The sequence below is a fragment of the Canis lupus genome, chromosome X (genome assembly GCF_011100685.1).
Source record: "Canis lupus familiaris isolate Mischka breed German Shepherd chromosome X, alternate assembly UU_Cfam_GSD_1.0, whole genome shotgun sequence".
Classification (NCBI taxonomy): domain Eukaryota; kingdom Metazoa; phylum Chordata; class Mammalia; order Carnivora; family Canidae; genus Canis; species Canis lupus.
The window spans coordinates 15,989,112-16,565,827 of record NC_049260.1 but is presented as its reverse complement, the minus strand read 5'-3'; the positions used below and the strand labels follow the sequence as shown (position 1 = coordinate 16,565,827).

Genomic DNA, 576,716 nt, shown 5'->3' with positions numbered 1-576,716 from the left:
TGGTACGAGCATTAAAATAATACTGGATCCAGAGGTAATACTCAGAATATTTAGAATGCTAATTCTCAGAAGGCTAATAAAATATTACCAATTGATCTATATAGAATAAGTAAATAAAAATACCTAAAATTCCATTGGAAGACCCAATATTTCTGAAGCATTTTTTAAAATCAGTCTACTCGAGTCATGGCTTAAATCTATCAGAGCATAAAAAGATATATTTCTATCATTGTCTTTCTCCATGATTAAAACACCCAAATGGAACTTCTGCAATAAAAAAAAAAAGATTCCTGGGGCAGCCCAGGTGGCTCAGCAGTTTAGCGCCTGCCTTCGGTCCAGGGTGTGATCCTGGAGACCCGGGATTGAGTCCCACATCAGGCTCCCTGCATGGAGCCTGATTCTCTCTCTGCCTGTGTCTCTGCCTGTGTCTCTGTCTCTTTCTGTCTCTGTGTCTCTCATGGATAAATAAATAAAATCTTAAAAAAAAAGATTCCTATCTCAAAATTCTCTTTTTTCACATTTTAATGTAATAACTAGCATATTTTTATGGGAATGAGGAAATTATTTACTTCACTTTTTGGAACCTTATTTTTTCCTTGCCCCAATTCACTGATTTTATCCAATTATGAATATAGTCTACTTCAAATCTTTTTCTGGAATGAAATAGGATGTAAATGTACACATTCTTTCCTAGTATTCTTCAGGTAAGAGAAAGCATATGCTATAACAGGGCCTGAGGCAACTTAACTGAGACTAATGCAGTCTTATGTAAGCAATTTCTGTAAGGTTTCATTTTTGTAAATGCATTTCTAGTGAAAAATTTAAGAATCATTTTCAGGTTTTTACTTTGGCACATAGAAAACAAGAAGCTACTGTCTAGCCTGGGCTTAATAAATAAGCACACACACATACACACACACACACACACACACACACAGAGTGCAAAAACAAATCAAAGACCAGAGAAATAAACTCCACTGCTCAAATCTAGTATTTGTCCAAAAGTTTAATGATTGCATCAGGAGTCTTGCAAAATCAAATGACTGCCAGTTAATAAGAACCACCACTAGTAGAAAAATACCCCCAAAGAAAAGAGACTAGAAAATGCATTTTCTCTTCAGAGTAAAATGAAAAAGGATTATAAGTGGGAATGGAAAAGATGCAAGCGAATTCAATCACTCATTTAACAGGGATGATGGAGTAACATAATGTGTCAGTTTCTGTTCAAGGTGCTGGAAACACAATTGAACACATTAGTCCAAGTCTTTGTCGTCATAAAATCTATATGCTGATGAATGAGACACTAATAGACAGCTAAAAATAAATAAATAAATGAGATATAGAGTTGGGTGTGTCTGTAAAGAAAATAACGGAGGGTAAGGAGATGGAGTCCTTGAGGAGAGGGTACTATCTCTGACAGAGTGGTCAGGGAAAGCTCTAACAGAAAGGAACCTTTGAGCAGAGACTTGAATGAAATGATGGAGTAAGGTATGGAAGGATCTGAAGGAAAAGCATTCAAGGCAGAGAAAACTAAGAGCAAGGGCTCTAAGGCATAAGAAAGTTCGGAGTATTCCAGTGTGACTCAGAGTGAATGAGGAGAGAGAAGCTGGAAATGAGAAATATCATAGGAGCTAGGCTCTGCAGGGATATGGCAATTTTTTTAATAGCCACAAATTCTTTGACACTCCTCTCATTAAGAAGTAGGCTCTAGGTTCCCTCCTCTTGGCTCTGGTGGGCTTTGGACTGTTTCAACCAATAGAATACTGTGGAAGTGACACTAGACACCTTCCAAGGCAGTATCTTAAAATGACCATGAAGCTTTCACTTGGTTTCTTGGTTATGTGCTTCAACTATCCTAAGTCTGTCATGCTGGAGAGACCACATGCAGAAACCTAGCAAGAGAAGAGGAGGGCTTAAACTAGGGAGATCACATCAGAGGAGTGAGGGGTGATTGGATTAGATTATGTTTGAAAAGTGGAGCCCACAGAGTTTGCTGATGGTTTATATGTTTGATGTGAGAGAAAGAGGAAAGTAAGGATTGCATCTTAATTTTTGGCCTAGGTCACTGGGGGAATGATGGTAGTCTTTCTATAATAAGAAAGAATAGTAGAGAGGCATATTTGGGCCCAGAATAGGGTCATAAGTTAATTTTTGGACATGTTAACAAGATTTTTAAAATTGAAATATACTTGTTGACATATGAGTCTAGACTTGTAAGGGATAATACATGTAACAATTTAGATGTACAAATCTGGAGTCCAAGAGAAGAGATCTAGGCTGGGGGTATAATCCAGGAAATATCAGTATATAGATGCTTTTAAAGCCATAAGAGTGAATGAGATCACCAAGGGAGGTCATCTAGATATCAAGGATATAGAGGAGCAGGGATCAAAGAATATGCTGAAGCATGCTGTAATATTTAAAAAATCAAAAAGGTGCTAGTAAAACTGGATATCTACATGTAAAAGAATGAAGTTGAATAATTACCTTATACCATATACAGAAATTAACTCAAAATAGATCAAAGACCTAAACTTAAGAGATATAACAATAAAACACTTAGAATAAAACATAGGGGAAATCTTTATGGCATTGAATCTGACAATGATTTCTTGGATAGGATACCAATAGCACAAGCAATGAAAGAAAAAATTGGACTTAATCAAATTAAAATTTTTTATGCATTGAAGGACACTATAAAGAGAGTGAAAAGACAACCCACAGAATGAAAAAAATATTTGTAAATCATATATCTGACAGGAGATTAATATCCAGGGGAGAAAAAGAACTCCTACAACTCAATAACCAAAAAACAAACAACACAATTTTCAAAAATGGGCAAAAGGCTTGAATAGACATTTCTCCGAGGAAAATGTAAAAATAACAAATAAGTACATGAAAAATGCTCAACACCATTATTCATTAGAGATATACAAATCAAAACTACAATGAGACACCTCTTTACACCTATTAGGATGGCTATATTTTTAAAAATGGGAAATAATAAGTGTTGGCAAGGATGTAGAAAAATTGAAACCCTCATACATCACTAGTGGGCATGAAATGTAAAATGATACAGCCACTGTGGAAAACCACTGAGCAATTCCTCAAAAAGTTACCCAGAATGTTACTATATGATCCAAGAATTCCACTCCTAGGTATATACCCAAACAAACCGAAAGCAGAAATTCAAACAGATATTTATACACCAATATTCATATCACTGTTATTAAAATAGTCCAAAGGTGGTAACAACTCAAATGCAAATGTCCATCAGCAGATGAATGAATAAACAAAATATATAGTGGTGAAAACTATTTGACCATAAAAAGGAATGAAATTCTGAAATGTGTTATAACATGAATGAAGCTTGAAGACATTATGCTTAAGCATTTCACTTAAGTGAAAGAAGCCAGACACAAAAGAACAAATACTATATGATTCCACCCATATGAGGTCCCTAGAATAGACAAATTTATAGAGACAGAGAGTAGAATAGAGGGGACTGGGGGCCAGGGGGAGGTGGGAATGAGGAGTTAGTACTTAATGAGTACAAAATTTCCGTTTGGGATGATAAAAAAAACGTTCTAGAAATGGATAGTGGTGATGGTTGCACAACACTGTGAATGTATTTAATGTCACTGAATTGTACACTTTAAAATAGTTACAATGGTAAATTTCATGTTGTATATACCTTGCCATGATTTTTTTAAAGTCAGGAAGTAGAGGAGAACAACAAATGAAATTAAGAGAGATTAGCAAGGAGGGTAGGACAAAATCTAGAAAAATGTGTGGCACCTTTGAAGCAATTAAGAGAATGACCATAGTTTTCAATGCCACTGAAACAGTGGGTAGCATGAGGGGGAAGAGGGCTGAGAATTGACCACTGGGTTCAGCAGTGTGGAGGTGATGGGGTCCTTGATAAAAACAGTTTCAGTAGTATGATAAGGATTAAAGATTTAACTCAGACTTAAATGGGTTAAAGAAAACATATGAGCTGAAAAAGTAGAGACAAAGAGTAGAAACTGACTTTTTGGGAAGTTTTGCTCTGAAGAGTAATAGTGAAGTGGGATAAAAGAGGGACAGTAAGTCTAGGGAGGCCTTTTTGGTAATGAGACTCTTTCTTTGCTCCTAGGAAGTAAATGTCAGTTGGACCCCTTGTGGATTTTATGTCATATAAAGACCTAATTTCCATGACAAACAAAAAGCTGAGCACTGCACATTAGAAAGCAAGCAAAATACTTAAATTATAACTAGTAAGAAATGTGAACCAATCCTTCCAATTAATCACAAGATTCGACCTCTTCCCAAAAGTTGGGGTCCATATCCACACTCCCTAGCTAAAAAAGCACATGGAAAATTTGTAAATGACCCAGGGAAAATCACAAATATGAGAAGTTTTGGTAAACAAGAAATAAAGAAGTAAAAGGAAAAAGAAAGAAGAGAAAAAAATGAAGAAATATTTAATAATTCTTTTCATGTGACTGTAGGGCTTTTACACAGAAAATTTGTGAATATTTTTCTTCATATACTCAGAGGAGCAATAAAATAAAGCAAAATGACATAAACAACAGGATTGGCCTTGGGAAAAGCAAAATAGCGTATTACCTATTACATACATATTACATATTACAGCATAAAATTTGAAACATTGGAATGAGTTTCTGGTTACAAAACCTGTTTCCTATTGCTTATGAAACCAGATAAGTCCTATCTAATATTATTCCAGAATTTCTGACCAATACTATAAGACATTAAACCAAAAATGAGGTACAAGTATTGACAGGCAGAAGAAAGAATTTTTATTATTTTCAGACATTAAGATTGTACACCTAGTTAAGGCAAGAGAATCAATAGGAAAACCATTAGAATTAATAAGCACATTTTAAGAAGTGGCTGGATACAGGGTAATTATCTAGAAATCAATAGTTTAGGTAATAAGCAGCAAGAAATATAAAGAAAGCACAACACAATCTTTAAAAATACCCTAGAAATAACTTATAATAAGTGTTTAGATCCTATATATATATAAAAGCTTCTTTTATTAAGAGAAATCAAAGAAGATTTGAATATCATGATCCTGGTTGGGCCGACTTAATCTTGTAAAGATGACTATTCTTCCTAAATGAAAGGTAATGCAGTTCTGATGATAATCTCATGAGGATTGATTTTAATTTGACAATATATTTCTAACATTCATCTGGAATTATAAATAGGCAAAAAATAACCAAGAAGAATTTTGAAGAGAAATTATAGTAAGCTTATTCTTCTAGATATTAAAGCTATCTATAAATCTCAAATAATTGAAATAATGAGACCAGTAAAAGATTTATAGAGGGAGCAATAGAACAGAAGAAATAATACAAGAACAAAACTCTGGAATGCATAAATATTTACTATACGATCGAGCAGGTATTACAAATCAGTTGGGAAAGGATAGATTTTTCCATAAGAAGTATAGAATGACAGCTATATAAGAAAATCATAGTAAACTATTACCATATCATGGACCAAAATAAACTTTATTAGATTAAAAAGTTAAACATAAATCATCAAAGCACATAAAAGCTAGAAGAATAGGCATTTGATTTTTGAGTAAAGAAAGGTTTCCTAAGTTTAAACATAATTTTTAAAATGACAAAGAAAAAGATACACAGCATGAAAAGTAAAATGACAAATTGAGAAAATATTTACAACAAATATGATAGAATAAAATTAATATCCATAAGATATAAATTCTTAAAATTGGTAAGATAACTCTAAGACATGATATAAAAATGTCCAAAGGACAATCTAAAAAAGAAAAAATGCAAATGGCTAGAAAAATAACCTCATTAAAAATAAAAAATAATCAAATTGAACAACAAATATGATAGGAATAATAATGGCCCCCAATCAATCATACCCTCTGGGTCCATGCCCCTTTGCAACCTGACTTTGATACTCTTTTCATGAAGAAATGAAATCTATCTCCTTATCCCTTGAAGCAGGGATGGCCTTGTGATTTGCTTAGACCAAAAGAATCTGATAGAAATTACTTTGTGCTAGTTCTGGAGCTTAGGCCTTAGGAGGCCTTGTTTCTCTATCTTGCCATTGATTTGGAGCCCTGAGATGGTGAAGAATCTCAGTCTAACATGTATTTCAGAATTAGAAATCATGATGGGGAAGAAAAAAGGTGATTCAGCCAACAGCTAGAAATAACTTCCAGACATTTAAGTTGAAGCCATCTTAGCCTCTTCAGCCCCCATTCAGCTGTCACAGAACTAGAGATGCATAATTGATCTGAGACCCGGAGAAGAACCATATAGCCCCAGATGGCCAGCCCATAGAATCATAAGATATAATAAATCATTTTTTAACTTACTATGCTTTGGAGTGGTTTACTGATACAACAAATTTCCATTTTTATCTACCAAATTAGCAAAGAATTAAAAGAAAAAAAGACACTAATCACTAATGAAGAAACAGCAAAATTTAATGTTAGGAGCGTAATTGGAATATAATCCATTGGGGTTGGCGTGTCTTAATGACCCTGTGGTAGCCTTGGTCCACAATTTCCTTTTTATTGCCTATTCCTATGCTAGAGTTTCCCTCTGGATGAAGAGAATGTTTTCTCTTAAATATCTTCATCCACCAACCAGAGCTCAACCTCGATTTTAAATGGGCCAATCCAACTGCAGTATTAAAGAGGTTCTAGGGGGTCCCTAGGTGGCTCAGCAGTTGAGCATCTGCCTTGGGCTCAGGTTGTGATCCTGGAGTCCTGGGATCGAGTCCCACATCAGGCTCCCTGCATGGAGCCTGCTTCTCCCTCTGCCTGTGTCTCTGGCACTCTCTCTCTCTCTCTCTCTCTCTCTCTCAAATAAATAAATAAATAAATAAATAAATAAATAAATAAATAAAATATTTTTTAAAAAATAAAATAAAGAGGTTCTAGATGTATGGATTATTTAAAGGCTAGGAATTGAAAGAGGATCCCATACTTTCTAACATTATGACTCAGTCTCTTCACCAGACAAAAAGGATTCTAGATTATACAGATGAGGAACAACTTTAAGTGAACCGTCATTTATTTCAGTCTCAGAGACACTGTAATCAATTAGCCTCCACCAAAGATCTCTGTGGGTTAAGTTATTCTGACAAGCATTGGGTTTATTGCCTATTATGATAACCACACCCAGTGGCATCTAGCGATCAAGTGCTCTTATCATTCATTACTCTGCCTCAACCACTCCATTTCAGTGATTGTATTTTCTGTCTTTATCCCCTGTCTATAGAGAACCACCAATACAGCAATACAGCTTTTTCCAAGGATGCTGTTTTCACCTTCACCAATTTATTTTTTATTGCCATAAGGAAGGGAATATTTTTGAGGCCTCCTCAGGGGACATAGTTGTGAGCTGGGTAAGCCAGTCACACATGATAAATCCACTCCAACATTCTCATTTCTCTAAGAATTTTAATTCCTTATTTCACATCATGCCAAGGTATTGCTGGCATCCCAACTTCAGTTCATACAGGCCACCACTAAGTACAAATTTTAGTCAAACAATGAAGCAAACAGAACAAGCTGCTTGAATCCAGAATATATGGCAAGGGCATTCTTGTTCATTAATTCAGCTCAATCTAAAATTACTTTGATCACTGTTTTGTTGTTGCACTTAGTTATTGTTGTTATCCCTATTCCCCTCAAAATCAGATCACACTCAAGATTTTGTGACTTCAATCACTATTAAAGACTTCAGGAATTACAAGAGGGATCTCAGGGCTGTTACACAATCTTCCACTATTCTCTTGCCCTCCCCTTTCTACTCCAGATATTTTTCAGACGCCCATGTTCCCAATAAATTAGACAAATGAAATAGACAAAGTCCTATAAAGACTCCTAGAAAAATGACTCAAAAGGAAAGAAAATCTGAACAGATGTATAACAAGGAAAGAAATTGAATTAGTAATAAAAATACTACATACATTCCACACAAGAACCGATACAAAAATTTTCATAGCAGCATTATTCATAATAGCCAAAAGTACAAACAATACAAATGTCCATGAATTGGTGAATGGAAAAATAAAATGTAGTATATCTATTCAATGTAATATTATTTAGCAATAATAATATTAATATAACAATGTATAAAATGAATAACAAGATTCAGTAATAAAAGGGACCGTAGCATTGATACATCCTACTACATGGATGAACCTTGAAAACATTATGCTAAATGAAAGAAGCCACAGGACTACATATTGTATGGTTTATATAATATTTACATAATATTTCCAGAATAGGCAAATAGAGTGTTTGCATAGAGGTAGAAGAATTGGGGGAAATGGAGGTTGACTGCTAAGAATATGGGGTTTTTATTTAAAGTGATTAAAATGTTCTAAAATTGATTATGGTGATGGTTTCACAATTCTCTGGCTATATTAAGACATCTTGAATATTTCTTTGCTTTAAATGGGTTAATTACATGGTATGTGAATTACATCTCAATAAAGTTATTACAAAAAAAGAACTGTTCCCACAGATGACTTTTTCTGCTTCAGTTAACCTTTGAAGAAGTATAACTCTGGCCTCTGTTCTCACTGCTCCTTTTGCTCCTTCCAATATTATTAAAATGTCAAATGTCAGAGAGATAAATATATTGGTCATAAGAATGAGATAGAGGCAAAACTGACAGCCAGAGGAAATACTAACTCTATATGAAATACAAGACTTTCTTGACACAATATTTATGCTGTCTGCAAGAGACTCATTTTAGACCCAAAGACACCTCCAGATTTAAAGTGAGGTGGTAGAAAACCATTTATCATGCAAATGGACATCAAAAGAAAGCTGAAGAGCAATTCTTATATAGGAAAAATTAGATTTTAAACCAAAGACTATTATAAGAGATGAGGAAGGACACTACATCATAATTAAAGGGTCTATCCAACAACATCTAATATAAATATTTACACTCCTAACATGGGAGCAGCCAATTATATAAGCTGATTAATAAAAAATTAGACACATCAGTAATAATACAATAATAATAAGGGACTTTAACACCTCACTCACTGCAATGGACAGATCATCTAAACAGAATATCAACAAGGACTTTGAATGACATACCGCAACAGATGGACTTCACAGATATATTGAGAACATTCCATCCTAAAGCAACAAAATACACATTCTTCTTGACTGCACATGGAACATTTTCCAAATGGATCACATACTAGGTCACAAATCAGGTCTCAAGTGGTACAAAACGACTGGGATCATCCCTTGCATATTTTTGGACCACAATGCTTTCAAACTGGAACTCAATAACAGGAGGAAATTTGGAAAGAACTCAAATACATGGAGGCTGAAGAGCATCCTACTAAAGAATAAATGGGTCAACCAGGAAATTAAAGAATTTATTAAAAATTCATGGAAACAAAAAAAATGAAAACACAATTGTTCAAAACCTTTGGGATACAGCAAAGGCAGTCTCAAGAGGGAAGTATATAGCAATACAAGCCTTTCTCAAGAAATAAGAAAGGTCTCAAATATACAACCTAACCTCATACCCAAAGGAGCTGTAGAAAGAACAGCAAATAAAGCCTAAACCAAGCAAGAGAAGATAAATAATAAAGAGTAGAGCAGAAATCAATGAAATAGAAGCCAAAGGAGCAGTAGAAGAGATCAAGGAAACTAAGAGCTGGTTCTCTGAAAGAATTAGTAAGATTGATAAACCCTTGGCCAGACTTATCAAAAAGAAATGAGAAAGAACCCAAATAAATAAAATGATGAATTAAAGAGGGGAGATCACAACTAACATTGAAGAAATACAATTATAAGAACATATTATGAGCAAATATATGCCAACAAATTAGGCAATCTGGAAGAAATGAATGCACTCCTAGAGATGTATGAACTACCAAAACTGAAACAAAAGAAATAGAAAACCTGAACAGAGTCATAACCAGCAAGGAAATTAAAGCAGCAATCAAAAATCTCCCAACAAAGAAGAGTCCAGGGCTGGGTGGCTTCCCAGGGGAATTCTACCAAACATTTAAAGAATTAATACCTATTCTGAAGCTGTTTCAAAAATAGAAATGGAAGGAAAACTTCCACTTTCTGAGACCAGCATTACCTTGATCCCAAAACCAGACAAAGACACCACCAAAAAGTAGAATTACAGACCAATATCTTTGATGAACATGGATGTCAAAATTCTCACCAAGATACTAGCCAATAGGATCCGATAGTAATTACAAGGATTATTCACCACAACCAAGTGGGATTTATTCCTGGGCTGCAAGGGAGGTTCAACATCCACAAATCCATCAATGTGATACACTACATTAATAAAAGAAAGTACAAGAACTATATGATCCTCTCAATAGATGCAGAAAAAGCATTTGACAAAATACAGCATGCATCCTTTCTTGGTTAAAACTCTCTATAGTGTAGGGATAGAGGGAACATACCTCAAAATCATAAAAGCCATCTATGAAAAGCCCACAGTGAATTTCATTCTCAATGGGGAAAAACTGAGAGCTTTACCTCTAAGGTCAGGAACAAGGCAGGGATGTCTACTATCGCCACTGCTATTCAACATAGTACTAGAAGTCCTAGCCTCGGCAATCAAACAACAAAAAGAAATAAAAGGCATCCAAATTAGCAAAGAAGAAGTCAAGCTCTCACACTTTGCAGATGACATGATACCCTATATGGAAAAACCCAAAAGACTCCACCCCAAGATTGCTAGAACTCATACAGCAATTCAGCAACGTGGCAGGATACAAATTCAATGCATAGAAATCAGTGGCATTTCTATACACTAACAATGAGACTGAAGAAAGAGAAATTAAGGAATCAATCCCATTGACAATTGCACCCAAAACCATAAGATACTGAGGAATAAACCTAACCAAAGAGGCAAAGGTACTCAGAAAACTATAGGACACTCATGAAGAAATTGAGGAAGACACACAAAAAAAATGGAAAAACATTCTATGCTCATGGATTGAAAGAATAAATATTGTTAAAATTTCTATGCTACCTAGAGCAATCTAGACATTCAGTGCAATCCCTATCTAAATACCATCAACTTATTTCACAGAGTTGGAACAAATAATCCTAATATTTGTATGGAACCAGAAAAGACCTCGAATAACCAAAGGAATGTTGAAAAAGAAAATCAAAACTGGCAGCATCATAATTCCATAATTCAAGCTATATTACAAAGCTATAGTCATCAAGACAGTGTGGTACTAGCACAAAAACAAACACACAGATCAATGGAGCAAAATAGAGAACCCAGAAATGGACCCTCAACTCTATAGTCAACTAATCTTTGACAACGCAAGAAAGAATATCCAATGGGGAAAAAAAACAGTCTCTTCAACAAATGCTGTTGGGAAAATTAGACAGCCACATGCAAAAGAGTGAAACTGGACCATTTCCTCACACCATATACAAAAATAGACTCAAAATGGATGGAAGACCTAAACGTGAGACAGGAATCCATCAAAATCCTAGAGAAGAACAAAGGGAGCAACCTCTTTGACCTCAGCTGCAGTAACTTCTTACTAGACACATCTCCAGAGGAAAGGGGGGGGGGGAAAGGTGAATATGAACTATTGAGACTTTATCAAGATAAAAAGCTTTTGCACACACACAAAAAAAGCTTTTGAACAGCAAAGAAAACAGTCAACAAAACCAAAAGACAACTGACAGAATGGGAGAAGATATTTCCAAATGACATATCTTATAAAGGGCTAGTATCAAAAATCTAGAACTCATCAAACTCAACATCCAAAGAACAAATAATCCAGTCAAGAAATGGGCAGAAGACATAAAGAGACATTTCTCCAAAGAAAACGTACAAATGGCCAACAGACACATAAAAAAATGCTCCACAACACTCGACATCAGGGAAATGAAAACCACAATGAGATACCACCTCACACCAATTAGAATGGATAAAATTAACAAGTCAGGAAACAGCAGATGTGGGAGAGGATGTGGAGAAAGGGGAACCCTCTTACACTATTGGTGGGAATGCAAGCTGGTACAGCCACTCTGGAAAACAGTATGGAGGTTCCCCAAAAAAGTTGAAAATAGAGCTACACTATGACCCAGCAATTGCATTACTGGCTAATCATCCCAAACATACAAATGTAGTCATCTGAAGAGGCACCTGCACCCCAATGTTTATGGCAGTAATGCCCACAATAGCCCAACTATGGAAAGTGCCCAGATGTCCATTGACAGATGAATGGATAAAGAAGATTGGTATATATATACAACGGACTCTACTCAGCCATCAAAAAAGAACAAAATCTTGCCATTTGCAATGACATGGATGGAATTAGAGGATATTATGCTAAGCAAAATTAGTCAATCATAGGAAGACAATTATTATATGATCTCACTCATATGTGGAATTTAAGAAACATAACAAAGGATCATAGGGGAAGAGAGGAAAAGATAAAAGAAGACAAAATCACAGAGGAAGACACTCTATAAGAGACTCTTAATCATAGGAAACAAACTGAGGGTTGTTGGAGAGGTTGAGGAGAAGGGATAGGGTAGGTGGGTTTTGGACATTAAGGAGGGCACATCATGTAATGAGAACTGGGTGTTATATAAGACTGATGAATCACTGACCTCTACTTCTGAAACCAATAATACATTTTATGTTAATTAATTGAATTTAAATAAAAAATGTTTAAAAAGAAAAAAACAAAATCAGTTGGACTTGAGAAAACCTCTACTTGGTAAATACCACAAATTTTTCAATATTAGATATATAAGAACTTAGGAATTTAAACATATAACTTAAATTTTAAACTTTAAAAATATTCCTTTATTATTCAAGTTATACAACTTTATTGTAAACTAAATAGGTAATACAGATAAGCAAAAAGAAAACTTTTTAAGGGGCACCTGGGTGCTCAGTCAGTTAAGTGTCTGCCTTCAGCTCAGGTCATGATCTCAGGTCCTGTGATGGAGCCCCACACCTTTCTTCTCAATGGGGAGTCTGCTTCTCCCTCTGCTCCTCCCCCTGCTCCTGTGCTCTCTCACTCTCTCTCTCCCTCTGAAATAAATAAATGAAGTCTTTAAAAAAAAAACTTTTTATAGGGATCCCTGGGTGGCTCAGTGGTTTGGTGCCTGCCTTCGGCCCAGGGTGTGATCCTGGAGTCCCGGGATCGAGTCCCACATCAGGCTTCCTGCATGGAGCCTGCTTCTCCTCTGTCTGTGTCTCTGCCCCCCTCCCCGTGTCTCTCATGAATAAACAAATAAATAAATCTTTTTTTAAAACTTTTTATAAAAATCACACATATTAAAATCAATCAGAATACTGTTATCATTTTATCACTTTTTCTATGTAAGTATACACATGCAAACACATGGGATTGTACTGCAGAGTACTTGGAGATTTGTGAGTTGTATCTTCTACTCACATCATATTAAGAAATCTTTTCATATTAATATACAGTTTTATCATATTCTTAATTGCTGTATAGTATTCATTTTTACAGACACCTTAATTTGTCATCTTTTGTTGCCAGACATTTACGTTATTCCCTGTTTTTCTTTTTCACAAACAGTATAAAAATAACATTCTTGTCTACCCATCTTTATATGCATGTTGAATTATTGCCTTGGGATAGTGATTAGAGGTGAAATTTTTGAGCTAAATAATGTATATGGATATGATATATATTGCCAAATTTCTCAGAAGGATAATTCCATCAGTAACAACCTTTAGTTATGTAAAGGTGCCTGCTTTCCCACATCTCAGCCAAGATCATGTGTCTGCAATCTTTTATCCTTACTATTCTGAGAAAGGATATCCCATTATTATTTTAATTTGCACTTATTTGTTTCACGTGTTTTAATGTTTCACCTGTCTCTTCATTAGTAAGTTTACCATTCACAAGTAAACTTAGTCCATTTTTATTAGTTTTATTTTTCTTATCTACAATAGCTCTTTAAATGCTAAGGATATTAATCTTTTCTCTGTTGTGGCTGTTATAAATATATTTTTCCCATTTTACAGACATTTTTACAGTGCTTTCGCCACAGAGAACTTCTATGGTCAAATTTCTTCAAATTTTTCAGTCTTTCCTTCTGATTTCTCCTCAGGGAATGCTTAGAAAATCCTCCCTAGATTAAGACATATACCTACAGTTTCTCCAACAATATTTTTTACTTCAAATATTCAAATATTTAATCCATCTAGATTTAAATAGAGTTCCAAATGAATTTTTCCACATCATTAACCAAGTGTCTTAGCATCAGTTGTTAATTTCATCTTTCACCACAAATTTGAGATGCTGTTTTTCTCATATATTCCAATTCCTATAAACACAACAGTGTGTTTCTCTACTCTTACTTCTCCCCTGGGCTGTCTGATTCTTTCTGCAACTAGATCCCTGCATTTACTGGGCTATTCCTCCTCCAACACCAGGTCTCCCTCAGCTGAGCAGTCGCAGCATTGGCTACATTCCCCTGACACTTCGAGTCTTCCCTGAGGTGAGGCAAAAAAAAAAAAAAAAAAAAAAAAAGACTAAAAAAAAAGACTTCTCTCCCTATGATTTGTGCTCTGTTACATGGCAGTCACAGATAGGTTACTTGGTTCACAACAAACTGCACAGTTTAATGACTTATTGTTTTTGTTTTGGCCAATAATCACAGTCCTTTGTTCTTTCTAGCATAGACTATTATTCATTCAATAGAAGACCATCAGGGTACTTGGATCAGGATATTGTCAAGTAAGGGCTACCATGCCATCTATACCTAAAATCACTGCTCCTCACCCAAACTTTAGATGTTGTTGAGCCTGGTTTTCCACGTCTCCCATTGTAGAAGGCAATGTTCTTACAATGCCCTAAAAGGCCTAAAAGGCCCTGCATGAGCTGGCCCACCTTTTTCTCTTTAATCTCATTTCCTACAATGTCCTTGACAATTTCCACTTCATTCACACTAACATCCTCACTATCTCTTCAACTCTCCTGTCAGGGCAGGCAGGTCCTATCAGGACGTTTGTACCAGCTGTTCCCTCTTCCTGGAATTGTCTTCCCTCAGATATCCACATGGATCACTTCCTTCATATTTTTGCTGACATGTCACCTTGTAAAAGATGTGTTCTCAAACTACCTGTTATGGACTGAATTATGACCCCCTAACTCATATGTTGAAGCCTTAACCCCTAATGTGACTATATTTGGAGACAGGGTTTATAAGAAAGTAACAAATGTTAAATGAGGTCTTAAGGGTGGGGCTTTAATATGATAGGGCTGCTGTTCCTTATAAGAAGAGGAAGACGGGGCGCCTAGGTGGCTCAGTCGTTGAGGGTCTGCCTTTGGTTCAGGACATGATCCCGGGGTCCTGGGATCGAGTCTCGCATGGGGGCTCCCTGCGGGGAGCCTGCTTCTCCCTCTGCCTGTGTCTCTGCCTCTCTGTGTGTGTGTCTCTCATGAATAAATACATTAAAAAAAAGAAGAAGAGGAAGAGACACCAGAGCTCACTCATGTGCTCTTGTACTCTGTCTCACCACCCATGTGCAAAGAGGAAAGGTCATATGAGGACATAGCAAAAAGATAAGCATTTATGCAACAGGAAAAGAATCCTCACTAGAAACCAAATTTTCCAGCACCTTGATCATTTTTGACTTCCATAACTGTGAGAAAATAAATATCTGTTGTTTAAGCCACCCAGTCTGTGGTAGTTTGTTATGGCAGTCCAAGCAGCCCAAGACAAGACCCCATCCATATGTTAACACCATCACCTTGTGTGCTTGTACTGCTAATCTCCCTTATTTGTTCTACCCTCGCCCTTACTATCTTCTAAAATAATCTAAAATTTACTTTTTATTATTTTAATTGTTTATTGTCTGTCTTCTTCCACTAGAGTATAAACTTATGGGTGCAAAGAGTTCTGTTCCTTTTATTTATTGATGTATCCCCAGCATATAAAACTATAACTGTAACATAGAAGACTCTCAATAAATATCTGTTGAATAAATAAATGAACCACAGCAGACTCCTTCTTCTTTTAAGGTAAATTTTCTCTCAGAAGCCCAATTCCCTATCCCAGTCCATCAGGTGGCATTGTTGTAAGACCATCCTACCTCGAGGACACAATTTGAGTTCTTTGTCCAGATGGGTCCTCAGCTCCCTTGACAACCAGTGTAAGGCAATAAATACTAAACTGTAATTGACAACTGCCAAAGCCCCACTGGAAAACAATGTAGAATGTGCCTTGGAACTATTCCTCCATCAGACAGGAAGCATTTATGGGTCCACTCCTGTAGCTCTTTGTTTCAGAGTAACATCCAGAGGTGTTAACTTCCATGCCCCATTCTATGCCATATGTGCAGACTGAACAAGATGTAACTTGAGATGATCCTTCAGCATGCACAGGAAATGGCCATGACAACTACTGCTGAAATCATAAGAAGGCAGAGGGAATGGAGTTTGGGGGCACAAATCATTAACTACATTTGGTTACCATAAGTTACATTTTAAGAAGAGCTTTAGTATCCCACGGTCAAACTATTTCTATTTCTATATATTCTATTACTAACATTTCATTTTTATTATATAAAATGAACTTTGCTGGAAGGATGTGATCCATAATATGCCACACCAAACCCACACCTGAGAAGAATACAGTTGCTGTGGACAGAAAGTTAGCTTGCGGTTCTCAATCCACCTTTTTTTTTAAGATTTTATTTATTTATTCATGAAACACAGAGAGAGAGAGAGAGAGAGAGAGAGAGAGAGAGAAAGAGAGAGAGAGAGGCAGAGACACAGACAGACGGAGAACCAGGCTCCATGCAGGGAGCCTGACGTGGGGCTCGATCCCGGAACCCCAGGATTACGCCCTGGGCTGAAGGTGGCGCTAAACTGCTGAGCCACCCGGGCTGCCCTCAATCCACATTTTCATCAACAATGTCACTTGTTGAATTGTGAGACTTCTTCCTCATCCACACTGGCTCTTCCTCCTGGTAATCTTCAGTCTATAGGTAAAAGTATTACCCATGATTCCTGCTCCTCAGGGGACAAGGCATGTGTGATATTACACCACGAACTGCCTTAGTATCTCAAGGTCAAACTATATCTACTTCTCAGAAGACTCTTCCTTCTCTTTTATTAATTAAAACTATTGCACCAACTCACTAAAATGGTACAGTATCCACGAACAACTGTTCTTTGCTCAGAGCAAAATATCTCCAAGTGAGGACTTCATCTGAGCACATAGTGTTCATCATTTTTCTAGAAAATTACAACTAAATCAATCCCATATTTGAAGGGTGCAAGAAGCTTAGTAAATGGAAAAAATAAAGTACCTGCAAAATAGGAAGAAAAAAAAGAGGAAGAACTCAAGAATGCACAAAGAAATCTTCAGAAGCTTACTTCTGGACAACATTTATGGTTGGAGGAAGAAGAAGATGCTTAGAAAATATTTGTGTCTATAACCACCTAAAATATCATGTCTGGTATTTTTAGATGCAAGACTAACTCTTGAATAAGGAATGCTCCTGGCTAGGAGGAAATGCCTGGCATGTAGTAGGTATTTAATAGGTGTGTATTTGTTAAAAGCACAATACATCTTTCAATTTAACCCCTGATTCTACACCTGAGAAAACAACAGCTACTTTAGACTTGGTATTCCCCAAGCATTCTTCAGATTTAGGCTCATGCAGAATCGAACACATCATGTTCTAGGCAATGTGCTAGATGCTTCAATATAAGTTTATTTCATTGAGCCTTCACCCAAACCTATTATTTGGTAGATGAGAATATTAGAGGTCAGAGAAGTTTAGTCTTTTGCTCAAGATCACATAGTTAGAAAATGTACAGCCAAGATTCCAACTGCAAGCTCAGGGAGTGGGTGTTTTTGTTTGTTTGTTTGTTTGTTTGTTTGTTTGTTTGTTTAAAGGCCTTAAATTCCTTTACACTCCTTTCATGAAGAGGGAACTGCTCTAAAACTCCTTGCCTTGAATCTAGGCAGGCTTGTAACTGCTTTGACCACAAGAGAAAGATGAAAATGATGCTGTGTGATTATTGCTGAGGCTAGATCATAAATGCACCTTGCCCTGGCTCTCTGGGAGCACTTGCATCATCCAGAAGCTCCCTCTTTGGACTTCCCCTCTCAGGACCCAGCCTCATACTGTGAGAAGCCCAAGCCACATGGAGAGCCATGCCTTGGTCATCTGATCAACAATCCTGCTGAACCTAGCCCAAACCCCAGACATATGAGGGAAGAAGCTTCCAGATGATTCCAGCCCCCAGCCACTCAAGTTACCCCAAACTAACTAAGGACCCACACATCATGGATCAGAGACAAGCCACACCCACTGTGCCTTGTCTGAATCTGTGAACCCCAGAAGCTGTGAGCATAATAAAATAGTGGTTGTTATTTACACCAATAATTTGGGATGGTTAAGGAGCAATACTAACTGTAACAGAAACCTTTCCCAAAACTTTAAATATTCAATGCATTTATAATGACACACAATCCCATAAAGTCTCACAAGATCATAAAAAAGCCATGACTGCCACCCAGATCCCTCTAAGCTAGAGGGGCGTAGAAAGCAAAGTCTGTGGCCCAAACTCTGGTCTGGGTTTTGTTTTTAAAACTCTGGCCTCAGAAATTTCTCACTCCTTATTAGACCTTTCTAGTATCTTTTTCTACCTAGTACTTTGTCTTGGTCCCACAAAGTATCTTTTTCCCTTCTGATCCTTCCTAGCACTAAGACTTCTATGTTCTTTCTTTACAGTTTCCCTTCTGTGTCCCTAAAAGCCGGAGGGAAAAATATAGTTTCTCTTGCTCTCAGTCTCAAGACTGGATCACCAACCCTACTTCAGTTGAAATCACTATTTTCCACACATATCCAAGCCCACTCACCCTTGAGGTCTGCCTCCTGTTCTCTCAACACTAAGCATGAGGCCAGGAAGGCACCCATCCTTCTCTCCTCTAACGTCTTCTCCCCTAGAGAGAGCATAAGTGCCAGATCAAGGGTCTATCCAGAGAGGAAAAGCAGAGCATCCTCAGTAATTATTGACGTTCAGTAAAAATTGGATTTTATTAAGACCTTACATTAAATACATGTTGTCATTTTTTTAATTAAGCATGTACTTGCATTAGAATCTCAATCAGATCAAAACAATTAACTGACCATAGAAAACACAATTCAAGATAACTATTCTAACACTTTCCCAAAATAAAAGCAAGGCTTTGGGAGGATCTTTCTGCTTTAGAGGCTCTGATCACTTCCCAAGCACAGCTGGGGCTGAGCCGGGCGGGGGGGGGGGGGGGGGGGGGCAGGCGGGATTTAAGCTTCACATTGGGAATGTGTGGTCTCTTATCTAAGCGGGCTCCAACTTAAACCCAGACAGAGCAGCCGTGTATTCTACATAATGAGAGCTGAAAGGCAATATAATTTAGCATCCCTGGACATAGAGACTAAGTACACATTAGTTAAGACCTAAAATTCTCCTATCCAAGGTTTATTTCTTTGACTTATGGCTTTGTTCTCTTACTTTAAAATGCAAATATCTTATGAGTTACTTACAACTTAGGGACAGTGGCAGGTCTTGCTAACTGCCTACTTATCTATTTTCCCCTTCTTTTCTGGTTACAGAAGTCCAGGTTGGAGGTTAGGCATAGCAATGTGCCCTGATTCCATTTCATCTAGGGGTGGTCATGTGACCCAGCTCTGGTTTCTGAAATATAAATGGATATATAAGTGGCCACCCAGATAGCTTGTTAAAAAGGGAAGACTTATAAAAACAATAGCTCTTTCCTTTTTCCATTCTTTCTTCCTGAAAGATAAACGCAAGTAGTGGAGGCACAGCAGCCACACTGCAAACCCAAGGATAAATAAGAGCTATAGGTTACAATGGCAGAGTAGGAAGATAGAAGGAACCTAATTTGTTAATGGCATTACAAAACCTCCATACTGGTGCCACAGTCAGCTTATCCTGTCCCAAATGGAGGGTGGGGGGAGAGTTGGCTTTTGAGTCATGGCTCTAGAGAGAAGTTTGTTTCTCTAATGGATGCAATGTTACAAAGGTTTAGGAAATCATACAGGGAGTGAGTTTTGAAACGAGCAAGAAAGCACAGAGAAGTTATGGGCTTTAAGAACTGTATGAATAAAAGGTGTCCCTGAAGGAGAAAACCATGGAAGTGGAATGTATGGGGCCCTGAAGATCAGCTTATCATGAATAACTTAGGTTTTACCCTGCAACAAAGCTAAATGGAGAAATAATTCCATGATCTTCTATTAGTGGGAGAAAAGAAAGTATTTATAGTATATTTATGAAACAATAACCTGAATACTCAACATGCTTATGCTTAAGGAGAAGTTTTCTGGGACAAATCACAATTCTAGTCAAGAGGCTTTCATAAACAACATAGAAGGCCAAAATTTTCTGAATAGTGTCTCCACAGGAACTGGTGTGGAGTATGAATTCACTAATAAAAATGACATTGAATTGCCATTTTTGTTCTCCTGAAATGCAGTTATTATTGGCTGGATATTGGCAGTGCATAAGTTGGTAAAAACATTACCTAGGACCACTTAAATTTTTTGCCAAGAGCTTTGTTATTTAAGAGCTAAGACATCAATCACTCTAAAGAGAAGAATATGATCCAATTTTAATATTTAACCTAAAATATTTATGCCAACTTTGACTTCTTTCATGAGGATTTCATGCATAAAATCAAAGACAAGCCAAGGTTCAAAATGGTGGACAATTACCTTTAGCTTGGAATTATCTGTCCTATTTACTACATCTCTTTTAGGAAAACATTGCTCAAAGTTGTAGGTACCTTTTGTGAAATCCCTCCAGCCAATCATTAAGTGGGAATCGAATAAGTCACAGTGCTTTCAGTTTAACTCCACAAAGAATTTTCCCATTCTGTGGCACTGGAGTTGAGCAGTGCTTCTCCAACTGTAATATGCAATATGACTCATCCAGGGCTCTTGTGAAAATACAGGTTCTGATTCAGTACATCCAGAGTGAGGCCTGAGATTCTGCATTTCTAATAGGCAATGATGATGATGCTGGTCCATGAACCATGAACCACACTTTGAGTATCCAGGAAGTAGAGCATGGGCTAACCTGGCTGCTCCTCAGAATCATTTAGGGATCTTGTTTTAAAAAAAAATAAAATAAAACAAACCCAAAGTCTTGGGCCACATCCGGCTCTACAAATTCAGAATCTCCGGGAAAGAGGTGCAGGAGTTTGTATTATTAACCATCTCCCCAGGTGATTCCTATTCAGCCATAAGCTGCACCTGGTCTGCAATGAGTATAGCAGCATGTCTCAAAGAGGAGCTGTGCACCCCCTAAATCAGAATTGCCTGAGGAGCTTGAGGATTGTGCAGATACCTCTCTGCAAATACCTCCCTTCTGCTGCCTAGGAAGGAGGCAAAGGGTGGAGGGAGTAGAGAAAATAAGGAGATGGTATAAAAAGGGAAATTGACGTCATTTCAACTCCCACCTGGCAGGAGTAGAGAGGGCCAATTCTCCTGGAAGTGACAGCATGGAACGCGCCTCCCGCTGCCTGACCACCTGCACCTCCTTCCTTCTCTTCCTCTCCCTGGCAACTGCCCCAGCCAAAGCTGCCCCTCAGGGGCTGCTGGGAGGCCTAGTTAGAGAGGAAGGAGAGGAATGAAGAGGAAAGAGATAGGGGAGGGGGGCCTTGAAAAATAAAGTGAAAGTAAAGGAATTACAAATAGCCTTCAGCTTCTGTTCATATTGCAATTCAATCCAATGCAAATAAATACCTATTTCAATATCTGTACTTGCTGAAATGATAATAATGTATTATCTGGCCAAAAGAGTGCATTCCAATTACATAAAATTGTGTCTATGTGTAGAAAAAAGGTCTGGAATATTGTGAACTATATTAATCTCCAAGTAGTGGAATTCAAGGTATACTAATCTGTATTGTTTGAATGTTTCACGCTAAGCATGAATTATTTTTATAATGACATGAATAATAAAGCCGTTTTCATTTGGGGGAACAAAAACAAGCTTTCACAGTGCTAACATAGTATAGGAGACAGACCAAGGTGAATACAGGCCCTTCCTTTGGGAAGCTCACAAACTCAGTAGACTGACTCATGAATTCTGAGTTGCAGAAATATACAGCTAGGTGACCCTGCAATAGACATCAGGGCTGGCCTGTCCTGTAAAAGGTGGCATTTCTCCTGAAAGTCCAAGATGGATCCCAAATGTCTGTTATTGAATGCAGATCTGAATAGGAGTTTTAATGCATTAAAGGAGAGAAATGTTTCAAGGTTAATTAGTGTAAGTAAAGTAGCTCTGGGGGGGATATGTATGGGTCAGAGGCATCTATGAAAAGCAACTGTAATGCTACAGAAAGATTGCACTCTTGTGGCTATAACATGGGATGAGCCAAGAGCTCTGCTGGAGATTAAGCAAGTAAACCGGAGACCTTATCAAAGATGGAACCACTCCTGATTGCCCTGGGACTTACTCCTCGTGGTATTGAATTATAATAGAATTGCCACTTGAAAATGAATTAAATAGCAAGTAGACAAGGAACCATGATCTCAAGCAGAAGTTTCATCCATCAGACAAAAGATGAGCTCATGAGAAGAATCGGGGCTATGATGGGTCTGCTCACTTGGGAATTTCTTGGGTACTGCAGCCCTGTGGTATCTCCCACTGGCTTAACTCTGATCATGGAAAATAAAAAATAAAATGTTTGTGGGTCCAGTCTCCTGAGTAAAGCATAAGGAGAAAAAGAAAAATAGAAAGCAGCCTGGAAGGAGAGGAGAACGTAAAGAATTAAATCACCCCTAGGATTTCGAAAGCTGGGTCAGCAAAACCCTGAAACTCCAAGTTTCTGAACTTGCGCTTTGGCCATCCACAACCTAAAGAGATTTTTCTCTTTTAGTTTCCTATACCTATTGCTTTTTATTAGTTCAAACTTCAGCAGGGAGCACTAGTTTGTTAAATGATAAGTATGAACTTAAATATGAGAACAAAAATGTTTACACCATTCCAAGGCACCTTTTTTTAAAAAAGATTTTATTTATTTATTCATGAGAGACAGAGAGAGAGGGGCAGAGACACAGGCAGAAGGAAAAGCAGGCTCCATGCCGGGAGCCTGACGTGGGACTTGATCCCAGGTCTCCAGGATCACGCCCTGGGCTGGAGGCAGTGCTAAACCGCTGAGCCACACGGGGCTGCCCCCAAGGCACGTTCTTAACGGTGGTAGATAATGCAGAAAAAAAGGAGGACATTCCACTCCGGGGCTGCATGACACACTTTCACTTCAGAAAATCCCAGCCACCTTCATCAGTGACTTGGGAGGAAAAGCTATCTGCTAAGGCCCAAGGTAAAAGAGAAATGTTTCTGGGAGATGGGAATGAGATGAGGAAAGTGGAGGAGGAAGATCAATGTGGAGACAACTGATTATAATACAGTGTCGTGACAGATAGGCCCAGTGGCCATCTCTGGGTCATTTACTGCCTTCTCCTGATATTTCCATTGCTTTTTCCTGGATACTCAGGAAGTAGGGAGCTGCAAAGATAGTTATCATGCCTAAGGCTAATTTTCCTGCTAGAAAAAGGTAGGATTTACTAGGTTCTCTGCAGTGACTTTGAAAATATCTGTGATACAGCGTCAACAGCTGAAGTCCAAAAAAGTATCTCTAGGTGGGGGGACATGAGTGATCAAAAATAGGAGATGAGAAATAGTCACTGCTTTGTTTGCCACCAGCATTAATTACACTAGTGCTTTTACAGTTTAAAAGAATGGGGGATCCCTGGGTGGTGCAGTGGTTTAGCACCTGCCTTCGGCCCAAGACCTGATCCTGGAGTCTCAGGATCAAGTCCCACGTTGAGCTCCCTGCAAGGAGCCTACTTCTCCCTCTGCCTCTCTCTCTCTTTCTCTTTCATGAATAAATAAATAAAAATCTTTTTTTAAAAAAAAAAGAAAGAAAGAATGCTGCATTTAGGAAGGTTTGGCTGATATTATTTCCGTATCTCTCAGGGTCTGAGATCTAGAACACCTGAGTGCCTCCCTTGAGAAAGCTGCTAGTTAAGCCCTAACTCCCCAGGCAACATCAACCTAAAATACCTACAGACAAAAAAAAAATGGTTCTGGATCAAGATTGTGATTTTCCTTCCTCATTCTCAGGCCCATCAGGAGAGATCTCTGAGTAGATACGCAAGGAAATTTGCCACTTGACCATTATCTGCTTGCAGATCCAAAGTTCTACAAGACCTCTTCCAAAATGTATGTAGAGTATACATGCTTGTGAGAAATGCTGGGTGTTAAATGCAACCATCATAAGCCGAATTATTGTTCATTCATCATGGTCGTAAAGTCTGACCTCAGGAGATTCATTGATCCTGGCTACTCAAAGTGTGCTTTCTGAACCAGCAGCAGCATCTAGGGGCTTGTTGGAAATGCAGAGTCTCAGGCCCTACCCCAGACCTACAAAATCAGAATCTACATTTTAGCAAACCCCTCAGGTGCTCTGGGTGGATTTCTAAGTGTGAGAAGCACTACTCAAGATTCTGTCTTGAGGAGGTCATTTTCATCAAGTTCTATTCTTAATAGGAAACAGGTAGAGAAGTAAAATGCTCAACAGAGCTATGAATACTAACCAGGAAAATGTGAAGTTTTTAGTGAATATTGAAAGCAAGCCAACAACGACAGTTTTTAAAGGCTAATAGACCCTGCCCTGAGAGGTCAAAAGGCAGATGCTACAAGGAGAGTGGCTCTAATTATGAAGATGGGTCCTTGGACGTGGCCAGTCACTGCACACTACCCCCTTCCTCTCCTGCTTCCAGTCTTTCACTAAAATGCCACATGGTTCTTTTGGCAGAATTAGCTCCCAGATTTGCAGTAGGAATTAGACAAGAACATCGTCTCCCTTCCTTGAAGATGCAGGGATGGGGGCTAGAGCAGGCAACAGGGAGCACTTTGGAGGCCAATAGTCAGCAAAACGGAAACTGGAGAAGGGGTGCCAAGATATTAATGCCAGAGGAAACACAAGGGCGCAAACCTGTGAGAGAGGGAGGTGAGTGATGTATTGCCAGGTATCTGAGACCAGAGGGGCAAGAGCTGCTGGGGACTTGATAAGAAACCAAAGGTGGGAGGACAGAATTGTCTCCAGGTGGGGTGGGGGGCTGCTCTAGATTAAAGCCACTATTTTTGGTTTTATTAGCCAGTGCCTTGTAGATGGGCCCAGCTAAAGAACCAGGGGAACAGCAGATTTAACATGGGAATGAACTGATGAAAACGGTTGAAACAAGCGTAGAGATAAATTCGTCCAACATCTCTGGACAGGCTGATGGATCTATTTGAAAGAATTGAGGGATGTGATCTTGAAAAGCACAAGTGAGGGTGGAATGTTACCCAAAGAACCAGACCTCACCAAAATACTGAAATAGGTATTTTGCTACCAATATCCTCTCTCTGCTCCTGCCTTTCTTCTTCCTATTCCCTCCACCAACCTACATTCAAACCGCTGGTTTAATATCTGTCCTACCAATTCCTTTAAACCCCTACATGTCAAGCAATAGATTTGGTGTCCTCTTTCAAGGAGATTGATTTTGTGCACTTTGAAAGACCAAGCCCCCTTCCAATCCCACAACAGTTATGTCCCCTGAATCCCCTCAAACCACATTAATAGATATCTAGCTGAAGGCCAGGTTTGTGTACATGACATCCTGAGGGAATAAGGAAGAGGACCTCCATAACTAGGTAAAGGGGCTAAAAGAGATGGATGACTTCAAAATTTCGACCCTGAGTTCTTGAGAAATGGACAAAGTGACTAATAGACTGGGGGCAATGGAGATAATGTATTTTTACTAAATATAGTGTTGTTTTATCAAAATTCTTTAACAATATTATAATTTTTTAACAATATTATAATTTATTTTAGATATAATCTAGATTTCTCATTCATACTTTTTAGTCTTTTCTTGTTATGACATTTATAATTTTCCCAGGTAATTATCATACCTCCTTTTGTTCTCCTTGAATTTCATGCCACTCAAATGCCCACCAATTACCCCAGTTGGTTCAAATGCCTGGAATTCCCAGAGAACAGAATTGGCAGGAAACAAATATCCCCAATACTTGAGAGCAGAGAGTGAATGGTGTTTTTTTTTAACAATGGTAATTAGAATTCTGTTCTCCTTGTGGATAGTGTAGTTTAACCAATTATGCTGAACTATTCACTTGATAGGGAGAGGGGGAAGAAATACTACTCTCATTATTTTCTGAAAATCTGTCATCTTCCTAAGGTTTTGTTTGGCACACACAGATGGTCCTGGTGGCAGTGCAAAACTGAACTCTGCAGCAGGGGACATATTGGCCGAATGGTGCAACTCCCATTTCATGTGTGCCCTCTACATTATTTCTCAAATTAAACATGCTAGTAACATCCATAATTACATGTTGCAAGCAACTGAGCTGTAGTTTGAAGTGTACTTAGATGCTAATCAGACTTCAGGGAATCCCTAGGAACAATGTATTCAAGCCTCCTCTAGCCTCTAGCTTAGATGCCAGTCACAGGTTCTTTTATAATGCCAACATTTTACCCATAATTTCTAATTACCCCCGATAATTTAGAATGCTTCTTGAAAGGAAAAATAGCAGAAAGCTAATCCATAGGAGGCTTAGAAAACCATTTTCCAGTATTACCAAGTTTATTTTATGTTACTGGTGTCTTTGCAGGCCACATCAAATATGGCAGGGGGTGCAGTTAGACAAAACTTAAGACCTAAGCTATCCTCAAAGATCCTGTGCCTCAGCTTCCAATGCAGCCATTCTGAGATTCTGTTCCACCCATGCCCCTTCCCAATTTCAACTACTTCCTCTCATGTTGCCATCATGGTCTCCTCTCTTATGCTTTTAACCTATACACATTTATTGAACATCTATTGTATGCCAGGCACTGTATTGCAGAAATAAATGATTCCTATCCTCAAGATGATCACAATAAAATGAAGGATGCTGATACATGAAGAAATGATTCTAAAACTTGGGGTACCAGCAATTTTGGTGATATAGCTGATGTATTATGAAATACTGAGGAGGGGAACCCCAACCAGCATGAGAAGTGTGTGTTGTATGTGTGTGTCCCCTTGTCTATACATGTGTGTTTGGGACTGTGGGGGATATGACAGGCACTGTCAGTGCCCCACTCATATCTCCTGGAACACCTTTGCCATTTTTGTGCATATCAGTTTCAGGCTGCTCTCACTCCCAGCAGCCAGTACTGTGTCTCTTTGTTGAAGAACAGCTCTCAGGCTGCAAGAGCCCATGTTGCCTGTGCACATGCACAGAAAGCTTAAGTATCTGGGAATGTAATTCCCTGGAGGCAGCCCTGTGACTGGTAGGAGTGAGGATACAACTACACCAGCTCCTTTGCCCCTGACCAAGACAACTCTGATGTGTATCCTACCCTGTCTGCAAAAGCCTCCCATGGGATGGAGCCAAATTTCTCTCCATGGTGATTTTGCAGACTTGTTTGTCTTTTTTCCCTTCTCAATCCCCCTTCCCTATTCCTCTATTAGTTTTTCCTGGGAACCTACTAATAAATGCAGATGAAACATCATCTCTGGGCCTGCTTATGGGATATCCAAATTAAGACAGAAAGAGTAGAGAAGTCTTCCTTGAGGGTCCATGTAAGCCAGGTCCTGAAGGAATGGAGAGAATTAGCAAGATGAAGGAGGTAAGAGTTTCATCCCACAAGAGGGTGAAAAAGGAGTGCTATGGAAAGAATTTCGGACAAGATGAATGAAAGCATGCAGGTGGAAAACAGCCTGGAATGCACAGGAAGTGACAACCACAACCTAGAGTATAAAGTTTTAGCAAAGGACTGGTCAGTGATAAGTGGGCAGGCATCACATATTCATCTGAGACACTTGATGTACAAGAACCAACTAGCAGCCATTTCTTAAATATTCAGAAATTTTCTAATCGGGATCTTAAACCCATAGCTTGAAATTGGCCACGATGGGAGTATTTATACTATGGAAATTGAAAACACAAAAAATTAGAGCGTATTTATTTATTTATTTTAGGGGAAGTGGGGAAGGGGAGAGGGAGAGAGAGAGAATTTTAAGCAGGCTCCACACCCAGCACAGAGCCTGACACAGGGCTCTCTCTCACAACCCTGAGAGCATGACCTGAGATCAAATTAAGAGTTAGATGCTTAACCAACTGAGCCACACAGGCACCCCAGGGAGTTTTTTAAAAATATAACTGGTTGGGGATCCCTGGGTGGCGCAGCGGTTTGGCGCCTGCCTTTGGCCCAGGGCGCGATTCTGGAGACTCGGGATCGAATCCCACGTCGGGCTCCCGGTGCATGGAGCCTGCTTCTCCCTCTGCCTGTGTCTCTGCCTCTCTCTCTCTCACTGTGTGCCTATCATAAATAAATAAAATTTTTAAAAAAATATAACTGGTTTACTGGCACATTACTTTGCTATGCAAAGGAGATTGCTTTTTACTCCATAGGCAGCAATGGGAAGTCCACTGACTTTTTAACAGTTGAGTGATATAGTCAGATTTGTACGGCTAAGTGGAGTTTAGAGAAAGAAAAGGGCCTGGCCCAAGGCAGCAGTAGCAGACATGGAGTATGGGGAATGGAAAGATAAGGAGTTTGTCTGATTGGATGTGAAAATTGATAGACAGGTTGACTGGGCAGATGGCTGAGCTAGCCTCCAACAGAGCTGGAGAACACAGAAAGAAAAGTTAATTTGGGCAACAAGTTCATTTCTGGAAACATTGAATTTCAGAATTCTGAGGGATTAGGCAGTCATATATATGGATGTGGAGCATAGGCATGAGGCCCAGACAGATCTGGGAGTCTCCACAGCTTCAGTCACTTAAGTGAGCCCTGTCCAGGCCCTGTTGACCAAACCTATTCTCTCCTCCTAGCTGTGGCAGTCTCTGTTGCTGACCACCTAGTCTGTCAGTTTTTATCTGCATTCCTAATTCTTTATGCCACAAGTAGAAAGACACCTCTTCTGAAGGCAGGGCTGCTCTGGCCAGCTGGCCCTAGGTGATTCCACCTCCTCTGGATTTATAGTTCTCTCTCTGTCAGAAGTTCAAGCCAAGGGTCTTAAGATGTCACCGAAAGTGCTCTTCATGTGGCCCAACTTGTATCCTTAGTTAATGACTCCCCCTTCCCCAAACATGAGCTTGGGTCACAGAGTCATACATTTATTTTTCAACTCTTCTCTCAGGTGAGTTTCCACAACACCTGGCCCCACAGATAGAAGGCAACCTTAGCTTCCCTTCCTTGAGTGAGGGATATGATCATTCCACTGTCTGGAGCCTTAACCTTGTTCTCCCAAGTACCTTGCCTGTTTCCTTTCTGGACCTAAGGAATCTAAGGAAAATGGTATTCTTGGACACTGACCATGACCTTTTAGTTTACTGAGGAAGCTTTGACCTTTACTAAATTCCTTCAGTTCACAACAGATTATTAACCTTTGTTCATAAATGTAGATTTCAGCCAAATTCTATAGGCATTTCGAGTAATTTTTAAATGAAATGGCATAATAATGTGCTTAATTCCTGTCAGGTCTATCACCTCCAGCCCCAACCTCAACAGAATTGGAAATGGTAAACCAAAGACATTTTGAGAATGAATTTTTGAGGCAAACTTTAATGCCTGCTTACTATAAATAAATTCATCAAAGGAATTCTGGAACTTGTCATAAATTGATGCTGTTATACTTAAGTATAAAATAGATCCATTTTCCTAAACTAATAGAGTCCAGGCATATTTTCATTTGTTAGACACAATAAAAAATGTGAGTTTGCAAAAGTATGTAGGTGACCAGATAACTTCAGTAATGACTTCATTATAAAGCTTGAATTTTATCCTTAATGCTCCTTTTCAATGTAGCACTGAAATTTAGTCAACTGAAGAAAAGCATAAAGGAAAAAATACTCTAAGAAATGCTTAGTAATCTAGAGGGCTTTCATTTAAAAATCTAAAATCCCTACACTAAGCATATTTATATAAAGGATTTTCCATTTGAATTTCTACATTGTTTTTAAACATCTAGCGAAAATAATTTTAAAAATTCAGCACCTAGTGAGCTTTCAAATGGTAGACACTATTTACTTTCATCTTCATACTTAGCTCTAAAATAACTGGATTATTTTTTGCCAAAATTTCTCAATATTCTCACATGGGAGCTAAGATAAATCAGGGTAGACTTAATCTCAAAGGGTTCTTTTGGCACTTAGATGTGGCAAGGAGATTTATTTATGAACCATTATCAACATAAGCAGAGATTGCTCTTAGGACATAATCATCTGCTTTATATAAGTAAGATATAGCTACATGGCAATAAAAACAGAGGAGGGATCCCTGGGTGGCGCAGCGGTTTAGCTCCTGCCTTTGGCCCAGGGAGCGATCCTGGAGACCCGGGATCGAATCCCACGTCGGGCTCCCAGTGCATGGAGCCTGCTTCTCCCTCTGCCTGTGTCTTTGCCTCTCTCTCTCTCTCACTGTGTGCCTATCATAAATAAAATAAAATAAAAATTAAAAAAATAAAATAAAATAATAAAAAATAAAAATAAAAAAATAAAAACAGAGGATTCACATAGATAAACATGAAAACTTCAACATATTTAGAGTTTCTCCATTTAAATATACATTATATTAATTTCTACACTTAATACAAGAAGGTAACTTGGATTGGAATGATTCTCAAAAAAATAATAGTTGAATATTTGAACTTGAATTAAAGGAAATTATTGATCAATTACAAACTGGTTTTGGCTTTAGCTTAATAATGTTTATATTAAATAAAGAATAAATTACTATTTCAACATCATATTATATATACCAGCTTAATGAAGACATAAGTTTTCTTTTATTCAAAAATAAAGTGAAAAGTCACAAACCAATCCAATATGTAAGATGAATCATTTCACATTGGGCAAATTACGTCTTATTTTTTCATATGTAGATAATGTTTGAAGAAAAGTGGTAGCTATGGCATACTGAAAAGACCATCAGCTTCAGAGCAAACATAGCTGGACTTGAGAGCTGGAACATTCACTTTTTAAATAAATAGACAAATTAATTTTACATTTAATTTTGAGCAAGCTTCTTTAAATTGTCTTTAAAATGTTTTCTATGTAAAATCCGTGAAGATTAATATTTATGTTAATATATGTAAAGTCTCTGGCATGATGCCTCAAACATAGTAGATGCTCAATAAATAGTAGCTACCCTGCTTGAAAAAAACAATGGCTTCCCATTGCACTCAAATTAATTAACATGGCTCCAAAGGTCTTTCATGATCTGGTACCCCTTATATCTGATGGCTTTATCTTGTAACATGTCCCTCTTACACTCTCTACTGATGGTCTCCAAAGTGAGGTACATGTACACCAGGAGAGGTATAATAGACCATTTTGGGGTCCTACCTATATCCTTCATACCTTACTACTTTAGTGTACACCAGCCAATTCTAAAAGGCAATGTCTTTGGGTACTTTCTCCAAAGTGGCAGAAGGTCAGCCCATTCATGCAAAAAGCTGGAAATGAAAATTTGATGCCTCCTTGGAGCAGTCTTCAACCCATGACTGACGGTTGTCAAATACCCAAGCTTCATCATCCCTTAGGAGTGATAAGTATAAGACATCTATCAAGGACTGTGAAAGGTCTGAGATTTTACCCTGCCTGCAAGCTAGCAGGTTAGCTTGCCACAGTTTCATGGATGCTAACAGAAGACATATGTCTCTTGGGTCAGAGACAAATGACTTTATGACAGCACAGCAGGCAGTATGAGCTTGGTTTCCCTTGGTTTCCCTTGATACCCAAATCCCATGGGAGTGATGTAGAGTGAGTGGTCCAGGTGGATGCTATACACACAACCAGTCTACTTCATAGCTGAAGGACCCCAAGCTTAGAAACCCCCAATCTTGTAAGGGTTTACTAGCAAGACTGCCCAAACTTTGTCCCAGAGAAATACATTCTCTCTGTTATCTAGTCAGGAAACAAATTTGCCCTCATTCCCTGGACTGAGACATTATCTCTGTATTCCAAGGTTGTTTGCAATGCATACATCCATGAAGACATAGAACAGGACAAAAGCTGTCACAAGACGTGTAGAAAATCATGGAGAATTGTCTCCCAACATCATGCCCTATATCATCACACTTCCCCAGCAGGACTGAGCTCCATGATAGAGCTTGATAATGTTCCCTTGATTGGCTTCCTTCCCTCCTCTAATTTCTCCACTCTCTCTAACAGTTGTTTCCTGAGATCGCCTTCCAAATTAATGACTTGCAGATACCTGAAAAAAATTGGAATGCTACTGGAAAGGAAGAAAAGACAAAATGGATGATGGATCAGTCACCAACAAAGTCCACTAAGCCTTACTTAAATTTCTTCTGCAGGAGATAGAAGCATTTACTTTAAGCATTATAGTTGAGCTAATCTAAGAAAGCAAACAGAACTATCCTGCATTAATTCAAAATAGACAGTTTTAATTGAAATGCGTCTTGCAGTGTTGCCTGAGCAACTGATTAAATTACTTCCCTGGCATAAACTGCTGAGAAATTCATTGGTCCCAATCAGATGACCCTGTCAAGGAAGAAAATGGACTTTATGACATATTCTATTATATAGGTTCAGAATAGAATTCAGTGACCCTGCTATCAGTCAAGAGAAAACAAGATTTATTTAGTCATTCCAAACAGTAGGATGTTCCTTATTTTTGAGCCACAATGATAGGATTCACTTTAGTTGCATATATATAAAAACCAGAAACACCATGTTTTTAGGGGATAGCTATAGTTGTGGCCACAAACAAAAATAAAGATGCTTTCAGTTTGTTTCCCCAAATGATATTTAGCTTTCTCAACTTCCAGTTTTCATCCCTTTTACATCCTTCAGGTTTAGTCGAGATGTTCTAAATGGCAAGGTCTGTTCTAGGAAGAGCTTTGTTACCGCATCTATAGACAATGCCCTTCTAGTCCATTCTTTCTCAAAGTGTGGTATCTGGACCAGCAGCGGCGTCACCTGGTGAGATCCTCAGGTCCCACTCCAGACCAACAAATTTTGAAACTCTGGGGGTGATGCTTAGCCTCTCTTTAACAAATCTTCCAGATATTTCTAACACGCAGTCATGTATGAGAACCACTGCTTTAGAGTCTCCCCCAAATCCTAATTCCTGTAATGAATGCTACGTCAAGGAAAACAGGTACCAGCAGCTTGATCATAAAACTCAGGCTTCATTGTGCAGAGGGTGGATTATCTCAGAGATCATATATTAAAGTCTAGGAACTAGAACATGGACATTGAATCATCTGGTTTTTACCTCCTCCCTTTGATGAGGACTTTAAGTTGTTTTGCTTTCAGAGTTAGTGTTTTTGGCCTCTTTTGTGTTCTAGAAAATTGACATTATCCTCATTTCATAAAGTGACATTCACATCTTCAAAAAGGTCTTTCCTGATTAACCCCATCTTCCTTTGATGTGACATTTTACTCTGACTTGATCTCCTTTTAAGATTTGCATATTTGTTTTGCATGGCATTATTCTTCATTCAAGCCACATGCTTTGAAAATACTCTGAGTAGGTTACATCCATCTGTCAGACTATAGCTCATGGGCACAGACCATGATTTTGTCTCATCTCCTTGGAATTTATTTGGTCTCCATGCCTATGTAGGTCAATGCTATGCCAACCAACAGTGATGTGTGTGTGTGTGTGTGTGTTGGCACTACAAGTCTTAAAAAAAGAAAGAAAAAAAAAAGAATGAAGATAAACTATTCAAATTGTCCTTAAGCCATGCATTCAGGATTAAGTTGCTCCAAATTCCCTACCATCTTCACAATGCTCAACCCTCATCATCCACAATGAATGAAATACATTTAAGAAGTCAATGAGGCAATTTTTTTTTCCAACTGACTAGCCAGAAGAAAAAGCCAGCTCCCATGTGATGGCCACATACCACAATCTGGATCACTGCTGCATTGGTGAGACAAGGGTGACTAACCATCCCAATTTGCCCAGCACGAGCACTTTCCTGAGATGTGGGATTTTTTGTGCTAAAACTGGACAGTTCTGGGTAAAGTGGGATAGTTGGTCACCTTCGCTGAGGCATCGAAGTCAGAGAACAATTACAAAGAATTAGTAGGCTCAGCTTTCACATCATGCCCTACCCACTATTCAGGCCAACTATCGAAAAAGACAATACTGTGATGAGACATTCTCAATCCTCTAATGTCAACACCCTCCAGGGTAGCCCTGGAAAAATGTATAATAGTGTATAAAATGTTCAGCTCCCTCACTGTCCCCAGTTTACAGCTTTCTTCACATCCCTGCTCTTCAAGTGGCCTCAACTCTCTGAGCCTCCCACCTCCTGCCTTCTTCCCCCTGCCACCACCAAATCTTGCTCACAAGAGATTTCATCCACATGAAGTTACAAAGACTGATTAACAGGGCAATGGTTCTCAAACCTCACCACACATTAAAAACATTCAGGGTGTTTTTGAAAGCGCAAATGCCTGAACCCTACCAGTTGAAATACAGATTGAATTGATCTTGGGCAGATCCAGGCATTGGTATTTTTTAAAATACCAATCATCCCTTGATGATGTGCTGATCAGCGGCTAGAGTCAAGAACCACTGGTTTAAAGCACATGTTCTCAAATGTGGCTGTACGTTGAAATCACCTGGGAAGCTTTAAAAACCACCTACATCTGGGCCCCACCCCCAGAGTCTCATTTAACTGGTCTTGGGCATATTATGGACTTCTGGATTGGTTAAAAAAAAAAAAAAAGATTCCCCAAGAGATTCTAATGTGCAGCCAAGTTTGAGAACTACTGATCTGGCCTTCCCACTCTAAGTGTGTACTACCCACCTGCAAACCCACCTGGAAGCTAATTAGAATGTACACCCATGATGGGGCTCCTGGGTGGCTCCATCAGTTGAGCACCAGACTCTTGGTTTTGGCTCAGATCATGATCTCAGGGTCGTGGGATCAAGCCCCACATCAGGCTCTGCTCCTTCTCCTGCTTGAGCTCTCTCTCAAAAATAATTTTAAAAATTTTAAAAGAATGTAGTGAAAGGGAATAAAGGGGAAAGGAGAAAAAATGAGTGGGAAATATCAGAAAGGGAGACAGAACATGAGAGACTCCTAGCTCTGGGAAACGAACTAGGGGTGGTGGAAGGGGAGGTGGGCGGGGGGTGGGGGTGACTGGATGACGGGCACTGAGGGGGGCACTTGATGGGATGAGCACTGGGTGTTATTCTATATGTTGGCAAATTGAACACCAATAAAAAATAAATTTATTAAAAAAAAAAAGAATGTAGGCCCATGGGCCCCACCCTAGGCTTCCTGAAACCAAATCTGCAGTTTAACAAGATCCCCCGGGTAATTCATGTGCATGTTAAAGTTTGAGAAGCTCTGGTTTAGAGTGTTACCCCCTCCCAGAGCATTTAATGAGACACTAGAATCTTAACCAAAAAAATTCTCTTGCAAGAATTTTAGGCATCAGACAAAAGGTAGAAAAGCATTTTGGAAAAAAAAAAAAAAAAGGAAAAGCATTTTGGTGAAAGGAGGGTTTCCCCAGTCCTCTGAGTCATGTCCCCAGAAGCAGTCACCTACTCCTCCTACTCATAAGAACATTCTGGTATTATTAAATGTCAGCTGCAGATATACATCTGGCTATGAATCAACCAAGGGGAAAATAGACACTGTGGAGGGTTGTTGCTGGTGTGTGTGCTTCCTGGAAATGGCTGGCAGAGTTCAGGAACTGGAACTGATAACAAAGTTACCCAGGAGCACTTCATTTAAAAAAGATTTGAGGAAAATGGACCCTGTCCCACATGGAAAGCAGAGTATGAGTGTGGGGGATTGTTAGGGGTGCCGCACAAAGGAATAGCATTATAGAGACTGAAATTAACCCAAATTTGAAATTGTATGTATTATCAGTGGGCAAGTTAGCAAATGTTTCTAACACTAAATACTATAAAAGATACTAAAACAAGAGCCAAAGCAGAAAATGGTAATGACCTTTACTCAGTTTAATAATGATTAAACATTATTTAGTTTAGTTCCTTTGTTTCATATTGAGGAGTCAGAGTTGAAGGGTTCCCAAACGTCTGAGCTGCACCTCCATTATAATGCAGTCCCATTCACTCCTTTGGTTAGACTTATTCAGAATTACACCCCATTGCTCATATGGACTGGTGAGGGGTAATAATGAAAAGGACTGCTCTGAATCACCCCCCAGTGGCTTTATTCTAAAAAAAAAAAAACCATAAAGGAGCAAGGGGTAGACAAAGTCCTCTATGGGACCAAACTGGGAAAGCGATGTCTATACAACTGAATACACCACCCAGTTTGGTCTTCAGCAGAGGCCTCCTTCTGGGCCAAGTATATAAATTTTTGTACTCAAGATCCAATCACAGGATAGTTAATTCATTCCAGGTTCTTAAGTATCTCAGTAGTAGCCAAGAAGAAAAGGCTGCCTCTGAGACAATCAGTCAAACAGGAGGCCAGCATACTGAATCCCAGCAGTGTGTGCAATAAATTTCACAAGGAACAAGAGCAAAATCAACTCCGTGTACGCAAGAATCCAAAAAATAATAGACACCACACTAGAGCTACCGCTGATAACCCATCAATTTAAGTTTATCTGAGAAAGCAATACTTCTGACTAGCCCCATCACCTAGGTACTCAGCGATTACTATGAATTCAGACTTTTTATAGCAACACAATAATGCAATCATTTTATATTAGCATGGGCATCTCTAGGGAGCTTGTTAGCAATATACACTGTAGGCCCCACCCCATACCTGCTGAACCAGAATCCGCATTTTACCAAAATCCCCAGGGGATTCATATGCTCATAGATGTTTAAGAAACACAGATCTAGAACAGTGAATATCAATCCTGCCGGTGCCTCTGAATTACCTGGGGAGGTTCTCAACCTTGCAGCTATCCAGACCCCACCCTAAACTAATTAAAGCAATCTTTGGGAGTGGGGCTCCCTCCTCCCGCCCTGTTTTAAAAGCTCCCCACGTGTTTCTGATAGGCAGAAACCTGCTGACAGGATATATTAGATTAAGGAGCAGAGCTGTTTTTCAAGCTATCATTCTCTCTCTTTGCCTTGCTCTTTCTCTTTCTTCCCATGAAATATTGGCCTCATAAGTATGTTAATTAAATTCATAATTAAAAATTAAAGTGCTTTTCCTTAAGCAGCCACATGGGTATGACGAGAACCTGTGTCCCTGAACATTATTTCTTCATGCCTCCTCAACAGATAGAGCCAAAAAACTGTCTTATTGGCTCTACCCAGATATCTCCTGTTCCTTCCCTTCTAGAAACTATATAGTTTATATATATTTATATATAATTTTATATTTTATATATATATAATCTCCACATTGCAATATTACTCATGCATAAAGAAGAAAGAAATATTTCCATTTATGACAACATGGATGGACCCAGAGGGCATTATGCTAGGAGAAATAAGTCAGACAGAGAAAGACAAGTACCATATGATTTTCCTTATCTGTAGAATCTAAAAAACAAAATGAAAGAACAAAGTGAAACTTGTGAATACAGAGAATAGAATGATGGCTGCCAGAGGGGAGCGTTATTGAGAGGTGAGCTAAGTGGGTAAAGGGGTTAAGAGGTGCAAAGCTCCAGTCATAAAATACCTAAGTAATAGGGATACAATGTACAGAAGGGGACTACAGTTAATAATATTGTAGTGCAAATTTAACCTTGCCAAGAGAGGAAATCGTAAAGGATTTCATCACACGAAAAAAATTGTATGGTAAGGGATGGTAATGAGATGTATTGTGGTGATCATTTCACAATATATACATTCGTTGATTACGTTGTAACCTAAAACTAATGATTATGTTGTAACCTGAAACTAATAAAATGTTATATGGCAATTTTTAAAATTTTATTTTATTTAATTTGTTCATCATAATAAGTGCACTTTTTATCCCCATCTTCAGTTTGTTTTCTATATTTAAGAATCTCTTTCTTGTTTTGTCTCTTTTTTTCTGTGTTCATTTGTTTTGTGTCTTAAATTCCACACATGTGAATGAGATCATATGGTATTTGTCTTCCTATGACTGACTTATTTCATGTAGCATTTTACTCTCTACCTCTGTCCATGTTGTTGCGAATGGCAAGATTTCATTCTTTTTATGGCTGAATAGTATTCTAATTGTATATATGCCACTTCTTATTTATCCATTCACCTTGGGCTGCTTCCATAGTTCGGCTATTATAAATAATGCTGCAATAAACATAGGGGTGTGTGTATCCCTTTGAATTAGTGTTTTTGTATTCTTTGGATAAATACCCAGTAGTGAGATTGCTGGATCATGGGGTAGTTTTATTTTTAATTTATTGAGAAACCTCCATACCGTTTTCCACAGTGACTGAACCAGTTTGCATTTGCACCAATAGCACATCTATGTGAGAGATATTGGCGGGCAGTTCTCTTTTTTTGTTGTGTCTTGATCTTGATCTGCTTTTGGTCTCAGTTATACTGGCCTCATAGAATGAATTTAAAAGTTTTCCTTCTATTTTTTTGGAATTCTTTAAGAAGAATAGGTATTAACTCTTCTTCAAATGTCTGATAAAATTCACCTGTGAAGCCATCTAGTCCTGGACTTTCATTTCTTAGGAATTTTTTACTTACTGATTCAATTTCATTGCTGGTGATTGGTCTGTTCAAATTTTCTGTCTCTTCCTGCTTTAATTTTGGTAGGTTATATGTTTCTAGGAATTTATCCATTTCTTCAAGGTTGTCCAGTTTGTTGGCATATAGGTTTTCATAATATTCTGTTACAGTCATTTGTACTTCTGCTGTATTGGTTGTTATTTCACCTCTTTCACTAGTAATTTTGTTTATTTGAGTCCTCTTTCTTTTTTTATGAGTCTTGACAGAAGTTTATCAATTTTGCTGATCTTTTATAAGAACCAGCTCCTGGTTTCATTGATATGTTCTATTGGTTTTCAGTTTCTATACCATTTATTTCTGTTCTAATCTTTATTATTTCATTCCTTTTGCTAGGTTTAGGCTTTGTTCTTCTTTTTTTAGCTCCTTTAAGTGTAAGGTTAGGTTGTTTCTTCGAAATTTTTCTTGCTTTTTGAGGTAGGCATGTGTTGCTCTAAACTTCTGTCTTAGAACTGCATTTGCTTCTTCCCAAAGATTTTGGACAGTTGTGTTTTCATTTCCATTTATTTCCATGTTATTTTTTATTTCTTCTTTAATTTCTTGGTTGACCCATTCATAGTTTAATACCATGTTATTTGGCCTCCATGTATTCGTGCTCTTTCCAAATCTTTTCTTGTAGTTGATTCCTAGTTTCATCGGAATGGTCATAAAAAAAAATGCATGGTATGACTTCGATTTTTTTTTAATTTGTTGAGACTTTTTTTGTGGCCTACCATGTGATCTATTCTGGAAATTGTTCCATGTGCACTTGAAAGGAATGTGTGTTCTGCCGTTTTAGGATGAAAAGTTCTGATTACGTCTGTTAAATCCATCTGTTCCAGTGTGTCATTCAACGCCACTGTTTCCTTGTTGAATTTCTGTTTAGATGATCTGTCAATGTAAGTGGGGTGTTAAAGTCCCCTACTTTTATTGTATTAGTATGGGCTATTTCTTTTATGTTTGTTATTAACTGATTTATGTATTTGGGTGCTCCCATACTGAGTGTATAAGTATTTACAATTGTATCCTCCTGTTGGATTGCCCCCCTTTATTATTATATAGTGTCCTTTTTTCCTCTTGTTACAGTCTTTGTTTTAAAGTGTATTTTGTCCAATAGTATTGCTACCCTGGCTTTCTTTTGATATCCTTTGCACGATAAATATTTCTCCATCCCCTCACTTCAATTTGTAAGTGTTTTTTGGTCTGAAATAAGCCTGTTATAGGCAGAATATAAATAGGTCTTATTTTTGTATCCACTGTCACCTGTGTCTTTTGATTGGAGCAGTTCGTCTATTTACATTCAAAGGAATTATTGATAGGTATGTCTTTATTCCCATTTTGTTACTTGGTTTGTGGCTATTTCTATAGATTGTCTCTGATCCTTTCTTTTTGCTTTTTTATTTTTTACTTTTCACACTCTCTTTTATGGTCTTCCTTTCTACTCAAAGTGTCTTCTTTAAGATTTCTTGTGAGGATGGTTTAATGGTCATGAATTCCTTTATTTTTTGTCTGAGAAATTATTTTTCTTTCCTTCTATTCTGAATGATAGCCTTGCTGGATAGAGTAATTTGGCTGTAGATTTTTCCCTTTCAGCAATTTGAATATGTTATGCCACTCTTGTGGTCTGCAAAGCTTCTTCTGAAAAACCAGCTAATAGCCTTATGGGAGGAAGGGAGGTTCCCCTTGTATGTAATCATCTTCTTTTCTCTTTTGCTTTTAAATTTTTCTTTAATGCTACTTTTTGCCATTTTAATTACTATGTGACTTGGTATGGACATCCTTGGCTTGAATTTTAGGAGGTTTCTCTTTGCCTCCTGGATCTAGGTTTTTTTTCCTTCCCCAGATTAGGGAAATTTTCAGATATTATTTCTTCAAATAAATTTTCTGCCCCTTTATCTCTCTCTTCTTCTTCTGAGATCCCTATAATGTGGATGTTAATACACTTGATGAAGTCAGTAAGTTCCCTAAGACTATTCTAAATTTGCATAATTTTCTTTCCTTGCCTTTGCTCAGCTTGGTTACTTTCCATTACTCTGTCTTCCATTAATTAAATCCTCTGCTTTATCTAGCATGCTATTTATTCCATCAACTGTAATTTTTATTTCATTTATTGTGTTCTTGATCTCTGTTTGGCTCTTTTTTATCTCTGTGTTAAGGTTCTCACTGATGTCCTCAACTCCTTTCTCTAGTCCAGTGAGTATCTTCATGATCATTACTTTAAATTCTCTATCAGGCATATTACTTATATCCGTTTTGCTTTGGTCTCTTCCTGTGATTTGGTCCTATCCTTTCATTTGAGAGACTTTTCTCTGTCTCTTCATTTTGTCTGACTTTCTGCATCTGTCAGCTACTTCTCTTGCTCTTAACAATAATAGCCTTATGAAGAAGGGGTCCTATAGTGTCCTGCAGTGCAGTCTCCCTTATTCCTCCAAGATCTGGTGCTTCAGGGAGGGTCTCCTAGGGAGTGTGGTGCATGTGCTCTGCTTTTGAGTCTTGGCCTTTTTCATTCAGTCTAGTTTTTGCAGAAGCTTTCTTTTCCTATTGTGGGCAGCAAGGTATTGGGTGGTCAGCTTGTGAATCAAGACCTGCCCCCACAGCTTTTGGAATTGAGGTCTCACAAAATGCACAAGTCAGAGATGTGATGCTGGAGGGGTTTGTACCAGTCTTCAGTGGGAGGGGCCCACAGAACTAGGACTCAAGACAGCACAACCAGAAAGGGTAGATTTGTCAAAGCACAGGGGCAGGGCTTGGTATAAGCAAGTTAAGGAAGGAGTGTGGCTGCCCCACTGGTTCCCACAGGTGGCCATTTCTTATCCTAGAGCAGGAAGGGAAATGGTGCCTGCCAGCTCCTTTGTTCCTGGAGGGGTTCTCCCTATGATCCCTGTCTCTCCTGGCCATGTTCTGAGGTGAACAAATCACTCTCTCCTCTCTGTCCCTGGTGTTTTTCAAACTGATAGTTCTACACTGTATCTACATGGGCTGTTTGTCATGCTATCTCTTAAGGGCATGGACTCTGCTTCCTAAGGCTTTCCAGGCTCTCTGAGAGCTGAGCCATTGATTTTTAAAATTCCAGGCTTTAAGTCCTCCTGGTTTTAAGAACTCATGAAATTCAGCCCTCTCACTTTCAAAAGCAAATATTATAGAGACTCATCCTCCTCATTCATGGGCTCCCTGGTGTGAAAGTCTATTTTCACACCATACCACAGGCTCCCTCCCCACCAGGAAAAGCCGTGGTCTGTTTTGCTCCCAGGCCTTATCTTCATCCTTCCTACCTTCTTTGGAGTGGCCTCTTCCCTTCCTTTAGTCGTGGAGTTTGTTCTGCCAGTTTTGGGGCCACTTCCTAGTTTATTTATGCTGATATGGGTGTTATCTAGTTGTATTTGTTGGGTGAGCCGAGCTTAGGGTTGTCCTACTCTACCATCTTCCCTGTTATATGGCAATTATACCTCAAAAAAATTAGACGTATGCTGCCAGAAGCTAAGGAACTACCAGAAGCTAAGAGAGAAACCCTATAACAAATCTTCCCCTCATTCCTTCACAGGGAGTATGGCTTTGCCACCACCTTGATCTTAGACTTCTAGCCTCCAGAACTGTGAGACAATAAATTCCTGTTGTTGAAGCCACCCAGTTTGTGGTACTTTGTTACAGCAGCCCTAGTAAATGAATACATATTTATAATTATTTTCAGCAGTCTCACTCCTGACAACCATGCTGTTAACTTAGTGGTATGACTAAGTAAATGATAAGAATAGAACCATGGGAGGCACCCAAACTGGAAACATTTTGGGTGTTCACATGTCCACACAGGAATTATGGGGTTGTATTTCTGGTAAATCATCACCTTCAAAAAGCTTACACTTACTGTTTTGGTCAGCCTCTACATGCAGTATTGATAACCCTGCAGGTTTTCAATAAATCCTTACTGGCTACCTGCACAGCTATGCCCACAGCAATTGTAAAAATCTGAAGATCAAGCCAGGACAGGAGCCATGTAAGAATGACTCAAGCTACAAGCTGCTGTCAGTTAGAAGTCTGAGCAAATATATAGCAAAATAATGTTCATATGTTCCCCACCTTTTGGTGTTATTACATAATCATAGACTTTTAGACCATACTTCCAAGATATCTTATTACAGTCCTACAAAAACTTCAGATGAACCCAGGCCCAAGAAACTTAACTACAATTATTCTATGGTGAATTAAGTTCCCTGAAGACTTGTTTGTGGCATGTCAAAAGAATATAATTTTATAGCCATTTATGCCTACCTGCTAGAATTCATTCTTTTATGTGATTTAATAATAAATTAAAATTATTTTAAAAGCTATTTAAGCCTCCCATTTTATTTTTTTAAAGATTTTATTTTATTTTATTATTATTTTTTATGATAGTCACAGAGAGAGAGAGAGAGAGAGAGAGAGGCAGAGACATAGGCAGAGGGAGAAGCAGGCTCCATGCACCGGGAGCCTGACGTGGGATTCGATCCCGGGTCTCCAGGATCGCGCCCTGGGCCAAAGGCCGGCGCTAAACCGCTGCGCCACCCAGGGATCCCTAGCCTCCCATTTTAAAATGACATCTAGCTAATAATCCTGTCTAGAAACAGCATTCTCTAGGTTCCCATGAAAATGTCTATGAAGACATAGAGTACACATACACACTCCATCCTTGCTTAGTTAGGTTTTTTTCCCTTTTTCCTAGCCTGCTTCCCTCACTTCCTTTCTAAATAAATTCTGTAAACAATGGTCCCTGTGACAGTTCAATAAATCCTGTGAAGAATAATCTACAATGAGCATATGATATTTTAATAAATCAGAAATGTAAAATATATAGTTGCATTTCATAAGTTAAGGTTTATCTTTTCGGAAGGGATAGAGAGGCAAATATGGAAGGCAAGAGGATAGATAGACACAAAAGTACCCCTGAAATCATAATAGCAAGTACTGGCTAGACCTAAATTGTCCTCTTTGTCTGATTAAAATTCAAATATTCAAAAATATTCAAAGGACTTGTACTAACAACTCATGCTTAAATTTTAATTAAATTAACAGTGAATAACAGTACATTCCTACCACCGCAAATAGTTGTTTTTAAGAAATGTCAATTCATTGATTGTTTTCACAATTATAAAACCTCAAAACAACTTAAAGTTGTTGAAGATAACAGCAGCACTGTAGGGTATACTTGAGAAGCTGCTCCTCAGGTCTGCCCACGTTGCTTTTCTAGCTTGTGCTGAAGTCACTAGGGACATTCTCCTGTCATCTCAGCAGTAGCCAGGGCCTCACAAGACTATAATTTTAAAACACCTGTATGGAAAAAAATAAAATCCAAGTACCTTCATTAGGGTTACCTTTGCAAAATTCCCTTGTTAATTTCCCATTTAAGGACTTTGTGAAAATATTTTTAGTCAGGTACAAAATGAAAAGAACTAGGAGGGTAATTAGCATGAAATTCCAGTTTGTCTCTAGGTTGAATACAAGGTGACTTGTTCTAAAGCAATTCAAAAGAAGGTCATCTAGTGTTATATAGGCTGTCTCTATTGGACATTCTGTCCTATATTTCTGTCATTCTATTTCCAAAAGATGTTTTATAAAATACTCACAAAGGGGTGGTACCTAGGGAGACAATATTGCATCTGTTTAAATATATGAAAATGAGTGAACTCATTTCAATTAGTTTGGAGAACAAATACATTGAAATTATATTCACTTAAGTTTGACTTTAGAATCATATAAATATTCTATAAAACAAAATTAAATGTAAAGCAATTGCTAAAATATTCAAAAATAAAATGACATGAATGAATAACTATGTATCCAGTTGGTATCATAACTGGACAATAAAGAACTATTCTAAAGACTTTAAGACACAATAATCTGACTCTACATCCCTAGCTAGATATAGCCTAATGACCCCCCAAAAAGCCCAGTTAAGTTCAAATTCCAGATAAGCCACGAATCATTTTTTAGTAGAAGTCTGTCCCAAATATTAGATGGCACATACGTACACTAAAGATACTTATAATAATATAAATAATCATTGTTTTTCTGAATCTCCAATGTGACTGGGCATTCTGTTTATTTATCTTGCAACCCTACCTACATTGGGGGAAACTGGGTAAAGGATGTGCAAGATTTCTCTGTACCACTTCTGCAACTCCTATGACTCTATAATAATTTCAATTTTTTTATTTTAGAGAATAGAGTTTGAAAAATAGTTAATTCGTGAAATGGAAATCTAAATCCTCTCAAACTACCTGTAGCTGAAGAAAAAAAATAATGCCTAGAATATGTTTTAAAATAGTAAATGCAGAGGATCCCTGGGTGGCTCAGCAGTTTGGCGCCTGCCTTTGGCCCAGGGCATGGTCCTGGAGTCCTGGTTTCAAGACCCACATCGGGCTCCTTGAGTGGAGCCTGCTTCTCCCTCTGCCTGTCTCTCTCTCTCTCTCTCTCTCTCTCTCTCTCTCTCTCTCTCATAAATAAATAAAATCTTTTTAAAAAATAAAATAGTAAATGCAAAGAGGCAATATTCCCAGGGTAATGCCTGACATTAAATTATTTAATATAAGGCTAAGATAAACTGAGGACTCAAGAAACTGTTCTTTACAGGTGAATGTGACACCGCTAGCTAACTAGAAGATGGGAAGAGACAGAAGTCATTTCTCTGTCCATGGTGCTAAACTGACAATAAAGAAATTTTATTTCAGCCTGATACAAATATATCTTAGTTTAAATCACACCTTAGATCATTGTATAAAGCATGAATTGATCTTTTTTTTCTTCCTGTAGAAAATTCTGCAGACCTAAAATTGCATAAAAGCCAGTAACTGCAGAAAGTGAAAGTTGGGAATATAAAAAATCTCTTCCAGAAAAACAAACATTGTTTCTTATCATTGATACAATTTTTTCTTCAATTGAGGAATTGTTTTTACAGAATATCAAGCTGTTTACTCTGAATCATTTCGACACCAACCTGAAGTGGAGAAGAAAAATAGCAACGCCCTCCTTCCTAATCTCAGTCACATTTTCAATTTGTGAAAAAAAAATTGAAGAATCAACTTTCTTTTTCCAGGGTTTGGGGGAGGGAAATAAGGTATGAAGGAGAGAGTACTATGAGAGTGGACAAAAATATCACAGCACTAGAACACATGGTGAGTGGGTAGAGTGGGAGAACACTACAGAAATGGATATGTATGACCTCACCATGAGCATCCCTAAAATATCATGTAAAGATGGGAGGATTAAGCAGCTTATTCAACACTGTGTGTACAGATGCACAGAGCAGACAAAGAACTCAATAATCATTCCTTGCCTGTCAGATTCTTCATTGAAAACCGGTGCTTAACATTTTAACATAGTTTTGTTCATATAATTAAGTATATGTTTTTAAAGTATATGTTCCATTTAGCAACGTGCCTTAAACAGGTTTCTCCTCGTGAAACTAATGTAGCCTAATCCCCCACCATTATATGGGTACCACTTTGTAGAAAATAACCAGAGAGGGAAAGTGTCAATGGTTTCAATGGTAAACATTGTGCAAAAATAAAAGTTTATCAAGTGCCTGCTCTTTACTTAGCCCTGAGATAGATACTAGAGATTTACAAAGATCAAATAATGCACACTTCACCTACAACAACCTTATATTCAATTTGAAGAGAAGAAAAAAACATACAAGAGTTAAAAACTTCATTTAAGAACTTTAAAGATTTGAAGGTTGACATCTTCATAAACATTTGCTCCACACTTTCAAGTGTACGTAGCACTTCTACACACTCTACCATTTGATCTGCACCATAGCCCTGTGAGGTAAGGGGTTTTTTAACCCCTGAAACCTGTAGGAATTCAGCTCTGGAGAAGAAACCAACATGTTCTTAAACATTTCTTTAAATGGTTTTGATTGATTCGATCTGCTGACTTATAGGGACATGGAAAGTTTTTTACCTCCTTGGGGGCATCATGCACATACCCAAAAATATATTGCCAAATTTGTGGTATATAGTAGATGCTCAATAAATGCCACTGACAATAACTGTATTAATGTACTGATAAATGTTATACTTCAGGTAACTGTGAGCACAGCATGTCCCTTCATGTGATATCTACTGCACTAGCCTAGTGCTTGACACAGTTAGGAGTTCAGTATACAGAATTAAACTAGACTGATAGGAGACTGACCTTATTAGTAGTGTTTACTATATGCCAGATAAAGTTCTAAGCCCTCTGCATTTCTCACCCCATCTAAACCTCATGATAATTTTATGAAGCATGGGGCTGTTGTTGTGCCCTTTTTTCAGGAAAAGTAAAGTGACCTCAGGGAGGCTAAGTAATTTATCCAAAGTAACACAGGCATTAAGAGCTTATGATCTTTTCATTATTCACCCAATAGACCATAAAGTTAATAATCACTTTAGAAATTTGGAAAGAGAGAGATTGACTCAGGCTGAGAGAGTCAGAAAATGTTTCATGCCGAAAAAAAATTGAAAACAGGTCATCAAAGTACCTGTCGAATTTGATAAAGTGAGAACAGGGCACTCCAGGAGAGTGAGGCAGAATGAAAATCACACAATGAATGTGTATTAGAGTCAGTAACATCAGCAACTGTAACAAACAGACCCCAAAATCTTGATGGCTTTGTAAGTTGATTTCTTGCTCATGTGAAGTCCAAAGAGTGTGTTTTTTATGTATGAGATTGCTTTCCACATGGTCTTCAGGTACCCAGATTCCTTTCATCTCGTGGGTATACCAGCACCAAAATCTTGGCATGTACTGTTGGATCCTAGACATCTTTCTGGAAGGCAAGGGAAGAGAGAGCATGGAGAAGCATTCTAGAATTTTATAGAGGTCAAGCATGAAAGTTGCACATTTCATTTCTGTTCTTTTTTTAAATTTCTGTTTGAATTCTAGTTAGTTAACAGACAGTGTTGTATTAGTTTCAGGTGTGCAATTTAGTGATTCGAAACTTCCATACATCGCCCAGTGCTCATCACAGGTGTACTCCTTAATCCACATCACCTATTTAACCCATCCCCCACCCCTCCCCTCTGGTAACCATCAGTTTGTTCTCTAGAGTTAAGAGTCTGTTTCTTGGTTTGTCTCTCTCTGTATTATTCCCCCTTTGATCATTTGCTTTATTTCTTAAATTCCACATATGAGTGAAATTATATAGTATTTGTCTTTCTCTGACTTATTTTGCTTAGGATGATATTCTCTGGTTCCATCCACACAAATGGCAAGATTTCATTCTTTTTTATGGCGAGTAATATTTCCTTATATATATGCCACATCTTCTTCATCTATTCATCACTTCTACTCTTATTCCACTATCCTAAATTCAATGCCATGGCCACATACGACTGCAAGGGAGGCTTGGATATGTAAGGTAGAAGTGTTCCAAGGAAGAAGAGAACACATAGCAATCTCAACTAAATTATGCAAACCAGACCTTCTTCCATGTCCCGTAGAATGCTCTTATTCCTTTCTTATAGACTGGTCTAGTCTTACATATCATTTATCACTGACCATAATAACAAGAGTTGACTGAAAGGAAGCAATTAAACATAATACTCACCCCAGAGTTAGCAACCACCTACAATCTGTTCCATGAATATCTACCTTCTTCCAGCATTGTGTTCTCATTTAGGGAAAATGTGACTTTTTTAGCAATATAATAGACATACAAAAATTACCTAGCCAAAATAACTCTGCACAAAACCCAAGAGAAAAAAAGGCATAAAAAGGAAAGGTAATGGGCACATGGGATCTACCCACGAGAAAGAGCATGTCATTTAGGTTTATGAAAGAAGAGGAAAATGGAAGAACTAAAAGACAATCAAGAGTGTTTGTAATAGGTATAGAGCACATGCCAAATGTGTATAGAGCACATACAGAGTGAATATGCAAAAAATATTTCATTCAAAGGATAAATGGGAAAAGTCAGGAGAGAAGAGAGAGGATTAAAGACAAGATGCACCTGTCACCCTAAAAACAAAGTGAAGAGAACTTCTATTACAAATATATTGGCAAAAACACTTGAATTTGTGTTTTATGACAAATACCGCTCAAATGGGGAATATAAATTCTTCCATTCCTCTCTACCATTGCCCATCCCCCAGGATTGTTCTAAGGCATCCCAACAGACTTCAAAAAGATAATGACACTAAGGCTGGGAAAGCCAAAACTGGTATCTGAATCTGTTTACATCATTTCTTCCCCTCCCATTCACTCTTTTACAAAGGGGCTTCTCTCCTCACCTCATCACTGGAACCACTCCAGTCTAATTCACCAATCAGCTCCATCTTGCCAGATCCAGGGGTCACTTCTCTGTCCTCAAGCTTAATGTCCTCTCAGCTGCACTCAACACAGTTGATCACTCCCTCATTCTTGAATAATTTTTGTTCTTTTGGTGACCTTGCTGGTTCTCCCTTCACCATCTGATTTCTAGATGTTTATAATCCCCCAAATCCTCTTTTCTTACCTCAGTGGGCTCGTGCATTTGTATAGCTTTAAAAACCACTGATATTCTAATACCCCTAAACTGTATCTTCTGCTAACATGACATATCCCCTTAGAAATCAGATAGGCTGCTCTAAAAGGTCCTCTAAATTACTGACTTAGACCAAAAATCCATAATCCTCTCCCTCCACAAAATCCATTTCTCCGTCTTTCCCATTTTGGTAGATGGCACCGTCAGTCCCACCTAGCTGGCAAAGTTAAACCTTACACCTAAGTGTCTTTTCTCTCCTTCAACCCCACCAGCCAATGTGACAGCTACTCCTTCCAACTCTACCTCTAAGCATCCCAAGTCTATCCATCAGTATTGTTCCACTTCACCCATGCCATCATCACCTCTTACCCGTGAACATTTCCTAGAAGATCTCCCTTCTTCCATTCAGATCTTTTGTAAAAACTAAGAAATTAGAGTGATCTTTAAACCATAAATCAATTTATTACTTCCATTAAAAACCCTCTCATGACTTCCCATTGTCCTTAAAATCTAAACTCCTAAGTATCACTGAAAAGTGTCTACCTTCTTCAACTCATTAAATGAAACCGTGCCCCACCTTACCATGTTCCAGCCACACTAGCCTTTTTGTACTCCTCAACCACACCAAGTCCCCACCTCCTTTTTAAAAAAATTTTACTTATTTATCCATGAGAGACACAAAGAGAGGCAGAGACATAGGCAGAGAGAGAAGCAGGCTCTCTGCGGGGAGCCTGATGTGGGACTCGATCCAGGACCCCAGGATCACACCCTGAGCCAAAGGCAGATGCTCAACCACAGAGCCACCCAGGCGTCCCAGTCCCCACCTCTTCTAAACTAGCTCCTATTGCATTCTGCATGGATGCCCTGCTTACTTCATTCTTAGTACTTTTGGCAACCTTAATTATCTCATTTACATATTAGTTTCCTTGTTTATTATTTGTCTCTTTCACTACACCATAAGATTCATGAGGGAAAAAAAAGATTCATGAGGGCAGACGCTATGTCTAAGTTATTCACTGCTATATCTTTAGTGTCTAGCACCAACAGCTTATTGAAATGGCCCTCAGTAAAAAAAATTTTAAATGTTAAATTAATGATTTAAAGGAAGAAATGTGGGATGCCTGGGTGGCTTAGCTGTTGAGTGTCTGCCTTTGGCCCAGGGCGTGATCCTGGGGTCCAGGGATCGAGTCCCGCATCGGGCTCCCTGCATGGAGCCTGCTTCTCCCTCTGCCTCTGTCCACCAGTACCATCTTCTGACCAAGGTCTGAAATCTGCTGAGATTTGTTCAGGGAGAACAACACGATCGAACTCTCCATTGCTGTCAGGCGCGTGTGATGCAAATAAAAGTCTAAATAGAGCTGTTTTGGTGTGGGGAAGGGGCATCGGGGGAAAAGTGGAAGGAAGCAGAAAATTGTTGCTATGCGCCACTGGGGCTCGGGGAAGCCAGAAGGGGGAGGCACAGAAATCACAAAGTAAAAGTTTTAGAACCACCACTCTTGGCTTTCACGTCCCAGCCCACAATAACCACCAAAGTGCAGTCATTCTATTTCCAGGTTTCTATTTCTAAGCTGTAAGAATAGAGCAAATTTTAGAGTATTACAGACTTTCACAGGGGGAAAAAAAAGATTACCTAAAAATATTTTCACCTTTGCCAAGAACTGCTTCCAAACACAAACCTTAGCTTGTCACACCTGCCCCATTTCCCCCTTTTCCCTTCCTTGCTACTACCTAGGCCCTCACCACGCCAGATACATTTGGTGCCATAAGAATTAGCTAACATGTCCCAAGTAATTTGAGCTTTTCAAATGGAAAGCGTTCCAGAAATAAAAATAAGGTGCTAAGTAGTTACAAGTCATTTCTACCAGAATTATTGTTGAAATTTTCTATTTTTCTATTTTTAAGTCTCACCCTTATGTTTTACCAAAGATAATGCCAGAGCATGTGATATTTCACCATATGATTAGTTCTCAAATAAGGGACACAAAGCCAGTATTATCTGGAGCCACATTGCTTATTTTCTCTTGAAAATACGCACCAGCCTAGAAGAATAATAAAAACCTTTTCTCTGTCCACAGAGTCTGACAAGTTGGATCCGAGCTCTCTGCAGTGCACAGCTTTGAGCTATGAGATTTAAGTTTTCTTTTTTCCTTTAATACCAGATTTATCTTTTAGAGAAATTTTAGGTTTACATAGAAATCCAACAGCAAATACAACGGAGTTCCCACGTACCTCTCTCTTCCTGCCCCCACTAGCCCCTCTCCCAGTTTCCCCTATTGTTAATATGTTGCATGAGCAAGGTATACCAGTTAAAATTGGTCAACCCAAGTTGACACACTATTAATTTTCATTCAGCTGATAATTACAAAGTACCTACTGTGTGCCAGGTAGAGTGACAAATGCTTGCACACTTCACCCTATTTGAACTTCATAACCATCCTCCAAGTGAGAGATCGTTATCCCATTTTGGTTTTTGTTTTTAAAGATTTTATTTATTTATTCATGAGAGACACAGAGAAAGAGAGAGGCAGAGACACAGGCAGAGGGAGAAGCAGGCTCCATGCAAGGAGCCTGATGTGGGACTCGATCCCAGGTCTCCAGGATCATGTCCCCGGCTGAAAGTGGCACTAAATCGCTGAGCCACCCAGGCGTCCCTCATTATCCCATTTTGGAGAAAGAAAGTTTGCAAATTAGACTTTAACTTGACCATGTTTGTAAAGGCCATGGCCAATGATAGACAAATAGACAAATAAATAAAAATAAAAACTATAGCAATTGTGTGCTTATAGTATGTGGCAGGCAGACTAATGACCTAACCCTAAAATGTCCACATCTTAATCCCTAGAATGTCTGAATGTGTTGCCTGAATGCTAAAAGAGGCTTTGCATATATGACTAATTAAAGAATGTCCTAGACTGTCCAAGTGAGTCCAGCATAATACCAAGGGTCCTTATATAAGAGGAAGGCAGAGGAGTCCATGGGGGCAAGAGATGTGATGATGGGAGGAGAGATTGCAGTGATACAATTGCCAGAAGGGGGCCACAGCCAAGGAAGGCAGGAAACCTCTAGAAGCTGGAAAAGGCAAGGAAACAGATTCTCCCCCTTGAGCTTCCAGAAGAATACAACGCCTTGATTTTATCCACTGAGACCCATTTTAGACTTCTGACACCCAGAACTGTGTGTGTGAAGCCGCCAAGTTTGTAGTGACTTTTTACAGCCGCAATTAAAAACTGATGCAGTGCACATCCCTTAAACATTCACATGTTTTTATGTTTAAGTGTGGTAGTAGGCTCCACGTGTCATGTTTGCTCCGCATCTTCAGCATCCGTCACAGTGCCTGTTGTTTGTAGTGGTTAGTAATGATAATTTAAATCCCGCAGAAAACATAACGGTAATTCAAACTATATCTGACATCATTCACATTCATGGCAAAAGAAGGAAATGAATTATTATGACTTAAATCAAAAAGTTGTTTTCTTTAATCACCTATGTAAGTATTCCTGCCGCTTTTTCCAAAGCTGGAGATTTGTGACATCTTTAATTTTTCCAAAGTCAGATGATTTAGCTGGGATCAGAAACTGATAGGTGGCAAGAAGTTAGCAGGCTTTTCTCAAAGCTCTTCCGGTTCCATCCTTGGGTTAAGCTAAATCATCAGAAAACCTACGTGCTTAGCCTACTTTCCCCTCACTTGAGAACTGTCTTTACAAAACAGTACTTTAACACTAGACGTTGGCTCTCCCTGAGGGCCAAGGAAGAGAGAAATCCAGAAATCCTAGTATTTTTTTCTGGTAAAGCACTTAAACAAATGTTTCTTATGTTACTAAAAACCTCTTACCACAGAGAACTCAGTGATCAGTTTCTCTGGGGTGTCCTCATAAAGATATTGTTAGTTTCTGTGGAGACACTGAGTTGGTTCTAACTGGAGAAAATCCAAGTTACAAAGTCTACTCAGTTTCTCTCAATCTTCTTTTCCCTCTAGCCACCAGGTAGGTGAAATCTGTGGCTTCTTATAGCGAAGAGCTCTGGCTAGAGTTTTTCTCCTTATGAAAATTATGTTTACTTTCTGGTCATTGTTTTATATTACCTGACCTGCCTCAGAGCAGTTTTGAAAGTTGGAAGAATGTAAATGAATCAATGAATTATACGCTGAACCACATCCTAACTTTAGTATTTGTTACTATCTTGATGAACATCCAAGTTTTTCAGGAGCCATGCTTGTCATATGCCATGCAACAACAAACCAGCAAACCCCTACCCACCTGCAGGCTGGAGGGGTGCAGAGGGGGACACCTTTGTTATTCGATAGATCCTGGGGATAAGCACTGAGAAGAGGACTTTTACACAGTAGGAAAGGCTTTTCCAGCTAACACTCAACCCAGAAGATGTCCATTTTTTGCTGCAAAGGAGGATGGGCTGAAAATTATTTGGGAAGAACCATGGAGAGCTAATAAGAACAAATGGCTTACAACAAAATCAAGGGCTCTGTCCCTTAAAGTTTGGACTTTGAACAATTCGGACAGGAGCTGAGAGATCTCTGGGGCTAACAGCAGGTGAGAAGAAGGCACTGGTCAGTCTGTGATGTCATTACACCATAGACAGTGAGGGATAGTAATTAGCCAGCTGCATGAAAGGAGACAGCCAAACGCACAGAAAGCCTGAGACATTGCAAGTGCTTCTTCCTACATAAGGGCTTCACTGAGACTCCTGAGATGAGACAGACCAGGTAGGAACCTCAGAAGCAAACCAAATTTCCAGTCACACGTGTTCTTGCAGCCCCAGCTCACTTCGGGCCAAGAAATATTTCTCTGATGCCTCTTTGCCACTAAATACTGCAGTAGGCACTTGGAGATAAAAAGATGGACAACACATGGTCTGGACCAAAAGAGGTCTCACATTCTAACAAGGAAGACAGACATATGAACAAATAATTATCAGGTTCCATGAGAGTTACAGCTAGAACAGTATGTATGAAATAAGAGGCCAAATACAGAGTCTGAGGAAAGAGATAAAATAGAACTTGGGTTATGGAAGAAAGAGACTGTTTTTGAGGCAGCAAGAGGACAGAAGAGAACTCCAGACAGAGGACTAAATATAGGAAAACTCATGGAAGCATAGATACTCTGTGTGGTTCAGGAGGGGGGGAAACAAAAATAAAGGTAGGAGAGGATAGAGATTAGGACATCATAAAGGTTTCTGGGGAGAGACATGGTACAATCAGGTTTTGACTATTAAAAGATTCCTCTGGAGCAATAGCTGACTAGGTGGTTTCACACCAACAATCCTGCTGAAAACAATTAGGAAAATGGAGTGGGGGGACTATTCGAAAAACGAACTGACTGACCTAAGCTTGAAGGAATCAAAAGACTACCAAAGCAGTGAGGATTTGCAGAGTCAGGATCCAGAAGGTGGTGGAAGCCAAGAGACTTGAGAAGAGCATTTGGGAAGACTTTTACCACCCAGGCAATGGCCAATTACAAATGTGAAAGCAGCAGTTGAGAGGCTGAAAAGCTAAGCATACTGGAGCAAAGGGGGCACAAAAGTGTGAGTTGAGACTGCCCAGGAAAAGAGGCCCTGGTAAATATCTCAACCATTGGTCAGGACCACAAAGGGCTACGCTGTAGGAGGAAGGAGGAACTGGAAATAAAAGAGCCCTCGAAAGGGTTAAAGCACAGCATTAAGTCATTTCAATTCGTTACTGGAAAAAAGGTGATCATCCTCAAATCTAGTTACCTAGTTACCTAACGAATGCAAAAATAAATCCTCTCTGGAGCAAGTTTGTATGATCATCAAAACATCTAGAATATTTTCAGTGCAGCCATGCGGCTCTCAGTCAGAAATAATCAGACATTTAAGGAGATAAGATATAACTGAGAACCATGATTTTTAACAAAGACAGAAAAAGACCCATAGGAAATCCATAATTATAAGACGCAGGCTTTGAAATGGCCCAGATAATATGTTCAAGAAATTAAATTACGAATGGAAAATTGGGGCAGAAAACTGGAAACTAGAGAAAAGAAACTACACTACACTATACACAAATTAGACTATATTACAATGAAGAACTTGTATATCATTAAAAGAGAGAAAAAAGATCCCACATAACAGGAGAAAAGGTTTTCAACACATATAAATAATGAAGGATTTGTACCCAGAGTATATTTTTAAAAGAAGAAGAAACTCCAAGGAAGGGTGGAGGAGAGGAGAGAAAGAAAGAAAAAGAGAGAAAGATGATCCAATGAAAAATGGGCTCAAAGACTTCAATTAGCATTTCTAAGAAGTAGATATTCAAATAAACAATAAACATAACAATGTACCCAGTTGTACCGGTCACCAGGAAAATACAACCCCAGAGGGATATAACTACATGCTTAATAAAAGGGCTAAAGTTTAAAAGACCAGCAATATCAAGTTTTGGCAAAGATGTGAGTAACTGAAACTCTCATACACTGCTGGTGGGAATATGGATTGGCACAACCACTTTGGGAAACTATTTGGTATCTGCAGTTGCTAAGCATATGTGTTCCTATAACCCAGAACTCTTGCCTTTAGGTACATAACCAATGGAAGTGAGCATATATTTGTACCAAAAGACATCTCAAGAATATTTACAGCAGCGTTCTTTTTAATCACCGAAGACTGGAAATAACCCAAATATTCATCAACATTAGAAGGATAAACTATGCCATGCTCATACAGTGGAATCCTATAGAGTAATAGGAAATCAGTGAACTACATCTACACAAGTGACATAGAGAAATCTCACAAACATAATGTTGAATGAGAGAAACCAGACAGAAAAGAATCTGTATTGTTTGGTCCCATTTATTTAAAGTTTAGAAACAGGCAAAATGAATCCATGGTTTAAAATACTGGCCACCTTGACGAGAGGAATAAGTGACAAGGGGTTCATATGGGCCCTTTTATGGTGTTACTAAAGCCTGTTTCTTGATCTAGAGGGTGATTACACATAGGTCTGTTTGCTCTGAAAATTCATCAAGCTGTTTACTTATGATTTGTGCACTTTTAAGGATGTTATACTTTAAAATTAATTCTAAAAAACTATAAGCACAGTAGCAATAAGATTAAAATAATCAACAAGTTTAGAAAATTCTCAGAATTTAGAAAAGTATAAGATGTGTCAATATTAGCATTTAATGCATAAATAAATCACTGCTTTTATGCATTTTTGCTTTCTTTTCTTTATTGATTTATTAATTTAATTTCACTTCAAGTACTAAAGCAATTTAAAGATAGCTTAGTGTTCTCAAATTTGTACCCAGGATGTTGAGTGTGAGGGCATATTAAAAACCCACAAACAGTAGATCTGTCTAAACTTGTTGGAGTTCTGAGATTAAAGCAATTTTCTCAGAAGCCAAGCTTAAAATATTTAAGATAGCTATTTCAACAACCCTGGGTTTGAAATTTAGATTAGGAGTGGTGAAGCACAAAATTAAAAAGTAAATAATAAATCTTTCAGACTTGTGATTCAAGATAATTGAGTGAACACAGACATTTACCTCTGCTTCTTACAAAAACCATTGAGGAAAAAAGTGTAAAAAATAATCCTTCCACAGTCTGTTGGGAGTCTGTGATCAGTGTCAGCCACAGTCCAGAAAAGAAAGAAATATCTGGTAGCTATTAATGCAATCCGATCAGCCTGACGGTGACACCCAAAAGAGCTGGGAAGTGAAGGAAATCCTAACCTTTAACAACACAAGAAACAGGGACCTTTAGAAGAGACTTTTCCAGGCAAAAGCTCAGCATAACCACAGCATCAGTGAGGCTGAGAGAAGATGGCAGTGGGGCATTCAGCGACGGAGGTTGGTTGGCAGAGGATTGAGTTAATTCTCCTCTTTGTGACATGTGGTCATCGTTGGTCCGGGCAAGGCCCTGCTCTTGCTGTATTTTATTGATTTCTCCTTTCGTTCTCATTCCTCATCCTCATTTACATGTCCACAGTGTTTTTCCTCACTCAGGGCTCTGTTTTTAAGTTATCTGTATGACTGTGGACTAGTCAGATGCCTCTGATGACTGCAAGGATTCCACGAGTTGCACCCTGAAGGTTGCCCCTGACGTTTGATTGATCCTTCTCCAGTGGTGCGCATCTGGATGACGCCCCCTACCCCCCACGACCACGAAGAGCGCTGTGCCCAGCCTGTTTGAAGGCAACCACCCTCCAGACCTCTATGAGGATTCTCCGGGACATAGAAGCAAAGGTTGTAATGTATACAGATTTTTAATTTGGCCGAGAGCTGCCATATTTCTCCCCAGAAGAGCTGCAACAGTCTACGCCCCCCACTCCCTCCAGAGATGGCTAATGGTTCCGATTTTCCCATAGGCTGTGTTATCCACTCTTGTGATGTTTGCCAAACCGATAGGTGCACAGTGATAGTCCTTGTTTTAATTTGCATTTCTCTCATTACTAATTACTAATGGTTGAGAGCATATGTTCATATACCTGATAGAGTCATTTGCTTTCCTCTGTGAATTGCTACTTCTTGTCCCTTTGCTTTTTTTTTTTTTTTTCTACTGGAGTATCATTGTCTTATTTTATTTGCAGGAGTTTCTTGTGGTTTGACACTGCAAATATTTCCTCCCAGTTTGTCATCTGACTGTTTACTTTATCCACATTTTCTTCATTGGGCAGAAATCCTTAATTTTTCTACAATCAAATTTCTCTCTCTCTCTCTCTCTCTCTCTCTCTCTCTCTCTCTCTCCTCCTTCCCTTTTTCTTTTGTTTTTGCTTTGGAGATTTAAGTTCCATTCCCTGTGGACACAAATCTCCAGCTTTATCTTGAGTCGAATTTTATAGCTTTACCTTTCACATGTAGTTATTTTTCGTACCTGAAGTCCTTAGTCCCTTAGTACCATTTGAACATGGCACTAGGCAGGGTCCCAGTTTTCTTTTTCTCCATACAGTGAGCTTGTTTTCCCAGCACCTTCTCTCCTTTTCCCATTGATTTCTGGGGCCACTTTGATCATATATTAAATTCCCATATATACAAGGTCTGTCCCTGAATTCTCTGTTCCATTCCATTGATCTATTTGTTCTTACACCAGTATCACATGTCTTTTTCTTACTATGGCTTTGTAGTCTGACTTAATATTTAAATGTGTAACTCTCCTCTTTGTCCTTCCTTTTCAAAACTTAGATATTTGCAGAAAGTTCTTCCCTACTAATTTTAGAGTAAAGCAATTGAATATCTCAAAAACTCCAGGTTGATTCTGGATTTATGTTACATTTTGTAGTTATTTTAAACAATTATCTCACATCAATTAAATAATTGATTTAAACTAATTTAGAAGCAACATTTTAATAAAATTTAGTCATCTAGCACAGAATGTCTCTCTGTTTATTATGATTTTGTCTGTCCTTTCATAGAGCTTGAAGTGTTTTCCCATACAGATGTTGTATATTTTTGGTTATTTTAATTCCTGGATATATCGGAGTAGGGGTAGGCAAGTGTTTTTGGTAAAGGGCCAGATAGTAAATATTTTAGGCTTTGTGGGCCATATAGTCTTTGTTGAAAACCGCACAACTCTGCCACTGTTGTATGAAAGCAGCCATAGAGAATATCTAATGAGTGTGTCTCTGTTGCAGTAAAATTTTATTTACAAAAACAGGTGGTTGCCTGGATTAACCCATAGGCCATAGTGTGTCAAGCCCAGCTTTAGAGGTATTTTATGGTTTGTTTTGGGGTTGTTGTACATCTTTGGTATTTTGTTTTTATGTTTTGTTTTTGTTTTGCTGTCCTAAGTGGTATTTTTTGACAAAAATTATGTTGAGACAGTTATTACTAGTGCAGAGAAACACTATTGATTTCACAAGTTGATCTTGTGTTTGGCAAGCTTGTTTCTTGATTTTATTGGAATTTCTAGGTGGATGTTTATATAATCTGCAGATACTGATAGCTTTGTTGCTTACCTTCCAATTTTTATAAACTGATTTTGTTTTTCTTTCTTACAACTTTGTTGGTCCCAGTTATGTGTTCAGCGGTAGCTGTGATGGAGGCATCTTGGCATTGTTCCTGATTTTTATTTTATTTTTTTAAGATTTTATTTATTTATTCATGAGAGACACAGAGAGAGAGGCAGAGACACAGGCAGAGGGGGAAGCAGGCTCCATGCAGGGAGCCCGATTTGGGACTCAATCCCAGGACTCCAGGATCACGCCCTGAGCGAAAGGCAAATGCTCAACCGCTGAGCCACCCAGGCATCCCTGTTTCTGATTTTTAAAGTTTCTCCAAGATTTCTCAATTAAATATAATATTTGCTTTAGAGATTTGGAATACCCTTTCCCATGATAAGGAAAATTCTTTTTTATTCCTGGTTTGTGGAGACTTATATCTTAAGAAGATTCTGAATTATCAAATGCATTTTCTGCATCAGTTGAGAGAATAGTATTATTTTCCTCTATTGGGATTTTGGCATCTACATTCATGAGTGAGGTAGACCTGTCTGTAAGCAATTTTTCTTTTCCTGTCTTGCCCATGTCTGATTTTGGAAACCAGGGTTCATTAGCCTCATAATATAAAATGGACATATTTTCTATCTTCCAGAACAACTTACCTGGATAAAAATGAACTATACCTTTAAGATTTTGGTAGAAATTACCCATAAAACATATGATCCTGGAAAGGTAAAGGGACTTTTATTTTGCCATAATTTTTTTAATGCTTCCTGTTCTTTTCCACCGACTTCTTAGGTGAATTTTAGCATTTAAAATTTTTTTTCAGAAAATAATCTAGTCATTTAGGTTTTCAAATTTAATTGCTTAGAGTTATTATTCTCTTTTATTATTTTTAGCCTCTATTTTATCCATAGTTTTAATATTTCTTGACTTAACAGTGTAGCTCATTTCATTTCAACATCTTTTGTTTCTTGATAAATGCATTAAAAGCTATAAATTTCCCTCTAAGTGAGGACATTGCTCTGTGTCCCACAAAATTTGACAAGCAGTGTTTTCATTGTAATTCACTTGAATTTCATTTTAATGCTTTACTTATTAACCAAGAGGGTTTTAGTATGCTATTCCATTTCTAGTCTCACAGGAATTTTAGGTAATTCTTTTATTTTATATTCTCATTTTATTATATTATTGTAGGTGAACATAGGTTTTTAATATTGATACTGTGAAACTTATTGAAGCTTCCTTTGTGGCCTATTACAATGTCGGTTTTTGAAAATGTGCTCAAAAAGAATGTGTTGAGTTGGACTGAATTAATATCTAATGGCTGAAGATTATTAATTTGTATATTTGGACCTCCCATGTCTCAGGTTGTTTTTATTGTTCTATCTATCAATTTTAGAAAGGGATGTATTTAAACATCCTAACAAATTATTGTTGAATAATTTATTTCCCCATAATATTATGAGTAATTTCTCTCTATTTTTGAGGTTATATTCTTAGATACAAGTATATTCACGATTCCTTTTTTCCTTCTGATTCTGTTTTAACTTTTGCATGTATACAAAGACCTTTTAATCCCTTAGAGTTTTTGCTTAATTCTATTTTATCAGATATTGAGACTGCTGCCCCAGATTCTGTTGGCTCATATCTATTTGGTGTATCTTTCCATTTTAAAAGTGTTCAATCTTTTTGTAGTCTTTTGTTTTATTTGTTTTAGGTAGATCATATAATGATTAATCTTATTATAAAATTCAATTTAATGTTCTCTGGGTTTTTTAAATTGAAGTATAGTTGACACACAGTGTTACATTAGTTTCAGGTGTACATAGTGATTCAACAATGCCATACATTAGTCAGCTCACCAAGATAAGTGTAGTCACCACCTGTCAATACAATGTTATTACAACATTATTGACTATACTTTTCATCTCTGTGACTTATTTATTTTGTAACTGGAAGTTTGTACCTCTTAATCCCCTTCATCTATTTTGCCCATCCCCCACTCCTCTCCCCTCTGGCAACCACCTGTTTTCTGTATTCATGAGTCTGTTACTGATTTGTTTTGTTTTTTAGATTCCACATATAAGTGAAATCATATGGAATTTCTCTTTCTCTGTCTAACTTATTTCACTTAGCATAATACCCTCTAGCTCTATCCATGTTTTGCAAATGGCAAGATCTCATTCTTTCTGAAAAAAAAAAAAAGAAAGAAAATGTTGGTTTGAGAAACCAATGTTTTCTGGCTTTTAATGGTGATTTTAGAACATTGACAGTGATTACAGTTACTCTTGCATTTTTACTTCTGTTATCAAATTTAATGTTTTCCCTTTATGATCTTTTTTCTTTGTCCCTATTTTCTCCTTCCCAGTTGTCAATGATAGGTCAAGTTTTCTTCTGGAGAAGGGACACATGTAGCTATTACACATCTTTTAACTAATTATTTAGCCCAAAAGGTCTTTAAGTGGATATAAAAGATAGCTTCAGGGATGCCTGGGTGGCTCTGTGGCTGAGTGTCTGCCTTCGGCTCAGGGTGCGAACCCGGAGTCCCGGACCGAATCTCACATCGGGCTCCTTGCAGGGCGTCTGCTTTTCCCTCTGCCTGTGTCTCTGCCGCTCTCTCTCTCTCGCTCTCGCTCTCTCCCATGAATAAATAAAACCTGTTAAAAATAAAAATAAAAGATAGCTTCAGAGAGGTTTCAATTATTGACAAGGTAGACAACTAACACAGGATGCTGGCTCTGCCCCCCCCCCCCCAGAGTCAACCACAGAGAAACCTCACAGGTGAGATGAAAGAATGGAACTGAGGAATTAACAACCAAAAAAAAAAAAAAAACCCTCTTTGGACTGCTTTGGAAGGCCATAAGCAGTCATGAATCTGTGCTTCTGGGAATAGTGGCAGCCTGGGGCAGAGGACAGCAGGAACTAGATAGATTGAGGGAGAGCCTTTAAGTTCTCCTCATAACCTTTTTCCACATTTTCTCAATATGATCATGTCCCTTCACACAGGAAAGGTGGAAACAGCCTAGAGTGCCAATGTCAATGAGGTTTTCTCAAGGTAGCCCAAAAGCATCTTTGCAGAAAGCAGTTGATAAACAAGTATGGATTGGCCAGGGCCATATGGGTAGTCACTCCCTCCCCTCCTCTTCCCCCTTAAATTCTCAGGCCTGGTAATTAAGGAGACCACCACCTCCCAACGTGGCTTCTTTATGTATTTTTTAAGGATTTAGAAAGATTAGAAGAGTTGCCTTGTGGAGTGGTAGCAAATGGAGATGATCAGCATTAGTTCTGTGGTTTCTGAGGTATTCCAGACTTGGGTTCATCTACTTTTCTCTCTTTATAGTCACCACGAGGGGCATAAACAACTACAGCCTGGGCTTCATCTATTCCTAATATACATTACTAGACAGAGTAGCTAGTACCGAAGGAACATGATCACATTGACCAAAATAATTTTATCTCTGAGTAATACAACATTTACAAAAGAAAGAGCGAATTAAACAATGTATACCACATGAACCAGAGTTACTGGAACAGATGGCATATTAAATATCCTCGAATAGATAAGGAAGGTTATTTGAATTATGAAGCAGTAAAAGGAAGACTTTAAAAAGAACCAAGTGAAAATGTTAAGTGTCAAAAATATAATAATACCAATAAAGATCTTAATAGCAGGGCACTGGGGTGGCTCAGTCAGTTAAGCATCTGCCTTCGGCTCAGGTCATGATCTCAGGGTCCCGGGATCAAGCCCCTGCATCAGGCTCCCTGCTCAGCAGAGAGCCTGCTTCTCCATCAACTCCTTGCTTATGCTCTCTCTCACTATCTCTGTCACTATCACTATCTCTCTCAAATAAATAAAATCTTTTTTAAAAAAGATCTTAATAGCTAGGATATGTAGCAGAATAGACCTAGCCAAAGACCAAATTACTAAGCTAGAAATCAGATTGGAGTACTTTGCTATAAAACAACAGGAAACAACAACAAAAAAAGAAATGTGAAATCGCAAAATAAAAATAAGCCTGATATGCAGGCTTAATGTAACAAAATCCTGATAACAGGAGTCTCAAAATGGAAATAAAAATGTGTGTGGAGGCAGTAAACTACAGCCTGCAGGACAAATCAAGCCTGTTTTTGTAAATAAAGTTTTATTGGCATGCAGTCACACCCATTACATGTCGTCTATGGCTGCTTTCATGCTACAGTGGCAGATTGAGTAGTTGCTACAGAGACTGCATGGTCCACAAAGCTTCAAATATTCACTATCTGACCTTTTACAGAAAAGTTTGCTGATCTTATCAAAGTACCTAGGAGTTAACACCAAAGTGGGTGGAATGAGACAGGATTACTATAATAGACCTTCTCATTCAGAAAGAGGAAGAATGACAAATAAAAGGCATTCATTGGTCCATAGTGATCCTGAAACTCCTAGGACCATGGGGGTCACCTGCTTTGGACATCCTCATGGCAGGGAATGGGTATCAATCTCATCTAAATCTGAAAAGTAGCATGGAAACCCCATCTAACCTGGTAGTTATTTTGGGAAACATTTCTGTGGCATCTGATTTCATAATCAAGGAAACTAGATCACGAAGCTGTCTACATGATTTTGAAGCTGCTCCATGCTCGCATACTCTATTAGGAGAATGTGAGTGAGGTAAGTTTGAGAAGAAACAAGGACTTAAAGAAAAAGAAGAGAGGGGGCTATAGAACAGAGGCATGGCAGGAAACGAAAACAGTGAGAGCATTCAAGGGAACCTGGAGCTGAGTTTCTTCTGACGTCGAGGGGTGGGGAGTTGAAGGCAAACATGCCACCAGTAGACTCTGGACTGTTCCATACAAGCCTCTGTGTAAGGTGTACTAGATATCTTGTTGCTCCCAGTTCCTTACCCTGATAATTTTAGGAACCCTGTGTCCCCACACCCCACCTCAGGTTTTTTACCTACTATGAAACCCACAAAACCAGAAGTTTTGAACATTTGGAATCCTAAACTGTCTAAATTGGTGCATTTGCCAGGTTCTTGCTTTATTTATACCATGCTTTATTTATAAGTATTCAATAATTTCACCAGAACACACAACCACCCCATTCATTAGAAATTGGGACTACAGAGTTGACAGTAGTCTATCTTGAAAGACAGCTTTCAAAAATTTACCCCAAAGATACAAATGCAATGAAACGCCGGGACACCTGCACCCCGATGTTTATAGCAGCAATGGCCACGATAGCCAAACTGTGGAAGGAGCCTCGGTGTCCAACGAAAGATGAATGGATAAAGAAGATGTGGTTTATGTATACAATGGAATATTACTCAGCTATTAGAAATGACAAATACCCACCATTTGCTTCAACGTGGATGGAACTGGAGGGTATTATGCTGAGTGAAGTAAGTCAGTCGGAGAAGGACAAACATTATATGTTCTCATTCACTTGGGGAATATAAATAATAGTGAAAGGGAATATAAGGGAAGGGGGAAGAAATGTGAGGGAAATATCAGAAAGGGAGACAGAACGTAAAGACTGCTAACTCTGGGAAACGAACTAGGGGTGGTAGAAGGGGAGGAGGGCGGGGGGTGGGAGTGAATGGGTGACGGGCACTGGGGGTTATTCTGTATGTTAGTAAATTGAACACCAATAAAAAATAAATTAAAAAAATTATAGCTCCTTAAATATATGGTTGTGACTATCAACAAAATCCAAAGCTATACATTAGGGCACAAGTCTGGTAAGCTTTGGAGGTTTCAGGAAGGAGTCAAGAATCAATTGAAGTCTCTCCTGCTTTACCAAAAATGAACAAATCAAAGTGAGTTTATAAGTGTTTCAAACTCAGCTGCAGTTTCCTTTTTCTGAATGGAGGAACAGTTACCTTCAATCAGTGTTGAGGCCTTGGAGTAAGAACTGTTGAGGTTGAGCCTTCTGGGTATGGAAGAACAGGAAGAAAAGGAGGAGGCAGTGTCAATTAACTGCACACACTTGCTGATAGATTCTAACTACACTTGCAGGGCTCCTCTGCCTTCTCTAATGGCTTCTGGAACTTTCCAGACTCCTAGAAGTTCATTCAAGATTTTAGCACTCTACAAATTTATCCCAGATCCCAGAAAAGGAAATCTAACTTCAAGTGAATTTTTGATGAAACTGATCCTACCCTCAACGGGTATGTGTGTGTGTGTGTGTGTGTGTTTTCAGGAAAGAGACAAAGGATAGTAAACTGTAAGGGAAGCTCCATGTCCCCAAAAGTAATGTCAGTCAAACTAAGAAATCGGTGCAGAATTCCAAAGAATCGCTCAGGACACCATTTTTTTTTCCTTCTGTCACTGCAACAAGCTGAGTACAAAAGCAGGCAGTTAGCTCTTGAGTTTCCAACTGGAGAAATATTATACTAGAGAATCACATTTAGCATCTCAAATTGGAATCAGTTAAAAGAATTACAGATGTCAGAAAAATCTGTGTTTGTCTGCATTTTTTTTTCAGCATAAATATTTAGTAACCTAGGGTCTGGAAAGATTCTTCTACATGTCGTTTTGAAAAGAACCAACCATTTTACTCTCAGAGCAAAATCTGAAGAAAAAAAAAAGGAAATAGCAATCTTTTAAAAATTGCTACCTATAGGTCCCCACAGCTTAACAAGTAAAACTTCATGTGCATTATTTATGGTATAAAATTTTTCCACCGAGGGCTGTTTTTACTTTAAGGGGGAGGATGAGTGCTTGCTCTCAGTTTAATGTAAATTTTCTCTCCAATTATAGCTAACTTGTGGAGACTTTGTCCTATGGCTGAGCTGACATGCTGACTCATTTCACCAACAGTGACTTAATCCCCAAATTAAGCTGCCCCTTCTCTCCCCCCTCCCCAGCCTTGGAGAACCGGAGAGAATTCATCCATGGCACAGCAAGTTAACAAGGTAGTCAACCAAAGTTCAGAGCAAGTTTTCCCACCCTCCAGCTGGCAGTCGGCCACTCCATTCTGCCAGCACTCAAAGTTGGCTTCTCAGAAAATCTATTCCAAAGCTGGCACTTTACCTCAGGAGAATTTAGTCAAAGCATTTGGCACATCAGATTGTCTAAAACACAAGGTTAAGATGAGAGCTCAAAATAGCCACCCTATTCCAGGACTGCCTTAAATTAAGGAATAAAATTAGTAAAAGATTCTGCTACAATTGGACATGAAAACCAGACCCTTCCAAGAGGGAGCCAGGCAAGACTGCTTTTCCTCCTGATAAATGAACAAATATTTAATGAGCATGCGCACCGTTCCTCCACTGCAGGAATACAGAGAAAAACAGGGCACAGTCATCCCCATCAAGGAGCTTAAAATTTAATTAGAGAAAGACATAAGCACATAAAATCAAAACGTTTATGAAAGTGGAATATAAGGCTTAGATTGTGGCAGGGTTAATTACTCCACATGCTCAGAGCCCCATTTGCAGAAGTTACCTATGTTCCTTCTTTATAACATCTGTCGAAGTCTAATATGTATACAGAAAAGTACACAGATCGTTAGGATATTCTTCCAAGAATTTTCATAAACTGAACACACTCAGGGAACCAACACCCAGGTCGAGAACAAGAATATTCCCCCGGCCCCTGGGTGGCTCAACAGTTGAGTATCAGCCTTTGGCTCAGGTCATGATCCCGAGGTCCTGGGATGGAGCCCCACACTGGGCTCCCTGCAAGGAGCCTGCTTTTCCCTCTGTCTCTGTCTCTCTCTCTCTCTCTCTCTCTCTCTCTCTCTCTGTTGCTCTCATGAATTAAAAAAAAATTAAAAAAAGAATATTCCCAGCATCCTGGAAGCCCCTCCTTTTGTTCCCTTTCAGTCACTACTCTCCTCTGAGGGTAACCTTTATCCTGACTCCCACACCGTAGATTCGTTTGCCTGTTTTTATACTTTATCTAAGTGGAATCATACAGGATATATTCTTTTGTGTCTGGCTTCTTTTGCTTAACATAATGTTTGTTACAGAGATTGTCAAGCAGAGCTGTAGTTCATTCTCCTCACTATATGATATTCCATTGTATGAATATTATAAAATGCACTTCTCTACTTCCCAACCCATGGGCACCTGGGGATAGTGAGTGGTATTGTCAGGAACATTGAAGTTCATGACTTTTGGCGAACACGTGTATACATTTCTGTCAGGAGCATACATACGCTCGGGTGGGATTGCAAGCTTACAGGATCAGCGTATGTTCAGCTGTAGCAGAGACTGCCACACAGGTTTACAAAGCCATTGTACCATTTGACCCTTCCACCAGCAGTATACGAGTGTTCCAGCCACCACACACTTTTGCCAGCTTTCAGTATTTTCCATAGGACAACATTTTGACAACACACTGATAAAGGAGAGCATGGCTTGAACAGAGAGAGGCTAACAAGAATTTGAGACATAGCCTTCAGGTGGCTGAGAGACCTCTTCCTTTAAAGAGAGCACCCCAGAACTGTGGGGGCTCACGTCTGACTCCAGAAACACAGTTCCCCTCCTTATCCCCAGTGCCCCATCTTGCATGAAGTTATCAGCCACATGCACATCTGCAATCTTCTCCCCTGCAAAAGAAGTTACTTTAGTCCTCCAAAAGCAAATAAATAAGCCAACAGAGAAACATAGATATCCTTTAACACAGAGACCAGGTAGCAGAAGCACAAATTCCTGAGTAAGGCCCATTGTATCAAGGAAAGACACAGAGTTTATCTCTCAGCATATCTACCTACCTATCTAACACATTGGTTCTTATAATGCACCAGGCCCCGTTCTCAGCCCTTTAAAATTTCAATTCATTCAACTCTTATAACAACATATGAGATGATGATGATGATGATGATGATGATGATGATGATGATGATTTTACAGGTGAGGAAACTGAGGCATGAGGAAGTTGAGTAACATACCCAACCTCATAGAGCTCGTAAATGGTAAAGTGGAGATTCTGATCCAACCAAGCCTGTCCCTACAGTCCATGCTCTTGACCTCACATTATGCTGTCTTTGTTTTTCTGGAATACTCAAGCCTTAAATAACTGTTCATCTCAAATAGTCTCACATATTCCTTTATATCTTCCCCTTAATATACCAAGAACTTTGCTTACTTCATATGCTCAAATGTAAAGCAACTCCTTAGTTTTCCAAAGAGAAAATTCTGCCCCCCACAGATTGGACCTATCTAAATAATAAACTTGTACCACCATAGATTAAGTAATCAGATGTTTGCTTATGATACTGTACTTTTATATTTCACACACACATTTAATAGCATGAATTAAATAAAATAATGTATTGTTAAAATAGTGCTTTTATTCCAAGCTCATGGGTCAGGAAATTATCTATCTTGGACAGGTCATACACCTATACTTCAGTGTCTTCATTGTCACTCTAGTTATTTTATTTTATTTTATTTTATTTAAATTCAATTAATTAACATATAGTGTATTATTAGTTTCAGAGGTAGAGGTCAGTGATTCATCAATCTTAAATAACACCCAGTGCTCATTACATCACATGCCCTCCTTGATGCCCATCACCCAGCTACCCCATCCCTTCCATCCCCCTCCCCTCCAGTGACCTCAGTTTGTTTCCTATGATTAAGAGTCTCTTATGGTTTGTCTCCTTCTCTGATTTCATGTTTTTTTCCCTCCCTTCCCCTATGATCCTGTTTTGTTTATTAAATTCCACATATGAGAGAGATCATATGATAATTGTCTTTCTCTGACTGACTTATTTCGCTTAGCATCATACCCTCCAGTTCCATCCACATCGTTGCAAATGGCAAGGTCTCAGTTTTTTGATGCTGATTAGTAGTCCATTGTATATGTACATATACCACATCTTCTTTATCCATTCATCTGTAAATGGACATCTGAGCTCTTTCCACAGTTCGGCTATTGTGGACTTTGTTGCTATAAACATTGGGGTGCAGGTGCCCCTTCAGATCCCTACATTTGTATGTTTGGGGTGAATACCCAGGAATGCAATTCCTGGGTCATAGGGTAGCTCTATTTTCAACTTTTTGAGGAACCTCCATACTGTTTTCCAGAGTGGCTGTACCAGCTTGCATTCCCACCAACAGTGTAAGAGGGCTCCCCTTTCTCCACATCCTCTCCAACATCTGTCATTTCCTGATTTGTTAATTTTAGCCATTCTGATTGGTGTGAAGTGGTATCCCATTGTGATTTTGATTTGTGTTTTCCCTGATGCTGAGTGTTGTGGAGCATTTTTTCATGTGTCTATTGCCCATTTGTATGTCTTCTTTGGAGAAATGTCTCTTCATATCTTCTGTCCATTGCTGAGTGGATTATTTGTTCTTTAGGTGTTGAGTTTGGTAAGTTCTTCACGGATTTTGGATACTATCCCTTTATCTGATAAGACACTTGCAAATATCTTCTCCCATTCTGATGGTGGTCTTTTGGTTGTGCTATTTCCTTTGCTGTGTAAAATCTTTTTATCTTTATGAAGTCTCAACAGTTCATTTTTACCTTTCTTTCCCTTGCCTTTGGTGACATATCTAGCAAGAGGTTGCTGCACCCGAGGTCAAAGAGTTTGCTGCCTGTGTTCTTTTCCAGGTTTTTGATAGATTCCTGTCTCACATTTAAGTCTTCTATCTATTTTAAATTTATTTTTGTGTATGTTGTGAGGAAATGGTCCAGTCTCATTCCTCTACATGTGGCTATCCAATTTTCCCAACACCAGTTGTTGAAGGGACTGTTTTTTTCCCATTGGATATTCTTCCCTGCTTTGTCGAAGATTAATTGACCGTAGAGTTGAGGGTCTGTTTCTGGGTTCTCTATTCTGTTCTATTGATCAGTGTCTGTTTTTATGTCAGTATCATACTGTCTTGATGACTACAGTTTTGTAATACAGCTTGAAGTCCAAAATTGCGATGCCACCAGCTTTGGTTTTCTTTTTCAACATTCCTTTGGCTATTTAAGGTCTTTTCTGATTCCATACAAATTTTAGGATTATTTGTTCCAACTCTGAAATAACTTGATGGTATTTTGATAGGGATTACCTTGAATGTATAGATTGCTCTAGGTAGCATAGACATTTTAACACTGTAGTTATTTTTGACATCAGCTTTGATTCACTCTGAGCTATTGACATACAGCATCTTTTTTTTTATGATAGTCACAGAGAGAGAGAGAGAGAGAGGCAGAGACACAGGCAGAGGGAGAAGCAGGCTCCATGCAGGGAACCTGACGCGGGACTTGATCCCAGGACTCCAGGATCATGCCCTGGGCTGAAAGCAGGCGCCAAACCATTGAGCAACCCAGGGATCCCCCTTTGTACACTTTAAAAAAATGTTTTTATTTATCCCATGGGCATTATAATCAGTACCTCTTCAATGGAGCATCCTAAAGATGTATTTATTTACTTATTTATTTGAGAGAGACAGAGAGACTGCATGAGTTGGGGAAGAGGCAGAGGAAGAAGGAAAGGGAGAAGGAGAGAAGCAGACTCCCCACTGAGCACAGAGCCCAACTGGGTTGGATCTCATGACCTTGAGATCATGACCTGATCCAAAATCAAGAGTCAGACACTTAACTGATTGAGCCACCCAGGTGCCCCCAACGGAGCATCTTAATATATCTCTCTATAAAGGATTTATTTACTACTATCTCAAATAATAGCAATGGAGTCATAATCCCAGTAATAATTGCTAAATCTGTGTTATATACCTTTTCTTTCACTTTACTCAATCAGTAAAGAGACCTATATAAACTTCTCAAATTAATATTGATTTAGGTTGTTTTAATGTTCCTCCTCAAATAGCACTTTATCATTCAAGATGAGCTAATTCAGACTTAATAAAGACTCAAATGGAGGGTGGCGATTCCTACTTTCCTAAGGAACAGCTTAGGAGGAAGGGAGAGGATTTCACCTCTGAATTGGCTCTCTCTGGCTAAATCCAAATTTGCAATGTTACTGAACCATACTTTTTAAAATTAACCTTTCTCTTAAATTTATCTTCATCCTTCCCCCTCTTCACTTTCCCTAGACCTGACGTCTGGCTACATAGCTTTTTACACAGAGAGAGTTCTCAACCTTAAAGTTATCAGCAGAAACCAAAGAAATAAGAGAGTACTAAAGAGTAATATAAAGCCCACAAGGGCAGCCATTTATTGAGTTCAGACTATGCGTTAGGCACCACGTCGTGTCCTCTCAAACTCACAACAATTATGCACTAGACTATTGTCTCCATTTTACAGATAAAATGACTAAATCTCAGAAAAGTTCAATACTTTGTAAAGGCCATAGTCCTATTAAGTTGTTTGTATTAACCAGACCTGTCTGATTCCAACGCCTCCATTCTAAACTCTATCATTGCCTCCAGTTCCATTTTTATACAGGATCACTCTAATGAGAACATACTAGATTCATTCTATAAACATAAGTGTGTAAAATGTGTCACAGATTCAAATGCAGGTGATGGGGGACAATCTTCCACAATAGAAGTACCCAGTGTCTTATTAATTCTGTACCCATTTAGATCCGGCCAGATTTCTAAAGCCTGGACGCTATGAGCAGACCACCAACTCACAGGTTTCTCCTGAGCAGTGAGCCCCATGCTTCGCTAAGGATAAGCTTGGAAAATTCACAACCAAAGGGCAAGCTATGTTGGCCAAATGGCTAAGTACCATAGAGAACTTCTGGAGGCTTCTGTTCAAAGAGCCAAGGTCCCTACTGAAATAGCATTTGGAGAACTTGCAAATAATATAAAGTAGAAAAATGAGAGCAACGATGACCTTCTAAATCTGTTGGATTGTCGTCATCAAACTCCTAAGATGTAGAAAAGAAAGGGTAAGAGGCATATGGTGTTGTGGTAAAGAGCAAAAGCTTTGGAGTTAGAAACCTGGCTGTGCCACTAGCAGTATGGCCCTGCATGGAACACTTGTTTTCTTCATGTGTGTAAGATGTAAATAATAATAACTGTAATAATATCTAAAAGTTTTGTGAGGAATGAACTGGACCGTACATGTAAAATTTTTAGCACATTCTAGAGTATGGGAAATCACTTAATAAATGATCATCATTAGTATGATTATCATTTCATTCTATTTTGTAAACATCGTCAGCCCAAGATTCAGTGACTCTAATGTCCCTTCTCACTGTATTTAAAGGATCTCCCGGGAAATGGGGGCAAAAGGAAAGGTCTGGGTAAAGGGAAGACAGAGCATCCCCCTCTTTTCCCCATACTCCCTGTTTCTGAGTTTGTTTTGCCATACAGTAACACTGCTCTCAGCCCACTCAATGCCAAAATTCACATCACCATCTGAAGTAACATCTTCAAGATGAAAGGAAAAACAGATAAAAGGATGCCAGTGATGTCTCAATTCAAGCCATGGGAAATGTAGCTAAGTTTGTCATCCTTCCCATCCCATGTAAGGAAAAGTGCCTTTTACCTGCCACAGAGTAGCTCTATAACTAGTACACTGATTGGGAAAATGGTCTAAAGTTAATACTTGAATGATGCTAGACCTATTTTTTTGCCAACTTTTAAAAACTTTTTATTGTGGAAACTTTTATTATGGAAAAAATTTTAAACAAACAGAAGTTAAAAGGTACCCCCCCCCATGTACCCAAAGCCCAGTTTATAAAGTTATCAACTATAAAGGGGAAAGGAGAGAAAATGAGTGGGAAATATCAGTGAGGGTGACAGAATATGAGAGACTCCTAACTCTGGGAAAGGAACAAGGGGTAGTGGAAGGGGAGGTGGACGGGGGGGACCAGGTGACTGGGTGATGAGCAATGAGGGGGGCACTTGGCGGGACGAACACTGGGTGTTATGCTATATGTTGGCAAATTGAACTCCAATAAAAAAAATATACAAAGAAAAAGAGGAAGTAAGTATATTCGCATACCAACTGTGTTGTTCTATGGAGAGAGAATAATAAAGAAGACTTGCAGAGCATTCTGAAACCCATTTGGGATGCATTAATCTGCTCTCCTTGTTAATAAAAAGTTATCAATTCATGTGTTTCTTATATACCCCTCTCCATCTCCTGCCTCCTTTTAGATTGTTTTGAACAAATCCTGGACATCATATCATTTTATCCCTAAGTATTTCAGCAGGTGACTCTAACTAATGATTCTTTTTCTAAAACATAACTATAATGTCATTATTCCCACTACAAAATTAATAATTATTCCTTAATATGATTAAATATCCAATAAGTATTCAAATTCCCCTGATCTCATATTTTTTACAATTTTAGTTAGTATCAAAATAAGGGCCATACTTTGCAATCAGTAGTGTCGAAAGTTCAAAAATAACAAAATTAAAAGCAGTAAATCACTGAAATAGTAATTAGTAAAGATTTATTGTGCACACACCACAAAGACTATCTGTAAACAGGGAGCACTCAAACCAGAACATGGAATGAGGTTCAGGGGTATATTGTTACAAGGCAGCTCAGAAAGTAAGAAAGCAGACTCTTTATTCTTCGCAGTGATTGTTTATGATATTAGAATTTTCTTAAATGATAGGGGAACTGGTCAGGGGTTATCTCATATCAACTTGGGAAGCAGTTCAAGTTTTGCTTATAGTTTCCAGAGGCATAAGCAAGAAATTACCCAGGTCAAGTTCACTTTGCAAAATAAGCTAAATTAAGCTTTGTTTTTATGAATGAACTGGTTTTGTCCGCTCAGGAAATTCTCAAGGCTGGTCTCCATTTCTTTTTTATTTTAACAATAGTTATGTCTTTTGAGACTCAATCTCTAGCTTCTAATTCTGTCTCTCTCTCCCCCCTCCCTCTTTCACACACACACACACACACACACACACACACACCACAGACACACATGTATACACACATTTTTCAATGCTCTTTTGTTGTTGAGAAAGCAAGTTGCTTGTCCTTAAAATTTTGATAGTCTGGATTTTGCTAATTGCATCCCTATGATATCATTTAATGTGTTTCTCTGTCCCCTATAAATTGGTAGTTAAATCTAGAGGCTTGATCAGATTCTGGTTTGATATTTTGACAAGAAAAATGCATAGGTGGTATTTTGTACTTTCATTAGGGGGCATATATCTTCTCCTTTTGCTATGCTATCCATTGATGATCATTGTCCAGGTGCAATTTTTTAAGACAACATTTTACTATGATTTATCCCAATACTTTTTGGAAACTAGATTTGGCTTGATTAGGAGCTAGACATCTAGGGCAGGGATCTGTCCATTTTAGGAAAGAGGCTCTCATTCTTCTTTATGCCCCCGGTACTGAGAGCATGGTGATATGATGGGCACCCTAAAACTGTGGGTCAAATTAAATTGCCAAACCAATATTTCCTCCAGAATGTAATTTATCCACAAAAGTGCCTGCTTTTCTACCCTCGTCATTAGCTCTTAGAAAGTCAAGAACTTCACCACAACCCCAACATCTAAGCTGCCTATTTTTTTTAATTTAGTCAATTAAATTCTCCTCACATTTATAAAAGGAGAAATTACCATTGCCTGCAACTGAGTGGCTGCAAAGGCTAACATAAGTTTCAATTCTTCCATCACATCTACTTAAATTTCCTCATTAAGACTTCAGGTGCAATTTTCCCAGTAGCATTACCTGGGCTGTATATGCAAATGATATCCCTGCTTACACAATTGAGCATTTAGGACATGATTATATTTTCTTCCCCTCTGTGATAAGGGAAAAAGGGAAATGTGGTTCACACAACATAGAAGACACCTTTGGATTCTCTTGTTCTACTGTCTTAAACACCTCATTGTTAACCCTACCTGGCAGGGCTCACGCCCTGGGGGTTCTTGATCCTGTTTTGCCACACTCCAGCTTCTCTCTGGATCTTGGCAAATTTAGACAAAAGGACCAAATCAGCATTTAGCAGAGGTCAACACAGAAGCTGGTTCTACACTAGAAGCGATCCTTATTTGTTTCTAGCTTTAGTTCATCTGTGACCCCTCACTGTCAAACTCTTCCGAGGGGTCGTTCAGTCCACTCTCTCCCCTTCTCCCATCTCATTCCCTCTCTAGCCTCCAGCAATGTGATTTCTACACCGACCTCTACCCAGCAGCTCTTGCTGATAACCAACATGTCGACTCAAGTAGGCTTCCATAGTTGGTTCTCAACTTGCATGATGGTTTTGCAGTTCTCATGCTGTTCAGCAGCTCCCTCCTTTTGAAACACCTCTTCTCTGCATTTGAGTCTACACAATCCCCTTCTCCTCTGACCTTCCATAGTGCTTCTTAGTTCTCATATGAAGCCTTTTAAATATTGGATTTCCCTATTGATTTTACCAAAGACTTCCCCTTTTCTTACTCCCTTTCCCAACAATTGCATTACCAAGTCTGAGGAGAAGACTGCCAAATCTATGTCACTTCTTCTGTCCCTGTTTGGGAGTTCAGATCCACATTTCTGGTTGCACGCTGGGATAGCTGGAAATAAATGGCCAAGTAGCACACACCCAAATAGAATTATTACCTCTTTCACCCCCACTCCTTGCTTCCTCTTTCTGCTCTCTGCGATCTGTGGCCATCTCAAGCCCTCCTGTGGTAACCCTTACCCTCTCTTCCCATTCCCAACATCCAATTGGCCACTGTGTTTTCCCAAGTTGGTACTGCAGACATCTCTCAGAGTCATCTCTTCTGCCCCTACTCTTTGCCTAGTTTATATTCTGAGCTCCTTACACCTAAGCCATCACAGCAGCCTCCTGATCTTGTACCAGGGTCTTCCTCTCTGAAGCTGTCATTCACAATGATGCCACTGTTATTAATATCTTCCTCAGACACACAGTGGATAATGTGACTATCCTCCTGAAGGACTTCCATTGGTTTCAGTTTCTATAAGCTGTGAAGACAATAGCATCCAAAGCCCATCGTGACATGGACCCAATTTCTCTTTCTAGCCCCATAAGTAAAAGTAAAGGGTTTCTGGGGCCTCCAGTAGTAGAAGAAATATGAAGAAAGATAGACTTTCTGCAGGAGGAAAGTAAGCAGAAAGGCATGCTCGAGTAGGAAAGTAATGTGAGCAAAAGCACTCAAGTTGAAAATGCTATTTTATTAAAGGGAAGCCAAAGAAGAGATAAGCAAGGAAGGCTGGAAGTGTCATGTAAGGAGAGATACGGTTCAATCAGTAGGATGGAGAAAAATCATTACTATGAGTCTTAAAACAAAATTAAACATGAATTTAATAACAATGCTATGTGAATTTCCCTGCATAGTACCTATCCCTGCATATAGTTTCTCCAAACCTAATATTCTATAGCAGACCTAACAAAATACTCCCAAGGTGGCTAAGTGTTCTTATTTCTATTTTAAGCTTTCAATCCCAATTGTTAACAACTCCATTAAATATAAGACTTCCTTTCAGAGCCACTTGGAAATGTGTTACGTAAATTCTGCATATTTCCCCTTACTTCTTCCCCAGCATTTCTCCAGCTTCTAAAAATAACACCTCTGATGCTGCTTTGTTCACTGCTCCAGCTCCCACTTGCACACCTATCATGTTCAGAGCCCAACTGGGACATATCACTTTCATTGGTAGTGTGTGTATGTGTGTGTATGTGTGTGTCCATTTCTTCCTGCTCATGTAGCATTTTTTAAAATGAAGCTTAATGCTCCTGAGGAAATTTTCTTCTGCTATGGGAATGAAAAGGCTACAAATCATTTTTCTCCTCTGATTTCTGTAGTAGCCTTAGGAGATGTCTTTGGCAGCCAGTATAAGAGCTCTCTTATATGAGGGAAAATAAGAACAATAATAGTCAGTGGTTGACAAAATTTATTTGAAAGCTAAGACTGTGCCAGCACTGTGCCAGGCACTTCACATGCATACTCAATGTCCATCATCAGATAGCTCCACTAACTAGGTACTCTACACTCCTCATTTTTCAGACAAATCAAAACTTAGAAGGGTTAAAGATCTGGACCCGAGGTGGCAAAGTAAGTGAAAGGACCCACTATCAGACCTAGATCTGCATGGCGCCATAATGCATGTTCTGTATGCAGAAAATCCTATATAAATTTTGAAATAGAAGCCCATACCTGGTATATTAGGTCGGGTTCTCCCAGAAGCAGACCCAGAAACAAGGATTAGAGTGCCAGTGCTTTGTATACAGGGAAGGGAAAGAAGCCAATAAAGGATGTATATCCTCTGAGGAACTCTAGGAGACGCCTAGAGCACGCCTCAGAGTTAATCCAACCAGTAGGCAAGGCAACTGAAACGTTTCTCCACTAACTCCTATGTTAGTTATTGGCTAAGGGCTGCTGTTGGCAGCACTCGCAGCTTGCTCTGAGCACAGACTAAGCATGCTCCCCAGTCAGAAAATGCCTCAGACAGAGTCATGGATGTTCAATAGAAAGCAGCCACAGCGAGTAGAGGTAAGTACTGAGGGATGAGGGCAGGACACTATGACCGTACATTGCATATGGCCCTGGGACCAAAAAAAAAAAAAAAAAAAAAAAAAGGAAAGAGAGAAAATGCCGTTCCCTGGACATACTCATTCAATTATGCTGCTTTACACACCATTCTCTGGACTCAGCTTAACCAACTGGGATTTCTCAGCCCTGGTTTTCACCATTTTTTCAGTAATTCCTTCTTTTCTATATCCAGCTGAGCAATATGAACTCTTATGGAGATACAGGAATGACTATGGGGCCTCTACCTCCAGAAACGATGGGGCCCACCATTGCACACCATTACTTTCTACCTGCTAGCTGTGGAAATCCCTACACTGTGGAAATCTGTACCTTCCCCATGAGAAAAGATTTTTCATACTGTCTCCCTTGGTGGCAAAAACTAGATACTCTAACAGTCCCCAAATTCCAATTTTTTGGAGACCAAGATGAGGTCATTTCCAAAACCAGGATCCTATGTCTGAAAAACCCTCCTTAAACTTCTTCATTCAAGATTTTGCAATCCGAAAGTTCCTAAACTAAAAAACATGAATAAGATTACTAAAAATCATCTAGTTCATTGGGGTTAATTAACCCTCTAAATAATGTTATGGGTTGGACATTTTAGTAGTAATGATAAATATTAGTAATACTCAAGAGTTCCAATATGTTGATGGCTCACTATGTGCCCAGCCATGTGGCTGGCTCATTATTTCTCACTATAACCCTAAGAGAGTCTTGCAGATTAAAAATCAAAAGCCCATGGGTATGTCTTCCAGCACTTCAGAAGCACCCATTCTTATGTGCCCCAAGTTTTATAGCCTTTAGACACCAGTCACACAGATGGAATGGCAAGTGGCTCAGAATTAGAGTGATAATAGCCAGGCCTAGGAAAGAGAGTTCTAGGCTGACTCAGACAGAGAGGGGAGATTAAAATTAGTTCTCTTCTCTTTCCTGCAACTCCCAAGTTATTGTCCCATCAACTTTGATCATTTTCCTCAAACTTGCCTTTCAATATGTTTCCTCCTTCCATCCCTTTGCCCCCCAAAAATAAGAAAAAAAATCAAAAGCCCACATGGTCAGTTATACAACTTGTCCAAGGTCATGTAGCAGATAAAAAGCCAATCCAAGGCCTAAGCCTGAGCCTGGTTGTTTCCTACTATACATTCCCGGGTGCCTTTCTAGCATTCCCTGGAGTAAAATGCCCCAGCGCCCATTGCCATATAAACACTAAAGAAATTATCGGTAAATAATAGGTGACTTTCATAAATGTGAGGTAGAGTACTTTGGAAAGTCTGAAATATGAAAATGCCATGCAAAATGGTTGATTAACAGGTGCTGCTGTGTCCTCCATGTGAAGTCAAACTAATAATGTCATCTGTATTTGTTCTTAGAAGGATAACCTGTTAGAATGGAAGGAATTCTTAGACCATCTAATCACCAGCTTGCAGAACTGAGGCCCAGAGAAGTTAAGTAACTAACTTAAGGACCCTCAGCTCCCCAGGCAGTAGGCAGCTATGACGAGATTCTGGTTTCTCTGACTTTGGATCTGTAGCTTTTTCACTCACCCCCACCAGATTGTGTCTTTTCATTCAAACTGCCCCCCTGGGCAATTGCAGATGGTCACAGTTTTTAGCACCGGTGCAGATTTTGATCAGTTCCACTGCCCCGCATTTCTAACAATTCCCAGAAATGTTTCTTTCACAGGCATTTAGGATAGTGCTATAATAACAGTTTTTTTTTTAATGTCTTTTCTCCGAAAGAAATAACAAGCCAAAGCTCCAAGCTCTGCTTCATCGTTATATAATACTTGTCTGGGATTGCAAATCACTTGCAAAAGGACAAGGCCTGGGGGAGGCGAGGGTGGGTGTGAATCTTTTGTGGTTTCTTGAGTAACACGAGGCGATTTGTCATTTTAGTGAGGCCAGAACCGAAGCTCTCAGATCCATACCCGATCAGGCTCATTTGGATTATCTTCGAAAACTGTTTGTGAGGCTATCCCTGAGTTGGGGTGGAACACAATGGTTGCAGACAGACCTGTTTTTCTCTCTTCCCTTCCACCCAAGTAAGAGAACAGGCTAATAATAAACCAAAGTTCTAGAACTTGAATTTGAACTGAAAAAACCTCCGAATAAAACCTGTTTCTTCGTCCTGCAAGTGGGAGGGGAAGGCCTAAGTCAGAACGGGGAACGGGTGTATTTTCTGTGAAAGTGCGCCCTCTGGTGATGAATTTCGGTAAAGATTGGCTCTCGGGTGGAGTAAACAACATTATCATACCAAAAAGAATTTTTTATTGGAGGGGGAGAAGATCTGTAGATAACTCATGAATGTTCAACTTTATAGTCCTAAGTTAGCGGTTATGGAGGACCCACTGAGAGATGTTAGTTCTTATGGAGATTTGCACAAGAGAAATTCAAAATACTTCTGTTACTTGGGGAGCTCTCCAAATACCTCGTTGCTGGGCATATTTATAGAGAAGCGAAAATAAAGTAACTCCACAGGGCAGCAGGGTAAAGATTTTGGCTATCTATGTTAAACTCTTACCAAAATAGTCAAAAGTCGCGCGAGGACCCTTTAATGTGGCAAAATGGACAAGGAATTCCAGAGCAAATAGAGATACTTTTTAAAAGTGGTTTGACTATGAATGAGGGAAGAAAAAAATATATATTTTTTTAAATACAGTACAATAAGCGATGCCTTCGGTGGCAAATCCTCCATTGAAGAGTCTTGTCTTTCTACCTTTTTGCCTCCTTGTAAAAGCCCTGCAATCCGCTGCATATCTTTCCCTCGGTGTTGAGATTCAAGGGGCAGTGAGAGAAGCCGACTGCTTTATTAGCCATTCCACTCTGCATTAGCCTGTCCCCCGGCTCCTGCTTGCGTTTGATAAGGAACGAATTCCAATGATCTATGGCTAGCTGCGAGTAGCCCGCGAATGTTCCCTCACCATTCCCTTTCTTGCTGCTGCTTTTTCACCCCCCCCCCCACCCACCCACCCACTCCTAATTCGGACCACCTCAACTGCCTCCATTATTCATGCGGCTCCGTCCTCACCACGCTGTGCACAAGCACCCACGTTTATGCCCTTAGCGATGTTCAGTTTGACCCCTCGGGGCGGGAGAACTGGGAAATCGGATCAGCTGCGTGAGTCTGGCGCTCACGGGGCTGCGCCCGGGGGTTGCAGTTCCCACTCTGAGCCAACCCAGCAGGAGCCCAGCGGCAAACAGACCACGTTACATAAGGCAGCGGCGAGGCCAGCGAGGAGACCGCGAGGGAAGATCGCGCCGCCGCGGCTTCGCCCACGTCCGCGGAGACCCCCGCCAGCCCCTGCCGAGAGGCGGGCGCAGCCGTCTGGAGCTGCGCGTACGTTACGGGCCAGGCGGGCAGAACACGGCTGGAGAAAAGAATCTCTCTCTTCCTCCGTGTATTCTGAAATCGAAACACTTCGCAGAATTCATGTGGCCTCAGGGGAATTCAGAAGCACGCTCTCCTCCTTTGAGAATCATTAAACTCTTTTTTTTATTAAGGATAACGGGGGTGGGGGGCTTTAGCTCATCTGTCTCACTCTGGTTAGTGACCCGGGTTTGGTTAGTGACCGGGACGAGCAGAGCAGCTGCGATCACGGGAGGGTAACCCAAATTCCTTCTTTCTGCTCCTTGGCTGAGCTTTCTCGGTTGGCTGCTCTGTGGGAAGAAAAGAGGGCACGGAGAGAAATGGAATTCCTCTGCGATAACCTGAATCACAGCTGCTAAGGCTCTACGCTACGTTTAAGGAAGTCTAAGTGCAGATGGAGATTGGGTTTGAGGAATGAGCAGGCCAGTGAAACCTCTCTGCACTTGGAAAGAGACTGTGATTAAAAAAAAAAAAAGAAGAAAGAAAGAAAGAAAAAAGGAGAGAGAAACACCAGAACCGGTTTTCATCCACGTGATTCCAATCGATCTTACGTGGGTCTTTCTTTGCTCTTTGTCTCGGCTGTGCATTCAGTTGATGCTCATTCGATTAGGGGCACAGATGATAGCAATGATGGAGGGTTGCCTTTCAGTGGAAATAATATTTTCCTACCAAGATATCACACACATTTAGTATGCAACAAAACTCCTTTGTCTCACTTTTGAGATCAAATTTATATTCTAAGGCTGTTCTCTTGTTAGACGTTTAAGAAGTCTTGCATTGTAGGAAAGACATAATTCGAATGTTAAGAGGGAGAGGAAACAGGGAAGAGAGACGATGGGAGATGGGAAGGGGGGGGAAGAGAGGCAAAAAGAAAAGTAGGAAAGTGAGAGAGTCTGGGGATATTGACAAGTCTGAGGGACAGCAAGTCCTTTTCTAAAACCATATCAATTCACTGCTGCTAGTGGGCAGTGAGAGGGGGACTAATTAGAGAAAGCTAAGGGCTCATGGGAACCAACAGAATCTGAGGTTAGGGCTATTCCAACTATGCCCAGCCCCCTCCCCACTGAGAATCTTGGCTGACAGTAATGTAATGACCGTAATGACAGGGATATAACAGGAGGTGTCATTGATGTGAGGATGTCATACATGAGAATCGTGGGGAGAAAGCAAAGGCTGAGGAGCCCTGGAAATGAGCAAAGGAGAAAAAAATGAAATCCCTTCACTGCGGATGAAAGACAGCAGATCGGTATGTGAAGATGAAATCTAGAAACCCTCAAAGAGGAAAGTAAATCCAGTGATTGTCATTCAATACCTGCAATCCCTCCATCCCAAACAAGATAGTAGGACAACAACTCTTTGTTAGTGAACAGAGCTGTGTCATTCACAGGGACGATTGGTGGGTTATGTGGCTGTCACTGGGCACAGAACTGGGAGTCTGCATCTTTCCCATGATGAGCCTTCAGAGGTTCTTATTATGGAAATGTGGCTGGGTGGAAGCTGGCTTTTGGTTCAATGACGGTACCTTCAGCCTTTCTTTGAGTAATAATTTCTAAATTCTGCAGCAAAGGTTTTCCAAGATCTTAATTCTGCACTGAGTTCAATTTACAAAGTTTTGGACCTCTTTATGAGCCACCCTCATTGCAGTTCTTGTTACTGAGGAGGGGGAGGATGTTATTTTGTTATTGGCGACGATGAGATTGTACAAATAAGGAGACAAAAGGGGTAGATCTTTGTACACTGCCGCAGTTTCTGGTTAAGTAATGATTTTATAAAAGGTTTTGCTTCCATCTAGTGGTTATTGTGTACAACTGTCTTTTTCTGACAAGTGAAATTAATTGAACTAGATTTTGAAATGCCCCTCCACTGTGCAGAGAGAGCTAAGGATTAAAATACTAGTGCTGCTGTCTTAAAAAACATTGCTAATAATGATAGGACTCTGCTGATAAGTGCCTAGCAGAGTGGAGGAATTGGCCACTCAAATTGCTGTTAAGAAAACCAGTACCAGGAATAATAATAGTTTAAAATTTTCTAGTTGCTCACTACGTGCCAGATATTGATCTAAGTGCTTTACATATTTTAACTTACCTAATGTTCTCAATAACCCTATGAGGTACTATTTTTAGACTCCTTTTATGGACGGGGGAGCTGAGGCTCAGAGAGGTTATATAAGTCCTGCAGAGTCACACAGAGTAAGTGTGAGAGCCAGGTTCTGAATGAGGCCAACTGGCTGGATGCAGTTCTCTTACCACCATACATTCATATGACAAGTACAATAGGAGAAATGTACAGGAAGTAACTACAGGAATTTGAGCCATGGCACCGAGAATGGGAGTAAGAATTTAGAGCAGGGGAGAAACCGAAAATGTATCTGGAAAATAGAACTAATAGGATGTGGTGGTAGACAATTGGATGCGGAGAAGAGGAGGAAAGAAGATGGTAGGGTTTCTGGCTGGCAAAATGGGAGATACAGATTAATCAAAACTGAATTTTAAAGTAGGCATGAGTGGGAGGAGAAGGGATAGAGCTAAGACTCTCTTATTTAGAGCCTTAGAAGTGATGCAAAGTAAACACATTTCAACAAAAAAATGTGAACATTAGGAAAAGAAGACCTGTGCATGACTGAGAAAACTATTCCTTCATATTGTGAATCACTGACTTGAAGAAAACATACAAGAATACAGTCATCCAATATGACTTTGTAAAACTTTTGACATTTCCGAAATTGAAAATCTATTGTGAGCTATACCTACACATAACTCTTCAAGTGTTTTACTATGGAGTATACAAAAAAATGCTTAATGTGGGGACCCACATGATATGTTTCCACGGAATTTTTCATAGAACATTATTAGAGCTGGACAAACCTTGAAATTCAAGTATTCCAACCTCCTCATATCACAAATAAAGGAAGTTCTGTCAAGGGATATTAATGAAATTAATAAATATCTTCACCATAGTAAGGAACTGAGGTAGTCATTATGTGATATAAAAAGAAGTAGAACACAGAGCTCTTTTTCTTAAGATGTTTACACTTTATTTGGGGAAATAACAATATAGTGTACAAAATAGCTGCACTATTGGTCTGCTCAGGATCCATTCCCCTTCCTTTGGTCACAGCATCCTGAATTTCTTTGGGGGCCATTCCTCCCCCACTCTGTGATTTGTGTGGGGCTGACCCTACCCCTGGTGCCATGTGACACAGTCTAGCCAGTAAGAATAGTAGCCTATTTTGATGGTGATGATAATCGATCCAGGGATGCATAGGCTCATTCCTTAGTCCAGCCAATAAAAGCAAATGAGGATCAGGCCAGTAGTTTTTCTGAAATCCTTTGAAGAAAAAGTACCCTTTTTCCATAGAGGTTGCCAAGCTCGTAGAAGGTCAGTATAGGGCTTCTGGAGGCTACAGTGTGAAGAGTGTCCTGAGAATGATGCTACCAGCGGAAGGTAGACTGAGAGAAGAAAAGACTTTGAAAGAAACCCAGCAATGTGTAATCCGCTAAATCAAACTGCTTTAGAACTTTCCAGATTCAGCATCCTTTTTATTGTGACTTCTCCATTCCTACGCTCTTTATTTTAATCATCCACATGGTTAGCAGAATTTCCTCATTGAGTGGTTCTATTCCTGATTGTCTCAAATCTACCTGTTGCCTATTTAACCAAAGGATCAGTTAGCTAGGTATAATAGACTTGAGTCCCATTTTCTTTCCTGAAGAATTTTGCAGACATTGTTCCATTGCTTTTTGACATTAAACACGGCTTATGACTATCAGATAAAATTCAGGATTCCCAGTTAAATATGAATTTTAGATGAACAATGCATTTTTTTAGAAGTCTGTTCCAAATGTTGCATCTAAATTTTAAAATTTAACTGGACATTCTGTATTTTTATTTACCGCATTGGGCAACCCTAATGAAGCTATAGAAAAAAAGTTGGGGGATCCCTGGGTGGCGCAGCGGTTTAACGCCTGCCTTTGGCCCAGGGCGTGATCCTGGAGTCCTGGGATCGAGTCCCATGTCGGGCTCCTGGCATGGAGCCTGCTTCTCCCTCCTGTGTCTCTGCCTCTCTCTCTCTCTCTCTATGTCTATCATAAATAAATAAATCTTTAAAAAAAAAAAGAAAAAAAGTTGAAGGAAAATCTAATTACTCTCCCCTCTCCTCACCTTGTAGAAGACTTGCTTTTAAAAAAAATTATCTGCATACTTGAAATTTTTTCTTTAAACTTGAAATTTAATATTGGATGTTAGTTCTGTGTCTTTTTTCTCCTTGGTACAAAGGAATCCCTTTTGGGTTTTTTTGTTTTGTTTTGTTTTGTTTTATAATAAATTTATTTTTTATTGGTGTTCAATTTGCCAACATACAGAATAACACCCAGTGCTCATCCCGTCAAGTGCCCCCCTCAGTGCCCGTCACCCATTCACCCCCACCCCCCGCCCTCCTCCCCTTCCACCACCCCTAGTTCGTTTCCCAGAGTTAGGAGTCTTTATGTTCTGTCTCCCTTTCTGATATTTCCTACCCATTTCTTCTCCCTTCCCTTCTATTCCCTTTCACTACTATTTATATTCCCCAAATGAATGAGAACATATAATATTTTTCCTTCTCCGATTGACTCATTTCACTCAGCATAATACCCTCCAGTTCCATCCATGTTGAAGCAAATGGTGGGTATTTGTCATTTCTAATGGCTGAGTAATATTCCATCGTATACATAGACCACATCTTCTTTATCCAAGGAATCCCTTTTGATCTTACCATTTCCTTTTACCTACATTTACCTTCATTTTAAAATATATTTTCCCATTTTCTAACTCTGTCTTTCTACATTTCAGGAACGCAATTCTCTAGTATGTTGAATTACCTTGCCTATCTTCCATATCTATCATCTCCATCTTTTCACCTCTGCGTATTCTGAGACTATCTCAAATATTTTTCCATGCTTATTTTCAGTCCTCAATATTCTTCTCTTTGCTGTCTCAAATTGATTTGTTTAAAGTACAAGGGTAAGCAAATTTCTTAACTTCTATAATCTCCCTTCTCACTCTGTTGTCTTACCATCTTGTGTACAACTTGTTTTGTTGAATTAATATTCTTCAGTCTTTTATAACTTTTAGTACATATAAGAAATATCCTCCTTATTCTTCTGGATTTAGGAGGTCTTCTGCCATTTATTAATTAACTTATTAATTTATTTGTTTCTGTGTTGCTTTGTTTCTAGCTACTTTCCTTCTATTATTTATTTTTTTATCTATCCACTTATTTAGCAATAATATGATTGCATTATTTCCCTGCCATTTAATTTCATCTTGCTAATGCTGAATATGAGCAGCTTTTTGCAAATCTGTCTGCTCAGAAGTTGTATGGGTAAATTTTAATTGATATATTTCCCACTTATCCAGGGTGAATCTGTCTCTCTCCTGGTTGCTAGGTGTTACATTCTTTAGTATAGGTGGAAGGCATGTGAAGAGGGCAATGGAGATAAACCACCTGGAATGGAGTTCATCCTTTGCTAGAGAATCTGAAATCTGCTTTCTCCTCTGAGGTCTTATTAAATTTCCAGTGCTGGGATTCATTTTACCATCATATTTGAAAGGGATTTTAAAGATAACAAAGGCTTCTATACTTTGGGGGATTAATTTAAGGAGATAACATAAAACCTTTTTTTTTAAAGAGAAAAGGTATTAAAAACTGCTTACCACCTTTCTCAGCCTGGCACAACTACAAGTTTCATGGACCTTCTCTTTTCCTTCAGATTTCAACCTAGAAGCTTTTGAGATGCACCTCTGTGTGGAGTGAGGGAAGGCAAGGAGGAAGGTGAGTTCAAGACCCCTCTGTCGTAAGTAGATATGCGCAGTACATGCTCAGTGGAGGGGGGCCAGCCAAGCTGGAGTGTTTCATGTTAAAAAGGACCACAATGTCAGCATATCAGATATTATATGTCTGCTTTAGTCTTTTAAAAAATCAATTTAGGGCAGCCCGGGTGGCTCAGTGGTTTAGCGCCACCTTCGGCCCAGGGTGTGATCCTGGAGACCTGGGATCGAGTCCCATGTCGGGCTCCCTGTATGGAACCTGCTTCTCCCTCTGCCTGTGTCTCTGCCTCTGTGTGTGTGTGTGTGTGTGTGTGTGTCATGAATAAATAAATAAAAGCTTTTTAAAAATTAATTTTATGTCATTACTGGCATATTTTGTATGTGGTTTTAGGCATAGGCCCTAACCTTCCTAGTCAGCCTTTGTGCTCTTTCTACCTCCCTATACAAACTCTCCCTTTCAGCCAAAGTGGCCAACTCACTGTGACCTAAAGAAGTTCTGAATGTACTCTCTGAAATGTGGCTCCCGCCGTGCCACTCCCTGCGAACTCCTGTCATTTGCCTATTCCTATATAGCCTTTGAGACTTGGCTAAAATTCTGCCTCCTTCATGATGCTTCCTCTGATTGTGCCAATCTAAAATGATTCTTCCCACACTCCCAGAATATGTTACATTCTGAGTAAATTCTTCAGCTCTATCTTTCATTTCACTAATTTACTCTTCAGTTCTATCTAATCTGTGATTTAATCTATCCGCTGTGTATTTTAATAACTACGGTCTTCATCCAAAGCAGGTCTTTGGATTTACTTGTAAGCCTTCCTGGTCATTTTGGTGTTATCTTGATATTTTATTTTGTTTTTCTCCTTTTTGAAGGAGGTTTAGTCATCCTTCATAGCACATATTTAATAATCTCATCATTTGGAGGACTGGAGGGTCTAATCAAAGTGTTGGTTGTGTTGGTTGCCAGCGTATCTCAATGCCTTTTTTTTTTTTCCTTTGAGGGTGAGCTCATGTTTAGTGGGGCTTTGTCTTCAGGAGTCCTTTGTGATCTGGGTGGAGGATGTGCCTCTCCAGACATGGTTGGCATTTACTTCTACCAGGGAATGACGGGATGGGCACCACTTTTTCCGTTCATTTTATGGGTTTGAGTTTACTGAACTAAAAGGTAGTATGTATTTGAACCAGAAATTCAACTGAGAGCAAACCTAAGGTCCCACCTTTGAGGGGTGAGGGGACCTGGAGAACGGACGGGGGGGGCTTGTCTTGCTGGCAATGCATAACTTTTGCTCCTGTTCTAGCCTTTCATTGTGGCATAGCCCTTTGAGGGTTGTAGCTTTTGGAGGTCATTCCTTTCTGCTTTGTTCTAGCCTGAAGTGTAGCTGCTTGTTCCCACCAGGTAGTTAAAACCTGATCCCCTTAGTTGCAGAAACCAACAAACCATCCCCCAAACCCTGAGCAGCAGGAGCTTCAAGCCCCCCTACAACTTTCCTTTTTCAATTTTTCTCTTCAGTTTTGGTTCGTGGGGAGAATTCTCTTAGTTTCCTGCTATCTCAGCTAGTATAAAAAAGGATATTTATTATGTTTTACCTATCTTTTCTTGGTGTTTTGTATCATCATGGTAATAACAGAAGAAACAGAAGTTTACAATTCATTCAATAATTAATCATAGAGAGCCTTGCCATAAATCCCCTGTTAGTGTCTTGATCTGGTATTTGATTCTTAAGAAATTTTTTCATACATTTTCTCCTAAAATAAATTATAAAAAAACAAAGCTAGGCATTGTATCTCACAGCCCTTTTTATTTATGGCACTATTTCGCCTAACACGGCTCCAGGTTAATTGATGGAAAGTAAATTGGTTGAAAATGTTTGAACACAGTCAAAGAAAAAAATTGATTAAAAATTAAACTGAATATTCCAAGTTTGTTTTTTAAAATATTGATAATTTGATACACCATTAATAATTACAGAGATACAGCATCGAGATAGGATGTCGAACAAGACAACATGGAGTGGGTTTAGAGCCTTTTAAGTGTTTTTAAATATATTTATCCATTTCCCCTCTAGAAGTTTGAATCTTCATACAGACACTACTCTTTCTTTTTTATTTTTAATTCATTCTCATCCTCTTCTTCCTGCTATGCCAATTTGAAAATACTTTAATAAAGTGTTACGTTTGCCTCTAGCTCTAAATGAATTGTCTAGAAGCAAATTTATGTGAGAGTTAATATTTGCAATATCTAGTTCATGTTTTTATAATTTCTGTGCCACCTTAGGATAATTGCACAAATCTTAAACACAGTGATAAAAGCAATTTTGTCTACCTTCTCCTTTGCCTTTTCGTCCTTTCCATTTTCAACCATCACTATTCACTTAATCTACTTAATATGTTTTTACCATCTTTGCATCAACATTTATTTTTACATTTCAAGCTTTCTTCACTGTATTTGACATTATATGGCCAGCATTTGTACAGTGTTTGCTGTCAGGATGGAAGCTGTAATACAAAGCATGTGCAACCACAATGTGAATACAAGGACAAGCTTAAGGTTGCTTACACTGCTGGCCTGAAGGCAGATTGATCTGACATTTGCCTTACTATTGCACAGAAGACAGAAATCTCTTCCCAGATTTGAAGAAAGACTGGAAAAAAAAAACCTATATCTAAACATTGATCCTCATATAATTTTCATGGGCTTTGGGTCACCAGTAATCAATGTAGCTAGTTGTATTTTGAGTTCAATGAAAAATAAACCTAATTTTCTTTGATGGAAGGCCACTTTTTTAGCTGACAGCTGATACCTGTACACACAGGCCCTCAAATAATTAGAAATTTTTAAAATAAATAGGGTAAAAATCACTCTAATTCTTAAAAATGAACAAAAATGCTTAAAGGCATATAAAAGTTTAAAAAAATCATCCCGCTGTGCTTTAAAATGTTCAATAAGTGAGGGACACCTGGGTGGCTCAGTGGTTGAGCATCTGCCTTTGGCTCAGGGTGTGATCCTGGAGTCCCAGGATCGAGTCCCACATCGGGCTCCCTGCATGGAGCCTGCTTCTCCCTCTGCCTGTGTCTCTGCCTCTCTCTGTGTATGTGCCTCTGATGAATGAATAAAATCTCTTTAAAAATGTTCAGTAAGTGAAAAATCAATCATTGGGAATAATTGTTTCAACAATTTGCATTCTACAAAACAGTCTAGAACTTCCTATTAATAACACCTAGTGTTCATTAGTAACAATATTGCCCATCCCTCATATTCCTTTATGATTTGCCTTTAACACTCCTCTCATTGAGGTGGGGAATCTATGTTCCTTCCCTTGAATCTTGTTTGGCTTGTTACTACAGCAGAAGTAATACTTTGTGACCTCTGAGGCTAGGTCATAAAAGGTGATAGAGCTTCTGTCTCATTCTCTTGAGTTGCTCATGCTGTGAGGAAACATAGACCATTGTACTCAGAGAGACCACGTGGAGAGGCCACGTGGAGATGTTCTAGCCAATAGCCTGGATGTGATCCCACCAACAGCCACCAGAAACCATTGTAATCTCAAAAGACCCTAGCTGTGGAGTCAAGTCCAGCCTTTGAGTATTCCAGCTGAGGCCCCAGACATTGTGGTGCCATCCCTGCTGTGCCCATCTGAATTCCTGACCCACCAAATCCATAAGCATGATAAAATAGTCATATGACACCACTGTTTGGGATAGTTTGTTACACATCAGTAGATAACCAGGACATCGCCTCACTCAAGTATAGCCCAAAAGGATGGCGAAAAAGAGAAATCTTCTCACAATCTAATTTCAAGCAGCATTTGTCTCCTTTGTCTGGAAAGGAAGATGGCCTGAGGTCAGCATCTACCCTCATTCCTTGACAGTGGATAAAGACCTGAGTGGGTAAACATGACCTACAGGGAAAGAAGAAATCAGAAGATTGGTGACAAGGTTTGGGGAATGGATATACGGATGAATTTTTCTGAGAGAGCAAAGAGACTGAGAATATTTCTATCCAGTGTGAATGGTCACTGGAAGCCTCCCCCCCCCCCTCAGCCTTACTCATCTATTGTCCGCTCTACTTCATTTGCAGCCCAGAGCTTGCCAGGAAGGCCCATAATGTCAGGACGGGGACTATGCATGGGGACAAGAACAAGAGTGAGCTCCCTTCAGCAAGGCTAAGTGCCCGTATTTTCCAGAAATATGTTTGTTTTAGAACCCACAGCCTTGCTTCTTTTTAAAGAAATTGATTGTTCTCTGAAGGGAGGAAGAAACCCCCCCCCAATCATATTTAATTTGAATATGAAATTACTATTTTTATAAGTCAAACTGGTTGGATATTTGGCTTAATATTTAGGAAAGAGATTAGTGTTTTGAGGATAGAGGAGTAGAAAACCCAATGAAGAATCGAGGCAAAAAAAAAAAAAAATCAAGGCAATCTATTGATCTTTGTGCATATTGCCCGAGACCAATTCAAGAGCTAACTCAGTGGAGAAGTTAGCTTGTGTCATTATTCCCTGAGATTATCCTAGTTATATAAAACTGCTGACTGTAATGTCAGTCAAACAATGCCTGGTTAAGGGTTGGTAACGTGGGAGGTTTGAGAAAAATGAAGGGAGAAGGAGGATAAAGTGGTAGAATTAAAAGGGAATCAAGTGCCATCATAAAAGACACACCCAACTGCTTTACTAAATTTGAAGACAATGAGGTACAGAAGAAGCACTTACCTGTCTGAGTCATGGGTGAGATGGAAGACAGTAATTGGAAATACTATTTTTTTATTTCCTTCCTGAAACTTGTCTCCGAAGACAATGGCAAGTTTATTAGAAAAAGATAACATTTTATTTCAACTCCTCTGGAAACAAAGGGAAACCTGAAACGTCTCAAGCCCAACATGCTTTGCTGCATCTTGACCAAGAAAAGCCTTTGGAATGTGCCAAGCAATAGCTCACATCCGTATGCCACGCGCTAAGCAAAATGCACTTGGGGAAAAGTGGAGGATGCGCAGTCAGCCACGTTATCTTAATTTCTTCTTCTCACTCGCCCACAACATTCAAATTCAAAATTCAAATAGTATTTGTTGCCAGCTGTTTTAGGCTCTTGGGGAACATCAGTGAACACAGCACACAAAGAGGGAGCTCCTTAAGAACTGGCGTTATGGGATTAGGGGAAAGCTAAATAACAAAATAATGAATACGATACATGAGTAAATTTTTAAAATATGTTAAAAGGTTATAAAATCTATGCAAGAGACAAAACAAAGGACAGAAGAGCAAGATAAAGGTTTTGGGAGTGCAGGACCCAGCATTGGGAACAATAGAGGGTAGGTTGCAATATTAAACCTGGTGTTCAGGGTGAAGCTCACTGAAAAGGTGTGATTGGAGTGAAGATGAGAAGAAAGCGAGAGTCAGACAAGTGGATATCTAGGGCATTCCAGGCAAAAGGAATAGCTAATGCACAGGCCCTAAGGCAAGAGAGCATTTCTGGTGTGTTCTTTGAACAGAAGGGAGGCCAGTAGGGCTGGAGTGGAAAAGCAAGCAGAACAGGAACAGGAGTGGTGAGTAGGTGACAGGAAACCAGGCCCGGGAGAGCCTCACTACTCAGAAAGGGGCCCAAGGACCAGCAGCCTCAGCTTCACTTGCACATCGGGTAGAAATGCAGACTCTCGGTCCCAGTCCCCGACCTGGAGATCTGGATTTGGATCGTGTTCTGCATTTTAACAAGATTCCCCATGTAATTCATATGCACATGAAAGTTTGAAAAATACTGATGGCAGGCTTTAAAGGCCCTTATGAGCCCCTGGATTTTGACTGCGAGGGAGATAGGAGTCATTGCAGGGCTTTGAGCAGAGGAGCCACGTGGTCTACCTTATGTTTAAAAGTATCACTATGGCCTGTGTGTCAGGAAGGGCCTGTAGGATGGAAGCAGAGGGAGCAGTCAGGAGGCGATCGCTGCGATCCGGGGGCAAGCGGATGGGGCTGGGACCAGCCTATGTTAGGTAGAGGCAGTGAGACCCGAGCAAATCACCTGGCCCTGCTACCTTTCCAGCTCCCTCTCTCCCGCTTCTATCAGACACACGGGTCAAGGAGACATCGAAGAGTTAGAAGGTGCTTCAGAAGGAAGCGACCTTTCAAATCAGCTACCTTAAAGACAGCTCCGGTACGGTGGGGCCAACGGAGGGTGGCCTACCACAGTCCCCACTGTGGCCAGATGAGATTTCGAGAGAGAGGAGACGCTTGAACTGAGCTCAGGAGGAGTAGGAATTGCACCAGGAGTGGAAAAAATAAAAGAGGAAAAGGACATTCTGGGAAGAAACAGCAACATATGTGAAGACGCAGATGTGAGGAACCGTATGACACACTTTGCCTGAACAAAGTAGGGGGGCGGGTCACTGGCAGGAAATGAGACCAGAGGACTAACCAGATCCTGAAGTGCCTGGTGCACTGCAGTAAGGAGATCAAAATATCCAGAAAGCTCTGAAGACATCATGTCAGATTTCAAGGTAGGAGTAGAGCATTTACGAAACAATGGGGAGGACAGCTTGGAAGGGGATGAGCCTAGAAACAGGGAGAGCAGTCCCAAACCTGTAAAGGATGAGTAATTCAGCCCAGGACTGGTGGTAAGAAATGCCTGAGCCCAGGTCCACCTGCCACCTACAACCTTTATAATGTAGGCAAGTTCCCCCACTTCTTGAACCTCAATTTTTCCTCCATGGAATTGGGTCTTCCTCATTTTTGTAATGAGATCTCCAACTACTGTTGAGAGATCAAATGAGATGCTCTACAGAAAGCACTTGGCATGCAGTAAATATTCAACAGGATTAATTACATTCTAGCTATTGTTATTAGCTATGCTCTGACTCTCGGACCAGCATTCTCTTCATATCTCTGCCGGGTTGTATAAACCTCTCGTGAATTTTAATCATTGTTTACCTCATCCCTCATGGCTACACTCATGGGAATATATTTTTGATATTGAACTGGAAAAAAATTAAAGAGCTGCCTAGTTCTAATTCTCCCTGCTGGCTGATGATGCCAGGAGTTTTAATCACAGGAACCAAATATAACTGTGTACCAAACATCCGCGCTCACGCATAGGCCCTGGCCAGGTGCTTCTGTGCTGTCACTGGGTTTTTGATGTCACTGTTTCCTGTGTGTAATTAGTAATCGACACCAAAGCTCTGACAAAATGACCATTTTTAGAGCACCATTAGCTGTCTCCCTGGGTTTGGCTGTAAACGTAACATAAGTAGGATCTTTAGTGCATCAGTTTCTTCCTGCAGTCATGTGTATCTTCCTGAAGTCAAGAGCTCTGGGAAGAGCTGAGTGGGTGGGTATTTGGCTTGTTTTTCTGTTAAAGGACGACTTTGATGTTCTTTTACTATTACTTGAAATTTGTGTGCTGTTGCAGAAAGCATCCTTCTCAAGGGAAGAACATGGATGCTGCCAGAAAGCAAGCACCGGTTATGTTATGTGTACGAATGAGACCAGAGGTTTATCAACTTCCTTCTCACAGAAATGTTGCCCTCGCAGTTGGTTTTGCAGGATTTCTGAATATCCTAACCCCTATTTAATCACTATAGGCCATTTTCACTCGTTTCCTGTAGAACACAGAGCTTTCAAATTTGAGCAGTAGGAGAAAAATCTTTCCTCTGTATATATAAAAACTCTAATTGCCACCAGATGCAAGGGAGCTGTATAATTGCCAGGGCCAAAACACCAAGTTTCTGAAGGTGTGTTAATTAGAGTTTGTTTCACATTGTATCTTATCATGAAATTGAAAATGCCAATCTCGAAAACTTGAAAACTCTCCACAGAGTTGCATTTCATTATGCTTTGGTTAGGATTCTCAGAAATCAGAATTAGAGATTCAACAGAATTGTTGATTTGAGAAACGTAAGCTTGTTATTTTGAATGACCATGAAGGAAATTGACTTAATTAAGCAAGGAAAAGATCAGGTAGGGGATCCCTGGGTGGCTCAGTGGTTTAGCGCCTGCTTTCGGCCCGGGGCCTCATCCTGGTAGACCTGGGATCGAGTCCCGCATCGGGCTCCCCGCATGGAGCCTGCTTCTCCCTCTGCCTGTGTCTCTGCCTCTGTGTGTGTGTGTGTGTGTGTCTCTTCATGAATAAATAAATAAAATCTTTAAAGAAAAAAAATCAGAAACATTTCAAAGGCTTGGCTTGCCACATGTTTCTGATTAAGCAAATCCTGAAGTCCGGAGAAAAGCGAGTACAGTTAATTTACCAGGTGAACTTTTTACAAGGTTTGGGGTTGCGAGCTCTACCCATTTCTCTGGATGAGTAAGTTCGTTTCTCCGCCTTCCCCAGGGTGTGGAGTGGGGAGGGGAGGAAAGCAATACAAAACCAGCTCCCCCACTGCTCTCTCATAAAACGAATAGCAAATTTTAGTTTCAACCACTGTGGTCCTCCCAGAAGCTCTAAGAACTTAATGAATGAGCCTTTGGAGAAAATGAGTATGTTGCAACCGATGTCATTCGAAAAGTCATTCTTATTTTAACATCAACAAAGTTATTTCTCTGTGGTCAAATTTCCCACATTCTCAGAAACTGTAAGTCTGATGAAGTGCATTATTAGCTTTAAGTGTTCATTCCTCCCTGTATCATACCTTTTGTCATATGACTTCGGAGTTCCTGCATAAAGGCGGAGTATAGGGGATCCCTGGGTGGCTCCGCGGTTTAGCACCTGCACTTGGCCCGGGGCAGCGATCCTGGGGTCCTGGGATCGAGTCCCACATCGGGCTCCCTGCATGGAGCCTGCTTCTCCCTCTGCCTGGGTCTCTGCCTCTCTCTCTCTCTCTATGTCTATCATGAATAAATAAATGAAATCTTTAAAAAAATAAATAAAATAAAGGCGGAGTATATATATGTTGTGGCCCCTTGTCTTTGAGCTAGGCCGTGGAGGATGTGGGCAGAGGTGTCAGGGTAGCAGTGAAAACTTCAGCCTTAGGAAACTTGCACGTCTCTGCTTGTCCTCTCGCGGGTCGGCCATTCCAGAAGAATGTGCCTGAGGACGAGAGACTTACGGAGCGGAGCCTCCAAGCAGAACCCAGCCCCAATCAGCCAACCCCAGGCAGCTGCAGCCTTGTGAGCAATAATAAGTACTTGTTTCAACCACCAACATTTGGGGTAGCTTGTGAGACAGCAGGAGTTAAGTCACATAATACCATGACAAGTTTTTCTTTTTAAGGATTTTATTTATTTACTCATGAGAGACACAGACAGAGAGAGAGGCAGAGACACAGGCAGAGGGAGAAGCAGGCTCCATGCAGGGAGGCCGATGCGGGACTCGATCCCGGGACTCCAGGATCAGTCCCTGGGCCGAAGGCAGAAGCTCAACCACTGAGCCACCCAGGGATCCCAATACCGTGACAAGTTACTGACTTGAGCTGCTCTAGGCTGTCGTCTGTAAATACACAGAATGTAGAGCTGGTCTAGTTTCCATACCGAGGAAGTTATTATCCAACTATCACCTCAATGATGGATTATTTCTCTATGATATATCAAAAATAATTTGCAAAAAACAATTTAAAAAAAATAATTTGCCAGCTCTCTGTGGTGGGCTCAGTACTCTGCTGAGTGCCGGCACAGAGGAGAGAATACGCAGGCATAGTTTCCTACATCCCTGACATTTGGTGTATGCCTTGTAGCCACCGAAAAACTGGAACCGCGACTCCAAAGGCCATTCAAACTGGAGGCTATAAAACCTTCTCTTTCCAGGGTTCGCCTTCCTCTAGCCAGGTATCCTAACCTCTCAGGCTTTGTTTGAACAGTGAACCCGATGTGGCAAGTGCTCTCTCTTGTCTGATTGACTAGGGGTCCACGAAGTGCCTCTTGTCCTGATTACTATGCAGGTAACCTGTTTAACCCAGATGTGTGACCCCTGGAGGAAATGGGAAATTCTCACAGGCCACAAGCCTCTCAGTATATATAAATGTGAGAGAGAGACTGGCCTCGTGCGTAGTCAGACGGCGGGCTGGGAGTAGAACTTGGAAGCAAGCACTCAGGTAGAATGGACAGAGGTCTAGTCCCAGAGACAGGGCCCCTGGGCAGAATGCGACAAAGAGATGAAGGGGAAAGGAAGATGAAAGGGGGAATGCCAAGCTGGAATCTGAAACAACTGGACTCTTTCTCAGAGGACCTTGATATTTGTTTGTTTGGATGTATTTTAGCTCCCGAGTGGGATACATGATCTTGTAGGGACTTTTAGCTATGGCATCTTGGGTGTTCTTTATTCTGCATTTCCCTTTCTCTGACATCAAGGACCAGAGCCATTTGGGGAGGGAAAAGTGCTATCTTTTTGTGCCCACGAAGCCTTCATGTTTGTCAAAGGACTCATACATCCTCCAGACACATGGAAACCTCCTTCAGAGGACAAATGGAAGTTGAGTTCTCTGAGAACCAGGGATGTTGCTTGCTGGGTCCTTCTCCTGGGTGCCGGGCTACAGATCCTGGCCCCTAGCCGCTGCCTGTCACACCAGAGGAAGCCCTTGGCCTCTCTTCCTCCTCCTTATCAACCCATGCAGGGCGTTCTGGCCCATCCAAATATCAGCAGAGGATGACTCATCAGTGGACTGCCTCTGAATCATGGCTTGGTCGTGATGTGGAAAGGCAGAGTGAATGCAGCACTTGAAAATTAATGTGAACTAGGATTCATTTGGGATTTGTGCTCAAATATTAGTGTAATTTGACTCAATGTTAACCCACCTTTGAGTTCAATGAAATAATGATGGCAGGACATTCAGAGTTGCCCTGATGACTTCATTCCGGATTCAGAATCAGCCTGAATGTCCAGCACTTCTTATATGGGACATTAATTTCAAATTAGCTGATGATCCCAAATAATGACTAACTGAATTGATGGTATTCCATAATTCTTGATGCCAAAATGACTTCAATGTCAGTGCTATTGACCATTTGTTTTTTTGGAGAGAGGAGCAGATCTTCTCATGGGATCAGCCTCTAGAGTTACTGCTGGTTTCGACGTATCGATCGCTCTGATTGATCTCTCTTGCCCTGCTAGTTTGTCAGCTATTTATCTAATCCTCAATTTGTCCCGTAAATTATTTCAGATGACAAAATAATAGTTTTATCTTATGAATGATGAAGTGGCTAGCTCTTTAAAGTAATTCATTTTAGGTCTTTCCTTCCTGGACTGTGTCCCTTCATAAAGATCTAAAGTCACATCATCTAAGTTATTTACTTTATTTAATTCTTGCAACACCCCCCTCTTGCCCTCCCAATTTCTCATATGAGGAATTTAAGTCAGCATTTTGGAGAGATCCAGTAACTCAACAACAGTGATATAAAATCGTGGAGTCAGGGTTTGAGCCCTGGCAGACTGACTCCGAAGTCTGTGCTCTCAGAACCTTTACACTACAGGGGCGCCTGGGTGGCTCACCGATCGAGTGTCTGCCTTTGGTTCGAGCCATTATCCCAGGGTCCTGGGATCGAGTTCCGCATCGAGCTCCCCACAGGGAGCCTGTTTCTCCCTCTGCCTATGTCTCTGCTTCTCTCTCTCTGTCTCTCATAAATAAATAAAATCTTTTTTAAAAAGAACCTTTACACTATTAACTTCAGCAGATGCCTCAATCTAAATTACCCAGCCCCATATCCTAGTGAACATTTGCAAATGATACCTAATAGAGAAATAATATGGAGATAGAGGCTTTCTTTCAGACACATTCTAGAAGGGTATTTTAAAACACCATTGAATCAACTAATTTTCCCCAATATTTATCCTTATTGTCAATATTTACTACAACTTACATTGTAGCTGTAGTTAAGTACAGCTTTTATCCTGGGTGAATTGAGGTTCTTGCGTTAATAGTATATTTATTTTGGAGAATGGAGGTTCCTATATTAACACTACAATTTAAAAGCAGCATTTTACTGTTTTATAAACAAGCTTCAACTTTTCCTCCCTAATCTGTCTGCCTTGTGGTTATAAATAGTAACCATCAATTAACAGTAATGTCAATAAAATAAGCTTAGCAAAGTGAACGTAGGGGAAGCAGAATGAAGACCATTATGCCAGGAAATACTTTAATGTAAGTGGAGTCCTGCCAACTTTTATTATCATAAGAAAACAAAGCAATTTTATTAACCCAACAGACATTATACTTTGGCTTCTATTTTTATTTTGTTTTATTTTTGAGCACACAGTAGCATTCTTTGCACTTGGTTTTCCCTTATTGTTGTGTGCTGCTTGGTTCATACAAAAGGAAGTTTATTTTGGTGGCAAGATATGTATGTCTTTCAATTTGTATTCATTCATTCTTCTCAAATATCTGCAAAATTCTCTTATCTGTGGTGTTTGGGAAGCAGAAAGGCTACTGAAGTAGAACCAATCCAGCACCTTGCTTCCTTTGGGTTAGGGCAAAATCTGTTGCAGAAGAAATTATGTTTGCTTCCTGAGCTACCCCCGGAGCAACTAAATCCCCTAAAAGGATTATAAATAATGACAGTTTTTATACATAAATTTGCTCCATTACTAATATCTATTACCAGAGAAAGTCAGAACAAAACAAAGAGGAAGCTCCAGGCAGTAGCAGATTTTTGTCACTGAGATTGCTGACTGGTGGCTCTGGGTAGCTCACAAGATACAGGCAGCAGGAACTCAGGCCTGCACATGTGGCCCCTTACGGCCCTTCCACACCCCCCCCACCGCCCCCCAGACGGTCCTTCCCTTTGCAGATGCTCACAGGCACGTTGACAGAATGTGGCAACTATCTGAACATCTAAAGAAAAAAAAATTACATCCAATAAATGTATGCGGGCTTTCTCATCAGTACTTCTCTGCAGGAAAAGAATAAAATGTAGAAACATCTTTGTGTTGCCATGCTTTAAACACACCCTTAAAATCCTCATTTGCTGTACATTCCAATTTTGTACACCTGTCTCTCTAATGAAATATCACAAACTAGATGTCATCTAAGAAAAAAATAAGAGAGATTGAGTGCTTTGTTTTAACATTCTATTATAGAAATTTTCACTTGTTCACACAACCAAGAGAATAGTAAAATGAACTCTCATGTACCCATCACCCTTCATTCAACATTTTGGTAACCTTGTTTCACCTACACATCTCCACTTTTTTCTTCCCTCCCTCCCTTCCCACTGACCAGCTTTCTTCTGCAGTATGTTTTAAACAATTCCTGGCGACACCTGAGTGGTTCAATGTTTGAGGATCTGCCTTTGGCTCAGGTCGTGATCCCGGGGTCCTGGGATCAAGTCCCGCATTGGGATCCCTGCAGAGAGCCTGCTTCTCCCTCTGCCTATGTCTCTGCCTCTCTCTGTGTGTCTCTCATGAATAAATAAATAAAATCTTTAATAAATAAAACAATTCCCAGGAATATTTTTCATCAACAAATACTTCAGTATGTATCTCTAAGTAATAAGGGTTGGTTTTTTTTTTTACATAACAACTATGCCATTATCACACCTCACAAAATTAACAATAATTCATTAATAGCTTTTAATGTTTACTAAATATTCAAAATTTCTCCATTATCTCCAAGGATAATTGATTTGGTCCAGCGAGGATCTGTATGAATCCCATCAAGAAACAGCATTCTCAGCGTGCCTCAGTGGCTCAGGTGGTTAAGCGTCTGCCTTCAACTCGAGTCATGATCCTGGGGTCCTGGGATGGAGCCCCACATCGGGTCCAGCAGGGAACCTGCTTCTCGCTCTCCCCCTGCTTGTGCTCACATTCTCATTTTCATTCTCTCTCTCTCTCTCTCTCAAATAAATGATATCTTTTTCTTTTTAAAGATTTGATTTATTTATTCATGAAAGACACAGAGGGAGAGAGAGGCAGAGACACAGGCAGAGGGAGAAGCAGGCTCCATGCAGGGAGCCCGATATGGGATTCGATTCTGGGACTCCAGGATCACGCCCTGGGCCCAAGGCAGGCGCTAAACTCCTGAGCTACCAAGGCGTCCCTAAATAAATAATATCTTTTTAAAAAAAGAAAGAAACAGCACTCTCAGATTAAGATGATTCAGGAGGGTTTATTTACAAAGGCACTGTGGGATATGGAGGGATCACAGTAATCTTTGCAATGGCAAAGCTGTTACCACTGCTGAGTGTGAAGGAGTAAGGTGGACAGGGTCAAGGTTACCAAACCTGGAAGGAAAGAATATATAATATATAGAGAAAGCCTCTTTGAGAGCATTAGTGCGTCCTTTTGTGGAGGGATCCAGCCAGCCCAGGTGACCTCACAGAGAGAAAGCCAGTGGACTACAGCCCCAGACACCCTTTCTTCCCCCACTCTGATCTCCTCCTGGGGCTCTCCACTGGCCAAACCCAACCAGAAACCAGAGCCCAAGGGAGCTTAAAGGCACAATCCACACAGGTCAACGTCTCAGGCCAGAAAGAAGAGTAGAGTAATCTGAAGGAGAAAAGAAAAGATCTCCGGCCTAGGATCCAACAAGGCCTACACACTGGATTTAGTTGTTATGTTTCTTAAGGCTCTTGGATTCTATAATAGTCACCATCATTTTTTTAAGATTTTATTTATTCATGAGAGAGAGAGGGAGAGAAGCACAGACACAGGCAGAGGGAAAAGCAGGCTCCATGCAGGGAGCCCGCTGTGGGACTCGATCCCGGGTCTTGCCAGGATCATGCCCTGGGCCGAAGGCAGACACTCAACCGCTGAGCCACCCAGGCGTCCCAAGTCTCCATCATTTTTATTTGTATGTTTTAACATTACAGTAATGGAGAAACTGAGCTTGGGGTCTCAGAGAATGTCCCACATTTGGGATTTGGTTGATTGCTTTGTTTTGGTGCCATTTGAGTTGTTCCTTTGTCCCTTACATAATTTCTGTATAACTATGATTCACATATCTACAGATGCTTTTAAATGCTACTTGTGATTTCTATCAGACTGCTATTTCTGATAAAATTGAAAGTCTAGCTAGAGACTTGATTAGATTTAGGCTTAATAATTTTCTTCAAGGAGACTTCCTACATGGTGCTGGAAATATCTCAGTGTACTGCTTTGTAAACCATATAACCTAACATAGAACCTACTTACCTAACCTTGGCTACACATTAAAATCACATGTGGATGGGGCACCTGGCCAGCTTGGTCAGTAAAGCGTGTGACTCTTCATCTTGGGGTCATGAGTTTGAGCCCCACATTGGGTGTAGAGATTACTCTAAAAAAAAAAAAAAAAAGAAAGAATCTCCTGTGGAGATTCACAAAATCATGGGGCCACACAGCCACACCCAACACATTTAAATCAGAATCACTGGAATGTGACATGGGCTTTCACAGGTTTTTTAATCTTCTAAGTGATTCCAATAAGCAAAGTTGAGAACCTCAGGCCTAATGATTTCAGCATCCATTGATTGTCATTTTTTTCTAGACTTATTATTTCATTTGCAGTTGAAAATCGGTAATTTTCTAATTCTATTCTTTCTGTGTTTCTCAACTATGAAACAGTGCCAAGCATGAGCTTGCATTCAACGAAGAGGTAGCTGATTTGATTTGGAGTTCATGTTTAATGATTAATTTTCATCAAAAAATTTTATGGAATTTCTCTGTTAAAAAATTAAAGTATTTACAAATGGATTTAAATAGGATTTTATTATTTCTGTTGGGTTGATGTTTATTTTTACAAATGATAGCTCCCTGGATCATGTCTAAAATTAAAATCTCCCTCACAAACATTTTCCCTCTATAATCTCAACTACATGAGTCTGTAATGTATTATTCATAATATGTTAGATGGTTCAGCCACACACACACTAAGGCCATATGATGTAAATATACCATAATGGTTTTTGAAGGAAAATCAGAGGAGTAGAGAGTGCACAGAAATCCCTGAAGCTCTCATTACCCCATAGAGAGATATACACTGGTTGGCCATTGCAGGGTTGGGCAGACAGGATTCAAAAAGGGAGATTCCATCTCCGATTATACCCTATGCATTTGTAAAACATGGGGAGTAGGGAATTCTCAGGAACTATGTAATGACAGAAGGTTGAGTCTGACGAAGTGGCCTGGTTAGAAAGACAGAGCTTCTGGAACTTAGCCACTAACATTTGTTAACTCAGACCTGCTGAGTTAGCCCTCTGCTAGACAACCAAAAGAGTGAAGTGCCTTCCAGATATGTCTCCTTTCAATAGTAAAAATATCTAAGATAAATATCACAACTATATAATTGATATAAATATATAAAATAAACATGATATATATCATAAAGGACCACGGTATATAAATACATAGGATTACACTTATTGAACTCTTACTAGGTGTCGTTCAACTTAATCAATAATGCTATTGTTTTCCCCAGTCAAGCACTTTTGGAAATCCTCAGTGCTTCTTTGATTTTTTTTTTCCTCCAAAACCCACTTTGTAGTTCATCTCTTATAATGCTCATTCATTTGATGTGCATTGATTTATTTGTCTATTACTCCATTTAGTCAATTATTCAGGCACATGTATGTAATAGGCCTTTTTTGAGGGATGATATGGGTTCCAGTGATGACCAAGGCACAGTACAGGAAGCTTATAATCTAAAGGATGGAATAAGACAAACCTAAAACCCAAAATATGAAAAGTCCCTTGTCCATTCCTTCCCTCCATTCTCCCCTGAGTCCAAACTTGATTCTCATTCCTACTTGGCTAGCCTACCTCCCTTTGTTTTCTTTTCCGAACCATGCTGCATGCCTTTTTCAAATTACTTTATCCAAAATACTGCTTTTCACTCTGTTCACAAACTCAAAATGGCTCCCTTTTTTGCACACTAAGTGAAATCCAAGTTTTAAAATTTAGTTTAGTATTCAAATCCCTTCCAGATCTGTTGTTACCAATCTCTCAAGTTTCCCACTTTGAACCCTTCTCCCCAGTGAGTTTTTCTGCCAAATCATCTATACCACAAACCCAAGAACCTATCCCCGCCTTGTCATATCTTCCTCAGAATCACTAAAGTAATTAACTACACCTCTCATCATCATGTCCTATTCCATATTTTTAATAACCTTTTCATACGTTGATACGTCACTTCCCCTACTGAAGTCTAATCTCTTTGAGGTCAAGAATTGTGTCTTATACTTCTTTGTTTTAAATATCAAGCAGAGCTGTTCAGATAGTAGGTGCTCAATGAAAAGGGTGCAGATGAAGATGAGAATATTGGGAAACCCTTGGAATATGATGATGGTTAAAGCATTATCCCAAGAATGATATGGTTTTTCAACCACATTTCAGTTCATTGTTTTTCTCTCATCATCAAACTAGAGTATACCCAAGTTCTCCATCTTAAAGATGGGAGATTAAAGATTTCCTTGTGTGCCTCTAGTTATCTACCCCCGTCTCTTTCTCCCCCACCCCCCTTCACAGACTAAATGAATAGCCTACACTTGCGCCTCTTCTTTTCACCTCCCATTCACTTCCTCAACCCACTGCCATCTGGTTTCTTCCACCACTATACCAAAAATCTCCTGGCAGAGGTCACCTAGCACCTCATAGATGCCAACTCAGATGGACAGTTTCCAGTTCTTTTTACATCTCATCTCCATAGCATTTGATGCTTTCCTCCTACCTCACTTGGGAAACTCTTCTTTACTTTGGGTTTTTAGACCATACTTTCCAAAGTTCTCCAGTGCCTCTCTCAATCTTTGCCTTCTCTAGTCCCGTCATGGGCTTCTCTTCCCCTGATCATCCCTGGTACGATATTGTGGACCAGGTTTCATCCTTGGCTGTCCTGATTTTGGTCCTCCCAGAAGCAGACCCTGAGACAAGGATTTACATGCAAATCATTCATTAGGGAGATGATCCCAGAAGGGGAGTAGGGAGATGAGATGAACGGATAAAGGAAGGCCACCAACAAAGAGTGTCATATCAAACCAGTTACCACAATGGGGAACTAGACCATAATCCCACTGTGGAACACATGCCTCAGAATTACTCTTTGTAAAGTAAGAGCGCTAAAGTTTCATCCACCAATCCTATCAGTTATTGGTTGAGGACTGTGTTAATTCCCTGGCACTGCTTGCCTGCCCACCAGCAGAGTTGCATGTGCCAATAGTCGGAAGTCAAGCTGGTATACGCAGGATGTTAAGAGCTGAGGGGAAAAAAAAAAGCTGAGGGATATGGGCAAGGCTCTGACAGCAGCTGCTGCCTTCTTTCTCGCCTTAACCATTATCTCAGGGTTACTTTCATCAGTGATAATATAATTAACAATGATAATAGCTAACATTTATGTACCAGCTTAGGTGGTGCACCTATATTAGCCCATTTTATCCTTACAACAGCCCCATTGGCTACCATTAGCATCCACATTTCATCAAGGAGAAAATGGAACCAGAGGAGCTAAATTGTTTAAGGTTACACCACTAGTGATTTTACCTAACATGGAAACGCTGATGTCTCTGCACTTATTTACAACCCATATTGCTCCTCCAAGCTCTAACTAGTATTTCTATTTGCCAACTGGCTGTGCTCACCAGGTTTCTACTGGCATTTCACATGCAGCATGTTCAAAATGAACCTGTCAGAAAGTGTGAAAAAACCTTGATACATTATGATTCTTATCTTTTTTTCCTTTTGACAGCTTTTAAAAGCCTCATTGAAAAATACTTTTTAATCTTAAGATATTTTTTCTGATAATAAGAGAAATATATGTGCATTATAAGGACTTGGGGGGAAATGGAGAAGTAAAAAGATTGCAACAAAATACTCCATAATTCTGCTACACAGAGTTCACACAGTGGGCATCTTCTTTTACCCAGTTGTCTATATAACTTTAGGATGTTTGAAAACATACTCCATATATATATATAGTTTGTATGTATATATATATATATACATACAAAATTGCATCTTGCTTTTCTTTTGCATTATAAGCATTGCCCCAAGCCATTAAAAATCTTTATACACATATTTTAAAGGCTATATAATGTTCCTGACATATGGATGTATCAAAATTTGCTTAACTTTTCACTTGCTGTTGAACATTTGTATTGCTTCCTTTCTTGACTCTTACAACAGATGCTGAAATCAACACTTCTGTCCCTAAGTCTGGGGTGCCTGGGTGGGCTTAGTCGGTTAAGCATCTACCTTCAGCTCAGGTCATGGTCCCAGGGTCCTGGGATCGAGCCCCGCGTTGGGCTCCCTGCTCATCGGAGAGCCTGCTTCTCTCTCTCCCTCTGCCTCTCCCTCCTGCTGTGCTCTCTCGCTCACTCACTCTCTTTTTCTCTCTCTCAAATAAATAAATAAATAAATAAATAAATAAATAAAATCTTTTTTAAAATACTTCTCAACATAAGTCTTTATCTGCATTTTGGATTATTTCTAGAAGAGGAATCCATTTTTTAAAGGACAACATGTTTAGGGTTTTAATATCTCTTGCTTCCAGAAAGGCTGTACACACTCATAGCAGGAGAATGCAGGAGTGTCTCCCACTACACCCTTGCTAACAATGAGTATTTTCATCCTTTTAGAAATTTGTTAAATCTCTAGAGAAAATTGCACTTACTGGTTCCACTTTGATTACACTTTCCAGTGAGATTAACTTTATCCTATCTGTCTGCTGACCATTTGCCTTTGACAGTTTTTGTAAACTGTCCACACCATTTACCACTTTTTCTTCTGGTTCTTGTGGTATTTCTTATCACTTTAACAAATTAGTGGTAAGTCTTTTATTATATTTATGGGAAAAATTCTCATCTTGCCACTTGTCCTTTCAATTTTTGACATAAAACAGCTAAATGATGTAGCAGTGCAGCTCCCTTGCTGTGATCTATTGAACGTCAGCCCTCCACACAAGGGTTTTATTTTTTTTCACACAAGGGTTTTAAAGAAGAAAAAAGTTTCCACATTTTCTGAAATCAAATCTAACCTTGCTTTCTTTGAGATTATTCCTGTGACATTTGAGCTTTATATATGTGCTGCCGAAGTGAGCACTGACATTTGAGCTTTGAAAGTCTTTTCCCATCTAGGGGTTATTAGGTAATTCCCCTATCTTAATTTTCTTCTAGTATCTTATGGTTTGTATTTCTGCATTACATTTCTTTTAAATCCAGTAAAATATGATATGAAACTGATGTCCCCACTCCCCTAAATGCAGTCCCTATTAGCCAACATTTGTATTTATTGAGTTCCTGTCCTCATTGTCATATGATGTCTCGTTTGTAATGGATCACAATGTTTTAAGTAATTGAAGCTTTGCAATAGGTTTTAACATCTGTCATGGGAATGCTACTATAATCTTCCCCCCAAATATTTTCTCAGCTCTTCTCGTCATTTATTATTCCATATGAGCTTTAGAATCATTTTATCAGGTTACAAAGAATTCCAATGTGTGTTTATTATGTTTACATCAAATTTAAATATTAATTAGATAAGAAAGGATATATTTAAAATATTGAAAAATAAAATAAAATATTGAGTGTTTCCATCTATTAAGATAATGGTTTCTCAATTCATTAATCTCTTCTTTTTTATCCTACAAAAGCTCCTAAACTTTTCTTCTTAAGTTTATGCTAGTATTTATGTTCTTGTTCCTATTTCAAATGGATTTTTTTGTTCCATAATCTCTTCTGACTGGTTATTTCTGTTAGAGAGTAGATCTATTTATTTTTGTACATTTGTGCTTTATCTAGCCATTATGCTAATTATAGTAATTTTTAGTTGATTCATTTGGATTTCTTCCTTACTTTCATATCGATTTCTACTACCTCTCTTTTATATTTGTTGTTTGGGGTTTTGGTTTTGGTTTTTCCAGATTACTAAAATAATGTTAAATAATAATTATTTTGGTATCACAACTCACTGGATATTTACTACTAATCTGAGAATAATATTGTTGTGAACACTATACAAGTTTTTCTCTCCTTTTTAAAGTTTCTTTAAAAAATCAGACATGGCCATTGAATTACCACTCCTTTTTCAGCACCTATTATAATAATTGTGTGATTTTCTTATTTGTCATTCTGATATGATGCATTATATTAATATATTTGCCAATATTATATTACTCTTATATCCCTGGGATAATGTTACCTGGTGAGTTATTCTTTTAATATGCTATTAAATTTGATTTACTACTTTATTATTTTGTTGCATTATACTCATACTGAGTTGAGACTGTAATTTTTGTTTTTGAGTTTTTGTCAGGTTTTAGTATCAGTTTAATGCTAATTTCCTAAAAATAAATTCGGTAATAATAATAAATGGGAAAGATTTTCTCTTTTTTTTCTATTCCTGGACAATTTATATAGCATGAAAATGATCTGTTTCTTGCTAGATAGAAAGAACTCAACAGTAAAGCCATATGGTAAGGATACATTTCTTTGTTTTTGTTTATTTTTTTAAGTAGGCTCCATGCCCAGCATGGAGCTCAATGCAGGGATTGAACTAACAACCCTAAGATCAAGACCTGAGATGACATCAAGAGCCAGATGCTGGGTCCCTGGGTGGCTCAGTTGGTTAAGCTCATGATCTCAGGGTCCTGGCAACGAACCCTCTGTCAGGCTCCCTGCTCAGTGGGGAGTCTGCTTCTCCCTCTCCCTCTGCCCCTTCCCTCTGCTCATTCTCTCTCCCAAATAAAAAAAAGTCAGATGCTTAGCTGACTTAGCCACCCAGGCACCCTCATATGGAAAGGACACATTTTTGTAATAACTATGAATATAGAGAAAAATGAATTGACAGGCAACTTAGGAATGAATTATTAATGTTAATAATTAAAAGTACAACATTGATGTTGTGCTTTCTTCATTTCTAAAGTTCTTTTTATTGGAGTTCAATTTGCCAGCATATAGCGTAACACCCAGTGCTCATCCCATCAAGTGCCCCCCTCAGTGCCCGTCACCCAGTCACCCCCAACCCCCCGCCCACCTCCCTTTCCACCACCCCTAGTTCGTTTCCCAGAGTTAGGAGTCTCTCATGTTCAGTCTCCCTCTCTGATATTTCCCGCTCATTTTTTCTCTTTTCCCTTTTATTCCCTTTCACTATTTTTTATATTCCCCAAGTGAATGAGACCATATAATGTTTGTCCTTCTCCGATTGACTTATTTCACTCAGCATAATACCCTCCAGTTCCATCCACGTCGAAGCCAATGGTGGGTATTCATCATTTCTAACGGCTGAGGAATATTCCATTGTATACATAAACCACAGCTTCTTTATCCATTCATCTTTCGATGGACACCGAGGCTCCTTCCACAGTTTGGCTATTGTGGACATTGCTGCTAGAAACATCGGGGTGCAGATGTCCCGGCGTTTCACTGCATCTGTATCTTTGGGGTAAATCCCCAGCAGTGCAATTGCTGGGTCGTAGGGCAGATCTATTTTTAACTCTTTGAGGAACCTCCACACAGTTTTTCAGAGTGGCTGCACCAGTTCACATTCCCACCAACAGTGTAAGAGGGTTCCCCTTTCTCCACATCCTCTCCAACATTTGTTGTTTCCTGCCTTGTTAATTTTCCCCATTCTCACTGGTGTGAGGTGGTATCTCATTGTGGTTCTCCTATATGCTACCTCTAGTCATTCATTTACCCATTCAAAAAAAAAACATTTATTGGGGTCCCTGGGTAGCTCAGTTGGTTAAGCATCAGACTCTTGATTTCAGCTCAGGTCATGATTTCAGGATTGTGAGGTTGTTCCCCGTGTCAGGCTCTGTGCACAGAGCCTGCTTAAGATTCTCTTTCTCCCTCTCCCTCCACATACCCCCATGAGCTCTCCTCTCTCTCTCTCTCTCTCTCTCTCTCTCTCAAAAAAAATTATTAAATGCTTTTCATGAGCTAGTTACAATAATTGATGCTGCAAATAAGATGAATTGGATGTGGTCCTTTATTTGGGGAATTCTTTAGCTAATTAATACCAAAATGTCAATAAATCTAATAAAATGCAACGACTATTTTAATGGAGGTATATTCACTCACATTATCCCCAGTCTAGTTATACTTGTGTCATTATTCCATTATACAGGTGAGGTAATGTACCAGGTCATTGAATCCATATTTGAATAGCTCCAGTGACCAATGATTCATTCACTGTGTTGTTTCGGAATTCTATCCAGTACTCTACATGTGCTCTGACAAAAACAAGCTAGAAAAGAAATACCACTTTTTTCATTTGGATATGACATTTATTAATACATTCCTAAATCAGCTTGGTTTCTTTGGTAGTATGACTGTCAACTGACACTGAAGCTGTTATGCACTGAAAACTTCAATTTTTTTTTACACATATGCTACTGAGTCACGTTTCCTTCACTCGGAACTTGGACAGTTGTTTCTTGGTAATCATAACAAATACCTCCCATTTATCCCTGTCAAATTTAATTTTAGTTGTTTAAAAGCATTACTTAATCATCATAAGATTTTTCTGGAGCCTGAATCTGCTATTGATGAGGTAATCCTTCTGGCTTCACAGAAGGTATAAATTTTATAATCTGGGACCTGTAAGTCATGATGAGAATACTGGATACAAGAATACTGAGGATAGAACCCTGTGCCATAGCAGAAACCTCTCAATGCCAATGTGTTGGCATTGATCCATTAATTAGCACTCTCTAAGTATAGGCACTCATAAAGTTACCATATATATATAATATATACATACATATATGTATATATAGAAAATTCGTGTACTTGGCTCACATATCTCTGTCTTGTTCACAGTTGCATATAAGACCTGTTAAAATGTCTTTGGCATTGAGATCATTGCTTACTAAGAGAAATTAAAACATACATCTACGCAAAACTTACACATGAATGTTCTTGGTAGCTTTATTTATAATACCTCAAAATTAAAAACAATCCCAAATGTCCATCCACAGGTGAAGAGATAAACAAAATGTGGTATATCCACATGGTGGACCATGACTTGAAATAAAAGTAACATCCAAAAGCATAGGCAAATTTCAAAAACAATAGGGTGAGTAATAGAAGCCTGACACAAAAATTTATATACCACAGAATTGTTTATACATAATTCTAGAAAAATGAAACCAATCTGGAGTGACAAAAAGCAGATTAATGCGTGCTTGGGACCAAGACTTGGGGGAGGTTTGACTGCAAAGGGGCACAAAGGAACCTTTGGGGAATAGAATGCTCTGTATTTTGACCATGGTCATGGCTACACAGGTGTACACATTTGTCAAAACTCATCAGACTATATACTTTATTATTTTTTATTTTAATATTTTAATTCCAGCTAGTTAATATACAGCATCATATTGGTTTCAGGAATACACCATAGTGATTCCACATGTCCCTGTATCACCTTGTGCTCATCAGGACCAATGTGCTCCTTAATCCCCATCACCTGTTTCACCCCCCCCACCTTGTCTGGCCACCAACAGAGTCTGTTTCTTGATTTCTCTGTCCCTCCTACCCTCCTTTCTTCCCCCTTGCTTGTTTGTCACACACCCTTCTATTTATAGAGGCATTATTTACAATAGCCAAGATATGGAAACGGCCCAAGCGTCCAATTGATGAATGGATAAAGAAGATGTGGTGCACACACACACACTAACACACTGAATATTACTCAGCCATAAAAAAGAATGAAATCTTGCTATTTGCAATGACATGGATGGAGCTACAGAATATAATACTAAGCAAAATAGGTCTGTCAGAGAGAGACAAATACCATATAATTTTACTCACGTGTGGAATTGAACAGGCTATAAACTTTAAAGATTTTTTTAAATGTATTTATTCATGACAGACATAGAGAGAGAGAGAGAGAGAGAGAGAGGAGCAGGCTCCATGCAAGGAGGAACAGGCTGTAAACTTTAAATGGGTGTGGTTTATTTTCTGTAAATTACATCTCCATAGAGATGGGTCTTTAAATATATATAATATACACACATATGTATATATTGCTTACCTCATTCTCTGGCTTCTCATGATGACCTAATGACTTGATTAAAGAAAGATTTAAATTAGTCTCTTTTGACTTCTTCATGAACTCCTGCTGGGTCCTAGAGACTGCTACATCATTCTCTAAGTACATACAAATTATACTTTGGATAATGTGTTCTAGAACGTTTCTGAAAACCAATATCAAGTTCACCCAAGCATACTATGTGAAAGCTATCCTCTTTCATCCTTTGAAAATGGGAATTCTACCTTCCTGTCTCAGTTTTCTGTGACTTTTTATGTTGCCAATTCCCCAAGGAAATAAACAATGATTCCGTCATCTCATTTGCATGCTCTTAGTTCTCTGGAATGTAATTCACCCAAATCAGGAAATTTAAAACTTGTTTGGAAATATTGAGTGCTCTTTCATCTCAGGCTTCCTCTGCAAAGGGGCTTCGGAGTTGGAGATATTGTGGGAGAATTTAGGCTGCAATTTAAGGAGCCATTCACCGCTTATGAGCCATTATGTTAGCCTGTGTCAGGATGTCTGGCTCCAAGTCTGGTGCGGGTGATGTCTGAGGAGCTTTCTGTGTGAGAGCACCACAATTTCCTGCCTAAGAGTTCAGTATTGATCGGTCTCAGACCACTAAAGGATTTTTAGCCTCCTTCACTTCTTTGGTGGCAGGAGACAAGGTTACTTATGCCCTTTATATTGTGCTGATGCCATATACTCACATGCAGAAAAAACACACGTAAGACACGTGGTGCTTGGCGTTCTATGTTAATGTTACTGATGAGAGGTATCCTTTCGGCTTCTGCAAAAACATTTTGACCCTGGAGGAGAAGGGAGAGCAAGGCCACAGTCCGGATCCTGAGCTGACAGCCTCTAGCCTCTATTTCATCCAGTCCTTCCTGGTGTATCATAGATCAAGTTCTAGATCAGGAGGGAATGCCCTACATCTGGGACAGGGAGCCACAAGCCAGGGGGTAATATCTGGGAACACTGGCAGGTAAAGTGCCCCCTACCTTCCCTCTTCAGAGCACAGAGTAGCAGACAGAAATGTGGGCATGGAAAAGTGAGCCGTGGATGGAAAAAAGTCCTTTGTTTCTTGGTATCCACACCTTTGGAACTGTGACTTTGACCTTGATGTCTCCGGATCACATGATAAAGAGGAACACACCAAAAGCTCATCAAAACAGAGTAGCCTTTCTCAAAGGGCTCTGGGCACTTCTGTAAGAGAGCTTATTTGTGCTACTAGAATACAATGACCCTGACAGTAATCCTCTAAAATCCTCAAAGCCTAAAATGTACTACAAACAAAGGAATATCATTTGGCTTCTATCTCAGATTTAGATTGAGAGATGTTTTCTTTCTGAATTTGGAAAGTCAGACTCACCAAGCACTGTGAGTGTTAGAAGCAACTCAGAGCTGGAAGAGATGTTTAGATTAATCTATTCTATCCTCCCACCTAATGCAATATCCCTGACAGATGATCACCATGCCTCTAGATGGATATTTAATACACAGGAACTCAATTCTTATGAGGCTGCTCATTTCCTTGTTGGAACCATTTTTTTCTTACCATTCTGAACTGAATGCCCTCCCTGGGCAACTTGTATTCATTGGTCTTACTTCTGACCTTTGAAGCAATATAGAGGAACATGGTTTCTTTCGAATCTGAGAGCCGTTTAACTATCTCAAGCCGGCGATCACATTTCCCATTAGTTTCTGCTTCCCTAGTTTAAACATCCCTACTTTTTCTGATCATTGCTCCTTGATGCAGTTTTTGGATCCTGCCCTGGATACCTTCAAAATGACCAAGCCAACCCCCTTGAACACAGTGTAATTTATTGGCGTGACAGACACACAGACACGCACTATGATGAGACTTCCATTAGAGCAGCTTACCGGTGTTTAGCTCGTGGCTGACCACAGATAGCAGCTCCGGCATAATCGTTTTTTACTGTGGAGGGATTATGGAGTTCACAGCCCAGAGATGCAATTCTTTAGCCATGGGACACTTTGTCGAGACTATTCAAAACGATAAATCTATTTTAATCATTTAACGATGCTGTCAAAGAATGTTTGTTCCTTAAAACGCATAGCAAGCTCATCTCCTGAACTGTGATATAGAATAAGATCACTTTGGTGGAGGGGCACGTGGGTGGCTCGGTGAGTTAGCATCTGCCTTGGGCTCAGGTCATGATCCCAGGGGCCTGGGGGGGAGCCCTGCTCAGGCTTCTTGCTCTGCGGGGAGCCTGCTTCTCCTTCTGCCTCCGCCCACCCCCCAGCATGCTCTCTCTCTCTCAAATGAATAAATAAAATCTTCTTTTAAAAAAAATTACTGGGGATCCCTGGGTGGCGCAGCGGTTTGGCGCCTGCCTTTGGCCCAGGGCGCGATCCTGGAGACCCAGGATCGAATCCCACATCAGGCTCCCGGTGCATGGAGCCTGCTTCTCCCTCTGCCTGTGTCTCTGCCTCTCTCTCCCTCTGTGACTATCATAAATAAATTTTAAAAATTAAAAAAAATAAAAATAAAAAAGTTTACTTTAGCAGAAATGTCAAGATACATGGAACTTAGAAATAGTCAAATAAAAAAAAGAAAAAATAATAAAGAAATGGTCAAATATCTAACTAAGCAGTCTAAGGAAGATTCCTTGTGTATTTGAGTACAGAATGTGTTTCAGAGGCTCAAAGCCACTGGAGCCGTTGCAAAGCTCACGTCAATTTTTTGGCTTTCCTGGACAGTGTTCTGTCCATCCCACTGTCATTCTCAAAAATTGCAAAGACGCTGCTGAGGATTGTTTGTTCCCTTAATTTGAGCACATTATGTCCTATTTGTTAGACACAGTCTTGTTAGAAACTAAGGTCTCTGTTATTTGCTGGAAAGTTCCAAACTTCACGGTCTCTGAGCCCATTTGGGGGTCAGCCCTTTCATCATCTTCAGGTGAACATTTTCTGCATGGCGTCTGCAAAACATGCAGAGACCGGACTTTGCGGGGCTGATGCTGTTGCTATTTCATCACGTCTCATTACTTAATTGACTTCACACGACATGAGAATGTAAAGTAAAAGGTGAATTGCTTTGCTTTATCTAAATCAGCTCTTGTGTATGAGCTGCTGATAATTTTGCTCTCCGCTTTGAAAGCATGAGTGTGCCTGCTGGGGCCTGGTCTGTGTGCTGGGATTTGTAATGTCGGGGAATGGAGGGAAGGCATTGTGAAAACATGATTTCATTTGATCCTTAAATAGCCCTCTCCTGTAGGCATGAGAAATGCACTCCAGAGAAAACAGAAACAAAATGATCTATTCAAGGTCAAAGTTGATAACAAGGCAAGCTAAGATTCAAATACACGTGTTCGATAGTCTAAAGACTTCGTTCTAGATGCTATGCATTATGCTGCTCTGCATGTTTCCCCAAAGTTGTAGAGCATGAGTCCAAGGTCTCTCTTTTGACCCACCAAATTTGTAGACATGGGACAGATACTGTCTTAACTTTTTTGCCAGATACTGTTGGCTGTCATTCCATTCTCTGTGCTTTTCTACTGATCAGAGCCTGTTACTGTTCAGGGTTATAATGTGTCCCATTAAAAATACCTCCCTAGACTCCTTTACAGCTAGTGTCCATGTGACCCGGTTTTGTCCAGCAAAATGTAAGCAGATGTCAACTGAGTGAGGCTTCTCCAAGAGCTATTGCTCTCCCGACAGAAAGGGGCAAACTCAGTGCCCTTCTCTTCCTCCTTCTCCTTCTTCCTCCCTGGAATGTGGGCATGTGTCTGCAGGTGGAGCAGCCATCCTGCAACCTTCAAGATGACAGCTACAGACCAAGGATGACAGAATGGAAAGATGAAAGAAACCTGTGTCCCTGGTGGCATCTCGCACTGCTACCTCTAGAGTTATTATTTTTATTACATTACACAAAGTCGTTATTATATACAATCCAATGTAGTCCTAACTGATACAACTATTTTCTCCTTATTTCCCTGCGATTTACCTACAAGCTCCAGGCAATGGTTAAGAAAAGTGGATTGAAAGCCTTAATTTGGGAATCCATAGCAGAATTGTTCACAGGATATCATAAATTAAGGTAGTTGCCCTGGGTCTTGTGCTTTCCCTCAACCCCAAATTAAATTGAGCCTCTCACCACCCCAATGCTGTGGGTGACCATGTGCCTGAACTGGGGAAAGACAAACTGGGATGAGTGAAGAGAGAGGGGTGGGTTGCTGTACTTGTGATTATTGAGCAAGGGTGATATTTCCAGAACCTGGAGTGGAATGCCCTGACATCTTCTATTATGTCATCTGTATTGGATTTTGGTAGAAAAGGGTATGTAGTATGATTTGCTTCAAAATCTCATTCTTATGGTGCCATCCCTGGATAGCTTGGTGCATTTTTTTCAGGTGGATCTATTTAAGTCAAATTTATTTTAGTGTCCCTCTATTCTAGGAAGAACAAGCGTATCCTATTTTCAACCACAGGGGAATTGTCACATTAAAATGAATGTAGAATGTGTAGAATAAACCCACAAAAATAGATCAGAATAAAGCTTCTTGGCTGACTCTTATCCAGTGTGACCCTCCTTTAAGAGGGAATATTTATTCAGCATATTTATATACCAAGAAGGGATAGTTCTATGTCTTATAAACAAGAAAATGCTATCAGAGATGAGTAATACTTCAAGTAGCATCTAAAAGTAAAGTTATCCATTATGGTCTTTTAAAATGTTTTCTTGCTTTAGGACTAAAGATGAGCAAGTGGTACACAGAAGCATGTCTTCTTTGAGAATTAAAATCGAAAATGCTGCTGCATTATCTTTGGTTCCTCTTATATCACAATGATAAAGGAAGTTTTTTTTTTGATAAAGGAAGTTAATGAAATATTCTGTGTGAAGATGAAGGAGAGAAGGAAATTACAGAAAGTAGGCCTTTCCTTCTTTCTTTCTTTCTTTCTTTCTTTCTTTCTTTCTTTCTTTCTTTTTTTTTTCTTGAGATCTAGTTTAGAAGATAACTGGGAGTACTGAGCAGCTCAGCGGCCCAAAGTTGGTCTGCCACGCGGCCCCCACTTGGGCTCGATGTGGTTACAGGACCGCACCCACGGGCTGCAACGTGGAGGAAAGGCCTGGAAAGGGAGACGGGGATGCAGCACCCCGGAAGCCCGGTCCCATTCCTGTTTCTGTCCAGTGGGGAGTCCGTTCACAGGGCTCCAACCAGGAAGGCTCTCCTTCCCCAAATGGGAATGAAATAAAATACCCGTATCTTCTCTGCTCCTGCAGCGGAGCATGCGCACAGGGCCGGACGCCCCGGGGCAGAGGGCAACCCCCCCCCCGGGGGACCCCTCTTCTCTCCCCTCTCCTGCCTTCCCGGGAGGAGGCAGTCCCATCCCTGCTACTTGGCCTTCACCCCCGCTGCCCCCCCTTGTCTCTGCCCCTCTCTGGCAATGAACAGTTTTTCGTTTTCTATAAAAGTTAATATAGGAAGACGGAAATCCTGCCATTTATGACAACATGGACCGACCACAAGGGTATTTGTGCTAAGTGAAGTCAGGCAGACAGAGACCAATACTGCACGGCACCATTTATATGCGGAATCTGAAAAGTGTCAAACTCAGGGCACCTGGGTGGCCCAGCAGTTGAGCGGCTGCCTTCGGCCCAGGGTGTGATCCTGGGGTCCCGGGATCCAGACCCACGTCAGACTCCCTGCATGGAGCCTGCTTCTCCCTCTGCCTGTGTCTCTGCCTCTCTCTCTCTCTCTCTCTCTCTCTCTGTGTGTGTGTGTGTGTGTCTCATGAATAGATAAATAAAATATTTTTAAAAATAAAAAGGAAAAATGTCAAACTCATAGGAACAGAATAGGAAAGTAGTTTCCAAGGGCTGAGTGATGAGGAAAATAGGGAGAGGCTGGTCAAAGGTTAGAAACTCCCAGCCTTAAGATAAATAGGCCAGAGGATCTAACGTGAAACGAGGTAACTGTCATTGATAACACTGTATTGTCTAAGGGCAGTTAGCTGCTAGAGAAGAACTTAAATGTCCTTGCCAAGAAAGAAAAAAATAAATATGTGAGGTGATGGTTATGTTACTTAACAAGGTGGAGGGAATCCTTCCACAAGGTCGAGGTGTGTCAAATCACCACGACGTGAAGAAAGAAAAAAAAAAGACTTCTTACAAAATAAATACAATTGTACCATAGTTTTGCAAGATGCACCATTGGGGAAATTAGGGAAAGGACACATAGGAATTCTTAATTTTTTCTTGCAACGCATGTGAATCTGCAATAATCTCAAAATAACAAGTTCCATTTAAAAAAAAAAAACATGCTTAGTGTGAAAAATTTTAAGCACTACCTACTTCTAGACACTACAATCCCACTGTCCATGGTGTGGTTTACCTATATTGAAGAAAAACCCAGAGCTATTTAATTCTTTCCCATGCAGATCATTTTCTTAAGTGTGAAGGAACCTGTTGGGTGGACTTGAGCCAAAGATTGGAAGGAGACGAGGGAAAACCTGTGGCTGGCCTGGGAATAGGGGATCCCGTTGGCAAGGGTATGGGGTAAACTCATTGGCAGCTAATAGAACAGTGACTCAGGGCATCTGGCCTCGGTAAGGGTCTCAAAGAATTCGGCGTCATTTGTTTATGGATTCTCCGTAACGTGTTGAGGGTTGAGCTGGGGAGCACCCAGGCTGGGCTCTCTACGTCTGCCCACGGCCTCTACTAGCACCTGCACCAAAGTCAGGCCCATCCGCAGCACCGCCCAAGATAGAATCTGCCCCCAGTGTGGAAGAGCAGGCTAGGGCTGCCATGGAATCAGGAGTAGAGGGCAGCCCGGGTGGCTCAGCGGGTTAGCGCTGCCTTCGGCCCAGGGCATGATCCTGGAGACCCGGGATCGAATCCCACGTCGGGCTCCCTGCATGGAGCCTGCTTCTCCCTCTGCCTGTGTCTCTGCCCCTCTCTCTCCTTCTCTTTGTGTGTGTGTCTCTCATGAATTTTAAAAAAAAAAGAAGAAAAGGAATCGGGAGTAGAACCTGAATAGCAGCCTGCCTCCACCATCCATTCACCAAGAGATTTGGCCAGATAGGCCTCTCCGAGGCTCCGTTTCCCCACCTATTGAAGAAGCCGAGTATAGTTGTGAGAGGTGAGTGGCAACACCACGATGGGTCAAGGAAGTACTCTCCAGGTGCTTCACACTTCTGCTGCTGTAGTGTGTGCGTTCCGTCTGAGAGACAAAAGCACACGTAGCCCATCTCTGCTTGTTCTTCCCACAAGGAAGTTGTAAAGTTAACATAGCTCCTACCTCTTTAATGCAGGCCCCATAATGAGATCTATATTATTGATTACAAAGAGCTTTCAGTGGCTGTTTTAAACCTCAGTTGAAGAGGATATTACCTTTACAACTTTTTTTTTCTTCTGAAACACCATGCATCATTTTTTTTAAAAGGAAGCAAAAAAACCTGCTTCTCCTTGCCTCAAGACCTTTGACTCTGCAGCAAGAGCTAGCATCACAGGCACCAGCTGGGTTTCTGGGCTCTGTTGGCAGAACTGACAAAATGTCAGTGCCCATCATTTCTTCTGGGAGCTCTTGAGAGCTGACTGAGCAGATAGCTCAGTCTTTTCCAGAAACGGTTCTCCCCTACTGCTTTATTGATCCCTGCCAGGTACCTCATTTTTGATCCTTTAGCTTGATGTGGCCAATTCTCTGCTGAGTTACAGTGAAGAACTGTTGTGTTACATTGTCCAGCTGGAAACACTCCCGGTCCCATTCCCATCGCCTCCCCCAGCTTGCTTTCAGCTGGCTCCGAAACAGGTCTCAAAAAGAAAGAATTGTCTGTGGTGTACAGATAACACTTCTTTAAATCCTGGTGTCTCAAGATTAAATTAGCTATTTTGATGGCCTCGTATTCTGAGAACACTGTGTTTTTGAAAAGTAACCTTTCATCATGCTGGGAACCATTTGAAAGCTTTGAGTGAATCTTTGCCAGACCTAAGTATTGATCTTTGTGGCAAGGGCAGGAGGTGGAGAAAGAAATGTAGCAGACAGGGCAAATGAATGGAAACCAAGAGGTCAGAGAACACCACTGCGTTCAGCTGTGTGGGGAGAGCACTGTTGTGAGGAGCAAAACGGGCGAGGGGAGTGATACAGAAACACTCTGGGCTTCCACGGTCTGCTCAAGACCAGCCTGATGAGTCTGTGACCACCATGGAAGGAGCCTTGGAAACATCAGAAAATAATTTCTCTTTGCTGAGTTCAGTTGACAGTAACACACACTCCGAACTAAGCTTTGTCTTCAAAGGCTGATTTAATTCCGAGTGATCAGCTCAGTTGGTGTTTTGGTCAATGATGTCACATCTACACTATATTACTGGGCTATCTTAATAATAATTCCCTCTGGCATGGTTAACCATCCTATTATCTAGAACAAGGGCCAGAAAACGATGGCCCACCACCCCTTTGCACAGTGCCATTAGCTAAGAATGGTTTTACACTTTCAAACGGTTGGGGGGAAAAACATCAAAGGAAGAATAATATATGTTGTGATGTGTGAAAACTACACGAAATTCAACTTTCAGTGTCCATAAAGTTTTATCAGGACACAGCCATGCTCATTCATTTACATGTTGTCTGTGGCTAATTTCACACTACAAGAGCAGAGCCGAGTAGTTGTATCAGAAATCACATAACCAACAGCATCTAAAATGCTATCTGGCCCTTAACAGAAATGTTTTTCCTATGCTTGCTCCACACCAGTACTACCCAATGGAACTTTCTGCAATGATGAAAGTCTTCCATAATCTGTACTGACCAATCCAGTAGCCACTAGCCACATGTGGCTGTTTAAATTTAAACTAAGTAAAATTAAATAAAATTGAAAATTTATTTCCTCAGTTGCTCCAGCCACATTTCAAGTGCTCAGTGGCCACATGTGGCTAATGGCCACCATATCAGACAGCACAAGTCTAGAATAATACATAATCTCTATCATGGAGCTCCACTGTTTGTTCCATGGAATACATAGACCTCTGTCATTGCTTCTTCCTTCCTTTACCAATTTTTTAGGGGTAATTTCTCTACTTCATTGTATAATTAGGAAAAAATAGATTTCTTAGCTTGGATACTTCTGTAAGCAGACCCTGAGACAAGGATTTGGGTGCGAGTGGTTTCTTTGGAAGGTGATCCGAGGAAGCATCACTGGGAGGATGGAGAAGTGAGAGAAAGAAGGAAAGAAAGCCACTTAATGGTGTGTTAACAAACCGGTTGCTGCCATGGGCACCCGGAGCTCAGTCCTACTGGGAAACTCTAGGAGACCACGTAAAATATGCTTCAGAGTTAGTCCACTGGAGGGTTAAGAAAGCTGGGGTACCTCTCCACCAGTTCCCCAATAGTCGTTGGTTGTGGGCTACGTTGGGGGCATTAACTCTTCAGCACTTCAGACTGAGTTTGCGTCGCAACCATAAAACACGCCTTCGGGCAGAGAGCCACAGGTGTTCCCAGTGCCAAGGAGATAGGGGCACGGCATCAGCAGCAACTGCTACAGTGATGCCAGGAAAGACTTAACATGGGAAACTCAAATTGTAGCTCTGTTCCTCCGTGGTAGCATTGGTAAAGGCTGGTGGAGGGTAATGGATAAAGCTAGTGGCTACAACTGAGACCTGGGCAAATCTGTAAACGACAAGTGTCCTGTCCACTGAAATATGCCTCAGGTCACCCTGCCTGGCCGTGCTCTTTGAACTTACAGTAACCAAAATTGCTGCCACACCATCCTGCTGTGACCACATGGAACTTTCCCTACTGGCCAGTCCAAATTTTGGCTTTGACAACTAATTGAGTATTATTTTAGGATCATGCCAGAGGCCAGGAAAATATTAGATGACTGACCCAAGAGGGTGAGGCAGAAAGTGGGAACTGAGAAATTAAATTTAAAAAGTGGTCCAAAAACCAAGAAAACTGATGAGGGTGTATGATAGATCAATCTCAGTGGCCTGGAGAAGTTCCAAAGGGGCTACAGATGCCTTGGGTGGCTGCAGATGCAGTTCGTATGGGCTGGCTTCCACTTGCTGGCACCCTGAAGCAGGATGGACAAGTGAGTCTGAACTCAACGATTCAAAGCTGCAGAATCCAGCTTGTCACGGATGGCGTGAGATGGAGAAATATACTATATACCCAAAACTCTCTGGGAATTCGATACAGAGCCTCAATGCTAAATATCAGCCTAATTTTGGAGAAGATCAGTCAAGATCATATGTTTCTAATTATGTACCTTTTAAAAGACCTTTTTAAAAATATATGGTTTTCAAACTTTCTAAACATAGGCTGCTTCAATTGAGAACGATCTTTTTAAAAAATTTAAGAGGTTACCGCCCTTTCTTCCCACATCTCTGTAATCAGGAGAAATGAGGTCACCTTTTGTCTTCTTTCTCTCTGGCATGTTTCTGTGCTCAAAGGAACTCTGCTCATTCTTCAGGTGCTTGGGCTCTGGGCCTAGCCTGTGTCTGAAATCCCTTCTTCCTGGAAAGTCATAAGTCTTTAGAACGATGTCATCGCAGTGGAAAACGAGGGGGAAAAAATCTAAACAGGTCTGCAAAGAGACATGAATAATAATTTCAAGAGTCATAAAGGAATGTTTCCTCTTTTTATGTTGAATTCTTCCCTAGTTCAGGTCAAGCTAGTTGTTATAATAGATAAGCCCCATGATCTTGGTGGCTTTAAAAAACAGAAGTTTATTTCTTAATCATAAAAAGTACAATTAATACAGGAAGTCAGGGTGGGGGCTTCTGTTCTCCCAGTCATTCAGGACCTCAGGCAGAAAAGGCTCTAAAAAATCTTCAAAATGTGGCTTCCAAGATTACTCTGAGCACCAATTCCACCAGCAGATGGTGGGGAGGGGTGAGATAGAAGGAGGGGAGAAGAGAGTAACAGAAATTGCTTACACAGGAGGTTTCAAAAAGCCCAGGCCTGGAAGTGGCATATGTGGCTTTTCTACCTACACTGCATTGGCCCGAACCCAGTCACGTGGCATGACCTAAACACGGAGGAGGCTGGGAATTGTAGTCTAGTAAGGGGCCCAGAGAAAAAGAAAAAGGTTGGTTGAACAGCTAGTCATTTTCTGCCACAAATGCCATTTGAGGTCCACCTCTTTTCCTCTTCTCCACTGACCTTTGTCCACCACAACTAAGGTAGGAAGAAGCCCCTGTGACCTGGTCCGGGCAATGTGCCCTTAGAGAATCCCTTTGGACCCAAGTTCTTACCTCTTTGCCTTTTCTTTTGCTTTTTTTTTTAGATTTTATTTATCTATTCATGAGAGACACAGAGACAAAGGCAGAGACACAGACAGAGGGAGAAGCAGGCACCATGCAGGGAACCCAATGTGGGACTCAATCCTGGGACCGAGATCACACCCTGAGCCAAAGGCAGACGCTCAACCACTGAGCCACCCAGGAGTCCCATCTCTTACTTTTTTAATTTCTGCTGATCTCTCTGGTTTCTGGGAGGAGCCTGAGGACAGGCCAATGGTAAAGAGCAGAGAGCAAACACCGTGGATCCTAATCATGGCACTGCTACCAGAGCCATCCCTGGTCCCTGGTGTTGTACCCAATGGCACAGATTCTTGTAGGCCCCAAACCTCAAGCCTGTAACGATGTGTACTTCCTGCTCCCAAAGTCCTTGAAAGGACTGGAGGTTTTGTCTGAAATGACCTGCTCCATTGATAATGTATCTCCTCTTCCAGGGATGGGAAGAAGATTCATTCTTCAGAGGGCACCAACAGCAAATTCTTTTTTCATCTCCTATGATATAGAGTAGGAGTGCTGTAAATGCCAAGCAGTATGGATTTTTAGAATGATGAGTCATTGCTTCTGTTTTTTTTCAAGGCAATTATTCATCCCGTCTGAATTTCTTCAAGATGAGCCAGTAAGTCTGTTCTATAGATGAAGAGAATGGCTGAGATACCCAAAAGCCAGAAGAGTGATTTAGGTCAAATAGTAAAGCTGGGGCAAATGACTTAGAAATAGTGCATCTGTTTTGAGAAAAGCACTGAAATTCAGAACTGATTTTCAAGAGCTGAAACTGCTTACCAGTGTAACCCTTGACTTTGCCGATCCTTTGGCACCAAAGGTCTGGGTTATTTTTGTGGGAGAAGGAGTCTAGCTTATGCTTTACTTTCTTCAGGCAGGCGCGCACTCCTAGAAAATGCCTCTTCAGCTCCAAGCTACCTAGAGAGTTAATTCACAGACAAAAAAAATATCATAAACTTTAAATCTGCACGTTGTCTAAGGATCAGATCCCTTCACCCCCAGTGAAGTCTTGTAAATACCTCCACCTCTTACAATTTCCCCATCTGTTGTCCACCCAACCCCCCATGCCCACCCTGACCCTAGTTTCCCACCTGCAGTGTTCCTCTGCCTTGAACCACCATCTTTTGGCTCCAGACTTCTATGATTTCAAGCTTCAGTGGTTCCCTCGGTTTCTTTAAATGCTCAGAAAATCACTGCTTATTGCCTTTTGTACACTCTTAGTCCTGGTGGGGAAAAAAAATCTCCTGTTACCTATAAACACTCAGATTGCTTCCATTTTTCAACTCTATTTGTCAAAGGTGGGGCGATAAACTGGCTTATCACTGGAAGGAGAGAACAAAACTTTCCCACCCTAATCCCTCTGGAGGCAGGCCTGTTGCCTAGCTTACTTACAGGTCTCTCCATGTCAACCAGCAAAACAGTATCACAGCCTCGCATGGACCTATGAAACCAGGAGCCTGAACTTATTTCACAAGGCATTGCTATCCTTATTTGGGTGTTAGGAAGTCTGGGATACCTTACGTTTTTTTGTGCCTACTACATGCCAGGTGGCACAATCCTAAATTCGAGCCCCTGTGTGTCCATGGGAAACATTATTCTGTTCAGATAGTTTGGATCACTGATGCCTTTATTTCGTAACGATCAAGAAGAAAATGTGTTGCAACTAAAGGATTGGAGAAAATGTCAACTTCAAATCCTCAGCATCATCTTTGAAGAATTCCAAAATATTAAATATTCCATTTTGCAAGGATAAACTAATTTAGAAAATGAGTTTGGGAAAGACAAAACAATTGCACAGATGTTGCAATTCCAGTTACATAGTTAACGCTTTGCCAAGTGGGGCTACCAATTTAAGCTCTAACTCCAAGGGGGTGTTGATATACCCAGGGCATATACCCCTGGGCATGATATACCCAGGTTGGGCATGCATGTGGAGGAAAGGAGGTGGGATCAGGTGACATCCTGATGTCACGTCATCGAGTACTTGCCCACCCTCCAGTTCAGCGGGTCAAGTGTCAGCCCACTGAGCCTGGGTTGTGAGTCCAGGACGCTTGGAATCAATCTCATTCTTCATTCCAACAGTACTTAGCCAGCTGTTACCTGTCAATAAATATCTAGCTCCAGAATTCCACACTGTGAATCAAACTCTTTAAGTCATGGAGCATTTCTCATCCTGCATACTAAACACTGACTACATTCAAAGCTTGGTTAAAAATGACTTCATGGGCTATCTTCTCAGACATTGATTCATGCCACACTTCTCCATGCAGGTTTCACTTCTGGTATACTAAAAATGGGCAGAAGTGCTTCGTTTCTAAAGCATATGGAGTGTCTGTGTTTGGGAGGAACAAAGCATCTTAGAAGGGCTATTTTGTGCCTCCTCTAACACCTAGGGAATGCTTCTTTCCCCTCTAATTTTTCAGCACTTTCTTTTCTGTAGAAGTAAGCAAAAGCATCAAAGTCAAAACATCATTTGCCTTGGATTTCAAAACCATAATTTCTGTTTTGCTTTATTGTGCCTAGCTAAAACCCTGTGGCTTAGCCTTTGTTTTGCTGTTAAAAAAAAAAAAAACACTTTGACAAATGTGATGAGGAGAGAGCACCCAACTGTAAAATCTAATGTTGCATTTGGGTAAGAACTTATTCCTTATTCTGTCCTTCCTCTCCTACTTAAAGCAGCAATCACCTTCATCTGGCTACTTATTGACAGATAATAACTTACTGAGTACTGTTGAAACAAATAATTAGACTGATTCCAAGCCTTCTGGCCCTACGGCATGGGCTTCGTGGGTTGGTACTTCACCCACTAGACTGGAAGGTAGGCAAGTACTTGATGACATGCTTTTGCTGGCTCCTGAGGTGCTCAACACATCTCTCTACTGATTCACAGTTTTGTGGGCTGGGAACCTGAAACAACTGAAGGCACTGAAGACAACTCAAATTATTCACAGTCCCAACGGTCAGAATTTTTGGATGCATCTATGGGAGAATTGTGCAATGAAAGCTCCCATGGATATATTTCAGTGAATGATTATGGGTTTAAGGCAAAGCAAAAAGACGGTTGCAACACTGTGGTGTCGAGTGGCCACCAGTGGGCTTATGTGGACTGCTAATATCTTTGATAGGAAAGCACCACTCCTGGACCCTATCATACAAGATTCTAAATAATTGTTTCCAATCTTTTCCTGCCTCATCCTACATGCCCTGTTACACCCCAGATCTTGTGTTTGTACTTTTGTTTGAATGTCTGCCATTGTCGTTGTTGTATCTGCCCAGGTTCACCCACCACCTAGGAGAACCCACCAGGTTCCCCACAGCAGCTGGAACGATCACTGAAAAATACCCACAGGAAACTGAAGAGGACAGAACACTTCCAAATTTATTTTACCAAGTCAGCAGTACCCTGATACCAAAGTCAGACAAGGCCACTACAAGAAAAGAAAATTACAGGTTGCTATCCCTACTGAACATTGATACAAAAATCCTCAACAAAATATTAGCAAACTGAATGCAGCAAGGCTCATACACCATGATCAAATGAGACTTATTCCTGGGATGCAAGGATGGTTCAACATACATGCCAGTAAATATGATATGCCACGTTAACAAAATGAATGATAAAAATCATATGACTGCCTCAATGGATACAGAAAAAGCATTTGACAAAATTAAACACCCTTTCTTGATTAAAAAAAAAAACCTCTCAACATATTAAGTTTATATGAACGCACCTCAAAATAATTAAAGTTGGACCTGACAAGCCCGCAGCTAACATCACACTCAGTAGTGAAAAGATGAAAGCTTTTCCACCAAGATAAGGAACAAAGCAAGCATGCCCATTCTCATCACTTTTATTCAACATAGTACTGGAAGTCCAAACAATATCAGACAAGAAAAAGCATCCAGGGATCCCTGGTGGCACAGCGGTTTAGCGCCTGCCTTTGGCCCAGGGTGCAATCCTGGAGACCCGGGATCGAATCCCACGTCGGGCTCCCAGTGCATGGAGCCTGCTTCTCCCTCTGCCTATGTCTCTGCCTCTCTCTCTCTCTCTCTCTCTCTCTCTCTCTCTCTCTGTGTGTGTGTGTGTGTGACTATCATAAATAAATAAAAATTAAAAAAAAAAGAAAAAGCTTCCAAATTGGAAAGGAAGAAGTATTGTCTTTGGTTGCAGATGGCACGATCTTATATATAGAAAATCCTTAAAACCCCAAACAAACAAACAAACAAACAAAAATCCTGTTAAAATTAATAAATGAAGGGCAGCCCAGGTAGCTCAGTGGTTTAGCACCACCTGCAGTCCAGGTTGTGACCCCAGGGTCCCAGGATCAAGTCTCACATCAGGCTCCCTGCATGGAGCCTGCTTCTCCCTCTGCCTGTGTCTCTGCCTCTCTCTGTCTCTCATGAATAGGTAAATAAAATCTTTTAAAAAATTAATAAATGAATCTGGTAAAGTTGCAGGATATGAAATCAACATAGAAAAAAGTGTTGCATTCCTATACACTAACAATGAACTGTTGGGAAGAGAAATAAGGAAAACAATCCCATTTACAATAGCATCAAAAAGAATAAAATATTTAGAGATAAATTTAACTGAGATGAAAGAGCTGTATGCTGAAAACTATAAGACACTGATGAAAGAAATTGAAGAGGTAACAAATAAATGAAAGATATTCTATGTTCATGAGTTGGAATAATTAATACTATTTTTTAAATTTATTTTTTATTGGTGTTCAATTTGCCAACATATAGAATAACACCCAGTGCTCATCCCATCAAGTGCCCCCCTCAGCGCCTGTCACCCAGTCACCCCCACCCCCTGCCCACCTCCCCTTCCACCACCCCTAGTTCGTTTCCCAGAGTTAGGAGTCTCTCATGTTCTGTCTCCCTTTCTGATATTTCCCACCCATTTTTTCTCCTTTCCCCTTTATTCCCTTTCACTATTTTTTATATTCCCCAAATGAATGAGACCATATAATGTTTGTCCTTCTCCGATTGACTTATTTCACTCAGCATAATGCCCTCCAGTTCCATCCACATCGAAGCAAATGGTGGGTATTTGTCGTTTCTAATGGCTGAGTAATATTCTGGAATAATTAATACTATTAAATGGGGTCCATACTCTCCAAAGCTATCTATTGATTCGATGCAATCCCTATCAAAATTCCAATGACATTTTTCACAGAAATAGAAAATTTGTACAGATCTGTAAAAGATCACAAGTAACTAATGCAATCTTAGAAGAACAAAGCCAGAGACATCCGTAACACTTCCTGATTTCAAACTATATTACAAAGCTATAAAAATTAAAACAGTAAGGTATTGACATAAAAACAAGCACATAGATCAGTAGAACAGAATTGTGAGCCCAGAAGTATACCCATGCATAAAATCTTTTTTTAAGATTTATGTATTTATTTATTTTAGGGCAGAGGAGCATGCACAGGGGGAGGCGCAGAGGGAGAGGGAGAAGGAGAGAAGCAGACTCCCCACCGAGCAGGGAGCCTGATGCAATGCAGGCCTTGATCCCATAGTCCTGAGATCTGAGATCATGACCTGAGCTGAAATCAAGGGTCAGACACTTAACTGACTGAGCCATATACCCATATGTGGTCAATTAATTTTCAGCCAAAGTGCCAAGAATATACAATATGGAAAGGACAGTGTTTCAGTAAGTGGTACTGGGAACAATGGACCCCTATCTTAAACCATACACAAAAATCAACTCAAAGTTGATTATAGACTTGAACATAAGAACTAAAGTCATAAAACTCCTATAAGAAAACATAGGGGAAAGTCCCTTGACTTTGGTCATGGCAGTGGTTTTTTGGATCTGACATCAAAGGCAGCAAAAGCAAAAAGTAAGTTGGACCACATCAAACTAAAAAGCTTCTGCACAACCAAGGAAACCATCAACAAAATTAAAAAGGCAGCCTATGGGATGGGAGAAAATATTTGCAAAACCACATATCCAATAAATGGTTAATATAAAAAATATGCAAGAAACTCATAATATAACTCAAAAGCAAAACAATAACAACCACAAACAAATACATAACCCAATTTTAAAAAATGGGCAAAGGACCTGAATAGACATTTTTCCAAAGAAGACATACAGATGGCCAACAGGTATATGAAAAGGTATTCAACATCACTAGTAATTAGGGAAATGCAAATCAAAAGCATCATGAGATATCACCTCACACCTGTTAAAATGGCTATTATCAAAATGATAAGAGGTAAGTGTTGGCAAGCTGTGGAGAAAAAGGAATGCTTGTGCACTGTTGGTGGGAATGTAAATTGGTGCAGCTACTGTGGAAAACATTAAGGAGATGCCTTAAGAATTTAAAAATAGAACTACCATGTGATCTAGCAAGCCCACTCTCGGATATAATACTCAAAGAAAACTAAATCATTATCCTGAAGAGATATCTGCACTCCCATGTTCATTGAAGCGTTTTTTTATAATAGCCAAGGTATGGAAAAAGCCTAAGGGTCTGTCAATGGATGAATGGATAAAGAAAATGTGATACATATATTTTGCTATTTGTACCAACACAGGTGAAACTGGAGGGCATTATGCGAAATGAAATAAGCCAGTCAGAGAAAAGACAAACACTGCATAGTATCACTTATATGTGAAATCTAAAAAAAAAAAAAATTTAAATAAATCAAACTCATAGAAACAGAGAGTAGAATGGTGGTTGCCAGAGGCTGGGGGTGGGGGGGGGGGAAGGGAGAATGAAGCAAGGTTGATAAAAGGGTATAAACTTTTGGTTATAAGGGATCCCTGGGTGGCGCAGCGGTTTGGCGCCTGCCTTTGGCCCAGGGCATGATCCTGGAGACCCAGGATCGAATCCCACATCAGGCTCCCGGTGCATGGGGCCTGCTTCTCCCTCTGCCTATGTCTCTGCCTCTCTCTCTCTCTCTGTGACTATCATTAAAAAAAAAAAAAAAAACTTTTGGTTATAAGATGAAAAAGGTCTGAGTGTTTAATGTACACCGTGGTGACTATAGTTGATAATACCATGTTGTATAGTTTTTTATTGAGATGTAATTGACATATAACATTGTGTAAGTTTAAGATGTGCAGTGCGTTGATTTGACACATGTATGTGTTGCAATAAAATTACCACCAAAGCGTTAGCAGACACCTCTATCATGTCACATAATTATCTTTTTCTCTTTTTGTAGAAAGAACATTTAAGATCTAGTCTCTTAGCAATTTTGAAGTATATATTAAAATATGCTGAGAGATATTAAGTGTTCTCACCAAAAAAAAAAAAGCAAATATGTGAGGTGATAGATTGTTAGTTAACTCAATGGTGGGAATTCTTTCACAATGTATACATATATCAAATCACCACATTGTCCACTGGATGTATTATAAGTTTAACTTTCAATTATATCTCAGTAAAACTAAAAAACACCAATAGGACCACAAAAGTCATAGCATCTCCCTACTTAAAACCTTTCAATGACTTCCTACTGATCCCAGAAAAAAGTCCAAACCCTTTTAGCTCATGAGCACAGGGATCAGGCCCTTGCTTATCTCTTTACTACTTTATTTGCATGCTGCACTCACGCCATATCCAATTATGGGCATGTTCTTTTATGATTTGCCCATTGAGAATTTCTCCCTCTGAGATCCTTCCTTGTTCCCTTCCCTGCCTTGCTAATGCCTATATAATCTTTAAGAGGTGGCTCAAGCATCACCTCTTACTGGCCTTCCATGAACCCTCCCATCTCCAGAATGAGAGAAGTACCCACCTCTGTAACATCCGAGAACCCTCTGCTTATGTCACTCACTCTGTGCCAGAGCCACTCCCTCATCAAACCTCAAGATCTTGAGGACAGAGTCTCTTTCTCACCTAATGCTCCCAGTGTCTAGCATCCTTCCCAGATCTGAACAACTAATCAAATTTATTTGGGAAGTAGAGAAAGGGCTATTGAAAATAGAGATTTCATATTACACAGGGTTTTTAAAATACTGATTATAGGATAGTGTAGAGAAAACTACTCAAATAAACCTGAAACTCAAGAAATAGAAAATATCAGCTCCCCAGAATACCCTCAGTGTGTCCCCTTTCAGGCCTTACTGCCCCCAAGATAAGCATTATCCTGACACTATAAATTCATTTTGCCTGTTTTTGAACTTTGAAGGAAAGCAAATCATATATTGTCTTGTGTCTGGATTTTTTCACTGAAAAAATTTCTTTTATGAGCTCCAACTGTGTCATGTGTGACCGTAGTTTGTTCATTCTCGTTTCTGTACAGTATTCCATTGTGTGAATATACCAAAGTATATCCAACCTACTACCGTCATGCAGTATTTGGATAGTTTCTGGTTTGGGGCTTTTACAGAGTGCTGTGATTTGTATTCGTATTTTAAAGTTTTTCTGTTAAGTCGCTTAATTATTTTGTTGGTGGAATCACTTTTCCCAAGGAAGGCCTTCAGCAAAGGCCTTAATGCCAAGCTAATTGCACGCTCTCTTTTTTACTTGTCGAGTTAATCAGAGCTGGATCAGTGAAGTCAAAAATGGCAGATCAATTATCAAAGAGTTGAGGAGTAAAATCAACCATCTAGGACAAACGTAGTTTACAAGTTTAAGCAAACAAGTACAATTTTGGACCACAAACATTCTAACATGCAGTTTCCTGTCATAAACATTCAGTCTCAGAGTTATAAGTCCACAGTCCTTAGAGTTAGTTAAAAAAACTTCATGATAGTACAGAAAGGCTCTCTGCTCTTTCTTAGTAAATAGCCTTAGAAATTCACCTTTATGGGCAGCCCCGGGGGGCTCAGTGGTTTGGCGCCTGCCTTCAGCCCAGGGCGTGATCCTGGAGACCTGGGATCGAGCCCCACGTTGGGCTCCCTGCATGGAGCCTGCTACTCTCTCTGCCTGTGTCTCTACCTCTCTTTCTCTGTGCTTCTCATCAAGAAATAAATAAGATCTTAAAAAAATGAAATTCACCTTTATAATGACAATATAGAGAAATCGAGATTTAGCTCCAAGGTTGGGAAGACTGGTATGTAAATATTTGTTAAATTTCTTCCTTGTCTGTCTAAGCAAAGGGTTATGGTTCATCCAGTGTAACGTATTGTCAAAATGCTTGTGCCAGTGTCAGAAACTTTCTCCCCATGTGTTTTCACACACTGCTATGTGCGACTTGGAACCTCCGGCTTCAGTGTTTATATTAGTTGAGGCTGAATCAAAGATACTGAGGGCTTGTTTTATTGTCCACCATGGTGTCCATATAAATTCATCTGATAATTACTAAAAGTTTCGCTAAACTGAACTGAATGAAATAATGTTTCAGGAAATAATTAAGAAGTAAGACACCACTGGATGTTCTGATGGCTTCATTGTATTCCTTCTTTTACATTTCTGTAATTTGGAGATGTAAACTAGGAAAAGGTGGTATGATTAATAATGATTTGACTGTTAAATTAAGATCCAGTCAAGCATGACCTTGAGATAGCTTGAGCAAGCACCTACTATAAGAGGAGATAGAGGTGAAAAGAACGGGAAATAACAAGTAATGTTTCTTTAACATGTTGAATTAGAGGGACACCTGGGCGATTCAGTGGTTGAGTGTCTGCCTTCGGCTCGGGTCATGATCCCAGGGTCCATGGATCGAGTCCCGCATCGGGCTCCCTGCAAGGAGCCTGCTTCTCCTGCATATGTCTCTGCCTCTCTGTGCCTCTCATGAATAAATAAATAAAATCTTTTTTAAAAATGTTGAATTAGAGAGCATTGGCTAGACAAGCTGCCAGTAATAAGCAAAGTGGGAAAATTAGCAGCATATCTGAGAAACACTGAAAGGATCCCGAGTTAAAATAGGGAAAATGGGAAAGAACTCTATGAATAGGAATGTATTAAAAGCAAATAAGTAAACATTTCTGTAGTGCACGTGTGTGGAGGAGAGACACGAATCTGTGAAAAGATGCCTACTCTCTCTCAAAAAAAAAAAAGGAAAATCAATTTATGACAAATTGGTGGGGAGCTGAGGGCCCAGATGGAGCTTGTGTACATTGGGTTTCCCAGATGTAAACCCTGAGATGAGAATTCACATGAAAGTGGTTTATTAGGAGGAATTCCCAAGTAGGCCGGTGGGAAGGAGGTCTGGGCAGAAGACCAAGCAGGGTCTGGCAGCCGGCAAAGCCCCAGGGAGGGGAGCTTGGCCCTGGTCCTGAGGCTGCTCTGACAACAGGGCAGTTCACACCTCACAGTTGTCCCCATCGGGAGCGCAGGGACTGGACCGTTTGCTACTCCTGGACTGTCGGTCATTGGCCACGGGCTACCCGTGAGGGTCCCTCCAGCCCGCGCTCTGCACAGGCAAAGCGGGTGCCAGCGGGCTGGGCGGTCCCCCCGCAAGGAGCCGAGGTGCGCGGCAATGCTGAGGCGACCCGACCCGACGGGGTAGCAGGCCTCGCCCCCCCCCCCAACCCAGCGTCTGCTACAGAGCCCTGGAGCGTCATTATTAAAACTGGGCCAACATCTCGGCAATCGATGGAGCAAGCAGGATCAGAGAGTGACAAATGACAGGCACTGCAGCTGCGGCCTGGAGCAGAGAGCGAGCAGAGAAACCCTTGGCCCTCTGGACGTGCGGTTGAGACCAGGTAAGCTGAGGCGTCAGAGGCACCACGATGGGCAACATCGAGAGCACGAAGGGGACACCAGATGGGGTGTCAGGCGCACGAGCAAAGTGAGCACTGAGCCTATCCAGTCCCTCATTCTAGCTATCCCTCCGTTTTGCTCTGATTTTTCAATTCCGACGCCGGTTGATTTTCCTTTTGGCTTTAGTCTACAGGCATTTACGGAGCGCCGGCTAGATGTCAAGCCCTGCGCGAGGGCTGAGGCTCTGGAAGTTAATAGAAAGGACAAAGCCCTCTGCCCTTACAGAGCGATCAATCTCGGGGGGGCAGACAGCGAATTAGTTGTCTCCCCCACTAGACTGTAAAGCTCCATTTTTAAAATATATATGTAAAAAGAATGCAGTGTCCATTGGGACAAGGGCTAAGGCGAAAAAAAGCAAAACTGAGAAAGCAGAGTGGAGTGAGGAGGTTATTTGGAATAGGACCGCCAAGGGAGGCCTTTCTGCAGGGGGGCCTTTAAGCAGAGCTCTGAGTGAAGTGAGGGTGTGGGCGAGGCAAGGATCCAGGCAGGAGCTGAATTTCTTCACTCACGTCCAAAAGAGTCTTGAAATCATAACGACTCTTTGGAAAGCATCATGTTCCATGGGCTTGTGTTTGAGCAGACCTACCATGGCCCCCATGGTGAAGGGAGGTCTTCCTCTGTGTCTCGCCTCGCCCAGTAGGCCCTGGTCAAGGGCCCTGGCCTTGTGCGTGGCCTAGACGGTCAGGGCCCAGCGAGCCCAGAGCTGTGGCTCAGCCCACAGGCTGAAGATTTCGGGGGGCCAGAGGATTCTCCCTTGTGGTAATGGGGATGCCAGCCCTGGAGGTTGGCTTTCCTGGTTCGCTCATCAAATGAGGGTTCTTAAGTTTGCTTATGTGCCGTCTTATGTCAGACTTTGTATTCGAGGGGATGTCCTTTGGTTTGGCTTTTGTTTAAGTCAGGTTTAGGGGAGTATCATTTTCATAGAGCCAAATTCACCCTTTCTCCGCGTACAGTTCTCTGCTCTTTGACAAACACACACATTCGCGATACCTCACTGCCATCAGCACCCAGATCACTTCTTTCACCGCAAGGATGTACCTTGAGAACTCTCTATTCTATCCTTTTTTCTCTGCTAACTGATTAGGGATGCTGAGGTACACAAGCATGAGAGTGGTGAGTACTTGAAAACTGAATCTTTGCCTGGGAGTTCAAGCTATAGTAGTTAAACCAACTACTACATAATAATCTTTCCCAGGGATCCCTGGGTGGCGCAGCGGTTTAGCGCCTGCCTTTGGCCCAGGGCGCGATCCTGGAGACCTGGGATCGAGTCCCACGTCGGGCTCCCGGTGCATGGAGCCTGCTTCTCCCTCTGCCTGTGTCTCTGCCTCTCTCTCTCACTGTGTGCCTATCATAAATAAATAAAAAATTTAAAAAAGTTTAAAAAAAAAATAATCTTTCCCAGATACATGTCTCAATGCAACTGTTTCTTTTAGGTACAAAACCTGAAAATGGTTAATATTTGAAAATTGCCCTCTTTGTAAGTTTGAACCATCAGGAATTGACAAATTTTATTACATAATAATGTGAACACACACATTTTAAGAATAACGGAGCTGTTTTTTTCTTGGTGAGCAACCGCTCTTTAGTTAGGGTGGGCTACTCCTTCAGGAATCATCTTTTTTCATTGTGTGTTCAGGATGTTAGCTTTAAGATGAGAAGTGGAAAACCTTGTTCCTTCCATCACTCCCGAAGCCCTCGAACGGCCTCCATCAGTGACCTTCACTAACTCCCCAGGGTTATTTCTTTGCTTCTATTTTCAACATGCCAGGTCTCACCTGTCTGGAAGAAAAATTTATTGAGTCTTTCTCTCTTAAATCCAGCTGGGTTCCCAGTAGCTAACATTGGTTGAGTGCCATCAAATTGATAGTTGTTTTATGATCATTATTGTACTTGATTCTCACAAACCCTAGGATGCTGGTAATATTTTACAGAAAAAAAAATGGCCACATTAATAGTGTTATGTAATCCCAGCACACCGTCCCATGTGTGCTTGGGATTCTCCTTTGCTTGATTCTCCTAGCAAATCCTATGTTATCAACAGGGAAACTGAGGCTTAGAGCATGAGGGTATAAGATATTTCAGGCTCAGGATGCCTGGGTGGCTCAGCGGTTGAGCGTCTGCCTTCCAGCTCAGGGCATGATCCCAGGGTCCTGGGATTGAGTCCCACATCAGGCTCCCCACAGGGAGCCTGCTTCTCCCTCTGCCTCTGTGTGTCTCTTGTGAATAAATAATCTTTGGAGGAAAAAAAGATATTTCAGGCTCTTGGGGCATCTGCCTAATGCTACTCCTGCAGCTTGGTCGCTCTGGACTTTGTCCCCAGCTGTGCAGCGTGGTTACATTTCTCCTTCATTGCCTGTGCCTGAGTCTCGCGGCCTCATTTACTCAAGGGTTTTGGGAGCCACAAATTACAGGAACTCAAACTGGCTAAGATTTAAAAAGGTAAATTATAAAGATAGAGAGTTATCAGAGCACCTGGGTGGCTCAGTCAGTTAAGTGTCCAACTCTTGGTTTTGGCTCAGGTTGTGATCTCAGGGTTGTGAGATAGAGTCGAGTTAGGCTCCACGATCAGTGTGGAGTCTGCTTCACATTTTCTTTCTCTGCCTCTGCCCCTCCCCCTCCTGTGTGTGCACGCTCTCAAGTAAAAAATATTTTTTTTTAAAAAAGAAGATAGTTATTTCACAGAACACATGGTGAAAAATACTGTTAGGCTTCTGATAGACTGGCCCTGGGAATTAGGAAGTAATCAGGAACCAGGGCAGCTTGGCCTGGCCTCTCCTTGAGGTTACATCTTCTCAATTATTTGAATATTTGAATATTTGAATATAAATCCTTTTTACATAGCCTACACCCAGTATCCAGTGTTTCTTAGGACCCTGCCACACATGGTGGCACAGACCTGTTGAGCAGCAGCAGCAGCAGCATCACTCAAGAGCTTATTAGAAATGCAGGGTCTCAGGCAGCACCCCGGCCTACTGCAATATTAACAAGGTCCCCAGGTGATTCACATGCACTTTAAAGTTAGAGAAGCTGCTAGCACTGGCTTAGAGCACAATTAAGGGAAACATGAATCAGCCGCCCCCACTCACCATCAAATGAGGAGATGCAGAAATGCCTTCGTAGTTTTTTGAACCCCTGAATAAGAACATTAGCATTGTTTGGTGCAGTCAGCATGAGGCATTCACTAGATGATCCATTAAAATGTGAGCTCCATTAAAAAAATTTTTTTAATTAAAAAAAAAAAAAAGGAATGTGAGCTCCATGAGGCAATGACATATCCTCTTACACCCATGCTCCTATCAGCTAGAACAAGCCCTGGCACATGGTAGACACTCATTAGATATTTGTTGAAAATTTTTAAAAAGCCTAAGAAAAAGTGCCACAGGACAAATGATTGGAATACAGAGGGTATTCACTGGCTCACCATTCTATGGTGCTTGACCTTGCTTCAGTAGGGGATGCTGTAAAGATGCACTCCATGGGAATTGTACTCATTAGGATGGGCTAGCTGCTGAACCAGATAGACCTGAGACTGTACAGTGGCACTGGATTTCCCTGCTCACCTGACTAGTACTCAGCAAGTTAAAAACTCCAACGGGGGGGGGGGGGGAATCTCCAATGGGGTGTTGTCCTCCATGCAGTCATTCAGGACCCAGGCTGATGGAGGCCTTACTACCTTCAACAAGTGGCCCTGGGTGTCCCTGCATTTCAGTCAGCTGGAAGGGGAAAGAGATTGAAGGGGCACTTGGGAGTCTTTTCTGTAGCAAGCATGAAAGTAGTAGCTATCAGTTTCTGGTAGCCGGCCTTCGAGATAGCCCCGACAAGCCCTGCCTCCTGGTATTTATGATCATGTTTAGCCCCCTCCCACACGGAATGGGGTGACCTCTGTAATAAATAAGATACTGCAGAAATAGCAGTGTGTGACTTCCCAGGCTGAGCCTTACTCTGTTGGCTTGTTCACTCTGAAGGAAGCTAGCTGCCACATTAAGAGGCCATTCATGTATCCCCATGGAGAGGCCCGTAGGCCTCCCACCAACAGCCATGTGAGTGAGCCAGCTTAGAAATGGAAACCAGCCCCGAGCAAGCCTTCAGATGGCTATAGTCCCAGCCCACATCTCCTCTGCAGCCTCACAGGAGAGCCTGAGTCAGACCACTCCTGACTGCCTGCCCCTCAGGAACTAATGAGATAACAAATATCTCTTGTTTAAAACTGCCAACTTTCAGGGTAACTTGTTAAGCAATAACAGATTATGAATACATTTCTACTCATTAGCTAGAAATCGGCCACATGCAAAGGAAGCTGGGAAATGTAATCTAGCCCACTAAGAAGAGGAGAACATGGATTTTGTTAAGCAGTCAGCAGACCATTCCACAGCAATAGACAGAATAATACCCAGAAGAAAATCAAGCAGAAATAGAATTGACAACCCAAGTTCAGAGCATAGAGTCCCTGGACACACTTTGCCCTTCTATCCATCTTTGCAAAGTCCACCCACCCTAACGGGCCATCTCTAGTCCCTGTCTCCTTCATGAAATTGTCTCTGTGCCCCTCAGGCCACATTCCCCTCTCTCTCCCTTCTGAATGCCTGTGCACTTCTTGGCTTGATCTCTTCTGTATGCAGCAGTAAATGTCACTAGTTCAGAGACAGGAGGTATCATCTGATACTGAATCGTGTATTTCCTTTTGATAGCTCTTACATCACTGTCTAGGATGATTATTTAACTTTTCATGTCTGTATATCTTGTCTTCCCAATTATATTTAAGCTCCCGGAGGGCAGAGATCAGCGGAGGTAAATGATCTGTGATTTGTGACCACATTAGCTCAATAATATGTAAAGTGATTTATTAGAACCACCAGATTCATCTTAATGGGAGTTGAATTTTAATAGGAATTCAGTCCTTCCCCTAGATCACTAAAACTGTGATCACAACCACATATTTAAGTTTCTCTTTGTGAAGCATTAGATCATATCTTCAGTGGCACCTGGGACAAGGGTAGTCAATGAATATTATTTGAACATAATTTTAACAGCAACTGCAAAAGAGAAACATGATTATATTTTGTATAAGAGATATATAAAATGTACCAAAAATTCAGCAAAAACAGTATTCTGGATTTCTTTTGACATCACTTGTTCACCTCTGGTTTAGTAGATCCCAATCAACTTCAAATTTTAACCATTTCTTGGTGTGATAAAAGCAGCCATCATCTTGCCAGCAAATGTTTATTTCATTTATTCTCATTAACTGCTCTTCATAATATATATTAGTCACTTAAAATAATTGCAGAGGCTTTATGTTCACCTTCCATTTGAATCTTAGCTTGATGTTGAAAGTAATGGCTCAAGGACTGACAAATAGATATTGCTTATAATAAATTTATGAAGAGTTTATGAAGTGTGTGCACTGTTCTTTGTCAGGCATCTTGTAGCTAAACATAGCAAGCAGCCCATTTAAAGTAACAATGCTCACAGTAGAAGCTTTTAAGAGGGATCACAGAGTGCAGTTCCTCGAAAAGGCCAAGATAAAAAGTCTCCTTGTGATCAATTACTTCTGCTAACAAATACTATGGTGATAACTTTGATATTTTCTGTTCTTAAAAAAAAAAAAAACATGATTTTCCTACCATGTTGAGTCTTTTTCAGACCTCTGAACTATTAGAAATATGCACATTTGAGCTCATGGAATATGTAGTCTAACTGGCTGTGTAAATCCTTGAAATCAATTATTTACACTCTATATAAGGATTGTTCAAGGAAACTCAGGAATTTAGATTTTTAATATGCTGGGCCTTTCATTGTGAGAAGAAAGGAACAGGACTCTGGGCTTTTCCACAAAGATGAATGTTCTAATCTGACTTGAATCCCCACATGTTAAACACACATTTTTTCCTCTTTGCTGAATTAAATTATGGAATTGATTTGTTTTACAAATTCCATAGAAATAGCAATAGCTTTGAGCACCAGGCAAACTTACTAGGAGTACAAATATCATTGGTTAAAAGAAAAGATTCTTTGTGTTGTGCTTCATGCGTTCAGACCCCAGAGTCCCTGAAGCAATATTAGCTAAGTATGCCACACTCTGATCTTGTAAATAAAACATGACAATCTGAAGGTCAGAAACTGTTTTACTAGGGGGCTCTGACTGCTAAAAGTGGGGCCCATGATTGACACACATCTTCTATACAATTGTGTCCTTTATTCTGATGAGTCATCAGAGTTCAGTGTATAATCACATTTCACATGCTCCCTTCTAGAGAATTTTGAAAAATATGCCCATTGACTTTTAGCAGGTAGAGCTGTTTATAAAATATTGCAGGTACCACAGTAGTTGTTAATTTGTTCCTGTCCTATAGATTTACCATGATTGCATCGTTAAATGGTTAGTAGAGACTAGAAAGCTGGTTAGAAAGGATTACTATGAAAACATGCCCTGCAAAATTAAATTATGCTGTTATCACTCATAAGAAACAAAATAAATAGTAGACTACTTTCAGAAATAGTGGACTACTTTCAGAAAAAAATGTCTATTTTGAGATAGTTATTATCACTGATCAAAACTGTGTCAATCGAACATCAAATTTTTTAGCTAGAAAATATATAAATTGAAGGCACTAGTAGGTTTACAAAGGAAGAGGGATCACCCCCCTCAGACCAGAAGGGGACAATTACTGAAAATGAGTGAGAATTTAAGAAGTAGTGGCTATAGCTTCTGGATAATGCCCTGTAATGGGTCCCAGGTCAAGAAATACCCCTACAGGAGCGCCTGGGTGGCTCAGTCCATTAAGCATCCAACTCCTGTTTTTGGCTCAGATCATGTCCTCGGGGTTGTAAGATCAAACCCCACATCAGGCTCTGTGCTCAGTGTGGAGTCTGCTTGAGATTCATTTTCCCTCTCCCCCTCCTGTCTCCCCCTCCACCCCTCCCCTTCTGGAGTACATTATCTCCCTCTCTCAAATAAATAAAATATTTTTTAAATAAAAGAAAAAAAAGAAGAAATACCCCTTCATACAAAGAACCTGACGCTCACTTTCATTAATAATAAATAGGAAGCCAAGAAAACCCCATTCAACCCCTCAGCTAGTTTGGGAGAGACCCCCTCAAGAAGCTGCTAGCTTTATAAAAGAAAGAAAGGCCTTAAAAAGAAGTGGGGTGATGCATCATGTCCCTTAGAAGTGGCCCAGAGGTGGAACTAGCAGTTGACCCATGGCCTTGCTAGGTATCTTCATAATTGGAGGAGAACCACCACAGGGCTTGCTATGACCCAGTGGTCTGCAGGTAAGCCATCTTCCTCTGCCCCAGCCCTGGATTGGCTCTCTCATTGCCAGAAGGCCACAGCGGCCAGGAATTCTAGAATTTTATAGAAACAGAAATGATTGATACTAGGCCCTTCGATGGTACAGACATTTTAGAACAACATCTGAGATTTTTAACATAATTAGGGACCACTTGGCTATGGGTTGAAATAAACATTTAAAATCAAATTCTTTGCTATAATTGAACAGCAACTTCTTTCTTTTAGCATAAAACACTCTAGTTCCATCCACATCATTGCAAATGGCAAGATTTCCTCCTTTTTGACGGCTGAGTAATATTCCATTGTGTATATACACTACATCTTCTTTATCCATTCATCAGTCAGTGGACACTTGGGGCTCTTTCTATGGTATGGCTATTGTTGATAATACTGCTATATAAACATCAGGGTACATTACTCCTTCAAATCTGTATTTTTGTATTCTTTGGTTAAATACCTAATAGTGCAATTGCTGGATCATAGGGTAGTTCTATTTTTAACTTTTCAAGGAATATCCGTACTGTTCTTCAGAGTGGCTACACCAGTTTGCATTCCCAACAACAGTTTAAGAGGGCTCCCCTTTGTCCGCATCCTCGCCAGCACCTGTTGTTTCCAGTATTGTTGATTTTGGCTATTCTGACGTGTGTGAGGTGGTATCTCATCATGGTTTTGATTTCTCTTTCCCTGATCTGCGTGATGTTGAGCATCTTTTCACATGTCTGTTAGGCATCTGGATGTCTTTGGAAAAATGTTTATTCATGTCTTTGGCTGACTTCTTAACTGGATTATTTGATTTTTGGGTGTTGAGTTTGATAAGTTCTTTATAGATTTTGGATATTAGCCCCTTATCAGATATGTATTTTACAAAACTATCTTCTCCCATTCTGTAGGTTGCCTTTTAGTTTTGTTAATTGTTTGCTTTTCTGTGCAGAAGCTTTTTATTTTGATGAAGTCCCAATAGTTTATTTTTGCTTTTGTTTCCTTGCAAGTATTATTATATTTCTTAAATTAAAGCTATCAAGATTATATTTGTTATAATACGCGTAGAACTGTTATTTTTCTTTTCTGAAATACATTGAGCCACCTGTAGAGTACCAATTTACCCATCATATTTGCTTGCAGTGTGCCAGCATTGCTGTACTTCACATTATCACATCTGAAGCTAAATCAATCAACAAAAAGACACAACAAAAGAGTGTCTAACAGCACTCATTTTTCTTTAAAGAATAAAATATGTATAAAAACAAAAGAAAAACCAGAGATAGAAGCAATGTATGTTTATATGGTTTCACATGCACTAGGATACACTTTAATATCCTCTTAATTCATATGTCACCTAGATCATTGCTTGTCATGCTATTATTGTCATAGACCAATACCTTGACCAATACCTACAATGAAAATAAATTATTTGAAAAAATTTAAAATCATTCAACATACAAGCCAAATGATCACACATTTTTTTAAGATTTTTATTTATTTATTCGTGAGTGACACAGAGGCAGAGACATAGGCAGAGGGAGAAGCAGGCTCCCTGCAGGGAGCCCGATGCAGGACTTGATCCCAGGATCATGCCCTGAGCCAAGGGCAGATGCTCAACCATTGAGCCACCCAGATGTCCCTGATCACACAGTGTTAAAATAGTGTCAGATTTTTATAGAAGTTTCTATATGCTTATTCTCAATCCCTGTACTTAACACAGACTGGTATCAGTTTGTGGACTGGGGCTGGTCCACAGACCACACAATGAATAACCTTGGTTGGTATAATCCCATTCACTGCACATGCCGTCGGTAAAAATTATTCTTTATTTAAATTTTGTGTCAAATACTCCTTGAAATAAGAGTCATTGGCAGTGACTTAGAAGTCACCACCCTCTTTCCATTAACCTGTACAGTATCATCTAACGTGTGTTCAAAAGAGGGCAGGTCATTCTGTACTAAATAACTTCTGTGAAGTGAAAGCTGTCTTCTCTCATTTGCCTGGGCATTTTTCTTAAACCATCACCAGCCCTCATCTTGTTGCTTAAAGAATTTAAGAAAGGAAATATTGAATGTGGCATATACCTGTGTGGGTTTTCTTCTGACCTTATTTGCAGACATGCTAATTCTTGGTGCCAGTTCAGTTCTGCAGATGTGTTCAGTTTCACCTCAGTCATGTTCTTAAAGCATAAAACTCTAGATGCCTTCAGGTCAGGGATTGTCAAACACCCAGCCCCAGATACCCGTTACCCAGCTCTCTGCCTTTGGCTTCTTACCCAGAGCAGCCTGCTGTGACGGAAGAGGATAGTACTGGAGACCAGATCCACTTCAGTTAGAATTTTGAATCTGCAGCAGATTCTTAGGATGCTTCCTGTGTGAACTAGACAAGTTGTTTAAGTGCTCTGACACTGATTTTCCTCATCTGTAAAATGTAGATAATACTTAGATGCCAGAATCTTGGGAAGGTTAAACCAGGCAAAGCAAATGCAGTGCCTGGAATATGTGGTTGAGCACACAGTAATGTTACTTCCCCTCCATGTCTACCTTCCCATGCCTCAGTTCCCCTCACCCCACCTCTGCCCTTGCTCTTTGGACCTTTGGCATTTTGCTTTGGTGAGTTTATTGCTTCACTCTGCTGAAGAGAAGGATAAACAAACCACTCAAAAATACATGTTCGCTAAGCATAGAGAAAAGGCTATGCTGATACTTGAGCTTTGCCACCTGAAAAAAAAAAAAAAAGATGACTCAAAGTGGATACTAAGTAAAAAGGAAAGCTCTGAGGGGCAGAGCTGTTTGAAAGCAACTCTCTCAGAATATAAATGCAGCAAAACCAAGCACTGGGTGATTGTCCATCTTTGGGACCACCTTCCCATATTCCCTCCCCATCTCCCTGACAGGCATCATTACCTGAACCACGCGGCACATGCAGGGGACCATTTGATCTCTGTGTTGTTTCTCATTCTTTGGAAAATTATTTGCTTGTCTATGAAATGTGAAGATTTCTGTGATCTTAGGAAATTCTTTTAGCGGAAGTTTATGCTTTCTTGGGTTTTTGTTGCCTGTGAAAACTGATCTGTAAGCTAATAGCTCAGTACTAGAATGATTCCACTCATAATCATCTAATTTAAACGTGCGTTTGAGAGAATACATTGAACAAATCAAGTCCATGTACTCAGAGTGCTTTATTGTCTATTGTAAGGCACAATCTGTGCTTTCTGGTCAATTGCCTAAGCCAACACTGCCATGCCAAACCCAGTGCAATGATTCCATCCCACACTCTGGGTTTGATGGGTTCACAAGTTCATGTACATTTTCAGTCAATTTAATTAAATAGGGCTACCAAGTGTTTAATTAACTTTAGTTATAAAATTAATGTAGATCATTACTATAAGTCTCAAACAATTTAGAAGTGAAATTAAAAATTAAAGTTGTCTACTCCTTGGCATCTACCCAAAATGTTTGAAAACTGAGCTCTAGGGCACCTGGGTGGCTCAGTGGTTGAGTATCTTCCTTGAGCTCAGGTCATGATCCTGGGGTCCTGGGATCTAGTCCCACATCGGGCTCCCCACAGGGAGCCTGCTTCTCCCTCTGCCCCTCTCTCTGTGTCTCTCATGAATAAATAAATAAAATCTTAAAAAAAGAAAACACTCCACAATGAACCTAGCACACATATCTTTATAGTTGTTTTATTTATAATTGCCAGGACTTGGAAGCAACCAACATGTAGGTGAATGGATAAATAAACAGTGGTTCATCTAGACAATGGAATATCATTCAGCACTAAAAGAAAATAAGCTAGCAAGCCATGAAAAGACCTGGAGGAACTTTAAGGGCACACTACTAAGTGAAAGAAGCCAATCTGAAAAGGGTGCACACTTTATGGTTATGACAGTATGGAGAAGGCAAAACTGAAGCCAATAAAAAGGTCAGTGGTTGTCAGGGGCTGCAGCTGGAGTGGGAGGTGTTGGGGAGGAGTGACGAGGCCGAGCACAGAGGATTTTTAAAACAGTGAAAATTCTCTGTATGATACCATAATGATGGATACATGTCTCTGTTTATTTGTCTGAATCCATAGTGTGTACAACACCAAGAGTGAACCCTATTGTCAACTCTCAAGTCTGGATGATCATGTGTCAATATAGGTTCATCAGTTGTGACAGACATACCACGCTGATCGCGGGTGTTGGTAATGGAGGAGGCTGTGCATGTGTGGGGATAGGGTAAATGGGAAATCTCGATACTTGTCCCTCAATTTTGCTATGAACCCAAAACTGCTCTTAATAAATAAAAAATAAGCTGTCTTAATAAAAAAAACTAAAGTTGCCCCTACCCCAAACCACTTGCCCAGTCAACACCCACCAACACAACACTCTCCTGCATTCCCACCATGGTCTTCCCAGTCCTTAAGTTGCTTCCATGTCTTGGCTCTTGTAGATAATGCTGCAGTGAACATGGGGGTGCAATAAGCTTTTCCAATTAGTGTTTTCTCTCTTCAGATACCAAAAAGTGTAATTGCTGGATCATAGGGTGGTTCTATTCTTAATTTTTTAAGAAACTTCCACAGTGGCTGTGCCAATTAACATTCCCACCAGCAGTGTATGATGGTTCCCTTTCCTCCACATCTTCACCAATACTTGTGATTTCTTGCTTTTTGATAATAGCCATTCTAACGAGTATGAGGGGACATAGCATTGTGGTTTTGATTTGCATTTCCCTGATTTGTGATGTTGAGCATCTTGTAATAGACTTGTTGGCCATCTATATGACCTCTGTGGAAAAATGTCTACTCTGATTTACTCATTTTTATTTGATTTTTTTGGCTATTATGAGTTTTTAAATATATTTTGGATATGAACAACTTACCAGATACGTGGTTTACAAGTATTTTCTCCCATTCAGTAAGTTGCATTTTCATTTTGTTCATGGTTTCGTTTGCTGCACAAAAGCCTTTTAGTTTGATATAGTCCCATTTGTGTTTACTTTTGTTGCTTTTGCTTTTGGTGTCCTACCCAAAAAATTACACCAAGACTGATGTCAAGGAGCTCTCTATGATTTCTTTTAGGAGTTTTATGATTTCACGTCTTACATTCAAATCTTTAATCCTTTCTGAGTTAACTTTTGTGTTTGATTAGAGGGTGGTCCATTTTCATTCTTATGCATGTGGCTGTCCAGTTTTCCCAATACCACTTATTAAAGAGACCACCCTTCTCCTACATGGTATATTCATGGCTCCTTTATCATAAATTCATGACCATATATCTGTGGGTTTATTTCTGGGCTCTGTATTCCATTTCATTGGTCTACCTGTTTGTCTTTGTTAATAAAATACTTTTTTGACCACTATAGCTTTGTAATATTGTTTGAAATCAGGGAACATGATACTTCCAACTTTGTTCTTCTTTCTTAAGAATGCTTTAGCTATTCAGTCTTCTGTAGTTCTATACAAATTTTAGGATTGCTTGTTCTGTTTCTGTGAAAATTTTGGAATTTTCCAAAATCTTGGAATTTTGATAGGGATTGTATTGAAACTGCATATTGCTTTGGGTAGTATGGATATTTTATCAGTATCCACTCTCCCAATCTGTGAGCACAGAATATCTTTTCATTCATCTGTGTCCTCTTCAATTTCTTAATGTGTTGAATTCTTTAAAAACGTGTAGAATTGTATCACAAGTGCTTTATATTGTATCCAAGCATGAATACAGCTAAGGGCACAATTTGCCTCTGAAGTGAAGGTAGAATAGAAGTTCCCTTACAAGTTTTCTGCTTAACTGATGAACTGACCTTTGTCATTTCCTCTGTAAAACGAGGTGACCAAAGCTCATGATGCTCGGGATACCCACAGTTACCAGGTTCCCTTCCAGTCCACTCATACAACTCAGCCCCCATCTTTTAAGTTGGATGCTTTAAAAAGATCATTTGGATTTTCTCAAATATGTTTATTCCAGTTGTAATCATAGGCATGTTCGTTAATTTTACACATTATGCAAACTAATGAAACATGATAACTAGGGAGAGAAGGAAGCAGAATTAGGCAGAGGGAGAAGCTGAGTGGTACTGTGATTATCCCAAGGACATTGCTTAATAAATGTCTTGCCCACCAAACTCCATCTCAGGATCTGCTTCCTGGGAATCCCAACCTGCCACAGTGATGCTATGCATTACAGCACTTAGCAGAAGGAAATAGAACTCTTTGCACCCATTTGGCTTAAGTATGATATCATCAGAGGGTGGTCAAACCTCCGGCACAGGGAGATTTAACCCCAAATACCCACTAGCCAAGAAGAGTACAATAGCCTTCATAAACATAACCATCTGTTCTTATGAGATACCCTGGCTAATAACCAGAAAAGATGGCAAAACTGGAAGTCTTTTTTTTTTTTTTTTGGAAGTCTTTTAAAAAAAAAAAAAAAACCTAAAATCCTAACAGTCGAATCTTATAGGAAAGTATGTTCCATGTAGTAAACATATTTAGGTTTAGAAAATCTAGACCTTCCCCTTTAATATTAAGATTTGATGTTCTGCCTAAATTAGAAACTGGGAGACTTCAAAAAGAAGAAAATAAGACACCAGGAATTCATCATTGCAACACAAATCTCTAAATCTTTTTCCAAGATGATAAATTTAGGCAAAGTAAGGATCACTCCTCATTACTGATGAAAAAAGAAATATGCTTGACAATAGCTGTGGGTGGACTTGCGACTTGGTCCTCAAAGCATTCAAGACTGAAAAAGAAAAAATTGTCATTATTTGAAATTTTCCATAGTGGTGACAGCTATCACACCATGCTGTCTTTTGACCTCACAATCCAGTCTAGCTGATCTGCTGCTAGAGGAGTTTTACTGATGACTACAATGTTTATTTAGCTGCTAAAATTATTCAACTCCCTAGATATAATGATAGAGATGTATTTTAACGTGAAGAGTGACATGAAAAGTGCCATCAATGGTTTCATTTGCAAGGAGAGGCGAACAAAGAAATAGAAAGGAAATAAAAACATTGTAATGCATCACATGTCAAGAATTTTTGAGTCCCTTTATTTTTTCTCATTATGTGTAGGGACTTCAGATATATTCGTTTCCCATATTCTATCAAGGTGAAAAATGACATCTCTCCTATCTATAAATAGAAAATTATGGCCTGCTAAAAATTACACTATATATCCAAATTCTACATGAAAGGAATTATAAATAGAAGGAAAGTTATGAATTGAAATGCTGTTGCGCTGAGAAATCTTCCTCACCAAGAATAAAGAGGTTAACTCATTTCCCTTCCATCTCCTCTGTATCATCCACACTTCTTTTATCAGACTTCTCTGACGGTAAGTTCTCATTGCTTTCCTCCTCTAGGCCTAGGACCTAGTACTAGGTTTGATGATTTCTCATCAGAACCACTTACATCGAGCATCCCGAAATCTTTTCTAACGTGTGTTTTTTAACAGATTCTAACGAAAAGGTGGGAAGGCATTGATTCTGAAAAGGAATGCAAATGTCTGATGAGATGGGGCAGTCATGGCATAACCAATAATCTATATGTTCCATATTCCTAGTGCTTCTTGGGGAAAAAAAAAAAAGGATGTACCATTTAATTATGGCTGCAATAATGTCGTGTAACATCCAATCATAAAATCTCAGTAGCAAACAACAGTAAGTATTTATTTAGCCCATGAGCCTATGAGTCAACAAGAGTCCAGCTGATCTTGGCTGGGCTCTGTCTAAGTGGTTCTGCTGAGCTTACTCATGGATCTGTAAGGTTGACTGAAGATCAGTAGATCTAGTCTGGGCTTGGCTTGAGTGACTTGGCTCTGCTCCACATGTTTCTCATCTTCTTTTTGGGACCAGTGAGCTAGCCTGGGCACATGCTTCTCAAGGTGTTGCCAGAGGTAGAAGAGGGCAAGCCCAGTCATGCAAGTGCTTCTACTTTTGGGTCATCTCACATTTTTTAACATTCCACTGGCCAAAGCTCTTTACATAGCCAAATTCAAAGTCAAGCATCAGAGAAATAAGGTCCACCTCTTTAGTGGGAAGAACTGCAAAGTCATATGGCAAAGGGTGTGGCTACAGGAAGAAGGAAAAAACAAAAATAAGAAAAACAAAACCAGGGTCATAAGTTGACTCTACCACAGGGAAGGAGCATATATAGTTGCTCTGATATCAGGACTGCCACATATCAATGCGCAGATGTATCATGCACAATGGTGCCTGGCGAGAGGGTGGGAGGAGCTAGAATCCAGCCCACACCGTACTGCCCAAAGCCATGCACCCTGGTGTGGGGCTGAGGCCTTTTTCTAACAAAGGTGCTTTATGGGTTAGTGGAGCCCTGTTTGCATTTCACCATTAAAGGCTTCAAAAACTGTATCACTGTCCTCCCACTGAATACAATTTTAAACTTTCTCATCAGGTTTTTCAATACCATGCTCTTCTAGTTCAGTTATCCCCTTCTACTCCAAAACCACCTCCAGATATCATTTCAAACACATGCAGTACATATGAATCTCAGTACACAAACCCAAATTGAAAAGCATTTAATGTATTTTCTATAGCTAAACTTAATCTCCTTTTTTAGGCCCTCATTCAGTCAGTGGTAGAAAATTAATCCCTGCCAGTTGAGCGCCGCCCCTTCCCCACAGTTGTGTCAAAAGCATGGGGGACTTAGATATCATCACATGGTCAGTGGGAGATCAGGTGTACAGTCGTCATATAGCCAATGAAATGTGATAATGATATGCACCCATAAAATCCTCCCACATGTGATCCTCCATGCTCCTTCCCCAAGCTGCAGCCTTGACAACCAAGAGTCAAAGATGGCAAGGCGACAAGAGGGTAAGAACCTGGGATCCCTGAATCATCGCCTAGAGTTAGAGCCACCTGCCAATCAGGAATACTTTTTTGGGATTTACATAAGAAGAAAGAAACTGTTAGTGGATCAAGCCACTGATGTTGGGAGTTTATCTTTTCAAGAATTAAAATAACAGAAATGAAGATAGTCGGTTCAGAGAGCAAGTTCACTGGGCCATATGGTGAGATGACCAGGCTGTGTGTAGAACAGACATGACTTTTGCGATCACTCAAAGTGAAGATCACTGGGTATTGATGGGTTTCTTTCTGACCATGTTAAGCTTCTCAGAGCAGATGTGGAATAAACAGAGTCCTGTTTTGAACCCCCAGGACTCAGCCTCAGTGATTTTAATACCCAGGTAACCATCTTCCCCTCAAGTGTTATCCTGTCATAATTCTTGGAAATTTCAGTATCCACATGGGTGATGGTTCCAGGGTGCCAGCTCATTTAGTCAGAAGCGTGGGGCTTAGGTTGGTTTCTCTAGAAACAGAACATGAAATGGAGATTTTTGTACAAGTGACTTATTGAAGGAGGACTCTCATGAGTAAGGAAGAGAGGAAAACAGGAAAGGACAGACAAAGCCAAACGGAGATGTAGTTTCAGCTGAAGTCCAGCCTCTGCCTTTTTTTTTTTTTAAGATTTTATTTAGTTGAGAGAGAATGAGAGCCAGAGAGATCACATAGGGAGAGGGAGAAGCAGACTCGCTGCTGGGCAGAAAGCCCGATGCCGGGCTCGATCCCAGGACCCTGAGATCATGACCTGAGCTGAAGGCAGATGCTTAACGGACTGAGCCACCCAGGAGTCCCTGACCTCTGCTTTAAAATGTCCCCATATAGCTGTCCCCAGGTTGAGGCAAGTGGGGGGATAGGACTTTGTACCCTCCCCCTAAAGCAGGCTCTGTAAGCTCTCAGGGAAAGGGCATAATCTCCCAGGCAGAAAGCAGCTCCAACTGACCAAGGATAATTCTTCAAAGAAGAATACAATTACGGCCAGAAGCAGCCAGTTCTCGCAGCATACTCCCCCGGCCCAGGAAAGAGCATCTGAGTAGAGTACCAACAACCAGTCACAGCGTGCTACCTGGACGACTCCTCCAGTAAGAAAATCTGCTTTTCTGTGCGTGGTCTTCTCCGTCAGAAGGAATCCAACCAGACCACTTTTCTCCAAGACAGTCTGGCCAACTGCCTCGGTGTAGCTACCCATGAAGCCTCACCACCCATCTAAGGTCATTATCACACCGACAGCTGCATCATAGCAAGGCACAGCAGAATGACTGCTAAAAGCTACATCTCCACCTAGAATAGAAAGCAGTAACATGCAGTGTCAGCCTAAAAGGTTACTACTCCCACCTCATTTCAGCTGAAATAATTTGATGTAGCCCTTAGCACTTTTATCTCATTAGGAATTTTGTGAACTTGTTCTGCAAAATAAAAGTAAAGGCAATGTGATTTGCTCTGCTAACCTCACTGGGGTCCATGGTTTTCATGCAATGTTTCCAATGTAGCAAGCTTTTCTGTCACTTGACAGAGTGATTTTGTGTTATGGCAACAGGATTATTTTTGCAATTTGAAAAGCCATTTCATGAAGACATTTTGGCTCAAGGCATGGTCAGAGAGCTCTTAAAATCACACTAACAGTGAATTGGGGCCCTTATCTTTATAAACTGATCAAAGACCTGCTTCCCTTCTATAATAAAATATTCTAAAACTTTTTCCCTTGCTGATGATTATTAGCCCCATTAAAAAAAAAATTCATCCACCCAGTCTATACAACTCCAGGGAAGACCTCTGCTTTCACCAGTAAGGAGTTTCATATATATATGAATATTTATTTTCATAATATATGTAGTTTCATATATATATAGATTACACACATATACATACATACATACATATATACATACAAAAAAACTGAAATGGTGGCCAAGGTTAGCATTATACCTCAGGTATTTTATTCAAAGTGACAAATATTTATTTAGCACAAATGTGCCAGACACTGCTAAATGCTAAGATTGTAAAGGAGAGTGAGACATGTGTCCTGCTCTCAAGTTCCTCACAGCCCATTGGCAGAGAAGGATCTGTATTCAAATAAACTACAATAGAACTGTGGCATGTGGCTAACAGAACAATTTTGCATGGGGTGGTTTAGGATAATGTCATTGAGAAGGTGGCATTTTATCTGGAGTTTAAAGGATGAGTACACATTGTCTAGTAACTGGAGTAGTTAATATCTGCACTTACAGAATCATCAGTGAATCCATCTTTCAAAGTTAAGAGTGGTCACTATTTCCTAAGACACGAGAGTTCTGAAGTTTCGAATATAAAAACCTAGTTAATAAACATTTTTGGTCTCTAAAGCCAATTCTTGCTCAGAAAAAAAAAAGGCTTGATATAGTATAGTGATAAAAGAAGGAAGAAAATTATCATTATATAGACCTTATTGTTGGCCATCAGATTATTTTCTCATTCAATTCAACAAACAGTACCCAACACTTAACATAAACCACACATGGCAATGATATTTAAGATGAAGAATAGTTGTGTGTGCAAAATCTGAATTTTAGGACTTTACAACAAAACTGCTGGCAGTGAAAGCTATTTTTTTAAAATATATCAATAGAATTATTTGATGCATTGCTCATGCTTTCTTTCAACAAAGATTTCTTGCAACAAAAATTAAAATGAAAGAATTCTTGAGGACACACAAACTGTACGCACCCCAAGGATGGCAGGTACATTAGTGAACACAAGGAGTATTCCCACCTCAAGGGAGTCTGCCGCCTGAGTAGCTCCAGACTATGGAAGATGGATTAGGCATTGCTGACAACCATGAAATTGATGTAGCTAGAGAATGATTCAAGCATAAGAGTTGCAGTCATAGTCATGGGATTTAGAGATGGAAGGAAATCCACTCATCAGGAACAGACGGTTGTTTGTCAAACAGTCATCCAATTTAAATAGCTCTTCCTGTATGATACCATAGGTCAGGATTAAAGCATTTGGGAGAAAAATTGGCATGTCGACCCACAAGCACAATGTGGGCAAGAATAGGCTACCCACTTGAGCTAACATGGTTCCAAGGCCCCCAACCATTTACATGCCCAGCATGTGCACTCTCACACTCATACACGCTCACACGTACAATCTTACTCCAAATCTCCAAATCACAGCCTGAAATCTCACACTTAAAGAATTATTACAGTTTAAATGCTGAATTCATTCCTGGACCCAATTTAAGTAAAAATTCCACTAGAAAATGATCTATTTACTGTATGATCCGGCAATGCCATTCCTAGAGAAATGAAAACTTACATTCCCACAAAGACCTATACAGGAATGTTTATAGCAGCTTGATTTATAACTGCCAAGAGCTCAAACCACCCAAATTTCCTCCAACAGGTGAATGGATAAACATGCTGTAGTATATAGTATGTAGAATGTTTACCCCACGGAATACTACCCAGTGAGAAAAAGAAATGATTAACAATACAAACAACAGCATGGATGAATCTCAAAGGCATTATGCTGAGTGAAAGAAGCCGCTCTCAAAGGTCACATTGTGTATAATTCCATTTACAAGACCTTCTGGAAAAGGCGAAAGTGTAGTGATGGATAACAGATCTGTGATTGCCAAGGTTCAGGAGCAAGGGCAGAGTTTTGCAAAGGAGCAGCTCAGAGGTGGTGTTTGCTGTTGTGGTGGGGATTGTTATTAGGGGTTTTTGTTTTTGAAATGACGAGATTGTTCAATATCCTGATTGTGGTGGTGGTGGTTACACAAACCTATATACATGTTAAAACTCAGAGAACTATGCATCAAAAAAAAATGTACAGTTTGATTAAAAGAAAATTGAAGACCATACACCCCAGTCTCAAAATGAAAAACGGAGATGTATATTTAGGGACAATGTGGAAGGGTAATCTGCTTCCCCTCCTCCTCCCAAATCTGATTTATATGGAGTGAGAAAGAAGGATATTAAGAAGGCTTTTGGGACACCAGGGCGTGAATTTGCAGAGGGTGCAACGCGTGGTGAAGGAAAGGCATGGGTGAAGAAGGGAGGGTAAAGGACAAAGTAAATGGAGTCTAGGAAACCAAGGAACGTCTCTAGGACTCAGACCCATAACAGCATCAATTCCACAAAAGTTAGCAGGGGAGGTAACAGCTTTTAAAGCTGATTGCACAGCCCCCAATTTTTGTTCTTCAAGAGATAGCGGCTGGAAAGAAGACAGAGATTAATAAAAAGAGGTGGGGGAGATAAACAAACAGAGAGGAGACTTTGTTCCCCTAAGTACTTCTACCGGGAACTTGGCTTCCTGCCTTGAGTGGAATGGAGGGGAGTTTGCACTCTTTCAAATGGAGTGTCTCAGTCGATCACCTGCCTAACCAGATGATGTCCTGCCCTTGCCGAATGAACGTGAACCGTACGATGTCTTGTCAGTTTTCAACTCTTGAAATGATCCATCTACTTATGCTTTGGCAAGAAGCTGGTTTTGGCAAGGACAAGTAATCATCATCAGTTAAGCCTTCCAAACTTTAAGTCTGTCAGGTGACTCATTGCCTTTGGGAGCACACATTTATTCTAGATCTAATTCTAAATCAGTGGTTCTCAACCAGGGACGGTTATGCCCTCCATGGGACCCTGGAGACAGTTTTGCTTGTCACAGCTCAGGAGAAGATGCTCCTAGCAACCAGGGGGTGGAGACCAGGGCTCCTGCTAAACACCCCGCATCACACAGGACAGCCCCCACAATAAAGAATTACCCGGCCCCAAATGTCAGTAGTGCCAGGATTGAAAAACCCTGTTCTAAACGTTCTAATAATACTTGAAATTTTTCCATTGCCTAATTTACATACCACCTTTTCCTAAAATAACCTACTCATTAGAGGTTTTTTCCCTAACATGTGTGATGTGGCTGGGGTCTGGTGGGGTTTCTTGACTTCACAAATGAAGCTGTCGATCACCACGGGAAGCTGCGAACCAAATACGATTGCTCTGACTTGAAAACCAAGGCGCTGCAAGACTGCATGCTCATCCGCATATGCTAAGTACATTTTCCACATTTGGTACTTTTGATGGGGCAAATAAAACCCACACTGCTTTCTCAAGATCACACAAAGATCAATCAGTGTTCTCTATGGAAACATCGCCCAGCTCGAGGCAAAGCAAAGCAAATGTGCCACCTCTGTGAAGGGACAGTACTTCTTGTTTCAAAGGCTAATGACAGGTTAAGATGAGGAGTATTTTCAGGACTCCTCACTGTTTTAAAAGCATGAATTTTTCTCCTTCTCAAAGTAATAACCGAAAAATCTATTAATTTTCACTTTTTCACTATATAATAAAACTTGAACAGATCCATTTAAATCACCAAGCTCCATCTGTACCCCCTGCCCCCAGCCAGCAAATTCCCTATATACTCCAAGACACAAGGACTAGAAGGCAAGGGAAGCCCAGGTCACATCTCTTCAGTAAAGGTTTAATAGAAATGTTAGGTTGGCATCTCTGCTCAAGTGAATTCTTTCTATGCATGCAGAACCTTCCTTCTTGCATCAGAGACACTTGGATTTTTCAGACTTCTGACTCCTGTCTCTCATCTCCTGCCCCATCCAGGCTCAAAGCATCAGCACAAAGGTATATTATGCTGCTGTCTTGGTTCATTGTTCAGCTTCTTGTGAAGAAAGCAAGCAGTGAACAGTGTCGTGCATGAAAGGAGGCAGGTGTACCGCACCTTGCCTTCCAGCTTGTGTCTGACATTTTCAAACACCTAATAGAAAAATTGTGCACTAGCAGGACCCAATTTGTTTCCATTTCTAAAATGCCTACAGCATTAAATGGATGACTAAGAGCATTCACCCATTTCTCCCATCTATGCATTATTATGAGAGCAATACATTCACTGGGGATGACAAGGACATTTATTCAAAGACCACCTGCCCCAAAGGCCCAATTTTCTGCACAGAGATTCTTTTCTGTTAAAGGAATAATGTTTCAGCCTGCACTTAATAGCCACCTTACTCTGATGAGCTCGGGACACGGTTTGCATTTATGTCCTAGTGAAGTTCCATCAGGAGGCAGTGATTGCTTAAAAAACACAGACCTGGCTGGAAATTTCACTCACTGAGGATTTGGGAATGGAGGGTAGATACACAAAAATATGTGTATTAAATCAGTAAACAGTAAGTCTACTGTTCTAGGTTCCATAGCAGGTCCAAAATGACCTGCCTTCAAGAAGCTTAAGATATAACTGAAAACATAAGACAAATTAAAAAAAAAAACACCAGAACTAAATAATTTCAGAACACTACTGATGTACATATGCCACTTACTGGAAATTCTGTATGATGGTGGTTAACGCTCAAATCATAAAAATCCCAACTTCCTTTTGGACAATTCAAAGAATATGATATCATATGATATCCAGATGACATCAAACACAAATCAAGTGAGGATTTTTCTGAAGACATCAAGGTATGGCAGCCATATGTGGCTGATTTCTAGAGTAGTCCCAATTTCAAATATTTTATCATCTTGCCAGATCCGGTGCTGATTTTTCATTGAGGAAATATGGTCTCAATACGTAGTGAAGTGCTGGATGGAGTCTCATCAGTAGGTTATGTCCAAATCTCACTGCAGGAGCAGTTTCCTAAAGAAAGTCTTAGAGATCAGGAACTCCCTCTTAAGTGAACAATTGTCTCAAGGAAGGAAGGTAGTAAGATAGCACTTGGTCCTTCTACCCTTACATTTTGACAGATGCCTCTCACTTTTGAGCCTTTGGGCCTGTGAAAGTGGACTGCATCACCTGTCATCATGCTAAGGAGCCAGAAAGCATGAGGACAGAGCAAGTTCCTGCCTTTGACAAGCAATGTACTTAATCAAAGAACAACAACCCTGGGACACAATAAAGACGTTGTTAAAAAAAAAAAAAAAAACCAATGAGTATTTTTATCCTTGTCAGGCTCTGACATTTATACCAGGATACATAACATGAATTCTTATTCTCCAATTAGCCACACGGCTCCTGACCCAAGGTTATGCTTATAAAGGAAGCGAAGAGAGTAGAAATGTGCAGAGAGGGATGGATGCCTCAAGCCAGCAAATCCACAAAAAAAATCCCAATGTGAAAGAGCCTTTGTATGGACTCCACGAACAATTTCTTTTTCGCATCTCCCTATTTTCTCTGGCTATGTGGAGGGTTTTCAAAAGAACCATCGGGTCAATAATAAATTGACAAAAAATGCTTCAAGCTACTTGTTCTGTCAGCATGTATAGACTCCTTTAATTCCCAAATGACTGTCTTCAGTAACCTTCCTGTTGTTATGAGTTAGGAGTACTGATGTGTGATGAATAAATTGCACCCACTGGTTATTGTCAGGAGCAGAGTTAAATTACATGTTTAGATTGGCATTCCTTTCTCAAACTTCATTGCCAAATGAAGCATGTGTGATAGGACTATGAAAGTCTTCCCTGACTCATAACAGAATAAAATAAAAAACAATTTCTAGATTATTGACCCCTTATAGGTAGGAAGAAAAATCCTAAGAGCCCAGCAGTATCAAAAGAGCTCCCGGAGATTCTTTCCTCGTAGGGCCATTTCTCTCTGCTTCTCTTCTACCACATGAAAGCTAATATTTCAATGTACTGATGAAATGCTTGAGATCCACTTGAGAGGACGGTTCAGATGAGAATGAACTTATTTCTGAAGTTATAGATGGATAATCAAAGCATATGCAGGCTGGGCATCATTCGCAACACTAATACTTTGACAGGGCAAAGCCTGCCCTAGTCTTTCACAGCATCCCATGATTCCCAGCTCTTTCCCTCCTGCCTTTTAGTGGGAACAGAAAAGAGGAAGAAAAAGAATCCCATTAATGAGAATTCGGTCCAAATTCAGGACTCTCTATAAGGCATCTTCTTACATTCCATCCATGTATTTGAAATGGGAAATAAAAATTTTATGCAAAGAGGCTCATGGATTTCAAGTAGCTACTGATGACTTACCAAATGAACTTGACTTTAAAAAGTCCACTTGAGGCAACCCTGTCGGGACACCCCTCACTTCTGAGAGCTTTCTCTGTATCTTTACTTAATAAACTTCTGTCCCTTTACACACTGCCCTGTGTCCATGAGATTCATTCTTCAACTCCATGAGACAAGAACCAAGCTCTCCTGTATCAGAGGGGAAAAATAACCCTGGTTTGACAATAGTAAGGACTCAAGTATCCTGTGAGTCTTCTTCAACATATGAAAATCCTTTTGGAACATCCCTTCCTTTTACTACCCCCAACCCCAAAGTATATAATCAGTTGCTCCTCACAATTCTGGGGCAACAGCTCTTTCTACGCATGGCTCCTATCCTCCTGCTTTAATAAAACCACCTTTTTGCACCGAAAATGTCTCAAGGATTCTTTCTTGGCTATTGGCTCCATACCGCAACAATGCTACTCCAAAAATATCACTTGGTGTACGCCTGGGTGGCTCAGCAGTTGAGCGCCTGCCTTCAGCCCAGGGCGTATTCCTGGAGTCCTGGGATCGAATCCCACATCGGGCTCCCTGTGTGGAGCCTGCTTCTCTCTCTGCCTATGTCTCTGCCTCTCTCTCTCATGTCTCTCATGAATAAATAAAATCTTTAAAAAAAAAGTTCACTTGATAATTCACCTATGTTCCCCCACATTTTTGTTCTGTTGTATGGAATATTTAGAAATTGAAACTTTTTTATTTAACAAGCTATTCTTTCAAGTATCAGTAACATTTACAGAGTTTTTAATATCTAACCAAGACATGGCTTTTAGTCTTGAGCTCAACCTAAAGGGGAAATTTTATCTAAAGTCATAAAGAAATTTTAAATAATTCAGTAATGTTATATACAATAGAAGTATCCTTATTCACAAACTATTTTTTAATATTGTAAGATAAAACAAGTAATGATAGTAAGCATCATGACTTTGAGAATAGAAGAGAATGATAAAATCAAAGAAATTAAGTAAAAATAGCGATGTTAAAGTTAATTGGCAATGTCAATATGAAGTCATTTGTTAAAAAACATTATGTATATATATAAAATTATTTTTTTCTAGCTCTGATTTAAAATGCCCTAGAAGCAATGTCACTCCAACCATAATACATAACCTTGAGTTTTTTTCCTCTGATAGTTCTCATTCCAAGGAACCTGGGCTCCTTAGAGAAATGGCAGATTCCAGGCCTGGGGCAAAGAAGGTACAATTACAGTCTGAGATACCTTGTGGGCAAGAAAAAAAGGGAGCTTTTCAAGATTAATTGGGTCGTGTCAAAAGGACACAGGAACCAAATTGAAAGTGCCCCTCCTACTGGCCAAAGTTGTGACCAACACACATCAAAAAGAACAATGTAGTTGTTTGAAATGTATTAAATCTATGAAAATCCATAAATAAAAAAAAAGAGAAAGCCAGGAGGAAAACTCACTTGGCACTATTCAGGGCAGCTCTTTTTTAATATTTTATTTATTTATTACACACACAGAGAGGCGGAGACACAGGCAGAGGGAGAAGCAGGCTCCATGCAGGGAGCCCGACGTGGGACTCGATCCCAGGTCTCCAGGATCAGGCCCTGGGCTGAAGGTGGCGCTAAACCGCTGAGCCACCCGGGCTGTATTCAGGGCAACTCTTAAACTGACTCCTTCCTTTACAAATTGGTGATTAAAGGAAAAGACTTCAGCATTTATCCTGGAAAGGTAGCTATATAGCTCTTCATTCCAGGACAATGCCAGTTAATAAATGTAAAATAGTAGAATTATATGACCATCATTTTGCAGCCCCCAGAGAAATTGTTGATTCAAGCCAGGATTATCAATTGGTGTTAGAAAGAAAGACAGACAGACAACTGTTAAAGGAACCGTAAATGGGAAAAGAGGCAGTCATGATGGGTCCAAAGAAAAACCAATCATTTGGGACGCCTGGGTGGCTCAGTGGTTGAACGTCTGCCTTTGGCTCAGGGTGTGATCCCAGGGTCCTGGGATCAAGTCCCCGCATCGGGATCCCAATCCCCACAGGGAGCCTGCTTCTCCCTCTGCCTGTGTGTCTGCCTCTCTGTATCTCTCATGAATAAATAAATAAAATCTAAAAAAAAAAAAAAAAGAAAGAAAGAAAAAAAAAACAATCAGTCTTAGAACTCTGGTCTCAAAGCCTCAAACTCAAGTATATGGCAGAAGAGTCAAGCCGTTATCACCCTAATCCAGGGCTCAATCTTTGTGTCACTAATGGTAGAACAAGCAGATATCACATGTCACCTGTTGTAACGCATTATAATGTACCCAACATCTGTGACCAATTCTAGTGGCAAATACTTAATGAGTACCCATCAAGCTTTTAGAGCCAACTTCCAGTTTACAGGAAATAGAACTAAATATAGCAAAGTGACACCACAAGGAATCAACCACACAAATCTAGAGAGTGAAATCATTTTTTATGGACAATTTGCCCATCAGTAAGTCAGGGTCATGAAAAAGACACTCTTTTGCAATAAAAGAGACTTAAGGGAAATAACCACCTGCAGTGGGTGGTCCTGGAGGACATTATGGTTCATTAAGGGGAATTTTGGAAACAACTGGGGAAATCTGAATATCAACTGGATATTCGATCATATTTGAAATGAGCATAATTGTAACTTCCAGTGTGATAGTGTTATTTCGCCAAAGATATTTTTTAAAGATGCCTATTTAGTAGCTTCCTTAGAGTAGTGTGCAGCACAAGCTACGCCTAGAACCAAGTGTGGTCCGAGGAACAGCAACACTGTCACCATCATCTGGGCATCTGGGAGCGTGTTAGAAATGCAGACTCGGGCATCATTACCCCAGACCTACTGAATCAGAGTGTGTGTGGCCACAAGATCCCCTTGGGATTCCTCTGCACACGGCACACTTCACGAGAAGCATGATTGTAGGGCCAGATCTTGCTACATAAGGAGACACTAAAGAATATTGAAATGAGGCTGTCCATTGCTTCTGCCTCCAGCTCCCTGTGTACCCGAGGATGTGCCTGATTGCACCCCAGAATGGATTGAGGCTTAGCCCCTGAGCCCACGAGATGTAGCCTCTCGTTTATCCATCTGCTATCATCACTCTCCTCTTCTGACTACTCTTGGCAGCCCCCAGTTTTCAACTCCAGAGTTGAGCAGAGGAGTCTGGTCAGAAGAGGTGCTGCTGTACACAGTGGGGTCAAGCAGTCACCCACTAAATATGCACAATTCTCCTGGAGGGGAGGAAGAGAGAAAGTGCCCCCTGTGACTCATCCCAGTTGCATCCCTTCCTGCCCAGACTCTGCTTAGTTCAGAGTTAGCTCTGCAAGCCTGCTCTTAATCTTTTGCAGGACTTTGTACCTGGGTGTTCTGGCATAAGTAGTGTCCCTCCAAAGTTCACGTCCACCCAGAATCTCAAAATCCAACCTAATTAAGAATTAGTGTCTTTGCAGATGCAGTCGGGTTAAGATGAAGTCATGCTGGAATAGGGTGAGCCAAAAACCCATTGTGACTGGTGTCCTTGTAAGACAAGAGAACTGTGGACACAGACGTGCGCACAGGGAGAAGGCCCTGTGAAGATGAAGGCAAAGATTGGAGTGATGCGTCTACAAGCCAAGGAATGTGAAGGACTGCCAGTGACCACCAGAAGCTAGGGAGAGGCACGGAGGGACCCACCCCTAGAGCCTTCAGAGCCTTGCCAACACCTCAGTTTCAGAGTTCCAGCTGCCAGAAACATGCAAGGATAAATTGTTATTGTTTCAACCCACCAAGTTCCTGGAGCTTTGTCGCAACAGCTAGGAAACTACTATGCTGGGCAGCCCTCCCATCCTGAATTCAAAAGGAATAACTTATTAGGATTACTAGTTCACATTGATCCAGTGTTTATTATGTACAAGGCACTGGACTAAGTACCTCACATGCAGCTGCCTCATCCAATCCTACAACAATCCTCTAAATGAGATAACTTCATTCCCCATTCTACAGATCAAAAACTGAAGTTTAGGGAAATCAAGTACCTTGTATACATTTATAAGTGAGTAAGTAGCAGAGCAGGATGGAATGCATCTGTCTGAACCCACAGCCCGTGCACTTCGTCCCCATGCTATGAAGCTCGGGATGAAAGTAGCAGCATGCTTTGACCAGGCTTTTTCGATGGCACGTGTCCCACTGTCACTCCGAATATGGATTTGTATCATTTCCCAGCCAGAAGGCAGCAAAATCCAAGGCCCTGAGAGTCTGGGGACCTAGGGACACTTGGAAAGCTATAGCTCACTCACTGGTATCTCTTCATTGTTTGTGAACACAGCTCACATCCCAAGTGAACCTAAAATAGCATTGGGTCAGCTCTATCCCATTAGATACTCAAAATACTCAGTCTTTTATCCCTATTAGGACAGAGATAAAGCCAAAAAACGTGATCCAAAACATACAGTACTGTTGCGTAGGTGAAACACGCCTGAGTTAAATGGTCATGAGCCACCTGCACTTGCCGCAGGCCAGGAAGCTTGGCTGAAAGTACTCCAGTAGTTTTACTCAATTGTCTCTCTGGATCTCCAGAACCCAGAGGCAAACTCTCATCGTATCATGAGGTCCATCAGGGGAAAGAGTCAACTAAGGAGCAGGTCAAAGTTACCCCTGAGTGATTAACAACTTAGATGTGAATTTAGATGTTTCAGGAGTCTCAGTATCTTAGGAGGATCTGAGGCTTTTAAATTACTGCTCTTTAGGTGTCTAACCAGTTAACATTTTTTGAGATCCTAAAATGACTCAAGTGGTTTCTTTTAGGGAAGGCAGGGTGTTTCTGCTTTCAGTGCTAGGGCCGGATAAGGCAGGGGGATGGGTCAGAACTTGAAGATAGAAATACTTGGGTTTTAGGAACTTTGGCTTTTTTTTTTTAACCATTTTAACAAATATCTTGTTAAAATACCTCAAGTTCCTGCCGCTTTTTCTCTGTTTTGTTTTCGATCCCTGCTCTGTGTCCCAGGTGGCCTGTGAAAGCGGTCCCGGTGAAGGTGGCACGGAGGGTCCTGTGTGATTAGAGAGTCAGTCCTCACCTACACTGCTTTTTCTTCCCACTTACACTGCCCTTTACAGTTTCAGGTCTATTATTGTATTTGATGTGCACCACACTTACAAGAGGTGGGCAGAAAAGGCATTCCTGTGGTGGCCCCTTGTGAAAGAGAGCTGGCTTTGAGGTTCCAGCAAGCGTGTGTCGGGTCTCAGCTACTCTTGACCAAAGAAAAGGAAGACGCCATTCCACCCACAGGCTTTGGGAGGGGCTGGCGTAAGGAGTTGAAAGGGACTCCCACTTAGCCAGTTAGCTCAGTGGAAGCAATCCTGGCAACCAGTTCAGTAACAGATGCTCCGGCCAGATGGCCCTCTCATTCATTTTACACATGAGGAAACTGAGTCCCTTCACTCAAATATTTATTGAACACTGTGCTGGTGCTACAGTAACGAGGGTTGCAATCTAATGAGGGAAGTGGACAATGACCACACAACTGCTCCGAAGAAAAAAAAGCAGGGGAAGGGGATCGGTACCGGGGTGCTGTTTTAGAGACAGCAGTCAAGGAAGACTTCTGGAGGATGCCTTCAGCAGAGCCCGGGGGGCAGGGAGGGAGTTAGCTTATAGGTATGCAAGGTGAGTGTGTTCAAGTTAGAGGCAGCCACAAGTGCAAAGGCTCTGAGGCAGGAGCGCGCTGCACCAGCGGCGGTGGGCAGCAGAGAGGCCGGGTGGCTGAGCAGAGAGGGGGAAGGGAAGAGTGGAAGGAGATGGGTCACATAATGGGGACAGGCTGGGGGCCGGGCAAATCGTGTAGGGCCTCGGAGGCAATGCTGTGAATTCTCCGTCTCGTTCTGAGTGCAGTGGGAAACCATCGTAGGGCTTGGACACAACAGTGACATAATCTGGCATTTTTAAAGGCTCGCTCCACCTGCTATGTTGAGAACAGACTGGAAACAGAAGACTAAAAGCCTGATCCAGGCGAGGGACAGAGGTAGAAACAAGAGCTGACAGTGACTTGGACCAGTGGTGACGATGAGAAGACATCAGAATCTTTCTCTAAGAGAGAGCCACAAGGATGGTGGGGGGTGTGTGTGTGAGTATGACAGAGAGAGAGATGGGGGGCTGAGGGAAGTCAGGGGTGACTCCAGTTTATGGTGTGGACCCTATAATCCTGCTAACCGAGACCAGGGGCCAGCAGCGTCTTATGTAAAGGGCCAAATGATAAATATCTTCAGCTTTACAGGCCAGACAATCTCTTAAGACCACTCAGCTCTGCTGTTGGAAGGTCAAAGCAGCTATTGATAATAAGTACATGAAGGGGGCATGCCAGTGTTCCAGTAGAACTTTATTTGGAAAACTGAATTTGCTCGTGGTCACCCAACTCGCAGGGAGGTGAGATGAGGAATGGGACCTACTGATCCTCGCTCTAGTGTTCTTTGTGCCATTGGGCCACTCCTTTTTTTTTAAGATTTTATTTATTCATGAGAGACACAGAGAGAGAGAGAGAGGCAGAGACACAGGCAGAGGGAGAAGCAGGCTCCATGCAGGGAGCCCGACATGGGACTCGATCCCGGGTCTCCAGGATCACGCCCTGGGCCAAAGGCAGGTGCTAAACCGCTGAGCCACCGGGGTGCCCCCATTGGGCCACTCCTAATAAAACTTCTCCTACCATTGCCAGTATGTGAGGATCACAGCGCGGCGGGCACTAGCTGACGTGCCACCAGGCGCTCGGTGAGTCCCCCGCACAGGGCACCTGCAACACACGTCGCAGACAGAGCGCGGAGGCTCGCAGTACATCCTTGGCCTAAGTGGTATGTTTGTTTGTGCACCTCTGAGAGGTGCTCCGCGTTGTCCTGCTTCCATCAGGCTTCAGTAAGGTCGCTGCGGCGAACTTGGGGCATGTTGCTCTTTGTCAGAGTAAATTTGCAAAACTACTGCCAGTTATGTCTTCCAGAAGCAAGAAAGGAGAAAAATATCCCACTGCATCATCTCAATAGCTCTAACAAGATGAATCTAAAATTGGGTTTTGTTTTCCTCTTTGCCTTGTGCCAAGAGATAAAAAAGGGAGAGAGAGATCCTGGCCGTGTTCCCCGTAATAACCTTTACTCACCGTGTGATGAGCAGCTGCCACCTTTTTGGTTAGCCCGAGTCTTCCTGTTAGTTCTCTATGGCTCATAGGGGTCAGTAGCATCGTAGCTGCAAGAGGAGGTAACCGGTCGTCAATTGTTACTGGCTTTTGTCCTGGTTGGCACCCTCCACGTTTGCATCTGTAGCCTCTTTCCCTGCACCCATCGATAACCAGTCATTCAAAACTCTCCGTGGCTTCCTCATCCTAACCTCAAGGCCCCTGGAGCTCTTCCAGCATATGTCCGGCCACTTCCAAAATGCTCTCAAAGGTATAGGAAAATCTGGTGGTCTTCTACCGCCAGGAGGTGACAGGAGACATGGGAAGTGGTCTACTGCCCTTGCCACCTAGACCCTGCTGGGTGTGCTCCCATTTCCACTCTTGACAACACATGATGAGGAAACCTTTGGCTCTTTCTTCTCTTTTCTGGTTCAAGCCTAGAACTAAAGCACATGACTCTCTGCCCTCAGATCCCCAAACTTGTGTGAAGGATTTCTCATGCTCATATCCTCGTGGCCAGTGTGCTGGAGCCAGCTCATGGGGACTCGCTAGAGCCAGTTGTATATATGTCTTTGCAGCACCACCAGCAGTGATGCTGTGTGTGTTGGTAACTTGAACACGGCCATGTACAGCGGCAGTCTTGACACCACAGAAGGTGGAAGACACCACAAACCAGGGCTTTTTTTTTTCTTGGATAGCCATCTGTTAAACATTTACTGGCACGTCACTGCCCATTACACTTCATGACTCGATGGGGATGGGGGATGTAAGGTACACATGTCACAGAGCCCCTTCTCAAGGACACACCAACGTCTAAGCAACTCCTCTCTGCTTTTCACCTCCCCTCTCACTTGCCAATCTGTGTAAACTCCCAAGTATAATGCACTAGAACTCTCGACAGGAATTCTTCCAAAATCTGCTGTGTAAGGCACTTGGCTCCCACCTCCACACATCCTAATTTCATTGGCATGAGTGTACCCTCAGCCTTGGGGATTTTAAAAGCTCCCTAGATGGGGCACCTGGGTGGCTTAGTGGTTGAGCACCTGCCTTTGGTTCAGGGAGTGATCCCAGGGTCCTGGGATCAAGTCCCACATCAGGCTCCCCGCAGGGAGCCAGCTTCTCCCTCTGCTTGTCTTTCTGCGCCTCTCTCTGTGTCTTTCATGGATAAATAAATAAAATCTTTTTAAAAAAAATAAAGCTCCCTAGGTAATCTTAATATGCAGAAAAGTTTGGGAACAACTATTCTAAGGCTTTGGTTCTCCACCTGGTTGCATGTTAGCATTATTGGAAGTTTGTGTGTAAATATACGTGTATGTGTATGAATATGTGTGTGTATATATGAATGAATACCCACCAAAAATCAACTAAAACTAAGTCTTTACAGGTAAAGTCCAGGCACTGGTAGGTTTTTAAACACCCTAAGGTGATGGTGATACAAGGAGGAGTTTGAGAAGGACTAGTTGGCAGCATGTTTTGGCTCCACTAGTGTTAAAAACTATGCTGGTGAATCTCAAAGCCTTTTCTCCGAATCTGTTTAGAAACTCAAAAGCTGTGAGGTGTCATGCCTTTCTATTTTCCTGCTATAAGCATCCTCCCTTGTGGCAATCTGTATAGAAAGGTTTCACCACTGCCTGAATGATGTGAGACATAGAGAGGGGAACATGCGTTCCTGTGGATGAATAACAGAGGTTACTATCAAAATATGACTCCACTACAAAGGTATAAAATAAAGCCTTAACAACTAGGTTCCTTGGTTTTCTTCAAGAGAAAAGGGAAAATGGGATAATGCCTAGGCGTCTTAGTTCAGGCTTCTAGAACAAAACACCATAGACTGGGGGGCTTATAGACAACAGACTTATTTCTCACAGTTTTGGAGGCTGAGAAGTCCAAGGTCAAGGCACCAGTAGATTCTGTGTCCGGCGAGGGCCCATTTGCGGGGTCATACAGGGGTGTCCTCTTACTGTATCACCACATGGCTGAAAGGGTGAGGGAGCTCTCTGGGTTTCTTTCATAAGGGCATAAATACCATTCATAAGGAGTCCACCATCATGACCCAAGCACTTCCCAAAGGCCTCACCCCCTAATACCATGACGTTAGGCGTTCAGATTCCAATATAGGAATTGGTGGGGGGAGGGACATAAGCATCCAGTCTATAGCACTTGGATTCTGTTGGGGGTGGTGATGGTGGCAATGGTGGCAGTTTGTTTGCTTTTTAGAGTTTAGGTCGTTTTTCTTTTTTTTTTTTTTCCTCTCTTTTTTTTTTTTTTTTTTTAGGTCGTTTTTCATTCTTTCCTCCCTCCCCCCAGAAGCTCAGATCTCTTTAGCAACGGTGTGGCAATGGAAGTTAGTACAGTTACTCTGTAGCCACATCGTTGCACATTCTGGAAGCTCATTCCTCTAGAATGCACAATTAAATCCTGTCTTGTGGTTTTTTTTTTTTTAATTAAAAATCCAGTTAGATAGTTTATAGTTCTCATTATTTTTATAATCTCACGGCCCAGTGAACCCTCAAATTACTTCTCCCTACAAGATATCTCCCCCTTCCATTGAGATTTATTTAAGAGTTCATCCACCAGATCCATACACCCAGTGGTGGCGGTGGTGGGAGTGAGGCCGGTAAAAATACTCAAGTCGTTGCCAGCTCCACTGTGTCAGTGTGATACTGAGATGAATCCCATAAATACATCAACATTCCCACCCGACTAAGTCACTTGGCAGATATAACAAGCTCAAATGCAACATGGAAAGCAGCATTTTGCAGTCAGACGGACATGGATTCGGATCCCACCTCTGCCGCCAAAAAGACACGCGGCTTTGGCAAGTTACTCATGCTCTCAGAGCCGGTTTCCTCATCCCCTAACCAGCGATAATCATACTTTCCTAGAGGGCATTACAAGGATCACAGTTAATGTGTTTAGAGCTAGAAATTTAATACATTAAATGGTTCTTTTATATTGTTATTTTCAGGTCCAGGCTTAGCCACAAGACCACACCACATACTGTAATAAGGGTTTTGTTTTGTTTTTCCCACAAGCAGAGAGAAACAGCGAGCTTTCATTTTCCTTTTGTATTTTAATATGTGAGCAACCACTAACCTGTACGCGGCCTTCAGCATGCTCTGTACGCGTATGATGAAAGGACAGGGAGGCCAGAAGAATGAGTGGGAAGTGTACCGCGCAAATGATCAACTCTCATTTTCAAACCCCCGAAGTCACCAGTAAAGATTGATCTGCAGAGGGGCATGTGTTCTATCAGAAAATGATTCAGGGACGCCTGGGTGGCTCAGTGGTTGAGCATCTGCTTTTGGCTCGGGTCATGATCCCAGGGTCCTGGGATCGGGTCCACATCAGGCTCCCCATGGGGAGCCTGCTTCTCCCTCTGCCTATGTCTCTGCCTCTCTCTGTGTGTCTCTTATGAATAAATAAATAAACTCTTTTAAAAAAAAAAGAAAAGAAAAGGATTCAGATACCGCCCTTGTTCTTATTTCCAGAGCTCACCATTCATTAGTGCTCTTCTAGCTCTGACAACATGAAGAGTGGCTCTTGGGCATGAGAAGTAGCTGCTGCTTCTGTGTTCTTCCAGCTGTATTTGATTTTTACCTCTACAGAACACTTGGCATGTTTTCATCAAAAATTGTCTTTACTTATTTGCCTCTCTCCCCCTTCCCTCGTATTTCTCAGCCTCACGGGCACTTTAGGATCACCGGGTAGGAGGGCCTTTAAAAGATCCTGAAGTCTGGGTTCTACCCCCAAACATTCTAATTTTGCTGAACGTGGTGCAACTTGGGCATTCTTTTTTAAGCTCCTTGGGTGACTATAATCTGCAACCAAGGTTCAGACCCTCTGGCCAGCACCCTCCCTAGAATGTGGACACCGTGAAGGCATGACCGTGTCCTCCTCAGTTTCATGTCCCAGGTGCATAGCATAGTGGCTGGCACAAGAGTTACTCAATAAACATAAATAGGTATTTAAGATCTTGGCATTTCTGATTCCCTCCCAACTATGGAAGGAAGTGATCATCATATCCCTGACGTTCTGATCCTAGAATCTTGGTCCAGTAATCCCAGGGGCTCTTGTAATTAGATTCCCATGATCACCATTTGGGTCAGGCACTGGATAACAGGGACACTGGCGGTGGTCCCCCAAACCCTTCCTTTATGAATTGAATAGATAAAGAATAACTCCATGTCACATGGAAGCCTGGGGGAGAGCTCTCATCAATCCTGTTCACAAAGGAAAAGAATTCCCTCCCAGGAAGTGCTTAATGGAAATGAAAAGAAGACTGCAGCAAGATTTCCTTCTCAGGCCGACTTGACTTGAGGTACGCCAGCATGAGACCTTATTCTGTAAGCCCCACTGCTACTCTGTCTGATCACGTGTTTCACTGGGGACACATTTATCGAATGGATATTTTGTGTAAGTTTCTGAAATAAGTGCTATGAAAAATACTAGGAAGTTTCGGCATAATAATAATACGTCAAAAATGCATAGAACTTTCAAGTTGACGAGGCACATGGTGCGTTCTAAACTTGATATTTCAAAAGAGTCTGTTCAGCCCAATCATACACCAGTGAACTCACAAAGGTATCCAGTCCCCCCTTCACTCCCTTTGCCATGGTTACGGCAAATTCTAACACTTTGGTTTCCACATCTAAAGCCAGCCTCACAGGAAAATAAGTTATTACTTGCCCAGGAATAATTTAAGAAGTTCTAGAAATACCTCACAGCCAAAAGCACCTACCTACCTCCCCCACATCTGAAATCCCAGCATTTGAGATTCTTTCCTTCCTGATATCCTGCTAGGAGGAGCAAGAGAAAGCTCTCACAACTTAATGAATTTATCAGCTGCTTCCTTATCCCAAGAAGCACAGAAGAAGAAGGGGCAGGATGAGTGAAAGTCTGGAGGAGAATAAAGACAAAAGTGCTGGGGAGCCTGGAAAACAAATCTCTCCACCTCCATACTCCACTTACGGTCAGTGGTGAGTACTGCCCCATTTCTGCTATGGGTGAAGTGATCATACACTCAGGATGTCCAAAACCAGACAGCTCCACTCCTTCTGTCTCAATAAGCTTCTTCAGTCTGCTAACTTTCACTTACTTGACATATTTTGTTTGTGTTGTTAAACCTTCTGAATATAAATTGCATATAAACGGCTCCAGATCGCCTGAGGGGGGAAAGAAAAAGTATTTCTCAACAGGGGCCCTTACTGGCATTTTGGATGGGACAGCTCTTCCTCGCGCTAGACATTTTCGCTCTCTCCCCCACTTCAGCAAATGGAAGTAGCACGCCCCCCAGTCATTGTGACAATCAAAAATGCTCCCACACACTTCCAAATGCTCGCTGGAAGCGTGGTACTGGCGTGGGTTCAGAATCGCTCATTTTACACCCTGAGCCAGCAAGACACAAAAGGCTCACAGCCATCTTGTAGAGGCATTTTGCCTACAGAATTTTGAAGATGAGGTTGTCATCTTACCCTACCACCTTCATTAACAAACAAAGCAAAAATTAGAACTTATCCAATCACGTGATGCCCTTCTACCAGAAACAAGAAAGAAAGAAAAACCAAAAAGGGTTTGTCCTCCCCTTTATGAGAGTTTAAACATTGTATATGTTCCTCTCAAGCCTTCTCTGAATTGGGTTGTTCTCAGTAAAACTCCAATATACGTGACATTTATTTTGAAACCTTCAAAGAGGATTATAGAAGTAGTGATCTCTGAGATACTCAACGCAACTTGAACTTGACCCCAGATGGGGAAGTTATGTCCTGTAAGGAGGAACATTTCAGTGTCCCTCAGGGGGCGCCATAACCCCTTCGCAGGCCTCTTCTGTGGCTAGGCTGGTCTGCAACCCAGTTCCATTATCAGAGGATTGGTAGCAAAGAATAACTCTCAAATGTGGTCCTCTGGGGAAACAACCAGGCCAATTCTGGTAGCCCCATGGCCCTTTGTCTGTACCAAGGTCTCATAATCCATCCTGCTTGGATTCCTTCCCCCAACACAGTTTGATTATCTTTAGCCATGGGTGATACCAAGGTGAACCAAACTGTCCTAATTCCAGGCGATGGGTCCCAACTTAATTTCCAAGGTACTAAGCATTCCTGTGCAAGGGATCCTGAACACTTCCATCTGTTCAGACACACAGGACCTTGTATTCTTCTCACCAAGAAAGAATCTGAGTTCTTTTTCTCCAATTCCCTATGGCTAAGCAATCACTTGAAATATTCCAAGTCTAATTGCTGAAATAATGTCATCAGGCAGTAAGTACAAGGCTGTGTCCTCACTTTGCCAAGAACAGATATCAGGGAAACAGTCACTTTCTCTGTACTCTTCTGATTGGCATGTGTATGAGTGTGATATATATATACATTACATATATATATGTAATTTTTTTGGTAAATTTTGAAGGCAGACCCAACAGTGCTACTCTTGAGTATATATGCAAAAGAAAGAAGTGTCCAAATAGCCCTTTTCTGTACGTTGTCCACAAAAACACCTATAGAAGAATGTTTACATCAGCTTTTCTCATAGTACGCAAAAAACTGCAGAACAACTCAGCAACAAGAGATGGGCTAATAACTGTGGTACGGCCATGCAATAGAATACTACCTAGCAGTACAAAGGAATGAAGTGCTGATGTATACTACAACCATCTCGAATGTATCATGCCTAGCAGAAGGAGCCAGAGCAGGAACAGGTGAAACTAATGTGTGGCATTGGAAATCAGAGTAGTGGTTTCCTCTGGGAGAGGGTGTCATTTGTGTGGGAGCATGAGAGGATTTTATAGGGTGGCTGAATTGTTCTCTATCTTTAGATATAGAACAGATACAGATATAAATTCACAAAGTATACAGATAGAATATACAGATAGAAATTCACAAAGGCACCTGGGGTGAGCATCTGATTCTTGGTTTCTGCTCAGGTTGTGATCTCTAGGTCATGGGATCGAGCCCTGTGTCGAGCCCTGCACTCAGTGGGGAGTCTGCTTGAAATTCTCTCTCCCTCGCCCTCTGCCCCTCTCCCCACCCCCCCACCCACCCCCACCCCCGCTCATGCATGCACATACATTCTCTCTCTCTCTCTCTCTCTCTGAAATAAATAAATCTTTTTAAGAACTTTGTCAAATGGGGGCACCTGGGTGGCTCAGTGATTGAGTGTCTGCCTTTGGCTCAGGTTGTGATCCTGGAGTCCCAGGATCGAGTCCCGCATTGGGCTCCCTGCAGGGAGCCTGCTTCTCTCTCTGCCTGTGTCTCTGCCTCTCTCTCCTTGTCTCATCATGAATAAATAAATCAAATCTTAAAAAAAAAAAACTTTGTCAAATGATACACTTAAGATTTGTGTATTTTACCATAGGTAAATTATTCCTCAATACAAAAAATTCTAGGGCAAATGCAAACTGATGTATTTAGAAGTTTCAGCGAAGAATTTCTCTTATATGCAGTAATACATATGATGCCCAATGTTTATACTAATATTTCTCTCACCTATGTCATACTTTGCGAAATCACATTATTATGCTTTCCTCAAAATTATGTAATTCAACACAAGTTGATGGGAACCCTTTCTTCCAGAGGGCTGTTTGAACTGGAGCGGCATCCAAGAGAGTAAGCAAAACCCCTCCGGTGAGTGAGTGGTCTCAGTTTAAAAGCAGATTTGCTAGGAAGGCACTTCATCCTTATCCCCAGAATCTTGCCAGGAATCCTCAAGACAGACCTCCTTTCATGAGGCCTACTGAACTCTCCAATGACTGTCGGAACAATAACTGCCCTATGCCCCAAGTTTCTTCCTTTTCAAATCCAGTCTTTGCCCGTGTGAATAATTTATGACAAGTCTGGTTTAGAAGACAAACACACAGCCTCTACCTGATTGAATGGCCCTTTCAGCTTTTCAAAATGCAATAAAGCAATTCAGTGATCTAAGATTGTTTTCCCAAGCAAGCATTTAATTACTGCACAATTACTGGACCCTGCATCTAAACTGACACTCGCTAACTCCAGAGCAAGAATAATCTGAAAATAAAGAAACTATTTAGAAAATCATATTCCAGTTGTTTACAACAGCACAGTGGGCTTCTTGACTACTTATCACATTGTTTTATCATGGTAAAACAAATTAGAATTTCAAAGGAAGTTGTTGCAGCATTGCTTATAGGGTTTTTGTTTCCCAACACGCTAAGAAGAACTTGATGAAAGCTTGATTTATTATTGCATGTCAGAGTTCAGGGCCACTAGCGGAGCGCAGCAGAAGCAAACCCACCCACAAGCTAGACAGAGTAAAGGACATTCCACTAATGCCGTATATTTTATCCAAATGTGAATGCATTAGGCACCTAAGTTGCAACTATAAAACCTAAAAAACTTTTAATTCACGCCTGCTTACGGGTTATGAGACCATAGCAATGGAAGGATAAAACCGAAAAGCATTGCCTTCTCAAGGAGGAGTTAGAGCCAGAAAATCAAGACCTGCCAGTAGATCCTCAGGACCAGCCTGAGATACCTGCACACTCATTGCCAGCTCCATGACTTTCTTCTCAGGTTTTCTGGAGTACTGTCTCTAACGGCATGCATTAAGAGCAGGCCCTGAGACTCACGCTAATGTACAATGTGATTTATCAAGGAAGAGCTCCCAGGAGAAACCAGTAAGGGTGAGAGGAAAGGGGCAGGAAGCCTAACAAGAGTATGACCTCAGAGATCTGGGGATCTCAGCTCATGTGGACCCCTTGGGGGGCTCTGAAATCTAAATGCCACCTCGAGGCAAAAGAGCACCAGCCAGTCATCGGCTAATGGACCCAGAGTGGCGCTTGGGGGAGATGAACTCCTAATAACGTGGTTCTCCCCTGGTGTCTGAAAGTTGGCTCCAGTAGCACAAAGATAGGCCCCTAAAGAAAGCTGAAGGCAGGTGTGTTCTGGTAAATGTTTAACAACTGGTTGGGGGCTGAGGTGGAGGAGCCTTGATTTGTAGCATTTGCTGATTTCTGCCATGTAAATACTCCCACCGTGGCCAGTGTCTAACTACCAACTTGTCATCACTGACCATGGGGGCTTGGAAAGAGATGCACAGATCCTCCACTGTATCGTAGTTCTATTATACAGCCATAATAATACACGTAAATAACCTCAAGAGCATAGATGAAAGTAATATGTAGTAAAATAATTAGGAAGTAAGGAGTTGTCTTTACTACCTTTTGTGTAATATAATTCGTTTTATTGTAAGCGTATATAGTCAATTCTCGTTATTCACGATAGTTCTGTAAAGTTGCTGCAAATACTCAATTAGCAAATACCGAATTGTCACTTCTAGAAGAACTACAGGGCTAGTTTCCTGCAGACCTTTGGTCAAAATATTTTGCCAACCAATCAATGCATGACTTTGTTTCATGTATGTTTCTGTTTAAAGACAATTTATTTACTATATGTTGCTGCTTCATTAGCATTGAACTCATGACCAATAGCTCTATAACTCATGCCTGAACAAGGCTTATTTAACACATGTATTTTCTCCATAAAGCATATCACAACCTTTTTGTGCTTAGGAACACGAGTCAGCACTTCAGCACTACACTTAGGAGCCATTTTCAACAGTGAAATCATCCACAAAAAGCACAAAAATGTGAAAAACCTGGCACTAAATATACCACAAAAAGGAAACTCATTTACAGTATGTGAGGGCTGGAACAAGAAGGTCTTGTTTGACCTCAGCTAGGAGCGTGCAAATCAGGCAACTTGAATTTTTCCAGCTCTGCACATGCACATGTTTACAAATGACCACAAAGGTGCCCCAACTATTGATTTGGGGCTTACAAATAAATTTTAGCGAGTAAGCGAATTCACAAATATGGAATCCGTGAATAATGGGAGTCAACTATATACATAATTTTTAACAATGACTGTGTTTAACAGCCTACTCAGAGAATTCCTGAAAAGTCAGCAGTCAGCTCTTGTGAGCCTAAATGAGCCAGCTTCAACACAGCCTTGACTGGACTGGACTGGACATTATCTTGACCACCATCTCCACTGGTCTGTAAACCACAATGCAGAACCAGGTCCAGTTTATTTCATTATTCTCGCTCTTAGCTCAATGCCTTGCTCATGGCAGGTAATCAGAAACTGTTAATGGATGGATGAATGCAGTGCCCCTCTTTTTATTATAATGGCAAAATAATAAAACTCACATTGGAAGAACACTTTTATGTTTAAAAAGTGCCTTCCCATCCAAAGGTTGTCTGGTGCTCGCAAAAAATTCTATGGCCAGCATTAACAATTGTACAGATAAGAAAATGAGGCTCTAAGATTTAGGTGACTTCCCAAAGATGCCAATCAATTAGGAAGAAGTCAGGACTCAAATCAAGCCTTCCTACTTCAAATACCATGTGCCTGCATCATACTAGGATTAACTGTGTCCCTCCGATTAATGACTATCAACAGGAAACACACCCGTGCTATGTACGGACAGGGTACCCGCTTTTGCTTCAAAGGTTTCAACTGAACAAGTCACCACACCAGTCTACCCAACAAACCAACAACAACAAAAATGACCTTTGATCATAACTATTCAGTCATTCATGGTACAGAATTTAGTGTTCCAGATTTTGAAGGGCTTCAGGTAACTGAAACACAAATCATCTAAGCACAACTATTTCTCTAGGAACAGTTTTTAATAAAATGTGTCAAACACATATGCTAAGGCAATTTCTAAATTCTCAAACGACCGAAGTGTTTGTATGAGGTCCTGGATATCTCCTAAATCATATTTCCTTTAAGAGTAGTTTATTTCCTGTGCATGTCCACACACAAGTTATCTGCTTTCTCAACTTTGCTAATGTTTTCTCTTTCGCTTACGGCTATGTCTAACAACGCAACATTTTTAACCGCCTGTGTACCTGTTGTAAGAGGAGAACACAAGAACCACACTGAGGTTCAGAGGCTAGTCAGCTAAACTTAGCACTTCAGCAACAAGTTCTGTAACCAAGTCCTCACAAAGCTCACAGTTCAAGTCACGTGTGCACACACACGCACACACACATGAGATATGGAACTGAAAATGGCCTCCCCAACTGTACCGCCATATTCAGAAATTTAACTTATCCTCAGAGATTCCAGGTCATAATAATAAGCAGCAGGACCTTAAACAATACCTTCTTCATAATAGGTACTCAGCAAATGTTATGAGCCAGAGTCTATGTTTTCCACATAAATCTACAGTAAAAAAAAGAGAGAGAGAGAGAAAAAAATATATATAAAGTCATTGAATGAAATGAAAGATCTTTCTCAGCTCTTGTCCTGGCCGGTGAGCCACCTATCAGTTCAGCTACATTAAGGAAAAAGTTTGCTACTTATATGTAAAGTAGCTTGGTACAGATGGGCACCAGTAGCCTTAGAATGTATTAGTGTATAGTTCTCAGCTTTATTTCCTCTCTACAGGGAGCTCGTGTAGTGATGAAAAATGAGACTCAGCTTATCAATGTGGTGAGATGAGTCCCTTCCAAGAGTACAATCTGCAGGAAGACTTGAAAAATCCTTTGACCTGGCAATTCCACATCTGGGAATTTAGCTGTAGGAAATAGCAAAAGATTGATAGGTGAAGAGCTCCCAGAAATATTTAGCAAAAACATACAGAACATACTTTTTTACTTGGCAAATGACTTTAACAGAAGATATTTCAGAGGAAGAAATAAAAAGAACCAATAGTTGTAGGAAAGAAGTGCAATGGTAAGATACCATTTTTTTTCCCAGCCATCAGCCTGGGAGAATGAAAAACATTAGTAACAGCCAGCGTCATCAAGATTGTGGAAAAATATTGGAGGAGTGTGATTTGGTACTCTACATTTTGAGGGTCAGCTATCTATATCTGTTGAACTTGCAAGCACCCATACTCTGGACCCAGGCATCTACCTTATCAAAACACGTACCTATGTTTAAAAAGGTATATATGCAAGAATAGTTATTTCAATTATCATTTATTGTGATTGGAAAACAATTACAAAACACTAAAGGTGCATTACCAGGGGAGTCGTTGTATTAATTATGCCTTGTCAGTCCGATGGACTAATATACAGCAGGCTAAAAGAAAAAAATGGGTCGATATATTAATACGGAACCATCACCATGACATACTGTTAGATGGAAAAAGCAACTTGCAGAATAACACATAGTATTGGATCTCATGTAAGGAAAAAAATGCTATGAGTCTATGTACGCATATGCTTGAAAGTAGATGTATAGATGGGGCTATATAGAGGCACAATGAACTGCACTTGCTACTTGTCCAAAGTTGAGTAGTTGGAGAGTCAAAGTAAGGGGGCATTTTTTGTTTGTTTGTTTGTTTTCCTGTGTGTGCTACAGTATTGGCATAATTTTGCAAGGGAGAATGTAATTATGTACCGCTTCAATGATTTTCATAAAAATACATGACAAAAGATTTTTTTTAAACCCTTCATTTAGAAAGGACTGGGTGCTGGAAGGCAGAAAAGCAAAATGGAAGTTTTGAAAAATAAAAAGACTGAGTGGCTGTGTGTGACGGAAGTGTTCAAAGACCACTTGTGGACTCTCTACCCCAAAGTTACAAATTGGCCAGTGGGAGGAAGAGGCCAGGAATCACAGGGAATTCTGTTGGCTGCTTGGGCTTGACTTAATCTGATCAGAACCTAAATAGAACATGAATTTTAAAAAAAACTGTTCTTTCCACTTCTCTCTCTGTGGTAGATTAAAGATAGCCACAAATTCTTTGCTATTCCTCCCATCAAGAAATGGAGTCTCTTTCCCATCTCAAATCTAGGCATGTCCTGTGACTTGCTTTGGCCAGTAGAACATGGCAGAAATGACGGAGGGCTTGTTCTGGGCCAAGCCTTTGAGAAGCCTGGCAGCTTCCACTACATAGGGGGAAGCCAGCTAGCAGTGAAAAAGTCTCGCAATTCTGAGACTCCTGGGCGAGGGCCTAGCTAGCCATGTGGAGAAGCCACCCAGCAAACAACTGAGGGCCCAGACATATGACCCCAGCTGAGCCATCCCCGCCAATATTCCCAGTCATTTCAAGCCACCCAGCCAAGCATCCAGACACCGTGGAGCAGACAAGCCCTCCCCGCTGTGCCTCTCCAAATGCCTGAATCACAAAATCATAAGTAGAATAGCTACTGCTTCAAACCACTAAGTTCTGGGGGTAGTTCTTACTCAGCAATAGGTAACCAAAAGCCTCTACGCTGTTCTTTTTCTCCCCCTTCCCTGAAAAATAAGAAGACGTTACTGGGATGTGTAGTCTGACGAGTTGGCTTTTATTACAAATCCTGTAGCCGCAGTGCTGACCATGCAAACTAACATTCTGACCCAAAAGATACACTGTGCCAAACACTCAGAAAGCTATCTTCCTAGAAACTTCCAGCTAAGTATTGTCAGGGAGCCAATAGCGCATGGGTGTTTTCGAGCTGGAAATAATCAGGTCATTATTGAATTTGGAAAACCAGATTGCCAGCCCCTGACATCACAAAAGGATTGCTCTTCTCTGGAACCTACTCTGCATGAGTTCATCCAGAGGCTGGACCCTCAAAGGGATACACCCTGGGTCATCCACCTGGTCCTATATGCCCATCTCAGTCCCAACTACCATGACTGGGGAGTGTCTGGGAGTCATCGAGGGGCTGAAAGAGCTGGCCAAGTGAGAGAGGTCACAGGTGTGGGTGGGAGAAAAGCCACAGATGTGGCCTTCAGATCATCTGGGTGGGCCCTTGGGACTCAGCTTCCAACAGGAGTGAGACCCAATGAAATCTGGCTACTTGACTTCTCACAGCAGGAAATGGGCAGTCCCTGTCACCCTTGGCCAGAAGCTTCTCCAAAGGAAGTTTTTCTGGCACACCAAGACAGGAAGTTGCTTGGTTTCCCTAAACCTTCCTAAACAGTTCCTCTGTTCCTCAGAATCATGGCTTCTGACATGCACATCTCCACTAGTCATTACAGCCCAGAAATTGGAAAACACTTTATTCATCCAGATGAATGTGCAGAGATGTTTCTGACTTCACTGTCACGGGTAAAACGTCACTGGATGGCTTTTTCTTGTTTTGGGATACTCTTAGTTTACTGTGACTTTCTTTCTGGTTAATACGGAGTTGAAATTTTGAAACATCCCAAGAATGATCATTTTTCGTCATTCTGGGTAAATAGATGTGGCCATCATATAGCCTAGACCTAGAGCCTGGCTCCCTGTGACCACCAGGCCCTGGGATTTTTTTTAAGATTTTATATATTTATTATTTATTTATTCATGAGAGAGAGAGAGAGAGAGAGAGAGGCAGAGACACAGGCAGAGGGAGAAGCAGGCTCCATGCACGGAGCCCGATGTGGGACTTGATCCCGGGTCTCCAGGATCACACCCTGGGCCAAAGGTGGCGCTAAACCGCTGAGCCACCCAGGGATCCCAGGCCCTGGGATTTTGCTAGAAATGCAGACTCTCAGGCCCCATGCCATACTGCGCCAGCACCTGGTGCTTATTGAGATCCTCAAGGGATCTGTGTGCACAGTAACATTGGAAAAGTGCTGGTGTGGGGGACCACATCCTTATGCAGCTGCTCCAGAAACATCCAGCTCCTCCTCCTCCCCACCCCCCAAAATTTCTTGCAGGCAGAATCATTTTTCAAGAAACATGGAAAGTGGCCCAAGTAGACCAACCCACTGCCTCAAATAGCAAGAACTCAGGTAGTAGTTAGACTTTGCCTAGACAGGGGCTCTTGGCATTGAATTGTGTCCCCCAAAAAGATACGTTGAAGTCCTAACTCCCAGGACCTCAGAATGTGATCGTATGTGGAAATGGGGTCCTGGCAGATGTAATTAGCTAAGATGCGATCCTCCCGGAGCGGGCAGGCCCTTAGTGCAGTGTGATTGGTGTCCCCATCGGAAGAAAAGACACACTCACAGAGCAGATGGCCATGTGACCACAGCGGAAGAGATTGGAGTGAGGCAGGTACAAGCCAAGGAACGCTAAGGACTGCTGACAACCACCAGAAGCTGGAAGAGGTGAGGGAGGAGTCTCCCCTACAGGGGGCAGAGGGAGCATGGCCCTGCCAACACCTTGAGGTAGCCTCCAGAACTGTGGGACAAAAAAGCCACCCAGTCTGTGGCGCCTCCTTACGGCAGCCCTAAGAAACAAATGAGACAGGGAAGGGAGTAGATGGGCCTTGCAAACCGTCAGGGCCCCCCTCCCCCCACACACCTCCTTTCTTAGCCCCAGGTCAGGGCGAGCCTCCTCCTCCTCCTCCTCCTCCTCCTCCTCCTCCTCCTCCTAGGGATTCCCTCCCTGCTGATTCACTTCACAGCTGAAGATTATCTAAGCACTATGGCTATCTTGGGCGATAACATCACAGAAACCACTCTCCTAGCAATAAGGGAACAGAAGTTAAGTATCTTAAAGTGCCTGGTACAGCAAGTCCTGCTCTGTTTTAAACACCTTCAGAACACAGAGGAAGTGAAAGCACAAATGCCCTTCAGAACCTGACTCTTCATCAGAAACAGCCATCCAGCTGGCTGGCTTGTTGAGGAGGACACCACAGAAAATAGCCCTCATCTGGCCTCTTCTTAGCTCTGTTCCTTTCACCGTAGTGAGAACTGTCTGGTTTTGGCTTATCCTGCTTAGTGCCACATGGAACCTTCTGTTGTTCTTCAGCAACTTCACTGCCACCCTGAACCTCAGGCTGAGAGGGGAAATCCTGCCCAGCGCCCTTTCTCAAGATACCGAATGTATGTTATTTATTTTCTCTTATCCCTCCCTGTGGTTTACCAAGCATTTCGAAAGATCTTAGAACCAAAAAGAACCTCAGTAAACATCTGGTCCAACTGTCTTACACATGATGAAATGGAGGTTCAGAAAGGTCAGATGTTGGGCAGCAAAGCCAACATAAAAAAAAAAAAAAAAAAAAAAACAAAGCAAAGCAAAAAAACTCGGGCTGTCCGACTCCCAGGCTCAGCGAGCCTCATGGCCACAGGGAGTACGTTGCCTTTTCACTATTTTTTATCTGAGGCGAGGTTTAGGAGACCAAGCAACAACCAGAGCACAGCCTTTGAAGTCAGACGGAGCTCAGTGCGAGCTCGAAATCCTCCACCTACACGGTGGGTGACCCTGAGTGATTTCACCTCTTGGTTTCCTCATCCCATGTAACGGGGACAACACCACCACCTCACAGATGGCTATGATGATTTCTGTGATAACATATGGGAAGTTCTATGTCAGTTGGGGTGGTTTCAGCTCACAATGTCTTCGGCTCCACTCCCCAACTCCCCACCCACCTCCACCCCTTAGCATTTCTGTTCTTCTCCGTTGGCTTCAGCGTCAAGAAAGCAGCAAGATGGCGGCAGCTGTTCCAGGCCTCTCCCCCAAGCTCAGCACTCCAAGGAAGAAGAGAGATCGTCTCTTTTGGGGGCTCTCTCTTGGGAGTGAGAAAACTTTTCCCAGAAGCCTCCCAGTAGATTGTCCTAGTCTCACTGGCCAGATTAGGTCACATGGCCATGTGAGGAGAATGGGAATAATCTTAAACCAACCAGGCTATCCCTGAAGATGGGATCAGCTTCCTCTAGGACACATGGCTGAAAAAATATAGGATTCTGTTAGAAAAGAAAGTAGACTAGATGCTAGGTACGCGAGAAGCGGTGGCGATTGCCATAGGTGTTTTCCATTAACTTATTTTCTTGTGAGTGGAGAAGACACTTTTCTTTTAAAATTTTTATTTATTTATGATAGTCACACAGAGAGAGAGAGGGGCAGAGACACAGGCAGAGGGAGAAGCAGGCTCCATGCACCGGGAGCCCGACGTGGGATTCGATCCCCGGTCTCCAGGATCGCGCCCTGGGCCAAAGGCAGGCGCCAAACCGCTGCGCCACCCAGGGATCCCTGGAGAAGACACTTCTGAATGTTTTGGATAACCCTTCTGACAAGATTTGAATGGCAAATTCCCTTCCCTCCCTCCATACCGTTTCTTCCAAAGGGAGTTTCCTGACATTCCTGCTACAGCATCCCCCCCACCCCTCTGGGAAGTATGTCAACTCTTAGCTATTCATCCCCAGTGACTCACCAAGTATGTGGACTGCCCCTCACGGTTGTACTGGAATTAATATCTAAGGAGAAAACCATCCATATGAATAGCACTCTCAAGTTTACAAAGCATTTCGATATATATTATCTCACGTAGGTCTCTACATCTGAGAAAAATGAGGAACGGGGCAAGGTACAACAACTTGCCCAAGGTCCTCAGCTGGTAAGTAGCAGTACTATCTAGGATGAGACCACAAATGCAATGTGCTTTCTGCTCTTCTGCTTGGCCACAAGCAATTCTGGCTAGAAATGTGGCCTACATGGCAGGCAGTCATGAGAGGGTATTGGTGCCGATTGAACTGTGGGGTTCTACAGTCTACATCCAGTATACCCATTCTTTCGAGATCCACCCATTTTTGAATCCAAAATCTTCCTAGAAGCACAAATGAAACCTTCTTTAATTCAAAGTAGAGCTTCTCATTTATTTATCAAACACTGCTATAGCACGTGCTGTGTGCCAGGCTTTATGCAACATGCTTTACACATATTAATTCATTTAATCCCACTCAGTTCTGTCTGGCTAGTGAAGTCCAATGTCCTTAGGTCATATGTGTTTCACAAACACCTCGTATAATTTATCCTATTGGAAACCCACTAAAGGATGAGACCCCAAAATGGTCCACAATTCAGGAACAGATGAAACTTCTGAGCAAAAATTTCTCCAAAACTAGCCATCTTTTCTCTTCTTCTTGTGTTAGGAGCAACCTATGCTCAAATTACCCAGTCAGGGCAAATATGTAAACAAATCAGGCTACAGTCTGCAATTGCTTGAGGAAAAATCTGGATTGTCCTAAACTTATTATAGAACATAATCCTTTCATAACCCCTTTTCTATCTTGGCAGATTATAATCTTCCTTAAAAGGCGAGGGAACTTTCTGGTTCAAGTTTAGGGATGCCGAAGGGTATTCGTTGGTGTTACTTTTGTGTCGACACATTCTTAATCTTCCTGTTGGTGTTTTAAAATAACAGATCACCCATGGAAATTATAAACTGTACCTTATAAAAGTCCCTGTGAAGTGTTGCCATTTGCAAGAAGGGCTTTCTGACAGCCCCAGAAGTCACAATATGTCTCCTGCTTTTCATGTGACAGTAATTACTATCTCAGATCTGAAGTGTTTACTCCTGCCGCCGAGAAGACAACATTTATAAGAGGTTCCAGCCGTGAACCATTACTGTTTGCAATATGGGAGGATAAAGCCTTCAAAGTATAAAAAGAGAAAAACCTAAGATATTTTGTCTCCTTTAACAGTTTGGGATAAGCCTTTTGTGGAGGATATGGTCAACAGCCTCATATGCTTGCAAAAAACAAGTCACAGTTGCATAGGTTTGATTAACAAGATACCAGCAGGTGCCAGGGTTTTTTTTTTTTTCCTCTCTCTCTCTCTTACAGTATTTTTCTTTTTTAAATTAAAATTTACCACGGAAAAAGTAAACCAGTAAAAATTACTGCTCCTCACACCTTGGGGGAACTAGAGAAAACTCTGTCAGATTCTAAGAAATACACTTATTTGAAAACATGGTTCACTTTGCTAGAAATAAATTCCCTTTGGTTGAACAGGTTGGATCGGCACTCCTCTGTAAAATGTCAAATGAAGACTACACCAGGGCTTCTTCAACCTTAGCATGTGTAAGAAGACTTTGGCAGCTTGTCAAAATGCAGATTCCTACACACCCCCAGAGCATCTGGCTCAGTAAGTCTGGGGTAGAGACCAAGATGCTTGAACTCAAACAAGCCACCAGTTAGTGCTGATGCAGCTGGTCTGGGAACCACCCTTTGACCAGCACTGGTCTACACCAGTAGTCTCTTCAGTGAAGGCTGGCATCTCACCTTTAGAGATTCCTTTCCTGGGGTAAAGAAATGTGCAAATTAAATATACCAGCCCATGTGACCAACTAAAGAAAACTGTATTCTTATTTTGGGTTTCAGTTCAATTCGCCAAACTTACTCTGCTGTCTTGCACTATGTCCACTGAAGACATCAGATTTATCCTCAAGAAGATTCCTACCTCTACATGTATGTAAATACCAAGGCAAATTATAATGAGACTGTGATATAACAAACACCAAAAATGAAGCCCAAACTCCTAGTGGATGCTAGCATTCAGGGAATGTCAAAGCAAAGATGAACGGGCAGGGAATGGTCAAAGAAAGCTTACAGAGAAGGTTTGCAAGATACTTTATACTTTGCCATAGAGCTCTCATATAATCTCATGTCTTCTATAGAACCGGAACAATCCTGTGAAGTATATATGACTTTCTCCATTTTGTGGATGAAGAAGGCTGATGATGAAAGGCTGAGAGAGCTAATGTAATTTGCCAAAGTTATATTAAAAACAAATGAGTTAGATTTTAAACGGTGGAACTAAGATGAAGAGCATCCCCAGATAGAGAAGCAGCAGGAAAAGAGAAAGGAAATTAGAAGATTCTAATCATCACAGAAATATTAATAGTAAATAGCTGACATTTCTTGACTACTTAATACTGCCAGACACAGTCCCAAGAGCTCAGTATACATTATCTCATGTAATCCTAATGAGCAATCCCATAAAGTAAGTATTATCATTGTCCCCTTTTACAGAGGAGAGAAACTGAGGCACAGAAGGTAAAGTAACATGTCCAAGGTCACATAACTAAAAAGCAGCTCTGTCAGAATTTGAACCTAGGTTTCTTAGAGCTCTAGTAAAGAGCAAGGAATGGGCTATATGACTAGAACTCTGGTGGTAGAGGTGAAGGACAGATGAGGTTAGGAAAAGCTCTTGAATGTCTACCTAAGAATAGTTGGACTTGATGTGGTACCAAAGGGGAATTAATGAAAGTTTTATTTTAAGTATGGGAATGAAAAAAATCAAAGCTCTGTTTTAGAATGATATCTGTAGCAGCAGCATCCAGGATGGTCTGGAAGGAATGGAGAAGAGAGGCAGGTGAATCAGTTACGGCTGTCAGGATTCACCTAAGAGCCAGAGCCAGACAAGTGTGATAAGCCCAGGTAAGTGTTGAATCACAGGAAGGTGAGGAAAGGGTTCCATGACTGGGACTCTGCCCAAGAGGGCCTGCTATGGAGAAGCATCCAGAACAGCCTTATGAGTTGGGGACCTCAAACAGACCTTTGAGAAGCCCAAGATCCTTACATCTGTATGGTACTTTACACTTTGCCAAAGAGTTTTCATGCAATCTCATTTGGTCTTTAGAATAAGTCTGTGTCTCTCATGTTCTGTCTCCCTTTCTGATATTTCCCACTCATTTTTTCTCCTTTCCCCTTTATTTCCTTTCACTATTTTTTATATTCCCAAATGAATGAGACCATGTAATGTTTGTCCTTCTCCGATTGACTTATTTAACACCAATAAAAAATAAATTTATAAAAAAATAAATTCTACTTAGGTAACACACACACACACACACACACACACACACACAAAATAGAGTAAGTCTGTGAAGTAGCTATTGCCCCATTTTGTAGACGAAGAAATGAAGCCTCAGTGGGTGAAAAAGAACTTGCCAAAGTTAGAAAGCGAGGAAAGTTGGAGCCAAGGAATCAAGTTCAGAGCTAACATTATGCTTCCCTGAAAGAAAATTTGGAAAACTTGACTGGACTGGCTCTCATGATGACTTCCCATGGCACCACGGGACTCATAGCTGTTAGTGAAGAGAGGCTCCCAGGATCAGAGAAGATTGGGTTAACCTGGGTTGTCTCCTGCAGAACTTTTCAAAAACGCTAACGTATGTGTGCACTGCAAACCTATCAAACAGTGACTGTATAGCATGGTGGCTACAATTAATGATCCTGTATCATAAACTTGAAAGTTGCTAAGACAGAAAATCTTAAAATTTCTCACCATAAAAAAATGGTAAGCAGTTTGCAATATGCATGTGTACCACATCATTATATTGTATAGATACCTTACACTCATACAATGTTCGGTATCAATTACATCTCAGTAAACTGTAGAAAACAGAACCAATGCAAACGCCAGGAATAAGGAAGCTGTGGTATACATCATTTACCAAAAAGAAAGTATTGACCATGGAAAGTTTGTTTGTTTTTGTAGGATACACATTAACTGTAGAGTAAGTATGTGAAGCTTTCCTAAGGAAATTATTCTCAATAGGGTCCTCATTGGATGCCTTGCTGGATCTAGAAGTGGATCCAATGGATGTCTTTGGCACTTCCATGCTTCTAGGGGTGAGGCTTGATACTGGAACATTTAATAAAGGCTGGTCACTAAAAAAATAATAAGTATCCCCCTCACTATCTGGGCTTGTTATCCAAACTTTCACTATCTGAACTCAGTACCCAAATAGATAATGAGGAAGTAAGGAATACTTATATTTATTTTTTCTCAGATGAGACACATAGGCCCTAACTTCCTTGGGGAAGAAATACAAGATAAACCTTCATGGAAATACCTTATGTTAATAATAACATAACAGGGGTACCTGGGTGGCTCAGTGGTTGGCCGTCTGTCTTTTGGCTCAGGTCATGATCCTGGGGTCTGGGGATCGAGTCCTGTATCAGGCTCCCTGCAGGGAGCCTGCTTCTCCCTCTGCCTCTCTGTGTGTCTCTCATGAATAAATAAATAAAATCTTAAATAATAACATAACAGGCCCCCCAATTGCCCGAGTGTACCATTCCCACCCTTCTTTACCCATCTCTTTGTTGTAGGACTGGATACCTGCAAACAACCTTTCTCAGACTCCCTTGCCTGTTGGCTTCTGGTTGGGTTCTGCCAATGGGAAAGAATGCTAGGAGATCGGAAGGTGGAAGAAAGGGAGAAGACATTTTTCTCCAGCTGCTGGTGGTGTCTGTGGCACAGCAGATGGCCCTCTGCCTTTCCAGCACTTGTGGTGATGGACAGTTGCCATAGCTGCCAGCACGTGAGGGCTACAGGGACAGTAGCAGATCTGACATCAGGTGCGGCTACGGGCTCCGATGGCCTTGGAGGTTTTCAGGAGTGACAGGATTCTCAGAGCATCCGCAGTGTGGGAACACTTTCAGGGAAGAGCAAACTCCTGAGCTGTGGTAACAGCGCCTCTTCCCTTTGGCTCATCCAGTCCTAGCAGTGGTTTCTCCCATCTCTGGGGTAGCTTCCTGCCAGTTACTACTCTTGGAGTCTCCTCCCTTCCCCTCAAGCTCCCTGGGCATGGCCCACACTCTTATAAACCATTTCCTGCATTAAACTCCCTCTGAAAGACCTAGAGTGGCTCTGCCTTCCCGACTGATACACCCACACAACTAGGTTTTCCCACACTCCTGCAGTATTTCTTAAGCCTTCTTACAGAAGCCCTTCTAAAGGTAGAGAAGGATGAATGTGATTTCTTTTCTCTGCGTACCTGACATCTGATGGTTTAGCCCCAGGCAGGAGATATATTTTCAGTATCTTGTTTCGTGTTAAAATTTTTATTTTTATAAAAATCTGCATCGTGAATGACTTGACATTAAAGATGCATCATGCTTATCATGTGGTTCGGCTTACCCTGGCGCATCACCGCATACGCCTTGTGTAAATATCTCAGTTTGAAAAGCAAGAAACCCAGGGGCCATCTGAAACTCTCTTAGCAGTAGGTCACCAAAGCACTAGCGCCTGTCCTTAGAGAGCAAACCTTGGGAGGCAGCTTGGCAAAGTGGAGAACATGGCCTTGGAAGCAGGCAGGCTGGATTCCAGACCTAATGGTCATCTGCTAGCTGTGTGACTTAGAGCCAGTGTCTTAACTTCTCTGAGCCTCTCCCTGTTTATAAATCAAACCTAGGAATCTCTAACATACCAGGTTGTTATGAGGATTTGCTATAATACAGGTTAAGTGCTTGGGGTCACCTAGATGCTTACTAAATACTAAATTTCTGGTGTCATGATCTGCTAATGGGCATTACAGCCTTTCATGGTTGGTTTTCAAGGGCCTCCTCTCTGTAGCTCTTGGGAATGAAGAGAAGTTATTAGCCCACTCCCATATCCATCAGCTAGAAGAAAAACTGAGAGAAATCAATTGTTGCTTCTCATCAGGAAGAGGATAGGACTCCTTGATCCAGTGACTGACTTGTAGTCAGCCTTCACCTCACCCGCCAGGGAACCTGCTTCACAAGAGGGGGTCACCAGTGACACCTCTACCATGCGTGCTGCCTCTCTCATTCTCTTAAATCCCACAGCACTAAATAACGTCTGGAAATCTAGACACAGCTTCTGCCCAGTAACTTATAGTATAAATACATTTTTCTATAATTGTAGGATGTACAAATCCAATGCTGAAATCACCCTGGCTGTGCCACATTTAACTCAAGACAAAAAATTCATAAAATGGGTGGCCTGAGCTTCAGATTTTCAGGAGGGAGGTGTCCTCTGGGGTCACTGATGTTGATTTCCCTCTGTCCCTAAGTGAAACTTCCATGTATTATTAGAAGCTCTAATAGTCGTAATAAGCAGTATCACCGTCAAGAAATGGAGAAGTCTAAAATACTCTATTTAAAGGACATTTGCTGTAGGGTATTTGCATTTGTGAGACAGTGTGGTTCCTAGCTGTTAGCATCGCCTCCTGTCACTCCTTTTCTCCTCTTGCTGTCCCCAGGCTTCTCTCTTCACTGAATGCTAACTGGGCTAGTGTAAACAGACCCTGTTTTAAATTTGAAATGAGTGATAAGAAACCAGAAGGAATTGGATCTTAGATCTTAAAGCTTTATTTTAAAGAATTATGGGGACATCTTGCTGGCTCAGTCAGAGGACCGTGTGACTCTTCATCTCACGGTGGTGAGTTCGAGCCCCAGGTTGGGTGTAGAGATTACTTAAATAATTGTTTTTAAAGAAACAATTATGAAATAGATGGCCAGGTGATCTAAAAAGAGGGCTTGGTACATTTACAAAATAGCAGGTACTTACTTTGCAGAGCGAAAGAGGTTTTTCTAGAGATGAATTCTGCTTACTTAAAATGTCATCAGCATATCTACATCAGCCTGTCAGTAATCCAACACCACCATTAGAGACCACACAGAAGATCTATTTATTCTTTCAGAGCATAAATATTTATTGGGGACCCACTAGAAGTCCGGCATTGCAATAGGCAAAGACTGATACAATTTCTGCCATTGTGAAACTTCGAGTCTAGTGTAGCAGGTAGATCCAGTGGGTTGAATAGAGGTCCCCAAAAGCTATGCCCACCTGAAACTTGTGAATATGACCTTATTTGGAAAAAGTGTCATTGCAGATATAATTAAGGTTCTTGAGATAAGATTGTCCTGGATTAGGGTGGGTCCTAAATCCAATCAGTGTCCTCCTGAGAGACCAGAGGAAGACTCTGAGAGGCAGATGCAGCCACAGGCCAGTGGAGGCGAGGAACCACCAGAAGCTGGAAGAGGCAAGGAAGGGCTCTCCCTTACAGCCTCCTGAGAGAGTGCAGTCCTGCCAACACCTTGCTTTGAGACTTCTGGCCTCCAGAACTGTGAGAGAACACAATTCCGCTGTTTTAAGGGACCAAAATTGTGGTAATTTGTTCAGCAGTCCTAGGAAACTAATACAGCAGACTCTCTAGTCAAGTAACCACAAAATAAATATAAAATTGCAATGGTGCTAAAAGCTCTGATGAAAAATTAAGTGATGTACCAAAAGCACTCACCACAGGGATTTGACCTCCCTGGGGAGGGAATATTCTGAGGGATAAAGAACAGAGGGAACAGCACATGGGAAGTCTCTGGGAGAAAAGGCGGTGCTGGCTGGTACCGGGTCCAGGGAGGGGCAGGGAAGCGACTTTCAAGATGACCTCAAGGGTTCAAGATGAGGTCAGGCCAATTCACCCCATCAGACCTTACTGGCCATTTCAAGGACTTTGGTGTATTATGTAGGATCAACAGAGAAGAATCCACATATATTAAGTTCAAAGTATGGTATGTAATCCATATAGAAAATTAGGCAGTTGGTTGAAAAAAGCTCCAGAAAATGAGAATCACTAAAAATGACACATGGATACCTTTAACATTTTATTTGAAATGTGCCTTCATGCTCCATTCTCTCCGCGCAGATTCAAGACTTTGACTTTAAGTATGGGTTAGATTAGTGTCTTTCTGTGGCCTCTTTCTTATCTTTAAGGTGTTGTCTAGGCTTTCCATTTCAGTTTCTTCTAAGAAAGAACTCAAAGATAATTGCAAAGCATTCTGAGTGTGGAATCCTTCTAGGGCTTTATTTCATGAGGCCTTCTGCAGATTTCTGACGCATAGTTAATTGAACAATACTCTTTATAATGATCTGCCTTTAGTGAGCCTTTCCAAAGCATTCAACCTGGTTTTCAGAGAAAAACATTCTCTGAAATATGACTGTGTTCATGTTTCATCAACTTGCATAATACTTCATTAAATTGGGTAATTATTTCAAAAACTGACAAAAACAGGTTTGAGGCTCTTAGTAAACATACGGCTCAACTGGTAGGAGCAGAAATATGTGAGCATCCTGGAGAGTAGTCTACTAGCAACGAGCAATCAGTGTGCCTTGGTCATGGATTGTGTATTTTTACAGAGAGCATAAATGGGGAGCACTGGTGATTCCAGAAGGTTGATTAAATGGATGTGAGTTACAAGAATAAAATGAATCTGGGGGTGCCTGGATGACTCAGTGGTTGATCTGACCTGACCTTTGGCTCAGGTCATAATCCTGAGGTCCTGGGATTGAGTCCCACATCCGGCTCCCCACAGGGAGCCTGCTTCTCTCTCTGCCTCTCTCTCTGCCTCTCATGAATAAATAAATAAAATCCTTAAAAAAAAAAAGATGAATCTGGATTTTATGAAGAATGGATTTAATGGAGCGAAGAATAGATGATTGTAGGCCAATTAGGCTAGCAATAGTCTATGTGAGGTATTTGTAGCTTCGATTTGTAGTTTGGTTCTCTATAATGGTAATGGAGAGATATGCCCACATTTGAGAGATTTAAATAAAATTGGCAAGATGGTCGGTTGGATATGGTGAGAGATAGCAAAGGGTCAAGGATGACTCCAAGTTTCTGGTTTGCAAAACTGGACAGGTGATGATGCATCCACTGAATTGGGCTGTGCTGGAATCGGACCAAGTTTGAGATGAGTTTGGGATATGTTGAGTTTGAGGTACCTTTAATATCCAAAAGGGGTCTGGATCTGGGAGGAGATATCTGGGCTAAAGTTCAGCATTTAAATATAATCAGTCTCACCAATACGTTACTGTCATGGCAACTTTCAATCAGCAGTAATTGTGCTTTGATTAAAATCTCATTAACTGCAATATTGCCTCAGCACAAAAATTGTCAGGACAATTTTGCATTACATTTGTACATTATAAAGCTATTCATTGCCATTATTTAACAGCCTGGTTGAAAAAAAGAAAAAGAAAACCATACACACCATTCCACAGATGACAAATTTTCAAAAGAAAATCCGACTCATTACTGTTTTTTCTCTATCCCTCATTAATAGTAACATATATTGTGTGCTTTCTGTAGGCATCTTCCTAAGGGTTCACATATAATTTTAATTCATTCAATCTTTGAAAAGATTCTTTAAGGTAGATATTGATATCATCATGTTCATTTTACAGATGAGAAAGGTGAACCACAAACTCTTTTAATATTGCTCACCCCGTAAGTTGGCAGAGCTGTGAGTCACACCCCGGTGGCCTGTCTCCATCCAAAGCCACTGTCTGTAACCCCCGAGCCTCACTACCCCCAGTGAAAGGAGGCATCAACGGCCACAGGACTTCTGGGCACGTGGTGTGCTCCAGAATTCTAATGCCGAGGAGTGAAAACAGTGCAACCATCATAAAGTCCTATTCGACTCGCCTCACTGTCCATAGTCATGCAGCTTCCCAGCCCCCAGGTTCCTGTGTTTTTAGAAAAACACACTCTCTAAAGTAACAACACGAATTGCTGCTTCAAATGTTTTTGAGTCTTTGTGCTGCTGGCTCAGATAGCTTTCTTGCTGGCACAGGAAAGCAATAAAGCCAATAAGGAAACTATGAAGAAGAAAGCTTCTCTAAAGAGATCTGAAATCAGCTTTCAAAGTATGTAGAAGGAGGCTATGTTTGCAAAACAATAAGAACTGTCTCCAAGACTTTCTGATAGCTTCGGCAATACTGGGCACTTGACATCTGCAAAAAAAAACCCTCTTTTATCTCTGAAATAGTAAAGACGTCACAACATCAGCGTATTAATAACAAAGGACTTGTTTTGCTCTGGGGCAGCTAAAACATATTTCTTTCCTAGGAAATATTTTCTAGATCTCATCATGCCTGGTCATAAATTATGGATTTCTAAATTGTTGTTCGCCAGCTAACAGTCAGTTGGACAATCCTTTTTACAGAGGCGTAAGTTGACAGTGATTTAATATTGCAAACTTCATTCTGCCTGCTTTGCTTAAGGTTGTCAATTGAAAATAAAATGGTTTGAGGGAAGTAAATTCATCTTACATACCATGATACAACCATGATAAAATTTCATTGGCTTTCCCACAGCTCCAGGTGAGGCTCAAAACTCACTTTTTTCTTTTATCGTATTGGTCTCCAAAAACGGAAGTTGTTTTAATGGCTATCCCTTCTTTTTTCTTTCCTTTCTTTCTCTTTCTCTTTCTTTTCTGTTGTGTCCTTCCATCGACTTTATCCATCTGTCTCCCATTTCTCCTTCGCACCAGCTCTCCTATTCCCACCAGCCTATGTCTCCCCAGCAACCCCCCCCCCTTCCTTTCTGTTTCATACTCTCTACCTTCTTTATTCCTGTAAGAGTTAAATCGGGTACATGTATCATGTTTTCCACTTTTGCCATTGGCACAAAGCAGGAGTCGGCAACGTCTAACCCTCTGCCTGCTTTTGTAAATAAAGGTCTGTTGGAACACGGCCAAATGTACGTGTTTGCACACTGTCCACGGCTGCCCTCGTGCCACAGTGGCAGAGTTGAGGGGTTGTAGCTGAGACCATGTGGCCCACGAAGGCAAAAATATTTACTAATATTCCCTTTAGAGAACAAGTTTACTGACCGTGAGTATAAAGTATAGGCTCCAGCATTGAGCGGTCCTATATCTCTGGTCTTTGGAGTGGAGTACTTATCTCTCCAGGCCAGGGGAACTGTACTGCAATTTTTTTTTTTGCTACCTTGGGACCCTGGAAAGTCATTTGACATCTCCCTGCCAGTCCTCTCTGCAAAATCAGTCCCACGAAAAGTCCCTCTGCTCCTATTTCAGAAGGCTGCGGTGCTCATCCATGAAATCACGCTGCTGAGATATGCATGGGGAAAGGTAGGGAAGCCCCATAACTTCAGATGCCGGGATGCAGGTTTTCCTGGGGACACCGTGGTCAAGAGCATAAATGACCTGCGTGAGAAATAGCTTCTCTTTTGCAGCTTGAGGTGTCTGAATCGCAGTTTTTAGCTTCAACTGCCCACTCACCTTTGTATCCACTCTCCTGTGAAAGCTCATTTGTGATAAGGAAGCAAAAGGGCAGCTTCAAATACCCACCACAGAGGCAGTTTGGGAGCCGGGTCGTCCTGTGGAGCCACTAACTCAACACCAAGCCGAGATCCCGGGGCAGGCTGCCAAGAGCTGGTATTGGCCTGGCTGCGTGGAGTTCATCCTTTGGCTCCTGTTTTCTCAGGATGTTCCCAGAGTCCCATTTGTTTTGCCTGAGGCGGCCACCCTGTTCGTCATACCTTCGATTTATGAAGCGTGGCCTTGTAATTCAAGCTGTTCAAGGGCAATCTGCTTTCTCCTCAAACCAATTTGGCAAGATGATCTCTCTAGAAAACCGTGGGTATGGAACTGAGGGGCTGTGTAGAGACCGTGTGTGTTGGGGCTTCTTCCTTCCCTGTCAAACAGAAAATTGGAGAATAAATAGTGGTCACCAACTGGCAGTCATCGATAGAGCACCACCTTTGGGTGAATAGGCAGAAAGAAGCATGTGAGCTGGGCCCAGAGGGGCCCCTTCCTGGTTTCCTGTCTGATGCAGAGGAGAGAAAGGAGCTGGCCCCAGGCCAGGACGGCCGAAGGAGGGCGCCACCTGCCCCCGCGAGGGGCGGCACGAGGACCCGCAGACCCCGCGCATAGGGCCCCGGCTTGGGCCGCTCTCCGCGCCTGCACCTGCGCCTGCACCTGCACCTGCACCTGCACCTGACAGGAGGCCACGAGGCCTCCCGGGAGCTGGCTGCTCCAACACCAGCAGCCCAACATCCGCGGGAGCTTGTGAGAGGTGCGGACTCTCAGGCCCTGCCCCGGACCCGCCGCCCTTTAAAGCTCCCCAGGTGGGGCATCTGGGGGGCTCAGCGGTTGAGCGCCGCCTTCGGCCCAGGGCGTGATCCTGGAGTCCTGGGATCAAGTCCCGCATCGGGCTCCCTGCGTGGAGCCTGCTCCTCCCTCTGCCTGTGTCTCTGTCCCCCACCCTCCCCCCATGAATAAATAAAACCTTAAAAAAAAATAAAAATAAAAACCAAAGCTCCCCAGGTGGCTCATGTGCACATTGAAGGTGAGACCGTGGGTCTGGGGACGCCGCCCAGTTCCTCACTTCTCTCGCCCCCCGAGCCCGCCCCTCCGCGCGCAGCTCCGCCAGCCCGGGCCGCGGCGCCACGAACGCCTTTGCGCTTTGCGAGGGTCCGGCCCTTCAGCTGTGCAGGCAGCCCCGCCGCCACGGCCCCTGCGGGGTGTGGGTCGAGCCCCACCAGCCCGTCCTTAGCTCCGAGAGGGCCCCGCCGAGCAGTGCCCCTCCTCTGGCTTGCAGCATATGGGGCCCTCCTCTGGCTGTCCTGTTCCCTTCAGCCTCAGGGGTGGGAGCCGCTTCCTGCAGCTGCTACCCTTGTGACACCTGAGAGCTCCCTTTTCCCCTTTTGGTTACCTAGATTACAACCTTACACCCAGCTAACAGTGTCCTCATAAGAAACCCTCACCGTTCAAGTAACTGGTATGGCTTCTGCCCCCTGGCCAGGCCCTGCCTGATAGCAGAGCCTGAGGTGATGCACAGCGCTGGTCCAAGGACAGGCTGCTCCCATGGGGCAACCGGACAACTTGCTAGTCCACCCTCCTCACCACAAGGACAACCTAAAAAATACCACCAGGCCCCACGGCCCCAAAGGAAAGGCCCTCTCTTCTCCAGAGGATGTGCCAGCTCTGCTTGAATGCCAAAGCTAACACCAAGCAAGCAACCAGGGCAGAGAAGAGGACCAAAGACCGAGGCTTCTGGGTTGTCACCCCACTGGGGCCCAGTGCCCTCAGTTTTCACTGTTGAGCGTCTTCCTCAGCATTTCTGTGCCACCATCAAGTCTCACTCTGAGAAAAGAGGCCTTGCCTTCAGCAAAAAGAAAAGTTCCCTTCTTGGGATGGAGTTGAGGGGCTTCCTGCGACACATGCGCGCACGCACACACACACACACACACACACACACACACACAGGGAGAGGAAGACCTGGGGGTGTCTTCAGCGGTGTGTCACCTCAGCATGAGGCCACAGTTCCTTCCTATGGTAGAGGCACACCTGAAATGATAGATTTGTCTCACTCCCCTCAGTTCTTCAAAAGCAAGACATTGTTGGGAATATTTCATTAAAAGGAGAGCCAAAAAACCAAAACAAAACAAAGCAAAGAAGAACCAGAGTGTTTAAATGGCAAAATCCATTGCAAAAACAGAGTGTACCAACAATAAATAAAAAATAACAATTGACAATAAACACCAAATGGAGGAAGAATCCTACAACTTGCCGTAAACTGGCATAATGAGGAGAAATGGAATAAAACAAAAGAAAATGCACACTTATAAGGGAATCAGAACCAAAGTTTAGAATATTTCCTCGTAAGTTCTGAAACTACTTAAAAGTATTATGAGTATGAATCATCTCGCTGTACATTATTTAAAGGGAAGGAAGAGACCATGTCATATTGTCACACCTCTATTACATGCCAGGAATTGAGTTCAGTGCTTTGTTTGGAGCACGTCAGAGAATTTTCTCTCATCTGTCAAATAAACCTGTAGCTCTGACTGCCCATTTTAGGAGAGAAATGGAGCTCAGGGGTCCCAAATCTTACTGAAATCTGGGTGCTGAGACAAGTGGAATTGGGAAACAGGCTCCATGTTCTATCTTCCCTACCATGGGGGTCCCTCCCAACAATCCACTTGCAGACTATTGAAGTCTCTCCTTGTCTCAGTACATTTGGGCTGCAATAACAAAACACTAGAGACCGGATAGCTTGTAAATGACACAAATTTATTTTCTGCAGTTCCACTGGGAAATCCAAGATCAAGGCACCAGCAGATTTGGTGTCTGGTAAAAACCCGCTTCCTGGTTCATAGATGGCACCTTCGAGCTATAACCTCACTTGGTGTAAAGAGCAAGGGAACTCCCTCAGGCTTGTTCTAGAAGGGCATTAATCCCATTCATGAGAGCTCTGCCTTCATGACCTCATCACCCCCCAAAGGCCCCACCACCTTGGGGGTTATGTTTCAATATATGAATTTGGTGGAGGGGGGCACAAACATTCAGATCATAGCACCCATTTTTTTTATTGCCTGCCTTCATTGCTCCTTGAGTTTTGATGAAAACATTCAACTTTGCTGCATTCAGTTACTTAAGTGGTCTGTTACATATCTCTACTATGGTTCTAGCATTTAGATGTGGAATTTCTAGCCACCGAGAATCTATAGCTCTGTTCTTATCATAGAGGAAACTTCATCCATAATCTCCTTTGCTTTATCTGTACAATGGAGCTTATCACCTGATAAAGTTCTATGTGATCTCAAGATGAAAACAACAAAGTGAACTGTAATTAGTTAGACGGTCCCCACCTCACTTTTAAAAGCCTCCTATGTCATGATTGACCCTCAAGACAAGTTGTTGCTTCTTGTAAGCAAACTAGGTTTTATTAAAGCATCCATATGAATGGCAGGTAACTTGTCCTCCATAGCAGTGGTTCTCATACTGGAACTTGCATCAGAATCCCCTGGAAAGCGTGCTCAAACACATCACCAAGCTCTACTCCCAGAGTTTCTGAGCCAGCGAGTCTGGAGTGGGACCCGAACATTTGCCTTTATAACCAGTTCCCAGGCGTTGCTGATGCTGATGGTCAGGAGGCCAGACTTTGAGACTTCGGCCCTCTGTAGAAAGGCTATAGAAAATGAACTAATCATTCCCCATTTCTTCTTTAGGAATGAAACTGATTTTAATTGCGGAGGCGGGGGGGATGCATGGAGCTGATTGTATTTCTTAGTCTCTCTTGCAACTTGATGTGGCTACATGACCAAGTCTTAGCTGATGAGCTCTAAGAAAAAGTGGAATGTGGGAGCTCCAGGAAGGTAGCCTGAAGGAAGCTGGGTCCCCAGGGAAGAGGCCTGTAGTGGGCAGCTTCTCAGATGGCCCAGCGATGAGCTACCTCCTGGTCTTTAGAGTGTGGGCCGGACTTCTAATGGGAGAAGCCAGCCTCCGAGTCATGAGGCAGCTTGGACGGGGACCTTCCAAACCCTACCAACAACCCCGTGAGTGGGCTCAGAAGGAAGTCCTCCTGAGTTGAGCCTAGAGCCGACTGCCACCCCAGCTGAGGCCTTAGTTGCAGCCTCTGAGCTCCTGAGCCACAACCACACAGCTAAGCTTCTCCCCAGTGTGGCCCACAGAGATTCTGAGATAATAAATGTTTGTTATCTCCAGCTCCCAAGTTTTAGGGCAACTTCTCATGCAGCAATACGGAACTAATACGGAGATAGGGGTATGTGAGCTAGAGCCACAGGAGCCCTCCTGGCCCACGAGCAGAACCTACACGATGAGGATGGCAATGCAAAAAGATAGGCGTCTGCGTCCTAATGATACCAGAAAGCCAACACAGGGCGCATAGTTCCTGACTTCCCTTCTGTGAGAGAGAAATACACTCCTCACTGTTGATGCTTTAAAAATTTATGTATGCCTGGATTTCCTCCTTTCACCAAGCCTATAAAATAACAACGGGATAACTTTTTAACAGACTGTGGCCGTTCCGGTACGCCAGCCGCTGTCTAAATGCTTTACAAATAGGAACCCGTGAAATTGTCCTCACAACCCTCTTGTTATTCCCACTCTGCAGATGAGGAATCTGGCAGGGAGGTTAAGTGACTTGCTGAAGGTCACACAGCTAGGAAGAATTATAAACCCAGGCAGTCTGGGTGCAGAATCTGGGCCTTTAATCCCTGAGCTCTGCTGTGCTAACATTTACTAAGCACTTCCGAGTGCTGGACAGCATGCTGAGTGCTTGACACATTTTACAGAAGAGGAAGCTGAAGCTCAGAGAGGCTTAAGTGACTTCCTGAAAGCCACAAGGCTGGAAGCAGCATGTTGATACTCAAATCGGGGTTTCTTCGCCTCTGGGGCCAGCACTCTCAGCGCCTGTGAAATGACGCTTCTGTTGCGGCCTCGTTTGTCTTCAAGGCTTCCCAGGGGCCGTGGCCGGGAGCCCGACCTTCCCAAACCTGGCTGTGCATACAGATCACCTGAGGGGCTTGGTAAATGCAGATTCTGCCTCTAAAGTTCTGGGCTGGAGCCCAAAAACCTGCATTTATCACACATGCCCAGTTGACATTGATGCTGCCGGTCCAGGGACCACGCTTTAGGCAGCGAGGGTCCAGACAGCAGATGGACGTTCTTCCAAGCAAAGGCTTGACTCTAAATGGCTGTGCAACCTGTTTCCTTTTCGGTAAAGTAAGAGGGAGCTAGAGGAGATGTTCGATGAAGTTCCTTCTAGCTCTAAAAGTTCTTGATTCTGTGCAGAATAGAATATCCTGCCCCTCTCCACACCTTTGCCCTTATCTGACAAAGAAACAAAGCAATCTGAATTACTCTACACCTAATTAAATGTGTCTGATGGAACATCAGAGAGATCAGTTTGTCTAAAGCCCTCGCTTTACAGGTGAGAAAGCAAAGAAATGAAGTGACTTGCCCCAGCCACAGAGCTGGGGGTTGGGGAACTGTGAGCAGAGGCTGGCTCTTCTCCATCTTGCTGCTCAGACTTGGCTCTGCCTCCAGGGGTCTGGTTAAAATGCAGAGTCTGGCTCAGGAGAATCTGCATTTTTAACCACCACTTAGGGAACCAGGGCCCCCAGGTCAGGCTGTTGCCGGGTAGCCCGCAGCTACCATTGGCACTTTGAGGTGCACGGATCCAGATTACTTTGCTCACACCAGCACTCTCCTCTCCAGCCATGCAACTGTGGAATCAAAAATACAGTATGGCCGGGGAGGGAGCCCAACGCCAGGCTTTCGGGCCCCTACAGTCAGAAGAGACAGGAAGACCACAGTGAGACAGGAAGGAATGAGCTGAGTGGCCCGAAGTTAGGAGGATCACTACCACAAGACAGATGAGGTTCATGTATGGCCCAAAGTTCAGGGGAAGTGGTTAGAGTCCTTGCAAGGGTTGAGAACACAAGAGCAAAGAAGTGCGCACACAGGAGCTTTTCTGGCATTTCTCTGACGCAAGAGCCAACCCTCCTGGAGCTGGTCTGGGCCCCATAGTTGGGCACAAACCTAGGCGGTAGCACTTGGGTGGCCCCCAGGGTACAGCCTGACCTGAGGCCCTGGTTCCCATGCATCTAATGAGATTTCTGACCTCAATTAGTCTTTAGTAAATGTCCTCCGTGTGCCTGGCACTGTGCCAGGTGGTCTGGGAGATACAAATGAAGTCTCAAATACCAAGTGTCTACTCTTGAGGGACGTGTCATTTGATTGGGGGAGCCAGTATGAAGCAAGCTGAGAGTTCATGAGAGTTCCAGAGAACACTCAGCTTTGAAATAGGGACTGGATGTGCAGTAGAAAATCTCAGAAGGTATGAGTCTGAAGAAGTCAGAAAAGGATTCATGAAAGAAGTAAAAGCTGACCTGGGGCCCTAGGAAGATGTGGTCTACTACTCAGGTGGCCCCAACTCTTCCCCCTCCTTGTAGCCTCACCCTTTGGCATGTAACTTCGCACCCCCTTTCCCCTCACACCCGCATCCCACCACCCCGCCTGCCCTGGCCATTTTGATTCTGACCTCAGCCATGAGGCTTGCTTTGGACACTGGGATATTAAAAGACTTGACAAAGAAGGGATCTGAAAATGTACCTACATAGTTCCACTTGCCTTTTACTCTTCAGTCAATACCGGGGACCTATGCCCAGGCTGGTCTGCTAGAGATTGAGGGACAAGCAGAGCAAAGCCAGTTTGCCCCAGCTGTCCCAGCCAAGAACCAGCCAGACCCTAGACATCTGAGCCAGGTCAGCCAGGATCACCAGAGCCACCTAGCTAACCACCTCAGATATGCAAGCATGACACGCTTATTACTATATGCCACTGTGGTTTTGTGACTGTTTTTATGCAGCATTATTATGAAAATAGGTAACTGATATAATAGGTAAAGAGGTTGGAAGAATGGAACACTTGAGTATTTCCTGCAGAGACTCGTTTAGAAAACTAGCTTTGTGTGATATTAATAACTACTACTTAAAACAGGACTCCCCTGGTTAAACACATTTGGGAAATGCTAAGTAAATGAAGATAACAGGTTTCTTGATGTAGGGCTTCCCAGGGCCTTGACTGTGAAATTGTACATTGTGAATCTCCAGCAGGGAGTATTCAGAATGCAACATTTCCTGAACATTGTGTGAGGTTTCTCATGGGACAAGGGTGCCCCCGGGCATATCCGAGACAGGCTAATCTCAGCAAATCACACGCCATTCCACCACTGGCAAATCAGTTGCCCCAGGGCAGGGAGATTATCTTTCTTGCTTGGTGCTGTATCTCTGGAGCCTAGGGCAGTGCTTGCCCTGTCATGGGCGCTGGGTAAATATATGTGGAAGGAAGGAGGGAAGGAGGAAAGATGCTTCTTACCCCCTGCCTTCCATTTGTGCACCTGCCCCTGACAACAACAAACACCTTGGCTTTGTCTTCCTGGTGAGCCCTTCAAACTCAGGGTACAAATCACCATTTCCCTGAGTATTTCACTGATTTCCTCAAGCAAAGTTGGGTGATTCATCCACCAGTGGAAATACCTTAAGTGTTGCTGTTTCTGTCCATCTGTCCCACGGCGCTAGGAGCTGCACTGATGATTGCATCTTTCCTACCATGCCGAGCACAGAGTCCATCATACTATAGGGGTACCCTATGAGTATTGTCTGGAAAGATGCAAGGGGGACGGGGCGGGGGGAGGGAGGGAAGAAAGGAAAAAGAGAGGAAAAAGAGAGGAGGGGAGGAAAGGAAAGGAGGTAAAAATTAATATTCAGGGATTGTTTCATAATAGTAAATGATGATGAGATGGGAGAGGTTTCCTGGGGTCAGGTGAGAAAGAGACAGAATATACCAAAATGAGTTCACTCTTTATTCTGTAAGTCATACGGCATCACAGATTAATATTTTAAGCAAGAAGGTAGCATCAGTTAAGCTTTCTCTGGAAACTTTTTTTGCCAACAGCCAAAACACTATTATACTATGTATTACAAGGTGACCTGAATGATTCAAGTCATCTACTTAATAGAGAAAATAGTACGCAGCAAAAGAGAGAGAAAAAATTGCACAAGTCCCTCAATCTTTGTAAACGAATACAAAGACCTCTGTTGAATGAACATGCTGCACTCAAGTGGGGCCTGGTGACCAGAAGTAGTCACCCATGAGACCGAACCATGTGTTTGCACATTAAATATTGAATCAAATCTACCCTGTGTCGATAAAGGGAGACATGAGTCCCAAGAAGCGTAGTCTACAATCAGAATGGAATTAAATGTTTTCTTCTTCTGAAAGCCAATAATAGTACAAATAAGCCTTTAATCAAGATGCGTTTATCATCAACCTTTATATGTGGAGCAAAAAGAGCTTGTTCAATTTATGGGTTCCATTTTCTACCCTTTAAATTTTCAAGCAGATGCTGACAGTTTTACTCATGGCCATCATGCCTGCCATGGTTGAAGGAATGGTTTATATTTTTCTGAAAGCTGCCCAGCATCATAGGTGTTTTAAATGTTTTCTGCTAAGTAAGAAAAAAATCAGAACATAACAAGTGTGCTTGTTGTATACACTTGTAGTCCTACCTTATTTAAAGCTGTCTGGGGGTGTTAAACAAGCTAAATCCTACTTGTACTGACATTTGATAAAAGGCAAAGATTCATTTCTGCCTAAATCTAAACAAGCCAAAAGAGTTACAGAAGTGGGAGAAGCATCCAGAAGGTTCCAGAAATGTAAGAAATTGTGTGTGTGTGTGTGTGTGTGTGTGTGAGAGAGAGAGAGAGAGAGAGAGAGAGCAAATGAGAGAGAGAGAGAGAGAGAGAGAGAGCGAGAGCATGCATGCATCCATGGAGGGATGACATTTAGGTGCATCCAGAAAGGAATGAGGTTAAGTAACAGATATGAGTAGCATTCAACAAAATAACCTATATGTGCCCTGTAAATTTGAGACTGAAATATTTGAGGTCACTCACATCCCATCAAAAAGATTTTGAGAATGGTCTCAAGGAATATAATTGGAATATGACTAGAACTTTAAAAAGCTGATTGGATTAGACTTTTTTTTTAAGATTTTAATGACAGAAGAAGGATCCTCATATTGGAGCTAGACAAAGAAAAATCAGAAAAAAAAGAATCTGTCAGGGTCTCTATGACCATCCAGGGGTGAAGGGACCCCTAATAGCCAAAATGGCCATTCCACCTTACTCATCAGATCTACTCCTGTGGGAGGCTGGAAAATGCCCCCCCCCCCCCCCGAGAGATATCCAAGTCCTAATCCTTGGAAGCTACTAATGTTGCCTTGTATAACAAAAATTGACTTTGTAGATGTGTTTAAATTATGGCTCTTGAAATGGGCAGATTATCTTGGACTATTCAAGTGGGCTGCAAATACCATCGCATGTATCTCGATAAGAAGGAAGCAGAGATTTGAAGAAGGTGGTGTGAAGGTGGAGACAGAGATTAGAGTGATGTGACCACCAGTTGAGGAGTGCTGGAGCCCCTAGAGGCTGGGAAAGGCAAGGAATAGATTCTCCCCTGGAGCCTCCAGAGGGAGTGTGGCCCTGCCAACATCTTGACTTTGGCCCAGTGAAACCGACTTTGGACTACTGCCTTCCAGAACTGTGAGAGAGTTTCTCTTGTTTTAAGCCACCGACTTTGTGGTGATTTGTCACAGTGGCCACAGGGAGCCATACAACCCCCACCTCAGGAGGGATACCTCCCTCAGGCAACCGCAGCTTGGAGACACTTGCTGTTATGCTCCAGCAAAGGACCCTCTCTTCCCTTCCCCCCCTCCACCCCAGGCCTGCCCTGTCTGTAGTCTGGCTCTAATTCCTTGCTCTCCAATTAGCCTTCTGGATAATAATTTGGCTTTCTTTTTATAGATTTGCCAGAAGAGAGAGACCACACCAACCAGAGATAGACTTTTTGGTCTGTGCAGCAGTTAGATTTTCTTTTGTGAATTTACTTTAGATTTTTGCCTTAGTCTCTGTGAGACTAGCTGGTGGAAACCAACTGCCCCAAACTTGGTGAGCCTCCTTCACACTAACAGAATCAATTTTCTAGACCTGCAATGTTGAAGTCTCAATTTGCAAATTTATGATGATGTCATCAGCCTATTGACCCCCCAGCTTGGGCACCTGGCCATCTTTCCCTTCATAACATCTCCATCTCCTCTGTCAAAATATAGCAGTTGTCTGCATCGGTTGAACTCATTCCATGTACCAGTATAGGTTCAGCCTTTTCTCTCAAAGATAGAAGAACATTATGAAAATAGGCCCTTGATGTATTTGTCAAGACTTATTCAGTTGCAAGTGAAATAAACTTTAACTCAAACTGGCTTAGATACACAAATCAAAAAGAAATTTATTTCCTCTCATACCTGGGATGTTCCAAGAGAAGGCTTCAGATTCAGGCATAGCTGGATCCAGGAGTATTATGATACAACCAGGAATCTGTCCCTTTCTATCCATCTCCCAGTTCTGACTTCTTCTTGTTGACTTTTGATGTCTGGTAAGCTTTCTTCTCTGGGTGGAAGATACAGCCGTTAGGAGTTCAAGACTTACTCTTATAACTAGCAGTCACAGCAACAACAACAACAAAGTTGCCTCTTTACTATTTCTCCTAGCAAAAATTCCTGGGAAAGCTCCATTTGGTCCATCTAGGGTTATAGGTCTGTTTTTTAATCAGTCATTGTTGCCAAGAAGTTTTGTGTCAACTGTCTATGTGACAAATTATTTTTCAAATGTTCCAGTATGAACAATATGAAATATGTATAAATCAAGTCTGATCTCTACCTTAGGAGTAGTTAGCATTTGAAATCCTCTAATCAGGAATCAACACTCCAGGAGTAACTAACAAGCATAGAAATACTCTAATCACGAATCAGTGTCTTCTCAAGTTCCCAGCAGGGGAAAGCTCACTCAAATTAGGATAATTCAAGGAGAGTTTAATAAAAGTATGATTTATAGAAGTGTGGATAGGATCTATCCTATCCTATGCAGCAGCTAGTAACAACAGGGCTCTTCCATCCCTAGACCCAAAGGGATACAAGAAAGAATCAGCAGAACCTGAAAGGAAAAAGTCATATAGACTGCTAACCACCAGAGGCTCCCAACATTTCCCAAGTAATCCAATGTTTGCTGAATGGCCAGGTTGGATCACGTGCCCAACTCTATGGCAAGGGGGAAGGGTCATCTAGATCCAGTACATCCAAAGTGGATTTTCTGTAAGCAAAATAAATTCTGCTACAAGAAGAAAGTTGGACAGGGAAGGACAGAATATTAGGTAGACAATAACTATAACTACCCCTTTATTACAGTTTCCATTTGTGGATTTAATACTCATGATTCCAGCTATTCCTGAATCACTCTGAATATCTATGACATTTATAACTTGTAATTTCACCAAGGTACAAAATTGCATCGCCCTTGCTACAAGGCCAGAGAGCAGTGAAAAGGTGCTTAGCTAGTGAATAAGCCTGGCTGACCACCTGTCAACCACATCTCCAGGTGGCTTTGTTCTTCTCTCCTGCATCTATACAGAAAGCCTTAATAAGAGGCAAACTTTGTTCCTCAGTGAAAGCTTCCCTCAGATGACGGCAACTATGGATATTAATGCTCAAGTGAAGAAGTGACAAGATCTTTTATAAATGGATTACAAATACACTAGGTTTGAAAATCATCTTAAGTCTGAAAAGGCTACTCAAATATTTTAGTCTTACCTGACTGCGTATTATGAGTGAGTTTAAATGCCATAATATATTCAAGAAGAACCTAGGGCACACACCTTATGAATGACATGGGCTTACTATATTTTTAAAAATTTGTATAGCATTCATGATCCCTGTCTCAGTTATCTATCCTTACATAACAAACTACCCCAAAGCTTAGTGTCTCAAAGCAACAAATTTTTTCATTACTCACAATTCCACAATTCAAGCTAGACTCAGCTAGGCAATTCTTCTGATGATCTTACCAGCCATCACTCATATGTCTGTATTCAGCAGGCAGGTTGATTGTGGGCTGAGTTTGGCCAGGACACTAGGATGCTTAGATCTCTCTTTCTCTCTCTTTCTCTCCACATAGCCTCTTCACATGCTCTTTCCATTTCAGATAGCCAGATTCTTATATGGTGCCTCAGAACTTCCAAGAACACCAATGCAGAAACTACCAGGTCTTCCTAAGGCTTAGGCACTGGACACACTCAATTAATTAAAGTGAGTCACAAAGCCAGCCCAGATTCAAGGGATGGAAACTACACAAGGGCAGGAGTATAGGGAGACATGGGGCCTATGGTTGTAATGGACAACCACAGCTCCCTATACTATAGTTCTGGGTACTTTAGTATATTCTTTTGCTAAAAAAAATACAGATGCATCCTCATTTTTAGATAATGAAACAGGTTTATAGATATTATGAAACTATTCCAAGAAAAAAAAAACTATTCCAAAGTTACCCAGATAGATTTGAATCCAAAGGCAGTGTTCGATCCACTAACCATACTACCTTTGAAATGCACAGTTACATTCAGTTCCTGGAAACATATTCATTGGGCGGTCTCTGGTAGAGGTGCAAAACAATACATGCTTTCATCGCCCCTTCTCTCCTCTTTAGCCTCTACCCCAATACTATCATCATCTACTCCAGGACTTCCAACAACTCAGATTCCAAAGGTAATTCCCATCTGGTTTTCTCCAGGCACAAAATTAATGATATACTCACTGCTACACCCACAAAAGCACCCATTTAACAGGTAAGGCTGGGCTCAAACACGTCCATACTTGGGCTTACCTTGTCCCTGATTTCCCAACCCACCTTAGCCCAAGGTGAAGGCCGTCCATATTCCTCAAAGGTATACTGCACTGCCATTCCTCACTTTGGGGTATTTGTATCAGCTTTCAGCTCAGGTGGTAGCATCAAGGAGGTCTTGAGGCTGTGGATTCTGAGACACTGAGCTGAAGGTGATAAGCCTGGCAGTCCCAGAAGGAGAGGGAAGGCATGTCAGGGTACCATGAGTAGAAGTCCAAAGAGAGCCATCAGGGAAGCTGTGGGGGTTTTTTATTAGTTGACATCCCCAAAACTTAATCAGAGATTTAAGATACCCACAAGTAACTGTTAAAGCATACTGACATAAAAATTTGACTTCAACAGCTTTTTATAGCAGTCTGATGCCAAACAAGTACACTGAATGTTCAATTTCATTTTGTGTTTTTCCTACACTGGGCGCCAAGATGATTTGGGGAGAGATTGAACAAAGAATGAGAGAGAGAAGCAAGGGCCTACTCGAGTCACTCTTGGGCCCACTATTCCTCACATTTCAAGTTCTCTCTTCTCTTAGTAATCTCCCCTGTACCCCGGGGGTACCTCCCTCTCATGACACCACCACACTCACTGGGTCAGTGCTACAACCCAGGCTGATAGCTGATATAAGGACCCCAAGGTGGGGAGTGGCAGCATAGGAGCCTCTCCCTTGGGGCCCAGAGTGTTGATGAACGAGAGACAATAGAACCCCACGTGTTGATGTGTTTGCACCCAGCTTCAGCTTTACGTGGGTGCCATTTTCTGTGTGTGCATGAGACAATTTAAAAATGAGAGCAAACTGTCAGCCTTAATTCTCCAAGATCTATAATCTGCATCAGAGTAAGAAGAGAAAAGCACAAAAATTAATTCAACTCTGTAAATATAATACTAATTATATCCTTTAAGTGATCTATTTACTATTCAGGCTAAATCACTACTCAGCACACTAGCAATTATGTGCATATCATTAAAATGTGTCCTGTTGATATGGTTTCAAGTTATATTTGATTATGACAGTAATCCATGAGACTTGCTCTGTAAGCAATATATGAAAATCAGTCTTCACACTTTATAATTATATCATGAATTTTCAGTCTTTGTAATTTGCTGCTCATAAAATATGGTCACAGCTTAAACAATTAAAGAGAATGTTAACTATTACTCAAATCATATGTTACTTTTTGTCCACTTAATTTTTTATAAAAACTCTATGGTTTTGCATTTAAATAATTCAATGATCCTTGACCGTGGCACCGTGAAACATTTGTTTTTTTTCTTTCAGACACTTTTAATATGCAGTGTTTCTCTTCAGTTGTGCTTAGTACAGCTAGCATCTTATATTCTCTAGGGCCAGAGCCATGAAAGGAAAATGTAGTAGAAGGTTCTACCTTCGCCTGTCATCTATATGTAATTTTTAAATTTATGTGTGCTTTATTGCTGGACATTGGGGAGACAATATATGGGAACAAGTTATCAAGGTGTTGGAATACCTAGTTCCGTGGAGACAATTTCTACCCAGTTCTTTTGGGCAAGGGCTATATTTACTAGATGCTAAGAGCCAAAGGATGATAGAATCACTGGGTGAGATCTCCTTGACAAGCAGGCAAGTATATTCAGATTGGGACAAAGACTGCCTAGGCAGGTTTACCTTCCCATTTGCTTCCAAAAAATCACCTACCACAAATTAACCTGAGAAGATTGGTGAGTCACAGACTAGGATTTTTCTTTTGGATGGTTAGGAGTGGTCTTCAATAGTTACAAATAAGTGAGGGCAAGAGGTCTCCTCTCCAACAATCTCGCTGTTAGGTAGTGTGTTATAATAAAAGCAAGTGTCAGACCAAATTCTGACACTTATACAAACATTCATAGCAAGAAGACACCCAGATGGCCTACAATCTGTCCTGGAAGTTGAGTGCAATCCCAATTTGGTGACTGCTCCCACTGCCTCTTGCATGAAAGTTTCACATGAGATCCATGCAGCACTGGAGCTGACGAATTTACTAAAACTAGTCAGATTCAGACAACTGAGTCCTCCCCTCCATAAGTGGCTAGAGAAGGGACCAATCTGGAATCCTAAGCCTGAAGTACCATTCTAAAAGGCTCTGGCCTATTGACTTCACCATATTCTTAGACTCCCATCATGCAAGGAACAGGACTTCCTAAACAATATTTCTAGCTAATGCACACTGCTGGAATACCATGCACTTCACCAATGAGAAATCATTTCTTGCATCCATTAGGCTAAAAAATCCTATGATATTGATCTGAGATAAAGATATTTGCAAGCTTATAGTAGTTGCTTTGGGAATGTTGGTGTCTGATTAGAGTCTTTCAAGGGAGAATAATCCCTGGAATGAATATCCTCAATTAGAAAACTTTGAATGTTAACCATTGCCCTAGGGTATAGATTAAAATATGCACAAGTATATATCATACTATCTTTGCTGAAGTATTTTAAAGTAAATTACACCACAGTGACCATATGCTATGAGATACGATGTTGTTATGGAAATGATTGTAATAAAAGATGGATTTCAATATTTTGTTTGTTTTACATGTAAAAGCTTCTGACAAAATGAATGCCTTTGAGCTAGGATTAAAACATGTTTTCCAGACTTGCCATATGATCCAGCAGTTCTCCTTCAGGGTATATACTTGAAAGAATTGAAAGAAAGGTCTCAAAGAGATATTTGCTCATAGCAGTATTATTTACAATGCTAAAACATGGAAGCAACCCAAGTGTCCATAGACAGATGAATGGATTTTAAAATGTGATATATACATACAATGTAATATTATTCAGCCTTAAGGAAAGAAGAAAATTCTGATATGTAACATGGTTGAATCTTGAGGACATTATGCTAAGTTTAATAAGTCAATCACAAAAAGACAAATATTGTATGACTCTACTTATATGAGGTACTTAACAATAGTCAAAATCATAAAGACAGAGTAGAATGGTGGTTGCCAGTGGCTAGGGGATGGGGGAATATGAGGTAGTATTGTTTAATAGCTATGGAGTCTTAGTTTTGCAAGATGAAAACAGTTCTGGAAATGGATGGTGATGATTATACAAGAACATGAATGTATTCAAGGGTACACTTTATTGTAAGTTCTACCTTATGTGTATTTTATCACAATATAATTTTGAAAAATAGGGGCACCTGGGTGGCTCTGTGGTTGAGCGTCTGCCTTTGGCTCAGGTCGTGATCCCGGGGTCCTGGGATCGAGTCCCCACATGCGGCTCCCTGCATGGAGCCTGCTTCTCCCTCTGCCTCTGTCTCTGCCTTTCTCTCTGTGTCTCTCATGAATAAATAACTAAAATTTTTTTTTTAATTTTGAAAAATAATCACATTTTTCTGCCTTTTTGCTGTTTGAGATTCATCATGAGACCAATATCTCCTGGGTTTCTGTCCCTCTATCATTACCTGAGGCCTCAGGAAGAATTCACTGCTCAGACAGGTGTTATGGTAGCCATGGTAAGAATAAGATGAGTTCAAAAAAAAAAAAAAAAGAATAAGATGAGTTGGATGCCTGAGTGGCTCAGTCAGTGAAGCATATGCCTTGGGCTCAGATCATGATCTCAGGGTCTTGGGCCCACTACTCATCGGGGAGTCTACTTCTCCCTCTGCTCTTCCCCCCTGCTTATGATCTCTCACACGCATGCGCGCGCACTCTCTCTCCCTTTCTCTCTATCTGAAATAAACAAGCAAACAAATAGATTTTTTAAGAGAATAAGGTGAGTTCAGGGCACTGCAAGCAGTCCACTTTAGAAATGAGGACTTGAGTGGGGTATGTGATGAAAGATGAGACCAGAGAGCAACAAGGCCTGTGCAAAGGCAGAGCAACAAGGCTGGGGCAAGTGAACCACCAAGGAAGTAAAAATTAAGGTGACATTCCCTCTGAAGTGCCACCCGTGTATTTGCCTAATCCTTGAGAATAAGTGTCTCCTTAAATTTTGCACCCAAGCTGTCTTGCTTGCCTTACCTTACTTCTGGCCCTAGGCAAAGGGCCTTGTTTTCAAAGTATGGAGCTTGGATTACATCTTAATGGCTATGGGGAAGCTTTGAAGGATTCAGGATTTTGAAAGAATTCTTGCCATTGCATAGAGAACTGATCAGAAAGAAGTAAGACTGGAGTCAGGGAAAGGAATCCAGGCAAAAGACAGTGAGGGCTTCATCTAAGGCAGTGGTCCTGGGGCTGGAGAACGACGGATGCTGAGACAGAGGGGAGCGCTCAGAGGGTCAGGAGACAAGTGAGGTTGAAAGGGTCTGGAGAAGGATAAGCTGGGTCTGAGGCATAATGAGCTTCTATAGATCATTGAATAAAAACAAAAAGGGTGGGAACTATATTTCTATCCTTAAAAATGAGCACTTCTGCTATGATTTCTTAGAAAACTCGGGCTGGAAGCTATTGCTGGAAATAAAACATCTGGAGCAGACACTACTAGTTGCCTACCCCAAATTCCTCCCGCTAATGACTGGTTTATATAATGAGGGCACAGGCCTGCTTACCTCCCATCCTCCACCCTCCACCTCACAGTGGTCAGTGCAAAGTTGTTTCAGCGATGGCTTTAGGCTACAGCTGGAGAAACTCAGCAAATCTTCGCCATCCTGTAGAAACAGGAAACCAGGAAGAGAGAGGAGCACCACAGAAACTTACATGGACAATTACATGAAAAAGTCTTGCCAGAACAATGCAGCTGGGCAACATCTTGCCTTTCTTTTTCCTATGGAAACTCTGTTCAGAGAGCGTGCACATGCGCGCATACAAATCACAGACACAAATACAACAAAAATGCACACACACTAAATGGAATTTGCCAGTTCTGCTAGCCAGCGTTAGTTTTGCCATCAGTTCCAAACTCCAGCAGGACAAGCTTCTTTTGTGCCATATTGGGGGACTCAGGGCAACTGAAAACAATTGACCAAAATACTCCTCAGACGGCAAACAACTGTTTGTGTTGCCAAGCCAAGATGAGCCCCCAGGAGTGAGGTTCGAGAGAGGGAAATTTTGGAGTTTCTTCAAGAGCAAAAGACGCAACAGTTTCTCTTATTGTTCAACTGCAAATATTTCTTGAGATCCTCTTTTGTTAATGGTTCTGTGTTCAGTACTAGAAGAGGAATGCTGTGGAGAATAGAAATCCAGTCCTCACCTTCCATGTGAGCAACAGCTCTTCTCTCCTTTCCTCCTGGCCCCTTAAATAGAAAATTCTCCTAATGCTTCTATGTCCTTAGAGAAGTGGTGGACAGAAGCTTTCACCCTTCACTCCTCTCTTTGTGAGACACTTAAAAATAATCCATTAATCTTCTATCAGGTGGTATAAATGTCACTGACCCCAGTGGTCCCTCCTCTTGCATTTGACTTTCTGGAGACAATCCTGCCTATGGGAGGAATCCCTGGGGCTTACATCTCTTCCCCATGATAAGCACCAGGGTGGGGCTTCCTTGCCCTGCAGGAGAGACCTGCAGTTTCCACTTGCTCCTTTGCTTGGGCAATTCAAAGGTAGAAACAGTAAAAGAGTGATATGGGCCTTGGTTCTAAAGGGAGGCCCTCTTTCTTGCTTTCTGTCATTGCCGTGTGAACAACAGGCCATGACTAAGCCAGTAATTCAGGGAGGATGGGAAACATAAGGAACAGACATGAACTCTGCCTATGTTGGAGCTGCCCATCTGAGCCCAGCCAAAAGCAGCAAAGCCATGCCAGCCAACCTGCAGACATATGGAAACAACATGCTTATTATTTTTTGCCACTGAGATTTCGCAGTTGTTTGTAGCAATAGCTAATCGGTACAGAAACTGGTGTTTATAAGTAATTAAAAAACCAGACTCTGGATTCCAATCGCCTGGATTCCATGGCAAACCCTCCAACCCAAAAGCTGATAACCCCAGATGAGTTATTTGCCTGCTTTGTGTCTGCATATCCATGAAATGGGGATAACGCTATTGTACCTCCCTTAGAGAGTTTTTGTGACAATTTGACTTCTTAATACATTCAAAGTATCTGAAACAATACCTGGAACGTGGTAAATATTCAATCAATGTTTTCCAGTATTTTATCTAGCAATAAAAAGCTGATGAAATATTCTGCACATAAATGCAAGTGTTAGAATCAACTTGCAAACTTCCATCAAAAAATCCTGCAGGGATTTTGATTGGGATTGCATCAAATCTATAGATCAAGGCAGAGAGAAAGGGCATCTTGATACTGAGTATTCCATTCCATAAATATGATAGATCTCTCCATTTAGTAGGTCTTATTTCATTTTTTCTCAGCAATGTTTTATAATTTTCAGCTTTAAAATCTTGCACAAAAAAAAATCTTGCACATATTTTGTTAAATTTATATCTAAGTATTTCGCATTTTGTGATACTGTAAATAATATCATTTACTTCAATTTTCAGTCCTGCGTTGCTGGCATGTTGCATTTTTCAAGCATGCAACCTTTCTAAACTCACTTTGTTTTAGTAGCTTTTTGGTAGGTTCTTTGGATTTTCTACGTAGATGAGCATTTCAATCTCATAAAGACAGTTTTGTTTCTTCCTATCCAATCAGTATGCCTTTTATTAATTTTTCTTGCCTTCCTGCTAGAAGCTGGGACCTCCAGTACAATGTTGAATAGAAATAATCAGAGAAAACATACTTGTGCTGTTCTTGGTCTGAGGGGGAAGGCATTCAGTCTTCCGCCATTATGTTTAGCTGTAAAGGAAATTCCCTTCTATTCCTAGTTTTCTGATAGATTTTGTTAAAAACTGGTGTCGAATTTTGTCAAAAAACTGTTTGCAACTATTGAAATGATCTTTTTTTTTTCTTTTTAAATCTGTTAATATGGTAAATTACATGGATTGGTTGTCAAATGTTAAAACAGCCTTGAATAAACCCCACTTCTTCATTGTGTAATGTCATGTTCATATGTTACTGGATTCGATGTGCCACCGTTTGTCAAAGATTTTTGCATCTATGTTAATGAGAGATATTAGTCTATAGTTTTCTTGTTATATCTTTGTGTGGTTTTAGTATCAGGATAATGCTGGCTTCATAAAATGTGTTGAGAAAATTTTGCTCCTCTTTTATTTTAAGGAGTCTGTATAGCAATGGTATTATTGCTTCCTTGAGTGCTTAGTAGAATTTATCTGGAGTTTTTTGGGAGAAAGAAGGTTCACTATGAAAGCAGTGTCCTTCATAGCTATGAAGTTATTTTGACTATCTGTATCTTCTTCAGTGAGCTCTTAGTAATTTGGGTCTTTCAAAATTTTCCTTCCAATTTATCAAACGTATTGGCATAAAGCTGTTCATAATATTCCCTTATTATCTTCTTAATGTCTGTATGATCTTTAATGATGTCTCCTCTTTCATTCTTGGTATTGGTACTTTGCATTTTATCTCTCTTTTCTTATCAGTCTGACTAGAGGTTTATGAATTTTATTGATCGTTTCAAAAAACCAGCTTCTAGTTTGATTTCCTCTAATTTTTTTTTTCCATTTTCTGTTCCATTGATTTCACCTCTTACTTTTATTGTGTCCTTCTTTCCACTTCTTTTATAAAGAATTTATTTATTTATTTGACAGAGAGTGTACAAGCAGGAGGAGTGGCAGGCAGAGGGAGAGGGAGAAGCAAGCTCACCCCCCTTGTATTTCAAATATAAGCCTTTAATGCTATGCATTTTCATCTAGGGGCTGTGTATGTGCATCCCACAATTTTTGATACAATCCGCTCTAAGTATTGTCTCATTTGTTTTGTGGTATCTTCTTTGACTGGTAAGGCTATTCTTTAAATCACTCATGGATCCTGCCTCTATTTCTCAGCTAATTCAGAATGCATATGACAAAGAGGCGTGTATAATTAAGATCCTCCACCCAGGTACAAACCAGGATCAAACTGTGAAGTTAGGCATGATGGAAAACATCTAAGCACTGAAGTCCAGTGGATCCTATATACCTCATGCATCAGAATCACCTAAGTACTTTTTTTAAAATTCAGATCTCTGAGAAAAATAAAATAAAGTAAAATATAGGCCCTTGAATTCTATCCTCAGAGATTCTAATTCAGTATATTTGAAGTGGAGATAAAGGAGTCTACATTTTAGGATCTATATTTAAAAAGTACTCAAGAATAATTCCTTGTGGGGATGCCTCATTGGTGCAGCCTATTAAGCATGGGACCAGCTCAGGTCATAATCTCAGGGTGGTGAGCCCCCCAGCATGGGGCTCCGTGTGCTTAAGCATCTGCTTAAGATTCTCTCTCCCTCTACCTCCCACCTCACCATTCTCTCTCTCTCTCAAATAAATAAATAAATCCTAAAAAAGAGTAATTACCTAGGGCACAATGACATTGAATTAGATTTGAAAGCCCTTGTTAGGGTATAGAGAGAAAGCATTTTCAGCAACTCCTGGACTAGATAGAGTGAGGAGGGAGAAGCACCTACAGTGCAGCATTTAAGGAGCCTCTCACTCCCAGGGTATCGGGCGTACTTGCACACATCTGAGAGTGAACGCCACCTTGAATTCTGTGTCCTTCATAGCTCTCTTGCCTGATCCTAACCCTGGTTTTCAGCACTCAGAAAAAGTGCAAGTGTAGACAGGAGCCCCTGTTCCGCCTGATTCCCCATCCCACCTCACTCACTCCTAGGGTGGCTCTCCAAACCATCCCAATAGAACAGTGGGTTACATGTTTGCCGACCTTGGATGAACTGTTGTTGCTGGCCCTGCATTCCAATCTAATCCCAGCACCCACATTCCTATCTTATGCCTCCTTGGTGACCACATCTCAGCCTTGTATCAACATCTCCTAAAAAGTAAATACCCAACTCTTTGTCCTAACTTGAGAATGGGTTTCTTCCAAGTCTGTTTATAAGTCAGCTATTTGGGATTTGAAGGATTTCAGTTTTAATTCTGAGGATAATGGTAAGCCCGTTGGGAAATCATGGAAGAGTTGTAAGCAGGCGTCTTAAATTCCACACGTTTGTTTAGTTGGTCTTTTGTTTTGAATAGCTTAATCTCACTGTTTTTCTCTTTGCAAGCTTTGTTTGCAATGACTTTATTTTTCTAGAATCTTCAAATGTGAACATTCTTTGAATGCTTTGATTAACGATTTCCGAATGGTTTTGAGAAAACAGTGAAATAAAATTTAGAGGACTCACTCACAAAAATGTTCAATGGCAATGTAAGACCCTTAGACTGATTTACAAAGTAGTTCTTCAAAGGCTCAAACATTTCAAAAATCCGCTTGTTGACCACCAGGAAAAAGAGAAAACACATACTGCCATGTTAAGTATTTTTAATTCAACAGCAGTTTTGTCATAAAAACTTTGTATTTCAGTTACTGTAGCATCATATAAATAGAAACATTTGTAAATTTTGACAACCTCATCTTCTGTTTTCATTGGTAAAAAACTGCAGCTCGCATATACACAATTATTATTTACGCACGCGCCTTGCCTAATTCCAAGTACATTTCAGTTCCATGAACTTCTTAATTTTAGCAAGAAGCATTGTTTTCACCATGATGTTGTGCTGGCCCCAAATTTATATTTTATCCATTACCCTCAAGACAAGTCATTTTATCTGCAGTTGCCGAACTTTTTAAATCAATTTACTATGACTTTACTAACAATAGTGGCAGGTGTCTCACCTTTCACTTTTGAATGAACCTTCAAAAGCTTTATTTCATTCCATGAATTGAATACAAATATCAAACCTTAATTGGAATGAATTAATTTTCTACTTGAGGCAGCCAAAGACACCAATATAAAGCGTACCATTTAACTCTTTGTGAACTTCTTCATGTGCTGGAACCAACACATTGACAAGAACAATGCGTCACTTTTTGTACATGTACAAGAAACCTCGGAATTAAGTTTGGCTGAATTAAGCTCAGCACAAAGAGAGATGTAAACACCCTCAGATGTAGTCAGGAAGGACCCCTGCCCTGGGCTCTGAATCTTAAGGGCCCTGCTTATCACAAACACAAAAAAAGTAAGTCCATTTAAAAGCTCGCGGACAGCTCTCTCACTCAAGATCCAAACCCAGTGCTGGTCGACTGGAGAAGAAAACTCTCCATATCCACACCCAACTAACACCTCTCACAGCTCAGGAATCTCTTCCCCACAACTCCTTCCCAGTGTTCCAGAAACAGAAAGCAACTGCATCCAAATGCTGTTGCTGAAATCAGAGACAGAAGCTGTTACAGAATGCAAGGAGGACCTGAGTGGTAGAGAGACTTACATAAGAGAAAAGACAAATTGATTAACTTGTCAACTATCTCCCTGCAGCTAACAAGAAAGCAGTAGATTGGTGCAGAAGCAAGTATTATTTCCAATTAGTGCTGAGCATCCACTGACTTGCTTTTCTTTTTGTTCTGCTTCTTGCTTTCAAAAGTACTAGTGATTTAGTATGTACCTGTAATATCTTCTAATACTAAACTCATACTAAAATTGGTGTGTGTACATACATATATCCATACATATATGTCTTATAGTTTTCTCTATTTACATGTAAACAAATATAGATCTAGCTAAACCATAAGTGGAGCATGCTGCAGTCTTTAAATTACAACTAGATGGACAATGAACCCTAGAATTGTGAATAGTTCTGTTTTTATAAAACTCCTTAATACAGTTGGATTTCACTTTCAATTTCAGACTTTAGTTGAATGTTGACCTTCATTTAATTTTGATTTAAAAAGTTGATGATATTCATTAATTATAACATATTTTTCCTTTAATTTTAATTGATGGTTTTGACAATTTCGGGAGATAACCATTTTTGAAAACATGAAAAGTAACTTGATTTTTAATTATTTTTACTTTTAAATTTTTTAATTGATTTTTTTAGAGAGCACGTGCATGTTCACTTGTGAGGGATGGGCCAGAGGGAGAGGGAGAGAGAGAATCTTAAGCAAGTTCCACACACAGCACAGAGCCTGATCTTGCGACCCTGACATCATGACCCGAGCCAAAATCAAGAGTCAGACTTAACTGACTGAGCCACCAAGGTGCCCCAATTTTCTATATTTTAAGTTCACTTTTATTTACATATTTAGATAAACATATATTCAATTTTTATACATTTTTAGTATAATTGGATTTCATTTTTTAAATCCTTTAGATCTTTAGAAATAGAAATTGTGGGAAGATCTCAAATAAAAAAAACTGATTTTGCTGAAATGAAGAAAAAAAATTGTGGAATCAATATAGAATAATTCGTGAATTACATAGTACTTTACTTTTACTGTTCATCTAGACTTTGCTAGCCCATCAAGACAACATTCAGACATGCTCAATATTTAAGTTTAGTCATCTTTGAGTTCTTGCCAACTCCATATAAAAACCATAGCTTTACACATTTCTTTGTCATAATGAAGGTATTTTGTCAAGGTAGAAGCATAGAACATATTTTATTTAACACTTTGCTGGCTTGATTTATACCTTGTAAATATTTAAACCTAATGGAATGTGGGCCTTCGCTTGTCCTCTTGCCTGAGGCCCACAAATGTCAGGGGCAGCCAGAGCACACTGTCTGCAGCTGCAGATGGTAAATCACCATCTCCAGGCAGTCTCCTCACAGGGACAATTCCCTTCTGAAGTGGATGATCGTGCTTCTTCAGCAGCTTTGGGTCTCCTGTTTTCCACATGGCCAGCAACACCGCTATGGCCTCCGTGGCAGGTGTTAAAGTGCATAGACACTGCAGATTGTGCACTCAACCTCAGCGTACTGGAGAGATGAAAATTCAGTACTTACTATTTCATTTAGCATTCCCTTAAGCTCACAGATACCGAAAGGGTTTATTGCAACAACACCAAAAAATAAATAAATAAATAAGCATTAGCAAGTAATACAACAAACAAGGGAATAGACATAGGTTCTCACTGTACAATAAGCGACAAAGCCCCTGTAGCAAAAGCACTGAGCCTACTCTCTCTATATGCCACAGCTCAGCCTCCTATTTCCTGTACATATACCACATATACCTAACCTATGCTGTCCCGCATTTCCCACTGACACTGCCAAGAAGTGGCTTCTCAGCATGAGTCACTGCAGCCGCCTGGCACACAAAGAGGTTGGCAAGGACAGGAGCTTCAAATATTCCACCCCCCCCCCCCATACCACCACCACCTGAGACCGGAAGGGCTTGGATCCCCCCAGCTGCTGATGTCTGAACCCACTTGATCTTATCAGGGAGCAGCCTGCATGCTCCCCTTCATTGAAAGACAAGTGTTAGCCAGCTTATATCTAGAAAGGGGTGGGGAAAGAGAGGTCTCACTGGTCTTATTCCAGATGTAACTGCATGATCCAGTGAGACCTCTGTAGGATGCATCTCACTACCAGACAAGACCATGACAGAGCTGGAAGTCCAAGAGGGAGGGAGATCTACTGACTTCACTCAGACTTATTTTCATGCTTTGCAATTTTAATAGTTAATTTAAAAATGAAAAACCTAGGACTAATGCTAACCTGGGCAGAATACCGGGACAACAGGTGTAGATCGAGGCTGTCTCAAGCCAATTGGCACTTAGAGTCATTCTAAATATTCCTCCTCTGATGATTCTCCAGGTTGCAGCCAGAGTGGTCTTCCTAAAACATAACCCTGGTCAGGTCAGACTTCTGTTTATAGCTTTTCCAGTATTCTCCACTACCCTGGGGTTCAAATCTGAACCCCTTGATGCAACAGGCTATCTGGAGTTTGCCCACTTCAACTTTGATCACCTCTGCCTACATCCCTCTACTGGACCTGAATTGAGTCTCACCTGATTTCCCCTCTTCTTAGAGCATCCTTCCCTCCCCCATGATGTTTCTTTGGCTGCCTCACAATTATCCATCTCTCAAGGTGCATTTTTAGCCATCCGCTATTTGGGTAATATTCCCTGACCTCTTCCAGTCAGGCCATCCATCCCCTGTTCCCCCATTATGCACTTTGCACATGAGGTTTACATCACCCCTTGGAAACTTTCTGTTTATCTGTCCCTTCCACCTCATCTGTGAGGACCCTGAAGACAGATACCTTGTCATCTCTACATCTTCAGCACTCATACATTACATTAGTCTAGATGGAGTTGTGTTGGGCTGGACACAATTTGAAAATAAATATTTAGAGCCAAAATATGGAGAAATGTCAATGGCTGGCTGATGGAATTATGTTTTGCTAGATGGCTGATGAAGATAAATGGGGAGATTTTGAGCTGAAGAAGACATATTGATAGTATTATTCAAGGAGAACCAGTCTGGAGGTGTATAGAGGATGAACTGAATTTCCGCTCCTGCTCACATGCTTCCCACCAATAATATGCCCAGTAAACATCCTCGCATTCCCTCTCCGTTCACTCCATCCAAGCCTATCAAAGTAGTGAGCGTATGAGGATATGGAAGGCATTCCTAAGTCAATATTCTTCATTTTAAATAAGTAACTGTTAATATCCTTACTATATAAACAGGGAATTCTTGTAAATAAACATGGAAAATACTATCATCAATTGAAAAAAAAAGGAAAGGACATAAATAAGAATGTCACAAAAGAAGAAACTGGACTAAGTAACCAAAGAGACCACAAATTAAATTAATAAGGAGATGACTATTTTGCCTATCAAGTTGTCAGAAATTATAAAACAAGTAATAGGCAGCATTGGCAAGGCTTTAGGAAAATGGCACTCTTATACATTAGATATAGGAGTGGAAACTATCACAGGGTTTCTGAGAAAAAAATTCAGAGATGAAGTTCAAGATATATTGTACCAGACATTGCGAATAATTTTAATCACTTATAAATTTGGAAAAACTGAATGGCCAACAAAGGAATAATCAAATCATGATATCATTTTGTAGTTAAGTCATTTTATAAAAGTATATTGGAGATGTGGGGCATTTAATATTCCTATTATAATGTTTAGTTTAAAAAATAGGATATGGACACATGGCAAATGGAACAGTCACTCAGAATGCATGTTTTGGCTGAATGTCAAATGGCTGAGTATTAAAACTGATATTTGGCTGAAAATGAATCTCACCATCACAGAATGAACTTCTGAGATACAAGAATAAATCCAAAATTTAATTGCAATTACAATTTTGTTATAAAAATTTTTGTAGTCAGAAATTTTAAGTTGCCATTATGGGATGGCATGGTAATTTGGGGTAATCAATAAATGTTCTCTTTTGGCTGAGGTTGGTGGAAAAATGAGATATTTTCAGGTAACTCATTTTTCTCTAATGCAATCTCCTCTTATTTTCATGCTCTTTATATTCTTCATTATGTAGGGATTAGGATGATATCTCATGAATATTATTGTATGTGATTTGGGAGTTTCTCCTTACATTATTATTTAGATTTTTGTAAACATTTGTTGACTCAGAAAGGATATAATGAGGTCCCTACAGTTACAAAGCTAAGACACTCTTCTAATATTCCTATTAACTGTGCGTTTATTCCTTTTTTAGCTTTCTTAGAGTTCTTAATCATTTACCTAAAACTAACAGATCTTACAGTCTTGTAATAAGAAATAGATTTCTGAACTTCACTGAGTAAAATTTCAATACAAAACACACATAAGATGTTCATTTCAAGTTATATCTAGTATACTTAACTGTATTTGAATGAAAATAATCAAAAAGTAAATATGACTAATATGCCTTCTTCATATTTCTGATATGGCTGGGTCTTGCTTTGTTCTTTTATCTAATCTGATCAATTCTGCCTTTCGATTGGGGTAGTTAGACCATTTGCATTTATTTTTATTTTTTAATTTTTTTTTTTTTTATTTATGATAGAGAGAGAGAGAGAGAGAGAGGCAGAGACACAGGCAGAGGGAGAAGCAGGCTCCATGCAGGGAGCCCGATGTGGGATTCGATCCGGGGCCTCCAGGATCGCGCCCTGGGCCAAAGGCAGGCGCCAAACCTCTGCGCCACCCAGGGATCCCCGACCATTTGCATTTAATCTTATTATTGATATAGTTGTTTTTAAATCTACCATCCTGCTATTCGTTTTCTATCTGTCCCATCTGTTCTTTGTTCCTTTCTTACTCTTTTCTCCCTTCTTTTGGATTGAGTTTTCTTATGATTCCATTCTTTTTTGTTTGCTCATTAGATAAAACTCTTCACTGTGTTATTTCAGTGTTTGCTTTGGGGTTTATAATGCTTATCTTTAACCTATCACAGTCTGCTTTCAAGTAATATGCCACTTCACATATAGCATAAGAACCTTACAAGAATATACTTCCATTCTCCACCCCCACCCCCCCACCATGTGGCCTTTCCAACTCGGAATCTATAAAATGCTGTGTCTGCTTATCTGTTAATTCCTCCTCCATTCTTCACTCAGCTTCACACACTCCAATAATACATCCTTCCTCCTGATATACTCTGACCTTGTGAGATTAAAAAAATCCTCACTGTGTGAGGCTGAATAATGGTCCCTAAAGATATCTCCACCCTAATCCCTGGGACCTATGAATATTACCTTACATGATGAGGGACTTTACAGATGCGATTAAGCTAAGGATTTTGAGATGATGAGATTATCCTGGATGACCTGAGTGGGCCCTAACTATAATTACAGGGTTCCTTGTAAGAGGCAGACAAGAAGGCTAAAGGAGATGACAGAAGCAAGAGGTTAGAGGGATGTGAGGAAGGAGGCCACAGCCAAGAAATGCAGGTGACCTCTAAAAAGTGAGAAAGGCCAGGACAGAGATTCTCTCCTGAAGTCTCTAGAAGGAATGTGATCCTAAACAACACCTTGACTTTAGGTCAATGAAACGGACTATGGACTTCTGACCTCCAGAGCTATAAGAAAATTAATTTGTGTTGCCTTTTGTTACAACAGCAACCCAATATTAATATACTCATTACACTGCAATTTTGAAATATTCCATGAAGCTGCTATGATGTATAAGCACGTTTCTATCAGAAGACCTAAAACCAAATCTTAACTGCAAGGCGATTTGTTCTAATAGACATTGGATGCCGTGAACTGGAAGCCATTCACATTCTCAGGAGTAAGAGAAGTGGTGACTGTAAGGGTACAACAGGCTAGCAGACATTCAAGGAGGAAGTATATACAAGATTGTTAATTCTGTTTTGAACCTACATGACTCAACAATTCTGGTTTAGATATAGTACACCAGTGTCCTCAGGAAAATAAAACTCAAAACTTTAAAAATATTTATTATATGGTATTTCTGTTTTTATGATAAAGTTGCCAGTGGCCTTATTCATTTATCTACCTTGCTTTCTTACAACAACCAAATTTTTCTCATCTATAACACTAGCAATAATACCAACAGGACTTCTTTAGTTTTAATATAGGTAGAGACAAAGGATGGCAGAGGCCTACGTGATTTATTAGATACTGTATACTGCAGTCCTTGGCTTTTCTGAATTTCAATATGGATTGTAAGCCTGTATTGTTATCTGTTTAATTAGCATGTCATGATTTTGATAATAGTTCATTTTCAGCCACCTTCCACGAGTGGACTCTAAAAAACCCCTATTTGGCATCTGTACCTATCAAGTTTTACTTTTCAGTCAGCTTTCATAAAGATAGGTCTTATGTGAGGTAAAGTAAAATGTTCTAAACATGCAATTATTTGTATACGTTATTCCCTTAATCAAACACTGTATCCAAAATTAATATATCCCTAGGCATCAGAAGTTTTTCAAACTTAAAAGTGCTCCATATTCAGGAATGTAACTTTGCTATCAAATTTAGTTTTTTTCAGAATAGATCACACATTTGGATAATGAGCATATTTAAGTGTCATGTGTTCCAGCACCAATAAATGCCCATACATGGGAACGTTCTAATTGTGAGTATTTCTAAACTATCTCTATTTTTCCTCTTTCTTCTCTAAATAAACAGTTCTAAAAATCCACATATATTTAGTGTTTATCTGTAAACAAATCATACATTTTTTTCCACTCAATTGTGAGGCTTTCATTGAAAAGCATGTAGAAGGCAGTGTTCATATCAACCTGATAAGCATTTTACCTGATGGAGCTTCATGAATATAAATGCTTACTAAGTGATTCACAGCTCTGTTGTTTACATCCATCTGTATGTTTATATTATTACATGTCTTATTCAGCCATATGTAAATAAACACACAAAAAGGAATTTCTAAAAGGAAAAAAAAAGGAGGAAGTATAATTTTGTCAGGCCACAAGGAGCCAATGACTGGCATGTCAGTGACGGAGACTAATTCTGGGGCTTCTCATGGGCCTCATAGTTCTCTCAGAATGTCTGATTAATGCTCCAGTTTCTGTCAGCCACCACATTTGAGAGCCAGCTCTACATAACTTTTCAATTCAAGAGCCCACCACAGTCTCCCTCTGGATTGTTCTGTGTCAGTTCTCAAGAGAGATGGTCTGATTACGCCAGCCCAACTTAGGACTCGTTGTCCCTCTGTTCAGTTGTCTGCTCCCAGCCTCGTCAGCTGAGGCCAAAGGTCACACAGTACTAATGTGGCTGTGCTGGCCTTCCCCTTCCATGAGGGCAGTTTCAGAGAAGAGAGAGTTCAGTTGGCGCCCTAAAATGGGCCTGTCACATACCTGTAAATAAATACAGAACGAAAGGCCAAAACTATAAGCCCTATTTTCTTTGGATGACTTTTCAGCAGGTGACTAAGTCCCAGAGACTTGGAAAAAGGAGTAACATTTGTACAGCACCTCTTGGAAGGCAAGGAAATTGGGGCAATAATGAGCAATTCTTAATGTAATGACTCACCTTGGCTGACATGGAAAGCAGCTTGAAGAGAGAGTATTGATGGGGGTGTGTGTGTGGGGGGGTGCAGATAAAAGAGAAAGGGGGATATAAAGGGAGAAGAATAGAAAAGGTAATGGGAAGGAGAAGACTAATTGTTGAATGGCTATTCTGTGCCAGACGGTGTGCTGGGCACTTATCACAAGTTCTCCGGTATTATTGGTTTGACAAGAAGAGGAGAGAAGGAAAAACTGAGAAAAGAATGAGAAAGTTTATATTGATTTTTTTCTCCCCACCAACGGTGAGTGCGGCTGCTTGTTTCCCCACAGCTTGGGATCTTCTTTGAGGACTCAGGATTTTTATATTATCTGTAGAGCAAATCTCAGTTACCAGAAAACCTTAGGTGATGAGCAAGTTCTTCCAGTTTTAAGCACAAACCATTTTTTACATTTTAACCAGTTCACACAGATGCGTCTCAAGCCTCCTGACAAGCAGAAGGAGCCGGACTTGAAGGGCTCGGTGCTGCAGTGACACAGCTGCACACGCTCCTCAGAATTCATAGCACTGCACTCCTGAAAGAGATGCCAACCCCAATGGGAATTCTGCCGAAACTTGTTTCATCACTTGAGCTTAAAATACTTTGAGATCTTACTACCTACTGGCTTGCATTTTCTACCTCTAAACATAAGTCGATCTTTCTTTATTGATTTGGGACTTGGGAAGAATTGTGACTTCTTCCAGTTGTTCTCTTCTTTATAAAATGAATGCCCTCCGAGTCTATTAGCCCAACTCTAAGCGGCCCCTAATTGCTGGGCCCTTTGAGTCCTGTGACTGCTTCATAATTTTCCTCTGTGCTCCCCTTCCTCCGCATTATCAGTGGGGCACACCTTGCCACCCCCACTCCACTCCCACCCCCGGTGAATGAATGTGCTCTTCCCAAAACAACACCTCCAGTGTAGCTACCACCTGTCACCCTACAGTGTGGTTTTCATTGACTATGGGGGGTAGGAGTGAGGGCAGATAATCACACGGACAAGAATTGTGTGTGAAGTCCAAACCAAAAAGCTCCTGACTGAGGAGCTGGGAAGCTCTCCTAGGCTAGAATGCATGAGCTTTTGCGTACCGATTGAGTGATATCTAGTTTAGCCACTCAGAGTCCTGTTGCACCAACTTATTCGTTCTTGACCAAGTTCCTGAAAGGTTGGGTTGCTACATTACTGCATTCATTTGAGGTGAAGTGTTATCATAGTATTTTGTTCATACACATACTAATACATGCATATCACACACAACAAACTACTTAAGCAACGAGGAGAAAGAAAGGAGCGAAAAGCAACATTCCGTTCTAGATAATTCAGAACAGGTACAGCATAGAATACTCCAGAGTTAAATAGCCAAAATGTCCCTAAGGGGAAAAATTATATGTATTTTATACACATATGTGAATTTTTAATATATATATGTATTAAAAATATATATATATGGTTCTCAAGTTAGCTAGAAAGGAATTGGTTCATTGCCCACAGCATAAGGTCACATTTTGAGGCAACCAACTGATAATGCCAGGAAAGCATGTCGAAGAAGCACAAGCCGGCTGTTTTCTATCTCTTTCTCAAACAGAGCATTTGATTAACCTTTTTATCTGAGATAAGAGAATCAATTACATGAATATCCTGCTGCATGTGTACCTACTCACAATATAACCATTTAAAAATCTTTATATAAGAAATAAGATGATTTCTGCACTCATGAGTCTAGACGTAATTTTGTTAATTCATTCTCAGAGGACATAGTAATTAGTGCAATATTTAAAGCGACAGGAAATAGTAATGAAGCTTTGGAGTTCTGGCGTAAAAACAGCATAATGACTAGAATATAAAATTTCAAGTCTTGGCTTCTCTTCCCTGTGCTAAAATCTCCACGATTGAGTTTGTAGATGACTTTCGTTACATTAGACAGACGTCCCCAGTTTGCATCTCTATCCGTTCCATAATTGGTGCTATTTTCAGGAGAACTTTGTAAAAATGAAGACATTCATTTCAGATCTATACTCTTCTAATATTTTTGAGCTTCCGTTTCATGTCAAGTACTGGGCAGGTACTTTAATTCTCAACAAGGATGGGCACTAATACCATCTCCATTTTACAGCTGAACAAACTAAGGCTCAGAGATGTTTCGGTCGATTTCCCAAGAGACAAAGCTAATAAATCAGGAGCCGGCGTGCCACACTAATGTCCTTGAGCTCAGTGACACTACTTTTACTAAATAAAAAGTAGAGGCCCGCATTTCCCTTACATTGTTGTAGCAGAGTCTCTACTAAGGCTTTATCTCTGTATACTTTCAAAATTAATTCCACCTCTTGGGCCTTTATTCATCTGTATTATTATTCTCTCGTCATTTTCTCTGGGCCAACAAAGTATTTTTAGTAAATATGAGCCACAATCTGCTAGATCCAAGAATTTATAATTTTCTCTATGATGTGCCAAGTTCTTCAGAATCTTCCTTTCATTGTGAAAGTGTTGGTTTTACCCTTTCCAAGTATAAAGATGGTCATCCCAAGACCGAACTTTATAACCCACTAAAAGAAAATTGATGGAGTCTTCATTTGCTGAAGTACTAAGCAATCCTGGTCCCCCATCAGTTCACATGGTCATCAAATCTCACCATGAAAGAAGTTGACTGTTTGGACAGTTTCATCTGACTTAAAGAATCAAAGTGATAGGGATCCCTGGGTGGCGCAGCGGTTTGGCGCCTGCCTTTGGCCCAGGGTGCCGATCCTGGAGACCCGGGATCGAATCCCACATCGGGCTTCCGGTGCATGGAGCCTGCTTCTCCCTCTGCCTGTGTCTCTGCCTCTCTCTCTTTCTCTCTCTGTGACTATCATAAATAAATAAACATTAAAAAAAAAGTTATAAAGAATCAAAGTGATAGGAACATCTAGTTCAATCCCTTTGCCTCATCTCTTGTGCTTTTATACAATTTTTATTTAAATTGTTAAAAAAGTGTTTTGAGCACAGTTGACATACAACATCACATTAGTTTCAGGTGTACAACATAGTGTTTTGGCAAATGTCTCTATTTTATGCTGTGCTCACCTCCAGGGTAGCTACCACCTGTCACCCTACAGTGTGGTTTTCATGGACTATATTCCTTCTGTTGGGCCCTTTATCCCCATGACAATTTTTAAAATTTCCTGTCTTCATCATTACCATGCTTCCCTCTCCAAGTGACTCTCCATAGAAACAAAGAGCTCTGAGGAACCTTGACAGAGAAAGAAGCCAAAGCCCCCAGAGCTGTCTTTGGTGTCACAAGTGGATGTGAGAGCCAGTCCTGCAGTTCATGCCAGTCCTCTCTCTTGCTCTGGGCCTCCTTGGCTTTGCCTCATCCCCACCAGTTTGCTCCTGGTATCTGGCTTTGTTTAGTCTCCCTGTCAACGTGCTCGCGTGGAAAGCCGTGTTCGCCATTTCCCTGGCAGAAATGTCCTCCAGAGTTCTCATAGGTACTGATTTGCTTCTCTTCATGATACTAAAGCACCGCCCTACTGGTGTTAACTTTCCAGATCATCAGATAACAAATTGAGTCACCTCTGTGTTCCATGTGGCTGGGACACCCAGTTGCTGACTAATGAGAAATTCAATGAAGGGCAGGGAGGCAATTTCGGAGCAACAAGTCAGAGGATTCTTTGGTACAGTCGTGCTTATACTTATCAGGTCAACACAACCCGCCCAGTTGCAAACACCTTACGAGGAAAGAAGAAACGAGAACTGCGTCTAGCTCTCACCAGTCTTGTTTCGACTTACACATCTTTCCAAAATTATAAACTAAAATGGAAGAAGGAATGAGGGCAAGGAGAGAAGAGTGATTACCTGAGAGTATAAAAGGAAGTTGAAAGCAGAACGTCAAGTCCAGATTTTTGACACTCCCCAGTAAAGAGCTGGCTTTCTTCCTCTACGTAAGCAGGCAGGCTGCTCCGAGCGGTTGGCCACCTGTGAAACATTGCCCCATGCTGGGTTTTCATCAGGAAAAACAAACACAAGCCAAGTTTCCTCATGTGTAAAATGTAAAACACAACCTGTACTTCAGAGTGCCGTGAGCATTGTGTGATATAACAAACACGAACACGACCCAGCACAGGCCTGACACAGAGAAAGTGCTTCTCGAATGTCAGAGCCTGTGGTAGACCTGGAGCCACACTGCCCAGAGGCCCCTCCGGTGAAGAGCTGATGGCCCCCACCTCAGGGAGCACCATTGGCCTCTCCAGGGACCAGGGGGGGCTGCAGACACCCACACCCTGCAAAGCCAGGGGTAGAAAGGCCTGGCCATTTGGGCCCAGCATAGAACAACTTTGATGGGCCATTTAGTCACACAGCTCCCCGTGGGGGCTGCCCTAAGCTGTCACTGGGCCTGCTTCGCAGGCCGACTTCTCCCTCTGTCCACTCCTGCTTCCTTCCTTTCCCTTCCACAGGCGTTGACTCCAAGGACACAGTTAATAAACATCCTGCCCACTAACCGGTCTCAGAGCCTGCTTCCCGGACAATCCAACCTACAATAGGAAAGTATGGGAAAAAATGAATAGTTGCAATTCGGAGTTGAAAATAGTGATTAGCTCTGGCTGGGACTAATACAGCTTGTCCAAATCTATTACTAAAGGATTTCTAGAACACCAGAAAAATACCCCTAAAATGTATGAAGACTTTAAAAAACTAACTCCAGTTAGTATTACTTGGCAAATGGGCCTAGGAAATTAGGAACTGGGAAAATTGACAACTTGGAAAAAAGCATTTCCAGATATAGGCTTCGCTTCCTTTATCTACCAGTTAACTTTCAGATACATTTGACAATTAAATGCGTCTTTTTTAAAATATGGGAAAATAGATGGGTGACTAGCCGGTTTCTGCCTTTTATGAATTTTTTTATCAATTTTCACACGATTTTTAAATTCTAATTTTGTGGGGCACCTGGGTGGCTCAGCGGTTGGGCGGCTGCCTTTGGCTCAGGTCGTGATCCCAGGGTCCTGGGATCAAGTCCCACATCAGGCTCCTGTGGGGAGCCTGCTTCTCCCTCTGCCTGTGTCTCTGCCTCTCTCTGTGTGTCTCTCATGAATAGATAAATAAATCTTCAAAAAAAAATAAAATAATAAAACAAATTTTAATTTTGTATATTTTTAAGAAACTTAAAAGATACAAAAAGACAAAGGGGCACCTGGGTGGCTCAGCAGTTGAGTGCCTGCCTTTGGCTCAAGTCATGATCCCAGGGTCCTCCCCACAGGGAGCCTGCTTCTCCCTCTGCCTGTGTCTCTGCCTTTCTCTCTGTGTCTCTTATGAATAAATAAATAAAATCTTAAAAAAAAGACAAGTAAAACTATAACAAACTTCTATAGCCCCATCACCCAGAAGAACAACTCTTGATATTTTATAATGTTTGCTTCCAGTCACTGGTTGAAAATTCACATGCGTGATGTTTTTATCACTTTGAGTACTTGAATGCAAGTAAGCAGAAAGAGTATATTCTGGTTATTGGGTCATTAAAGCATAGAAGGAACATCTGGAGACTGTCTCATAAGACAGGCAAGAACAGGGTAACCAGACAGTAGAGAACACAGCCTAGTTATGGCACAAGAACAGTCTTATTAAGGCCACTGCTGGCCTTCTACTTCTGTACATCAGGTACCCCCAGCGTTGGACTCCTGAGATGGCAGTTTCAACCCTAAGTAATTATTCAACTCTTCCTCAATCTTGACATCACTCTCTCAAGATTCATAGTCCATTCAAATGGCCTGGGTCACACTCCAGCTGCCAAGATTGAGGAGAGGGTATATCTGACCCCCTTGCAGACGCAAGACCCCGTCATCCAAAAAAAAGACACACAATAAAGGAATGTCAGTTATTAAGCTATTTTGTTCTCAGCTTCAAACCCTGTTTCCTGTACCACTTTATGATGTGGAAGCTGAGACTCTGTAAACCAAGTTTCTCCTTTTGCCAGCTGCTCCCTATATTGGCCCTGCCAGTAGAGGACTCTAGGATAAAACTAGAAGTCTGGGGAAGAAACAAAAGTCACTGCTTCTTCCTATTTACATCCTGTGCCTGTCAGCATTAATCTAGTAATGCTTCTTCACCGCAGCAGTGGTGATTCATGCCAGTAGTAGTAGTGGTGGTGGTGGTGGTAGATTCTAGATTGCAATTTTTCCAACACTCCCAGAACAAGCTTATCAGGTTCCCTTTGAGCTCCAAAACACCAGTATCAGCCTATAATAAGCTCCCACCTCCTCAGAAGTATAAGTCCACACCCCATGGGGTCTCTCCTCCAAGCCATTAAGTTTTAAAAGTTTCAACCTTTTTCCTTTTGTTATTTCATCCTTAGGGGTGGTAGCTCTCAGGGTTTCCTCCTCTGTAAATTAATTAAATCACCATATTTTTTATTCATTACTGTTGCATTATTTGTCTTTTTTCTTATTGACTTATAAGAGCTCTTTGTATATTCTGGATACTAATCTTTGTCAGTTTTGCTTTTTTTTAATTTTAATTCCAGTGTAGTTAATATACAGTGTTACATTAATTTCATGTGTACCATATAGGCATTCAACGATTCCATGTATTACTCAATGCTCATCAAGATAAGGGCACTCTTAATCCTATTTCACCCATTTCCCCACCCACCACCCTTCTGGTAAACATCTGTTTGTTCTCTATAGTTGAGAGTCTTTTATTTTTTACTTATCTCTTTTTTTCCCTTTGTTCTTTTGCTTTGTTTCCTAAATTCCACATATAAGTGAAATCATGTGGTATCTGTCTTTCTCTGACTGGCTCATTCTGCTTAGCATTATACTGTCTAGATCCATCCATGTTGTTGCAAATGGCAACATTTCATTCTTTTTTATGATTAATATTCCATTGTATATGTATGTATGTGTATATCTATCTATCTATCTATCTATCTATCTATCTATCTATCTACACACCACTTTTTTTTTACCCAGTCATCTGTTGATGGACACTTGGGCTGCTCCTATAATTTAGCTATTGCAAATAATGCTGCAATAAACATTGGAGTGTATATATCCCTTTGAATTAGTGTTTTCATATTCTTCGGGTAAATACCCAGTAGTATAATTACTGGATCATAGGGCAGTTCTATTTTTAATTTTCTGTGGAACCTCCATACCGTTTTCCACAGGGGCCGTACCAGTTTGCATTCCCACCAACGGTGCACGAGGGTTCCCTTTTCTCCACATCCTCGTCAACACTTGTCATTTCTTATGTTTTTTTATTTTAGCCATTTTGACAGATATGAGGTGATATCTTAATGTGGTTTTGATTTGCATTTCCCTGATGATGAGTAATGTTGAGCATCTTTTCATGTGTTTGTTGGCCATCTGTATGACTTCTTTGGGGAAATGTCTGTATGACTTCTTCGGGGAAATGTCTTCAGCCCATTTTTTAAATTGAATTAGTTGGGGGTTTGGGGTGTTGAGTTTTATAAGTTCTTTATAAATTTTGGATACTAACCCTTTATCAGATAGGTCATTTACAAATATCTTCTCCCATTCAGTAGGTAGTCTTTTAGTTTTGTTGATTGTTTCCTTTGTTGTGCAGAAGCTTTTTATTTTGATGTGGTCCCAATAGTTTATTTTTGCTTTTGTTTCCCTTGCTTTAGGAGACATATCTAGAAAGTTCTTGCTATGGCTGATGTTAGAAAAATTACTGCTTGTGCTGTCTTCTAAGATCTTTATGGTTTCAGGTCTCTCACTTAGGCCCTTAATCCATTTTGAATTTATTTTTATGTATGATGTAAGAAAGTGGTCCAGTTTCATTCTTTTGCATGTAGCTGTCCATTTTCCCAGCACCATTTGTTGGAGACTATCTTTCCCCCATTGTATATTCCTTCCTGCTTTGTTGAAGATTAATTGACCATATAATCATGGGTTTATTTCTGGGCTTTCTAGTCTGTTTTGAATGCCTACTATTCATCATATGGCTTTTAACATCTTTATGATGTCATGTGCCAAACAGATACTTTACATTTTGAAGATTTTATTTATTTGTTTGTTTTATTTATTTTGAAAGAGAGAGGGGTGGGGGGCAGGGGAGGAAGTCAGAGGGTGAGAGAGAATCTCAAGCAGACTTCGCACTGAGCAAGGAGCCCAACAGGGGCTTGATCCCACCACCCTGAGATCATGACTTGAGCGGAATTAAGAGTTGGATGCTTAACCACATGAGCCATCCAGGCACCCCCAGGTACTTCATTTTGATACACAAATTTATTAATCTCTTACTTTATGATTTGTGCTTTTTATGTCTTGTTTTTTTTTAAGATTTTATTTATTTATTCATGAAAGACACAGAGAGAGAGAGAAGCAGAGACATAGGCAGAGGGAGAAGCAGGTTCCATGCAGGGAACCTAACATGGGCCTTGATCTCAGGACTCTAGGACCATGCCCTGGGCCAAAGGCAGACACTCTAAAGCTGAACCACTCAGGCGTCCCTATGTCTTGTTGAAAGAAAAAAAGAGATAAAGGAAGGGAGGGAAAGTAGAAGGAGAGGGAGGGAGGGAAAGTAGAAGAAGAGAGAGGGAGGGAGGGAGGGAGGGAGGGAGGAAGGAAGGAAGGGAACCTAACCTAAGACCATTCACTCATTGAACAAATGTTTATTGAATGTCTGCTTTGTTCTATTATTACTTATAGTAATGAATTAGACAAGGCTTCTGCTCTTGTTTGTTTTTTTAAAAAATATTTTAATTATTTATTCATGAAAGACACAGAGAGACAGAGAGGCAGAGACAGAAGCAGGTTCCATGCAGGAAGCCCAGTGTGGGACTCGATCCTGGGACTCCAGGATCACGTCCTGAGCCAAAGCAGACACTCAACCGCTGAGCCATCCAGGCGTCCCGGCTTCTGCTCTTGTGGAGCTTACATAAATATGGAATTTACTGTCAGGGAGTGAAGGTGCCATGAAGAAAAGTAAACAATCCTAAGTGGTTGGAGAGGGACAAGGGAGCTACTTTACCTAGGGTGATCAGGGGATGCCACTCTAACCAGAGACCTGGGAGGGTGACGGAATGAGCTTTGCACATATCAGGGGCAAAAGCATTGCAGACCAAGGGAAAAGCCAGAGAAGAGACTCTGGGATGGTAAGGATGTTTGAAGTGTTTGTGGAACAATCAGCAGATCAGTGGGGCCGAAAGTCAGAATTTGGCAGCCTGGGGCAAGATGTAGGAAATGGGGCAAGACATAGGAAACAAAGCGAGAGAGAGGTGAGCAGGGAAGGGGCCACCTGGGGGCCTTTGCAGAGAGGCAGGAGGAACCTGAGCTTAGCTACAATTTAGAAGGGTCACTGTGTTCTGCGGTGCAGAGAACAGGTGGAGGGAGGCCTAAGGGAAACCAGGGAGATAAGTTGGAAGGGACAGCCGCGTCCTGGTAAGAGCTAATAACTGCATGTGCTGAGGTCATTAAGATGCTCTTCTTAAATTTTCTTCTCTTTTAGGGCACATTTGTTTTGTTGTTGGTGGTGTTGTTTTAACTTTTAGGACTTCAATGTAGCAAAGTTTATTTTGGGATATGATGTAGGGATCTAATTTTCCCATTTTCCCATATGGAGAACCAATTGTCCCAACTGTTTATCGAATATGGTTGGTCTTTTCCCAATTCATTTGTGAAGCAAGCCAGTTTATACATCACTGACTCTTTTTAGAGGGGGCGGGGTCTCTCCTCTGTTTCTTATATTAGTTTGTCCCTTCCTGTTTCAAAATACCATTTGTTTCCGATTGTTGGAATTTTGAAATATGCCTTGATTGCTGGTAGAATGGGTCTCTCCCTCCCCCACTGCCATCTTTTGTTCTCTTCAAAATTATTTAAGATTTATGTGTGCTGTCATTGTTTCATATTAATTTAAGAACCAGTTGTTGAGTTCTCAGAATAATCCTGTGGAGATTTTTGTTAATTATACTGAATTTATAACTTACTAAGGGGAAAATTTGCAACTATAGACTACTGAGGCCTCCTAAGTATAAATGTAGCAAACTTTCCATGTATTCAGGTCCTTCAATAAAGTTTAAAACTTTTCTTCATAAAATCCTCCCAGGAGCTTTCGAATTTGTACTGCTGTTATGAACATCTGTTTTCCTTTGGAGTTTTCTATTGGTTCTACTGGTGACAAAAAAACTATTTTTAGCATCAAAAAAAAAAACCTCTTATCAAGCATAAAAAAGGCAAACAAACAAATAGAAAAAAACTGGGCAAAGGACACGAACAATTTTCAAGAGAAACACAAATAACCAATTAGCATATTCAAGTGTTTCAGGCTAAGCAATCAAAGAAATACAAATTCAAACAACCCTAAGATAATCATTTTACACCTACCCAAGCGGAAAAGTTTGTTTTCACATTCTTGTGCTTACTCTATGTTAAAGACAAAACTAACAGCCACTCTCCTGCTCTGCTGGCGAACAGTGTAACTGAGGGAATGGAATGTAGTACAATGTTTAAGAACTTTAAAAAGTCTTCATTCCCAGTCCTTGGGATTCTGACCCTAGAAGGTCAAAGATCAGTAGAAAACAAAAGCTCATCAAAGAGCCATCTCTGATAACAAAAGCTTGAAAGAACCTAAATGTCTGACACCAAGGGGAATAGTTAAAGTACAGTGTGGCCACTGGATGAATTCATGCAGCCATTATCATAACCATGTTTGAAAAAATCTTTAATGGCTGAGAAAAATGCTTATGATGAAATGTTACATGAAAAAGGAAGATGAAAAACTGCCTATCTCCATTTTATATATATATATATAGCAAACTAGACTGGAGAAGAACCATCAGAATAGAACAATATTTTATCTCTGAAGAGTAGATCACCAGTCCTGTGATTTTGTTGCTGTTGTTACACCTCTCTGTATACCTACAATTTCTACAATACACATGTGTTATTTTTTTAGAATTGGGACATGAAACCATTAAATAAATACTAAATGATCAAAACTGCTACAAGAAATGGGAAGTTTCAAAGGGCCTACCTTGAGTTTTCAGTTCACTTTTAAAATGTCTGGTTTGTTATACGAAATGACAGGTGACGGGCACTGGGGGTTATTCTGTATGTTAGTAAATTGAACACCAATAAAAAATAAATTAAAAAAAAAAAAAAACGAAGTGACGGATAGACACTGCCCACGGGCAGACTGTTCTCTGCTTGAAAGCGCACAATGTTGGATCTAACAGTTCAGCTCCTAATGAGAAGGGGTCCACCATCGTAAGCCCCAAATTAAAGCAAATGCAGCGGTGAGGGCCGGGAGCTAAATAGTGTAGGACCCGGGAATTTGTGGCTGTGTCTTAAGATGCATAGGGTGTCTTTAAACGGGGAACTCTTTATAGTTCTTGAGGATATATACTGTTCACTCATCTACTCCATAAATATTTACATGCATATTTGGATCTAGATTTTAACATAATGTTGGCATTTTAAGAGAGACGAATTTGTCGTGATTTTTGCAAAAACAAAGGCGTTATTTCTAATGTTTATGTTGTGATTCGGTCTGGTGTCCAAGCCCAGCATATCCCTGAATATAATCACACCCACAACCTTTCTGGGGAATGTAATCCACTGCTGCTTGCCCTTGCAGCCAGGAAAGATTTCAGAGTATCCTTTTACACTTACGTGGAACTGCCTACCAAGATATTTTTATCGTATCCTCAAAACCACTCATCTCCTTTTCATTTGCCTTTCATACTTATAATAACTTCGACTCTTTCCTCTTTCTGAAAACAAGGAAGTTCCCTTGATATTTGTGTATTTATTTTGCTAGGAAACAAATTGGAATTAAGCCCACATTTCTATTCAGTGTCAATAGAGCTCAGAAAGAGACCAGTCTCCCCCTAGGTTTAGGCCTCTTGGTCAAATTTACTCAGCTTCCCAGTCAGCAATCCATTCCACTCACAAGCCCTGGGCTTCTCCAGAGAATAAATAACCTAGGCCCGGAGCTCTGTGACTAATCATGTTTGCCCAGCCCTCACCATTCCCTCATTAAACAGCTTTTAAAATTCAACTTCCTCTGTCTACCAGTGGACAACTGAAGTACAGAGACTCTCCTCCCAAAGTTCAGTCTAAAATGGCAGCATCCGGGGCACCTGGATGGCTCAGTGGTTGAGCGCCTGCCTTCAGCTCAAGTCGTGATGCTGGGGTCTTGGGATCGAGTTCCGCATCGGGCTCCCTAGAAGGAGCCTGCTTCTCCCTCTGCCTATGTCTCTGCCTCTCTCTCTCTCTCTCTCTGTGTCTCTCATGAATAAATAAATGAAATCTTTAAAAAATAAAATTAAATAAATAAATAAAATGGCAGCTTCCTCCTGTCCCCGCCCCTGGCCATGTGCATGGGCATGCGTGCACATGTCACTGTGCCCTGAGTCCTCACTGAGCATGTGCCTGACTAGAAAGACACCCTCCTGTCTGTCCCAGTCACTAGTAGTATGCAGTAGTGTCTCATTCAAATGAGAGGCCCCAGCAGGCAAGCACCCAGCAAAGAGGGCCACGTAGGACCTTGATGCTCTCAAAAAGAGGCCACTTACATGAAGTACCTGGAGACACAAAGTGCCAGGTGGCCAGCAGGGGCTGGGGGCAGGGGGAATGGGCAGTGAGGGTTTAATGGGGACAGAGTTACAGTTTGGGAAGATTTGAAAAAGTTCTGGAAATGCATGGTGGTCATGGTTACACAGCCATGCGAATGTTCTTAAAAGCACAGAACCGTCTACTTAAAAATGGTTAAAATGGTAGATTGACATTATGTGTATTTTACAATTTCTTTTTAAAACCCAAAATGATAAAAGGTTAAAAAAAAAAAAGAAAGAAAAAAAGAAAAAGCAGCCCTGTTTCTCTCGTGTAATCCAAACCCTCTTATCTAGATGCTGCCTCTTAACATTCCAGATGGGTGAGCTCTTAGATTTTCAGAGTTCCACACCAGGTCATCTGGTGAAAGGAGGCGGTGAAGGAAGGGAGAGAAAGGAGAAAACCCGCAAGGAAACTGCATAAAAAGTACACTCAGGCTCCCAGATTCCTGTTGTCTGGCTTTCCCGCCACTGGCTTCCTAACTCCTTATTAGGTAGATGGCCTGGTTTCTGTACTTCGTCTTGTTTTGGGGCAAGAGCCTCCCTCCCCAGCTCCCGCAGAGTTGATTCTATTCGCCCATCGGCCTCACACACCGTAACCCTGTGGTGGAACAGGAATACCCCACCCCCCAGCCCACACCCCCACACCCCCCCCATGACCCCTGTCAAGCCCCTGGTGATTTCTCCGCGGTGTGCCCTCCCCTAGCCCAAATATCAGGGAGGATGGACAGGACAAGTAAATAGCAGCAAGCATTCCACTCTGCATTCTTCTGAGCCTTCTTCTCAATTCCTAAGTAAAATTCCTAAAGTAAAAATGGAATTTTTGCTGGAAGATTTTTTAAGTCAGGCAAATCTGCCACATTCCTTAAACGACAGCTGCGGTAAGCACAGCTACTGTGTTGTTATGCAACATTCAGCCAATATTGGCACAACCAAGCACATGGATAAAACATGAAATGCTTTCCCTGTTTTCCATGTTTGGCCACAAAATCCTGCTCAAAAATGTCTTTGACTCTTCACTGTCTGTCATTTCTGTGGGCTCATCCGGAAATTGAGAAAGTGCCCTTTCAGTTCAAATTCCTTCCCAGCGTAATAAGAGCTCACTCGCTCGATCGGCTGGATCGCTCTCTCCGCTCTCCCACCTCTTCGCCTTGCTTACCTGTATATACCCAAGTGGCAACAACTACTATTTTTAGTTTGCATCTTCAGAGGATAATAGTGCGTCCTTAGGGCTGAGGATTTTTAAATCCCGATCTTTGAGATAACTGAGATAATACCCACTCATGTATAAAAACCAAATCCTTCCATTCAATTAACATTTTGCAACTTCCCTGCTCTGTGGAAACAGTATTGGTAACACTTCTCTGTATTTGCAATCTGTTTAGGTGTAACATTGGTGGAATTAACAGTAAAGTGTTACTTTAAGTGAACGAAAACAACAAATTTTGAACATGAAATGGTAATTTATGCCATATAGGTCTGATATATCAAAACAGAGAAAACACATAGAAAATTACTTGTCACAAGAGTAGCTTTAATTTAATTAGGCATCCCTCAACCACTGGAGAAACAAAAGTTTGATTTCTAGGAAATCCGTTTTTTGAAAATTCAGAATTCCTCCTTTTTTTTTTCTTGGAGACAATGTTAATTATTATCTTACCTATAGGATTCTAATAAATGAAGGAGAAAACTGGTAAAGAGAGTTAAAAAGATTTTTCAGATTAAAAATAAAATATCTACAATGCCAAGCAAAAATTTTCCAAAGCTAGGTTCTAAGAAGTGAGCTACATCTTTCAAGATCCCCAAGGATCATTTCAGATTGAATTTCATAAAAATAAGTGCCATTTTGACAAAAATGTTTACTCAACAGGGGGACTGCCAAACCCTAACCAATACCCATTCACCGTAACAAAATTTCAGCACAAGAATATTAATGCCCCAATGGTCTTTGTGAATTCCATATACAGTATGTGATAAATATAAAACAACATAGGAGCAGCTTGCTTTATTTAATACACTAGATGTGTTTCTACAAAGATGAAGGTAATTTAAATTTTTGTAGGATTAAATCATATTTTTAAGACTTAGCAACTCTCCATTTAAAGGAGCAGTTGGGTAAACTTATTAAATGAAGCATTTTTAAAAGGAAATCATCACCTCTTAAGTTATGTGCTATTTTTCCAAATATCATTTCATACATAGAGTTTTTGTAAAGGGGAAATCCCTCCATAATACAACCCTCATATTTTTAACATGACCCCTAGAAAAGGAGTGTTGTCCCTCCTGAACACCTGACTACTAAAAATGTAGGACACCCACAATGTAGAGAATCACACTTGTACAGGCAACTTTGTGTGGCTCAGTAGTTTTCAAAATTCAGATGGAAGCCAAAGATTGAAAATAACCTAAATGGCTATGAACAGGGGTGCTGGTTATAAAACCATGGTATGTCCCTACAATGGAATCCTATAAAAACCAAATGAGAATGCTCTCTATGTACATGTATGGGAAGTCTTTCAAAATATAGTGTAAAGGGGAGAGAGGCAAAATACAGAGCACCATATATAGAAATCTATCCTTTGTGGCAAAGGGACAGGAGAAAAAATATAAATCTGTATTTGCTTGTATATGCATTTTAAGTCCCTGAAATAATACTGATTAACTAACCACTGTGGTGACCTGTAAATGGGCAGACAGGGAATGGCTTAAGAGAGAGACTTTTTTTTACCACATACCATTTTATGCCTTTTGATTTTTGAAACATGTAAATGTATTACTGTAAAAAAAAACAATTTTTTTAAACTCAACATCAGACTGTGTGATTATAAGTCATGTATTCTCTACATATTCATTGCCATCATGGGAGCCTTTTCTCAGCTTCCCAACATTAGAGCCATCTGCTTTGCCTAGAAGCAGAGCCTGAGACAGGGATTCAGATGCTTATGGTTGAGTGAAAAACTGCTCTAGGCCTGTTAGGAAGTGGGGGACGCAGAATAGGGCAGGGAAAGGAGAGAAGCAAAGATGGGGCCTCAGGTGAAATTCAGAGCATAAATCACACCACAAATTGTCCCTTCTCAAGACTAAGGGGCCAGCTTTTTGTACCCCAAAATCAGATTCTGGGCTCTGGGGCAAGGGGCAGAGGGTTGTAACCTCTCAGGACAGTGGCTCCCATTCAGCAACAGGTGCATCTGCAGCCAGTATTCCTGGCAGCTGGCAGAGGGGTGCACAGCCTGGGAACGGGGGTATGGGTGGGGCACCGACAGCACCCACATCACCAGGGATTGCCAACCTTCAGTGTACATCAGAATCACATGGGAAGCTTTTTAAAACAGATCTCTGGGCCCCAGCCCTAGAGTTTCTGATTCAGTAAATAGAGAAGGGCTCAATGATTTCTCACAAGGTGCCAGGTGATACTCTGCTGCCAGTCCAGGAAGCCACAGTTGGAGAGCCACGGCCCTCCCTCACCTTTGCCTCCTGCCTCTCCTTTCCCTCTGCAGCGGATCTCCATACCCTCTGCTCTTCTCTGGATCCTCTCCAACGCACTTCCTCTCCATTCCCCTTGCTGACATTCCCATGCAGGTCCTTATTCTATCAAGACCTAGATTAAGGGTAATTGTTACCCCGACGAAAAAGGGCAGGTCATTTTGTGATTTACCTTTATTGGCTGTGTCTACACGGATTAAAACCACACGGTAATTATTCCAGCTCACTTTAATCGCCCACAAGTGTGTTCAAACGGCAAAAGAACTGCTGCAGTTCTTTGCCAACGATCCACACGCTAACCCTGTTCTTTTCTAGAAGGACTTACAGTGTTCATCTAGTTCAGTGGTTTTCATGGGTGGTGGCACTGTGGCGCAGAGGAACATCTTTTCGCACCTGGATGTGGGTGGGTCACTGATCTCCAAAGCCTTTCATTTCGTAGATGAGGAACCCGAGACCCCACTCGCAGGCACACGCCTTAGCTTGCTGCACACCCCCTTGTCCCGGGAATGTCCTGTTCTGGGATCCAGAAGGAGGACTGCAGCCTGGGGCCTTTCACAGCCCAAAAACTTCACCAGCAGCCAGTGCACCAACTCCAGCTCCACCTCCTGCTTTCCAGGCTCCTCATCCCTGAGAAACAACAAAGCTAACCCTTACTGAGCCCCTTGTGTGTTCAAGACAACACCCCCGGGCCTGTTCAGTGTCCTACCCCTTGATCTCCCTTACACATCTCTCCAAGGCCAATGTCAGGACCAGGGTGAAGCAAGAAGAGTACCTCCTTCCAATCAGGATCACCACCTTCAGGGTGGGAGCAAGCACCCTCTGGAGATGGCCCGATCCTGGTGTCCCTGAAGGACTCAAATCATCTCAAGTAACATTGTGCAGGCGATTGCGACGGAAGAGCATACCCTGGGAAGTGACAGTGTCCTGCAATAGTAGTTAAAAATTACCCCATGTTCCAGCAATCACAAACTCCCTTGTGAAAAGCAGAGTGGCAACCACCACCCGGAAAAGCCATCTGTAACCTCATTTTCATCTCCCTGACCCTTTCCTTAAGGTCACTTGGGAGTGGAGGCTTCTTTCTTCCAAAACGAAATGGTGTCTCTTTCCAACAGGAAAATTTCTCGCTCCTTTGAAGAAGTGGCTTCCTCCAGGCAGTCCCTCTGTCTAGAACTGTGCCGTCCAGTATGGTAGCCACTAGCCACGTGGCCTAGTGCCATTTCAGATTAAATTTAAGTCAAACAGTAGGATTTTAAATGCCATTTCTCTACCTCACTAACCTCATTTCAAGTGCTCACTAGCCACTTGTGGCTGTGGCTGCGGTATCGCACAACACAGATGCGAACACTCCCAGCATTGCAGAAAGTTCTATGGGACAGTGATGATCTAGCTTTCCCTATATTTGATTTACTCAAAATCTTATTTCTCAAAGTCACCTAGAAAAGAAAATCATTTCCTTCTTAATCATACAGAATCTGGTTTTGCCTTTTGTACCATCCTTTTGTTCCTTTGTGACTTTTAACTGCCTGAGGTCACTTTAAAAATAAGTCTGTCGGGCACCTGGGTGGCTCAGTGGTTGAGCATCTGCCTTTGGCTCAGGTCGTGATCCTGGGGGCCTGGGATCTAGTCCCGCATCAGGCTCCCTATGGGGAGCCTTCTTCTCCTTCTTTTTTTTTTTTTTTTTTTTTTTTTTTTTTTCCTTCTTTTTTTTCCTTCCTTCTTCTCCTTCTGCCTATGTCTCTGCCTCCCTCTCTGTGTCTCTCATGAATAAATAAATAAAATCTTTAAAATAAAATAAAATAAATAAAAATAAGTTCATCTGCATTAGCCATTCTCACAGTGGAGCCCAGAGATCCCTGAGGGTCCCCAAGACCATTTCAGGGGGCCTGTAAGGCCAAAATTATTTTCACAATAACACTAAGACATTATCTTTTCCCCTTTCATTCCCTCCAAATGTGCAGTGGAGTTTTGCCAGAAGCTACATGATGTATGATATGATATCACAGAAGCAGATATGATAATCCATGCATCTTCTCTTAAGCCAGACATTAAAAAGATTTGCAAAATTGTAAAAACAATGCTACTTTCTCAGGGAATGCTTTTTGTTTTGAGAAAGTAATTTATATTTTTAAAAATGTTATTTATCATAACGTGTAATAGTTTATTAATATTATCTCAGAATGAATTAATTTTAAATATCTGTTTTAATATTTTATATGGTACATACTGATAGTTATAGCTCACATAAACAATAGCTCTTTGGGGTCCTCCATTGTGTGAAGGGGTCCTGAGATGAAAGAGCTGGAGTCCGGCCAAGCCATGTTATTAAGTGTTCATGACAGCGTCGCTCACCTTTGTTTTCATTCTTGTTTTTGACATATACTCATCACTAGATAAGAAAGACTGGTTCCAGCCCAGATTCTCCCATTGTTCCCAGAGTGTCTGCGGCAGCATTAAGGAGACAATCATCTCAAATCCCTCATAGAATGAAACTGGCGTGAACAGGAGAACAAGAGCTCTGTTGTCTCACTGGTAGATTAGCAAAATGAACATCTTTCCAGGAAGCGGAGCAGCAAGCAATGAGAATGAGCCACAGGAATGCCCCTCCCATCCCCATCCCCTTGCCCTTTCCCCCCTCAATCTGCCCCTACCCTCTTGAAGAAGAGTCCAAAGCTGAGACCAAAAAAAAAAAAAAAAAAAAGCCAAACCCAAGGGGTACGACGCCAAGGGAACAGTGACTTGAGCAAGATTTTCATTCAAATCAGTGGCTGCTAATAAGATTGATATTAAACTATTAAGAAATAAATTAAGGAGGGCAAAATACGCACTTGCGTATTTTAAGGGTTGATTTTTTTTAAGTCTAAAGAAGTATCTGTTTCAATGTTGTTTAAGCTTCAGACGATTTTTTTTTCTTTTCTTTCTTTTTTTTCACTAAAGGGTCAAAATTATGTGGGAGGAAGCCATGTGGAAATATGTTTTAGACTGTTGTGTTCTTGTGAGTCTTGGAAGTCAGGAATGGAGGAGAGGTAAAGCCTCCATTAAAAAACAACAACAACAACAATAAGTTGATATCTAAACAGAAAAGAAAACTAAAGACCAGAACAAAGTTGTGAATATTAACGACAAAGAAAAGAGAAACCTAGAGCCGGGGACCCAGGATGGTGATCTGAGAGAAATGATCAAAAGGATGGATAAAGTTATTTTCTGCTTGTTTTTCTCTGTTGAGTGGGAGTGAGAAGAAGAAAAAGGAAGCTGGTAGGTGGGAGGGATCGTCTCCCAGTGAACAAGGTTCTCTGAAATCCTTCACTCTGCCCCTTCTGCCCTCTGCTCCCTCCCTTTACCCCTTCCCACCTCCTAAACACTTCCCATGTAGCAACTCATTTGATCACCACAAGCCTGTGAGGTGGCTACTCTTATTAATCCTCACTGTGTCAGCCAGGCAACTAAAGCACACAAAAGTTAATTGATTGTTCAAAGTCTTTGCGCTGCTGAGCCTAAGGGTTCTAGGGTGGGGGAAAAGCACAGGCTTTGGTGGGGCACATAATGGCTGCAGTTTACTATTAGAAAAATGTGCCATTTGAACCTAAGATTTGTCCCTCTTTGAAGATTACTCTTTAGTGCATATAAAAAAATAATTACTGGAAAATCATTTAATATTTATTTAATGTTTTCATTAAAAAAGGCCTAAACGAAAAGGAAACACCTGAAACTAATACTACATTGTATTACACTAACTGAAATTTAAATAAAAACATTACCAAAAAAAAACTCTTTGAAAAGATAGGCATAAAGGGCATTCAGTGACTCACTTGCAAGATGTGCAGAAAAGTGAAAGATCTATGGAGAATTATCTCCCCAAACACAAAATCCAGAGTCAAGTTTCATTGGCTTGCCTTGAGTCACTTGCTCCTTGCTGAATCAATCACTGTGGTAAGAGGGAAGGATTGCATTGACTGGCCAGGCCTGAGTCATTTCCCAGAACTGAGAGGGGTTGGTCACAATGCAAAAATCATAGAGTAGCGCCACACCTTCCATTTCCAAATATGACAGATGATGGCAACCATCACCCCGTGGCTACAAACCTATGAAAATGCCTCTTGACTGATATTGAAAGAAGCACAGTATTGTAGCACATGACTGATGTATATCCACTCTAACTATGGGCAGTACAGTAGTAGTTCCAGAAGAAAGGAAAGTTCTAACAATATGAGATGACAGCTTAAGGGCAGTATTCAATACTCAAGGATTTCTCAAGGCATTCTTGACTAATGATGTTTGACTGTAAGATAGTCTGATGAAAGTTGTATGGATAAGCTGCTCACTTTATGTTTTAAAGCTCATCAAGTTATTCCTTTGTAACTTAGCAGTTCAGCTGAGTTCTCTCTTTGGAGGCCCCAATGTAATAATGAGTCACTGTGCTCACCTCGGTACCAAGATCTATTCGTTTAATGCTTCATTTGAATTTGCCGAGGTAGCCACCAGACAAAGCATGGATGACCATATATATGACAAGAATGTATGAAGAGGGGGGGCGGTCACCTGGGTGGCTCAATGGTTGAGCGTCTGCCTTTGGCTCAGGTTGTGATCCTGGGGTCCTGGGGTTGAGTCCCACATCGGGCTCCCCACAGGGAGCCTGCTTCTCCCTCTGCCTTTGTCTCTGTCTCTCTCTCTGTGCCTCTCATGAGTAAATAAGTAATAAGTAAAATCTTAAAAAAAATAGAATGTTACGAATGGGGTAGGTGGCTATGATAGATGTGTTTCCCAAACCGTATGGAACTTTTTTTTTTTTTAAATAGAGATAGAGAGAGCAGGAACCAAGGGCAGGGACGGGGAGAGGGTGAGAGAAAGAGAGAATCCCAAGCAGACCATGCTAGGCATGGAACCTGATGCAGGGCTCAATCTTACAACCCTGAGATCATGACCTGAGCTGAAATCCAGTCAGTCACTTAACCAACTGAGCCACCTAAGCATCCCAAACTGTGTGGAACCTTTGATTATCTCATTATGTCAAAATGATTTTGCAAAAAGACAAATTTTATGATCAAATTTAAGAAGCACACTACAAAGTTAAACAGCTTTCTTTACCACAAAACTTATTGGTTCCAGGCAGCCCCGGTGACTCAGCGGTTTAGTGCCGCCTTCAGTCCAGGGTGTGATACTGGAGACCAGGGATCGAGTCCCACGACGGGTTCCCTGCATGGAGCCTGCTTCTCTCTCTGCCTCTCTCTCTCTCTGTCTCTCATGAATAAATAAATAAATAAAATCTTTAAAAAATGAAAAAAAAAACCTTATTGGTCCCTTAAAGTATTAACATGCACTATGAATCCCCCCAAGAGAGACAGAATGTAGAATTGCTCAGACTTCTTTGACCTCACAACCACCCTTTTTTCACAGAAAATCTAATAATAATTCAATGCAACACTGCAAAAGATGAACATGAACAATCCTTACCAAAGCAGAGATTTTAGAATTCTATTACTTCATCCTCCACTGAAGGTCTAAATAGAAATGTGACAGTGATTTTTACATTTTGATATAATTAAGTGACAGTGTGCATAGGACTAAATTTTCCCCGTAGGTTACACAATTCTTCAACAAATTACTGAAATTTCAGTTCAGCTCCAAGTTCTTTTACTGTAACAGAGCATTTAGGGTTTCAAGATGTCTAACTAAACGTGTCAAAATTAAACATGATTATTACAGACCAAGAGAGACAAAATAAAGTCAAAACTATCTGAACACTGGCATTTTCTTCAGGCTAAAATACACTTTTTACAGAGTATGCAGCCATAAAACTAGCATTTATGTCAAGCTAGGATTAGCATTATCATATTGCAGATACACTGAGGTGCTTTTAGCAATTTTGAAAGGCAGTTTCATATTCCCAACTGTAATAGAGTGCCTGGGAAATCACACCCATCTTGCTAAAACCAGTGTAATTATGAGAGTAAAAACAACTAAATATCTTTGACACAGCCCTTTGGCTGTCTCATAATACTGAGACATTAAGTTAATGCAGTCTGCTGCTCTGAAGAAATGTGGATTTTGCCCTTCCATTCCAGTTTGAAACAAAAATTGGTGGCATAAAATTGAGAAGTAAATGAACCAAGAAAGATGTCCATATATTTTGTAATGGCCTTGCCCTGGAGAATAAATCCCCCACTGAAAAAGTAGTTAGCTATAGAACATGAGCAAATCATAGGTCTCAGAGGCAAAAAGGGCCTTAGAGATCATGTGACAGTATGTAGACCAAGCTGTGCCATTTATTTTTTGAAGGAAATAGGTTTGGCTATGGAGAAAAGATGCCTCAAGGTGGATAATGTCTTATTACACTTATTCTTTCACATTACTTGCCCGTCTGAGACTACTTTAACAATTGCATGCGCTCTTCCCAGACTTGCAGTTGAGAGACAGCTAAAACAAAGAAGCAGGGACAGTGGGAATCCATTTTGGTGGTGGTGGCGGCAGCAGCAAGGACAGTGGCAGCTGCAATCCGGGTTCCAGGGCAGAGGAGGCAGTGACCACTGTCTGACAGCCCCAGACGTGGCACCCAGGGTCCACAGAACTAGAGTCCAGCGTCCTGGAGACATATTGTGAGCTGCCCCAGATCTTTTTATTACACCAGTTCCCACTTAAGTCATCCGGAGTTTTTGATTTATTCTTCCAGAGAAAGGCAGTCTGGGAGATGATCCGACAGGTGGTCTCATCAAGGTGTGCTAGCCTGACGCATCCATGGCAGGTGCCCCTTCCTGACACCAGCCTTCTGATCAGATTTCTGCAACACCACTGCCTTTCTTGTTTGCTTTATGAATATCACCAATCCTTAGGAGTGCCATGCTGCACCTTCATATGCTGATCACAGGCGAGAGGGCTAGAATGGTCTGTGACACTGGGCCTGAGAGGACTATGAATGTCAGGAATGGATTTCCAAAGTTTCCAAACAGAGGGGTAGTAGCTGTGCATTTATCAGCTAGTGGGGTGTGGAATTAATTAAGAGGAGAAATCCAAGAAGAACAGTTGAGAGGCCTTACAGCAATACATATAAACATGCTACCTCTGGAACATCTTTCCCACACTCAGCTGAACAACTAGAATTCATCCTCTAAGTCTCAGCTCAGGTGCCAGATCACCCGGGAAGCTGTCTCTGAACACTGCCTGGGTCAGGTGCCTGTTCTCTCTGCCGTCGGACATTCCGGCGCATTCCTCTATGTTAGCTTGTAACACTTATACTGAAAGTATCAATTTATTTGATGGCCCCTTCCATAAACTTTAGTTTCTCTTCACACTCTAAGGGCCTAGAAGTTGACGGCATCATCAAAAAGGACACCTGAATCTTTCCTTCCAAATCTAGTGTAATTCCAAACTTTCTCAAACTTTGCTCTTTTAGCAGAGAGCTCCTGGCTCAAGCTGAAAACCTGAAAGTCATTCATAACTAACACATCTCTCTGCTTACCTCCATCCACTTCCTGTCCTCCTCTCAATTCAGTCCATCACCAAGTCATGACTCGTCTATCTTCATGATGTATCTAGAAAGAATTCACCACTCTCCATTTCCCCTGCCACCATTTTGGCCCACATGACCATCATCTTCCACCTGGATGATTGCAGTGAACTTACAACTTACTTCTGCTTTTACACTCTTGCTGGTTTCCCATCTGTCCTCCGCAGAGCAACCAGAGGAACCTCCTTCACAGCATAACCAGATACAGTCGATTCTTGTACTTCACAGTGGTTATGTTCTTTTTTTTTTTAATCTAGAGACAGAGAGAGCAGAGAGAGAGAGAGAGAATCTTTTTTTAAGAGAGGGAGAGAGGCGAGGGGAAGATGGGGAGAGGCAGAGGGAGAGAGAGAATCTAAGCAGGTTCCATGCCCAGTGCGGAGCCCAACACGGAGCTCAATCGCACGTGCCCTGAGATCATGACCTGAGCTGAAATCAAGAGTCAGGGGCTTAACCAGCTGAACCACCCAGGTGCCCCACACAGTGGTTATGTTCTCAAAGTTACTGTGAACCCTGGGTTGGCAAATACTGAAGCATTGCTCCTAGGGGAAATCCAGACTTAGGTTCCTGTGAGCCCCTGGTCACATTTTCATCAACCAATCAATACATAACCTTGTTTTATGTGTGTTTATGTTGAAAGACATCTTATCTTATTGATATAAGATAATCAATAAGATATCTTATTGATTGTTGATTCATTAACATTAGTCTCACGGCCAATAGCACTATAACTCGTGCCCTGAGTGAAGCTTATCTGGCACACATAGTTTCATCATAAAGCATATCATAGCCTTTTGCACTTAGGGACACTGGACAATACCTCAGCACTGGCTTGGGAGCTATTTTAAACAACAAAATCACCAACCGCCCCCAAATCACAGAAATATTAAAAACACAGCACTAAATATACTGAAAAAAAAAGTCATTGTTTGCAGTATGAGGGCTGGAACAAGAAGGCAGAGTGTTGCCTTATGTGACCTTCACCGGGAACACAGCAGGCAGCTCACACTTTTTGCCACTCTGCGCATATGCACAAAGGACCAATGAAGTGCTGAGAGTATTGATTTGGGGGTTACGAATAAATGTTGGGCCCCATTGGAAGTAGAAAACATGGAACCTATGAATAATGAGGATTGACAGCGTGCCGTTCCCTCAATTAAAACTCTTTCAGTGGTTGCCAATACTGCTTAGGGGAAAAAAGCAAAATTTTTAATACTTTCTGCAAAGCCCTGCATAATTGGCCCATCTTTATCATATTGCCCTCACTCCCCACCACAGCATTCCGTTTGCTTGTGGCAATAATATAATTTGTAATTAATGTGTTATGTATTTAACATTTCTCTCCTTCACTGGCTCTAAGTTTCATGAGAGGTAGGACTACACAGTTTTGTTCTGTATTATGTGTGCAGGGCCTGTTGCAGGGTCTGGTACATAGCAGGCAACAATATGCAAACACCCAGAGGCCAAGAAGAGGTGACTGTGGCAGACACTTTTTGTGCTCTGCTCCATGTCTCCTCAGCCCACCTCTGATGTCCGCTTCAGCTGTGTAGACAGTTACCGTGCATGCTACGAGCATGCCACCTCATGAGCTTCCATGCCCCTCTGCTTTGTTTGTCTTGGGACTTTTCCCGAAGCTTTTTCCAAAACATTTTCCAGGACTCCCAGGGCAGTCCAGAAGCACAACTGAGGTGGGGCGGATGCAGTTACTGTCCTCAAGAAAACCTCTCAGCCAATGGGGAATGAGAGGGGATAAATGTTCCAGCATCCCCCAACACTGGGAAGACATTTCTGAGACAAAAGGGTCCTCAGAGGCATTGGGTCCCAGTTGCCCACAGGGATAATCATGCAACTGGTTCTTCCTGCTTCCTGGGACCATCTCCTAAATAAGCTGCCTGTACCTGATTCCATGTTTCCAGGGTCTGCTTTTTTTTTTTTTTTTTAAGATTTGATTTGCTTATTCGTGAGAGACACAGAGAGAGAGATGCAGAAACACAGGCAGAGGGAGAAGCAGGCTCCTCAAGTGGAGCGCGATGCAGGACTCGATCCAGGACCCCAGGATCACGACTTGAGCCAAAGGCAGACGCTCAACCACTGAGCCACCCAAACTCCATTTCTGCTTTTGCTGCTCCTTCACTTGAAAGAATTTCCTTGTACTGCTGCCACCACTCCTTTTCTGCACTCTCATCTTCAGAGCTTTAAATCCTCCTCACCCTTCCGACAATTTAAATGTACCCCCTTGATAGCCTTCCTGATTGAATATAACTTCCCCTTTTCCTATTTATCCATTATCCTTTAACTACACCTTTCTTGTTATACATATGTTATTTGTGTTTTGTACCTTTTGTTTGTTCATTTAGGCAACATTTATTGAATGTCTCCTATGTGCTAGGTGGCATGTGCCAGGGATGACTATAAATAAAACAACTCTGTAGACCAATGTCCTCAGAAAGCTCTCACTCTGTCAGGAAATATAGACATTAAGGAAAGAATTACGAAAATGATGAATTCTGTAAAAGGGAAAACACAAGACATATAGCTGTGCCTATTATTTTCTGAGACAAGCAGAAGGTATTGGATTTTGCCAAATGAAAATGCAGTAGCTCACGGCAATCGAAAGTTGGAACTCTAGGTATCTATGCTGGGCTTCTAAGTCAGAGCCTCCAAACAGCATGATTTTATTTGGTGAATACTAGCCTTTTCTGTTCTTTAGTACTGCCTATACATCTCCCAGAGCGCAGGGAAGTAAGACTGGGTTGACGTACCCAGATTTCCTAACTCCCTGTCATGCAATTCTAGCTTATTTTAAGCACTATCCTCGTCTAATTTCACAGTTGGGTACCTATAGGAATGCCTGCATTTAGCAAACCCACTTGGCGCCTCTCCTCCCTGTCCGTCCCTAACTACGTGGGAGGGCCCCTCTGGCATCCCTTTATGTCATTAACTTAGGCCTTCCCTCACAAGGCCGGAGAAGTTTCCTTGGAGGTTTCTTTTTCTTCACATTAAAATGTATCCTTACTTCGCTTATCTTAGCCACCCATTCATTATTTGTTTCTGGGGCTTCTCCCTGAAGCGACATCCACTCCTCCAAGGCTATCCTAATGTATTCGGCCAAGAAGCATAATCAATAGTTGAGGAGGAATAATCGCTCTGGATACACTAAGCGTGTTCTGCGCCTTTCCTAGGGCTCTCTCTGGAGGTTGGTGGTGTGGGAGTTCGCAGTTACTAAAGCAAACCCATCAGGCTTTGTCCCTTCCCCTGGCCTCTGCCTCTCTCCCCAGTCTCATCTGCTGCTCCACCTCCCTTTGTTCTCTGTTCTCCAGCTTACTGAAGGCCTTGGGTGTCCTGAATTTGCCATCGCGTGTTTCGGTTCTGTTGCAAACAAGAGAAGCCAATTGTATCATTAGGGCAATGCTGGCTGCTGGAACAGAGAACCTCCAGCCTCTCAGGAGAATAACACAATAGAAACCTATATATCACTCCCGGGAATCCTGAAGTGGGTGCTCTCCAGTGATAGGTGGTCTTCTGAGTGCTTATTCAGGACCCAGGTTCCTTTTCCCTTGGGGTTTTGTGCCACATCATGCTCTGCATCCAGCTGGCAGAGATGAAAAAAGCTGCCGGACCATGCCTGGGAGGTTTTTATGGGTGGGACCTGAAAGTGGTACATCACCTCCACTCGTGTCCATTGCCAGAACTCAGATATATGGCACACCCAACAGCAAAGGAGGCTGGGAAATGTAGTGCCCATTCTGCTGGGAAGAAGGGGTCTGCTGAGGAGCTGGCTTCTGCCCTGGCACTTGAGCTAGTTTAGGCCCATGAACATGTATTATACAGTATTTGGTGGCTCAGAGAACATTGGGAGGATCAGCTTGGAGGCTATATGTCCAGGAACAACACCCAAATCATACTACTGGATTGCTCTGGTAAAGATCTTGCTATATTGCTGCTGCCATCACGGCGGGGTACAGTCATCCGGGGCTCATACCATGGCTATGCTGGATGGGATGCTATGGCCTTCACGGCTCAATGCCTTTCCATCGTCCTCTGCCACCCTCACCTGAACAATAATTTTGTGTAATACCTTTCTCACCCTGCTGTCTCCTGAATCAGAGTCTCATGTGGGTGCATCTGATTGGCAGAGTTTAGGACAAACACCTGTGCCCGAGTGACAAGGGCAGCTGAGAAAGCAATGTGGGGCATGGGAACCTAACGTGAGAATTCCCCAAATACAGGAGACTCGTTTAATAAAAGATGCCCGAAAGAACATATGTCCACCACTGTCTTAGTTTGGGTTCCCTTAAAAGCTCTTAAAGAGAGAGAGAGAGAGAGAGAGAGAGAGAGAGAGAGAGAGAGATTATTTGTAAAACACTAGCTATGTCCTTCCTATTCCAAGAATGGGGGGCTTCCCAGATAGACCCACTTTGATGTTTTTTATCTCACTTGACTCTAATAAAATGGCATTCTTACATTCTCTGTTATCACAGGCAACATCTTCCCTTATTAGCTCATTCATTGGTTTTCTTACCAGTACTCTTGCTCCACATTTGGAAAATTCCAGTGTAGGGGCTAAACCATCCAGTCAAGCCTTTATATTTTTCAAGGCTCTCACAAAATGCCTTCCATTAAACAGTGTTCACCAAAAACTACACCGTTATCAAGATCCCTTGAGGAAAAGGATAATAGATATCCTAAGGGAAATGGCAGCCACTCTCTTACCTCCCTTTGTGACAGTTCACAATGACACCAGGAGCAAGTATACTCAGCAAGAGCCACTGCAAGGATGACCTCAGCAGCCTTGCAGTGCTTCAGGGGAAATTTCGTATCTAGTCGATGCCTTGCGAGAGAAGTGTAATTGGGATGACTGATTTGCAGGATGTAAATGAAAAGTAATAGAGTTTGGATTATACGCACTCCTTTCAGGATACAAGTCCTCATTAAAAAAACCTGAGATCCTCATCTCCCACTTCACCCCAGCACCCTTACTCCAGGAGACTGGGGTCACCTGTCACACAGTGTCGTTCACAGTGGCCTTTGCTGGTCTCAATGGCAGTACCAACACTCTGTTCCTTGCTGCCAGAAGCAAATTCTGTGCCCTCTCTACACACCTCCTACCAGAGCCAGATGTTTATAACTCAGTGTTCAAGCTCGGTTGGTCACCTGACCTTGGCTTTTGCCTTCATGGAAGTCATGTGAAGCCCCTTAGCTGGAGACTAAAAAATTGTTTTAGAATTAAACTTCTTCCCAATTTGTTCCTCACCATCTTGATCCCTTTGACAATTCTATGATGCCACGCAGGTTTCAAAGAGCTTCTTATAAATCATTTCACTTGTTCCTATCATCTGTAAGCAGGTAAGATAGATTTTCCTTGTGAGGAAACTGAGATACTGAAGGGTCCAATAGTATAGCCAGGCACTCACAGATAGAACACCGTAGAGAAGGGAGTCAGGCCCAGAACTCCCATGACCTACCTGACTCAGTGCTCTGACACTTATTCCCCTGCTTCTCAGCCATAATCTTCATAAGGAACCACCCCAGTGCCTCCTCATTGCTGTTTATCTGCACTTTCTAGGGCCTGCTGTCTTTGAGACTGGTGTCTCCTTGGTTCTACCTGTTTCATCTCTGGTCACCATGTACAATTTGACTACCATGTACACTGAGCCCCACAGCAGTATGCTGTTCAATAACATCTCCTCTACAGGCTTCTTTTCCTTCACTGCCCCTCTTAGTACTTCCCTACCAGCGCTTCCTGGGATCACCTCCCACACAAACTAATTGTACTCAAATCCTTGTCTCAAGGTCAGTTTCTGAGGGAATCCAAACTAAGGTAACATGTATGTATTGCCCCTCATACCAACTTGACTTCCACATTGGGACTGCTAGCCTTGGGTATAAAGAAGCAGGCCTATCCAAAACATTCCCTTGGGTGTACCTGGGTGGCACAATTGGTTAAGGGGTTAAGCATCTGACTCTTGGCTTCGGCTCAGGTCGTGATCTCAGGGTCATGAGATGGAGCCCAGCGTCAGGCTCTGTGCTCAGTGGGGTCTGCTTAAGACTCTCTCTGCCCCTCCCCACTGCTCGCTTGCTCTCTCTCTCTCTCTCTCTGTGTCTCAAATAAATAAATCTTTAAAAAAAAAGAAAAGAGAAAAAACATTCCCTAAGCCTCAAACTGCTTCCACCTTGACTACCAAGTTCCTAGTTAACCCTAAGTCCAACCATTTCCATGGCTTTCCCATGTCCGGGATACAGATGTTCTAAACACATCTCCTGTCCCTATAGCCTCAGCCAATTGTGCCTCACACTTCCATCACCAATACCATAGCCCAATAAATTATTTTGAGTTTGACTGATAGATGGACATTGTGGCCTAGGTAGATGAGGGTATATTCTAGACAGAGGGAACATCATAAACAGAAGGCAGAGATGCCCATGTGAAAGCAGGGCTAGCAAGGGGGTCTATATGTTTGGAGGGTTCCCTATGTCTAAGAAGAAGAGAGGGCAGGGGACAACAAAAGGAAGAGCAGAAATTATGTATAGAAGGACTGAGCTTGGGGCGCCTGCATGGCTCGGTCAATTAAGCACTGGACTCTTGATTTTGGCTCAGATCATGATCTCAGAGTCAGAAGACAGAGCTCCTTGGCAGGCTCTGCACTCAGTGGGGGGCCTGCTTGAGCTTCTCTCCCTCTGCTCCTCTTCCCCACTCTCTCTCTCTCTCTCCCCCAAATAAATAAATCTTAAAAAAAAAAAAAAAAAGGACTGAGCCTACCCTGGGAAGAAGTTGAAATTCTATCCGAAGTCAGCCAGCCAGCTCTAAAAGATTTCAAGCAGGAAAATGCCAAGTTTAGGTTCATCTAAGAAAAATTACTCTGAAGGCTCTGTGGAGAGTAGATTGGAGTAAAATCTTAAGTACCGAATGTGAAAGCACAATGTAAACTGCGGAGATGATTAGCAAGTGAAATATTTTTGAGTCCTGAGGTAAATTCCCCTAGAAGTACTCATTTACACAACTGAATGCCCTCCTCTATTCCCTCCTCCAGCCCAGTCTGGAACCCCTGATGGCAGGAGGCAGCACTGGATTTATTCCATGAACATTTATTCAGCACCTGCTGGCTGCATTCCAGGCACAGGGATTGTGTTGGGGATGAAGAATACATGGCCCCTTCCCTAGTAGAACTCACTGTGAAGCTTCCAGAACTTGCGACCCCTTGAACCACCCACATGTCCCATTATAGGCCTAACTGCAGGATTTTGTAGAGGCCATTTCAAGGCTCTGATTACGCACCCACTGATGGAAACTGTTGTGAAACCAAGAGGGTGCAGAAGATGTGGGTAGTGCCAGATGGGGAGAATGTACGGGACTACAGCAAATGAGAAGAGAAACAGGAAGTGGCAATGCTGAATGTAGGCATACTGCGCACCCACAAGCACTCTCCATACCTTATCTCATTTGATTCGCACAACCACCCTGACAATCAGGTACTGTTAGCCCAGGTATGGAGAACACATCTGGAAAGTGGCAGAGCTGGGATTTGAACCCAGAGTAGCTACCATCAAAGCACATGCCTGTAACCACTCTGGCTAATATGGGATTCAAGCAGGCTTCTGCATCTACCTGGGAAAGGACCAGATGGGAGTGTACAAAGAAAGAGGGCTGATTGGAAAAGCTGAGGCAGGAGGGGTCCTGAGGCAGTTAACTGCAAGGAAGAAGCATGGTGTGGGGATTGGGATTGATTGCCATGGACTACCTTGTGCGTAACAACAACATACTCAAGTGTGAATTACCCAATTGTTATCCTGCAAAATATCACACAACACTGGTGCCTATTAGTTCTTACTAAAATCATTATGATTCCTTCAATTTTTCCAGATTATTCTATATTATTAATTCTCTATATCCTAATAAGTTGTTGAAAAACGACATAGACAACTAATTTTTGCATGGTTTTATGTTAACAATACTTGAGAATTTTATCATTTAAGATAAAATGTTTACTGTACTTTTGTGTTTCTTTTTTTCTTCTAAAATAAAAACATAATGCAGCTGAACTTAAATGAGATATATTTAAAAATTCAGTGACAGTTTTACCAACAGCATGAATAATAACTAAATGATGCATTGCCTTGAATGAAACAAGAGCATCTGCTAACTTTAATAATACAAAAAAGTTATTTTTTCCATGGATGATACTAATTCTATAAATATAACACAATGGTTTTGCATTGTAATATTCTGTGTAATAGCTACTTTATAGCTAATATTAATTCTCTAAATATGACTCAACACACAGAAGCTTTGAGTTTCAATATTCTTGGTAATAGTTGGTTTATGTCAGAGAGAATAAAGGTTATTATTTGATATAATCTCTGCATTATCTTTTTACATACTATTTTTGATTAAATGTTCCCTTCCAATATCAGAACTGACCTTTTACAGAAATCTCTACACCAGAGCAGAAATTTGATCTCATAAGGCAAAGGGATATTAAATAACAGAGCTTGTCAGGGATGTACTACTGCATCCAGGTCTAGCATTTTGCTGCTTGTGGATGTTCCTGCCTTCCTAAAGTTATAATTAATGTTCAGATGTGAACTCACTGGGGCCACTGATAGGAAATACAAGTCAGTGAGGTCAATGAAAAGCTAGACATATCCTCTTGGCACACTACACATAGTGTCCAAACATAAAAATAAAATATCAACAAGAGAGAGCTTCAAACCTAATCATTGGCTATACATTCTTAATTCCCCCTCCTATCCTCGCTCTAAAATGGGTTTGCTTTTTTAAAAATCTAGAAATGGAGAATTGACTTACACTGGGTGCTGTCTCTGTGCATTTTTCTCTTCCATCAGTCTCCACAGACCTTCATTTCTGGCATGTTTCCCCAGGCTTTAGAATGTTGACATGGCTCATTTCATTTTTCTTACTCTAAGGGGGGGGGGAGGTAGAGAGGTAGACTGACTAATTTTAGAAGGGATAAAAATGTTGTGCAAAATGTAGAAAATGAGAATATTTATAACTTTTCTAACAGAAAAAAATCTGAAAAACCAAATTTAGATCTTGTGTTGTAAAGATTTTTAGTTAAAAAGCAAGAATATTTTTCATAACCTCCAGAGTGACAAAGAGGGAAGGAAAGTCTTGATAAAAGATTCATTTTTTTAAGATGGAAGATAGTATTGGAAAGAAAAAACTATACATTCTGTAGTAAATATAAACTGAGAAGAGTTGACGACATCATCCTTGTGGGTTTCCCTCACCACTGACTCATCATGTGAATAGTCAATTTCTGCCATGCTTGTCTTTCCATCTTTATCATGAGAATTAAGTCCTGGGTTGGCCATCTATGTAATGGTAACATTTTGATTCTTCAAACGAGCCCAGTCATCTTTGAACCCTCAAATGACTAAAGGCAGAAGGTCAGTTAAATCTTGCTCTGAATTGCAAATAAAGTATTATTTTCCCCTAAATAATCCCCCACAAAAATCCATCTTATATTTTATAGTGCTTTCCATAACCTGGTAACTGATGACTAATGTTCTTAAATTGGAGACATATCCAGATAAATTTACAAGTTACTAAGCATTTTTGAGCTGCTAATAGGCTCAGTGCTCTCAAGAGTGATGTGGAATCTTGCTCCCTGAAGTGGGTCCACTGACTCGAGGTATCAGCATCCACCAGGTGCTTGTTAGGAATGCAGAGTCAGGCCCCTCCCAGACCTACTGAATTGGAACCTGAATTTTAAGATTCCCAGGAATTCCCATGCGCATTAAAGTCTCAGAAGCACTGAGGCCCCTGGGTGGCTCACTGGGTTAAGTGCCTGACTCTTGGTTTTGGCTCAGGTCATGATCTCATGGGTTGTGGGATCAAGCCCCGGGTTGGGCTGCTTACTCAGTGTGGAGTCTGCTTGAAAGACTCTCTCTCTTTCCCTCTCTCCCTTCCCCTCCCCCTGGCTTGTGCATTCTCTCTCTGTCTCTCTCTAAAAAAAAATAAATCTTTAAAAGACATAAAGTCTGAGAAGGACTGATATAAAAGGCTGAAGAAAAATAGTTCCCACCTGGGCACCAGTGATGGGGCCTTTGTGGAGAGAATTCAGTGGGCTCAGAGAAAGACCCCCAAAATACGGCCATTTGCAGGTAGATATCTCAAATATGGGTCATAACATTTCACTGCACAATCAGGGATAAGTTTTAAGAAAAGACAGCTCCTGGGAAAGGGGGGCACTGAACTAAGTTCATACACAAACCTGCCTGATCTGACTCCATACTCAGGTTTTTCCCCCTACCCTCCTACAGGGGAAGAAGCACCCAAGCTGGGCAAATAGGGATGAACTGAAGTGCCTGAGCATTAGGTACCAGGGGTTGGGCCCCAGGTGGCTACATCATGTACCGGCCAACTCACACCCCAATCCCTTTTGAATTACATACCCCAAAGAACAGCGACGTAGCATGGGAAAAGTAAAATACTACTTCCCGGAGCCAGGATTTCTCTGGCGGAATCCTGAATCTGTCTCCTAACCCATACCCTCATCCTCAGCAGGACTGAGCACGCTTGCTGAGAGGACAGGCTCTGGGTTCAAGTGGCAGCTCCATCACTTACTGTGCGGCCTTAGACAAGTGATTTAATTGCTCAAAGCCTCACTTTCCACATCTGTAAGCCCAGGCCTAATAACAGCTCCTATCTCGTGGAGCGATTGTGAGGTTACTAGGTCAATATACGTAAAGCGTTGCCGGCAATGCCCGGCAAATCGGAAGGAGCCAGGAAGTGCCGGACACTCGTGCCAGCCTCATTACTCCAGTCGCTGGTAGTTTTACTGGAGGTCGGCTTTTGAGTTGCCATTAATTAGCGCTGCCCGGGGAGGGCTGTTCGGCCACTTCCACATGCACACCAACCCCAACTGGTTCTCATCCAGTCGGTGATCCCCCATCTCCTCAGGAAATGGGATTTTGGAAAGCCGGTGGCAGCGGGGACCCAAGCCGGGGGCAGAGCCTCGGCGGGAGCTCGGCCCTCCCTGACCCCGCCACGCGGCCCGCTATAGCCACCCCGCCTTCCCCGTCTGAGTACCCAGGAACCACTCCACTTAATAACTCATTCTAGAAGGTTTCAGTGAATTCCATTACCAGTCTGAGGTCAGAGTTTTTGGGAAATTCGGACACTGTCCCCTTTCCGGGCTCTGAGCTCCCCTCTTCCCACAATTCCTCAGAATTACCAGCGATTGCTCAGCGATTCTGTCTGCATTTGTCTAAATCCTCTCAGATCGTCATTTTTCTGTGTCAGAAGACGTCAATCCGTTTATAGCAGCGCGTGGCTCTCTGGTGATCCCCTCACTTATCTTTGCCTTCAATTCCTTTTAACCAAATGTGTTCCGACCTTTCTGCGTCCTCTCGGTGCCCGCCGACGTGACCCCATCCGACCCACGCAGCCAGGCGAAGGCCATTTGCATTCTCTGTGAGCCTCGGATAAACCGGAAGACCAGCCCCCCCCCCCCCCAACAGCTCGCTATTCTTGGCCAAACCTCCATTCATCAGAGGTCAAAACAGTTGTGATACGAATTTTACAGGGTTGTATTTGTTCTTTTACAAGCTAGAGGATTTGGGATGGAACCTCGGGCCTAAGGCTGAGGACACAGAAGTAGCAAGTAGCTCCACATTCTGAAGAGAGCCATGAACTGCTGGGACCGGTCACCTCCACAGCATGGGCCCCACTCCTGTCAATCATCACAGCCCAGGGTGGGAGAGGCACAAGGCCCTCCAGCCTCTATAAGTTGACTCCTGGGAATGAGCCCAGAAGTCATGGGGTAAGCAGCCTGTGTGGGAGCACAGAGTGGTAAGTGGGTCCTCCATCACTTCCACCTGAGCAAGGTGAAGGAGGGCCTGCAGGAAGCCGGGACTGCAAAACCACAGTGAGACACCATGTCACGTTGGGCGGCTCTAATCCAAAAGAAAGGCGATGACAAGTATTGACAAGGAAGTGAAGCGACTAGAACACTCACACACTGCTACTGGGAATGTAAGATGGCACAGCCTCTTTGGAAAACAGTCCAGCAGTCCCTCAAAGGTGAGACCCCGAGTTACCACATGACCCAGCAACTCCACTCCTCGGTGTACACCCAAGAGAAATGAAAACATGGGCTCACACAGAACTTGTACGTGAATGTTCACAGCAGCATTGTTCATAGCAGCCCCAAAGTAGAAACAAACGAAATGCCCATCAGCAGATGAAGGAATAAATAAAACGTGGTACATCCACGCAACAGAATATTGTTCAGCTGTAAGAAGGGATGAAGTACTGAAACTCACTGCAACATGGATACGCCTTGACAATGTGATGTTAAGTGCAAGAAGCCAGACACAAAGGACCACATATTGTGCAATTACAGTTACATGAAATGGCCAGAAAAGGCAACTCCATAAAGATAGAAAACAGATTAGCGGTTGCCAGGGGCTGAGGGGAGGGAATGGTGGGAGGATTGGAGGCATGATGGCTAAGCAGTATAGGGTTTCTTTTTAGGGTGATGAAAATGTTCTAAAATTGAGTGTGGTAATGGTTGCCCAAGTCTGTGAACATATTAAAAGCCACTAAACTGTACACTTTAAATGAGTGAACTGTATGGTATCTCAGCAAAGCTGTTACCAAAAAAAAAAAAAAAAAAAAAAAAAAGATGAAAAGGAGGAGGAGGCACAGATCACTCCCCCCTCCTCCAGCTGGATACTCGCTAAAGGGGAGAATCTGCAAACCCATCCTAGGGCACACATCAGAGCACTGTGAGGGACGGTTGGGACTTTGGAGGCTGGTGTGAGCAGGGAAGCTGGTGCCTGCTTCTAGCCGGGCAGGACAGAAAGGGGTAGGACAAGGTGCATGCCGCCCAGCACACCCAGAATGACAGTGAAGAGGGCTGCAGCGGTCGTGCCTGCACACCACAGTCTGGCAGGTCTGGCAAGGCCAGAATGTGTATTTTTCCTCCAGGCCGAGGAGACATTGAGAAAGAAGGTATCTGGACTTGAGCAACCATGCCAGCATCCGACTCAAGAGGGCTGCTTGCTAGACAAAGGCACCCCCAGCAGCAAGAGGTGTGGGGCATGCACCCAAGTAGCAGGCAAGGGATAGGAAGGGAAAAGAGGCTGAGCCAGACCTCCTCCATCAGGAGCCTATATAGTAGGGAGGCCTCTGGGGTCCTCTGCAACAATACTTCTCAGCCCTCACAGTGCCCCCACGGGTCATTCAAGCATTTTGTTGTATACAGGTCCGGGTTCAGTGAGTCTGGGGTGAGGCTCTGCATTTCTAACAGGATCCCTGGTGATCGGAATATGTTGATTGTGGACCATCTTGGAGTGGCAAAGCTCTAAATCACTATTTCTCAGATTCTTTGGTCTCAGGATCCTTCTGCAACTCTTAAAAACTATTGAGATCCCAAAGAGCTTTTGTTCATGTGAGTTACAGGTATTGAGATTTACTGTACCGGAGTAAATTTGAAACTGAGAATTTTTAATATTTATTTGTGGATTCGTTGCAAAGTAATGTTAAAGCCCATTATATGTTAGCGTAAATAACACATTTTTAATGAAAAATAGCTATCCCTTCCAAAGAAATAGTGGCGTTGTTTTTTGTTTTTGCAAATCTCTGACTTAACAGAAGAGAGCTGGGTCCTCCTATCTGCTCTGCATTCACTTTGTTGCCTCACACAGATATGTAGTTAGAAAGGATGAGTTTTTGTATCCTTTGGATAAATACCTAGTAGTGCAATTGCTGCTATAGGAAACAAACTGAGGGTTGCTGGAGGGGGGGTGGGTAGGGGGATGGGATAACTGAGTGACAGGCGTGATGGAGGGCACATGCTATAATGAGCATGGGGTGTTGTATGCATCTGATGAATCACTAAACTCTACCTCTGAAACTAATAAATCCCTATATGTTAAATAATGGAATTTAATTTAAAAAATGAAAAAAAATGTTTTAAAAGGTTGTGTTTTTCAATGACCTTTTCAGGTAATTATAAATGCTCTTCCGTGGTACTACACTAAAGCTTGATAGGTATTTTCTTAAAGGTTAGTCTCAATATGAAATCTCAAATCATAACAATGAGATTTTCATATTGTTACATTATAATCCATTGGTCCATCTTGCACTTTTAATGGATCCTTTACCCATACATAACATTGTAAAATCATGCATTGACAATTGGAGAGTGTTGGTTCACTGTTATGCGGATGTTTCTAATGTTCACACATTTTGTGATATAATTTCAAAAAGTCACATGTTTAATATCACCACTGATCTCACCAGTCAACTCACCAGAAAAGTTTTCAGAAACTCAGCTTTCATGCTCACAATGGTGAATACAAGTTTACAAAATTTTAATTTTCACGTGCAACCTCAAATTTTCCCATTGACAACAATTTTGTTTTTGAGGTGGTTGTAACATCAGGCTTACTTAAATTATTCACAAGAAAATGGTGCTAAATACACATAGTGTGTCTGTCAGGCATTATTCCAAGTGAAAATGATTTTCCATGAAAATTTTCCACAGCTAGTTCAGCTTGCAACTCATACACATAATTTTTCTCAAAACACCCATCATATTTCAGCATGCCACAGAAGTGCTTTATGCATTCTTACTCTCACACGGAGTATTAAAAAGGCATATAGTCAAAGATCAAGATTTAACATAATTAGTAATTTTTACTGCCCTATCAGGGCCGGTTTTAAATGAGATTGGGTTCTGTTTTGTTTTGTTACCAAAAGTGACAGCAATGAAGAATACCATAGCTATTAGTACGGTTTGGTGCCACTGCATTGATCCATGCTAAGGCACAGACAGTGTCACCCACCATTGCTTTTGCAACATCATTGCAAATGCCAACACAGTGAAAAAGACAGATTACATTTCAGTATTAGTATGAAAACCAGTTTTGATCTTGCAAACCAAAGAAAGGGTCTCTGGGAACCACTGCCCTAAGGAACTCACCATGTGCCCCATAAAATGTCAGCATTTGGAAGGCTGCCACCAGAGGGTACAGAAATCTGGCAGTGTGTACTGAAGGAGTCACAGCAACCAAGGGAGCAACAATAACAGCGCATTTAGTAAAGAGACCCTTGTTCTTTTTCCTCTCCCACCACTGCTCAGCCAACATATTTGGTGAGCTAGGCCTTGGAAAGAGGGGAGGTTATATTTTAGAGCTAGACCAGGCCACTCCAACACAGCTCAACCTGAGGCTTGGGCATGGAGAGGAAATGAGATTGAGATCAAAGTTGAGACTGAAATTTTAAACTGGACTGGACTTCTAATAATCAGAAGTGACCAGAAAGTTATGGAATTTGCCCAAGATGTTATTAAGAAAACAGGAAGGGCAATAAGACAGAGCACAGTTGGAAGCAGAGATTAAAGCTAAATAAAACACTTTCATGTTTTCATCCCCACTGAGTTGAAACTCTTCATTAAACAGTTATGTCTAGTCCCCCTTCCACTTATAATACATACATATTTGAGCTAATTGAAAAGCTCTCTATGTGACATGCCATATTCCTTTACTTCCTTGTCTACATCGTCTCATTCATCTATTCACCAAAATTTGATTGAATGCCTACTGTGCCAGGCACTCTTCAAAGGGCTTGGAAAACACAGATGGATATTGTTGGTGGAACTTACATTTGTAATTGTGACTTTTTAAAGCTTCTTTTCAATTAACCATGCAGGTTCAGCTGCAAAGCATGCTGGGATCTAGGAGCAACATAGCAGGGTTCAGTAGAGCTTGGCTAAATATTCTAAGTGGTCCAATAAGGCTGGTCCCGAGGAACATGGCCAGCTATCTTTATTACAGTGTTCCGAGGCTTGTACAGCTGGCTCCAAAAGTCTAAAAGATTATCTGTTAATCTAGTGGGCAGGGACCCAAGAGCAGAGGTATCTGGGCAAGATAACTAAGAATGGCAGCATCTTGATATCAGTAAGATCTAGGAGGAATCCAATCTCAGCCAAGAGCTGGAGTCACAAGGGACAAAGTCCAACTTCTTCAAGGAAGGGGACATGGTGGGGGCTTGACAGGGGTCAGATCTCAGTCAAATGAACTGGTGTTCACCTGGGAACTTTAGTAGTAGGAACAACTAGCTCATAGACTAGAATGGACACTCTGAATTGGATTCAGAACGAAGGGAAGCAGTTCAGTAAGTATGTGGCTGCTACCTGCAGAGCTCTTTGAGGGGTGCGTTCCAAGTCCAATTTAAGACCATTACAAGCTTTATACTCTGAAAAGTCATGTAATGTAGAATTAAAACAACACTAAAGTGAAAAATACATGTAAGTAAAGTGAAAAATAAGTATTAAGAATGAAGTTCTGCTTTACCCATGATTTCTTCTTCAAAGTTGTCTCAAAGTCCAATTCCTTCAAATGAGTGTGTGTGTGTGTGCACGCGCACGAGTGTGCACGTGTGTCATGATTCATGTTCAGTCTGTCTCAAGGGTCATGTATACTGGCCTATCCTCAGCTCCACAGAGAATATCAAGGACATATGATAGAAACTCCAGAATGAGCCACTGGCATGCATGTGCTTGACCTTGAACTGGCCATCGGTCTCCTCATTACCCCCTCTCATCATGCCCTCAGCCTATTCCTTCATCTCTCTGACTTTATTTTGGTTCCACACATTCAGTTTATGACCCAACAGCTCTGCAGCTCTAGCACTCGCTGATCCTCTTTCATTCCTTGGCTTTTATTTCTCTTTTCGTGGTACTCTCTTAAGACAGATCTTTCAGGAATGGGCCGCTTCAACTCCCCCAAGTCCCCTTCATACCCCCCTGACCTCCAAGAGAGACCTAACTGGGCACCATCTGGCTTCCCACTTCCCGCCCCTGCCTGGACCCTGAATGAAAGAAGTCAAGCAGATAAAACCTCCCTCTTGCTCTTCCTCTCTCTTCCCAAGCAATAGTCATAAGACTTGAGGGCAATGCAAAGTCTTTAGAAAATGGTAGAACAATAAAAAAAAGAATGTAATAACCTTACATTTAATTACCATAAGATTCTCAGAACAGAACTTCTCAAAGTGTTAGATGTGGTACCATGTGCACCAAATCATCCTTGGGTACTTGTTAAAAGTGCAGGTGACTGGGCTCAACTCTAGACCAACTATCTTAGTTTGAGTTCCCCCAGAGGCAGACCCTGAGATGAGGATTCAATTGCAGAAAGTTGATTTGGGAGGTGGTCCCAGGAAACACAAGTAGGAGAGAGTGAGGAAGTGAGACAGGGAAGGGACATAAAAGGTACATTCTCATACCAGTTACCACTGTGAGCAACTCAAACTTAATACCACTTGGGGACTTTGAAAACAGTATAGTACATGCACCTCAGAATTAGGTCACTGAGGAAGAGAGGGAGTTGTGTTTGGACACTACTTCCCCCGGTCATCAATTGAAGCTGCACTTGGGTTGCATTAATTCCTGCAAAATCAGAGCGCTCTGGCAAAAAGATGAAAGTCCCAGGAGTTGAGGGTCAGGTTGGGGTGCACCGAAATGGTAAGGGTTGAAGAAATATGGACAGGAACCCAACATAATCTGTTACACCAACTAAATCAGTATGTCTGTGTGGGGTACTAGAATCTACATTTTAAAAAAAGATCTTCATGCTACATTTGGAGAACATAGAATATTAAGAAAATGTACACATGGGCCTGGATTTCTAATATCTTAATGTCTTCTGTGAGTAAGATATTTCTACCCTAGCATCCCTCCCCCAGCAAAAAAAAAAAAAATCTAATTTTAGTAAGCCTTCCTTTTCTTATGATGAAAGCACAAAACTTGAGTCTACCACTCACCATTATAATCCCTGGGCTGAATTTCCATTTTGTACCAAGGGAGCTATTTTAGTCAAACCCTGTGAACTTAAATAGAGAAAGTGATTCATTGGCATGTAAGGTCCGTTTCATGTTGATGTCAGGATGGAGAAATCAGATGGTGCTAAATGTTCTCTCAGGTCAATACTTGATGACTTCATGGCTTTCACCAGAGTTTTTAATGGTTCAACATTTAGCATTCAAGTCCAGGGGCTTTTTGCCAGCTCTTTGTGAAGGGGGAAGCTGGGGGAGATGCTATTGAAAGGTTTTTTTCAAAAGGTTAGTTAATGCACTAGGGCATGGATTTCATTACATGCTCACATAACACTGAGTAGCAGAACATATAGTGGGCAATCTAAAAATAATTACTGCTCAGATGTCGATTAACCAAGGGTTGGCCATTAGCCGGACTTTGGAAATGTGAAGCCAGGGGACTGAGAGAGCAGGTTCCTGGGACACTGCTCTTTGATCTTCAACAAGGCTGCAGGTTGGGAGGGAAGAAAATCAAATTCCTGCTCCTGAGGTTCTCGCTCACTTTCCCTTTTATCCATGATCACCAAGCTACCCATGTCCACAGAAGTTGCAAAGCACTAACAGAGGGCAGTTGTAGTCCTTCTTCGCTACAGCCAGGAACCATTTTATGCATGATAAACATCAATGTAGATTATCATTAACATTTATCTGTGGTGGCTGCTATGCTCTTTCTGTAATACTCCCCTGCCTTAAAAAGGGTGGCAATTGAGCAGAGACCAAGGGAAGAAAGAAAAACTAGCCCAGAGTGTGGAGCTGACGGTTCTTCTAAGAGAATCAGCCAGAAATGCTCCGGAGAGGCAGAGAAGTGAATACACATAACTGGGGCAAGCATCCTAAGCTTCCACCCTCTGCCAAAGCGTTCGCCACGCTCTTTTCTTGACTGTTTCTCCTTCCTTCTGCCCACCTCCCCACCCCGCCCTTGAGAGTTCCTGGAAGGCAGATCTAAGAACTGCTCATTCTTGAATTCTCTCTGCCTGGTATACAGTAAGCTCACACTGCATTTTGGTTGAGTGAATTAACTGAACAAGAATTATTTTTCAAAAGAGATTAGTAATGCCAGAGAGTAAGGAAGTGCAAAAGCAAAGGAGAGGAGAGGAGGAAGAAAGGAAGAAAGAAAGAGAGAAGGAAAGAGAGAAAGAAAGAGGGGCACTTGGGTGACTCAGTGGTTGAGCATCTGCCTTTTGCTCAGGGCGTGATCCTGGAGTCCCAAGATCGAGTCCCACATCAGGCTCCCTGCGGGGAGCCTGCTTCTCCCTCTGCCGATGTCTCGGCCTCTCTCTGTGTCTCTCATGAATAAATAAATAAAATAAAATAAAATAAAAAGAAAGAAAAGGAAGGAGGAAAGGAGGAACTGAAAGAGCTCCCAGTGGCCAAAGCTGGAACAATGTGAACAACACAATACATAAAATAGCATTGAATTATAGCTCAAAATAGAAAATAAATATCCATGAGTCCATACTGATATAAATGAATGATTGAATAAGTTAATAAACGGGGAGAAGAAAGAAATTTTCCATGCAGAAGAAGTGCAAGTGAATTTTGTAGATACTCCACCCTAAAGGAAGTGGACATAGCTTCCAGTTCTTTAAACGTGGGCTGCTCAGAGTGACTTCCAGGCAAAGAGGACAGTATGGGACAAGGGGAGAGTAACCTTGTAGTGGAGAGACCTGACAAACACTGCTTTCACCAGATGACCAAGATTAACATCAGAAGTCATCAGTCATGTTGACAGCATGTACCCTTTATGTAATGTGATGTGATGAAAAAGGCACTTCACCTCTGTGGCCTTCCTCCCCAAACCCACAACCCCAGTTCAATCATGAGAAAAACACCAGACAAATCCCAACAGTGGGGCCTCCTACTAAACACCTGGCCAGTCCTCCCCAAGCCTCTCGGAGTCATCAAAAAACAAGGAGAATCTGAGAAACCGTCACAACCAAGAGGAGCCTAAGGAGATGCAACAATGAAATGTCATATGGTGTCCTGGATGGGATCCTGGAAAAAGGGACATTCGGGGAAAACTAAGGAAATCTTAAGAAAATATGGACTTTAGTTAATAAAAATGTATCATTTTTGGCTCACGAATCTTAACAAATGTGTCTTGCTAATGTGAGATGTTAATAATAGGGGAAATTGTGCAAGGTAGTGGGGCAGGGGAGGGAGGCGTGTGGGAACTATCTGTATCACTTTTGCTGCAATATAAAGTGTTAGAAAACATAGTCTATTAAAAACAGAGAGAGAACAGGAAAAAAAGGAGGGAGGGAAAGGAAAGAGAAGATACAGGGGTTTAACTCTGTAATGTAAGCCACAGGAAGGCCAGCTTCAGAAAACCTGGAATGAACCATCAGTGAAAAACTCCTAAGCGCAGATGAGAGGCAGTTGCCTCTGTGGTGCTCCAGCAAGAATTTCAGGGGCCAAGCCTAGGCTTCAGACTCCAGCAAAGGGGCTTGCCGAGTACCAGACTCCTGCCTTATATGGTTGTACAAGTTTCTGGATGCTTCCATGGCTGAAGTTTAAATGGCAATGGGTTTACAACTCTGGGCTCCTCTGGCCTAGGGGACATCTCACTGTTTTCAGGCTGCCAGGATTACTCAGAAAAGCAAGACAAGTGACAGGGAGCTGCAACTACCTCCCTGCATTCTTATCTCAGATGTTTCATTTGCACGGCTTGTAGCTGCTTTGGGGGGAAAAAAAAAGTTAAAGCGACCTTGACCTGAGCTCAGGCCGTCAATCTCGCCCATCCCTGCCACCCAGACCAGAATCTGGCCCAGGCCCTCTATAATCATGGGCTAGTTTGGACCTGGGTTGCCTACCCAGTGAATACTACTGTCTTCTGTGCTGAAAATCTGGCCTGCCCAGCGAACTAGTCTATCCAGAACCTTCTGGGTGCTGGCATGTTTACGTGTTATTGCAGTAATACCTCTGTTTGTTTAGTGGGGTTATCTTTCCCACCTGGAGATGAGAATTTTTGAAAGTTCAAGGAGTTGTGATCACACCGTTAAGAGCAGAGTTCATCTTTACACTTCCTAGCCAAGGACACAGCAGAGTAGACAAGCAGCGATCACAAGAGACCTCAAGGCCTTGGTAGTCTCACAAATTCTCCAGGCTACAGTTCTACTCCCTTCTGCCCCACAACCCCGGGAGAAATCCCAGGTCAGTAAAATAGTGGCTAGTAGAACTATGACCAGGAGCCAGAGATTCAGTTTTATTCCAGTTCTGCCACTGACTGGTTAGAACATTCCTCAGGGTTGATACTGACAGACACCCCATGGTGGTAACAGCCCAGAAAACGCTGACAAATTGATCATGTCTCTTTGTTTCCTTTATTTTTTTTTTTTTATTTTTTTTTTTTGTTTTTTTTTTTTTTTTTTTTTTTTTTTTTTTTTTTTTTTTTTGTTTTTTGTTTTTTTTGTTTTTTTTTTGTTTTTTTTTTTTTGTTTCCTTTATTTTGATCATAACTAACATTTTTATGGCAGTGTCCACACAAGCTTTATCTCACTTGGTTTTCAAAAGAATTCTTGGAGATACCAGAAGAGTTGTTATTGTCTCTGTTTCACGGAGGACAGAGCCAAGGTTCAGAGAAATTGAGCACTTGGTTACAAACTGCTGTGGCAAGCGAGGCAGTAAGGGTGAGGAGAGCTTTGCAGATGGCTCCTCTGGACACCTGTAGGAAGCGGCGTGATAGTGTTTCCCAGAGCATCTTCCTGTTCCTCTTAGAAGTTTCATAGATTGGATTTCTTTAAATCTCAAATTAATTCCCATAAGTCTACAAATTGGGGCCATTGTTAAAAATGAAGAAACAGATTCAAAGTTACTTGCCCACTATCATACAGCTAAGAAGATCTTAGCAGATATGGAATGAGGCCTAAGGAGACAACAGAACTCCTGTTCCTCCCTGTCAGTCATGGTCCTTCCCTAAAGTTACATTTTCCCTGGGTGACATCCTTCACACCTCTAACGTGTTCACCATCAAATCCGCCTCCAGCCCAGACTTCTCCTGAGCTTCAGATCCATGTAGACAAGCACCTGTGGCCCATACACACCTTCAGACCAACATATCCTAACCTGATCTCATTATACCTCTCTAAGTCTGCTCCTCCTTCGGGACCTCCAACTGCACGTAGCACCACAGTCCAGTCCTTTGCCCAAATCAGAAACACTGTCCCAGGACAGCCCACCCTCTCTCTCTCAGTTCCACACTCAACTGGTGAACCTTCTCAATCTTTCTCCTAAACATGCCTCCAGTCACTCTGCTGCTTTGTGTCCCTTGCATCTTTCAATCCTTTACCTGCTGCAAGAGAATCCCCCATGACCTTGCCTTGAGTCCCACCCTACCCCTCAAACCCCTCTCTGCCTGGCAAAGTGGCCCCCCGAGATCAAGCTCTGCCTCACCACCACTCCAGCTTCGCTGCCCTCACTTTATCATGGGCACATCATGTTCCAGCAAATTCAAAGTATGTCTAGTCCACAAACAGCCATGCGCTTTCTGCCCGGAAAGCCCCTGTCCCCACCATCAAGACTCAGTTCAACAACTACTAGCACATCTTCTATGAAGCATTCCACTCCCCAGGGAAAGTTGGTTACTCTCTCCTTTGTAACACCCCAGTACCTCCAACTTGCCTCTGCCTGCCGTGGCCCTTCCTACAACTCTTGGCTTATGCACCTTCCTTCCAGCACTCCCACCATGCTGGGAGATCCTTGAGAACAAAGACAAGACCTTATTTATCCTAGCCAATGCCCGACACATAGTAGGCATGCCTTAGATGTGCAGGGAAGTATGTTGGAGTTCCTCATCATGGAACGTCAGACACGTGGAAGGCAACTTAGAGCCACCCAGGTCTACTCCACACCCTCATTTCACATATAATGATATCAAAGCTCAGAGAGGATATGACTTGCTGAGCTACATAACTACTTGGCAGCAACGATAATAAATAGATTCAAATCTCCTGAACAGATTCACTCTTTTATCAGCTCTTTCCATGACTCCTCACTGCCCCTAAGACTCAGAGTAAAAAAGCCATCGTGCCTGTCGGTGTGTCTGTTTCCACTCATTGACAACGGAAATTACTAATGCCTTCCCTTTCTACAGCATAGGGATTTTATTTAACTATGGTTGAATGCTGTCTGTAAGAATGCTTTGCCTTCGGAGGAGAGATACACCACAGGCGAGACTCAGCAGCCCACCACTTAGATTCAACTTCTCAGTTCACTCTTTCACTTCCTCTATTGACTTTTCCTCCGTAGCAGTCTGCAGGCCAGCAGAAGCTGGAGGAGAAAGAGATTTGCCATTTCCTCTTCCACTCCAACTCCACTTAAGTAAGGAGAAAGATATCGTAAATAGAACAAGTCGAAGGTTCCTGTACAGCAGCATGAAAAATATTGCCATTGATTGTAAGTTCAAAATGAGAAGAAGAGGAGGCTCAGGTCTGCGGTCTTGCTGGGAGTGATTCTGGGACTACTCAGAAAGCCCACACCTGGCCATATCCACGCATCTGGAATAGCTGGCCAAACCTAGAAGATGTTTTCAAATTCTGACATTCTTTAAAAAGGGGGAGAAGGGTTAAAAGTGAAAAATAACAATGTCCTAAAAGACAAAGAAAGGCTACTGAAATGGTCCAGATTAAGGAGTCTAGGTGACATGGCAACTAAATGCAGTATCTAACCCTATATTGGATCCTGTAGTGGTGGGAAATGCTGTAAAGGACACTATTGGGTCAATTGACAAAATTGGGATGAGAACAAATTATTGATACAAATGTGTTGTATCAGTATTAAGTTGGCAGAAGCTGGGCAGCCCCAGTGGTTCAGTGGTTTAGCTCCGCCTTCGGCCGGCGGGGGTGGGGGAACGTGATCCTGGAGACCTGGGATGGAGACCCACATCGGGCTCCCTGCATGGAGTCTGCTTCTCCCTCTGCCTGTGTCTCTGCCTCTCTCTCCCTCTGTGCCTCTCATGAATAAATAAATAAAATCTTTAAAAAAAAGTTGGCAGAAGTTGATCACTTTTTTTGTGGTTAGGGTAACAAACTATCTGTATTCTTAGGAAACACACACTGAAGTATTTGAAGGTAAAGGCCCACGGTGTATGTAAGTTACCTTCAAATGGCTCAGAAAACCATAGGGTGTGTGTGCCTCTGTGTATGTGTGTGTGTGTGTGTGTGTGTATAAAGAAAAAAATCATAAAAGGTAGGTAGGTAAATAGAAAAATATAAAGGAAATAAGGTAAAATATTTATAGGAAGGGAACAAGTGAAATTAGGCAAACGCATTTATACATATTATTTATACTATTTTTATTCCTGCAACTTTTCTGTAATTTCACAATTATTTCTAAATAAGTTTCTTTTTAAGATTTTATTTATTCATGAGAGACACACAGAGAGAGAGAGAGGCAGAGACACGGGCAGAGAGAGAAGCAGGCTCCACGGAGGGAACCCGATGTGGGACTCTGATCCTGGGACTCCAGGATGACACCCTGGGCCGAAGGCAGCCCCAAAAATGCTGAGCCACCCGGGCTGCCCAGTTTTTTGGGTTTTTTTAAGATTTTATTTTTAAGTAATCTCTACACCCAATGTGGGGCTGGAACTTACAACCTCGAGATCAAGAGTTGCACGCTCTACTGACTCAGCCAGTGAGGTGTCCCTGAATACGTTTTAAAAAATTATCTGTGAACAAGAGCCACTGGGTGGCTCAGTTAGTTAAGCATCCAACTCTTGATTTTTGTCTCAGGTGGTGATCTCAGGGTCGTGGGATGGAACCCCATGCTAACTGTGGGATTCTCTCTCTCCCTCCCCCCTGTCCCTCCCCTTGCTCTCTCTCTCTCCCCCCCCCACTGTTTCTCTCTCAGAAAAATTATGTATGAACAAGACTTTGCATTTGTGATATTTAATAAATTCAATTTGCAATCTATCTGTCTATCTTTGGTAATCATGTTCCTGGCACTATGTTAATAGTTATGGGGATTAAAAAGAGAAATAGGCATATTTTGTCCCTTAAATGGTTCATTTGTAGTGCAGAAGGGAGGACATAAACATATGAAAAGAAATAATAATAAGCAGCAAATACTGAGAGCCAAGTGAATAGTGGCAAGGGAAGGCAAAATGGGATTTCAGGGCTTTAGAGAGGAGACAAAATATGAGTCCAGCCCATGAGCTGGGGCTGGGGCTGGAAAGAAGGAGAGGAAATGACACTCCAGGTGGAGGGCACAGTGGAGCAAAGGTGTGAAAGCACACCCTGTCACAAGGTATGATTTGAGAGGTCTCATAGGAAGGAGGGCAAAGATCAGGGAAAGAATGGAGGTTAGGGCCACCAGGGACACCTGGAAATGCCAGGTTAATGAGTTTGGAGTTCATCCCAGGGGCCAGAGGCCAACAATCTCTTAGAAGTGGTTGACCCGTCTTTCTCCTGAACAACACGGATAGAGCTAGGAGTGGGCTGTGCCAGTGATTATGCAAAGACCTCAAAAGGGCCCCAATATGTAGGAAAATCACCCTTGCAGACCCTAAGAAACAAGAATCCATTTAAAAACAGAACTATCCTTCGGTAGCTAATTCAATTCTTACTGTTCATCACTGAGTGTACTTTAATCAGATAATTATATGTCTTTTTACAAGATTTTATTTATTTATTTGAGAGAGAGCACAAGTGAGGAGAAATGAGAGAAGCAGGCTCCCTTGGGGCTCGACTGCAGGACTCTGGGATCATGTCCCGAGCCAAAGGCAGACACTCAACCAACTGAGCCACTCGGGTGCCCCAGATAGTCGTATGCCTTGCCTTTAACACATGGCTGTTTTCAGCTATGTTATCAGCCACACTGAGGGAATGGATATTTGTAAAGAAATGTGGAGAGCATATAATGTTTGTCCTTCTCCGACTGACTTACTTCACTCAGCATAATACCCTCCAGTTCCATCCACGTTGAAGCAAATGGTGGGTATTTGTCATTTCTAATAGCTGAGTAATATTCCATTGTATACATAAACCACATCTTCTTTATCCATTCATCTTTCGTTGGACACCGAGGCTCCTTCCACAGTTTGGCTATCGTGGCCATTGCTGCTAGAAACATCGGGGTGCAGGTGTCCCGGCGTTTCATTGCATTTGTATCTTTGGGGTAAATCCCCAACAGTGCAATTGCTGGGTCGTAGGGCAGGTATATTTTTAACTGTTTGAGGAACCTCCACACAGTTTTCCAGAGTGGCTGCACCAGTTCACATTCCCACCAACAGTGTAGGAGGGTTCCCTTTTCTCCGCATCCTCTCCAACATTTGTTGTTTCCTGCCTTGTTAATTTTCCCCATTCTCACTGGTGTGAGGTGGTATCTCATTGTAGTTTCAGCCATTCTGGAGAATTGAGTAAGGCAAGACTGAGAAGGCAGGTATGTGAGTCAGAGTAATTCGTGCTAGCTGCTGTAACAGAAACATCTCAGTGATTTAACATACTGAAGTTCTATTTCTTATTCATTCATGTCCCAGTCTGGCACAAGCGGGACAGCTCTCCTTAGTAGGTTCCCTCCAACTGATGACTCAGGAATCCGGGTCACTTCCGTCTTATGATGCTGCCATCTTAACTGCATGGCCTCTGAAGTTGCCACGGAAGGAAAGATTGAGACGGATTGACCAGGAGCTTTATGCGCAGGCCCCGAGGTGATATATACCACTTCTGTCCATGTGTCAGAGCCTCATCACATGGGCTTAACCAGACAGTGAAGGCCACTGGAATATGCAGATGTTCTGTGTGCCCACGAAGAAGAAAGGAGATGGGTGAGCTTTGGGGTTCCCCAGGAGCTGACTCTGAGACAAGGAAATGGCTACTAATAGTTTAGGTGAAAGGTGATCTTGAAATACCAGTGGAAAAGTAGGGAAGTGAGACAGAAGGAAGGAAGCCAAATGCAGAGTATGTTACTGAGCACGCTCTGGGCACGTCAGACTGAGGACTACTGAGAAGCCATATAAAACAAGCCCCCAGTTGCTCCCCTTGAGAGGCGAGGGAACTGAAATATTTATCAACCAACTTCTTTCCTTCATCAGTTGAGAGGTGCTCCCTGGGAAATGCACTGTTTGGCATTTCTGGCAAGCGGGCAAGCGTGCTCCAGTGGCCAGAGAAAGTCCTCAGGCAGAGAGTCACATATGCTTCTGTGTGACACCGACAGTGTATACTGAGTGGCAAGGCCTACTGCATCAACAGCATGTCCCACAGTGAGCACCTACCCGTGGCTTCTAGCCTCTCTCTGCTACACAGATGACCCTGACAGAAGTGCTCCTGGGAGGCCAGAGGACAGCCAGCGGCAGTGGCTCTTGAGTGAGTCCTAGAAATGCATTTTTCAACCAGCCCCCCACAGGGGTCCGAGGCAGGCCATTTATAGACAGGCCTTTTGGAAACCCTTCCCATTCTGTACACAAACTTCCTTCATCTCACTTCTCTTGCAAACCACTAGTGAAAGCACCCTCCTTGGGGTCATCACTGGCCTCAAATCCCTTTGTCTCCTCAAGTCCTCAACTTACTCAGTCATGACAAATTTTATTTCCTTCCTGAAACGTTCTTCTTCCTTCTGGGCCCCCACCACAGCCACTCCCCTTCTACTTCTCCTGCCTTCTTAGGGGCTCTCTCAGCCCTTAAGCATCAGAGCAGCTTGCTCTTCCTCCAAGGCCCACAATTGTTCCTGGTTACCACACCTAGACTTTGAGAGGAAACTAGGAATGGTAAGTGGATTTATTGGTAATGGCTGCCTGAAGCCATGTGTTAAGAAGAATTCGGGGCCGTATGGTAACTTAGCTCTGTCTGCCATGGGTGTTGGCACAGGGAGTAGCAGACTGGGTTCAGAAATGAGTCAGCTCTGTGCAGATCTTTCTCAGGTTCCCATCTTACATCATCTCCCTTGACAATCTCATCTACTCCCAAAGCATTAACTATCATTTCTGTATAGACACCACCTCGACATAGATTTCTATCAGTGACCTCTCTCAGGAGTTCCAGACCCCTATTTCTAACTCTTTCAAAATTTTCTAATTGCGGGACATCCCGGGTGGCTCAGCGGTTTAGCACTGCCTTCAGCCCAGGGCCTGATCCTGGAGACCCAGGATCAAGTCCCATGTCGGGCTCCCTGCGTGGAGCCTGCTTCTCCCTCTGCCTGTGTCTCTGCCTCTCTCTCTCTCTCTCTCTCTGTCTCTCATGAATAAATAAATAAATAAAATATTTTTAAAAATTTTCTAATTGCAAACTCTTTTATCTCCATTCTGCATGTCACATGATGACTTTACCATCTTTCAGGACCCCTTGGCTTCAAACCTTGGCAGCAGCTTCATTCCCGTGATGTTTCCTCATCACTTTTTCCTGCCACTTACCATGGTGTGCAACAAATTGTATTAGAATGCATTGTTTACTCTCCATCTGACCCAAAACACTGTGGATTCACTGAAGAAAAGCACCAGATATAATTCATCTTGCACCTTCAGCTTCCAGAATTGTATCTGGTACCAAGTAGGCTCTGAGTCAGTGCCTGAGGCCGTCTTATATATTTACATATTTATATAAACAGTGTGTGTGCATGTATATATAAATTTGATGTATAAACTATATATATAAATATTTGTTTTGCTCCTTCTCTTTAACTCTCCCACCCTTCCCGCTCCACATCTCGAAGTGATTGCCAAGGTCTGTCCACTCAGTTGCTCCACAAAGACGTGGACATACGCCAGCTCCATTTCCATCCTCACTGTTTGCCGCAGGTCCTGTCTCCTGGGAAACAGACTCTGAGACTGAGGTAGGAGTAGAGGAAGTTTGGTAGGAACAGCACCTGTGGAGGAGTCAAGGGAGCAGGTCTGGGCAGTGGGAAGAAATGGGTGGCAATACAATCACAATAAAGACCTCAGCTTTTAGGGAGCTCTGGAGCTGGGATGACCCTTCAGAGATTTTTTTCAAATTGAGAAAGGTGTCTGGCCATTTATAACCATCCCCACCCCCAGCATCGACCAATCTTTGCATATAAGCTGCCCTAGAGAAAGAGTGTGATGTTTGGCTAACAAGCTCTCTTCAGTTGAAGGCAAGGCCCAGGAGACTCAGCTGAGGTCCACTGGCCACCAGCATTTCCTCTGGGTGGGGTAATGAGTGGGGATCCTGAAAGCACACCCCAGTCCTGAGGCGAGGATCTTGAAAGCATACCCCAGCATCCATGAGATTGTTGGAGTCCTGAATCTCGCCAGCCGGATGTCTAGCCCCCTCTGTACTGTAGGTATTGACAAGTGGTCTCAGTGCCCCCAGCCTTTTTTCCCATCCATCCTTGCCGTGCCACCCAGAATTTTTTTACAAACCAATCAGATATGTTCAAGAGTCAAGAGTCAAGATGTATGTTCAAGAGACAACATAGCTTACTTTGCAGTATGTTCAAACCCATTTGTGTGAATGGAGAAGCAAAAAAAAAAAGAAAAGAAAAAGAAAAAGAAAGAAAGAAAGATATATTTACACATACACACATAGAAAAATATCTCTAGGAAAATCCGCAGAGACAGAAAGTAGACTAAGTGGTGGCCAGGGGTTGGGGAAAAGGGAAAACAGGGAGAATGGATACGATAAGTTTGGGAGTTTCTTTTTGGGGTGATGAAAATGTTTTGGAATTAGTGGTTATGGTGGCACAACCTTGTGAATATACTAAAACCCACTGAACTACACACTTCAAAATGGTCAATCTTATGGTATGTGAATGATATTTCAAGTTTTTGAAGTCTCTCAGAGCTGCCAAGTGAAAGCGGCAGCAGTGATTATATCAGATTTGTGTCCTTTGTGTTAAACTAGCTTTTCAGATTCTTCTGTAAGTGAATGTATTTTTTAATATTAATTTAGGGAGGATAACAATTCTCCCTTCAACATCACTCTTGATTTAGAACCTTTGAAACTTTATCCCTATGAATGGAGTAAAAGCCCAACTCCTTGCAAAGTAGCCCAGGCCCTCTCTGAGCAGGCCCCAAGCAGCTTTGACAGATGTTCGTCTTTCCCTCCCCCATGCCTCTCCCCTCTGACTGCAGCCACCTCAGGCCTCGCCATTTCCCTGGGCTTCCTGGCTCTGAGTCTTTGTTCCCTGCCACTCATACCCACCCCCTTCTTTGTTTCCTCTCCTACTCAGCCCTACCTGCAGAAATATTTCCCGGGCCAGATCAAATCTCATTTCCCCAAAGCTGCAATTGAAATTCCTCTCTTTCTAGCACTGCTAATACTTTGTTTGGCATCTGTTTTTACAGCATTTTATTATATGCTGCCATTTCATATAATCAGTTATATATTTCTCATTCAGCCAATTCATCTTTGATTCCTCTACTATCTACAGCACGTGGAATAGATATTCAAGAAGACTTGACTTACAATCGGAGGAGGACAAACATTATATGGTCTCATTCTTTTGGGGAATATAAAAAATAGTGAAAGGGAATAAAGGGGAAAGGAGAAAAAATGAGTGGGAAATATCAGAAAGGGAGACAGAACATGAGAGACTCCTAACCCTGGGAAAGGAACTAGGGGTGGGGGAAGGGGAGGTGGGCGTGGGGGGGGCGGGGAGGGGGGGCGTGACTGGGTGACGGGCACTGAGGGGGGCACTTGATGGGATGAGCACTGGGTGTTATGCTATATGTTGGCAAATTGAACTCCAATTTAAAAAATATGTAAAAAATAAAATTTAATTTAATTTAATTTAATTTTAAAAAAGAAGACGTAATTTTTAGTTTAAAGTTGTTTTTTTAAAGGCAAATCCACATTTTATTCACTTGGTCAGTCAAGAAGTACTTCCCGATGGCATCTTGAGTCAGGCAGTAGTGTGCAAATCAAAAAAAAAAATGTCCTTGCTCCCATGGAACCCACTTTTTTATTTTTCATTTTATTCACGTATGACATACATAGAATGTGTACTCATCTTTAAGTACACACCTCACTGACCTTTCACATGTGTACATACCCATATAACTACCACTCACATCAAGATAGAGAATATCTCCAGCACATCAGGCTCCATCCCAGTCAATATCCTCCCACCCAGAGGTATCCACTGTTCCAGCTCCTACCACCACGGATTCGTTAGTTTTGCTTGTTCGTGAATGTCATAGAAATGGAATCATATGATATATTCTCTTTTGTGCCTGGCTTCTTTTGTTCATCGTGATTTCTATGAAATTCATCCTGGGACGCCTGGGTGGCTCAGTGGTTGAGCGTCTGCCTTTGGCTCAGGTCGTGATCCTGGGGTCCTGGGATCGAGTCCCACATCAGGCTCCCCATAGGGAGCTTGCTTCTCCCTCTGCCTATGTCTCTGCCTCTCTCTCTGTGTCTCTCATGAATAAATAAATAAAAATCTTTTTTAAAAAATTCATCCATGTGGTATGTGTAGCAGAAGCTCATTCCTTTTATTGTTGTGTAGTATTCCACTGTAGACCATTCCATGAACTGTTCCACAATTTATTTATCCCTCCTGTTGAGGGACATTTGGTTTGGTTTCAGTTTGGAGCTATTATGAACAAAGCTGTAATAAACGTTTTGGTGGACAGAAGCATTCATTCTCCTGAGATCCATACCTAGGAATGCAATAGGGGGCTTTAGTACACCCTGCTGAATGACCTTCCTGAAACGGTTTTGCCAATTTACACCCTTACCAAAAACATATGAAAACGAACAAATAAGTAAGAAAAATATCTGATAGTAAAAAAAGTGACATTGAGATTTAACACCAGATGAGGAAGCTCCATTAGATCTGCTGGGGGTGACTGGGTGACAGGCACTGAGGGGGGCACTTGATGGGATGAGCACTGGGTGTTATGTTGTATGTTGGCAAATTGAACTCCAATAAAAAAAATAAAAAATAATTTAAAAAAGATCTGCTGCCAGCCCTCAATGAGGTGAGAGTCAGCCTGAGACCTGCAGGACAGGAAGAAATGAGTCGTGCGCATGTCAGGGGAGGAGTAGTTCAGGCAGGAAGAGCTGCAGCTGCCAGGGCTTTGGGGCAGGAAGAGAAGCAGAAGGGAGGCTAGTGGCCTTGGAGTGAGTGGGGAAGCGAGCTGGGGAAGGGATGGGGAAAGGAAAGCAGCACATAGAGCGTGTCGGTAAGCCAACTGCCACGATAGGTGACTGGAGCTGAGTTCTGTGGGCAAATGATGTGAAAAGTGTAAAACACAGGCTTCAAAACTCTCCCACCCACAAGCCGAGAGAGCTGGGGTATCTCCATACCAACTGCCACAGTCATTGGCCACTGACCGCTGCTGACTGACATGGGGGTGGGGAGGCATCGATGATAGTTTCCCAGCACTTCTGGCCTGTAAAGTGACCTTCCACGATTCTGGAAAAAGCCTGTGGATACAGGGGAGCAGATAGACAGTGGCAGCTGAAGACTGTCCCCAACCCGCTAAGCTGGATAGCTCTGGGATGGGGGTGTACTGAAGGCATTGCTATGCTTTCTTATGTTAACTTGACCTATTTGCTATTTAAATAATCTCACATAGACACCTCTACTACAGGTATTTCCTTCCTAACTGACATTCGATACCTTTCTCTTTATCTCAGCTTTTAACTTCATCCTGTTGTCATTGTTTTTCTCTTTGACCCTTGCTCCCACCGCCAGCTCCTTGAATTGGCCCTCCTCTGCCACCCTAAATATCATCAGCCCTTTGACTAACTTCATTCCCACAGCCAGCCTCTCTAGAACATGCTTATCATTTACTTTCACTTCTCTTAGGCTCCCAGTCCCTGGACATTCCACTCAGCATGGGGTCTCACCAATAATAGACTCAGTACGTGTGTGGAATAACCATTTGGGGATCCATAACCTTACTGATTTGGAAAGACTTCAAATTTATGTTAAATCCCAGTTGGATTCTCCGTACCTCCTGGGTGTTTTCCTGACAACTGATGTCTCATTTTCTGTATTAGCTATCAGGTGCCACATAATGCTGGGTAACAAAACACCCCAAGGCTCAATGTCTTTAAACAATAAGCATTTATTTCGTTCATAAACCTGGGGTTGGCAATTTAGACTGGATAGTGCTTCTGATCTCACTTGGACTCACTAACAGGTCTTTCAGGCAGCTGCAGCTCAGCGATCTAAGATAAGGTTGGCAGCAGTGACTGGGGAAACTCAGCTCTGTGCCTCACATCATGTTTTCCAGCAGGATAACCAGGGCATATTCTCATGGCAGACACAGAAGAAGAGCAAGCAAATGAAAACACTCAAGGTTCCTTGAAGCCTAGATTTGGAACTGACCCACCACCACTACCACCACATTCTACTGGCTAAAAGTTACAAGGCTCTTGTACTCAAAGGGAAGGAAAATAAACTCTGGCTCTTTAGTGAAAGAAATCCCAAGGTCACATGGGAAAGGATGTAGCTCTAGGAAGAGGTAAAGAACTGAGGTCATTAATGTAATCCACTACATTTTATTATTTGCCTTTTGACTTAGAAGTAAGAAAAACATCTGATAGTAAAAGAAGTGACATTGAGATTTAACACCAGATGAGGAGGCTCCATTAGATCTGCAGGCCAGGCAAGTCGTCCTCAATAGGTTGAGTGTCTATTTCTTTCCCTTTTCAGCTTAAAGTCTCTGTGTCTTAAGACATCCAAATAAATATAAGCAGTAGTGCTTTTTCGGTTGGAATTATTAGATATTGCTTCAGTTCTCCATTTCTATATATGTAACCATCAGAGAAAGAACTACAGAAAGTGTGATTTTGGTCATAAATATCCTTATAGAGTTGAAAAACAGGATTATCAGTCACCGACTAGAGATCAATCTTGAGCAGAAGTTAGATAAATCACCTATTTTATTTTGTAATGGAGAGGAATGCTCCTCCGATGTCTAATGTCTTCACTAGCAGAGAAGCTGTACAAGAAGGTGCTTAAACTGTGTGTAATTTATGAAAGAGAACAAAGAAGCTGCCACTATTACCACCGTTGCCATGGCCGTATCATATTAAATCAGGAGAGAGGAGGTTACTGAATTGGCTTTTCAAATAGGGTGTCTCCTCATGAGACGTCTCTCCCAGTGACATCAGCAGGAACATGCAGTACAGAGTGTTCACTGGAGAGACATACAAAATATTCAAGACGCCAGTGATCCTGTGAATCAATGGCCCTGCTGTGCCCTGCTTGACACTATTTCTGTCCTGTGTGAGGTGTGTGTTCTGAATTTGATTTACTATCTTTAATGCCATTCACTCACAGTGTAGTGTGTAGATGCCGTGAAGGGCTCCAATTAGAGCCTGAAAATCCAGCACAGTGCAATTGCAGCATAACGATTTGAAACAGATACATAGCTGTGGAGAGGGAAACGATCTGAAGGCGCTGTGTTCCTAACTTGCGACTTAGGGAGAATGGTGGTTAAGAAGCCAGGTTGCTGAGACAGCCTCCGGTTTGAGTCCAGGCTCTGCCATTACTCGCTGTATGACTCGAGGCAGGTCTCTTATCCTCTTTCAGCCTCAGTTTCTTAATCTGCAAAATGGGTCTACTGTTGAAACCACGTTGAAGATTGAAAGGAGGAGAAAATCCATATTGTCAGGCACTTCTCGAGGTGCCTGCCACAAGGTCAGTGCTTCGATGAATGTGGACTCTACATTTTGAAACTGGAATGTACTTAGGAGGTCATTTAATCCAGGCCCCCTTTCAGAAGGTTGAAAAGAGAGCCACAGAGAAGCTGACAGAGCCGCCCCTTGGTTATACAGCTAGTGGCACAGTCAGGGCTGAAACCCCAGGATGTTCTGATGCCCGTGCCTCTGCATGATCCTTTCACTAAGTCACCCTGCTGAGGCCTGCAGCCCTGCCTACCCTCTTCCACAAAGTGGAGCTCTAGCAAATAGCTGGGTGGGGGGGTTCCCCTTTCCCCTGATGAGCCACAGCTCAGGCACAGGAAACTCTGAACGGTATGCAATTTTCTAATGTGGCACTCACCGCCTGCTCACTTTAATCTGCTGCAAGTGTCTCTGGGAAATAAAATATTGGCAGGTTTGTCCAACAGCTGCTCAGCCTAGAGACCACAGCTTATTTTGGTCCATTTATGTTAACTCATCTGTCTTAAGCTCTTTGTTAGTGACTCACCGCATACTGCTACCAAAAATATACGCCAAAATCCAAGAATCATTCATATGAAGGGCAAACCTCTTCCTTAAAATACCACATTTTTGTCATGTTTTTATGAAGTTTTTCCTTCCTCCTGCCTGCACATCACATTTTCTTCTTTCTTGCTTCATCTTTGATCATTTTCAGGGGCATGGTAACTGCATGGTGTGGTCAAGAGAATTCTAGAATGGATATCAGAAAGCCTGGTTTGGGTACTGGTCTGGCATTCTTTAGCTGTGAAAATCTACCAAGTCACAACTGCTGTGTAACTCAGTTTCCTTATCTGTAAGATGGGAGGGTCATATTGGCTCTATGGTTCCCACCAGTGAAACTGCCAAGAACTTCCTTACTTTTCCCTTCAAGGATTCCTCTTCTTCCTTCCTTTACTTTTGACAGAACATCCACAGAACAAAAATTTTCTATCTCTTCTTCATCACAGTTCAAACCCTGAGTCTATAGGGAATAGCCTCCTTGTTCTTCCCTAAGCACAACAAGCCAAGGTACGTACCAGCCTTAGGTCCTGGCAAAAACCACTGCCCTGGGCCCCTTGACCCTGCTTGTACCCTCCCCTAGCCACACCGTCCCCCACAGGGCAGAGTCAGTAAGGTCAGGGCTCTGTGCCCATCCAGAGCCTGTGCCCCATCTAAACCACATTCTGGGTACAGAACCCCAGAATACACTGCCCAAAGGGCCAAGAGCTGGTTTCCAGGGCCAGCATAGGCCCCTTCCCTGGTTCATCTCGCACAAGTGCACACATCTCTCATTCAAAGAGCCATCACAGGGTAGCCTGGGTGACTCAGTGGTTGAGCGTCTGCCTTTGGCTCAGGTCATGATCTCGGGGTCCTGGGATGGAGTCCCACATCAGGGTCTCTCTGGGGAGCCTGCTTCTCCCTCTGCCTATGTCCCTGCCTCTGTGTGTGTGTCTCATGAATAAATAAATAAAATCTTTAAAAAGTAAGAGCCATCAGAGGGTAGCTGTTTGGGGCTGCGTGGACAGAACTTGGACATGCAGTCAGGGGTGGCCACTCGCACTGTGCAAGACCCCTCATGATAGGAGGATCATGGAGTGGGAAGAGAAAGAGGGATTGACCTCTGGCTGGGACCTATTATACCACCAGATTCTACTGCAAAACCCTGAGGAGTCCAAGAGTACTAAATCTAAACCTGACCTGCTAGGCCAGTAGTGAATTATATTACTCAGGTTTGGATAGAAGAATATGTTTTATAACTTTTAACATCTGAACATAAAGTTCATGGGCCCCATCTGTATTTTTGCCCTGAGCTGTACATTTGTGTTAGGGACAGGCCTGCCTTCACGCTTGCTGTTCTTATGCTTAGATGGTCTTTCCCCCAGATATCTGCTTGGCTTCCTCCTTCATGTCTTTCATGTTCCCCCTCCCATCACCCCTCTTCACGTCTCTGACCACCATATTGTGCCTCTATGCCCTTGCTGTAATTTATATCTTACTACAATTTGCTATCTTATTTATTTAAGTGTCTGACTCCTCCATTAGAGTATAAACTCCAAACCATCAAAAATTTTTCTGCCTCCTTCACTACTGTATTCTCAGCCCCTAAAATAGTGCCTGGCGCACAGGAGGGGCTTAGCCAGGTATTTGTTGAATTAACGTGTGAATGAGTTAATAAACAGATTTCAATTCCCATGCATTGTTCTCCATTCTGGGCCTAATGTTTTACAACATGAAAACCAAACCAAAACAAACAAACAAAAAAAACCTTTTTAAATAGGCCAACTCACTTGCATTTCAGATTTTATTTCAGTTTTAATAAACCTGCTGAACACAACCCTCCACTCTTCCAGTTCTCTTGCTCTATTTTTACCATTATGTCTGTTCTTATTACAGAGATCTCAAGCCCCTTCGTATCTCCCACTCTGTCTTCATCTGTCAGCTTTCCCCCGTCTCGGTCTCCTTGCCTCTTCTGTCTAGAATTCATGGCACATCATTTCAACCATTCTTTTGCTGGTACCCTCAAGTACCTTACCCTTTAACCTGGCAAAACCTTAATTCTGGAAATGAAAGGAGGAACTTTTCCATTTCCACACTTTGGCTACATCAAAGGATAATAAATTTACAGAGGTAGCAAAATGATCTAAAAATACAGTCATTTCTTTCCTGGCCAAAACTCTTGCCTACCAACTATTGCACATTCTTTACATGACTAAAATTAAATACGCAAAGTCTTCCATGGCATTTAATTAGCAATCTGGCAGAAAGCAAATGCTGCTCTACTTTCATTCACAAATTTTAGTTTGATTACATTCCATACCCTTTTCCAACCCAAGATGATTGGGTTCAAATCTCTGGTTAAGAAAATCTAAGGTAAATGTTACACCACTTTTAAAAAGCTTGAAACTCACACAATCAACACGTTTCCCCTCTTTTTTTTTTCCCCAGCTAGAATGGCATAGCTTCCTTAGCCCTGTTTCTCGATCTCCTTATAAAATTCCAGATCCCTCTTTAAAAAGGAGTTGACAATAAAAAAGCAGAATACAATATCGTGCATATACATGATTGCTACTATGTTTAAAAATATAAATGCCTATGGGCAAAGAATAGAAGGCAACAAATAAAAATGTACTAGTCCTACTAGGAACTTTGTTTCTTTTCTCTTAATACTCTTAGATTTTTATAATTTTGTTTTTACAGTCAATGTTGAGGACAGGGTGGGAAGAAGGAAAGAAAGCCAATTTAACTGCAGAGAGGATAGAGTATCACTGCAACATTCAAATTTCTCTCAAATTTCAAATCAGCTTTGGTTCCATTGACACCTAGAAGTGGCCATCTGTCTGGCCTTTAATAAATGTTCTAAATAAATCAAAGTGGTCATCGTAGGACAATTATAATCCTGTGATTTTAATGTCACATGCATCCTACTTATCACAAATGTCTTACCAGCCATTTTTGTAATATCAGAATACAGAGAATTTGAGCTATTTTGCATGATCCCAGAACCTGGATCAAGTTACAGGAGAAAATCACTATAAACCCTCATGAAAAGACAACTATATTTTAAAGATTATAAATAATAAATGTATTACTAAAATTACCTCATAATATATACATATTGCTTTTCCAAGGACAAAATGGAAGCACAGGGCCAAGAGACTCGATTGTTGCAGGGAAATAAAATATCTTTAAAACTGGAATAGGTCTCTAAACTTGGAGAAAAATGAGGAAAGGGCCCTACCATTGCCTTCGGGTCCAGAGTCACAAAAAACTCAGTGTTTCAGTAAACAAAGTGAGGTGAGTGATCCATTTATAATAACATAAATTTCATGAGGTTACTTTCTAATCAGAACAAAAGTAAACCCTAGGCATAAACGCATCTTGCTAGTGGCTTCTCCATAAATAACACGGCAATTCAATAATTGTGTTCATTTTGTTAGAAGTACCTTAATTATTATTCTACATTCTTGCAGAGAAATGTGAGTAAAAGCAAACAAAATTAAATAGAGAAAATTCCAGCATCCCAGTAGATTCACTTTGGATATATCTTTCTCAGCAATTCTGCTCCTGTTATTTAAAATCTTTTTCAAACGTACCTGCTTGTTTATCTCAAGGAATCCTACGAGGGGCAAGAAGACTATATTGGTACAGTTTAATAACCCTTGTGCTTTTTAATAAAGAATGATAGTAAACCATAAACATTTTAGTTAGATTATCAATGATAATATGCCTTTACTAGCATTCGGTTTACCCCAAGAGCAAGTTGTTTATTGTTTCATTTATTTATTGTATTCCTTTATTTGCTACCAAAATTTGTTTACAGAAATAATGAAAAAAGATTGAAATAAAAATTAAGTGCATAGATCATGGAGTAATATTTGTAGAAGTAACAGCAACTGAATGTACCACCTCTTTAGCATGATACTATAATCATTTCTTAAGCGGCCTGCTGACACTCTGTGCAAAGCAGCATTATTAAGTAATAAAGCATGAGCAGGATGAAGGATGATAGAATAATTCACATTTACCATTTTGTGTTGTTTGAACTCAAGTCAAGGGACATCACTACTACTAAACGTGTTTTATTAAGCAACAATAAAGAGTCCTGGGAGATTCTCTTGTAATTCTCCTTTTTAAATAAGAACCAAAGAAAAAGAACCATTCCTAACAACAGAGAAACCCACTAGCGCTTTTTAAATATATGTATCTTTTGAATAAAAGGTAAATCACACACGAGGGCAAGAAGCCAGTTCTGGGGGAATCATGGTGATTCCTCCACAATCTATGGTTTGTTCCTAAGGCCCTGAGGTTCAGCATGAGCTGGTGTGTTATTTTGGGGCTTTTGCCACTTTTTAGGTTTCTGTATGTGGAGGGTAATAGAGAGAGAATAAAGTGCTTTTGTCAGAGTTCATCTGAATCATTGAAGATAATATGCAGTACCTCACAGTTAAGTGAGAGGAATTAAAAAGGTTGAGGGCTACTAGTTTAACAGTTGGAACTGCAATATGATTAAGTCTCTTAAATCAGTGTTTCTTAATGAACCAGCAAAGTTACTTTAAAGACAGAGGATATAAACTCTTAAAGTTCCGCTATCATCCCACCTACCCTAGATTATGGAGGCTTGGTTCAGACCAGATGCAGTGGCTTGGCCAAGTTGCCCCCCAAAAGCAGACCTGGAGACTCAGATTTGAGTGGTGTATTTGGGTGGCAATCCCAAGAAGCACCACGGGAGAGTGAGGGAAGTGAGCCAGAAAGGTAAGGAAGTCCAGGGGTGCAGTCAGTGAAGTAACTGACTTTAGCTCAGGTCATGATCTCAGGGTCCTGGGATCGAGCCCCACATCGGCTCCCTGCTCAGTAGAGTCTGCTTGTTTCTCTTCCTCTCATTCTGCCCCTCTCCCAACTTGGGCTCTCGCTCCCTCTCTCAAATAAATATTTTTTTAAAAGATAAGGACATCAATCTGGGGTGCTTCAATGAACAGCTTACCTCTGTGGTCATGGAGCTCAATCTCACTGGGGCTTTTGGGAGACAGTATGACATAGATCAAAGTTTCCTCCCCACTCTTCTACACCACCCAAGGTCAGGGAAGCTGGGGTATTTAAATTCCAGCTTTCATTCATTATTGACTGAGGACAGACTCCTGGATTATTTAGCTGTCTACTACTCAAACCAATAGAAAGCTCAGGCAGAGATACACCAAAAGGCTTGTGCATGAATGATGAGTGTCAAGGGGACATGAGTGTGGGACCGAAACAGTTGACTGAACTCTACAAGCATGGGATTTCTCTCAAGTCTCAGAATTTATCATAGAAAGTCACAAACTTTACATCTAATTCTATTGTAATCTCCACATGAAAGTGATGCTCTAGGAATATGGATTATATTTATCTGGTGGCTCCAAGTACCTGTCCCTGACGTGCCTTTAAGAACCCAGGTTCTCACATTCTCATTTTGAAGGAAATCGGGAGCAATGGGTTCATCCATTGCTCCTCAGGTTCCTTCACAATGCATTCAACCTATTCATGAGAACTCCTAGAACCTCTTAAATTCCTAGTTTGTGTTGTTTATCTGGAATTACAACCGATTTTTACCACCCCTTGTGGATGCTGTACTTTATCTGCTAACCCCAATCCCTCTTTTCCCAACTCCCACTGCCCTGACCCTGGCAGATGGGCCACATCCCAGGCCCTAACCTTTCTCCACCTTTCCCCATACAACCCTGACTAACCATCTATGCCATATTCTATCATAGAACATCTTCCTCTACTCAACATTGATTAATTATCATAGAACATTGGCTTTCTAGTCTTCTAGATATTACTGCCTACTACCAGGGCTTTATATCTCTAAAATAAAGTTATTCATACTTAGATATTAACAAAGTATAAGTTGCTTCCACCTTTCCTCTATTTGATGAACCCTCTTCTTTTTTATTGTTAATATGAGTCATCAAGTAAACCTATACCAATGTTGCTTTAAAATTAAGAGAGTCTGTGGGGTGCCTGGGTCGCTCAGTTGGTTAACTGTCTGCCTTCAGCTCAGGTCATGACCCCAGGGTCGTGGGATGGAGCCCTGCCTTGGGCTCCCTGCTCAGCAAGATCTGCTTCTCCCTCTGCCACTCCCCTTCCTTGTGCTCTCTGTCTCTCAAATAAACAAATAAAAATCTTTTTAAAAATTAAATTAAGAGAGACTCTGGTAGCAAGTACCATCATCAAAAAATCTTTATAGGTTATCAGTGTTTTCATCCTCCAATCATGACAGTGAGAGAGAACCAATTTATAAAAATGCTCCAAGAACATTTGATATATACGAAAATAAGGAAAAAAGAGTCAAACTGCAACTTTCATTGCCACTTTCTTGGCATACCACAGCAATGTGACTATTTTCATATCCATTCATATAATTCAGGGGTAGCCTTGAGATAGGTACTCCCTTTTGCGAAATAGAAAGGAGTACAAGAGGCCAGGATATACCACAGTTCCATCTTTGTATTTTTTCTGTTTCTTTTACATTCTTAAAAGTGTTATTGTAGATTCTTCAGAGGTTTTCAGCTATACTATAATCTACTGAAACCAGATTATCTTCTTTTTACTGTCTCTTCCTAAAGTACTCTATTGTCATTGCCCAATAATAGTGTTCCCTGTGGATATAATGCTTTGAACTTAGTATCCCTTGAACAGGGAGGTTTATTGTCTCTTAGTGGTCTGCTGAATTCTATGGTCAGGTATCCTAAAGGGAAAATTAGAAGTTGCTTGAAATCATCATTTTAATTAAACTCTTGTTCTAAATGCTATGAACTATTTTTCTGACTCAACTTTAAGCTTTTAATCAAGTCATTCTTAAGATTTCTGTTTGAGGGGCATCTGGGTGGCTCAATCAGTGGAACATGCAACTCTTGATCTGGGGGTTGTGAGTTTGAGCACCATGATGGGTGTAGAGATTACTTAAAACTAAAACTTCTTAAAATTTGTTTCTGTTTGAGTGAAATAATAGCATCATACAATGTAGAACTGAATGGAAGCTTAGATCTTTAGTCCTACCCTTTTATGCAGGAAATGAAACAAGCTCAGAGAAGAGAAATGATTTATGTAAAGTGACAGAACTAAGTGGTAGCAGAGATCCAAACCCAGATATCCTAACTCCTGGACAAATGATCTTTGGTCTATGTGTAGAGTACATACATCTGAACATAACCAACTTTAGACAAAATTGTTACATTAGTGAAATTTATTTTCTGACCCTCATCTCCTGTGTCCTGAGATTTTCCTTCCTCCTTGAGAAAACTTAAATTTTTTTCATTCCCTGGTCTTCTTCCCAACTCCCATCAGAGTTTATTTGTTCTGGGTATTAAACTCAGGAGCTTTTCTTCTGTGTTTTGGGTGGCATCTAACTACTTTAATTATGTCACATGATAGCTAGTGTCATATGGCTTCATGCTAAGCTTTTCAAGTATGGGTTTCCATTAGTATAAGGCCAAGTTCATGCAATAATTAAAGCCATGGATTAAATATTGTGATTGATCTTTACCAACCATCAAGTTATCTAAAGAAACTGGTTGTGGAAAAGAGTGATGAAATCTTTGCCCCTTCAGATGCACTGTACCCTCTGTACCCACTTCTGTGCTCCTAGAGGCTGATTTGTTTGGGCTACATCAAGGCTGCCTTGTCTTCTGGCCTCCAGTTGTGTATGAAGAATAAGGAGCATCAAGAGGTCAGAGGGTGGGAAGAGCAGGAGGTTGAGATATTGATTCCTTCAGTCCTGTCTTCACAGGATCTATAGGCTGTCCGTGTCCCTCTGTTGAAGGCCACAGCTACTCTCAGAGACCCCACTCCACACAGCTGGCTAGGTCCCAATAGCCACTCCTTCCCCTTGCTCCTGCAGGCCCAGAGGTGGTAACAGCTTCTCAATATTACTACTTCCAGAGTAAGTACTCTGGAACCCCTTCCTGATTCCCCTAACCACTGCTCGTGCTTTTGTAAGTTGTTCCTCTGTCAAACCCTACTCAGGTAGCTGGATTGAGTGTGCCCTCTGTTTCCAAGAAAGACCCTACCTGATAGTCAAGCAGGATGCTAAATACTTTGATTAAGGTATTTAAATATTTTTGTATTATCACAAGCATGGATATATTAAAGAGAAAAATGCAAAATACAAATTTACTGTTTTCTGCTAACAGGCATCTCCATGGAAAATTTGAGGGCATACTAGCAAATGTAATTCTCTTTCTTTGGGGAAAACTTATGATAACCAGAACTCAATTAAAACTTTTGCATTACCACTTCTTTTCTGGTCTTTGGCTTATAGTGGAAAAGGAAAAGGAAAGAAGAAAAATGAAAAGAATTTCATGGCAAGAATTCACCTTCCAAAAATGTTTTCAAATTATGCCCTGAGCCCAGAGCACTTACTTTACTTTAAAAAAAAAAAATCTGGTATTCACATTCAAAATTTTTTCCTTTATATATTTCTATTCACAAATATAATTTTACAAAAAGGCATAAATGTGATTATATCATACACATTTGGAGTTTTGGTGCAATCTTTTTATTTTTTATTTATATAAAAAAATTTTTTAGGTGAAATCTTTTTAAAATTCTCTTCCTGTTCTTCCCTCCCTCTCTGGCATATATCCCCCTTCCAAATAATCCATGACAGCAATTTCATCTCTATTCATACATATTTTTTGCAAGCTCATATTTTGTACATACATGCACGCACACACACACACACACACACACACACACACACACCTCTGTATATATGCAGTTAAGGGGTTATTTGGGTTATTGTTTTAGAAAAATAAGATTATACTATATGTGCTTTTTTGTACCTTTTTTCAATAAGAAGTATCATTTAGAAATTTCCAAGTAAACTGGTATTCTTCTCCTGACTTTTTTTTTTAGCTAATTGCACAATATCCCATTCAGTGGATATATCATAATTTAATTAACTATTCCCTACTAATGGCATTTACTTTGATAATCTTCTGTCACTACAAGCAGTGTGTGTGTCTGTGTTCATAATTATTTTGAATTTCTAAGACTTGGATATCCTGAAAAGGGATGACTGGGTCAAGTGGCCTGGAGATTTTTAGTTTTAATAGATGCTGCTAGATTGTCTTACAAAAAGCTGTAGCAGGTCAGATATTATCCAGCAACAAATGAGAATACCCTTTGCCCTGTATCCAACTAGCAATAAGTTACAGATCCTTTTACATTTTGTACCTGTTTCTTGGGCAATGTCTTATTGTTACTGTGATTTGCATTTCCCTTTGCTAAGAGCATCTTTTCACGTGTTGTTGACCATCTGGATTTGCATTTTGGCCTGTTTTTTTCTCTTGGCAGAAAAATTATATGTATAAAATAGAAATGTAGGAAGCTTAGGACATAGAACTACAATTTTGGGGGGGGATACTTATCTCCAAATTGCCTATCCTACAGAGAACATTGTTCAAACATATAAAGTGTAAGCTGATCTAGTTTTCTTTTTTTAAAGATTTTATTTATTTATGTATTTTAGAGTGAGAGAGCGTGAGCTAGGGGAGAAGCATGGGGGGGGGAGGGAGAGGGAAACAATCTCAAGCAGACTCCACACTGAGTGCAGAGCCTGAGATCATAACACAAGCGGAAACCAAGAGTCCGACACTTCACCAACTGAGCCACCCAGGGGCCTCCTGATCCAGATTTTTAAACGTTTTTGAATTGTTCGATAAGAATGTGTTCTTCTTCGAGGACTTAGGTTGAAAAATATTTACAAGAGTGAGTTTTGAAATAATTGCCTCTCTAAATCTTCTGCCCATTTTTACCTTGAGTTAAAAAGTTCTCTTTTTTTTAAATTAAATATATAATGTCTCAGACACCTGGGTGGCTTAGCGGTTGAGTGTCTGCCTTTGGCCCAGGGCATGATCCTGGGATCCGGGATGGAGTCCCACATCAGGTTCCTTGCAGGGAACCTGCTTCTCCCTTTGCCTGTGCCTCTGCCTTTCTCTCTCTCTGTGTCTCTCATGAATAAATAAATAAAATCTTTAAAAATAAACAAACAAATAAATAATATCTGCCTGCTGTTGTTAAAGTTTTTCCAAATATATTCTTTGTCTATTAAACTTATGGAGATTTTTATAATTTTATAAAGTCAAATATACCTGGGCCCAGTTTTGGTTACAAAAGTCTAACCTAGGGATGCCTGGTTGCTCAGTGGTTGAGTGTCTGCCTTGGGCTTGGGTCGTGATCCTGGGGTCCTGGGATTGACTCCCACATTGGGCTCCCTGCATAGAGCCTGCTTCTCTCTCTACCTGTGTCTCTGCCTCTCTCTGTGTGTCTCTCATGAATAAATAAATAAAATATATTTTTTAAAAAGTCTAACCTATTACACCTGCCTAATGTAGTTTCCTCGATTTTCTCAAAGGATACTTATTATTTCATTTTTTTTAAACATTTAAGCATTTAATCCATCTAAAATTTATCTGTCTGTATAAGGTCCAGTCTTGTTTTCTTCCAGATGTGCAAGTCAATTATGCCTGCCCTGTGTATTAAGTAGTCCATTTTTATTCCACACTTCTCCCTTCTCTTACAATTCTCCCTTCTTTCCCTCAATTCCTCGTCTCTCCCAAAATTCTTTAGTTGCTATCACAATTCTGTGGTTTTTCCCACAATTCCTCTTCTCCCCCACAGTTCTCTGGTTCTCCCATAACTCCTTATCTCTCCCCTAACTCTTTAATTTCTTCTACAGTTCCTTGCCTCTCCCACAATTTTCATTCTCACCCACAATTCTGTGTCTCTCACACAATTCTCTCTCTCTCTCTCTCTCTCTCTCTTAGAACTTTCCATCTTTGGCATAATTCTCAATTGTCCCCCACACTTTCCTGGTTTCTCTTACAATTCCTTATGTCTCCCACAATTTCCCATTCTACACCATGGTTACCTTTCTCTGACAATTCCTTATGTTTCCCATGGTTCTCTGGTTTCTTTCATAATTCCTTTCTCCTTGTTCCCCCAGTTCTCAGATTTCTCCCACAAATTTCTTGTCTCCCCTACAATTCTCACACACAACTCCTTATATCTCACACAGTTATATCTCTGTCTCTCTTACAACTTTCTGTTACTGCTACAATTTTTAATTGTCTCCCACATTTCTCTGGTTTCTCCTGCAATTTCCTATTCTCTCCTATAATTTCTAATCCCTCCCACAATTCCCTATGTCTCCCACAATCCCATTTTTTCATGATTCTCCCACAATTTCCCATTCTATCCCACAAGTCCATGTCTTTCCCCTAATTCTCCATTCTCCTCCACAGTTCTCTAGTTTGTCCCACAATTCCTTGTCTTTTCCACAATTCCTACTGTTTCCCACAATTCTCATTTTCATTCATGACTTCTTTTCTCACACACAATTCTGTTTCTCTTACAGCTTTCTGTCATTGCCAAAATTCTCAGCTGTCTTCCACACTTCCCTGGCTTTTTCCACAATCCCTTGTCTCTCCCAGAATTCCCCCTCTCTCCCAAATTATCTATTGTCTTTCACAATTCCCCCCATTTTCTCCCACAACTCCTTGTCTTTCCCACAATTCTTTGTCTCTCCAACAAGTCTCTGGTTTCTCCCATAATTCCCTTTCTCTCCCTCAATTCTCCAATTTTTTCCATAATTATTTTTATCTTCTACAATTCACCCATCACATTCACATAGCTCCTTCTCTCTCAGAAAAATTGTCTCTTAAAACTGTTGTTACTATAATTCCCCCTTTTCTTCCACAATTATCTGTGTTTATAATTCCCCATTCTCTTCCACAACTCATTGTCTCTCCACCAATCCTAAATGTCTCGCACTTCTCTGGTTTCTCCCACAATTTCTGTGTCTCCCAAAATTCTTCATTCTCTCACACACACAATTCTCCATTCTCTCCCCCAACTCCCCTTTGCTTCCACAATTTCTTATGATTCTCACATTCTTTAAGTCTCCACAGTTCTCCCATAATTCCTAATGCTTCCATAACTCTGTTTCTCCATAATTTTCTCACAATCTCTTATATTTCCCACAATTCTTTGTTTTGCCCACAGTTCCTCATTCTCTCCCATGTATTTTAATTTTCTCCATGAATTTTTATTTCAACCACAGTTCTTTGCTGGTCTCACAATTGCTTAGGTCTCCCACAATTCTTTGTTTCTCCACAATTCTCCCACAATTACTTATGTATCCCAAAATTCTTTGTCTTTCCTACAGTTCCCCATTCTCTCCAACAATTCCCTGTCTCTCCCACATTTCTCCATTTTCTCCCATGAATCCCTGGTTTCTCCCACAATTCTCTCTCACAAAAGCTTATGTGGCCCACAACTCTTCCCCTCTCCACAATTCTCACACAATTCCTTATTTTTCCCACAATTCCCCATTCTCTCTCACAGTTCTCTGTAGCTCTCACATTTCTCCATTTTCTCCCACAATTCTATCTCTCCTACAATTCTTTCACAGGTCTCTGTTCATTCCCACAATTCCCCATTCTCTCCTTCAATCCTCCATTCATTCCCATAAATCCCTATCTTTCCCACATTTCTCTATTGGCTCCCATGATTCTCTAGTTTTTCCCACAATTTTTTGTCTTTTCCAAAATTCCTTATATCTCTCACAGCTTTTTGTCGCTCTCACAATTTTTTCTTTCTCACGTTACTTTTGTTTCTCTTACAACTCTCAGTTCTCTTACATAATTCTCTCTCTCCCACAATTATTTGTCATTACTAAATTCTTGTATATGTTGAAATCTTTTTCTGGACTCCATGTTTTCCCATTGAACTGTTTATTCTTATATTACCATATTGATCAGGACTTATTATATGTTCTCTCATTTGGAAAATATTGCTCCTGCTATTCTGTTATTTCAAAAGAAAAAATACCTGACTCTTCTCAGATCTTTATTTTTTTTTTCACCTGACAAAAGAAGAATATCTTATTAGGCTTTTTTTAAGATATGAAAATTCCCCTATTGGCACTCTAACTAGAATTAATTGAGTTGATATATTAATTTGGAGAGAATCAATTTTTTAAATATTATCTCCTTCTCCAAGATTTGAAATGTCTTTCTATTTGGTAAGATTTTGTTTTAGAGCCCTCCATTCAAGTTCATAAGCCTTTTCATGGCAGTTCTGAACTTTTCTTATTAGCTTTCTTTTATAAATCTCATGTGGTTTTTTTTTTCAGTATTATGAATGGAATAGATGTTTACAATTTCCTTTTCTAGGCATTTATTGCTAGAAAAGAGAAAAACTATTGTTTTTAAAATATACATCTTCTTATTTCCACATGAATGATTTGAAAGAGTGAATTATGTACAGAGATGTGGAAATAGCATTCCAAATAGGAGCAACAGTAATAACACAAACTCTGAGACCAAGACATGCTTAATGAGTCAATACCTAGTAAAACAATCACTAGAGTTAAAGGCAATGGATAAGAGGAACAGTGGTAGAAGACAGAGTCAGAAAAATAGCCTTGGGCAAGATTACATAGTATCCTATAGGCTTTATCAGTTATCATTGCTTTGTAACAAATGACCTCAAAATTAGCAACTTAAAGCCACAATCAACATTTATTATCTTATAATCTCTGTGAGTCAGGGATTTGTCAATCATTTAGCCAGGAGGTCCTAGCTCCTGGTCTCCCTTGAGGTTGCAGCCAAGCTGTTCATCAGGGATTATAATCATCTGAAGGCTTGACTGGGACTGGAAGATCCACTTCTAAATTGGTTTACTCACAGGAACCCTGCTGCAGACATTTTTTATTTCAATCAATTCAATTCCTACTTAATACCTGAAGTAAAACCCTGAAGTATGTGTATAGTCACTTTTCTCTGATTACATTTCCCTGTCTTATATGCTAATTTTGAAAGATGTGTTTTGAATATGAACCTTTCTAAATGTCAGAGCCTGGCTATAAACGTCACAACCCATGTACATTTCTAAAGCCTATAAGTGTTCTCTTTTGGAAATACAATGGCATTTATGAGATCAAAAGGACATAAGAAAGGAAGCATGAATATTTTAAAGCAGGAAATATGGAGAGCCTCTAGATTTTGACACTCTCTTTGATGAAATATTGTGTGTAGCTCCTACTCTATTACAGACATAATAAAAGGCAATATCTCTCATCATGGAGACTCTATTACATCTACCTATTTATAAAAGGGAAGGCCTCATGTAAATGAAATGGGAGCAGACTTAGCCAGAGAGAATTATTCCACCCTCCAAAAGCTTACTCTCTCCTTTCAGAATTATGTTACAAGTTTATTCTCAGGCTATAACCCTATAATTTGTATAAGTTGTTGTTCCACATTTTTCTTTTAGTTTTATCAAGTTTATTCTCATGATTAAAAGTGGAAAAGCTCTCAGTAGTCAGCTTTCTATAGATCTTCTCCTGGTCAGATCTGCTGGACCTGGCAAAAATAAAGAGCCCCTGGTCCAGGAAGTAGAAGCAAAAGCCAGAAACTACATGAATAGTGAATCAGTCAAAAGTCAGAGAGAAGATAATGTCTTTGATGAAAATTTTAAAAATTCAAGAAGATATCCAGAATCCATCTAGCAGAACAGATGCCAAAAAATAATTGTCAGTGCAATGAGAAGGATATCTATAACTTTCCAATTGACTACAATTCTGTTTTTGAGAAGAGGAGATCATTAGGATCCAACAAAGCCTGAATACTATATCTCTTATCATCTGATTTCTTCTCTCTGCAATTCCATCTTCATCAGCATGACCTTCTGATAAATACGATGGTTTCTAGGTATATCATGAAGGGGGTGCTTTGGAGAAAAGACTCTGTGGTTCAAATCATTAGAAAAGTCTACACCCCTCTGTAAATTAATAAAATTTTCATTCTGGTTCACAAACTGAACTCTTATAAATTTTGTTTTATGGTTTGCTAGGTCCCAATTGCTTCCCAGAGCAGGAGAAAATAAAGTGGCATGCTGTTGTTTCTTTTCTCTCATTTTATATTCAAAAGGAAAATCAATACAATAATGTTGAAAGCACTTAAAACTTTTTTTAAAATCTTGAGAGTATGGATGGAGAAGTCTGAAATGGGGGAAAATATAAATTGTAGGATACTGCTAATGAAGCAAAATTTGTTTAATATATATGTATATATATATACAATAATCTAAACTGCTAACAGACTTTTGTAAATATAAGACATATTGAATTTAATAGATGATTGATGTCTAATTAGCAAAATTCATCTGATCATGAGTATTCATGCTAATACCATGAAGTTCTTAGCCCTTGGCAAATCCCCTAATATTGAAGGGACAGTTTCACTTGCATCTCTGTGCTGTAGGTAGTACTCTCTCTTTTGTGCAAGTGGAAAAATACTCAAACTAAACTTGTTCCAAAAGAAAGAGGAAGTTAGGATAAAGATTTCTCACAGAATCCAAAATCAGAAATATGATTGGCTGAGCCTTCAAAACCACTAGAATAAGAGACACAGTTGATGAACTCTATTATACTTCTCTCTGCTCACTGGCTTTATTCTTCTCCCTTACTGCAAACTGGCTTTCTCCAGGTGATGAAAAACATGATTAACAAATACTTCAGAGATTTAAGTCTCACTTTTTGAAGTATCTGATGACAGAAAGGAGACATCTTTCTCCTTTTTCGTTCTAAAGTCTTGGGCTCAGACTCTGATTGGCTTGACTTGGACCAGGTGATCACCTACTGACCAATGGGATGCAGGCTGGGGTGAGCTCATTTTGCACTGGCATTGGGTCTCCTAGGATAACCAAGTGAATCGAAAAGTGGTTTCCTGAAGAAAGGTGCTAGGGAGATAATCCCAATGAAGCCTGCAACCCTGAGTATAGATATTTGCTTGTGATAAACCCATCAATTCCATCAAATTCTCAAGGGACTGTGACTTCAAAATATTTTTGAACTAACGCCTTAGTGCAACTTCTGTCCTTTAATATTCTCCTCACTAGGGCAGATAAATATATGCTCCCCTCAACGTTTCTGTATTATACTATTACTTAAAATTTTTAAAGGATTGTACAAATACAATTCCCACAAATTTTAAATTATTGGAATCAAAATAACTTTATCATGCCAGAAAGACAGATTCCACAGTCAATCTCTTGGCAATGTTTGGTTGTTTTTCAAGTTGTATGTTATTATTCAGTTTACCAATTATGTCTTCAGTTAGAAAAAAAAACACATCATTTTACATGTGATATTTGACTAATGCCTGGCAATGATAGTTTCAAGGTTAATACTAGAAAAAAAATGGAGAATGAACTATTTAAGACTGAGAACCAGACCTCAGCTAGAGAAGACCCTGCTTCTGTCCTTGATTACTCTTAATATATTTTATAGTTAAGGATTTCTCCCAATACCTAAGCTTCTTTGTAAGGTAATAACTTCTGGAAACCACATTAACTTTCAGGACATTCTTATTCAGCTTTTATTATACAGTCCATAAAAAAATATGTCTTATTGATAAACTTGGCATAAACACTTGGTAAAATAACTAGGTTTTTTTTCTTGTATCAAGCTAAAATTATGTCCAAAGAATATTTAAGTTAAGGTAGATCATGTTGTATATGGTTACACCAATTGTGAACATTATCTTATAATCCAGCTGTATTAGCCTAATTTAGTGTCCTCATAAACAGAGACAAAATTCTGAGATTTTCAAACATATAGCTAAGGGATCAGTAGATGTGGAAGAAATAATACATTTTCCACCAAATATTCAAGTCAATTCCCTGAAAGATTATTTACTTGTGGCTGGTAATACTTACAATCATATAACTAAAGTCAATGGAAAAATAGGAATGAAGTTACGAACTATTTTTGACAGATGTGTTTCATCAATTAGGCAACATGGAGTAGGAAAAAGAGATCTGAAGTGAACTGGAATTTAGACCTGGCTTTATTTCCATTCTACTTTTATGACCTGTACTTTGGTCATGAACTGTCAAATGAGAGTGGTGAGCTCCAACCAAGCCATCTTCCAGCTGTAGAATCCGAAAATCTTATTTCCAACTATCACTTGGATTAGATTTGGTAGCAAATAGCTAAGACCCAAAATAACTGTGTCTTAAATAGGTAAAAATTTATTTCTTTCTCACATAAAAACCTTATGACAGGGAGGGGATACTAAAGAAGTAAGCAACCCAGCAGTGGTATAGCCACCCTCCTTCACAAAGCCCTCAAGAACCCAAGCTCCTTACAACCCTACAGTGTGGCCCTCATCCTTGTGATCTAAAATAGTAGCTAGAGATCCACTTATTATACCTGTGCCTTGGCAGTAAGATGAAGAAAGGGAAAATAAGATTAGAAACAAAGAGCACACACTGGCCATTTTTAAGGAAGATACTTGGAAACTGCAACACATTTCTGCTAACACCCCATTGGCCACACTGAGTTGCAAGGGAAACTGGGAAATGTAGTCTTCATTTTGGGTAGCCATGTTCCCAATGAAAGATGAAGAGAATGGTTACTGGGGAGTACCTTGCAATGTCAGCCAAGGTGACACTAAAAAATCAATATTTCAAATAGAGTACCAGGACATCTCATTCATTATTTAGCAGTAGAGTTATCCATATCCATAAAGAGTTAAGCCCATTTCTATTTCAACTTGCTTCAACAAATCTTTTGTTGTCTTCCTTTGCTAGTCACCGTGCCAACCCCTAGGGACACAAAAATAAATAAGGCAGGCTTAGTCCTTCTCATGGGGCTTATATAAGAATAGGAATGATCAGAACTAAGTAATAATAAGTGTGATAATAAGTGTGATGCTCTTATATTTGTAACAATTTATCCACCAATTCCTCTAGACTCTCTGGACAAGAGAAAAACATGAGATCTATTACCCATATTTGTCACAAAAACCAAAAAGGAGTTTTCTAAGATACCAGTTCCTGTGTTCTTTCCTGCTCTTTCTAGCAATGCTGCTAATTGATCTGAATTCACTAATTTTCCATGGTACTCTGATAACTTGCTGGCCAGTTTTTATCCTGACGGTCCAGAATGTTAAAATCTATGTTCATCTTAACATTTAAGAGTAGAGCAATAATAGTGCCAGAGATATTTAAGAATGAGTTTCCTTGAATTTCCACTTGAAGAAAGGAAGAGGCCTTGGAAAAGATTGAATCAAGAACTTTACAATTGATTGGATATACTTGGGGAAATTATATTGAGAATCCTTCTTTGTTAAATACTATCCAATCAGGACTTGCTATTCCTGTTTTTGCTTTATTTTAATATAATTTTCTTGAAACCTCATCAAATGCATATTTGCCATTAATCATTCACTACAAAGCAAGCTGTCTGCTGGTATTCATATAGTCTCACACATGTGTACATATCTGTACATGAACATTATAGAAAGAGTTGCTCAATACCTATAATGTATTCAGACAATAGAGAAGGAGCCCTTCAAAAATGAAATAGCAGTTTTTACAGAGTTTTATGTACAGGAATGTGTTCAACACTTAGGTATGGGAGTATAATTTTTTAATAATGAGAGAAGTTGATTACCATGTTCATATCACTTTCCTTCAGACAGGCTACTGACTTTCCTTTGGAAAAAAATCTTCATTTCCAATTAAGTTGTCAAGGGTCACAAGGATTTAGAAAGCATTTAACCACTGTCCTGGGTTGAATAGTATCCCTCCAAAATTCACATCCACCCAGACCCTCAGAATGTGACTTTACTTGGAAATAGGGTCTTACCGATGTAATTATTTAAAATGAGATCATACTAGATTAAGAAGGCTTCTAATCCAGTAATTGGTGTCCTTATAAGAAAGCCGTGTGAGGACAGAGACACACGGAGGAGAGCACCATGTTAAGACAGGGACATAGATTGAAGGGAAGCATCAACAAGCCAGGGAATGACAAGGATTGCTGGCAACTAGCAAAAACAAGGAGAGAAGCATGAAACAGATTCTCCCTCGGAAGCTCCAAAAGGAACCAACCCTGCCAACAACTGATTTTGAACTTCTAGCCAACAGAACTATAAGAAACTAAATTCCTGTTGTCTGCATATGACAGCAGGACTGTTGTAAACATCTTGCAGCCGTGATGGGACAAGCCTGAGGACCAAACCAGTCCTCTGAGAATGGCAGAGGAAAAATAGGAAAAGAGCCCGAGCTTTTAATAACATTATCAAGCCTCTGAATTAATTAACCTTGCAATCACTCTATCCTGAGTTTTCTTGTTAAATAAGATAACAATTTCCTTATTCCTTAAGCTCCTTTCAGTGGGGTCTTTAGCCCTTTGCAGTCAAAAACATCCTAACTGATAAGTCATTTCTGGTATAAATACAAAAGAGCAATACTTTAGCTCCATTTTATGTTAAGTAGACTTTTGTGCATTACTCTAGAGCTTAGCTATGAGGATAAAAAGATGAGTAGAATTGAAACGTATGTGAAGGGGAAATCTCTTATACAAAATAACTTGAAGAGAGAAAAGGCTATCTTCAGCTAAATGTTTTTGTGCAGATAACAATGACATCAATGGTCTTGAATTATTTAATACCTTGTTCCACGGTGTCATTTATGAGCAATGTCTTTTGCAGTTCAAGATTAGAAGCATCTTAACTTTGTATTTCATTCACCTTAGTCACATAGTTTTCAATCATCTGTTTTTCTATGTTGGCTATGCTTCAATTTATCTTTTCAATTTATTAAAACTTCTTTTTTGTACCTGAGCAAATACAGCAGAATACATGCAGAATGCAAAAGTAGAGAATATGTAAAAGTAAATAATCACCCCCAAATAAATAATCCATATCTAAAGCATTGGTTTTGCTAATATGAAAGGGTAACAAAGCAAGTAAAAATGAGCTGAAGATGACCAGCAAACTATGACAATAAAACTTGGGAATAGTTCTATGAAATGAAAAAATATATTTAAAAGTATTTCTTTCTGAGGTGAAAGTGATATGGCATTAATGGGCTTGGAGAATGAGTTTAGATGCTGAGTGGGGGCTTGAAATAGTACCAGGGAAAACTATAGTTCAGCAGCAAGGGCTGGAAAACTAGAAAGAATAAGTAAAATGGAGCCAAGGAAGAAGATGAGATCATAAAAAGCAGTCTATTTGAGGTTCAGCTCTAAGATTTGTATAATCAAAGTAAAAATTTTTCCATTTCAGGGACTGAAGTTATGTTGAAATGGATTTTGATAAAACTCATCATTCAAACTTTATGAGTACGACTCCATAATTGCTACCTATCCATTATATAGAATGTACCCACAGACTTCTGTTGGCTGAATTAGTTCTGACTCATTGGTATGTTTTTAGAACATTTAGATATATCGGTGGAATGAACATTTCAGGCAGTGTTGTCCAAATGCACCTCAATCAGAATACTTCAGTAGTTTCTGTCATTTCTAATCAAGCACTAAAACATTACAAACCACTTAAAACATTTCATAAAATAGGCTTTGGTGAATTTTGTTTCTTTAATTTCAAAGGAATTTAGCAACAGCCTAAGATAGTTGTTATTGCTGTTTTTAATGTTAATAATACTCCCCTCAAGAGAAATAAATAGTGACCTGGTTATTTATTCATTCACTCAGCGTTTATCAGCATTGCTCCATGCAAAGCCCTATACCAGGTGGGAAATTTTTTTTAATCTTTTTTTTTTTAGATTTTATTTATTTATTCATGAGAGACACAGAGCGAAAGAGAGAGAGAGGCAGAGACACAGGCAAAGGGAGAAGCAGGTGCCATGCAGGGAGCCTGACAGGGACTCAATCCCGGGTCTCCAGGATCACAACCTGGGCCGAAGGCAGCGCTAAACCACTGAGCCACCCGGGCTGCCCCAGGTGAGGAATATTTAGATGAATCAGACAGGGATTTTGCCCATTCTGATATCACAGTTAATTTGACAACATAAAACACATACACAAACGACTATAACAAGAGATAGGAAGTAGTAAATGTTAAAGGAGATGTGGACATAAAATTCAAGGACAGTGAGAAAATATTGCCATGAGAGAGGTACAGGAAAGGCTTTGTGGAGAAAGTGCATCAATGCTGAATTCATTTCTTCTTTCAAGAAAAATTTACTAGGAAGGTCTCAGCCCTCACGGAAGGTACAATCCAATGGGGGAGACAGCTGACAAAAGATAGAGATTTGAAATTTTTTTTAATTTTTATTTATTTATGATAGTCACAGAGAGAGAGAGAGAGAGGCGCAGAGACACAGGCAGAGGGAGAAGCAGGCTCCATGCACCGGGAACCCGACGTGGGATTCGATCCCGGGTCTCCAGGATCGCGCCCTGGGCCAAAGGCAGGCGCCAAACCGCTGCGCCACCCAGGGATCCCAAAAGATAGAGATTTGAGAGTGGAGCATTCCAGGGAAAGGGAAAGAGTTTAGTGAAATCAAGAAATGGAAATAAGGGAATGCCTGGATGGCTCAGTTGGTTAGGCATCCAACTCTTAATTTCTGCTTAGGTCATAATCTCTGCGTTGAGATCTCAGGGTCATGAGATGAAGACCTGTGTCAGGCTCCATGCTGATCATACAGCCTGCTTAAGGTTCTCTCTCCCTCTGCCCCTCCCTCACCTGCTCGCAGGCACTCTATCTCTCTCTCTCTCTTTTTTGAGAGAGAGAGAGAGAGAAAAGAAATAGGGTCAGTGTGGCCACAGCATAATAAGGGGAGAGTGATAGGAGGTGAAGTCAAAGGGGTAGGTCGGATTCAAATCATGTAAGACCATGTAGGCTATAGGAAGGAGTTTGGGTTTTACTCTAAGTGCTTTAGGAAGTCACTAAAGGGTTGTGCCGGAAGATAACATGATCTGGTTTGCATTTTTAGAAGATCCCTGTGGTTGCAGGATGGAGAAGGGATTGTAAGGAAGTAGTAGGAACAGGAACACCTCTGAGTAAGCAATGAAAAAGTTCAGGTGAGAGATCATGACTGAAATTCCATTGGTAACCAGAGAGAGAAGTGGCTAGATTCAAGGTCTGTTCTGAAGATAGATCCCAAAGACTTCCTGCTGGAGCAGTGTGAAGTATAAAGGAATAGAAGAATAAAAGATGACCCTTAGGATTTGGGCTTATAAATGGTGGTGACATTTACTGAAATTGAGAAGGCCTGCAGTGGGAGTAGGGCAGAGGGAAGAGATAACAAAAATCCTAATTTGACCATGTTACATTTGAGATACATTTTGGACATCCACGTGGAGATAAGTAGACAGTTACATATACAGATCTGGAGATCACTGGAGATAAAAGGGCTGAGAATATAGGTTTGTGAATCATTAGCATATAGATGGTCTTTAAAGCCATGGACCTGGAAAGATCAGTAGGGATAAAGTGTTGATAGAGACCTAGATTGGACAGAGACCTAGGACCAAGCCCTGGGACACTTGAGAGATGAGAAGGTTTTCATAGGCAGAAATCAGAAAGGCATTTAACAGGAGGAAATGAAGTGAACCAAAGCTCAGGGATGGCAAAGCGCTGAGCACGAGTGGGGAAGCATGGATAATCCATTTAGGGAGAGTCAATAATAGATACTAAGTCCTAGATTTGGTCCAGACTTCAATGGAAATCATGGAGGGTTTTAAATCAATGGAGTGATTCTGTCCCTGATCAAGTCAGAGTAACTTCTTTGTGATGCCCTTGTTGAGATACCACTAGAAACCCTCGACAAGATTGGTTTTTAAATCCTACCTGAAGACAACTGGAGAGCAAAGCAAAAGCAGGCAGATACTGCAGGGATCAACACTTGAAGAAAAGCATCAGCTCTTTGTGAATTTCCTGTGTTTATTTTATAGCCTCTTGCCTGAAGGCAAGTCCCACTCTTCACCTGGCAGGGCAGTGAAACTCTGTTTTCCTGGTTTGACAAACCCAAGGACAGAGTTTAGACTGAGGTGGGGGAGGGGATAGAAATCTGAATGGAGAGAGGCAGAAAGGGAGTACTTTTTTAAAAAAAGATTCATTTATGGGGATCCCTGGGTGGCTCAGCGGTTTAGCGCCTGCTTTTGGCCCAGGGCGCGATCCTGGAGTCCCGAGATTGAGCCCCACATCCAGCTCCCGGCATGGAGCCTACTTCTCCCTCCTCCTATGTCTCTGCCTCTCTCTCTCTCTCTATGTCTATCATGAACAAATAAATAAATAAATCTTTTAAAAAAGATTCATTTATTTAAGTAATCTCTACACCTAACATGGGGCTCAAAGTCATGACACCAAGATCAAAAGTTGCACGCTCCTCCAACAGAGCCGGCCAGAAAGGGAATACTTTAAGTCTGTGTTGAAACATTGACTAAATCTCTGGCTGATCCTGGAAGTACACATACAGAGGGCAGACTCCAAGAAGTCCAGGTAAGGTTAAAAAAAAAAAACACTGAGATTTTAGCTGCTGTTCACCATGGGGGAAACCGTTTGGAATTTGAGCTCAGCCAAGTTAACCGCCTGCAAAAACAAACAAAAAGTTCTTTTGGAAGAACAGAACAGAATCCAGAATCTCTAAAAACATGTCATTTACAATATCCAGGACACAGTCCAAAATTATTAGACATGTGAAGAAATAGGAAAGCATGACCCATACTCAAGAGAAAAAACAATCAATGAAGAAAAATCAATGGAGATGACCCAGATGTTGAAATAAGCAGACAAAGAAAATACACTTGTAATGAATAAAGCTGAAGAGTGAACTCATCCCTCTGTATCTTAGAAAAGTTGAACTTAAATCAGTGTATGAGATTAATTTGAGGATGCAGAGGCCAGAGATGGGAGAACAGTAAGGAAGCTTTGATGAGTGAGCAGTTCTATGGTTATAAAGATAAGAAAGATGGCAAAAAATTACTTTGAAAAATATCATCTGACTATGGGAAGAAGTGAGAGGAATCAAAGATGACACTGAGGTTTCAAGTATGGCTGACTAAAAGAATAATAGTACCATGGGCAGAAATAGAAATGTCAATAGAGGATATAAAGCTTGGATATTAGATGACAAATTCAGCTTTCAAAACATTGAGTTTGAAGTGTTAAAAAGATATCAAGATGGAGTATGCAACATAGAGTTCCAAATTCAAGATAAAGCTATGCAAAAGGTCAACATGAAGGCTAGGAAGAGTGATTTGGGGACATTTAAAGAAGTGCCTAAAAAAATGGATTAAATTTTCAAGGAAAATGTCTATAGGTAGAAGATAAATAATATATAGTATTTACATATTGCTGCATAGCAAATCAAAATGCTTAAAACAATGACCATTTATTTAGCTCATAATTCTGTGGGTTAGCAATTTAGGTTGGGTTCAGCTGGACATTTATACTGGTTTCTTACAGGCTTTCTCATGTATCTGCCACCAGCTGCTGGGTCAGCTTTGCTGACAGTTGTTGGAATTAGGTTGAAATAGATATTGATAAAACTCACCATTCAAACTTTATGAGTATGACTCCATAACTGCTACCTATCCATTATATAGAATGTACATCTTTCAGACCTTATCTGAGATGGTTCATCGCTGCTCCATATGTTTTCTCATCATCTTGTAGTTTAACCCGGGCTTGTTGACATGAATTCTAAAAGAACAAGCAAAATATTTTAAGGCTCAGACTCGGAACCAGCAACACATTGCTTCTATCTCATTCTGCTGGCCAAAACTAGTCATCAGGCTGTCCCAGATTCAAGTAGTAGAGAGGTAAACTCCACACTTTGACGGGAGAAACTGCAAAGTCACATCACAAAGGGGCATGGATACAGAGAGGGGAATAATTTACGGCCATTTTTGCAAACTACCAAAAGTAGTCAAAGGACTTTGAATTTGCACACCCATGTTCACAAAAGCATTATTCACAATAGCCAAGAGGTGGAAGCAACCCTAAGTGTCCATTGACAGAAGAATGGATAAACAAATCATGGTATATACATGCAATGGAATGTTATTGGCCTTAAGAAGGAAAGAAATGTGCACATGCTATACATGGATGGACCTTGAGGACATTATGCTAAGTGAAATAGGCCAGTCACCAAAAAGATAGAAACTGTAAGATTCCATTTATATGAGGCATTTAAAATGGTGAAATTCATAGGAACAGAAAGTAGAATGGTGGTGGCCAGAGGTGGGGGGGAAATGGAAGTTGTTTAACAAGTACAGAGTTTCAGTTTTGCAAGATGAAAAAGTTCTGGAGATCAGTTGCACAATAGTGTAAATATACTTAACACTACTGACCTATACCCTTAAGTGGATAAGATGGTAATTTTTACGTGATGTGTTTGTTATCACAATTAAAAATAAAATAGCTGTGAAAAGATAGAATTTTGGATATGACCCATATTTGGGGAAGAAGAGGAAAAAGAGAACCAAAGGAAACAGATTTTGCCCAGTCTGGAACTAGCGGAAACCAATCTAGCGAGTGGGATTTGAAAATGGTTCTCTACTCTTCTGTCTTTAAGGACCACTGTAAGATAAAGGGTTCTGGAATTGAGTCTTTCCTCAGTAAAGGAAAGAGGAGAGCAATCTGCTCATCTGGGTCCCTTTTCTCCAAGATTCTAGAGTTCACATGATTTATCCAATCATCCAGGCTTGTAATAGAGTGGTAGAAATTCCAACCCCAGATCCACTTCCTTTTCTTATCCCTGCCAGCCCCATCTCCTAGTTCTGGACCTCAATTCTGGTCTCTTGGCTTCACATCAAATTGATTATTCCCTGTTAAGGATACAGTCAGCCTCCAGTGCTTCCCAAAACCACAGCCCCATTTTGCTCCCAGAAAACAGACATCCCTCGGAGAGTGATACACACCTTAGAATGGTTCCAAAGTTCTGCTGCACTCAGGGATTTGTTTGTCTGGGCTGTCCTTTTGCTGACACAGAAGGGATAACTTTCCTGCTATCCCAGATGGCCAGATTTGCTTAGTTCTGCCTTGTTCCCTGCTTACTCACTACTACATTCAAGATGTCTTGTGGCCAGAATTGGAGTCCTCTTGTCACTTGAAACTGCTGAAGATGGGAAGTCAGGGAAATGGGCATTCATCTGAACAGCCAAATGGGATACCAAAGTTAAGTAAAAACTTTAAGACCACCAAAATTCTATTCATAATCAAAATGCTATAACTGTCTCAAAAGTTTACGGTTTGTGGGTTTAAACCAAGATCCAAACAAGGTCCACACATTACATCTAGTTGTTTCTTTTAATATAAATCATTACCCCCTACCCTCTTTTTATTCATTTCACTGACTTGTTGCAGAAACCTGACCAACTAAACCTGAAGACTGTATCACACCCTTTATTTTTGCCTATTTCTCTTTTGTTTTGTTAAAATTCATTATTTCAATAGTGATACTTTACTTTTTAATTGAAGTATATAGTTGATACACAATGTTACATTAGTTTCAGGTATACAACGTGATGATTGGACAATTCTATACATTATGCCGCGCTCACCACAAGTGTAGCTACTGTCACCATACATTGTTGTTATACCATTGATTATATTCCCTACGCTGTGCCTTTTATCCCTGTGACTTATTCATTCCATAACTGGAATACTGTGCCTTCCACCCCCCTTTATCTATTTTGCCCATCCCTTTGCCTCCTTCCCCTCTGGCAACCACCAGTCCTCCATATTTATGGGTCTGTTTCTGCTTCTTTGTTTGACTTTGTTTTTTACATTCCACATATAAGTGAAATCATTTGGTATTTGTCTTTATCTATCTCTCTTATTTCACTTAGCATAATATCCTTTAGGTTCATTCATGTTATTTCCAATAGCAAGATCTCATTCTTTATTATGGCTGAGTAATATTCCAATGTACATGTATACCACATCTTCCTTATCCATTCACCTATCGATGGACACTTGGCTTGGTGCCATCCTTGGCTATTGTAAATAATGCTGTAATAAACACAGAAGTGGATATATCTTTTCATTTTTTTAATTTTTAAATTTTTTTATTTATTTATGATAGTCACAGAGAGAGAGAGAGAGAGGCAGAGACATAGGCAGAGGGAGAAGCAGGCTCCATGCACCAGGAGCCCGACGTGGGATTGGATCCCGGGTCTGCAGGATCGCGCCCTGGGCCAAAGGCAGGCGCCAAACCGCTGCGCCACCCAGGGATCCCTATCTTTTCAAATCAGTGCTTTTGTTTTCTTTGGGCAAATATACAGTTGTGGAATTACTGGATCATGAGGTATATCTTTTTTAAATTTTTTTGAGAAATCTCCATAACTGTTTTCCACAATGGTTGCACCAATTTATATTCCCACCAACACTGCATGGGGGATCCCTTTCTTCCACTTCCTCACCAACACTTGTTATTTCTGTGTTTTTGATACTAGCCATTCTGACAAGTGCAAGGTAATATCTCATTTTGATTTGCATTCCCCTGATGATTAGTGATGTTGAGCATCTTTTCATATGTCTGTTGGCCATCTGTAGTTTTCTTTTTTTTTATAAATTTTCTTTTTTTTAATTTTTATTTATTTATGATAGTCACAGAGAGAGAGAGAGAGAGGCAGAGACACAGGCAGAGGGAGAAGCAGGCTCCATGCACCGGGAGCCCGATGTGGGATTCGATCCCGGGTCTCCAGGATCGCGCCCTGGGCCAAAGACAGGCGCCAAACTACTGCACCACCCAGGGATCCCCATCTGTAGTCTTCTTTGGAAAAATGTCTATTCAGGTTCTCTGTCCATTTTTTAATCAGGTTATTTGTGGGGTTTTTTGGTGCTGCGTTATCTAAGTTTGTTATATATTTTGGATATCAATCCCTTAATGGTTATATAATTTGCAATTATCTTCTCCCATTCAAGAATGCCTTTTTGTTTGCTGATGGTTTCTTTCACTCTGCAAAAGCTTTTTAGTTTGGTGCATCCCCAATAGTTTATTTTTGCTTTTGTTTCCCTTGCCTTAGGAGACATATCTAGAAAATTGTTGAAAAGGCCAATGTCAAAGAAGTTACTACCTATGTTTTCTTCTAGGAGTTTTATGGTCTCAGGTCTCACAATTAGTCGCTAATTGAGTCTACGTTTATTTTTCTGTATGATGTAAGAAAGTGGTCCAGTTCCACTTTTTTGCATATGGCTGTCCAGTTTTCCCAGCACTATTTAAGTGACTGCCTCTTCCTCATTGTAAAATCTTGCCTCTTTTATCATATATAAATTGACCGTATGAGTATGGGTTTATTTCTGGCCTCTGTTCTGTTCGATTGATGTATGTGTCTATTTTTGTGGCAGTGTTGTACTGTTTTAATTACTACTGCTTTGTATTATATCTTGAAATTTGGGATTGTGATACCTCCAACTTTGTTCTTCTTTCTCAATACTGCTTTGTATATTTGTCTATTTTCTTGCTCTGGTGTCATTTAATTTCTTTTTCTAGCCCCTTTTTCCCTGAAGACAGAAATTAGCTCTAGAGGGGCACAGTTCAATGGAACTCACTACCAGAGTGGAAATGTCTTATGATGTGCACTGATACCATAGTCACTAGCCAAAGATGAAAATTGACACTTGAAATGTGGTTAGTGGGATTGAGGAGATGCATTTTAAATTCTTATTTTATTTTACTTAAACAGCTATATGTGACAAGTGGCTATCATAATGGACAGCACAGCTCTAGATGCTTAATTGAATTCCACTTCCAAGTTCTTGAAAAGAAGACTTCATAGGTTTTTTTTGTTCTTGAAAAGAAGACTTCATAGGTTTTTTTAGTATATGATTCCCATTGCATGACATAAGAGGCTTAGAGTGTTTGGTTGCCCCACCTTTTCTGGTGCTAAGAGTGAGCAGTGAGTTCAAGTGGTGATAGCCTGATCCTTCCAGTTCAAGTTCCCTGTCCACTTTTCATATAATGGCTTCATTCATTTATAATTTTTGCCTAAATCTGTTCTTTCATTATGGATTTCAAAATGGTGCCTTTCTAAGTCTATCACTCTGCCTACACTTATAAGCCAAAATTCTTCTATAAGGAACTTGCATTTACTAATTTTATATGGTTGGTCCAAAATACAGTTTATACAAGAAAAGACATGATAAATCCTTAATTATTTCTCTTAATTGCCATTAATGGCTGGAGAGAAATGCAGGTGTCTTGCATCTATGCAAAGCTTCTGGGATTTTATCCTGAGCTATGGAAAGCCACTGTGGATTTTAAGCAGGGGAAGAACAAAATGAGATTTTCGTTTTAGGAAGCACCATTTGGCCATAGCGTGGAAAATGAGTTAAAAGGAAAATTCCAGAGGAAGCCGTCATAATACAGGCCAGAGATGGTGAGGACCTGAACTCTAGTGAGGGTGGTGGAGTAGAAGAGTTTGACAGAATCCAGATTGGAAAGCAGAATCAACAAAATCTAGCTGTCAAATCATGTGGTAGATGGGGTAAACAGGGTAGGATGACAGGATGAACTCTAGAGTTGTAATTTGGTGAACTAAGTAGCTGGTCGTGCCATAAACCACCTTGAGAAATATAGGAAGAGAAGTAGAGAGAAGTTACTTTCCAAATGAAAAATGAAATCAGCCCAAACACAGACCTCTTGGACAGAAGGAATGATTTATGAAGCTGCAGCATAATTCTTTTCACTAGAATCTAACAAATAATAGTGAGTACATACTATACTCAGGAAAAATTGCTGATATAGGATCATCTGGATTCCAGAGATCTATAAATAAAAAGCAGGAGTTATTTTATTAGCATTAAGTATTTAACCCAAAGAAATTAAATTCCAGGCTCTATTTCTAATCCATTTTTAAACATGTTCCAAATTCCTATCTATCATTTTTTTCCTATTGCTTACAGAGATGTGCCTACTATTTTAGGAAGTCCTTAATAGTGGATAGAATGTTTTCAGAAGTGAAAAATGCTGTGCAACTGTATAAGCAAAAATCTCAGTGGTTGTATTCGTTTGCTAGGGCTGCCATAATAAAGTACCACAAACCGGGGGGCTTAAGACAATAGAACTTTATTGCCCACAGTTCTAGGGGCTAGAAGTCCAAAATCAAGGTGGCAGCAGGGCCATGCTCCCTCTGAGAGCTGTAGGGGAATCCTTCCTTGCCACTTTCTGGCTTCTTGCCTCTTCCTAGCTTCCAGTGGTTTGCCAGCCATCTTTGGTGTTCCTCGGCTTGTAGATGCATCATTCCAATCCTATGTCTTTACGTGACATTCTCTCTGTGTCTCTGTCTTCATATGGATATCTTCTTATAAAGTCACCAGTCATATTGGATTAGGAGCCCACTGTACTCAAGTGTGACATTATCTTAACTAATTATATCTACAACAACCCTGTTTCCAAATAAGGTCATATTCTGAGGTACAGGATGTTAGGACTCCAATATATCATTGTTGAGGGACACAATTCAACCCAGTAGAGCAGTCTAAAGACCTATACTGAATTATGGAAAGAATAGTTTTCATTTGAAAATTATCTCCTTGGGGCGGCTAGGTGGTTCAGCTGATTAAGCGGCTGCCTTCAGCTCAGGTCATGATCCTGGAGTCCTGGGATGGAGCCCCGAGTTGGGCTCCCTGCTCTGTGGGGCATATACTTCTCCATCTCCCTTTGCCACTCCTTCTGCTTGTGTGCTCTCTCTCTCTCTGTTAAATAAATATAATCTTTTTTTTAAAAAAAAAAAGAAAATTATCTCCTTTAGCATTATTTCAAAAGCATGATATTGATTGCTCTTTGGAGAAACTGAAGCTTAGTTTCATTTTTTTTTAAATGACATTCACAGAACCTTGTTGTCTCTAGCAAGGTGAAAAAAAATAAAGAATAAGAAAGTGATAAGACATGCAAATGTATTTAGTAAAGATTGTTTAAAGTACTTATATAATTGTATTTTATGATACATTTCCCCCAAGCATTTTTCTGAACATTTTCTGAAACTAATATAGTGCAAAACATTCATTCTTTATCTGAATGAAACACTAATTATTGCTGACATTATGTATTAGAACAAAACAAGATAGTGTATGTAAACAATTTAACAGTTTGCAAGTACTCAATAGCTGTTAACTGCTATCAATATAGAGTATTCTTAGAATTGCAATGAATATTAAAGAAGTTAATACCTGTGAAACACTTATAATAGTGCCTGACACATGGTATGTACTCAATATATGTCTAGCTTTACTGTCAACATCACCATCATTATATAGGATGGCAAAGTGTCTAGGCTTTTGGGTGGTCCAGTTGGTTAAGCGACAAACTTTTGATTTTGGCTCAGGTCATGATCTGAGGGTTGTGGGATAGAGCCCCAAGTCCTGAGTCACCAAGTCCAGCTCTGCGCTCAGCAGGGAGTCTGCTGGAGATTTTCTCTCTCCCTCTGCCCCTCCCCACTGCGTGCACATGCTCGTGCGCTCTCTCTCCCTCTCTCTTTCTCTAAAATAAAGAAATCTTTTAAAAAGTATAAGACAGTTGAGTGTCCAAAACTGTGATCAGCACTTGAACTCAACATTTTCATATAGTTTCATTAGGTAGGGTTTCTTTAAATTTCATTTAAACTATAGAATTCATCCCTTATTTAGTGAACAAGTGTAGGTTATTTAAATTTAGTTTTTTTGAAATTGTGCTAATTTCTTTTTTAATAAAGGGATTTTATATGCCCCCAAAGTATACATTTTATTTACTAGTTAACAGGAACATGACTTAAAAATAAGCTACTGAAATCATAATCAGTGTGTTGTGTGATAAAAATATACTTCATCTCCAAGTATGGTAGTATTCATCTACAGTCGATTTTTCCTGCGACAGATTTGATTTGACACTCCTTCATTCATACAATTTTTGTGATTAAACCTGCAGATTTCTCAAGTATATAGATTTTGAGTTCAGTTGGTGGTCGAGGAATAGAGTTCCATTTAATTCCATAGCCTTTCTTCAAGTCACTTCCCCAGTCGAGGTCCTCTTGTGGGGCTGGTCTTACATCCAAGTCATTAAAAATGTCAGGATTTTTCTAAAGTATCTTTTCTAGTTGCAGACTCAAATGTACATTCAAAAAAACAAATACAAGCTTTTTAAAAAAAATGTAACCACAATAACAGCCATGGTCTAAAACAACAGTTCCATTAAGTTTGGGTTTGGTGTTTTTCTTTCTCTTTCTTTCTTTCTTTCTTTCTTTCTTTCTTTCTTTCTTTCTTTCTTTCTTTCTTTCTTTCTTTCTTTCTTTCTTTTTCTTTTTTTTCATAGTGATGAGTACAAACCAGTGGTCCTTAGGTCTTAGCTTTAAAATGGTTTGTGGACTGAAAAAATTTGAGAACCACTGCTCTGACCAACCAAACTAAATTGATAGTTGTAAAACAGGAATGTTTATCCTCTGAAGGAATACTTTATACAGCAATTTTTGGTTAATGTTAAAGCAGCCGTTTTTAATATCAGTTTGAAAATGAAATTTTAATGTATTATCTCCCTCTTATGAATTACTGTTCATAAACAAGAACATTTAGTGGGTCTTTTCTGTTCTAGTAAAATGTAAACTGAAGGAAAACAGTAGCTTATTAAAGCTCCAAGAATGGCTTCTCAGTTCCTTGTCAAGTCTCAAAGTCCCATAATTCTTTCCCTTCAAACAACTCTGAAACAAAATGACACCTCTAAGGAGTAAGCATTTTGGAAACCAATAAAGGAAAACATTAAAGCATGTCTGACACAGACCTCTCCTCCACACTTCCCTGTTCTTCCCATCTTCCCTACATAAGTATGAGTCAGGTAATGTTAACTTTGAATCATACATTCGTTAGTTTCTTTTGAGCATTACATAAACAAAGTTTTGATCATAGCCTATGAGGCAACTGACCTGTAATCATTTGCATTTCAACACATGTGGCTTGAAAACAGAGCAGTAAGTTACCCTACATGCTCTTTTATTTGAATTCCACAGGAAGTTACTCACCAGATCATTTTTTGTGATCCAAGAATGCACTAAAGAAATAGATTATACCATAATAAAATGCTTACACAACAATAACTTTTGAGTGAAGCATTTAAATTACATTATGTATGCAGGAATACTCCCTTTCTGAAGTTGATAACAATACCTCCATTTATTGAGTGGTTCCCTATGGGGCAGGCGCTGTGCTCAATGTGTTACAGATGTTTCCATTCAATCTTTCCATCAATCCTACCATGTATGTATTATTACCTTATTTTCAAATGAGGAAAACAGAGCTTAGTCTGCAAATATTTATTGAGCAACTACTATGTTCCAGACCCTGTTCTAGGCCATCAAGTTGAGGATTAGAGACATAAAGGAACCTGCAGTTGGGCACAGGCCTGTCTCAGCTCTTATCATGATCCCATATTGCCTTACTGAGAAGAATGTTAAAGAAGCAATTCAAGTATTTGTATCATAGAATGTCTTCCTCTTAGTTCTTTATAGATTTTATTACCATCTTTCCTCATAGGCAACTCTATAATCATTGACCTTTATATCTGGAGGGGAACCTAGAGAAAAAGGATCCTTACATTTTCCAACATTTGAATTTTCTCAACTAAAATGTTCAAATAGATGTAGAAATTCCTGTTGTCTCTTGAGATGTGTCTCAATGAAGAAAATATTCTTTTTTAAAAAAGATTTTATTTATTTATTCATGAGAGACACACAGAGAGGCAGAGACATAGGCAGAGAGAGAAGCAGGTTCCATGCAGGGAGCCAGATGTGGGACTCCATCCCAGGACTCCTGGATCACGCCCCGAGCCAAAGGCAGGGGCTCAACCGCTAAACCACCCAGGCATCCCAATGAAGAAAATATTCTTTTTTTTTTAAAGATTATTTATTTATTTATTCATAGACACAGAGAGAGGCAGAGACACAGGCAGAGGGAGAAGCAGGCTCCATGCAGGGAGCCCGACGTGGGACTCGATCCCAGGTCTCCAGGATCACACCCCAGGCTGCAGGCGGCGCCAAACCGCTGCACCACCGGGGCTGCCCTGAAGAAAATATTCTTAATTTTTATTTGGGAACTTTAAAAACCCACAAAATTCATATACATGGAAGATATGTCACCATGTATTTTGTTTGATTACTGTCTTATGTGAGATAAAATTTGAGCCTAAGTTTTATCTTTCTTTCTCTCTGTAAAGACATAGTCTCTAGCAATTACTTTTTACTTTTTTGTGAAAAATAAATATGCTTCAGATAATGTGAAGGGAAAAAAGACTCTTCAGAGAGATGATGATGATTACACTCTATGGGTTTTCTATAGTAGTAACAAAGCTATATGTAATAGAGCAGTGAATTTTGGATATGTGTAAGAAAGAGATTGTGCCACGATCTGTAGTTAGTCATCTTGTAACTTTTCCAGACTGATGGAACTCCATTTTTTGAACAAATGTTATTTTGTTAAGTAAATGCCCATTTAAACTTCTATACAAAGGTTGTAATTATAGCAGGAAGTTGTTGGGGACAGGGGAAGTTAAATTTGGTTGTCTTGTCATACATCAGGAATGATTTCTTGGAAGTCTAGTCCAGATTTTCGACTGAGGTTTGCTGTTTCCCTTTGCTGTAGTTTCAAGTAATAACTTTCCAATATTTTGGTTCTGAGTGGGAGATTTATGCAGGAGGTGGGGCATAGAATCAGACTTTTGTGCTGGTTTTGTACCAAGGAGCTCCAAAAGACAGTGGAATGTGAGGATATCACTTAACATTATATTATGACATAAAAGGCTCAATGTGAAACTTCTAAAGGAGTGCTGTCCTCTAGAACTATAGTGCTTATCTTGACAAGTAAGCCCCATATATAAAATGTATAGTAGCTATATGAAGACATAAAAAGAAACAGGTGAAAAAAAAAAAAAAAGAAACAGGTGAAATTAATTTCAATAAAATATTTTATTTAACTCAATATATTCAAAATACTATTTCAACATGTAGTCAATAGAAAAATTATTACCGAACTACTTTATATTCTTTTTTTTTGTACTGAGTTTGTGAAATCTGGTGTGAACTTTACACTTACAGCACATCTCATTTGTGACCAGCCAATCTTATTTTAATTATTTCAAGAGCCATGTGTGGCTAGTAGCTACCATATTAGCCTGCACAGGGTGATCTCTAGAGGCAGCTTCTTTGAATAACTAAGAGTTTTCCTTTCTTAAACGGGAAAGCAAAAAGTACTCCTGTTCAGGGTAATATCAACTTCTATGTTCAAATAACTCTTTTTACCACCACCTACAAGAAATATCCCCCAGGTTCATTTGATTTTCTCAAATTATCCCACCCAGAGAGAGTGGTTGCACAACTTTTGGATTTTAAAAGAAATAAATGAAAAAAAGGTTGTTAACAACAACAACAACAACAACAACAACAACAACAACAACAAAAATTCACATTTCTCTTTGGACAAAAGGAAAGAGAAGGGTGTTTTTCTAAATCAATTCACAAATACTTATCAAGTTGATCCTATGTGCAAGACGGCTGTGCTAGTGGTAGACAGCACATTATTAACAGTTCATTTCATTCTTAATTCCTGCAATATGAGTACCGGCCACAGTAACTTCGTTTTAGAAGTATTCTTCTAGTTTTCAAGGTAAAAAGAATAAAAGTTGATACCGAAATCAACTTTTCAGTATACAACTTGATTTATTACTGTGGAATAATTCGCACGGGTTAGTGTTAGACACATAATAACTGCCTCCTTAAATACAAGGTATGTTTTTACTCAAGCAAGAATCTCAGTTGTAATAACTGATCAGTTTGGTGGACCAATTTACCTTAAACTAACCAAATTGACCAACTTCTTTTCGCTATAAGGAATGGTAATATGGGTTTGCAATGTAAATGAAAGAAAGAAAAATTAGGCACTTCCTACATAAATATAAAGCAGCGCACAACTCCTTATTCTTAAACTTCTGCGAACTGGTTTTACCTTCCGGAATTACGGAGACTGTGCTGCCAAATTAGCTGAGTCTGGGTCCAGACTGGATTTGCAGCACTAGAATCAAGCATGTTGGGGGAGGTGACACAATCACGAGCTAAGTCCTCCCCACCCCCCGCCGCACAGACCACGCTGAGCCTGCCCAGATGTTGCTCAACCCTGAGCTGTCCCCCTGAGTCCAAGGCTGCGAGAGAGGGCGCACGGCGAGGACTTCCGGCCACCTCCTTGGGCCCCCTAAACAGATGGAGTCGCTTCTGGTGGCCACGAGGCTCCCGGGCCTCGAGCTTGTGCCAGAGGGCGTGCAGGCGAAGGCAGCAGAAAGATCCGAACACCTGCCTTCTTCGGGGCCAGTGAGAAACCTTGCACCGCCCGCGCAGACCTGGCCCGCCAGGAGTGGGGCTCTAATCTCAACCTCACACCTGCCTTAGGGAGGAAGACAAGGGCTCTCCAGGTGTCTGGGTCCCGGGATGATGAAAGCGAGCTGTTAAAAGGCGTGCACCGGAAGCGCAGCGGGGGACGCGAGGTGGCCGCGGGGCGTGGGAGGACCGGGACGCCTGGGCCCAGGCCTGAAGGGATGAAGGCACTGGCCTTCCCGGAGATTTCCCTTTACTTTTTTTCCTTCTCGTAGAGAGGGTTGGCCAGTGGCTGCAGTAGCTTTCCACTCAGCCCAGCGACTTTTACAGAATTTTGCCCAGGCGCACGGAGTCTGCTAGGCACCTGGCGTTGGGAACACGAGGTGGAACCGCACCCCCCACCCCCCCACCCCAGCGACACTCAGTCCCGACGCCCAGGCCTCTTCCCACAAACTCTCAGTCCTTTTGGATTCCGTTGCCGTCTGGGGATTGGTTTTCCTTAACCCAGGGCTTCCCTATCTTGGGCTGGAGGAGTTAGGACCTCCCTCGCTTTCTCTCCTCCACCCTGGGCCAGCCTGATTTTTTAATCTAATCTTTTATTTAGAGTCAACAGTGGAGCAAGAACCCCAGGCTCCTGCCAACAAGATATTTTAAAATAATTCCCCAACCTCTGCTGAGTGGGGCAGCCTCAAGGAACCTCCTTGTTTTTTTTCCTCGTACAGATTTAGGTACCAGGGAGCGGGGACTTTGAGAGTCGAGGTTCATGCCCGAGGGCTCTGCAGACTTTGGGTGGGGGGCGACTCAAGCAAGACAAATGAATTCCAAATATTAAAGATATAACACAACTGCCTCGATTTGGAGAGCCTTGAATCAAATCGAGAGACGAACCTCCAGGGGGCTCCAGGGCACAAAGCTTACGTGTCCCCATCCTGGGGGACGTTACGGAGGAGGGGGCGGCAGGTGAGTGCCCAGCGTGTGAGCCTGGATAGGGCGGATCCTGGCCCATTAAAGGATGTGCCCATAGACACTATGCTCCCCACAAACACCCACTGAGGAGTCAGACCGAAAAGACACCCACTCACTCCCCGGGTCCTTGACACCCGACTGCGCCCACTGTGCCTCGCCCACCTCCCTCCCCAGCTAGGCGGAGACCACTGTTCTCTACATCCTTAAGTAGCCTCCGACCTGCTCGGACCCTTAGCCTAGGGCTCCCAGCCTTTAGCTTTCATTGCCCTTCCCCTTTTCTTTCCCCTGCCGCCCGCCGACGCCCCCAGATCTCTCCGGCTCGCCCTTCCTGAAAGTAGGCGAGGCCCAGAAGCTGAGGTTGGGGCGAGGAAGGAGGGAGGAGCGAAGCGCGGCGGCCGGGGGCGTGTCTTCCCAAGCCCCGCCCCCGGGTGCGCGCGGCGGTGGCGGCGGCGGCCGAGCCTCGCTCTGAGAGACAGGTATCGCTTAGGCGCCATGTTGTGAGCGGAAGTGGGGGAGCGCGCGGCCGCCGCTGTTCTGCTGGGAGCGGGCGCGGGAACCGGCGGGGGGGGCGGAGCTGTAGTCCCGGCGGCGGAAGGAGGAGAGGAAGAAAGGGGCGAGACCCGGTGCCCGGCAGCGGCGCGAGGCTCTCGCTCGGCGCGCGGACATCTCCAGCCAGGCGCGCGGCGTTCGAGGGTCGGTGTCGGCGCCGAGCCCTCTCCCGGGCAGCCGGCGCTGGTGCTGCTGCTGCTGCCGCCGCCGCTGCTGCTGTCGTGGGGCTCGGGCGGCGACAGAGCGGGGCCGGCCGCGGGGCGGGCGGGGAGGGAGGAGGCGGTGAAGGCGGCGGGCCGGGGGGGAAGATGCCGCTGGCGCAGCTGGCGGACCCGTGGCAGAAGATGGCTGTGGAGAGCCCGTCCGACAGCGCTGAGGTGAGTGCCGCCGGGCGGCCGGGGGCTGGCGCGCCCCTCCCCTCGCCCCCGCCGGCCAGCTCCCCTCCCTGGAGCTGGCCACTTGGCCCCTTCCTCTGCTGCTCGCGTCTCCCCTCGGTCTGGGATTCCGGTTTGGGTAGTTGGGGTTGGTCTATTTGCCCTTCTCTTCCACCCGCACCCTCACCTCCCCTCCCTCGCTCGGGGGGCTGTGGTGTGGTGGCGCGTAGGGTTTGGAGTGGGCGCTGGGGCTTTGCAAGAAGCTGATTTTAATCAACTTTGCGTGGGGGGACCGGGAAGCGGAGCGGGGGCCGAAGAGGAGTTGGGAAGTTTGGCCCTGCCTGCTTGGGGGCTTCCCTGGACCCTGGCGACTTTGGAGTGTAAGGGAGGGGTATGGATTGGGTTCGCTGGGAAGCAGGGACTCCCGAGTCCGGCCAGGGGAGGGAGTTGGTGCTGTGAGTCGGGCGCGCAGGGGCCAGAACGGCCCAAGGCAGGACTGGCGACCTGTGGGGGCTTCGGGTAAGGGGTACAGGACAGCCAAGGGTTTTTGCCTTCCCCCCAGTCTGTCTGCCGCAGCGGTTTCTGCTGGTGCAAAGGAGAAAGTGGAAGCCTGAGATCCACCCCCCTCCCCCATTTCTGAGGTCGCTGAGCTCGAGGACCCCAGTCCCTAGGAGCTTTAACTTGAGTTTCCTGTCCATGGAGGTGAGAGGGTGATGTTCAAGGCGATCATTAGCCGCCCTAAAGGGCTTTCAGGTTTTCTTCGCCCGGGATCTATTCGATGACGGTCCCTGAGACACCTAACCGAGTGCCAAAAACCCAAAACAATATACCCAAACACGGCAAAACAATTTCCCCGGACACAGCCTAGCATCGAGCTTTCGCAGCCGTCCCTGTCCCAGAACCAACTCGGGGTCTGCGAAAATAATCCAGACAAGACCCATTCCAGGGCATCAGCGCTCCTCTCCGAAGTGGAAAATCAATTCCTGATGGTGGCACGTCTGTGATTCTCCCTTCTTGACTTTTTGCTATCTTCTATCCCCGCAGCGGACTTTGGGGGATTACAGGATGATAGCCTGCGTGTGTGTAATAGTTAGTGAGTGACCCCATTTCTGGAAAGCATGACTGAAACGCGGGGGTGGAATGGGGCAGGCTCTGATGAGTGGTGTACTTGGCGGCAGCCGCTGCCCTGCCGGCCTCCGCAGTGTGAGAGGTGGATAGGGTTACTGGTTACGTCAGTAAGACCGAGGCTCAGTTTGATCTGAGATGCGGGACACTTGCATTCTCGGGTATAATGGAGGGGGAGGGGAGTCAGTTCAAATTGCTTTTCAATTTTTTCCTAGTCACCTCCACCCACTGCTGTATAAAATGTTTACTTGCTCTCCTTAACGTGAGCAGAGTTGTAATAGTGCTTACGGCTGGTACTTAGTATTTTGTGACTTGGATCATATTTTTAAAATCTAAGCTAAACGCTGCTCTTCAATGGAAAAGATATTGATAGATGTTTTCTAAATATTTTTAAAAAGGAAATCACGTTTTTAAGACTAGCAGGATTACATTTAAATTTTTGTTAGCCTGTTTAATACTATCGATGTATTATAAGGAAATTGAATTTAAAATGTTTTATCATCCTTTGAATGGATAGTATGGAAATTAGTATGCAAACAGACTCTTTTCATTCATTTTTTCCTTCAGATTTATTTGCATTGAGTAATATAGCTAAAAGCTTTATAAAATATGTTCTCAAAGTGCTGACCTTGTGAAAAGAAATTGAATTGCTTTGAGCCTGATTGTTACATGCAAACGGTAACATTTGCAACTCATAATCAGTCCACATTTCTGCTTGGCACGTATCAATGTGTTAAAAAATCATTTAAAATTCCACCTTATCTTTTTTCTACATAGCATACATTTGGATAAGGAAGGCACAAAACTGATATTTATTTAGCACTTACTATATGCCAGATACTGTGGTACATGCTATTTCATTTTATCCTTCCTATGACCCAACAGAGTAGGGTTGTGATCCTCATTATTACAGATTAAGAAACGGAATATCTGAAGTTAAGGGCACAAAGATTATAAATAGTAAACGACAGAGCCATAACTCAAAGCCGAGTGGGTATAATTCATGTGCTTTGCTTTATATTAAGGTAGCTGCTTCAGATCCTTTGTGGAAAAATTCAGGGTATAAATAAATAAGCCAGTAGTTGGAGGTCATGTATTTTTCAGAAACAGTTACGGTATTATAAGCGATCGCACTTGTTAAAGCCTAGTTATTTCAGTTACTGTCATGGTTTCCAGAACCTGGCAGATAGGATTCCACAACTTGCCATTTTCAAAGAATTTTCTTGATATTCTGGCATAAGATATGTCACAGGGAGCTGGAGTTGCCTAGATTAATTTTTTAAAGATTTTTTAATGGCCTTTAGATATTTTGTTGCCTTTGGTGGTTCATCTGTTTCAAGTAAATTACTTCTGATACAATTTTGGAAATTGAAGCCAGCAAGGAAAAGGTTGAGAATTTTCATTCAGAAGTCTAATATTGAACTTAATATTATGTCTGCTATTATGCCATCTCCTCCCCCAGTAAGTTCTTAATAGAAAGTAATTATATTTTACCAGAATAAAGTCATTTTTTGAAAGATATTTACTTGAGTAAATTCATCGAAATTTTTTCTTTCTGGGCTAAAAGGTGTCAGGGTTGGTCTCTATAGAGATTTACATTTGTGGTCTGATTCCTAGTAGATTGTAAAATCTTGAAAGGAGAGCCTTTTTTTCCTTTGTATTCTCAGCACTTAACACAGTGCCTGGCACATGTATATTATGAATCCAATAGACATCCACTGAGTGAATTATGATGGTCAGGAATAGGGTGATTATCAATGTTACTTCTGTTCTAATCATTTTAATCTTACATTGAAATATGAGCAATCTTAAAAACCTGAGTACCTCACCGAAAATACAAGGCAGTTTCTTCATTCCTTTACATAGCCTTCCTGCTTTTAAGACCTCACATGGGTCTCATGGTGCTCAAAACAAAAAAACCCTTGTGGTTAACTCAAACATGGGTCATAACATGATAGGCTAGAACTAGGCCAAATGTTTAAAGAAGCAAATTTAGGATAATAAAGGAAGTACTATGTAAGCAGTCAAGGTTAGTACAAGATTAAAAACAAAATAGTGTCCTAAATAGTCTAGGTGAATTCACAACTCTTTAGTGAGTTATTTAAAGATGCTAGTATGTTTTTGAGTGTCTGACGGTTTAGGAGACAGATATCAAGGAATTGTGACTATTCTGTAAATTCCTTGCCACTGCTGTCAGAGATAACATTTACTAGATCATAAGCCTGACCTAAAGTGACACTTTTTCTAAGTTTTCAATAAAGGATAAATGATAGTAAATGTAAATAAGAACAATTTTAATTAATTTAGCCTTAATATACTTAAGGTTATTTTTGCTTTATAGAAATGTGCTGTATAAAAATAGCCACCTTGAATTGTTTTAAATAGCAAGTACCCATAATGCATTAAAATATTAATTATATAAATATTTTCTTTATAAAAAATGAGACCCTTGTGTTGGAAACCATCTTCAGTGAATGTGCATCCATTTTTATCTTCAAAGATTGTATTGGATTCTGGAGTATTTCTACTATATTGATATTAGGTTTCTTATTTTTATCTGTAGGGAAATACATTCTATTGAAGTATGATCATTGATTTTGAAAAATGTTTTATTAAGTTTCTTTTCCTTTTCCTGTTTCATTTCTATCACCTTTCAGGTTTTTTTCTTTCCCCCAAGTGAAGATCTGAGGAGAGGACAGGTATTGTTACATGTCAACTGTCAATAGTAACTGTGACACATTACTGAGCACTTCATTGTTTTCAGTGATTATGATATTATAAGATGTCAGTTTTTGTTCAACTAAAATTTAGGAAAGTTTGCTTTTTTTGCAGCTCTTCCTATACTAATTGGATTGATCCAAAATGTGAAACTTCTTTGGTACATTTAAATTTTAAGATAAAGAGATAAACCTAAAGAAACAAGTATAGGCAGACTTTGCCTTTTCTTTAGTATGTTTCTGGAAATTAAAATGAGTATATCCTATTTTTATTTAAGGAGACTGGCATAATTGGGATGTGCACTCTTGACCAAGGACATGATAATTGGTAAATTATAGATAAAAAAATATAGTAGATCATTTATCGAAAGTCTGAATTGCAGAATTGTAAAGATTTTTTTAAAAATTTATCACACACTAAAAAATTCATATCATTGTGATCATTGACAAGATTTGCTCTAGAGTTCCATACTCAGGGACATGTGATATAGCAGGCTGTGAATGTTGGGTGATGTCAAGGGCGCCAGTTTCCCAGTGCAGACTGGATGCTTTAGACCCAGTGATCCAGATTACAGTGTACAACAGTGACATTTTGGTGGTCCCTTGGTAATGCATGAGTGTTATAGAGCTCAGTTGTTTATGTGTTTTGATGGATAACAAGTTTTAAAGCATTGGAATGCAATTGTGCAAATCTATATTATACATGCAATTCCCCAATTCACATAATAGAAAATAAAAACAACCAACTGCAGTTTTATATTTGGCATTAAATGTCTTCTTCTACCCCACTTCAGATTTGCTAGTTTCCTGTGTCACTAATCTGGAACAATTAGCAGATCTCACATATTCCAGCTTATCAATTTAATACCAAGTAGCATAAAAACAAAGATAAAACAACTGTAAATGTTAGTTTTCTGAAACAGATTGAGGATAAAATGTATCCATTTAAGACAACTATTATTTTATACATTTGGCCTATTTTAAGCCAACACATTAGTTACTAGCAATTCAATATTTCAGTTTTACTTACCTCCTTAAAATTTAGAAGGTACTTTGTAAGATAATTTGGATGTATGGCAAAGTGTTGGAGCCATAAAGACCTGGGTTTGAGTCCTGGCTCTGCCACTTAATAATTTAGTGATCTTATGCAAATTGGTTAATGTCTCTATGCTTCAACATTCTAATCTGTAAGATAGGGATGAAATAATACCTACCTCATAGGGTTGTGGTGAGAATTAAGTGAAATGATAATATATATAAAGTATGTGGTTCAGTGCATGGTTTAAGTGTCTAATAAATAATATAATGAATCTGTCTAACAGAATTGTGTGAGGAAGTTCTGTGTTTTTCCTCTGGGGTAATTTTTTCTGAATCAAGCAGAACAATTAAAAGTGATTTGTTTGATTGATCTGTTTAAACAGCCATTATTATATCTGAATATAATTATAAGGATAAGGTAAATGCGAATCTCTTGAATCTGTCCCTTTTTATATTGTTCCCCTCTTCAATATCATCTTTAAAGGGGAAAGACAAAGAACGTTTGAAGAATATGTGTGGAAGAAGGAAGAAAGCAAAGTTAATGTTCACATTTCGACATTGGTCAAATTGGAAGGCATCTCACAGTCCATGGCATGCGATTGTTTAATTTGCAGTGTTTCTTTCCCCTTAGGGATATATAATAGTATATTTTACACATGATAGTGTCTTACGATTGGTGAAAGCTGGTGTATCCTAGATGTCAACTTCTTGAAGGAAGTATGTCCTTGAAGACATGGATAAAGTCAATATATAGTGTTAATAAGTAGAATTTTAACTTACTTTCTCTAAAATATACCAAAACAAAATGTGCACACCTTTTTATATTTTAGGATAAGTCCTATTAATTTCACTTTTAGGGACAGAAATTAATATGTCACACCTCCCTCCCCATTACTCTAAATACATTTGTTTTGGTTATTTGAATATGCCACAAGTAACTGGGTTTTCCTGTCTAGAAATAAAATCCTTTGGATTTGGTCTTTTATGTGGTATTTGTACTTAAAGAACTTGAAATATGATATACAGTATTTTTAACTGAGAAGTCTCTGGAAATGTTAAAGATGTATCTATGCCCCAGCAACCATCTCTGTCATGCAAAAACAAAAACGAAACAAAGGAGTGTAACATAATCAAATACATGTGGCAGTTATAGAGGTAAATAGTATTTGGCCAATGTCTTTACCTCATAACTTCTTAGAACTTTTAAGATGATATTTGTACATGCTGAATCTGCAAAAAAGATATAGCCCACATCATTTGAGACTTCATGTCAAAACCCTTTTTTTCAACCATCTATTGAAGTCTCAAAGGACACAAGTGCTTTGCAGAACAGTTTGGACACTGATAACTATAGTAACATGATCCAGTATTGCCTGCAAATGAGCTGTTATGTTTAATTGTATCAAAGCTTTTTTTTATGTCAAGAGTTTTTCATTTTGAATTGAAATCTTTTAAATTGTACAATTCTCCATCTTTTTTTTAAGATTTTATTTATTTATTCATGAGAGACAGAGAGAGAGAGGCAGAGACCCAAGCAGAGGGAAAAGCAGGCTCCATGCAGGGAGCCGGATGTGGGACTTGATCCCGGAACTCCAGGATCATGCCCTGGGCCAAAGGCAGGCACCAAACCGCTGAGCCACCCAGGGATCCCCCAATTCTCCATCTTATAATGGACTAGACATTTAAATATAAAAATTTATTTTTTTAACATTTATTTGAGAGACAGCAGAACAAGAGAGAGCATGAACTGGGGGGAGAGGGAAGGGGCAGAGGATAAGGGAGAAACAGACTCCCCACTGAGCAGGGAGCCCAACAAGAGGGCTGGATCCCAGGACTCTGGGATCATGACTTGAGCTGAAGGCAGACGCTTAACCAACTGAGCCACCCAGGTGCCCCTAAATATGATTTATTTATTTTTTTTAATTTTTATTTATTTATGATAGTCAGAGAGAGAGAGAGAGCGAGAGAGAGAGAGGCAGAGACACAGGCAGAGGGAGAAGCAGGCTCCATGTACTGGGAGCCCGACGTGGGATTCGATCCCGGGTCTCCAGGATCGCGCCCTGGGCCAAAGGCAGGCGCTAATCCGCTGCGCCACCCAGGGATCCCCCTAAATATGATTTAAATGAAAATTTAAAATAACTTAAACTTTTTATCCCATATTCTGAAAATTAATGGTCATATTCTACCTTAATATCAAGCTAATTGCCTCTGTTAAGTGGCCTGTACATTGACTTGCTCTGTAATTTATATCTCAAATTCATTATTTTTAAAAACTCTTTTATCATTTGGAAACTTTATGTTGCCATCAATCTGCCTATCTCTCCCACTCTCCTTTTTAAATTAATCGCTTCTAACTCACAGTTACTAGAAAATATCTAGGATTACTGATATTTTGATAGTCATTTTTAACTTGGGAACCTTGTTACTCCATCTTAAAAAACAGTTTACACTCACAGCTTACCAAATAATGTAAAAGAGCATCCTCACCGTTTTTGTGATCTCTGCTCATTGTATACACATACCTCTGGGGCCAAGGGTGTTTGGACATACTACCTATTAATAACAGTGTTTTATGCTTCAACATAGAGTGACCAAATGGCTCAATTACTGGCATTACCTATTCTGCGTATTTACCTTCCTTTCTGGAAAGTATCAACTAGAAAGGAATGTGAATAAACTAAAGAACAGGCCTACAAAACAGAAAGCTAGCCTACTGCCCCACCTGGAGTCAGGTCTCCACATGGTCTTTGGAGGGTTTTTTTCCCCATGAAATAGTGCTAGTTTCCTGACTGTTAGCTACCCTATATTTGTGTGTAAATCCAAAAGCGCTTTTATACTTCCTATCATTCTTTTCCTTTATTAGTATAAATAGAATTACAGCAGTAGCATAACTTGTCAGGCTTCCCAATATTCACTAATATACCCATGGTATATTACATACCTTAAAAACTAGTTATGTTTAATCCACCATGTAAATTGATTTTTATAATCTTCTGTATAATGATGATCTCATCTTCAAACTTGACCTGGTCATCTAGATTTCTGTGAGCTTGCCTCTAATCCTGTGGTCCACAAAGCTTGTTATAGGAAACTTGGTTCAGTCATTTGATATGTGTTAGAAGCAGATGTTAAATTGATAGCCTGAAGCAAAAGATGATTTTGACATAATAGATTGAAGTGTGTCTCACATATAATGTTTTGGTAGAAAACTCTCCAGAAATCTTGTAGAATCTATACTAAAAACTTCAGATATTCTAATTTTTTACATTTAGGAGCCTGAAAATAAGATAAAATAATAGTAAAGATTAACTTAAAAAAAACCCCATAACTTCTAGATCATCATTGTTCAGTAGCTACTAGCCACACATGGCTATGGAGCACTTGAAACGTGGCTAGTGTGGCTGAGGAACTGAACTTTAAATTTAATTTGAACTATTTTAAATTTAAATAGTCACCTGTGGCTATTGGCTGCCACATTCAACAGCACAGTTCTAGATTATAGGATTAGTACAAATTGAACTTTTTTTCCTATACTGGTGTTTTTCAGCTTTGCTTTGTTATTTGTATTTTGAAATTAATAGGCTAAAGCTTTTTCTTTCTTTCTTTTTTCTTTTTTTTTGTACAATTTTTTTCTCTGAGCTAGGTGTCGTCAGAGTCCACACCACCACCACCATCTTGCCTGTGGTGGTGCGTTAGTTTCCTTTTTTTTTTTTAAGATTTTATTTATTTATTTATTTATTTATTTATTTATTTATTCATGAAAGATACAGAGAGAGAGAGAGAGAGAGAGAGAGAGAGACAGAGACACAGGCAGAGGGAGAAGCAGGCTCCGTGCAGGGAGTCCCACATGGGACTTGATCCCAGGACTCCAGGATCACACCCCGGGCTGCAGGCGGCGCTAAACCGCCGCCGCGCCACCAGGGCTGCCTGCTAAAGCTTTTTCTAAATGAAAGAATATTTACTATGCTTTTTCAAATTATGTTTAACCAGCTTTGTTTTGTTCTTCACCTACCCTGAAGATTTTTATAAACCCTATTACATGGTATGTGCCCCTCAAATCACCATTCTGCACTTTCTACACTTTTGCTAGCTTTCTAGTGACATTTCTCATTCAATGATAACACCAAGGACTGGGGAAATTTAGCTATCAAAAAATGTTGCATTTTGTTAACTATGCTGTGCTAATTAATACTGGAAAAGTGGATTGATACATCTTGTAGATTAGCATTTACTGAATGTCCTCTGTAACTAGACACCGTCTATATCAACTTGAATGAGGTAGACATAATTCTTCTCAACCTACAGATAGGGAAGCTAAAGCCTGGAAAGGTTGAATAAGCTGCTCATGGTTGCACAACTAGTTCGTAGAGGAGGCAGGAATCAAACCCTAGTCTCAGATTGCAAATTTCACTGATCTTCTGCTAAACTGCCATGCTTGAGTTGAGAACAGCATGTAGGTGAGTGACTCATTCTAGATGTAATCTCCTACAGGGGAGAAAGCTTCTCTGTGGTTTGCCTGAGAAGATATTTTTATGGGAATGTATAGGTAGAGTTAGAAAATGAAATCGATTCTACTCTCCAAATACATTGTGGGTTAAATAGGTTTTTGTGACCTGGCCTGAGAAATGGGGTTTGTAACATTGTATGACATAATGTTTTGGGATTTCTAAACAGGTGTCTTACATGTGAACATTTGAAACAAAAACTATAGTATTTGGAAAAGGGGAGGGGACTGTCCAGATACTAGTTAACAGTCTTCATAAAGTAGTCCTCAGGTGTGTGCTTGGGTAACTGTGTTCTGTTTTTGAATTGCTGCTTATTAAATCATTACCTCTTTATATTTGCATCTCTTTAGAAAAATCTATTTGACACTCCCTCAAAGTGTCAGAAAATAGGATCTGAGTCAACCTGAAAAAGTTACGGTTATCTTGCTACAGTATAAAAAAAGGAAACTTAAAGTTTACATGGTCATTGGTGGTTTTTTTTTTCCTGTTTAGGTTAAATAGCCTTAATTAATCATTTTTAAAATTGAGATATGATTTACATACCACAAAATTCACTCTTGTATACAATTCAGTGGGTTTTAGTATATTCACAAGGTTCTGCAACCATCACCACTATCTAATTCCAGAACATTTTCATCAGCCCAAAAATAAATCCCATACTCATTAGCAGTCATCCCTATTCCTTCCTTCCCCCAGCCCCTGGCAACCAGTAATCTACTTTCTCTGTAGATTACTTATTCTGGACATTTCATATTAATGGAATCATATAATATGTGGACTTTGTGTCTGACCTCATTCATTTAACAATGTTTTCAAAGTTCATCCATGTTATATCATGTATCAGTGCTTCATTTTTATGGCTAATATTTTACTGTATAGATACACCACATTTTGTTTATCCATTTATCAGTTCGTGGACATTGGGGTTGTTTCCACTTTTTGGCTATGGTAAATAATACTGCAATGAATATTTTGTATTAAGTTTTTATGTGAACATATGTTTTTTATTCTCTTGGGTATGTACCTATGAGTGGAATTTCTGTGTCATATGGTAAGTCTATGTTTAATATTTTTGAATTACCAACAAATTGTTTTCCAAATTCCTTGAACCATTTTACATTCCCACCAGCAGTGTATGAGGATTCTAGTTTCTCCTTATCCTCATCAACACTTGTTACTGTCTTTTTCATTATAGCCATCATAGTATGTGAGCAGTGGTATCTCATTGTGGTTTTGATTTGCATTTCCCTAATAACCAAGGGTGTTAAGGGTCTTTTCATGTGCCTGTTGTCTATTTGTATACATAATTAATTCTTGTGCTTATTTTTTACTGATTTGGAGACTTAAATGGAGTTTTTGCATTAATGCTGTTAATAGAAGATCCTTGTCTATGTTATATTGTATACAGACCTTCCTGGAGTTAAATAGGATTATGTTCCATCATAAGTTGGAAATGCATTTAATGCACCTAACATACTGAGTGTCACAGCTTAGCCTACCTTACCTTTAACATGCTCAGAGCACTTATATTAGCCTAGAGTTGGGCAAAATCCTCTAACACAAAGCCTATTTTATAACAAAGTGTTGACTAGCTCTTGTAATTTATTTAATACTGTACTGAAAGTGAAAAACAGAATGACTTTAAGTGTATTGGTTGTTTATCCTCATGATCACATGGCTGACTAAGAGTGCTATTCCTTACCACTGCCCAGCATCATGAGAGAGTATCATACCACCTATTGCTAGCCAGGGAAAATATAAAAATTCATTGTGGTTTCTACTAGATGACGTTAAATCACTTTTGCACCATTGTAAAGTCAAAAAATTATAAGTCAAACCATCATAAGTCAGGGACTACATAGTTCTTTAGAAAACTTAGTTTCAATCTGTGTTTTCAAAAGTTTTTTTTTATTTTTATATGTGATAAATTCAAAGTTTTTCCTAGAACTCTGGTTTTCCAACTGGATCAGTAGAGCCCTATGTTCTTTGGAGATATCTTATGTTACCTCATCACCTGGACCATCCCTTTTCCCAGCCAGAGTAGAGTTTCTAGAGGAACACAACAAAGAGTTAATGTTAATTATAGAAAATTATGGCAAGAAAGCAACTATTGAAGCAGTGATATTTTTCATTAGAGTCTTCAGTGTTGTTAAACTATTCTATAGTTTCTTATTTAAAGCAAGAGTACAGGAAATAATTGAAGATCAATTAAAACTGTATGTTTAGACTCTCCAAAGTTAAATATAAGTCAATAGATAAATGATTTTTTTTCCAAGAATCCATTTCTTAGGTTCAGTGAGATGTACAGGTGTTTCATTTAAAGAAGTAGGAAAATACAAAACAAAACCTTCTTGCCTCCTTTCCTTCAAGTTCCTCCTGGTTATTGGTATAATTCAAGAGGAATAACTATTACAATGGATGTTGGTAGCAGTAAGGAAGGTTACTTAAAGAGAAAAATGTCACAGACAAATTAAAAATAAGATTTCCTGGGGTACCTAGCTGGCTGGTGGTGGAACATGTGACTCTTGATCTCAAGGTCATGGGTTCAAGCCCCACATTGGGCATGGAGCCTACTTTAAAAAAAAGGATTTCTTTTGGATTATTAAAAAGAGCTCATAAAGGAGTTTTTTTTTAATTTATTTATTTTTTATTTGAGGGAAAGAGCACGTGAGAGATAGCATGAACAGGGGGTAGGGGCAGAGAGAGAGAGGAAGAAGCAGGCTCCCTGCTCAGCAGGGACTCGCCAGGACTCTGGGATCATGACCTGAGCTGACGGCAGACGCTCAACCAAGCCACCCAGGTGCCCCATAAATGAATTTTAAAGTGAACTTTTCCCCTTGGCTGTTTGAGTGTGTTGAGGATATTACTAGGTAATGATGAATGAAATATGATTATTTCCTTTGGAATATTATAGTTTAAAAGTACTGAGGTGGACAGGCAGTTAAATAACATGAAGCAAGCTAAATTAGCCAGGAATGTTACAAATAGATATAATTGGAACTTCAGAAGAAAATTATGATCTATAATGTTACAGCAGTTTTCCATAGTGCATTTTTAAGCATAATGTGGAAGATTAGAAAGTAAATATTATTACCCCGACACCTAATAAAGTTCCTTTTAAAACACACATACACACACAAAGCAAATAAATGTTATTTTCAACATGAAAATCACTTAGAGGAGATTTCTGGTTCTCCCAAGTTGAAGGAATCCCATTCCTCTTAGGTCCTCTTTTACAACTAAAACCCTTAAACATAACACCTCAAGTACAGGAACACTCTGAAAGGTGGAAACAAGAAGGCAGACTGCCTACAGACTTTGAGACTCAAAGAATGACACAAATAGTGAGTTCCTTGGGTTATTTTTATTGCCTCCCGTATATCTTGGACAGGTCCTGTAAAAGCCTCTGACCTGAATCACCAATAGGCACAGACAAAAGGGGCTCCAAGAAAAGCCTGTTCTCTTTAGCCAAGTGAATCGGGGAAAGGGTAGCCTAACAATAGTAAATCTTTTTGGCAGTCCCCGCCCTACTGCAGCCAAACACCCCCAGAAAAATCCCACCCTACTCCAAAGAAGCAAGTGGCAGTGCTTGAATTCCTCCACTCAGTGATGTTGGCTGGGCAGATCAAGGACCTAAACTCTCATTCCCTGCCTAGCAAAAGCAGACAGCACTTTGATTCCCCCTGCTGGGTGGTTTTGGCAGGTTGGTCAGGAATTTGATTTTCCCTCACTGTCCCCCCTCCATCCCACTACCTGCAGAAGGAAGTGATTCTCTCACTAAGGTACCATCAGTGGGGTCCAGGAGCCAGTTGAGCCTCCACCCCAATCTGGAAGCAATGAGATTTAACAAGGTGGTATTAGGCAGGGGTAGTCCCCACTCCTGCCCTGAGCCTACACCTTCATCTAAAATCAACAAGGTGGTTGGACGTGGACTAGTCAACTCTGCTTCCCTTCTTTCCTGATGTCATTGGGGCCCAGTGGGTAGCTGAGCCCCCTCCTCCATCTGGCATCTACAAGGCAGAACAAAATGGTGGATGGCAGGGCTGGTTGGCACTCTACTTCCCCCTCTTCCCTTCCCTGTTAGCTGGGCCCTTAAGGAAGTTGAACTTTCCATTCTACCTTACAGCAAAAAGCAGTGTGAGTCAGCCTCTGCTTTTTTTCTTTCTTTCTTTTGTTTTTTAAAGATTTTATTTATTTATTCATGAGAGACACGGAGAGAGGCAGAGACATAGGTAGAGAGAGAAGCAGGCTCCCTGTGGGGAGCCTGATACAGAGCTCAATCCCAGGACCCTGGGATCACAACCCAAGCCAAAGGCAGATACAAAACCACTGAGCCACCCAGGTGCCCCTCTGCTGTCTCCCTGTTGTCAGTGTGATCCATCAGGGAACTGAGCTTGTACCCCTACTCAGAGGCAATGCAATGGTGTGGTACCCCACTTTTACTGGTACCAAGAATGGAGCTGAACTTCCATCTCACTCCTGTTCAGAAAAGCAAGAGTCCTTGCTCCACTTTTACCAGGGTGGTGTCAGTGGGACCCAGCAGGAAGCTGAACATACACATTCACCCTGCCCTTATACTACATCTCAACTAGTAGACTGCCTGCTAAAAAATGATTAAATAGGATCAAGAGTTTTATCTCCAAGATGTCCATTATGCAATTAAAGATCACTGTACTAAAAACCAAGAAAATCACAACATGAATGAGAAAAAAGTCAACAGATGCTAACACCAAGATGCTTCAGATGTTGCAGTTATCTGACAAGGTTTTTAAAGCAGCCATCATAAAAATGCTTCCATGAGCAATCACAAACACATTTGAATCAAGTTAAAAAAATTATCTTAGAAAAACAAAAGATATAAAGCAGAATATGGAAACTTTAGAGCTGAAAGATACAGTACCTGAAATAAACAATACATGAGCTTAATAGAAAAGTGAAGATAACAGGAAAACGTAAATTTGAAGATAGAGCAACAGAGATTACCTAATTTGAACAACAGAGAAAAGTGAGCCGATTAAAAAAAAAAAAAAAAAGTCCTAGGAGCCTGGGGAACATTAACAAGAGATTTAACATCCATGTCGTCATAGTCCCAGAAAGTGGAGAAAAAGAGTGGACCTGAAGAAATAATGGCCTATACTTGCCCAATTTGGCAAGAGACAAAATCTACAGATGCAGAAACTGACTGAACCCCAAACAAGATAAACCCAAAGTAATCCATGCCCAGACAAATCAGAATCAGGCCTTTGGAAATGAGAGCGTGTTTAATGGGTATGGAGTTTCAATTTTGCAAGATGAAAATGTTTTGGATATTGGTGGCACAACAGTGTAAATATATTTAACACACTGAACTGTACACTAAAAAGTAAGATGGTAAATTTTATGTTGTATTTTACCACAATTTTTTAAAAAATGCTTAAACTAAAAGTAAAGCAGAGAATCTTGAATACAGCTAAAGAGAAATGAGCTACTACATATAAGGGAACAATGATTCAAATGACAACAGATCCTACATTAGAAACCATGGAAGCCAGGATGAAATGCACCATTTTTCAAGTGCTGAAAGAAAAAGATCAGCCCAGAATTCTATTCCCAGCAAAAACATCATTCAGGAATGAAGGTACATTCAAAACAGTCTCAGATGAAGAAAGGCTAGGAGAATTTGTCTATAGCAGATCCTGAAAGAATGACCACAGGTAGTTCTTCAAGCAGAAAGGAAATTTTAAAAGAAGGATCTGGAATATCAAGAGTAAAGGAACAATATGAATTATACACAGTCTTTTCCAGAAAATAGAAGAGGAAATACTTCATAATTCATTTTATGAGGCCAATATTGTCCTGAAACCAGGACCTAAAGACAGTACAGAAAAGAAAGCTATAGACCAGTATCCCTCAAGAACGTGAACACAGAATCCCCAAAATGCTAGCAAAAGAAATCAAGCAACATATGAAAAGAACTATACACTGTGATGAAATGGATTTTATTCCAAGGATATAAGATTGGTTCAGTATTTAAAAAATCAGTCCGTATAGTCCACCATATTAAAAAGGAAGAAAAATCACATTATATTGATAGTGCAGAAAATGCATTAAACTGAATTAAACATTCATAGTAAAAACTCATCAAACTAAGAATTCTTTATCAGTTTGCTAAAGAATATTTACACACACACACACACACACACACACAAAGAAAAAACCCACATCATACTTAATGGTGAAAGACTGAATGCTTTCCCCTTAATATCAGGAACAAGACAAGAATGTCCATTCTCACTACTGCTATTCAACATAGTCCTGGAAGTTCTGAACAGTGTAATAGGCAAGAAAAGGAAATAATAAAAGACATACAGATTGGAAAGGAAGAAATAAGACTTTTACAAGTGATTTTGTAAATCCCAAGCGATCTACATAAAACTAGAAATGAGTTCAGAAAAGTTATATGATACAAGAACAGAATAAAAGAATAAATTATATTTCTGTATATTGGCAATGAATGTATGAAAACTGAAATGAAAAACATAGTACCATTTGTAATTGCTCAAAAAAAATACTTAGGTGTAAAACTAACAAAACATGTATAGGATGTGTATGCTGAAACTAAAAGTGCCAATAAAAGAAATCAAAGGTCAAAATCTATGGAAAGGGTACTGTGTTCATAGATTGAAGACTCAACATATTAAAGATGTCAGTTCTCCCCAAATTCTTCTAAAGGTTTAACACGAGCTTATTCTGAAAGTTATATGGAAAGATAAAGGAACTAAAATATCTAATATAGAAATAAAGTGGAAGGATCCAATTTTAAGACTTACTATATAGCTTCAGTAATCAAAACTGTAGTATTTTGTGGTATAAACGCAGAGGGGTGCCTGGATGGCTCAGTCATTTTGAGTGTCTGACTCTTGATCTCAGCTCAGGTCTTGATCTCAGGGTTGTGAATTCAATATAGAACACAAATAGACCCATACAAGTACAGCCAGTTGATTTTTATCAAAGATGCAAAAGCAATTCAATGGAAGAAGGATAAATGGGCTTTTCAGCAGTGGTGCTTGGAACAACTACATATCCGTGGGTGAAGCAACACCTCAACCTCACACCTTATACAAAAACTAATTGAAAATGTATCATGGGGGAATTAACAGTATACTTACCTTGATGAGCAACGAGTAACGTGTAGAATTGTTGAATCACTATACTGTATGCCTGAAACTAATATAACACTGTATGTTAACTGTAGTAGATTTAAAATAAAAAATAGGAGAAAACGTCTGCTAAAAAGATGCACACACAAAAAAACTCAAACAGGAAAATATCATGGATTTAAATGTAAAATATAAAACTTTTAGAATTTAAACCTCAAAGAAACTCTTCAGGATATTGGGCTAAATGAAGAATTCTTAGACCAAACACCAAAAACACTATCCATAAAAGAAAAAAATTAGACTTTATCAAAATTCAAAACATTTGCTCTATGAAAACAACCCTGTTAAGGCAATGGAAAGACAAGTAGGTTACAGAATGGGTAAAAATATTTGCAAACCTGTATCTGAGACAGGGCTTGTATTTAGACTATATAAAGAACTCTAAACAGTAACTTAAGGCAAACAATCCATTTAGAAATCTGACAAAAGAGATGAATAGGTATTTCACCAAAGAGGATATATAGATAGCAAATAAGCATATGAAAAGATATCAGCATGGTTAGCTATCAGGGAAATTAAAATCATCATGAGGTATGAGTCCTTGACTTTTGGAAGAGCCAAAATAAAAAATAGTGGGAATACTGAATGTTGGTGAGGATGTGGACATTGTAGATTTCATGCGTTGCTAGTGGGGGTATAAAATGATACAGCCTTTCTGGAAAATAGCTCGGCTCTTTCTTTTAAAACTAAGCATAAACTTACCGTATGACCCAACAGTCATACTCTAAGGCATTGATCCCAGAGAAATGTAAGGCATTGATCCCAGAGAAATGAAAAGTAATGTTCACACTGATGTCTGTACACAAATTTTTATAGCAGCTCTATTTTGTAATGTCCAAAATTTAGAAACCAAATGTCATTCAGTAGGTGAATGGTTAAATAAGTTGTGGTACATCCACACTGGAATGCTACTCAGCAACTTAAAAGGAATGTATTATTGATACATGTAACAATCTGGATGAATCTCAAGAGAATTCATACTCAGTGGGTAAAGTTACATATTGTGTGATTCCATTAACAAAACATTCTTGAAATGACAAAATTATAGAATGGTGACAAGACCAGGGTTAGAAAGAGAGCAGGAGGGAGGTGGGTGTGGTTATAAAGGGGGAGCACATAAGATCCTGGTGGTGATGAACTAAGTGTTTAGTATCTTTATAAGTGGTGTAAACACAGGAATCTATAATGTGATAAATTGGATAGAACACACACATGAGAACCTGTAAAACCATTGAAATCTGAATAAGGTCTGGGCTTTGTACTAGTATAAATTTCCTTGTTTTGACAGGAAGTTATGTAAGATGTGACCACTGGATTAAAGGTATATGGGACCTCTCTTTTACTTTTGCAACCTCCTATGAATCTATAATCATTTTTTACTTAAAAGTTAAAAAAAAGTCCGCACTAGATAAAATTCAATGTCTGTTCTCAATTAAAAACAGTAAAATGGGATTAAAATGGTGTCTTTAATGTGAGACTTTAAAAACAGTCTCAGACCAATAGCCAGTGTCATGCTTGATGGGGACATACTAAGTCAATCTCATTAAAACTGCCTGCTGTTTTCACCTCTATTTTATACTCTAGAAGAGTTTGCTAATACAATTAGTCAAGAAAATCAGAGTATTCAAAAGAATAGTAAAAAATTACTATTCATAGATGTTATAGTCATCTACTTAATCTAAGGAAGTCACTAAAAAGGTTCTTTAAAACTGATAGTCTAATAAGGTGGTATTATGCAAAAATATATTCAGAAATCAATAAATAGCTTTTCTAGGTAGAAATGGTAATGGAAAAAATCTCATTCAAAGTAGTAAATATTAAATTTTTGGAAATTAACGTAATAAGCAAAGGGCAGGAAGTAAATTTAAAAATTAGTTGCATTAAAGAATAATTTGAATAAATTGGAAGAAAAGCTATTGTTCTTTAAATTACTTTAAGAGTTAAGGCTTGTTTTTTTCCTTATTGTTTATTTTTTAAGAATTGAGGATAACATTCTGTCTTGAATGTTCCCAGATGTTTAGTTTTTTAAAAGTTTCTTAGGCTTCTTTTAGTTATTTTATAGTTTATCTGAACAATTAATACTAACAATTTTTAGTAAAATGAACTTATTGATGGTGATAATAGCATAGCATTATCTTAATATACTTAATATATGTGCAGCTAGAATTAATCATGGAGCTATAATTAGAAACTTTGACTGTTTTTTCAGAAGTAAACCCTGATGCCAGGTTGTGTTTATATATACTTATGGTAATTTTTAAATACGCATACACATTTTTAATGAGTAATTTGGATTATTATTTCCTAAGTAAATTCAACTCCAAGCTTGTCTAAAACACTTTGTATTAAGATACAGTTAATAAAACACAAATAGGAATTTTGCTTGGATGTTAAGCTCTAATTTATTGTGTATTTGAGCAAATCCCATTCTGTTTCATTTTACTACGTACAAGTTATTGCGGTCTTCTTTTTGTTCATAAGAATGTTGATAAGACTGTATCTAACTTTAAGTGATTGTTAACCATTACATTATTGGTGACATATATTGGGTTCAGGTCAGCAAACATTCAAGCACCACTTGTTTTTATCAATGAGGAAACAGATTCAGGTCATTTTGCCACAGTCACATAACAAAAACTTGGGCTTTTAAAGCCCTTCATCATGGTTTTTCTGTTTTAGATAGGAGGGCTCCATTAAGCCTCTGGAAACCAGAAGAAATCATTAGACTTATTCCTGAGACTCTTAAATTAGCTAACCCAAGTAATGCATTAAAGAGTTACCTAGTACTAAAATTTTTAGCCTTCAAAATGGAAGTGGTCCCATTAAGATAAGAGACTCCTCAGAATCCCCTCACATATTTGTATTTGTCATTTCCTCTGGCAAGGCGAGCAGGAGGAAAGAGAAGCTAACATTGAACACTCAAAGACACTGGGCTTTACCACAACCTCCAGCATAACTAGTATCCAAATCTTATAGATTAGAAAACTGAGGCTCATGTTAAGTAACTTGCCCAAAATCACACCTATAATAAAGGGCAAAGTCAGGTTTTGAAGCTTAATATGTTGGATTCCAAAGCCGAAGATGTTTTCTCTACATTGTGATTTCCCAGACTTGTCTAATCACAGGAATCATCTAAAGTGCCTGTTTAAAAAATGAAATGAAATGCCATGGGGATCGCTGGGTGGCTCAGCGGTTTGGCGCCTGCCTTCGGCTCAGGGCATGATCCTGGAGTACCGGGATGAAGTCCCACATCGGGCTTCTTGCATGGAGCCTGGTTCTCCCTCTGCCTGTGTCTCTGCCTGTGTCTCTCATGAATAAATAAATAAAATCTTAAAAAAAAAGAGAAAGAAATGCCATGGGGCCATGGGGCTTCTGAATTTCTGATTCAGTTTGGGATAAGACCTGGTAATGTATCATTACCAGGAATCTTAGGTGATTCTGATCATCACACAGGTTTGGAAAATACTACCAACTCCATTAGAGTACTGAGTTGGGACTTGAAGGCATTAGGAAGGCAGGAATAGGTTTGGGAATAGATAGAGGAGCTTAAAAAAACATGTTGACACTTAATGAGTTACCAACACTAGTGAAATAAGAATAGTAAAATTTGGGGCACCTGGCTGGGTCTTGATCTCGGATTTGTAAGTTTGAGCCTCATGTTGGATGTAGAAATTACTTGAAAATAAAATCTTAAAAGAATAGTAAAATTGGATTGTGAAAATTATAAAATTGCTTTAGGTTCCTTACTCTGCACAGAAAAACAATGTCTTTTTTTCTTTTTCTTAGTACTTCTCTTTCAGGTGACAACAGTTACACAATCATTCTTTGACATTATCCTTGTTTATATTTGGGTACAAAGGCACTGCTGAAGGATGGCTAAAAGTGTATTTTGGATGCAGACAGGAAAGAAGGAATTAGACTCAGAAATAACATAAAGGTGCACCTGGGTGGCTCAGTCAGTTAAATGTCGACTCTTGATTTCTACTCAGGTCATGATCTCAGGGTTGTGAGATGGAGCCCCGAATCATTGGGCTCTGCTCTGGGGCGTGGAGCCTGCTTAAGATTCTCTCCCTCTCTGCCCTTCCCCTGCTCACAGGTGCACACATACAAACTCTCCTTTAAAAAAAGGAAAAAAAGAACATAAAAACAGCTTTAAATACAGAATCAATAATTTCCTCAGGTGTGAAAACTCTAGAAAATCTTAAATAACTTTAATCCTTTAAGTTTAAGGCTTAAAGTCACAAGATTATAACATTCTCAAGCTGCAAGAGCTCTTAGATAACCACATATTTTATGCATAAAGAAACCACAACTCAAGAGAGGCTTAAGGACTTGCCCACAGACCTGTGGCAAATTTTCAAATCCATGCTGGCCAAGGTTCCATCTAACTCTTTTGGATTGCAGATAAGTATCAGAAAATAGTGACTTTTCCACAGTCACACTGCTTTTTAGAAATAAGTTTACTGGCAAATCATATTTACCTTATATTCACTACTTTGTTTATCTAATTTTATAGTTTCTTCCTTCTTTACATGCCCTCTTGAGAGCGTGAATATATTCAAAGTGATTGTTTTTTAGGAGATTATGCTATTTGAAGTATCATGTCTGAATAACAATATGTTAGAAAAATGAACCATTACCTTCTTAGAATAGTGTATTTAATAAATGGACACTTTCAGAACATGTTGTGTTATGGAGGAACTCTAGTTTTCTCTACCTTTGATTACAAAATTTTATTTTATAGAGAAAAATGAGCAAAGGTAGATGTCTATACGTGAATTCTAACAGCATTTCTGTTTTAGGAGTATGAGCTTTGGATTCAGACTTGGGTTCAGTTATCTGCAAACCTAAGAGTTCTGTGATCTTGAACAAGTTATTAACAATTTTTTCTTCTCTGCTGTACAAAATAACCCATCTCATGGTTTATTAATGATTAATTGGAATGAATTGAGAGAAAAAAATGTAACAAGGCTAACATCGTATTTTGAACAAAATAAGCATTGCATAAGCGATGGCTGTGGTTATTTCCTTGAGCCAGTAGTTATTTACAAGAATGTTAATTTCTGAATGAGTGCCTTGGGTTTATTTCTTCACTTTCTTTATCATAATCAGAAAATATGATCTGTACAATTCCTACTTTGAAGAATTTTGTATTTACTTTATGGTCTAGACATACTCTTTATAATTTTTCATAGATACTTGAAATGAACCTATATTCTTTTTACATTCTAAAATTCAGTATCTACTCTATCTAATGTAAATTACTTCAAATGCTTTGTCCTTATTTTGTTCATTATGCTAGCTGATACTAGAATGCTAAAGCTTCCCCTCCTGTTTTGTGTTTGTTCATTTAATGTTATAGTCTCCAAAATATCTTTTGTGTTTTGTGGTTTGTCTGTGATTAAATGTTCAATACTATTTTGCATTTATTACTTTTAATGACTTGTTTGAAAAAATAACATGCTAATTATAGATCTGAAAATAGTAAAACATTTTTACTCTAAGAAATATCATTATTGAGTAGGGGTTTTAGATTCAGATTTGGGTTTGAATTTAGGCCCTGCTTATTAGCCTTAGGCTGATGTTAGACTTTTTTTTATTTGAGCACCTACTAAATAATTATTGAGCACCTACTTGTGCCAGGCATTTTGCTAGGGGCTAAGGATATAGTACTTAAAAAGATTGACCTACCCAACGTAGTTTAATTTCCCATTTGTAAATTAGTGATAATGCCTTGAAGAGTTGTTAGAAGCATCAGAGGTGATCCGATAGTACTTATCACTTGCCTGGTGTGTGCTAATTGCTCAGTAAATGATAGCAATTATTATCACTATATGTATTAAGAACTAATTACATTTTTAGTTCAAATCAGATGACCTTTCTAATTGGTTATAGGTTTTTGCCTCACATTTTATTTTTGGCCTCAATATTACAAACTCTTTATGTTCTTCTAGTCTTACTTGTTTTGTTTGTCTCTTTAAAGCAGTAAATAATTGTGTGGGCTTTTTAACCTTTTAAAAAATATAACCAGTGACTCTTAAAATTTTTATTATTAAGTATTTCAAACACACCAGATAAGAGAGAATTGTATAATGAGCCACCATATTCCTTTAACCCCGGAGAGATTGTCAATTTATGGCCAGTCTTGTTTATCTGTACTTTACTCATGCCCACACACACATTCTCTCTTCCCCTCCCTGGCTCCAGTGGATTATTTTGAAGCTAATCCTAGATACATCAATTCAGATGTAAATATTTCATTTATATTTCTTAAAAGGTAAAGACTTTTAAAAACACATAACCATTGTAACATGATCACTCATAAAAATGTCAATAATTCTGTAATAGCATTAAGTTCCAGTAAGATACTTTCTTTTAATTAGATACTTTAAACTTTACATTTCTTACATTATTTCTTTTGAAATGATTTCTGTCATCTTAAGTTTTTTTTCTTGTGGTTCTTTTCCTTCTGACATATGGATTATTTTTGTTTGAGGAGGTTATGAAATATTGAAAAAAGAATTATAGAGTTGGAAAGACTTGGATTTGAGTCTTGCTCTTGCCATTCACTAATTAACTTTGCTGAGCCTTGGTTTCCTCATCTGTAAAATAGGGGTGATTATACCTACCTCATGTTCTTAGGGTTGAATGTGATGCTTTCATAAAGTAGTTATTACAGTCTTTGCCAGTTATTATCTTCTAGTGATTTGGACTGCAATAAATAAATTGTTGGTTATCATATGGTTTCTCAAAACATTCCAAAATTTATATTTATTAGCTAACTACTAAAACTAGTGGTTTTCAGTAATCCTTTTAGGAAAAGAGAGAATTGAGAATCTTTTTCTCCCTTCTTCCACTACCTCTTTTATTTGAATCTACATTAATTTAGCCTGAGATTACAAATCTTACCTTTAACTAAGTTTTATATTGTTTATATACTTATATCAATTATTTACTCTTCCTTATAGACCCTTTCTCCATTAGTGGGGTTATTTTATTCATTTGTTTCTAAATATTAAGTTGGTGTCAGTATACTTCACTAGTTCTTCCCTACCTCAGTAGTCTTAAGTTCCTTTTTTTTTTTTTTTTTTTTTTTTTTTTTTTAGTCTTAAGTTCTTATTTTGATTCTCTTTTAATGGTCTAGGACGTATCTTTGAACAATTTATGAAAAAAGATACTACCAGGATGGTGAAATTTTATAAGACTTTGCTGATCTAAGAATAATTTCCTGTGACCTTTGTACATGAAAAACTAGGACAAGGTATACAATTCTTAGATCATAACTTTTCCCTTTCAACTTTCTGTAAGTCATTACTTCATTGTCTTCTGGCATTTTATTGTTGCAGAGGAAAAATCTGAGGTCATTCTGATTTCAGTTCCTTTGAAAATAACCTATTTTTTTCTGCTTGTATGCTTGTAGGATTATATCTTTATCCTTGAAATTTAAAAACATTTGCCAGGACATGTCTTGGTGTTGATGATCTCTGTTGAACCTTCTCAGTCTCCAGTCTCAGGTATTTTTTTTTTCAGAACTGGAAAGTTTTCTTATACTTTTGATTGATTAAAATGCTCTGTTTTTTTCTTTAGGAACATCTGTTATCCATAGATTATTTCTATGTCTGTCCTCCATAGTTTTTTAATCTTTTCTTTCTTTTTTTTTCATTTATTCAAGTTTGTCCTCTGTGGCATGGATTCTGTTTCCTGCAGTGTCGATTCTAATATTTGCTATTCACAATGCAGATTTAATTTTGCTACTGTGTTTTCATTTCTTTATTCTTACCTCAACATACTCCTGTTTCATAAGCAGAATTCCCCTAAGGGGTACACTCCAAAAAACATAAGGTGGATTCAGGCCTAAAATGGATCTATTTTCTGAGGCCACAAACCACAGGACCAAACTGAAAACAAAAAGCTTCTGAAAGGGTCCTCTAAAACTTAAAAATGTAGATATAACCAGAGGTCATTTCTACCCTAGTCTAGAAAATACAGCAGTCTTGAGTATTAGCAGACCTTTAGTTGCTCAAGGAATAGCAAAGCAACCCATAAGGGCACCTTAACTAGAAATAATGGATTTTTCTGATTATATTAATTGCACTTTTTCTCATTATAAAAATAATAGATAATAAATGCATATAATTTTGAAAATACAGTACAAGAAGAAATTCCTATGACCCAGGTAACTACTGATAACATTTTATGTTTTGCCAGTTACATACACACATGTTGGGGGGGGGGGCATAAAATTGGGGTCATGCTATATAGTTTTGTATCCTTTATGATTTAATATATTACAAGCGTATTTTTGCATCATTAATTTTTTGAGGCCCTTATTTTAACCATTGCATAGTATTCCTACATATGAATAGATGTGTTATGATTTATTTAACCAGTCCCCTGTTGGTCATTTAGATTGTTTTCTATTTTTCAGTATAATGAGTATGATGAATATCACTGTACATAAGTCTTTATGCACATCTCTGATATTTCCTTAGGATAAATGAGGAGCTGATTCTTAATCCTGTCATATTGGTAAGGATTATATACATTCCTTATTAAGAATATAAAATGCTTGTTTCTTATTGTTTCATTGTGATTGCATAGAAGATTCTTTGGATTCTGAACAATTTGATGGTATCTGAACTGAAATTCAAGAGAGGTTTCTCATGCCTCATCCTCAACACCTTCATGGACTCCTATTGTATATGCTTTGGGCAGGAGAACAACTGCGGATGTCAGGGAGTTTGGAAGGCAAATATACTTGTGGGAACTTGAGGGTGGTTAAAAAAATATATACAGTCCTTGCTCATTCCTACAACCCGGTCTTCAAATTAGTACACCAGGGTTCTGGACCCTTTCTTTTCCTCCTCCCTTCCTATTATTTCAGGCTCTTATTCTCTGTGAGGAATTCTTTTCTCCCGATGTTCATATGTATATTTCGTTTCTACATAGGAGGATGTCAGATGATATTTCCTAGTAATCTCAAGGTACCATCGTCAGTCACAGATGATTTTTTTAGTTCTAGTATACTTGTATATGATGATCTCCTGTTGGACTCAAAGCATTTTTTAATGTATTTTATATTTTCTTTAAAGGCATCCAACAGTAACCTGAAACTGTGCATTGTTGTAACATACTATTACAACAAAACAATCTGTTTAATAAAGTTACTTAAAACAAAATTTTTATTTAGTAAAATATTCTTATTTTTAACATTTCAGAATTTTCCTTAAAATACTTGGGAATACTCTAGAAGTCCTGAAACCTTGGTTAAGAATTACTGGTTTGGATTGTTCATCCTTTTTAAACCAGAAAGATGATCTTAAGTGATAATTTCATACCACAACCTTAGAAGTTATTTTGAAAACAATTCTTGCTGAAATGCAAGCTAACAGTCTCCTTTGTCTGATTTGTTCTGATGAGACCCATATTGTATGTTATTTTAATTTTTGACTTTTACACATTTCAGACTAACAGAGTAAAGCATGATTAGCATTTCCTAACCTTTTCCAGTATTTCACATAATATTTGCATATGTACAATCTGCCAAGCTCTGCAGTTTTTTGGCCAGAAGGCATAATGGTGGGATGAGAGAGGATAAATACATTTGCCTCACTTTTAAACTATTCTTTTTTGTCTGTACTCATTCTTTGGCCACATTGTTTAAAAATATACTACACGTATGAATGATCTCTTTCACCCTGCGTGGTGGGAAATTGGCTGTATTAAGTGGTGAAATAAGTATCTCAGCACTCCCCTGTACTACTTCATTGCATTATATCTTTAGAAGTTAACTGTAGAAATGTATATATTACACAATTCAGGCAAAAGAGAGGGGACAGGAAGTAGCATTTACTGAGTATCTACTGTCCCTTGGTGGATCCATTTGAGTACAACATCCCTGTGAGGTAGATATTATGTGCATCTTATAGATGAAGAAACTAAGACTCAAAATGTTGAGCAACTCACCCAAGGTCAGGTAACTATAGCAGTAAGTGACAGAGCTGGGGTTTAAACCTGGTACTAGTGAGATGCAGACGACATTTTTTCTGCTTCTTAAAATTAAATAAGTTTTCTTATTCAATAGGTACTATTCCTTGAACTTTTGGAACTATAGAAATTGTGATATCGAGTCAGACTGATGGCCCATGTATCGTAATTCCTAGTGAAGCCAAGGGTCATTTTTCATAAAGGAAACTTATTAGTTGCATGAATAATTATGCTCATTTCTAATAGATAATACTTGAATCCTTGTTTTTATGAAATGATCAAAAGGTTTGTTGAAGTAAAAATGCTTTTTAAAGTAGATTTTTGTAAAGCTTCAATATGTAGAATAACATTGGCTTTTATATTTTCCTTAAATTGTTCAAAATTTTCAATCTTTGCTAAACTTAGAAAGGAAGTAGATATTTTGGCAAAAAGTAGAGCATAAACTACCTTTAGATCATGTTTCACTTCATTTTTTTTTAGATTGCCTTGTTTGTATATTACTGTTAACTGGCTGGGTGAGGAGTTTAGAAAAATATATTGTAAAATTTATGGATTACATGAAGATGAATATAAGGAAGAGGTTTATTAGCAGATTCAAAATCCATTTTATAGAAGCTGTAGCAATCCTATAGAGGATCAGAACTAGAAAAAGATGAATCAAAAACTTAAAATAAGGCTTTATTCGTGAGACTAAGTATATCAACAGGTATACAGGGCTTAGTTGCACTATAGAGAAGGCAAGTATTTAATCAACAGAAAACTTAGTATGACTCAGCAATGTGTTTTGGGCATTTCAAGAATAATGCATACGTGAACTGTATTAATATACAAGGGAGGTGATAGGCTCTTTACTCTGCATATGTCGTATCAAGGTTGGAATGTTAATTGAAAGCAGTTCTGTATACTACTCTTTAAGATGAATTTGGTGCATGCTTAGAAAAGAAGATGGTCTCATCTATCTGAAAGGAATGTTTGAAGGAACTTGGCTTGTCTAGTAAAGAACAGACTCAGGATGGTTTACGGTCATAAGTGTAGATTTACTTCCTGCGATTTTGCAGAGTACAGGCAAGTTAATCATCATATATTAGCAATTCTATTAAAGGGTATTTGTAGCTGAAGAAAATTACTATATAATGAAGAATTTTATCTAGGTTGCCTGGAGAGATAGTACATTCTTGTCCTGATAGTGTTCAAATCTAGGTGAGAATGGGAAAGAAAGAATTGAAGCATATGATGTTTATTTGGAACAAAAGCCTTTCAAGATCCTTTACTTACTATCTCACTTTTGAGTCTAACACTAACCCTTTGAGTAGACAGGCAAATATCCCCATTTTGAACAAATAAGATAATAGGCTGAGACAGTCTGAATTGCCCAGAATAATAAAGCTCCCAGGACACTATTCCATGTTTAGTGCTATTTCTACTATACCAGTTAGCCTTAAAAGTAAGTTATAAGTAAGGGATTCTTACTTTGTATACACTGAAAATTGCAAGGAGCAGATGGTTCTCAAATTTTATTCCCATGGAAAATGTAATTGTAGCTCAGTCAGATCAAGGGTTCTAAAAGTCAAGTAATGGGGAGCTATTCAGCAGATCTGTGTTATAGAAAGAGAACTCTGCATACAATTAATGAGAAAATCTAGTTTGCACTACTAAATAAACGATGGTACCATTCCCTAAAATAGCAAATGTAGGAGAAGTAGCAAATTGGTGAGCCATAAAGGGGGTGACTGAATTTTGGATATAGTTAAAATGGCTACCATTGAGTGTTTATTAAGTGCCAGGCACTGTGCTTAGAGTTTTATATCATTTATCTTAGTCTTTACAATGACTTTCTGAAGATGAGACATTTTAATCTCTACTTTTCATATGAAGAAACTACAACTTAGTTTAAGTAACTTGTCTAAGGCTTCATAATTAGTGTAAGAGCAGAAATTTGAGTCTAGGTGTCTGGCTCCCAAACCAGTGTTCTTAAGAGCTAGTTTAAGGTTTGTCTGTGATGTTTGGATAAAAATGATCAGTATTCAGTTGAATAAATGATTGTGGCTTTTGGGAGAAAGATGTCTCCTGGAGTTGAGTACTTACCATAGAAGTGGACAATACTATAGCCTCTGAAAGTGTCTTAGGATGATAAAGGTTGTTTATACCGGCCTCCCTTTTTCTACGTTTTAGCACCATTTCTGTGCTTTATAAAATTGTATAGGCATTCCCTAACCTAGGAACATACTCTATGAATGTTTGAAAATGAAGCGTACTCTTTTTATGAGTCAGTAGACCCATGAGATCCTCTAGGATAGATCTCTAGGTTGGGGACCATGTATTATTATCCATTCATCCACAGCTTCACACCTAGAACATAGCATGAATGAAATGAAATGGGAGGATTAATGGATGGATAAATAGGGATTTGGAGGGTAGAGAGCGTTCAAATTCAGAGCATCTGCCTCATGTGGGATGTAGGGTAATGGGTGGGCTGCCTTCTATTTCCCAGTTGATAATGCTCCAAAGATGGCTAGCTTAAATCCTTCTACATTTGTTGAATTGACAAGTGGTCAAGGGCATTTACTCCTTTTTCCATTGAAGTAACTAGAGAAGCCCCTGTGTTCCTGACTTCTGGTTTTGTTTTGTTTTGTTATTAATTACACAAATAATACATATTCATTGTAGACACATTAGAAAATTCAAGTATGCAAAAACAAACATTTTAAATTGTCTAAAATTCTTCCACCCCAAAATAGCCACTGTTAACATTTTGGTGTATATCCTTCCAGAGTTTTTCCCATACAAATATATACATTGAAACATGTATATATTTATTTAAAATGGGATCATTACAATCCATATTTTTTTGTAAACTGCTTTTTCACTTATTACATGTGACTGTCTTTCCATGTCAATAAATTTACATCTTTATTATCATTTTAATGACTGTATAGTATTCCATTATATGGATGTACCATCATATATTTAACTAGTTCTCTATTGTTAAGAATTTAGGTTTCCAATTTGGAGTTCTTTTTGGAAAAAGTTATGGTGAGCATTCTTGTATGTACATCTTTGCACACTTGTTTTAATACAGACTTAGATTACCTTCCTGGAAGGTTGTACTGATTTATACTTTCTCCAGCAATATACTCTAAGTGCTCTTTTCCTCATACTCGTATTAGTGCTGGGTGTTATTTTTTCTGTAAACATTACCAGTTTGAAAGGCAAAGGTATCTTTTGGTTAAATGCGTTTATTTGATTAGTACTAAGGCTGAACTCTTTTTTCCCTTATTGCTCATTTCTGTTGAGGTTCATCATTTTTTCTTACAGGTTTGTAAAACAAAGTTATTTATGTATTCAGGATGCCAACCCTTTGTCATATGTTGCTTTTTTGTAATCAATTTGTCTTTAATCTTTTTTGTGTCTGGCAGATGACATTTTAAACTTTTATCAATTCAAATGTCATTTTTTCCTTTATGATTTCTACCCTCCTTACCCCATAAGTATTATTTACTTGTATTTTCTTCTAATACCTGTATAATTTTATTTTTGACATTTAAATGTTTAATGCATCTGGAATCAATTTTAATATGGAGATCTAGCTTACTTTTCCCCTGAAATAATCAGTTGACCTGATTAATTAATCAATGGAGTTGGAATATAGAATGGTTTTGCCAAAGAAAGTATTGTAAATGATGTTTGGTGAGGTTTAAATGACACCATTTGTAATGCATTTAACTTAAAATAATCTCAAGGGCTCACCTGGAAAGGTAATCATCATTTATTATATTATTTCCATGAAAAATGTTTTTATAGTTAACTTTTAAAGCACAACCTGTTGCATTTTGGCAACTACATACTTATATGGTGATTTGGTACTTCATTAGAACCCTGTAGGGGTGATAATATTCCTATATGATTTTGTTTTGTCTGCCTTCATTTAACTTTAACTGATGTGAGTTCCGTGTTGGTAACTTTCAACTTGTGCTTTTCACAGAATGGACAGCAAATTATGGATGAACCTATGGGAGAGGAGGAGATTAATCCACAAACTGTAAGTAAAATATTATATAATAAGGGATATAGATAAATCAAATGCCATAAAATTGAAGGATTCTTATTTTTAAACTGAGCAAAGTAATGATCTTATAGTATTAGAAACTTGATGATGCTTTCACATTAATTTTACCAAAATACAGTCTTGAATATGCCAGTGCCATTTTTAAAAACTGATTGGTAAGACTGATTTATTTAAGAGAATGACAAAACAAATTGCTTTATATTGTTGGAAGTTTTTCATTAGTACCTTAAAACTTATTTTTTTTAAAAAATCAAACCATAGATTTATTAAAGACAAAAATATAAGGATAATACTTTATAGAAGCATTTAACATAGAAGATGAACATTCACCATTTCCTCATCTTGTTTTTTTATTCACTTCAAGACTCCAGCACCTAGGCCAGTGACTGGCACATAATAGACACTCATTAAGAATGAATTTAAAAATGTTCCTACCTTTAAGATATCCATTGTTTGCAGCACAGTTAGTATCTTCTTTTTATTCCATACACAAGACAGTTATTACTGATATTTATAATATATATATTCTCAAACTTGTTCTTTTCACTTAATAAGTCTTGAACATCTTTATATGACAGTACATGTAGATCTGCTTTTTTAAATTGTTGCATGATATTCTATTTTTTTGAGATTTTATTTATTTAGTCCAGAGAGAGAGAGAGAGAGAGCAGAGGGAGAGGGATAAGCAAACTCTACTCTGAGCACAGAGCCTGACATGGGGCTCAATCTCATGACCCTGAGGTCATGACTTGAGGCGAAACCAAGAATTGGACACTTAACCGACTGAGCCACCCAAGCACCCCTGATGCATGATACTCTATTTTATGCATGTCCTATACTTAATGGAATTTTCCCCTATTTATTTTTGTGAACTTGTGTTTCAGTAGGATATAGTCTTAGAGAAGGATGCTAGAACAAAAGGTATGAATATTTAAATCTCAATAGGCATAGGAGCTCCTGGCTGGTTTAGTCGGAAGGCATACAACTCTTAGTCTTGAGATCATGAGTTCAAGCTCCACACTGGGTGTAGAGATTACTTAAATAAATAAATTTTTTAAAAAATTAAAAAATCTCAATAGACATTGCCAAATTGCTGTCCAAACCAAAAAAGTTACAAAAATATCACTACATGAGAGTACCTGTTCAACCATACCGTATTCAACACTAGATATTATTAGAAATTATTTTTCATTTGAGCTACTCTAAATAAATAATACTTTTTCATTTCAGTTTACGTCTCATTTGATTATTAATAAAGTTGAGTAACCATGTATTACTGGCCTTTGTGTTTTTGGTTGCTTATCTCCTTATGGTCTATGTGATCATATATATTCAGGGTATTAACTCCACATCGCTAATGTATCTTACAAATATATTCTCCTTATTTTTTTAACATTTGTTATGTTGTCTTTCACTGTAGGTATACAGAAGTTTTCATTTTTTTTAAGTTTTCATTTTTAAATGGTCAGATCTGGCTTCTAGGTTTTGTGTTTTGGTTATAAAATATCCTCTTATATTTTCATCAACCACCTCTATAGTTTTGTGATTTACATTTAGGTCTGTGGTCTACTTGGAATTGTAATACCCATTATGACATAGAAATCTGACTTTTCTTTCCAAATAGCCTGTTGTCCTAATCTCTACTAACTGAACAAATAAAACCTATTCAACTTATTTGAAATCTCTTTTATCATATATAGAATTGATATATATATTCCTTCTTTCAGTTTCCTAGGGGGCTGCCCTAACAAAGTACCATAAGCTGGGTGGCTTAAAATAACAGAAATTTATTCTCTCACAGTCAGGAAGACACCAAAATCTATGTGTCAACAGAACCATGCACTTTGAAGACTCTGGGAGATGATCTTTCCTTGCTTCTTCCAGCTTATAGTGGCTGCCAGCAGTCCTTGGTGTTCCTTTACCACGTTATTCCAGTCTTTACCTCCATTGTCAACATGGCATTTTCTCTATATATCTCCATGTCCACAAATTTCCTTCTTCACGTAAGGATACCAGTCATTGGATTAGGGCCCACCTTACTCCAGTATGACCTCATCTTAACATTATTGAATCTACAAAGACCCTGTGTTCAAAAAACACATCCACAGGTACTGGAATTAGAAATTGAACATACCCCTTTGGAAGACACAATTCAATCCAAGCATCCCTGAAAGTCTTCACCTCACATATATTTTCAATTACTATACTTTTATTATATATTTTCTATGTGTGGCAAGGCAAACCCTCCCACCATTTTACTTTTCAAAATTGTGGTCTTACACATTATCCAAATGAACTTTACAATCAACTTATCAAGTACTCCTAAAAAAGTTACAGGATTTTTATAAAAATTCCATTAAATTTGCTAATTAACATGAAGAAAATTATTTTAATAATATTGAGTCTTCACATCTCAAAAATATTTATTCTGATATTCTTTTATATCCTTTATCAAAAGTTTACGGTTTCTTTTTTTTTTAAGATTTTATCTATTTATTCATGAGAGACAGAGCGGGGAGCGGGGGGTTGCAGAGACACAGGCAGAGGGAGAAGCAGGCTCCCTGTGGGGAGCCCGACATGGGACTCGATCCCGGGCCTCCAGGATCACATCCCGGGCTGAAGGCGGCGCTAAACTGCTGAGCCACCCGGGCTGCCCAAGTTTACGGTTTCTTACATATAGTTTTATACATTAATTTATTAAGATAATTCACAGATATTTTATAGTTTTTGTTATATTGCAGTGGGATTTCTTTTCTGCTGTTTTCCATCTGGTTATTGCTAGTATATAAAACGTTAAATGTTGGGGCCCCTGGGTGGCTCAGTCAGTTAAGCCTCTGCTTTCGACTCAGGTCATAATCCCCGGGTCCTTGGATCAAGCCCCACATTGGGCTCCCTGTTCAGCGAGGAGTCTGCTTCTCCCTCTCCCTCTGTCCCTCCCCCTGTTCATGTGCTCTTTCTCTCTCTCTCTCTCAAATAAAATCTTGTTAAAAATGTTAAATGTTTCTATATTCTTTTTAACATCTTGGGAAAGTTTTCGGAAATCAAATTGTCAGGAACATTTTGTCAGTTATGGAAGAGTGAGATCATCATACTCTTCTTAAAATCCTTTAGTAGTTTTGTGCTTCCTTCAAATGAAATCCAAACACTACAATGTGACCTATCAGGCTCTGTATAATAAGATCTTTGTATACTTCTCTGGATCATCCTCAGTCATGCTCCTCTACCCTCTCCTGAAAGTGCAGTCACTCCAGTGTATCAGGCTTTCTTTTGCTCCTGGGCCTTCATAGGTGATAGTTCCTCTCTCAGAATTCTTTTCCCTTAGCACCCCTTCCACTTAACTCCCAATCATCCCTCTGGTCTAAGTTTGATATCACTTCAACTGAGGCATCTTCCTGACACAACTACCAGTTTTATTTCAGCCCTCAATTTTTCCTTTGTGCTGCCATAGCAGCCTCTGAGTACCCTAAATTGGAATATCACATTAGATTCCATTACTTATTTATTCCCGACTAAACTGTGAGCTGCATGAGGCATTGACCATGTAGGACTTATTCGTTGTTTTCTATCAAATACCCAGTACCCAGTAGGTGTTCAATAAGTGCTTGTTAATTAAATGAATGCGTAAATTAACTGTTGGCTAGCACAAGGGCCCACACATGGGACCTGTGCCTGAGGTTACCTTCACATTTAGTGTAGATTTCTGTTCTGCACATCTCAGGCCATTTGAGGCATTCTATTTCATTCATCTAGAGTATGTATTTACTAGCATTTAAGCAAATATGAAAACAAACAGTGAGTGTTAATATTTATTTTTTTTGTCACCAGTTACCTGTTTTTCTTTACATAGCAATTTCTTTGGAAGGAAAACCTTCAAATTTTTTATTCTCTCTGTAGTCCAAAAACATTTTCCATTGTGCCATTATATGGCTCATACTTTCCTTCAGAGTACTCATGGCATTAGTCACATTACATCTGGAAGAAAATTGTATTTTATAACCAGGTTGAAAAGGTGCTAGACTGGGTTGTGATATCGAGCTCCACGCTGGGAGCTCTCCCACTCACTCTCCCCCTTCCCCCCCCACCCCCGTGCTTACTCATGCGCTTGCGTTTACATGCTCTCTCTGGGGGGCGGGTGGAAGAGGTGCAGTGTGAGTGAAGTTGTTGAGCAGATCATTCCAGATTATAAGAATTAGGATTGAGTATAAAATAAAAGCCTAATATTTACTATTTCATTAATGGTATTAAATCGAAGAGATTGTCAAATATATATTAGCCTTATACTTTTAAATTATATTTGCCCTTAATGTATAACAGTTTTCATTTTGTCAATTACTGATAATTTAAATAGCAAAAGTTGAGATTAGTTATTAGTTATTATTTGACGCATAACAAATTACCCCAGACTTGGTAGCTTAAAACAACATGCATTTCTTATCTCACGTTTTCTGTGAGTTATTAATCTGGGCACAGCTTAACTAGGTCCTTTGGTTCAGGGTCTTTCACAGACTGCAGTGAAGGAGTTGGCCAGGGCTAGGTTTTCATCTGAACCTCAACTGAAAAGGTTTCTTCCAAGCTCACAAGTTTGTTAGCCCAGATTCTTGGCCCATAGAAAGTGTGAGATGGTAATTGTATATATGGAGCTTGTCAACTGGTAAGCTTTCTTATAGGTTGATTGGCCCCTTTTTTTAAAAAAAAAAAAAGATTTATTTATTCATGAGAGACCCAGAGAGAGAGAGGCAGAGACATAGGCAGAGGGAGAAGCAGGCTCCATGCAGGGAGCCCGATACGGGACTCAATCCTGGGACTCCAGATCACGCCCTGGGCCAAAGGCAGACACTCAACCGCTGAGCCACCCAGGCATCCCCCTGATTGGCCCCTTTTTAATGGGAGTATGATGAATAGCCAGTTTTGACCACAACAAGATGGTAGGATGGATGGAGAATAACCTGGGTCCATTATTGACCTAATGATCTTGTGATACCTCTTCATCCTAATTTACTCTGTTACCTATGGACTGTTCCATGAGAGGAAAATAGGCACTTATCTTGTTTGAGCCACTGTATTTTAGGGTCTTTTTATTACAGCAGCCAAGTCTGAACTCTGACTATAGCGAAATCATTCATTAACCAAGTACTTCATGAATTTCTATTAGGTGCCAAAAACCCTGCTCTGTTGTTGGAGACACAAAAGCATAGGAGGGAAACTTGCAGTCTTTAAATGGTAAAATAAAGTTGTTTTTGTGTTCTCTTCTGGTAAATAATCACCCGAAACATCAAGGAGAATAAGAAACAGAAATGTGGTCTTTGAAATTAGAAGACTTCTGTAATTTGAACCACAACCATAAATATGAAAAGTAAATAAAATAGTTATAACAAGAGGAAGTTAAAGACCTTTTAGAGGGGTATAGCAGAAGGAAACATGCCTTATTTATTGTCCTCATAGCCCCAGAAGAGCTCAAGAATGAGGTCACCAGGTACCATGGAAAGTGGAGGAATAGCACAGGGCTGAAAACAGATTGGTTGAATGTCAGTATAAACAACTTCCACTCTCTCCTCTGTCCTACACCCGGAAGAGACCGAAAGTATTTTATAGAGAAAAATGAATCAGAATGGCTCCAGACTTGGGAAACCCCAGGTATAGTAGGAAATGGGGTGAAGCACTGGGCTAGAAACAGATCAAGTGAAAGCCTACTACTAAATGTTTTTTTGGTCCCCTTCCCTTACCCATTACACCAACCAGGACCATATCTTTCAGGCAGGAAAGTCAAGCCTTCTTTCCTGAAGAAATTGAATGGTCCCTGAATAAAAGACCTTCAGAACAGAGATTTAGGAGATCTTAAATGTAAAGGCTGGCTATTTGGCCAATTAACCTACAAAAAGGGATAAATTGACAAGCTCCAGAACACCTGGTTCACCTCTTAGTGTCTCACTCTTAAGTATGACTGAAAAGCCAAATGTTGCTGGACATTTTGAGAAAGGCTTCCAAATGAAAGAATAAGCTCAGGCAGCCCGGGTGGCTCAGCGGTTTGGCACCTGCCTTCAGCCCAGGGCGTGATCCTGGGGACCCGGGATCAAATCCCACATTGGGCTCCCTGCATGGAGCCTGCTTCTCCCTCTGCTTGTGTCTCTGCCTCTCTTTCTCTTTATGTCTCTCATGAATAAATAAATAAAATCTTTTTTATTTATTTTTTATTGGTGTTCAATGTGTCAACATACAGAATAACACCCAGTGCTCATCCCGTCAAGTGCCCACCTTAGTGCCCGCCACCCAGTCACCCCCACCCCCCACCCACCTCCCCTTCCACCACCCCTAGTTTGTTGCCCAGAGTTAGGAGTCTTTCATGTTCTGTCTCCCTTTCTGATATTTCCCACACATTTTTTCTCCTTTCCCCTTTATTCCCTTTCACTATTTTTTATATTCCCCAAATGAATGAGACCATAGAATGTTTGTCCTTCTCCGATTGACCTATTTCACTCAGCATAATACCCTCTAGTTCCATCCACCTCGAACCAAATGGTGGGTATTTGTCATTTCTAATGGCTGAGTAATATTCCATTGTATACATAAACCAGGAGCCTCGGTGTCCATAGAAAGATGAATGGATAAAGAAGATGTTGTTTATGTATAAATAAATAAAATCTTAAAAAAAGAATAAGCTCTTGAAGGAACAATGCAGTAAAAAGGAAAACAGAAGTTAAATCTGAGTGTTAAAAGACAAAGTTGATATGCTAAATAAGAGTAGGATGCTATTGTTTCAATTAGAAAAAGAAATTCTTAGAATTAAAAATGGAATAGGAATGTTTTACATTTTAGTAGATTTAGAAACTAATGTTAGGGAATCTCCCAAAAAATAGAGTAATAGAAAGAGATAGAAAATTAGAAAATAGAGAAAAAGAGGAGCATTCTAACATCTACTTAATAGAAATTCCAGAGAAAACAGGGAAATGGAAGAAATTAGGAAAGAAATATCATATTTGAATATCTCATTTAAATATCTGTGAAATTGAAATGTTTGTTAAAGTCAGTGGTGTGACACATTTTAATTGGCAGCATTTTTCTCCTATAATGGTACAGTGATAATTGTGCTCTTAGATAGATGGAGTACTAAATTACCCAACCCCCCACCAAATTTTCCCTAACATGAGGCCTGTGAGTAGCTAGATTAAAATAACCTAATGAAAGCCTGCTAATAAACAAACAGAAAACACCTACTCTCAAGAGGAATCATTATTGTGAATTATCAAACACCAGTGAGAGAAAACCCTAGAAGTGTTATTGGACTGACACCCCACACACACACCAAATTTACATGTTGGAGCCTAATCCCCAATGTAATGGAGTTTGGAGGTGGGGCCTTTGGGGGGTAGTTAGGTCATGAGAGCAGATGCCTCATAAATGGGATTGGTGCCCTTATAAAAGAGACCCCAGAGAGCTCCCTTGCCCCTTCTGCTATGTGAAGACACAGCAAGAAGATGGCTGTCTATAAACCAGGAAACAGATTCTCACCAGACGCTGAATCTGCTGGCAATTTGGATTTGGATGAATTAACTTCTCTTGTTTATCATAAGTGACTTAGTGTATGGTATTCTGTTCTAACAGCCCAAACAGGCTAAGACCAGCTTTTAGAGATTTTTGAAATAAAGGACTGTGTGTAAAAATAATATCAAACATTTCAACATTGAAAGTTAGAAGACAGGGAACAATGCCTTTGAAGTGCTTAGTGAAAATGATTTTCAACCAAGATATTTTCAGACATATACCTATTTTTAGGAAGTTGCTGGAAAGTGGGCTCCACCGACACTAGATGGTTGTTAACTAAGAAAAAGACATGAGATTCAGGCAACAAAGGATCCAACATTTATAAGCACAATGAAGAAAGCTCCTTCCCGTTATGATGAATAAAGGGTGCTTCAGAAGACTAGTTCAATCAGTAGGCTTAGAGAGTACTCAGTCCAGATTGAAGCAGACAGATGATTCCAGGAAGGCTGTCTCCAGGGGAAAAAAAATAGAAGTGATGAATTATCCAATAGGTTTGTGTACTGAAAATTCACTTAAGAGACAGAGTGAGAAGAGTTTGAGATAGGCATAAAGGAAGCAAATTTTAAAACAAACCAAACTTAAGAAGAAAACAGCTGTACACAAGAAATATAACTAGAGTATATTCCTTACCTTGGTAGTGAACAATGTTTGTACAGTCATAATAATTATAAAAACGGATTATTGATTTAACCAAAATTTGTGATATGAGTGTTAAGTCATCTATAATAGGATGTCTGATGATAATATCTGAAATTGATGAGTCAAGAGAAAGTAGTATAAGATTATTCTTGTTCTTTTTTTAAGTTTTTATTTAAATTCCAGTTAGGTAACATGCAGTGTAATATTAGTTTCAAGTATACTATAGCGATTCAGCGCTTCATACATCATCTGGTGCTTATCAAGACAAGTGTGCTCCTTAATTTCCGTCATTCCCCCACCCACCCACCTCCTCTCTGGTAACCATTAGTTCCCTATAATTAAGAACAGTGGTTGGCCTCTCTTTTTCTCCTTTGCTCATTTTTGTTTCTTAAATTCCACATATGAGTGAAATCATATGGTATTTGTCTTTCTCTGATTTATTTCACTTAGTATAATACTTTCTAGCTCCATCCATGTCGTTGCAAATGGCAAGACTTCATTCTTTTTGATGGCTGAGTAATATTCCATTGTATATATGTACCACTTCTTTATCCATTTGTCAGTTGATGGACACTTGGGCTATTTCCATAATTTGGCTGTTGTAGATAATGCCACTATAAACAGCAGGGTGCACGAATCCCTTTGAATTAGTGTTTTTTTATTCTTTGGTTAAATACCTAGTATGCGATTGCTGGATTGCAGGGTAGTTCTATTTTTTAACCTTTTGAGGAACCTCCATACTGTTTTCCAGAGTGGCTGCACCAGTTTGCATTCCCACCAAGAGTGCAAGAGAGTTCTTGTTTCTGCACATTCTCGCCAACACCTATTGTTTCTTGTGTTGTTGATTAGAGATAAATATCAGAGAGAGCAATGAAAAGAGCTGAAAGGGTACCAGGAGCTCTAGGTACTGCTGCTTTTTGGTCATACAAGCCTTGCAGCACTATTTGTACATTTAACCATTGATAAAAATTTAAGGTAACTAGAATTTAAAATAAAACTAGTTATAGCTGGTATAATCAGGTAAAAATTCACAGAAGACATAAAGTTTTGGTATAGGTTTTTAAAAGTGAATGTCAGTATTTCGGTGAAGGCATTCTCATGGGCAAGTGATGTAAAAAAAAGCCAAAGGGGGAAAAATGTGAGAGGTACCTAAATTAGTTTGACTAAAATGATAATCATAAAGGAAAACCAAATTTCTTTTAAACATAAGATATCTACACTCAGCTCTTGAGTTATGGAGCTGCCCCTGTGTTGTCTCTTGAACATGTACTCTGGTTTCTGTTTGTGAAGAACCATTTCATTCTGGCTGGATTGTTTCCCTCCTTCACACCGCATCTTTTCTCTCTTCCCTTTGTTCTTTGCCCTACAATCTGCCTTCTTATATCCTAGATCCACTTCTCTTCCATCTTCTGCGATTTTATTTTATTTTATTTATTTATTTATTTTTTAGATATTCAGTCATTTTTTTAAATTTTTTTTTAATTTTTATTTATTTATGATAGTTACAGAGAGAGAGAGAGGCAGAGACACAGGCAGAGGGAGAAGCAGGCCCCATGCACCGGGAGCCCGATGTGGGACTCGATCCCGGGTCTCCAGGACCAAAGGCAGGCGCCAAACCGCTGCGCCACCCAGGGATCCCCTTCTGCAATTTTAATACTCTTTTCCTTCATTTGGCTTTTTAAAGGTTCAATACTTTCTTGTCTTTACTCACCTGAAGTAAAAACCTTTATTTTCTCCATGTATCTCATAAAATATAAGGACATTTATCCAATTAAGTTGATTCATACCGGAATATAACAGATACTTATCACCTTCCTCAGTCTTCTTCCCTCAGGGATGTTTGCATATTAATCAATATTTTTTATAATTTATTGAATTTCTCACCAATTAGTTTGTTCTAGCTGGTGTCATTTGTTCTCTCTCTCCTGATGAAGAGACTTGATTATTTTTTGTCTTTATTCTGGTAGAGTTAGGGAGAGACTACCTTCATAGCAGAAAATAAAGTGCCATATAGCACTTCAAGCCAAGATATCTTTCTGGACTCCAGAATTTCCCATCTTTTCTCGGCTGACTAGAGGACTGGCTAGCATAATCCATGCTGAAGAAATAGGGAGTCTTGACTGTTTAGGTCTCTGTAGTCATCCAAGAGCCATCATTAAAGCAATTTCTTGCTTAGTTGGGAAATAATTCTCTTAGTGGTTCTTGGAGTACTGGGCAAAGGTTCTTCTGAGGCTTCCAAATTAAAGGAGATAAATAAGTTCCTAGCACAAAGTAAGAACCCAATAAGTATTCATTTTCCTGGCTTCTTCCTTCTAGAGTCTTTTTTTTTAGATTTTATTTATTTATCCATGAGAGACACTGAAACTAAGGCAGAGACATAAGCAGAGGGAGAAACAGGCTCCCCACATGGGGAGCCCGATGTGGGACTCAATCCTAGGACCCTGGGATCATAACCTGAACCAAAGACAGATGTTCAACCACTGAGCCACCCATGTGCCCCTTCCTTCCAGAGTCTGATCCTGCTCTTTCAGACTACTCACCAGGGATAAAGTATGCCTCCTAGGAACTATGGTGGTATCCAGTAATTTTGTGGCTGACAATAGATGTGGCCTTAGACAAAATTGTGAAATGAGCTAATCTTCTCTTAATTTGGTCTTTGACCCTTCTATTTCTCTTATTATTTACTTCTGGTGACCATGCATACATCAATTACTTATGACATCAACTTTATAAATATTATATGACTACAGTCCTAAACACTGTATTTATCAACTCAGTCTTTGTAGCTCTTGTGTCATAGTCACATGCATGATTAGCAAGAATGAGAGAAAGCTTGTTAAAAGTAATAGTGATAAAAATGGCTTAAAAAGATAAAGTGAAGATAATTCATGCCAGGTTAAGGAACAGCACCTCTATGCAGGACACAGGCAGTAGTACACTGGCAGTGCCCCCCTTCTTTACAAATCCCTTGAAGTCATGATAGGCCTTTTAGGAGTAATTTCTTCAAATTTGCACACATCCCGTTACTCTAGCAATTGTTCATATAAGTAACCCTAAGGCCGCAGTAATGTGTATGATGGCCTTCACAGTATCCGGGGAATTTCACCAGTTCCTAGTTGTCTGCTGATTTCCTCCACTTCCTTGAAGGTTCCCTCAGCCTGCCTTAAACCTTCCATTTGAACATCCAAAGTGATACTCATAGCCATGAGTCCAGCACATTCTTGCACACCTCTTGCAGTCATCGTGGGCCAAACACAAAATAAACTATAGAAAGAGAAGCCCTAGCTTAGACAATAGACAGTGAAGAACCCACTCAACACAGGAAAGTACAATAGAGTGCTCATTGGCAGGGAACATTTGTAGAGTGGTACATTGACAACACTTACTGACTAATTGTGTAGAGTATTGTCTGTTCTAACTCTCATGGGCTGAGAGTATATTTTAGCACTCAGAGCATGGGAAAAATATACTCTAGTACATATAAGTATATACCACTTAGGAAAATATTTCTTAGATAAATAGCATTATAATTGGCACTGCATGGTGGCATTAAATGGAGTATGTGTATAATTGGCAAATTTTCCAAGCATGTAAAGTTTCCCTTTGCTACATTTTTGGCTCTCTTTCAGCGCTATTTTTTCACTTCCTAGTGTCCCTTTTGTCCACCCCTAAAGAGCTTTTAAACAAATACAACCTTCCCCCTTTTTTTCATGGCTTGCCTACCTCATATGTTGCCTCTGATCCAAAATTGCTTCTCCTCTCCTGCAGTCTACACATTTGAGTGATTTAATCATAATTGGAAAGAAAGCAAACTGATTCGATTCAGTTCTGTTCAAGTATGAGTGGTTTGAGTCTATCTAAACTACTGTCATGATTTTGAAAGTTTATTAATAAATGAGAATTCAAATAAAGGAACTAAGGATTTGGTGAAAGAAGCTAGAAAAAGAATTACAAAGTAAACTTCTAGGGAGCCAGAAGAAGGAATTAAATACAAATTCCAAAATAAGTGAATGACAAAATAGGAGGTGTGTGTGTGGGGGGGAAGCAAATACACAACATTCAGAAAGCAAAACATGCTATGATCACAGATAGGAAAAAGTTTAAAACATCTTGACAACAGAAATATTTATAGATGAAATGATACAATGTCTGGGATTTATTTCAACATAATTATGGGGGGAAATGAGTGTATGAAGCAAGATTGGCTGTGAGTTGGTAATTGTTAAAGGTAAGTACTAGGTACATGAGGATTTGTTATAGGAGTCTACTTGAGATATGCTTGACATGTTCCTTAAGTTTAATTTTAAAAACAAAGAATACTAAATGTAACTGTATACTAATATAAAAGTCTTGCTGAGGGATGCCTGGGTGGCTCAGTAGTTGAGCATCTGCCTTCAGCTCAGGATGTGATCCCAGGGTGCTGGGAATGAGGCCCGCATCAGGCTCCTCACAGCAAGCCTGCTTCTCCCTCTTCCTACATCTCTGCCTCTCTTTCGGTGTCTCTCATGAAAAAAATAAATAAAATCTTCAAAAAAAGTCTTGCTGAAATGTGGTTTTCTAGAAAAATCTAAATGTTATCATTTAGAAAGGGATAGAAAAACAGAATATGTCAATAGCAGGAGAGAAATTTAAAATGCTAAACTCTCCACCTCCCAATTATGGTGCCAGGCCCCTATGATTTCATGGAGAAATCTTTGAAACTTTCAAGAAATAGATCATTCCTGTAGTCTTTAAATTGTCCTAAAGCATAGGAAAAAATTTACATTGCCTTCTAGTTTGTTTTATAAAGCTAGCAAAGCCCTGAAAATGAAAGCTAACATACAGAATGAAACTCTGCCAATTTGGCTTATGAATATAGATGTAAAACTCCTTTTAAAAATTTACAAATCGGGCAGCCCGGGTGGCTCAGCAGTTTGGCGCCGCCTTCAGCCCAGGCCCTGATTCTTGGGACCCGGGATCGAGTCCCATATCAGGCTCCCTGTGTGGAGCCTGCTTCTCCCTCTGCCTGTGTCTCTGCCTCTCTCTCACTCTGTGTCTCTCATGAATAAATAAATAAATAAAATCTTTAAAAAGAAAATTTACAAATCAAATACATATATTAAAACAGTGGATTTTTCCCAGAAATACAAACATGTCAGGACATCTGTTGATCTACATTATCAAATTGTTGGGTCAAAGGAGATAAACTAAGTGACTATTAATGGATAATAAGACGTGTTATAAAACTGACTATTCATTCCTCTAGTCTGACCTTAATATGATAAAATAATGTCTACAACCAAATACTGACTTCATATCTGAATGATATAGTGAGTATATTCCCAAGTCATGATCAAGTGGTGTTTATTAGTGCTTGCTTTATGGTTCAGAGACTGAGAAATTTGGATTTTGTTCTGTGGCAGGAACAATTTGAGAATTTGAAGAATTTGAGGTGGAGGTATGACCCAGTCTGATTTCTGTTTTAAGATTATTCTGGCTGTATACTAGGCATCACCCATTCCTTTTCCCACTGCAGTAGCAGAGTTGACAGAGCCCATATGGCCTGTAAAGCCAAAAACACTTACTGTCTGGCCCTTTACAGAAAAAAGTGATAATGTGTATAGTAATTAATATTCAAGTGTGTATATGTGTGTATACAGAAAAAGACTGGAAAGCAAAGCACCAAGAATAGTGATTTTTTAAAAATTTTTCTCCTTGTTTATTATTCAAGTTTTCTGTAATAGACATGTATACTTTTAATAATAAAGTTTACTTTTTTAAAAATTTTATTTATTCATGAGAGAAACAGAGAGAGAGAGGCAGAGACACAGGCAGAGGGAGAAGTAGGCTCCATGCAGGGAGCCCGACGTGGGACTTGATCCCAGGTCTCCAGGATCACGCCCTGGGCTGAATGCAGTGCCAAACCGCTGAGCCACCCGGGCTGCCCCTAAAGTTTACTTTTTAAACAATAAGATAAACATTAAAACCAGTAAGAGACAAGAATAAAGAAAAGTTAGTGGAAATTTTAATAAGATAAATTTAAAGAAAGTCAAAAGAAGCAGGAAAAATATAAACAATAATACCTAGTTTCATGCACACAGCCACACAAATATTATCTGTTTCAGATTTTGGCATGTGATACTTCTTACTAAGGCAGCCATTATTTGAATTCCTACTATATGCTCTTTACTATGGGGATGCAAAGATAAGTATGGTGTCTGTTCTGAAGATAAATCTGGTAGGGGCAGAGGCATGTGCTTTAACTGTATCAGTGCCATAAGCAATGTACCAGAGGGCCTTAAGCACATTCATTTTTGGTTAGGAGATAGTTTGCACCCATATAAAGCTGTTGCTCAGTGATGAGTTGTAATATGATTATAAGGGATTCCAATCATATGAACTAGTCTTTTAACTTTATTTATGGTGCCTTTTCATGTAGAGAAGTTTTTGAATTTTATAATAAAATCTATGCTGTTATTTTCCTTTATGGCTTCTGCATTTCCCAGACAAGTAGCCAAATGTCCTAACATCTCCATCAGATGTAAAGTGTCACATTTATTCTTTTATTCCTTTTTTTCGCTCTGTTTATCTTTTACACAGTTGGTATCACAGTGCTTTCATTAAGGTATCATTTCAACTCAGGGAGACTTATTTTGGATTTTGGTATCTGAAATATCGCACCATTTTCTTAGTGCTAATATTAAAAAGACAGCACACAACAAAATGTGACTGTTAACCTGAGCATCAGTAGTCATTAAAGCCAATTTAGACTAACCCCTTAAATTCAAAGGTTATTTGGTGGCTTCTTAAGTATTACTTCAATAAAGTTGATAAGTGCTGTATATAGAGACACTCCTATTTTGTTTTGCATGTCTTAATCAGTTGCACAGTAACCATGCTGTTTGCTGCTTCTTGACATTCTTAAAAGGCATCTCATGTTCAGACTGCAGTTTTATATTAGGTGGTTGTCCTAACCATGCTGCCCTTTTGAGCATTTGTAAGGAGCTAAACATATATAGAACATTATAGAACATAGCCGCAAAAATTTGATATGGCAGGAAGGGCCCTGGCCTTTCAAATGGCACCTATAGCACCTAATCGACACTCTGTTTGCTCAGTAAAGTAGTATTAAAGTGAGCTTCCATTATAGATAGCTCCATCATCAAATATGTGCCTACTTTGATCATGGTTCCTTTATCCAGAAAACTAGCTGATCATTTTTGGTGTTTTCTGAAGATTCTTCAGGTTTTATGTTTTTGTTTTGTTTTGTTTTGTTTTAATCAATTAATTAACATATGGTGTATTTTTAGTTTCATAGGTAGAGTTTAGTGATTCATCAGTTGTATATAACACCTAGTGCTCATTACATCAAACTCGCTCCTTAATGCCCATCACCCAGTTATCCCATACCCCACCTACTTCCCCTCTAGCAACCCTGTTTGTTCCTATGGTTTGTCTCCCTCTAAGATTTCATCTTATTTTTCCCTCCCTTCCCCTGTGTTCATCTATTCTGTTTCTTAAATTCCACATATGAGTGAAATCATATGATAATTGTCTTCAGGTTTTGAAAATTCAGTCATTTTATTAAATTCATATAGGTTATGTATATTAATGATTGATGTTTTTGTTGGTTCCACATAGGTTAAAGGCACATCAAGTAGAGCATTTTCCCACAGCTCTCAGTGTTTCTATCCTTGGGTTTTGTTTAAATGCCACTATCTCAATGATCATATTCTGATTATTGGCATATTTTTAAAAATATTTTTCCATAATAAAAATACCTTAGAAGAAATTCTAGAGGCTGTTAGAGAATAAAATAGAGTAAGAAATTGTCTGGTAACTTAACCCCTCCTTTTACAGTTTGGCTTATTCAGTAAGTGTTTCTTTTGCTCACTGATAACCCAGGGGTTGGTCTTTTATTTTTTATAAAGATTTTATTTATTTATTTGAGCGAGAGAGAGCATGAGCAGGGTGAGGGGCAGAAGGCAGAGGGAGAAACAGACTCCCTGCTGAGCAGGGAGCCCAGTGCTGGGCTGGATCTGGGGACTCGAAGATCATGACCTGAGCCAAAAGCAGACATTTAACCTACTGATCCACCCAGGCACCTCAGGTCTTTCTTTCTTCTTCTTCTTCTTCTTTTTTTTCTTTTTTTGTAGTATATTTTTTTATTAGAGTTCGATTTGCCAACATATAGTATAACACCCAATGCTCATCCCATCAAGTGCCCCCCTCAGTGCCCTTCTCTTAATTTAAATTTTATCAACTAGGATTTTTAGCTATGGACCTTGAAGTCTTTAACCTGGCCAATAATTGAAGTCTATAACCAGTGTGAATTTAAATATAATTTACTTTAACTTAAGACAGGAAGAATTTGTCCTTATATCACAATCAAAGTTTCTTGCATGTGATCATTTTCTTCCTGTAGTTATGAAACAATGCCTCATTGACAGGGAACACCCATGACTTGTCTATATATAACCTTAAAATAGTCTTGAGACTGTCCTTCGGAGTGTGTGTGTCAACGTTACAAAGGGTAAAATTTCACATATGCATCAATGACTTATTATTTTAATAGTGCTGATTAGTTTCATTTGCTTTTAAAGAGTTATATAGTTAAATACTGGCATTTCTCAGGATCTGAAATAAAATAATATTCATTTCGCTGGTTGTGAAAATTGTCTAGAATGCTGGGAACCAGGAGTTAACATTTTAACAGGATTTTGCTATCAGCAAATCTGTTTTGGTTTCCTGTTCTGGCCTCCCTACCTATCAGCTACATAGTGCCCTCGCCATTACGTTTCTCCTTTCTTTTACCACAGGAAAATTGTCAGGCCTCTTTTTCTAGCATTTCAGGACCCGCCTGACAGGAAATTTTCTAATTGCCGGAACAGCTGGTAGGAGAAAACTTTGCAGGGGCTTGGCCTTCCCTTTCCAACCTAAGTTTTACAGTCAGAAATTCTTTTATCACCATCATGGTTTCGTAGCCATGTTTAAATTTTTGTCTTTTCGTGTTCGCTCTATACAGGTAAGCTTTGTTTAACTTCTGTAAAGACTAAAATGTTTTAGTAGGAGCTCAGTGTAATTATACTAATTAAACAATTATTTCATTTTATATATTTGTTTAAGAAGCTTTCCAAAATTCAAAACCAGTTTTTTTTTTTCAAAACCAGTTTTTAAAGAACTTTTAAAGGATAGTATTTCTGTTTGCTAAAAGAAAGCCACTTAAGTGTATTATTCGTTTCAACTGTATATTTTGTAAACTTATTTTTACATTGGCTTTTTTTACTGGTAGTTTTTATTTTGTCCATGTTTGTAATTTTGTATAATAAAATAGACGACAGTAACTCAATATTAAACCAGTCATGAACAAAATTGTGAATTTACTAGTATTTAGGAGATTATTATGTAAGCAATATTTTGATGGGTTGGAAAATGTATTATTTTAGAGAGTGAAGAGCTTAAAGTCAGAGTTTTGTTGAAATTGACTCCTTTCAAATTTTGAAGTTTTTAATCAACTGTATTTAAGTAACTTTAAGTAATTTTATCTAATCTAGAGTAGGCACAGCTTTCAAAGCATTATTTTGTTAAAATGTGTTAGTGAATGATAATTTGCATTTTATTTCATCTAAAATTCTGCCAAATAAACTTGATATTTTGCCATGAGAATTGCGCTATCCTGCTGCTCTTTAAAGAGAATTTAATTTTTTGATTGGGATTCTCGATTAGGAGAAAACTGCTCTGTGTAGCAATGATTAGGAATGTTAGTCTGGAGAAAAGCAATGCTGGTTTCTCAAACATAGAAAGAAGAAGCTGGCTTGGAATACTCTTAGAGAATTTGGTTAAATGAAAAATGTTGAGCATATTTATCATCCATTAACAAATAAGTAAGTTGGATTTGGTCCAATTGTATTCTGGAATACCTTAAAATGTGATTTTTTTTCCAGCATGGCTTGAATAACCAGCCTAAATTTTTATGTATCTAGATCATCTAAAAATTAACATCTTTTTAAAATTAAAAACTACGTATTCTAGAACCTTAGGTATCTGTATAGAGATTAATACTTTAATTTTGAATTACATTCAAGAGGCAGATAAAGTATACGTTTTTCATTTGTAAGGTCTTTATGGTAGGCAAAAAAAATAGTTACATATCTATGGTTAGAAAAGAAAAGATTTATTTATTAGTTTTTACCCAAAAAAAATTTAAATAATTTACTTCAAGTTCCAACTGTATTTTCTGACATTCAAAACAATTTAGAAAATACAAATGCCTTAAGAACACACTTCCTGACCCAAGGGAGAGCAGGAAAAAGGAAATTATGTATACAAGTCAGGGCATAATGCCAAAAGTTGAATCATCCTTTAAAATCAATTAATATCACCCAGTCTGTTTACTTAAAGGTAGTGTGTTACAATATTAGGTTTTCTGTAACTCAAATAGACAGCATCGCTTTCTGTTCCTTTTCTTTAATCCCTTTACATTTTCAGAACAAAATTACATCTTTTTCTCTCGACTTAAAAAGGAAACATTAGGTTAATTTTTTCCCATTAAGGGGTGAACTTTAAGGACCATTTAAGAAGAAACCTACAGACCTCTTGGTGGTCCTGGAAAACAAATGAGGGGACTTTCTGTGTCACTGGAGGAACACCGAAAGGTCCACCTGTCCATGAATTTCTTCTGCCATTTTTCTGTGATGTCTAAAATGATACTCTTTACAGAATTCCTAAAATTATATTTGTTAACTGACCTTGTTTTTTCTATGATAGGTCACATCTAAACAAGTATATATCCAATAATAAATCCTTGAAACCCTAGGTAAATTCCTAGAGAGCAGATACTCTATCTTAGTATCAATAACACCTCACACACTATGTGGCTCATAATCTGAATTGCCTTCTAACAGAAAGGAATGGCCCTAAGAGAATATATCATAGATTAGAAACATTTCCATTAGGACCAGGCAATTAGGAAGAAGCAAAAGCACCAGAGCCTCCTGAATTTTAGTCTCCTCTTTACCTGTTCTTCTCTTCCTCTCTGATCCAAACACTGGTTTCCATGTGTGCTCCCACACTGACCTTTCCACTGGCTTGTCTCTGCTTGAGATACTCTTCCCCAAGATGGTTGACTCCATCACATCCTTCTGGTCTTTACTCAAATAGCACCTCTTCAGTAAAACCTGCAGTGATGGTTTTATTTAAAATTGCACACTTTCAAAAAAAATTGCAAGCTTTCCTTTTTATCCCTGCACTTCTGATCCCTTTTACCCAACTTAGTATCTTTTTTTCATGGTAAAAAAGAATATGTATCTTGTTCTAACCTGAATATACCTATTCTTATCGCTTGGTTTCTCCCCAAAATGCCAGAGATTTTGGTCTATTTCATTTATTACATATCTCAGGCACCTAGAAGAGTGCTTGCTTGGCATGTATAAGGTACTCAATAAATAAATGTTTAAATGGATGAATGAATGACTTCCCAAACATAGCTTGAGGGTATTGTACACCTAGGCTGGGGATGGCAAATATCCAAAAATAATGGGAGTGTAGACCAATGATACAGGGGTGTGATGGAGACAGTTGCCAGCCTCACAGTTTTACCTACAACTGGAACTTTACTTATCAAATAAACATAGACTTTGTAAAAATAAAAATACAGAATCTACTATAATTTTTAGAAATATACAATGTAAGTTTTTTCGTGATGATGAATGGGCACATATCAATGTATCATTTAATATATGCTTGGACGCCTGGGTGATTCAGTAGTTGAATGTCTGTCTGCCTTTGGCTTGGGGTGTGATCCTTGGTCTGGGTATTGAGTCTGGCATCGGGCTCCCCATGGGGAGACGGCTTCTCCCTCTGCCTATGTCTCTGCCTCTCTCTCTGTGTGTCTCTCATAAATAAGTAAATTATATATATATACACACAAACACACACACACATACTTGTACCAGAGAATGTAAAAATATGTGAACCTCACAGGGGAATAATGGATCTAACTCAAATCTATGCTTGACTTCATTGACAAAATTCTTTTTCCATAAAATTATAGTTGCTTCACTGTGTACTTACAGGAAAAATACAATTTTACAAACTGTACTTCTTTGTTTTAATGTAACAGACTTACTTTGGTAAAAAGTGGTTTATTGGCACGATCTGTTTGTCACATGCAAATGTCCATCCTTGGATTATCAGTGCCTTCAGAAATTTGATATTCCTCTCTGTACCCATCTCATTGGATTCTAGTTATGAGCTAGAAGAGCACATTGTTGCTTTTCTCCGTGTTGTTCAAGATTACTCAAGCTTTAGTATTGTCCTGGTTGAACCTCAAATTCATTTCAAAAATACCTATGGTCCCATAACTTGGAGAAACTGGTGACATTAAGCACAGTCTGGCATTGAGATACCAATCAAGGGTATTTTGCCTATACTCCTATGACTACATACACATAAAAGTAGATAGAAGGAAGGTAGCTTGCTAATGTGATTAGTAAAAATTTAAACTTGGAAGGAACCCAAAAAATGCGTTAAAGATAAAACAGGGACAGATCTTTAGAAATTTTTAGGGGAAAAGGGTAGGGAGTGGAGGAAGTTGCTGGGTTGTTTTTTTTTTTTTAAAGAAACATTGACAAAAGGAGCACTTGCAAATTTATTTTAAAATAAGATTTGCCAGAATAAGAAATTCAGTATGAGGATGGGAAAATAAAAACCAAGGAAGTCTCTCAGAAAATAGAAAAAAGATAAGTGACATACAGGATTCAATCCCAGATATACAATACCTAACTAATAGAGAAATTGCAAAAAGACAAACCCTGAAAAATGGACGGAAGGAAATTATCAAAAGAAAAAAAAATGTTAGCATTGACACAGAGAAGAATTCAGGTCTCTAGATTATAAAGGCTTACCAACCATCTAGCATTCTAAGAGAAAGGAGACCCATATTTATCTCACTAGTGTGGAATTTCAGAAGTACAAGGACAGAGAAAATTCTTAGAGCTTCTGGAAAGAAAACAGTTCACCTTCCCAAAAAAAATGTGTATAAGGCTAGCATTACCCATCTCAGTAGCAGTCCTGGCTGCTAGAGGGCAGTGGACCATTAGCATCAACTTTCAAGGCCAGATTGCTTTTATTCTAGAATTTGGTACCAAGCCAAAGTGTACAAATGTGAAGACAAAGACATCTTCAGATGTGCAAGATTCAGAAAACTTTTTTCCACATCACCTTTCTTAACAAGTTACAAGGGAGTAATCTGAGAAAGAGAAGGACATGGGAAACTGTGAATAGTGGGTTCGACCAGGGAAGCACTGAAGAGATATCTAGAGGTAATAGCTATGCAGCAAAGCCTAGAGAACAACCTAATGGAGGGCTCTCAGAAGAATGGGAAGTATGGTAAAGGATTAAGGAAAAATTAAGACTAATGGTCAGATTAACCTCCCCCCCCCCCCCAGGGATGATGGGGCTGTGATCCTAGCTCCGGGTGTAATCCCAGAGTTCTGGGATCGAGTCCCACATCAGGCCCCCCTCAGGGAGCCTGCTTCTCCCTCTGCCTCTGCCTCTGGCTCTCTCTGTATCTCTCATAAATAAATAAATAAAATCTTCAAAAAAAAGAAAAACATGTAAAAAAAATTATGGTCCCAATAGAACTCAGAGTAAAATGTATCATGAATTTAAGCATTTGATGAAGTAAGTGTTGTTTTGTTTTGTTTTGAGTCCCCTTGGATTGTCTTGGAAGTCACTTTTATGGGCCCATATAAAAGGAAATTTAATGTACTTTCTAGCCAGGATGTAAACAATATATTGTCTTAAAAATGTGAATGCTGGTGTATAGGCCTGCTAAACAAACAAAGAAACAAACAAACAAGTAAATAAATAAATGGCTGTGGTGACAGCATGAAGGATTTGCTTGTAGTTACAGAAGAGAATGTTAATTTTTTAATATTAATAAAAACATAGGGAAGTTTGAGAGAAAAAACGTATAGGCATTATTAACCTCCTTTGTAAAGTGAGGAGTTAAGGGGCACCTGGGTGGCTCAATCATTTAAGCATCCAGCACTTGATTTCAGCTCAGGGTTTGATCTCAGAGTTGTGAGTTCAAGGCCCACATGGGGTTCCACTCCTGGGTGGCTCAGTCAGTTAAGTGTCCAATTCTTGGTTTCAGCTCAGGTCGTGATCTCAGGGTCATGAGATTGAGCCCCACATCAGTTTCAGTGCTCGTGGTGGAATCTGCTTGAGATTCTCTCTCTCCCTCTCCCTCTGCCCCAACCCTCCTCATATTCTCTCTCTCTCTCTCTCTCTCTTTCTCCCTCTCTCAAATAAATAAATCTTGAAATAAACCAAAACAAAACAAAGAAGTTAGGATTCTATACAACAGTAATAGAAAGAAGTTTATGTAAAAGTAATATAATTATCAAACAATCGGGAAGATGATGAAAGTGGTATGAGCAATTCCTTCATCTTACTTTAAATTAGCAGGCATTGTCTTTAATAAACCAAGAAATTATCAAAGTAAGTGCAGAAAGAACTTTTTTAAAAACCTGAGGAATGGGAGTGAGAAGAGACTTGCATTTAATCATAAGGTATTCTGTCACTATTTGATTTGTCATCCATGTGCATGTATTACTTTGATTTTAAAAACAAAATGTTTGAGGAACAGGAAAGAACCCAGGTTGACAAAAGATTACGTGTAAGGCAGTGTTGGGAGAAAATACCATAAAAGTAAGTTGTAGCCATATTGTAGAGGGCCTCAAGTGCCAAGGTGAAGCAGTGCATTTAATTTATGAAAACTCAGGAGAGCTTTTGAGCACTCTGGTCATATGACTGGAGCTCTCATTTCAGAAAGTGAATTTGGCAGGAGGATGAAGTGGACTGGCATTGGCACAAAGGGGTCATTACGAGTAACCAAGTTTGTTTCAGTTTTCCACAGGAAAGGTAATTAAGGATTATACCTGGGCCATGCTATTGGAAATAGGAAAAGAAAGAAAGAAAGGTATTCCCATTACCATGTTTGATGCATAGTAGATGTTTTAGTATATGTTTGTTGAATGAAAGGGTCAAAGGGAGATTCTGTGTTTTTTGGTAACTTGTTGACATGAGAAGAAAGGAAGGCTTGAATAGTTACTGCTGTTTATTTTGAGGTCCATAACCTGATTGCAGCTCTCATTATGAGAATAAGACTTGATCCTCTATGCCTACTGCAAAATACAAAACATTTATAATTCAGTGATCCTTCCCTACCTGTGTTGCACCTTTGTGACATACAATTATAGTACGTATTTTTATGAAATAAGAGATGAAACAATATTGCAGTCTAAAATTACATCCAGGGGGATCCCTGGGTGGCTCAGTCGTTTGGTGCCGCCTTCAGCCCGGGGCATGATCCTGGAGACCTGGGATCGAGTCCCACATCGGGCTCCCTGCAGGAAGCCTGCTTCTCCCTCTGCCTGTGTCTCTACTGCTCTCTCTGTGTCTCTCATGAATAAATAAATAAAATCTTTAAAAAAAAATTAAAATTACATCCAGGATCCCTGGGTGGCGCAGCGGTTTAGCGCCTGCCTTTGGCCCAGGGCACGATCCTGGAGACCGGGATCGAGTCCCACGTCGGGCTCCCGGTGCATGGAGCCTGCTTCTCCCTCTGCCTATGTCTCTGCCTTTCTCTCTCTGTGTGTGACTATCATAAAAATAAATAAAAATTTTAAAAAAAATTACATCCCACTTACCCGAGAAAACTGGTAAGACATAGAATGTTATAGAGTATAGTTCTTCATAGCCTCATGATTTAAAGGCATACATGGCTGTTAGATTCCAGTTAGGCTCTTGAACAGATAGTTTTTTCCATAGTAGGCTGACTGGTACATGTTAAAATCCAACCTGTGACCTTGGCCTCTTGAGTTTAAGTCTGTAATCCACTAGTCTTTAAAATGTGATGTGACAGCACTTTGGGTTACAGAAAAGAAAGAGGAGAATTTCTTTATAGTTTCATTTCCATGTGTAATGTACATAATTTAGTAATAGAAAAAGTATATATAATCTATAACCCAATAAGTATACAAATATTGGGTATATGCTATTTTTTTTTACTGATGAGGATATGCTACCAAAAGTTCAGAGACATTTCTCTAATCACTTTAGCTAACTGACCCAAGAGTTACATACCAGTAGGAAATAAATGTGTATGTTCCTGTCATTGATCTTGGATGGAGAACCACAGAGGCTCTAACAGTCTCAGTGTGGTATAATGCTAAGAGCCTTGTTTTAGAAGTCAGAACCTGGAATTGAGCCAGAAGTCTGCCAGTTATTGGTTTGTGATCTTTACTTAATCTCTTTAAACTTTAGATTGTATTCAAACCATTTGGCCTTTAAAAGATCTGTCAAATTTCTAGTGATGAATGGGGGAGTCTGTAGAGAATTCTGAGATGTTTTTGCTTGCTCTGAAGTATACTCCACCCTGTTATCAGCCCTCGCTAACATTGATATGTAGCCAAAGATTTGTTATAAAACATAAGTGTAAGATAAAAGGTGAAAAAAGCACCTAATCCAGGCTTGGTACATGATAGGTGCTTAATAAATATTTGCTGGATTTTAATCTAAGTCTTCCTTAATCAGTTCCACATATACAGTGTTCTTTGAAAGTTTTCTTAAAATAATTTGGTAATTTGCTTCCTACCTTTCCTAATATAGCTACAAAGAGCTATCACTCTCGAGCCCCTATACACTGGTCTTATTTGCAGAGAAGGGTTGCACAGGAAGGGAGTAGAGTCTCAGAGTCAGGTAATGCTTGGTTCTACCCTAACACCTACTGCACAGGATGATTATGAGAAATAAAGGAGATAGTGCATGTGAAATTACAAAATAAAGGACTAAACCATGTTAGAAGATTGTTTTATTGTTGCCACAGTTTTGAGAGCATTCAAAATGATTAAGTTGCCTAAGTAGTCACACAGTCTACACACTTAGGTCTTACGAAGTAAAATGGTGGAGCTGGATTCCTTTTTTGTCCTGTTACAGGAGCTTTTCTTCCTTTCAGTGCTCATTTTCAAAACCTGCCACATTAGGATACCTAGTATATCTTTTTAAAAAATGGGATCCCCGGGTGGTGCAGCGGTTTGGCGCCTGCCTTTGGCCCAGGAAGTGATCCTGGAGACCCGGGATCGAATCCCACGTCGGGCTCCCGGTGCATGGAGCCTGCTTCTCCCTCTGCCTGTGTCTCTGCCTCTCTCTCTCTCTCTGTGACTATCGTAGAGTTAAATAAATTAATAAAGATTTTTAAAAAAATAAAATAAAAACTGTGTAACTCTATATATAGCCAACATCCTATCTCAGAAAATATTAGTTGAGCTCAAACATGCATATGGAACACAAAAATAATAAAAATAATTATTTGTGTACAACACATTTGATTCCACTAATACTTAGGCAGTAGGAAAAAATAACATGATAGGCAAAAAAAAAAAGAGAAAAATAGTCTTTGATAGGCTTATATTTCTGGTATTGTTGGGTTTTGCTTCATTGTTTTTGGCTGTAACCTATAGTACTTGTCTTAATTAAATAAGGTATACTTTATCTGCTAATCCCAGAGTGAATAAGTAATTGAAATTCTGTATATACCTACATATATTTTCAACCTTTCTTCATTTCTGATGCCTTCCCTCAGATATACTGAAGTATCCGCTGTCTAAAAATTCTTTTCTTAACCCTAAGACCTTCCACTGTTTTACTATGCTGAGTAGTAGTAACTTCTTTCCTGTGTCTAATCCTCCATCCATATGTTAAATCTTTTTTGATTTTGTGTTTTAGAGTTATTGCCTTTTCCACCTCTCAGATCTCAAGTACTCGAAACAGAAAGTAATTTATATATTTCCAACAAAATAAATTTCAGCATACTGATTCAAATGGCCTTGCTGAGGGTAGAAATCTCCATATTTGGGCAGCTAGGGTGGCTCAGCGGTTTAGCGCCGCCTTCAGTCCAGGGTGTGATCCTGGAGACCTACGTCAGGCCCCCTGCATGGAGCCTGCTTCTCCCTCTGCCTGTGTCTTTGCCTCTCTCACTCTCTGTGTCTCTCATGAATAAATAAATAAAATCTTTAAAAAAAAAAAAAAAGAAATCACCATGTTTGCCTTGGAATATTTTTCAACCCCACTCTCCAATAAACATGATTTGTGTATGTGGAGGGGGACATGGTTCTACCTAATACCAGCACATGTCAGAACACAGCAAATTAGGGCAGCCCCAGTGACGCAGCGGTTTAGCACTGCCCTCAGCCCAGGGCCTGATCCTGGAGACCTGGGATCGAGTCCCACATCAGGCTCCCTGCATGGAGCCTGCTTCTCCCTTTACCTGTCTCTCTGCCTCTCTCTCTCTGTGTCTGTCGTGAATGAATGAATGAATGAATGAATAAATAAATCAATAAATCTTAAAAAAAAGAACACAGCAAATTATTCTTTTGTGTTTTCAGACTTCTTTACACCCTCTGCCCTTATCCCATGAAACTATTCTAATTGTCTCCAATAGGAAGAATGAAGACTTGGAAATACCTCAGTGCTAATGTTAAGTAGAGGTTAAGTTGGTTTATGCAGTGGGCTGGTATCATTCTCTCTGACTTTTAACTTGAAGGTGTATTTGCAGGTCACATGGCTGGCTCAGTTGGTAGAGCATGCAACTCTTGATCTTGGGATCACATGTTCAAGCCCCATGTTGGACATAGAGCTTACTTTAAAAATAATAATAATTTGAGGATTTCTAATATGATATGCTAAATTTATATTTCTTGATTTATAGCTGGAGAAACTATCTCTAACTCTCTCCTCCCCCTTTTTATTTTTTTATGTCAATAGGAAGAAGGCAGTATCAAAGAAATTGCGATCACACATCATGTAAAGGAAGGACATGAAAAGGCAGATCCTTCCCAATTTGAACTTTTAAAAGTATTAGGGCAGGGATCATTTGGAAAGGTAAGTCATGAGTGTGTGTGTTTTTAAAAAGTGTTTTTTTTTTTGGAATTTGTTCATACAGATGGAGAATGGAAATATTTTATGAAATATTTGTTTAAGCAATGTTTCTCTCTTCTTAAATTTGTCACTATCAGTAAGTTTGGGAAAGTGAATAAAGTCACTCAAAGGACACTGGAAATTTTCATAAATTGTCAGTAATCACTTCATATTTATTTTATCTTAAAGACCATGTGACCTCTCAATTGCATTTTGCAAATGATTAAAATAAAAAATATTCCCCTGATAATCTTTTTGAGTCCTCATGTAAATTTGGAAGGTGATCTTGCCAGATACATTATAGCAATATATCCCAATCTTTCTTCCAGAGTATCCCTAATACCAGCAGAAAGTGAATGGTTACACCCATGGAATTAGGGTGGGGGATTACCACTATGAGTATGAAATTCTGGAGACTTACAAGTAGTTTTCAAAATGAATGCAAAGGTTGCATTCTATTCAATGATATTCATGTTTGTTTTTAATATCAAAAAATGTTTCCCAGAGCCACCAACTACAATTGGTCCAGAAGATGCAACATCATCATCATTTTCTTCAAATATTCCTTGTCCCCCTGCTGCATACCTCAGGACACTTTCTGTCCTCCTTTTTGAGAAGTACAGTATTATGATTACTATGATTTGATATAACTAATCCATTCCTCAGTAGGAGGAAGATTCTCCGACTGCATTCAACTTTCACATTGCAATGCTTCCTTACCACCTCCCCGTGATGAAACATCTGAAGATATTATGCTTTGCAAGCCCTCAAAACAACACCACTTTAGCTCCCTTGTGTATTTTAGGGGGATTGTTTAGCAATTCTTGGCTAACATAGGTAATTTATTACATCTGTTAACCTCTTTTAAACTCAAAATGATGCTTTTGTTTCAAATATAGGGTTAAGTAGGCAGTAGAATGTAATGGTTGCAAGTTTAAGCTCTGGATCAGCCAGACATGGATTTTTTTCCTTCTACTTACTTGTTATGTGTGCTTAAACAAGTTACTTAACCTCTTCAAGCCCTATTTTCCTTTCAGCCGTCATTAAATATTGAAATTCCTCAAGGTTCCATTCTAGGCTGCCTTCTCCTCACTCTATACTCCCTACTAATTATTTTCTCTATGCCCACTGTCTTAATTATAACCCACATACAGCTGTCCTAACAGATTTCTATCTCCAATCTAGATTGTGCCTCTAAGCTCTGAACTCTATGTACAGCTGCATATTTTTTTCTCTTCACATGACTCAAAGGCAGTTTAAACTCAACATGTCTACAACCAAAGTCATGATTTTCCCCTCCCCCCCAATCCTATCCTGTTTCACTTTTCTTTGCAACTGTGAATGGCATCCAGTTAAGCAAGCCAGAAACTTGGGAGGCATTTTTAACATATCGTTCCATGGCCCACCCTTTCCCCTTGCCTCTCACCACCAATGTGATCTATCAGCAAGTCCTACTGAGTTAAAGATTTCTCAAATCATGCCTGTCCTCTCCTCCCCTGCCATTCCTCCATTCTATACCACTCCCATTTCTCCTTGGCCTGTTGAAGGAGGCTCCTAACTGGAACTTCCAAATTTATTCTTTCCTCAAGCCACTATTTACATGACAGCCAACAAGAGGTAATCTTATACTTCAGTAGCTTCCTTTAGCCTTTAGGATAAAGGCATACATACTCTTAAGATGGTTGAGGAGCCCCTTGTTCTGGTGCCTAGCGACCTCAACAACATCACTTTTGTATTTTTCACTACCTGTGTTCTGGCTACATTGGCCCTTTTTTTTTCTTAAGCCCCTGGCTCCATCCTACTAGAAAGCCTTTGCACGTGTGCCCTCCTTTGCGTGAAACACTCCACCCCACCCCTTCTTCATCTTATTAATACCTTTCATGGTTATCATCTCAAAGAAGTCTTCTCTCCCATTCTGACTAGGTCATATCCCTGTATTTTACCCTGTCAGAACATTATACATGTCATCTTCACAGCACTCACCACAATCGCAGTTTTTCATTTGTGTAGTTGTTTGTTTATTGGCTATCTCCTCAACTAGACTATGTGTTCTTTCAGTGAGTACAAGGGACATTCTTTGTGCCGTGTCTCAGCATTGAGCTGGTAGCACAATATCTAACATATAATTCTGGAAAGAAGTAATGAGTAACCGGGCTCCCTGCATGGAACCTGCTTCTCCCTCTGCCTGTGTCTCTGCCTCTCTCTCTCTGTGTCTCTCATGAATAAATAAATATTTTTAAAAAAACAGAAGTAATGAGTAAATAATAGTTCTGACCTCATAGGTTAATAGTGAAAATTAAATGATAAAAGGCCAAGCACATAGTATCTGCTATGAAATTGTATTATCATGCAGATGCATTATGGATAAACCCAAATAGATTGGTTTCTTTCTATACATTAGATTTTCAGAGAACACAATATTTAAGTTGCCAGAGGTTAGCATGCATCTCCCTTTATTTCTTTAAAAGTAACTTAAATACCTTACTATAAATAGCAAACATTAAAAATAGGGCGTCTCCTTTCTTACTCATCCTAAAAAGACAGCGTAAGCCAAGGAAACAGGGATGACCTGTCAGAGCTTAGAATAGCTTCATGGGGGAGTTCGAAAGGTCATGAATGCTGTGGTTGGGGAAGATCCGATGGCATCTGGGACCACTGCTGCTCCGGCTACACTTGACTGGTGACGTGCCAGAGGGAATAGATTAAGAGTGCCTGAGCAGGAGCACAGAACTGGGTGGCTGGCCTGGTTCTTGTTCCAATACCTCCACTGTGACACTAGTCAAATTATTTAACCTCTCTTAGCCATAGCTTGTGCAGCTATAAATAGGCATTCCTTAGTCCGCCTGCCTCCCAAAATTATCATGATGATGTATTACAAATGCTTGTGAAGGTCCTTTACAAACTAGAAGTGCTGAAAAGTGTTAAAGTACTTTCAAAGAAGGGTGAAAGAAGTTTGGAATCCACAGGGAGAATTTTTCTTGTAGAATGGCACAAAGAAGCTTGATAAGGGAATTTTAAGAATAAATACCAGGTGAATCCTAATTATTTCACCTAATTAGAATTTATTTCTGTTCAAAAATATTAATAATCTCTGATTACTTTTAACATTTGAACATCATTCCATCTTAGGAGCCTGATTAAGAATGCTTTTTCTCCCTAGTTTGGCTCCCTGCTAACTGGCTAAAAAGAACTAAAGGGTGATGAGGCATCATGAGAGGGGTGGAGGGTGGGGGAGCGATTTGGGGAGAGGAACACACAATGCATCAAAGTTTCTGTGCAAGTTGTGGTGCTCTTCACTAGACTTTTGAGGTCACTGTCAATCACCTTTAGCACAGTTTCTCAAAGTGAGAAACTCGACTTGCCCTAGAATCAGTTGAATGTAGCATTTTTTGATTTTGTGTTAATGGACTGGCATGCTAGTGCAGGTAATTGAGAGCTGACCTGAAAGTTAATTCTTGATTATAATTGCTTCTCTTCCCATCTGTAGCAACTCAATAACAAATGCTAGGAAAGAATAGGTGAAGAAAAAAGTTGAAATTCAGGTCTATTTAGCCAGTATGCTTAAAGATTGAATGAAGAAGATCATGCATCACTATATTGTACACCTGAAACTAATTTTACATTATAAATTAATGAACTGGAATTTAAGTAAAAACTTAGATCACAAACCTAATGATCAAAATGAATAGAAGAGATTTATAGATAGTTTTATATTAGTCATGTTATAGCATGACTGAATTATTTAAAGCAGGCTTATTCATTTTGCATAAATTTCACACTATATTTTGAAAGAAGCTAAAAATAATTTGGAAAATCAAGAAGCTCAGTAACATACCTAGGAACTGTGTTCTTCATATTTAGTTATATACGATAATTCGATTTTTAAAAGATCAAAGGTAGGGTTCTGTCTTAAGTCACATTAAATATTTGTGAATGGCCTCTTCAGTGTGTTTTAAATTGTTTTGCCCAGCAATGAAAAATTTATGTGCAGTTTTCATACCTTGAAAAGACCAATTATCAATAAATAATTATATCAATAGAAAATTGTGGTCAAGGAGAACTGTGTGACAATTTCTATCAAATCAGAAGAATTTTTATTTTGTTAAAAGCAGAGCAATGACCACCTGTGTTATACTTCAAACATGTTAGACTTTAATTACATAGTTTAAAAATTTTTGTGTCTTATATGCTCTTTGGGAATTGGCAGACAACAAAAAGAAAGAAAACAAGGTATTCACTTATGTTGACACCCCAAGTTATTACCAGTGTTTACAACTCATTGTATTTATAGTTGATACATAAGAAAAAGAAATATCTACAGTCTATCAGAATCTCTAATAATAAACTATTATAGAAAGGATCTTATTTTTAACAATGGCATAGTTTGTGATACTTTGTAAAACTTATCTCTCATTTAAATACAGGTTTTCTTAGTCAAAAAAATCTCAGGCTCTGATGCTAGACAGCTTTATGCCATGAAAGTATTGAAGAAGGCCACACTGAAAGGTAAGTGCTGTGACTGTTTATACTGTTTGAGTAGTCTAAGCAAACTGAAAGGTCTCAACAGATCTCCAGTGACTCCTAGGCCAATTACTTACATTCTGAATCTGTTTCTGCTACTGTCTTTAAATTTAGACTTTATTTTAGTGAATTTTTCCTACTGGGCTAGGAATCATATGACTAGTGAGAATGGTAGTTGCCATGTTATAAAAGAAGTATTATAAATTCATCTTGGGCTTTTGCAAATAGAGGTTTAGAAAATTCAAACTGGGCTTGATTCATCTTCAAATTAATGTGATTATTTTAATGTAAAAACGTACTGATTTACTGGATGCAGAATAGCTTTTATTTTAAGGACTTTATCATTTTGACTTCTGGTCTCCAAGTTTTTATTCTAATCCTCTGATTTTGAACAATTTTATATAGAATTTGACTCTTAGGGGATCCCTGGGTGGCGCAGCGGTTTGGTGCCTGCCTTTGGCCTAGGGCACGATCCTGGAGACCCGGGATCGAATCCCACGTCGGGCTCCCGGTGCAGGGAGCCTGCTTCTCCCTCTGCCTGTGTCTCTGCCTTTCTCTCTCTCTCTCTCTCTCTCTGTGACTATCAAAAATAAATAAATTAAAAAAAAAAAAAGAATTTGACTCTTAGGTACATAGTTATTTAGAAGAAATTATACATAGTTTTTAAAATATTTAAATCTTTTATTTAGTAATATTGGCTATTTTATCACATAACCTCTAGTAGTTGTATTGATTTCTGACATCATTTTTTCCTCTGCAATTTATATATAATCTTAAACTTTTAAAATTTTCAGGAAGGGATATTTGTGATGATCATTTATTATTTCTGATGTTATTCTTCCCAGTTAGTCACCTACCCTGGATATCATCATTCCAAGAAATTCCAGCATTCTCTATAAACACCATCCTATTTTTCCTTTCTCTTACTCCCTTCCTGAATGTATTTTCTTTCCTATCTAGTCTCTACAACTGGCACACTACTTACTTGATTCTTGCTAGGCCCAGGGAGTTAAATTATATCCTCAGTGCCCTACTTTATATCGCTACTTGTATAACTTTATGCTTAAATTCCATGTTATAAAATTACATTGGCGGAACTTAAAAGAGTTCATTCACAACAAGAACAAGAGTAGGTTTCATATATTTTACAGGATCTGTGTTGTGCATAACATAGGTAAAGGAAACTATAAAACTGGAAAACCTAAAAGATATCAGGAAAGGAAATAAATGCTCAATTCCTTTTAGAGAAGGCTACCTGTTAAGAATATCAGTATTCGGGGGATCCCTGGGTGGCTCAGCAGTTTGGCTCCTGCCTTTGGCCCAGGGCACAATCCTGGAGTCCTGGGATTGAGTCCCACGTCGGGCTCCCTGCATGGAGCCTGCTTCTCCCTCTGCCTATGTCTCTGCCTCTCTTTATCTTTCTCTCTCTCTCTGTCTCTCATGAATAAGTAAATAAAAGGGTGAATGGATGATTAATTTTTTGTGATCTTGAATGTCTTAAAATGCCTTTATTCTACCCCCTCAGTTAATTTATAATTTGGCTGAGTGTAAAATTCTAGGTGAGGAATAATTTTCCCTCAGATATTTGAAGGCATTGTTTCCATTGTCTCCCAGTTTCCTGTGTTGTAATTATGAAGTTTATTCCAGTTCTGACGTCCAGTCCTTTGTATGTAAGCTGCTTTTCCTCTTTAGAAGACTTTAGAATCACTCTATTCTTTATCCTTGGTGTTCTGGAATTTGTACAGTGATATTTCTTTATTGTGAATTTTTAAAATTCATCATACCAGATATTGGGTGGTCTCTTTGAATCTAGAAACTCATTTCTTTGGTTTTGGCAAAGTATTTTGTCATTTTTTCCCCATTTTATAACTCCTGTTCTTTGAATATGTTGACCTTCTTGAACCTTTTCATTTTTTTCCTTACTGTTTTCCAGTTTTGTCTTTTTTTCTGTTTTCTAGGAAGTATCAATTATCTTTCAAACTTTCTATTGACGTTTTTGTTTCTACTATCATTTTTAATTTCCTAGATTTTTCTTGTTCTCTATTCCCTTTCTAAAAACTTTTTATTATGGAAAGTGTCAAACATTTACAGAAGGAAACAAAAGAATATAGAGAACTCCCATATACCCTCCTTGCTGCTTCAGCTTTCTCAAGTCAAAAAAAATTTTTTTTGCATCTGTTTCCTTTCTTTTCCTTTCTCTTGATACTATGAAGCAAATCCTAGACATTGTAAACTTTCTTCCATAAATATTTTAGTGTGTATCTCTAAAAGATAAAGATTCCTAAAAGAAATAATACAACTCTGTCATTATACCTAAAAAATCAATATACAAATATCTAAGCAGTGTTCAAATTTCCAGTTGTTCCTGTTGTTATAATTCATCTTTCTTTTTGTAATCTGTTCAAATCAAGATCTATATAGATCTCTATTTTGTAGTTGGTTGATATCTCTTTAAGTCTTTTAATCTATGAACTCTGTCTCCATTTTTTTTCTTGGTAGTTTTTGTTGATGATAATGGTTTCTTCCCCCTACCCCTTTTAAAGCTTCTTATTTCATGGGTGCTTCACTCTATTGGTGGATATAAATTACCAGGTTTTTAAAATTTTCTTTTGTTCTTTATATTGTCTCTGTTTCCTTTTATATCCTTTTTTGTGTTTATTTTGATAGCTGTTATTCATATTTAGAGCCTTTCCTCAAATGCCTGGAGATCCTTTGCTATCTTTTTCTCATTTAAGAATGAGGTAACAGGGATCCCTGGGTGGCTCAGCGGTTTAGCGCCTGCCTTTGGCCCAGGGCATGATCCTGGAGATGCGGGATCGAATCCCACGTCAGGCTTCCGGTGCATGGAGCCTGCTCTCCCTCTGCCTGTGTCTCTGCCTCTCTCTCTCACTGTGTGCCTATCATAAATAAATAAAAAAAAATTAAAAAAAAAAAAGAATGAGGTAACAGCACCTGGGTGGCTCAGTTGTTTGAGTGCCCAACCCTTGGTTTTGGCTCAGGTCACGATCCCACAGTCCTGAGATCAAGCACTGCACTGGGCTCCACGCTCAGCAGGGAGTCCACTTGAGATTCTCCCCTTCACCCTCTGCCCCTTTCCTCTCTCTCTCTCCCTCTCTCTTTCAAATAAATAAATCTTTTTTATTAAAAAAAAATGAGGTATCAGGACACCTGGGTGGCTCAGCGGTTGAGCATCTGCCATTGACTCAGGGCCGGAACCCAGAGTCCCAGGATTGAGTCCTACATCGGGCTTCCTGCATAAAGTCTACTTCTCCTTCTGCCTATGTCTCTGCCTCTCTCTCTCTGTGTCTCTCATGAATAAATCTATTTTAAAAATGAGACCAAATAGCCAGTTGGAAAGGGCCTTGTGGCAAGAATTTGCTTATTTTTTATTGACTTCATTCCCCTAGGCTAAGCTTTTAAAGCTTTCTCTTAACTACTGTGTAAGTTACCACTTACTCATCATCTTCTGCTCTTGCTTCCCCTCCTGTTCTTTGTCCTTGTGAGTTTATGCATAATTTTTTCCATTATCCTAATTTCAGTCCGGTTTTAGAAGAAAGTAGAAAGTAAAACATTTATGTTTAACCAGAAGTCTCTTTCCATTTCAGAGTTCCTATTAATACAATGAATAGGGTCAAATAGAAGTCAGTAGTGTTGAGTTTGTGGGGACTTTTGTCCTAATACAGTAGTCTGTGGACCTAAAAGTTTTATAAACCATTGCTTAAAACAGTTTCTTAATATATAATCCTAGAAACATAAACAGCATTTCTTCTTGTTCACTCTTATGTTCAAGTCAAGGAGGATTTAAAATCTAATAACTACTGTATGAGAAAAATTATTTCAGAGGAATGTAGTTGCTTTGCCAGCATGAGTCATTAACAAATTCTATTTTAGGGTTCAGAGTTTAGCCAATATAAAACATGCCTTCTTCTAAACCAGTATATCCTTATCAAAATTCCTGATTCTAGAGTGATTTATATTTGTCAATAGGTCTTTACATTAGTAAAAGAAACCAGATTAGAATTATTACACAGTCCTGTTTCAGACAAAATGAAGGCATTCTTAAGTAAATCTCGCTCGTTTTCAACTAAACAAGTTTTCATCAGTGTTACATGTAAGGAAACCACCTCACAAGATAATCAGAAAGAAAATCATCGTATTCTAGCCTCTCATTTCATAGAGAAGGAAGCAGGAAGTCCCCAAGTGGTTTAAGAATTTGAGCAAGGTAATTCATCTAGTTACTAGCAGGGCCACTAAAAACCTGTAGCTCTTGACTCCTAAATAATTGTTCTCTTCATTGTGGTAGAATAAATAGGTGAGGGATATACAGTAAATACGCTGGTGGATATTTTTGCTGCTTACTGAGCAGAGAGGTGAGTTTTAAATGATAAGCTTTGGGATCCCTGGGTGGCGCAGCGGTTTGGCGCCTGCCTTTGGCCCGGGGCGCGATCCTGGAGGCCTGGGATCGAATCCCACGTCGGGCTCCCTGCATGGAGCCTGCTTCTCCCTCTGCCTGTGTCTCTGCCTCTCTGTCTCTCTCTGTGTAACTATCATGAATAAATAAATAAAAATCTTCAAAAAAAATAAAAAATAAATGATAAGCTTTGTTATCTTTGTATAATTATTAGAAGAGATAGAAATTTGGAACCTAGCTCTAAGGTAATAGGAACTAAATCCAAGATCATATGGGTAGCAGTAGAAAAAGCACAGATGTGGGCTAGACTGGAACAGAATTGGATAGAGGACACCAGAGTTGTTGTGATAGGACAAGATAATGAAATCAGAGGTTAATACTGAATTTGATACACTAGCTAGACAAGTCATTTAAAAGACAGAGCTTTATAGATATCAAGAACAATTTGATTTCTATACCTGGTTTGCCCATTTTCAGTCAGTGGCACCAAAATCTCCCAATTGGAAGTGGAAAACTGGGAAAATGTGAAACATAGGATTTAGTTTTAGATTCCTTTATTTCTTTTTTCCAGGGGTCTTATTTCCGTGTTTTAAATATCTGGTCACTTTATATTGAAAACAACGCCAACTCGTCTTTCTCTCTGTCCCTTCCCTTCCCCCACAGAAGACTCTCTTCCGCATTCTCTCTGCTTAATCTTGACATAACCATTCAGTCACTCTAGCCTAAAGATTACAAGTCATTTATTATTTATCCTTATTATGCAACAGAAAAAAAATAAATTTTAATGAATGATCATTTTCACCTCTTAAATCCATTGAGCTACCAACACAGAATACTTCTCAGAATGTATTCTATTTATTTATTTAGTTGTCTGTCATTTCCACCAGATTATGAGCTTCTTGAAGATTATTTTGTTTGTATGTGTATTTCTCCCAGTGCCTTGTACATAGAATTTGCTCAGGAAATCTTTTGTTGGTAAAAGAGAGCTTTACCTACAGGACCAAATATAAATGTATCTGCCGTTCCAGATTGTCAGGAATCTGAGTCCTCTTAATTTCACTGCCCCCTCAATTTCCATACTGATTTGGTTTTTTTTTTTTTTTTTTTTTTTCTCTTCCTCATGCATGCCTCTGTGTCCTTGCTTGCACTGGCACTCCATACCTGGCCTTTCCTTTTTTAGGCCTGATCCATCCAACCCATCTAAATCCCACTCTAAAAGTTCCTAACTCTACCTCTTCACTCTTGCTTTCCCAAACTCATCTCTCCTTTCTCTGAATTTCTGTACTACTTATTACTGGTAATAAGTCATTTTATCCCTTTGATCATACTCATCGTGCTATACCTACCATTATCTCCTATATACCAAGCTCTGGGATGTATAGACCTTATCTCAAATGGTCACACAGTCCACAAAGGTACAGTGGTGTAATCTCTATTTTATAGATGAGGGGTAACGGAGGCTCAGAGAGTTTAAGTAGGTAACTTGCTCAGGATTACACGGTCTGAATCCAATTTTTTTAACTCCAAAAATGCCTTTGTTCTTTCAACTGTACCCATTATTTCTTCTCCCTCTCTTCCTTCCCCCAAAATAGACCTTCTTGGGTATACCTATCCTTCACTATATCTGCCACATTTTACAGATGCTTAATGAATGCTTGTTGAATTGAGTTGATAGGGTTTGTAGGGGTAGTGAAACCTATTCCATTTTCTTGTGTGTTTTAATATTTCATTGGGATGCCTCGTTTTTAAAAAGTCACTCTTTTTTGGCCACTTTTAATAACGTTGATTAAAATACTTGTAAATTTAATGTTAAAGCCAACATCTGATTCAACATCTGATATGTTCTCTGTAATTTTTTTTAACTTAAAGCACAGATTTTATAAATATGAAGAATTTTTTCTGGTTGTATAGTTTAGTAAAAAATATTAATTTTGAAAATTCAAGAGTAATAGTTTTATTTATACGTACTAATAGTTTTACTGGTATATATAAAAATACGAATTTACAGTTTTAGCAAGATTTTACTCAAAATAGGCACCAAAGAGATTTTTTTAAAAAGATTGTCTCTGAAAATTATTGTAGTATAGCCATGTGTACAATATTTTGTAGTTCGAGACCGTGTTCGGACAAAAATGGAGCGTGATATCTTGGTAGAAGTTAATCATCCTTTTATTGTCAAGTTGCATTATGGTAAGTTATGAACCACCTGCAACCTCATCCCTCCACTTGGTACCCCCTCCCTGAGTGCAATCAGATAATTTAATGTATATAAATATTTGCTTGTGTATGTTTATATGTGTTTACCAGATAAAGTCATGGAAATTAAGCCATTACTCCTTAAACAAATTTTAAAGGCCTTTATTGCATTTACACTTATATTTCTGAGTGGTAGCCATAGGAATAAGTAATAATAATCAGTTTTTTATTATAATAATTAATAACAGTATACCAGGATTTTATAGTCCATATGTGTTAGCCCAACTTGTCTTAAAAGCAAGAAAGACAAAAAAAAAAAAAAAACAACAACAAAAAAAAAAAGCAAGAAAGATCCTTAATGTCAACATCCTGAAGCTTTTATCACCTTTCTTTCCCCCAAAGATGTATGTGCTTTTTCTCAGTGGATAAAGTTGTGGTGACTTTTAATATGCGTAATTAAAGCTAACCAACCCACATTTTCCCTGCGCTTAAATGACATGGTTTTTGTATTTTGTTTAATAGTTAAGTAACCATGTAGGGAATTTTTCTTATTGATCACATGTTTTAAAACTACTGTATTCCTGAGAGACTATTGCCTCAAGAAAGTGCAACAAATATTCTAGTGGTTCCATAATAAGAAACACTGCATTTAACATTTCTGCATGGAAACTAAGAGAAATCAGTGGTTATCTTCCCAATAAAAATCAGTTTAGATTTATGATATAATAATTAATTTGCTTAAAAATAATATTCATTTGTGAATGAGTTGACCTAATGTAAGCCAAAAAACAAACTGGTGGATTAAACAAATTTTCCTTTCTTCATTCAGCTTTCCAAACTGAAGGGAAGTTGTATCTTATTTTGGATTTTCTCAGGGGAGGAGATTTGTTTACACGCTTATCCAAAGAGGTATATAATTAATCTCTATTTTTTATCTATATGCATCCTGTTTTAACCTAAAGCTTTGTTGTATTTCAATATTAAGTTTTATCGTATTATCTCTAGTGGCACAAGATTCTTACATTAAGGTATTAGAGCCAAAAAGAGTTATATTTCCTATCTTTTGAAGTTATTCTGAAAGTAGGACTTCAAATTGATAAACTGTCTTTTGTCCTGCTTCTTTTAATTACAGTTTTTCAAAAGCAATCATGTATCAAGATATACTTAAATTAGTAGTGGAAATTCAGTATGCATTTTAAAGATCACTTTCTAAAATGTTACTGTGGTGGGCCAGCAATGGCACAATCTGAATATAGTTGTTACATAACAAAATGTGAAATTATTTCCCCCACAGTGCACATTTAGCATTTAGAAAATGATTAATTTGATCACTTTTGCAAATTCTTTTCATAAGTAAATTGTGGATAAAACTACATGTGATTAACATACTTATAACTTTTTGAATATTAAAAACTCTAGAATGGAATTTTAAATAAAAACTATAGACACAGAAAGAAAATAAGACAAAAATTATTATTATTTTACTTTAGGTGATGTTCACAGAAGAAGATGTCAAATTCTACTTGGCCGAACTTGCACTTGCTTTAGACCATCTACATAGCCTGGGAATAATCTATAGAGACTTAAAACCAGAAAAGTAAGGAATCATGCTACTAAGTTGAATATAATGTAATATAATTATTTAGGAGGTAATAAAAAGTAAAATTACTTTGTAGAACTACCACAAGAATTATGTTAGAGTTCCTGTGCTTCCCATTTCTACTAACACTGTATTCTCTTACTTTTAAAAATCTGCCAGTCAAAGATTCCTGGGTGGCTCAGCGGTTGAGCATCTGCCTTTGGTTCAGGGCGTGATCTCGGTCCGGGGATCGAGTCCCACATCAGGCTCCCTGAGAGGAGCCTACTTTTCCCTCTGCCTATGTTTTTACCTCTCTCTCTCTGTCTCATGAAAGAAGAAATAAGATCTTTAAAAAATCTGCCAATCATAATATCTGTTATTGTTGTATTGCTTTCATTTGCATTTTTATTTTTAATGAGGTTGAAATCCTCATTCATATGTTTATTGGCAATTTGTATTTTTGTGTGATTTTTCTGTTCATGGCCTTCATTCATTTATCTTGAATATCATTTTTCCCATTGTTTTGTAAGAAACCTTTACAAATTAAGAATTTAACCATTTGACATATATTGCAAATAGATTTTTCTAGTTTGTCTTTTAATTTTATTCTATTTTTACCTACACAATTATTTTTTTCTCAGATCTGCCAGTCTTTTGTAATTTCTTCTATGACTTTTATTCTTGGAAAACCTTTTCCCATCTTATAATCAGATATTTTTCTTCTTATTTTATGGTTTCTTTTTTTTACTTTTAACTCCATCTGAAACTTTTTTGGTATGAAGGATAGCATGCATAGAGCTAATGCTTCCCTCCTCATACACTTTATTGAAATTTCTTTTTTTTCTTAGAGGATGGGGGGATAAGGGGCACAGAGAGAGAGAGAGAATCTTAAGCAGGCTCCACTCCCAGTGCAGTGCCTGATGTGGGGCTCAGTCTCACAATCGTGAGTGAGATCATGACCTGAGCTGAGATCAAGAGATCAAGACCACCCAGGTGCCCCTGAAAATTTTCTTCTCCACATTATTTCAAATTTTAAGTGTGAGTTGAGCAAATTTCCCATTGTTTATATAGTAGCAACTGTCAAAAAGCTAATATTTGAGGATACTGGGTGGCTTAGTTGGTTAAATGTCCAACTCTTGATTTCAGCTCGGGTCATGATCTCAGAGTCCTGAGATGGAGTTACATTTTATTGTTTTATATCATTTAATTGAATGTATTTATTGTAGACGATTGGATTAGCATTGGTCATAAAATTATGTATAAAGGACCGGCCCTTCTTAAGAGTCGAATAAGATCAAATGTAGGTAAGACGTGAGATCTTTCACCTAGATGTCTAGGTGACACTATTAATTGAAATAACATTTAGTTGTTAAATAATCTAAGTATATACCATAATATAGAACTTAGAAGAAATTTCAATTTTAAACCAGTTGTTTTATGCACTGTAAGGGGTTTTCCATTTTCCACATTGTTTTAAACCAGAACTCTGTTATAATAAATATGGCTAAAAATTATTTTTAGAACTTGAAAGGGAACGTTGCCTATTGAAAGAAATATAGTTGGCTTTTTCTCTCAAAGGTAGAGGATGGGCATGCTTATCTTAAAAAAATGTATTTGCTGCAGAAGGAATAAGTAATGTTCCTTTAGCTATGTTCTCTTTTTTTCTCAAACTACTAAAAATAATTTGAATTTTGTTTTTAGAACTTTCATGTATTTATTAGGCAGAAGGGAGGATGATTTCCACCATACCTTAATAATTCCCTTTATATTCCCTAAATGGTTGGTCTGCTTTGTAATCAAGCATAATTAAGATTTGTATTTTTTTCATAAGTCTCTTATGAAAAAGACTTTGATAAAGAAGTCTCTACTGAATTATCCTCAGTGGCAAACTTTATTGTAATCATATTTGAATTGATTATTTAGAAAGGTTAGTGGTATTTTTGACATAGTAAAATTTTATTCTATCAAAATTTGGCTTTCACATTTTTTTAGTTAGAATTAAAAATAAGGAAATGCCTGTGTTATGGAATAGCTTTGAATATAAATGAAACAGTTTATTACTTGGCCTTTCAAGTCAGTATACTTAAAATACCTATCCAGAAATAGAATTATTGGCCTACAGCCTAGTATTTACCCTTCCTATAGCTTATTAGTTAATGACATTATTCTCCACTCAAGTATCTCCTAAAGCCAGAAACCTGAGTATCTTCTCCATTTGTTCTTCTCTATCATGATCCATATCTAAGAGCTCACTAAATACCCTTTATTTTCTCCTCTAAATTGGTTTATTAAAATCCAGATCTGATTATCTCTACCTTTCATGCATATAAATATTTTATGATCTTCAGTGCTCTTGAGAAGTCCAAACTATTTGGAATGCCTTATTGACCTTTTGTAGACTGGCCCCATGCATTCAACATACATTTCTTATTTGTCTGTACTCTACCAAGCACTGAACTATAAGATGGGTAAGGTCAAACCTTCTAGAAGCTCACAGTTTACTAAGAAAGAGAGAAAACACTGGAGAATGTATACAGTGAAGGGATGGGTCAGTGAAAAACAAGGAGTATAAGGAAATTGTGTTAAGAAGAGGACCAGGGGATCCCTGGGTGGCTCAGGAGATCCCTGGGTGGCTGAGTGGTTTAGCGCCTGCCTTTGGCCCAGGGCATGATCCTGGAGTCCTGGGATTGAGTCCCGCATGAGGCTCCCTACTGTGTCTCTGCCCCCCTCTCTCTCTCTCTCTGTCTCTCTCTCTCTCATGAATAAATAAAATCTTTAAAAAAAAAAAAAAAGGACTGGATAAGGTGCACCTGGGTGGCTCAATCAGTTAGGTGTCCGACTTTTGATTTCAGCTCAGGTCATAATCTCAGAGTTGTGAGATCAAGCCCCAAGATCCAGCATTGAACCTGGTTAAGATTCTCTCTTCCTCTCCCCCTCCCCTACTCTAAAAAAAAGAGGAATGGATAGAAAAGCTAGGAAAGAGTGACTGAATCAGATGCCTAGAAAATGACAGCTTTAATTCAGTTGACTTAAATATGTGGACCCTCTGTCTATTGTGCAAGCACTAAGGATTTCGGTTAGGCCACTTCTGCAGAAAGGTATTAGAGCAACTAGAAATCAGAGTATGGGTTTTGGCTCTTTTCCTAATAGTTTTCAAGTGCTCTTATACACCTTTATAAGGCTTTTTGCCTTTGTGTGTCCAAAAATTTTCTCCTTTTTTATATTTGCCTTATTCACAATACAAAAAAATATTTTATTTTATTTATTATTTAAAAAAATATTTTAGAATAAATGTAGTGATCTGACACTTAACACAGCAGTTTCAGGTCTAGGGTCTATAAATATCTACTGGTTTGAAAAGATTTTCTGACTTTATTTTCTTTCAGCATACTTCTTGATGAAGAAGGTCACATCAAATTAACAGGTAAAAAAATCCTCATTTTATTAAAATATTCTATATAATTTCTTTTAAGGCTGATTATGGTACAAATATTGACTAGCACATTGTCTTAAAAACTTGGATTAGAATTTTTAATAATAAATGTAAATATTGGAACTCGAAATTTAAACTTTAAGTTTGGAAATTATTGTGGGATATTTATGAATTTGATATTTATTTTGGCAGATTTTGGCCTAAGTAAAGAGTCTATTGACCATGAAAAGAAGGCATATTCTTTCTGTGGAACTGTGGAATACATGGCTCCAGAAGTAGTTAATCGTCGAGGTCATACTCAGAGTGCAGACTGGTGGTCTTTTGGTGTGTTAATGGTAAGGATTGAGGTGTTTTTTGAGTTCAGTAATATGGTAAAACTATAAATCACTTGTTTTTTTATTCAGCAATTTTACAAGATTTGATTTTAATTAAGATGATGCTTTTTTACTTTCTAGCCTTGAGATTTTATGCTTATTGACTAATACCTCTGATGATATTGCCTTTTTGTAGTTTGAAATGCTCACTGGTACACTACCTTTCCAAGGAAAAGATCGAAAAGAAACAATGACTATGATTCTTAAGTAAGTACTCCCTAATAGATATGTTTTAATGAGATTTAAAAATACTTCAAAGTAAAATAGATTTTATTCATCGATATTATGACATTAATATTGATGTGTTTCAAATATGAACAAGACTCATAGATTTAGAATACTCATGTTACTTTTCTTTTTTTGCCACACACATGTTGGAGCCTTTGGCCTTTATTCATGCCCCCCACCAAGTACCGCCAGAGACAAGGCTCCTGCCCCAAGCAGAAACACTGGGGGTCCAGGGCTCTGGGTTATATCCTCCAAAGGAATACTCATATAATCCTCATGTTAATGCTAACATATTGAAAGATTTACCTTTGAGATTTGGAATATAACAAGGACATCCATTATTCTACCTCCATTCACATTATCCTGGAGATACTAGCAAGTACAGTAAGACCAATAAAAGAAGTAAGGTTTAAGGTTTAAAAAGAAGAAATAAAGTTGTCATTATGTATGTAACATGATTGTGTCCATAGAAAATCCAAATCTTCATATACATTCTTGGAATTAATAAGAGTTGAGCTAAATTGTTAGATAAAAAATCAGTAAATAGGGATCCCTGGGTGGCGCAGCGGTTTGGCGCCTGCCTTTGGCCCAGGGCGCGATCCTGGAGACCTGGGATCGAATCCCACATCGGGCTCCTGGTGCATGGAGCCTGCTTCTCCCTCTGCCTGTGTCTCTGCCTCTCTCTCTCTCTCTCTGTGACTATCATTAAAAAAAAATCAGTAAATAAAATCTATTTCACATCTATATACTAGCAACAGAAAATGGAATTTTTAAAAAAGTATTTACAATAGTATTAGAAAATCTCAAATAACTAGGGATAAACCTAGCAAAAGTTATGTAAGAACTCTATGCAGAAAACTTAGGAAACTTTATTTAAAGAAAAATTTAAAAGACCAAAATAACTGGAAGGTTGTACCATATTCACATTGTGACAGCCGTAGTGTTGTAAAGATGTGGGTTTGTATAGATCAGCAGCATTTTCCAACAGAAATGTAATGTGAGCCACGTACATAATTTTAAATTTTTTAGTAGCAACATTGAAAAAGTAAAAAAATTAATATTAATTGTAATATATTTTATTTAACCCAGTATATCCAAGATATTTTCATTTCAACATGTAATCAATATTAGAAAATGATTAATGAAATATGATTCATTTTTTCATATTAGGACAATATGTCATTGAAAGAAGTATAGAAAATAGATTTGTGCATTAAAATAGCCAGGTAACAGACCTATACATATATAGACATTTTATTTATGACCATTGGAAATTGCAGAACACTAGGGAAGAAACAGCCTTTTTAAATAAATCATGCTAGAAAAATTGGTATTCATATAGGAAAAAGATAAAACAATCCCTACCTCACACCACACACAAAATCATTTCCAAGTATATTAAAAATATACATATATTTTAGTATATGTGCTGCCAAAGTGAGCACACATATGTATTTTCTTATATATGTAAAAAGGCAAAAAAGATTCTAGAAGAGCATAAAAGTGATGATCTTTGGGTTGGAAAAATAGTCTTCGGATACAGAAAGCACTAGCTGTAAAAGACTAATAAAGTATTATTACATTAAAACTGATAACTTCTTATCAAAAGATTCCATTTGAGAGAATAGAAGACAACATTTGAGACACATCCAACAAAGGGCTTATATCTAGAATATATCAAGAACTCCAATCAATCAGTAAGAAAAAAGCCCAATAGGAATGTGGGTAGGAGACGTAAGGACTTCACAAAAGAAGATATTCAATGGCCATTAAATAGCTGCTCACCCTCATTAATCAGAAAATGCAAATTATAACCACAGAGAGTTACAACTGCATACCCACCAGAATAGCTAACAGTAAAAAAACTGGCAATATAAAGTGCTAACAGGATGTGGAGCAGTAGCAACTTTTAACCACTTTGGAAAGCAGTTTTTTGACCATGTTCCAAAGCCAAATAATATATATACCCTCATCCAATAATCCTATTCCTAGGCATGCACTCAATTTACATGGATCAATTTACTTGCACATTAAGAAACTAGAACAGAGATGTTCATAGCAGCATTATTTGTAATAACCAGAAAGTGGAAAATGGATCACTGGCAGTAGAGTGGATTCATAAATTATGCTATAGTTAGTCATAGAATGAGATACAGCAGAGATACTATGTAAATACTTTAAGCTTTGCAAGCCACATACAGTGTCTGTCACGTATTCTTATTGTTTATTGTTTCCAACATTTTAAAAATGTAAAAACCTGGGTGCTTCAGTGGCTCAGTCAGTGAAACCTCTGACTCTTGATTTCAGCTCAGGTCATGATCTCAGGGTCACAGGACAGAGCCCCTTGTTGCACTCTGCCCTCAGTGCAGAGTCGCCTTGTCCCAATCCCTTTATTCTTCCCTGCCACTCACACATACTCTCTCTCTCAAATAAATAAATACAATCCTTTAAAAAAATGTAATAACTGAGACAGCTGGGTGGCTCAGTCTGTTAAGCCTCTGCTTTTGGCTCAGGTCATGATCCCAGAGTCCTAGGATCGAGCCCCATGTCAGCCTCCCTGCTCAGCAGTAACCTGCTTCTCCCTCTCCCCGTCCCCCACTCGTGCTCTTGCTCTCTCTTAAATACATAAACAAAATCTTTTTTTTAAAAATGGAAAAATCATTCTTAGCTCTCAAGCTATACAAAAACATCTGAGGCCTTTGGTTCAGGGGTACAGTGTGCCATACAGCAAAGAAAATGAACAAACCACAGTTATGTGCAGCAACTTGGGTAAATCACATTAAGAATGTTGAGCAAAGACAGTTCAGACACAAAAGAATAAATAACTATATGATTCTATTTACAAAGTTTTAAAGCAGACAAACTGAAACATAATTTTTAAGGTCCATATTTAAATGGCAGCAGCCAAGGCAAAGTAAGAAAAGTGGTTACATTGAATGAGGGGTTCTGGCAATGTTATATTTCTTGGCCACAGGACTGTTCACTTTGTGGTAAATCAGTGAACTGTATACTTTGGTGTTGGGGCTGTGCCAAGTTTGTTTGCACTTTATGTTATTCTCCCCAATAAAAACAGCAAAAAATATTTGCTCGATAAATGAATGTTCCCTGAACCTTCTTTACTTCATCTATTCAGGCCCCTTCCTTTCAGTGAATAAACATAGTCTAGTGTTAACAGACTAACTCTTTCTTTGACCTGGCCTTGTTTTCAAGTTTGTGTACCATCTTCCTGCATCCTTTGAGCACAAAGCCTCTTTAAGGAGTAGTCTGTGCTTTCTGTTACCATTTCTTGGCTCCTTTTATTCCACAACCTGTTGATTGTTCATTACCACCACTCAACTGAAACTCCTTTTCTTATGGTCACCAGTGATCTGGTTGCTTAAACCAGTGGCAGATTGTTAGGTGACTCTCTGCACCGTTTGTGGACACGATTCATTCCACAGAAGGTTGAGGTCTTGCTACATATACTTAGGATGCAGTGTGAACAAGACTGACAGGATCTTCTGTGGTCTCACAGAGCTTGCATTCTATTAGAGGAGACAAAAAATTAATATTTGAACACATGAAGATAATAATTCCGGATAGTAATAGGAACAATAGGCATAATAAACCAGATTATTTTTGAAATGTGAGGGAAAGGGCAGAAGCAGGAGCCATTTAGATGAGACAGGTAAGAAAAGTGTCTCTGGGAGTATTTGATGCTATTGCCACCTTCTCCCCATTTAGATCTTTCTCCTCACATCTGCTTCTCCTCCCTCCCTAACAGTTTCTCTTTTGGTCTCGTGCTTGACCATTCCTTCTCTGCCTGCTTTTCTCTGTCTCTGCCTGCTTTTCTCTGTTTAATTATGAAAACTTTCTAATGTAATTCACAAAAATAGGATTAATACAGTGAACACATATATCTGTCATGCAGATTCAACAGTCCCCAAGATTTGCCACATTTGCTTCATCTGTTTCTTTTTTCTTTCTCTTTCTTCATTGAAATATTTTAAACATTCCAGACATGCTATTTCTCACCTACTGCAGTTTGCATCACTGTAAAGTATGGATGTTTTCTTACATAACCATACCTAACAAGACACTGCTAAGTATCCACTAATACCAATTCTTGACCAGATTTTTCAGATTCTCTCCGGAACTGTGTCTTTACAGTCCCAAATCACATCTGAACATTTCATTTCTCAAGCTTCTGTTCTTCCAGAACACTCTACCCTGTGTTACCTACCATTTACTTGTAGAAGAAACCAAGACAGTTTTATAGAATTCCACTTTCAGAATATATCTTGTCAAAAGACGACCTCTTGGTATATGAAATAAAAACCATAAAGCCAATCCTATCGCTTACTACAGTAAGAAAGAGAGATCCTGATCTAATAGTGTCTAAGCAGCACAGACCAGTGTTCTTACATAGGGTTTTGGGCGAAGGGTAGAGTTCAAGAATTGGCAGATTTTCAGGGCCATAAGTGGGTTGACATCATCTCTAAGAGTGGTTACTTTGGTGGGACTGTTGTTGATCACTTGGCACTCAGGTGTGGTTGTTGGAGTCAGCCCATTTTTGTCTGGCTGATTTTCACAGATGAAGAGCAGTTACTGATTGGTTGGTTTGGAAAAAACAAAAACTATGTTCACCTAGGCAAGTTGTTTTTGATCAATTGAATGAATTTAAAGCCAGTTCTTGTGGCTCTCTTGTTAACATGGTGACATAACAATTAGCCTTCTAGGAGTGTTGAAATTGTTTTATTCTCCTTATAATATTGTTGAACTTGTTCCTTTGTTGAATTTCTGGTTATTTTTTGGCAAGATTATTTCATAGCTCATGCTGCACACATGAGCCATTGCATCAAATCAGAAGGCTTAGAACACCTGGTTGCCCCACTTTAAGTGACCAGTTCCTATAGTTACATCTGATCCCTCTGTTGCAAAGTTCCTTGGCAGATTTTCAACTAGTGGTTTCAACCATTGGTAACCATTAATTGAAACAATTATTTTATTAGGGATTCAAAAATAGTGATTTTCTATTACTTTTATTCCTTCTTCATTTATTAGCTGATATTTTCCAAAACAATGAACTTTCTCTCATCAACGAGGGCTCTTTAGTTACCTTGAAATAAGGCTCAAACAAGAAAAGCAGAATAAATGTTTGATTCTTTCCTTAATTATTTCCAATTGCCAGAGCCCTGGTTACCTCCAGTGGGGATGGTGTTGAAAGAGTTGGTTTTTATGTTAGTTTTGACTACAACAAACCCATGGGATTTGATAATCAGTGTGATTCAGCATTTACAAACAATTGCATTCATTATTTTTAATGCTCAAATTGTTCTTTTTCTGACCACTGTTTTAATGTTCTTGTTCCCCAGGGTTTCATCTCTGATATGCTTTTCTTCTCTTCTGTGCTCATTTCGATCTTCCCTATAACTACTCTCAGCATTTTAATTATTCTCAAATTACTCTTTCTTACCTTAACCAGACATCAGACCTGTATTCGCATTTACTCACTTGCTTGGCTCTCCAAAAACATGATATGTATGACTTAACATCTTTAAACTAGATTTATCTGTTTGCTGTTCTTTTTTTCTTCTTGTGCTTTCAATTAGCCTCATTTCTAAGTACCCCATTTCCCAAGCCAGAAACCTGAAAATCACTTTTGATTTCTTCCCTTCTCTTGCACATGCAGGTATTGGTCAAATTTGCTTTCAGAAATATTTCAGTGTCCCAGGCGTTTCTTTGCATTGTACTGCTTACAGTTCTCAGATCATGGTGGTCTCTTACTTACACTATTGAGTCAAGCTCCAAAGTAGAATGCTTACAACCTACCACCACTTCCCACTCCAGATCAGTCTATACTGCCCTTGGAGTTACCTTGTTGAAAATAAATTTGGTCATGTTATTCCACTGTTTAAAGACCTCTGGTATATCCTTATTACCTAATTTGGCAGTATTTTCCCAGATTTGTTGAACAGAATGCTCCCCCTACAAGATGTGAATAGGTCTTCTCTGAAAAAGAGGTACTGGGAGCAAATGTTTAGAAAAATACTGATTTCTTTACTTTAGATTTTTCAGCCTTTTATATGCATGTACTTTATTCTGTGTTTCCAACAAGGGGTATAATAGATAGCATTCCACAAATTCATTGGATCATGAAGTATTTTGTTGTTGCTGCTGAGTATCTAGAGAAATCAAGGTTATTTAGTAAGATGTTGGGGGAACACTGGCCAAGTGAATAAATTCTCAACCTTTAAATTGCATTTAAGGAGATCCCTGGAAGGCTCAGTGGTTTGGCACCTGCCTTCGGCCCAGGGCATGGTCCTGGAGGCCTGGGATCGAGTACCGCTTTGGGTTCCCTGCGTGGAGCCTGCTTCTCCCTCTGCCTGTGTCTCTGCGTGTCACCCTCTCTCTCACTTTCTCTCTCTCTCTCATAAATAAATAAAATCTTTTAAAAAATAAATAAATAAATTGCATTTAAGGCCTTTCACAATCTCTCGTGTTAAATTAGATATCCCCTGATATTCCCTTAGCAGTCTTTCCATACGTCCTTCTGAATATGCCTCTTCACGTACTAGGTTTATCCTTGGGTTATCCATCTCCGTCTTCCCCCACTGACTTGATGGGGTGCTATCTTTATCTGTATCCTCAACACTAAGGAATATCTGGCACATAGTAGCTCAGTAACAACTCACTGAATAATAAATGGATGTATTTCTCAAATAGACCTTTCTCTGCTAGCCATTTCCCCAGCTCTTTAATTATTTTCATACTTAGAGGATCATTAGTTTCCTTAATTTATAAATTAGAAAAAAAATAAAATTATATATTAGAGCTGAAACTGACCTTCAAGCTCATTCAAGCTGGTGGGTTTCAGACTGTACCTTAGACTCTTAGATGTTCCACAGACCTCTTTCCCACCAGCTCTTCTTCCCTGTAGGGCTATTAAAGGGAATGGGAGGAAAAAATAGGCATATGATGCACATGTTCTTTTAGCAGTTGTAAATAGTGGATTTCTTAAATTCCTTTTGAAAAAGGGTTCCAAGGCTACATTTTGGGAGCCATTGATCTAATAGTCCCCTTGCTTATAAAGAAGTGGTAACAGACCCAAGAGAATTGTCTTTTCCCAAGGTCACAAAGTTCTTAGTAACAGTGCCAGAACTAAGACTCAGATGATCTTACTGTCACAGCAGTGCTTTTTGCAAAATTTATAAAAATGGAAAAGTTTGTTAGAATATTATGGACTGAAATTCTATTAAGTGTTCACACAAAAACCTATATACAAATGTACAGAGCATCTTTATTTGTAGAATCCAAAACTGGACACAATCCTGATGCCCTTTAATAGGTAAATATATAAACTGTGATACATCCATGCCATGGAATGCTACTCAACAACTAAAAGGAATGATTTATTGATACATGCAACCACTTGGATGAATCTCAAAGGAATTTATGCTGAGTGAAAAAAGGTTACATACTTTATAATTATATTTACATAACATTCTTAAAATGACAAAATTGTAGAAATGTAGAATAGATTTGTGATTGCCAGAGGTTAAGAATTGGAGAGGGAAGGAGACAGGTGTAGTTATAAAGGGACAACATGAGATATGCTGGTAGTAATGAACTATTGAGTATCTTTACTGTGGTGGTGGATACAGGAACCTATACATGAGGTAAAATGGCATAGAACTTACACATTGAGTGAACTTACACAATGGGTGCAGTTAAAACTGGAGACATCTGAGTGAGATCAGTGGATTGTATCAATGTCAGTATTCTGGTTGTTATAGTATACTATAGTTTGGTAAAATGTTACCTTTGGGGAAAACTGGGTAAAAGGTATACAGGATCTATTTGTATTATTTCTTACCGCTTAGTATAAATCCACAATTATCTTAAAGTAAAAAAGATTAATTTTAAAAATTAAAAATAAAATACAAATACCTCCAAAAAATAAAATGTTACTATGTGGATTTATTCTTTAGAGCCAAACTTGGGATGCCTCAGTTTTTGAGTCCTGAAGCCCAGAGTCTCTTACGAATGCTTTTCAAACGAAATCCTGCAAACAGATTAGGTAAAATTTGTAATTAATTTTTTTTGTTTTTTTTTTTTTTGGTTTATTGGTCTTTGGGGTTTTGGGGTGGGGGGTGGATATTTGTTTTGTTGTGGAATTATGATATATTAGGACAAATGTTAAAAGCAAAGGCTTGGGGATCCCTGGGTGGCGCAGCGGTTTGGCGCCTGCCTTTGGCCCAGGGCGCGATCCTGGAGACCCGGGATCGAATCCCACGTCAGGCTCCCGGTGCATGGAGCCTGCTTCTCCCTCTGCCTGTGTCTCTGCCTCTCTCTCTCTCTGTGTGACTATCATAAATAAATAAAAAATTTTTTAAAAAAGAAAACAAAATTAAAAAAAAAAAAAAAAAGGCTTGACGCCTGGGTGGCTCAGCGGTTGAGCACCTGCCTTTGGCCCAGGGTGTGATCCTGGGGTCCCAGGATCAAGTCCCAAATCAGTCTCCTCACAGGGAGCCTGCTTCTCCCTCTGCCTCTGCCTCTGTCTCTGTCTCTGCCTCTGTCTCTGCCTCTCTCTCTCTCTCTCTCTCTCATGAATAAATAAATAAAATCTTTCAAAAAAGCGAAGGCTAAATAAAGTATATATTCGTCCCTGAAGTAAAATTACCATTTAATCAAAAAATTTAAACCATTTTTTGATAGGTGCAGGACCAGATGGAGTTGAGGAAATTAAAAGACATTCATTTTTCTCAACAATAGACTGGAATGTGAGTATACATGAAGATTTGCTTGAATTTTTTTTATAATTAATACATGTCTAAGTCTCTTTTTTTTTCCTCCAGAAACTGTACAGAAGAGAAATTCATCCACCTTTTAAACCTGCAACTGGCAGGCCTGAAGATACGTTCTATTTTGATCCTGAGTTTACTGCAAAAACTCCCAAAGGTAAGGAGAAAATGTGAAAACCTAAATATAACAGTGTGTGTGCGTGTGTATGTGTGTGTATAATACTCATGTCTCCCCTTCATACCATATCCTTCCTGCAGTAACTAGATAATTAGTAAATCCTTTACAGCATTTTATAGCAGTCAAGTTCCTTGTTAAATCTTTTAGCAAATTAGGTTATGCCTTAAACTTTGATACTATTTATGTGAAAAAAAAATCTTTGGTTGTGTGTTTATTTACCTGTAGCTATTTTTACATGAAATAATCTTTTAGTATAGATAGTACTCTTTAAAACTCTAATATTAGTTAGTATTTTGGAAGTACTTTTTTAGTTCAATTCCAAAACATAACTTAAACTTTATATGAGGTGTGACCATCTCAAAATGATTTATATCCTGTGTCATGCTTTATTCTAAAATTACATAAACATTGACTGTTATAGAGAAATTATCTTTGAAATGGTAATCTGTATTTCATTAAATTAGTGTATGCATGCATGTAATGGTGTGCTCTGCACTCTAATACCCTGTTGTTTAAGTGTACTAGACCCCAGGTTTATCACTGACAAACAAATAAATAAAAAGTATATTTGTATATATTTTCTATACAGTACATCACTTAAACCTCATTGTAAAGCTTTCGAGACAATATCCTCATAATTTGTGTTAATAAGCATTGATGGATGTTTATTTTTATTAGACAGTCTTAGAAATTAGGATTAATACATGAACAAAATTTCATCAAATATATGAATAGTGATATGCATAGAATTGGTGATATATGGTAATGTTTTACTTTACTTTCTCATTACAATTTGGCCTGATAGAGGAAAAATTTCAGAAAAGAGCAGTTCTATATTGTATTCTTCCCAGATTGGTTCTCTTAACAGTGGTCTTCAGTATAATACTGTTACATTGAATTAAAATGCACTAAACAGTATTTATTGCTGAGAATATCAAGCTGATGTTAAAAAAGAACTTTGTATGGAGTTGATATTTAAATATATTTGCCTGTTTGGTTTTTGCTTTCCCTTAGCCTTTATAGCATGATTATAAATATTAGTATGCTTAATTGTGTGTTTATATTTATGAATTATACATTTGTTATGCATGCTTTTATTGTTTTTATAGTGAATATTATATTTTAAAAGCATTTTTCTGTTTTTGTTACTGCTAGTAGATTCCACATAAACAATTTGAGTAACAATATATGTCATGTCATAAAACATATTTTAAGGACTGCATACCATGATTGTCTTAGAAATTATTTTCGTTCCTTATATATATATAAATATAGTAAATTTTAACATGTAGTTTAGATTTCCAGATTCTGATATTGTATATTGAGGCCATCAGACTAAATTCCTTTCTCCTAAATTATCTGTGGATGAACCCTGTATCTCCCTCTCACCAGGATCCATAGCATTTTTAGGTTATCATTTAAGGTTGCACCATCTAATATGGTAGCCAATAGTCACATGGGGTTATTTCAATTTAAATTAATTAAAATTTAAAATTTTGTTTCTCAGTCACACTAACCACATTTCAAAAGGTTAGGAACTGCATATGGCTACTGGCTACCATATTGAACAACACGATAAAGAAAATTTCTATCACTACAGGAAATTCCATGAGACCATGCTAATTTAGAATAACATTAGCCTAGTAATTTTCATCGATTTATTATATTCTTCAATGAATTAGCTATTTTCTGGGCTCAGAGGAACTTGGATGTTAGAGTTGTGATGCCAATAAGCCATCAGGACAGAGCTGATTGAGTGTTACTGAGTTATCCTGGAAGCCCTGAATGCCTAAAAAGTGGAATTCCAGAATAAGAGAAAGGTCATACTGTCAACAGTTCTTCTTCCCTTAACTTACCATTCAGAGTATAACCTTCTTAGTAATGTATTATTCTTTTCAGATTCACCTGGCATTCCACCTAGTGCTAATGCACATCAGCTTTTTCGGGGGTTTAGTTTTGTTGCTATCACCTCAGATGATGAAAGCCAAGCTATGCAGACAGTTGGTGTGCATTCAATCGTGCAGGTGAGTGAATGTCTAAGTAATTTAAAATTTGAAATGTTGTAAGATATGATTCACTATGTGAATAATTAGATTAGATTTGATCTGATGATTTTAAGTGAGCAGCTTAAAATACATTTTATATCATTGACTTACTCTTAGAAATTCCTTTCATATGCCTTTAAAAAGATAGGGTACCTAAGTGGCTCAGTTGGTTAAGTGGCCAACTCTTGATTTCTGCTCAAGTCATGATCTCAGTGTCATGAGATCAGGCCCAAGGCCAGCCCCACTACTTGGTGGGAAGTCAGCTTAACATTCTCCCTCTGCCCCAGTGTGTGCACGTGCTCATGCTCAATACCTCTCTCTCTCTCTCTCCCTCTTTCTCTCTCTCATAAATCAATCAATCCATCTATGTATCTATCTTTTTTTTAAAGATTTTATTTATTTATTCATGATAGAGAGAGAGAGAGAGAGGCAGAGACACAGGCAGAGGGAGAAGCAGGCTCCACGCAGGGAACTCGACGCGGGACTCGATCCCAGGACTCCAGGATCGCGCCCTGGGCCAAAGGCAGGCACTAAACTGCTGAGCTACCCAGGGATCCCCCTATCTATCTATCTTAAGGGAAAAAAGATTGCATGCACCAGAGTCCTGGATACTGATCTAACTTGAAAGGGGAATTCTAAGAGAGTTGAGATGCATATCACCATCTTGTCTCTACACTCTCCTATGCCTCAAAATGTTTATCAGGCCTAATTTGTTTCATCTTCTGCCTCTGTCAGGTCAGCCTTGATGAACTAAGATCTCCTGGTTCCCTGATGGCTTGGAACAGGGCTCAGCAGATTTGTTCTGTAAGGGCCGGTTAATAAATATTTGAGGCTTTGTAGGCTATATGATCTCTGTTACAACTACTCAACTCTGACAGTGTAGCATAAAAGCAGCCATGGACTGTAGCTAAATGAATGAGTGTGGCAGTGTGCCAATAAAACTTTATTTATAAAAACTAGTATTAAAACAAATTTGGTCCATAGGCTATACAGTTCGCCAATTTCTGCTATAGAAATACATAAGAAATAAAAGTGAACTTCAGCCTTATATTTTCCAAGTTTTGTGTCCTTGTTCTTTTGGAGTCCCCGTTGCTATTTAATAGAAATGGTTATAGATACTACCTTAGGATGTCCCCCACCCCATTATCCCATCTGTGTATCAGAGTTGGAGAATGAGGTAAAAGCCGCAGAAGCAGGTTTCCAGATGTCTGTATGCCTGTAACACGAGACTGAACTAGTAAATGTTATTAGAGGAACACAAGTAGTACAAACCATTAGATGTATTTCTTCCCATCCTAGTATCATGGAAAGATAAATTTAATTCATCTTCTGAATTATAGAAGGAACTAGATATATCTTTTGAAGCACTGATTGTTTTTAGGGCACTAATTAGTGCTTGGATTTGCTTAATGATGAATTTGCTTGAAGATGAAGTTGCTTTTGCTCTCAAGTTTTCTTCGCAAGTTAGTCATCTTGCTTTCCACTTTCTAGAAAACCAATTTAAACACTAGTTTTTAAATAAATTTCATGGTTAAAGTAGTTTGTTCCTTTTACTATAGCAAGCATGTGATGTATGGCAGGTTTTTAAGTTATAACTTCTGTACCTAACATAGAAATCACAAACATATATTCTACAGAATTCAAATTCTAACCGATACACAGTTTGTAGACATTGGTAGGCAGGAGGCGGGTCTCCTTTCAGTATCGCCAAGGACAGCACAACTTCCCTCAGCCTGCTTATGAAACTACTAATTTACTAGGCATCGTCCTACCATATGTTATCAGTCCTTAACCTATTAATAGCTTCTCTAGCAGAAATGTATTGAAGCTTTGACTTGAGAGTGGAAAATGGAGGGCATGGCTACTGATAATCCACAATGACGATAATAGGTGTCACCTTCAAATATGTTATTTTTATTTAATCCTCACCATTACCCTCTAAGAAAACATAGTTTAGGGTTGCGCAGTCTGCAAGAGGAGCATCTGAGACAAGAATCCCAATGTTCTAATTCTGAATCCTCCTAAATATTTTCTTCTATACCAGAGACTTTAAACTTCTCCCTATTTGCAAAAGTACTTTAAAAGACCTAGCATCAGTTGGGGAGTGCAATAGGGCTCAGTCACAGGCAACCCCTTACCAAGTAACTCTGCATTTTCGGTTTTACATATTCAAATTTTTTAGCATAAGCTTTTTCTTAAAAGCCTATTTCTTGCTGTACATTTTATGGCAAACATTCTAAAATACACAGTTGTGGGGATGCATGGGTGGCTCAGTCGGTTGAGCATCTACCTTTGGCTCAAGGCATGACCCTGGAGTCCTGGGATCGAGCCATACGTCGATCAGGGAGCAGGGAGCCTGCTTTTCCCTCTGCCTTTCTTTCTTTCTCTCTCTCTTTCTGTGTCTCCCTTGAATAAATATAAACTATTTAAAATAAATAAAATACACAGTTGTGGAAAAATAAATGCTGTAAAGATTCATTTTTAATTTTTGCTTATATTCCTTTATATTGTTAATATCAGCAATGCATAATGAGTAACATATTCCTCTATTATGAATTATACCATTGTCATTACAAAACTCTTTGTCAATTTATAATTGTGTTTGTAGCAGTTGCACAGAAACAGCATTCAGTTTACTGATGGATATGAAGTAAAAGAAGATATTGGAGTTGGCTCCTACTCTGTTTGCAAGAGATGCATACATAAAGCTACAAACATGGAGTTTGCAGTGAAGGTAAATATTTTTAGATTTAAAATTCAACTCTGGGGTGCCTGGGTGGCTCTGTTGGTTGAGCATCTGACTCTTAGCTCAGGTCTTGAACTCAGGGTCATGAGTTCAAGCCCCATGCTGGGCTCTATAGTACCTAAGGTCCTCTATGCCCAGCATGGAACCTACGTTTTAAAAATTAAGAATAAATTAAAAAATAAAATACAGCTCTACCAGTTGTTATTCACACATGTCAGTACAAGTTAAAATTAAATTTTTCTTTGGCAAATGTGCCTTTCATTTTTTTAAAAAGGTAAATTTAAATATCTGCCTATAGCAACCTTCAGGAATCTCAATTTGGAACCATGGATTCACCTGTAAACTAAAGGCAGGTAGCGTACCTTTGGTTTGCTCAAGGCAGTAGTACATCTGACTTGATTTTTAATAGCATCTTCTTACTCTAAAAAGTAATATGGGGGCATTTTGTGGTCTTGAGTGTCAGGGACTTCCTCAAGATTGTATGCCAAATTTTATGTGTTTACATTTTTCTGGCAAAAATGTTCATATTACCAAAAAAAAAATGTTCATATTGTCCTTCACATATAAAAGGATCTGTGAACTGATAAAAGGAAAAGACCACTGTTACAAAATTTATTATCATTAGCTGTTTTAATTTCATTGTTTCATTCATTGTTTTAATTTCATTCAAGACAATAAGAATTTTTGAAGCCAAATCATATGGCTCTATGATAAAGTTTGAATTACAGACCTGTAGCTATAAGTGAAAAAATACTACATTCAAGTCTCTGCCTTTTCACTTCTTGGGATGGTAGTCACTGCTCTCCCAATACAAGCAATTTAAGTAATGTCTAAGGCTCTTAATTTATTTTGGACCTTAGAACTGGTCTGTAAGTGTGGGTAGCTCATGTTTACTTACATGAAGAGAAGCATTAATTGTTTTTACTTCTGTATATCCATCTGTCTTTCTAGATCTAATATGATTTCACTGTGCAAAAATAAAAATAAATGTGTTTTATATATGCATAGCAAATATCTATGAAAGACACACACATACACAAAAAAATTGTTATTACTATTCTAAACTTGGATGTAATTGCTTTAAAAATCGTCAGTGTCCAGCTTTCTGTCAGATATAAGGATAAACCATAGAAATGCATGTTAATTTGCTCTTCTCCTACTCATTGCTCTTAGTGAAATCTGGGGTACATAGGAATTTTCAGATTGCTTACGAGAAAGGAGAGAAGGTGAGTAATGCACATGATGGGCAGTTTAAGGATGTGTCTTGCCTCCATAAACACATCAGAAAAAGAGCAGAAATACCCTGAGGTCCCCTTTGAATTACAGAAACCAGGAACAGTATACCAAAACCTCAAGAATATCTTCAAGCTATTTGTGGATTCTTGTGACTTAAATTAGATTCATAAAATCAATCCTAACACAGCTTCATTCTGCTGAAATTACCACAAATCTAAGATCTACAAACACAAGTATGTGATATAAGCTCTGCTCAGATTAGCAGATCAAAGAAAATGTTGCTAGGAATAACACCTCCCAGTGTGTTCTGGTTTTCAAAAGACTAGTCCCAGATCATCTCCCTTGAATTAGGATGTCTATTCCATATACCTTTCCTCTTAATCATCTATTTGCCTAATTCCACACTGTCATTTGCATTTGATTACAGTGTACACCTATGTTTGTATTCCCTGTTCTCCACATACAGAACTGTTTTACAACTAAATCCATTTCAGATAACAGATTTGATTCATACTTTGAGTTGCAAGCTTTTTCCTAGATTGCTGGAGCATTTGAGTATTTGTTGTGTACATTAATTACTAAGCTCTTTTAAAATTGAAAATATAAAGGTCACAAAATTTGTTTGAGACTACCCTCTGGACAAAAGAAAGCTGAACTTGTCCTTTTAAAAATATAATATCACTTTAACAGATTAAAACATTAAGAGATGTATTTTTAAGAAGCAGCTGACCTAAAAGGGTTGAAAAGCTACATTAGTATTTTATTTTATTTTATTTTATTTTTAAAGATTTATTTATTTATTTATGAGAGAGAGAGTGAGAGAGAGAGAGAGGCAGAGACACAGGCAGAGGGAGAAGCAGGCTCCATGCCGGGAGCCCGACGCGGGACTCGATCCTGGAACTCCAGGATCACGCCCTGGGCCAAAGGCAGTCCCCAAACCGCTGAGCCACCCAGGGATCCCCTACATTAGAATTTTAAAGGGCTTTATCATAATAATTAAACTTAACTCTAGCCAAGTAAAACTCTTGGTGTGGTTTCTCTGCTTAGCTTTCTGCCTAGCTTCAAAAATAAGCTTGTTCTACTTAACTGTTAATTAATTTTTTATAAGTAGCTTACAACTAATGGGTTATTCCATTGAAGCATTTTATTAAAGGAAATAAAGTTAATTCAATAAACAGATGCTAGTGGCAGTATTATAGATACATCTTGTTCTTAATTATATGTATTGATAAGGGTTAAAAGTTGACTGAGCTTCCAAGGTTTTAAGACATTCGGGGATGGAAGAAAAATACCTTTTCTTGGGGCTTTTGAGTGTTTAGTAAGTCCTAAACTTAGACTGGCTTTCAAATTTTGATTAAACAGTCTGGCCAGGTACTAGAATAAAACTGGTTGGTAAATGGCTCATATGTCCAGTATTTATGTAAGATAATACCTAAGGTCTGTAGCTGTGCATACTTAAGGTTCGTGACCTTAATAGTTCATGAGATTTTATGATAAATATTTGCCTTTTAGATTATTGATAAAAGCAAAAGAGATCCAACAGAAGAAATTGAAATTCTTCTTCGTTATGGACAGCATCCAAACATCATTACTCTAAAGGATGTAAGTAGTAGATTCTTGAACTCCAGTAATTTGAGTCACTTGTCCAGCTCACATTTGGAATGTTTTCAAATATCATGTGATAGACCAAGAACTTGATAATACTAAGTTTTAAAAAAATTGACTAAGGACAACATGTATAGCATAATTTAAGTTCTAAAGAAAAACATGTTTAATTTTTGTACTTTGCTTTAAGAAGAAAAGCATTGCTGACATTATTGCTTTTAATATCTATATTTATTGGAACATTTGGGTAGTGATTAGTATTAGGAATTGACTAGTCTCATGCTCCATGTTCTCCCCAGACTGTCTTCCATAGTACTGCCAGAGAGAGCAAACACTTGGATATAACCACGTTACTCCCCTGCCTACAGTTCATACCCTGCTTCACCTCCAGTCTGCCTTCCTCTGTCTGCAGTGGTTTTCACACTTCCTCTCATACCCCATGCTCGAACCATGCTGCATGTACATGCAACCATGTACATACACATCTTTAAACTTTCCTCCTTTTCTCATGCTGCTCTTTGAATTTATGGTTTCCTCAATCAACAATACCACTTCCCTTCTTTGCCTGGCCAACTACCGTACATCTAGAACTTTGCTAAAACATTACTCGCTCCAGGAAGCCTGTCCTGCCCATCACCACACCCCAGACAAGTGAGGTATCTTTTCCTTGCTACCTGTGGTTTTTATCATAACAGAGCTGTTGGCAAAGGGTATGAACTCCCCAGACAGTATTAAATCTTCTCTTGCTGATGGTGCTCACATAGGCTCAAAGGCTGTATCAGAGTTGTAGACCTGATATGTCATGTGGCCAACTAAGCCAGAGGACTTCTAAGATACTTTGCCTTTCACCTCTGAGATTTTGTGAATTCCAAAGGTTAATCTCCCTTCTTACTAACCCAAACTCCCAGTTTCCTCAGATTAATTTATCACTGCATTGTTAGGAGAATGTTAGCTTGGTTCCATTAAATGTGAAGCTGTGTAACTTAAGTGACTCTTTGATATAACCTCCAAGAATCCAACTAAGTAAATCAAAAAGGAGGTGTAGAAAATACTTTCTCTCATCCTTGCCTTAGAAATTCCGTAAGCTGTCACTGTTTTTACATCTTTCCTCCTTCCTTCATTTCAAATTTTAAAGTCTCTAAAATTCTCCCTACTTTTATTACAGCATCTCCAACATTTTTTTAAACTCTTGTTTCTATGTCTGTTTCTACTAGAATAAAACATTGAGGATGGGTATCTTGTTTTCTCCATTTTAGGGGCCCCAGTACATGGTACCTCTTATGGAGCTAAATAAAAGTGTTCAGTAACCCTGTGGTGAGGGAGAATAAAAGGAACTGAAGTTTAATAAAGGGGTTATTTCAGTTTGGGATTGCCTGGAGTACAATTCCGAAATTAAAATGAGCTTTTTATTTCTACGTTAGGAGTAAACTGGTATACTTCTGTGGAGTTAGGTGGAATTTCTTTTCACTGCTTAATCTTCCTACTTAATTCTTGCCACAACTTGTCTTTGAGTATAATCAAAACCAGAATAATTCATTGTACTGTGTATGTAAATACAAAAGTTCTGCAATTGTAGAAGTTCCAGGAAAATACAGGCGTGTGTCTTTATTCTAGTCTCTGCTGTCATCAGTAGATAGAAAGATCAAGAGAAACAAACCCTGAGAGCAAAAGTTCAGTGCTTCTTCATATACACTGCCCATAGTTACTTTGATTGCCATGACTTACGTTTCACAGAAGGAAATTACAGTTTATTTTTCTGACATTCAATCTAATCAATTCCTATTTTAATATTCTTGTATTTACATAATTGTTTATGAATTTTATGCCTTCTATTGACTGTGATCAGTAAAATTTTCCTTGACTATAAAATGAATTTTAATTTCTCTTGAATATGCTAAACTTTGTTCTGAGCTTCAAATAATTTTTTACATTTTGATCTTGAATTTTACAGGTATATGACGATGGAAAATACGTGTATGTAGTGACAGAACTTATGAAAGGGGGTGAATTGCTGGATAAAATTCTTAGACAGAAATTTTTCTCTGAAAGAGAGGCCAGTGCTGTCCTGTTTACTATAACCAAAACTGTTGAATATCTTCATGCACAAGGGGTAAGTCTTTCCAACATTTTATATATATGTGTACACACACACACACACACACACACACACACACACATACACATACACCTTAACCTTTTTATTAACCTTTTCTTTCTTAATGTTTGGAATAAAATTATAAAGGTAGAAATTACTTTATGCATTGATGGAAAATAACTATGATTAGCTTAATTATTCTGCTGTTCTTCCTCTAAATAAACTTCTCCCACCGAACTTGAAGGGATACTTTGAAATCCTAACTTGTTTATATTAAATTCTTAGGCTTCCTAAGAAAAAGCAAGTGAGGTCTTCTGACCTAGAAGACCTATCACTGTTTTTGCTAGGCCACTCTGTACTCTTGAGAACTGGGTCTGTTGCAAGTTTAGAAGCAGAACCAAAGAATCATGGGTTATATTCAGTTATAAAAGGAAATTAAGGGCTTATTTCTTAAGGAGTTTATTTTCAATACATTATTCTCATTCTGTTTGTGTTTGCTCCTAGACGCTAACAAGTGGAATGTGTTAATTTCATCCTACAGCTTCTTGACTTCTAGCTGGTCAAGATTTGCCTAGTAACTAGCTCAAAATTCATGTGACTCTGTATTCTCTGAAGAATTGATGACTTTGCAGTCATCTGAGTCTTCTCTGTTCTTTTCCCATTGCATCAGCAGTAATTAGTTGTCTGGAGAAATAATGTTCTCAATGTTAGGAACTAAAACTGAGGAGATTGATTAGAATCTAGACTCAGAATTCAGTAGTAGAAAAGACATAAATCTGATAAGGAATATCAGTAGGCTTATATGCAAGAGAAGTATTTTTTTTTTCAAGAGAAGTATTCAAGTAAGTAAGTAAAGGGGGAAAATAATACAGAATTCTAAAGGAGTTAATATCTTTTTGTATGTGTGACATTGTCACTTAGATCAAATAGACAATACTAAAAGTCTGGACTTTTTTTTCCTTTTTACTCCTAAACCTCATGCCTGTTCCATGAGCCTGTTGGTGCAAGTTTGTTGTATACCTCATCATACAAACTGTTTCCTGTACTTAGAATGACCATCCCTCACTGTTCTGGCTTGTTCATTCTATTCCTCAGGTCTTGGATCAGATGTTACCTCCTCTAGAGACCCATCTCTAATCTGTTTATTCTCTGCCTCCCCCACTACTATGTAAGCTCATAGCATGGAAAGGCAAAGATCTTATGTGTCTTGTTCACGATAGTTCCTTATATAATACCCTGGCACATGATAGGCATTCAATATTTGTTGAATGATTGAGTAACCTAGAGACAGATACTATTGCTATTTGCATTTTACCATAACCTACTTAATCAATTGGACAAAGAGGAGGGAAGTACATGCTACTTTTTTCTTCCTCCTTTCCTTGCCCCAATTCTGTATTAGAGAGTTATATTTACATTATCAGCATTTTATAATAAGATAATTTAAAGGTCAGCACTCATCATCTTGTTGAGTACGTTGCTTGTCAGTTTGTGAATAAAGAGTTTTCCATAATGGAAATGTATTGTTAATGTACCTCTTTAATTTGTATTTCAACTAGGTGGTTCACAGAGACTTGAAACCTAGCAACATTCTTTATGTGGATGAATCTGGCAATCCAGAATCTATTCGGATTTGTGATTTTGGCTTTGCCAAACAGCTAAGAGCAGAAAATGGTCTTCTCATGACTCCTTGTTATACTGCAAATTTTGTTGCACCAGAGGTAACTGTGAAATTATTTGCTTCCAGTATTTCAGTATATTTAAAAACTCATTTGGGGGCACCTGGGTGGATCAGTAGTTGAGCGTCTGCCTTTGGCTCAGGTCATGATCCTGGGATCCTGGGATTGAGTCCTGCATCAGGCTTTCCACAGAGAGCCTGTTTCTCCCTCTACCTATGTCTCTGCCTCTCTCTGTGTGTCTCTAATGAAGGAAGGAAGGAAGGAAGGAAGGAAGGAAGGAAGGAAGGAAGGAAGGAAGGAAGGAATATTTTTAAAGCCTCATTTGCTGTGTTTAATATAGCATAGTTAATAGTTGTTTAATTGAAGACTTACTGAACAAATAATTAAAATAAATGTCAGCTCTTTTTCTTCTGATGGCAATTTATCCTGTCCTCAGCCCCCTACTGCTTAGTCCACTATAATCCTTTCCTTGCTCTGCCTTCTGTCTTCCTACATAATCACACATCTGTAGAGGTCTACTATCACTAACACTTTTGTACTTGTGAGCGCATGGAATTAAACGGAAACTAGCTTATTCTCATTCTTTCCTAATCCTTCTAATTTCCTGGTTTAGTCACCATCTTCCTGTATTTCTGAGGCTAATGCATCATGGTCTCTTCTTGTATTTAGCTTCGTAACTAGGTATCATCTGTTATCCCCTAAAATCAATTCAAGGTTCTTCTGTTCACAGAACTACCATCTTAGCCCCTGCTTCCTTCACCATATCCCAAATGACTACTAGAGCCTAGCTGCACCCTGCTACCTCTCTGGTTCTTGTGATCATTCTGTAGAAGAGCTCTACAGTGAGTTACTGAAGGCTTCTTCAAGCACTGCTTTGATTGAGTTGCTTCTTTTCCCCATTGTAGCAAATCTAAAATCCACTGCTTTATCCTCAAGATTTCTTCTTTTTATAATCACTGTTTAAAAAATATAACTATGAAATATGTAATAAAAAATAAGTTACCCCTAATATAGGGCTTATGTGCCAGTAACATATGTTAGCTGATTTTATCCTCACAAATACAGTTTACATATAATAATTTCTTCTCATCATAACAATGTGAAGCAAAACTTTCATTCAAATTTTACAGGAAACCAGGTGCACAGTAAGAGGTTATGTAATTTGAGGTCAGATTTGAGATTCGATCCCAGGCAATATGGCTGCAAAGTATATGCTTTTACCATTAGATATTTCACCAAAAAGTGATAATAGTTGGTAATGTTAGGACACTTGGATTATAGAGCTGGATTTCCTCCTCTATTTTCTAAACTTTTTGTAATTTTATTACTTTTGAAATATAAAGACTACTTGCACCTGTTCTCCTGGTGGCACCAGAACTAATGAGGGACAGACTTTTTGCTTGTTTGTCCACATATCCACAGCTTCTAACACATACTAGTGTCCAAGCATGGTCACTTCATCTAGCCATCTTGTTTTTCTTCTTGAGTGTTTCATGCTTCAGATGAGCAATCTGCTTCTGGAAATCACTATATAGCTGTTTTGCCTTTGCATGTTGAAATGAAAGTTTTTGCTTCAAAACAGTTTTTTGCTTCAAAGCCTCTAAATTCATCTTCTTAAGGAAATCTTCCATGATTAAATTCTCCTTAGACTTGACTTTTTAACTCTGTCTCAATTTACCACTTAATCACCCAAGTTAAAACTTGGAAGTCTTTCTGAAATCCTCCTTCTCCATTATTTCTCTACATCTGGTCAGTCACCAAACCTTTCCACTCTGATTTCTGACTATTCTAGATCTCTTTTCCCTTTCCTTATACATCCCATCTCAACGGACTCCTTCCTATTTTATTTTTACATCTTTTTCTCTCCATGTCGTGCCTTAGTGTGGTTCCTCGGAGCCTTTCACTTAGTTTTCTACAAATTGCCTCCTATCAGATGGCCTTGTTTCCAGTCTGTCTTTTTGCCAGCATTTCCTCTATTCCTTGAGTTTCTCTTTTGGTATACACATCTACTTATTTTTATTTCCCTGTTTAATGCTTCAATGACAACAGATTGCCTACAGGAAAATATTTTAATTCCTTAACAAGATATTTATAAAAGTCCTTCTTAGTTCTCTCTGGTGTCCCTACCTAGACACTTGGTCACACTGAATCCTTGCCTGTCCTTAAGCATGCTCTGCTCTCCTTGACTCTGCCCTTTAAGTGTCATCTGCTCTCCTCTACCTCCTCCCTTTACCTCCCAAATTCTTATAGTCCCAGTACAAGAAGGCTGTAGCTTCCTTCTCTCTCCATATTAAGAATGAATTGTTTTGGGGCTCCTGGGTGGCTCAGTCATTTAAGCATGCAACTCGACTTCAGCTCAGGTCATGGTCTCAAGGTTGTGGTATCAAGTCTCTTGTGGGGCCCCATGCTCAGCAGGGAGTCTGCTCAAGATTCTCTTTCTCCCTTTGCCCCTCCCCCCACTCACTGTCATGCGCTCTATCTCTAAAATAAATAAATAAATCTTAGAAACAAAAAAGAATGGTTTCCTCATCTTTCTACCCATAACACCTTAGGCATAATTTTGTTATAATACTTAACATGTTAAAAAAAAATACTTAACATGTTGAATTATTAACTATATATATATTTTTATTTCCCCTGCCATATTTTAATTTTCTTAAGGAAGCAAGAGTGTTTTGAATTTATCACTGTTCAAGCCTGATAATAGTTGTTGATTACTAAATGCTCAAGTGAATCATATTTTATATATGTAAAAGTATAGTTTTGCACTGTATCATTTGTACTTTTATATGTTCCTAAAAGTTCTATTTTATATAACCATTTCTGCAGCCTCATACAAAATGAATATAAATTCATTTAAATAAGAAACTTGGAAGCAGAGAACAAAAAAGAAACTTCCCTTTAGTTTTATAGTCCTCTATATGCCATGATGGCACTCAATAAATGCTAATTCAAATACCAAAACTAAATTTATATGTGTATATATATATATGTGTAATATATATATAATTACTTATAGAATATTCTAGAACAGGATTAATATATTGCCTTTTTGTTAATCATGTTCTGTTGAGGTTTTTCTTAACTACATTGATAGAAGATATAGTATAGTTCGGCCTATTCTAATCTCTAAATTCAAATCTCGGTGGTATGTTAATACTAATTTTTACTTTTTCTAGGTTTTAAAGCGACAAGGCTATGATGCTGCTTGTGATATATGGAGTCTTGGTGTCCTCCTCTATACAATGCTTACTGGGTGAGTGAACCATATTTTGTAAGCATTTATTCATCAATATATTGTTCAAATTATCTAGTTTTATTTTTTTAATCTCTGTGTTATAGTATCTTCTTTTCATGTTATCTAATAATACAGTCCTGTGGGTGTGTGTCTCTTTATATATACTACATTTAACTATATCATTACTGGGGATCCCTGGGTGGCTCAGCGGTTTAGTGCCTGCCTTTGGCCCAGGGCGTGATCCTGGAGTTCCAGGATCGAGTCCCACGTCAGGCTCCCCGCATGGAGCCTGCTTCTCCCTCTGCCTGTGTCTCTGCCTCTCTCTCTGTCTCTGTCTCTCTCTCTCTGTGTCTCTCATGAATAAATAAATAAATCTTTAAAAAAATAAGTATATCATTACTGATTTTCTATAATGTACCATTTATTAATGTCTTAAGGTCTTAACTTGATTTTTTCCATTACCTTTTTTGTACACTTATGTTGTAAACATACACTATTTTAAATATTTTATTCTAACGTGTCATATCTTAAAATATTTATATTATCATATATTAAGACTAATTAATATTTCATAGCTTATACCTTGACCTGATGCTTTATGGAGCTTCATGCTATTGATATTTTTCACTTTAGGAGATTTCAGTAAAGTATATTAATTAAATTAACCGGAGTACTCTTGGATACTACAAATAAATGTGAAGATTACCTACAAAAAAAGAAATTTTGCTCATTAACATTTTAATTTCATTATAAATTAGTTACACTCCATTTGCAAATGGCCCTGATGATACACCAGAGGAAATACTGGCACGGATAGGCAGCGGAAAATTCTCACTCAGTGGTGGTTACTGGAATTCTGTTTCAGATACAGCAAAGGTAAGTATGGCTTCCTATTATAAACTTTTGAGAAAATAATTTTTCATAGTCCCTAGTGAGAAAGAAAATATCAGTTACAAACTTTTGTTTATAAAGTATTATTTTGAAGTGGTGTTACCAAATAACTTGAACTCAAAAATGGACCAATTATTTTGTTTCCCACAAGGTAATGGTTTGGCTTTATTACCTGTACATCTAAAACTACTTCTTGCTGACAAACATGATGAATAATAATGATGGTATAAGAAACTCTTAACAGTAGAGAACAGGGATGCCTAGGTGGCTCAGCAATTGAGCATCTGCCTTTGGCTCAGGACATGATCCCGGAGTTCAGGGATCAAGTCCGGCATCGGGCTCCCTACATGGAGCCTGCTTCTCTCTGCCTGTGTCTCTGCCTCTCTCTCTCTGTGTCTCTCATGAATAAATAAATAAAATCTTAAAAAAAAAAACAATGGAGAACAAACTGAGTATTGATAGAGGGAGGGGTTGGGGAATAGGCTAGATGGGTGATGGGTATTAAGGAGGTCACTTGTGATGAGCACTAGGTGTTACATGTAAGTGATGAATCACTAAATTCTACTTCTTTTAAAGATTTTATTCATTTATTCATGAGACACAAAGAGAGATACAGGCAGAGGGAGAAGCAGGTTCCATGTAGGGAACCCGATGTGGGACTCGATCCCGGGACCCTGGGATCACGCCCTGAGCCGAAGGCAGACGCTCAACTGCTGAGCCACCCAGGCGTCCCTAAATTCTACTTCTGAAACCATTATTACACTGTATGTTAACTAACTAGAATTTAAATAAAAATTTGGAAGAAAAAATACAAATCTGTTAACCAAAATAATAATAATGGTGGTGGTAATCTTCATGATTTGTGTGTCTGTTCTGTGCCTCACACTGCACTTCACCTAAATCATCCCATTTAATCCTCTTAACAAACCCTATAAAATAGGTGGTAGTATTCTCATTTCACAGAAGGAAGCAAGGCCAGAATTTTTGTGTCATTTTGTCCGTGGTTACATACTGGGAACATGTGGGTGCTTCAAACTAAGCAGTTGGTTCCAAAGCCCTTGTTCCCTAGACTAACTGCACCATGTTCTATTTTTGACCAATATTATGTAGAAAAGGGTCTCATCTTTTTCACAGTAAATGGTAGTATAGTTTTATAGTGTCTGCTTGAAATCTATTTGAAAAGCCTTTCTCACCGGAAGATCTGCCATCCTCTGCCAGACTTGCTTTCCAACTCTGCTCTAGTTTTACTTTATTCATAGAAAATGCTCTTTTAAAAAGAAGAGTGAAAAATTTAAAAATCAGAAAAAGAAGAGCCAAGTTTTCTACTTCCAAATAAGAAAAACATAGAGGAGATAAAGAAGACACGTAGTGGTAGAAGTACTTGCTGATTTCTCTGAGAGGAGGAAGCCTGAATTGAGATGATCGCATAAGTAAATAGGGTATTTCAAAAAAGTAGGCTAATACTTTTGGCATAGAGATGAAGCCTCTGTTAAATGATGTCTGTATAGATAATATTTGGCTTTGTATCTGATTTAAAATGAAATATTAGCCTTTTCCTTTTTTTTTTTTACCAATATTTCTTAAACCAGATGATTCATTTTTCTGGGACTTCTTTTTATTTTTATTTTTTTAAAGACTTTATTTATTTACTTGACAGAGAGCGAGAGAGATCACAAGCAGAGGAAATGGCAGGCAGAGAGAAGGAGAAGCAGACTCCTCGCTGAGTAGGGAGCCTGATAGGGGGCTCAATCTCAGGACCCTGGGATCATCACCTGAGCTGAAAGGCAGACACTTAGCCAACTGAGCCACCCAGGCACCCCCTATGATTTCTTTTTTTAATCCATGTATTAAGCACCTACAACATGCTTAATATGTGAAGGTCCAGGAATCAAAGACATGACTGAGAGAATTCCTTATCTCAGGAAGCTCATAGTCTAGTTGGGAGATCACCAGAAGTATACAGTACAGTGTCATGTATGCTGTTACAGTGGTACATTTTTTGTGTTAAAGAAGTTCACAGATGGTGCTCAGTCAGAAAGATTTCCCAGAAAGCTTTCAAGAAGCAATGAAGGGATTTTCCTGGCAGCTTTACGGAGCAGAAGGATGTATTCTATCCCAGGCTGAGGGAGCAACACATGCTATTTGTGGTCAGGACAGCCTGAAAATGACAGAATGCCTCCAGGTTGCTGTGCACAGTTTGTTGTGACTAGGACAGGGTACACGTGAGAAGGTAGCTGATGAACCCAAATTATGAAAGGTTTTGTAGATTATGCTCAGGATTTCAGGTTTATTCTAGATGTTGGAAAACTGTTGAAAAATATTAAGCACTGTAGTGATCAGATTTTTCTTTTTCAAGTTTATTCTGTGGAGCAGTAATTCTTATCGCTGGAGTCTGCCGGAAATTGTCATGGTTGGTTATGAGGCAGGCATATCAAGTAATGTCACAAAATAAAGTGTCAGAGCTTACCCATCACTTCTTTTTATTTTTTCAAAGATTTTATTTATTTGAGAGGAAGAGAACGAATGAGTTGGGGGAAGGGACAGAGGGAGAAGCAGACTTCCTGTGGAACAGGTTGCCTGACATGAGACTCAATCCCAGGACCCTGGGATCATGACCTGAACCGAAGGCAGATGCTTAACTGATTGAGCCACTCAGGCGCTCCCATCACCTGCTTTTTAAATAAATTATAGAGATAACCTTAATGTGCTTTAATTTCCATAATTTGATTCTCATTAACTTGTATTCTAGTATGCTTTTTTTGAATGAAAGAAAGACCAGAAAAAAAAAAAAAAAGAACAGGCAGCCCCGGTGGTGCAGCAGTTTAGCGCCGCCTGCAGCCCAGGGCGTGATCCTGGAGACTCGGGATTGAGTCCCACATCTGGCTCGCTTCATGGAGCCTGCTTCTCCCTCTGCCTGTGTCTCTGCCTCTGTGTGTGTGTGTGTGTCTTTCATGAATAAATAAATAAAATCTTAAAAAAAAAAGAGAGAAAGACAGGTGAGGATGAGATAAAAATAGTGTGTGAAAAATTGAATCTCACAGCCTTTCTTATTAATATCATGTTATTACTGATAACTTTTGTTAATTTGTCCAGATAAGACCTGAGATTACAAGCATGTGGTATAGTGAATACCCCCACAAAATTGAGAGGGAGGGTTCTATCTGATGTGTTGCCTCAAGAGCAAGCTGCACATGTGAATGTCATTAGTCATATGGGCCATATGTGTCATGTGTGGCTTTGAGAAGAAAAATACTGTCGCTACAATTTAATAGGCACTTATGTGCCAAGAACTGTGCTAACACTTATACCTACACTATTTCATTCAGTCCTTACTGACCTAACATTAGGGGGTTTAACTTGTAGGGTTTTGCAACATTTCAGGTCACAAATGATGAAGACCTAAACTAGAGAAGTTGGGGATCCCTGGGTGGCGCAGCGGTTTGGCGCCTGCCTTTGGCCCAGGGCGCGATCCTGGAGACCCGGGATCGAATCCCACGTCGGGCTCCCGGTGCATGGAGCCTGCTTCTCCCTCTGCCTCTCTCTCTCTCTCTCTCTCTCTCTCTGTGTGTGACTATCATAAATAAATAAAGAAAAACATATTTAAAAACAAAAAAAAATAAAATAAAAAAAAATAAACTAGAGAAGTTGTAGCAGGATTTGAGCCAAATGGAAGAGAAATTTAGGAGGCAAAATAGACTTGGTGGTTAATTGGACATAAGAAACAAGGAAGGGGCACCTGAGTGGTGCAGTTGGTTAAGCATCTGATTCTTGGTTTCTACTCAGGTCATGATCTCAGGGTTGTCAGATCGAGCCCCACATTGGGCTCCATGCTGAGCATAGTTTGCTTGAGATTCTCTCTCCTTCTCCCTCTGCCCCTCCCACTTGTGCGCTTGCTTGCTCACTTGCTCTCTCGCTCTCTCTCAAAATAAATAAGTAAATCTTGAAAAAAAGAAGAAGAAGAAGGCATGAGCAGATAGTAAGCATGTAGTCCACATTTCCACCTCAGACTAATGAGTAGGTCGTGGTTTCCTTCACCAAGATGTGGAATACAAAAGTAGTTTTGAAAGGAGTGATAATTACAGATTTGGACATTAAGAATTTGAAACACAACTGTAATACATAATTAAGAGATGTATGTCCATTAGTCAACTGATTATATGGATGCAGATCTTAGGAGAGAAGTCTTGGGTGGACAGTGGAGTTAAGAGTTGTCATCATCTGTATTAACTAAAGCCATGAGCACAAATGAGCTTATCTGAGCAGAATGATGAGAGCTATGGAAGGAATGAACAGACTTTGGTTGTGCCCTGGGCACTTTTGCAACCTTTTATGTACTTGAAGCACATTTTCCCACTTTAAGAATTTGGAAGGGGAGTTCCTAATTGTTTTACTTCTTCTAATTTTGCTCAGTAACTTATTCCTGTTCTTAGCTGTTAATGATAACTAAAAATAAGAAACTGTAAATATCTGATAGCAGAGGCATACTTGGAATAACATCTTGATTCCCAGTACTAGTCATCCACCAGGTTCTGTTGGTTCTTTCTCTTAAGTACCTCAATTTCATACATATTTCTCCACCTCTCTCCCTTTTTTTTTTTTTTATTTCTCCATCTCTTATACTGCCCCGAAGCCATCATCTCTCACCGGTCTCACACTGGAATCTCCAGGCTTGCACCCTCCAATCCATTGTCCTCCACACTTAGTGAGCTAAAGTACAAGCCTAACTCTATCACTCCTTTGCTTTAAATGATTTCTTACCTCCAAAGTCCAGATTTGCTAATGTAGCTTACAAGGGCCTTCATGATCTGGTCCCTTTTCACCTTTCCCACTTAATTGCTGCCATGTTCTACTTGGCAGTTTTTGCTACAGCCTCACTGCACTCCTTTCAGTTCCTTAATTATGGCATGTTCTCCTCCCTGAGGGCTTTCCTCAAAACACACTCAGCTCTATCTTGCTGAATTGCTCTGTATTCCCTTCCCCTTTTCTAATCCATCTACTGCTCATCCTTTGGGTCTCACATTCCTCTAAAGTCACTTCTAAGCCACCCCATCCTGTACAGGTCAGGTGTCTCTTTGTGTTCCTCTAGCTATACCTCTTGATTCATCCCTTCAAAGAATTTACTGCTTGCTTTGTAATTGATTCTTTGTTTCTCCTTCACTGGGCTGCAAGCTTCATGAGGTCAGAGTTCATTTCTATCTTGTTTGCTGCTAAATACCCAATGCCTAGCAGAATACCTGGCCTTTAACAAATACTTAATAGATACATTTTGAATGAAAAATTAAGTGGTAGATGGCTTTCATAAATCATAACTGTTATTTTGGAGAGTATAAAACTATCTAGCAATTATATGGATCTATATTCCATGCATAGAAAAAGCATTTGGAGAGATATAAAGCATTTGTCTCTGAAAGAATCAGATTCTGGGAGTTCTTCATGTTCTTTTGCTTCTCTATTTTTCTGATTTTTTTTATAATTCCTGTGAGATGCCCATGAAGTGGAAAAAATAAAAATAACTCTAATCTGGGACGTCTGACTGGCTCAGTCAGTGGAACATGGAACTCTTGATCTTGGGGTTGTGAGTTCAAGCCTTGTGTTGGGCATGGAGCTTACTTAAAAAAAAATAACTCTAATCTTTTGGAGGGGGCATTTGGAGCCCTCCAATTAAATTCCTATTATTGGACAGTTATGTTCTGCTTTTCGTTATTTGACAATAACAAAAAAGTCTTTAGCTGAAAATTTACTTAGAAATAAACTTACTAGGGCACCTGGGTGGCTCAGTGGTTGAGCATCTGTCTTTGGCTCGAGTCATGGTCCCGGGGTCCTGGGATTGAGTCCCGCATCAGGCTCCCCACACGGAGCCTGCTTCTCCCTCTGCCTTTCTCTGCCTCTGTGTCTGTCATGAATAAATGAATAAAATCTTTCAAAAAATAAATCTACAAAAGTATAGAAAAATCAGAATATCTCAGTGAAAAAAAGAGCCAAAGTACTTAAAGATATGTAAATATGGTAAATTTACTCTTTGTAATGCACCAAAACTACTGTTAGGGAGGAGAAAAACAGGTTTTTGCTTTTTCATTCTTTTTAATATTTATTATTATTCTTTTAAAGCATGTATTATTTTTTTAAAGAAATTGTCATGTTGGGGGCACCCAGGTGGCTCAGTCAGTTAAGCATCCGACTGTTGATTTCAGCTCACGTCATGATCTCAAGGATAGAGTCCCATGTCAGAGAGTCTGCTTGAGATTCTCTCCTTCTCCCACTGTCCCTCCTCCTGCTTGTGCTCGCTTGTGTGTACACACATGCGTGCTTGCCTGCTCTCTCAAATAAATAAATCTTTAAAAAAAGAAAAGAAATTGTCATGTTGACCAAATTGCCTTGAACCCCAAAGTTTGGTACCAGGAGAAAATAGTGTCATAGAAGCTAAGGAAGAATGCTTACCAGTATCAAGTGCTATAGAAAAACAAACAGAAAAGTTTAGGATTGTTTTATTATTATTATTATTCCCATTACAGGACCTAGTGTCAAAGATGCTTCATGTGGATCCACATCAGAGACTGACTGCTGCCCTTGTGCTCAGACATCCTTGGATTGTCCACTGGGACCAACTGCCGCAATACCAACTAAACAGACAGGATGCACCCCATCTAGTCAAGGTGAGCTGCCCCATTCAGGCACTGTTTTCTGCATGTCCTCCCAGAGAGTGTGAGCCTCCCTCTCCATGCCCGTAGCATCTTTCCCTTTCGCTCAGCCTGCATCCATTTCTCAAGTGAGATTCTCTTACAATGAGTGGTTTAGAAAAGAAAAGGTCAAGGTGCGCCAAAATATTATAAAACTACTTTAAGAATGACTTCTGAGGGATGCCTGCGTAGCTCAGTATTTGAGCGTCTACCTTTGGCTCAGAGCGTGATCCTGGGATCCTAGGATCAAGTGCGAGTCCTGCATCAGGCTCCCCACAGGGTCTGCTTCTCCCTCCGCCTATGTCTCTGCCTCTCCCTTTGTGTCTCTCATGAAGAAATAAATAAAATCTTTAAAAAAAAAAAGAACGACTTCTGAATTTATCAATCAGATAAGCTTATGGATTTCCTAACTTATTTATACTTTTCTTTCTTATGCAAAACCCAGAGCAAACTAGGTTGTCAGCAGTGGCAAAGCAAGTTCTAAAAGAGCATGCTTTGCGGCTTCTCATATTAAAGGATTGCAAAGAAACAAAATGTCAGGATTTCTGGGTGGCTCAGTGGTTGGGCGTCTGCCTTCGGCTCAGGGTGTGATCCTGGTCCAGGGATCAAGTCCCATGTTGTGCTCCCGGTGAGGGGCCTGCTTCTCTCTCTGCCTATGTCTCTGCCTCTCTTTCTGTGTCTCTCATGAATAAATAAATAAAATCTTTTAAAAAAAAAAGTCCAGTAGTCCTGAGAAAAGTGAGGACTGCTTGTTATAGGCATATCCTTGTCCTTTCTCATTTATAAGTTCAGCCTCCCACATTTGCCTCTTTAATTTTAATTAAATCAGAGGGTTTGACCAGTATGGTTATTTTCATTATGAGCCCAACTAAATCTATATAAATTTTCATGTGAAGAAATTATTTAGGGGGAAAGAAATTTCCATTTCATATTCTGTGAACTTGTGACTACCCATTGTCGTTTGTGTTGTGACCTTTCTTTCCTGTTTTCAGGGTGCTATGGCAGCTACATACTCTGCTTTAAACCGTAATCAGTCACCAGTTTTGGAACCAGTAGGCCGCTCTACTCTTGCTCAGCGGAGAGGTATTAAAAAAATCACCTCCACAGCCCTGTGAAGTGACCTCAGTGAGATATTTGGTACCATGGTGTAAGCTGATAGCACAAGTTCTGGCGACAGGTAGCACATACCTGAGAGACACCTGCAAGCACACACTGTCCCAGCTGGTACCCATAATGCTGCTGCTCCTGCTGCTGCTCCTGCTTCCGTCTCTTCTCGCTTTAAATGATTGTTAGCAAGTTAGATTTTCCTGGAGCTTCGGATGAAATGAAAATGGAAACAATGATGAAGACATATTCACTGAATCAACAAGAATAATGAACATATGAATACCACCTAAAAATACACTGAATAAAGTACTCTACACCATATAGCATTATTTTTATAGGAAATATTTCATGTCCCTGAAATATTCTTTGTTAGTTATAGGGATGGACAGTTTATGTTAAGCACTTAGCTTAAACAATCCGTTTCTATTAGCACTGTATCCCTTGTGCCATCCAACATTTTGTATGTTTTTGTAAACAGTTCATATACAGTACATTTCTGTACTGCTTTCTTTAATGTATACATGCTTTGTTTAACTTGGAATCTATTATTATTAATCAATTGACTATTAAATCTGGTTAAATAGTTCACCTGGATTAACAGTATTGTTGAACAGCCCTAAAAATGGCCAGATTGTGGAACAGCTGTTGAATGTAATACTTGCAAAATGTACATATCTTTCCCCATGTCTGTTTCACTGGTTCGTTCATTTGTTTGTTTCTTAAAGTCAGGTGCTTTGTCAGACTAACCTAGAGAGCTGTTATGGTAGAGAAAGTTATCACATGTGTGTGGCATGACATCAAGAGTACACCTATGAAGTTAGTCCATATACGTTGCAACTCCTTAGGGTTCTTTTTTCCTTAATTAAGGAAGTAGTTCTTGCACTTTTGAGCTTGAATAGTATCCATATTTAGTATTTGGCATATAATTTGGGATTTTGCCAATATACATCAAAGGCCTTTAAGAGTAATGGTGAAGAGATTGGTGAAGGAAAACTTAGCAACAGGTCATACAAGTCCCATTAGATCTTTCATGTTTAAATAGATCAAATTGCAGAATTTAGGATATGAATAACAGGATACCTGTTCTTATATACCTGCAAGAAAAGTATGCTTTTTTTTTGGAAAAAAGGTAAATCATAATGAGTTCTATCCCATTACAATGCTCTATATTAAACACTAATTTGAATGTAATAAAGGCCACCAGCCTCTCTATGAAATTGGATTTAAACTTTCTTATTTGAGGGAATAAAACATTCTTGATCAAACAATACCTGTTCTCACCTGAAATCATAGCTGAGGTAGGCTAAGTGAATGTTCACCATTGAGTGTTTCCTGAATTCCTTCTGATGATTTTTAGCCATATAATGCTTCCTTTAACTTCAGAAATGATCAGCTTTCATGGTGGTCACTTGGGTCTGCTTAGATTACAGTGTTCATTATCTACATCTAATTTGGGTAGTTTCCACAATTTTATTTGATTAAAGAAAACTTTGTTTCCATTATTACCTGTATTTTGGTCAAGCTACCTAGCATACATTGATATGTAATATGAAAAACATGAACACGGAAATTTAACTTAACCTTATCAAGAATGTGCCCAACAGATCTTTCTTACTCATGTACTGAGCCATTTACATCAGAAGTCTTTTTACCTGCCCGAAGCTTTAAATCTTTCTTTTAGAGTACAAAGCCAAGAAAACATACTTTAGTTAAATGTCTTAGAAGCCACTTATTATTCCTTAATTTCTCTTCTTTGCAACTAAAGAGAAGGGGAAAATCTATAACATTCATTTTGCTTAAGTGACACAAAATGATTACTGCACAGAAATCAAATGTAAGTTTATCTTCTAAATTAAAAAAATATATAGGAAGAGGGATTCAGAAGATCTAGATGGGGAAAGTACTTTTAAATTCTTGAGTACATGAATGCTAACTATCAAAAATTGCTTCCCATTGCCTAGAAAGAAAACTTTTTTTCTCTCTTTCTCTCTCTCCTCTATTCAGTGTTTCAAACCACAACCATCCCAAATTCTTGTTGCTTTTTAAAATGTTAATGTAACTCTGGGCAAAAAAAAAAAAGATTTCCAAATTTTGGACACTGATGCTATTCCATAATTGCTTAGGTGTATTGTCCATCATAGTCTTAGAACCAGAAGTAAATGTGTAAATCTTTATAAATTGTCTAGTCCAACTTTCTCATGTTGCATGTAAAGAACCTAAGACCCAAAGCAAAGACTAGAATCCTTAACTTCTCATTCAGTTTTTTTCCCCCTCATAATACCATGCTGCATTCCCTTCATATTATCACCCAACCAGGAACAGAGTTGTCCAAAAAATACATATTTCTCAGGACAATATTCTACTGGTATATGAATGCCAAGCTTATTGCTTTCAAAGATACTTTCTTCTTTGCCTACTCCAGCTACCAGTTTTATTGGAGAAAACCAAGTCGTATGTACACAAAACTGAAGGCTTTTGCCTAAAATGCATTTCATGAGCTTAATTTATTTCATCTGTAGTCCTGGTGTTCCTATTTCCTTTGACTTAAGGCAGACAGACTTGGCCAACAGTTGTGTTCTAAATATAGTGCTTGTACTGGGTTTACCTTTCCATTACTTACTGAGTCCAGTTCCTCTCGGCCCTTCACCAGTTAGTTCTCCTAGTTACCAGGGCTTCTCCCAGAAGGTTTTAGTTCAGTCTTAATGATTATTTTAATGCTAAAGAAGGAACTAAACCATCAGACCACTTTTACAAACCTCCTCTTAGCCTATAATCCAAAATAATATCTAGAATGGTAGATTGCATTTAATGTTGCCGAGCACATGCTGAAAAATATGGATTACACTACCGCGTGTTTGTATCTTCCCTTTCAAGTAATGATGTTAAGGTAAGTTTTTGTCCTTTTAATTTTTTATGTAAATCATTTCAACTCCTAATTTATAGATGTCTTTTTTTCTAAGTACAGTAGACCTTTAACAGATTTGACATGGATTCATTTATTCACAAGCAACCCTAAAAGTCCAAAAATATGATTTTGATAAGCACAGAATCAACATACTGCAAGGCTGATGTGGGAAAAGTCACTGAGTGTCTGGAGGGGGTATGGTGTATATGCAGTAGATATTGACATTTCACATATGGTAGGCTGCAAAGTAAGGGTTTGGATCAACCATTTCCCACCTAATTTTAAGAAGTGGTTGCTTTTGGTGCTAGGGGACATTATGGGAGGTGGGGCTGGCCTGTTTGTTGTGCCCTGTACAGTCAGCCCAGGAGATCCTGGAAGGAGAGCGGTGCAAAGGCTTCATGAGTAAGCAGAATGGGTTGGGTTGGCAAGGGACTGGGGTAAGTCCAGCCTGGGATGAGAGCAGAAAAGTATTCAAGATTTGGGAGCCTTGGTACTTAATCACCATGGAAACCAGCAATACATATCTCAACATGGCTTTGATACTCTCTACTTCCCGGCCTTTATAAATGACTGAAAATTTTTCAGGTTGCTTTACCATATTTTATAGAGATAATTCTCATGGTGGTATCGAGCATTTATGAGATTTATGAAGGCAATAGGACAGGTATCTCAGGAATGTAAAGGGTTAGAAAAAGTCTGTTTTCTGTGTTTAACAAATACAATGGGTTCCATAGTTGATCCTTGGTTCTTAAACCAAGAGGTTCTAATCTAGCCCTAGAATTTGTCCCTCCAAAAGGTCTAGCTCCATGTGACTCACAAACCAGATGTATACATTGAGTTTTATTTAATTGACAGATAAGTTGACTTAACTCAGTATTTATATTTCGATTAGTGAAAATAGTCCTCTTTTCACCTCCAGATTGCTTACATTTTGCTGGTTTCCCCAAGTGACCATTGGTGGAGACCAATTAATGAAGGAATGAAATTTGCTTTCTTGGGACTGTGGTATTCTGCAGAGCCACGCTTAACCACTTTTTCTAGTGAAGAACCTACAGAATGATAATACCTAAATATGGATGGCCAAGAAGAATTTGTATCTACAGTGTGCTTTATGTACTTCTGACACTGCTGTATTTTGTGTGGTCAAGTGACTTGTAACTGGTTCCAATGTGACTGTTCTCAAAGAATTCTAGTAATTAAGTCGACTTAATTTTCTTAAGCCTCATATTACTATCAGTCTCACATTTACCACTTTGATTCTAGTCTTTTAACTGTTCATAACAGGGCATACCAAGGGTTGGGATGAGAGTCTACTTCCTACCTCTTAAGGCACTTTCCTCATTATTTTGCCATATAACCTTGAAGTGCATGATAAGCTGTTTAAATGTCCATGACTTCTCCCAGAGCAACTGGCAAAGTATATGACGTTGAATAGAGATTAGTGGAAAGGAAAATTTAGAGACTGAGTTCAGAAATGCAAACCTCAAGAAAACCTCTTTAGAGCACATACCATCTGAGTACAAAATGTGTAAACGTCTGTGAGAGGAGAGTCTGTAATAGTCTACGTAGATTAGTTCAATATCTAATGGAAGTGAAAATCTTTACTCCTATTATCACTATAGTACTGAATGAACCGTATACTGAGTTTTTCAAACAAGTATGTAAAGTAGGACTTTTAAATACAGAGCAAGGCCATAAGGATAAAGGTATTGGTTTGTGTTTCTCTAAGTGTAGTTTATCATCTAAAGCTTTCTTTTTATTTTTTTTTAGTTGCCATTCCTTAGCATCCTTAATAATTATGGGTGATGAGTTTTTAATTCTTAAAATTATATACGTGTATTAGGTTTATCTTAACTCTTACCCTAAGCAAAAGGGATGGTATACACCTAAGGGATGTAATTATTTTGCATTTTTGGCCTTGGGTGGGGATGGGGTGGGCATCTACTTAAACAGTTTTTAAAAAAGAAAAAAAATCACAAATATTTTTCTACTATTATACATGATCTTACTTTATACTAGTTTCTCTCTAGTAAGGCATGCCAGAAGCCCAAGGTACCATATCATGAGTTCCTATGTATTGTACCTTTTATTGGTGGTTAAATCGCATCAGATGCTTGGCACTGCTGCCATAATTATGAAATGCTTGTAAAGGAATAAATATCACTGAATACTTTAAATTGTTTTACTTAAGAGTTTAATCTGGGAAGTTTTCAAATCATACTATTAATGTGTAATCTAAGCTCTTTCAGATGTATCCATGAATAATCCTGGAACAATATTGCTTGTATTCCTGTCACAGAACAGGTTTTGTAATCTTTAAAAGAAATGAAAATTTATATAATAAAGTTTCAAATAAATGCATGTATGTCATTTATCAGGTTATTTCAACTATATGACAATATGTCCTAATGTCAAATTCTATCCAAAGTATAAATTTTTTTAATTGGATTTCTAGAACTTAAAACAGGAACGTTTCTAAGTTAATAAGGAGCGCAAAATAATTTTTGTATGTAGGTGCCCCTACAATCTATTCTTAATATAGAATCTGAAATTATCTGTTCAAAACCTACCAGGGATTATAACAAGTCATTTGGTCCTGTTACCACTCTGATTTCATCTGCCTAAACTCTCCCTGGCTCACTGTGTTCTAGCCACACTAACCTTCTTGCTATTTCTTGAATATGCCTGATATGGAGAACATTGGCAAATTTAAAAAAACGCCAAACTTCATTTTAACTTACAGCCCACTGACAAGTACTTGAGACAGGCAGAGTTCCTCCAGGAACTCAACCGCCTCAATGTGAGTACTTTGCTAAAGGCAAAAGGCAACCTTAGCTTGACATTAGCCCAACCTCCAGGATCCTGTAAAAATCCCTTTGGAAACTTCCTTTATCCTACCCTCCCACCCCCACCCCTTGCCAAGATATATGTTAGCTATCACCCTCCGAAGGAAGTTGGGGGAGAAGCGGTGGGGCGGTGGAGTGGCAAAGCTAGAGGGAGAAGCAGACTCCCCGCTGAGCAGGAAGCCCTAGGCAGGGCTGGATCCTAGGGCTCTGGGATCAAGACCTGAGCCAAAGGTCTTAACCAAGTCCCAAGCTTAACCAACTGAGCCACCAAGGTGCCCCTAAAGACCCTATTTCTAAATATAGTCACATTCTGAGATGTTAGGGGTTAAGAATTCAACATATGAATTTGGAGAGAGCACAGTTCAGCCCATAACACTTTGTCTTCTCTCCTCCCTCCCTTCCTGTGTATATTGAGCACTTCCTAGGTGCCAGACGTTCTGCCAAATGATGTTAACAGTAGGCAAAAGATGTAGTCTTGGGGATCCCTGGGTGGCGCAGCGGTTTGGCACCTGCCTTTGGCTCAGGGCGCGATCCTGGAGACTCGGGATCGAATCCCACATCAGGCTCCTGGTGCATGGAGCCTGATTCTCCCCCTGCCTGTGTCTCTGCCTCTCTGTGACTATCGTAAATAAATTTTAAAAATTTTTAAAAAAAGAAACTTCCTCTTAAAAAAAATGTAGTCTTTTATAAAGTAAAAACAAGTGCCATGCAAATATGATGCCTTGGTAATGGGGATGGCCGAAAAGCCTTGCCCTTCCCGTCAAGATCCCGACCAGGTTGGGCGGGTGAAAGGGTCTAATTAAAACTAGCAGTGAGATCAGTTAATGAGTCAGCAGTAGCTGAAACCCGGAGACGCGGGCTGGTCGGTCACAAAGCAGCTAAGAGTCAGCTGTCAGCCAGCAGCGGGCGCCAGCGGAATCCGCCCTTTATTATGACGCTCGGGCCCCGCCCCCTCCCTCCCGGACTCCTTCTCCCGGCTCGCGGCACCGCCCTGCCACTCCGCGTGCTCCTGCGAACTCCCGGGAACCCTTCCAAAGCGCGTCACCGTCCGCTCTAACAATGGCGGGGGAGCTGGGGCGCTCAGTCGGCCACGCCTGCGCCGTAGGGCCGGGGAGGGGGCGGGGGGCGGGCCCGCCGGCGTTGGGAGGCGGGGAAAAGCGACGCAAGCGGCCGCGACGCCATTTGCTGCGGCTGAGCGTGGGCGCAGGCTGATCTCGGAAGAACTCGGTCGCGAGACTCTCCCGCGCACGCGACCCGTCCTCTCTTGCCTGCTTGCTACCGCGCGGTCCCACGCGTCGCTCCTGGGGCCCCTCGGAGGAGTAGCCGCAGCCGCCGCCGCCGCCGCTCCCTAGATTGGAGTCGAAAACGCCAGGAAGCCGCCGTCACCGCCATGCCCAAGAATAAAGGTAATGCCGCCCGGACCCTGGAACCACGACTCCGCTCGGACCCGGGCTCTCCGGCCCTGACCGCGGCTTCCGGGTTTCCCAAGCCGCAGTGACCTTCCTCTCCGTAGTGCCTGTGCGCGGCTGCACCGTACGGACGCGGTTTGGGGCTTGGGAGAGGAGCTGGGAAGTTAGTACTGCTACCACTTTGGCCACATTGGGGTGGAGCCGACGCCATTTTTGTAGGGCCTCCTGCGGGAGAATGTGGGCTTTTGCTCGCGATTCGCGCCAGACTGACCGCGGCGCTTTGTGGACCTGTGGGGAGACCTCCCCGAGGCGGCCAGGGTTTCGCAAATGGGCGCCTATTGGCCTTCCTGGGCGAGGAGACTTACACCCTGGAAGCACTTAGTAACTTTCAAAGGGTAATGCCCGCTCTAGGGACCAGGTACTCCTGCATGGGTTTCTTTATGGACAGTTGTTGAGTATTGAGACGACTCCTCCTTCCTTGTAAGCAGTGGACGAAACCTTGATGTATATTTGCATATTTAAGGTTCATTTCTAGAGATTTACTCTTCCCCATCCCTTTATGGGCTTTAACTTATTTTTTTTTTTAATCCCCAGAACACTTGTTCCATATTTACCCACGTTTTCTATTTTTGCTTCAGATCTTGTCTATATTGTGTTGGGAGTAAAGAGCTTTTAAGTTCCTCCATTCTGAGGTTAAACGTCCACAAATTATCCGTCTCAAAAATAAATTTATGTGGAATTTCCAAAATGGAAGGTCTAATGTACCTCAAAGCAGAAGAATCCTTAAGAAATTACCCTTCCCCCCCCCTTTTTTAGACTGAAGGGGATGCTTATAAATTTTCAAATTGTATCTTTATAATTTTTCAAAGAAATTGTGTCAGTAGAAACCGGGAAACCTTGTATTTCCTTCAGGAGAGGGTCATATTACACAATTCACAGGAAGTTTTTCTTTGGTTATTCATTCTTGAGACCCCTGCCCTGATCCAGGCCTACTTTTGTTCTCCTCTACTTCATAGCTGGCTCCAGGGATTCTTCTACCTTCTTTCCTCTTTGTAGTTGTCACTACTCATTTTATCTCCTGAGGTACTTGGTTTTGCCATTCTGTGCAAGATTTGGTGCAGTTCCCTTAGGGTACTCCATTGTCTTCGGAAATCTAACTTGCAGGTCCTTTTTGTAGCATTTTACTCTAATTATTCTGAGTGAAATCTATTTCTAAAAGTCAGTTTTCTTGTAGCCTGTCCAATCTTTTATTTTCTTTTAGATGGTAATTGGATCACCTCGGTAAGTAACTTATTCTTACCTTTTTTTCTAGTGATGAGATTTCCAATTCCTTCACTAGACTCTTAAGTTCTAATGGGCAGTAATATATCTGTCTTAATCACGTTGAATTGTTAGCACTTGACACTTAGTAGATGCTCAATAAATATTTGCTGGATTAAGTCACCTTCCTTTTGGTTGACTCCACTCTCATATAAATAATAGGTTCCCCTTCGGTTCCCAGGGAACAGGATTTCTTAGTTCATTAGCCTCTTCTAAGGTTACACTCCATTACATGGCCATAAAATAGGGGACTGATCAGGGTATGGTTAATTATGGTAAATTGGCAATCAGTGGATCGTTATCCTATAATATTTCAGCATACAAAAATATAGATAATACAAGGAACACCTGGGAATCTATTACTCTGAACTTGAAAATTAAAACAATCATTTAAAGGCCTGTTTCTCTCCATTGGAAAAACCAGAAGCCCTGTGAATATAATTTTGGGGATGGTTTCACAAAGATATAAATTGCCACAAACTGTGTGTTGACTGACTTTTGCTTTGAACTGATTATTACCAGCTTATTTCTTCTAGAATTCTCTAGATACTTTTATTACCTCAGGAAAAGGGATATCCTTTGGTCCACTCATGAAGACTATTTGGGGTAAGGTGCTCCTGCACTTGGAGGAAGTTACTACCTTTACTTTTTAAATTGCCACTCTTTAGGACTATGTGAACTACCCTTGATTGATTCTTTCAAAGAATTGCCCAACTCTGGTATATAACTCAGTAAACAAAGCTGATAGGATCCTTGTTCTAATGGAGCTTTCACTCTGGTTTGAAGAACTGGCATGAATGCCTTGGAGCCAAAGCTACTGTTCTCTTTCTAGGAAATCAGTTTTGGTATGCCCTAAGAATGTCTCACATACTGAACTCTGAGGACTCTGCGTGGGTCAGGACATTACAGAGGCTCATTTGACCATAGCATGAAGCATTGTGAGATTGCCCCCAGGACAGATAAAATGCACTTGATTCTTTTTTTTTTTTTTTTTTTTTTGCACTTGATTCTTGAAGTGTCTGTCTTTGCAGTGGCTAGGTGTATTCTTTATTCTGTTAGGGTGGTGAACCTTTTGCTGCTTCTAGGTTTTTCCCATGAGTCTTTTAATATCACTACCACATACAGCCTTTCTTCCACTTTTTGAAAATGGGCACCAGTGTGGTTTTAAGTTCTGGAATGGAACAATGCTCTGGAGAAATAACCTAATGTGAGGGCCAGGAACAGAAAAAGAGAGATTAGGTTCGGATCTTCACCCCCCCACACTGAAATATGTTGAGTTAATTTTCTGAGCTTCAGTGAACTACCTGGTAAACTGGAGATAAATGACCTTTTACTTCATGGGGTGATTGTGACAAGTAAATGGGTGGCTTTATTGTATAGTGGCTAACAGTATAGTTAACTGGGGTGGGGTCACACTGCTCATTTCAAATCCCAGATCACACTTGTGATAAAGCCTTAAATAAGTCACTTTACCTTTTAAAGACTATTATCTCTTGGGAAATGAAGACAAAATAGTACCTATCTCATAGGCATAGGCTTGTTACAGGTGAGTTACTGGGACAGTGAGACCTCTACTTCAATTAAAGCATAAGATAATGGAAGAAAATATAGGTGTGTTTAAGAGGTAGATAGGTATGTTTATAGTTTGAGAGATCTATATTTAAGGTGATTGTGTTGCCACTAACAAACAAGGGTGTTGATTTAAGACCAGCTTTGTTTAAAAAAAAAAAGGTTTTTTTTAGTAAAATCAAGCTTGAGAGGACAGTAACCTACTCACTGGAGTCATTAGAAATAGACCAATGCTTAGTTGAAATAGTGGGCTTAAATGTAAAATTAGTAGCATATAAGTGATAGGTGAGAGAAAAATTAATTTCTTTAGAAAGTGGGTTAGCAGGTGGGAAATTGGAATTCATGAAACTAGAGGAATAGGCATAATGGGGGAGGGTGGCTGGTGAAAGTCAAGAATAGTACAAGTGGCCCTTTAAAAGTCAGAAAAAGTTGGGAAATGATTAGTAGTGTCGTTTTAAAGTGTGAAAAAGAGGAGGGAGAGGGAACATAGAGGTATTTCGATCTTCTGTTCTAACTCCTTCACTTTACATAGTCTATAACAGATCCTGAGAGGTTTTTGTGAAAGTTCCTTTTATCCTTTCCTTCTCCCTCCCTCTGCCTGGTCCTAATTTTCTTGTTTCCATCTTAGAAATATTCCTCCTGATTGATTGTCTCTTCCTTTTCGTGGCTAGGCTGGCCTGCTTCATTGTGCATGTGTAAAGGACAATGACCAGTTTCCCACCCAAAGCATCATATCCCTCTGGTTTTTTGTTGAAGTATTTTTTAAAAATTTTTGGATAGTAAGTACATTTACAATTCAAATATCAAAAAGTATGAAAAGTGTAATCTCTTTCCTAAACATGTCCCATAGCTAACCAGTTCTCCTTCTCACAGGTGATCATTGTTAATTTTTTTGAATATGCTGTCCCAGAGGTATTTATGTATATATAAGCAAATATGAAAATGCATCTATCTTCTCCTTTTTTTTTGTTTTTTGTTTTTTCTTTTTTAAGAAATCCACAAAAGCAGGGACGAGGAGGGGCAGAGGGAGAGAGAGAATCTTAAGCAGGCTCCACCAACACACGGGGCTGCTTAATCTCACAACCCTGAGATCATGACCTAAGCTGAAACCAAGGGTCGGACACAACTGACTGAGCCACCCAGGCACCCCTGCATTTTTCTTTTTTACACCAATGGTAGCTTTATACCCTTCATCTTGCTGTATTCATTTTTAAAACTACATTATAAAGAATTTTGAATATATACAAAAGTAGGCTAGTATAATGAACCTTCAGATACTCATCTCCTGGCTCCAGACACTATCAATTCACAGCTAAACTTGAACCAGCACCATCCACACCAAATGAGTATCCAGACTTGGTCTACACATTGCCGTTGATTGACAGGTCTTTTCTTTTTAAGATTTTATTTATTTAAAGAGAGTGCACATGGTGAGGGGGGGAGGAAGCAGAGTCACTGCTGAGTGGAGAGCCCATCCTGGAGCTCTGTCCCAGGACCTGGAGATCATGACCTGAACCAAGGCAGACTGGCCAACTGAGCCACCCAGCTGCCCCGGCCTTTGTTTTTTTGATTAGTTTTACATTTGTAGAGAAATGAGCAGAAGGTAGAATTCTCATATTACCCCAGCATGTTAACATTTTACAGGAGCCAGTATACATCTAGTATTACTAACAAGTTCATAGATTACTTTAAGGTTCCTTCTTTATGTTCACTGTGTGGGTTTTGATATATGTATAATGACATGTATCCACCATTACAATAGCATACAGAATAATTTCACTGCCCTGAAGATCTTCTGTGTTCCACATACTCCTCTGCCCTCTCCTCCCCAACTCATGGCAACTACTGATTTTTTTTTTTTTTTTTTTTTTGCTGTTTGTATAGTTTTGCCTTTTTCAAAATGTTACATAGTTGGAATTATACTATTCAGCCTTTATAGGTTCCTTCTTTCCCTTAACAGTTTGCATTTAAGGTTCTTTTCAGATCTTTTGGGATCTCCATAGCTCATTTCTTTTTACTGCTGAGTAATATTCCATTGTGTAGATGAATCAGTTTATTCATTCACCTACTGAAGACATCTTGGTTGCTTCCAAGTTCAGGAATTAGTGCCTTGTGTTCTTAACTTCAAATACTTTGCTCAGTGAATATTTCCTGCAGCTTTAAGATAAAATTCAAACTCTCAAAGAAGCCAGAGTTGTTCTCCCTCTACCACAAAATCAATATATCCCATTCCAGGAGCTGTAACTTTACCACCTCTTGCCCCAAGTCATCCTACTTAAACTTTTCATGGGGACATCGGGTAAAAGAGGGGGCTTATTTATTCAGAAATTTATCAGTAAGCCATTATATCTCCCACCTTGGCCCTTGTGGGCCACTGTAAAGGAGGGGTTCACTGAGCACTGTGCTCAATCAAGTGGCCATTGTAGTTCAGGAATTTTGATCATTGAATGCAGATGTCCTCAGGGATCTATATAATTTTATATAATACCTGTTTTTGGCTGGTTTGTGTTTTATGTCAGAGATAACCCAAAAGGAATTTCCAAGAAGGGTAAGGGAATGATGTGTTTAATATGATTGGAAATTGTAAGTTTAATACGATTGTGTGACCACATTAGATAAGTTTTTAAATTAAAATGATTTTTTAAAAGTGTATTGCGAGTCATTTATTTCTTTAATACTACTGTATAGATAATTAATGTCTTCTTCCTTAAAACCATCAGGTAAAGGAGGTAAAAATAGACGCAGAGGTAAGAATGAGAATGAATCTGAAAAAAGAGAGCTGGTGTTCAAAGAAGACGGACAAGGTAAGCATTTTTGTGAGGACTTTTTTTAGTAATAGTTTTTTCTTTTTTCTTTTTTAGTTTCCTTTTTTTCAATATGGATGGGTCTTGGGATCAAGAACCATGTTGGGCTCCCTGCTCAGCAGGCAGCTTGCTTGTTCTCCCTCTGCCTGCCACTGCTCCTGCTTGTGGCCCCTCGCCCCAATCAAATAATTTTTAGAAAACGGAATTTCGGGCAGCCCAGGTGGCTTGGAGGTTTGGCGCTGCTGCCTTCAGCCCAGGGTGTGATCCTGGAGACCCAGGATTGAGTCCCATGTCAGGCTCCCTGCATGGAGTCTGCGCCTCTCATGAATAAATAAATAAATAGGGATCCCTGGGTGGCGCAGCGGTTTAGCGCCTGCCTTTGGCCCAGGGCGCGATCCTGGAGACCTGGGATCGAATCCCACGTCAGGCTCCCAGTGCATGGAGCCTGCTTCTCCCTCTGCCTGTGTCTCTGCCTCTCTCTCTCTCTCTGTGACTATCATAAATAAATAAAAATTTAAAAAAAAAATAATAAATAAATAAATCTTAAAAAAAAAAAAAAGAAAACCATTTCAGTGTCTAAATATGAAAGAACTATTCATAACCCTGAGCGATGACCTCCTGTGCCCCTCTTTGCCCTTCTGCTCCTCAGCCCTCCACACCTCTCTAGAGAGCGTCTCATCATTCCCTGGTATCCTCTGTGCAGTGAGGGTTGGAGGCATTTCTGTAAACGTCTGGGTTTCATTGTTTTCCATGAACACTCATAACTAAAAATCCATTATACGGTTCATAGGGAACTAAGCCTCAAAAGCTATGGTTAACAATTGCGTAATTTAGCAGACCTTTTCATTAGAATATGGATATTTAAGGGGTTAATTAGAAGTCTTTCCCTCACTTCTCCAGTGCTATTAGCATATAATTTCAGGATACAGAATACAGTGAAAGTGAACAATTGACCTTTATAAGCTAAGATGCATAACACTAGTTTCCCATATTTTTGAGCAATTTTTTTTTAGCAATTTCAAACCTTTGGAAAAGTCATAGTATTAGTACAATGAACTCCCTTAAGCCCTTGATGTGCGTGTTTCTTGAACATTTTAAAGTTAGTTACAAACATGAGACTTACGTTTACCATACCTGCTGCATTATGCTTCTTAACTATATATACTCTTACATAATCACAATAGAATTATCACACTTAGATAATTTAACATGACTATATTATATATCTAGTATATATTTTTGAAGTTTTCCAGTTATCCCAGTAACCCAGTAATTTCCAGCATATTTCAACAAACAACATTTTTTGTCTTTTTTTTTTTTTTTTTTTAAGATTTTATTTATTCATGAGAGAGAGAGAGAAGCAGAGACACAGGCAGAGGGAGAAGCAGGCTCCATGCAGGGAACCTGATTATGGGACTTGATCCTGGGACTCTAGGACCACGCCCTGGGCCAAAGGCAGGTGCTAAACTGCTGAGCCACCCAGGGATCCCCTTTTTTTTGTCTTTTTATTAGAATTTTAGTGGTTTTATTTATGGCTGTGTATATGTAAGCTGCTTAAAATGAACCATGTTTTGTGGCTAAAAGACCTTTTCGTTTCTTAGCCTTAGTCTGAGCAAGTCACTTCAGCATTTCAGAGGCCTTTCAAAGTTAGGTCTTAGTGTATTTACAAATCAGTGGATATTCTCTCCGTAGAATAATGACTTCTAGTATAACAAAGACATTATTAACATTAAGCTATTTGTTTGCCAAATATACCAAAAATTGTGCTGAGATTAGCCTCTAAAGGATCTGACGGACAGGAGATCCAAAATCTGGAAACAATCCAAATGTGGGAGATTGATGAGGTTTAATGTACATTTTGGGACATGCCACCTAGGTCTCCAAAAATAAAGCATATAGTTATGAAGATAGTAGTCCTTCTGCTTATTCAAAATGAGTTGTTAAAGCATTTCTGATAGCAGAGATAGCTTGTTATAGAAATGGCATTATGGAGTCTAGATTCTGGCTCTGCCATTAACTAGCTTGGTGTTTATTACCCTTTTGTATTTATTTTACTATATATATTTATTCCTAACCAGCATACCTATGTGTTCTAGTCAGTTTTGTTTTGTTTTTAGATTTATTTATCTTAGAGAGCAGAGGGGAGGGGCAGAGGCAGAGGGAGAGAGAATCTGAAGCAGAGTCTGCTGAGAGCATGGAGTCCGACTCAGGGATTGATCCCAAAACTGAGATCATGACCAACGCCAAAACCAAGCATCAGACTGGGCCACCCAGGGGCCCCTGTTCTAGTCCATTTTATGTGGACTTTTAAGTTGCTGTTTTGAAAAGTTGAACAGTATCCTGAATACTTCTTTTTCCTTCCTCCAGAGTATGCTCAAGTAATCAAAATGTTGGGAAATGGACGATTAGAAGCAATGTGCTTTGATGGTGTAAAGAGGTTATGTCACATCAGAGGGAAATTGAGAAAAAAGGTAGGTGTGGAAATTTGTTTTACTTAAAATTGTGATTAAGGGAGGGAAATGGCTCTATAGTTTTTATGGATCAAGGACCTCATTTTTGTAAGTTCCCCAAAGATTTCAGTAAAACAGTGACTTGCCTATGATAAATGAAAGCCACAAACTCCTTAATGGTAACTGTATGGATTCCATTTCCATTTAAAGACACCATTTGTATCACCTATGTTTCTGCTCAGAATGTTTAACCTGAATCTAGTTATGAAGAAACAATCAGCAAATCCAAATTGAGGGAGACAGGCAAAACAAATGGCCTGGCTTTTAATACAATGTTAGTGATCTTGCGGGGGAGAGGGAAACTATTCCAGTTGAATGGAGATGAAAGAGACCTAATGTTAAAGGGGTAAGTGGCCCATGTTTGGATACTGGTTTGAGGGTAGGGGAAATAGTTATAAAGAGTGTTAAGAAAAATTGAATATGAATTATATTAAGTATTCTGGTGATACTCAATTTTCTGAGTGGGCCAGGTTGGAAAGGAATGTTGGAAAGGAATGCTTAATTTCCTATCACAGTGGGTGTTGAGGCAGATATATTAATCAAGTTGGGTAAAAGTCCCTCCAAGTCTGATTTTATGGGTATTTTTTTAATCTCGTTTCCAAACTATAAAGGAGTTTTGCTAGCTTTGTGTATGTGGGTTGGTGGAAGGAAGAGAGGGAAGGAAATAAAAGCATTTATTAGAAATACATTTCTAACTTTGTATTCTCACATGTAATGGATGGACAACTAACCACTTGGAGTAATTCACTATTAAAAATTCCTTACTAATTTCTAATCATTCTTCTGGAATTAATAAAATGTCAAGTAGTTAAATAAGAGTGTTATTTTTTTTTAATATCTCAAATTATACAAGATTTGAAACATGCTCAGCTGCTTACTGTAGTTTTTTTCCCCTAATTCTAAATATAGGTACTTCATCCACAGTTGGGTGAATAGTATTTTATGGAAAGACTGACGCAGTGTTGCTTTGATTCTTTATTTTTAAATATGACATGCATTGACTTTTCTTTCATAGGTTTGGATAAATACCTCAGACATTATATTGGTTGGTCTCCGAGACTACCAGGTAAAAAAAAAAAAAAAATTTTTTTTTCCCCATTTATGTGATTGAATTTCAGTGAGCCATTAATGTTTAGAAGTTAAGTCATGACCATATTCGACCAGTTCCACCCCAATATGCTGCTCACAAGTGTGTCCACAAACATTTCTTAAGGGCCAGGTATTTTTTAGGTGTTGTGCTAGGTACCCTAGGCATCATGATTCCCAAATGGCCATTCTGGGGAGTCCACGTTTCCACTCTGGATAAAATAACAACGTGAATTTTTCATGAAGCTAAATGGCCCTTTTTCCTTTTTTTGGTATTTAAAAAGTTGAGTTTTTTGGAATGAGTAATGTTACATAGTGGTTGTTTTGTTTGTGTTCTTATTTGTCAAAATAAAAATTTAATCTTATGTTGGACCTCTGTGGAAATTTTTCTTTTCTTTTTAATTTATACGTGTTGAAATCAAAATCTGGAGACTGTTACTGTGGTGGATACAACTGAATGAGTCAAGCTGCCATCCCAGAGAATGCCTGGTAGTGAAAAGAATGACAGGCACACTAGTAATTACAATACAAACCATGATAGAAGTATGTGCCCTAAATTTGGATGAGCATTTAGAGGAAAAAATGGTAGTTGCCCTTCATGATCTCAACCTGGAGACTACTCATTTTGGGTCTGTGTAGTTCATTTGAATGCTTTTCTGCCTATTGGAACTCATCATCATATATTGTAAGTGACGTTTCTATTTTTATAACCTTGATCCTGCTTCGATTTTTTAAAATATATATTCCAGAATAAAGAACTAAGATCTTTATTCTAAATCATTGTTTTTTAACCATGAGTGAATTTTTTCCTCCAGGGGCCATTTGACAGTATCTGAGATATTTCTGGTTGTCACAACTGAGGGAGGCAGTGTTGTTGGCATATAATGGATAGAGACCAGGGGTGATGTCAAATATTCTGCCTTGCACAGGATAGTCCCTACAACAAAGAATTACCTAGCCCAAAATATCAATAGTGGTGAGGTAGAAAAGCTTGCTTTAATTCATACCATTTTTGGATGCCTGGGTGGCTCAGTCATTTAAGCATCTGACTCTTGATTTTGGCTCAGGTCATGATGTCAGAGTCATGAGATTGAGCCCTCCTTGCTGGGCATGGAGCCTGCTTAAGATTCTTGCTCTCTTTGTGTCCCCATCCCCTCCCCCACAAGCCTGCATTCTCTAATAAAACACCATTTTAATGTCCATTTTCTTCTTTTGATCTTAAAAATAACCCCAAAAGTAGGAAGAATAATTCTGTTTGACAGAATAAAGAAACCAAGGTTTGAAAAGATAAAACATACTGACTATAAAATGATAGCCAAGACCATCCTTGTCTGATTATTAAACTCCCAAAAACCACCTTCTCTACCTCTGCCACTTAAAGCATGGTCCAGGGACCAGTGGCATCATGGCTTTTGGGGACTTGTTAGAATTGCAGGTTTTTTGACCCCACCCCAGTCTTCCTAAATTGGAATATACATTTTAACAGTTTCCCTTTGAGCGTCTATAAACATAGTTCAAGAATTCCTGGTTTGAATCACACTGCCTTTGCATCAGTGATTGTTTTCATAGCCATTAGGACCTGCTTTTAGGTCCAAAGAACCTTTTGAAGTTGAAACAACCAACTTCAACACTTCTTCCTTAACTGAGTCAGATTCTTTTCCAATGGGAAAATGTGAACAATCTATGACAGTAGTTTTCAGTGGTACATTTGCATCAGAAACACTTAAAAAGCTTTTAAAAATACAAATTCATGAGCCTCACTCCACTTCTACTAACTTATCTTCTGGAAATGTAAAGACTCCACTGGACATTCCATTCAGTTCATATTCTATGAACCACTGATTCATGGAAATGTATATTAATTTCCTTAGGTTATTACACAGTTTCTGGTGGTTGTTTTGTTTTTAAGATTTATTTATTTGAGCGAGAGGGAGAAGGGGAGAAGCAGACTCCTTGCTGAGCAGAGAGCCCGACATAGGGCTCCATTGACCTGGACTGACAGCAGACGCTTAACTGACTGAGCCACCCAGGTGCCCCCGCAATCTTAGTTTTAGACTGTTTAATCCTGTAAATTATGGTTCCAGAGAATTTTTGTATTTCAAAAGACTTCTAATCAAAACATAATAGTAAATAACCTAAAAGATTGGGTTTGCACAGTTCTGCTCTTGTTAAAGTGAGATCTGTAAATATCTTCCTTAAGCTTGTTGATCATTATTCATTTATGTAGCTTCATACTATAATCCTGAGGATGTTCTTTAGAAGGTAGGAGATAAGTTTACATTTTAAAGGGGCTTTTTTTTTTTAAGATTTTATCTATTTGAGAGAGCACACAAGCAAAGTGAGGGTCAGAAGGGGAAGGAGAGGGAGAAACAGACTCCCCACTGGGTGGGGAGCCTGATGCAGCTCCCCATACCAGGACCCTGAGATAATGAATGACCCAAGGAGAAGTCAGAAGCCTAGCCAACTGAGCCATCCAGGTGCCCCCTAATAATTATTTTTAAAATTTTAATTCCAGTATAATTAACTGTATAGTCATTCAGCAATTCCATACATCACCCAGTGATCATGACAAGTGCACTGGGTAGGAAAAAACTTTAAAATGTGAAAAAAAGTATGTAACAACGGGGAAATTTGATTTTTTTTATCCAGTTTTAAAATAATTTGTGAAATAATGGATAATATTTTGGCATAATTAGTTCTAAAAGTTAATGGTCTCTTTCAGGATAATAAAGCCGATGTAATTTTAAAATACAATGCAGATGAAGCTAGAAGTCTGAAGGCCTATGGCGAGCTTCCAGAGCATGGTAATGTCTGAGTTGTTTTATTAACCTGTCATAAGGTGTTAGTACTTGGTGTTATTTAGATAAAAGGATTTTGGTAGAATTTTGTGGGTTTTACTTTTTTGCTTACATGGTTTTTATTTATTTATTTCTTTGTTTTAATTAATTAATTTTTTATTTATTCATGAGAGAGAGCAAGAGAGAGGCAGAGACACAGGCAGAGGGAGAAGCAGGCTCCTTGCGGGGAGCCTGATGTGGGACTCAATCCTGGGTCTCCAGGATCACACCCTGGGCCAAAGGCAGGCACCAAACCGCTGAGCCACCCAGGGATCCCCACATGGTTTGTTTTAAATATGCCTATTTATACTTCATAATACTGACTACCTTAAGAAAAAAGTTACTGGGATTCTGTCCTTAATAAATATGCTTTCTGGTGTGGAGTTACATTTTATAAACTCTGAACTTCTGCATAATACCAAAGGAATAATTTTGTTCAGTATTTTACAGTAACTTTCTCAAGATTGTCAGTGTTCATCTACTTAAATGTGAAGCAAGGATAGTAGGTACTGTTGAATTTTTTAAAGTCGGTTTTCAATTTTTCTTTTTTTTTTTTAAGATTTTATTTATTTATTCATGAGAGAGAGAGGGAGAAGCAGGCTCCATGCAGGGAACCCGATGTGGGACTCAGTCCCAGGTCTCTAGGATCACGCCCTGGGCCGAAGTTGGCGCTAAACCACTGAGCCACCTAGGCTGCCCATGTGGAAAACTTAAAAGTCTTTCATAACCTCACCAAAGGGGGAATGTACTCTACATACTATTTTGTAAACCTACCTTTTCCATTTGGTGGTTTTGTTTTGTAGTGGTTTTTTGTTTTGGGTCTTGCATATTATTCTGAAAACAATATAATTTTACTTCAGCATGAAAATCCTGCTAAGTTATTTACTTGACATTTTCAGTCCAGAAAATGCTAGTATATTGGGGAATAAGACCAGCACCTCTCAGTTCATTTTCATTGCTTCTGACTAAATTTTCTGATTGATGAGTCTGGTGACTGGTAAGTCTAACCATTTTTTTTAGGCACAGCTGGAAGTTGTATAGTTTCAGAATTTGTGTAACTGGATCCTGCCTTACTAAAAATATCTTTCTGAAATAAATAGTTGGGACTATATCAAACAAAATGCTTTTGCATAGTGAAGGGAACCAACAAAACAAAGCGGCAACCTATTGGATGGAAGAAAATACTTACAAATGATAAATCTGATAAATGGTTAATAACCAAAATATATACAGAACTCCTACAATTTAATGCCTAAAAAACCTGCTGTATAATCCAATTAAAAATGGGCAGAGGACCTGAATAGACACTTTACACAGAAGACATACAAATGGCCAACAGACCTATGAAAAGATAGCTTAGCATCACTAATCATCAGGAAAATGCAAATCAAAACTACAGTGAGATATCCCCTCACACCAGTCCAGAATAGCTAGTATCAAAAAGAGAAAAGGAACCTTTGTGCACTATTGGTAGAAATACAAACTGGTATAGCCAGTGTAGAAAACTGGAGGTTCCTCAAAAAGTCAAAAATACCATTCAATCTGGTAATTCCACTACTGGTTATTTACCCAAAGAAAACAAAAACACTTATTGAAAAGATGTATGTACCCCTATTGAGCATTATTTACAGTAGCCAAGGTACAGAAACAATCGAAGTGTCCACTGATAGATAATGCATAAAGAACATGTAATTGATACACAATGGAATATTACTCAGACATAAAAACAAAGGAAATCTTGCCATTTGCAGTAACATGGATTGATCTAGAAGGTATTATGCCAAGTGAAATAAATCAGAGACAAATACCATAATGGTTTCACTTACATGTGGGGCATCTAAAAAAACAAATGAACAAACAAGAGAGAAATAGACTCCTAGAGAACATAAACTAGTGGTTGCTGGAGGGTTGGGGAGTAGGTGAAATAGATGAAGGGGATTAAGAAATAGTGTCAATTCTAAAGTCATGCCTGAAAAGTGCAGCATGGGGAATATAGTCAGTAATATTGTAATAACTTCGTGTGGTGACAGATGGTAACTGCTTATTCTGGTGAGCTTATAGTGTATATGTATAATTATCAACTATGTTGTGCACTTGAAAACTAATGTATATGTCAGCTCTACTTGAATGGATAGAAGTTTGACTCATAAGAGTCTTAGAGTTCAACATTTGGTATCAGACCACTTCTTTTAGCAGACGCTCATTTTAATATCATCTTGGTTATATGAGCATATTTGTTATTGTTTCTTTAGCTAAAATCAATGAAACTGATACATTTGGTCCTGGAGATGACGATGAAATTCAGTTTGATGACATTGGAGACGATGATGAAGACATTGATGATGTGAGTAGATGGATCTTGCATTTTCCAACTTTGGTTTCTGAATTATCCACAGAGAAACCAGCTCTTTTTCCTATCTTCCTTTAAACTAAAAATGTTGAATAGAGTATATTTCAAGACTTGGCCGTATTATTGAGAAGACAACTAGTCAAACTATTATACTTTGGGAATTCTTATAATCTTTTCAACATTTCTTCCAGAAAAGATCAGTATTTGCTTTGGCGATATGAATGCTAGCGTTGGAATCATAACTTGTTTAAGAGTGTCTGGAGAGAGAAATATTTTGAAATTTAGCCAACAGTTTTAAGAAATAGAAGATCTTCTCAAAAGATTTTATTTATTTATTTTAGAGAGCATGTGGTGGGGAGGGACAGGGGGGTTGCAGAGAAAGAGAGAGAGGATCCCAAGCAGACTCTGCCCTATGCGTGAAGCCCAACGTGGGGCTCGATCCTACAAACCTGAGCCAAAACCAAGAGTTGGACACTTGACTGAGCCACCCATATGCCCCAAAAGGTCTCCATTGTAATAAGGTTTTTATTTAGTTATTTTAAAGATTTTATTTATTCACGAGAGACACAGAGAGATGGAGAGGCAGAGGGAGAAGCAGGCTCCATGCAGGGAGCCCAACGTGGGACTCAATCCTGGGTCCCCAGGACCACACCCCGGGCCGAAGGCGGTGCTAAACCACTGAGCCACCCAGGCTGCCCAACGAGGCTTCTTCCCCCCCCCCCCCAAGGCTTCTAATAATATATGTTGTAATTCCAGGGGTGCCTGGGCGATTCAATCGGTTGAGCATCTGACTCTTGATTTCAGCTCAGGTTGTGATCTTAGGGTCATGAGAATCAGGCTCTGTGCTTGGGGTAGAGTATGCTTAAAACTCCTTCTCCTCCTTCTGCCCCTTCCCCACATATGTGATCTTTATCTAAATGTTTAAAATTGAGACCTTTTGCCAATTATGTTCTTTTAGCTGTTGGATATGCAGTGTTGACAAACTCTTGGTTTAGAGTTGGTGTTTTAGGAAAATGTATTATTTTTCTGAAAGGTGAAGCAGTTATGCTCACAAGAGTAAATGCCCTTTTTTGTTAACATAAATGAAATTCATACTTAGTTTTTGGCAATATAAACTTATTAAATAATTGGGGTAGTATTATAAGTTACTCATAAATCCAGTTTGGTCTCTTTTTTTCAACTCCTTAAAAAATAAAGTTCAGAACCCACCTGTGTATATAAACGTAAAAATAATTTTGCTAATGTTTGGTTTGATTCAAAGATGAAATTTTAGTGTACCTGGGGCAATTGTTCCTAAGACTGCAACACAATTACTGGAGCCTTTCAAAAACACAAAGGTTCATCTTGGGAAAATTTGAGTTAGACATCACAAGTGATCCCCACTACCAGAATTCGATCATTAACATTTTTTATACCTGATTTATCACATATCTTCTTATATCTTTACCCATTAATTCATCTTATATTTTGATGCATCTTAAGACCATTTAGAATACTCAGGATGGGGGATCCCTGGGTGCCTTAGTGGTTTAGCACCTGCCTTTGGGCCAGGGCGCGATCCTGGAGTCCTGGGATGGAGTCCCACGTCGAGCTCCTGGCATGGAGCCTGCTTCTCCCTCCTCCTGTGTCTCTGCCTCTCTCTCTCTCTCTCTATCATAAATGAATGAATGAATGAGTGAATACTCAGGATGAATTAAGGATTTGAGTACATATCCTCCATGCGTATATGCATTTATGAATTTTTATATAAACATTTTTTTAAGATTTTATTTATTTATAGAGACAGAGAGAGGGGCAGAGAGAAAAGCAGGCTCCATGCAGAGAGCCTGACGTGGGACTCATCCAGCGTCTCCAGGATCATGCCCTGGGCTGCAGGCGGCGCTAAACCGCTGCGCCACCGGAGCTGCCCAAACACATTTTTTAAATGTACTTCCCTTTAGAGACCCTGAGCCACAGAATTCTTGTGACTGAATTGTTAATGATACTTTGACAGTAGATTTATCGATTATACTCAGTGACCAGACCTGACATGGAATTGTGTTGTAAATTAAGGGGCAAGCCAAACATTTTTGGAGCTGGATTAGAAGGCCTCTGTTGGAAATTAAGAACCTAACCAGAGTACACATTTGAAAATGAAGCCACATACACAGAGGTGATAGGTTGAGGATCTAGATAGGGTTAAGATTCTCTAAGAAAAAACTTGTGAATCTGTGCCAGTGATTCCTTGAACTGGACCCAGTAAGCTCTCAGGGAAAGACATGGTAAAAGATGGTGGATACTAAAGGAATTTGAGTTATCTTCAACATTTTGCAAGGGTTGCCTTGTTTATCACCTGAGAACTTTTTCTGGACATTTCTCCAGATGGCTTATAGGTATGCTAGCCTTCTTTCCTATAACCAGGTTGAGAGGAGAATTTGGTCATTGTCATACTTGGGCTCTTTCTCTAATAATACTCCTTTGTGTCTGCTCCCACCCTAGAATACAAAATCTCTCATCACTAACACAAAAGGGAAGAAACACTAAACTTTATTAAGAATATTTTGCATAAAAAATAAATAAAAAATATTTTGCATAACGTGACATTTTGAAGGAGGTTGTAAAGATTTTACTGGCAACAAACTAATTGAGAAAAACTCGGTGTATAGAATTTCCTCTTCAAAGATAGCCTTAAGGTTTGCAAGCCTCCTTTATGCGGTAGACTGCTGGAATATAAGAATTCTTTTGTTTGATTTGATATTCTTTTCCCTTCCAGATCTAAATTGAATTCAACATTTTACATTCCAATTTCTCTGAGGATTGTTCCAACAATTTGGATTTTGGCTGTGACCTGTTAAAGAAGATTAAAATTTCATTAGCATGAGTGCAATTTGTTAAAGCAGATTGATTTGTTTCTAAGGTATTTCTTTAAAAACCGAATTCTCTTAAGTGAAATGTTAAGCCCCCTTTGTTCTTTTGATGTATTGGAGCTTATGGGTAAAAAACTACATCGACTGTTTTTAAAAGGAAGGGGGAAATGCATTACTGCCTTTCCTACTTTGACCATTTTCCATTAAGTGAATGTTCTGAATAAACCATTTACCCTACACTCATGGATTATGACTAAGCCCTAACTTTGGCCTGTTGACTGTACAGTGATTTTCTGTATATTCCAGTTACTTAAATGTTCCCTTGAGATTTTGATACAAATTGAGGCGGCAGAAATCTGCATTTGAGGTAAAAAATGATTAGGTCTGCTTTTCATATTTAAGTAGCATGTGGCTATTTTTGTACTAATTTTGATATCATGTACATTCTTTTCATGATATTATTTTGCCACTATAAATGTATCAACAAAAATGCATTTCCAAAATGTAAGTTTTTTAGAACCTGGGTTTTACTAGCAATTTTTAATTTGTAAGGTTAGTAGTTACAAGAATTGAACAGTAGGTGGCACCCAGTCATCTTAAACTGAAATAGTGATATAGTTGTCATTTTTTTTCCTAAATGTGCATAGGAAATTTCCCAAAACAAAAGATTGTTTTGATCATATGCATGTATGTAGAATATTTTTGAAGAACAAAAATATTGTTAAGTGTCATTTTATTTCAGAAGTCATAAACATATAAGCTACAATTTTGAGTGCTTTATAAACACTTAAATTATATATAAATGAAAATTTAATTTCCTAAAAACTGTACAAATTAAGCCTTTTTCAAACTATCCCTAAGCTGGGAAAAGAGGAGGGAATAACAGTTTACTGAAAAGATGGTTTCTCATTTCTAAATGGAAGAGCTACAGCTGAGAAATACAATAAAGACAATGTCATGCTGCAGAGTATATTATACCCTTACTTTGTGCTTAGGATGTATTTTATTGTGTGTAAAGATTTGTTTTGTTTGTATTTTATTGGGAATTTGGATTTTCCCTTATTTAGTTTTTGTTCTCAACTCTACTGAGATGAAATTAAGGGCTGGGCTATTTAGACCATACTAGCCACATTGAAATCTTATGCAACTTTGAAAGAAGAGATCCATCATTTAGATTGTGAAGCTTTTATTCAACTGGTCTCCAGAGATGTTTTCAATGATGAAAGTACTCCAAAGGGAAATAAACCTTCATGTGGCTTCAAAACATAAGCACATCTTCTCTAATCTCATGTTTATTCCTTAGTGTGCAAACTGGAATCAGAATCTGAGGTACTATAAAACATTATTAAATCAAAGAATAGAAATGAGTAGACAGTTGGAATTTGTATTTCTTACTCTGTGGAATTCTGAATGCTTACCTAGATGGAATGAGCCTGAGACCATGGGCTGGTTTTTAATACTTGTAAGAAACTAGTCTTGAAGAATCAACTTAATGATTATCTTCATCAAAATCTAAACTTCCTAAGATATTTAGGCTTCTGTACGAAAAGTGGCCAAATTTGTGGTGTATATATAGATCCTTTTTCTGTGTTATTTTACCAAGAAAGTTGTAACTCTGCATTTGTGGTACAGTTCATGGTAGTGATGGTACAACTCATGTTAGTTTTTCTACTTATCTCCTCTAACAAATATGGTTCATCTGAAGATTCTTAAAATTACAGCTATGACCCCTATCCGTGTGTGTTAGTGATATTTTTTTTCCTTGCCTAGGTAGTAACAGCTCAATCTAGTGCCATTGCATCCTGGAAAATCTCAAATCATGATTATAAAATGGTAAAATTCTAGGTCCTATGCAACACTACTTGGAGGGATTGTTTTACTAACTTGTCTTTAATGTGAAAATTTATTGATTATATTTCAAATGAGGAATGGAAGTGGTCCTTAGTTGGGTTTTTTGTTTTGTTTTTTGGTATGTGTACGTGTGTTGTTTTTTTTGAGTTTGGTTGTTTTTTTTGTTTTGTTTTTGGTTGGGTGGGGGGTTGGTTATATATACTCTTTGATTCCCGTAACACAATGCTATAAGGTATGCCCTGAAAGACAATAAAATGTTTGAAATCCAAGAATAATGGTTCTTCCTGCTAAGTGGGTATAATAATTATTACTAATTAATTTGATGGGCTTGCATTTTTCATGCAGTGTTGATTCTGCTTCCAGTTAGAGTACATATGGTGGCTCAACAACCAAACCAAGTATTTGTGTGAAAAAAGACTTGCCAAAACTTAATTGCTTGACTGTTGAATCTGTTTTAAACATCCAGCCTCTTAAGAGACCACCTCTTAAGGATCCTGTAAACTATGCATGATAAAAATTCTTGTATTTTATTAAGGAATGGCCGTTGGTTTACTCACCACATCTACAGAATCATGGCTGTGAACATAGTTGGTTACAAAACTCCTTGTAACTTGTAGTTTAACTTAATCTCATCTATCTTGTATAAATATTAAATTATAGGATGGTGAAGAACATCTTTAGTAGATATAAACTGCTGTCAGTGTTGACTTCAGAGTAATCAAGTAGGTAAAAGCATGTTTGAAATAAAAATATCTAGCTGGATTTATACTTTATTTGTATTGTTTACAGATTTTAAAATAATCCAGTATTAACTGTAGCTTGACAGTTAAAGTATCAGAATGAAAGTGAGGTTCTTTATGTTACCTATCATAACAATTTTATAAAGATCTGTATTGGTAGGAGACATTTAGATCTTTATCCTGCTTAGCAAGAGGAAGTTTCACTTATACTGTTTGGATTCCCATGAACTTTTACATACCACATTTGTGTTTTTGATTTATCTTAAACTGTCATTCTTTTTATACTCATTTCTTCCTAGTCAGCAGAGAACAAAATCTTTAGTCTCACTACAGCTGCGTTAAGACACTAACTTCTCAGGTACAGAGTAAACCAAGGAATTTGGAGAGTACTGGAGTGGGTCAATCCTTTCTTCCCCCCAGCTGCTGTGTACTTAAGAGTCAGTGTGATAGAGTGAAGAGCATGAGCCCTGGGGTCACGAGGCCTGTGCCCTAACCCCCACTCTACCCTTTACCTGCAAGTGACCATAGGCACCTTCCCACACTTGTGAGTTTCAGGCTCCTCACCTGTAAGATGGGGATGATGAGAACAGTACCTGCAAAATTTGTGGGAGGACTAATTATGTGTCCATATGTGTAATGCACCTAGAGCAGTGTCTGCCGCTTTTCACTTGGTATCCAGGACTGTAGAAGATTAAATAAGCACATCTTTTATATTCTCTATTTACCATTTCTTTCACTTGCAGTCTTTGGTTCCTATAATAAAAGAAACTTGTAGAATATATATATTCATATATTCATGTTGATACAATATTTAAAATAAATGCTACCATCCTCATTTAATTCAGCATAAGACTAACAGAAGTCTCTAAATTGCTTAAAGATGGATGTTTTGCAAAATACCAACTACTCTATATTTCTTTAGAGAAAGTTTATAGTTATTGATAGTTCTGGTCATTTCATTATTTAGTCTAATGAGTCCTTTTACTATGTATAGATTTATGACAGCTAATTAGTACTGACTGATTTGGAGGTTTGGACTTATGTAAGAAAAAGTCCCATCATTTGGACTTATGTACAAAAAATTGGATGCAAACTATTACAATTAGAAAATAAAATATGAAATAACTTTTAACAGTATGCAGTTGATTCTTTTCGAACTGTTTTATTTTTTTTTAACTGTTTAAATTTATATTCATGATTCTTTTCTGAAAACCAATTGTGATTGAGGGAAAATGTATACTTTGTATTTCAGTTGTTTTTGAATGAATACATTCAGACTCCAGATATGGGGTTGCGTTTTGTAGGTGAGTGATTTGGTTACAACCATGTGCAGAAGACATTTTCTAATATTTCTAATAGTAGATCAGTTGTCCAGAATGACCTCAGATTGCCAAAATCACATTCACTGGACCTTATTTTGTGTTCTGCAGAGATACATGGATGAAGCAGATATCCTGGTCAACTTGCTCACTTTTCCCCCCCCTCCCCCAGCCTGCTCACTTTTTAAAACTGTCTTTTCTGTTTAAATCCAGGCTTTGTTCAGTTTACAGTTTGATAATGGGCAGATCAAAAAGTATGGACAGGGCAGTCCCAGTGGCTCAGTGGTTTAGCTCCGCCTTCAGCCCAGGGTGTGATCCTGGAGGCCCGCGATCAAGTCCCACGTCGTGCTCTCTGTATGGAGCCTGCTTCTATCCCTCTGCCTGTGTCTCTACCTCTCTCTGTATCTCCCATGAATAAATAAAATCTTTAAAAAAAAAAAAAAGTAGGAACAGAATCTGAGTTAAATACCCTATATCTGATACTCCATTCCAGTTATGATCCACTGGAGTATCAGGTATAGAATTAGTTGGATTTTTGCAAATTTAATAAGGATCAATGCATATTTATGATTTTAAATCCCTTAGAAATCCAAGAATAATTGGAATTCTGTTTACTTGATAAAGGTTATCTACCAGAAGCAAATATAGAAACAATCTAAAAAGCCAATCTTACGGGGCGCCTGGGTGACATACTTGGTTAAACCTCTGACTCTTAGTTTCAGTTTGGGTCTTGAGCTCAAGCCCCCTGCCCCCAATTGGGCTTCATGGTCAGCAAGAAGTCTGCTTCATCCTCTCTCTCCCTCTGCTCCTCCTGCTTGTGCTCATTTGCAAGCATGCACTCTCTAAAATCTTTTTTTAAAGCCAATTCTACTTAAGAATGCCCCTGAGAAGCAATAAAAATTATTAATCTCATTAAATCCAGCCCTTGAGTACACACCTTTTTAATATTGCATGTGATAAAGTAGGAAGTGCTACAATAAAGCACTTAGGCATACTGTGAAGTATAACAGTTGTCTTTAAGGAAAAACCCTTGTGTGTTTGAGTTGCAAGCTGAATTTGCCACTGTTTTTCATGAACACTATTTTTCCTTTAAAAGGACAATGACAAACTGGTTATTGAAACCTAGGTTTGTGGTCAAACATTTTTTTCAAAAATGAATGTGATGAGGCTGTTCCCCAAGGAAGACAACTGGCAACACTTGTTGGTGTTGGTAAGATTTAAGCTTTCAAGCAAAAATTAAGTTTCGAAAAACTAGTATCTTATCACAGTAAAGACAAGAGATTAGTGATCATATTAATGTGTCTTAAAGGTGTTGACACTTGGAAGATCTTCATAGCTGAATCAACCAGTATTTTCTAAATGATCAGTGGATTTTAATGTAATAGAATAGAAAGATCATTGATTCAGTGTTCGATTCCACACTGCCGCTAACCTTTGAAGACATTACCATTATCAATATAGGGTATGGAATCAAAAGTACACAATTATCTGAAGAGACTATGAGAATGTTTCTTCCTTTTCCAACTAAACTACATGCCTCTGAGGTCAGATTTTCTTCATATGCCTTAACTAAAAGAACATACTATAACACATTAAATACAAAAGCAGATCTGAGTCTACTATTAGGCCAAACAGTAAAGAGATTTGCAAAAATGTGAAACAATAACACTTAATTTTTTTTTGTTTTTAACTTTTCATTAGAAATATATTAAAGCATCGGGTTTAGTTTTGAATTAAAATTAAATTTCTTTAAAGATTTTATTTATTTATTCATGAGAGACCCACACACACAGAGAGAGAGGCAGAGAGAAGCAGGCTCTATGCAGGGAACCTGACGTGGGACTCGACCCTGGGACTCCAGGATCACGCCCTGGGCTGAAGGCAGCACTAAACCACTGAGCCGCTGGGGCTGCCCTGAAATTAAATATTTTTAAAAAATTTCTAATACATCAGTATTCATGGATATAACCTATCAGTGAACTTGTCATTTCAAGGAAAACTGAGTGTTGCCAATATTAACATTTGTGCTATCAAGTAAAAAGTTGGAATGCCTGGGGTTCCTGGCTGGCTCAGTAGGTAGGAGCGTACCACTCTCGATCTTGGGGTCATGAGGTCATGAGCTCCAGGTTGGGTATAGAGGTTACTTTTTTAAAAAGTTTTGGAAAACAACATCTACCACCATTAGAAAGGTTCTTTGGGAGTCTCCCTTTTAGGTTAAGAGTAGGGGTTGGCAAACTTTAAAGGACCAGATAGTATTTTAGGGTTTGTAGCCCATATGGTCTCTTAAAACTACTCAGTTCTGCCATTGTAGCACAAAAGCGGCTGTAGTAACAGAAATGAGTGTGTCTATATTCCAATAAAACTTGAGTATATGAAATAGGTGGCAGGCTACATTTGACCCATTCATGGGCTATAGTTTGCCAACCTCTGCTGGTATGGGTCTCAGACAAAAAATTTGAGAACTGCACTAGACTAACAACTAAATGGTATAATAGGTTTTAAGATAACCATTCAAGTATAACTAGATTTTTTGGAAGTTAATCTACTGGAAAAAGCCCAGCAAACTAAAACTTTAATTTAGACTTAAATAGACATTGTATTCATAGATGATATACTATAAAAATGCCAATTCTCCAAAGTAATCTGTGATTCCTTTTTTAAAGATGTTTATTTGAGAGAGAGAAGGAGAATGAGCGGGTGGAGGGGGGTGTAGTCAGAGGGAGAAGTAGACTCCTTGCTAAGCAGAGAGCCTGATGTGAGGCTCGATCCCAGGACTCCACGATCATGACTTGAGCCGAAGGCAGACGCTTAACTGAGCTACCCAGGTGCCCCTCTGATTTCAATATAATTACAATTAATACTCCATCATGAAGTCCAGGTGGCTCAGCGGTTGAGCGCCACCTTCAGCCCAGGGTGTGATCCTGGAGACCCAGGATTGAGTCTCACGTCAGGCTCCCTGCATGGAGCCTACTCCCTCTGCCTGTGTCTGCCTCTCTCTGTCTCTCTCATGAATAAATAAAATCTTAATAATACTCCATCATGATAGATGGGAGGGAAGTTGTAGAAAAACTGATTCTAAAATAAGTTCATATGGAAGTCATGAATTTCTGAGAATTCTAAAAATAGGAAAGCAGACCTCTTGGTCAAGTAATAAGTAATGCCATAGTGATGAATAGATGCAGTAACAAAAACATCAGAACAGAGCTCAGAACCAGTCCATGTATATATGACAATTTGGTATATGATAAAAGTGGTTTTGGAATCTTTGGGGAAAGGATTTTCAAAAAAATTTATTTCCATGAGAGACAGGCAGAGGGAGAAGCAGGCTCCATGCAGGGAGCCCAATGTGGGACTTGATCCTGGGACTGCAGGATCACAACCTGAGCTGAAGGCAGATGCTCAACCACTGAGCCATCCAGACATCCCAGGACAGATTATTTAATGGATGATGCTGAGAAGCTACACTTTACAGAGAAAAGTAAATAAGGATCCCTATCACACCATAGACTGAAAATAAATTGCTTTGGAGTAGAGGTATAGACTATCCTGGAGTCAGAAATATAAAATAATAGCTCTTTGTATTTGTTCTAACTATGTGATGGTTGTGGTTTGAATTTATCCCTTTTCCCCTTGACTCCCATCTCCACTAGGGTTGAAAGGCTGCAATAAACGTCCCACAATTGGGCCTTTTAAAGCTGCATTAAAAAAAAAAAAAAACTCCTAAAGTACAAACCATCAGGTGAAAAGTTGATTTATTTTTTTAACCATGGGAAAGACCAGGATCAAGAATTGTGGATGGTTGCTAAGTCTTAGGAGGAAGTTTTGACAAGGAGTAGGATATTTGCATGGCTTTACAGTGCCTCCCCACAGATTGTCTATTAGTACCTCTACGGTGGAGAACCTGGCAACCAATTAGGTAAAATTACTGTATCCATGTTATATTTACTGAAGTTAATAACTAATATGGTTGTAAAAGAATATTCTAAAAAAAAAAAATTCTTATTAGGAAATACACATTGAGGGATCCCTGGGTGGCTCAGTGGTTTGGTGCCTGCCTTCGGCCCAAGGCGTGATCCTGGAGTCCCGGGATCGAGTCCTGTGTCGGGCTCCCTGCATGGAGCCTGCTTCTCCCTCTGCCTGTGTCTCTGCTCCCCCCTCCCCCGTCTCTCATGAATAAATAAAATCTTTAAAAAACTAAAAAAAAAAAAAAAAAGGAAATCTACATTGAAGTATTAAGGGATAAAGGGTCATTTACATGTATGCAATTAACTCAAAAAACAGTTGAGGATAAAGAGATAACACGATAAATGGGGTAAAATGTTAACAATAGGTGAATCCGAGTAAAGGGTATATGAGTGTCCTTTGCAAACTCACAACTTTTCTGTAAGTTTGGTATTATTGCCATATAAGAAGCTTTATAAATGGATGGATTTGGGCATAAAAGTTAAGGAGTTTTGTGCTAATCTTAGAAAAGGTTAATCGACTGTGTGAATTTATAACACTTAAACCTCCAAGGAATTATCCAGAGCAAAAGAAACTCCTGAAAATCACCCGGAAAAAAGACAAATAGTTCAATAAAAAGACGGGCAAGGATTGAATAGGTAATTTAAGAAGAATAAAGCTAGGCACCCAGGTGGCTCATCGGTTAAGCTTCCTACTCAAGATTTCCACTCAGGCAGGTCCTGATCTGAGGGTCCTGTGATGGGGCCTTGCCTCTGGCTCTGCCTTCCTCCAGGAGCCTGTTTGAGGATTCTCCCACCACCCGTGTGCTCTTTCTCTCTCTAAAATAACTTTTTTTTAAAAAAGAAGAGTAATAAACCAGAATGAATAACTGATCTGTTTCTGATTTGTATACAGCTGCAATGAATAGATGTTGACAGCGATACCAAGCAAGGAAAAACCGTGATAGCTATTGAGCAATATTATTTACATATATATTAAGACCATGCATATCTTCGCAACACTACGTATTCGAAAAACAGAGGTACAAAAATGAAACAGTGAGGTGCCTATGACTGGAGGAATGGAAGTAGGAATAGAAAGTAAAAATAGAAAAAAAAAGAATAAAACTAGGGTGGGGTGTTCTGGCATGTCAGCAAGACCAGAGCTCAAGAGTTGGATGAATTGGGGATCCCTGGGTGGCTCAGCAGCTTAGTTACTGCCTTCAGCCCAGAGCGTGATCCTGGAGTCCCGGGATCGAGTCCCACATCGGGCTCCCTGCATGGAGCCTGCTTCTCCCTCTGCCTGTGTGTGTGTGTGTGTTTCTTTGTCTTTCAAGAATAAATAAAATCTTTTTTAGAAAAAAAGAATTATGAACTCCTACCCAAGTTCTGTAAGAAGGAGGGGTGGAGTGAAGACAGCACCCATACCTTTATTAAGGTGGCTCAATCTTACTTGGGTTAGGAAATTTTTTTTTAAGATTTATTTATTCATGAGAGAGACAGACACAGGCAGAGGGAGAAGCAGGGTCCGTGCAGGGAGCGGATGTGGGACTCGATCCCCGATCCTGGGAATCAGGCCCTGAGCTGAAGGCAGGCGCTCAACCACTGAGCCACTCAGGTGTCCTAGAAACTTTTCTTTACAGCCAAGGGACCAGTCCCCACTTGCCTGCTTTCCTGCTCATTTGTGTCTAAAGTCCCTTTCTGGCTTTCTCACCATAGCCGTGCCCTATTCCTGACACACCTTTGGGAGTGTCACCAACACGTCCATCATGTTTTTGTGCCACAAAGAGACTCTCCAGGCTTTTCACTACTAATTCAGGTGCCGGTTCCTGAGGGTTTGAGCTTGGTGGGTTTTTAAAAGATTGTATAATTTAGATACTATAGAGTTTACCCATTTAAAATGTACAATTTAATGGTTTTCAGTAAACTCATGGAGCCAACCATCACATAATCTGATTCTAGAATGCTTTTATTATCTCCAGTAGAAACCTTGTACTCTTATTCAGCTTAATTTGGTTTTTTAACCATGCATTTCTATCTACCCCAGGGGTGGGAGTTAAACCCACAGTGGGCTGGTCACTGTCCAACAGAGAAATGTGCAGCCTGGGGCCCCCCTGCGATCAGTTATCACTTGGCAGGCTATACCTGGGTAAACACCTGGAAGTTTGAACTAGCACTATGTATGCAAAGATATCTTTTTCAATTTGTATGTTTTTTTTAAAAAGTGATAAATGCTCATGGCAGGGGTAAAAGGATGTCCAGGAGAATCCCATCACCACCATTACACACACACACCCTTCCCCGACCTCTTACTCCTAAGGCTACACACCTTTAATAGTTCCTTGCGTGTCTTCCCAGAGAGGTGGTCCTCGCAGAGATTTCTCAACTGGGCAGTATTTTCTCCCGAGGAAACAAGGAACCATCGAGTAGCTGTGGGTGGAATCCGCCAGGGAGTGAGGGCATGGTTGGAACGCCTAGGTCCCCAGACTACATGCCCCTGCCCTGCCTTGCAGGCTGAGCAGCACGCTACTGTGGCCCTGCCCTGGGTGGCCGCACGCCTTGGCTGGGCTGAGGAAGAACCTAGCACCGGCCGCCCGCGCACCTTGAGGACTGGAACCTAAATGCGTTAGGTGGGAGGGTCCGTGGGCGTCCACACTAGTGGCACCTGCCTGAGGCCCTAGCCAGGAACTGTTTCCAGGGCTGCAGTCCGCAGTGTGTATGTGTGTGGACGCCTAGCGTGCGTGAATGTCCGAAGGCTGTGTGACGACGTGTGTCCACGGTGTGGGAGAACGTGTACATGCTGGGTGAGCACGCGTGCACTGTGGTTACTCTGAGGATGCGCGCACACTGTGAGAATGTGCATCCTGTGTGTACAACGCTTTGAGTGTGCGCACTGTATGGGGAGGTGCATTTACACTGGCGTGTGCACACCACATGTAAGCAGTGTATGAGGAACTGTGTACACGCCATGTGTGCTTCTGCGCTGTGCGAGGACCGGTGTGCACGCCGAAAGTGCGCGCGGTTTGTATGCGTGCTGTGAGAAGTGGTGCGCACGCCGCATGTACACGCCGCGTGCCCCGTGCCCTGTGAGGGCCGGTGTGCCCCTCGCGTGTGCGCGCGGTGCGCGTGCGCGTGCGCGGCGTGAGAACTGGTGCGCACTTCGCACGTGCACGCCGTGTGCGCACGCTGTGTGAGGAGGACGCGTGCGCGTGCGGGTGCGCGCGGGTCCGGTGCGGCGCGGCGGCTCCGGCAGTGCGCCTGTGCAGCCGGCGCGTCCCGATGGAGCGCGGCGGCGGCGGCGGCGGGGCTGGGACCGGGACCGAGGGGGCTGCACGGGGACCCCCGCTTCCCGGGAAGATGGCCGAGTCAGGCGCGGTGCGGACCTCGCCGCCCAACCACCGACCTTCAGGTGGGGCCCCCGGGGTGCGGCGGGCGCTTGGGGGCTTCAGGTCGCCCCGGGGGGCGGGGCGGCCCCGCCGTGGGCCGCGCAGGGCAGCGGCTCTGGAGCGCGCGGGGCGGGGACGCAGCGCGGTGCTGGTCTAAGCGCCCTTCTCCCCGCCCGGGGTCGACTGGGCGCCGTATCCGGGGCCGCGTCGCTCGCGGTGCGGGTGGCAGGGGCCCTTCTCAGGTGGCTTGAGTGAGTGGGTGCACTTGGGGGTGGCCTAGGGTGGGTGGCAGGTGTGTTTGGTGTGGGGAGCCTGGGCCCACGGTGGTGAGGGGCACTGGGGGAGGCTGAGAGGGCTCTAGGGGGTCGCCGGAGCCTGCGCGCTCGCCCACTCTGCGTCTTGGGAAATGCGCGCGAGCGGCAGCTGCAGCCTGCCCCATAGGTGGCCCGGCTTCGTGCTTCGCGGCATCCCGGGGGCAGATCCGGCACGTCACCCACTGGCAGGGGCGGGTGGAGCGCCGCCTGGGCGGCCTGGTGCGAGCCCCCCGCGGAGTTCCCCTGCCACCCGCAGGCCTCGTGCGCGTTGCCCAGGGGTCTGGTGGGGCCGTAGGCCCCTTCAAGTGGCAGCGCGACCGCTATGTCTCCCAGCCCGCGAGGCTGCAACTGCTAGGGGCTGTGGAGGGCTGGTCCCCGGACGGGCTGCTCAAAAATGAGCAAAGCAGGGGGGGATTTTGAGGACATTTGGCAGAATTTTAGATAAGCAAGTCTCACGTCTTTGACGTTCTGTAAAGTGGCTGCAGGTAGTGCGGGGGTGCAAGCCGCGGGGAAACCGATTTCATGCTGTTTTTCCAGGCAACACCTTTTTTTTTTTTAAGTTAATGTGACCTATTTTTAAAACATTTTTTTACTGTAGTATCACATGCATACGACAGATGCGCACAGGTCTTAAGTATATGATTCAAAGAATTATCAAATAGTGAAGATATGGATATTGTATATGAGGTGAACCAAGGAAGGGAAAGAAGTGAAAGGAAATGCGCTTTAATCATTTGAAACATGTTTTTCATGGTGGATGGGAGGTATTTTCTGATTGGGCCTTCATTTGCATCGTTCATAGGAGGAGGTGGCTTAAGTCTTTTCCCAATTTGTGTTTTTCTTGGTGCAGTTTTTAAGGCAGAATTTAACAAATATCACAGGTTAGTGATGTAAATTCTATAAATATGTATACTTCTGTTTTCATTCTTTTTGCTTAATTTGAGAAACTCAGATACGTCTGCTAGGGAAGAACCCAGAACCCACCACCCACCCACCCACCCACCCATCAGAATCAGCCTTAGGGGAGGGAGACCTAGCAGGAGAAAATATTGGAAAGGTTGTTGAAGTTTACAGTTTTATTTGAGAGTCTAAATAATAGGCTATTTCCATGTCTTAAAGGTAGAGACGGGCTGTATGGTAAGGCTTGCAATTTGTGGGATTTAAATTTCTTTGAAAGAATTTAATAAAGGGGCATTCTTATTAAGTCCTAGTAGGAAACTTTGTAGAACCACTTAATGCACTCTCCACTGATATTAAAATTAGCTTAAAGCTGTTTTCCTTTATTTGATATCGAAACCATAAAAAGACGTATGAAGGTTTAAAATATTACAGTTGGATGCGTTACAGTTGGTGTGGAAAAATTGGAGTGTTCAATTTAGGTGCCAGGTAATACCATGGTTTGTTCTTTTGAAGGCTAGTAAGGTAGATACTTAGAAAAATAATGTCATCCTCAGTAAAATTGGGATTATTGTAGTTTTATTATCCATCCTGGATGCTGATCGTTCTTGGTTGCCTAGAGGCCTTATCATTTTGGATCCATCCCTAATAACATTCATCCTGCACATCTGGGGGATATGAGTTTATGAGTGGTTTTCCTAGGAGCTCTGTAGAAGGTGGTGAGGGAATACCTCTTGTGGTTTCCTTTAACAGAAGGTTCTTCCAATCTTGAAATCTTATGCACGTTCCCATTACTCACCAGTGATGCTTTTTTATCTTTCCTTTTATTTACCCCCAGCATGGAAATTAGCAAATGTATGGTTCTTTCTAATGCTTTGTTATATGCACCATATAACTAATGATGAGCAAGTGCCTGTTGCTTGAATCTGCTTTGATTTCTTTAGCCAGCAAAGAATCACTGGATCTCAACTGTCAGGCTACCTCAGTGTCATACAGGTCCTGTGCTTCCCTCAGCCTGAAATGCCCCCTTCTTCCCTTTTTCCTTTCCAGGATTCACTCCCTCTAGGGCTCCTGTCAGTCAGAATTAAGGAACTTCCTCTTGTCTGTGCCTACAGCACCTCCAGGGAAGCACTCTTATTCTGCCTGTTACATTAACCTTCCAGCTCCTCTCAGCAGGCGTTCTTTGAGTGCCCACTGTAAGCTGGACCCTGTGCTGGTGGCTACTGCTGCTGCTGAAGCTGAGTAGATTGAGGGCCAGAATGCCTGGATGTGAATGCCACCACACCACTTTCTCAGGGAAGTTATTTGACATCTTGAGCTTCAGTTTTCTCAAAGAACAACATGGGGAGATAGAAGCACTGCTTTGAGGATGAAGGAATTAGTATCCGTAAAGCTGTGCCTGACACATGGTAAGTGCTCAAGCTGATTAGCGGTTACTTCCAATTATAGCATTGACGTGAGAACAAGGCCTGGGTCTAGGTTATAGGTGCCTCTCTCAGTGCCACCTGGTACCGAGGGTGGCTGCGTGGTCATATTACTCCTCAGAGTTTCTGCACATACTAAGTCTATAACTGATGTTTAACAGTTGCATTATGCTGGGAGCAGCTATACTGAATGGAACGCTCAGTAAATATTCATGAGTTGGATTAAAGTTGTGTGTTGGTGGAGTTCATGATTACACGAAATTGGAATTACAAAGCGTGTTTCCTAAGACCTGTTGACTTTTTTTTTAAAGATTTTATTTATTTATTCATGATAGTCACAGAGAGAGAGAGAGAGAGAGAGAGAGAGAGAGAGGCTGAGACATAGGCAGAGGGAGAAGCAGGCTCCATGCAGGGAGCTCGACGTGGGATTCAATCCTGGGTCTCCAGGATCGCGCCCTGGGCCAAAGGCAGGCGCTAAACTGCTGCGCCACCCAGGGATCCCCCTGTTGACTTTTCTGGTGCATTCAGTGGGCAAATGTTGTTTATTGAATTGAATTCATTTGCCCATTGTTCCATAGTAAGGAGAGAATTGCTTTGAGGAAAGGTAAGGTTCCCTGTTGTCCTTCCACTTGGAAATCTTCCATCCCCTGCCCTAGATCAGGAGAAAGTGGTGCAAACTGGAAGTTCACGGGACCCTCCCCCAGGGGCCAGAGTAGGATGGGGCTGAGTAGGAAAGGCTGAGAGTAGATCCTCAAGAAACCAGTATTCTACATCCTTTCTCAAAGTTGTATTTAAGACTATTCTTGAACAATTTCTTTTTTTAAGATTTATTTATTTATTTATTTATTCATGAAAGACAGAGAGAGAGAGGCAGAGACACAGGCAGAGGGAGAAGCAGGCTCCACACAGGGATCCTGACATGGGACTCGATCCTGGGTCTCCAGGATCACACCCTGGGCTGAAGGTGGTGCTAAACCGCTGAGCCACCCAGGGATTCCCACACTTTCTTTTTTTTAAAAGATTTTTTACATAATCTCCATATCCAATTGGACTTGAACTCACAACCCTGAGACCAACAATTGCATGCTCCACCAACTAAGCCAGCCTGGCAGCCTGAACACTCTAATTCTAAAACTGCTTAGACCTAAGAAGAGCAAGTTGACTTTGTACATGTGTATTAACATGTCAGGTCCCCTTGGCATTAGGAAGGACTCATGGATCAGGATGGAAAGACCCAAAGTTGTGTTTGGTCTGGGACTTCTGACCTTGTTTAGTTATGACATTATAGGACTTGGACTTGGCAGGACCTTCAGGGTAAACTGCTGAAAGTCTGCCTGACTCTTTGCGTTTTCTCTTCTGATGTCCCAACCTTGGTGACGCAAATTGTCAAAGTCTATCATTTCTATTTCTAACCCTTCTTCCTCTCCAAGATTAAAAGATGTTTTCCCCTTAGTCAGATGCCCCATCTTCTGGAATAGTTTGTTTTTTAAAAGAACATCTCTCATCTTTTGTTGGAATTATATGGATTGAATCTTTTTTTAAAAAAAGATTTTATTTTTAAGATTTTATTTTTTTATTCATGAGAGACACAGAAAGAGGCAGAGACATAGGCAGAGGGAGGAGCAGGCTCCCTGTGGGGACCCTGATGCAAGACTGGATCCCGGGATCATGACCTGAGCTGAAGGCAGGCACTCAACCACTGAGCCACTCAGGTGCCCCTGAATCTGTTTATAAACAAGGATTTGCAGGGTTGATTTGAGCAGGCAAGAGATGGGGATGTTGGTGCACAGTCTGGTAGGCCTTGTTGGGAGGATTTAACAGGATATAAGTCAGAATGCATCCAGCATGGTAAGTGCTCCCAGGATGGACGGTATGGGTATGATGCTGACAATGATACTGCCTGGTTTTGGGGGACTGTGTGTGTGCTGTATTGGCTCTGGCAGCAGTCCAAGGATTTGAAAACTTTCCCTGGCCCTGTCCTCCAACCTCTCATTAGTGAATTGTACCAGAAAAAGGAAGTGGTTGTGGTTGGAGGTAGCTGTTCTTGGGGTACTGTGGCCTGGGAGGGATTGCCCACTGCCTATCTCACATCTCAGGTGACTCGCTTCAAATGTGAATTGGCTTCTGAGGCTCTGGGGCAACCTAAGCTTCGGGATCCCCCTCATTCACCTCTGAGGTCTGTCTGAATATAGGCTTTTATCTGCTTTTTTTGTCAGGAAGCATTTTTTCTACCTTTTTGCCTAGGAAGTTTCCTCTTTTTAAAACTCTGTGATTAGCAGAGTTCAGGTTGTATCTTAAGGAAAAGGAAGATAGGTATGAGTGAGCTACACAACTGTGATGCCAAATTCCCATGATCCTTTGGAATTGCAGAGTCTATCCCTAGGGTACACAGCTCCTGGCTAGCACTGGGTTCATTCACTGTCTGAAAATACCTGCTTTTCCTCTTGATGCCAAATAGACTGACCTCTTTTAGCCCCAAACAACCCTATGGGGTGCTTCCTGCTCCTTTGTCATCTCCACTCTCTTCATTTTTACCTTCCTCTTTATTATGTAGTAATAAGTTTAGTGAGACAGTGTTTATATACTATACATTTCATCCATTTAAAATGCACAATTCTGGCTGAGTGAAGTAAGTCGGAGAAGGACAAACATTATATGTTCTCATTCATGTGGGGAATATAAATAATAGTGAAAGGGAATATAAGGGAAGGGGGAAGAAATGTGTGGGAAATATCAGAAAGGGAGACATAACGTAAAGACTGCTAACTCTGGGAAACGAACTAGGGGTGGTAGAAGGGGAGGAGGACGGGGGGGTGGGAGTGATTGGGTGACGGGCACTGGGGGTTATTCTGTATGTTGGTAAATTGAACACCAATAAAAAAATAAAAATAAAAAAAATGCACAATTCTGTGATTTTCAGTATTTTCACAGAGTTGTACAGCCATCACCACAGTCAATTTTAGAACAGTTTCATCACTCCACAGAGAAACCCCATACCCATTAGCAATCATTGCCCATCCCCCCTTGCTGCCCTCCAGCCACTTGCGGGCTGCCACCGATCTACTCGTCTCTGTAGAGACCTCTGGGTTTCTGCCATGGCGGTCTTCAGCCTTTTTTTTTTTTTTTTTTTTTTTAAATTTTTATTTATTTATGATAGCCACAGAGAGAGAGAGAGGGGCAGAGACACAGACAGAGGGAGAAGCAGGCTCCATGCACCAGGGGCCCGACGTGGGACTCGATCCCGGGTCTCCAGGATCGCGCCCTGGGCCGAAGGCAGGCGCCAAACCGCTGCGCCACCCAGGGATCCCGGTCTTCAGCCTTTAATGCAGACACATGTTGTTCTTGCCCAGCGGTCCATGGGTGGGTCTCTGTGTATCAGAGGTTTAGAAGCCATCATTCTGTGCTCTCCATCTTTTAGGTCCAATACTTGTTTCACCACAAAGCCTTGTGCCTTTTCACCTTCTGTGCATTCGGCTGCTCAGGGCCTGCAAGGCAGCAGAACCTGAATGTAACCTCCCAGACAGCCTACAGTTACACACTGCACATGTGTTCATTTTAGCTCCTCAAAAGGTAACAGCTGCCACTTATTGAGCACTTCTGTGCCAGGCACCATTATAAGCACTTGGCATACATTATTTTACTTTACTTCACACAACCACTCTTTATACTTTTTTTTTCTGTTTTTATACTCATTTTAGAGATGTTTCAGTTCTATATTGCTGTGTAGCAAACCATTTCAAACTTATTATTTCTCACAATTCTGGGGGTTAGGTGGGCTCAGTTGAGTGGTTCTTCCATTCCATGTGGTGTCAGCTCGGGTCACAGTCGGCTGGGAACACATGGGTTTATAATGTCCACCATGGCCTGTCATGGGCCAGACATCTAATCACAGGGAGTCTGTCTTGGACTTCTCACAACATAGCAGGTGTGCTTCAATAGTGAGGAAGCAGAGTTGTCATTTCTCTTAAGGCTTGGAAGTCCCAGAATGTCACTTTTCTTGCATTCAGTGGTTAAAGCAAGTGACAAAACCAGCCCAGATTCAAAGGGAGGGGAACTAGACTCTACCTCTTGATGTAAGGAGTGGCAAGCACCTAATGGTAGAGGAATAATCTCCTTTTTTAGAGATTCTCTCCTGCAACAGATATGTTGAGTGTAAAAGAGGTGAAATAATTTTCTCAAGGCCATACAGTAAGTGGCGAACCAGTGTGTTTGACTCCAGAGTTAAGTATTTTTAACCTTCCTGCTACTGTGCCTTCCCCAATAGATTGTAATAAACTCCTTTCACACATGGGCCACGCCTCCCACATCTTCTGTACACCTCTGGAGATCTAGCTCAGTACTTTAGGTCCACATTTTATAAGGATTTTGTGTGCCTTTTTCTCAGTACACAGTTTTTCTCCCCAAAGGTAATGAGGACCCACATTTCATTGAATTACAGCAAAAAATTATTAATTAAAATGCTTAGAGGGCACCTGGGTGGCTCAGTGGTTAAGTGTCTGCATTTGACTCAGGTCATGATCCCAGGGTCCTGAGATTGAGTTCCGCATTGGGCTCCCTGCTCAGTGGGGAGCCTACTTCTCCCTCTCCCTCTGCCTGCCACTCCCCCTGCTTGTGCCCTTTCTCCCCCCTCTCTCTGTCAAATAGATAAATAAAATCTTTTTTTAAAAAAGGTGCATAAATCTTTAAAAATAAGATGCTTAGAGAAAGAGAAGTTCCATTTAGCAGGATTTCTGGTGTGCCAGGAATTAACTTCCTATTCTCTCTGTGCCAGCCTTTATTGTTGGGCCCTGGAAGATCTCTTTAGTACGCTTTTCTGTCTTAGGACACTATTGAGTATGACTGAGGATTGCAGTTCTTGGGCCATCACTCCAGAAGGGGCATGGAAGATTCTTTTATACTCTAAGCCAGTGTTTCTCAAACTAATTCTGGTGACCATTTTTTTCCCCTAACTTCCAGTCTGTTGTTGACCAATATGATATCTTGGTAAAATAGAATTAAAAAAAAACTTACTGAAGAAATAAAATGTAAAAGACATGGAAAATATAACTCCTGATTTTGAAGTATTAGATTAGTTACTAGATTCTAAGATATCAGTGGATATTAGATTACTCTGTCAAATTCCTGTGTTTCTAAATGCAAGCTCTCAATTTATATCCCTATTGTGAATGATAATGAACAGTAAGGAGACTGGTACGTGTTCACAGGCCACAATCTGAGTAGCTGTGCCCTGGGCCAGCATTTCCCAAAGGGTGTGGTACACAAAAGGGTTTTAGGTTACATGTGGACAAATTTATTTTTTCAATTTTAGGTTAATAGGTGTGTAGATTTTTAAATTGTATTATAAAAATACAACTAGTACATCAAACTTTAACTTCATGAATATTTTCAGAATGAGTAGAAAATGAACTCAATTTAAAGAAAAGTACTGAGTAATAATATAGGTTGATGCTGGCTAATACAAATAGAATGTTAGCCATACATATAATTCTAAATTTTCTAACAGGTACATTTAAAAAAGTAAAAAACAAAAAGGTGAAATTAATATAATACAATTTATTTAACCCAGTATACCCAGAATATTATCATTTCAACATGTAATTAGTATAAAGGATCATTAAATAAGAGCTCTCACAATGTATTTTTTGCACTGAGTCTTCCAAAACCAGTATATATTTTATAATTTCAGCACATCTCCATTTCGACTGGTTACATTTCAAGTGCTCAGGAGCCAACTGTGACTAGTGGCTACCATATTGGACAGCACTCACTGATCTAGAGCATTTCCATCTTGGCAGACAGTTCTTTTGGTCTAGAAATGGCACCATGGTCACATAGGGCACAGTGGTATTGAGTGCTGTTGAGAGTGGTATGAATGTGTGCTGTGGTATTCAGTCCAATGCGGGTAGGCATAGTGGAAATGGAAAGATGCTTTGATAAAGTGGTCTTCCCTACAATAAGGCAAAATAGGCTTACTCCCCAGGTGCTTGAAAGGAGAAGCTGTATTGGCTCTTCCCAGCATGGCCAAGTGGTAAGGTCCTCCCACAGAATGTTGTCTTGGTGACCTGACAGGTTGTGAAAAGAGGGTGGGCTTGACTTTGTGGTAATTGTTGAGCTTTTATCAATGGAAAGCATGGTATAATATTGATAGAAAGATGGGAGGAGACAGCAATATTAACCAGCTTAGGATCTTCCAAGTTCAGTGTTGGGGTTCAATGGGAATCCTCTGTACTGAGTGGGATCTGGTAAGCCGGGTTGGGATGGGCTCTGTGAAGTCAGATCTGGGCATTTTCCCCTCCTCTCCCAGAGTTGGTATTGTATCTTCCCGACTGCCTGTTTACAGAAGCCACTTACTCATTATGATCAACAAGTTCCTAATTGGTTGACAGGACAAACTCTGGGGACCACATTACTGGGCAGTTCCAGTGAATTCACAGATTGTTCCCACCTCCTGTGTCCTGGATTTGATTATATGAGAGAGCTGGCACTGGCTATCAAGGGACTTACTTGGGCAGGGCCAGTTAGCCAGCACTCACTTTCAGGGCCTGCAGGACAAGTCCCTGACCAAACCAAGTTATCTTCCTCCTAAGAAGTTGGTCTTTCTCAGTCTTTGACACCAAATATTTAAGAATTAACTATTGGTTGGGGAGCCTGGGTGGCTCAGTCAGTGAAGTGGTCTACTCTGAATTTTGGCTCAGGTCATGATCTCGGGGTCCTGGGATAGAGCCCTGTGTCGGGCTTCTTGTTCAGTGGGGAGTCTGCTTGAGGATTCTATGTCTCCCTCTGCCCCTCTCCCCACTCACATTCTTGTTCTCATGTTCTCTCTCTTTCTCTCTCAATCAATCAATCAATCAATCAATCTTTTTTAAAAAATTAACTGTTGGTTTAGCAAATCCACCAGTGTGGAACCTGGGTTGGTGTGGTAAGCTTAATTTCCTTCTTAGCTCTGTTTTTCTGTCTTTTGTTTTTCTCTTTCTCACTTCTCATATTTATTTCTACTCTATTTTATATAAGCAGAAGGAGGGCATAAAGGAATGCCTGAAATTAATAAATACAGAGCAGGAAGTGTTCCTGTAGCTTGGGTCTTTTACCAGGCACTTAAAGCCCTTAATTAAACAGTACTTTTTGTCCCTATTTCAAAACAACACCTTAATATGTGCCCTTAACTTGAACTAACCATCTGAATTGTAAACTGGACAAAATAGGATTCTCATGTGCTTATTTTTTTAACCATATGCTCCCCTACCCAAGATTCCTATTCTAGTCCCTGAGTACCTAGGTGCACTTTCCCCTTACCAGAGTGGGAACTGTCCTTATGCATGGGAGTGGTATCGCCTCTTAAGAGTTTTTGCTCTTTTCTACCTTAATTGTGTGGGTTGTCTGGAACACTAGTCAAGGGCTACAAGTTGGTGGTGAAATATTATGATAGCTTTCCTTCCACTTGGATAATTTCCCCCCACTAGAGATATGTATTATGAACAAAACTTAAATGATCATTTTCATTAGGTAACCAGTATTATTTAAGCTGTTTTAGTTACATCTTCAAATTTTCTTTTAAAAATTACTAATTCTAATTGCGGTTTTCTTACTACAAGACATGTTTCTGCTCTCCTTTTTCCCCTTCCCCACTCACCTAAATTTCTACTTCACTTGATTTTGTTTTTGTCCATCATAAATTATTTCTAAAGAATAATTGCTTCTTATTAATGGTCCATTAATTTCCACACATGCCTGATCTTCTGGGATGAGATTAGCTCTTTTTATAGCAGAATGGTCAAGAAAGCAGAATGTGGACTGTTTCACTCTATCCTGTTAGCTTTCATTTCTCTTAGTTGTCTTTTATTTTCTCTCTCTTTTGACTGAGGGACCCCAGAAGACTTGATGCCTGTCTATTAACGATTGCTGAAGGTCCTTTGTGGTACATGATTTCATCTTTATTAGTTAAAAATTAAAAGGATTCTTGGCACTTCGGCATGTAAAGATGATTTCAGAGTGAACACTTCTTTTTTTTTAAATGTATTTATTTACTTTAGAGGGAGCGGGAACATGTGAGTGTGCTGGGGGAGAAGGACAGAGGGAGAGAGAGCCCTAACCAGACTCTGCACTGAGTGTGGAGCCTGATGCAGGGCTCGGTCTTATGACCCTGAGATCACAATGTGAGCCAAAACCAAGAGTCAGATGCTTAACCACCTCTGCCACCCAGGTGCCCCTAGAGTACATGCCTCTTATAATCAGGCCAATTCAAGCAGGAGGTACCACATGCAAGGACCAGGACTAATAGAACTTTCCATGAGGATTGAGATGTCTTATGTCTATTCCACATGGTAGCCACCAGCCACCATGTGGCTATGGAGCACTGAGGAACTGAGTTTTTAATAGTTTTAAATAATAATTTTAATTATTTGATTTAAGATAATTTAAAGTAAAATAGTCACATGTTGTAGTGGCTCCTGAATTGGACTGTGTAGTTAACTAAATGTCAACTAACCTTAACAGATGAAGATCAGAAATAAAGAATAAGTTTCAGGCCTTAGACAAGTTACTTCAAACCCATCTTGTTTTGGTGTCTCTTCTACAAGCTCCAGTATTTGGCCCTTGTTATTCAGTCACTCTCAGATGTGCACAGGCTATCAAGTATAGAACCCAGAAGTTACCTCCTGAGGTTCATATCAGATCTGTAGGGCCATGATGGAATCTAGCACCCAAGACTTATTTCTGGCTCCTGGTGGCTCTGGAGCACCCCTGGTCAGCTAACTCTTCTTTGTCCCTGCCTCAGTTTTGGCTATACAAATTGGTTTGAAGATAAATTGGATTGATTTACAAGGCATTATGAAACCATTGGATGAAACCATTAGCTGTACAGGATTTGGGTGGCCTGCGAGGAGAACTTTCCCAGTGAGAGACTGGCAGGGACTGAGACCATAGGCCTAGGCCAGAGAACCCCATGGCGGAAGGTGAGGTTAGTGAGGGCATTTGGGGACATTGGGCACCATAACTGAATGAGTCATGTTCCTTCTTCTCTAGGACATACTCACTAAAGTAGATAAGCCTCAGCTCTCTTCTTCCAGCTTGTTCCTTACACACTATGGCCACAGGTGTTGGCCCATGAAAAGAACTCAGTTGCTTGTCTATAAGATGGTACACTAGGAAATTTGACTGGTGCTTTCCAACTCTTGAGATACTATGATCTTCCACTGCCGGCTCAGGAAGCAGGGGGAAGAAGGGTAGGTTTGTCTTCACTCTTTTGTTGTGGGGATCACTAGCCAAGTAGGCTTGGAGCCAACAGACTTACCAACCTTCCCCTTTCCCAACCAAGTCAGGACTTCTACCTCCTTCATCTCTTATGACCCTATCTCTGTTGTCTGAATTAGACCTGTCATCTGGGGCCTGACCATTATTACAAGAGCCTTAGAGGTCTTAGTCCCTCCACCTAGGTCACCCCTTTGTCATGGATCCATCTTGTCACTCTCTTACTTAACCTCTTCTGACATCTGCCCAGTATGAGTACAGTCTAAACTGCTGATAGGGGATGCCTGGGTAGCTCAGTGGTTGAGCATCTGCCTCCAGCTCAGGGAATGATCCTGGATCTGGGGATCAAGTCCCCACATCGGGCTCCCTATGAGGAGCCTGCTTCTCCCTCTGTCTATGTCTCTGCCTCTCTCTCTGTGCCTCTTATTCATAAATAAATAAAATCTTTAAAAAAATAAACTGCTGATAGGGCAGGCATATTGAGATGGGGCTCCTACTTCCCCTTTCAGCCCCCTCTCTCTGGCCTTTGACCCTTGCAGCTTGTAGCATCCAGCACACTCTGCTCTCACTTGTACCTCACTGCCCATGGGCCTGCTCTTCCCTGTGCCCAGAATTCCCTTCCTCTTTGTATCTGCCATGCTTGTCTTTTAGTACTTGTCTCACATCTCACCTCTTTCCTGAAGCCTTCTCTAACCACACACTTTTGGTGAAGTTTTCTTTTCTCCTCCGTTTCCATTTCGGTGTTGATAATGTTAGTGCAGTTAAATCAGATCATGTGCAAATAAACTTGAGGTTGGCATTTGGAAACTAAAGTACACAGATCTTAAGCACACAATATGATGAATGTTTACTTATGAACATATAACCAACACTCAGATCAAAAAACATTTCCAGCACCCAGAAAACTTCCTCATGTCTCCTCCTAGACAGTGGCCCCCAAAGGGAACCATTGTTCTCACCTTTTTTTTTTTTTTGAAAATTTATTTCTTTAAGAGAGAGAGAGAGAACGTGCATACGGAGGGGAGGAGCAGAGGGAGAGAGAGAGAGAAACTGAAGCATACTCCACGCTGAGCATGGAGCTCTTTACAGGGTTTGATCTCACCACCCATGAGGTCAAAACCTGAGCCGAAATCGTGAGTCAGACGTTTAACTGACAGAGCCACCCAGACACCCTCTCACCTTTTCCCCCTGTGGTTTAGTTTTGTTTGTTTTTGAACTTTATTAAAATGGATTCACACAGCATGCCCATTTTTACTGTGGCAAAATAAATATATGTAACTTCAAACTATTTTAGCAGTTTTTAAGTTCATTGGCATTAAGGACATTTACATTGTTGTGCATTCATCACTGCCATCCATTTCCAGAACCTTTTCATCAAGTATATACTTTTTTGTGCTTGTTTTTTTTTCCACTATTATAAGATTCACCCATGCAGTTCATTTCTTTTTATTTCTGAGTAGTATTATATTGTGTGACTATTACTATAGTTTGTTTATCCATTATTTTGCTAATGGACACATGGGTTATTTCCAGCTTCTTATTCTCTTGACTAAAACTACTATGAGTATCCTTGTATACATCTCTTGGTGCCTATGCAAATGCATTTCTATTGTTTAAATGCCTAGAAGTGGAATTGCTGGGTCATAAGGTAGACATATGTTCAGCTTTAGCAGATAGTGCCAAACTGTTTTCCAAATAATTGGAAGCAGTTTCCCATTGTGGTTATAACAAATCACCACAAATTTAATGGCTTGTAGCAACATGAATTTATTATCTTATAATTATTGTAAGTCAGAAGTCCTAAAATATGTGTCAGTAGAACCTTTCTGGAAGCTGCAAGGTGAGAACCCATTTCCTTGCCTTCTCCATCCAGCGTCTAGAGGCTGCTTGCATTCTTTGCCTCATGACTCCTTCCTCTATTGTTAAGGCCAGCAGGATAGCAGTATCTTCCAGTATCTCTCTCTCCAGCTTCTGGTTCCCTTGTCACATCTCTAACCCTCACTCCCCCGTGATTGCATTGGGCCTGCTTGAAAAATCCTCGATAATCTCCCCATCGCAAGAGCCTTAATTTAGTCACATCTGCAAAGGCCTTTTCGTCACATAAGGTAACATTTTCACAGATTCCAGGGATTAGAACATGGACATCTCAGCAGGGATGAGGGGGAGGATATTATTCTGCCTACCACATGTCTGTACTGTTTTGCATTCTCATCAGGAAAGCATCAGAGTTTCAGTTCCTCCGCATCTTTGTCAGCACTTGGTATTCTCAGTCTTTTTAATTTTAGCCATTCTGATGGGAATGTGGGGTACATCGACAACTACCACCTCCAGGCAGTATGTCCTACTTTGCTCTGATATATATAACTTTATTGCAACTTACCAGTATTATAAATATTTGTTTACATGTTTCTGTCTTGACCAAACCATATATCCTTCATGCAACAGGTCGTAGCTGGTTCAGTAAATGCTCCTTGGATGGTAAGTAATGACTGAGGGCATTTTTTTAATAGAGAAGTGAGCAGAGCTAAAGATGTAAATAAAAGGCTGTGTGTATAGTCCCATCTCTGGCTTGAAGTAGGGTTTCTCCCAAATAAAAAGTAGGACCAGAGCAAATAACCTGGTTTCTAGCTTTTGCATGCTGTTGTCTTTCCCAAGATAGTTAATCTATAAGTGAGTAATGCCATAGAAGGAGATGTGGGCCTCAACTCCTGAGGGCGTTGGTTGGAAATGACTTCACCTTATATGTAAATTAGAGGGGAATGCAGTTCCAGCAAGCAGTCTTCTGGGGAATCTGATCTTGGACCTTTTGGAGTGGCTGAAGTTTTCCTTTTCCCTGGATTCTGCTCTAGTACAGCAATACACTGCAGCTTCTGGCTTGCAGAAGGAAGGACTGGAAGGTGAGTGGGGCTTCTTGATCTGAAGGAATGTAGTGTGTGTAGACTTAAACCCACCTTGAAGACTTGAGGCTAGAATTTCTGAGGAAAGTGAAGCCAGAGTAGAAAAGAATTTCTGATGCCTCTGGACAGAGTGGTGGGTGCAAGTGCTTTGACACTAGGGAGATAAACCTGGAAGGAGAGATTAGTATTAGACAAAATGTACACAGGATTGTGGATTCCTTTGGGAACATCCTAATGTAACTACTCTCCTGTTCTTGTTTGTTCCCAGTTTATTTTGCTGGGCACACCCCTGGTTTCATGAGGGCTATAAGGTTTCAGGGACTCAGTCTTATCTTTCCAGGTCACCGACGTGTTGGCAGCATTCCTGCAGCTTGGCATTACTTTGACCCTCTGGGGTGTGGTGTGTGTGAGAGACACCTTTCCACTGATGTGACAGAGGATTTCTTTGGCCCTCATAAGAAAACTTCTCTGTCACTGCGAAGACCTGGCTGGTCAGTATTTAGATCACAAAGGGGTTGGTCTTTTCAGAACATGAGAGACTCCTAACTCTGGGAAACAAACAAGGGATAGTGGAAGGGGAGGTGGGCGGAGGGACAGGGTGACTGGGTGATGGGCACTGATGAGGGCACTTGACAGGATGAGCACTGGGTGTTATACTATATGTTGGCAAATCGAACTCCAATAAAAAATATACAAAAAAAAAAGGAATTGGTCTTTTGAGAAAAATTCTAGCTCAGGGTAGAAGTTACTGTGTTGGGCCTATGCTGGGGTTATTGGTCCCTGTTGAAACATACTGACAATGTCACAGCTTTAGTGATTTGAATAAGTACACATGTGATTCACAGGCTGATCAGCAAATAAGCTAGCCATGCCAGAATCAAGGCATGCCTGGGCCTTAGGTGGTGCAGCTGACACACGCACCCCAGGAGGATTGGGATAGCCTGAACGGAGCTCTGGCTATGTTTATGGAGTCCCAGTGACTTCCTGGATGTCCTCTGCTCTCTGCCTGGTGTATTCAAATTGTGGAAAAGTCATGTGGCTGCATTCCTGCTGAGAACTGACCCTCCCATACTCAGACCAAGGGCCTGGCCTTTTGGAGTTCCTCTCTGTTAACTCTAGGTCTGGAGGGGATCTCAAGGGAGAACATGGAGTGATGCCCCCTGTAAGCAGGTGCATGTTAATTTTTTCCAGGACAGCGGATTTTTACTCCACATTCTCTGAGGCTGGAGAGACACCCCTTACTCCTAGGTCAAGAAGTCCTTTATGTTCATATAGACATCTCTCCTCGAAATGCCTCTCCTCTTGCTTTGCCCTTTGTGGACAGGAAGAACAACCACTCAGCATCCTTTTGGTAAAATCTCCCAGTCTCCATAAAGAGACCTAGGGCCCAGTTCCCTAAGCCTTCCTTACATGACTTTTTGTTTGGTGTTTACTCCTGTGACATTGGTGTCTCCTTTCTCTGACTTTTTGTACAAATTACCCATTATGTAGCCTTTTTACCTCTTTCTTCAGTTAAGAATTTACTGATGAGATATTACCTCATATCTGTTAGAATAGCAATTATCAGAAAACAAGAGAAACAAATGCTGGTGAGGATGTGGAGAAATTGGAACCCTTGTGCACTCTTAGTGAGAATGCAAACTGGTGCAACTGCTGTGGAAAACAGTATGAAGTTTCCTCAAAAAAGAAAAAGTAAAAATAGTACTATACCATATGATCCAGCAATTCTCCTTCTGAGTATATATCCAAAAGAATTAAAATCAGGATCTCAGGGATATTAACACTCTTCACAACAGCTAATATGTGGAAATGACCTAATAAATGTCTATATACGAATGAATGGATAAAGAAAATGTATATACATACAATAAAATGTTATCTAGCTTTAAAAAAGAAGAAAATTCTGTAATATGTGACAGCGTGGATGGACCTTTGATGACATTATGGAATAAGCCAGTTATGGAAAGACAAATACTATATGATTCCATGTATATGAAACACCTAAAATAGACAAACAAATTCACAGAATAGAAGAGTAGATGGGTGGTTCCCAGAAAGTAGGGGCAGCAGGGAATGGGGAGTTACTAATCAACACATAAAGTTGCAGTTAAACAAGATGAGTAAATTCTAGAGATCTACTGTACAACATTATATCTAGAGTCAACAGTACATTTAAAAGTTTATTAAGAATGTAGATCTCTCAGAGCACCTTGGTGGTTCAGCCAGTTAAGCATCTGACTCTTGATTTTGGCTCAGGTTATGATCTCGGGGTTATGAGATCAAGCCCTGCATCAGGCTCTATGTTTAGTGTAGAGTCAGCTTGAGATCCTCTCCCTGTCTCTCCCTCCCCCTCCCTCCCTCTCTCTTCCTCCCTCTTCCTCCCTCTTCCTCCCTCCTTCTCTCTCCCTCCCCTTCCTCTGCCCCCCATGCACTTGTTCTCTCTCTAAATAAATAAATAAACATCTTTTAAAAAAAGAATGTAGATCTCATGTTGTGTCCTTACCACAACAAAATTTTAAAGATACAAAAAATTAAAAAAGAATTTACACTTTAAGACATTAATCTGATCAGTTACTGACTTGGCCACTAAGTAGCTATGAGGACATAGCTAGTTTCTTGGCCTATTCTTAGCCCCAGTTTCTTTACTTATAAATAGGGGTAAGGGGCACCTGGGTGGGTCAGTGGTTGAGCATCTGCTTTTGGCTTGGGGCATGATCCTGGGGTCCTGGGATTGAGTCCCACATCAGGCTCCCTGCAGGGAGTCTGCTCCTCCCTCTGCCTATGTCTCTATGTCTCTCATGAATAAATAAAATCTTTAATAAAAACAAAATGGGGGTAATAACAGAAATTCTTCACAGGGTTGACAGGAGGATTGTGTAATGTAATGCATGGAAAGTGCTTAGTACAGTGTCTTGCACATAGGTAGTGCTCCATGAGGTAGGTAGTATGGTCATCATCTGTGCATTGAGTATAAGATTCCAAACCTTATGTCTATGAATATAAAAAGTGTATTTTTGGGATGCCCAGCTGGGTTAGTCTGTAGAGCACGGGACTCTTGATCTCAGGGTTGTAGTCAATCCCCATGTTGGGGGATAGAGATTACTTAAAAATAAATTATATAAATATATATATATATATTTGTATATAGCATACATTTATACCAATGTACTTATATTGATATATATATATTTTTTAAGATTTTATTTATTTATTTATGAGAGACAGAGAGAGAGAGGCAGAGACACAGGCAGAAAGAGAAGCAGGTCCCATGCCGGGAGCCTGACGCAGGACTCAATCCCAGGACTCCAGGACCACGCCCTGGGCCGAAGGCAGGTGCCAAACCACTGAGCCCCCCAGGGATCCCTTGTTTTAACCATTTTAAAGTCTACAATTCAGTGGCATTGAGTACATTCACAGTGTTCTGTGACCATCACCACTATCTTTTTCCAGAACTTTGTATCATCCCAAACAAAAACTACACCCATTAAATAGTAACTCCCCATTATGCCCTCCCCCCAAACCCTGTAACCAGAATTCTATTTTCTGTCTCTATTTGTCTATTCTAGGTACCTCGTATAAGTGAAATAACAACATTTATCCTTTCATGACTTATTTCTTTTAGCATAACATCTTCAGGGTTCATCCATATTGTAGCATGTATCAGAATTTCATTTCTTTTTAAGGCTGAAAATATTCCATTGTATGGATAGACCACATTTGTTTACCCATTCATCTACTGATGGACACTTGAGTTGCTTCCACGTTTTGACTGTTGTGAACAGTGCTGCTATGTACTGGGTGTCCAAGTATCTGTTTGAGTCCCTTCTTTCAATTCTTTAGGATATTTACACAAAAGTGGAATTGATGGGTCATATGGTAATTCTATATTTGGCTCTGATTTTTTGAAACAGTTTAATAATTATTATTGATATAATTCATATAATATAAATGTCACCCTTGTTAAGTGTACAGTTCAGTGGTTTTTCATATATACACCAGGTTGTACAATCATCCCCACTGATTTTTATAGCCTCCTAGGAACCAGAGTAGAGACAGAATCTTGAAGGCAGCTTAAGTGGAAGGAAGGGAGCTTTCAGATTTGTATGAGATTCTTTAAAAAAGTAATTCACAGGACACCTGACAGGCTGAGTTGGTGGAGCATGAGACTCTTGATCTTGGGGTCATGCGTTCAAGGCCCGTACTGGGGACAGAGATTACTTTAAAAAAAAAAAAAAGATATTTGTACCAAAGCCTTCGAATGCTATGCAGTCTTTAGCAAGAATACTCTGCTTGCTGTGAAGCTTTTAGACTGAAATTCAGAAAGGCTCCCCTGCTACCTGACATATTTTCAGCTACTTAGGAGGCCTTGTTTTATGGATGTTGAATAACCTCACAAATGGGTCAGACTCCTCAGGAATGCTCTGGAAGCCATGGCTTCTTTCTTCTTTATTGCATCTCTTATGTTTGCTTTGTCAGATGTCCTTCCCTGGCTTGAACATTGTTCTATTCCTTCTCTGGTTCTGATCCCAAATTCTGCAACTACTTGGTTTCCAAACATCAGATTGTTTACAATGAATATTTTTAATATTGATTTTTAGATTTCAGATTGCTCTGCTTTGAAACAAATAATAAAACTCTTACACTTTAGTTATTGAACAACTTGGGAATTAGGGGCTCTGGCCTCCTGTCCAGTTGAAAACCTACCTATAATTTTTTATTCCCCCGAAATTGAACTACTAACAGCCTACTGTTGACCTGAAACCTTACCGATAACATATAACTGATTAACATGTTTTGTGTTATATGGCTTATGTACTGTATTCTTACAACAAAGTAAGGTAGGTAAAGGAAAGTGTTATTAAGAAAATCATAAGGAAGAGAAAATACATTTACAGTAGTGTACTTTATTTGGGAAAAATCCTCATGTAAATGAACCTGCATAATTTAAACCCATGTTGTTCAAACCTATGTTGTTCAAGCATCAACTGTATATGCCATTCATGCATACCAGCATGCTCTGTTTTTTGCTTGTTCTTGTCAGGTAGTTGTGGTTTTAATATTTTATGCTTTGGGGATGGTTTTATTTTTTTTATTTTTTTTATTTTTTTAAATTTTTATTTATTTATGATAGTCACACAGAGAGAGAGAGAGAGAGGCAGAGACACAGGCAGAGGGAGAAGCAGGCTCCATGCACCGGGAGCCCAACGTGGGACTCGATCCCGGGTCTCCAGGATCGCGCCCTGGGCCAAAGGCAGGCGCCAAACCACTGCGCCACCCAGGGATCCCTGGGGATGGTTTTATTGTGGTCTTTTGATAATTGGTCAGCTTTCATTACTTTTTTAAGATTTATTTAAGAAAGAGAATGCATACATGTGAGTGGGAGAAGGGCAGGAAGAGAGAATCTTCAAGCAGACTGTGCTGAGTGTGGAGCCTGATGCAGGGATCAATCTCGCAACCCATAATCTAGCTGAAACCAAGAGTCAGATACTTAACTACCTGAGCCACCCAGGCACCCCTCTTTACTTTCATTTTTAATACTGTAAGTTCCCCAACTTAGTGTATAATTCAGTGTTTTTTAGCATATTCAGAGTTGTGCAGTGTAGAATCATTACCACAATCAATTCTAGAAATTTTCTTCACCTCAAAAAGAAACCTCATATCGTTTAGTAGTCTCTCCTCCTTTCCTCCCAGCACCTATCCTTAGGCAACTCAGTCGCCAATCTACTCTGTCTCTATAGATGTGGAGCCAGCTGTCTTGCATCCTTGTTAATAGTGATTTTCCCCCCTAAATTTTACTATAAGCCACCCACCCATCCTTCCCTCCCTGTTGCATTCTTGTCATTTGCTTCTTGTTGTTGTTGTACATGTAGAGTTTTTGACTCTAGTGATAGTAGTAGATTATCTATAAATCCGTCAAAGTGGATGTGGCACAGCTGAAGGAATTCATCCAAAAACAGCAAGGATGGACAGGTAGCCACTGTTGAGTCCTGGAATGTCCTTTTAAGCCACTTGCCTTTATTGTATACTCTGAAGCTGGCTTTCTTTTCATTGGCTGGGCTGCCAGAACCTCGGAAACTAAGTCAGTGGGAACCTCTGGGCTGGAAGTTGCCCTGGGTTTGATTCCTGACCCCATGTAAGTTCCAAGATGGAAATCAAATGCACAATTTCCAGATATGTAAATTCAGTAACTTCTTCTCTAACAGAAACAATATTTAATAGTCATTGATGATAGAGGAGCTTTAGAATCTGCAAATATCTGTCTGTATCATGCCAGTCATTGTTATTGGCAGTGAGAAAAGATTGGTGCACTTGGGCTTAAATAGTTTATTCATTTAATATAGTAATTTTCTTGCTTTTGTAGCCAGATACCCTGGGTTTAAATCCTGGTACTGTTCCTTTTATTACCTAGGTGACATTGAGCAAGTCACTTCACCTTTTTGGAAGACTCTTTTCTGTGAAAGGGAAGAATAATAAATCTGACTGTATGAGATTGTTATGAGATTTAAATAAGATAATACATGTAAAGCACTTAATACAGTGCTTGGCCAAGAGTAAGAGATCAGTAAATGTTAACTGGTATCAAGGGGTCATATTTATTATGTGCCTTCTGTATACAAGGTGCCAGGTTAGGTTCTATGAGGAATAAACCAGAGTCTCAAGAATGGAATTCAAGCCCTTTTGGTGTTACAATTGTGCCTGGAGCTTGGTGGTTAATGCTGAGGAGGCAGAGGCTGGGTGGCATCCATATTTTGTCTCTTTAGAACCATAAATTTTATCAAATAATTTCTATAAAACACAGTGTTGATTGGAAGCATCAACACAGGAAAGATTTGACTAAGGTTAGGTTCTTCCTCGGAATGGTACATATTGTCATTTCTTGTGAGCAAATTAAAACATTTTATCATTTACTGTTGGCTACTGGTAGCCATAATCAAAGCAAACCATGTTTGTCAAATAAACTTGACAAAAAAGGGTAGTCATGATCCTATTTAATGAATCTCCTACTAATTTTTCTGTGTTAAAAAGACATCAGTTTGTTCCCAGGCATACATATCTCTTACTCTATTTCATCTCCATATTGCTGCTATCAGAACGAGTACCAGCAGGCTATTTCTGTGGAATTTTCTGAGCCACGTGAGAGAGAAGCACAGTGTACTCTTAGAACAAGATCTGTCCTGCCTTTCCTGTGTTCCAGAGTCTACTTTGGTTGAGAGAAATAGAATGAGCTTCTGTTTGGGGAGGAACTTTGGGTTTTTATATATTTCTTAAAACAGAAAATGGTGAGCATTCTGATGGTAGAAGTCCTGTATCAGTTTTAGTTTGAGAGAATCGTGTTTGACCTGGTTGTAGATGATCAGAGTCAGCTGCAGTCTGGTGTAGGCTAAGCCTTCTGACCCATAGGAGGATAGGACCAGGGGCTGGGCCTTAGAGTGTCTCCCAGAGGCCTCTTAAGATATTGCTTCAGCCCCTTAACTCAGTGTTGTCTTGGAAAAAAATCTTTTAGGACCTCACTTTCCCATCAGTAAAATGGGATTACTTCTTGCAGTTGTATTAAAGATTACAAAAAAAATTACATGTAAAGCACACAGCATGCTGCCTTTCAGGGGTTAGGCCTGTTGAGTAGTCTTTCTAGGCTTGGAAAAGAAAGGTGAGTTTGCTTTGTGGCACCTTCAAATGAGCACGAAGACCAGTCCAGTCAGTTTCTTCTTCTTTTTTTTAAAGATTTTATTTATTTATTCATGAGAGACACAGAGAGAGGGAGGCAGAGACATAGGCAAAGAGAGAAGCAGGCTCCCCGTGGGGCTTGATGTGGGACTCAATCCCAGGACTCAGGGATCACGCCCTGAGCCAAAGGCAGATGCTCAACCACTGAGCCACGCAGGTGCCCCAGCCTAGTCAGTCTTTTGGTCAGTTAAACATCCCTCAGGGGGCACCTGGGTGGCCCAGTGGGTTGAGTGTTTGACTCTTGAGGATCTCAACTCAGGTCTTAGCCTCAGGGTTATGAGTTCAAGGTCCGTGTTGGGCTTCACACTGGACTTGGATCCTACTTAGACAAAACATCCTTCAGTTATTTTATCCAGGGGGAGCATAAAATGTGTGACACATGCTGACACTCCTTTATCCCATCCACCCCATGCTAGACTCAAGTCATCACCTGGAAGCAACCTCAACATCCTTCTGATACCATGCTCCAAGCAGCTGCTGCCAGTCAGTCAAGATTAGCAGGAGAGATGCAGGCTGGTTGTCACCCTTGCAGCATGTAGTGTGTCTGAGGGTATTGACCTGCACCCCCACTCCTCCATGGCAGTGTCTGTTGAATGTCCTGTCTGAACGTGAGCCTGGCTGAATCAAAACCTTGTAACAGGGATCCCTGCATGGCGCAGCGGTTTAGCGCCTGCCTTTGGCCCAGGGCGCGATCCTGGAGACCCGGGATCGAATCCCACGTCGGGCTCCCGGTGCATGGAGCCTGCTTCTCCCTCTGCCTGTGTCTCCGCCTCTCTCTCTCCCTCAATGTGTGACTATCATAAATAAATAAAAATTAAAAAAAAAAAAACCTTGTAACACTCTTTGCTATGTTTCCACAGCAGCTAGGCTTTTCTGCTTGTCATCTCTGTTAGCCCTTGTTTCCTTCTAGCTTCTATTTCAGCAGCATCTCCTTTAGTGTTAAAATGTCCATAAGGCATTTCTATTAACAACCTCGACAGAGTCTAAGGACAGGTACTTAAATGAAGCTCTTGGTCTACTCCAAAAATGTTTGAGTGCCTGACATGTGCCAACCTGTGATACATGTTAGAGTCAGCACAATACTTAGCTTTCCAGAGCTCAGTCTTGATAAAGATAAAAAGTAGACAAACTTATGCTTTTTAGTTCTTCCCTCCACCCTGTGGTAAAGGCAGAACTAATCTCCTTTTACAAGGAGGCGGCGGCTGAGAGAGCTTTTGAGGTTTGTTAAACACCTACTGCATGGAGCCGGCTTGCTTTTTAGCAGCATGCTGGTGAAGGCATGGCTTAGGGACACCCTCTTCCTGTCAGTGGGGCATCCATACAGGGGCATGAATGGTGGGATGGGCTGCAGACTGCCTATTCCACAGCCATCCTTCTCTTCTTGTAGAGCTCAGGTATTGGGGTAGACAACAGTGCAGCTAGGCTCTGAGTCATTCCAAGCCTAAGTCATTCTTGGTGGTTGCATTCTCCTTTGCCATGTGTTCACTCTTCTGGTCTCCCTTGCAGCCATGTGACCTAGTACCTGCCAAGAAGACTTAAGGGGAAGATGACTATAGATCTTTCCAGGACCAAAGAGAAATGAGCAGGAGGAGAGAGCCCCTTCCTGTTTTGACTCCTACCCTCTTCATTCCACTTCACCAGCTCTCCTTTGAGAATGTGATACTGGAGATGTGGCAGCCATCTATCTTGTGGTCATTAGGGGTGAACACACTGAAGGATGGCTGAATAGAAAAACAGATCTTGAGTCCTTCATCTTCCAACCATTGAAGGAAATTGAAGACTTTTTTCCTAAATGCCTCTTGACGAATGAGATCACAAATGTCTTTGTGGTTTAAGCCTAAAGTGTGATTCATAGCCTGGCATCATGATTGCCACCCGGGAACCTATCAGAAATGTAAATTCATGGGCCCTGACTTTTTAAAATTTTTATTTAAATTCAATTAATTAACATATAATGTATTATTTGTTTCAGAGGTAGAAGTCAGTAATTCAGCAGTCTTAAATAACACCCAGTGCTCATTACATCACATGCCCTCCTTAATGCCTATTGCCCAGGTACCCCATCCTCCCACCCCCACCCCTCTAGTGACCCTCAGTTTGTTTCCTACGATTAAGAGTCTTACAGTTTAAAAAAAAAAAAGTCTTATGGTTTGTCTCCCTCTCTGATTTCTTCTTGTTTTATTTTTTCCTCTCTTCCCCTATGATCCTTTTATGTTTCTTAAATTCCACATATAAGTGAGATCATATGATGATTGTCTTTCTCTGATTGACTTATTTCACTTAGCATAATATCCTCTAGTTCCATCCATGTTGTTGCAAATGGCAAGATTTCATTGTTTTTGGATGGCTGAGTAGTAGTCATTGTGTGTGTGTGTGTATACACCACATCTTCTTTATCCATTCATCTGTTGATGGACTGGACATCTGGGCTCTTTCCATAATTTGGCTATTGTGGACATTGCTGCTCTAAACATTGGGGTGCAGGTGCCCCTTCAGATCACTACATTTGTATCTTTGGGATAAATCCATAGTAGTGCAACTGCTGGGTTGTAGGGTAGCTCTATTTTCAATTTCTTAAGGAACCTCCAAACAGTATGTTTTCCAGAGCAGCTGCACTAGCTTGCATTAGGATTTTGTGCTGTCCACTTCAGCAGTTGTACTTTTACAAGCCTTCCAGATGATTCTGATGTAAAATCAAGTTTGAGAAGCACTAGTTTAAGCCATTGTAGCTTTCTTAAAATTGTTGCTGTCAAGTCAATAAGAAAGGAGCTGCCATTTGCCAGTCAGTTCTCTATGTCCAAATGAGGACCAGTTTGTCAACACTGGCAGCTAAGTTACCCCCGTGGCTGTGACACAGATCTGTTGACTCATTTGGTTTGATGATGCTTTTCCCAGGGGGCCACAGTCAAACCTGCCTCAGTTTTGGGGTGTCAGTGTCTGAGTCTACAAGCACCTGTCTAAGCCCAGCTTAGCTCCCATATCCTGTCACTCCCTGTGGAGCTCCAGAAGTCCTTTGCCCTCAGAACCAAATATGATAGGTATAGATATTTATTTCCCCTGTGGAAAAGAATTCTCCAGTAAGTAAAGGGTAATAGAGGAGACACTAGATGTAAAAGTCTCACAGATATGTGAAGTGATGTCTGAGGTATTCAGACAGCAAATACTTGCTGAGGACATACTCTAGCCTGGGCTCTGGGCTGAGTGCAGAGAAAACAGTGGTAGACAAGATAAAAAGATATGGTGGAGCTAGAATATCATAACTGCAGTCATGAGGACAGACTGGGGCTGTGGGTACACATCGAATGTGTCTTCCTGGAATACCAAGGTAGAGCAGGGAATGCTTCCTGGAGGAAGTAGCTATTTATCCAGGAGTATTCAAAGTATATGTGTTGGGGGTGCAGATTGTGGTGTTCAGGCAGGAGCTGCAGCTTGTGTAGAGGTAAGAGAGACCTTGGCTTCTTCAGAGAAGAGACAAGAGCTCTGTGCCAGGAGGGCAGAGTCCCTTTGGAAATGGTTCTTTTCAAGCTCTCAGACCCAGGGATGCATCTGAGAAGCACGTTCAGATGTAGACAGAACAGTATTTAAATTATTTGCTAATGTGAACTGGACTCTCATTGTCTTAAATGGAAATAATTTATTTACTGCTTTTTTAAAAAAGATTTTATTTATTTCTTCATGAGAGACGCACACAGAGAGAGGCAGAGACATAGGCAGAGAGAGAAGCAGGCTCCACACAGGGAGCCCGATGTGGGACTCGATCCCGGGACCCCAGGACCATGCCCTGGGCTGAAGGCAGGCACTAAACTGCTGAGCCATCCAGGGATCCCATATTTACTGCTTTTTATTAAGGCCCACTGAATGCTGGTTGGACAAAGCAGGCAAGTCATGGACACTGCTTTCATCTCACCTCCCATGCTGCCCTGTTCCCTCTACATTTTGTTGTTGGGTAAAATTATGATATGTACTCATTCTCGTGAACAGGGGCATTTGCTGTTTATTTGGGACCTTCATAAAACCACTTTATTTCACTAGGCCTCCCTTTCCTGCTCCTGTGAAGTGGACTAAAATCGTATTACCCTCACTTGTCTGATCCTAAGAACTATCTGTTCTGCTTGTTGGAAATTCAGATTCTCTGCCTCTTCTTGGGAGGTGCCATTTCACCAGGCCGGAGAGGTTTAGGAGTCTGTACATTTAAATTAACTTTATTGTGTGTGTGTGTGTGTGTGTGTGTGTGTGTGTGTGTGTGTGTGTGTGATATATATATATATATATACACACACACAGACATACTTTTATATGTATAATTTATATACAAGAGGGATCCCTGGGTGGCGCAGCGGTTTGGCGCCTGCCTTTGGCCCAGGGCGTGATCCTGGAGACCCGGGATCGAATCCCACATCAGGCTCCCGGTGCATGGAGCCTGCTTCTCCCTCTGCCTGTGTCTCTGCCTCTCTCTCTCTCTCTGTGACTATCATAAAAAATAAATAAATAAATATTTAAAAAAATTTATATACAAGAAAATGCATCCATTTTATTTTATTCTTTTTTAAGTATTTGAGAGAAAGAGAGAAAACAAGCAAGCAGGGGGAGGAGCAGAGGGGGAGGGAGAAAGAATCTCAAGCAGATTCCATGCAGAGCATGGAGCCCAATGCAGGGCTTGATCTCATGACCCTGACTGAGATCATGACCTGAGCTAAAACAGTCAGACAGTCAACCAACTGAGCCAACCAGGAGCCCTGAAAATGTACCCATCTGAAGTGTACCCAGTATATGTGCTATGACAAATGTATACACTCCAGAAATCACTCGCATGATCAAAACACAGACCAGTCCGTCTGAACACCTTGCAGACACTCTCCATGCCCAACCCTAGGCAATTATTGATCTGCTTTCTGTTGCCATAGATGAGATTTGCCATTTTTAACATTTCCTATAAATGGAATCTTATAAGAATGTACTCTTTTCTCTGTGGCTTCTTTCATTTGGCATGTGTTTGAGATTCATAGGTGGTGTGTGTGTGTATGTAAGTAATCATTCCTTTTGTTGCTGAGGATTACTAAGAATATACGACTGTTTTTGCTGCATTGCCATTTAGTCATTCTCTTGCTGATAGACAGTTGGATTATTTCCAGTTTTGGGTAATAGATACTGTGAGCATTCACGTGCAAAACCGCTTTGTGGACATACATTTGTATTTCTCTAGGGTAAATCCCTAGGAGTGGGGTTGCTGGGTCATGATAAATGCATGCTTTGGGAAAGGAATAGCCAAACTCTTTCCCCAAATGATTGTACCAGTTTATATTCTCACCTGCAGTTCAGGAGAGATCTAGTTGCTTTGCATCCTTTCCAGCACTCGATAGTCAGATTTTTGTGGGATTTAAAATTATTTTTCTCTTTCTAGTGGTTGTATAATGATATCTCATGGTTGTTTTACTTTGCATTTTCTTGATGATTGAAGGTATTGAGTATTTTTACAGGTGCTTCTTGGCATGTGAAGTGTCTATTCACATATTTTGCCCCCCCCTTTTTTTTTTTACTGAGTTGTTTGCTTATTTCCTGTAAGAATTTCTTTATTGCTTATATTTCAGAATTTTACATCTTTATTCACAGGTAAGATTAGTCAATAGTTTTTTTATGTTAGTTTCAAGTGTTTTTCTTTTTTAACTTTTTATTATATTCTGGATGCGAGTTCTTTGTCAGACATCAGTATTGTGAATGTTTTCTACTTGTCTGGTTTGCCTTTTCATTTTCTTAATAGTGTCTTTTTGAAGATCAGAAGATTAAATTTTGATGGAGATTTGTCCCTTTTTTTTTCAATTTTTTCTTATAGTTTGAGATTCTTGTGTTCTAAGAAATCCTTGCCTACTCCAAGGTCATGATGATGTGATCCTAGGTTTACTTGTAGAAGTTTTATAGGTCTGTTTTGAGTTAATTTTTATATATGATGCAAAGGATGGATTGAAGTTAATTTTTTAAAAATATTTTATTTATTCATTCATGAGAGACACAGAGAGAGAGAGGCAGAGACACAGGCAGAGGGAGAAGCAGTCTCCATGCAAAGAGCCCGACGCAGCACTCGATCCCGGGACTCCAGGATCATACCCTGGGCCAAAGGCAGGCGCCAAACCATTGAGCAACCCAGGGATCCCCTGAAGTTCATTTTTTTTTGCATACGGATAGCCACTTGTTCCAGCACCATTTTTTGAAAAGACCATTCTTTCCCCATTGCATTACCTTGATGCCTTTGTTGAATATTCAGTTGCTCATATATGTGTGGCTACATTTCTGGACTCTTCATTGTGTCCTCTTGTTCTGTGTGTCTGTTTTTATGCCAATACCATACTATCTTGATTATAGGACTCTGTATTTTTATTTATTTATTTATTTATTTATTTCTTTATTTGTATTTTTATTAAATACTACTAGAAGTTTCTTGTGATCCATGTCCATTTGGGAAACACTGTACTAGAGTTTTCTAAGGATCCTTCCAACAATGACATTCTTAAGTCTCTGTATTCTTGGCAGCTCAGCTTTAGTTTGTACTGCAGCTCATTGCTGCTTAAAGTGCAGTCCACAGGCCAGCAACATCAGCATCATCTGGGAGCTTGTTCAAAATGCAGATTCTTACCACTTCCCAGACCTAATGACTAGAACTTACGCTCATTATTTTTTTTTTTTAAATTTTTATTTATTTATGATAGTCACAGAGAGAGAAAGAGAGAGAGGCAGAGACATAGGCAGAGGGAGAAGCAGGCTCCATGCACCGGAAGCCCGATGTGGGATTCGATCCCGGGTCTCCAGGATCGCGCCCTGGGCCAAAGGCAGGCGCCAAACCACTGCGCCACCCAGGGATCCCCAGAACTTACGCTCATTATAATGAAATCCCCAGCTGATTCCCATCAAGGTTGCACAGCGCTCTCCTGGATGTAATTCCCCTGAAACAGGAGTTTTCTAGCTTTTTGGATCATGAATAACTCCGCAATTAGAAACATACTACAATGTGCATATTGATATAGCTGAAACAGATTTTTATACAGCAATGGCTACCCTTCCTTTATTTGTGTTTGCTTTTCTTCTCTTTTTAAGATTTTATTTATTTGAGAGAGAGAGAATATGAACATGAGCAGGCAGGAGAGGCAGACTTCCCGCTGAGCAGGAGGCCCAATGTGGGGTCCAGTCCTGAGACCCTGGGATCATGACCTGAGCCTGAGGCAGATGTTTAACTGACTGAGCTACCCAGGCACCCCTGTGTTTGCTTTTCTATTTTTCTTTCCTCTCTTCTCCTACCATATTCCTCCCTCCTTCCCTTCCTATTCCTTCCGATTGAATTCTAAAGTTCACTCATTCTCAGTGAACAGTTTGAGCATGTAGCTGTGTAGCTAATTCTACCACCAAATTCTAGAATGGTTCCATCATCCCAAAACTTTCCCTTCTGCTCTTTACAATCAGTCCTGCGGTATGTATTTAAAATAGCATTAGCTACCGACACTTTGCAGAGAGTCCTAGACTTGAGTTGGACTGGCTCTGTAACACCAGTGCTCAGACTCAGCTAAAAGTGACTCTGAACTGGGCCGAGGGCGCTGTGACGTAACTTCCAAGCACAAAACTATTTTTCACAGAAAATTATTTGTAGGTGGCTCAAATAACTGGGTGGCTCAGTGCTTGAGCATCTGCCTTTGGCTCAGGTCATGTTCCTGGGATGGGGTCCCACTTTGGGCTCCCCACAGAGAGCCTGCCTCTCCCCCTACCTATACCTCTGCCTTTCTCTCCATGTCTCTCATGAATAAATAAATAAAATATTTTTTTAAGATTTTATTTATTCATGAGAGACAGAGAGAGGCAGAGACACAGGCAGAGGGAGAAGCAGGCTCCATGCAGGAAGCCCGACGTGGGACTTGATCTCAGGTCTCCAGGATCATGCTGTGGGCCAAAGGTGGCGCTAAACCCCTGAGCCACTGAGGCTGCCCCAGTAAATAAAATCTTTTAAAAAAAAAAGTCACCTGTATATTTTTGTCACATAATAAGGCATCATATATTTATAAGAACTTAAATATGTAGAAATTAGTTGCTGAATCTATAAGTTAAAAGAATCCTGACCATCTGAAACCCTTGAGTTGATATGTCTGCATATTTTTTATTCAAGTTTGGCTTTTTGTGAGTTAGACCAACAGTTTGCAGAGAGGTGAAATGATTTCAGCCATTTTGTTTAGCAGTTGCCAGTTACATGTGTCTGAAATAATTTTCCAAAAATATAAAGGGGTTGATTTGCGAAGTTTTATTGTCCACATCACATTCTAAAAGGCTAGTCCTTAATGATTTAAAAGCTCGGAGTTGACTACATGTTGTAGATATCTGTTGTCAGTGTGGACTGTTTTCCTTTGTAATCAGTGCCTGAGTTTGTATGTAGATTCTGCTGTTTACCAGTTGTGTGGCCTCAGAAAAGTGTTTAACTTCTCAGTTTTCCCACCTGGAAAATGGAGATATACCTCATATATTTTTTTGGAAAATTAAGTGAGTGTAGACATGTCAAGCATTTAGGACTGGGCCTGACATGATCATTGTTGGCTATCATTAATCATCATTATTGTTGTTATTATTTTTGGTTCTCTAAACTAGCTATTGACAAAATCTCCCATTTAGCTATTTTCTAAGCCTCCCAAATTCCTTAACAACCAAATTTAATGGATGATGGATGAGACATTACTCATCCATCATCTTCCCCCCCCCCCCCAAGTTTTCCTTATTTTTGTAGATGGTGTCAGCCATTTTTCTCCAGGCTGCTTAGGCCCAGAACCTCATCTTACCTTTGGTTTTCTCCTTTCCACCTCCACTCAGTTGTTTATTTGTGTAGTATCTACCTTTCTGTGCTAGAATTTATCCATTCCCTTCCATTACATTCCAGTTTAAATCCTCACAAACTCTCATCTGGATTATTCATTCACTATGGAGCTGACATAGGAGGATAGGGTTTCTGCGGGCCAAGTCCTGGACCCACCCAGGTGGGCTAGGAGAACAGGATGGGGTGCTGGGGGTGCTTGGCAGTGTGAAGGACAGAGCAAAAGGACAGTGGGGAGAAGGCTCTGAGGAGGACCAAGCCACACCTCAGATCCCTCCTGTATTTGAACTGCCTTTATGTTCTTCGTGGACATCTCTTTGCATAAAGTCATTAGATCAAATTGAACCAAATGGCTCATTATCAGCTTGAATGGTCACCTGGAGAAAAACTCTAGAAAGTATTTTACTCTAGTACCTACTCTTTATCTTTGTTTATGACATTTGGTGACCATCTTAGCTATGGTGTGTGTAGGACCATCATGCCCTGTCCTGAGCAGAGAACTCTAATTTTGAAACCTCAGAAGATTGGTGCTGTGTTTGATGAAAGAACCGACTGCTGTATCGATGAGTGAAACCTTAGGTTGCCTTGGGAACACAGACATCCTTCCTGTTACTATAAAAAGGGATACAGTGGCTGCATTCATGAGGCAACCTACATTTTAATGATTCTTTGTGGTAGAAAAAAAAGTACCCAAAGGGAAATGCTATATTTTTAATAACTGATCAAAAACTTAAAACTTCCTTTTAGTGCTGATCAAATCAAGTAAATCCAATTTTTAAGTGCTGTTATATTTTACAGGGATCAAAGCTGCTCCCAGCCCTCTCTCTTCCCAGCCTCTTCCCTGGTACTGCCAGGGATAATTGTTGCGAGACACAATATGAATTGCTTCCATCAGCAGGGATTGTGATTAAGGATATAATTTATACTAATGTTCTTAGGAGGGAATTCCTTTGCCCAACAGGGCCTGTGAAAGCCACATAAAAGCAAAGGGAATATGTGTACCTTCCTTGGAGTGGTTTTCTCATTCCAGGTCCCCAGGGCAGTCCATTATCCTTGCCTCTGTTGCAGATTTGCACCATGGTTTCACTGCACCGCCATCCAGGAAAGTGACATTGGGGCAGTTTGTTCCATAACAGATGTTATAACACCCTTAACAGTACTAATGTATTTAGTCACAGTCCTGCCTAAGAAAACAAATTGTGCCTATTGATGCTGTCAAACACTAATAATTTTATTGATTCTCTATTTTTGAAGAAGAATTTTTAAAACTACTACAAATTGCTACAGCTTTTAACAAAGCTGCCCAAATAGGAATCATGTTTATTCTGTATTTATCATTTTCTGGCCTTTTTATTGCTGCTCTATATTGATGTGGCATGAACCAAGGTGTATATGGTGTGTAAAGGAAGTCTTTCTACATATCACATGCAGCACAGCTTACTAGAGAGGGCTTTTCAGCCTTTTAAGGTTGGAAGATTGATTGCGGGGGGAGCTGTGGGGGGTGTCCTGTGTCCACTGTGGGATGTTGCATCCCTGGCCTCAACCCCCCAGACTCCAGTAGCATCTCCTCTCCCCCCACTCTAGTTGTGCCACAACCCAAAATGTCTTCAGGCATTGCCAAGTGCCACATGGGGGCACAATTACCTCTGGTTGAGAACCTCTGTATTTGAATTTGTGTAGCATGCTGTTCTTAAAGGCAGCGGTCATTTAAGCATTGGTTTGGGGTCAGCTATAATAGAAATGTGTGTAGTGACCTTTAAGTGTGACATTTTGGCTAATTTAAAATGTGGTGAATCCAAAACTGGATTGCTCTGATTGACTAGCATACTTAAATAGCACCAGTATATATTGTTCTCTGTTGATAGTGTTTGCAAGTGAAAGGCAGCGTGCAGGATTTAAAAATACATACATCATCGGTTTTTACCTTCCTGTGGTGAAAAACAAGTAAAGAAACAGTGACAGCTACCGTAGGCAAGGCACCCATGCATACACACTTAACTGTAGTGCACAAAAGGGTGTTTCTTATGTATTGTTTTGGATGGCAGGGGCTTTTTCTGTGAAACAGCCAAAGAGAAGCCTTTACACGTCCATATACCTTGGGACTGAATGAATTCCTGAAGGCCTTGTTGTTTTACTTTACAAAAATCTTGTCCAGAAATAAATACCAAGATTTATGTCTAACTTTTTCTCTTGTCAGTATCATATCTGTTATCTTACTGTTTTCAAAATAAGCTTTTGACCACTGACAGTAATAAGTAGAACTTTAAGATTCATGTGTCTTTTGTTTTTCCAAAGAGGTATTAGGGGGGTGGTTGGAGGGGGATGAGATGAGGTCGGGTGAATTTATTCAACAAGCTGGAGATATCTGCAAGGCTGTTAAAAAGACAAAGCAGATTGCTCAGAATGATGCTGAGTGAGGGCACACCTTGTGCTCTGCTCCTGTGGTTTAAGAAGAATCTGAGACATGAGACAGGAAGCTGTTTCTGCCTCAAGGCCTCAAAATGTCCTTGAAAACTGTCCTTGTTTAAGAATTATATTGTGGCTGAGCTGAGAATGCTACATGCCAGGCTGAAGGTTGGGATGGGGGTGGAGCAACCCTGTTGGGTATGCACTTTTTAGCGAAAGAAGGAACAGGGGGTTATGACTTTGAAAATTCTTTTTTTTTTTGAAGATTTATTTATTCATTTGAGGAAGGGTGGAGACAGAGGGAGAGGGAGAGAGAGAGTCACAAGCAGGTTCTTCATTGAGCATGGAACCTGTTGTGGGGCTCAGTCTCATGACTTTGAGATCATGACCTGAGCTGAAACCAAGAGTCAGATGCTTCACTGACTCTACCACCCAGGCTCCCCGACTTTGAAAATTCTTAATATGTCTCTAAATTGTTTATAATACAAAGAGTGGGTTTTTCCCCAGCCTCTTTATCTCCCCTTTGTATTTTGTTTTAAAATTAAGGAATCTTCTATAACTGGAGGCCTGACAACCACACTGATGACTCGGATTGGGTTTCCAAAGCCCTGTCAGTGGTTCCTCAAAGTGCTGGTGTAACTGGGGCCATTTCTAATGTGGGATTGTGTTACCATGAACTAAAACTGGGAATAGAGGGACTTGGACCAGGGAGAGTTCACTGTGGATGGTTAAGTTGTACAGCTATGGTCAAAGATCAGGTCTGGTGCCCAGTGAGACAGCAGAGGCAAAGCAGGCAGCCTAGGAACAAGGGATTCTCTACAGGGAGAGTGAAGGCTCCTGCCAACTCTGTAATGTGAGGATGAAGGGACCTTAAGTGCCTATGAGCATGTCAGTGTGTGGAAACTCTGAGGAAACAAAGTCAAAATAATGGGCTTAGGACAAGGAGCTCTGTGACCTGCCTAGCTCATGCTCAAGGACACGGCTCTTGGGATCCCTGGGTGGCGCAGCGGTTTGGCGCCTGCCTTTGGCCCAGGGCGCGATCCTGGAGACCCAGGATCGAATCCCACGTCGGGCTCCCGGTGCATGGAGCCTGCTTCTCCCTCTGCCTGTGTCTCTGCCTCTCTCTCTCTCTCTCTGTGACTATCATAAATAGATAAAAATTTAAAAATAAAATAGTTTAAAAAAAAAAAAAAAAAGGACACGGCTCTTCCCACCATTGTGACTCTGGGCCTCAGCTAGGTCAGGCATGGCACGGAGATTGACCAGAAGGGCTTCCGGTGACACTCTGGGATCCTTTACACATCTTTTACTTTCATGGTCATCAAACATACACACCACCTTGAAGAGAACATCAAATGACAGTACTAATAATGGAATGCCACAGTTAATGTCTCTTTACTAGCTATTACCTGCTGGATTCTGTCCACAGTTTCAAAGAGATGTTTGTAAATCTTTTGTACTTTATTGCTGACAAAGCAAGTAAGAATAATCCTTTTCCCCTGTGTTTGGCCCTTTTTCCAGATGTCCAAGGCCTTTCTGAGTCTTATCTCAGGATGGTGAGTTGGGGGCTTGCATTTTCACACAATATGACCCTCACTATAAACAGCCACTTCTCCTGGTATGCAATCTGCCCCTGCCACACCACTGAAGGACAGCTGGGTGCTTCAGGCTTAGAAATATCGATTCCTAACATTTATCGAGCAATGACTACAGCAGGCAGTGTTCTGAGCAGTACACACATGCATGCATACAAACATTAATTCCTTCACTCAAACCCTCCCCACTTCTTCTCTCCCTTCCTCTTTCCCCTTTGCCCTTTCCTCCTCAATCTCCCTTTCCATTGATGCTCCTTGATCTCAGTGGGATTGGAACCAGGCCTTCCTGGCTCCTGAGCTCTTGCTCCCAGACACTGTACCTAGCTGCCTTCTCCATACTTTCTGGGGGATGGGAGGGCTATTTAAGGGTCTGCAAATCAGAGCCTTACCCCTTGCTTGGATCCCTGCATCAGGTGAGCCTCTGGATACTCAAACCAAAGCCCCATATGTCAGAGCCTCCCTATCTATAAAGGACCTTGAGGCCAAGTTCAGACACCTGACCTTGTGTGCCTTGTCCATGGTAGAAATCTCAATACTTGCTCTGCTTTCCATGTTCACTCCCTTTTCTGGTGCCAGCTCCCACTTCTCTGGGTTTTTTGTGGTCACGCTTGACAGGATGGGTGGAGTCCAAATTCTTGTGACTGCAAACAATTCTGTGATGACTAGAGACACCCTTGAGGGAGTGGGCTTGAATGTGGAGGAGAGGTGACTGTGTGGCCACCACATGGCAAAGAATCCTGGGAAGGTGGATCTCAGCATGGAACCACCCAGTTCTCTTGGTGAGCCCTATGCTTAGATGTTGAAGGGTGGCAGAATATGGCACCCCAAATATGCTTCTTTTACGTAAGGATGAATTTGTAAAGGAAGTCTATGTTTTTTTTTTAAAGATTTTATTTATTTATTCATGAGAGATACAGAGAGAGGCAGAGACACAGGCAGAGGGAGAAGCAGGCTCCCTGCAGGGAGCCCAATGTGAGACTGGATCGCGGGTCTCCAGGATCACGCCCTGGGCTGAAGGCAGGTACCAAACCACTGAGCCACCTGGGCGTCCCTATTTTTAAAAATTTGCAGTAGGAGCACCTGGGTGGTTCAGATAGTTGAGCGACTGACCCTTGTCATGGTTCAGGTTGTGATCTCATAGTTTGTGACATAGAGCCCGTGTTGGGCTCTGTGCTCAGCAGGGAGTCTGCTTGAAGATTCTCTCCCCTGCCCTGCCCCTCTAAAATAAATAAATAAATCTAAAAAGTTTTTGCAATAGAAAGAGGGCCAATACCAGGAAGAGAGCTATTACTGGAGCAAGCTTTTTCACCTGAGAGACATATCTGCACAGTAGGGCAACTTTTGTTTAGTATTTTTTCTCCTTACCTTCCATGAATTGCAATGTCCCTCCCCCCCAACATCTTTCTTTTGTCTCTAGGTGAAGATAGTATTTAAAATTCTCTTTCTATTACCAGAAGTCCCAGCCAAGAACTCAGAATGGTAGAGGGTAAGTTATATAGGTTTCATTTAACTAGTAAATCATGTTGTGAATAGAGTATGCTGTGCATATAGGTCCTTTTGAAATAATATATACTTACATTAAATTGATTGTAGAAACACAGGAATCCAGGTAACTCCTGCCTCCCAGATGAACACCAGGGTGGGAGGCAAGTTTGTGCATCACAGTGCCCAGTAATTAATCAAGTTGAATTTTTTACCTGTTTGTTGTCTTCTTTTAGACACCTTTGATTTTGTTCCTCTCACTTTCTAAGTGAATTATTAGCAAGGAAGAACAAGTCTTAGAATGGAAACTGACTTCTTAGGAAGTTGTGGGGGGTTTCTTGGGGGGATTTTGTGGGATTCTTGGGAAGACTGAAATATGGAGGTTATGATTCCATGGCCCAGGGCTTGGGCCCAGTGAGCATCTGCCACAACTTGTTTGGTCTGCATTCTCATATATCATCAGGGGAATGGGGCCAACTGTGACTACTCCTGCTGCCAGGTGTTTCACAAGACCCCCATAACCCTGAAGTAGGTAGTGATGTTCCTGCTTTACAGAAGAGCAGCTGGAAATTCCGAGATACGAAGAGATTTACTCAGGGTGCTTTGACTGGGGTACTTTGGGGCAGACTGCATAGATGGAGCCAAGAAGAAGCCACTGGGGCCAAGCTTTCCACATAATACGGAAGTAATCCTACAGAGACAGTTTTCCTGGTGGCTGTAGAAAAGAGCCAGGTCATTTGGACAGTGGTATCTGGGATCTGGTATGTGTGGAAACAGTTAAAGGTTAATAGTGAACTTGGAAGAGAATGATTTTCAAGGCAAGAAGCTGGCTTGTTAGACCTCCTTATTTCCTGAATCATGAGGCAGTTTTTAAGAGCCCTGCAGCTTGAGCCACCCTCCCTGGGCCTTTGCAAGTGACTTCAATTTCCACACTGGCTCTGGTGAGGCTTACCTTTTGTCTCCCATGCTACCCTTAAGAGTCTGAGTGTCCACCCACACTTCTTTACAGGGTCACAGTGGTTGCCTGGGATATCCAGGGTTAGTCATGGTAGCCTGGGGGCACTAATGACATATAGCAGATCACCCAGCACTACATTTTGCTTTTTCTATTTGTTATCATAGTTGTTGGAGTGTTACAAATAGGTATCGTACACAAAATGTACATATTTTAAGTGCACCATCAGGTGATTTTTGACAAGTATGTACATGGCCTTCACCCTAGCAGCAGGGTCAGGAGCTCCTGAGATGCCTGGTGGGTCTGCCACTGGAGTACTGGTGCAAGCTGAAGATATTGCTGATTTGAAAACAGGTTTTAAAGATGAGGAGAGGGGATCAGGGACTAGTTCTAGACTATAGTAGTAGCCATTGTGGTGGTGCAAAGGGGGATAATAATGATGATACTGATGAACATGAATGCAGTCTGAGAGCTTAATATGTCCTAAGCACTTGTATTTGCATTCTCATTTAAGGACCACATCTAAGCCAGTGATGGTGATGATGATGATACTGTTAGCTAATATTTATTATGTACTTTTATTATTTTTTATTTTAAAGATTTTATTTATTCATGAGAGACAGAGAGAGAGAGAGAAGCAGAGACACAGGCAGAGGGAGGAGCAGGTTCCATGCAGGGAGACCGACATGGGACTCGATCCCAGGTCTCCAGAATCATGCCCTGGACTGAAGGCAGCGCTAAACCGCTGAACCACCCAGGCTGCCCTATTTATTATGTGCTTTTAATATGTGCTAAGAGCTTTACATATATTCTACTTCAAACTTTACATTACTCTACAACACAGGTACTCCTATTATCCCTATTTAACATATGAGAAAACTAAGGCTTAGAAGCTTCCTTAGTAGTCACACTGTCTGTGTGTGCTGAGCAGGTATTTGAGTGAGCCCAGGCTGAGCCCATTTTCTTGTGTTCCTTTGTGCATCCCAATAAGAATAGCTCCCAGTTTCTGGACATCTAGATCCCTAGGTCAGTATTCTTTCCTTTAGGTGGCCTTCCTTTTCTGTCAGTACTGAGTTGGTGCCTTTCAGCTTGAGAATCAGCCAGACAGGCCTAAGATCCAGGCTTTGCTACATAGCACCTGTGACTTTGGGCAGATTTCTTAACTTTGAGTCTGTTTCCTTATCTGTAATATAAGGGTATCTTCCACATCCTAGGATTATTATGAACATTAAATAACATTTGGAAAACATAATGCCCGGCAGGAAATAGGTGCTTAATAAATGGTACCTTTAGAAAAAGACAGTCTGGCCCATGAATATGTGTACATTTTACGAAACTGGGTACGGTTGAATTTTATAATGTGACACGTTTTCACTTGATTCTAGGGAACTTATTGGAGTTGCTGGAGTGGGTATTCTTGGGACATTTGACTATGTGTATATGAATATAATTAGGAAATTTACTGTTAAAGTAGTGATGAACAGCATCAGCATCATCATATACAGCCTTCATAGTTAATGTTTGTGAAATATCATCTACATATTCTTTTTCTGGTAAGAAACTACTTATGCTGCTAAAGACAGGGTCTCCTTTCTATTGATTTACCAGAAGAGGCATGTGTCTACATGTCATAGATACTAGTGATAACTGGTAACTGATACTGTTGGAAGAAGATGAGAAATCAAAAAAAATTATATATATACACACACACATCTACATACATACACACATATATGTATATATGTTCTAGTTTAATTCTTATGGAAAAAGAAAGCTTGCCCTGATTTTAGCCTGATGCTGTTGCATGCATTCTAATTGCCCCATTAGGAAAGGTAGGAGGATTGGTTTTCAGAAGACTTCAATAGTGGAAAAGAAGAACCCTGAACAGGAACAGGCTGGCTGGAATGCTAACAAAGAATAGCTCAAATGGTTGAGCTTCCACTGTGTGCTGGGCACAGTGAAGCAGTGCCTGTAATCTTCATTTAACCCTCATGAGTAAGATAGGGACTACTGTTCTCCTCATTGTTTAGGAGAGGGGTCCGAGAGCACTTGCTACAGAACTTCACCCTTGTGCCTTCTTCCAGTAACCATCTGCGGAGAATTTTGTGGCATATTGGTGATGATTATGTGTCAAGTTTCAGGGTAAGGAGGAGATTCATTCTCATTGTTCAGCCTTAATGTCAAAGTTCTATGTTCTTTATGATTGATTGAACTTCACCCAGTTCTACACTTAAAAAAACCAACTGGTCATTCTCTCTATTGTGCAGTCCTTGTTTAAGAAAATCATTTAGGAGGGGCATCTGGGTGGCTCAGTTGGTTAAGCATCTGCCTTCAGCTCAAGTCATGATCTTAGGGTCCTGGGATCAAACCCCACATCGGGCTCCCTGCTCAGCAGAGAGTCTGCTTCTCCTTTTCCCTCTGCCTACCCTCCACTCATATGCTTTCTCTTTCTCTCAAATCTTTTTTTTTGTTTTTTTTTTAAAGAATCATCTAGGGATCATTTGAGTCATTTAGTAGTAGTATTATCATGTCTGCATTTTTCCAGAAAACGTAATTCATTTAGCTATTTTAAAGGAAACCTATAGGAGTTTAGTGAGTATATTTCATAAAAACATAATAACAGCATAGATTTGCATACATCCTTATATCGTTCCATATTTCTCCACTTCTTTCTTTTCAAGGACATTTTATTTTTTATTTTTTTTTAGGATTTTATTTATTCATGAGAGACACACACACAGAGAGGCAGAGACACAGGCACAGGGAGAAGCAGGCTCCATGCAGGGAGCCCGATGTGGGACTCGATCCTGGATCTCCAGGATCACGCCCTTGGCTGAATGCGGCGCCAAACCGCTGAGCCACCTGGGCTGCCCTAAAGGACATTTTAGTATCTATATGCATTTTTAAAAAATTTATTTTGATACCTGGATGTCTATGCCTTCATCCTAGTAAGTCGGCTATTGAACATAAAAGGCATTTCCAGCCCTGCCTCCTTCAAAAGTATAAATTATGACATCATCCTTGAAAAAGAGACATGTTGAAAGTAGTGAATGGGATTGTAATAGTGACGTTTTCTTACCATTGAAACTAAAATTTAAACCAGTTCAAATAGCATTTGAGAAATGGATTAGATCAGTGGTTCTGAAAGTGAGGTCCCCAAACCACATAGCATTAGCATCACCTGGGAATTTGTTAGAACTGCAGATTCCCAGACCTTACCAGCCCTACTGATTCAGAAATTCTGGAAGTGGGGCCCGGCAATTTGTTTTTCACAGGCTTTCTGAGGGATTCTTCTGATGTATGCTAAAGCTTGAGAATCACTGGATTTGTGTTTGTCCCCAAAAATCTCAAAAGAGTTATTAAGGTATGGAGAGAAATGGTATCTTTGGAGTTGAAGTGACCCATTTCTGCTCTTATCAAAGACAGAATATGGAATTAATGGCCACCGAAGGGTCTCTATAACCCTTGATTCCCCTGAGGTTAGCTCCTCCCTAGGCATTTGTTTCTAAAATAAATATCCAAAGCTCAAGTGATAGCCAAAGAAATAGAACTCAGTAACCAAAAGAGATTAAAAGCAATTCAGATCTTTACTGGAGATTAGGAGAGTGTCAAAAGATTGAATTCTAACCTGTAGCTCTTTGCCTATTCCTCTGGCTCCCAATGTTACACACACATATACTATACCTTCCAGGAGTCTCTTGAAACTCTTCCTGTGTTCAGCTCCCAAGCAGAATTGTACCCAGAGGCAGCCTTAACAAGGTTCTGACTCCCATGTCCTCCTCTTACTTCCTTCTCTCTTTTGTTCCCTCATACAGGTTTGCCTCCCTTTCCAGTGTCTATTAATCAAAGCTGATTCACTTCTTACAATCCTGAAACCCTTTTTACCTACATTCTCTATCTATAACAAAAGCCCAAGAACTGATCCAGCATATCGGATGGGCAGATGGAGGAAGCCAATTGGATAAAGACAGTTCTTTTCTGGTGGAGGAAACGGACCAAACCTCCCCATCTCTCTCTCTCTCTCTCTCTCTCTCTCTCTGCAAGTAGAGGGTTGAATTGGGCCTCTGAGAGCTCTTCCACCCTGAATTCCATGATTTGGGATCTTGAAATTTATTTTATTAATTATTTAATTTATTAAATTTACTTTTTGGGGATTTTTTTTCTTTTGGGGGATTTTTTTGTGCATTGTGCACTGATATGATTAAACCCTGATTGTAACAGTGTAAGGGTTGATTTATTATTCTCAGAATCCTTTAATGGATATGAATTTCATTTTGGAGAAAAATCAGGTTGCAGGACAAGAATCTTTAGAAGATCTGTCAACTGTTGGTGCTGTTGATTTTCATTACAGTCCACTGCATTAAAGCAGTCATCCTGAAATATGGACAGATGCCGACAGGACCTACTGAGAATTGAGATTTAGTTCCACATTGAAAGAAATTTAAATAGAAAGTTTAGTAACCCTATAGGATTGTAATTGTTTTTAAGATTTTATTTTTTTTAAAGTTTATTTATTTATTCATGAGAGACAGAGATAGAGGCAGAGACACAGGCAGAGAGAGAAGCAGGCTCCTGCAGGGAGCCCGATGTGGGACTCGATCCCGGGACCCCGGGACCACGACCTGAGCCGAAGTCAGACGCTCAACCACTGAGCCACCCAGGTGCCCTGTTTTTGAGATTTTATTTTATTTTTTTTTTTTTTTTTTTTTTTTTTGTTTTTGAGATTTTAATTGAAAAACATAAGAGAGGAATATGTGATGCTTTCTGGACAAAAACAATACCCTCATGCAAAGATGAAAAAGGTTCTAGATTCTGTCAATTGATTTTCAGTTTACTGGTAGGATTGAAGTTCAATGAGATTTCAGGCTTTATTATTTTCTAGCATATTTTTGCATATACCATTACCCCTCTGGAATTTTCACCTTCCTCCCCTTCATTGATCTGAATATGATTCTGTAGCAGAGTGTAGGAAAAATCACAGTGGAATAAGGATCAGAGAGAAATGAGAATCCTCCCACTTAGTATGACATTGGGTGGGTCACGACTTTTTGAGTTTCAATTTCTTTAATCTCAAAATATAGCCCCCCTAAAAATAATAGCCACTAACATTTAATGAGCTTTTATTTTTATCATAATGGAAAATTCTTCACATATATCATCACTTCATGTAATCATAATTGTGAATCGTAACACATTTATAATTTATTATTTTTTCATCACCTCTCCCATCTTTTGAACAAACAGTAGCAGATATATTTCCTTTTCTTTCAGCTTACAAATATTCACTTTTGTTCCCCAGTTTTATAAAATATAACAAAGATCTTGAAATTGTGTGGCAGATATTTTTCAGGGATTATATGTATATGTATGATTTTTACATACTCAGATGAACCACATGCATTCTCATTGTATGAAAAATGCTTTATTGGAACCAAATATACCATTTGGATAATTGAGAGGAAAAAGTCAAAGCAGTAACTTGGGAGACTTGGACGAAGGCCACAGATGAGATTTTAAATGTTATTGTGGAGCCCTCCATATGATGGTTTTTTTTCTTTCTATTATTGCAATATAATTCACATAACATGTTACCATTTTGAAGTGTAAACTTTGGTAGGGTTTAGTACATTGACAGTGTTGTACAACCATTGTTTACTATTTAATACCAGAACATTTCCATTATCCCTAAAAGAAATCCTGTATCCATTAACAGCCCATCATCCCCTTCATTCCTTTTTTTTATGACCAAATAACATTTCATTATATGAACATACCATGTTTTATTTATCCATTTAGTAGTTGATGGACATTTGAGTTCTTTCCACTTTGTGGCTATTCTGAATGATGCTGCTATGAACATTCATATGCAGGTACACCTCCTCTTTTATACCCATCAGCACTTTATTGAGGGGTATGCTCCCTAAGAATTAAGAGTGAGGGGAAATGTATATGAGCTGGGGAAGGAAGGAGAGAAAATAAAAGATGATGCATCATCAAGCTGACTATGGCATTGCAATCAAATGCAGCTGGTAGTGCTTGGACCCTCAGGCCATGTCCAGAGAGGTTAGGAATCCCCAGTGACTCAGTAGAATCCCAGTTCACTAATAAAAGAAGAGCAAGCAATTCATCCATTGTTACCTTCCTGTCTCAGAGTGCTTGTCACAGGGCCTTAACCCCTGTGTCCTCTGGGTCATGTTTCCTGGCATCTGCAGGACTGGCCTTGTCAATGTCAAGGTGCTACCATTGCTCCTTTTTACCTGATGTCACGTATGGGGGCTCCTCTGTTGGAGGCAGTGGCAGGAGCAGCTTCCAGGGCGTGGTGAGTGAGAAGCTACTTGAGCCATCACTAGAACAATTGTGGCTAAGGAGCATGACAGGTGGCTGAGGTCCAGGGTTGGTGAGCCCATGAGTCTGAGCAGTTTAGGGTGGTGCATAATCTGGGTCCCTTATGCTGAGTGATCCAAAATTGTTGCTTGTTTGCCTTTGGTTGATTGGTGGACTGGTTTTCTGGTTACATTGCTGTGTAACAAACTACACCAAGACTGAACAGTTTATAATGTTGCCTTCTTTCTCAGGATTCTTTGTGTTGCCTTGGGGTTGATGGAGTGGTTCTAAATTGAGATCTTTACTGAAGGGCAGCTGGAGGGCCAAGATGGCACACTCAGAGGCAGATAGTTGGTGATAGCTGTTGGTTCTGCTGGTTGGAACACTTTCCTGAGACCCACTGTTTGACTTGGCCTTCTCATAGCATAGTGATGTGTTACAAGATGGTGAGTCCCTAGAGCTAGCATTCCATATCCCTTTTAAGTATAGGAAACTGAGGCTTTTAAAGTTTAAATAAGTGGGTCAGGTCATACAGAGGCCACAGGAGTGATGCCTTTGCTCTGATGCTTGTCATAGGATCACAAGAAACAAGGAAATGTGTCTCTTAATATCCTTTCTGGGCCTGGCATACAGTAGGTGCCTGTGAATTCAGCATTTATTAAGTGCTTATCATAGTACAGAATACTGTACTAGGCCCTTGGGGCTACAGGAAGAAATGGGACATGGGTATTTCCCTTAAGAAGCTTATTTTGGGTTTGTTTGATGGCTCAGTCAATAGAGCATGCAACTCTAGATCTCAGAGTTTTAGGTTCAAGCCCCACATTGGGTATAGAGTGTACTTAAAAATAAAACCTTGGGCAGCCCAGGTGGCTCAGCGGTTTAGCACTGCCTTTGGCCCAGGGAGTGATCCTGGAGACCCGGGATCGAGTCCCACGTCGGGCTCCCTGCATGGAGCCTGCTTCTTTTTCTGCCTGTGTCTCTGCCTCTCTCTCTCTCTCTCTCTCTCTCTCTCTCCTTTCTCTGTGTCTCTCATGAATAAATAAAATCTTTTAAAAATAAATAAATAAATAAAATCTTCAAAAAAAAAAAAGAAAGGAAGAAAAAAGAAGCTTATATCCTGATCGATGGACTGGAATAGGTAACAGTGTGGAGGGTGGAGCTTCCTGTGCTTGAGGACCATGAATGAGAGAGGGACCCCAATTCAAATTAAAGAGGGAAAAGGGCTGAGAGAGGCAGAGCACTGATAGAATTTAGAGGAAAGATTTATTTTAGCCTTGTGGGGGAACATTGGGGGCAGTGGGAAAAACTGCTTTCCTTTCTTTATCTTGGTACTCCTTGCCGAACTCCAGCAGCATAACAGGTACAAAGATGCTTCAAAATGTTACTTGTTTTTATAGACATTACTGATAAAAGGTTTAAATGCTCTACACATGGGGAGGTTTCGGTCAATGGGACATAATATTCATGGCCTATTCATTCAGTAAGTGTTTGAGTACCATGTGCAAGGTGCTGGGGATTGAGAGATAAGAGTTTAGAGGGCAAGGGGCGAATGAATAGGCAGGCCCAGGCCATATAGCATGTGGGGCAGTAACAACCGTAGCAAAGGGAACTGCTGTGTGTGGGGATCATCTCTTTGCAGGCAGATGGTCGATCATCTCTTTACATTCCCTCCATTCCACTTTGTGACCCCCACATTCTCCTGGGCTCCAGACATCCACAGAGGAGCCACGGGCAAGGCCTTGCAGTGTAGAATGAGCATAGTCTAGAACAACAGTTCTCAAGATGTGGGCCCTGAACCAACAGCATCAGCCTCACCTGGGAACTTGTTAGAAAGGCAGATTCTCTGCATTTGTATCTTTGGGGTAAATCCCCAACAGTGCAATTGCTGGGTTGTAGGGCAGGTCTATTTTTAACTGTTTGAGGAACCTCCACACAGTTTTCCAGAGCGGCTGCACCAGTTCACATTCCCACCAACAGTGTAAGAGGGTTCCCTTTTCTCCGCATTCTCTCCAACATTTGTTGTTTCCTGCCTTGCTAATTTTCCCCATTCTCACTGGTGTGAGGTGGTATCTCATTGTGGTTTTGATTTGTATTTCCCTGATGGCAAGTGATGCAGAGCATTTTCTCATATGCATGTTGGCCATGTCTATGTCTTCCTCTGTGAGATTTCTGTTCATGTCTTTTGCCCATTTCATGATTGGATTGTTTGTTTCTTTGGTGTTGAGTTTAATAAGTTCTTTATAGATCTTGGAAACTAGCCCTTTATCTGATATGTCATTTGCAAATATCTTCTCCCATTCTGTAGGTTGTCTTTGAGTTTTGTTGACTGTATCCTTTGCTGTGCAAAAGCTTCTTATCTTGATGAAGTCCCAATAGTTCATTTTTGCTTTTGTTTCTTTTGCCTTCGTGGATGTATCTTGCAAGAAGTTACTATGGCCGAGTTCAAAAAGGGTGTTGCCTGTGTTCTTCTCTAGGATTTTGATGGAATCTTGTCTCACATTTAGATCTTTCATCCATTTTGAGTTTATCTTTGTGTATGGTGCAAGAGAGTGGTCTAGTTTCATTCTTCTGCATGTGGATGTCCAATTTTCCCAGCACCATTTATTGAAGAGACTGTCTTTCTTCCAATGGATAGTCTTTCCTCCTTTATCAAATATTAGTTGCCCATAAAGTTCAGGGTCCACTTCTGGATTCTCTATTCTGTTCCACTGATCTATGTGTCTGTTTTTGTGCCAGTACCACACTGTCTTGATGACCACAGCTTTGTAGTACAACCTGAAATCTGACATTGTGATGCCCCCAGATATGGTTTTCTTTTTTAAAATTCCCCTGGCTATTCGGGGTCTTTTCTGATTCCACACAAATCTTAAAATAATTTGTTCTAACTCTCTGAAGAAAGTCCATGGTATTTTGATAGGGATTGCATTAAACGTGTATATTGCCCTGGGTAACATTGACATTTTCACAATATTAATTCTGCCAATCCATGAGCATGGAATATTTTTCCATCTCTTTGTGTCTTCCTCAATTTCTTTCAGAAGTGTTCTATAGTTTTGAGGGTATAGATCCTTTACCTCTTTGGTTAGGTTTATTCCTAGGTATCTTATGCTTTTGGGTGCAATTGTAAATGGGATTGACTCCTTAATTTCTCTTTCTTCAGTCTCATTGTTAGTGTATAGAAATGCCATTGATTTCTGGGCATTGATTTTGTATCCTGCCACGCTACCGAATTGCTGTATGAGTTCTAGCAATCTTGGGGTGGAGACTTTTGGGTTTTCTATGTAGAGTATCATGTCATCGGCGAAGAGGGAGAGTTTGACTTCTTCTTTGCCAATTTGAATGCCTTTAATGTCTTTTTGTTGTCTGATTGCTGAGGCTAGGACTTCCAGTACTATGTTGAACAGCAGTGGTGAGAGTGGACATCCCTGTCTTGTTCCTGATCTTAGGGGAAAGGCTCCCAGTGCTTCCCCATTGAGAATGATATTTGCTGTGGGCTTTTCATAGATGGCTTTTAAGGTGTCGAGGAATGTTCCCTCTATCCCTACACTCTGAAGAGTTTTGATCAGGAATGGATGCTGTATTTTGTCAAATGCTTTCTCTGCATCTAATGAGAGGATCATATGGTTCTTGGTTTTTCTCTTGCTGATATGATGAATCACATTGATTGTTTTACGGGTGTTGAACCAGCCTTGTGTCCCAGGGATAAATCCTACTTGGTCATGGTGAATAATTTTCTTAATGTACTGTTGGATCCTATTGGCCAGTATCTTGTTGAGAATTTTTGCATCCATGTTCATCAGGGATATTGGTCTGTAATTCTCCTTTTTGGTGGGGTCTTTGTCTGGTTTTGGAATTAAGGTGATGCTGGCCTCATAGAACGAATTTGGAAGTACTCCATCTCTTTCTATCTTTCCAAACAGCTTTAGGAGAATAGGTATGGTTTCTTCTTTAAACGTTTGATAAAATTCCCCAGGGAAGCCATCTGGCCCTGGACTCTTGTGCCGGGACACCTGCACCCCGATGTTTATAGCAGCAATGGCCACGATAGCCAAACTGTGGAAGGAGCCTCGGTGTCCAACGAAAGATGAATGGATAGAGAAGATGTGGTTTATGTATACAATGGAATATTACTCAGCTATTAGAAATGACAAATACCCACCATTTGCTTCAGCGTGGATGGAACTGGAGGGTATTATGCTGAGTGAAGTAAGTCAGTCGGTGAAGGACAAACATTATATGTACTCATTCATTTGGGGAATATAAATAATAGTGAAAGGGAATATAAGGGAAGGGAGAAGAAATGTGTGGGAAATATCAGAAAGGGAGACAGAACGTAAAGACTGCTAACTCTGGGAAACGAACTAGGGGTGGTGGAAGGGGAGAAGGGCGGGGGGTGGGAGTGAATGGGTGACGGGCACTGGGGGGTTATTCTGTACGTTAGTAAATTGAACACCAATAAAAAATAAATTAAAAAAAAAGGCAGATTCTCCAGCTCACCCCAGGCCCACTCTGTCACAAGCTCTGGGAGTGCCACCTGATAGTAAGAGTTCACAAGCCCTCCAGGTGGTTCTGATGCATATTCCAGTGGCAGGGGAGTAGTGGGCTAGGACATTTCTCAGTCCTGCTGCATGTTAGAATTACATGGAAGTTTTTAAAGCACTACCATTCTGTTTACACCTAAGATAGTAAGTTAGCCTCTGGGAGGGAAATGCATCTGTCCTTTTAAAAGCTCCCAAGGTGACTCCATTGTGTAGCCATATTTGAGAACCACTGGTCTTCCTGCATTGAGACAGATGACAGCACGAATCACCATGGAGGTGAATACATTCATGCCTTGCCAGTCCACAGAGAGGAGGATGCCCCACTGGGAGGTGGCTGGCAAGCATTGTATTTATTGTTTGATAAGCTCTTCATTTCTAGTTCCCTTTTCTTTTTTATGGACACTGACTCAGTTGCACTGATATGAGTATGTTTGGGAAAGTTACTTTAAAATTCATTTAATACAATTAATTTTTAAAAGTCGAACACAGCTGGCTTCCCCTAAAAACTTTGTATTTTGATAATGGTTATTACCAGTACCATGAATAATTGACTGATATCAGCTCATTAATATTCTAGTGAGAGAGTGCTAAGGCTAATAAAATTCATTTTAAAATTAGTTTTTAAAAATGTATTGCTACAGCCCAAGGATAATGGGAAGTTACTCCAAGCAAGAACACATCAGTGAAGTATGAAATTTTACGGTGTTCTGTTAACATAAAATAGTTGTTTAGCTGCTCAATATCCCTGTTTCATTTTCATTTCCATGGAGTGAGTTGCTCAGGACGAGGCCTCTGTTTCAGTAGTGCACATTACCTGAATGCTATTGTCCTGGGAAGCATTCTTGCATCAGGAATGGCACAGGCATGGCTCTGACATGTATACCCCTTGTCCTTCTCCTGAGTGAGACACCTCCCAGGAAGATACCCTCTGCTCCCTCTGTCTTTGGTTCTTCTCCAGGGCTTCACCCCTTAGCCATATTTTTTAAATTAAACTTTCTTTTTTTTAAAAAAAGATTTTATTTATTCATGAGAGACACAGAGAGACAGAGACACAGGCAAAGGGAGAAATAGGCTCCTTGCAGGGAGCCTGATGCAAGACTCAGTCTCCCAACCTGGGATCATGCACTGAGCCACCCAGGCATCCCTAAATTAAACTTTCTATTTTGAGGTCACTGTAGATTCACATACAGTTATAAGTGATTCTACAGAGAGATCCCATATACCCTTTACCTGGTTTTCCCCAACAATACTAGCTTGCAGCACTATAGTATATTGTCCTAACCAAAGTGGTGACACTGATCTAGTCAAGATAGACAACATTTCCATTACCACAGGATCCCTCATGCTGCCCTTTAATAGCCACCTACTCCTTTCTGCCCCTCTTCCCTATCCTCTGACAAGCACAGATCTATTCTCCATCTCTTCTCATGGGTTCAAAGATAAAATTGAGTCTCTGGTTTAATAAAAAAGAAACAAGTGTACGCATATAGTACGAGGTATTAATGGATAAAGGATGATTTATTGGGTAGGAAAACTAAACATTTTAGAATTTCAGGCCATACAGAGAGAAGGCTACCTGTAGGAACCAAGTTGAGCATTAACCCTTAAGTATACTGGGTCTTTAGAGGAGGTCTCTTGGTATTGTTAATGTTTATATATTATTTACCCTGTGTTAATCATGGTATACCTCAATTCCTCTGACTGTGTTGTACTAGTGGTAATAACTGGTTAAGTCCATGGCCCCTAACAAATAGAGGTGGTCTGGTTTGTGCTCTACTGGGATAAGCCGGGTGCTTCTCAGCAGAGGTTCCTAGAGCGTCATGGAAAGGCACAAGATGGAAGTTGGAGATATGAGTTAATTATTTGGCTTTTCTTCAAATGAATGTTCTAGAAATGATTGAGAGTTCTTGTATTCAGGAGGGGCCAAGCTGTGTGAAAGAACGAGGCCCTACCCCAGCCTTACAACCCGGATTGAACTCTGAGATTTGCTTATCCATATGTGCCCCAGAGCAGCTAAGCGTTACGGAAGGGATCACATGAAGGAGCTGCCAGATTTCTCCTTCAGTGCTGTCCAGTGTGATAGTTGCAAGCCTCATGTGGAGAGTGAGTGTCTGAAATGTGACCAGTGTGGTGAGGAACTGAACTTTTAATTGCATTTAATTTTTTAAGTTTATTTAAGGAATCTAAATACCCAGTGTGGGACTTGAACTCATAACCCTGAGATCAAGAGTCACATGTTCTTCCGACTGAGCCAGCCAGGCTCCCCTAATTGCATTTAATTTTGATTATCTTAAGGTGAAGTAGCCGCACATGGCTTGCAACTCTGTGTGACATTACAGAGACTCCAGGTTACCCATATTGGAATGTTTGAGTCACTTCACCCTCTTCATTGAAGCCAAAGCAGAATTGCTTTTCATGGCTGTCCCCAAGATTCTCTGGCTAACCGTGTTTCCCATCTAGCATCAGCCTCTCTAAAACATTTCCAAACCATCAGTTTGAAGAGGAAGCAAATAATTACCCTGCCTGGACATTGGCCAGATCTGCACCCAGCCAGCCAGTGCTTGGCTTACAGTAGTGCTTATTTGATACCTCTCTAATGAACTAGACTTAGACCTTTCCAAATTTGCAGACTTATTCCAGAGACAAAGATGGGATTTGTTCCTTGTGTGTGATACTGGGTGACAGATTTCATTCATAGGCACTAAGGTCAAGCTGTTACATTTCTTCCTTTGCAAGAGAACAGTAGTTAAGAGTGTGGGTTCTAGAGTTAGGTTCTTGGATTAGGATCTGGCTTTTCCACTTTCTGATGGTGTGACCTCAGACAAGTTAATTAACCTCTTTGTGCTTCCCTTTCTACAACTATGAGGATTGAAATAGTACCTGCATCATAAGGTGACTGACCCAAAGAAATACAAGAAGTGCCTTTGATCCACAGTAACTGGGTCACCTCCTATTATGATGAAGCACGTGATGATGACTTTTTTTTTAATTTTTTTTTTTTTTTGTGATGAAGACTGAGCACGGTAATGAAGATTTTCTGGAAAGGAAATGATTTGTAGTTGTGACTCTTACAAGTGCCCACAAGGGGGCAGCCTAAAATAATGCATATCCCTGGAACAGAGCAACTTGTTTTTGTAAAGCATCTGGGTAATGTGGCCAGTTCCAAATGTGCTTGGCCCTTTTCCTTGTTTTTCTCTTCTATTTGAAGAACACTTTTAGTGTTTCTCAGACTGTACCTCAGATACAGGGCTGGCTCATTAACATCTGAAGGGTGACATGGGCAATACAGAGTAAGGTTCAGGTCCTGCTGGGAGGGACGGGTTGATATGGGTGCTGACACAAGCAAGCATCTGTCCAGAGGTGCTGAGCTTCACTTTGTAACTTCTCACACAGAATAAATTCTTATTAATCAAATTCTTTTTTTAATTTGATTTATTTATTCATGAAAGACAGAGACAGAGAGACAGAGGGAGACAGAGAGAGGCAGAGACACAGGGAGAGGGAGAAGCAGGCTCCATGCAGGGAACCTGATGTGGGACTCCATCCCAGCTCTCCAGGATCACACCCTGGGCTGAAGGCAATGCTAAACCACTGAGCCACTGAGGCTGCCCATTATTAATCAAATTCTTGATTGATGTAGACACTAGAGCCTGAAAGCGTTTAGAAAAAAGAGAAACTTGGTTTTTCTCTCTCTTGTCTTGTAGGCAAGACTACATGCTTGCCTTTGAGCATTGTGTGTTCACCTCAGGGGCACTGTTGAGTGGTACCCCAAGCTGGGGTGACCCAAACATAGATAAGCCACCCTTGCCTCAGTAGCCTCTCCATCCTCCCAGGGATACTGAATCAGAGAACTCTGTAACCAAGCAGAATGGAATTAGGGTTCTGCCAACTGTGAGGGAGAATAGCATCATGGGGTCCGGGGCACTGTGAGATCCTGAAGGTAGGTGGGATTTAAATAGCTGTGGGGATGTGGGAGAAGGGTATTTTGAGCTGGAAGGTGTGTGGAAGAAAGAGGCAGTGCTGATGTCAAGTTGGTTGGGAAGAGAGTTTGGGATCAAACTGTGAGGAGTCAGCAATGATGAGCTTAGAAGTTGGGCCTTCAAATTCTTGATGATGTTCATGTTGTTGGTAGCATGATGATCAAGAGCTAACTAAAAACAAACACGAGTAATGGCATTTATAGTCCAGGTTGATTTTCTAGCACTTTAGTCTTGAGCTTTAATATACCTGATATATAATCCAGGCTGCATAATCAGATGCCCATGGGGAGTTGTGACAATCCAGTGTTTATCACATCCATCTCTGTATTCCTGCTGCCTATATTGAGTCCAAGCCTCTAGTCTCTCTCCTGGATAGTCACAGGAACTTCCCCAAAAGGGGTGTAGGTAATTGTGGCAGCAAGGCACACAATGAGGTCAGCATATGATACTACCAAAAAGAGGGCCTGGGCCTATGAAAGTGAGTCTGGTTGTATTAACACAGAAGCTGATTTCTCCAAGATGTTGTGCCTAAATATTATATAAGTAATGCTCATGAATGATTGATTGTGACTGAGTGTAGTAAATTATTTCTAGTCCTAAAATGACCATGAATATCATTTGATCTTTGACTCAGAAAGCCCTTTATGGTCCTGTAGAAGATGGGTAGAGATGTGGAGCTTCTGGGATGTTTCCTGGACATTTTGTGGGGGAGGAACTGCCATCTGTTCCTTTTATTTTTATAGATATTTACATGACAAACAGGAGTACATTTTATTTCTTCTTTTTGATTCTAAAATACTAAGATTGACATTGGAGCAAATTTAGCAGAACCAAAATCAAACTTGAGTGTTTATATTTCTCAGTGTTTACCAAGGAACTTGTATGTGTCCCTCAGCATTTGGCTCCCTTCGGAAAGTAGAATGTTCACTATCAGTTTAATAATTGTGTCCACTTTTGTGCTTCTCTTCTCCCTTGGGATCCAGGCTTGGGGAGGCTTGATGGGCTTTTCTGCACACTACCAAGCCTCCCTGGCACTTGCTGTATTTTCTGACCCCCTCCAGGGCCAATCCTGGGCACAGAGGACTAGGGAAAGACTGTGGTTCTCCAGGATTGGCATTGGGACCACTACAGCACAGCTTGGTGGGTGAATGTGAAAGCTATGGCTACTACCCCTCAGCTCTCAGGGCCTGGCCGTGTGTGTGTGTGTGTGTGTTAGGGAATAATGTATTGGGCCTCCGTGGATTAAGTGATGGTGATAGATGATGTATATGTGTGGCCAGACCCCCAGGGTGCAGGACCAATGGCCCCTGGCACTCAGCAGATAGGGACAGAGGGAAGAATTAATTCATCTTGTTTTTATTTTTTGTAGGCATGGATGGATTTTTAAGATCTGATGAGAGACAGAGACTAGCTAAAGAAAGACGAGAAGAAAGAGAAAAATGTCTTGGTAAGTTGTGCCCTTTGGCTGTTTAGGTTCAAGGGAATAAAAATATGGTGGTGTATTTTCTGAAGATCCTTAGAAATTGATGGGTGAATGGGAAGAGAGGTAGAACAGTTGCTAGATGAACATGAGCCCTAGAGAGCGAATCCACTCTTCGGCTGGCATGTTCACAATTGTTATTTATTTCTCAGAACAGTTCATTTACTCAGTTAGCAAACATTGAACCTCTGCTGTGTTCTAGACACTCTGCCGGAGACTGTGGGTAGGTGGTGAGGAACAAGAAACAGTCACTGCCCCCACCTCCTCAAGCATCTACTATGTGCACTCACTCAGGCTCTTTCCAGGGCATCTAGAAGGGCCATCCTTAGAACTGAGAAAATTATCAGTTAAGACATTTTCTATATTAGGATGGGAAACCTTGATGAGAGAGGGTGTCTTACCTCTTGCAAACTATAGACAGATAAGTCTGATGTGTTCCCACAGGGTACTGTGAGGTAGGTAAATAGTGAATTAAGACAAGTGAGCTTTCTGGTTCTTCTTGATTGCCTCCTGCTGGTTGGTTCACACATTCTTTCCCCAGGGAACCCTTCCCTGACCCTGCCAGATAGATAGTCCTTAGGAAAGGTCTTGAGGGGAATGTCATGAGTTTACAACCCTTGTATAGCTTAATGTCTTATGCATCGTACATACACAGTTAACATGGTTTTTAGTGGATGTCCCCTTAGAACTAATTTCTCAGCCTAGTGTATGGCTTGGCCACCATGACAGATCTGACTTGGTGATAGCAGCAGGAGCTGTGGCTCCCGTGTACAGGGGCAGTTACTGTGTACTTTCCACGCACAGCCTCATTTAATCTTCACCACACTGTGATTTTGCAGATGCAATGGTCCCCACTTCACAGAAGAGGTAACCAAGGCAGAGAGATGATGTAGTTAGCATGCCCAGAGTCCCCCAGCTAGTGGCAGAGATGCCAGAACCCTTCATCTCAAGCACTGTAGCCTAGAATCTCACCGGGTGCTTTTTGTTTGTTTGTTTGTTTTGGTTTTGGTTTTGGTTTTTTGTCTCTTGCTGCTGCATTTTGGTTAATCCAAACAGTGTGGGGTGCTCTGGTAATGACACTTCTCTTCCACTTTCCTTCCCCCCAGCTGCCCGGGAGCAGCAGATCCTGGAGAAACAGAAAAGAGCTAAGCTCCAGTATGAAAAGCAAATTGAGGAGCGATGGCGGAAACTGGAAGAACAGCGGCAGCGGGAGGACCAGAAGAGGGCTGCTGTGGAAGAGAAGAGGAAGCAGAAGCTCCGGGAGGAGGAGGTAAAGTCCCAGGACCTCTAAGCCATCACAGTGGCTCCCACAGGGCTTGGTGCTCAAGGGCATCCAAGTGTCCTGCCCAGCTCTGGGATACGAGAGAGATTTACTACTGAGCTTTCTCTCTGGTACCTCACCATGCCTTTTCTCAGCAGCAAGACAGCAAGCCCTGGAGTAGGGATGAAGAGATTTACCCATTCAACTCAGGTGTTAATTTGTTCTGTGACCTTGGATAAGCCATTTAGACTGTCTGGGTATTTGCTTGATTTGCTTATCTCTGAAGTGAGGCGTTGAATTTGGCAGTCTCCAAGGCTTCTTCCAGACCTAACCTTCTCTGACTTTGAGACTCAGAGAGGATGATGGATAGGGGCCTGGTAGTGTAGTCTGGGGGTTGTGCTGGGAACCTGTGCCTTTAGGGCAGACATGGGGCTAGGGGAAGGGATGTGAGGGCAGAGGGTAACTTGGTTCTCTTATTCACAGCAAACTGTCTGCCTTCAAATACAAAGATGCTAGTATATGTAAATTTTAATGCAGTTCCTTGCTTTAATCATCCTTTCTCTACAGTTACCTTTTAAAAGAGAAATGGATCATTATTACCACTGCAGAGTCCTTTATTTTTTTTCTTTTCTTTTTTTTTTGTAGAGTCCTTTATTACTAAACTTTGAAAATATATTTAGAAAGCATATTTGGAGAGTAGATTTTCTTAACAAGTGTATTTTAAGGATGTAATCATAGCCTTGTATCAGGTGATGATCATTTTTTATTCATAAGCTATAATGACTCATCATTTAGTATGAACAGTACAGAGGTTAATCACCAGTTCTATAGGATTCAGAGACATTTATATAGGTTTGGTGTCTTTTTAAATCTGTTTGATTTATGACTATATATCTTTTACCCCTTCCTCTTTTTTAAATGGAAAAAAAAAACCCATGAACATGTACGCATGTATACACACACACACAATTAGACTCATCTTTGCCCACAAAGCACTCATTTAAATGATGATTTCTTTGTCCCTCTTGGCAAATGAAAGTCATTGCAAGGGTCTTAGCCCCACTTTACCATTGTTGGCTGTGGCCTGATGGCTGCATGGATTCGTCTGCTCCCTGTGCAAATCCCAGCTCTACTACTGGGCATTTGGTAGCCAGGAACAAGTCACCTAGCTCTTCATATCCCTATAACTCAGTCTCTTCTGCCCAAAACAGAGGTAGTCACAGGAATTAAAGGAAGTGACTTTTGTGAAAGTACCCAGCAAAGCACCTTGCATAGAGTAGTGTTCAGAAATGTTACATTCCCTTCAGTGACTTCAGCTGAATCTTTACTGGTTGCACTTTAAGATAATTTTCTGTTTGCTTTGTGTGCTTCCTTTTACCCCTAACATGGATGATAATGGGGAATGGGGGATGCTGCCTGATTTTTGTCACTACACATACATGCTGAGCTTGCTTCCCTCTTTTCCCCAGACACAGCAGGGCAGGGCTGAGAGCCTGGTTGTGTAGCAACACAAGGAAACAGCAGCCTTCCTCTGCCACAGCTTCTACCTTCATGGCCTCTGGAGTCCCAGGTGGAGCTTAAGAACTTTCCACACGCAGGCCAGCCTGTTAACCACATCAGTGTCAGCAGTCTGCTGATGCTTAGACCTGCTTGGCATTCTTGTGGGTGATCTTTAGAGAGGACAGGTAGGTCTACATTGCAGGAGCCCCTTTCCAAAGGAGAACCCTGCATTTACCCTCATGGTTCCCTGGAAATCTTTGGCAGGGCTGCCCCCTGCTTGGCACGTGGCTACATAGATTCTTCAGTCTTTTCTTGTTCTTGTCATGTTCTGTCTTTATTAACCAGAGAGAAATATCTGCAGGAATGGTTCATTCCATTGCAGCCCATTTTGCTTCTGTAACTTATTGGAAAGTATTTGGTTTGCCTGCCAAGTCCCAACTCTCTGGGGCTGATCTTAGGAGCTCAGAAAAGACCTGTTGACTCCACACCTCCTTCCTAGCCCTGTCTTGGTTCCATGTCCTTAGAGTTGCCAGGATGTTGCTCTTGGTAACTCCTCACATATGTGTGGGTGAGCCCCAGACTTGACCAGGGGGCTTCCTGTCTGCCAGTACAGAAGTGGGCACCACAAACAGCTTGGTTTCCAGAGGTTTTCAGGACTGGGAGAGCTGGAGGCTGGTCAGGCCTGTCCTGGGGAAGGGGATAACCAGTGTCTACTTGAGATACTGACCTTGAGCTCATTATCTAGCTGAAGGCTACTTTCTCCACAAGGTAGGTTCTTCTAATTCTTACATGCCACACAGCTCTCAAGAATCAAGCTTTTAGAATAAACTTGTTACCTACGTGGGTTAGGGCTGACAACACAAGGTACTCCCCCATTCTCCACTTGGGGGAGTATAGTTTCCTGACTAGAAGTGCGGATTTGGTGAAGCTAGCTCCATGTTTCTCATGCTCAACAGATAACCAGGAAAGGCCTCTTTCAAAGAGTAACTTCATCTCATACTTCTCATACTCTTATTGCTTGATACCTAACAAAACCCACCAGTCTGAATGTAAAAAGAAGAAATTTCTGGGGCACCTGGGTGGCTCAGTGGTTGAGCATCTGCCTTTGGCTCAGGTCGTTATTTGGGATCCTAGGATCAAGTCCTGCATCGGGCTCCCTGCAGGGAGCCTGCTTCTCCTTCTGCCTATGTCTCTACCTCTGTCTCTTTGTCTCTCATGAATAAATTTTTAAAAAAGAAGAAGAAATTTCTAAACTCCCCTAAACAAAAACTTCACTGAGCTGAGAGCTAGCTGGTCTCAGAGGGCATTGGCTGGCATGGGGCCATGGGGCCTATGTGGCCTTCTGGCCAGATATAAACATCTGTATGTAAAGAGAAAAACCTTCTGCAGACCCCTTCTACGAACCCCTGGGGGCTTGTCCCCACATTGTTTTCCCCAGAACACATGTTGTAAGGGCAGTGGAAAAGGCACAGCCAGCTCTCCACTTCTGCCAGAGATGGCTCTCTGGTTCATCAACAGTACCTGAGCTGTGCCCTTCCAGAGGGCTTTTATATTCGTCAGCCAGCTCCATAAGTCATCTTGGTTATTCTCCTCTGATTTCATCTAGGCAGATCTAGAGCCAGAGCTAAAGGGTCCATAGGTGAGATCCCCTCATTCCTTCCTTCCACTAAGCAATTCCCAATAGAGGACATTCTAAGGACAAGAATCTGCCTTGCTTTTCCCCATCCTCTATTGATCATCTGATGATACTCAGGAGAACTAGAATTTGGCAGGAATTTCTGTATGCAGTATGCAGCTCTAATATTTATTAATACTGTTCTTCTGGTGTGATTGAACTTTCTTGCACGCTCTTTTATGCTCACCCTTTCCTCTAACCAGTGGTTCTCATAGTGAGTTCCATGGCCAGCAGCATCCACATCACCTGGGAACTTTTCAGAAATGCAGATTCTTAGCAGGTATCACCTTAGACCTGTAGAATCAGAAACTCTGCACGTGGGGCCCAGCAATTGGTGTTTAACAAGCCCTCCAGGGGATTCTGATGCAGGCTCCCCAAGTTTGAGAATCACTGCTTTAAGTAACTGTCCTGTTAATAATTTCCCTTTTCAAATTTGAACTCAGTATTGGTTAAGGACTTACTTACTATGCTAGTCATCGTCTCGTAGACCTGAGTGATTTGGTAATGCAGGTAATGTAATCCCAATTTTTTAAAAGATTTTGTTTATTTGAGAGAGAGAGTGAGTGAGCATGAGCATACTTCTGAGCATGAACACAAGGGGAGGGACAGAAGGAGAGGGAAAGGGAGAGAATCTCAAGTAGACTCCACATTCAAGCACTGAGCCCTATGCAGGGCTCCATCCCAGACCCTGAAATCATGACATGAGGTGAAGCAGAAACCAAGAGTCAGACACTTAATAGACTGAGCCACCCAGGTGCCCTCATCCTCATTCCATCAAATGAAGTAACAAAAACACCCCCCCCACACACACACACAATAATAGTGACTTATATAGGGCTAACCTCTAACAAAAGAGAAGTGAGCCAGTTTAGTTTTTTTAAGATTTATTTATTTATATGAGAAAGGGAGAGAGAGAACACATGAGCAAGAGGAGGGGCATAGAGAGAAGCAGACTCCCCACTTGAGCAGGGAGCCCAACTTGGGCCTCGATCCCAGGACCCTGAGATCATGACCTGAGCCAGAGGCAGACGCTTAACTGACTGAGCCACCCAGGTACCCCTGGACCAGTTTTGATTTTGACATGTTTGAATCACCCCATTCTAATGACTTTGGGTTCTGTAAGTCTCCTTACCATAGAGTTTGAGCTTGGTTACCATGTATTTTTCATCATCTCTGCAAAAGTGGGTAACACAGAGTGATTGTGCTCTCTCTCAGGGATAGCTTCATTTTCATAATCCTGCTTATGATTCAAAGGAATGTATCTCTAACAGTGGAATTTGGAGCAGCTTAGTAGGTTGGAGGTAGATGGCAGAAGGTTTTTTTGTTTTGTTTTTAAGGTAACCAAACAGTCCATAAGTAGGTCTGGTGTTGGGTGAGCATTCCCTTATAATTACACTCCTATATAGCTGTTCAGTAAGTTTGGCTGGCAGGTCTTGATGTTATTTGTTGTTATTGGTCCCCTGGTAAATGAAGGACTGTCTTATGAGGTCCTTTGGCATGTAGGAAATCTCCCATAACTCACTCAATACTAAATTCACTCTGAGGGGATCCCTGGGTGGCGCAGCGGTTTAGCGCCTGCCTTTGGCCCAGGGCGCGATCCTGGAGTCCCGGGATCGAGTCCCACGTCGGGCTCCCGGTGCATGGAGCCTGCTTCTCCCTCTGCCTATGTCTCTGCCTCTCTCTCTCTCTCTCTCTCTCTGTGACTATCATAAATAAATAAAAAATTAAAAAAAAAAACAAATTCACTCTGAGGTAAAAGGTTTCAACACTTAAATTAGGTCATTGGTTAAATACTTTATGTTAAATCCATATAATGAAATACCTTTCAGCCTCAACCTCAGTCTCAAGCGACTGTACTTCAGGTATCAAATAGTCAAAAAGCTCTAGTCCCTCCAAACTGCCAACTTTTCTTGGGTAGGCCCCGGGGGTTGGCTCTCAGAATTTAGTGGGCCAGGGTCATGAAGACAGGACTCTGCTAGGAAATGCACACTCATGATTGTAGTCTCAGCCAAAAACTAGAGCAAATAAAAATCTGAGACTTACAGGAGAAAAAAATCCCCTTTCTACTCAGAGGTCCCTGGAGAGGCCATCTCTTAGCAAAGTGCTATTCAGAGAAAAAAAATATGCAGAGGAAGCCGAGATGTGGATAATGCTCATCCCATCCCTCTGGTATAGACAAAATGGATAGATCCAGATACCTCTTAAGTGACCTTTCTGTGTTTCTAGTAAGTGAAATAAAGGAACCTTTCCCTGATTCTTAAGTTATGGTTATGCAGTTGGTGCTGCCCTAAATTAATTTTGCTTGCTTTTTATTCAAGCCATGAGAAAATAGTTATCTTATTGTTTTGGAGTTGGGCTAGGATGAGCCCATTTACTAGAGCAGCTCAAGGTTGATATGAAGGCAAAAGGGCATCAGTATATACCTGTTTACCTTGCTTCAGGCCTTGTCCAGTGGAGGTAGAAAGAAGATGTGGTATTTGCAGTGTCATTGGGATGGTGGGGAATACAAAATTAGAATAGCTTCACTCCAGTGCCAAGGAAATATTTGCCAGCATTCAGACCCAACTTTATAAAAATAACACTTTGATTAACATAGGAGAGTGCTTTTAATAAATGCTCTGGTAAGGGAGAAGCCTAGTTGTTGTTTTTTTTCCTCTTCTGGCTAAAAACTATTTAGTTCTTCCTCCCCTCCCCCCCATATAACTCCTTGAGAATGCATAGATGCTTTATTTTATGGCTAGGAGGTTCCCTACTCTTGTCTCTTTTAAGTTTTGAAATATGCAGCATTATCCCCTGAATACTGTATAAGAGAAAATTATTACAATGGAGAAAACAATTGATTCCCTTTTAAGAATTTCTAAGATGAAAATGAGTCTTGGTAAAATAGATCTCAAAGCCAGGTATCACCCCAAAAAGCTATGCTTAAGGCTATAAAAAATCAAATTATATTTTTATTAAAATATTTTCAAACCAGAATGCTTTATGCTTTTCTACTAGAGAAAATGCCCTTGGTTCCAGAGCACAATTCCAGTTCTACTCAATGGGGCAAAAACGAGACTTGAGACAGGTCTGAAGGGGTTAATGCTTGTCTGGCATTATTCTTAAATCAAGGCCTGGCTGCTGCAGCAGCCTGTCCCCTGGGGCTGAGAGCCAGCACTAGCTGCATTGTTTACTCTCCACCCACTAAGATCTGCTAGTGTGGTGGGGAGAGCACGTGTGCTTGGGTTTTGGATGCTGAGCACTGAGAGCCCCATTTGGTGACTCACCCTGAGCCCTGAAGCACAGCAGCACAGTAGCACAGTGGGGCTGGGTGGTTATGTTGCTCTCCCTTGCGTAAATTGGGCAGGAGCGGCTGGAGGCGATGATGCGCCGGTCCCTGGAGCGCACACAGCAACTGGAGCTGAAGAAGAAGTGCTCATGGGGAGCTTCGCTGGCCACTGGGCCTGGAGGTCGTGATGGTGAGTGAAGGGCTGTCCCTGCATTGCAGGGCCCTGGTGGGAGATCATGAGGCAGGCAGGAGATAATGGGCACAGGCTGGTGCCACTGGATCCGGGGGATGCTTTGTAATCATCTGCAGGTACCTTTTTCAGATGTGATGCCAAGCTTCCTGCGTATGCATTTCTCAAGAAGGGAATTTCTGGGTTCTTTTTGCTAGCAAACAGCAGTTGATAGAATAACTGGGCTTTAAGGTAAAGCATAAGAAAAGCAAAGAAAATGAATGCTTCATTCGGGGAATATAAAAAATAGTGAAAGGGAATAAAGGGGAAAGGAGAGAAAATGAGTGGGAAATATTAGTAAGGGTGACAGAACATGAGAGACACCTAACTCTGGGAAATGAACAAGGGGTGGTGGAGGGGAGGTGGGTGGGGGAGATGGGATGACTGAGTGATAGGCACTGACAGGGGCACTTGACGGGATGAGCACTGGGTGTTATGCTATATGTTGGCAAATCGAACTCCAAAAAAATATATATATACAAAAAAAAAGAAAGAAAGAAAATGAATGCAGAGCCTGGTTAACCAGATGCACCTGACAAGCCTGGCGATAATCTGATTTCAGGGAAGGTTAGATAGCAGTAGACTAAGTCCCTGCTGCACCATGGCCCTGCAGGGTTGAGCAGCGGTTACCCTCCAAAAGGGGCTGGGGGTTTTCCTTCCTCATTATTCATTTTTGTTGCTCTTTCAATTTTGTTTCAAGGTGACTTATTTCATTTTTTGGTTCATACTCATCTTTAAATTTTCAAGTGTTTAATGTGTGGACTGTTAATAGTCTCTGGGTGTCCTTTCTCTTCAGCGTCTTCTGTGATCTTGTCATTATGTTACACAGGAGCTGTATACTAGCTCTGAGAACAGATGGGTTCTATTTGTAGTACAGTTGTTTGACTTTGCTGTATTGTGCTTTTAACCTTTTGTCAGTACTTTATTTTTTTCTTTTTGAGGAGTCAATAACCCATTTCAGTTTTTCTAATTTCCTAGTTAGAAACTAAAGTCAACCAGGAATTGGGACTTTTTTCTTTTACCTCTCTTTGCTCTGATTTTTTGCTGTGTAGGTGAATCAGAAAATACCCCACCCCCTCCTCTAGGTTTAGCAGCCAGCACCCTCCCTCCGGACCCAGGGACCACTGCCACCGCTGCCGAGTCCACCAACGGTATATCTGAGCTTCACCGTGCCATAGCGTTTTGTGATGACTGTTCTGATCATTCCCCTCCATCACTGTGTCTGTCTCGAGCACTTTTACAGTTGATTTCTTAGACTGGCCCCTTAGAACTTTTTTTCTAGAAATGTGAATGACATCCTCATATTTCTTTGTTCCTCTGTCATCATGGAGCTGTGCATGCCTTACATACACCGTAGTGCCCTGGAGACATTTCATCCTTAGCTCACTAACTTCTGTCTTGAAAATATTGTCAGTGTTTGATTTTTGTGCATTTAGATCTTTAACATTCTCATTAATTAATTGGTTTTAGGCATTATGTAGTAGGGTGTTTGAGTCACTTCTGATTACCAAAACCTGTGCTCTATAGAGTTTTAGATGTTAATGTGATGGATTCCTGGAAGAAGTGTTTGAGATGGAGTGGTAGGGAGTTTATCAGTACTAACACTGGGAACCCAAACAAGGAGATAAGTTTGCTTTGTTCTTGATTTCATCTCTCTAATAGGCTCTTTGTTTTTGGATACAGACCTGCGAAATTCTTAGGGTCTAGAACAAGAGCGGAATTAGTAAAACTTTTCTCTCATTTAATAAAGACTTTAGAAATTCAATCCATCTTTGGCTAGCAAAGAAAACACAAATATAAAAGGGATGCAGTATTTACCAGCAGTACAGATAAAATTACAGCGGTAGGAATAAATATCCTTGGTTTCCAGCATTCTTTTGACAAATCTCCTTATTGTGTTGCTGAGTAGCAGAGAATTTATTCCATGGGCCAAATTAACTATAGTGTGGCACTGGTCTTCCTCTAAAAGAGATGGGGGCAGTAGGTAGAGTTGATAATTACCCCTTGAGAATCTCACTCACCCAGGGCTTGGGGCCAGAATGAGGCAACCACAGTACTTAACTCGGGCATACAGTTTAAGGGAGCACCTTATCAAGACGAAATAATATTTGAATAAATCACAGTTAATGCAGAAAAATCCATGGTGAACAAAATATCAAATTTCTAAAGACAAGTACCATACTGAGCCAGCCATATTGGAGATCAGGCAGAAGGGTGGAATGTGTACCCCTTTACACATAGTCTTATGGACTTTCTACTGGTTAATTTTTTTTTCATTAAAGTAGTTGAAAAATGCTGAAAAATTGGTAGATATATTAAAACTCACTTTTTAAATTTAAATATTTTATTTATACCAAAATAGAATTTATTATAATTACACTTAAGCTTAAGATAATTTTTTTGAAAGATTTTATTTACTTATTCATGAGAGACACGAGACACACACAGAGAGGCAGAGACACAGGCAGAGGGAGAAGCAGGCTCCATGCAGGGAGCCTGAAGTGGGACTCGATCCCTGGACTCCAGGATCATGCCCTGGGCCGAAGGCAGGCACTAAACCGCTGAGCCACCCAGGCATCCCAGCTTAAGATAATTAAAATGTATTTAAGATTGTCACTTGAAGGATACCGGGTGGCTCAGTGGTTGGACATCTGCCTTCGCCTCAGGGAGTAATCCTGGAGACCCAGAATCAAATCCCACATCAGGCTCCCTGCATGGAGTCTGCTTCTCCCTCTGCTTCTCTCTCTCTCTTTCTCTCTGTGTCTCTCATGAATAAATTAAAAAAAAAAGATTGTCACTTGATCACGACACATTGTAAAAGATGGCAGTTTTCTTATTTGGAAACAAGATGAGAGGAATACATTTTGAACATATTAGTGATGAGTTTGCTTCCTTTAAAGCCAAGGACACACATCTTTCCTTTTGCCTCAGGCTTTGATATGGCTTGACAGGGCATTATTAGCACCTCTTCATTTGCTATAATGGTTTAATTTAGAAACCAGTCCAAAATAATGCCTGGAAATTAGGAATACCAGACGCAGGACCACATGTTAAAATCCTAACCATAAACAGTCACAGCATTAGAAAAGCGCTATTGTGATCCCATCTCTGGAGAGGAGGAAGAAACCAATTGCTAAAGATTGTTTTGTTTTAAATACAGTGACTTGCATTCCATTATTATTTCTTTCTCCACCCTGAGCTTGTAGATAACCTTCAGAAAAAGTCTGCTTTCAGCTCACACAGTCTCAGACCACTGAACATTTTCCAGTGGTGATTTGTCTCTGGGTCCAGATTGGTTTTGTTTTTGTGGAGTCTGAATATGCTTAAGATCCTTGGATGCAGGAAATGATTTGCTGGCAGAATTAGCATGGCTTTAGTTGAACAGTTGAGTGAGGTTGACTATTTGAAATTGAAGAGAAGATCTTGCTTCAGACTGATGGGTGCCTTGGCCTGTGCATTTCCAGATAGGCTAAGTACATAGCTGGATGATGGAAGCCGTGTGCTGTGCCACAGCTGTTTAGGAGGCGTGTGGATGAGGACAGGAAGAACACTTGGGGCTATGTGTTTCTCAGTCTACAGTGGTATGAATACCAATGTCTTTAATGCGTTTCTCTGCAGCATGTGACAAACTTTCAACATCAACCATGAATTTGCCAAAGCAGACGGAGCCTCCCATGAGTAAGCGCCTGTCTTCATCCACCGTGGCAATATCCTATTCCCCAGACCGAGGCAAGTGAATGTGTAGACCTGGTCTCTGTGGTTTTCTTCTTTCTAGTGTGAGTGTCTTAACATCGGTCTTTGTGAGAGCCCCTCTTGAGCCTTCTGCAAGTACCTCCATTATTTGAATTCAGCCTTGTGGTCTGAATGTGGGAGCCCCAGGGCCTTGCTTAATTGGACTTTGGAAAGTGACATCGCTCTTTAGAGCCAGGTCATTGTTGAATAGGTACAGGAATTTATGATATTCTTTCAGTCTGAAAGGGATTATTGGATTTTCCACAGTGCATGTAGGAGTTATCGTGCCCTAGAATTAATTGACCAATGGGCACATGGGACTGTTAAAAAAGTAACAGCCTGGTTATTGATGTGATCTAGTTGATCAGCCAGAAACAGCAGAATTGATCATGCAGATATATGTGGAAAACTTAGATGTATGAAAAAAATGGGACTCTGCTGTTGTCTGTGGTTTGTAGGCCTGCCCACTTCTGTTTTGAAAACAGAAGTTCAGAGCTAATATGAAGCCTTTAAAAGGAGAATAGGATGGGTGGCCTGTTCCGGCACTCATTTTGAGGTGGAAAGTGATATGGACATGTGCCGGTTCCAGAAACTGAATAGATTTAAAACTGGTTGTGTTCCAACAGAGGCTCAGATAAGTCACTAAACATATGACTTTATACCTTTCAGAGTATGTAGGTTAAGGAAGAGAGGGAAGCTCTCTATGCATTAAATGCATATTTTAAAACATCTTTGGAGAAGTGCCAGGTGCCAGTAGAATATTTAACAGGCTAGGCATTACCAAGGGGCAAGCAGGAGAGTGTTCGTGACTTTGAAGAGGCCAGTATGCCTTGCTGATTGTTTTTCACTGGCATTGACCTTGCACCTCCAGCACAGAGGCCTGTCGTGTGTCAGAGACCCCATAAGTGTCAATGTTGCTGATCTCTGATGCAGTTCATTGTTGAACTGAACACTGGAAACCTTGAATTAATTGAGAGCTGAATGAGAAAACATCTACTTGCTTTTAATTCTGTATAGCTTTTCCATAGTGAGTGTATTCCATGTGTTTTCATTAATTCACATGGTTACAAATTGAGGTTAAATTCATATTTGCATTGATTACTATGTAAAGATATCAGTATGTTATTGCATATTGTTGGCAACTGAATTATCTGCTTGTGGATTATAAATTCAAAAATATAATTCCCAAACCATTTACTGGCTAATGGGTACCCAAGAAATTCAAAGTAATGGAAGAGTTAATCCGTTACCACATAATACATTCCAAAGCCATCAAAATGACATTTCAGTCACTGAATTTTAGATTATGATTACTGCTACTTCCATTAAAGCCGATAATTAGTTGGCTATTTTTGTTTTTGTGGTTCTTATTTAATTTTTGCCCTTATGTACATAGAAAAAGTATGAACAGATGCATATTTATACGATCACAAAATCAGTGTATAATGAAATGTTTTTTAACAGAAGACCCTAAAGTGTTTCATAGGAGTAATCTTTTTACAATGGTAGATCTACTTGGTGAGTAAATGGTTTCTTGAGTCCATATTACATCTTGGGAGATGGGCTAATTCTCTTTAAGTGATACAGGTAATATTGTGATACTATAATAGCATATTCAATGAATTCTGGCACCCCAAAAGAATTAACGTGTTCTCCCAAACCCCAAAGGACACATCATTTGTTTTATTTTACTATGACAAACTCCAAATCCATCCTTTGCTAAAATATTTTTATTTTCCACATTCATTCTGCCACCCAAAAGTTAATTTGCATCATAATCTGTGTTTGTTTTAAATATTTTATTTTGTTTTAATTTTGCTTTTTAAATTTTTCATTTGATTCCATCCCTCAGCTCATCGTACACACCTTAGTCCCATGGAAACCTTTCTTGTTATGCGACTGTTGACACCCACACAGGCTTCTTTAGCCAGAAGCAGAAGTGTACTCATGCTCTCTGAGCAGGCCAGTGACTCAGGTAAAAGAGGCCAAGTTGGTGACGCCAAGGAAAATGCCCAAAGTGGTATTGGTTGACCTACAGGTTATTCCTGAATTTTTGTATTTTGTTTCCCATTTGCTGACTTTGAGAAATGTCTTCAATGGTTAATAACATTTTCTACCTACCAGTGTTTTGCTGTTACTATGTTTGTTTTTTTTCTTTTCAGTGTCACAGAGGTAAGTAAATTATTTTATGATTGAGGGCATGTGGATTAGGGAAAAAAATCTATTTCATGAGCTATGGAGGTTAGTAGACTTTCTTAAAGAGATGATTTGGCAAAGTAGCCTGTAAACCACAGTCTCTGGAGTCCTATAACCGGATTTGACACTTGCTAGGTCTTACCACTTTGGGTAAATTAATTAACCTCTCTAAGCCTCAGTTTCCTTTTTTAAAAAAGATTTTATTTATTTATTCATGAGAGACACACAGAAAGAGAGAGGCAGAGACACAGGCAGAGGGAGAAACAAGCTCCAAACGGGGAGCCCAATGTGGGACTCGATCCCGGGTCTCCAAGATCACACCCTGGGCTGCAGGTGGCACTAAACCGCTGAGCCACCGAGGCTGCCCCTCAGTTTCCTTTTTTTTAAAGACTTGTTTACTTTAGAGAGACAGAGGACGTGCACAAGTGTAAGCACACTCATGGGGAGTTGGGGTGGGTAGAGGGAGAGAGAGAATCTTGAGCAAGCTCCCCACTGAGTGTGGAGCATGACACAAGGCTTGATCCCACAACTCTGAGATCATGGCCTCAGCCAAAATCAAGAGTTGGACACTTAATCAACTGAGCCATCCAGGCATTCCAAGCCTCAATTTCCTTATCTATAAAATTGAAATACTTTAAATTGTCATGAGGATTAAATGAGATAAGACCATGATTGGCATAGTAAGAGCTCAATAAATGTCTAGAGCCTTGCTGCTCAAGGGGTGGCCCATAGACCATCAACATTGGTATCGCCTGGGAGATTATTAGGAAGACATACCCTCAGGCCCCAGGAGACCTGCACAGTGAAGTCTGAGAAACTCTAGGCCACACTGTCAAAGCTTCTCTTGACTAAATCGGATCAAATTGTCATGGCAAGATTAATGAGGGCTGACATTCTCTGTTTGCAGATTAGCAACATTGTATCCACAATAAGGCAGGGTTGGTCTTAGTTCCCAAAATAGTATGTTCACTTAGATGACATATAAATGACATATGATCCTCTATTTCTAACTAGTTTTTAGAAATAGCCTACTAGTTTCTGAGTAGTTGTACTATTTCCACAAAGAAGATATACAAATGGCCAATAAGCACATGACAAGATGCTCAACATCATTAGTCATTAGGGAAATGTATGTCAAAACCACAATGAGATACCACTTCACACTTATAGGATGGCCAAAATTAAAAGAAAATAGGGTAAATATGTGTTGGCGAGGATGTGGAGAAATTGTAACCTTCATACGTTGCTGGTGAGAATGTAAAATGATGTACTCACTTTGGAAAACAGCCTGGCAAGTTCCTCAAAAGGTTAAACATAGGGTTACCATGTGACCTAGCAGTTGCACTCTTATGTATAGAGCCCAGAAAATTGAAAACACAAAATAACTGTCCCTGAGTAGTTCTTAGCAGCATTAGCCACAAAGTAGAAACAACTCAAACGTACATCAACAGATGAATGGATAAACAAAATGTGGTATGTCCATAAAGTGGAATATTACTCAGCTATACAGAAGAATGAATTACTGATACATGCTACATGATGAACCTTGAAAACATTATGCTTAGTGAAAGAAGCCAAACATAAAATTCCACAAGTTATATGAGTCCATTTATATGACTTGTCCAGGATAGCCAAATACAAAAAGACAATAATGCTAGGAACTGGAAGAGTGGGGAAAGGGAATGAATTCTAAATTGGGTATAGGGTTTGTTTTGGGAGTATTGAAAATGTTCTGGAATTAGACTGTTGTTACAATTGTACAAACTTGTGAATATACTGAAAACCACTAAATTGTACGCTTTTTAAAGGGTTTTATGGTGCTTGAATTATCTCTTTAAAAATTCCTGGGAAATAGAAAGTATCCCCCTTTTGTGAACAAGGAATGTGTCAGAAAGTCCCCAAGACCATTTGCAGATCATTGATTCTCTAGGAGGACTCCTAACTATGATTTATTACAGTAAAAGACTAAGAGCAAAATCAGCAATGGGCAAAGACCATGGGGTAAAATCTGGGGAAGATCGGGAACAAGCTTCCAGAGTCCTCTTCCACTGGAGCCATACAGGGCACATTCCCTCACCAATCAGTTGTGACATGTGTGAAGTGTTACTTACCAAGGAAACTTATTAGAGACTCAGTGCCCAGAGTTTTTATTGGAGACTGGTCACATAGGTACCCCTTGCTAGGTACATACCCAAATTCCAGACTCTCAGAAGGAAAGCAAGTGTTCAGCATAAATCATGTTGTTTGTACCAACAGCTCAGGCACAGCAAGCCACTCTTATCGGTTAATGGTGGGAGCTCTCATGGAATCCAAGTTCCCTGATACCAGGGCCAACCTTGTAAGCTGGCCTTTCCAAGGACAGCAGTTAGACCTGCTATGTTTTTCTTCTCTTTTTTAAGGTTTTATTTATTTGCGAGAGAGAGAGAGAGAGAACACAAGCGCACAAGCAGGGGGAGAAGCAGACTCCTTGCCGAGTATGGAGCCCAACGTGGGGCTCGATCCCAGGACCCTGAGATCATGACCTGAGCCAGAGTTAGTCGCTCAACCAACTGAGCCACCCAGGCACCCCTTTTCTTTTCTTTTGTGTACAGTCCATCCCCTCAGTCCTTGGCAAAGGCATCTTTACAGCAGAATTACCATCAGCAGGATTCCACACAGGCTGAGGCCAACCAACAGTATTGACCTCACTTACACCCTTTAGGGGTTCTGGACTTAGCCAGTTAAAACACAGACCATTAGCCATAAAGATCTGTCTTAGAAAGCCAGATGGCTTCCTCCATAACTTTCTTTCTGAACCTTTTTTTTTTTTTTTTTAGCCTAGCCGAAGGCATCAGTTCAGGCCCAATACAGCCTGGCCAGTAAGATGAAACTGTCTCAAAGTCTTCCAGGGCTGAGGCAGTATCATAATAGTCAGAATACATACCCAGGGAGTATAATCCCTGAGGGCACATGTGTCCCCTGGAAATAGTTTACAGTGTTGGGGCACCCCAAGCAGGACATATATTGGTCATGCAGTATAGGCAGACAGGGCTCCTATTGTGTCATTCCCACCATGGTCCCTCCCACCCCAGGTTTCTCTGGCCCAAGGAATTCAGTTCAGTCCTTGCTTTCAGAGGTACTGCCTGAGGTGGTCAGTTCCAAACAGTTCTGTGCACAACATGAGTTCATGAGTTCATTGCCTGCTAAGTGCAGGTGGCATATGGAGGTGATCTTTAGGGACCATACAGGAACTAGCCTGCCCTGTGGCTCACAGTCACATTGTCAAATGCAGCCTGTGTTCAGCAGTCCATTGGAATCTGAAGCGCTCACAGCAGCTGGCACAGACAGCACAGTTTTTCTTCAGGAAGAGGGGAGAGTTCCCAGGAACAGTTCTGGAAAACAAAGACCCTGAATGTCCTTCCTATCCCCTGCACCACTACAGGTGCTAGGTATGGTGGGTTTTTTTTTTTTTTTGCCATTGTTATCAGGGTGCCCCATTCAGTAATTAAGACTTTACATTTTCTCAGTCATCCTCTAGTTTTAAAATGACTGTTCATAGGGAAAGGTTGAATGCAAGGACCAGAGCCTTTTTACAAAAAAAAAAAAACAAAAAAAAAATACAATAAACTTAATTAGACATCATGTTCAGGAACAAAATTCTGAATTAAAAAAAATTCAGGAAAGGTTTGCATCAACTGCCATCTCTGTAGTCCCATTTATTTATCCAGTGAACAGCCTAGGAAAAAAGCAGTCTCTCTCTGGGGACAGATGCATTGCCTTCCTGAGGTGTGTGTAGCAGAAGAAAGGAAGGGAAGTAGAGTCAGACTCCTAGTCCATTGTTACAAACTGTTCCTAACCCAGCCAGTCAGATACCAGACGTCAGTTGAGTCTGATCCTCAGGGGTGGGTGAAGGGGTCATACTGCCTCTTAGTACCCTGTCCCAGCTCACAGCTATGACAGGAATCACAGGTTAGGAATGTAATTAGGCTCTGCATCAGAAATTAAGAGCTGACCAGCACTTCCATGTTAGATGGTCCCATCAGAGAAGGAGCTCTTTCCTGTGAGCATTTGTTCATGACCCAAGTGGCACAGCTGGTATCTGTGATACTTTCATGGGGTAGGGCCTCGTGGAGGAAGTGTTCTGTATCTGTAATAAACCTAGGTTGATTTTTAAAACTCCAAACGTATCTCTCTGTCTAGAGATGGCCTCTCTTTTCATGTCTCCCTTTTTCCAGAGGCTCCATTATGCAAAAGTCATAGCAAAAATCATCAGGTGTGGAGATTTGTTCTGGTTCCGGTACTTAGAATTTTAAATTTCAGCCAAATCACTAATGGCAAAAAACAAGGAGGTTGTGTCTCACTCCCACTTGGAGGAGAAAATAAAAACCAAAGACATTACCTGGATTGTACTTTTCCCCTCACTTTAGCCAGCATGGCCAAAAACAGCTAGAGGGCCCAGCAAGTCAGCTCTTGGAATTGGATGGGTTATCTTGGGATCCCTGGGTGGCGCAGCAGTTTGGCTCCTGCCTTTGGCCCAGGGTGCGATCCGGGAGACCCTGGATCGAATCCCATGTCGGGCTCCCAGTGCATGGAGCCTGCTTCTCCTTCTGCCTGTGTCTCTGCCTCTCCCTCTCTCTGTGTGACTATCATAAATAAATAAAAATTAAAAAAAAAAAGAAACCTGGATGGGTTATCTTTAAATACCATAGGTATTTATCGCTTAAAACAGACATGAGCTCGGTTGCTATTTGACATGGTGACTGACTCCATTGCCACCAGGCACCAGAAGGTCATCATCCTCCATTCCTTTAGCCTTCTTTTTCAGACACTGCTTTTACCATTTATCAGAGAATCAGAGTCATTCTTGCAGTTCCTGCTTCGGGCACCAACTATGTCAGCATCCCCAAGACCAGCCTCAGGTTTGGAGATTTGCTAGGAGAACTCAAAGGACTCAGCATATGGTGGCACTCACAGCTGTGATGTGGTACAGTAGAAAGCTACACAGGACATCAGCAGAGGGAATTGGGACACAGATGAAGTCCAGAGGACACCGAGTGCAAGTTTCCAAGAGTCCCTCTCTCAGTGGAGTCACACAGGACATGCTTAATTCCCCCAGCAATGAGCTGTGATAATATATGTGAAATGTTGCCAACCAAGAAAGCTCAGAGACTCAGTGGCCAGGGTTTATCGAGGGCTGGTCACATAGTCTCCCCCTGCCAGTTACGTACTCGAATTCTAGACCCTGAAGGAAAGCAGGATAAGTCATGTTGTTTGTACATACAGCTTAGGCATATGAGCTACTTGTTAATGGCGAGAACCCTTCTGAAATCTAAGGTTCCATGTACTGATCAAGGGCCAACCTTGTAAGCAGGCCTTTCCAAGGACAGTTTTCAGGGCTGCTGTGTTAACTTTTTCCTGTACAAGGAAAGTGACATTTAGAGAGGTTAAGTAACCTGCCTAGAGTGATCCAGCTATTTGGTGACAGTGCTAGTTTTGGGTTCCAAAGCCCGACTTTGAACTCCTGAAACGAACTGGACTCTTGAACGTTATGTATGGAAGTCTTTTGAGATAGTGTCTATTCTGCACATACTAGAAAAAGTATGGTGGTATTTAGAGAATGTGGATTGCCCATGTTAGGTTTTAACAGAACTGTGTTCTTCCCAATTCCCTTCTTCCCCTACTTTTTCCATCTGTGCTCCTTGTCTCTTTGGCTGTGATATTGTAACTCTCTAGTATCCCATGCCTGTCCTCGTGTAGCTCCTGCTGGCCCTCTTAAATCTTCTTACAAGTCTTCTCCCACTCGGAGTGCTGAGAGGAAGAAGACTCCGTCTACATCTGGCGTAGGAGATTCTGGGAAAGGAGCCCCTGCAGGAGCGGAGGCCTCTCCGGTAGGTTTAAACCCCCTCACTCATTCCTTGGGGCTGGTTTATTTGACAATGTGATTACTCCCTGTGCTTGACCTGGGGTCTCTGTGTCTATCAATCTCCAGAGACTGCTCAAATGGTAGACTTAGTTTAAAAAGTCACCCATCCTTTGAAAATCATTTAACTTTTTGCATTTTCCTAAATCTAAGTGCCTTGGAGCAAATTCCTAAAGACCTTGTCCTTGTTACAGCCTGCCCTCCATAGGACAGGAGTCAAAAGGAACGTTCTGAGTGCCCTCTCTCTGCTTTTAAGTACTAAGATTCTAGGTCAGCCTTCAATCCACAGTAGTGGCCTTTAAACATTTTTGACATCATACTGATAGCATCAGTAAACCAAATGTTGAACAGGTATTCCCAATTATGTGCATTTATATAGGAATTATACATTCCATACTGCTTTTACTAATTATTGCTTGATACATAACAAATCACCCCAAACCTTAGCCGCTTAAGACAAATGTTTATTACCACACTGGTTCTTCGGGTGACAGATTGAGGATGGTTTAGCTGGGTGGTTCTGGTTCAGGGTCTCTTCATGACAGTGTAGTCAGGATGATGGCCAGAGCTGTAATCCTCTGAAAGCATGGCTGGGTCTCTTCTAGAACTGGCTGCTGGCCTCAGGTTTTTATTGCATGGACCTCTCTATAGAGCTGCTTGAATGTCCAAATGACATGGTAGCTGGCTTCCTACAAATTGAGAAATCAATGAGGGGTGGGTACAGGCACTCAAGGGAAGAGCTGCAGCACCTTTTATACTCTAATCTCACGTTACACACCATCATTCTGCTATATGCTGTTCCTTAACAATAGACCAATAGTTGGTCACTAAGACCAACCCACACTCGAGGGAAAGACAGGAGCATCAAATGACATGTGGACCTGTTTTAAGACTGTTACATTACTATACTATTGGACATTTATTTTGTAACACCATGTGTGTTTTTAAAATCCATTTGGCCCTGAGGTTCTTACATGAGAAGTGAATGTGTCAGAACCTTGGGTTTTACTGTACGGTCAATTACTGTGGAAGGGGGCTAAGGTGTGTGTGTGCATGGGGTGGGGGCAAGGAGGATTTATTCTGGAAAAATCCAATAGAGAGAGAAGGGAGCCACCTTTGTGGAGCCCCCACCATTTACCAGGCACAGAGGCCGTGCCTCTTGCCTCTTGCTGAGGGAGGCCATCGGGAGGATGTACAGGGGCAGGTGCCTCCCTATGAGGTTGCAATCCCCATTACACCAGGTACACTGTTAGAGTCCACAGCTCAATGTCTTGGGTGTTAAAAACCACATTTACACCCACCTGTAGTTTTTTTTTGAGTGATTATGTATTTTCATACTCTTCCCAGTTTTCTTTTTCATTTTTAAATTCTTTAAAAAAAATTCCAATAGGCATACAGTGTTCCATTAGTTTCAAGTTACAATATAGTTATTCAACAATTCTATACATACTCAGTGCTCAACACAATAAGTATACTCTTACTCCCCTTTACTTCTTTGACCTATCTCTTCCCCTCTCCAGCAACCACCAGTTTGTTCTCTATATTTGAGAGTCCGCTTTTTGGTGTATCTCTTTTTTTCTTCATTCATTTTTGTTTCTTAAATTCCACATATGAATGAAATCATATGGTATTTGTCTTTCTCTGACTTAGTTTGCTTAGCATAATATCCTCTAGATCTGTCCATGTTGTTGCATATGGCAAGATTTCGTTCTTTTTATAGCTAATAGTCCATTGCATATTATATACCACGTATTTTTTTTTTTACATTTATGCCACATACTCTTTATCCATTCATTTATCAGTGGATACTTGGGCTGTTTCCACAATTCGGCTGTTGTAAATAACCTGCAATAAACATAGGGGTGCATATATCCCTTCGAATTAGTGTTTTTGTATACTTTAGGTAAATATCCAGCAGTGGAATTACTGGATTATATGATAGCTCTATTTTTAATTTTTTGAGGAACCTCCATACTGTGTTTCACAGCGGCTACACCAGTTTGCATTCCCACCAACAGTGCATAAGGGTTCCTTTTTCTCCACATCCTTGCAAATGCTTGTTGTTTCTTGTTTGTTTGTTTGTTTGTTTTTATTTTAGCCATTCTGGCAGATATGAGGTGATAGTTCATGGTTTTGATTTGCATTTCCCTCGTGATTAGTGATCTAGTTTCTATATGTCCAGAATTATAATGTGGTTCTGTTCTTAGTTTTTTGCAAGATAACAGAGTAGGAAATCTTTGCATTTTGAGGGTAAAGTGTCTTTTTATTGGATGATCTCAGTATTGACCACCAAATTGATGACCTCATGGTGCTTTCCTGCAAAGATTCCTGTTGTGGGAAGCACTATAACTTCATATGGACTCTACTGAAAGAAAGCTGTGTATCACTTCTATTCCATCTGGGATATTTTTAGAAATTGTACAAGTATTGCCAGTGATGGGCCATGGCTGACCTATTCTGTGTCCCCTTCAGACTGAGAAGATGAAGAGGAGCCCTCGAACAACAACTTCTGTTCCCAGTGCGGGCCTTGGGTCTCCTCTGAGAAGATGTGAGTTTCCAGGGAGCATTTCTAAGAGGTCATCTTCTCCAGTGACATCCAAGTAAGCATCTTTCTGCTTTGCCACTGTTGGACAATTAAAACAATTTGGTGGGGCTCTATATAGTGCAGCACGTGCTTCCTGCTGCCGCATGGGTCGTGGCCAGCCCTGAGAGGTGAGCAGGAGGGATGCTGGCTTTGGGTTACCTCACTCACTCTCTGTGTATCTTTTGGATCAATGATGGGCTCTTCAGCTATTTGTTGCCTGGTAAGTATGAGGCTCTGATTTACTGAGATGATCCATTCAACATTTTCTCTTTCGGTCCATCAGTTCCGTTCTGCTTTTCTGGCATTCTCCTTCACCTGCATCTAGAGTGAAATGATTGCACTGTACTTGGGTGCTCAAGCTCATGTACTTGAGCACTCACTCTCTCCTTCTCTCATCTGTCTCTTCAACAGAGAGGCAATAATAAGTTGTCTGCCACAATTGGCAGTATGTTGTTGTTGTTTTTAAATGAAGCCATTATATTTTTTTTGTTAAGCATTGGGTAAACTCCCCAATGAAACCATGTAACTGCAAAACAAATTCACACTGTGACCACTCTCTTAAATCATTAAGAGAGACTCCTAACTCTGGGAAATGAACAAGGGGTGGTGGAAAGGGAGGTGGGTGGGGGGTGGAAGTGACTGGGTGACGGACACTGAGGGGGTCACTTGGCGGGATGAGCACTGAGTGTTATGCTATATGTTGGCACATTGAACTCCAATAAAAAAAAATGAAATAAAATTAAGTCATTAAAATATTTTACTTAGAGTAACCAACAAGAATAACTCAGTAAATAACTCAGTCTAGCTAGCAAAATGGAATCATTTTCAGTAGTACTGAGAGAGAAAAGAGAAATATGATTTTAATTTGGGAAAATAAGAAACTCTGTAGAGAGAATCATGTAAGACTTGTTTAATGCATCAATTTCTTTAGGAGAACATAGGATGAAACACAAATTTAATGAACACTTGGGGGACGCCTGGGTGGCTCAGTGGTTGAGTCTGCCTTTGGCTCAGGTCACAATCTCAGCCTGGGATGGAGTCCCACATTGGCTCACTGCAGGGAGCCTGCTTCTCCCTCTGCCTTTTCTCTGCCCCCCTTTCTCTGTTCTCTCTTTTTAAAATTTATTTATTCACGAGAGAGACAGAGAGAGTGAGGCAGGGACAGCAGAGGGAGCCTGATGCGGGACTTGATCCCCGATCCCAGGATCACACCCTGAGCTAAAGGCAGAGACACTCAACCACTGAACCACCCAGGCATCTCTAAATAAATAAAATCTTTTAAAAAAATTAATGCTTCGGAATTTGTTTAAAATATTCAGAGAAAAAAATATTTCAGGGTGACATCAGCTCTTATTTCTAATTTGTTGCATTCTAACAGAGACTTGTTCCCTAATATTATTTTGTTCAGAGAACATGTGGTTTTTATAAATTACAAATACCTGTTATTGATGTATATGTCTTCTATAAGAGAAATCCTTATATAATATGTTGCTGAATTAATAGCATCAAGTTTTTGTTTTGTCTTTTAAGTCCATTACATTCTTTCTGTGCTAGTATTGCCTCTCTTTGGTTATAGCATTGCTCTCTTGCAAATTCTAAATCCATTAGGTGGGCTGTAGGTCTCTATTTGTCATTGTCTTATTTCTGAGTCTTCCATTCACATGTTACTACTCAGGTGTTAGGGTGAGACATTAACAAAGAAAAAAGCCTATTCATATTGGGGTTTTTCTAGATTACACTCTTTTCTTTCATACTGACTCATGGTCCCTGCAAGGAGAGTAGCTGGCAAGTTTCATCATCATCATTGTAAATTGCACCCAGCTAACCTAAGGAGGTTGTTGCCTTCTGTAGAGATGATAACTAAGTTTTTAGAAGCAGGCTCATAGTGGGCTCTGTGCTATTTCTTTGATGGTGTGTTTCAGGAACTATTTTATATATATATTTTTTAACGATTTATTTATTTATTTATTCGAGAGAGAGAGAGAGAGAGAGAGGCAGAGACACAGGCAGAGGGAGAAGCAGGCTCCATGCCGGGAGCCTGATGTGGGACTTAATCCTGGGACTCCAGGATCATGCCCTAGGCCAAAAGGCAGGCGCTGAACCGCTGAGCCACCCAGGGATCCCCTATTTTATATATTTTTAAATTGAGATACAATTGATTATATTAGTTTCAGGTGGACAAAATTATGATTCAGTATTTGTATACATTATGAAATGATGACCATAGTAATTCTAGTTACCATCCATCACCATACATAGGTACAAAATTTTAAAAAAAATTTTTTTTCTTGTGAGGGCTTTTAAAATTTATTCTCTTAGCAACTTTCAGATATGCACTACAATATGGTATTATTAACTAGAATCACCCTGCTGTACATTACATTCCATGGCTCACCTATTTTATAACTAGAAGTTAGTACCTTTTGATCCCCTTCATTTATCTCATCCACTCTTCCACTCCCCTCTTCCCTCTAGCAACCACCACTCTGTTCTCTGGATCTGTGAGCTTGGTTTTGTTTTGTTTTGTTTATTTTTTATATTCAACATGTGAGATTTTACAATATTTGTCTTCATCTGATTTATTTCACATAGCACAGTGCCCTCAAGTTCTATCCATTTGTTACAAGTGACAAGATTCCATTATTTTTTATGGCTGAATAGTATTCTATTGTATATAAATGGAGCTATTTTATATTTTAAAGGACACGTCAGCCAAATCTTATAAACAACTCTCTCTGACCAAAGAGATTTTTTTTTGACCAAAGAGATTTAAACAAAATCCTAGACTTTTCTTTTTTTTTTTTTAAGATTTTATTGAGAGAGTGAGCCGTGCATGTACATACATAAGATTGTGTCAGTTGAAAAAAAAAAAAAAAAAAGATTGTGTCAGTTGGATAAGGGGCAGAAGAAAAAGAGAGGGAGGGAGGGAGAGAGAGAGAGAGAGACTCTCAAGCAGACTCTGCACTGAGTGCCAAGCCCAACTCAGGGCTGGATCTCACAACCCTGAGGTCATGACCTGAGCTAAAATCAAGAGTCGAATGCTCAACTGACTGAGCCACCTAGGAGCCCTCAAAATCCCAGAGTTTTTAATGCAGTTCAATTTAGAGAAATTTTTTAAATTTCCCCTCTATATAGAGGAGTAATGAGTACCTAGTAGGTGCTCTATAATATTTGTGGAATGAATGAGTGCAAGTCCCTGTGACCCATATGCTTCGGAGAACCCCCAAATGAGTGAGAACAGTCTCCAGTTGAATAGACCCCAAGTGAAGTGAGAGAGAGATGGGGATGCAGATGAGGACAGTTGCAAGCCTAGGGCAGATAGAGTTGTTCAACGTAAACTGCTCATTCCTCAGAACTCAGCTCAGCCATCATCCTCTGTAGAACCAGCCACAACTGAATTCACCCCCTCTCTGTGCTCACAGAGCCTCATATGCATACTCCAATTATTCCTTCATTCGTCAAATGCCTACAGAGTGCCTTCTCTGTGTCCAGTGTTCTCAGCCCATGTGAGAAGCATACTTGACAGTGAATGACAAATATAACATCAAGTGGTGAGAAGTTCTATGAAGCAAACTAAAACTGAGTCAGATGACAGTGGTGGAGGGGGGAGTGGTAGCTAGATATGATGGTCAGGGAAGGCTTCTCTGGGGAGGTGAGATTTGAACAGAGCCCTGAATGGAGTGAGGGAGCAGACCATATTGATCTGTGGCTTCTTGCAGTGTATCATCTGCTAGACTGCCCAGAGGGTGGGGACTGATTGGATTTATTGTTGCACAGTAAGTGCTTAGTGTGTCCATGTGACGAAAACAAGAAGGGAAGTAGAACCTAAAGGGCAGAAGCAGATTGGCTGGTGGGGATAGGCGATGCTAGGATCATTCCTGCCCAAGGACTCAAGCCCTTTGCCTCCTCTTTTCTTTTGAGCCATTTTTCAGTTTTTTCCTCCCACTGATCAGTTCCTTAAATGTTCTATTTTCTGGGCTGCATATTTCTCCTGGGAAATTTTTGAAGGATGAGGGGTACTGGTTTCTAATACTGTAGTACAGCATATTCCTGCTACTTCAGCAGAGAAAAATTAATGAAATGACCTTTTTTTTTTTTTTTTTTTTTTTTTTTTCAGAGCCCTGTACTTGTCATCTCTAGTCCAGGCAGGAAAAATAGTGAACTTAACATAGCTGGACTTCTGGTATACTGTCAAAACTACCAGAATCATTATCTCCTTAAGAAGTGCCCTTGGGGGCTCCTGGGGGGCTCAGTCGGTTATGTGTCTGCCTTATGCTCAGGTCATGATCCCAGGGTCCTGGGATTGAGTTCCGTCTCTGGCACCCTGCTCAACAGGGAATCTGCTGCTCCCTCTCCCTCTGCCCCTTCCCACTGCTCCTATGCTCTCTCTCTCTCTCTCTCTCTCTCTCTCTCTCAAATTAATAAATAAAATATTAAAAAATATAAGTGCCCTGGGGACAGGAATTTGTTCCAGTACTTCTAAATCAGAATTACCAAGTTAAGATGTCTAAGGAGAAGCAAACATTTCTCTTTTTTTTGAAAAATTTTGAAACTTTATTAAAACTCAGTTAATTAACATATAATGTATTATTGGTTTCAGAGGTAGAGTTTAGTGGTTCATCAGTCTTATAAAACACCCAGTGCTCATTGCATCGCGTGCCTTCCTTAATACTGTTCATCACCCGGTGAGCCCGACCCCTACTCCGCTCCCCTCCAGCGACCCTCATTTGTTTCCTATGATTAAGAGTCTCTTATGGTTTGTCTCCTCCTATAACTTCATCTTGTTTGATTTTTTCCTCTCTTCCCCTATGATCCTCTGTTTTGTTTCTTAAATTCCACATATGAATGAAATCATATGATGATTGTCTCTCTGATTAACTTAGTTAGCTTAGCATCATACCCTCTAGTTCCATCCACATCGTTGCAAATGGCAAAATTTCATTTTTTGGATGGCTGATTAGTAGTCCATTGTATACATATATCACATTTTCTTTATCCATTCATCTGTCGGTGGACATCTGGGCCCTTTCCAGTTTGGCTATTGTGGACATTGCTGAGAAGCAAACATTTATTGATTTTAAGACATTCAAAAAAGAAAGATAATTTCTCCCCAGGTAAAAATTAATGGCTGAACCACAATGGGTATGAACCAGGTCTGAGAAATGTGGGAAGTCAGGTAGACTGTAAATAAATTCTGAAAATCCAGCCAAACTCTACAGCAGTGAAAAAGAATGGATTTCAGCTGCCCACAACCAGTGGGTGGATCTCAGGAACATAGTGTTGAGCAGCAAAAGGAAGTTGTAAAAGAATATCAACAGTATGACATTTATATTGAGTTCCCAGATGTGTAAAACCAGCATGTTTTCAAGAATATAAATGTGGTAAAATTATTAGAAAAGTAAGAAAATGGCAAATATAAAATGCAAAGTAATGATGGCTTCTGAGTGGGGCATAGGGGAGGGGGCCAGGAAGGGGTACACAGGAGATTCCAGCCTATTTATAATGTCTTTCTTTGGAACTAGTTGTTAGGTGTGTGGGTATTTGTTATATCATCTTCATGTTGTATCATTCTTCATGTTATATCATTCTTCATACTTTTCCTATTTTATAAATATTTTTCACATGCTCAATATTGAAGAAAGAAAAAAAAGAAACCCTTGAATTTTAAAATGGTGTCGCACACAAAATAAATCCCAATCAGAGTGACATTTTCAGCCTTCCCTCTGCAGACCAAGTGTGTTGATCTTTAAAGCATACTGGAAGCGATGTGGCTTTGAATGGTGGTTTAGTTAGTCCTTTTGAACCCCCCATCTAGAAACTCAGACAGGTCATGTGATAAATGGCTCTGACAGCACATTGTTCTCCTCCCGGATCTCAGATAAATTAAGCCACTGTTCCGTGGCTGTGCATATTAATGGCATTGCTCTTTTAAGCGTTCAAGTTTATTTCCATTGTTTGCATTGTTGAGTACTTGTATGGGTTTTAGAAAACTAGCTTCAGCAACACTCTCAAAGATTTGGATGGAGCATAGCTTTCTTCTTGTAACCTAGAGAGAGGAAATGAAGTGTGGCCATGTGCGTTTACCCAGCCTGTCCCTGCCTCTGAGTTTTGGTGCTGCCTGTACTCCTAATTCTTCAGTGTAAAATGTTCTCTAATGGTTTCAGCTTTTTATAAATATACTCTAAGTCATTTTGGTCATTATGATGGGGAATGTTTCAGTTACCTCTTGCTGTATCATAGTAATAAGCTACCCCCCCCAAAATTTAGTAGCATAAAATAACAATTTGTTATTGATTCTCATAGCTCCATAACTTTGGCTTACCGGGAGGGTCTCTTTTGGGGTCTTTTGTGTGATTTTTCTGAGGTTTGACTTGGGTTCATCTGGTAGTTCTCATCTGGGGTCTTCCACCATAGGTTCAATGTCACTTGGGGCTGTAGTTAATGTAGGTCTTGACTGAGCTGAAAGTCTGAGATAAACCATTCACCTGGATGCCAGTTAATGCTGGCTATTGGCTGGAGCTTGGTGGGGGCTGGGAACCAGAATAGAATGCCTACACATAGCCTCTCCATATGACTTGGGTATCTCACAGCATGGCACTGAGTTCTAAGAGGCAGTGTTCCCAAGAACAAACAGGAAGTAGAAGTTGCCAGGCCAGTTAAGTACTGTGCCATGAATTGGCACAGCATTCCTTCTTTGCTTGCTATGTTTTGTTGATCAAAGCAGTCCAGCCAACCCAGACTCGGTGGGATGGAGAAAGAAACTCAAAAGATCGTGTGGGGTCAGATAAGATTTTGTTGTGGTCATCTTTGGAAAATACAGTCTGCCGAAGATGATCACTTTGAGAGCTCATACCTGAGCTCAGTTTGTGTCAGCCTAGATTAACTTCATCATGCATTTTGAGAAACAAAACAGATTTTGTTTGTCATCAGGGGAAAAAAATAAGACCAGGTTGTCAGCATGGCCCAAAATAAGTACCTCCCACTCAGAATCATGGACTCATGGAGCCAAGTGATTCCTCTAGTGGTTGAGGGCCTTTAATCAATCATTACTGAGCATCATTGCCTACATTTCCCTGGTGCATATATGATGTGGTTACACCTGCCTACAGATGAGCATCTACACTGGATCAGGGCCTCTATTGACAGGCTGGCTGTTGTTTTTGCCACCACCATTTTTTCTCAGATAGACTTTTACATTCTTTTTTAAAAATATTTTATTTATTTATTTATTTATTTATTTATTTATTTATTTATTCATTCATGAGAGACAGAGAGAGAGAGAGAGAGAGAGAGAGGCAGAGACATAGGCAGAGGGAGAAGCAGGCTCCATGCAGGGAGCCTAACGCAGGACTCGATCCCGGGTCTTCAGGATCACACCCTGGGTGGAAGGCGGCGCTAAACTGCTGAGCCACCCAGGCTGCCCAGACTTTTACATTCTTATATGAAAATTTTCTTGAAAAGGATAATTAAAAATGTTAAGTTATGCTCCCTCCTCATAGCAGACTTATACGTTCACAGTACATTTGATAGTCCTGTATTTTTTCAGTTTTACTAGAGGATAATTTGAGTTTAGACTTTTTTTTTTTAGTTTTGACCAATTTTTAAGAAAAATTTTTAATTTTTCTTTTTATTTTTAATTTTTTAACATTTTATTTATTTGAAAGGGAGCATGAGTGAGGGGAATGGCTGAGGGAGAGGAAAAAGCAAGGCACCACACTGAGCAAGGAGTCCATCTCAGGGCTTGATCCCAGGACCCTGAGATCATCACCTGAACCAAAGGGAGACCCTTAACTGATTGAGTCACTCAGGTGCCCCCAAAGCCTTTTAATTTTTAAGTCCTTTCAGCCATACAGAAAAATTTCAAGACTAGACCAAAGATGTTTAGTCATATTTGCTTCGTCATTCCCATCCCCCCACATACTTTCATTCACTCTGTATAGACAAACTCACACAGATTTTTCCCAGAGCCATATAAGAGTAAATCAAAGACATCACGACCTTTTATCCCTAGGAATGAAGACATTCTTTTTGTGTAACCACAATATGATTGTGAAAATTAGAAAATTTATTTTTGACATGTTACTGTTACTTAATTTACAGTCTATGTGCAACTTTTGCTAACTGTCTCAGCGAGATTCTTTATAGCATTTTCCCCCCACTCTGGGATCCAACCCTGGCTCCCACATTGCATTTGGTTGTTTTGTCTTCTTGGTCTCCTTTAACTTTGAACAGTTCTTCAGCCTTTCTTCTTCATGACCTTGACATTTTTAAAGAGTACAGGCCAGATATTTTGGGGAGTGTCCATCAATTTGGGTCATGATTAGACTCAAGTTATGCATTTGAGGCAAGAATCCCACAGAAGACATGTTGATTTCTTCTCAGTGCATCGTATCAGGAGGCCATGGTGACAGGTTGTTTCATTACTCGTGATGGTAACTTTGACCACTGGGTTAAGGTAGTAGCCACAAGTTTCTCTGGTATAGAATTGCTTTTTCCTCCCTGGAAAGTAATAAACTCTGACCATGAACATTGACTTTTCAAAATGTGGGCCACGCTGTGCTGATAAGGAGGCCACAGACCCCTCCCATTATGTGGATAGGCTCTGTTCACTATGCCTGGAGTCAAGTGGCTTTAGAGAAACGAACTAGATTCCAAGATGTGGAGGAAAATAGTCCTTTGGGTTCTGCTTTGCAGTAAACTCACATCCAGAAGTGTGACAACCCTCTCTCAAACTTATTCTTGCTGCTCTACTTACAGAGAGGTTTGCTCATTATTTCCTACCAGTCATGGAACCTCAGAATGTTATATAATCCTGCCTTGTGCACTAGAAGACCTATCTCTACCACCTTAGCAAAATATGTGAATCCCCTCTGTTAAATCTTTAATCATTGGAGGAAGTATTGAACTTTTAAAAATTAAAATGGAAAACCTAAGGGCACCTGGGTGGCTCAGTTGGTAAAGTGTTTGCCTTCAGCTCAGATCATGATCTCGGGGTCCTGTGTTGGGCTCCCTGCTCAGCCAGGAGTCGGCTTCTCCTCTCTCTGCTCATGCTTGCTTGTGCTCACTCGTGTGCTCGCTCTCTCTCTCTCTCAAATAAATTAATAAAAATTTTTAAAAATAAAATGGGAAACCTATAAAAAAACAAGATGAAGAATCAAATAATTTGAGGGCCAGCTTTGGCTGTCTTATCTGGTAGCACCTCTTGGGAAAGATCCTTTAAATGCTTAGGTCTCAGATACGAGTAATATCCACCTACCTCACTGGATCATTGTGGCAGGCAAATAGATACTTTTTATGTAGATGAGAAAGTACTTATCTGTGAAAGCACAATAAGTTCCCCTGATAAATTCATGTTTAATTTCTTTCATCAGTTAAAGATACCTGTTTTAAGAAATTGCAAAAAAATAACTTTGCCAGACTTTGCTTGGTTTGTAGTAGTGTGAGCAGAGCTGACCAGAGAGCCTTGGAGCCTGCCAGACCAATATCCCCTGGTTCAGGATGCTTGTGCTTAGCATCTCTTGCAGTCCTAAATCCCTGTAGAAAAGTGGCAAGACAGAATGAGCAGAAAACTACATAAATGGGGGTTTAAAAAAATGGGGGTTAATAGGGAATTTTTAAGATTGTATTCTGTATTTTGGTTGCTGTTGCTTGCTATTTAAAAAAAATCAGTGATGCCTACACTTTTCTAAGTTAAAGGTTGTGTTTGTGCATGCATGCGTGTGTGTGTGTGTGTGTGTGTGTGTGTGTTTTCTAATTCTGTATATTGAACAGGGGCTGGAGTAGGGGAATGTAAACAGACTGCTTAATACAGTGAGTTTATCCTTACATGTAAGGTAGAAATTAGTTTGAGATGCATGCTTCTAGGTAATTAGCCCAGTTGTATTTAGAATAGAACCTCTCAGTCTGTGGTGTGAACAGAACCATTGCATGACTTTTCTGTTGAAGCAGGGCTGCTCAGGGCTGAGCTGACCTGAGGCTGTCAGACCTCCCCCATCCAGACCTTTCCGGCTTTTTCTCCCTAGGATTGTAATTCTTTTTTTTTTTTTTAAGATTTTATTTACTTATTCATGAGAGATACAGAGAAAGAGAGAGAGGCAGAGACACAGGCAGAGGGAGAAGCAGGCTCCATGCAGGGAGCCCGAGGTAGGACTCGATCCCGGGACTCCAGGATCAGGCCCTGGGCCGAAGGCAGATGCTCAATTGCTGAGAGCCACCCAGGTGTCCCCCGAGGATTGTAATTCAGCCATGCATTTCCATCTACAGGTTCCAGGCACACTGATTGAGGGTGTGACTTCATTGCATTCCATTCTCTTCTGATAGTGAGCCATTTAAACCAGCCCCAGGGGTACATCAGGATCCAGATGCAGGCTGCCTGCTAAGGAGACTAGAATGGATTGGGCCTGCAGCCAGTTCAGGTTTCTTACTTACTCCCTCAATTCCATCCCTGGGGACCCTCATGGTGGGAGTCATATCTGCAGAAGAGCTTCTTATCCATCTCTTCATTCACTGGCAGAGACACCAGCACAGTGCAGACCCCCTTGGGTAGAGCCCACCTCTTCAGGCACTGCTCAGAGAAGCTCAGAGTGTGTGCTTTCTGTAGGCAAGTCCCAGAGAGAATGTGGTTGGACTGGGCTGTGTGAGTCCAGCACCTTTGCTCAGTCTCACCAGCTGTGAAGAATCCAGCTGTGACTCTGTCAAAATATATAAGCCACTAATAGTTACCTCTCAAGCTAAGGCTCTCAGGAAGCCCATAGTTGTGCCTTGGGGTGACTGTGGGGATTAAGACACTGCCTATCCAACCATAGTAGCTCTATTCTTATCTGCTTTATACAGATAGAATGTATGTGGAGGTAGCTGTATGTATGTGTCATTCAGGTGGTTCTCACCTGGGATGACCTTGTCCCTGAGGGGACATTTGACAGTGTCTAGAAACATTTTGGGTTGTTGCAACCAGGAGTTGAAGGTGGCGATAGCTATTGGTATCTGGTAGTTTGAGGCCAGGGATGCTGCTAAACATCCTACATGCATAGGACAGCCTTAAAACAAAGAATGGTTCAGATCCAAATGTCAGTAACAGCAGGGTTGAAAAACCCTGGTACATATGGATATGGAGAGGACAGGATACTGTGCATGCATGGCTCTTTGGTGTGTATGCAAGAGAGTCTAGGAACAAATTTAGAAAATCAGGGTTAAAGGGTACAATTGGAAAGAAATACCTGCTATAAACAATAGCCAAACTGTGGAAGGAGCCTCGGTGTCCACCGAAAGATGAATGGATAAAGAAGCTGTGGTCTATGTATACAATGGAATATTCCTCAGCCATTAGAAACGACAAATACCATTTGCTTCAACGGGGATGGAACTGGAGGGTATTATGCTGAGTGAAGTAAGTCATTCAGAGAAGGACAAACATTATATAGTCTCATTCATTTGGGGAATATAAAAAATAGTGAAAGGGAATAAAGGGGAAAGGAGAGAAAATGAGTGAGAAGTATCAGTGAGGGTGACAGAACATGAAAGACACCTAACTCTGGGAAATGAACAAGGGGAAGGGGAGGTGGGCGGGGGGCTGGGGTGACTGGGTGACTGGCATTGAGGTGGGCACTTGACGGTATGAGTACTGGGTGTTATGCTATATGTTGGCAAATCTTTCTCTCTCTCTCTCTCTATATATATATATATATGTTTGTATATATGTATATAAATCAATGTCTCTATATATATGTGTGTGTGTGTGTGTGTATATATATATATATAAATCATTGCCATTTTTAAAAAAAGGAAAGAAATACTGGTTGCTGAGAAGTCCCTTAGGAATCGTGAGCCTGAGTCAGCTGAGCCCAAGGGCAGACTGAGAACAGTCTATAGTGGGGAGGCACCATCCATGTGGCCAAGTTGTTGCAGAGGTTCTGTGTGGCTCCAAGCCTATAGGATGATGGCACAGGGAAGTTGGTATGGCCAGTATGAAACCATTCTTTCTGGGGCCAGAGCTGTCCATCTGGGGAGCAGACTGTTCGAAGGGGCAGACAGCCTACCATGGATGTGAGATCTGGACTGATTCTTTATTAGTAAAATACCAGATGCTGAAACAGCAAATTTTAAAAATTCGAATTAGGTTCAAGTTGTATTCATTGGGTCGAGTATGACACTATGTGTCATTATGTGGCCCTTGGTCTGGCTTTTTTTTTTTTTTTAAGATTTATTTATTTATTTATTCATGAGAGAGAGAGAGCGAGAGAGAGGCAGAGACACAGGTGGAGAGAGAAGCAGGCTCCATGCCAGGAGCCTGACACGGGACTCAATCCCAGGACTCCAGGATCGCGCCCTGGGCCAAAGGCAGGCGCCAAACTGCTGAGCCACCCAGGGATCCCCCTTGGTCTGGCTTTGATTAAGACAAAGTGTTTTCTTGGGCATTTATAGCTGGCCTTTAAGCATGAGAGCATCATTGGAAAACTGGCCTGCATTTTACCTAATCCACATAACACTTGATGATTATTTTTTAGCTCAAGACCAAGTATAATAGTGATTTGATCATACTTTTTCCTTACCATCAGAACCTGATTAGGTAACTCTTAATCCTATGGTGATATATTGGCCTTTAGTATTATGTCGAGTTACTTTTTTTTTTTTTTTTTGCTGTTTTCATAGATCAAAAACAGTTGAATATTGGAAATTTCATATGGTTCAACCTGCTATACAGGATTGAGACTGACATTTTGTAATTTATGTACAGATTACTTCTTTCTGAAGGAACTCTGCAAATGCTTCTTTCCTGTGCAGACTTCTGGGTAAACTCAGCTTCTGAAGCTAGGTTGTTACCTGTATCCTCAACACCTAGCACTCACCAGGAGCCAAGCCTAGACCAGTGTACTTATGATGGACCTTTTTTCAACATAAGACAGGCTCCAGCATTTTAACAAAGCAGTATTTCCCTGAGTGACAGTAGGCTTGTTCTCAGCTTTCACGTCTTCCCAGTAGCAGGACAGATTCTTTTAAATCTTAAGAAACAAAACAAGAAAAAGACACCTCTACCTCCTCTCCCCACCCTTTGCCTGAGTTTGTTCCTCAGCATATGAAAAGGAACTGGATATCAGTCATACTTTAGTAAAGAGTAATTTAAAAAAAAAAAAAAAAAAAGGGAACCAGGGGGGCAGCCCCGGTGGCTCAGCGGTTTAGCGCCGCCTTCAGCCCAGGGTGTGATCCTGGAGACCTGGGATCGGGATTGAGTCCCACATTGGGCTCCCTGCATGGAGCCTGTTTCTCCCTTGGCCTGTGTCTCTGCCTCTCTTTCTCTGTATCTCTCCTGAATAAATAAATAAAATCTTAAAAAAAAAAGGGAACCAGGGACCTTAAAGACATTGTGTTGAGTGAAATTATTTCAGCTTTTTTGGAACCATGCCTCTTAGGAACAGAGAGAAGGTTCTGTGATCAGGCCCAGTAATCATCTGCTGGTGTGTTTTTGGTTTTCCAGGGCAACTTCAAAAGCATATCCACAGTCTCCAAAGAATATGAAGCCGTCATACCCAGGGTCTCCTGTGAAGTACCGCTTACCCACCTTTCCCAACCAGGAAACACCAAAGAGGAAAGCAGAGAAAGAGAAGAGCAATAAGGAAAGGGAAAGTGTCCTGGCTCAGCAGGCAGCTGGCCTGCATGGAGAAGAAGCCCCAGAGAAGCATGTGGTAGACAAACATGTCACTGAGAAGCATGTGGTCACAGGAGGGAAGGTTGAGAGCAGTGGAGGTAGGACCTTCTTGTCAATGCTGCCCCCAGGCCGTGGCTTTTACATATTGTTTCTCTCTTTGCCCGATCCATGTGGGAGTCTCATGTTTGGGAGGGAAGAAGGAAAGGAGATTTTTCCCTCTGACAACTTCATGCCCTCATGCTGTTTTCTCAGGCTTGCACATTGCCCCTGAGTGCTTCCCCTTGGTCTCCTATGGATCCCTTGGAGGAGGGATTGACACTGGTCATGGCTTTGGAATTTCATGGGGGTGTTGAGCTGCATCCAGCCAGCATCAGCACTTCCCACAGAGAAGGTCTTCCTTTAGACCTTCAAGCTTTTATGCTAGATGCAGTGAGTTCACCCAGATGGGCACTGTGGTGGTGGTTCCTGTGGGTCATGCTAGCCACCCTGTCTCTTCTCTTCACCTTTCCACTACCCTCCACTGGGAAATGCATTCACAGGGTCACAGCCATCCTGCTGCAGCCTCTCTGCTCAGTGGCTAATCGTACCTCTCCCAGCAGCATTTCCCATTACCCACTGAGTTGGACTTTTGTTTCTAAGTGGCAGCTACACTGATTGTGAGTACAATCAGTATTTCATTTCCCATGATCTTTTCCTCTCATATAACCTCAGGGAAGCACACAGCAGGCACCACTGATGCTGGAGAGGCTGCGAAGATCCTGGCTGAAAAGAGACGACAAGCCCGGCTACAGAAGGAGCAGGAGGAGCAGGAACGGCTGGAGAAAGAAGAACAGGACAGGTATGGGGGCTGCTCAGAGTTTCGTTACCATCTTATATAAAAAGCTATGGTAGAAAGAGCAGCTCTCCTTTCTTTTTAGAGTTTGAATTATTGATAAAAACTTGGCAGAAATACAGGTCTGTATGGCAGGTGTTCGGGAGACTGTGTCTTCTACTAGATGAAATTAACAGTGATGAAATGTTGCCCTTTTAAGACTGGATCTAAATGTTACCAATAACTTCCCATTCTTCCCTTGGACTCTAGGACCAGCCAGGCCTCATAGAGCTATCAGGGGAGTTTGAGCATTGCTCATGGAATGACGTTCTCCCTGAGGACAGGAGGTTCCAATGGTAGAGATCTTGGTTCTGCTTCCCAAATCATGTTTTTTCCTTAAATTTTCCTAACTTACACCCCCAGGTGAGAAGGAGGAAGGTTGAACAAAGGCCCCTAGATGAGGTGGAAGCTGATGTCATTGTCCACAAGCAACAAGGTACAGGGACTCCAAACCTGGAGCACAACAGAAGACATCATGGTAGTGGTCCTTAAATATGGGAGGGGGTGTCAGTACCATCCAGGGAATGCAATGAAAATACACAGACCTAGGCCCCATCCTGTTTTAATAGCTCACCAAAGTGTGAGAACCACCATGTTGTTAGTACCAGGACACTTTAGTCAAAGTACAGATAGTTCTGCCTTTTCTGATCTTTGTATTCAGAAAAGAATGCATGTTGAAGGACAAGCTAGATTTTATCATTAAATTGATAAAGAAGCTTTCAGGGTAATCACACAGTGCAGTCCAATATATTTAGGGAATTAACTTGACAGGAAGCAAGCCATGCCACAGCACTTCAAGACTGGTACGGAATTTAGAGTGATAAATAATATAGGATTGCCTTGATCCTTAAGTGACCTTGGCAAGTCTTTTGTGGTCTTTAATTACAGGTTTACTGATTTTTTTCTAAAGACGGGCAGTAGGTCTTACTTGTCCCTTTTTCAAGTTCTGTACTTCTCTGATGATTTTCCCACCTCCAGCCCTCTGGTCAACAGTGACAGATCTTTTGTTGAGTAGTGTGTTTGGGCTGGTTTGAGTGGGCCATAGGATTATGAAAAGAGGTCACAGGAGGTTAAGATGAATCACAGGACCTCAAATGACAGGCCTTGGTGATTGCAAGTTCTGGGCAGGTAAGTAACATGATTGTGGCTGTATGCTTAGGAAGGTGAAGTTCTTTACCTTCCAGCGATCACCCTCTCTCTCACACACATTTCCTACACAGCCCAGCTCCTGAAAGACTTGATTGTACTTTCTGTCTTTATTTCTTCAACTCATGTTCATATCTCACACTCACCATTCCTCCAAATTGCCAGACTCCTAATCCATTTCTTTGTTGACTTTGGCCTTATCAAGCTTGCCCTTGCTTCTTTTACCTCTCCTCCTCAGTCTCCTCTGTCCACCTCCCATCCTCTCACATGCTGCCTTGACTCCTAACCCTAAGTCCTAGGCCAGTTTCACCTGACAAGCCCTCCATGAGCAGTGGTGCTCCCTCCTGTTTGACCATTTTCCTCTGGCTTCAAAAGATTTGGGGCTCACATTTCACATAACAGTTTCATGGTAAGCATTTGATGTATTAAACCAACTCTACTCTCATCTCCCCTTCTACCCTCATTTTCCCTTTGCCTCATTTACCATCTGTTTCTGAAGCTAATTTCATATTGTTTTGTAAACCTTTAATACTTCCTGGTACAAGGGAAGCACTAAATAACACATGCATGCTGGTGACCTCTGAATCTGTGCCTATGGCCCAGTCTCTTGCTAGAGCTGTACTGTCTACTACTATAGCCGTCTATTCCCATGTGACTACCAAAATGCAAATTTACTAAAATTAAGCAAAATTCAGTTCCTCAGCTGTACTAGTCACATTTCTAGTGTTCAATAGCTACATGGCTAGTAGCTACCATATTGGTTAACACAAATTTATAGAACATTTCCTTCATCACTGAAAGTTCTCCTGGATAACACTGGTCTAGAACCTAGAGGCCATATCCCAGTTGCCTTATGCTTTACTTTGAGTGTATCTCAAATGCATCTCAAATTCAGTGTGTCCAGAGCAGGTCCAGAGAGAAGGTGCTGAAGGACAAGATGAAAACAGATCAAAGAATGGCAAGTTCAGGATGTTGAAGATTAAGCTTTTGTTTTTAATGAAAACTTTTAAACACACAAGGAAGAGCGAATAGTGCAACCCACATTTTTGTTCACAGATTGAATAGTTCAAGGCTGAGCACGTGTCAGGGATGTGGTGCAAGTACAAGAGGGGCCAGGGGCTGGAGGATGAGAGATGGGGTCATTACATAAAGACACGCATGAAAGGCCATTGACAGGGATAAGGGATGCATCTACCATATGCATATGCTATATGATGACCATGATGCATAGTTTTTTGGTACTTTCTACCTGGCAAGGAAAGGAGATGGGTTTGGAGTAGGTGACAGGAATTAAGACAGAGGGGTGATAGAATTGCACATGGCTCTTGTGAACTCCAGACCCATGGTAAAGATGGCAAGGGCAAGGAGGTAGGGCAGCTTGTAACAGCAGCACTGGAGAAGTGACCAAATCCATGTTCTCTGGTTTCTTAAGCAGGTAGAGAAAGAATATTCATCCTTGGAGAGTATACTGAGGGACTCAGTTTCACATAGGAAGCTAGTTTTGAACTACTTTGGGAGAAATGGAGTATGGTTAATGGAGAGTATTTTGTGTATAACAAAAGGGACAAGCAGGTACTCATGGGCTTTGTGGGGAGGAATGTGTGTTGTACTTACATTGATGATGAGAATTAGGGAGACTTATGGGCCAAGAGGATGTTTCCTCTGTGTGTGTGTGTGCGTGTGTGTGTGTGTGTGTGCGCGCGCGCTTTAGGCACCTCTGAAGTCCTTATGGTAAAACAGAAGAAACAATGGCATTTCAGATCCTGAAGATGAAGATAAAGGTGAAGTAGCTTGTATATTAATTCATATACAATATATATCTTTTGTGTATTAACTTCTCAGAGATAGTCAAAACCATCTTGTCAAATGAAGGATAAGAACTAAAACAGTGCTCTTAATCAATCTTTGGATAAGTTTTGTTATCGACACACCCATTTTGTTAATCTTGTGTTAAACATATTTGGTCTTTCATTGAGAAATCTAAGAAGTGGGGTTTCTTTCTGATTAGGCCCCATAATGCTCTTGTCCAGAGTTCTCTAGAATGTTTGTTAATAATTTCATTTGTTCCAGCAATGGAACAAATTTTTTTATTATTTTTATTTTTTTTAATTTTTTAATTTTTATTTTTTAAAGATTTTATTTTTTTATTTTTTTTATTTTTTTAAAGATTTTATTTATTTATTCATGACAGACAGAGAAAGAGAGAGAGAGGCAGAGACACAGGCAGAGGGAGAAGCCGGCTCCATGCAGGGAGCCTGATGTGGGACTCGATCCTGGGTCTCCAGGATCACACCCCGAGCTGAAGGTGGCACTAAACCTCTGGGCCACCAGGGCTGCCCCAGCAATGCTTTCAGACACTGCAACTTTTGCTAATGTAGGATATATTGTGTACTATTAGTCTTGGGCTAATGTCTTTCAGTGTTTCTGTACCTATGTATTTCTTTGGTGATACATAGGCCAGCTGCCTCTACAGTTCCTGCAAGACAGAAGGATTTTTAAAAAAATTTTTTTTTATGATAGTCACACAGAGAGAGAGAGAGAGGCAGAGACACAGGTAGAGGGAGAAGCAGGCTCCATGCACCGAGAGCCCGACATGGGATTCGATCTAGGGTCTCCAGGATCGCGCCCTGGGCCAAAGGCAGACACCAAACCGCTGTGCCACCCAGGGATCCCAGAAGGATATTTTTTTAAGTCCTGATATTTTGGTAGGGAGGGCAGAGGGAGAGAGAGAATCTTTTAAAGTTTTTATTTATTAGAGAGCACAAGCAGGGAGAGGAGCAGAGGGAGACGCAGACTCCTCACTGAGCAGGGAGCCCCACATGTGGCTGGACCCCAGGAACCTGGGATCATGACCCGAGCTGAAGGCAGATGCTTAACCGACACCCACCCAGGCACCCCAGGTGCACTCTTGATCTTGCCCATATATCACATTGCCATTCAGTACACGCTGCAAGATGAATATGATTACTTAATCTTTTTATAGTTGAGGAAAGTGACACACTTGTGAGCCGGAAAAATGTTAGAAATGTAAAAACAAACACTTACACTTTATAGGGTTTTCTCTCACTGCTTAGAGCTCTTTATCATTCTATTATCAACCACTCATCTGTGGATGAAAAATGCCTAAATATCATTTAATTTTCATAAAGCAAATAATAAAAGATTCTTTAACACTTTATTTTTTTAAGATTTATTTACTTATTTTAGAGAGCATGAGTGGGAAGAAGGGCAGAGGGATAGAGTGAGAGAATCAGCAGACTCCCTACTGAGTATAGAGCCTGATGTGAGACTCTTGTCTCATCACCCTGAGATCATGACCTGAGCCAAAATCAAGAGTTAGATACTTAACTGACTGAGCCACACAGGCACCCCCAAAAGAGATTTTTTAAGATTGGCAAAACAAATGAGAAATAGATGTGGTTTTTGTTTTAAATATTTTATTTATTTATTCATGAGAGACAGAGAGAGAGGCAGAGACATAGAGGGAGAAGCAGACTCCCTACAGGGAGCCCGATGTGGGACTCGACCCCTGGACCTGGGATCATGCCCTGAGCCAAAGGCAGACGCTCAACCATTGAGCCACCCAGGCATCCCAAGAAATAGATATTTTAATTTCTATATTAAATATAAGAGTTCTGTTTAGCATTTTCTTTCACTTTCCACTTGCTACTTCAGAAGTCATAGAGCAATTGGAACCCAAAGTAAACTTTTTGAGCTCATAGTCACTACTCTTAAATTGCCAACTGCCATAGTTGTAGCCATTGAAACACTTGTAGGTTTTTTTCTAGCTTCAGATAGTTTTAAGTAGTTATTTCACTTAGTTTTTTAAAAGAATTGTCATTAAGTAAGAATGATGGAGCTGTGGTCATTTGTAGGTTGACTAGGAAACATTTGTGTCTTCATTAGGGTATGTTCACAAATTAATACATCATTACTCTTGGTATTAACAGAATTTAAAGTCAACTCGTGTGTGTGTGTGTGTGTGTGTGTGTGTATTTTATTTTTTTGGTAAATGTATGGCTTTCCAGGAAGGATGAGTCAGTTTCTTGAGTGGATACTAATTCAAGTGCACATGTCTGTAACTATGTTGTGCCTTATGTTCTCCTGTCAGCACACACAGTTCTTTGGCAGTTTGGCTTTTGAGCATGTCATCATCTCCTAACAACAGTTATGTTCTCAAAAGGCTGGAGAGAGAGGAATTGAAAAGAAAGGCAGAGGAGGAAAGACTTCGCCTAGAAGAGGAAGCCCGTAAGCAGGAAGAAGAAAAGAAGCGGCAGGAAGAGGAAGAAAAAAGAAAGGCAGAAGAGGAGGCTAAGAGAAAGGCCAAGGAGGAGCTGTTACTAAAAGAAGAGCAAGAAAAGGAAAAACAAGAAAAGGAGAAGCAAGAAAAAGCCATGATTGAAAAGCAGGTACTGTATGACTCTTCATATGGACTCTCTTGAGGGGTTTAATTAGTATTAGGTAAAATTAGTTAAATTTGAATGACTCATAATACTTGAAGTTTTTTCTTAAACTAACAAGACTGGTTATTAAGTATGAGTTACTTTGGGCAATAAAAGTGAATTTTGTAATGTTTGCTGTATGTCAGTTCACATTCCCCAAAAGGTAAACCCTAGGATGAGAATTTGGATGCCAGTACTTTATTTGGGATAAGATCTCAGGAAGCTGGTAGGTAAGTGAGGGGAATGCCAGCGTACGTGCACCAGTGAGTAGCTTACTATGGACCACTGGGAGTTAGTTCCTTTGGGACTCTAAGAAACTGTGGAATATGCCTTAGAATGGTCCCTCTGAGGATTGAGTAAACTGGATTATTTGTCAACTCCTGCCTCTCATGGCTGTAGGTCACTCCTTGGGGAATTAAATTTCTGAAACTCCTGGGGCACCTGTGTGGCTCAGTTAGTTGGGCGTTCAACTCTTGGTTTCAGCTCCAGTTGTGGTCTTGGTGTCATGGGATCGAGCCCCACATCAGGCTCCATCCTCAGTTTGGAGTATGCTTGGGATTCTTTCCCTCTTCCTCTCCCTCTGCTCTTGCCCCTCCCCCAACTTGCGTGTGCACACACTAATAGGTAAATAATACATATAAATAATAAAATATATATAAATAAAATATTTAAAAGAAAAAAGTTTCTGTAACTCCTGGCCACAGGAGACTGCTCTCAGACACAGGAAGACCTTGGCAGGCAGTACTGGAACTATCTGCAGGTAATTTGCATGATGGACTGAGGCTATGTGAGTGAGGCCTGGGATGTCTCTGTGTCATAAAGCAGGCTGTGTAAATCCACACTGAATATTGAGAACAATATCCACTTTGAGGTAGATGATAATGTGGAAGAACATGTGCATATCCCAAGGAATCCCACTACAGTGCTTTCTCAGCTTAGTAAAGTCTGTGCCTTGGTTTACCTGTTTCTGCCAGAAGGAAGCAGCAGAAGCAAAGGCCCAGGAGGCAGCTAAACAGATGCGTCTAGAAAGAGAACAGATCATGCTGCAGATTGAGCAGGAGCGACTGGAGAGGAAGAAGGTAAGAGCTAAGGATCAGGAGGAGTTAGGGTGAGGCAAGAATAGGAAATGAATCCAGTTCTGTTCTGTAGTTGTTGGGTAGAGGGATCTTAAAATTGTCTAATTAGGTCAAGTTTGTTGATAGTGCTGTTCAAATCTTCTGTATCCTGTGTCTCTGCCTCTCTCTCTCTCTCTCTCTTTCTCTCTCTCTCTGTGACTATCATAAATAAATAAAAATTAAAAAAAAAAAAAAAGGGATCCCTGGGTGGCGCAGCGGTTTGGCGCCTGCCTTTGGCCCAGGGCGCGATCCTGGAGACCCGGGATCGAATCCCACGTCGGGCTCCCGGTGCATGGAGCCTGCTTCTCCCTCTGCCTGTGTCTCTGCCTCTCTCTCTCTCTCTCTCTCTCTCTCTCTCTCTCTCTCTCTCTCTGTGACTATCATAAATAAATAAAAATTAAAAAAAAAAATCTTCTGTATCCCATTGGTTTTCTGTCACCTTGTTCTATTAGTAACTGAGAGAAGAATATTAAAAGCTCCATCTGTGATTATGGATTTATCCATTTCTCCTTCCAGTTCTTACCAACTTTTGTTTTATGTTTTTGAAACTCTGCTGTTAGGTAAATACATATTTCAGATTATTAAGTTTTCCTGTTGAATTGACCCCCTTTATTGCTAATATATCTTTATCTCCAGTAATAATTGTCTTAAAGTCCACTTTATCAGCCTTTTTATGATTAGTGTTTATATGGTAAATATTTTTTCCATCCTTTTACTTTGAACCTATGTGTGTCCTTATAAGAATCTCCTGTAAACAGCATATAGTTAGGACTTGTTGTTTGTTTTTTTTTTTTTTTTTAATTTTTATTTATTTATGATAGTCAGAGAGAGAGAGAGAGAGAGGCAGAGACACAGGCAGAGGGAGAAGCAGGCTCCATGCACCGGGAGCCCGACGTGGGATTCGATCCCGGGTCTCCAGGATCGCGCCCTGGGCCAAAGGCAGGCGCCAAACCGCTGCGCCACCCAGGGATCCCCAGGACTTGTTGTTTTAATCCAATTTGATAGTCTGTCTTTTCATTGGAGTGTTTTATCTATTTACATTTTATGTAATTAGGGATAAAGTTGGGTTTAAGGAGGCTGATTATAAAGCTCCATTCCCATGGTGTCCTAGATCCAGCCCAGACTTTGTACTACTTTAAGCCTGAGAGCTAGGAGACCAATCTCTGGCCTCCCCTTCTGACCTGCACCTCAGCTTCACTTTCTCTAGGGTGGTCCTCTAGAGTGACAGATGGTGATTTGTTGATTTTCAGATAGTCTAAGGAGAGGAAGGAAAAAGATGGGGTACAAACCATTGATTCTGGTTACTATTTCACTTCTCAAGCATCTGACTTTGTTCATAGGGCAGAGGTGTATATCTGCAAAACTGATGGAAAACCTTTCTGTACTCATTATCCTCTGCTGATGTTTCTCTTTTACAAGTTTTCTGACATTAAATTGCATATAGAACCAACTGCTTTTTTTTGAGAACCAACTGCTTTTATATGTATTTGATATTATAGACCTTTTACCTGGTTCTTTTTGGTTTCTAGAGAATTGATGAAATCATGAAGAGAACAAGGAAGAGTGATGTGTCTCCAGAAGTGAAGGTAGGGTGTTCAGTGCCATTTTGATAATTTATGGACTGAGAAGAAAAGAATGGCACAGTACATTCAGTGGGATTGTAGGTCTTGCAGAGGAACAGCCAGAAAAGTTGAACTCTTCCTACTTTGTTCCTGGCTAGATTAAGGAAGCTGTCAGTACCTGGAAGGAAAGAGAAGTCTAAGAGAGGAGTTTCAGAGACAGGGTGGTAATGAAAAATTTCCTCCAATAAGAGGGTGTAGGGATGCAGAGAGAGGCACAGTAGTCCCTGAATAAAACAGAAAATGGTGACATATTAATAAGGGAAACAGCTGATTTGTAATAAGCTCAGAAGACTCCAAGAATTACCATGGAACAGGCAGATGGCTCAGCATAGTTCCAAATATCCTTTGGTGCTTTTCAGAAGCACCTGTCTTTCTGTGTAAAGTCTTCCTTCCCTGTATTTGTTTTCAGAAGGAAGACCCAAAGGTGGAGCTTCATTCTGCTGTGTGTGTGGAAAATAAGACAAAACCAGTTGTCCCGAATAAAATAGGTGAGTGTGAGAACTGGTTCTTTGGTTCCTTCCTTTCAGCATAGCCCTTCCTATGGGGGGCAAGCACCCGTGGGTCTTCAGAGTGTTATTGCTGGAAGGGGACTGTGTAGTTTCCCTGCTGGGAGAGTCTTCATGTCCACCACAGTTCTGTCAGGTCCATTCAGAAAGTGGTACTCTAATAGTCCCAGCACAGAAAGCCGGCCACCTGCTGGCCCATGCTACTTTCCAGGGAGCTTACCAGCTGGTCAGGTTCTATTCAGAACTGACTCTGCTATACTATTGTGGTTTCTCCTATCTTCTAGACTTCTAGCCAGTCCAGCTCTTCTCTCTCGAGTATACTTAAAACTCCTTAGCTGTGTATATACCATGGCAGCCAATGTCAGAAGGGCGTGTCCATCTCAGAGGCACTCTATCTCTCCTTTGCCTTGGGGCTCAAGAAAACACTTTGCAGAACCTGGGGACCTGTACAGTATATGACACCAAGCCTCCTGGGTGGGTCATGAGTCCTGCACAGACACTGATGAAGTCATTAGTCTTCTTTTCCCTGTGTGATGCTGATGATATGGGGTTCTTTTTGCAAAACAGTGCAATACTGTTGGTAAAGCAGTTATTTCATTGTTCTGGATATTTTATGGTTAACAGAATGACTTTGTGTTCTCAATCAGAAATAAATGGATTAAACACCTGCCAGGAAGTTAATGGTGTGGGGCGTACTGCGCCAGAAACTTTTCCCCGAGACATTTTCTCTAATGGGCTTAAACCAGTTGGGGGACTTGTTCATCTGGACACCATTGATGGGAAATCAAACAGTCTGGATGATTCAACTGAAGAAGTTCAGTCTATGGATGTGAGGTAAGTTGATTTATTTTCAGTGTTTGTTGATCACTGCCTCTGTTGATTTTTTTCATCTTTTACACATGTGAATCAACTAAAGTAGGTTTGGTTGCCATTCAGGAAAGCTATCAGTGTTTTATTAGAGTCTTTGGTCCGGTTCCTTAGAAGTAGAGCCTAGGAGGGGTGCCTGGGTGGCTCAGTGGGTTGAGCATCCAAGTCTTGGTTTCAGCTCAGTTCATGATCTCATGGGTTGTGGGATCGGGCCCCATGTCCAGCTCTTCACTCAGCAGGAAGTCTGTTTGAAGATTCTCTCCCTCTGTCCTTCCCCCCACTTGTACACATGCGTGTTCTCTTTCTTTAAAATAAATATTTTTTTTAAAATAAGTAGAGCATGTGACAAGTATTCTAAAGCATGGGATTTATAGGGAGAATTCTCTGGAACAAGTGTAGGATTGGAAGCAGGATGGGGTTGGGGGAAGTGCTGGGGCTCCCGGGCCCATGTCTGGGCCATGCCAGAAGCTCTCATTGATGACCACCAGTCCATGATGTTCTGGCTGCAAATTACATAAAGCTTTTAACTGTGATTGAGCTGAGCACTCTTCTCAGAGATTTTGAGTGGTGATTTTTAGTTTTGTTTTGAAAACAATAAACAGAGATAAACCTGAAAAAAAAAAAAAGCAAAGATTCTGTTTTAGGTAATCCTACAGGAACTCTGGAGGATGAATTTCCACCAGAGTGGTCTGATTAAGGGAGGCAGCCTTTGTGCCACTGTATCCATCAGTCATTGAGTGTGGTCACCCAAGGTGGGGGATGCAGTTATAACTTCTGTGGGCATAGGGCTCCGAGTAGCCAAAGGCAGTTGTCCAGAGAAAGAGTGGCAGCTATGAGCTACCAGCAGTCTGCTTGCTCTGCAGCTGGCAGATGGGTGCACCCAAGAGGACCCAAGTAGAATACCAGCAGGACTCAGTGTCCAGTGTCTCATGTTAAAGAAACTTGTCATTGGAGACTTGATAAAGGATCTAATTTGCTTTCAGATACTAAAATCTTAAGGAATTCTTAAACTGATGTGTTTGTGGATAATACCACCTGGCAAATTGATCCTAGATAAAAGAATTCAATTAGCATGTGGTTGGAGCAGAGACACTGAAATGGAGAGTCTTGGGCAGGGCAGTTGAGTGGGGGCAGCTGAGTCAGGCGGCAGCGACGGCATTTTGCAAAGTTCTGTCAGAGCTCCAGCAGGCCAGAGCTTACCCTTCTCTCCTTGGCTGCAAATTCTCAGCTTCATCTGGGGAGGATGGGTCTTTCCTAGGGCACAGTGATTGTAAATATCCCAACTTGTGCACTCTGGCCTTGAGCCAGATATGTAAAAACCCTGGGTCCAGCTCCTTGTGACCACTAGAGCAAATTCTACAGAGACAGCCCTTGCCTCCAGTCTCCCTCTCCTCAGCCCCTGGGGAAAAACAGCTGAGGCATCTTTTTTTTTTTTTTTTTTTTTTTTTTTTTTTTTTAAATTTTTTTTTTTTATTTATTTATGATAGTCACAGAGAGAGAGAGAGAGAGAGAGGCAGAGACACAGGCAGAGGGAGAAGCAGGCTCCATGCACCGGGAGCCTGACGTGGGATTCGATCCCGGGTCTCCAGGATCGCGCCCTGGGCCGAAGGCAGGCGCCAAACCGCTGCGCCACCCAGGGATCCCACAGCTGAGGCATCTTAAATATTAGCACAACATCTCTGCCCCCACCCCATGTTGAGCCTATATCTGCTTTTTCTTTATGTCTCTTGGAGTGGGAAAGAGGATAAGACACAGCATCAGCCAGGGTTCAAGAAAGTAAAGGGGCTTTGTGTGTGCTCCGAGTTTTCCTCTAGCCACCTCTGCATTTAGAGAGAGATGACTCCTGGAGGTTGTACCCAAGCTTGTGACATTTCTCCTCCCCACACTCTGACCAGCTGTTTAAACCCAGGGAAAGGAGGCAAGGTGAGGTGGAGATGGGGTGGGTGTTTCTGCTAATGGGGCAGTTTGCCCAGGCTCCAGCCACCAGAAGTGGTGTTAGATCTGCTACTGCCCCTTAACTAGGCTGAGTATGAAGGAAATGGATTTTCTGAGTTTTTTCAGTTCCACGGTTTTTTTGTAGATTCTTCTCTCAGGTCTTATAAAGGAAGAACAGTCGAGCCTGGCAGCAGCCTTACTCTGGCTCTTAAGAAGGACTGAATGATGGGACCTCACATTCCAGCCCACCACTCATCTGAGCTAGGCCTGTGGTTGACACAGCTATGAAACTTCTTCTATCTCTAGGTTGAAGAGAGAGCGAGCCAGGCCTGCTGGGCAGGAGCTGGATAAGTCAGGGTGGGTAGAGTGGGCTCTCACTTTAGAGAGGGAAGATGGAAGAGATTTGCTCTGCAGGTGACTGGATAGGTCCGTGTTCACAATGCCTCCCACCTAAACTGAACACTTAACTGCAGGTGGCTCCACACAGACTTCCTCAGTATGATCACATCACTCTCACAGGAGCCTGGTAGGAAGAAATGATTGTTCACCCCATTGTACAGCAGAGGAAACTGGAGCCAGGGGACAAAAAGCAGCTTGTCCAAGGTGGTACTGCTAGAGAAAAGCAGGACCAGGAGCCCCAGCGCTGATTAGGGCCCTTCCTCTGCTCAGTTTTAACTTCTAGCATTTGCTTTTTATTTGGTTTTACCATTTTGAAGGTTTTGGAAGTGGTTGTCTTCTCTGCAGTAGAGTGTTGGTCAGCCTGTGGTTCTTATTTTCTTATTTCCTGGGGGCAGTGTGAGCTTGGCCTTCACAGCCCTACTCAGTCCACTTCCCTTGTTCTCCTCCATGGGGGCCTTGCGTCTATCAGTGTCTCAGAGTTGAACTAACTTGTATTTTTTGTAGTATGTTTCACACCAGCTCTGGCTCTAAATCCATCTTCTCTAGAAAGGTAGTATAACAAAATATCACAAATAGAATTAATTTTTGCCTCTTTCTCTACCTCTCTCCTTTCCTGCCCTCCCACCCCCACATTCCAGTCCTGTTTCGAAGGAAGAGCTTATCTCTATCCCGGAATTTTCACCAGTAAGTGAAATGATTCCTGGGGTGTCTCTGGACCAAAATGGAACTGGTAATGCCCGAGCTCTTCAAGATCTCTTAGATTTCACCGGCCCCCCCATGTACCCTAAGCGATCCAGTGAGAATCTCAGCCTGGATGACTGTAACAAAAACCTGATTGAAGGATTTAACAGTCCTGGCCAAGAAAATACTCTGAACACCTTCTGTTGACAAATACATCCATCTCTTTAGTGAAAGGTACCGTACAGTCTTTTAATTATAGTCTAAATCTATACTTCTCCAACTGGGGTTTGTGAAGGTGGGAGAAACATCACTCAGTCTCTTGGATGGTTAGGTTTATTTGAAAAATAGAAACGTGAATATGAATACAGGTATCACCCGTTTTTCAAAAGTTCACACTATGCCAAATGTAGTTTATGAAAGATCTACATTAGTACCAGTTTACATTAACTGAAGGTAATCCAAAGAGGGTTTTCACTTTTACAAAAAACGACAAAATGTGAAAATTGTATTCAGTGTTTGTCTTGGAGCCAGCTGTTAGAGAAGCAGCATGTGCCCTAAGCAGTCAAAGTGTCTCCACCAAGCTCCTTCCTGAGAACTGCCCTCAGCATTCAGCTGCCATAGCTCTGCACTGTCTGTGAGCATCTGTGCTTTCTCTCCATTTATTTTGCACATCCATTAGCAAGATGTGTTCTAAGGTATCAGAAAAGCCTAAGAGGTTATTTTTGGGGTCTGGAGATACTCAAAATTTTTTTCATGTAAGTTAGTGGTAATTGCCTCTTAACCTTACGCCATGCTACAAGAGGTTTCATAGGAACATTCTTTCAGATAGGAGGAAAACCTATATATAGTATATACTGCAGCACACACATAATAATTGAGATGGATTCAAGTAAATCCTTTGTATGAGAGCCTTTAGTGCCACACCCCACCATGCCTGCTCTTGCTATTTGGGGTTTGTGGATGGGTGTGTATGTTGAGAGTACTTCTGAAAGTTTGATCAGGCATCTATATGGAGTAGCACCATTTTTAGAGGCAAAGAGAAAATGCTGTAATAGTGGTGCATGGTGATATTAATAAAATGAATTTCTCCCCTACTTTTACTCAATGACATCCCACATTCTATCTACAGTCATTTATATTACAGTGATGAGCATTGGGCCAAATGTTCACTATTTTGTTAACCCATTCTGGAATCTTTTATTTTATTTTTATTTTTTTTTAATTTTTATTTATTTATGATAGTCACAGAGAGAGAGAGAGAGAGAGGCAGAGACATAGGCAGAGGGAGAAGCAGGCTCCATGCACCGGCAGCCCGACGTGGGATTCGATCCCGGGTCTCCAGGATCGCGCCCTGGGCCAAAGGCAGGCGCCAAACCGCTGCGCCACCCAGGGATCCCGATTCTGGAATCTTTTAAAGCAAACATTTAATCTTGGGTCACATCAGAAGGAGTGGGAGGATGGAGAACTGAAGTTTGTGTCCTGAAGCTTTTATTCCTCACCTTTGGCATTTTTTCTTGCAAAAGTGGGTTTTAAACACTGAATTTATGGGACTTAGTTATATATACCTCACATTGGATTTACTTCAGTTTGGGGCTTGATTTTGATGATGAAAACATAATTACAATCTATCATTAAATCCTTTCAAAACTTAATTCCAATTGTCTTCCCATTTTAGAGTCTTCAAAACATTTTTATATTCTCAGCACACTCTCACTTTCTTTTTTAACTTTATTTAAATTCAGTTAATTAACATATAGTATATCATTAGTTTCAGAGGTAGAGTTCAGTTATTCATCAGTTGCATATAACACCTGGTGCTCAATATATCACATGCGCTCCTTAATACCCATCACCCAGTTACCGCATCCCCCACCTATCCCACCTCCAGCAGCCCTCAGTTTGTTTCCTATGGTTAAGAGTCTCTTACGCTCCACTCCTATAACAGAACTTCAATGCCTGATAGGATATAGTCCAACCTTTCTGTTTCTCGAATGAGGAAACATAAGATGCCTGTTCAGTCAGAGGAGCATGCAGCTCTTGATCATGGGTTTGTGAGTTCAAGCCCCATGTTGAGCATAGAGCCTACTAAAAAGAATATGAAGGTCTATTTTGGGGCACCTGCCTGGGTCAGTTGGAGGAGCATGCGACTCTTGATCTCGGGGTCATGAGTTTGAGCCCCATGTTGGGTGCAGAGATTACTTAAAATCAAATGAGGAAACAGGTTGAGGAGACCACATGACCAGGGTCACTGTATTTTGTGTACATCTTCCTGTGCTCAGCTGTCAGCTGTAGACAGTACATCTTAATAGTTCACCTCTCTTGGCTCTTGGGAAAGAAGTTGTGGCCCTTTCACACATGAAAGGGTATGCATGGCAGGTAGTTTTAGAATAAACCATGTTCCTAGAGAGTATTATGCTAAGTCAAATTAATCAGTAAGAGAAAGACAAATACCATATGATTTTCATCATATGTGGAAATTAAGAAAACAGACAAACAAAAGGGAGAAAAAGAAGCAAACCAAGAAACAGACTCTTAGCTCTAGAGAGCAAACTGCTGGTTACCAGAGAGGAGGTGGGGGGGGGGGTGGTTTAAATAGGTGATGGGGATGAAGGAGTACACTTGTGACGAGCACTGGGTGTTGCATGGAAGCATTGAATCACTATATTGTACACTTTTTAAATAAATTTATTTTTATTGGTGTTCAGTTTGCCAACATATAGAATAACACCCAGTGCTCATCCCATCAAGTGTCCCTCTCAGTGCCTGTCACCTAGTCACCTCCATCCCCCGCCCACCTCCCCTTCCCCCACCCCTAGTTCGTTTCCCAGAGTTAGGAGTCTCTCATGTTCTGTCTCCCTTTCTGATATTTCCCACTCATTTTTTCTCCTTTCCCCTTTATTCCCTTTCACTATTTTTTATATTCCCCAAATGAATGTACACTTCAAACGAATAGTACACCGTGTTAACTGAATTAAAATAAAAACTTAAAAAATAAAAAGAATGGGATAGAAATAAATAAGCATGTGTTAGTTGCTTGTTTTGACTGCATTTGGCTTCTTAAAATAAGTTCTCTGAAATCTTAAAATGTGTTTTTAAGATTTTTTATTGTGGGGGAGTTTGTTGGGGGTTTTTGTTGTCACAGTGGTTGGGGGCAGCACTGATATTAGGAAAGCAGAGTTTGGGATATTAGCATCCTACAGGTTTTTGGACAGTCACAAAGAGAATTTGGCCACCTAATAGAGTAGTCCTACCCAAAATGCTGTAGCACTTCAATTGAATGATACTATATGAGCCAAGGAAAATATCATTACCAAGGGGGTAGAAAGTACCAGACAGTGTGATCATTTTAGTGAAAGAGAATAGATACATTGTGCTCTCTTCATTCATCTCACCTGGTTTTGTTTTTGAATTGACACAGGTGGTGTTTGGAGAACCCATGAAGCTGCTGGTAGTCAAATCCGAGCTGCCGGTCCTCTGAAGAAGCTCCTATTGTCCTAAATCATCGGATTCCAAATTATTAGATCAAAATGTAACTGTATTCCTAGTTAGTATGTCAAACACCGGCCACTCTTGGTAGAAATCTTGAAACATTGGCCTCGTTGGGCTTTAGCAAAGTTTCATGTTACAGTTCTATTTATGAGCTTCAGCTGCTGATAAAGCGCTTCTTGTACTACTTTATTATCATAGTGAGCCTCTGAATAACCCAGGTGATCCTGTGTTGGAAATTCACCTTATAGCTGTTCTTATTCCCAAAGTTGGAGTACATAAACATGTAGATGTCTTTTCCTGTAAATATTCTAGACATTAACCCAGACTCTACTTAAGCATATATACCAAACTTGGGCTGCTTATCTCCCTGTGTTTAGAAGAAGAAATTCCAGAAGGTTTTCCCCCTTCTCTGGGATTTCTTTGTTGGAAGTTACTATCAAGAGGCTTTTTTTTTATTATTAAGCTTAGCCACCTGTAAAATGTTTGCCCCACATTACTCCTTGGGGACCTAACAGAATAAGTCTGGTTGATTAAGGAAACAAGCAGTGTGGAATGATTTCTGTTCACTTACGCATTTTCTTATAGATGTGGGCACCTGAATCTAGCGAGAATCTTGTCATTGTTGCACCTTTAAAAGTCTCCAAGCCATCGAGTGGCTTTTGGACTAAAGGAAGTTTAAATGAATTGTGTATCTCATGGACAGGTGGTTGGTTTTCATGTTGTTGCTATTGCTTTTCTCTTGGATCTTGGGGCCCTTGTTTACTCCTGTGTTTGCTCTAATGAAGCTAGGCACAAGTGAAAATGATAGTGTTCTGGAACACGGGGGCCCTGAATTGGACCTAATATGTCACTTTAAAGACTTTAACGTAAAAACATATGAACAGGGGACACATGACGCTAGAATGTATAATCCATGTGTTTCATGCCATATAATAATGTGTTTTCTTAATTTTATTTCTTGTGGTAAAGTGTGACTTTCAGATTAAAATGACCTTCTTTGAAACTTTTTTTTGACTTGTACAGTAAAGAGTTTGGAAAATATCCATAATTTTGAGGTTTGCAACCAGGAGATAAAAAGAAGTCTCGATAGTAATCTTGTTCATGTGCTTTTAAAACCAGCTACAATTTAAGACTTCATTAGTTATGGAAACTGTATGTTTGTGTATGTGTATATATTAAATAAAATATATGCCTCCAGTAATGCAGTGCCATTGATCTTGATGAATATCAGGGTAAAATCCCTTTTATGACAAGCACACAGAAAATGATAGCATGGTCTGACTTTCAAAAAACGCCTCACCATCTTTCTTACAGCTTTATTTTGCTGTTTGTTTTGTTGTGATCTGTTGTACCTCACAGCACCATTGTGACCGTGGTGATGCCTCATTTGCATGATTTGTACGTTGTGTTTAATGTGAAATACATGTTCATTGAAGAGTCTGATGGCTTGCTAGTGTTTTGTTTCTGTAGGCTCAATGAAGAAATGTTCTGAAACCAAATCAAATTTTTTAAAACCTATGTGGAGAAAAACCAAAAATCCTGTGTGGGTGTCCTTTCCCTGTCAAACTCATTAAAATTTCTCTGTTGTCAGTTCCAAGTGCAACCAACTGGAAATAAGCTTAAGTGATGAGCTGTCCCTAGGACATGATGAACTTCTAGGTATAGTAAAGTTGCTGTATTTTCATACCACTGATGTGAGGGAATTCTAGCTAGCTAAGATGCAGTTAACCTTAGTGCAATCCACAAAAACAGTCCACATAGTGATCTGGCATTTAAACAAAATTATAATGGGTATGGTGATCCTTATTTTCCAGTAAGCTAAAACCCAGGCTAGCTGTGTGTGTGTGTGTGTGTGTGTGTGTGTGTGTGTGTGTGTGTTTAATTCATGGCCTGTCTACAGCCTGAGAGACAGTATCAGCCAAGACCAAGAGCCAAGAGGGCAGAACTGGAATGGGAATGTTGGAACTCTCATGATAACTTTCTGCCCTGCCATCTCTGAAGCCAGGGATCCAGTCTATGCAGCCCTCCTCAGTTCTGCTGACAAAGTCTCTGTTGAGTGCACAGGAGTGGACATCCTAAGTCTTTCCCTGTACTGAGTGTCTTTGACAGTGGCATTACAGCTAGTGTCTGTCATCTTGAGCCCTGGCCACAGGGTCACAGTGGTGGCCAGTCACTCCTAAGAGCAATTTTTATTTCGTGAACATTCTAAAGTTTTCTTAGTATGTACAGGTTTTCTATTAGTCAAATTCTTTGTAAACTAAATTTGGAAAGCAAATATAAAGAACTATTTTGTTTCGAGAGGTGCACTGGGGCACATTACCCATTACATTGGCCACAACACAGAGTGACCTCCATCTCCACTCTTCAGTATTGTTCAAGAAATGCAATTATGTGAGAAAGTAGAGTGAGAATGCTTAGAAATAGAAGCCTTTACAGATAGTGTTTGGGAATGGGGCAGACCCAAAGAGAAACAAGTGAAAAGCTCTTATAGTATTTCCACAAGTGAGCCAACTACTAAGGAAAAATCAGTAGTTTTCTTACACATTAATAATAAACAGGAAATCCCAAGAAAACCCAGAAAATTCCTGGAAATAAACTCTATCTAAAACTTGATCAGCAGGGACATTAGATGTAAATGGAAAGACATGTCCCCAAGGTAGGAAAACCTGTGTGTGTGACTAATAGTAGGTAGCCCTCACCTTTGTGCAGTATTTATAAATTGAATCAAGTCCCAGTCAATGGAATTTCTTTTTTGCAACTTGTAAACATAATTATACGGTACATGTAAGAAAGTGAACACAAAGCTAAGAAACTTTTTTAAAATGAGCTTTTTTTTTTATTATTTATGATAGTCACACAGAGAGAGAGAGAGAGAGACAGAGACATAGGCAGAGGGAGAAGCAGGCTCCATGCACCGGGAGCCCAACGTGGGATTCGATCCCAGGTCTCCAGGATCACGCCCTGGGCCAAAGGCAGGCGCTAAACCGCTGCGCCACCCAGGGATCCCTAAAAATGAGCTTTTTAAAAAGGGAGAATCTCCCTGAACAAACAGCTAAATATGTGATAAAACTTCAATAACTAAAGCAGTGTAGTCTGATAAATAGAATTTGAAATAGAAAATAGGCATCAGGGATCCCTGGGTGGTGCAGCGGTTTGGCGCCTGCCTTTGGCCCAGGGTGCGATCCTGGAGACCCGGGATCGAGTCCCACGTCGGGCTCCCGGTGCATGGAGCCTGCTTCTCCCTCTGCCTATGTCTCTGCCTCTCTCTCTGTGTGACTATTGTAGATTAAAATAAATAAATAAAGATTTAAAAAAAAAGAAAAATAGGCATCAGAGGATCCCTGGGTGGCGCAGCGGTTTGGCGCCTGCCTTTGGCCCAGGGTGCAATCCTGGAGTCCCGGGATCGAGTCCCGCATCGGGCTCCTGGCATGGAGCCTGTTTCTCCCTCTGCCTGTGTCTCTGCCTCTCTCTCTCTCTCTCTCTCTATCATAAATTAAATAAATAAAATCTTTTTAAAAAATAGACATCAGTGACATACCCAAGAGACATAAGAATATAATGTTTGATGGAATAAGAATGGATTATTTCTTCCTGTGGAGAGATAGCATGTGGTTTAGTGTCTCCCGAGCATCAACTGAGTATCTCTGATGGGTTTTGAATAATGGCCCAGAAGTCAATGAGGAAATTATAAAGACAGGAGCAGGAACCAAGGTATAGCTACCAATTTTGATTCAAGGTTTAATTCAGGGGAGGATTTAGGCACGAGGCTTGGTACAAGTCTAAAGATCTTGAACTGATGCCCCCCACCCATCAGAAGGTGCCATGATCTCAGGAGGCGAGAAGCAGTGGCCTCTACTTGCCATCGTTTAAGCTTCTTTTGCAGGAGTGGACTTTAAGAGCAGCGCATCCACAGTTCCTGCTGTATCTAAGGTGGTCCTAAGACTTCTCCAGATTATGAGGTAGGTAGGAGAGGGTTACTTCCTTGAGGACACACGGCTGGAACTTGACAGTGCTGGGGCTGACTCCAGGGCCCCAGCTTTGGTACCCCCAGGGGAGTTGACAGGTTCTTCTGCCCCTGAAAGCAGCAAAACTGCTTTTGCTAGAACAGGTGCTTATAGCTGAGAAGGGCTAGAACTCCTATGGGGAATCCTAGTTCTGAGTGTGCTTTTTTTTTTAATTGTTGAGATATTCACATACTATAAAAATATCCCCCTTTTTCATTTGAGTGTGCTTTGCACGCATTTCTTATCCATCCATCCACTCAAAGCAGCAGAGTTTGGCTGTATTATTGGTTCATGTCCCCATTGTACCTAGAAGCAAGAACATGGGATTTGAAAGTAGTATTCCCTGAACCAATCACTTCCCCATCTTCCTGTCCCAACAGGCCAAATTAATGCGGTGTTTATGTAACCTGATTTATGTGGGCTGTTCAGTGTTGTTTCACATTCTCTGTGCATAAATATTGGATCAAATTCCAAACACAGGCTCACTCATCAGATACCTAGTATGGGCCTTCTAAGTCAATGAGAAACATGGAGTGGGTGAAACTGAATTAAAATGCTTTGAAAAGGATGCCTGGGTGGCTCAGCAGTTGAGCGTCTGCCTTTGACTTAGGGCATGATCCCGGAGTCGAGTCCCACATCGGGCTCCCTGCATGGAGCCTGCTTCTTCCTCTGCCTGCTTCTCTACCTCTCTCTCTCTCTCTCTCTCTCTCTGTCTCTCATGAATAAATAGTCTTTTTTTAAAAAATGCTTTGAAAATTCTGACCCTTGAAGACATGCTTTTAACAGTGACCATCTGATCTAGTGGGCATAGGGTGGCTCTATTTGACTCTTGTTTTGGGGACAGATGGCCCATGTTAACTAGGAGGGAAATATTTTTCTTTTTTGACCCTAAGATCCAAGTCAGAGTCCAAAACAGTGGGCACTCCACACACAGCAGGAAGAAATCACTCCTGCTGCAGCCCAGAGCCTGAGAGGCACCTTTCAAAAGACAGAGGGAGCTGATAGGCTTCAATGTGACACCTAGTGAACTCACTCCCCACCTCTTCTTGCAGCTGTGCAGTAAATAAGAGAGAAGCATCTGTGAATCAATTAGTAAATACCAAAGTTTAATCCTTCCAATTGACTCTGAGGGATGGTTGATGTTAGGGAAAAAGCCTAAAATGACCAGCCTTATGGACTTCCAAGATAGTGTATTAGAGCAGGCTTTTCCCATGTCCCCTTATCTCAGGAAATGCAAAAAACAACGAATAGAGTCCCAAGGAATTGGAACTTCATGTAAAATAACTTCTTTTTTTCCCCGCCCCCTTCCAATAACTTCCTTTTTGACTTAGAGCCAGCAGCCTTCTGTTGACTGTCCTTGTCTTTTAATCACATTTTCCGGGGAATATAAAAAATAGTGAAAGGGAATAAAGGGGAAAGGAGAGAAAATGAGTGAAAATATCAGAGAGGGTGACAACATGAGAGACTCCTAACTCTGGGAAAGGAACAAGGGGTAGTGGAGGGGAGGTGGGTGGGGGGATGGGGTGACTGGGTTATGGGCACTGACGGGAGCACTTGACAGGATGAGCACTGGGTGTTATGCTATATGTTGGCAAATCGAACTCCAATAAAAAAAGTTTTTAAAAATCACATTTTCCTAGTGTGTGCAAGCTCATCTTTGAAACGACCAGAAAGTCGTCAACAAAGAAGGGATAGCTAAGAAGGGGCTCCGTCTTGCAAGTAGACATATGGAGAGCTTGTGGGAATGCATGTAGTCCCCAGGGTGGGATGCAACGCTTGTTTTAGAACAGACAATCTTATTGGTACCATGGGAAGGAAGAAATAAATTTCATTTGCTCAGTGGACCTGACCTTCAGAAGGGTTCTCAGGGATCACTCCTGTGCAGTGATGGCCCTGATGGCTGTTATGGGGTTTTCAGTATTCACTGATGGTAAGAAATTATCCAGAACGTGGAAATAAGGCCAAAAGATAACCTGCATGCCCTTTCAAAGACCTGCTAGAGCGTGGTCTTAGCGCAGCAGCCCAAGGGCCACTGAGTCTCAGGGGACGTAGCTTTGTGTGACTGGCCATGTGCTTGGACTAGGACCCAGTCTCTGGAGTTACTCACTTGTAGATAGAAAGTTGCAGATGACTTTTGTCTTACAGAAAAGTTAACTCTAAAGGTTATGCCTCAAAAAAAAAAAAAAAAAAAGGTTATGCCTCTTTGTTCCTATAGGGCACTAAACAATTTTGTATGTAATTTTGCGATCTCATCCCACCACTTGTTTCCCAACAAATGTATGTCCTGTGGTGCTGCATGTATACCCACATCCGTGTGCCCAACAAGCAATCCCCATATCCTCAATTGACCCAGTTTTGTCATCCTGCTCCTTGATGAATTCAACACAGTTTTGACACATGCTCATGTATGTTTGTATCACAATTGTGCCTGTAACCTTTAGGAAGTTACACTTTGATGATAAGGAAGCCTTAAGTCCTCAGTAGGTTTGGGAAATTACAAACAGCTGCTATAATGGCTTTATTTATTTATTTTAAAATATGGAACACTTGACAAATTTGCGTGGCATCCTTGCGCAGGGGCCATGCTAATCTTCTCTATATCGTTCCGATTTTAGTATATGTGCTGCCGAAGCAAACACGCTATAATGGCTTTAAAGATTTAAATTAAATGCTGATGTAGTGGATGTCATGGTATACCACCTGGATGGACTTCCTCTTTCAGACTGAGGTATTTGTCCTTCCAGCTGCTGGAAGGACAAGCTTTGCGTAGTGGCAGTATCGTAGCCAATGAGGTTTATCAGATGCTGGAAGGACAGTTGATGAGGCTTGGTGGTGGAGTTCCTCCCTGAGAATTGACTCTTTTTTTTTTTTCATTGAAGTTTGATTTGCCAACATACAGTGTAACACCCAGTACTCATCCCATTAAGTGCCCTCCTAAGAATTGCCTTTGACTAAGGGAGGCTGCCTCACGGAGGTTAAACCCCCTCACTTGGG

General features: G+C 40.3%; 3 protein-coding genes, 2 long non-coding RNA genes and 1 other non-coding gene across 36 annotated transcripts; 4 read left to right on the top strand and 2 right to left on the bottom strand.

Annotated features, from left to right (window-relative positions):
* The first annotated feature begins 169,263 nt into the window (after positions 1 to 169,263).
* On the top strand, positions 169,264 to 183,612 carry LOC119868163. Its single transcript, XR_005385913.1, has 2 exons — positions 169,264 to 169,612; positions 183,257 to 183,612. It is a non-coding gene; the product is annotated as an uncharacterized LOC119868163 (long non-coding RNA).
* An 8,760-nt stretch (positions 183,613 to 192,372) lies between these two features.
* Positions 192,373 to 210,501, bottom strand: LOC119868162. Its single transcript, XR_005385911.1, has 4 exons — positions 210,402 to 210,501; positions 203,469 to 203,613; positions 200,644 to 200,766; positions 192,373 to 193,490 (listed from the first exon to the last, which is right to left on the bottom strand). It is a non-coding gene; the product is annotated as an uncharacterized LOC119868162 (long non-coding RNA).
* Positions 210,502 to 319,546: 109,045 nt separating this feature from the next.
* Positions 319,547 to 432,104, top strand: RPS6KA3 (ribosomal protein S6 kinase A3). 11 transcript variants are annotated; one of them, XM_038587043.1, is made up of 25 exons: positions 319,711 to 320,041; positions 323,821 to 323,862; positions 344,043 to 344,136; positions 345,051 to 345,151; positions 350,592 to 350,648; positions 377,664 to 377,780; positions 382,241 to 382,322; positions 388,858 to 388,938; positions 389,774 to 389,853; positions 390,435 to 390,541; positions 393,910 to 393,947; positions 394,149 to 394,291; positions 394,467 to 394,537; positions 402,529 to 402,617; positions 403,256 to 403,320; positions 403,396 to 403,498; positions 405,419 to 405,543; positions 408,173 to 408,298; positions 411,059 to 411,148; positions 413,103 to 413,261; positions 414,806 to 414,967; positions 418,105 to 418,181; positions 418,922 to 419,039; positions 425,567 to 425,707; positions 426,724 to 432,104. In XM_038587043.1, exons 5-25 carry the CDS (start codon positions 350,607 to 350,609, stop codon positions 426,844 to 426,846), a joined length of 2,139 nt encoding a protein of 712 aa, XP_038442971.1. In that variant the 5' UTR covers positions 319,711 to 320,041; positions 323,821 to 323,862; positions 344,043 to 344,136; positions 345,051 to 345,151; positions 350,592 to 350,606; the 3' UTR covers positions 426,847 to 432,104. The 11 variants fall into 11 exon arrangements, with proteins under 11 accessions (XP_038442972.1, XP_038442971.1, XP_038442967.1 ...); XM_038587039.1 differs by lacking the exon at positions 323,821 to 323,862 and having other exon boundaries at positions 319,937 to 320,041; positions 345,115 to 345,151; XM_038587040.1 differs by lacking the exon at positions 323,821 to 323,862 and having other exon boundaries at positions 319,937 to 320,041.
* Positions 432,105 to 433,740: 1,636 nt separating this feature from the next.
* Positions 433,741 to 455,043, top strand: EIF1AX (eukaryotic translation initiation factor 1A X-linked). The gene is made up of 7 exons (XM_038587034.1): positions 433,741 to 433,995; positions 439,608 to 439,691; positions 442,059 to 442,162; positions 443,217 to 443,267; positions 446,010 to 446,091; positions 448,377 to 448,468; positions 451,227 to 455,043. Exons 1-7 carry the CDS (start codon positions 433,980 to 433,982, stop codon positions 451,230 to 451,232), a joined length of 435 nt encoding a protein of 144 aa, XP_038442962.1. The 5' UTR covers positions 433,741 to 433,979; the 3' UTR covers positions 451,233 to 455,043.
* A 7,370-nt stretch (positions 455,044 to 462,413) lies between these two features.
* Positions 462,414 to 571,158, top strand: MAP7D2 (MAP7 domain containing 2). 21 transcript variants are annotated; one of them, XM_038587014.1, is made up of 18 exons: positions 462,414 to 462,580; positions 516,549 to 516,626; positions 517,766 to 517,929; positions 524,442 to 524,553; positions 525,645 to 525,743; positions 528,211 to 528,321; positions 530,177 to 530,299; positions 536,233 to 536,387; positions 538,892 to 539,019; positions 552,475 to 552,743; positions 553,357 to 553,483; positions 558,774 to 559,071; positions 560,082 to 560,183; positions 561,749 to 561,805; positions 562,251 to 562,329; positions 562,995 to 563,181; positions 566,187 to 566,463; positions 569,648 to 571,158. In XM_038587014.1, the coding sequence occupies exons 1-17, from the start codon at positions 462,451 to 462,453 to the stop codon at positions 566,434 to 566,436; spliced, it is 2,469 nt and encodes an 822-aa protein (XP_038442942.1). In that variant the 5' UTR covers positions 462,414 to 462,450; the 3' UTR covers positions 566,437 to 566,463; positions 569,648 to 571,158. The 21 variants fall into 21 exon arrangements, with proteins under 21 accessions (XP_038442942.1, XP_038442944.1, XP_038442943.1 ...); XM_038587016.1 differs by having other exon boundaries at positions 462,415 to 462,580; positions 525,678 to 525,743; positions 560,079 to 560,183; XM_038587015.1 differs by having other exon boundaries at positions 462,415 to 462,580; positions 536,257 to 536,387; positions 560,079 to 560,183.
* Positions 571,159 to 576,254: 5,096 nt separating this feature from the next.
* On the bottom strand, positions 576,255 to 576,361 carry LOC119878139. Its single transcript, XR_005386570.1, has one exon. It is a non-coding gene; the product is annotated as a U6 spliceosomal RNA (small nuclear RNA).
* Positions 576,362 to 576,716: the final 355 nt, after the last annotated feature.

What these genes read in the sequence shown, in the direction of transcription:
- RPS6KA3 (XM_038587035.1), top strand. Translation starts at nt 319,973, where the DNA reads ATGCCGCTGGCGCAGCTGGCGGACCCGTGGCAGAAGATGGCTGTGGAG. An exon ending in AAATCCTGCAAACAGATTAG is followed by an intron (nt 402,618 to 403,255) that starts GTAAAATTTGTA and finishes ATTTTTTGATAG; the next exon opens with GTGCAGGACCAGATGGAGTT. An exon ending in AATATCTTCATGCACAAGGG is followed by an intron (nt 413,262 to 414,805) that starts GTAAGTCTTTCC and finishes TATTTCAACTAG; the next exon opens with GTGGTTCACAGAGACTTGAA.
- EIF1AX (XM_038587034.1), top strand. An exon ending in GTTCAAAGAAGACGGACAAG is followed by an intron (nt 439,692 to 442,058) that starts GTAAGCATTTTT and finishes TCCTTCCTCCAG; the next exon opens with AGTATGCTCAAGTAATCAAA. An exon ending in TTGGTCTCCGAGACTACCAG is followed by an intron (nt 443,268 to 446,009) that starts GTAAAAAAAAAA and finishes GGTCTCTTTCAG; the next exon opens with GATAATAAAGCCGATGTAAT.
- MAP7D2 (XM_038587013.1), top strand. Translation starts at nt 462,451, where the DNA reads ATGGAGCGCGGCGGCGGCGGCGGCGGGGCTGGGACCGGGACCGAGGGG. An exon ending in AGAAGCTCCGGGAGGAGGAG is followed by an intron (nt 517,930 to 524,441) that starts GTAAAGTCCCAG and finishes TAAATTGGGCAG; the next exon opens with GAGCGGCTGGAGGCGATGAT. An exon ending in CGCTGCCGAGTCCACCAACG is followed by an intron (nt 525,744 to 528,210) that starts GTATATCTGAGC and finishes GTTTCTCTGCAG; the next exon opens with CATGTGACAAACTTTCAACA.